This window comes from Callithrix jacchus, chromosome 17 (genome assembly GCF_049354715.1).
Source record: "Callithrix jacchus isolate 240 chromosome 17, calJac240_pri, whole genome shotgun sequence".
NCBI classification, from domain to species: Eukaryota; Metazoa; Chordata; class Mammalia; order Primates; family Cebidae; genus Callithrix; species Callithrix jacchus.
The window spans coordinates 75,703,194-76,209,227 of NC_133518.1; the positions used below are offsets into that span (position 1 = coordinate 75,703,194).

At 46.3% G+C, this 506,034-nt stretch overlaps 10 protein-coding genes, 2 non-coding genes and 2 pseudogenes across 81 annotated transcripts; 9 read left to right on the forward strand and 5 right to left on the reverse strand.

Moving 5' to 3' along the window:
- Positions 1 to 4,495: 4,495 nt before the first annotated feature.
- LOC118149088 (U4 spliceosomal RNA) lies at positions 4,496 to 4,636 on the reverse strand. Its single transcript, XR_004736244.1, has one exon. It is a non-coding gene; the product is annotated as a U4 spliceosomal RNA (small nuclear RNA).
- Positions 4,637 to 10,156: 5,520 nt separating this feature from the next.
- On the forward strand, positions 10,157 to 137,061 carry CTDSPL (CTD small phosphatase like). 2 transcript variants are annotated; one of them, XM_035278484.3, is made up of 8 exons: positions 10,157 to 10,464; positions 98,659 to 98,813; positions 108,629 to 108,661; positions 116,023 to 116,124; positions 119,212 to 119,268; positions 122,781 to 122,873; positions 127,458 to 127,643; positions 133,340 to 137,061. In XM_035278484.3, exons 1-8 carry the CDS (start codon positions 10,386 to 10,388, stop codon positions 133,463 to 133,465), a joined length of 831 nt encoding a protein of 276 aa, XP_035134375.1. In that variant the 5' UTR covers positions 10,157 to 10,385; the 3' UTR covers positions 133,466 to 137,061. The 2 variants fall into 2 exon arrangements, with proteins under 2 accessions (XP_035134375.1, XP_035134376.1); XM_035278485.3 differs by lacking the exon at positions 108,629 to 108,661.
- A 6,316-nt stretch (positions 137,062 to 143,377) lies between these two features.
- On the forward strand, positions 143,378 to 159,529 carry VILL (villin like). 17 transcript variants are annotated; one of them, XR_013528745.1, is made up of 23 exons: positions 143,378 to 143,466; positions 144,902 to 145,023; positions 145,430 to 145,519; positions 145,630 to 145,804; positions 145,999 to 146,135; positions 146,285 to 146,359; positions 146,637 to 146,842; positions 148,675 to 148,783; positions 150,017 to 150,127; positions 150,415 to 150,614; positions 151,065 to 151,143; positions 151,227 to 151,325; positions 151,842 to 151,980; positions 152,184 to 152,284; positions 154,267 to 154,404; positions 154,508 to 154,666; positions 155,193 to 155,372; positions 155,933 to 156,078; positions 156,982 to 157,126; positions 158,260 to 158,442; positions 158,653 to 158,724; positions 158,901 to 159,168; positions 159,310 to 159,529. XR_013528745.1 is itself a non-coding variant. In XM_035278490.3 (23 exons), the coding sequence occupies exons 5-23, from the start codon at positions 146,070 to 146,072 to the stop codon at positions 159,421 to 159,423; spliced, it is 2,568 nt and encodes an 855-aa protein (XP_035134381.3). In that variant the 5' UTR covers positions 143,378 to 143,466; positions 144,902 to 145,023; positions 145,430 to 145,519; positions 145,630 to 145,804; positions 145,999 to 146,069; the 3' UTR covers positions 159,424 to 159,529. The 17 variants fall into 17 exon arrangements, 16 of the variants coding, with proteins under 16 accessions (XP_035134381.3, XP_035134390.3, XP_035134387.3 ...); XM_035278490.3 differs by having other exon boundaries at positions 158,923 to 159,168; XM_035278499.3 differs by having other exon boundaries at positions 155,193 to 155,288; positions 158,923 to 159,168.
- A 250-nt stretch (positions 159,530 to 159,779) lies between these two features.
- Positions 159,780 to 205,257, reverse strand: PLCD1 (phospholipase C delta 1). Of its 13 annotated transcripts, none has more exons than XM_078354651.1 (18): positions 205,188 to 205,257; positions 200,656 to 200,942; positions 200,150 to 200,326; positions 195,139 to 195,224; positions 178,746 to 178,910; positions 174,977 to 175,205; positions 163,575 to 163,704; positions 163,249 to 163,480; positions 162,436 to 162,637; positions 162,205 to 162,349; positions 161,979 to 162,128; positions 161,728 to 161,886; positions 161,360 to 161,519; positions 161,133 to 161,249; positions 160,675 to 160,853; positions 160,451 to 160,583; positions 160,228 to 160,377; positions 159,780 to 160,089 (listed from the first exon to the last, which is right to left on the reverse strand). In XM_078354651.1, exons 5-18 carry the CDS (start codon positions 178,768 to 178,770, stop codon positions 160,004 to 160,006), a joined length of 2,097 nt encoding a protein of 698 aa, XP_078210777.1. In that variant the 5' UTR covers positions 178,771 to 178,910; positions 195,139 to 195,224; positions 200,150 to 200,326; positions 200,656 to 200,942; positions 205,188 to 205,257; the 3' UTR covers positions 159,780 to 160,003. The 13 variants fall into 13 exon arrangements, 12 of the variants coding, with proteins under 12 accessions (XP_078210777.1, XP_054103186.2, XP_035134402.2 ...); XM_054247211.2 differs by lacking the exons at positions 200,150 to 200,326; positions 200,656 to 200,942 and adding exons at positions 188,315 to 188,497; positions 191,691 to 191,879 and having other exon boundaries at positions 205,117 to 205,257; XM_035278511.3 differs by having other exon boundaries at positions 205,117 to 205,257.
- LOC100409691 (small ribosomal subunit protein uS2 pseudogene) lies at positions 195,124 to 196,178 on the forward strand (annotated as a pseudogene).
- On the forward strand, positions 200,383 to 200,867 carry LOC100410410 (developmental pluripotency-associated 5 protein pseudogene; annotated as a pseudogene).
- A 58-nt stretch (positions 205,258 to 205,315) lies between the features above and the next one.
- On the forward strand, positions 205,316 to 277,701 carry DLEC1 (DLEC1 cilia and flagella associated protein). 12 transcript variants are annotated; one of them, XR_013528743.1, is made up of 38 exons: positions 205,316 to 205,718; positions 211,217 to 211,367; positions 222,669 to 222,779; positions 224,838 to 225,037; positions 225,250 to 225,470; positions 226,473 to 226,551; positions 233,083 to 233,170; positions 237,248 to 237,421; positions 238,182 to 238,318; positions 239,413 to 239,505; positions 245,208 to 245,298; positions 246,255 to 246,417; positions 247,513 to 247,705; positions 248,527 to 248,585; positions 249,189 to 249,357; positions 249,782 to 249,875; positions 250,104 to 250,234; positions 250,340 to 250,498; positions 252,837 to 252,976; positions 259,516 to 259,669; positions 260,334 to 260,444; positions 261,356 to 261,486; positions 261,985 to 262,176; positions 264,561 to 264,631; positions 265,082 to 265,233; positions 269,283 to 269,401; positions 269,911 to 269,981; positions 271,293 to 271,498; positions 271,613 to 271,729; positions 271,815 to 271,940; positions 272,025 to 272,119; positions 272,334 to 272,418; positions 272,598 to 272,816; positions 275,435 to 275,596; positions 276,616 to 276,971; positions 277,058 to 277,181; positions 277,277 to 277,401; positions 277,577 to 277,701. XR_013528743.1 is itself a non-coding variant. In XM_035278487.3 (38 exons), the coding sequence occupies exons 1-37, from the start codon at positions 205,323 to 205,325 to the stop codon at positions 277,398 to 277,400; spliced, it is 5,262 nt and encodes a 1,753-aa protein (XP_035134378.3). In that variant the 5' UTR covers positions 205,316 to 205,322; the 3' UTR covers position 277,401; positions 277,577 to 277,701. The 12 variants fall into 12 exon arrangements, 9 of the variants coding, with proteins under 9 accessions (XP_035134378.3, XP_078210764.1, XP_078210765.1 ...); XM_035278487.3 differs by having other exon boundaries at positions 276,616 to 276,769; XR_004736027.3 differs by having other exon boundaries at positions 275,435 to 275,802; positions 276,616 to 276,769; positions 277,277 to 277,701.
- ACAA1 (acetyl-CoA acyltransferase 1) lies at positions 277,683 to 290,699 on the reverse strand. Of its 5 annotated transcripts, XR_013528749.1 has the most exons (14): positions 290,170 to 290,699; positions 289,078 to 289,298; positions 288,805 to 288,898; positions 288,192 to 288,308; positions 286,181 to 286,260; positions 285,855 to 285,897; positions 283,832 to 283,930; positions 282,675 to 282,755; positions 282,324 to 282,445; positions 281,419 to 281,609; positions 281,070 to 281,249; positions 280,738 to 280,793; positions 280,479 to 280,624; positions 277,683 to 278,077 (listed from the first exon to the last, which is right to left on the reverse strand). XR_013528749.1 is itself a non-coding variant. In XM_054247214.2 (13 exons), exons 1-13 carry the CDS (start codon positions 290,421 to 290,423, stop codon positions 278,002 to 278,004), a joined length of 1,638 nt encoding a protein of 545 aa, XP_054103189.1. In that variant the 5' UTR covers positions 290,424 to 290,699; the 3' UTR covers positions 277,683 to 278,001. The 5 variants fall into 5 exon arrangements, 2 of the variants coding, with proteins under 2 accessions (XP_054103189.1, XP_035134408.1); XR_013528747.1 differs by lacking the exon at positions 282,324 to 282,445 and having other exon boundaries at positions 280,738 to 280,911; XM_054247214.2 differs by lacking the exon at positions 282,324 to 282,445.
- A 56-nt stretch (positions 290,700 to 290,755) lies between these two features.
- On the forward strand, positions 290,756 to 295,292 carry MYD88 (MYD88 innate immune signal transduction adaptor). 2 transcript variants are annotated; one of them, XM_002759734.7, is made up of 5 exons: positions 290,756 to 291,151; positions 291,992 to 292,126; positions 292,697 to 292,877; positions 293,066 to 293,157; positions 293,433 to 295,292. In XM_002759734.7, the coding sequence occupies exons 1-5, from the start codon at positions 290,824 to 290,826 to the stop codon at positions 293,585 to 293,587; spliced, it is 891 nt and encodes a 296-aa protein (XP_002759780.1). In that variant the 5' UTR covers positions 290,756 to 290,823; the 3' UTR covers positions 293,588 to 295,292. The 2 variants fall into 2 exon arrangements, with proteins under 2 accessions (XP_002759780.1, XP_054103205.1); XM_054247230.2 differs by having other exon boundaries at positions 292,697 to 292,858.
- On the reverse strand, positions 291,130 to 318,176 carry LOC103788910 (uncharacterized). 23 transcript variants are annotated; one of them, XM_054247221.2, is made up of 5 exons: positions 317,608 to 318,176; positions 314,965 to 315,012; positions 304,281 to 304,397; positions 298,158 to 298,273; positions 291,130 to 291,270 (listed from the first exon to the last, which is right to left on the reverse strand). In XM_054247221.2, the coding sequence occupies exons 1-5, from the start codon at positions 318,085 to 318,087 to the stop codon at positions 291,213 to 291,215; spliced, it is 819 nt and encodes a 272-aa protein (XP_054103196.2). In that variant the 5' UTR covers positions 318,088 to 318,176; the 3' UTR covers positions 291,130 to 291,212. The 23 variants fall into 23 exon arrangements, 14 of the variants coding, with proteins under 14 accessions (XP_054103196.2, XP_054103197.2, XP_054103198.2 ...); XM_054247222.2 differs by having other exon boundaries at positions 298,158 to 298,199; positions 304,281 to 304,422; positions 317,583 to 318,176; XR_013528750.1 differs by having other exon boundaries at positions 291,143 to 291,270; positions 304,281 to 304,422; positions 317,583 to 318,176.
- OXSR1 (oxidative stress responsive kinase 1) lies at positions 317,689 to 416,610 on the forward strand. 3 transcript variants are annotated; one of them, XM_078354652.1, is made up of 19 exons: positions 317,689 to 318,122; positions 335,596 to 335,708; positions 341,722 to 341,830; positions 344,600 to 344,736; positions 352,561 to 352,702; positions 371,027 to 371,082; positions 377,506 to 377,615; positions 379,831 to 379,932; positions 380,582 to 380,715; positions 390,306 to 390,354; positions 390,977 to 391,042; positions 397,385 to 397,507; positions 403,422 to 403,457; positions 406,589 to 406,735; positions 408,106 to 408,170; positions 411,018 to 411,070; positions 412,573 to 412,641; positions 413,457 to 413,521; positions 413,949 to 416,610. In XM_078354652.1, exons 4-19 carry the CDS (start codon positions 344,646 to 344,648, stop codon positions 414,021 to 414,023), a joined length of 1,383 nt encoding a protein of 460 aa, XP_078210778.1. In that variant the 5' UTR covers positions 317,689 to 318,122; positions 335,596 to 335,708; positions 341,722 to 341,830; positions 344,600 to 344,645; the 3' UTR covers positions 414,024 to 416,610. The 3 variants fall into 3 exon arrangements, with proteins under 3 accessions (XP_078210778.1, XP_002759781.3, XP_035134407.3); XM_002759735.6 differs by lacking the exon at positions 344,600 to 344,736; XM_035278516.3 differs by lacking the exons at positions 335,596 to 335,708; positions 344,600 to 344,736.
- A 7,703-nt stretch (positions 416,611 to 424,313) lies between these two features.
- Positions 424,314 to 435,615, forward strand: SLC22A13 (solute carrier family 22 member 13). Its single transcript, XM_035278286.3, has 10 exons — positions 424,314 to 424,739; positions 431,834 to 431,937; positions 432,187 to 432,341; positions 432,531 to 432,699; positions 432,916 to 433,036; positions 433,120 to 433,214; positions 433,435 to 433,649; positions 433,836 to 433,944; positions 434,460 to 434,675; positions 434,921 to 435,615. The coding sequence occupies exons 1-10, from the start codon at positions 424,362 to 424,364 to the stop codon at positions 435,012 to 435,014; spliced, it is 1,656 nt and encodes a 551-aa protein (XP_035134177.1). The 5' UTR covers positions 424,314 to 424,361; the 3' UTR covers positions 435,015 to 435,615.
- A 7,168-nt stretch (positions 435,616 to 442,783) lies between these two features.
- SLC22A14 (solute carrier family 22 member 14) lies at positions 442,784 to 489,406 on the forward strand. The gene is given in 15 exon segments (XM_017965953.4): positions 442,784 to 442,870; positions 475,880 to 476,075; positions 476,078 to 476,394; positions 477,074 to 477,177; positions 477,380 to 477,534; positions 478,787 to 478,955; positions 483,563 to 483,616; positions 483,618 to 483,672; positions 483,938 to 483,966; positions 483,968 to 484,033; positions 484,549 to 484,602; positions 484,604 to 484,766; positions 486,524 to 486,659; positions 487,216 to 487,420; positions 489,038 to 489,406. Coding segments are annotated over 14 exon segments (1,875 nt in total). The 5' UTR covers positions 442,784 to 442,870; the 3' UTR covers positions 489,210 to 489,406.
- LOC118149011 (U6 spliceosomal RNA) lies at positions 473,307 to 473,416 on the reverse strand. Its single transcript, XR_004736186.3, has one exon. It is a non-coding gene; the product is annotated as a U6 spliceosomal RNA (small nuclear RNA).
- Positions 489,407 to 506,034: the final 16,628 nt, after the last annotated feature.

Here is a 506,034-nt window from a genome sequence, read left to right on the forward strand (position 1 = left end):
ACAGGTCAGTTATCTGCTATCTCTAAGAATCTGCTACGGAAGGGGCAGGCCCTCCAAGGTCAACAAGGCGCCAAGATGTCAAAAACAAGGCCTTGTGATGTGAAAATATCAGAGTACAGAAAATACAAGACATGGTCAATACCATCTGTAGGTTTTCCAGCCAACAGCCCAAAGCTGCAGCTGCCAGTCAGCATCAGCTGTGATTCACAGTGAAGGAAGCCTCCAGGTGAGTCCGACTCCCACCTGCAAGCAGCCCAGTGACCCCACAGAAAGCAACGATGACCTGTCCCCACCAAGCCCTGCCCGAACTGCAGATTCATAAGCTATACAGAGTGTTGATTTTGTTAAAGTCACTAAGATGTGGGGTAGTTTTTTAACACAACTATAGTAACTTGAAAAATAGGAATGAACTAAGGCAAACAGATCCTCTCTCTTCCAAATTTAAACTGGGACTTATGAGAATTAGTGAGTTGTTAACAAGAGGACAAGTGGGTTGGGTCTAACAACCCAAACCGAAGCAGGATGAAAGAGGCAGCTGAGTCACATTTATGACAAATGACTTGTCTGTAGTGTCAGGAGCTCAGTCTGGAGTGCTCTTGCGGCTGAAAGGCCCTGTTTCCTGAGGTCACCCCGAGGCCTGCCAGGAGATATAACAGCTTTCTTTATAGTCTGAGCTGAAATCCTGTGGGCCTTAGATGGGCAGAGACCCCCACTCCAGGACCCTCATGCTGATCCTTCCCTGACATGGCCTCCATTTCCTGCGGCCGAGGGAGCCTCTTGCCTTTGGAAACATGGTACCCAGCCACAGCTTGGTGTACAGTAAGCAGGCAGGACGGGTAACAACCACCATCCCTCTTTTCTCTTACCAAGAGCCATCAGGGAGTCAGAAAGACACTAAACGTTAACGAGCTGTGTGAACTCTCAAAGTCTAGTCAAATCCATGTGGCTAGTGTCTTCATTTCCCCAAAATATGTTTTGCTTTTGATATTTTAAAAATAATTTTTAATGGAATATCCAGCAATTTTACTTCTTTGGTCCTGTGTCTAAGCTCAGACCAGGACAGGGAACCCCGGGAACCCCTTCTGGTTTGCACCCATTCCAGAGCCTTCTGGCAACACACCATTATCTGTGTGTTCCTGCCCAGAGAGAGGAGGCCACTTGCCTATTGCCTCTTCCAGCTAAGATAGGGCCTCCTTCTCCACCCATCCCAGCAAGATCACAGGATTGCCTCCTATGGCCATGGTGGGATCAGAGCCAGATGGGGTAGATGGGTTAAGAGCCCTGTTTAGGAATGGGGATTGGCAGTGTATGTGGGAGAGGAACAGCGTGCATCAGGGCCTGAGTGTGTGCTAGCGGCAACCAAGGAGGGCTCCGTGCAGCGTGTGTGGTTGGTGAGGGGGAGGCAGGCGAGAGGGAAGGACTGTGGAGTCAGGAGACAGACTGATTTACTGAGGTGTTATTTTTTTTTTAACCTCCTTGTATTTTTTTTTTTTTTTTTAATTGGAGTCTTGCTCTGTCTCCTAGGCTGGAGTGCAGTGGTATGATCTTGGCTCACTGCAACCTCTGCCTCCAGGGTTCAAGCAATTCTCCCGCCTCAGCCTCCTACGTAGCTGGGACTACAGGTGCATGCCGCCACACATGGCTAATTTTTTGTGTTTTAGTAGAAATGGGATTTCATCACGTTGCCCAAGCTGGTCTTAAACTCCTGAGCTCAGGCAATCTGCCCGCTTCAGCCTCCCAAAGTGCTAGGATTGCAGGCGTGAACCACCGTGCCTGGCCACCTCCTTGCATTCTACCCTCCCACACCCCGCCTCCTGTCCCAGAGGAGACAGCCCAGCTCTCTCTCTACTCAGGCCTCTGGGAAGTTTGTGTGAAATGCAGAAATTGCCTACAAATGTGCATCTGTGGTCATGTTCATGAGGGAGGCTCTGAGAACCTTCCAAGACCAAGAGGGTAGCAGGCTGGGTTCCAGGGCAGCTGAAACGGGAGGGCAGTGCTTGTCAGGGCTGAGACCTGGCGGGCCAGAGCGGGCGGGAGGGAGGGAGGGAGAAACAGGCAGTGCCAACTTGGAGAAACCAGCCTGGGCAAAGACAGCCTTGTCACGTGTGAGCTCTGTGTCTTGGCATGTGTATGAGCCTGTGTACAAATGAGCATGTAGCTGCATGTACCAAGGTGTGTGTCTCTGACCAGATCTGCCTGTGCAATACCTCCCTTGCCTGGCCAAGGCACCGCCCATGTGAATGATGCCAGCGGGAGATCTGCCATGGCGGCTGCTTGCCAAAGCTGATGCTGTGAAAGACGTGAGAGGGCAGCTGCCTTCCCAGAAGGGGCTGTGTACACACATACATGACCCCCTAATACACATACACGTGGGCATGCAGTGATGCTCACATGGGTTGGCCCTTCCTCTTTATCAGTGGGCAGCCTCGGGACGATGGGCAACATACTATAGACTGTGACCATGTTTGGGTCTGCTCACCTCAGCTCCAACACAGCCTGTGTAGGAACAGGCCAGAGAATAAAGGGGGTACCTGCAGCGGGGCCAGAGCCCAGGGCCTGGGGATCCTGGGTGAGAGGGGCCACAGACAACACCAGTCAAGCAAAAGTAGCCTCCCTCAGCCAGGCCACATGATACTTGGTACCTGAGATACAGGGGAGTCATCAAAGGGACGATCCTCACTGGGACTAAGTATGAGGTTCCACCTTAAGAGGCTCAATGGCCCCAGAGTCACTAAATCAACTTGAGACTCTGTGACTCTCTGCCCTTTCAGGAGCCAAAGTCACTCTTGCTAGTGGGGTGAGAGCACACAGAGCTGGCTTGCCCTCTCTGCTCTAGGGGCTATTCCATTGTGACAGGGTTTCAGGGCAGAGCCATGTCTTCTCCCATCCAGGGATGTCAGAGAGGGTCCGAGCCTGAGGCCATGTCCCCTTTTTGGACTCAAACTCTCTGATTAAAGCAGGCCTGTAATTTTGGAGGTACGGAAGGGGTATCAGGGGTGCCCCCTCCCAGGAAGGCTTCTTGGATTTCTGGGTACCTTAAGAATGTTTCAGTTCATTCCCAAGGTCATAAAGTCTATCTCAGATCAGGGTATGTCTTGTTCTTAAATTCCCCACACACCTCCTGACCACTAGCTTTATGCCAGATGTCCTTTTCTCTCTGTGCTCAGGACCCCCAGTTGATGCCCTTTTCTCTTTCACCAGTGGCTTTCATCCACTCTCCCTTTCATTTTCCTCCTCCAAGACTGGCTGTCACGTGGGGCACATTGCACCAGTTCCCCTGCTTTCTACCCTCTCCAGACAGGCACTTGAGCTTTCATATTCCTGAAGGCATTTTTTCTTTTTTTTGGGGATGGAGTCTTGCTCTGTCACCAGGCTGGAGTGCAGTGGTGTGATCTCAGATCACTGCAATCTCCTCCTCCTGGGTTCAAGCAATTCTCCTGCCTCAGCCTCCCGAGCATCCTGGATGACAGATGTGCCACCACACCCAGCTAATTTTTGTATTTTTAGTAGATACGGGGGTTTCACCATGTTGGCCAGGCTGTTCTCCAACTCCTGGCCTCAAATGATCCACTCACTTTGGCCTCCCAAAATGCTGCAAATGCCCTCAGGAGGCTCATGCCACCGCACCCAGCCTCCTGAGGGCGTTTCTGCTGATACTCTGGGGAAAGCTGAACAGGAGTGCAAATCATGACAGGTAAGGTAGGAGACACGACTGAGCCCATTCTGACTGTGGTGTACGCTGAGGAACTGGCTGGGAGAGAGGTCTTCCACATTCAGCTGGGCTCTTGTCAAGGACCACACAACATTGTGGCCAGCAGGGGGCGGGTTGGACCTGCTGGACCACTGACCCGTTTGAGAGCCTTATTCTTGGGAGTGAAGTGTCTTTAGATGGGAAGGATGCTGTACCCAGGTCCCACCCGGGACAGGTAGAGTGCATCCCTGGGGACAAGGGTAGAGGGAGAAGATGGCTAGGAAGCCCCAGGTATCAGTGGACATAGGCATTTGATTGGAGAAGCTACGTGCGATGGGGGTACAGATCAGGATGTGGAGGAAGCATGGGTATCATGGGTGTTGAAGGCAGAAGGATGAGCTGTTGTGGACCCCATAGGGATGGTGTCCTGGGACAAACTGAGTGAGAATACAAGGTGTCTTGAGGTGTAAGGATGTCCTCTCCCTTTCCTAACACCTTGATCCCCCTGGTTACGGGGAAAAGCAGTAGCTAGAGGTCACGTCCTTCCCCTAGAGACCTCTATCTCCTTGCTTCAGATGCTACTTGTAGACCACTCCAGCCCAGGCATGTAACTGTGGTTTGATTACATGAGCCAACAGAGTGGCCCCCACCCCTCACCCTTACTTAAGCTGGTCTGAGTTTTGACTCTAACCTTCAGCTCTTAACTAGTTTCTGAAGTGATGCCTGTTACTTGCTCAAGAAGTCTCAGTGGCTCCAGATTACCCTCAGGTTCAATTTCCTTTTTTTTTTTTTTTTTAATTTCAGTCTCCATAGAGACTGTCAAAAATTGCCAATGCCGACTATATTTCAAGTCCTCATGGTGGGGTATTGGGAAAAGTTTTCAATTAGCAATAATCACGCCTCGGATAAACCTCACTGGCTACGATACTGCCACTGCTCAAAGCTGGTTCAATTTCAAATTCACCCTGGTCTACAAGACCCCACCTCTTGTTCCATCATGTCCTACTGCTTCTCAGATGCAGCCTTCTCTGTGGACACTGTGGATGAAAAAGTCCTCTCACCCAAGAACTGAAGGCTCTGACAATGACACCGTTAGCATCATCTCCTCTGTGGGGACTCCCTGGAGAATAAATCACTTCTACTCTGTGCCACCCTCTTATTACTCTTCTGCCCCCTGCACTAGGCTGGGAGCCCCTTATGGGTATTTTGTCCACTGCATGTGGCCCTAGCCTGGCACAGGTGGTTTGGCCTGCCTAGGCTAGCACAGGTCTCTCTGGAGCTGATTTCAGACTCCGGGCCTGGTTCTCAGTAGGAGAGTGGGGCTGCTACCTGGAGGAACCTCATCTAGATTCCAAGGTGACCCCAAGGGAGAGACCTGTGGACGGGCTTGGGTTCGTATCCACTTTACTAGCCACCAGGAATCTCTGCTGAGATTCGACTTCCACTTCTTTCCCAACAGGACACCTACCACCCTCAGGCCTGGCTCCTGAAAGAAGGGGCTGGGAAGACTGAGCCAGACACATGTGAAGCCAGACTCAGAAAGAGACAGAGACACAGAAAAATACCTGAAACAAACAGCGAGAGACAGAGTCTGAGTAACAGACACACAAAACTTGAGACTGAGATACCCACAAAGAGGAGAAAAAGCAGACCAAGAAACCGTGCCTGAAAGGGAGAGCTTCAAAGGTGGAGAGCAGGGCAGGGGCAGGCTGGGAATGACAGAGGCAGAGAACATGGCAAAGGGCCCTCAGCTCTGCCTGGGTCCACAAGCCAGACACTTGGAGGCCATTTCCCGCTTGCTTATCCCTCAAGCCCAAACAGTAGGCAAGACTTGTCCAGCCTCCTTCCCAAATGTATCTGGAATCTGTCTAGCCCCTTAATCCTCTTTCTGTATTAATGCAATAACATCCGTAGGTCTCCCTGCCTCTTGCACTATCTCAGCAGAAATATTCTAAGCACATATCTGATTATGTCATTCCCACAGCCCCCAAAATAAACCCCAGATGCTTTTCCTGCATTACAAGGCTTTGCTTAATCTGAGAGCTACCCAGCACCAGAGCCCCACATCCCAGCCACTGCAGACCTTTCCAGAGCATGTGCTCTCCCTCACCTCTAGGCCTAGAACATGCTGCTGCTCCTTCTAGCTGAACACTCATGTGCTGTCCCCTCCCCAGTTCCCCCCTTCCTCAAATCGCCATCTCACTTTGATCTCAGTGCCCACCGTTCCTTCCTCAGGGGCAGCCTCTCTCTGGCCTCACTCCTCACTGATGCACCCAAGAGCAGCGTTGCCCCTATGCACCACATGAGTCTAACTCCAACCACTCCCTCCAACACTGGAGCTCTGCCAGAGACTCCAGGCTAGGCTGCTCTGAGCAAGTCTTTCCATCTTCCTATCTGCTCCTGTCCTTGGTCGCTTGGGGCTGGGCTCGTCAGCCCTGGTCTCATGTCCCCCTACCCTTGGTATCCCAATCTCTACCCTCTTACTCTGTGCAGCACTTTCATTCTAGAGTCATGGTCCTGTCTACATTTCCCATTTGTATGTTTTTTTAAAAAAAATCTAAGCTGGGGGTGGCCCTTTCTACTTTTCCCATTTGCATATTTAAAAAAAAATATCTAAGCTGGGTCATGCCTGTAATCCCAGCACTTTAGGAGGCCAAGGTGGGTGGATCACTTGAGGCCAGGAGTTCGAGACTAGCTTGGCCAACATAGCGAAACCCCATTTTCTACTAAAAATACAAAAATCAGCCAAGTGTGATGGTGGCGTGCCTGTGGTCCCAGCTACTCTGGGGTCTGAGGAGAATAGCTTGAACCTGGGAGGTGGAAGTTGCAGTGAGCTGAGATTGTGCCACTGCACTCCAGCCTGGGTGACAGAGCAAGACTCCATCTCAAAAAAAAATAATCTAACCCACTAGTTTCCTATTTAAAGAATTATATTTAAATAAAAATTAAAGAAAAACATTAACCCTGTTCTCATACAGGTGGTACAAGGACACTGTATGATGGGAATTTGGAAAATGTGACTTCAACCAACACTTTCATGCTCTGTCTAGATCCCCTTGGGCCCCTTTCTGTTTCTGAATGTCCCCACTGGGGCTTGATGTGCTCTGGCCTCCCATGGCTGACACCTGTCACTTTGCTCCTATTCCCAGAGGCCTAAGGCCCCCAGGGACAGCCTTTGGCCATGACTGACTGACTTGTATGAGTATGATAGCTTCCTACTCCTCATCTTAGATAACTCTGAGATCCCGTGTCTAGAACAGAACCTTGCACATAGAAGGGGCTCAATAAATGTTTGTTGAATGAATATAGCCAAATTTTTCAATCTTATCCTGGCAGTTTCTGAAGTTTTTGTCACTCTTAGGCCTTTCCCATCCAAGATCAAAAAGCATTTACCCATATTTGTTCTGGTGTGTTTATTTATGTTAATTTTTTATATTTAAGTATTCAACCTATCTTGAATATCCTGTAAGGACTGAGATAAAGACATTTCTCCTCATGGCTAGTCAGTTGTTCCAACAATTTTGAATCTTTCCTTTATGTGTAAAACCAAAATACTGTGTTATCTAAGACTGTTTCAGTAAAGTATTATGCAATCACTTATGGTATTTACAGCACTTATGTCACCACATAGAAAATGCTAACCTTATCATTTGAAACATGGCTTTTTTTTATAGCTACATGAAATTATGTCAGCATATGGGCAAGGACAGGGAGAAATGGAGGAAATTAGAGATTGACTAAAGGATGGTGACAGGGCTATAGGTGATACTTTTCTTTGATTCTAATAATACTGATAAACAATATATCAAAATTTTAAATGAACAGCATAATGGAGGGGAACAAGGTCATAAAAGATAGCAAGCTGTTTTCTTGCTTGAGCCTGAAACAAAGACTTAGGTGAAGGTACATGTTTTTTTTTCAAGGTGATCTCAGGAACCTGAGGATGGCAGAGGATGCAGGTAAGGGAAAATTGTTACCGGAGGGTCCTGGGGAGTCATTGTTACAAAACAGGCCAAACAAGGGAGACTGTGAAAACGACCTCCTCCCTCCTGTACCACTTAGCTCTGAGCTAGCCTTCAGTAAGTGAACAGAAGCTCTGCAAGTACCTCCCACCTCCCAAACGAGGGATCCAGCCCTCAAGCATGTGATTCAGTGACTCCAGATGTTCCCATCACCTAGTCCTCGCTGATGGACTATTTGAGGTGCTTCATCAACCAGGCAGCAGAGATGTTAATCTCTGTGGTTATAACCAAAAACTGTTGAACCATATCCCCAGGCCCTCCCCACTAAGCAATCTCTGGAAGATCCTTCTCTGACCCCTTAGAATTAAGAAGTCTTTTTTTTCTTTTCCTTCGAGAAAATTGAGTTCACCAGGTCCCAGGCCAGCCATATCCTAATAACAAATGTGAAGAGCATTAGAAGTTAGAACAAGGGAGATGCTGGGTGCCACGGGGCCCTAATGTGGTCTGTACTTGGGAGGGTTAAGGGCGGAGCCCGGGCTACTTACCCCAGGGTTTGCCTTAGAGACTAAAAGGGCACTCCTCCAACCATCATGGCTCAGCTGCCCAGGTGATCCACTGGGGTCCCAAAGGTGCCCTTGGAAAAGCAGCTACTCACACGTGAGCACACCCCAAGGGCAACTGACATCTGGTCCCACCCACACGCACAGAGTCAGAATGCCACTTGAGGTCCTAAGTTTGAGGCACAACACCCGCCTCTTGCCTACCAACTACCTTTTACGGGGAAGGAGTGCCTACCCACCTGCCCCGGACACAGGAGCCCTGTCCCAGGACAGCCTTCCACACCTGGACCCTCATGGGACTCCTACAGGTACAGACACCACTGATGTCTGCAGGCTGACCACAGGCCAAAGGCTCTTCTGGAAGTGTCCTTTAATACTTTGGAGAGGCTCGCTGCATTCCAGCTCCAGGCTCCAGGAGATGTGGGGAAGTGAGAAAGATCCTGTTTGGCCTCGCCTCCTGGAAGCCACGAAGAGATGCACAAGCCCCCAAGGCCCGACGTGCGCGCGCAACCTGGCAGGCGGAGGCAAGCAGCACTTCCATGCGGGCCGCCCACTGAACCCTGCCTGCCGACGTCACGCCCCGTAGGCCCTCCCAAGCATTCCTGATTGGTGGAGAGCGCGCGCGAGCGCCCCGGACCCGCCCTCCCGCGGCACTACCCCGCCCCCTGGCTTACAGGGCTGCGAGTGTGGCCTGCAAGTAGGAAGCGGGGGACGCGGGCGCCAAAGGGCTCCGACGCTCCCAGGCTAAGGAGGCACTTTCCTTTCTCGCCCACATTCTGGCCGTCGTCCTAGGTCTGACGGTGGCCGGCTGCTTTGCGCAAGCACAGTCCCTGCCCAGCTCCGTCCGCCACCAGCGCCTTCCGCTCTTCTGCCCTCGACTGACTCCCCGGTGCTGCACAGCACCCGAAAATGCTCACTGCCCAGGCCCCCCCCCCCAGTCACGACACCCTCACGTGTCAGGAGGTTGGTGCTTCAGGACCTGCCGCCTCTCACGCACCAGCACCCGCACGACCTGAGCCGCTGGCCGCATCCGCAGACCACCTCTCTGCGCAGATCTCTCCCAACCCTGCTCACTCCAGGGACCCCACAAGCCGGGGCAGCGCAGTCCTGGCCTCTCCAAACCGTCCCCACGCCCCGGGGCCTCCATCACTCACAGCAGCGCCGCGCCCGGGCCCCTCTGCGGGCCATCTGGGTGTCAGGACCGCTCCTCGGCAGCCCCCACTTCTGCACGCCACTTCCCTCCGCACCCACGCGCCAGTCCCCTCGGTTCCCGAACCGGGACGTCCCTCGCCCGGCACCTTCCCGAGACACCCTCAGAGCACCCCCGCCCAGCCCTTCCCGCGCCTCCTCGCGGTAAACATCTCTCCGGACCCCTTCCTCGCTCCGGCCTCCATGCCATGGCCCCTCAGCCCCCGGGACCCCACACTGCACCCCTCCGAATCCTGCCGGAGCACCCGCGGGTCCCCGTGCATCCCCCCGCGCCCCTCACCCCACCCATCTGCCTCAGACTCCTCCCCACATCCCTCACACCCCAGGCCTCTCACCTCACTCAATCTCGCAGGCCCCCCGACACCCCTCACTTCTACCCCCGGAGCCCCTCTGCCGTCCGCTACACCCTAAGCCCCTCACCCCACTCCACTGCCCCGGACCCCCGCGCGCGCGGCCGCCCCCTCCCGCCCTCCACTCACCCCTTGCCGGCCCCGCACCCCTCTCCCCCCCAGACGAGCGGGCGAGCGGGCAGAGCCCGCGGCGGAGGCCAGTCCCCGGGCCGGGACACACCCACACGCCCGCCCGCCCTTCTTCTTTCCCTCCCTTCCTTTCTCCTTCCCTCCCTCTCTCCCGCCCTCCCGCCCTCGCTCGCTCCTTCCCCCTCGCCCGCCCGCTCCCGCTTCCAGCGGCGCCGGGCCTCCCGCTCCGCCTCCCCGTGCGCGGCTCTCCCGGGCGCGGCTCCGGGGTTCATGGTGAGGAGGCGGCGGCCGCTCGAGCCCAGCGGCGGCTGCGGCGGCGGGAGCTGGGGCGCGGGCCCGGGCCGCCTCTCCCAGAGCGCCGGGCCGGGCGGCGGGCGCGCCCAGGCGGCGGCTGCGAGCGCCCCCCCGCGCCGCGCCCCCGCGCCCCCCGCGCGCTTGGCTTGCGGGGGGCCGGGCCTGCGGGCGGCCGGCGCGCCGCGCACCCATGGACGGCCCGGCCATCATCACCCAGGTGACCAACCCCAAGGAGGACGAGGGCCGGGTGCCGGGCGCGGGCGAGAAAGGTGAGGAGGGGCGCAGGCCGGCCGGGCGGCCGCGGGCCGAGGGCGTGCGCACACCCAGCGCCGCTGGAGTTCACTGCCGGGCGCCGGCACGGGCCGGGGGGGAGGGGTGCACCGGCCAGGAGGGTGCGTGGGTGTGGGGTGCGCCCGCGGGAGAGCGAGGCTGCCGGAGTGCGTGTGCCGACCGAGCCAGTGTGAGTGTGCAGGCGCTGGCGGAGAGACCGGGAGCGAGTGTGTGTGCATCTGGCCGGGAGGTTGTGAGTTTGCGCGCACGCCCGCAGAGAAGTTGTGAGCCTGTGTGTGCACTTGTGTGTGTGCACACGGGGACAGAGGGATTGCAAGGGTGTGTGCACCTCACAGAGCGCTTGTAAGATTGTAAGGGTTTGTGCACCTAGCGGAGTGCTGGCCAGGGGCTTAGCCAGCACTGTGCTTCTGTGCCGGGTTTGATTTGGGCACATTTTGAACCTAGTTCCCCATTCTGTTGCCTTTTTGCCCTTTCTCTTGGTGTCGGTGTTCCCACTTAGAGATGTTTGAGTGCTTTCTTTCCTGACAGGCTGTGAGTTTGCGTTGTGTGTATTAGAGGTTTGTATGGGCCTGACTGAGGGGTTGTGGAATGTGTGTGCGTGAGCATGAGCCTGGAGAGGTTCTATGTCTGTTCACTCCTGACAGAGTTTGTGTGTGTGTATGATTGTGTGACTACACCACCCAACTGGCAGATTGAATGTATTGTGTCCCTCTACTGAGGGGGGGGTGTAAATTACACACAGTGAGGCTGTGTGCATCAGTGCACCTAAGCAGGAACCAGTGTGTACAGATGTGTGTGCCTTCCTGTGTATCAGACAATGAGGCCATGTGTCTGGGTGTGTTTAGTTGGTTGTGCAGGTGCTGGAGCCTGTGGGGGAGAAGAGACAGTTTGGAGCCATCTCCTCTTTCTCCCTTTTCCACTCTTTGCTGTCTCCGGGCCACCAGCCTGTTGGGAGGACTTACAAGGCCTGGCCCTTTTAGAACCCAGCTTTTTTTAGTATTATACTTTAAGTTCTGGGGTACATGTGCAGAATGTGCAGGTTTGTTACATAGGTATACATGTGCCATGATGGTTTGCTGCACCCATCAACCCATCATCTACATTAGGTATTTCTCCTAAGCTATCCCTCCCAGCCCCCAGCCCCCAGCCCCCACCCACCCACACAGGACCTGGTGTGTGATGTTCCCTTCCCTGTGTAGGACCCATTTTAAAGGGCACTTGGGGGGCCCTTATGGTGCCAGGAGTATCCCCTCCCAGAGAGCTGGCCAGGGGCTTAGCCAGCACTGTGCTTCTGTGCCTAGTTTGATTTGGGCACATTTTGACCCTAGTTCCCCATTCTGTTGCCTTCTTGCCCTTTCTCTTGGTGTCTGTGTTCCCACTTAGAGACATGGCATGTCTGCCTGTCTTGCATGCCTGGAGCTTTCCGTGCCTCTAGTGTGTTGGGGCTTGGACAGATTGTTTTGAAGGGCCAAGGAACCTGGCTTGTTTTGTTCTGGTGACTAAAGCTTACCTCATTCTCTTACTGTTATGCATGAACACCTGGACTGAGGGCAGGTGCAACCCACCAGAACCCCTGTCCCCTCTCCAGGCCTGAACTGGCCACTGCCGGCTTTGGGGATGAGTCAGATTTCTTTCTAGGGGCTACCACATTTGCTATGCCAGTGGGTGAGGTATGCAGCCCCTGCTAGAAAGCAGGGTGGGAGTGAAGGGAATATTCTGCCTCTCCCCAGGAGGCCACTGGGCAAGCCCATCAGAAAAATGGAAGGAACCAGCAGGTACCCTCAGGTTGGGCATTTGTTGATCTGCTTGCAGTTTTGTAGACCACAAACATTGTATGTGTCTGCAGACTGGATTTCTTTCATGTAAAATAAAGAATTCAAACTCTCCCAGGTATTTTTCTCTACCTTTCAAATGGTCGAAAAAAATTCTGCAAAAGAGTGCTCTAGGTAAATCCCCGTGTCTCTCTGGGACCCAAGTGGGCAGCTGCTTGGTGATCTGGCCTTCCTGCCATAGGGGTTGTCAGTTCTTGGAGCCCTGGCTGGGTGTGTGCCCTCAGGGAGGGTTTAGTTTAAGGCATCAAGACGGTTTGCTGCCTGTGCTCCTTACCAGCTATGGATTGAGTGCTTTGTGTGACACGTTGCCAGAGAGAAGCCACAGCTCTTGTGGGAAGAGGTGTAGCATAAAGCAGGGAAATGTGTGTCACAGCCTCAGCCCTCCTGCTGCCCCCCACCTGACTCCAGGAGCAGGAGCAGGAGCAGGAGGAGGAGCAGGAACTCTGCCAACTTTCCCTTTTCCTCTAGCTGCTAGGATTTTTAAAACAATCAGTCTATCCAGAATCCAAACCATGTACAAATACTCCAGGATAGCGCTTATTCTGTTCAAGTTGTTCACGTTACTTCTCATGACGTCTTTTATTCTCTTTAGCAGCCGATTTTGTTTGTTTGCCAGTGTCAGATTGGTTGTTTGTTAACTGATTAGGGGAATTCTTTACCTGCAGCCTCGGGGTGGGGTGGTTGGCTAGTACATCCTTCTTGCTGAAGCAGTGAAATCCTACTCAATTTAGTTCTTCACTTTAAAAAAGTGAAAGTAATTTTGGTTACCTATAATGTGGCAATAAACTCTAGAGCCAAATGTTGGAACAGTTTCTTCATATTTATAAACCAGCAAACAGGTTCAGTTATGTTTCTAGCTTAAGAATGTTGATGTCTTTAGATAGGCACATAAAATTATGTAAAATTGGCGGGGCGCGGTGGCTCACGCCTATAATTCCAGCACTTTGGGAGGCTGAGGTGGGTGGATCACGAGGTCAAGAGATCGAGACCATCCTGGTCAACAAGGTGAAACCCTGTCTCTACTAAAAAGTACAAAAATTGGCCGGGCGCGGTGGCTCAAGCCTGTAATCCCAGCACTTTGGGAGGCCGAGGCGGGTGGATCACAAGGTCAAGAGATCGAGACCATCCTGGTCAACATGGTGAAACCCCGTCTCTACTAAAAATACAAAAAATTAGCTGGGCACGGTGGCACGTGCCTGTAATCCCAGCTACTCAGGAGGCTGAGGCAGGAGAACTGAACCCAGGAGGCGGAGGTTGCGGTGAGCCGAGATCGCGCCATTGCACTCCAGCCTGGGTAACAAGAGTGAAACTCCGCCTCAAAAACAAAAAAATACAAAAATTAGCTGGGCATGGTGGCACGTGCCTGTAATCCCAGCTACTCGGGAGGCTGAGGCGGGAGAATTGCCTGAACCCAGGAGGCGGAGGTTGCGGTGAGCCGAGATCGCGCCATTGCGCTCCGGCCTGGGTAACAAGAAGGAAACTCCGTCTCAAAAAAAAAAAAAAAAAAAAAATTATGTAAAATTATGTAAAAATGCATTTTACATAATTTTATTTTGACATAAACAACTATTTTGTTTTAAAAATATTGGGCCTGGAACATTTTAAGTTTTGTAATAGGAAAGAAACGATTGCTTTTCAGTGTTTACTTTGATCATTTATTCTGTAAAAGAGGAGTAGTCATGACCACCCGTTGGGTGTGACCTGAGGGTTCAAAGAGAGGATGTATATTGAGGACTCTGCCTGGTTCACCAGTGTGTCACCATTCCGTAAATCTTTCTTCAGACATGGATTTACAAAGGAAGTACTAAGCACAGGCGGTGGTATTTTGCACCGAGTTGAATTACTTCTTGACACATTGCCCACGTGGTGGTACCACTCAGAGATATCTGTCACTGTCAGCCTGGCCTGTTACAGAAGGCTCATATCTTACAGTTGTGTTTGATTTGGTTGATAATGTCAAGATAGAGACAAATTTCCATGTAAGTTTAACTCAGCCTACTTTGCAATCTGGAAATTTCCTCTTAGGCATTAATAAGAAAATGTCAAACAGTACAGTAGAAAAGTGGACAAGAGTTAGGAACAAGAAGGGCATGGAGGAAGAAATCTGAATAGCCAACAAATATATGGAATGGTGCTCTACTTCACGTGAAACATTTTCATGCATCAGCTTGGTTAAACGTTTAAATGACTGTCAATGTTCAAAGTCGACAAAGGTTTAGAAAATGACTTAATAGAGTTTTGTAAGAGAATGAAGTGAGTACAGACTTTTTAGAGAGTCATTTAGTATTGAATCAATTAGGAATACATTTGGCTGCAAGTAGCAGAAAACCAGATTTACTGCAGCTTAAACCAATAGGAGTTTATTCTTCCCGCATAATAAGCTGTCTGAGGTAGGCTGCTGATAGCTTTGGTTCAGCAACCAAACCAACATTGATACCAGGGCCATCATCATAGTGATTCTCCTGATTTTCCCTCATGTTATAGCATGGTTGCCACCCCTTCAAACACCACAGCCACCTTTAGGGCGGGAAAAAGAGACCGTGCCAGTCTTGTGTGCTCCTTTTACCTGGAAAGCAAAAACAAAAATATTCCTAAGGACCGCCCAGAAAACTTTTGCTGATGTTTAATTGGCCAGAACCAGGCCACGTGGCCACCCCTGGCTGCAAGCAGAGTGCAGAAAGTGAGTTTCCAGCTTTTCCAGCCTGTACTGTGGGAGGCAGGCGGAGAGAAGAGTGAAAGTAGGTGGGAACAGGTGTTGGTTCAGTCCATCGGCAGTATCAACCACACATGGAAAACTGTTCTAAGTTTCTGTCCTAGAGAAATAACCTCATTTGTGCTCAGAGAAACGTGTACAGGGATTTTCACGTAACGGCTACATTGGTTGCCATAGCAAATATTAGAACCATCCTAAGCGTCAGTAGGTGAATGATTAGCCTGTGGTACATCAATAGCAGAATACTGCGAGGCAGTTGAAAAGAATGAGTTCAATTAAATCTAAATGTACCGATACGTGAATTTTCAAGACATTTTAAAGCAGGAAAAATTTTGAAGAATAGTATAAACAGTATGGTTCCTACTTTTGTAAAAAAAAAAAAAATCATTCTGACACACACACACAATTGTACATATGTTTAGAAATACAGAAAAAATAATCTGGAAGGAAATAAGCTGGCAACAAATATTCCTGAGGAAAAGGCCTGGACAACAGAGACTCTTCTGGGGAGAGGAAACTTTGCCTTTTGTTTAAATATTAGTGAAATGTACTCATTTTACAGATGAAATTGTTTAACTAAAAAAAGTAATTTCCCTTAGCTCTTTAATGGGAAAATATAATTTGAGGGAATTGAACAATAATAAAACCAAAAAAACCTGAATTCGTGTGCAGTATTAGCCAGAACATATCAATGCTAGCCAAACAATTATTATATAAGCTAATATGTGTCCTTGATGAGATCTCTGCAGGAAAATTTGGGCAGATATTTTGGCCTCACGTAGGTAGGCATGTTTCCTTTAAATGTTTGTAATACTCAGTTTTAAATCAGAAACTAAACTTTGAGCTGCTAACAAAATTATAGCAAAAAGAAGATTTTTGGAAGTAATAATTATTTCAGATGACAGAAACAGATTTGAAGCAGATTCAGATTGATTAACTTTTTTAGATTAAACTTTTTGTTTGGAGATAACTGTAAATTTACATGCAGTTTTAAGAAATCACAGAGATTTTCTATGCTGTCCACCCAGTTTCTCTTATTACTGACCTCTCGTAAAACTGTATAGTATCACAGTCAGGTTGTTGACATTGATAGACTCAAGGCACAGAAAAATTTTATCACCAAGAGGTTCCCTCCTGTTGCCCTTTAGAGTCACAGTGCTTCCCTCCCATGCCTGCCCCACTCCTTAACCCACTGGCGACCACCAATCTGCTCTCCATTTCTAAAATCTCATCTTTTTAGGAATGTTATCTAAATGGAATCAAACAGTATGTGATCTTTCGGAATTGCTTCTTTTCACTCAACGTAATTATCTGGAGATTCATCCGGGTTGTTCCTTGTAATAATCTTTTTTTTTTTTTTTTAAATCACTCGATTGTATTCCATGACATGGCTATACCACAGTTTTTTTAACCATTCACTCTTTGAATGATATGTAGATTTTGGGTATTACAAATAAATCTGCAATAAACATTGGTATACATATTTTTGTTTGAACCTAAGTCTTCATTTCTCTGGGATAGACGCCCAGTGTGCAACTGCTGGATCATATATGGCAGTTGCATGTTTACTTTTTAAAGAAACTGCCAATTGTTTTCTTGAGTAAATGTAGCATTTTACATAACCACCAGCAATGTACTGATCCAGTTTCTCTGCATCCTCAGCAGCATTTGGTATTGTCATTATTTGTAAAAAATTTTATTTTGAAATAATTATAGACTCAAAAAAAGTTGCAAAAATAATACAGAGAGGTCCCACGTACCCATCACCTAGTGTCCACTAATGGTCACATCTTATATAATTGTATATTTCATTATCAAAACCAGGAAATTTACATTGGCAAATACAGTTGTTTAGACTCCAGATCCTACTCACATCTCACCAGTTTTTGCATGAGTTCATTTTTTGTAGCTTTGTGTATCTTTAACGCATTTAGGTTTATGTAACCACCATCTCAAACTACAAAAGTCGTTTCTTGCCACAAAGGAACTCCTCTGAGTTACCGTTTTCTTCTATTTTTTTAAAACTGACATATAATATTTGTAGATTTTTATGGAGGTACATGTGATATTTTATATGCATAGAATGTGTAATGATCAAGTCAGGGTGTTTAGGATATCCGTCACCTTAAGTAATGATCAGTTCACTATTTTTCATATTAGCCATTCCGATAGATATGTAGTGGTAGCTCATTATGGTTTTAATTTGCATATGTCCGATGGCTAATGATGCTGAACATCTTTTCATGTGCTTATTTTTCTTCTTTATATCTTCTTTGGTGAGCTATCCCTTCGTGTCTTTTGCCTATGTCCTAATTGGATTTTTTAAAAACTGTCAAGTTTTGAGAATTTTTATGTTGGATAGGTATTCATCCTTTTTCAGGTATGTGGTTTGCAAGTATTCTATCCTATAGCTTGGGTTTTCATCCTCTTAAGAGTCTTTTGCAGAGCAAAAGTTATAAATTTTGATAAGGTGCAATATATAAATATTTCCTTTTATTGATTGTACTTTTGGTGTCAAGTCTAAGCACTCTTTGCCTAGCACTAGATCCCAAAGGTTTTCTCCTATGCTTTTTCCAAGTTTTATAATTTTACATTATACTTTTAAGTTCATGGTGCATTCTGAGTCCATTTCTTAATAGGCGTGAAACTGGTTCAGTTGTTTTTCTCTCTGGATGTCTGGTTGTTTCAGCTACATTTGTTGAAAAAGCTATCTGTCCTTTCTCCTTTGAATTCCTTTTGCATCTTTGTCAAAAATTAGTTGGACATATTTATGGGAGTCTGTTTCTGGTTTATTTTGTTTCACTGATCTATCTGTCCATCCCCTGCCTATACTGCGTAGTGTTGATTACTGTAGCTAAATAATAAGTCATGATGTAGAGTAGACTGATCCTTCCAACTCTTGTTCTCTTTCAAAATTGTTTTAGCTGTTCTAGTTTTGCTGCTGCATTAAATAAAATTGATGATACTCGTGTCTGTATCTACAAAGATCTTCCTGAGATTTTGACAGGAATTAAATTAAACCTGTGTATTAATTTGGGGAGAATCAACATCTTTACTAGATTAAGTCTTCCAATCCATGAACACAGTACATCTCTCTATTTAGATCTTTGATTCTGCCATCAGGTTTTCAGCATATAAGCCCTATTAATGTTTTATTAGATTTACATCTAAGTGTTATTTTTAAACTATACATATATATGTTTAATTGATATGTCATAATTATGCATATTTGTGGGGTATATAATGATTCTACATATGCATTGCATAGTGATCAGATCAGGGTAATTAGCCTATCTGTCATCTCAGACATTTATCATTTCTTTGTGTTGGGTGCATTTATTATCCCCCTTCAAGTTATTTAAAACTGTAGATTATTGTTGCCCATAGTCATCCTATAGTGCTGTAGAGTGTTTATTTTTTTAAGCAATTGTAAATTGTATTTTTTATGTTGGTGCCCGTGTGTTCAATCACATACAAATGATTTTTGAATACTTATCTTGTATCCTGTGACCTTGCTGAGCTCACTTATTAGTTGTAAGAGGCTTTTTATAGATTCCCTGAGGTTTTTTATATAGACAAATATGTCATCAAATAAGAACACTTAGATGTTTTCATTTCTGACTTGTATGGCTTTTTATTTCTTTTTCTTGCTTTATTGCAGTGACTAGAACTTTATGCTGAACAAGAGTGGCGAGAATGGACATCCTTGCCTTGTTCCCAATCTTAGGGGGAAACCATTGAATCTTTTATGGTTATTATAATGTCAGCTGTAGGTTTTTAAATAGATGTCTACAGGTTGAGGAAGTAACCTTCTAATTCAATTTTTCTGGGAGTTTTTAATTAAGAATGGATGTTGACTTTTGTCTTATGCTGTTTCTGCAACAATTAGTGCAGTCATGTGATTTTTCTCCTTTGGTCTGTTAATGTGATAGATTAGACTGATATTTGAATATTGAGCCTGACCTGCATCCCTGGAATAAAACTTACTTGGTTGTGGTGTATAATCATTTCTGTATATCGATGCATTCTATTTGCGGATATTTTGTTAAGGATTTTTTTTGTCTGTAGATGATGTTGGTCTGCAGTTTGCTTTTTTTCCTGTTGTCTTTATCTGCTTTGGCATCAGTGTTACCACTCTTCTGTTTTCTGGAAGAGATTATGTAGAATTGCTGTGAATTTTCCAGTGAAACCATCTGGCCCTGGACATTTTTCTCAGGGGTATGTGGGACTGCGAGGAGTTTTTAAAAGTACAAATTGAATTTTCTTAATAGTTATGGAGCTATTTAAATTATCTCTTTCAGATTGGGTAACGTGTGGTAGTTTTTTGTTTTAGAGATTTGATTCATTTCATCCAAGTTGTCAAATGTGTGTGTAGAACTGTTCATAGTCCTATTCCCTTATTATCTTTTTGATGCCTGCAGAATCTGTAGTGATATGCCCTGTTTCATTGCTGATATTGACAGTTCGTGTTCTCCATCTTATTTTTTGTGTGTCAATCTTGCTGGAGGTTTCTCAATTTTCTTATTCTTTACAAATGACCAGTTCTTTTTTTTTATTTTTTATTTTTGAGACAGTCTCGCTCTGTCACCAGGCACCAGGCTGGAGTGCAGTGGCACAATCTCGGCTCACTGCAAACTCTACCTCCTGGGTTCAAGCAGTTCTGCCTCAGCCTCCCGAGTAGCTGGGACTACAGGCACACGCCACAATGCCCAGCTAATTTTTTTTTTTTTTTTGTATTTTTAGTAGAGATGGGGTTTCACCATGTTGGCCAGGATGGTCTTGATCTCTTGACCTTGTGATCCCCCGCCTCAGCCTCCCAAAGTGCTGGGAATACAGTTGTGAGCCACCGCGCCTGGCCTACAAATAACCAGTTCTTGCATTTATTTTTTAATTGTTTTTCTGTTTTCAACTTTGTTGATTTCTGTTCTTATCTTTATTTCCTTCCTTCTGCTTTATTTGGGATTATTTTGCTCTTCTTTTTCTAGGTTCTTGGAGTGGAGTTTAGATGATTGATTTGAAAGTTTCCCCCTTTCCTAATTTATGCATTTAGTGCTACAGCTTTCTATCTCAACACTGCCTTAGCTGTGTCGCACAAATTTTGATATTTTGCTTTTTTGGTTTTCATTCAGTTCAATACTTTTTAAAAATATACTTTATTTTTAAAAGCAGTTTTAGGTTCACAGCCAAATTGAGCAGAAATTACACAGAGTTTCCATATATTCCCTGACCACACACACACATAGCTCCCCATACTATCAACATCCCACACTAGCGTGTCACATTTATTACAATTGATAAACCTGTGTTGACATGTCATCATCACCAAAGGTCCAAGAGCATAAGGGTTACTCCTGGGGTTTCATATTCTCTGAGTCTGGACAAATGTGTAATGACATGTACCCACCATTATAGTTTATACAGAATAATTTCATTGCCCTAAACATGCTCTGTGCTCCACTTATTCATCTCTCTCTCCCCTGCCCAATCCCTGGCAACCACTGATCTTTTTACTGTCTCTATAGGTTTGCCTTTTCTAGAATGTCATCTATTTGGAATCATATAGTATGTAGCCATTCAGATTTGCTTCCTTCATTCAGTAATATGCATTTACATTTCCTCTGTGTCTTTTCACAACTTGTTAACTTATTTCTTTTGAATACTGAAAAATATTTCATAGTTTGTTATGTACCACAGTTTATCCATTCACCTACCGAAGATCATGTTGGTTGCTTCCAAGTTTTAGCCCTTAGGAATAAAGCTACTAGAAACATATGATGCAGGTCTTTGTGTAGATGTAAGTTTTCAGCTCTTTTGGGTAAATACCAGGGAACATGATTGCTGGATTGTATGCTAAGAGTATTTTGTTGTTTTGTAAGAAACTGCCAAACTGTGTTCTGAAGCGGACCTACCATCTTTAGCTTTCAGAAGTTTAGTTACGATATGTCTTGGCATAGATTTTTTTTAAGTTGTTCTATTTGCAGTTCATTCTGCTTCTTGGCTTCTGTCTCTTGCTAAATTTGGGGAGATTCAGGCATTATTTTCTTGAGTACTTTTTCAGCTCTGCCCTTCCTCTTTTCCTTTTGAGACTCTGATGACATAAATGTTAGATATTTCGTTATAGTCCACAGGTTTGTCCATACTGAGCTTTTTTGGTTTTCTCCCCCATGTCGTTCAGTTGGGTAATTTCTATTGTTCTGTCTTCAAGTTTGTTGGGTTTTTCCTTGTTTCTTCTATTCTGCTATTGAGCACATCCATTGAGATTTTTGTCTCAGTTATTATATTTTTTAGTTCTAAATTTTCCATTTGGTTTTTCTTATATCTTCTTCTTCTCTGCTGAGACTATTTCTTTGCTGAGGCTCTCTGTCACCCAGGCTGGAGTTGGAGTGCAGTGGTGCAATCATGGCTCACTGCAACTTCAACCTCATGGGCTCAAGTGATCCTCCCATCTCAGCCTCCTTAGTAGCTGGGACTGGAGTTGGAGTGCAGTGGTGCAGTCATGGCTCACTGCACCTTCGACCTCGTGGGCTCAAGTGATCCTCCCATCTCAGCCTCCTTAGTAGCTGGGGACCACAGGCATGTGTTTTGTTTTGCCTGGCTTAATGTTTGTATATTTTATATAGTCAGGGTCAACCTATGTTGCCCAGGCTTTAAGCATGCTCCTAATTGCTTGCTGAAGCATTTTTTAAAATAATGAGTGCTTTAAAATCTTTATCAGATAACTGTAGTATCTCTGTCATCTTGGAGTTGGCACTTATTAATTTTTTTTTTCATTCCATTTGAGAAGTCCTTGTTTTTTTGTATAACAAGCAAGTTACAATTGAAACCTGGACATTTTTCGTATTATGTTATGAGACTCTGGGTCTCATTTAAGCCTTCTATTGTGGTTAGTTTTCTCTGACATGCCCCCAGCAGGGAAGGGGGAAGCACTGGCTTATTACTGTCAGGTGGAGGTGGAAGTCAAGGCTCCCCACTTGGCTTCTTTTGACCTACTGCTGGGCAGGGAGGGAGTTCGGCTTCTGCATGGTCTCTACTGTACTGCAGTGGGAGTGTTCATTACCACTGGGTTTGGTGAAAGCGCTGACTCTTCCTGTGCCTCCTCTGCTACCCCCTCAATGGTAAGGGGAGCACCTCATTACTGCTGGATAGAGGTAGAAGTCCAAGTTGGCCATGTGTCTCCTCTGACCACTGGGAGAGGAGGGGGCTCATTACCAGCTTTCAGGGATGAGTCTCCGCTTCATATTTGGCCACCTTTAACATCACTTCAGCATGGGTGGTAGGATACCTTATTACACCCTATGAGGGTGGACTTTTAGGTAGCCATTAGGTTTTCTCTGGCATGAGTAGGTGCGTGGCAGGAGGGATGGGTGTGGTATTTGGCTGTAGTAGAGCAGTTTTGTCTGAATGATTTCTGTTGCTAGACTGCCCCTTTTCTGGTCCTTTTTAGGCCTTTGCTGGGACTCTTTTTGTCTGCAACTCTGAGTTTTCTCCCATAGCCAGCTTCTTTACCTCCAAGTCCAGGATCTACAAGGCAGAAAGAAAACCCAGGGAAATCACCACCCTATTATTCTTTAGGATTTAAGATCCCTAGCTGATCTGCTTTCTTCTCTCCATCTTTCACAGTCTCTTAATGTTTATTTTATATATAATGTCCAGGGTTTTCAGCTGTACTTAGTGGGAAACAGAAGAAGAAGTATGTCTACTCCATCTTCTTAGAGGCAGAAGTCCCCTGATTAATTTTAGACCTATCCAAATTAAGTATTTTAAGGAAGACTAGAATTAGAAAGTTGCCATTTTAAAGGTTTATTTCAATAGTATGCTAATACAAAAGTCAAATTCAGTAGTGCTTTGAAAATCATCATTATCCCTTAAAAGAGAAAAGATAATGAATTCACTGTGAAATCAAGTCTAGATCAGTAGGGCATCAGCGACAGCTGTTATTTAACCAGCCTTAATGGGATGCATTCACAAGCTTTGGTCTTAACATCAAAATTGTAGCTCCAAGTTCATGAGCGCCCTAACTTAAATGTATTTTAAATCTAATACTCTGTTTTGTTAGCAAGTATGTTTAACCTGATAGCTTTCACTTTGTTTTTTATTTAAGAAAGCATCTATTTAAGTAAATAGAAATGTCTTCTTGAGACAAACACAAAGGACCTTATCTCTGGATATAGCACTCATGGCACATAGACGGGGCTTGCTGGCCAGTGACTAGAAGAGTCTGCTTTCAGTCTGGGCTACCCTGAAAGTAGGTCTGTGGGCTCCAGAAACTTGACCCAGGCTGTACTTGACTATAGCATCCCAGGTTGTGGAAGCACCCCAATTGGCATGGCAGCACTGGGTGTTCAGAAGTAAATGGCTTTTTTCCCTTTTGGTGATGTTGAGGGTGTGGATTGAGGGGATACATAAAAGTGCCAGTGGGTTCACTGGGCTATTTAGCTAGGAGCTGGCCATGGTCAGGAAACTCTGGTCATAAATGAGTCGAATTTAAATACAGACACAAGGCTGGGTGTGGTGCCTCACACCTGTAATCCCAACACTTTGGGAGGCCAAGGCAGGCAGATCATGAGTTCAAGAGATCAAGACCAACATGGCCAACATGGTGAAACCCCGTCTCTACTAAAAATACAAAAATTAGCTGGGCGTGGTGGCACGCACCTGTAGTCCCAGCTACTCAGGAGGCTGAGGCAGGATTGCTTGAAACCAGGAGGTGGAGGTTGTAGTGAGCCGAGATCACGCCACTCACTCTAGCCTGGGTGACAGAGCGAGATTCCATCCCAAAATAAATAAATACACACACACACACACACATGTTTCTTCATTTGTTTTAATGGTAATACATAGTCCCAAGGGAAGCAGCATCTACCTATCGAAAAAGGGAGTGAAGGGATTCTCTTGGGTAATGTTGAAAGACTTATCTTAGAACTTACTTTCCGGATCTTAACTCTTGACCAGATGTTTAAAGTTCAATATTTTAATGCCCTATCTTTCTCTTAAAAATCCACTATCTTTAAATAGTTCTTTCCTTTAATTTCTTAACATACATTTGCCTATATTTTAAAAATAAGGATGCATATTCAGTGCTTTATTTGAAATAAAACTAAGCAAATACTTGTCTTTATGGCTCTGAAATAATATCAAATAATGGAGCAAAGTCTTAGGAACTGTTTGTAACCCTAGGTTGTGATGTCGACGTTTTTGTATTTGAATCATGATGGGAAACACTGGTGGTATAGTCCTCTGAAACCAGGACCTAATAAACAGTGGCCTTTCTGGATGCTGGGGATTATGTAATCACCTAAGTAGTAGATCATTTTGATTCTGAGTAGCTGCTTCTAGTTAAAAACTGAAAGCTTTCTTCGTAATTACAATTTATATTAAGGCTATTTGCCAAAATGTTTTAAAATCCTGTTATTTAAAGCACTTTAAAAACTGAAGAGAAGCAGCTTAATATTTGATGACTGATGCTATTCTTACCTTTCAAAATTAGTATTTAAGCTTTCAGTGTTTCAGTCTGTCTTGAACAGCCTGCACTGCCTTGTCAACATGGTTTGAATAAATGTAGCCTTTTAGTACCAGTAAGAATTCATACTGTACTTTAAATTGTGCGTAATATCTCTTTCTGTATTTTGATTAAGATTTAGCTGTCATGCTTAGCCTATTATACATGTGGGCTCCCTTATGTACAAGTCAGAAACCACTGACTTTAATTCCAAAGACTTCAGTTAGAGTCTTATTTAATTTTCTCTTTTTGAGGCTATCATTGAACATATTTATTTTTGTTTTAGTTAGAATGATATTTCATAGCAATCATGAAATAAGTCTAACATTTGAGCTGCTATTAATTCTATATAATGTATGAACACTTGTTGATAAGCATTAGTTTTTCTACTGCATAGTAGACCTTGTATCACTACATAGGCCTGACTTCTCTCCTCAAATTTTTTTAAGTTTAATTTTTTATTTACTGGGTGTGGTGGCTCACATCTGCAATCCCAGCACTTTAGGAGGCTGAGGGAGGATCACTGGGGCCCAGGAGTTAGAGACCAGCCTGGACAACATAGTGAGACCCCATCTCTACAAAAAATAAAAAAAAATTAGCAGGGCGTGGTAGTGCACGCCTCTGGTCTCAGCACTTTAGGAGGCTGAGGCAGAGGACTGCTTGAGCCTGGGAGGTAGAGGCTGCGGTGAGCCATCATTGCATGACTGCACTCCAGCCTGAGCAACAGAGCAAGACCATGTCTCATAAACACACACACACACACACACACACACACACACACACACATCAGGTAAATTTTCAGACTGTAAAAATTACTCTTTTTGGTGTAACCCAGGTTAAGAAGTGTCATGAGCTTTGGCAAACTCTTACAGCTCTATAATCGCTACTGCAATCAAGATAGACAATATTTCCATCACCCCCAAAATATTCTCTGTGGTGGTACCATTTTGATTCCCACCAGCAATGTATGATACTTCCAGTTGATCTACATCCTTGTCAGTATTTGATATTGTCAGTTTTTAAATTTTAGCCGTTACAGTAGGTATTTAGTGGTATCTCATCATAGTTTCGTTTTGTATTTTCCAAATCTCTGATGGTGCTGAAATTCTTTACTTCTTTGGTGAATTATTCAAGCTGCTGCGCATTTGTTAAAAACTGGATTGTTCCAGTGCTTATTACTGAGGGTTTTTAATGTAATTCTGTATACAAGTACTTTGTTGAATATGTGTTTTGCAAATGTTTTTCCCTGTCTATGGTTTATATTTTTATTCTCTTAGCAGTGTCTTTTTTTCCAAAAATTCTTACTGTGATAAAATACACATAACATTAAATTGATCATTTTACCTGTTTTAAGTGTACAATTCGTTATTATTAAGTACATTTACATTGTTGTGCAGCGTCACCACCGTTCATCTGCAGACTCTTTTCATATTGCAGAAATGAAATACTTATTAGTCAACGACTCCCCATTCTCCTTGCCCCAAACTCCCGATAGCCACCATTCTTCTTTCTGTCTCTGTGAATTTGTCTACTCCAGCTACCTCATGTAAGTGGAATCATACAGAATGTTTTTGTGATAGGCTTATTTCCCTTAGCATACTGCCCTCAAGGTTCATCCATGTTGTATCATGTGTTAGAATTATCTTCCTTTTCAAGACTGAATAGTGGTGCATTGTGTATGTGTGTCCCCTTTGCTAATCCATTCATTAGTTGATGGACACTTGTGTTGCTTCCACGTTTTAGCTATTGTGAATTCTACTGCTATGAACACAGGTGTTTGAATCTCTGCTTTCAGTTCTATGGGGTATATATCCAGAAGCAGAATCGCTGGATCATATGGTAATTCTATTTGTACTGTTTTGAGGAACCTCCTCTATTAGCCTGTTTTGCATTGCTATAAAGGAATACCTGAGACTGGGTAATTTATAAAGAAAAGCATTTTATTTGGCTTGGGGTTCTGCAGGCAGTACAGGCATAGCACCAACATCTGCTTGGCTTCTGATGTAGCCTCAGGAAGCTAATAGTTACAGCAGATGGCAAAGGGGAATGGCAAGAGAGGAAGCAAGAGAGAGAGCGAGGAGGTCCCAGACTCTCTTTAATAATCAGATCTCTTGATAACTCATTTGAATGGGGAGGTTACCATTCATGAGGAATCCGCTCCCATGACCCAGACAGCTCCCACTAGGCCCCACCTTCAACACTAAGGATCACATTTCAACATGGAATCTGGAAGGGGCAAACATTCAAACTACATCACCTCTATATTGTTTTCCACAGCATTCCCACCAACAGCAGTGCACGGCACAGGGGTTTCATTGTCGCCCCATCCTCATCACACGTGTTATCTTGTTTTTTTGAAGGTAGTCATTCTTATGAGTGTGAGGAATTAACCATGTCTTTTGAAGATCAGAAATTTCTAATTTGATGAAACCCAGTTTATCATTATTTTTTCTTTTCTGGATTATACTTATGGTGTCACATCTGAGAAATCTTTGTGAGCCCACGGTTACGAAGATTTTCTCCTGTGTTTTCTCTAGAAGCTTTTTTGAGGGAGGAAACGGAGGTTTCTATTTTGGATTAACTATTAGTACAAGGGCATGGATTGAAGTTTATTTGTTTGCATATGTGGATGTCCAGTTGTTTCTGCACCATTTATTGAAAAGACCATCCTTTCTTCATTATTTTGCCTTTGAACCTTTATTAAAAATCAATGACTGTATATATGTGGGGGACTATTTCTGGATTCTAGTCTCTCCTTAAATTTTAATCACCTTCCTTAATGTGAAGCAGTGTTAAACTTAGTATAGTACCAGCTTTCCCTCAGAAGCAAATTTTTGGTCATGATTTAAACAGAAGAGAAGATGAAGGCATTTGACAATCTGGCAAGGCAGATTCATTCCACATTTTGCAGTTGGGGGACTCTGAAAGGCAAGACCTAGGACTTTCTTCATTCTCTATTTTATGCACTTGTACAACAGATTTTGTATTGTGTATGGTTTCTTCAGGTTTAAAATTGGGGCTGAGAATTTCTTTTAATACTGAGTATCCTTCTGCAGAAAGTTAGTATAAAAGCATAAGATAACATAAATAAGCATTTGAGTTTAAACTGTACTTATACAATAGTATAAAAAGACTGTCTTGCTGGAGTGTGTAAGAGAATGAGGGAGCTGAATGCCACTAGAACAAAAATAAATGTACCGAAGCTCCAGCTCTGCAGAGAGGTCCTAGGGTCTCCAGGGTGTGTGGGACACCTTTCTGGCCATCCAGAAATATCTACAGAAAACAAAGAAGTGGTTACGTTACCTGAAACAAAAGGGAAGAGCCAAGCTTTTTCTCTCAGTGGCTTGAGTTCCATCACCACCAGGTAATTAAATCAGGTGAAACTTCCCTCAGAGTGAAGTCTTCATTCAGGAAGTATAATCTAGTTCATATAGAGATGACACTTCTGATTGCCACCAATTTCAAGACATCACTTAGAAAATAATGTAGAGATAGCCAGAGTCCCAGAGTTGGCCAAAGACTAGACAAGTGGCTAACATCCTTTTTTTCTATCTGTCTACCTACCTTGTCAGGGCTCTCATTCCAGACTACTTCCAAGGGGCTGCTGTGTTGAGAACTGAATGCGAGCCCGGGAATCTCGTCCAGTGAGAGGGTCCCAAACCTGGAAGAGAGCATGCGCCGGAAAAAAAGGAGATAGAAAAGAGCGAGGTCTGGAGGGCTACATGTGCTATGCCCATGCGGCAATTTTATTTTTGCGATATGTTTCATTATATACTTTTCTGAAGTTAAAGTTGTTTACGCCAGATCAACGTACTTAAGTTACAGTAAGCAAGTTAACACCCACTAAGTTACACCCAGTAAGTAAGTTAAGCCCAGTAAGTAGGTTACTTCCAGTAAGTAGGTTACGCCCAATAGGTCAACGCCCTGTAAGCTATGGTAAGTAAGTTACAGTTATGCCCTGTAAGCTATGGTAAGTAAGTTACAGTTACACCCAGTAAGTTACGGTAAGTAAGTTACCAAGTGTAAATACTTAAGTTAATATTTTACAATGAAGGTAACAAGGGTCCAAAATGAACACAATCAAGCAATAAACCATAAGGAGCCAAAAGTGGACACATTGCCTCCCAAGTCCTCATATCCATAAAGTAATGTCTGCTAATTATTTAGAATAACATAGTTTCTCTCTCGGTTCCTGCTTTCCCTCAGCGACTCCCCCAACCGGGGATCTGTGTCCGGGCTCAAGCTCAAGGTATAGTGAGGCCCATTTCCTAGGGGCCTCACACGGGAGCAATCCTTACTGTGTTTGAATGTAAATTTCTAAAGCACAGCTCTGATTATGCCAATATTGGATTAAAGGTGTTTCTCAGTGACCCCACAACATGAGTTTCACAGCCTGTAACCCTTCACAGTCTGGCAGGAGGCCACCTTTTGCACCTCTGTGGGAATCTCCTGTGCCACTTGCTGAGCCTAAACACTGTTTTTTCACTTCACTGTACATGTACTGGTTCCTTACTGCGGTGCCTTTTCCCGTATGTGCCTGGTGGATGCTTAGTTATCCTCTGAGAGGCCTTCAGGTGTCGCCTTCTCTTGACACCTTCCTACAGTGCTTGTGCAGGATGCAGCAAATAGAGTATAATATTTAAGGACATGGGCTTGGATTTGAATCCCAGCTGTGTCACTTAAGAATTCTGTGAACTCTGACAAGTTATTTAATCTCTCTGAGCCTTGATTTCATGATAGTAAATACCTTATAGGGTTAATATGAGGATTACATAATATTATATGTATTCATATATAGTACATTAAAGTATATGAGCATTTAATAAACATTAATTGTTATTAATACTCTTATTTATTCAGTATTTCTTGAGGACCACCATGTGCTATTCAGCCATTCCAGGTGCTTGGAATACATGTGTGAATGAGACCTTGCCATTGTCTGTGAGGTCTTTAAGCACAGTGCTTTAAGAAAAGGATAAGTGCCATGAAGCTATCTTTTTTATGACTACAGTGTGCCAAGTATTTTATATATATGTAAAATATACATATATGTATGCCTTATTTCATCTTCCAAAAGCCTTAAGATATAGGTATTATGATCTCCATTTTACAGCTCAGGAAACAGTCTCAGAGAGGTTAAGTAACTTGCTTGTGATATAGATATGTACCTAACAAATAGAGCCAGGAGGCAAACCTAGCCTGTCTGCTACACTGTTCAAATGAAGCTTAGGAAATACTTGGAGACATTACAAGCCCTCTTAGATTTCCATCTTGAAAGATACATTTTCCCAAAAGATGCCACTTTATGCCTCTGTCATGGGCAGCATATTTAACAGAATAAATTCTAAGCTCACTCAAGATGACAGTCCACATTTTCTTATAATGCACATTATTCTGTTGCTTACAGATCACATTTTGTTTCTTTGAGTCTTGCTGTTAACTCTTGACCCTCTTCATAATCACTGGTGTGCTGCGAAGAGTAGAAGGGAGAGGAAAAAATTTGTAGTGAAGTTCAAGAATCCAGGAGTGTTTGTCTCTGAAATTCTGGGAGAGGTGGTAGGCCTCACTCTTACCACTTACACACCTATTTCTAGGTATATAACTAATTAAAAGTGGAGTTTTGAGATGTTTTTAGAAGGAAAATGTGCTAAGGAGGCTCTTAAAGATGCTTGAATCTCATTGTATTGGTTAGAGTTCTTAGCTGCAAACCACAGAACACACTTAAACTATTTTAGATAGCAAGGAGTTTGTCAAAAGATTTTAGTAGCTTATGGACCCTCTGGTATAGTCTGAGAATCAGATTTGCCTGTTTCATAGCAGGAAAAACGCTCAGCTACATCATGGAACTATTCTAGTGAAACATACTGCACGCACCTTACTTGCCCTTGGGGTGGGAGTGGGGACAAAAAGAAATATACTGCAGCTCCCACCTGCTCATGATTCAGCTTAGAAGCAGCTTCATAACGATACATGCTTTAATTAAACTTGGTGCTCATTTTCTAGGACTATTAGAAATAAAAAGAGCCCCGTTCTTGTAGGCCCCCTTGATTCTCTTTAGTTATATACCCTTTTGAGGAGCTGTGCTGAGACCCGTTTAAAAGAGATCATATAAAAATAAAATCCTGGCCGGGCGTGGTGGCTCACACCTGTAATCCTAGCACTTTGGGAGGCTGAGGAAGGTGGATCACTTGAGGTCAGGAGTTCAACACCAGCCTTGCCAACATGGTTAAACCCCATCTCTACTAAAAATATAAAAATTAGCCAGGCGTGGTGGTGGGTGCCTATAATCCTATCTACTCAGGAGGCTGAGGCAGGAGAATCACTTAACACAGGAGGCAGAAGTTGCAGTGAGCCAAGTTCGCACCAGTGCACTCCAGCCTGGGTGAGAAAATGAGTCTGTCTCAAACAAAAAGAAACCTACATAAATAAACTGATACATGTTCAAATAATAAAATTAAAAGGAATAACCTAGCAGAACATCTACTAATATGACTAAAACTAAAAGAAATGTAATGTTGAACAACAGAAAACACCAAGTTCCAAATACATATATAGTGTGAAAATGTGAAAAAATAGTTTCTATGTAGTGTGTGGATATACATGTATATTGAAAAACTGAAAAAATGTTTAGGAATGGTGTATAACAAATGTTTAATAGTAGTTATTTCTGGGGAGAGAGGAAAGGAGGGATAGGGTTCACGAAGGGGTACACGGGGAGTTTCCGTTGTATCTAATGTTTTGTTTTTTATGAACTATTTTCTTGAAATAAATATGGCAAAATGTTTAGATTTGCTAGAGCTGGATAGTTCAATATGCAGTTTTTTGTGATATTTATTCTCTGCATGTTTAATATTTCATAATGAAAAATATTAGGTCAGGTGTGGTGGCTCATGCCTATAGTCCCAGCACTTTGGGAGGCGGGTGGATCACCTGAGGTCAGGAGTTTGAGACCAGCCTGGCCAAAATGGTGAAACCCCTTCTCTACGAAAAATCCAAAAATTAGTCAGATGCAGTGGCACATGCCTGTAATCCCAGCTGCTCAGGAGGCTGAGGCAGGAGAATCGCCTGAACCTGGGAGGCGGATGTTGTAGTGAACTGAGATCATGCCATTGCACTGCAACCTGGGCAGCAGAGCAGGACTCCATCTCAAAAAAAAAAAAAAAAAAAGAAAAGAAAAGAAAGAAAAATATTAATCCTGGACTCTAGATGAGTGTTAGGATAAAATATTTAAAATATTCCTGCCTTCACATAGAGATGAACTCGAAAGAGGAGGTAAAAATGCAGTTATTACATTTAGTTGGTTCTTCCCCCAGTAGGAGAGTATTCAGGAAGATTGCCAAAAATCTTGGCAGTTGAGCTTTCCAAAGGGGGTCCAACTATCCTCAGTGACAGTTCAGGCTGTGCCAGGTATGCAGGCTGGAGCCACGTCAGACCCCAGTCTTACTATGTGTCTCTGAAGTGACCTTCCGCATGGTGTTCTGGGTGCTAGGTTTGGAGCCACGTTGGTTTTGTGTAGTGCTCCAGCCACCAATGGTTGAACACGTTCTATTTACAAATGTGCAGCCAGATAGTATGGGTGCCATCAAAGGAATGATTTGTTTCATTTGCCGGTTCTACCTTGTTATCATGGGAATTTATTTTGGGAATAAAAGAACTGAATGTTTACTCAGGGCCTTTATATTAAGCAAAGTAAAATCATATTGGAAAGAGAACAAAGAAATATGTGAAATGCATTAGTAAGAGGAGTCATCTTAAAAGAAATCCAGTTGGAAAAAGTGTTTGAAGACCTGTGGCATCCCCAGCACAGAAGCTTCACTAAGGCTTTAAACTGTTGGGATTTCCACTTGGGCTGGAGCACTGGCTCCCCAGCGGTCTAGGCTGCCACTATCACTGTGTCTTTAGTGTAGGAATTTTTTATCTGGAGTCCACAGGTCCCCAAGTGTTCCAAGAATAGAATTCAGGGAGTCCATGAACTTAGAAAAATATTACATCCGAATTTTCATGGACCTCTAGAACGTAGCATTTTTCTCAGTTATGAAGGTAGGCAGCAAGCCACTGTAGTACTTGACAGTGCCGGTGACTTTATATTCATGCTCGGAAGAGTGTGGCCTGTGACTTTCCTCTCTTCAGATGTCTTTGTGAGATCTTGGTATCAAGGTTGTTCTGGCTTCAAACAGATTGAGGAATTTTATTCTCTGGCAGGGTCTGTGAACAGGTGGTGTTATTTCTTCTTTAAATACTTAGTAGAATACTTCAGTAAAGCCCTTTGGGGCCTGGAGTTTCTTTGTGGAGAGTTTTCAAATATAGATTTAATTTACTTAATAGATACATGATTGTTCAGATCTTCTATTTCTTCTTGTATTCGTTTTGACAAGTTCCTTTTTCCTAGGAATTTGCCTGTTCCATCTATTTTTGAAAATGAGTTAAATTTGCTCAAAATGTCCTTTTATCTTTATAATGTTTGTAGAATCTCTAACAGTGTCTTTTTCATTCTTAATATTAGGTAAAAATTTTAAACATTAACAAAACTCAGGGCTCTTAAGAGTTTAGGGAGATGGTCACCCTAGTGATACAACGTTCCTAGAAAACTGTTTTGCCGTATATATCAAATATAAAATGTCAGTGTATTTCATCCAACAACCCCAGTTAAGGAATTTGCAATAAGTAAATAATCTCACACATGCAGAAATATTCAACACAGGATTACCAATAACAGCAAAAAATATTGAAAACAAATCAGTAGGGGAGAAGGAAATAATGAAATTCACTAGAATACCTTCATGTTATAAAACAGGATATTGACATGAAGAGTGCAAGGGACCTATTGTTAGTTACAGAAAGCAGGTTGCAGAAGAGCATATACTGTGTAGACTCGTCTGTGTCGAAGCATATACATCAATATAAATGCACATAGAGAATGGTTATCAAAATTCTAATAGCAGTTCTCTGTAAGTAGTAGGATGTTGGGTAGTATTTTCTTTTTGCTCTTCTGTATTGTTTAAGATGTTTGCATGAGCATGCCTCATTCCTACAAAAATAGCAGAACTTTCAAAAGATCTTAGCAGTAGCAAGATGAGAGGGTGGTAGGGGAGGAGAGTGTCAGAGCATTTTTGTTGCCTCATGAGGAACAGTCAGGAAAGGAGAGTTTGGAGCCGTTAGTAAAGCCCTTAGAAAGATAGGAGGCCTATACTCAGACCCAGAAGTTAGCCTTAAAGGGGCAGGACAATATTTCTTTCCAGAAAGGAGGAAAAGATGATTGAAGATACGGAGAAGTTCAGAGCTGGAGAGAAGGGAAAATGAGAGTGTTCATAACTCACGGCTTCTAATTTCTTGGTGAAATCAGAGGTAAGACCATTTTCCAGGAGGAGGGAAAATCAGAGCAGAACAGGGGTCTTGAGGAGTCTCCATTGGAACTGGCAGCAGGAAAGGGATTTGATGGGGTGTGGGCAGCTGAGCTGATCAGAGGCCTTACTGGAACTGTAAGCCCTGCCTTTATAAGGGAGCCTAACAGCCTGCCTCGGCAATTTTTCTATATAGGGAGAGCATGATTGGTATGGAGTTAGAGGGTAGCCCAGCAAGCTTCATGGAACTTTGGAGGGTGAGAGAATTTGGGATACTGATGAGGGCAGTTTAAATGATTGGCCTTAGAATCCAAATGCTTGGGAGAAGAGTGAATTAGAGACAGGATAATTAATTAATTAGTTGGAATATGAATATCTAAGAGGCCAAAGGATAGGAGTCCATGGTCAAAATGGGGTTTCAGAGTTTGACATGTTACAGGAATTCTGGGCAGCCTGGAGTTTAATAGGTAACCATGGAAGTAAAGGAACGATCACGGAATTTGGGAAGGTCAGAGGGTTGTGATGCTGGAAGGTTCAGTGTTCTTCCTCGTGGATGGCAGCATTTCCCAGGGAGGTGACAGGTATTCTTTTGGAGAAGAAGATTTTGAGGCAGGCAGAGATTATCTTCAAGGATGAAAGAAGGCAGAGTAGGCTTGAGAGAGAGCTAGTAGTGTCGTGGTGTGAGCCACTGTAGGGGTAGCGGGAAGTTTGCTGACCCTCTCTCCCAAGGCTAGGAACCTGGACCCTGGCAGAAGCCTCCCTTAGAGGCTGAAGGGCAAAGCCAGGTTTGCACTACCGGAGACCGGCAAGAAGAATGATCTGGAAACAAAGAAGAGTGCTCTGCAGGAGCCCCTTAGCAAAGGGACAAGGGGCCTGGCGTACAGATGAGCAGGAAAGAAGACATGAGAAAGTAGGTTCTGAATAGAGACTAGTGCTAGGAAGGGCTGATCTGCACAGGGCTGGAGATTTATATACAGGCTTTCCAAAGGAAATGCTGAATGCTGTATTTCTTTTTAATCACAAAGTAGTGTCTGCTTACTACAGAGAGAACCGGACTACAGCCAAGCAGACAGCAAGAACAAGTCAACAAAAGAACTGTACGAACTACCCACAATCTCGGGGTCCTGGAGCTTTTCCAATAGATAGATTCCTTCCCTCCATTTCCCACTGCCACAGCTTCAGGTCAAGGCCACAGAGGCCACGTTGCTTTTAGAACAAGCTTGTGCTCTGGTTCCCAAGTGTCTCAAGCTGAGCCCCCAGGGCTGCCTGAGCCCCACCCTTCACATCGTGCGTGGGCTGCCAAAGTCATCTTCCCAAAACACGACTCTCCTCAGTCACTTTTCTTAGGTTGTATGATATTCCACATCCCTTCTCTGGCCCTCAAGACTGCCTGTAACCTGGAACCATCTTACCTTCCCACCACTGTTTCCAAACCTTCCCCTTTACTTAGACATGCCTTCCCGTTTCCCCGCCGAATTACTTCTCTCACAGCCTCACATCGGGGTCTCTCTCCCCTCCCTGAGATGTCTGCCCTATCACGATGACCAGTCCCATCCAGATTCTCCCAGTTGTCAAGGTCCCATACCCTACTTCAGCCCACAGTGATTTTTGCCCTTCCAAGCATTCATCCGCTCACTCCTTTTAGGGTTTATATTGGTTCTGTTTCAGTAAAGGCTTAGGTAAGAAGCACGGGATGTAGAGCTGAGTGGAACCTATTCCCCTGATCTGAGTAATGAGGTGCTTGATATTCAAAGAGATCACGGGATGCCCCCAAAGTCAATCAGCAGTCCATTAGAGCTGATCCTAGAACCTTGATTCTCAGACATGAATGCTACTTGTTGAATTTAAAATTGCATTCATAATTTATCTGTTCACTGATTCCTGGCCAGGAAGCCCCAGAGACCAAAATAATGGTTATCAGTATTTAGAAGATATCAGCTTTACCTGGGGAGATTTATCAAAATCCACACTCCTAAGCCCAATAGGGGGAAACTTTGGTTTGGTAGGTTTAGGGTAAGACTTGGAGATTTCCAGGAAAACCTCCCTGGATGATCCTGATACGGGGAGCTTTCAGATCACCGTTTGAGAAAATCTCCTTTCGACCTCATTCTTTGGTTTGGCTTTCTCTTTTGAGCTTGCTGATACCACCCCTGTGGACACTGAAGCTTTCTCATCTCAGGAACAGTTTCGAGTCACTCTACAACCAGACTTCCATTCAGGCTGTGACGGCAACAGCTCAGTGCTGGAGCCTGTGTACCTTCTCAGCCAAACTGGCCTGGGCCCGAGCTTGGGCCAAATTATTTTCCAAAGTACTCCTGGGCATACCATGGCACAATATTGAACATAGTGAAATTCTTGTGGGAAACGCTCCATTTGCCAAGGTGTTTGTGAGCGCCTTCTGAAGTGTGGATGCCTAGCCTCTGTGGCCTGCCAACTGTCTGCGCCACAGGTAAACCAAACCCAAACTGTCTGCACCCAAGTAAACCCAATTCAAACATGAGCCTTGAGCTTGCCAAGCCCCAGCACACAGAGCCCTGGGCCAGGATTAGGAGGTAGAGAGGCAGTTTGCGTAGTGACGAGGGCGAGGCTCTGGGGCACACTGCTTGGGTTTGTATCCCAGTACCACGGTTTCTAGCTTTGCAATGTTTAACATGTTCCCCTATCTATAAAACAAGAATTCAAACTATAAAAATAATTATATTATACAAAATAAAAATAATTCCTAGCTCCCAGGATGGTTATAAGGGTAACAAATCTCTGCACGTGAAGCACTTGAAACAGTGTTTGGCACATGGTAATGTTCACTAAGGGCTTGCTATTATAATTATTTCATGAAAACTGGGGTGAAATACTGACTCTAAGGAGGTGAATCACTGTGCATCTATGCAGTTACCCATCTAAAAGTTACCAGTTTTCTCCTTGTTGCATGAGCACAGATCAGAGGATTGACAGGTGATGTAGAGTAGCTCCTCAGAATGCTGTCTGGACCTCTGAAGACGACTCTAAAATGCTGGGTATTTCCCAGCAATGAGGTCAAGCCTTGCATAATTTAAGAAATATACAGCAAATCCACATTTGGAGCTTTGATAAGGTGGGAGTTACATAACAGGCTGCAACCACGCAGATGAGCGGAGCCAAAGGTGGAGGGGGGATCTGAAAGACGTGTGAGTGTTGGAGCGAAGGCTGCGCGAGATGAGAGGCGTGGCAGCAGCGGCAGTCTTCATGAAGCTGGGCCTGAAAGATCCACGCATGCCTTGTGACATTATAAATGGCTTCACAGCAGGACAGCAGGAGAAACATCTCCTGACATTCACCGTCAGGCTAACACCAATGGGAGGAATGAAAGTTCGCCTTGTATTTGTCACATTACCAGTGTTTTCTTATTCCTTGGTAATGCTTTTAAGCTAAAAGTAAGATTGCATCAGTCTCTAAGGTGGCACAAAGCTGAATTGGTCTCTGGGATTTACGTGTTTTGTCAAACTTTTGTAAAAGACTCAGAGTGTTGCCAAAGCATCACCTTCCTGTATCGTGTTGCCAAGTTAACTTTTCTTGATGGTCAGATGTAGTGATGCCATTCTCCAAATTCCAAGGACAGGAGAGCCCTAGAAGGGTGTCGGAAAGCAGGTTGCAGTCGCTTACTTCTCTTTTCAGGTAGGAGATGCTGGTCTGTGAACACTCAGCAAGTGATCCTGTATGCTAACCACTAAAATACTTAGTCTGCCTTGTTTGAGTTGTATGACATTTCTTTAAAAGGGGACTGACTGATTTAAATAGATTGCATAGCATTTCTCACAACATAATGCTCAGACTTTTAGAGACCAGAAAGCTAGTTTGTTTTGGGGACCATCTTTAGGCCTAGCACCATCTTCATCTCCTAGAAGTGGCCAGAACAGCTTCGCTGTTGCCCAGCCTTTTTGGATACGACGCTGTAGCTGGGGGCCTTTCGATCTAGGAGTGAGAAGCGTGCCAAAGGGCACTGCCCCCAGCCGGGGCAGGCTGAAAGCTTTGGGTCTGCCTCAGTACTCGTTAGCCTACCATTTGCCTTAGCAAGAAGCTGTTGTGGAATGAGTTCCTGGAGTGGATGAGGTCCAGGTAAGCCTTGTTGGATCGAAGTGCATAATCTTACCTCTGGGTCTTTTAAAATATATTTATTTTAAATAATTTTAATATTTACAAATGATAACAGAATTTGGAATGAAGATTTTCTTTTTTCTTGCTGCCTGTCTGAGCAGCATGGGAGATCAGAATGCTAGCTTGATGGCTGAGTAGCAGGCAGTAAACAGGAGGCCTTAGCCACCTGTAGCTTTTACTTATTCATGTACTCCCCCCTCAGTACAGGACATGGACCACACTGTGCCGTACAGGGAGGACGTTGACATAACGCAGTCTGACCTCAAGCCCTTATATATCAGGCATTAATTTGAATATCAAACTGTTTGAAGTTTTTTGTAATGAAGTTCTTAAAAGTGACTTAGCACGTTTGAGGTTAAGGAGATCTTAGAAAATAAAAATATCACTAAGTAAACAATTATAAAATGTAACAGAAGGGCTAGCAAATGAAATTGGGGGTTTTCAAAAGATAGAATGAAAAGATGAAGAGACAGAAAATAGGGGAGAAATCACAAATAAAAACTTTAAATGGCACATCTAGGAGGTTCAGTATCTGGCTCATAGGAGTTGCAGGGAGAAAGAACACGGAAAATAGAGAAAAGGAAATTATCAAAGATAACGTAATGATAATTTTATCAAAGATAACATAATGTGAGAGAGTTTTCAGAACTGAAGGTCAAGACACTTGATTTGGAAAGATGCTTTCAATCCAGAGCCTGGGATAATGAATAGAAAGAATTACCCATACCTGGGCACATTATAATCAACATCCAAAACTCCAAAAATAGCGAATCATAAGAGCTTTTGGAGGGGGAAAACTTGTTACAAACAAACTGATGAAAATCTGAATGCCATCAGGTTTTTTCACATCAATACTGACAGCTAGAAGACATCATAAAGCCAGTAAAATTCAGAGGGAAAGTTATTTTCCATTTAGAATGTTATACTCAGTTGAACTTTCAATCAAGTGTATAAAGATAGAACAAAGACATTTAAAAATCTGCAGACTCAAAATTTTGCTTCCTGTGGATTTTTTTTTTCTAAGACACAACCAGAATAAGTACTTCGTCAAAATGAGGAAATAAATCAAAAACAGAGAAACAGAAGCCAAGAGGCAGAAAACCAACACAGGAAAACAGCCAGGAGAAGCCCGGTGGTGTAGGCCCCGCTACTTGGGAGTTCCCAGATGATCTGATATATCCGACCATTTGGAAAATCACACGTGCACATGCACACACACATGCACGCACACGCACGTGCACACACACATACATGCACACGCGCAGACACGCACACACCATGCACACACGCACGCACACACACACACACACACACAGATTTAACGCAGGATATTTGGAAAAATTTGAATATAATGCATAGAGATAGGGAGCGTTAACTGGAAGGGAGTTGTACAAGGGAAAATAAAACAAAACTTGGCTTTTTAATGAACAGTTCTTTATTATCATAAAAGGGAAAGTGAAGGGAAAATGTGGTGGTGTAAAAGAGCTAAAATGTAAACAGGAAAGTAATTGTTGAGGATAAAATAGGGAAATCAAAAGATGCCAATATTAGCATATTGTTTGGTTTAAAGAAAAGCTAAAAGCTTTGAAAGTGTTTGCCTCAAGGTAGTGGGTTTTACAATTTTTTTTCAGCAATTTGATTTAAACCATGTGATTTTCTTTGCTTTGATAAAAAAGTAAAAGTTAAAAGTTTAACTGTCAGTAGAAAACTCAAACCTGAGTCATCCTCCAGCAAGAAGCTTTTGCCACCACAGGCGTCGCCAGGGTGGTGGATGGAGCACAGAGTCTCCGTCAGATCCAGGCTCTGTGCCCCGAGGCTCCTCATCACAGGATGTCCTCCCTGTCTGTTGGCAGGTAACTGGACTGTCTCCTGCCAGAGCCATACCAAGTTTCAGATGAGGTTATAAGGCTGAGCGGGGGTGTATACCTCATAACAGGAAGGGAGGAAAGAGGAAGGAAGGAGAAAATTCCCATCATAGATGGATTTAGAAAACGATTTGCCACCTTGTTACTGAGACAACTCCAAGGAAATTCTATCTGAAATATACCTACCAGCCGAATATAGCATCAAATGACAATTCCACTTCACTGTCTGAAGCTTGCCTAGTATGACACAAGAGTATATCTCTAGGCCAGCCACAGGAGTAGAATTAACCAGTGGGCACACTAGGCTCTCCCATGCCTACCCTGTTCCAAGTAGGGGTTAGGATATGGTTCTAGGCTAACTTGACTCAGTAATCAGTGTAGAAAACAGAGAATGACCAGATTCTTTTCCATCCCTACCTGTTACCCAGGGAGTGACCTTCTCTGCATCCATCACCATCACTGACCTACAGTGCCTTATACATCTGGGACCTACCCCAGACCAGATAATCCATGTCTGGGCTCACTTGTGTGTCTGGTTATAATTGGACCACCCAGACCACAGTGACATTCAAGCAGCCATTCACTTCGCCATACCCTACTTCTGTTGACCAGCAATGGCTGAAAGTAGTGGTTGTGAAGGAAAGAGCCTTTCTACTCCTGCGCACAGGTGTGCGGGGCACCAGGCCAGCTGCAGGCGAGGACACAGCTGTTTGTGGAGACTGCGTGCATTAAAACCCAGACTGTCCTCTTCTACTGCAGGCTTAGAGTGCCGTTTTATAGTGGAAACTGTCGTACTGAATTCCTAGTAAGGAACGACCCATTTGCACTCTGAATTAGCTGTCATTTAACCTGTTAATGGAAGCATTTTTAAAAAGAATGTCTTTCATTTTTCAGGTAGTGAGTCACTTTCTTAAAATTTGTTTATTACAGAAGTAATACATGCTTGTAACAGTTTGAAACAATAAAAAACAATTTTTAAAAAGGATTGCCATCCCTCACCCTAATTCTGTCTATAGAGAATAAGGTTGGTGTATGTCTGTACAACTTAGTACAACATATATATGTTTGTGTACATACATGTTTACAACATATATATGTGCTTATATATTTTACAAACAGTTATAACAATACATATATAATTCTTTAATAGAAATGAGATCAATACGACATTTTGTTTCTGTTGACATATATTGTAAACATGTTTTAATATCAGGACCTATAGATCTGCCACATTTTCAGGAATATTCTTTACATGAATGCACCTTAATTCATCTACCCAGTTCCCTACTGATGAGAACTTAGGTTCCCCAGACTTTTAATATTAGTATCAGTGCTGCATTAATACCCTTAATTCTGAAGTCAGGCAGTCTGAGTTCAGAGTGAATGTTTTTATGGTGTCCCTCCAAAGCCACATGACCATAAGCAGTTCATTTAAACTCTCTGAACAACTGCACTTTCTCTACCTGTAAATGGGAGGGTCAATCCTTACAGGAGTGGGGGATGGTATAAGAAAGTTGGAACGATCCCTGACAATAATTACTTAATAAGTGTGCTTGCTTCTGAGGCAAGTGTTTTTAATTTATCTCCTGGTCCTGTGTCTTCAGCACCATTTTCAGTGGCAGCTCTAAGATGATCTTTAGGGAAAAGAGTTTGTCTAAGAGTGAGAGCAGCAGCAAACATGCGGGATGAAGTTTAAGGCCCCCGCTTCCTGTGCAAGGCAAGCTGAACATTTACGACCGGTGAAGTTTAGCCAAGAGGGAGGAAAGGGAATTGGGACAAACAGAGACTGTTCCATTGTGCCGGCATGTGCCACCAACCGTGGAGTGGACTTCCTGCTGCAGGACACAGCTGACCTTTGGAGAGTCACTGTCTGGGTGAGGCTGCCCTTTAACAGGACAGAACACAGCTGTTGTTTGGATGGCAGGGGCTAGTTAATAACTGTGTTTGGCAGTCAGCTCGGGATGTTAACAGCTTCTCGGTTTAAGGAAGGCCAGAAGAACGGTATGAAGGGAATCTTTGTGTTACCAACAGGTCTTTGGTAATCCTTCTTTGAACAAAAATTAACACTTCGCAGCAGCTTTAAAAAGTATTAACAGAACTCATAAAAGTCAGAGCAGATGTGCTGGAGATCACACTTCCAGAGCTCTCTGGGGAACTATTTCTGGACTAACAAGTCCAACAAATGTGTTAATTCAGGTTGAGATTTCTAATGCAAATATTGACTTAGTCTCAACCTTTGCAGTTAATTCTCCAACTTCAATGTGTCCTTTCAGGATCCCTTACCTGTTTTCTTTCCTTATGCCTAATAATTTGCCTCCCCTTCATTTCAAAGGTGGTTAGTGGTGGCTGTTTATGGTCAGTTCTGCATTCTTTCTCTAGGTCTCAATCATCTTTAGAGGAATAAGTATAAATATCCCTTCATTTGCTTAGTGGTATAATTGTGGAAAAGGGGGAAGAAGAAATAGGCAGGATGGTATAGACCAGTATAAATGATCCTTAGTCTTAGAGCTGGTTACATAAAAGTGACTTCCTGCACGCTATTCAGTATGAAAAAAAAGATGGATGACAGACTGTTTTGTTGACTTTTTCCCCCATCCCACATGGTATTTTTTAATTACTCTTAATTTTTAAACATATGTTTTGAAGTCTGTATGAATTGATATGCAGCCAAAGGAAAATTATACATTAGATAAAGGTAACAATAATTCCAGTGATCACTCACTTTGCTTCAGAAACCAAGGATGCCAGTAGATCATTATAACAGCATTTGGAAAAAATAATCTTGCCTGGGCGTGGTGGTTCACACCTGTAATCCCCGTGCTTTGGGAGGCTGGGTGGGAGAACTGCTTGCAAATGATATGCAAACTGCTACATGGCTAACCAACTATTAGTATAAAAAAAAGTTTTGACTAAGAATGTAAAGGTAATATAAAATTCACCTTTATACTTGAAGGATATTTTCACTGGATATGGAATTCTGGGTTGAAGTTTTGTTTTAAGGGAGAAGGTCTCATAGTGTCACCCAGGCTGGAGTACACTAGTAGCACAATCATAGCTCACTGCAGCCTTGAACTCCTGGGCTCAAGTGATTCACATGCCTCAGCCTCCAGAGTAGCTAGGACAGGCAGATACCACCATATTCAGCTAATTTTTAAAAAAATTTCTTGTAGAGACGGGAGTCTTGCTGTATTGCTCAGGCTGGTCTCAAATGCTTGACCTCAAGCAGTTCTCCTACCTCAGCCTCCCAAATCCTGGGAGGTGGTTCAGGTGTAAACCACCACGCCCAGCCAAGACTCTTTTTTTCCAGATGCTGTTATAACAATCTCCTGGCTTCATTGGTTTCTGATGCAAAGTAAGTGGTCACTAGAATTATTGTTACCTTTATATAATGTATCATTTTTTTTTGGCTGCTTTCAAGATTTTCTACTCTTTATCTTTGGTTTTCTTTTATTTATCTTGCTCAGACTTTATTGAACTTCCTAAATCTGTAAATTTAAAGACTTTTCAGCTATTTAAAAAAATATGTTTTTCTTCTGTCCCATTCTCTCTCTCTTTGCCTTTTGGGACTATGGTTAAACCTATGGTAGACCTTTTGATGTTTTCCTACAGGTCTGAGGTTTTGTTCATTTATTTTCAAACTTTTTTTCCTCTCTATTCTTCAGATTGGATAATTTCTATGAGTCTATCTTCAAGTTCACTGACCTTTTTCTGTTCTCACTATTCTGTTAAGGTCATCCAGTGATTTTTAAACTTTTTCGTGTACCACATTTTAAATTCTAGAACTTGGTTCTGTCTTATACTTTCTCTGCCAAGGTTTCCTATACAGTTCATATATCCCTTTATGCCATTGAGCGCAATTATAACAGCTGTTTTAAAAAATCTTATTTGCTAATTGTGCCATCTGGGCTGTCTTGGGATCTCTATTGATTGTCTTTTCTCTTAAGGATGGGTTGCTTTTCCTATTTCTTTATATGTTAAATAATTTTGGATTGTGTTTTAGACATTGTGTGTATTACTATATTGTAGAGACTCTAGATTCAGTGATATTCCTCTGTACAGGTTTTCTGGGAAGTGAGGGGTTGTTGTTTGTTTATTCTTGTTTATTTTGTTTTTTGCCTTAGCCAGCATTCAGGTTGGCTAAAACCACAGACTCTCTGAATCAAGACACCACCTCAGTTCTAGTCTCAGTTACTTTATCCTTAGGTAGGTTGCTTGGCATCTGCCCCATGCATGCATAGTTCAGGGGTCAGCCAAAGACTTGGGCAGTTTTTGCATGGAATATTGGCTCTCCCTTTCTGGCTCTATACTTTCTGCATTCCCTCCTTTCACTTTCTAGCAGCTGTAGTTGTCTCAAAATCTGTCCCCTGAGCACTACATGCTCTCTACTGGAGTTTTAGCCACATGGCATGGCACTGGTGGCAGCCTGACACCAGGCTAAAAGCCATAAAATCGAAAAACACAAGATCTTTTTCCATTTTCCAAGTGTCCTTCTCCCCCTTCTGGAATCAGTATACTTTCTATCTTTTTACAGTGCCTCCAGGTAGTTATTTTTTATATTTTGTTAATAGTTTATAGTTTTCTCCAGGAGAATCAGTCCAGGATGGAAAACCTAGTCTATGGTGGAGGAAAAGTAATCAAAATAGTAGTTTCCTTTAGAGAAGTAAGAGTTTTTACCCAGGTATATATATTTTCAAAACTCAGTGAATGTACACTTAAGATTTGGACACGTCACTGAATGTAAATTTCACCTCAAAAAAGTAATATTAAACTGTAGTTAATGACAGGTGTATGTTAGAACATTCTCAAAATAAAATATTGAGAAAAAGTGAAGTGAAATTGTACTTTTTGATTCCATGTGCACAAAATCCCTGAAATGCAGTTAGGTGAGGCTTCATCGGGATCTACTTTTATAAACAGACCAGAAAAATGTGTAATGAACACATTTGTCCTCAGTTTCTTGAGAGCTCCTATAAACAAAGGGCTGTGGAATAATCAGTAAGAATCAGATGTTTTCCCTGCCTTCTGGAAACTCGCAGTCTAATGAAGGACATGAAATAAACATACAAATGGTTGAATGCAGAATATGATACATCCCCTAAGGGGTGCAGACATGCTGGGTGTTGCTGAGTAGAGTGAGCACATATTAGGTGAGAGGAGCCATGGAGGCCGCATGAAAGAGGGGCATCTTAGAACAGGAGGACAGAGGGCATCACCAGGCGGGTAGGAAGACATCCCAGGGACAGGAATGAGTCTGTGTAGATGTTTGGAGTGATGCAAAAAAGAACTGGAAAGGTAGGACCAGGGCCTTGAAGACCAGGTTTGGGTTTTATTCAGAGGTAGGTAGGAGACAGCATGCCTTTCAGCAAGGGTGGGAGGTGAATGCTTTAACATTGTGTTGTATTGTTATTTTAAACTTTTTTTTTTGAGACAGGGTTGATGCCCAGGCTGGAGTGCAATGGTGTGATCACAGCTCACTGCAACTTCAACCTCCTGGGCTCGAGGGTTCTTCCCACCTCAGCATCCCCCAGGTAGCTGGGACTACAATCACATACCACCACACCTAGCTAATTAAAATTTTTTTGTGGAGGCAGAGCCTCACTTTGTTTCCCAGACTGGTCTTGAACTCCTGGGCTCAAGCAATCCTCCTTCCTCGGCCTCCCCAAGTGTTGGGATTACAGACGTGAGTCACTATGCCCTGCCAGCACTCAGTTATTCATGTGATACTTAGGAATACAGGACTTCCAAGTGGGAGGCTTCCCCCTGAACCCCTCTCCCTCTCACTGTGAGCCTTTATTTCAGACACACCCTCTTGGTAGAGGGCCCAGGCCGGCGCTTCAATGTGAAGGAGTTAGACTTGTGAATATCCACAGTTCTTTCGGTTCAGCATTCCGTGATCTGATGGCTGCTTGAAAGAGTTGTTTCTCGCACAGATTAGGTATTTCTCCTTGCAGTGTTATTGTGCTCTGTTAGCCAACTCTTCTTCATAAAGTCTGGGTTGTACTGTTAGATGTACAGTAATAGAGATTCGATATTCAGAGTGTCAGCGCTCATGAGCTGTTGCTCTCTGGTGATGTTTTTCACAGAGCTGTAACATTTCAAGCTATTGAACTTTCACGTTATGAAAAAAATGACTGTGCTATTAAGCTAGATGGGGGCTATGGGGGAAGCTTGCAGAGTTTCTTACAGAGATCTGGGAGTTTTGCATGTTACAGGGGTCTGGATAATCCCAATTTATTTATTGATTTATTTTTTTCCCAATTTAAAGTGATATTCTTCACAGAGTACTTACATCATTTTGCTAATTTCTACATGCAAATGGGATCTTAAAATTTGATGAGACAGTATACCTTCATTTCTTGAAAATCTCTTACTGTATGAGTTTTTAGCCATCTTTCTGTTATTATTGCTGATTTAATAAGTGTGTTCATCTTTGTCCCAGAGATAAAAATCCCAAACAACGTATTGAACCATTGGGTGAGTGCTGAAAAGTTAACTTTTCGTCTCTGAGCATCCAGGTTATCTGCTTGTGTGGAGAGTGAAGGCAGGATGCTGGAAATACTGTTATTTTCAGACGACTAGCGTCAAGCATCTGAAGTGAGAAAGGACTGGTAAGCTGAAAAAGTTGTGTGCTAGGAGAATGCAAACTTTTTGTGAGAAAAACAGAAAGAAAAGTAGCCCGGAGCACTCCATTAGTAAGTCTGCCATTGCTGTTGTGTGTGTGATCACTGGCTTAGTCTTAGTTCCAGAAATGCAACTATGACTCTTTTTGGAGTGGTGGTTACACAGTAGAGAGCCCTGTCATAGAGAACATGTGTTTATTTCTATTCACTTCTCGTCTTACTGGGGAGAGACCATGCCCTGACTATGTAAAAGGCGTTTGAATACAAAGCCACAACTCTTTAAGCGCTTCATGTGTTTGCCATCTGAGAACTGGGCAGACATGGTCAGTATTCACATTTATCGATGGAATGAGTCCAGAGTAATTTCAGAAGCCCCAGCGTCTTTTACAAAGAGGGTCTTCTCTCAGGGAACCCCAGAATGAAAGGTCTCAGATCAGAGCTGCTTCAAAGAGGTAAGGATGCACCTGAGGCCCAGACCCCAGTGAGAGGAGAAAGGTACTTTTTTGCCTTAGCTGGAAAATGAAGAGTGCTGCATCAGAGACTTCATTCCATTTAAAAAATGCTGCCCTGGCATGTATGCTTTCTGACTGTTAGCAGACAGCATGTTTTAAAGCCAGGTATCGCGTCCAAATAATAGCAGTAGGAGGTTGAACCACATTAAGTTGCTGTTTTGCAGGTAAAGAGAGTTCAAATATCACATGGTTTAGCCCTGCAGTAGTAATAACGACATTGCCAGTGCCATCTGTTGAGTGCTTACTACAAGCCCTATGCCAAGAGCTTTACACACATGATCTCATGAATTCCATCTTTAAAATGTTTTGTTGCCTGCTTGACTCACATTCTGTTTGGTCACTCAGCAGATATTCCCTGAGGACCTAAGAGCCAAGTAACATACAACAATGATATCCAACAGAGTTCTTGCCCTCATAGGCTTTACTATATAGTGAGGAGGGCAGACAATCACAAATGAACCAAAAAATTAATTACAGATTATGTAGGTCTAGGAAAGCTATAAATAGGAAACTATGACAGAAAATATCAGAGTGGGCCTAGTGTTATGTGTGGCCAGAGAAGCCTCATGGGGAGAGGTACCAATAAGGAGCATTCTAGGCAAAGAAAACAGCAGGTGCCAAAACCCTGCAACAGGAAGATGCTTGGCATGACCCAGGAGTCAACAGGATCCCAGCGAATGAGTGAGGAGGAAGGAAACTTGAGATGAACTTGGAAAAGTCAGCAGGATCAGGTCATATACTGAGAGCCACACCAGCCCTCCTGTTTTGGAAAAATAGAGTTTGAAATGCCTGTGGCACTTCCAGGGAGAAGTGCTAAGTAGGCAGTGAAATCCTGGACTGGAACCCAGAAGAGCAGTCTTGGCTAGAGATGCACACTTGAGACCCACCAGCATATAGATGATATTTAAACTCGTGGGAATGGAGGAGCTCACTCACCTAGGGAGAGAGAGAGTAAGCATTCCTGAACAATGCCATCATTTAAACCGTAAAGTGACTTTGCATGCCTTAGCCCATCCTAAGGCCAGGGATCATATCCCTTAGGAAATTGTTCCTGTGGGCCTGGGCAAGGGGCCGTGCTGCAGTCAGTAGCATATAATCACTCTTACCTGCCACAAGGGTCTGGTCCAAGGAAAGCCCCACATTGCAGGAGCTGCCAACTCATAGTCTGAACTATGACCATCCTGTGGGCTGAGGCAAAAAACAGGAGCCAATCCAGCTGCTTCCTCTGGAGTTTAGTGTTGAGAAACTGAGAGACTGACATTGGGGTGGCAAGTGAGAATTCTGAGCTTAGAGAGCCAGAAGACAAGCTCAAGCTGAAGGCACGAGGATCAGAGAAGACAGCAGAGAAGGAAGTGAGGAGGCCAGGACATTGCAGGTGCTCCAAAAAAAGCAAGGACTCAGGGGGCCTCAAGTCCCAGAGACTCTTTAGTTGTCACAGGCCATGTGGGCAACTGCAATGAAGTATGCAAAGTAGGTGTACTGTAAACAGTGGTCTCTGGAATCACACTTTTTGAACTCAAATCTTAGCCTTGCTGCTTATCTCTAACCTTAGATGAATTAGTTAACTTCTCTGGGTCTCAGTTCCCTTACCTGTAAAATGGAGATAATAATGCTATCTACAAGTTTATACTTGTAAAAAGCTTGGTTCAGTGGGGAGACCATGAAGTAGATCATGTCATTCCCATTTTGCCAGTGAGAAGACTGAGACTCTGAGAGGTTGAACAACTTGGCTGGTGTCGTTAATCACAGTGAAATATTTCTCCCATGAGAATGAGAGTTTGTGTTGCCTTTGAGCTTTGTCATTGAATTACACCTTGGGTTAGAACCACGGAAGGAAGTTCATGCCGGGCGTGGTGGCTCATACCTGTAATCCCAGCACTTTGGGAGGCCGAGGTGGGTGGATCACCTGAGGTCAGGGGTTTAAGACCAATCTGACTAACGTGGTGAAACCCCGTTTCTACTAAAAATACAAAATTAGCTGGGCGTGATGGCACATGCCTGTAATCCCAGCTACTTGGGGGGCTGAGGCAGGAGAACTGCTTTAACCCAGGAGGTGGAAGTTGCAGGCGGCCAAGATTGTGCCATTGTACTCCAGCCTGGGCAACAAGAGCGAAACACTGTCTCAAAAAAAAAAAAAAAAAAAAAGAACCAAGGAAAGAAGTTTATGTCATCACATCACCATTCTTGAGAGGAAGGCTTTAGTGTGAGCGAGGAGAGAATGGAGCTGGAGACTGTGTAGCAGAGGAGGTTATATATCCACTCAAACTGTGGAAATTGTTTGGCGGGACAGAAGGCAATAACATTAGGCTGAGGGAATATCTAATAACGAAGCATGTTTACAGCCCCCGAACTGACATTACTCATAACTAGAACTAGCAGTTCTTCAAGTCAGCTCCGAAGTTTTAGAATCGTATTTATTTATTTATTTATTTTGAGACGGAGTTTCACTCTTGTTACCCAGGCTGGAGTGCAATGGCACGATCTCGGCTCACCGCAACCTCCGCCTGCTGGGATTACAGGCACACACCACCGTGCCCAGCTAATTTTTTGTATTTGTAGTAGAGACGGGGTTTCATCATATTGACCAGGATGGTCTCGATCTCTTGACCTCGTGATCCACCTGCCTCGGCCTCCCAAAGTGCTGGGATTACAGGCTTGAGCCACCGTGCCCTGCCTTAGGATCGTATTTATAGTAGTTAGTTAAGGTCACATTTTGACAGTGAAGAAAGTGTTTGGATTCTGTTGATAAAAAGATTTGAAGAAAGAGAAAATGTGTTCATGACAGGTTGTGATACTGTTTGAAAACCTTATTTATAAGGACTTATGGTTATTAAAGGAACTGTAGAAATCTTATGAAATATAGGAACCTGTAAAGACAAGTCATCCATAATATTGTTAATCATCATTAGCTTTTTAAGGGTTTTCTTGCCTTTTAATTTATCTTACATATGAATATGCATCAATATCATCAGGAGACCACGGGACCTAGCTCATGTATACGGCTTCATACGCCAACAGTTTTCTAATGTACCCTGAGAATTTTCATGTCATTAAAAGTCCTTAGAGAACATCATGTTTATTTTTATTTTATTTTATTTTACTTTATTTTATTTTGGGGAAATGGGGTTTTGCTCTGTTGCCCAGGCTGGAGTGCAGTGGCGCAATCTCGGCTCACTGCAACCTCCGCCTCCCGGGTTCAAGCGACTCTCCTGTTTCAGCCTCCCAAGTAGCTGGAATTACAGGGTCCCGCCACCATGCCCGGCTAAGTTTTGTATTTATAGTAGAGACAGAGTTTTGCCATATTGGCTAGGCTTTTCTCAGACTCTTGACCTCAGATGATCCACCTGCCTTGGCCTCCCCAAGTGCTGGGATTACAGGCACGAGCCACCGTGCCCAGCCTGAGAACATAACATTGAATGACTACAGAATAGTAGTAGTCATAAGTAGTCTAGGCAACAAGAGAAATGTGTGTGTTTGCCAGAGTGCCTGATGCCCCTAACTGGACCTGCTCAGCCCCCACCTCAGGGCCTCTGCCTTTCTATGTATGCTCCAGAGGGACCTGAGTCCAGGCCGAGGACAGGAAGGGAGAACTCAGATCCACTGATCATGCCAGGGGTCACTCTGGCCTCTGTGTCTGTGTTGTTCTTTCCAGGGGGACAAGCAGCCCCTGGGAATGGGAGTCCATCTCAGTATACAACCCTTCTGTTCCCGCTCACTCTACAAACCGAAGAACCTAGCCCTTCCTCGTTCGCTTGCCTCAGAAACAGAGACACGTCTTTGTGAGCTTCCTTTTTTCTGTTGTCTAAGGCACCAAAACAGATGAGCAATTGGTGGCGTAGACACTACTCGACCTAAGAATAGTACTAATAACAACAGCTCGTATTTATTGTGCATTTATTATGGTATGTCGTGTGCTTTACCCACAGCATCTTGTTAATTTGCAGACCTTTTGTTCTAAGAGCAGGAGGTAGTACCATCCAATGGAAATATGCGGGGAAGGCTCTAGAGTTGAACAGACCTTGGTTAGATCTGCAGCTCTGTGACTTGGGCAGGTATATCTCTAACCAGAAAGGTATTCAGCTACACAAAAATCAGAAAACCCAACCACAGGTGGCTTAAATACATAGGTAGTTATCTTTCTGACATGGTGAGAATTCTGGACCGAGTCAGTCCAAGGCTTATATTGTGCCATCAGGGACTCAGTCTCTTATCTTCCTGCCTGCACTATCCTTGGCATGCGGCTTTCATCCTCATGGTTGCAAGATGGCTGCTGCATTCTCAGGCCTCTCCTCTGAAGGGTCCAAGCAGGAGGAAGAAATAGAGAAGGAGGAAGAAGCAATCCCTGTTTCAGAAGAGCAAACGCTGTTCTTGAAACTCTCAGCTTGTGTCATTGGCCAGAACTGTGTCTCATGGTCACCTATCTGGAAGCCAGGGAAAAGCTTTAGCTGGGCGCATTGCCATCCCCAGGAAATCGGAGTTCTCTTAGGAAGCGCGAAGAGGGAGTGTTTGATGGGTCAGCAGCCCTCAGTGTCTGTGTCAGCACATCATTGCATTTCTTTGAAGCTCAGTTTCCTCCAGTAATAATATCTCACTATTCTAGTCAGGCTCTTTCAACCTGCAAGAGGTTACCTAGTTTGCCCCAGAGGATGGGAGCTCCTTGTGAAGACCTCTAAGGATGTAGGGAAACTTGGCCTGGGTCATAGCAACAAATGGTTCATTCCCCATGGGTCACTGTACCACCCAACAGGCCTGTGGGCACTCATTGTTCAGGATGTGCCAGGAGTCCTCCTAGGGACCTGCCATCATGCCATCATTTTAGAATTGGGCATCTGTGGTCCCCTCCCTAGGATTGCTCCAGGTGTGGAAAGCTAGTCTCTTTGCCCACTTCTTCCTCTCGCTTCTTCTTCTGCCCGTATTCTCTCCCCAACTGCCGTCTCTACTGCTATTGCTGCATCTCACATTCAAAACCCCCACAAAGAGGCAACATCTTGGGTGGGTCATGGCCTCCCATTGAGCAACACTGCAGTCAGACAGAGTCTTACACCAGGCTGCCCCAGTGGTTACCAGTCACCCGTTAACCACAGGACACGTTGTGGCTGCTTTCCTCAACACAGGTCTGTGGCTATGGCAAGTGCTCACCGGATCCCACATCCTCTCCAGCACATTACTCAGAGAGTTTCAGATGTACACTATTGCACAACTCTAGGTGGCAACATCTGCAGTGAAAGGTGTGTGAGCTATGCTCCAAGGAACACCGTTCCTCTGAAGTTGAGCAACACGGTGGTGCTGGTCCTAGGTGGGCTGCAGGTGTTTGAGACTGTTCGAGGCTGATTGAGATGGTGGTGGGCTTCTCATTATCTGGCTGCTAGAGAGCCAAGCACAAGACTTGGCCCACCGGTGTGCTAAGTCAAGGGCACAGTGGAGAGTATGGGTTCCATGAAAAGATAGAGGAGAGGACTTGGGAGGGGCAGCCGGTCTGATGGCCAGAATTCCTAGGCAGACTTTGTTGTTAGAAAAGCAGGCTGCTATTAGCTACACCTTTCTTTCCAAGCTAGTAAGAGGTGTGGGACAGTTGTCAGGACAAATGAGGAAATGTGTGTGCACATACTTTGAAACAGCGGCCCACTTGAGAGGCCTTCTTGTTGCTGTTATTACAGCTGCTGCGGCTGCAAAACAGCTTTGAACCCTGAGGTATGAAGCTGATTTTGGAAGCCCGGGCAGGAGGTGGGGAAGAGATTCTGGCAGCATAGGATATGAGAACCTATGTTCATTGACCGGGACCCGAGCAGGACTGATGAATAAGGCTTGCCAGTCTCCTCAGTCGTGGCTATAGGTTATTGTGTAATTCTTGGGACCTTAGGGTCAAATGTAGGCAGCAAACAAGAATGTGCTTTCTATCACAAGGGTTATCACAAGCATGTCCAGGCAGACAGCAAAGGATGTACCGCACTCTGCCACACCCCCACCAGACTCCCCTCAATTTGAGCTGTGAGTTGGCTTCACAGTACCAGGCACAAGCTTAGAGCTCCCTGGGGACAAAAGCCCAGTAGTCCTTCTTCTTGTTCACCTTGTGTTTCTACTCTTCCCCAGAGAAGCTACAGTGGGTCAAGTGGCTGCCACTGTCAGGAGAGGGTTCCTGCCAAGTCCATGTGCAGTTGCTTCTGGCTGGTGCCAGGTCCCCAGGTCAGCCTTTACTGCCACTGCCACCAGATTACTGGCTTATTCAAGCAGTTCATGCAGGGGCTATTACAATGTAAGCAGAGAATAACCAGATTGGCACTGCCCTCCTCGCAAGATCCCTGTTACATCCTCTTACGGCTTCAGGACTTCTTGAACCTGTCCAAGGCTGGAGGGCTGGATAGTAAATCTCCTTAACATGAAGAATTCTATAGGATGAAGTTGGCTCTGTGGGCTGGCTGCCTGTCAGACTGCCAGCAGAACAGAGCAGCCTTTCCCTGAAACTTTGAACTTAATTACGTGACATTTGCACCTTGAGCAGAGAAGAAAGCCAGATTGCTGAGAAGAGCCGAGCTGGTTAGGGTTCTTTTCTTGGCTTTTAGCACTTGTACCCTTCAGGGGAGGGTCTGCACTTGGCCCCTTCTTAGGCATCCAGGAGCAGGAGGAGGGGGGCACTCCATCAGGTGTTGAGGAAGGGACCCACCCAGTGGACGGAAGACCCTACAGTACTGATCTCACCTGAGATGAGAAAGAACTTTGCAGCATAAAGACCTGTACAGAGGGAGAACTGGCTGACCGGGAGGTGGTGACCCACTGGATTAGAAATGGGGGCACCTGTCAAGCACAAAATGTCCCCTTCCAACTCCCTGGCTAGGGAGCTACCCACCCCGGGCTCCCAAACATCAGTATCTGTGAGTACCAGACTGAGACTATGCCCTGGGAATGGCACAGCTCGCCAGAGTCTTAGCACTCAGCCTGTGGCTCTCTGCAGAAAACGTATCTGTGGCCAGGAGGCCCTTTCTTCCCACGTGGCCAGGACATATCATCCTGTTGCATCAGACAGACCTGATCCAAATCTCTGCTACTTCCTTCTCTGATCTGGGAAAGTCATTTTTCTGCGCATCCTTGCCTCTTAACTGCAATGTTACAACAGCTGCCTCATAGATTTCCTGCCTCTAGGTCTCATCATCACCCTGTCCATCTTTCCAGTGTAACTAGCCAAAACATGACTCAGTCTAATCACTCCTCTGTTTGGAAGCCTTCAGTGCCTCCTCACTGCCTACAAGAAACAGAAGAAGGTGGGAGAACCTTCCTTTGTGATTTGGCCCCCACCTGCCTCTCTGAGTCTTGTTACACTTTTTTCTGCCCACAGCTTCAAACACAAGAACTCAGAAAACATTTAGAGATTGAATGAATGAATATGAAAAGTAAAAAGCTAAGAAAGAGTGCTCTGGTGTTTTAAATTTTGTAGTTATAGAACTATCATGCTAATATCTACATAACAAGAATAGAATATAGTCATTGCTAGGGTTTTCACAGTTTCCCTCATATAGCAAGCCTGTTATCCAAAGCATTGGGAAGTCTGCCTTACTTGATAAAGGGGGCAAGATTTATAGAATATATCAAGAAAATTAAGACTCAAATACCATTTTGATCTTTGGTTTTGAATTTGTCTCAGATAATGCCTACAAAAAGGATGTCCCAATGATTTATTCTTTTTTTAGACAGCCAGTTCTCCAGTCAAGTTTTAAAAGGCTTGGAAGAACATGTGATTTTTAAAATATCCTGGAGTGTTTTTCAAGGCCTGGGCAACTCATGGGTCAGTGCACAGCTATTTCTGTATGCAAGTAGGGTGGGAAAGTACTCTGTTAGTTCACAAAGGCCAGGGGTCTGACTGGCTGAGCTAGGTTCCTTCCTCCCTCCTTGTTCCACAGCTGGGCACTGCAGACGTACTGACGCGTTCTCCAGACCTACTTGTGTTTGTACACCTATACTGGCTGCAAGGTGTTGTATTCTGAGTTGTGGTTTCTTTAGACCGTGAGAACCTTGGCTCCCATGTCCAAGGTGTAACACACAGATCCGAGCAACATAGGCTTTGGGGACTGCATCACGGAGGAGTAGCTTTGGAATACACCACTCCTAAAAGAGAAATAAACAAATTCCAGCTGATCTGAAAGCCTAATATTTTTCAAGGTTTGAGTTAGGCTTATTGGAATAGATATTCTCAAATCCAATGAAGAGGAGAAGGATATGGACTGGCACCCAGGGATTGAGTTCTCAGCCCAGCTCGGCAAATCGCCCATTGATTTTTCTGGGCCAGGCCTTTCCCCTACAGTGGTCCAGAACCTTTCAAGTCAGGAGGTTGGGTTAGTTAGCTCTTGTGCTGGATGTTTTGTCTGCCCTCCAGATCTACTCTCCATCCCACCCTGTGCCCTGGAAGTCCACCAGTGGGGACTCTATGAATGGGCTTCTTTGCTTCCTGGCTCCTATTGTGTGCTTTGCCCAGTGGGGAGCACTGACAGGAGGTCAGAGAAAGTATTGATTTCTCCTGGCTCCACCCTGTGGCATCACCAAAGGTCTGTGCTCCTGGCAGGCAGCGCTCTCCACAGGGTGCTCAGTCCCAAGGGTCCAGCAGCCTGTCCTCCCTCACCCTTTTGGGCCCAGGCATGTTAAGTGTGCCACTGTTTCTGGTCTCAGACCACTCCACTTTGGTCCCTTCTATAAATGGTTCCCTTATTAAAGTCTCCTCAAATTACTCATTTTGAGAGTACCATCTGTTTCCTGCCAGAACCCTGCTGGATAAGGTTCCTAAGATCTTTTCCAGCTCTGAAAAAAGATGACCACAAGCAGGGAGGAGCCAGCCCTTTGGGGCTCCTGTCTTTCACTGGTGCCTCCGTGAATGGTTCCCCAAGATCGTGGGAAGGAGGGGCTGGTAGCAGTACGATCTCCAGGACACAGAGTCCCTGAGACAAGAGTCACTGATGCCCTGGTAGGCACAGACTGCTAGGATCCTGATTCCCAAAGGGTGCAGGGTGTGCTGCCCACTCTGGTAGGGGGAAGGGGGCAAGGGCAATCTTACCAACTGAGGCTGGACTGTCACTGCCACCCCTTTCTGCCTTTGTGACCCTGAGAAAGTCACTTTGTCCTCTGAGCCTTCCCTTCCCTCCTAACCAAAGCTGAGAACACTTACTCTGGCCCACACACAGTGGTTATGAGGTACAAATGAAGGCATCCGTGTCAGCCTGCTTTGTTGAATGTAAAATGCAGAACTAAAGAGAGTTACAGTCATAAACAGCTTTTATTGTGGTAGGGGTCACAGCTAGGGCACAGAGCCAGTGGGGCATTACCCCTGCTCCTGTCCCTGCCCAAACCCCCCACTTCCTTTCGTTCTTTCCTGGTGTGAGCGCTTGCTGAGACATACATGGCTCCTAGAGTGTCAGCTTTAGGGTCAAAGCATGACCTCAGTGATACCAAATTACAAAGTCACGCCATCAAACTGCAACCGCCGCCTTCTGACATCTCTGGAATTTAGATTCTGACCTTGAGGGTCTTAGGTGGCCATTTATGGCCCTTCTAAAAGCAGCTGCTTTAAAATAGGTCTAAGGGAGGAGAATGAAAGAAATTAAGGGCATTTTAAAGTCTGTACATTCTTAATTATTAAAGTTATCGCAGAGACTTCTTGAAATACATGAAAAATACATTCTTGAAAACTACAAATGTCAAGTGAAATTTTCTCTCTAAGGAAACCATTAAGAGACTTAAAGAACTTGAGTCTTGTTCACTTGACACTGTGGATACTGTTGGCCCATATTCATATAGGGCGCATGTGCAGGGTGAGTGGAGGAGGTGAAGAAGAAAAGGATGAAAGAGTGACAGGCTGGGAGAGGACAGAGCTTTAAATGTATAGGGTCACAGCCCTACAGGGTCATGGGGTGTCTCCTATCACTGTGCTGAGGCGCTGGATCCAAGAAGTAAAGAGACAGGACACACAAGGACTGGAAAAGATAGCTGGGCTCAGGAGGCCACGCCACCTATGAGCGGAGACAGGCAAGGCCCTGAATGTCTGTATTTATTAGGTCCAAGACAGGGGGAAGGGTAGTGAGTGAGGTCATCTTAAGGACAGTAATAGGGTCAAGACAATCACGTGAGCAATAAACAAGGGGTCCACTCCCATTAGGTCACCTAGGCTAAGAGGTGGGCAGTTCGCAGCAAGGGGTCCACCCCCCCCATTAGGCCACTGAGGCTAGGAGGTGGGCAGTTCGCAGCAAGGGGTCCACCCCCCCATTAGGCCACTGAGGCTAGGAGGTGGGCAGTGTGCAGCAAGGGGTCCACCCCCCATTAGGTCACCGAGTCTAGGAGGTGGGTTGCGTGCAGTGAAGAGTGCAGTGCACAATATCTCTTGTCTGGGGCAGGCTGCTTCTAAGGAATTCTGTAGCAGGATGCTCTTGAGTCAGCATTGTAGCAGAGCTGACCAGGTCTTCAGCCACCTGCTGGCAGCTTCCGGTGATTTCTATAGGAGGATGCCCTGAGCAGCACAGTAGCTCGAGAGCTGACAAGTTACACAGTCACCAAAGCGTGATTATACCGGAGGGGTCTTAAGCCCTTGGATGCTCACGGGATTGCTGGTCTGAGGGCAGCCTTCCACAAGAATTGGACACAAGGTACTACAACTCCTTATCAGGAGGAGAGGCTCTCGCTCCAAGCCTGCCACACAGCGGGTATCTTTTTTTTTTTTTTTTTTTGAGACAGGGTTTCACCATGGTCTCAATCTCTTGACCTTGTGATCCGCCCGCCTTGGCCTCCCAAAGTGCTGGGATTATAGGCGTGAGCCTGGCCATCAGCTGATATCTTTACGATACTGAACGCTGCTGCCTGGGCCATGTTCTTGTCCTGGTGTAACTGTTTTTCCCTTATATCATGCTCTGTACCGTGTCTGCTCTAGACATTCCTCCAACAATAAGCAAGATATGTTTATATATGTATAGCTGTTTATCCCTTAATTCATGCTCTGTACCATGTCTGTTCTAGGCATTCCTCCAACTATGAACTAAGATATAATTGTACATATACGTATGTGTGTGTATACGTGTGTGTGTGTGTGTGTGTGTGTGTGTAACTGAGTAGTAAGATATTCTTCAAGTACTAATTCTATAAACTAGTATATGATTATATATAAAGGATTATATAGAGGAAATAACTAAGTAATAACACTATAAACTAAGATATTCTTCAGGCACTAATTGTACTGGGGATCTGCTTAGCTCTCTTTCCTCGGTGCCCAGATGGGGGGTACCACAAAATGCCCTGGGGAGGATGTGCCACAGTGTATTTGTCACACAGCAGTTAGGAACTGTATGTGTATCAACGTGGGGGAATGTTAAGAACATAGCGCTTAGTGGAAAAAATAAGAATGAGATACACAGAATAATATTTCCAAAAATAAGTGCTCAGAAAAGTACAATGCCCATTTTTCTAGCACTGCTGTAAACATTAAGATATACTTTAACATGTCAGAAAGTTTGCCTGTAGGTTGAGGGGAATGGGGGCAGGCTGTGAGGATAAAGGGAAAAAAGCATGTCTACATACAGGGCATGTGCCTAGATAGTGCTGTGGTGTGCCAGGAACTGTCACATACGGTAAGTGCAACCCTGTGCTCCTGAGATGCGAAACAAACAGAACGTCTGCAGGATTTTGTTTTTGTTTTTAAGGAATCTCAAAGCTTCTCCAGTTCACTTTGCATGATCTTCCCCATAACCCTCAGTGTCGCAGCTAAACCACAAGTGGTTAATGGAACAAAAGTACCCTTTGTAGGGTCAGAACACAAACACAGCACAAACACTGCCCAGAAGCCGCATGAAAGACGGGATGCTGTGAGCCGACCTTCAGACTCACTTCTCCAAACTCACCACCTGGTAGCGCCTGCCAAGTGGGCGAGTGTCCATCACAGCAGGCAAGAGTAATCTAAATATGGCTATCTTTTTAGAAAATCACCTAATAGAAAGTGGAAGCTCTGGCAAATGCGTTTTAAACCTACGAGAAGAGATGCATGCAGAATTTTGATTGATATACCCTCTACAATATTTTAAATCTTTACGGAATTATTCTTTCCTAACGTTGCAGTTAACTGTATTTTTTTTATTTTGCCACATAGACTCTGTCACCATCATTTTTAATGGCTGGGTAATATTTTCTTGACTAAATGTTCCAATATTTATTAGCCATTCCCTCTTTATATGACATGTAGGCTGCTCTCTGCTTATAGACAGTGCAGAGAGGAAGGTGTCCATGCTGCATATATAGCTTCTTCATATTTTAAGTTAATCCCTGAGGATAGACAGGAAATTGAATTACTGGGTAAAGGAGTATACAAACACATCTGTGACTCTTGGTGCATGTTACTAAATTGCTTTCCAGAAGGATAGTAACAATTGATACTTCCACTAGCAGTGTTTCTTATACAAGCATTGTGTTCTATAAGTTCTTAATTGCCAATTTAATAGCTAATGTACATTGTTTTTATGTTTGCATTTCTTTGATTAATAGTGAGGTTGCAGGTTGTCCAAGTTTGTTAGAGATTGGTGTTTCTGTTCATAGTACTTGGTTATTCTTGGTATTCATAGGTCTTGGGTTATTCTTTTCCATATATATATACAGCCTTTACTCAATATCGATATTTAGTCTTTGTCATTACTACATCTATTTTGTTTTCCCTTTTAGAATTTGAAATGTTACATAAAATGTTTTTCTTTAAATAAACCAATACCAATTCATTGGCATTTCCTTTTATTGTGTTGGGATAAATAAAAATGAAGATACCCTTTTGGCTAAATTCAAGAAAGAAATTTCACAGCATGGCATGATGAAAAATGCATCAAATTGGAGGCTTTGAAGGTAGGCAAAGCCAGGTTCCAGTCCCTGCCCCTGTGGTGCCCTGGCTGAGCAAATCATTGAAGCTCTCTGAGCCTTGCTGAATTCATTTCTGCCATGGAAATAATGATACCCAACTTGCATTTGTGAGACTGGGATCATGAACAAACACTGGCATAGCAGATGCCCAGTAACCTGGGTGTTCTTCCCCATTCCCTGTTTTCCAGATCCTAGGGCTGAGCAGGTCTTTCACGGTGGCCAAGTGACTGTTTCAGAGAAATGGGCTTCAGGGCTCACCCCGGACTGCCTGTGGCCTGCCCAGCACCGCCCTGGGGCTGGGCATTTCCTTCCAGGCAGGAGGCCCAGGGACATGGCAGTGACTCTGCTTCTTGCTAGTAGCTCTGAACAGTAGAGCTGTTGTTCTGGCATATCTGGTAACTAGCTTCCTGTTTTTCCTCAGTGTGGTGGTGGTCCTTTAGTCAGCAGCAGGAGGGAAAGAAATAGTCCCGGATGGGTAACCTCGGTTCTCTAATTCTTTTGCAGGAAGAAAGCCTGGCCCTTTCCATCACAGACTTTGCAGTCAGGAGACTATGTGACCTTGAGCTGGGCCATAGGGCCAAGTCCCACATTTGGGGAGGGAGTGAGGGGACAGCAAGTCACTATTGCTTGTAATTCAGGATTGTGGTGCCCATGAACTAATGCTGATGTAAATATATGCTGATTAAACATTAAACATTTATTTCCCACAAAGTGAATGGTATCACACATTCCTGTTCTCACATTCTAGGAAGAATGATTAGGACATGATCACTGGGGCCAGACTGCCTGATTTCAAATCCCACCTTCACCATTTCTTAGCAATGTGACTTTAGGCAAGTGACTTTTATGCTTCAGTTTTCTCATCTGTAAATGGTGAGAATAATATTGCCTCCCCCAGAGGGTCGTTGTAAGGATTCAGTGAGGTGACCATGTGAGTGAAGTATTAGCAGTGTTCTAGGCCACATAATAACCACGCAATAGTTAGTATAAAGTCTGAATATTTTGGCTTGGCACTGTGGCTCACATCTGTAATCCCAACACTTTGGGAGGCCAAGGCCAGTGGATCACCTGAGGTCAGGAGTTCGAGACTAGCCTGGCCAACATGGTGAAACACCATCTCTAATAAAAATACAAAAAATTAGCTGGGCATGGTAGCAGGTGCCTGTAATACTAGCTACTCGGGAGGCTGAGGCAGGAGAATTGCTTGAACCTGGGAGGTGGAGGTTGCAGTGAGCCAAGATGGCGCCATTGCACTCCAGCCTAGGCAACAAGAGCGAAACTCTATCTCAAAAAAAAATTTTTTTTTAACTTGCTAAAATCCAGTTGAATCCACGGTTCTCAGAGGCTGGACTGCATTCTTTTGGTCAGAGATTTTGAAGTTCATTTTAAAGGGAATTCAGTAAAATTTCTCAGCTCATTAGAAGTAGACAGTATTTATGAATAGTCTGTTTCAAGTATATATTTAAATGTGTTTCTTAAAAGTTAGCTACAAAACAGTATAAAATCAAGCTTTCCTTTTTATCCGCTTTGATTCTAAAATTCAGGGCTATATTCCCATGAAAAAAGTTTGCTTCCCGCAGAAATAAATGTCTCTTTGTCCCAGGGAAACACATAGAATCTGAATTACTCCATTCCACAGGGTGGGGGCCAGGGCCTGCTGGAGAGAGGTGTGAGCTCACCACATGTGAATGTGGTCCCTGCTGTCTGGGGGAGGTAAGACCCTGGGTTACAGCTCTTCTCACGCTCTGGCAGTTCCAAGGTTAAGGCTCCTCCCCTGCTATGGGAAGGCAGGCGTCTCCCCTGGTTTATGACTGTAAATGAAGGAAGATGTTGCCGTCCTGTATTTCAGGGGTGCTAACAGAAAGGTAGACCTTACAAAAAAAAAAAAAGAAATGCAGATCTTAGCGTGTGCATATGCAGTTATTTAAGTCACTTAATGCCCTTGCTTCCTTCCAAACAGTTCTCATAGAAGACTGACTTGGTTATTGCTGTACTCAGGAAATCAAAGCAGAGGGCAAGCCCCAGATGGGATTACAGTGGCTGCTGCATTGGCTTTTCCACAGTGTGGTTTGCCAAGGTGACTGAGTTCTAAGTTAAGAGGACAGTACTCTTCAGCTTTTACAAACTGGGGAAGCTCACTCCTTTAAGTAACAATTTTCAGTGCCTTTGGAACTTCAGAACTGAGTCAAGGCTGCAGAGCGGTGACTTCCCTTTTGTTACTCCGCAAAAACTGGGAGAGAATTAAGAGCAGGGTCTGCAAGATATGGGCGCACAGAGGCTTGAGAGAAGCCGAGCTGTGTAGCTTACATAGAGAAGGCTGAGAGGTGAGGGAATAATGAAGCCTTCTTTATCCGGATTAGCCACAGAGAAGCTGTTTCTAATTCCACTGAACCCCCAGTAAGAACCTTTGGCAAATAACAGGGATTTTTGTTGGAGAAAAATGTTTGTCTGGTTGAACATTTTAGTGGGCTTCCATTTCAGATTCTCTTTCTGAGAAGGGCAAGAAGACAAGCGGCAGAAGAATCAGGAAGTTGTCTACCAACCTGGGTGGCAGGTGTAACCCTTGCTAGAGAGAGGAGGACAGCCAGGCGTGGTGGTTCACACCTGTAATTCCAGCACTTTTCGAGGCCAAGGTGGGTAGATCACTAGAGTTCAGGAGTTTGAGACCAGCCTGGGCAACATGGTGAAACCCTGTTTCTACTAAAATACAAAAAATTAGCTGGGCATGGTGGTGGGTGCCTGTAGTCCCAGCTACTCAGGAGGCTGAGGCAGGAGAATTGCTTGAACCTGGGAGGTAGAGGTTGCTGTGAGCTGAGTTTGTGCCACTGCACTCCAGTCTGGTCCTGATACACTTAGAAGTCAAAAACCGTCTTTGGAAAATTATTCAGTTAACTACAGTTCTGCATATTCATCTGTGACTCTAAAAGCATCCCGATTTATGTTGTCTTTGGAAGGAGTGGGGGAACCTAACCACCTTTCACAGCCCCCCAAGGCAGGGTCGAGCCAGGAGTGCGACAGAGTGCTGTGGCTCCCCCTGGCAGAAAGGAGGCCAGCTCCTTCCTGAAGTCAGCCCTGGCCACTCCTGCCTTCCAGGCACATGTTTGTAGGCCTGAAGTATAAGGTCTGAAGTAACAGGATTTGGAGTATCCAGCATCTTGTTGCTTTTGAAATCCTTTCTTTATAGGCCATTTTGATTAAGGAGTCTCTGGGTGAGGGAGAGGCTCAGTAAAGAAACCAGGTGTTACCCAGGCTGCAAACTGCCCAGGCACAAGATGACTGACCACACAAGCCTGAGGCACCCCTGTGTGTCAGGATGGGAAGGAAGGGAAACGATCCTAACTGAGGCCAGGTGTGTATTGGGGTATAGCAGTACTGGGGACATGGGAGTAAGCCCTGTCTTCAGTAATACCAAGGGCAAAAATGCGTTGGAATCCAGTTATTTTGAAGAGAACCTGGTGCTATAAACAAGGAAGCCTTGAGTCTTAAGGATTTTGTGCCCCAACACTTAGCTCCAGTATATTCTTGCCAGCAGTGGCTTCCATTTATTAAATAATTGCTATGTGCTAGACACTGTCCTAAGTGCATTACAAGCATTATTCCATTTAATCCTCACAACAATTTTCCTTTCACATATAAGGAAACTGAGGCTCAGAGATCTGAAATAGTTTGATTAGAAATAGTTTGGTAAATGTATAAATGAAAAACAGTATTTGGCCAGGTGCAACAGCTCACACCTGTAATTCCAGCAATTTGGGAGGCTGAGGCTGGCAAATCGCTTGAGCTCAAGAGTTTGAGACCAGCCTGGGTAACATGGCAAAACCCCATCTCTACAAAAACATGCACAAATTAGCCAGGTGTGGTGGCATATACCTGTAGTCCCAGCTACACAGGGGGCTGAGGTGGGAGGATTGCCTGAGCCCAGGAGATGGAGGTTGCAGTGAGCTGAGATTGTGCCACTGTACTCCAGCCTGGATGACAGAGTGAGACTCTGTTGCAGAAAAGAAGAAAGAAAAAGAAAAACAGTATTTTAAAACCTAGTTCTACCTGATTTATCCACTACCTTACATGCCTTCTAAATGAGCAAACAATTCAAGACTCTGGCCATGCCCTCTATACTCAGGCTGGCTGGAATATTTTGGACTAAAATCAGTAGGTAGCAAGACACAGTGCCTAAACCCCCGCCTTTTTAACCTGAAAAACAGAGGGGTATGTTGTTTGGTTTCCTTAGAAGATTGTCTTGCTTTTGAGTAGAAATGAGAATTGGTGAGTCCTACAATTTGGAAGCATTTACTAATCTGACTTTTCTAAATTCAAATCAAAATTTGAGTGACCTAGTCTATCTGCCTCATGTTATAGATGAGGAAATTGAGGTCCAAAAGGGGGAAAATCCTTGCCTGGGATTACACAGAGAGTAGGGAGATTGCTCCAGGAATCCACCAGCTTTGGTCTCCCTCTGGTGAACATGTGTGTGCCTGAGCGTTTCTGGGCTTTCTGTTCTGTTACATTGTTCTGTTGCCAGAATGACAGGTTCTTAATTACTGTTGCTGTATAGTAAGTTTCAGTATGAGCGGAACTAGTCTATTGTTGGTCTTTTGCATTTCCATATAGATTTTAAAATCATCTGTTTTCAGTTTCCACAAAATGAATAAACAAAAACTGCTTTGGTTTTCATTGGGTTGCATGGAATCTTTAAGCGAGTTTGGAAGCATTGACATCTTCACAGTGTAGAATCTTTAAAACCGTGAACATAGTCTAGCCCTCCACTGATTTATGGGCTTTAAACATTTCTCCAAATAACGTTTTAGAATTTTCTGGGTAGAAAAATATGGTATTTTTCTACGATATTTGAAAATGGTAGAGGTCTTTTTACATATTTTGATTTACTCCTACGTATTTTATATTTTGGTTTTATTGTAAATTGCAACTGAAAATTTTTCCTTTTCCAAATGTTTATTATATTTCAAGCTAACTTTATATCTCCCAACTGTTTGTTCTAGAAATTTGTCTGTAGATTCTTCTGGATTTTCTCCACATACTCTCAAAATATCCGGGAATGAGGGTTTTTTTCTTCTTTCCCTTACATATTTTTTCCCTGTTTGATGTTAAATAGAGATTGTGATGCAGGCAGGCATTCTTGTCTTATCCTTGATCTCATCAGGAAGCCTTCAGTATTTCACCATCAAGTGTGGTATGTGCTGTGCTTATTTGTAAATACCAGATCAGATTTAGGAAGGTCCTATCTAGTCTTAGTTTGCAAGAAGTTTTATCATAAATGGATGTTGACTTTTATCGAATTATTTTTCTGAATCTACGGATATGATAATTTGATTCCCCCTGTATTTTGTTAATATGACGACTTGCATTCCTGCAATAAAATTAGTTTGCTAGTGATGTATTATCATTTTCATATGCTTTTCTGGATTCAGTTTCCTCATATTTTATTCAAGGTTTTGCTCCTAAGAAGGACTTTTTACAATAATTTCGCTTTGTCAGATTTTCTGTCCCTGTCAGATTTTCGTGTCATGGTTTGGTGAGACTTGCAAAATGAGATGGGAAGCGTTTTGTTGTTGTTGTTCTTTGGAAGAGTTTATATAAGATAGATATGTTCTCTTTTTTTTCTTTTTTTAGAGACAGGGTCTCACTCTGTTGCTTAGGCTGGAGTGCAGGGGTGTGATCAAAGGTTATTGCCGCCTCAACCTCCTGCCCTCAAGCAGTCCTGCCTTGGCCTCCCAAAGCAATGTGATTACAGCCATGAACCACCAGACCCCGCCAATGTTATTTGTTTCCTAAGAGTTTAACACTGTTGTTATTTGTTTTTTAAATGTTTTGATATTTTCTCTTGGTATTTTGATGATAGTCTAGTGTCTTCTGGCTTTTAGTATTTTCATTAAATCAGTTGTTGATCTGATTGTTACTCCACTGATGATCATCTGTTTTTCCCCCGCCTCTGGCTGCTTTTCAGATGTTCCCTTTGTCTTTGGTGCTCAGCAGTTTGCTATGATGTGCTCATACGGGTAGAGTTTTATTTTTATTTATTGCTCCAGGAATCCACCAGTGTTGGTCTCCCTCTGGTGAACATGTGTGTGCCTGAGCATTTCTGGGCTTTCTGTTCTGTTACATTGTTCTTTTGCCAGAATAACAGGTTCTTTTTTTTTTTTTTTTGAGATGAAGTTTCGCTCTTTTCACCCAGGCTGGAGTGCAATGGCGTGATCTCGGCTCACCGCAACCTCCGCCTCCTGGGTTCAGACAATTCTCCTGCCTCAGCCTCCTGAGTAGCTGGGATTACAGGCACGCACCACCACGCCCAGCTAATTTTTTGTATTTTTAGTAGAGACGGGGTTTCACCATGTTGACCAGAATGGTCTCGATCTCTTGACCTCTGATCCACCCACCTCGGCCTCCCAAAGTGCTGGGATTACAGGCTTGAGCCACCGCACCCGGCCGGTTCTTAATTACTGTTGCTGTATAGTAAGTTTCAGTATGAGCGGAACTAGTCTATTGTTGGATCATCCATTGATGATCCTGAATCTGTGTGTGACATCTTCAGTTTTATTCTTGGCTATGTCTTCTACTCAATTCTCCTCTCCTGTGACTCTCCTTATGTATCTGTTAGTCCTGCTCACTGCCCCTTTGCCTTTTACCCTCTCATCTTCATTTTCTATCCTCATGTCTTTCTAAGTTTCAAACTAGATATTTGCTTTTGACCTATCATATAGTTTACTAATTTTTCTTCAAGCTATAAACTGCTATTAAACCCCCATATTGAATTCTTAATTTTAGTTATTTTATTTTTAAGATAGAGACTTGCTGGGTTTTGTTTGGTTTTGTTTCTAGTTCTCTGAGAAACTTCAATTTTATCTTTTACCTCTTTGGACTCTTTATGCATTTAGTTAAAAAAAAAATCCCACATCTAATAACACCTTTATTTGTAGCGTCTGTGAGCTGTTTCTGTAGCCTGTTGTTTTACCTGGAATGCAGTACATTCATCTTGTCTTATATCCTCATATACCTAGTTACTTTTTATTAAGTGTCAGACATCGCAGGTGAAAACTTCTAGAAATAATCTGAGTTGGATGATGTTATCTTTCCTTAGGGAGAATTTATACTTGTCTCTGGCAGGCACCTAGGGCTCTGTGAATCTGGTATGACTGTGATTTTGTCTTCAGAGATTGAGAGGCTTCTGAGAAGCAGTCCACTTCCGGTGGTTTACCTTTAGTCTCAGGGTATAGCCCTTGGAGAATGGAACTCCACTTTTAGTCCACCTCACTCACAAGCTGTCCAAAGTGCTGCTCAGCTTCTCAGACTCTTTCAGAAGTGTCAGGCATCCATCCCAACAGGAAGAGTGTCCCTAAATGCCAGGCAGACCTGTCTGGATTTTCTCTTCACTGGAACCTTGGCCCCATTATTCCTCACTAACTGCTATTTCTCCATAACTTTAAGCAGAATTTTAAAGCATTTTTCTAGAGTTTGTCCAAGCTAACATTATTTCAGGAGGTTTTTAATGTGGTGCTTTAATTCACATACTTGTTAACTGTATCATGTCCCCCAAAAAGATACATTTAAGTCCTAGTCTCCGTTACTTCAAAATGTGACCTTGTTTGGAAATAGGGTCATCGCCAATGTAGGTAGTTAAGGTAAGTTCATGCTGGAGGAGGGTGGGCCCTTCATCCAATATGACTGCTGCCCTTATAAGAAGAGAAGAAGAGACACAGACACACACAGGGAGGAGAAGATAGATGCAAAGATTAGAGGGATGCATCTACAAGCCAGGGAGCACCAAGGATTGCTGGCAAACACCAGAAATCAGGAGTGGCGAGGAAGAGGCATGGCCCTTCTGACAGCTTGATTTCACACTTCCAGTCTTCAGAACTGAGAGACAATACATTCCTGTTTTGTTTTGTTTTTTTTGAGATGGAGTCTCGCTCTGTCGCCAGGGTGGAGTGCAGTGGTGCAGTCTCTGCTCACTGCAACCTCTGCCTCGTGGGTTCAAGCGATTCTCCTGCCTCAGCCTCCTGAGTAGGTGGGACTACAGGCGCATGCCACCACGCCCAGCTAGGTTTTGTACTTTTAGTAGAGACGGGGTTCGCCATGTTGGCGGGATGATCATGTTCTCTTGACCTCATGATCCGCCCACCTTGGCCTCTCAAAGTGCTGGGATTACAGGCGTGAGCCACCACGCCCAGCCAAATTTCTGTTGTTTTAAGCTATCCAGCTTGTGGTACTTCGATATTGCAGCTCTAGAAAACTAATACAGTGCTTTGTAGCATACAGAGTACTTTCCCATAACCACCTTGTGTGTTCTGTGAAACCCTCTTGGCAGGGAGGCAGGAGGGCAGGTGATGCTAGTTAAGGTCAGAGTTAGAGGTCTAGAGAGGAGGCGTCGACACTCTGGGTGCCATGAGTCACTGGCAGTTTGGATGGTACCTGGGTGTCCTGCTGCTCTCTCCTCCACTGACATGCTGCAGGTTTTTTCTGGCTTCCCCACATCTTTCTAGTGTCCTAGGTATAAGGAAATTCCAAGTGACCCTGTACTATAATTACTTTATAGGTGAAAAGAACAAAATGTCATCGAATGGGCGGTACACACATTTATCTGTTCATCCATTGATTCAGCAGACACCTAAGTGAGCACTGAGGTTCTATGTCCAGGTAAAGGTGGGGTCACAGTACAAGGAGGGATAAACGCAAGAGGGACGGAGCAAGGACTCAGTCCCCTCCCTCAGGAGCTCACAATCCAGTGGTAGAGAGGATACATGTTCACACGTACATGTTTATAGTAGAATTTAGCAGGTGTGAATAATCTTGCTAATGTAAAGTGAGCTTTCCTCCTGGTTTATATACAAATGAAAACTAAGAAAGCATTTGTATGTGCTGTTTAATATTTATGGCACATCTTTTGCCTTGAAGTGTTAGGCACTTTCGTTGTAATTATTTAGAAAATTATCTACTGATAAATTGTCCTAAATTATATCCCAATATAGATGAATAAATTTAGACCTTATTAGGTTGATGTCATCTAGTTGGAAATGTAGCGTTTCAGCAAATGCCAGACCACAACATACTGATAGAGTTTTACTATTAAATGTTTCCATTTAGTACACAGTGTCACTCAGTCATCAAATTTTTATTTAGAACTTTCGGAGGGATATAAAGGAAGTATCAGGCGGCTGCTGCCCTCAGCCACAAACTGTAAGCAATGCAACCTTCATTCTTTATTCCTTCAACCTTAATTTGAGTAGCCAGCCACTGGGGATATGAGCATTCATGTGTTGAATAATATATGAATAAGTAAAGTATAAAATTTATTGTGATTGGGTCTGACAGCAGATATTGGAGAAAATTGCTGCGTGAGCCAAGATCCCAAGGGCATAGCAGGAATTAGGGAGGAGAATTATGGGTTGGAATTTTCACTTAGAGTTTCCAAGTTTCGTAGAACTTTTTATAGTTCTTAAAACGTTAAGAACAAGTAGAGGATAAAGGAAGATCTGAGGGGATTGTCAGTGAGGGGAGATGGGGAGCAGAGGCAGGGAGGAAACAGGAAGCATACAGAAGGGTGTACCAGGAGGGGCATATGCTAAGTAAACCCAGTTACATGTATGCTTGCTCACTGAATAGGAGAACAGACCTCAGGACCTGGGCCTAAGGTACCCTCTTCTCTCTGCCTCTAACCAGCCACCTCTGATATTGTGCAGGTCACTTCATTTCTCTGCAACTTTATTAAAGAACTCAAAAATCTACCTAGTGTCAGGAAAGTCTGCAAAGTGTAATTTGTGAATCTCCTTCTGTACCCACCCAGCCTGTCCCTATTGCCTGTCTCATCAAGCCAAGGCCTTTGCCAGCTTTGGAAGTCTCTGTGTCTGCTCCAGAGAGCTGGGGTCCTTGTGGCCTCGTATGAAATATTTCCCCTGCCTTTTGCATTTTCTGTATTCCTTGGAGCTGTCTAGCCTCTAAGTGTGGTCTGCCTCTAGGACTGTCATCTGAGCTGGCATTTCTAGGGAACTCTTTCGTTCTATCCTTCAGTCACATTCTATGTTCATGTTAACTGGTTCTCGCAACAGTTCTCCTGTCACATGTGCTCTTGATTTAATATCACAAACTTCATCTGGATATAGCAAAACTGATGTTTCTTTACGGTAACTCTGAGGGATTGTATTCTTTAATTGCGGTAGAGTTCTTTTTGCTTGTCTGCATCTGATACAGGCTTAAATACAGGACAATGCCTGGAGCTTGGAAACAATTTGATTTCCTCACCTAACAAACACGAAAACTGTCTGTGACCCAGGCACCCTGCTGAGAGCACTGTTCTCCGCCCCAGGACTCCCACTCTAGCGGGGAAGCAGGCCCTCCCAACACTAAGGGACATTGTGGGGAGTCATGTTTGCCTTTCACTGTAATAGAATTTGTGGCAGTGGGATTATTTATCATTAGAAAGGTTATATGTAATATAAAAAATAAGTTCTGTGTAATCGTGGGTGTTAAATGGCTCTGAAAATCTCTCGGCTGAATGGACCCCATGCAGTTCTTCCTGACCGCCCCCCCGCCCCCACCGTCGCTACCGGGGCCTCCCCACCCCCGACAGAGCAGCTTCTTTCAGTTTGTTTTATATTAACTGTCCTTTTAAGTTACTGTTTAAAAACGCTACCCATTAATATTTTCAAGTTCGGAAACTATACTATAGAAGATGCTTCGCAATAGACTCTGGACTCTCAGCTGCATTTTGGGTGAGCAGAGGATTTTCATTGTCAAGACACTGCTCTGAGATGGGACCCCTCTCCTGGGAATATTCAGAACAGTTTCCAGCATAGAAGTTACACTTTCCCTTCTCAGGAAAACAGTATTGGAATTTTGCCTTCAGTTGATCATTAACACAACAAGACAGAAGGACAGGTTCTCTGAATATATTTTCACCTCCAGCTTTTTTTGAAAAGTGAAGTGTAAGGTAGAAACCAAAATAGGAAATAGATGAGGCAGGTGTTGAGGGCCATTTGCAGAAAGGATTACTTAATAATAGCTGGTGTTTTCTAATCCAGAACCAGGTCCTGGAGAAGTTGAGGAATTGGTAAAAGGCTGCAGTTTCAAGAGCTGGAGAATTGATTAGCAGGAAGAAGCCTACAGCCAAGGAAGGATCGGCAGAGATGGAATGGAAATGGGGCCAGGGTTCCCTTTCCTCAGGATAATGGAGTCTCCATCAGCATCTGTTCCTGGGGTGTCTCCTGAATTCCAGGAGCTGTGCTTGGCTGGGCCCTGGGAGAAACAGAGAAGGAAGTCGGGTTTGCATGAGTAAGCCAAGTGAAAGTCTACAGGATAGCTGGAGAAGGGAACTGGCTAGACGGTCAGGAGACCAGAGAGCTCATTTTAAAGGATGGGGAATGATGGACGCCCTAGGGATGTTTCCTTCTCTTAGTCTCTGATGGGGGCTTGTATTCCCTTCCTGTATATGCTATAAAAAAAAAACACCACAAACTCAGTGGCTTTAAAAATAATACAAACTTATTCCCTTCCAGCTCTAGCGGATGGAAGTAAAAAATCAGTCTCGCTGGGTTAAAGTCAAGATGTCAGGGCTGGTTTCTTCTGGAGGCTCTGAGATTGTTCAGAGGAGCAATTGCTAGATGAAGGCAGGGATTCATGATCTCCACTTGAGGCCTTTGAGGATGTGCTTGGGTACCTTGTCTTGAGGGCTGAGCCAGCCTGGACTGTTGCCAGAGGTAAGATCCCCAGACCTTCCTTTCAGCAGATGGAGTTGCCCTGGTGTGCACCAGGTCTTGGTGAGACTGAGCACTGTGGGGGCAGCCTCTCCAGAGCTGACTTGTCTGGTGCTGGAAGCAGGAGTCTGAGCTGCTGCAGCTGCATAAGAAGGAAGAGTTCTCCTTTTCCCTGGCAGCTGTGGTGTTTCTGTAGCTTTGCTGCACCTCAGATCAGCTGTGTTTCCCCAGGCCACCATCTGCCCTAATGGTTTAACATCAGGGTGGGAGGCTGCAGGCCCTGCCAGGTGCCCTAAGGGAGGCATGTGGGCGTTTCCTGCTCTTCCTCACTTGGGCTTACAGATGGTAAAGGGCCAGACACTAATGGTATTTTCAGTCTGCAAACATCCTTCTAAAAAGTAGGATTTTCAGAAAGTGACCTTTTGTTAGGGAAGAATAGTGGTCTGACTTAAGCTCCTGTTTCCATCCTCACCCATAGTAGTGATTTCAGTAATACTAGGGCATTTAATGTGGACGCATTCAATGGCCGCATAGCACGGGGCAGATGGTTTGGTCCTGATTCTCACTCACTCAGGTGTAAGAGGATCTAATCATTCATCCCAGTTCTGGTCTCTTCCCTGCTCTCAGACCGATTACCTGTGAGACCTGCTTCCCTTTGCACTTCCTCAGCCCCATGGGCCAGGGTCCAGCCCATCCCAAGCCCTCTCTACCACCGATAGGTTTGAACCAGTGCCTCCTGGGCCTCTGTGAGCCTCAATAAGTAGTGAATTCATGACAAGGGAGAGACAGGGGAGAGACCAGAGGGGAGGAACAGAGACACTCCTCCCCTGCCTATGCCCATTATAGCTCTGTAGAACTTTCTCATGCACCGTTTTATCTTCTCCTCACAACACGTTCCGGTAGCGGGCAGCACAGGGTCATTTTCCCCTCGGATAACAGTCTAGCTTCTGACTGGCTAAGTGGCTTGCAGAAGGAAAAGGATGTTGGAGACTGGGCGCTGTCCAGGATCTTTCCACTGCTCCCATCTAAAGAGCGGGCCTTGGTTGTGCCTGGCTGACCTTCGAAGGTGGCCCCTGTCTTCTTCATAGTTGCGACAGGGAGCCAAAGGGTGTAGGGAACAAGTGTCTGCTCTGCCAGACTTGTTCAGCCCACATCATAGCCGTTCTCAACTTTAGAGACTATATCATAGGTCATAGGAGTGTATCTGTCGCCTCCCACTAGTTTGAGGGACAGGAACAGTTCCTTTTTATGTAACTGTTTTTTCTCTCAGTACCTAGTTCAGCACCTGGAAGATAGCTGACTTAAGAAACAACCCTAACTATCCCCCCAACACACACACACAGTATATGCAGCTTTTGTGCTGATGTTGAACTACTATGACTCTTTGAGGTCTATGAGGCTTCACCCCTGTGGTAAGGGGCCAGACCGCCTATAAGGAAGTGGGTGTTCCCACTGCTGGTCATCCTGGGACAAGCGTGGAGAACTGTTTCTTCTCTCTGTGCCTGTTGTCTTGGGCCTTACCTCCGCAGAGTCAGATGTGCCCGAAGACATTTTCCCAGGTCATGGGGAGTGAAGACTTCTCCTTGCATGGAGGAGGAATAGCTGGGGACAGCCCCCAAAGATTACCCATACAGGGCCAGGCGCAGTGGCTTACGCCTGTAATCCCAGCACTTTGGGAGGCCAAGGCGGGCGGATCACTTGAGGTCAGGAGTTCGAGACCAGCCTGGCCAACATGGTAAAACCCTGTCGCTACTAAAAATACAAAAATTAGCCAGGCATTGTGGTGCGTGCCTGTAATCCCAGCTACTCAGGAGGCTGAGGCAGGAGAATCATTTGAACCTAGGAAATGGAGGTTGCAGTGAGCTGAGATTGCGTCTCAAGAAAAAAACAAACAATCAAAAAGAGTACCCACACAAAGGAGCCCGAAGGCAGCCACCTCTAGCAGCCCCTATAAGTTACTCTCTGAATTGGACTTTTGAATGCTGTCCTCGAATAGAAGGCTTGCAGTGCTGTGGAGTATGAAGGCAGGGCCTGTCCCCAGACTGAGCCTATGTGACCTGGGAAGCAGTACTGTGAGGCCCCCAATTCAGGGACAGGAGCAACCAGCAAGATTCCTAACGGGAAGACAAATGTCAGGACAACAGTTGGGCCAGGATCTCCTGCTGCACTATTCCGTGGGGAGATTCTCCCTCCTCTGCTCAGAGTGTATTTTTATTGAAGCAGCCAGCAGGCTTTCTTACATTAGATACCAGGTAACTCTTTACTAAATAGACTGCCATTCTTTTTCCTTGTAAATGTGGCTCTGTTGAGTTATGGAATAAATCAACCCCTATGGGCTAGCATGGGCACCTTGTCACTCCTTATTACGTGATGCTGTTTGTGGGAAATAGCATTCTAGGTTCCAAAGAAGGAAAGCTTGGGAACACAGCTGGCTCACCAACAAGGGCCTTGCCATTCCTGGCCTGAAGCACTAAGTGTGTTTCTGTGTGAGGGCTACATTCAAGGCTGCAATCCAGCACAGGCTCAGAGCCCACAGGCATGGCATTCAGGCCTGTGGATGTTTGACAAGCAGGGCAGTGTTTCCACTGGAGGCAGTAATGGGTGAGTTCACCAAGCTTCCTTCACTGCCCTGTGTTACCTTATCTTGTGCAACATGACGAGAACTCAGTCTGAGCAATGCAGAGCTACAAAGGGGCTGTCAGCAGAAAGGGGACCTAACCACACCTGCATTGCAGAAAAGAACGTCCTAGGGAGGAGGAACCTGTAATCAGACTGTTGCAAAGGTTCCCTGGAGGGGAGGGACAGTGGTGTGGGCCAGGATGACTGCCGAGCAGATGGGGAGAAGAGCCTGGGCCTGGCTGCTAACTGGCTGTAGGAGACGCAGGAGGAAAAGCCGAGGGTGGTATCCATATTTCTGGTGTTCTTGGAGTGACACTGTAGTCAGCTGGAGAGAGGAGCCTTGAGCTCTTCTTTTGGGAAACCCTGAAAATGCTGTAAAGAATTCCAGAGAACTGCCATCCCAACTGATAGTTCAAATACATTCTTAAAATATCTGATCTTGGCAGAGTGGAACTCTGTGTAGGAAGTATCACATGGTACTTCTTATTCCATGTTCAGTCCCCAACGTGTGGTGTCTATTTTGAAATATGTGGTTTATGCAACTTTATCAAGAGAGGTTTCTTAGGGTCATTTGTTAATATTTTTCCATATATAAAGGTATAAATTTACCCTATAAATTTCCAGGTGAAGGAACGAATAACTTTTTAGCATTTCTTTGTTTTTGTTTTTATTTTGGAGACGGAGTCTCACTCTGTCGCCAGGCTGGAGTGCAGTGGAGTGACCTCGGCTCACTACAATCTCCGCTTCCCGGGTTCAAGCGATTCCCCTGCCTCAGCCTCCTGAGTAGCTGGGACTACAGGCACACGCCACCACACCCAGCTAATATCGTGTATTTTAGTAGAGGTGGGGTTTCACTATGTTGGCCAGGATGGTCTCCATCTCTTGACCTTGTGATCCGCCACCTCAGCTTCCCAAAGTGCAGGGATTACAGGTGTGAGCCACCGCACCTGTCCAGCATTTCTTAAACATTTCTTATAAACCCATATACTCTTGTTGGAATTCAAATGGTACAGTTAAAAACTACAGGCTATCAGCAATGACATTTTAACATGCATATTTCCATCTGAATTATTAACTGTCAGTTGATGTAAGCAAGCCTTCTAAGTATTCCTTGCTTTTCTCTGTTTTTTTTTTTTAATGAAACAACATACTTATAAACCAATGCAAAAGTCACACAGTATTAAATCACTCATTTAGGCCATCAGAGCCATGATAGCAGAAAGGGAACAGCACAAATATACAATTGGATGACATTTTCACAATGAATCCAGAAACATCTATGTGTACACGTGAGAGCTGATGCCTGTTTGGAGCAGAATGTTGCAAGCATAAACTCTTCTATTTTACTCTTCTCATGAAAACAAAATGAAACAGAGGAGCGTTTCTATGTTTGAAAACTGGGAGTGAGGACAACAGGCCTCTTGCCTTATACATTCAGCGCAGTCCACGGTGAGAGTTGCTTCATCCTAAAACTCTTGAGGTAGGAATTCAGTTTATTATGATTCATACTAAGGCTGTTTCCATTATTCTAAAAAGAGAAGAGTATTGTGTGTCCTGTTTATACGATGAAAGTAAATTTTCGAGGCCTGCCATTTGTTCTTCTGTTCATTATGGTTACTGTCCCACAATTGGAAGACTTTTTTTATCCATGTGTACAAGGAAGTCGAAGGGTTATGAAGTCCAGAGTTGATATTTGAGAGACTGGAAAACAGTGATGTGGGATAAAAATGCCAAACCCTTTTGCTTTTACTGGGAGACTTCCCTGTTTTGTAACTGCCAGCATTTCCAGCAAGGGTGTACAAAAGGGTGCCCTAAGAAATTATCTTGGTAAGGAACATGTAAAATGTGCTGAGGCTCATATTGATCTTCCTTCCTCCACAACGGGAAAATAACAACAGAAGTAAATATTTGGGGCCAGGTTTATTTTGGTCAGATAAGTTCCGGTCTGGTTTCTAAAATTAGGGATTCTGTGGAATGCACGTGGTTTGGGGCATCCTGCTGGAGAACTTTGTCTCAGGGATATGTAGTTTCATATTTGTTGTTGCTTGCCTGGAATTGTGCATCTAAACCTTCCCTCGCGGCTGCACATCTGTGCAGACCGAGGGCTGATGGTAGGAAAGCTCTACCCAGCTCATTTTGGTAGACTCTCTCTGTCCTGCCCTCATCAGCATGACCTCTCCTTAGATGCCGCTCTGAGCCTGCTGTCTGTCCTTCCTACACCACCAGACAGGTCTTCCAAGAGCACGGCTCTCATCCTGTCCCTGTTTCTCCTCAATGCATTCACTGACCACCCCCTCCCGCACTGCTTTCAGGCTAGAGGGCCTTCCCCACTCTGGTCTCACCTGGTGGTGCATCTTCTGCCACCAGCCAGACTGGCCTCCTTGTTGCCTCCTGTAACTTTCCATTTCTCCCTCATCAACATCCTTCCCTGTCCCCTCTGTCCATCCTTCCCTGCTCAGTTGTAGTTCCCCTGCCCCGTCCCCCGCCTGGAGACTGCCCTGCGCGAGGAAGCCTGGTTTGACTCCCCTGCACCATCCATCCTTGTCTCTTTCCCTCAATGTCTGGTGCAAAGGACGTACTCAGGAGACATTTCTGTTTAGCCCTCCCTTTTGGCATCAGGTTTCCCCCTTCTAGAAGCTGTTTGTATATGCAAGCACTGGTTCCTGGGCTGGTCTTTCTCTCTACCCGGACTCACTGAGCTTTCTTTAGAGTGCAGCGGTGGCAGCAGCTGCCCTCCACCTCCTGCTGGGGCTTGTTGGAGGGTGCCGGGCCTGCATTCACAGGGCCTCGCCTTCGCCTTTCTTCTTGGGTAGAACAGGAGGAACAAGCAGGGCTGTCTTCATGGGCTCACAGTGAGTGCCCTGCAGAGGCCTCAAACTTGCTTTCATACTCTGCTGTTACCATCCTGACCTTCTTACTTTTTGGACAAAGTGCCCTGCATTTTGAACAAAGGGTCCCACAAAGTATATACCCGATCCTGGAAGGGATGCTGGTTGGGGTACGTGTGGAGGCCAGTGGAGGGTGAGGAACAGGGAATGGGAAGAAGAGAAATGGAAGAGATGTACTGGTTGTGAAGCACTTTTCTTACAGAGTGACAGGTCAACACACACACACACACACACACACACACACACCCCATTCTTAACCTCTTCCCTGCTTCGCTTTGATCCACAATACTTAACACTATGTGACATACTCTGTATTTTACATGCTTATTTATTGTCTGTCTCTTCCCACTGGAATCCAAGCTCAATAAGGGCAGGAACGTTTGTAAGTTTCATTCACTTATCTATTCCACAGTACTTGACACACAGTAAAGGCCAAATAAGCGAGTGTTAGATGAATGCACCGCCCTTTGGGGGCTGGGATTCCTGCTACTTGGGGTGATCAGTGGTAGCTGGAGACAGGTCTCTGAGGCCATGGGAACGTCACAGAGGAGACGGCAGGCCAGCTGACAAAGGGAAATTAAAAGATGCCACACAATTAAGTGGGGCAAATACTAGCAGAGCCCAGGCAATGAGAGCGGCAGGAGCTGGGCAGAGATCTTCATCAAGGCCATGCCAGGGAACTGAGAGCAACAGCTAAGGTGGAAGGTAAGATCACAGGTTTCCAGCCCACCTGAGAAACTATTATTTTTCTCACTCCTGCCCCGACCATGGGCCATAGGTCAGTATTAGCAAATTGTTTATGGAGGAATTATGTTTCTTTTTGGCCTAGGTGATGTCAGTTCTTTGAGGAGGATTTTTGAGGACTCTTGAGGCATTCTTGGAGGTGATTCTTCTTTTTCAGTTGTGAACCAGTTTTTGGTGTGAATGGATTGAGAGCAGACTGTACTTATGGTTACATTTTCATTGCAAAACTAACGTGGAATATTCTGGATGAACTGGCGTACTACTTTAACAAGTCATTCTAATTAAACATCATAGGAAGAAGTTTGATCCAATTATGGCATATTTTAGAGGAATTGTATCACTGAATTGTGGCTTTTGTCCATAGATAAGTATAAGAAGCAAATGCACTTACTATCTGGAGGAGGCCTGCAGTACTCAGTGTTCGGCAGTGGTGACAGTGAGCCAGGAGTGAACAAGCTCTCACCCCTGCACTTGGTCACTCACAGGCCAGAAGGGGAAAGATATCCCACAGGGCGATAGTCGTAATGACAGAGGGAAGAAAGCTGTAAGCTCTGCAGTCCAACAACCTGAGTTCAAATTCCAGTTCTCCTACTTCGTGCACCTTTGGGCAAGGTCTAGGCGCTTCATTTCTTGGTCACATCTTGGCTAGTAAATGGGGATGGTACAGCTTGAGTATCACTCATCCAAAGTCCAAATGCTCTAAAATCCAAAACTCTTTGAATGCTGATATGAAGCCGCAAGTGGAAAATGCCACACCTGACCTCATGATGGGGCATCTGTAACCACTGAAGTACAGAAAAAATAAAAATTAAACATGAGCAAAGAACTTGAGTAGCTGTTTCTCCAAAGACATACAAGTGGCCAACAGGTATGTGAAAAGATGCTCAAAGATGATGGGTCAAAGTCCAAACTTTGTTTCATGCACAAAATCATTAAAAATATTATGTAAAATTACCTTCGGGCTATGTGTTGCAGGTATATATGAAACGTAAATGAATTTTGTGTTTAGATTTGAGTCCCATCCCCCAGATAACTCATGATATATGTGCAAATATTCCAAAATCCAAAACAATTTCAACACCAAAACACTTCTGGTCCCAAGCATTTTGAATAAGGCGTCTTCAGTGTACCAAGTGTGGTGAAGATTGCGTAACGTTGGGCATGTGAGCCACTGGCATGGAACGGCAGGCATTCCATCAGCAATAATTGTAGCTTCTCCCGAGGCCACTCTTTTTTTGTTTAATTGTGGTTTTTATATATATATATTTTTTTCTTGTTATATATGTATATAACATGAAATCTACCCTCTTAACAAGTTTTTAAGTGAACAGTACAGTTTTAACTATATGCACATTGTTGTACAGCAAATCTCTAAAACTTTCTCATTTCATTGACTGAAACTGTAGACTCACTGAGCAACCCCTCATTCCCCCTCCTCCTGACCCCTGGCAGCCACCATTCTACTTTATGTTTCTGTGAGTTTGCCTGCCTTAGATATCTCATGGAAGTGGAATCATACAGTATTTGTTCTGTGGCTGGCTTATTTTTCTTTTTCTTTTTTTTTTTTTTTCATAACTACATGAACTCTGAATTTGCAGGTGAAGCTGAGGGTCTTATTTTTCTTTGTATAACAATGTCCTTTACGCTGTGGCACATGTCAAAATTTCCGTCCTTTTTAAGGCTGAATAATATTCCATTGTGGGCATAGACCACTTTTTCTTTATCCGTTCATCTGTCAGTGGACATTTCACTTGTTTATTGTAAATAGTGTGTCAGTGAACATGGAGTATGAATAGCTCTTCAGGATTCTGTTTTCAGTTATTTTGCATGAATACCTAGAAGTGGAATTGCTGGGTTACATGGTAGTTCTGCTTTTAACTTTTTGCGGAAACTCCATGCTGTTTTCCACAGCAGCTATACCTTTTTACATTTTCACTAACAATGCACAAGCATTTCAGTTCCTACACATCCTAGGCAAAACTTCTTTTTCTTTTTCTTTTTTTGTTGGTGGCCATCCTAATAGGCATGAAGTGATATCCCACTGCAGTTTTGATTTGCATTTCCCTGATGGTTAGTGATGTCAAGCATCTCATATACCTGTTGGCCACTTGTATGTCTTTGGAGAAATATCTGTGTAGGTCCTTTGCCCATTTTTAATTTTTTTATTTTTCTGTACTTCAGTGGTTGCAAATGGCCATTTTTTAAATCAGGTTATTTGGGTTATGGTTTGTTTTTTGTTTTCCTGCTGCATTGTAGAGGTTCTTCATATTTTTTGGATACTGTTCTCTTATTGGATATATTGTTGGCGTGTATTTTCTCCTGTGCTTTAGGTTGCCTTTTTTCTGTGTTGTTTCCTTTGCTGCACAGAAGCTTCTTGTTTTAATGTATTGCCATGTGTCTGTTTTTTACTTTCATTGCCTGTGGTTTTAGTGTCATATCCAAGAAATCATTGCTAAGACCGATGCTATAAAGTTTTCCCCTATGTTTTCTTCTGGGCTTTTTATAGTTTCAGGTCTTATGCTTAAGTCTTTATTTATTTAAGATCTTTGGCACCCTGGTCAAAGATCACTTGACCATACATGCATAGGTTTATTTCTGGGCTCTCTATTATGTTCCATTGGTCTATGTGTCTGTCTTTATGCCAGTACCATACTATTTTATTTACCATAGCTTTGTAATTTGTTTTGAAGTCAGGAAGTATGAGGCTTCCAGCTTTGTTCTTCTTTATCATGATTGTTTTGGTTATTCAGTGTCTTTTGTGGTTCCATATGAATTTTAGGATTGTTTTTCCCATTTCTGCAACAATTGCACTGAAAAGAATAAAATACTTGGAGTAAAATATTCGGAGTAAAAAGCCATTTGGATCTTGTTAGGGATTGCATTGAATCTGTAGATTGCTTTGGGTAATACAGACATTTTCACATTAAGTCTTCCATTCCGTGAACACGGATGTCTTTCCATGTATTAGGTCTTCTTTAATTTCTTCCAGCAATGTTTTGTAGTTTTCAATGTACACATTTTTCACCCTCTTAGTTAAGTTTACTCCCAAGTATTTTATTCTTTTTAGTGCTATTGTAAATGAGATTGTTTTCTTAATTTCCTTTTTGGATTGCTCATTGTCAGTGTATAGAAACAGATCTGTCTTTTGCATGTTGATTTTTATCTTGCAACTTGGCTGAATTCATTTCTTAGTTCTAACAGCTTTTCTGTGGAATCTTTAGGATTTCTCCCTATAAGGCCATGTCACTGTGATAATTATACTTCTTCCTTTCTGATCTGTATGCCTTTTCTTTCTTTTTCCTGTCTAATTGCTCTGACGAGAATTTCCAGTAATGGTGTCAGTAGAAATAGCAAGAGTGGGCATCCTTGCTTCTGATCTTAGAGCCATATATGAGCTTCTGACTTTTTGCATTGAGTATGATGTTAGCTGTGGCTTTTCATCTATGGATTTTATTATATTGAGGTAGTTTCCTTCTATTCCTGGTTTGTGTTTCTTTCTGTTCTCTGGCCTATGTTAAGAATATGGTGTTTAACTTCCACATATTTGTGAATTTTTCAGTTTTCCTTCTATGGCTTTCTAGTTTCTTTTCATGGTCAGAAAAGATACTTAGTATGATTTCATTCTTTTAAAATTTTTGTTTTTATTGTAAATTTATTTTTAGATACAGGATTTCACTCTGACACCCAGGCTGGAGTGCAGCAGTGCAATCATAGTTCACAGCATCCTCAGCCTCCAAGGCTCAGGCAGTCCTCCTGCCTCCAGCTGCCCAACGACCCGGGACTGCAGGCGCACACCACCATGCCTGGCTATTTTCTTTTTCTTTATTATTATTACTGTTACTCTAGAGATGAAGTCTTACTGTGTTTCCCAGGCTTGGTCTCAAACTCCTGGTCTCAAACATTCCTCTCACCTCAGCCTCCCAAAAAGTTGGGATTATAGGCATGAGCCACCACACTTAGACACTTAGTCTCTTACGTTTTTAAAGACTTGTTTTGTGATTTAATGTGTGATCTATCCTGGAGAATATTTTGCATATTTGAGAAGAATGTATATTCTACTGCTATTGGATGGAATATTCTGTGTCTCTTAGGTCCATGGTCTATAGTGTTATTCAGGTCATCTGCTTCCTTGTGGATCTCTCTGCATATCTGTCTATTGTTGAAATCTACTATTGTTGTGTTGCTATTTCTCTCTTCAGTTTTATCAGTGCTTGCTTCAAATATGTGGGTGCTCTGATGTTACATCTTCCTGATGGAGATATGACTCCTTTCTATCATTACGTGATATCTTTCTTTGTCTCCTCTGACAGCTTTTTGGCTTAAAGTCTTTTTGGTCTCATGTAAGTATGGCCGCCGTTGGCTCTCTTTTTCTACCATTTGCATGGAATACCTTTCTCCATCCTTTCACTTTCAGCCTATGTGTGTCTTTAAATCTAAAGTGAGTCTCTTTTAGACAGTGTATTATTGGGTCTTGCTTTTTTCCCCCCCTCTATTCAGCTCCTCTGTGTCATTTTTTTTCTTTGAGACAAGGTTTCACTGTGTCACCCAGGCCAGAATGCAGTGTTGCAGTCACAGCTCATGGCAGCCTTGAACTCCTGGGCTCAAGCAGTCCTCCCACCTCAGCCTTTCAGGTAGTTGAGACTACAGGCATATGCCATTACAACCAGCCAACTCTTTTAGTTTTTGAAGAGATGGGATCTCACTGTGATTCCCAGGCTGATCTCAAACTCCTGGCCTCACGCGAGCCTCTTGCCTCAGCCTCCCAAAGCACTGCGTTTATAGATGTGAGCCATCACACCCAGTTTCCTCTATGTCTTTTGATTGGGGAGTTTAATCCATTTGTGCTTAAAGTCATTATGATAGGAAAGCACTTACTATTGCCATTTTGGTAACTGTTTTCTGTTTATCTTGCAGTCCTTTTGTCCTTTCCTCACTGCCTTCCTTTGTGGTTCATTAATTTTTATTTTTGTAGTGACATGCTTTGATTCCTTTCTCATTTTCTTTTATCGCCTATAGGTATTTTCGTTGTGGTTACCATGGTGCTTACATGAAACATTTTGGAGTAATAATAGTCAATTTTAAGCTGATTAAAAAAAGGCCATTCTTAATCTTGGCACCGTTTTTAGGTCTAAACTATAGCATTTTTTTTTTTAACTTTTATTTAACTGCCTTAAAGATAATAAGAATTAGTAGATGTATATTTTACAAGTTGAATAGAACTAAGTTCCAATGGTTTTTTTAGGACTCGATAAAGTGACTCTAACGTTCATTTGTAAGTGTAAAGTGTTAGACTAGCCAAGAAATTTTTGGAAAAAAAATAAAAGGGAGACTAGTACTATTAAACATAAAACAATAAATCTATAGTAGCAAAGCTGTGTCTTACTGGCACAAGCAGGAGAACGCGGTGGAAGAGAACCAGATAGACTCGAACAGGATGCCAGCATCACTGTATGAGGATAACCTGTTCAGCAAATATTAGGGTATTTGATTAATCTTCTGGAGAAAAAGAGCAGATTCATATGTCTTACTGCGTACCAGGACAAACCCCAAACAGTTAAATGTTTACTTTAAAAGATATTTACTGGAAGAAAATATAAATGAATAGTATATCATATTAGAGTGGGAGGAAACAGTTTTTAAAAGATTATTAGATGCAACATCCTAAAAACTTAAAACTTCTGCACATCCAGAACAACTATAAACAAAAGGAAAAAGCCTAAAACACACTGAGACAATATTTCTAACATACAGAACAGTCAAGGGATTAAGTTTCTAATATATGACAAAGTAACTCTTATAAATCCAAGAAAAAAAATAGAAAAATGGGCAAAAAAAAGTATGTAAGCACAGTTCTCCAAAGAAGAAACAGAAATGTCCAAAAAGCATACAAGAGATGTAGAACTACAATGTCAGTCAAAGACACGCAAAGTAAAACAGCCCGGAGTTGCCGTTTTCACCTTTCAGAATGGCAGAGGCTGTTAAGTCTCTGTCTTGGCTTTAGTGCTCCTAATGGCACAGCTTTAGGGGAATACCCCATGGGTGGGAGTGCACACTGGCCCGGCCTTCCTAGTTGGCAGATTGTTCATAGGTATCAAAAGTCTTGACATTTTTGTCAAGGACTTTGGTCCCAGCCATTACATGTCTAGAAACTGCTTCTAAGGGGATAATCTGACATGCACATAAAGATTATGTGCACTGGCTGGGCACCGTGGCTCACACCTGTAATCCCAACACTTTGGAATTATGAGGTGTGCAGATTAGTTGAGGTCAGGAGTTCAAGACCAGCATGGGCAACATGGTGAAACCCTGTCTCTACTAAAAATATAAAAAAATTAGCCATATATAGTGTCAGGCACCTGTAATCCCAGCTATTCAGGAGGCTGAAGCAGGAGAATCACTTGAGCCTGAGAGATGGAGGTTACAATGACCCGAGACCATGCCACTCCAGCCTGGGTAACAGAACAAGACACTCCATCTCAAAAAAAAAAAAGAAAAGATTATGTTCACTGATGCTCACTGCAGGTAGTATTTTTAGAGTTTAAAATAATGCATGATGCCGAATTATTATTTTAATACATGATATAGAATTCAAAAGATATAAAAAGGATTAGAGGGAAAAATAATTCTCCTTCTCTCCCCTCCAGTTCTGTCTTCTGTTTTCCCAATTTCTCTCCCAGTTAGTTAAAATATTTCCAGAGATACTCTTTACCCATATGAGATTATACATATACATATGTTTTAAATTTGTATTCAGTTTTCTATTTAGAGGTTAATGGTAGCGTGCTACATGGACCTAGCAAGCTACTGTCTGCACCTTGCTTTTCTCATTTGCTGTCTCTCAGAGTGTGCTCCATTCTCAGCAGGCCATATAGTGCAGAGGCTGAGAGCACAGACCACTGGGTTTGAACAGACACTATTCTTTACTAGCTAAGTCATCTTCCAAGTTTTTTAACTTCTCTGGGCCTAAGTTCTTCATCTGTAAAATGGACATAATAGTCCCTCCCCAGAGGCATAGGATGACTGTAAGTATTAAATGAGTCAGTGTATCTCAATTATATAGAATAGTGCTTGACGCTTCTTACATCAAGATAAGTATTAACTCTTATGAATACATATGGAGCTGCATCCTTCTTTTTAACACCTGTATAGTATTCTACACTGGATGTATTATGTATTTTACTTTGTCTGACCAGCCTCGTAGTGATAGACAACTAGATCGTTTCTAGTATTAGTGTTGCAAACAAATCGCAGTATTTGCTGTGACATATATTTTAAAAGGAAACAGCATAAATGTCCAGAGTTAGTTTAATTATGGCACAGTACACATCCATGTGGTGGAATACAATGAAATAAATCCGAAGGAGATTGTAACCAGGTGTGGTGGCTCAGGCCTGTAATCCCAGCACTGTGGGAGCCTGAAGCGGGAGAACTGCTTGAAGCCAGGAGTTACAGAACAGTCTGGGCAACATAGGGAAACCTTGTCTCTACAAAAAAATTTTTTAAATATTAGCCAGGAACAGTGGCCTATGCCTGTAGTCCCAGCTATTCAGGAGGCTGAGCTAAGAGGATGGCTTGAGCCCAGGAAGTAGAGACTGCAGTGAGCGATGATTGCACCACATACTCCAGCCTGGGCAATCTCTTTAAAAAAAATCTGCATAGATAATGAAGTGGGGAAAAAAAGAATTCTACAAAGATATCTCGTGATATGTGAAAATGTTTACATATATTTTATTAGGTAGAAATGAACACTTTTGAATACTTACTAGATTTTTTCCATAATAAATATGACATAGATTATACAAATTTAGAAATAATAGAAAAGTATAATCACCTTAGCCCTGTGATCCAGAAGTAGCCACACTCAACATGTTGGTATATTTTACATAATCTCTCCTTCCAAAAAGTTACACTAATTATTTTATGGGAAGCAAGAGTTACCATCTTTGCTGAGAGTAGCAGGGAGCTGTGAGTTGGGTTCCCCAAATAGGGGGTTGGCCATATGTGGATGGTATAGGTTCAAACTACTTGGAGGAGGGAGGCTTGCAGTAGGTGAGGGATTCCTGGGAAAGTGGCGCTCTTTGAACTATCTCCGGAAGGATAACAGGAGCTATTCCTTTTGAATATGTCAGTCATTTTCATTGTTCTGTGTTTCCGTCCATATAGTCATTCACTCAGTAAACATCTATTATTAGAGGCCTATTTTATACCAACATGTTTCTAGGTCCTAGGGACTCAGATATGAACAAGATAGGTAAGGTCCCTGTACCCCTGGAGCCTACCCTCCAGAGCTTGTACAGACGTTCATTACCGACGTACAGACATAGGGTATGTGTGCATGTGCCTGAGATGCTTCATCTGATACTGACCACAGACACTTCTCGGCATGTCTTCATAATGATGGTCTCTTACAGCTGCGCAGCGCTCTCTCCAGTTGCTATATGCTGATTTTTTTTCTTTTTCTTTTTTTTTGAGATGGAGTTTAGCTCGTTACCCAGGCTGGAGTGCAATGGCGCGATCTCGGCTCACCGCAACCTCCGCCTCCTGGGTTCAGGCAATTCTCCTGCCTCAGCCTCCTGAGTAGCTGGGGTTACAGGCACGTGCCACCATGCCCAGCTAATTTTTTGTATTTTTAGTAGAGACGGGGTTTCACCATGTTGACCAAGATAGTCTCGATCTCTCGACCTCGTTATCCACCCGCCTCGGCCTCCCAAAGTGCTGGGATTACAGACGTGAGCCACCGTGCCCGGCTGTATATGCTGATTTTATTAACTAAGTTTGCATGAGTACTTCATAGTCTTTGACATATTTCTCACCTGCTTTTCAGATGAATTGTCCCAGTTTACAGAGTGACCGGTAACGTGTGAGTGAATGGGCCTGTGCCATCAAAATCTCACCATCGTCTATATGTTTTTATTATTTCTGCTCATTGAATAGGTTAAAAAAAATAGGGCCTTATTTAAACTTCTTTTATTTGATTACTGTTAAATTTTAACCTTGACTTCCTCTTAAGTGCATTATCTGTTCACATCCTTTGTTCTGTTACTTGTTTTAGCTCTGAATGTGATAAACAGACTCTGTGCAGTGATGGCTAAGGGCTTAGATTCTAGACTCACACAAATCTGGTTTATGTCCAGCCCTGCTACTTAGAAGCTATGTAACCTTGGTCACAGGGGTTTAGGGAAGTGCTGAGGCAAGAAAGGGCATTTCCAGCAGAGGGTCTCTCCTCAGAAGCTGAATTAGCAAGAGGTTGGTGGCCTGGTACATTTCAGGTGTGGTGGGACCTTGTCTGGCCTCATCTAATAAGGCTGTCATGTATTATTGGTTCGTTCTGGAGGGCATTTGGAGTGAAGGCAGGCAGCACTGGGCCTCAGATTCAGAGTTTCTCTATGGAAATTACACCACAACCTACGAGAGGGCCAGGAAAAGGTAGGAAGCGGCAGTGGGAAGCTGGGCCCCAGAGTCAGGCTGTTCTGGCCTTGAACCCCATACTGTGATGAACAGTGTTCTGTCCAGTTGTGTGCTGATTTTATTCACTTTTCCTACTCTGGAATAGTTCTCGCACACACAAATAAGGCACTCAACAAACGTGGCTTGTTATAAGCCCACAGTGGATGGGGAAAAACACCTACCATCGTGAGAGATAAGAGCAGAATTCCTCCTGGCCAGTGTTAAGCCGTGGGCCTTGCTTCTTCCCTTGGTTTGTGGCTGGTGGGACTACTGCCAGTACTGCAGTGAGAAAACGAGCTTTCAAAGGGGAAATTTATCACATGGAAATAAATAGAATAAGGACTGACTGGATAGCTCAAAAGGTGACTCTTTTAGGGACTGGGTCTCTTTTCTAGAAGAAGAGGATGTTTGGATTCTCAGCAGCCACATCTGCTTTTGAACTCTGTGCGGTCTGTGTCCTGGCTTCTTACCACTCCCAGCACTCCCCCTTTTATTCCAACAGAGGGAAGTTGTGTTTGTTGACCACTCTTTCAGGGTGGGAAAGGAATGTAATGTATGCGTAGACTGCCCAGAATTTCCTGTTAGACACCCATTCCAAACCGCGGCCCTGGGATGCATTCCAGAGATTACAGCCCAATTCTCAAAGAGAAGAAATGGCGCATTCATTTAAATGTCCCTGGCCTTCAGGAAGAATTCTCCCCTCTCCCCTTAAAAGAAAAGGTGTTTAGCTTTTTCCATGATAATATAGTTGTGAGTTAGATCTACTCTGACATTCCCGCATGTGAAGAAACAGCCTTTACTTAGGCAATCGCAGCATTCAGTCTTGTAGCATTAACAGCTTCAGAGCATAGGTTTAATGCTCTGCTACAGATACTCAAACCATGTAAATCCGTGATGGATTACCTTCTTAATTCTCTTGTGACGACAGAGAAGCTAGTTTGAGGGCAGGTTTTGATGCCTTGACTCATTAGCAGTGCATTTGGTGTGTTGTCAGAGCAAACCAGACCTGAGCAGTCGTCCAAACAGCAAAAGCAGATTTTATTGAAAACTGTTGCAGTAGAGGGAGAGAGACCCCAGTGCAAAAGCAGGCTCAATTCTGAATACAGCATGGACAAGTGAGTATTCACAGCCAAGGGGCAGAGTGGGAATTACTAAGAAGATATAAATAAATAAATAAATAAATAAATAAATGAATGAATGAATGAATGAAAGAAAAGAATACATTCGTGGAAAAGAAAATTTTAAAAAGAAATTTAAAAAGAAAAGAGAGAAAATTACGCAGAAGAAACATGAGAGATGGGGGAGATTCTGGCTAAACCGACTGCTGTGGTTTAGAGGTGGTTTGTTTTCACAGAACTCATACTGGAGTGCAGTTGCCGGGGCAGTGGTGTTGGGAGGTGGGGTCTGATGGGAGCTGCCTGGGTCCCAGGGGCAGATCCCTCCTGAGGAGGTTAATGCCATCTGGCCCGAGTGAGTTCTTGCTCTTGTGGGTCTGGATTAGTTACCTTGAGAGTAGGTTGTTACAAAGTGTGTTTGCCCTCCTTTTGTGCACACCCGTTTCACTCTGTGCTTTCCACCGTGAGTTGAAGCAGCGCGAGACCCTTGCCAGCTGCGCTGCTCAGTCTTGGAATTCTCAGCCTCCAGAATCATGAGCCAAATAAACTTCGTTTCTTTATAAATTACCCTGTTTCAAGTGTTCTGTTACAGCCACGCTAAATGGAATGAGGCACGAAACTAACAGGGTTCTTGATGAAGACAGGCCAGGCTAGATCAGACGTCACCTGGGAGATGGTGGAGAGTGAGGAAGCCAATTCGATATCCAGAGCAGTCAGATATGGAGGATGGGGGATTCTTGCTAAACTGACTTAGCAGGGATCTTGCTAACTTTGGATTTTAAAAGGAAGTAGGCAGGTGGACCTAGAAGTTCAGGAGTCTGACTGAAGTTTGGTCAAGCAAAGAATCTTTGTCAGTGTTAAGTCAGTTTTCTTCTGAAAACTGTGTCATGCTAGGTCTTCAGGGGTCTGGCCCCTGTACCAGCACATTTATGTTGTGAGAGGCTGGCTTGGTACCACAGAAATGAAAGGCAATTCGTTGTTTTCTGTAGTTACCAAGATGTAGTTTCTTCACTTGAGGAGATATTTGAATGATCAGGGATGGACTCCTAGCAAGCAGCAAACATTTCCACCTACATTCCAGCTACTCTGATCTTCGTCCTGAACTCCTTTGATTGTGTAGAGGTGTGTGGAGTGCTGGGAGTTTTAGGTCAGATCACAGATAAGGAGAGATGGAAGCTGTGTATGTGGGTGGGTCGGTGTGCTTGGGATTGTGAGTATATCTGAATCAGTGCAGACCTCAGAGGTTTGGGTCCTAAAGCCAGGGCTGAAGAATAGTTCCAAAGCCTCCACATGTCTTGAATCTAAACCAGATTGGAGTGAATACAAGGTCAGTGGTTATATGGCATGGGCAGATAGCACACTAATGAAGAAATGCTGGCTGTTTGGGGTCAACATTTCAACTTCTGGATACTGAAGGAAACCAGTTAGGTCAGGAAGTACAAGAGAAATGCCCCCTCAGCCTATGACATGAACTGGTCCTGGACCCCGTTGTGCCCCCTCAGCCTATGACATGAACTGGTCCTGGACCCCGTTGTGCCTCCATCTGTTGGTGTAAACGTAAACATCTGTTGGGCAGTTCTTTAGGCCAGTCCTCCGGGGCCACTGAAGGACCAAGCCCCGCTGTCAACTTCAGTGGACTTTCCCCTGAACACTTCATGTTTTTAATTACAACATTTTCTTTCTAACCGTATTTAATGTGAGATTTCATGGAAAACACGTGAGTGCTGAGGTTTGTTTTAAGTCCCACACGTGGAGCTGCTTTTTGTTTGTTTAGTTTCTACCATCATTACTATTATTATTCTGCAGAGAAACCTTTACTGGAAAGGAGGTAAAGTTTTAAAGAGCTACTTCATATTCTAAGTTTAGACTTCACATAACCAAAAGCAAAATGGATCTGCCTACATGTTTTTCCATAAAGCCAGGCTGTTTTTGTGAGGACTGTTGTCTGGATACAAGCTAAATTCTCAATGTTCACAGTCCTTCACAATTACAGTTTTTTGTTATGTTTGAAGCTGCTGGTAGATTTCTCTCTCTTACATAAACATACGTGCCCATACAACAGTGCTGTGGGATAGGGATTATCATTCCTGTATTACGGTTACTAATTATCATTTCCTGGACTACTGAGGCAGGTGAGGTGATACCAGCTAACAAGTGGCAGGGCTGGCACTTGAACCCAACTGTAATTCCAAAGCCTGTTTTCTTTCCATGTAACTTATATTTAAACTCAATTTCTAGATAAAAAATTCCGGCCAGGCACCGTAGCTCGTGCCTGTAATCCCAGCACTTTGGGAGGCCGAGGCAGGCAGATCACAAGGTCAGGAGATCAAGACCGTCCTGACTAACACGGTGAAAACCCGTTTCTACTAAAAATACAAAAAATTAGCCAGGTGTGGTGGTGTGCACCTGTAGTCCCAGCTACTCTGGAGGCTGACTCAGGAGAATTACTGGAACCCAGGAGGTGGAGGTTGCAGTGAGCTTAGATCCCCACGTGTGATTTGCAAATATCGTAGATCTTGGATACAGGTTAATAGTCTACATTGGTCATAATTTAAGATTTAAACTCAGTAGTTTTGATTACTGAACGGAGACAGTGACATTCATGGTACACATCTGTTCCGGTCATTCCCCTCTTCCATAGCATGAAGTCCAGACTCACCCCAGGGTTTGCTGCCGTCATTCCTGTCTCATACTCCTTGCCACTCCTTTGATTTCTTGAATGTTTCGTGCTCTCTCTCACACCAGGCCTTTTACGCATTGCTGTTACCCCACTTCCCTGCTCCTCCCACCACAAAAAAATTCATGAAACTTTCAGCCCAGTTTCTTTCAAGAAGGCATTTCTGAGCCGGGCATGGTGGCTCATGCCTGTAATCCCAGCACTTTGGGAGGCCGAGGTGGGTGGATCACAAGGTCAGGAGTTTGCGACCAGCCTGGCCAATATGGTAGAACCCCATCTCTACTAAAAATAAAAAAATTAGCCAGGCGTGGTGGTGTGTGCCAGTAGTCCCAGCTACTTAGGAGGCTACTTAGGAGGCAGGAGAATCACTTGAACCCAGGAGGCAGAGGTTGCAGTGAGCCAAGATCACGCCACTGCACTCCAGCCTGGCAACAGAGCCATACTTTGTTTAAAAAAAAAAAAAAAGCCATTTTTATACCCCTCCTTACTCATAGTCTCCAGTCTGGGCTATATGCTCTTCTTTGGTCCCCAAGAGTGCCCTGCACTGTCCCATCCTAACAAGACTCATTGTGTACCAGAAGTACGTATTCAAATGTCTCTCCTGCTACATACGGGGTTCATGAGGTCAGAACCTGCCTATGTTGTTGGCCAGTGTTTCTGTACCACCTAGCATTGAAGCTTACATTTTCAGAGATAATCCTTTTTATTTCAAATCACGTAAACCCATATACTGGCTTAGGAGCAAAAGGGAATTTGTTTTCCTACGTAACTGAAAATCCCAGAAGGGCCTGGTTTTAATAAAACCCAGTCCTCAGACAATGTCATCAGAAGTCTGTCCCTCTTTGTAACTCAGCTCCTTTTTTCTCGGTTTTGGCTTCATGCTCAGGTAGGTATTTCTTACCAGGTGCAAAGATGGCTACCAATAGCTCCAGGCTTACGCCCTGCCATGTTAAGAAACCCAGAAACAGGAGAGCATCTCTTCCAACACAGCTTGCATGAATCCTTGTAGAGTCTTTGGCCCAGGGTGGGTCGTGCCCATCCCTAAATCAGTCGTGTGGCTCTGATTGGCCAGGCCTTGATAAAGGACAGAACATTGGTAGGGTAAGAGTGGTTCCCAGAGGAAGATAGAGGAACTTTTACTAGAAAGAAGGGTAATGGATTCTGGCAGGCAGAAAATGTCGGATGTCCACTACATTCCCCATCTGTAACTGGTGCTTTGAAGATACTGGTTCTTGCTGCTGGGCCAGCACTCTGCCTAGAGAGACCAAGGAGGCATTTGGGGGGCTCCCTATGGAGGCTTCCTATCTTGTTACAAAGGAAGGTAGCTGTCTGTATGCGCACTTTAAGCTGCCCCATTCATAGACCCTCTCAAGCCCGGTGCTGGCAGATGGGAGGCCCCCAGCCCCTGGGAGGGTCTTAATTTGCGGGGCTGCAATGACACCAGGGCCAGGGGCCTTGGCAGAAGCATTCGCTCCAAGGGCATTTCCAGAAAACAGAGCCACGTGTCACCCTGTCCCTCCTGTGGATACACAGGAACCAGGAGTAAGGCCTGTGTCGCACATCTCCAGCTCTTCACAACCCTCTCCATGGTTTCTGCTCCACCCAAGATTGCTCAGAGAAATGGAGAAAGTAAGTCTTAGGATCACCTCATCTATCTCTATCAAGGATTTCCCTTTAGTCACTCTTGGGGTATCTGTGCTGATGGCATCTTTGTGTGCTGGGACTGGCTGGCTATCTGTTGGCATGCTTGCTTGCTTGCTTTGCTTTGCTTTGCTTTCTTTCTCTTTCTTTTCTTTCTTTCTTTCTCTTTTCTTTCTTTCTTTCTCTTTCTTTTCTTTCTTTTTCTTTCTTTTCTTTCTCTTTCTTTCCTTCTTTCTGTCTTTCTTTCTCTCTCTCACTCTCTCTCTCTCTCTTTCTTTTCTTCTCTTTCTTCCTTGACAGAGCCTCACTCTGTTGCCCAGGCTGGAGTGCAGTTCTGTGATCTCAGCTCACTGCAACTTCCAACTCCTAGATTCAAGTGATTCTTGCACCTCAGCCTCCTGAGTGTCTGAGATTAAGGACGCCCTCCACCCACACCCCACTATTTTTGTATTTTTAGTAGAGACAGGATTTCGCCACGTTGCCCAGGCTGGTCTCAAACTCCTGACCTCAGGTGATCTGCCCACCTCGCCCTCCCAAAGCGCTGGGATTACAGGAACGAGCTACAACCACACAGCATGTTTTCATTGGCAGGGATTAGGAGGAAAAGAAGGGTGGTCCTTCTAAGCAGGCCAGCCCCGGGTTGAGCCTTGGGAAAATGGCAGCATGTAGTTGCCTATTGGCGGACCCAGCAGAGGAGACTGCTGGGTCAGCTAGCCACCTCTGTGGTCCTCCTTGCATGGTCCTCCTCAATGCTCCTTTCTGATGTACAGCTTGAGGCAAGAAGTCCCTGGAACCAGATGCAGACCCAGCAGGCAGAATGCTCAGCAGAAGAGAGCTAAGCTTCATCCCCAGAGGGAATTAAGTCAGGGGATTGGGAGGGAGAGTGTATGCTTCCTGCCCTCTACTTGAAAGCATTGTTCTTTTCCTAAGGGAAAACAGCCCCCAGCAGAGCTCACTGGGACACTCAACCCCTCCCTTTTCCTTCCCCAAGTCTATATCTAATCTTTAGAGCAATTGATTAGAATCACTTCCTGAGATTTTTCTAGTTTTGCTTTCGGAGTTACAGTTTATGTAACCAAGATCTGTTATAGTGAGTTGTGTCTCCTAGTTGTCAGATATCAGAGCAAAAAATGTATGCCTGCAGAATCCAGCCCTTGATCCAGCGTTCCTAGAGAACCCCCACTCACTTATGAAGCAAAAGCTTTTTCGAGACTTTTATAATAATAAACGCTAAAATGTATAGGCCAGGTGTGGTGGCTCACAGCTGTAATCCCAGCACTTTGGGAGGCAAATCACTTGAGCCTCAGGAGTTCAAGACCTACCTGGGCAACATGGCAAAACCCCATCTCTACTAAGAATAGAAAGATTGGGTGGGCGTGGTGGCACGTAACTGTAGTCCCAGCTACTTGGGAGACTGAGGTGGGTGCATGTCAGAAGCCCCGGGGTGGAGGTTGCAGTGAGCCAGGACTGCACCACTGTACTCCAGCCTGGGCAACAGAGTGAGACCCTGTCTTTGAAAAAAACAAAAAGAAAAAAATATAGAGAGTGCTTGCTCTATTCTAAGCACTGTCCTGAGTACTTTATAACTCATTTAATTTTCACAACAAGCCTGTAAGGTGGGTATTATCCCCATTTCACAGGTAAACTGAGGCACAAAGAAGTCACACAGCTTGTCCAGGTCCTGTATTATTCCTGGTTGAGCCAGATTTTGCACCCAGGCAAGTTGGCGTCAGGCAAGTTGGATTCATAATTCATAATCACCCACATTCATAATCACCATACATTCTTCTAAGTCAATGGGCTTTACCTATCATGTCAAGAATTACGGGATGCAAAATCAGCATCAGGGAAACAAGTCAAGGAGCCACCGCAGCTGTCCAGGGACAAAAGGAGGAGGACCTGAGCCAGGATAGAGCAGGGGCAGGGAGTTGCTGAGGACAGATTTAAGAACCAATTAGGATGTCAGAACCAACAGCTAGTAAGAGAAGGAGGGGATAGATGTTTAGCTTAGGAGATTGGTACCCTCAGTGAAGAGGGGAGTGGTGAACCCCATTTAGACATGCTGAGTCAGAGGCATCCGGAGGCGATGTCTGGCAGACAGGTGGGTGAACCGGCCTGGCCTGAAGACACAGCTCAGTCATACACACATTCATTTGGGAGTTCAGTGGCCAAAGAACAAACGCACGCCACGGGGTGGTTGCTGAAGACTTCCTGGGTGCCGCTGGCTTCAGCCAGGCTCTGAAGAGCAGGACGCTCTGAGAAGTGGGGAAATGCGGGGAAGAGGAGTGGGCGAAGGCATGTCAGTGCAGTGAGGAGTCTACCATGGAGGAAGTGGGGAGTAAGGTGGGCAGGTGCTGGGTTTGGATAGAGGAGGTTATCAGGGAAAACACAGAAAGCTTTGGAAGGACTTGATGACTTCTTCCTCCTAAGTCTGATTTTTAAAAATGAAAATCATTATGGAATATTTTAGACTGATATTCATAGTTGCTACTCCCTCCTTTGCTCTTCCAAAGTAATTTCTTAAAGCCAATATTATGGGGAGATGTCTGCATTAAACTATCTTTAATATCCTAAAAGACCTTGTTCTTGGACACCTGGGCCACTAGGAGACCTCTCATGTGTCTTATCAGTGGAAACCTCTAAAGGGGCAAGCAAGGAAAGGTGGTGAGAGGGAAACTCTTAGCCAAAGCAGAGAAGCAGCAAGACCCCTTTGGTGTGTAAGCGGTGGGGAGGGTGAGCGGTGGGACGTGGAGGCCAGATGACAAAGCCAGTGGGAACATTCTCCTGGGGAAAGGACACTTCTTTGGTACCGTCTTTTCACATGGGCCTCCTCTGGTTTCCAGGTGGATATGTGCAGTCTGGTTGATATCATACCAGGAGTGGCTGTGGGCCGTGGCGGTAGCCACGTGGCTTCTGCAAGGCTGAGAACACTGCTGCGGCCTGGTTTGCCTCACAGGCTTGGAGTGTAGAAGCATAGGAATTGGCTTGAAGGTTGAGGGGTAGAAGGAGGGTATGGTTTAGAAATAGCACAAAGTTGCCGAAAGACAGTTCAAAAGACTGTTTACTTCCCCCCGCCTGCCCCCCCACCCCGTTATTAGAGCAATGCGTAATTACCAGAAAACATTTGGAAATGTGGAAGAAATGTAAACACTCATAGTCTGACAATTACTGTTAGCCTTTCGACATATTTCTTGCAAACCTTTTCTCAATTATCATGTTTTAGTTTGCTTTGCTTCATGATGATCAAACCAGATATATAATATATGTTTAACTTTTTGATCTAATGTTATAATGTCAACATTTGTCCATTAAACGGTGAATTTTTATTTATGTGTCAAGCAAAATTCTCTTACCAGTTTATGAGCAAACCAAGGACCTTCTGGATGATAGCTGAGGGAGAAGTAGCAGCCGGGGCTGGAAGGCGGGAGGGTTATTTGTCCAGAGCGCTCATGTCAGGAGCCCTGTTCAGGAGCAAGTGAATGCTGAGGGTGGGTGAGGCCAGTGCTGGTCCTAAGGAAATCCTTCCATTTACCCTTCCCACCTCTCCTGATTTTGAGAGTTCTAGACCAATCCAAGAGTGGTTAGCACATTAGCCACTGAGCCTCCAGGAGGTTCCTGCAGGCCCTAGAACTAACCTTCTTTGAAAGAAAGAATCCTGGAACCTCCCACAGCTATGAAAATGAGACCACTCTGGCTGCTTCACTCTTCAAAGAAGGGAACACCTGGGTAAGCTGCCCTTTCCCTCTTGGCCTCCCAGGCGCTCAGCTGACTGACTGACTCCATTAGCTGTGTGTAGCTTCTGTAGAGTAAGCAAGCATGTGGTGGAAATTATGAGTAGTGTGCTGGCTCCAGGTTTATGATTTTTTTTTTAGTATGTAAGTTCATTTGTTAATTAGCTGGTTAGTTATGGGGAAGATCCATGTGCTCCAAGGATGAAAATAGGACCTGGGAAGGTGCTTTCTGCAGACTGCTCAGTGTCTCTGAGACAGGAACAAACAGCTTGTTTACTTACAGAGGAATGTGCTATCCGCCAGGGATTTTTTTCTTCGCCTGACTAAATTATCTGAGTGTGGCATAAAAATGAAAATACCCAGAGTAACAATGAAATGGCTTAACGAATCATTTATATTAAATACAAGTTTATTGCCATGCTTTTCTCTCCCTAGTTGGCATGTTCCCCCCTTCTTAATCTAACCGAAATTGTTTCAAGATTGTATTCATCATGGCACATGGGGAAATCACACACTTCTGAAACAGGCCCACTTGGGTTTGAATCCAGCAAAGGAACTGACACAGTCCTGCAGTATTTTCTCAATACTTGTATTTTCTTAGCAGGAAGATGGAAACAGTAACACCTATCTCCGTAGGAGCATGTGAGATGAGGTTTGTGAGTACTGGGACTTAGAGGGCTGGCCCTTGGTAAACAGTGGTTATTATCTCTTCTCACACTGCCACTTAGGAGACCCGCATGCCTTGCGGTCCCAATGGCCTGGACTGGCCTGGCCTGCCTTTGAAATGAGATGCCTAAAATGAGATGGCTGGTGCTCTGTGGCATGTACCTACGGAAGCTTGAGGCAGATAAAAACAGCCAGGTTTCCCAGAGATTTATGGTTCTGAAGCTCATCTTTAGTAAGTACGGATCTTAAATTCATACTTACTGGGCCATTTGCCCAAACGCAGACTAGAAACCATTCATATCTGTGGAGTTGCTGGAAGAACAGTTTCTCAGTCCTTTTTCAGAATTTCCATCTGAATGCACTTAGTTTTGCTGCTGGCAGAAGAGTACCCCGAAAACATTCAGCAAAGGTTTTGTGATCTCTTGGGAGGAAAGGTGTTACGCAAATCACTCGTAAGTGCACAAGAAGAGGAATTGTGCCAGAATTGCTTTTTGGAAGAAGAGATAACTCCAACAGTTATCCTGTGTACTGAAGTCATTTCCTGCACTGGCGATTTTCCCATTAACCCTAAGCATGGTCCCTTGCCTGTGGCCTCTTCTCTGGGCACCCCTGACCCACCCAGGCATGGTATGTGGTGGGACAGTCCCAGCTGCATTCCCAGGCAAATACTCCTGCCCCTCCAAGTTGTCAGTCCTCTCCTGGGGGCTGTTTTTCATCTATACTAATTTTCACCTTTTATTCCTGACTTGTGGCAGCTTGTCCTGAGCTTTGGATAAACAGAAAGGATGTGTCACTCCCTCCAGTGCCTTAGTTCAGGACAGGCCAGGGCACAGTATTGCCCTGGATCTCATGAAGACGGGCTTTGCCCTGGCTGGCCTGTTTAGGCAGGAACACGTGTTCTCTGTCCCACATCTCCTGCTGTTTATGTTTTTTAAGTGTAATTGAAGCCTTCAGCCCTAAGCACTGTGGATCCAGGCCCCCACCAACTTCTTGACAAACTCTTGGTGAATTTAAGCAGGCGGGCGGTTCTTTTGTGCCTTTGCATGTCTTATTTTTTAACCCACAAAGTTAGTCATTTCCATAGTGAGCAGGGGCTGTCCAAGAACCTAGGTTCAAAGTGATTCTTTCTTGATATCTGTAATGGAGAGATGTTTCCCAGGGACTGTCAAGTCTGATTTGTGCCTGAAAAGATGTTTGTTTTGAAGTAGTGCTTGGTGCAGGGTGGGAATACCTCACCTGCTGGGTTGAGGAATGCAGATGGGGACTGACCCTGTAGGTGGGTCAGTTAATAAGCAAGCAGCCCCTGCTGGGCTGAGGTCAAAGGGATCCTGTCCAGCCAGAGGGATTGACTCCATTGACCAGCTGGCTCTTGGGAGTAAAGACTCATTGACCAGCTGGCTCCTGGGAGTAACCGTTCTCTAGAGTAACTTCCTCATCTCCTGAGCAGACCGTCGGGGTTGGAATCAGGGGCCTGGGGGGCAACTGCACACTCAAATTTTCTCATTAAATTACACCTATCAGTACATACTGCAGTTGGACACAGCGTGCTCTGTTTCCGTTTCCAGCTTCCCAGTGCAACGTCAGCTTAAAGAAGCAGAGGAGCCGCAGCATCCTTAGCTCCTTCTTCTGCTGCTTCCGTGATTACAATGTGGAGGCCCCTCTACCCAGCAGCCCCAGTGTGCTTCCGCCACTGGTGGAGGAGAATGGTGGGCTTCAGAAGGTCAGTACTGGTGTGGAACCGTGCACCCCATAAAACTGCAGTAGCGGCCTATCTGATGAATATCCTTAAGAATATGTGATAGTATATGTACAGCCATTTACTTAAGCAGTTGAAATTACCAAGAAAAGTAACCTTTTTTGATAAAGGATCTCTCATTTAGCAACCAAGGATTATGTTTCATGGCAGTTAAATGAGTCACTTCACATTTTTATAACATTCTCTCCTCGGAAATTGAATGCATGAAATAGTTAAACAACTAGTAGCGGGCTCACGAATAGATAAAAAGGGAAACAGACATAGAGAAGAGCTGATAATAATTGAGTTTAACTACCTTGTTTAACAACAAACGTGTTATATGTTCTTTTGTATGTATCAAATAAAATATGTCAGATTGTCACAATAGGTCAAAAACCAAAATCTACCCACATGCTAACAGACACATCTGAAACGAAGTTACTCAGAACAGTTAAAAGTATAAGGATGAGGCCAGGGGCATGGTGGCTCATGCCTGTAATCCCAGCACTTTGGGAAATCGAGGCGGGCAGATCATTTGAGGTCAGGCGTTTGAGCCCAGCCTGGCCAGCATGGCGAAACCCCTTCTCTAGTAAAAACACAAAAATTATCTGGGCGTGGTGGTGCGCACCTGTAATCCCAGCTACTCAGGAGGCTGAGGCTGGAGAATCACTTGAACCCAGGAGGCGGAGGTTACAGTGAGCCAGGATCACACCACTGCACTCCAGCCTGGGTGACAAGAGTAAAATAAAAAGTCCAAGGAAGAAGGATGAATGAAGGGACTTCATACAAGTATAAATTAAAAGAAAACAAGGGTTACCATATTAATCTCAGTCAAAATGGAATTTCAGGTAAAAATCACTTAAAGATTACTCTTCATCATGAAGCTAGTTGCCATTTGAGGACACAAAAGTCATAAAACTTTATGTTCCAAATAACACGAGCAAAGGGCATGAACAGGTAATTCACAAAATAAGAAATACAGATAGTCAAATGTGAAAAAAGAAAACTGTTGCACACATAAACATATGAAAAATATTTAACATGTTTAGTAATCAAAGAAATGCAGACTAAATAATGAGATACTGCTTTCCAGCTTTCAACTTACCAAAGATATTTTTAAATCTAACATTTGGTTTTAGCATGGAGTGGCAGGAGGGAGAATAGAGAATGTAAGTAAGTGGCTGGTTATCAGTGTTAATTGGTGACACCTTTCTGGAGGAAAAGTTGGTAATGTGATCTTAAAACCCTAACAATATCCCTGTTTGTTGACGCAGGCAGTTCACGTTATAGACATAATTATGAATGTGCAAAGATTTAACCTTAAGGTACCATCCAGCATAAATTATAAAACCAAAAAATTGTAAGCAACTTGATGTTCAACAATAGGCAATTGGTTTAAAAAAAAAAAAAACTATGATATGTGGTAAATATTGCTGATATAAAGAAATGGATAGGCCAGGCGCGGTGGCTCAAGCCTGTAATCCCAGCACTTTGGGAGGCCGAGGCGCGTGGATCACCAGGTCAAGAGATCGAGACCATCCTGGCCAACATGGTAAAACCCCGTCTCTACTAAAAATACAAAAATTAGCTGGGTGTGGTGGCGCGTGCCTGTAATCCCAACTACTTGGGAGGCTGAGGCAGGAGAATTGCCTGAACCCAGGAGGCGGAGGTTGCAGTGAGCCGAGTCGTGCCACTGCACTCCAGCCTGGCGCCTGGCAACAGAGCAAGACTCTGTCTAAAAAAAAAAAAAAAAAGAAAGAAATGGATATAGTGTCTCTCTTGCTCTTTCACACGTATACACACAACAAGCATTTATAAAACTAGAAGGATGTATGCCAAAATATGAAGAGGTTATCTCATATTGCTCATACTGGTGGAATTATGGCTAGGATTTTCTCCTTCCCTCTATGCTTTCTCCCCTCAGCTTTCATAAAATCAGTTTAAATTACTTTTATGATTTAAAAAATCATGTTAAAACTACATATGGATGTAAAGAAGGGAATTCTGGGAAGATGATGCCTGAGCACATAGCTCTATTAAAATTCCCTCCCAAGATAAACCCAGGTGGGCCTGCTGGGAGAGCCTGGAAAGTGCATTAAGGCCCACAGCTTTCCTGACACCTTTAGGGTAGAGAGCAGGCACAGAATTCATTCCCTCTGGTACTCAGTGAGAAGCAGGGAACCACCAGCAGAGGAAAATGCTGGTGTCTCCCTGAGTCCTTGGACAAACACTCAAATGTATAGTCCTGTGAGGTCAACTAGCCAGCAGGAGCTGGCAGATCGCCGTGAAAAGGGCCTGACTGCCCACATAATGTGTGTGGTCCTTGGAGGGGCTGCCCTGGTGAGCTGGATTGCTTCCAGTGCTTGTGTCTTGGAGGAGCCAGTAGCATAGGGGCTTTCTTCATCTCTGAGGTTTATTAACTTGGGCTCTGCTGGGCTGTGAAAAAAGCCCTCCTTGCTGGGCCTTGCAGTCCTCCCTCATTTGTCATATTCCAGAGAGCCTCATAGACTGACCTGCACAGACACTAAGGGAACATACAACCTGTCACAAGCAAAGAGAAATGCAGCCTCCACTGAGAAGGTCCAAGTCGAAAAAGCTGGAGTGAGACTCCCACTGAGGTAAAAATAATGGACAAGATGGAAAAGAACTTCAATGGACGACTCAGGAAATGAATTATGAGTGTAAAAGTAACATTTGGAACTTAAAAACTCATGATTTCTAAATATAAAAATTCAGTAAACAAACAGAAAAAGAGAATGGTCGTTGCTGGGAACTGAATTCATGTTCTGGAAAAGCAAGTGGAAGAAGAAATATCTTACAATTCAGACCAGAAACACAGAGAGGGTAGTTGTGAGAGGGGACAGCAGGCACCTAGGAGATGGACATGCACGCATTAAGGGTTCCAGAGAGAAAAAGTAGAAGAAAATTTTCTCGAGCTGAAAACAAATCTTGACTCTGCAGGAGCTCACCAGGTCCACAGCAGGATTAGCAGAGGAGCACGTGCCTAGATGTATCTGTTGCAATTCTGAAATTTAAGGACAAAGAGAAATTCTTGCAAGCTACTAGAATAAGTTATTTTCGAGGAAAACAATTATATTAGTATCAGGCTTCTCATCAGCAACACTAAAAGCCAGAAGACTATGAAAAAATGTTTATAGGCTACTGGGAGAAAAAAAATATAAACCAAAAATTCTGTATGTGACCAAGATATCGTTTATCTATTGAGACAGAAGTTTTTAAAACATGTAATGATTCAGAGAGGGAACAAAAATTAATCTGGTTGAGATTGATACTCAGTTATGGTATAGTAATTAAAAATGTTAGAAATAGGCTGGGTGCAATGGCTCATTCTTAAAATCCCAGGACTTTGAGAGGCTAAGGCAGGAGGTTTGCTTCAGCCCAGAAGTTTGAGACTAGCCTGGGCAACATAAGGAAACCCCATCTCTGCAAAAAAAAAAAAAGAAAAAAAAAATTAGCTAGGTGTGGAGGTGTACACTTGTAGTCTCTGCTACTCTGGAGACTGAGGTGGGAGGATTGCTTGAGCCCAGGAGGTCGAGGCTGCAGTGAGCCATGATCGTACCATTGCCGTCCAGCCTGGGTAACAGAGCAAGACTGTGTCTCAAAAAACAATGTAGAAATAAGTGTAATTATTAGGAATAGAACTGTAACAAATGGCACAATTGGAAAAATAGATCTTTAAAATTCACAGAGGAAGGAAGGAGAAATAAACAAATTGAACAACTCATGAAAATTAAGGAAAGGGAAAAAGAACAAATAACAGATAATAAATAGCAAACGTAACATAAAGAATAGGCATAAAACCAAGTTTGATGAACCAGATTCTTCTAACAAAGACCAAGACTACATCAGCTTGGTTTGACAAATTCGGCTGTGTGGTATTTCCAAGAATATACCTGCCATCAAGTAGGAATGATTTTGTCAGTAAATAAAAACTGCTGGGCACAGTGGCTCACGCCTGTAATCCCTGCATTTTGATAGGCCAAGGAAGGAGGATTACTTGAGGCCTGGAGATTGAGGCTGCAGTGAGCCTTAACTGCCCTCCAGCCCACTGTGGGTACCAGAGCAAGATCCTGTCAAGAAAGGCAGAAGGGGTGGAGGAAGAAAGCTGACAAACAATAGCTCAGACAACTGGATTACTTTTCTCACATAAAAAGCCTGAGTCAGGTAGTTGCTGGGGTTGATTTAGATTTCTGATGATGCCATCAAGAACCTGTTCTGTCTGTCTGCTCCCCTATCCTTGGTATGTTTGCCTTCATCCTGTTTGCTATTTATGATCTCAAAATCACAAGCTTCAGATATCATGACTACATTTAAAGGAAGAAGATGGGGAGGGGTGGCACTGGCCATGCCTGTCCCTTTTATGGAAAGTAAACGCTTTCACAGAAAAACACAGGAGACTTCTGCTTATGTCTTCTTGGCCTGACATAGTCCCTGGCAGATTTCTTTTACTTACTGCCAAAATCATTTCTATCTGATGACAGGTATATTCTTGGAATTACAGTGGAATTAGTCAAACCAATTGGATAAAGCAGTTTGTCACATGGCTACCCAATAGCAACAGGGGAGGAATTGAGCCCAGCATATTCCTGCTCTCAACAAAATCAGGAGAAGGGAGGAATGACTAATGAGTAGATATACTAGTCAGTATGGGTTTGTTTAGGCTTCAGTGACAACCTCAGAACCACAGAGGCTTAAACCGTCAAGTCTATTTTTCACTCATGCCACTTCTTTATAATGGGTTGGCTGAGGCTGAGCCTTCTGTTCTGTGGCACCATCCAACAGAAATGTCATGTGAGTCACATATATAATTTAATTATTTTCCAGTAGCCACATTAATACAAATACTTTTAAAACAATTGAAATTAATTTTAATAACATTTTATTTAACTATATCCAAAATATTTCAATATGCAATCAATAGAAAAAAACATTTTAGTCAGTTTATATTCTTTTTATCTTACCACTTCGAAATCTGATGTGTAGCTTACACTTACAGCACATCTTAATTTGACCAGCCACATTTCATGTGCTCAATAGCCACGTAGAGTAGGAGCTACCATACCAGACAGCGAAACCTTCTTATCCTCATTCACGTGCCTGTGCTGAGGAAGAACCCATCTCTGCTTCCGTGACTGTCACAGCAGGACAAAGGAATGTGATAAATCACACTGGCTGTTAAAGTTTTCACTGAGAAAACTCAGAAAAATATGCTTCATTTCAACTTACATTTTGTTGGTTAAAGTAAGTCACAGCCAGGCACAGTGACTCACACCTGTAATCCCAACACTTTGGGAGGCCGAGGTGGGCGGATCATCTGAGGTCAGGAGTTTGAGACCAGTATGGCCAATGTAGTGAAACCCCATCTCTACTAAAAATACAAAAATTCACTGGGCATGGTTGTGGGTGCCTGTAGTCCCAGCTACTCAGGAGGCTGAGGCAGGAGAATCACTTGAACCTGCGAGGCAGAGGTTGCAGTGAGCCGAGATCGTGCCATTGCACTCCAGCCTGGGCAGCAAGAGTGAAATTCCATCTTAAAAAAAAGTAAGTCACATGACTGCATCTAACTTCAAGGGGAATGGAAGTGTAATCTTCCCACATATTTAGAAAGAAACTGGAATTATTTGATGGACAGTGCTAATGACAATTACAGTAGGTGACAGTTTCTGATGCAACATCTAACATATAAAGGAAGGTGGAAAATAAAGAATTGGGCGAAATAAATAAGGCAGATTAAACAGAAAGAAAGCAAGAGTGACAATGTTAATACCAGATAAAGCAGAATTCAAGCATTATACAGGATAAATGGGGGCACTTTATGGCAAACTAATACATGAACTGTATAGTAGCCCATAAACCTTTATATATAAAATCAACAGTGCCGCCAAAGAAGAAAACTAAACAGGATAAAAACCTGTCTTCTGAAAATAAACAGCAAACAACACAGGAAAATCAATGGTAGGTTCTGGCTAATGGAATAAGCCAAGAAAATGAGACAATTGGTATAAACATGGAAAAGATAGAAAATTAGTCTTATTTGCAGATGACATGATTGGTTTACAAAGAAGACCCAAAAGACTCTACCAAGGTTGATTCAGATCATTAAAAGATTTTGATTTCTCACGTTTATGAGAAATGTGTGTGCTGTTTCTGGATAGAAAGGCTTAAGTTCCTCCGAGACAAACAATGTCAAAGAATAGCCGAGAAACTTAGAAGAAAACAAGGAAGACAGCTTGCCTTGACAGATATTAAACCCTATTCTGCATGTTGGTGGAATATGTATGAGGGGTTTCCCCTGTGATCGGTATTCCAGGCCCAGATTCTGATCTCTCCTCTCAGTGTGCATTCCTCACACTCTCCCTCCCTCAGTTTAAAAATCACTGGGGTAGAGAATTGCTGTAAGTGAAGAGAACATAGTTTGTACCCTAGGCCTGTAGAGGGGAACAAAGAGGAGAATGGCTGCTATTTAAAAGTTATTTAAGGCCGGGTGCGGTGGCTCAAGCCTGTAATCCCAGCACTTTGGGAGGCCGAGGCGGGTGGATCACGAGGTCGAGAGATCGAGACCAACCTGGTCAACATGGTGAAACCCCGTCTCTACTAAAATACAAAAAATTAGCTGGGCACGGTGGCACGTGCCTGTAATCCCAGCTACTCAGGAGGCTGAGGCAGGAGAATTGCCTGAACCCAGGAGGCGGAGGTTGCGGTGAGCCGAGATCGCGCCATTGCACTCCAGCCTGGGTAACAAGAGCGAAACTCCCTCTCAAAAAAAAAAAAAAAAGTTATTTAAAAATAGGGTCTATGTAGATGAAATGATAGGGAGAAATGTCATGGCCCCCCTGGAAGCTTTCCTGGGTTACTCAGCTGCGTCTGTCGGGAAACAGAAGCCTTTGAAGACAGTTCCTCCAGCAAAGCTGAGCTCACTTGGACTTGGTGTTCTTTCATGAGCTTCCTTCTATTAACATTCGTCAAGATGGCTTTTTAGAGAATTATGATAACTTTGAGTTAATATAGTTAATCCAAAGTGGGAGTGATACATTATTTGCATAACAATTGAATGGTCAGCCCAGGAGACCAGACGCCAGAAAAAGAGCCCTGTCAGAGTGGGGCGGCGAATTCCCAGAGGAGGACCCTCTGCCTCTTGCACTCAGCTTGATCAGGACAGAACACAAAGCCTAGGCCTGTTAGATGTGGAAGCAGATTTCAGGTCCAGTTCTACTGCCGAGTCCTTGGGTATCTGTGCCTCTAGGAATTCAGCATGCCAGAGGAAGAGGGAAGGCCATGGACAGAATGGGACAGATGACCTCTAGGGTTCCATCCACCCTGCATATTCACTTTCGCCCTGGAGAAGTGGAGATTTGGAGCCTTTGAGTTTCCAGCTGCTTCTGCAGCAGTGGCTTATGGCAGCAGCCATTGCCACCATCACAGCCACAACTTGGACCTACAGGCCAGAAGCTTCCAGAGGCTGGGAGGAGTCAGCACCCCAATGGCAAAGACCACGGAGGACCTCTAAGGGCAAGGACATTGTAAAACAGATTGCTGGACACTCACAAATACATACATACCTCATGGTGTATATATACGCATACATGCGTGCAAGCTTCTAGGGTCATTTTCAAGCCCAAATGTCTTTCTGGATCACCACCTTTGCCTGCTCGTAGTGGGCGTCTTGTCGGGCCCTGCAGATGCATCGTTGTGGTCTTTCACATTAATGTGCTCATCTCATCGGAAGTGTGTTCTGGAGGTGTACCTCTGTGCAAGGCTGTCTGCACTCTCCCGCTAGAGCAGCGCTTCTCAACTGGGGATGATTTTGCCCTGCAGGGAACATGTGGCAATGTCTGAAGACAGGTTGCCACTAGAAGGGGAAGGAGCGTCTGCTGGCATCTGGTGAGTAGAGGCCAGGGATGCTGTTAAGCACGCTGCAACAATGAAGACGTCCCTCACAAGAGACTGTCACTAGTTCTACTCTAACGTGACCCGGCTGCGTGTGGCAGCACACACCTGTGGCCCCAGCTACTCAGGAGGCCGAGGCAGGGGGATGGCTTGTACCAGGAGTTTGAGGCTGCAGTGAGCCATGATCACACCACTGCACTCCAACCTGGGTGACGGCAAGACCCCGTCTATAAAATAAAATAAAAATAAGGAGACCCAATAGGCTTCTGGTTTAAATCACGTCCACCAAATACTATGCAGTCGTAAAGCAAAAAAAGAGGTCATGTCATTTGCAGCAACGTGAATGGAGCTGGAGGCCATTAATCTAAGCAGACTAATGCAGGAACAGAAAACCAAATACCACACGTTCTCACCTATAAGTGGGAGCTAAACACTGAATACCCATGACACAAAGAAGTGAGCAGCAGACACTGAGGCCTACTTGAGGGTGGAGGTGAGGAGGAGGGTGAGGATCAAAAGGCTACCTATTGGGCCCAGTACGTAGTACCTGGGTGACAAAATCTGTGCACTAAACCCCCATGACATGCAGTTTCCCATATAGCAAACCTGCACATGTACCCTTGAACCTAAAATTAAAGTGTTTTAAAAAGTGTGTCCTCTACCAAGTATGCCTGTAGGAGTTGTGACCTCCTGAGTCCCAGTATGAGGCATAATATTATTTAAGAGCTTCTGAAATGAATTTCTCTGTGCAAGTTCTTGAAAACTTCAATTTATTTGATTGCATTGTCTGTTGGAAAGCAGCATAGCTCTGCCTTGAATGATGTTAGAAGAAAGCTTAAAATCCTTAAGCCCGAAATCTGAAAAAGGAAGGAACCGTGGAGATCATCTCAAGAGGAAATGGTACTTGCTCTTATACTGCAGAGGTGATTACTAGGGGTTGGACATAATCAAGAAGTTACCCAGTGGTTCTTAGCATCAAAACAGAGCTCAGAAAGGTGCCAGCGGCTGCCATTGCCAGCCATCAGGTTTGGCCCCTTCACATGAGACCTCATTATCACTGAAACCCTCTTAATAAAAATGGACACATCTTTTCAAAAATCCTTCAGTGTACAAGGCATGGAAGCAGGGCATTGCCTTAGTAGGCCATTTAAAAAAAAAAAGAAACAGAAACTGGAAATGCTTAATGGAAATAAACTTTTTTATTAGCATTTATTAACAATGCCATAATGAAGTGTTTCCATCAATTAGGTTTGGAATGGCTGGCATTTGGGGCTGAGGAATAATGAGGCCTTTTCTTGGGGCCTAGGTTTTCTTAACACTCCCTGTAGATGCAGGTTTTATTCCCCTTAAAGGAGAAAGCTGTCCCCGTGTCTGTTTCCTGGGAGGGAACTTCTTGTACCTTGCCTTGGTCCCTCTCCCAGTCTTCCCCAGAGAACCTCCTGGAATGACTAGCGGGTCATTGTCATCTGCTGAACGTGTCTCCCATTCCCTGTATATGAGATCGACTTAGTCTTTTTAGGGAAAAACTTGCTTAAAAGAAAAAACAAACAGTTATTAGAGGGAATCAAGTCTTAAAGCATGAGTTTTTATTTTTGTTTTTAAATTAAGGATTGCATTCCTGGGAGTAAGGGAGGTGCTATTTAAATACACAAAATGGTTTGTGAGCCTCAGGAGTCCCGCCTGGCTTGTTAGGAGAGGGGGTGTCTGAGATACAGAAGGAGCCTCGCCTTAACTGTGGAAAATTTTCCGGTTCCTCCTGTTCATTAAACACCACCAAGGTACAGAGAGTGGCAGATCCTGCAGCTGCTGTGCTCGAGAGGGCTTGAAGTTTCTTTTGAGAATATGATCTTCTCTTCAAACCTGACAATGATTTTTTTTTTCTTTTTCCTCAGGGTGACCAGAGGCAGGTCATTCCCATACCAAGTGTATGTATATTTATCTAATTTTATTTATTAAAACAGTCATAAAATCTTGTGGCTTTGGGCCTACTGATATATAGGATTTTTTAAATGTTATTGCTTATGTTGAGTTTATCATGTGGTGTAAACAACTCTGTTTTGTTAAAAAGAAAACTGAAGCTAGATTTTAAACTGAGAGAGGAAGTTCTGTACAGAGACAATTTCCTTTCTCAGGAACAGCAGGGCAGCCAGCATTCATTAACCCAACTCTCATTTTTCCTTTCTGAGAAGGGGCTCCAAGCTGAACAAGCTGAGGTTGCTCAGAGCCCTCACCCACACCCCACCATCTTAGCCTCAACTCCATAGATTGGCGGGAACGTTCTTTGCCCAGACATGGTTCTTTGCAGCAGGTTCAGTCCCAGGTGACCATACCATTTCTAACTTCTCAGTGTTGGTAGCATGACTGGAGCTCCGAGATCAGAAAAGTCCCCCTGATTATATTCTCTGAACTTGCAGGGCCCACCCCACCGGCCTGCTGTGCTGAACCTCTGCCCCAGCTGGGCACTCCCTGAGGCCACCCCTACTTCTGTTGTCAACTCTGAAATTTGTTCCACCCTCGCACAGTCCTGCCCCAGCCACCCCTCACCCTTCTCTTCCTCCTGCTCTGCCAGCAGAGTTACCCAGCCTGAGGCTGGTCAGCAAGAAGCAAACTGAAGACTGACCCCCAAAAGAAACTTACAGTTGAGATGTCTGTGTCCAAACAAGACCTTTCAAATAATCTTATGTCCTTAGAGAAGGATTTAGGTTTCAAAGTGTGTCTATAAATTTATTTTTTAGTCTGCAAAGATTATCAGATTCAGATTATTTGATTCAAATCTGTTCATTTCTCTTTCCTTGGAGATTTTCACATATTTTTCTGGGAACATCCAATAGACACAGCAGTCTTACATTGAAAAGAGTGGATTCCATGCATACAGGTTGGCTCCAAAGGCTTTGGCAGTACATGTCACTTACAAATTGCCCAAAAAGTTTATAGTAATTTCATTTTCCTCAAAACTCTAACTCTTCATTGACTAAGAAGTTGCAAGAGTTTGTGGAGTGGTTCTGACTTTGCCCCTATGCCTGAGGGCTGGGCTTTGTTGGGAAAACTGGCTTTGATCAAAAAGACTGACTTAGCAACACAACTTTTTATCCAGCGTTTGTGGGAGATGCCCAGCAGAGTTAATACCAGAAAACTCTTTAACCTTTATACAAAGTAGTTTTTGATACTTTTTTCCTTCAAAGGTACCTACATTAAACAGATGGCAGGTACCAGCACTCCTTCTACCTTCAAGATTACTATTGCTGTTTTTCCATAAAGCTCATTGGCAGCCATGTGCAAAGTTAAGTGCAGAACAAAAGCACTTGTCAGTATTAAAACCCCTCTGAAGAAACGGATCCTTTTTCCACAAATCTAAACTCAGCCATGTACAGAATTCTGAAATAAGATAAACAAGAAGAAAGTCCCTTATGTAATTGATCCTGGTAATAGATCAATAAACTGCCGACTGTCCTACATGTGAGATGTTGTTGGCTCAGACCATGTGAACCTCTAACTATTTGCCCGAAGAAACAGAGCTGAGCTAGAGGCACTTGCATTTTTGAATGATGAGCTCCAGAAAAGCAGTGGGTACAGTGTGATCTCCACTGCCTGCTTTGCATATAGGATTGGTCCCAGGTCCATCCAGGGCCAGCTGGACCCTGGAATCAAGTCTTGGGAGCCCCTGCAAAATCTGCACCTACCTGGAAAGGTCCCAGATTACATAAGCAGAGTGATCCTGGCCTTTCTGAACCTCTGGGGGACCTGGTCAGTGCTGGGGGACGTGGTCAGTGCTGGGAGCCCTGAGAGCATAGGGTGCCATACACAGGACCAGATATCCAGGCTTGTGCTGAGCCTCCAAACCAGGTACCACAGCCTCCTGAAAGCTTTCTTCAGGCGCTGAAGCTGGAGAATGCCTCTAAGCCTGTAACCAGAGCAGCTCCAGCTGGGGTCCCCATCTGTGCCTGGCACCTCACCCCTCTTTTTTCATTTGTGTACTGCTCTGTTTCTATATGTAGGTTTGGTTTTTAATTTTTTACTAACCGATAATTCAAGCTCATGGGTAATTTTTAAATATTGCAAGATTTGGGATTAACACCTGTGGAAATATATACGTAAATGAAGTTGAAAGATTAAGGTAAAAAGAAAATATCCCTCAACATAATCCTGCTACCTAGAATAACCACTCTTAATGTGTGTCATGTATCCTTCCATAAGTTTTCCAGACAAACACAAACATACTTATATGAATGAAGTTGTGTTGTATTCACCATTCTGCAAATTGCTTGTTGTTTCTAACAAGATGTCTTAAACATCTTTCCAAATGTTAGTAGGTATATATCTACCTCCTTGTTTTATATTTCATTGATGGCATTTACTTTATTTCCACTTTTATGCAATTACAAATATTTCTCTTAAAAATCTCCTCATTTTGGCCGGGCGCGGTGGCTCACACCTGTAATCCCAGCACTTTGGGAGGCCGAGGCAGGCAGATCACGAGGTCAGGAGTTCCAGACCAGCCTGGCCAAGATGGTGAAACCCCATCTCTACTAAAAACACACACAAAAAAAAATTAGCTGGATGTGGTAGCGTGCACCTGTAGTCCTAGCTACTCGGGAGTCTGAGGCAGGAGAATCGCTTGACCAGGGAGGCAGAAGTTGCAGTGAGCCAAGATGGTACCATTGCACTCCAGTCTGGGCAACAGAGTGAGACTCTGTCTCAAAAAAAAACCAAACAATCCTCATTTCTGTGTGCTTGTGGACTTGTTTGTGATCAGTTTCTATTTATGGAAATGCTAGGTCAAAGGATATAATTGTCCTCCAAAAGCCTATGCTAATTTTCATTCCCATGAAGTATCTGTGAGATTGCCTCATAGCCTTACTGAAAATGATTATCAAATGTTTCAATCTTTGCTCATCTGAAAGTAAAGAATGGTATCAGGCCAGGCGCAGTGGCTCACGCCTGTAAACTCAGCACTTGGGGAGGCTGCAGAGGGCGGATCGCTTGAACTCAGAAGTTTGCAACCAGCCTGGGCAACAGGGTGAAATGCTATCTCTATAAAATATACAAAAAATTAACCGGGCATGGTGGCATGTCCCTGTAGTCCCAGCTTCTTGGAAGGATCATGAAACCCCATCTCTATAAAAAATCCAAAAAGTTAACCAGGCATGGTGGCACGGGCCTGTAGTCCCAGCTACTTGGGAAGATTGCTTGAGCCTGGGAGGCAGAGGTTGCAGTGAGCCGAGATGGTACCACTGCACTTTTAGCCTGGCCTAGAGAGCCAGACCCGGTCTCAAAAAAGAAGATTGGTATCAATTTATTACTTTGATTTGCGTTTCCTTATGACTCAGTTTGAACAGCTTTTCACAAGTTCATTGGCTATCTTTCTTCTTCTCTATTCATTTCTTCTCGTTTTTTATGCTGTGTTGCTTATCGTTTTAAATTGTAAGGCAATTAGTACTTTTCCCCAGATGTCTGATATATCTTTTGGCCTTGTTTATTTATAATTATTTTGGCCACAAGGAAGTTTTAGTTTTATTTAAGTAAATATTAATGTCATCCTTTATGTTCCTTAATTTTATATTTTCTTCTAGTATGTTAATGGTTTCACCATTACACCTTCAAATCTTTGATCCATTTGGCATTTATGTCGGTGTAAGGCATGAAGTAGGAAACTATCTTTTTTTCCCAAGTGGCTACTCAGTTAGCCCAGCACCATTTGTTGAGGAATCCTGTTTTCCACACCTAAGGAGAATGACATCTTTATCCTTAGCATCAGTATCATTCGCCTCCCGACTGCCGGCCGGGATTTACTAGGAAGCTTCATGGGCTGTTTGGTGAAAGGCATTGAAAAATAAAAGATGCAGAGGGAAGGAAAGTTTGAAACCAAGTGTGGATGGTTAAGGCTTGAGGTGAGCATTAGAATGCCTCGGCCCCAGTGAGGAATGCCATCGGGCTGACCTGAGTCCTACCGACCCCACACTTTGCTTAAATTACACCCCACACTGATGCCCACAGACAAGATGCTGGCAGCATAACTGAGCCATAAAAATACTCAAAGGGGAGACAACTTGTTTTCTAACAGCTATGTTCCTATGCTGTTTGCCTAAGGCTTTTAATACAGCGATAGTACACTTCTTTCCACGAAAACATTATGAAGAACATACAAGCACGGTAGCTATTCCAGTTAAAACCACTCTAGAGTTCCTCTTGCTCCCCCCCATGTTAGGCCCTGACATCTGCCCTGAGCTCTGAGGGCTTGGGGAGCACAGCGTGCAGACCCTGAGCCTGAGAAATCTTAAGTAAGGAAACAATAATCCAATGTACAGGAAGAGGTACTGCATCTGTAAGATTTATGAGTTTGTGGGGTGGGCACTCCAAGAGGAAATAAGCTCAGTGTTAACTATTCACGGCTGCCAGTTCTCTGCCAAGGACAGGAAATTTCAGATTTACTCCCAGGAAGAGAACAGGAATGAATACCATTCCCAAATCATGGATGACAAGCCATGGTCCCTTCCTTCTCCACGCACCACCCAGAACTGCTCTTTGTGTACATTTGAACAAGTCATTTTGTATAAGAAAGACCTTTCCTGATATGACTGGTATGTCTCTTGTTCTTCCGCTTTATGAAGACCTCAGAGAAAACTTGGTTCAGGACATTTCTTAGGTAATGATTCAAGCATCACCTGAACAGATCAGTTGAAGCAAAAAAGCACTGTGTATTGTCATTATATAGCATCCTTACATTTCCAAGGACCCAGCTGTCCCAAAGAACTCTACCCATGGGCTGAAGAATTTGCATTAATCTAAAGCCCAGCTCCCAGGAAGCTGTATGCATTTAGGAAACAGCAGAGGATTAATGGAACCTCCTAGCCTGTTGCCCCCCAGCTTGGCCTTGTTCCCTGCAGCACAAGTTAAAATCAATAGCTTGCTTAATATGAGTCTCACCCTTCTCATCCTTCTCCAGCTTTTCTTTCTTAGACAGTACCGTGAGGGGTTTTACTTACCGTAATGCTTGTAAAGTGTGGGTTAACTGTGCTAAGAAAGTAATCTTTATTCTTGGATTTGGAAAATGAGCCACTTTTGGGAGATCTTTGATGTTTTCAGAGATGCTAGGGATAGAATTTCTAGATCCTTATTTTCCAGGCTAACAATTAAATTAATAAGTTAAAATGTTTCAGTAGTTTATAAACCCATAGGAAAAGAACTGGATAGATAGTAAAGCAAAAAGGGAGACATAGAAAAGAGAATGATTGCGTTTTACTCTCAGGTGTCTATAATCTTTACAATGAGAATGTATTTTTATGTTAACCAATTGTGTAATAAAAATTAAAACAGGCCGGGCGCGGTGGCTCACACCTGTAATCCCAGCACTTTGGGAGGCCGAGGCAGGTGGATCACGAGGTCAGGAGATCGAGACCATCCTGGTCAACATGGTGAAACCCTGTCTCTACTAAAAATACAAAAAATGAGCTGGGCATGGTGGCGCGTGCCTGTAATCCCAGCTACTCAGGAGGCTGAGGCAGGAGAATTGCCTGAACCCAGGAGGCGGAGGTTGCGGTGAGCCGAGATTGCGCCATTGCACTCCAGCCTGGGTAACGAGAACGAAACTTCGTCTCAAAAAAAAAAAAAAATTAAAAGAAATTTTATTCTGGTCACAAGCATGCTTTCTGCTCTGTTCCAAACAACAGAAATGACCCCCACCCTCTCTACTACCTTTACTTAGCTCCTCACACTCTGCCTTTTTAAAACACCCTTTGATACAGAACTTTGCAAATTTAATGTTTTAAATAACCTGCTGACTCACTGGTTTGTAATAAAGGATAGAGTCCTTTCTAGGTCCTAGAATTCCATGCATGCCTCCAAGGTGCATCCCCACATCCCTTCCCAGTGCTGCAGGATTAGGGAGGATTGCTTCCAGCTGAGAGAGGTGGGAGGCCGTAAAAGCTTTTAATTCTGGATGACGTTGGCAGGAAAGAAACACCCATGCTGTCTAGAGAGAACCCCTCCGAAGTTAGAAACACTCGTGTCTCCACATGTAGCCTCTTCCCGGGCAACCCTGGACAGTCCCTCTCTGCCAAGATGATCATTGTACTTGCGGATGTACCCAGCCTGTTGACTGCCTGTGTTACATTCGCTGTTGAACCAGCTGACGTCCAAAATTAACTTTTGGTCATTGACTAACTTTCAGCTTGAACCAAAAAATAGAGGAAATAGCCATGTAAAAGGAAATACAATTTGATTTCATTTTTTTCTTGTTTTATTTGATGAACGAAATTGTCCATTCTTCAGGGGCTCAGAATAGATTTCCTTGTGTTTTGTTTTGCATCAAATATTAAAGAGAGTATGACCTTCTTTGCAGGTCAGAAAATTAATTGTTAACACTGGATATTTAATATGCCACAAAGCAGACTAAAATACTTAAGATCATTTCTAGAATGAGGCAAAGCCTAAAGAAATAAATACTCTAAATTTAGTGAGGTTGGTGGAAGATACTTAGCATTTTATGGTTGGCTGAAGATAGCTAGCATTTTATTAACTCTTTATGACTTCTTTATCACAAGATTTGAGTCACCTGCTGCAAAGACACATAAATAGATTGATTGTTTGGTCAACACACAACATGTGGATTAAAATATAACTTTCAGAGGCAGAGAATCCAAGAGGTAAAAATACCACATTTGCTCAGTATTACACCAGTGTGGCAGCACAAGGCAGCAGTGTACCTGATTAGTTTTGTTTCCCAGTGTTGGGGTAACTCTAGACTGTATTTCGCTGGTGGGCCTATAGTTCCTCTTCAAGTTTTTAAAAAAATCTGTCACTAAAAAGAAAAATCTATGTGTGTGCCACAGTGAATTTCAGGCAAAATATGACCCCACGAAACAGACCTCCATTTAACTACCTATTATAATTAAATACCCATTCTTGTGTGATCCATTTCGATACTAATTGTAGCCACCAATATATGTTCGAGGCAAAATGCTGGGTGTGTTATTGCCATTATAATTGCTAGGTATTGTTGTCCCAATTTACAACCAAGAAAGTGACAGAACTGATGATCAAAACCAGGTTTGTCTGGTTCCAAAGCCGAGGACTTCGTAGTGTCATTCAGATAGTGGCACAGTATTTGGTAAAACTTCGGTTGCAAACGATTTATTCCTATTGTTCTTGATAAAAGTCCATTATATGCTTGACCAGGCATTTAAATGTCTGTTTTCATTTATCGCCTCAATAATGTCAATAGCGTCAAACAGTACCGGTGGGTTTGTCTTTTGCATAAAGGTAATACTGATTTATTTTTCCCTTTTAGCCACCAGCTAAGTACCTCCTTCCAGAGGTGACAGTGCTTGACTATGGAAAGAAATGTGTGGTCATTGATTTAGATGAAACATTGGTGCACAGTTCGTTTAAGGTAAATCAACATAAAAAACAATCTGGATCTTTGTGATTTGATAAGAGTTGTATGGGAAAATGGAAAATAAAAATGTATGACTTCACTCGTCATGGAGAAATCCCAGCAGCTGCTTATTAACCCAGGTGAACATTAACGAAAGTAGTTGAATATTAACATAATTAGTTTGGAAAGAAAACACTAAGCTACCAACATCACTGGGATCATTCTTAGGAGGTTTGCACTTTTCAATATATTCTAAACCCTGCAGAAATACTTTTTGGGTGGCACGAGGGACTCATGCGCCCAGGACACTGTTTGTATTTGTCAAGATGACCCAGGTGCTATGTGTTTTATTGGGACGGGCAGGAGGGCTCTGTTGGAAACTGACAAATGACTGCGTATCCTGGAGATTTTCCCAGATCAATTTTTGAAAGATGCCCAACTCTGAAGAAGAATTCCAGACTTCAGGGCATCTGAACAGATTCATCCACTTACTCTGAGCATCTTCACGACAAGAAGTGGCTGGAGTTTTTTACAAGCTTCACAGCTAAATGAGTACCTACCTTCGGGACTTGCCTCCTGAAGGGTGTGGAGGTGACACTCTTCCTTCCTGTCACCTTCCCTGATCTCCATCTTCCTGCTGGAGAAGCCGCAGAAACGGCCTCCATGCAGGAAGAGCTGTGGCAACACTGTTAAAGATTGACTTAATTAACCTTTTTTTTTAAATGTGAAATGAATTGTTTAAAAGAGGCAAATGATGAAAGTTTGGAAATGATGGGTTGGTGTGTTGGGGAGAAGAAGCAGGTGTTTAGGATTCTGGTCTTGTTTTCTTTGGGTTATTTCTGGTGATGGGACTGCTCTATCATATACTGCACGCCTCTTTCCCCTCCAGCCTGGGACTCCCCTTCACTGAGAGACTTGAAGGTCAGCATCCGTGATGGGGCATGTGTCTAACATGAACCATAGTCTTTCCTTACAAGTTGTAGGAAGCAGAAGAGCTGTCAAATATGCCTGAACACCTTTCTACCAGAAACATCCTTCTTTGTCCTCACTAAACGGAGACCTTTTTGGATAGGACAAAGCCCGTCTTTGAGTCCTTTGGAGAGTGGGGAAGAGACCACACTGACCTCTAGCAGTGAGAAATGGCCTTGTTCTGGCCACTGGGGCATGCAGAGATTACCTCATTCCCTAGCACTTGAGGGCCAGGCCCTTCCAGCTTTGGTCCAGGGGATATGGTGACCTTGTGTCTCAGCTCAACCCTAGACAGCATTGGAAGCCGTTTCTCCCCCATGGGCAAGTTGCTCAGGACTTTTCCAAGTCTCTGTGAAAGAAAGCCCTTCAGAGCAGGGGTTGGTTGCCATCACAGCATAGAGAACTTCCTCCCAAGCAGCTGTGGGAGTGTGGGGAACACTGGCCAGATGACCCGATGCTACTGAGGGTTCCTGGCTCGACAGGCAGGGCCTTGGCACTCCCACTGTCTCTAGGGCCTGCTGAGAGGGCATTGATGCCACGAGCTAATGTGAATGCATCTCCTTTCTTCCCTCCCCTGGCCTGCCTACATTTGCAACCAGAATATTCTTTGTGTTTTGTAAAGTTCTGGGCATTTCAAAGCCCTTTGAGAATCTGAAAGCTATGAACCCTCTCCCCCTTGAAAACGTTCGTCTGTACAACACACAGGCTCATGGATCCCAAGAGAAGAACCCTGGCCTCCTGATGGTGTACCAGGGCCTCCTTTACACCAGGAGAGGGGAGAGGAAGGACGGTGCTTGCTGTGAGCTGAAGAATGATTTTTTCTTTCTTAGTATACCCTGTGGAATGTGATTCCATAATCTAATGCCTTGGGAGAGTCTCTCTTTTCGGTCTTTCCTTTTGTTTTTTAGTACGATTCTGATTTTAGCTGTGAAATTATATGATATTGAACTCATCCTTGGCCTTCCAACTCTGGGAGTAAACAGTGAGCTTAAGCCAAGCACTTAGTTAATGGTGCCGTGATGCAGCATTATCCACGCTTTGCTTTTTTGTTTTGTTTTGAGTTTATGTATCAGTGAAGAGGGTTTGTGTGTACTGTGACCGGCTTAAAAGCAGACCTCAGTTCAGAGTCTGACTGGAGATGCTGTCCCCCCACCCCTGCCCAGTGGCCACCCCACACACCTCCTCGTTCCTTCTGGCTCTCCCCTCTTGTCCAGGGGTTTGCAGGCTGATGATTCGGTTGGGCCTGTTCATTTAAGTAGTTTTGTACCTAATTTGTGGAATTCCATTGAGAACTGTGTGTACGTTCATCACTGAGAACACGATGACTGCTGAAGAATCTTATTTGCATGTTAAATGTCATTAATATTGTGAAAGAGTTATTTTAAATATCCAGAAGTTTGTGGGTGTGCTAGATGTTGTGTTCATCGGAGCAGAGCAGTATAGGGTGGGCTGGCTCTCCACCCCCACCCAAGGCAGGAGCTGCTCCCAGGCTACCTGGGAGGGCCTGAAATCACTGATTCTCAGGATTGGTTGGGGCCATGGGCATGCATCAGACCCATCACAATAGCTAAGGAAGAGAGGAGAAACAGGTTCAGGGGAGAAGAGCCTGCCCCAGGGTGTGGCCTGTGGCCTCTGACTTTACCCCCACATGGCTTTGGCACTTTGAGTCCATGTGGCCAGCATCAGCTGAGCAGCCCATCACAGGAAAACTGTGGGTCCAAGTACAGTTTCCCTCTAGCAGCACTGTCCTCTGAGCCCATCAGGCGCTCAGCTCCTCCCTCTGGTGGCTAGCGGTGGTTCCCTATCACCCCAGCAGGACTCGGGGCAAGAGCTGGAGTTTTCAGCAGCCCCATGCTCTAGCCAAGCAGTGCCGTACATTTTGGTTGAGGCCAGGCAGATGATACTGGATCAAGAAGCTGAAAATGTAATGACATTCAGAATGGAAAATAATGTGCTTTCCTGCTTGTGCTTATTTTAAGGAACCTAAGGCATGCTTCAGCATCCTCCTCCTGAACTGTTTTTTCCAATAACCAAAACATTTGTCCAGACAAGCTTTTTTCTTGCTAAAATTTCCAGGGTTTTTTTTTTTTTTGTTCTCTCAGACGTATTGATTATCGTCTCTTTTCTCTCTAGCCTATTAGTAATGCCGATTTTATTGTTCCGGTTGAAATCGATGGAACTATACATCAGGTAAGAAATCGACACTAAATATGTGATTGAGTAATCAATCACATATCGTATGAACTTTATTTCTAAATTCTCGTTTCAGTAATAATTACTGAATCAAAAGGAAGCATACTGTAATAAATACAGGAATAAAATAAAATAAATATTTATAAATACAGGAAAAAAATAAAAGAAAGTAAATATTTATTACAGCATACCGTAATAAGTAAAACAGGATGTTTTTCTGCTTTTTTTCACTCCAGTGAATTTATTTTATACTGAGATTATAAGGAAAACGGTAGTCGTAAATATTAGGTGCGGTTACAAGTTCAAACAGTCCTTTGATTTGAAGCAGGCTTTCAGAAGTTTCCATATCCCCACTGGCCTAGCTTGGTGGTCTAACTAACTTCCTCATGTAATTGCTTTCGGCTACTTTCCTAGCAGGCCACAGGAAAATGCCACAAGTCACCCACTTATGGTGGATTCTCGGGAAGAAGTGTCCATTTTCAATGCCAGCTGCGCCAGACTGATCTTATCATTCCTGCATCGTTTTCTCCAGTGAATCTTTAGCAAATACCCAGCCCAAAAGAAAAAGGGGGGAGGGTGTGAGTTTTCGGATCTGCAGGCTGCTATGAATAAAGATGTCGTAGTCGGTTGGCATGCGTCTTCGTTGCTTCTGATTTTTTTCCCTTATCTGCATAAAGCTCTTCCGGAAATAGCTTCATTTATGAACGAATTGGAAACGTTGTAGGAAAACTAGCCTTAGAGGTTGAAGCCGGGGAGCTTTTGTCAGGTTTTCCACAGGGATCATCTAACCATCTTCCTTGTCAAGTCTAAGGTCTTAAAGGGAGAATATCTGGCCTGATAGCTCAGGAAGGCAACTTTCTTGCTACGAGTGACAACAGGATGTCTTTTCCTAGCACTGTCAGTAGTCTTTGGTTCTTAAGTGCAAGGTGTCAGAACTTGTGAAGGCTTGGGAATCAGCTGGTCTAGCCGCCTCATTGTCTAGTTGGAGAAACTGAGGCTCCGCCAGGGAAGGGATTGGTTCAGGGTCGTACAATGGGAAGAATTGAAATGAAAATTCCAGTCTCCTGCCTCCTGGCCCAGGTCTCTTTTCCTGATACTCAAGTCCCTTTTCTCCCATGTCCTTGCTTTCTTGCTTATTCTCCAGGATGTCCTGCCAGGAAATAGTCCCTGGGAGAGGTAGCTTTTTCCCTAGTGTTTCCACACTTCATGCTTTTAAAAGCCATCACAGAGCCAAAACGACAGGCACTTGGGCATTTAACATTTTCAAAATCATCAACTGAATTAACTCAGCATCTGAGAAGCAGTTAAGGCTTCTGCATGGATCATCTTGGCTTGTGTTACATAGTGCTCATGATGAGACAAAGGAGAGGCTGCCCAATGGCATGGCAAGAATTAGGAGAGAAATGAATCCTTCGTACCATGTGACTGTAAGCGTGACCGGCCTGCCCGCTGCTGACCCATTCTTGCAGGGGCCACTGTAGCTCCTCCATCTTGCCTGTGCTGTGATACCACAAGGTCCCAGGGCTGGGGTCAGAAATTCTCTCCTGAGGGAATGAAGCCACAGGCGCCAAGGGCAGGAGGACCAAAGCCCTGGCGAAGGCCGTGGCCTCGTTCAAGTAATCCAGGATAGGCTGTGCAGGTCCCAATGGGCCTATTCTTGGTTACTTGCACGGGGACGCGGGCCTGGACGCCGGCATCCGGGCTCAGGACTCCCCCTCTCTGCCAGAGGCACCAACGCCAGAGTTCCCAAATCAGTCTCCTGCCCTTTGCATGTAGCAAAGCTTCCTTTCCAAGCAGGACTCCCAGAGAGACTGAGGACCACAGGCCACACCCATTTGCTGGCAACAAGGAATCTTGTGGACAGAGTGGGAATCTGGAGCTGTTGCAGCCACAGGCCCTGCCCTCAGTGCTACCCCAGCCTCCCAGATCCTCAGAGCTGTGTTGACACCTACTCTGTGACACCCTGTTCCTCCAGACCCCTGTCCACCTCCTTCTTTCAGTCACCCATAAGTTTCCCACTGATTCCTGGTCCTCTTGAGCTCCTGCTTCTGACACCTTGAAAATGACAGCATGTGGGGCACAGGCCCCATCTCCCCTCTGCTCCTCCTGCCATTCTAACCTGCTCCATCCGCCATTCAAGGCCCTAACGTGCCCACCATGACCTGCCTCTCACTTCATCTTCAGCCACGTCCTGCTCCCGCTTCTCTCACTGCCTCTGCCGGCTGGGCATGCGGCCTGGCTGCTCTCTAACATCCCAAGTAATCTCAGGCTTTGGGTTTCGTGCTCCTACGGTTTTCCTCTGCCTGGAAGCTCCCTTCTTCTCATCCTTATTGGCCTGGTGAACGGCCATATGTTATCTTCCATGATCCCCTCTCCTTGTGAGGGGAGTTAATTGTCCTTAATGTATCCCTCTACTACGATTTTCATTATACCGTGTTTATCTGTTTATGTTTTTGCACGTATCTTCTCTAGAATGTGAGCTCTTCAAGGACAAGGCCTGTGTTTTATTCATCTTTGCAACTGCATCAGGCTGAGCTCAGAGCTGGGGCTCAGTAAATAATGTTGAATTGAGTTTTAAAGAGTTTGATTTATTTTAGTGCAGTGGCTAATTTCAAACCGAATTTATTCAAGTTTGAATTCGTTCTTCCCTCCTCCCACTTCCTCTGTGTTCTCTCACCAGCTTCGCCTTCTCTCCCATCTCCCTTGTTTCCCCAGATTCATTCAGGCACCCTGATCAGGAGCCTATGTATGGTCTGAAGCCTGGCCTCACTTCTCCCCGCTGGCCTGGCCTGGTCGAAAGGATACACAGAGTACAGCCATAGAAAAGGCTACTCTTTGCACCTCTCTGCTCAGAGACACCTCCTGATGGATTATTTTTGAGGTCCAAGAATAGGATGGATTCACATCCCCTGAAACGTACCAAGCCTAACCTTTATGGTGGCACAGAGACAGCTTCCCAAGCTGACAAGAAAGCCTCTTCTTGCAGCTTTGCTGGACCTGTGCGTCAACCCCAGGCCTTCCTAGTGAGGGGGATGCCCATCCAGGACAGGAGGTGGCAACCAGAGTAATTCCAGACCTGCTGGGCAGTAGGCTGGGCCTGAACCTCTTAAAGGACAACACCGAGAGTGTGGCCTGTGCCCACATGGGTTCCAACCCTCAGCTGGTGCTGAGAAACACACATGAAATGAATGAATCATTCCACACAAACATGGTACAATCCTTCCACTTGCTGGCCCTGGATACCCCCAGGAGCCTCCACACCGTGGTCAGCTTCTCGTTTTCCCTTAGGAAGGGCGTCTGCAGTGAACTCAGCTCTGGAGTCCCGTCTGAGGAGCGCCACGTTTGACTCCATAGCCCCTCAATGGTCTGGGCCTCTGCCTGCTGTGCATAGGCCTGGGGGAGGGAGGCAGGAACCTTTGTAGCAATTCTTCCTACAGTGGGCATTTGGGCCCTGGGCCATCCCCAGCAACTGCCACATCTGACCAGCCTGCTGTCTCCTGCCATTGCAGGTGTATGTGCTGAAGCGGCCACATGTGGACGAGTTCCTCCAGAGGATGGGGCAGCTTTTTGAATGTGTGCTTTTTACCGCCAGCTTGGCCAAGGTGAGTCCTGCTTCCCAGCCCCACACTCCCAGCCCCTCCACCCCTACCCCCAATCTGTCAAGCAGCCCTTTGTTTTGGTGGGGGAAGCTATTTCTATGGTGACAGGTTCCCACCCCAGATGGGATGGATGCAGGCCATGTGCATGGTGCCAGCCTGAAAGGCTTCTGGGTTACCATGGTGACAGGGAGCACTTTAGAACAAATGCTCCATGAAGTTGCTGTCTGCAGCCACCTGAAGCTGAGTGTCCACAGTCCAGGGAATCACAAACAGGTCCAGTGTAACAGACAAAGGATGGTGTACCCCTCAGCCACTGACTGTTGACCAAAGGCTAGAGGCCCCTGTATCCTTGGGTTTTGCTTTCACAGATTTGAGGGAGAAGCAAGTGAGAGATAAATGTTGGAGATTCACCTACATGCATGGGCTGAATGAGAGTTCCAACTGACCTAGTGAGCTGTGTGGTCTGAGGCTCGTTACTTCTCATGTGGGTTTCTTCCATAAATTGGAGATAATTCCATCTACCCTGCGGCTAGATCACATGAAATGACAGATGTCAAGGACTTAGCACGGTGTCTGACTCACACGCAGCTAGTCTTCATTGAGCACTTGCTGTGTCCCACATACTGTGCTGGGCATTGTCACATGTAAGCACTCCTCATGTTCACTGTTTTCTGTTATAATTATTGATGATGATAGGCCGGGCATGGTGGCTCACGCCTGTAATCCCAGCACTTCGGGAGACCAAGGAGGGCGAGGTCAGGAGTGCAAGACCAGCCTGTCCAACATGGTGAAACCCCATCTCTAATCAAAATACAAAAATTAGCTGGGCATGGTGGCAGGCACCTGTAATCCCAGCTACTGGGAGGCTGAGGCAGGAGAATTACTTGAACCCAGAAGGCAGAGGTTGCAGTGAGCTGGGATTACACCACTGCGCTCCCCCCTGGGCAACAGAATGAGAGTCCGTCTCAAAAATATATATACATATATTTACTGATGATAAAAATCATTGAGACACGTCCTGACCCTAAAGCATGGTATGAATCTGACCTCACATCTATCTAAACTGGCTCCGACCAAACAGAATGGTTTCTTTGTCCTCTCCACTGTTTAAGGAAACTAGCATGTTCCCAAGCCTCCCAGTGTGGTTTGCTGTCCCCTTCACAGGTGTGGCAAGGTGCCCGTGCTGTGTGGGGCAGGCAGGGTTGGCCTCGGCCATTTCCCACACCTGACTCTGATGGGGCTGACACCAGCCATCTGTTGGTAGCACCTCAGTTGTCCCCATGGGCATCTCAGGGACCCGGAGTGGTCCCAAAGATGAGTTTCCTGGGGCCCACGCTGACAATTTGCGTGTCTCCAGAACATTACACCGTAGCTTCCTCTGCCACATCCTGCTTCTGGATGGTGCCCTGGTACCCACACTACCTTCTCTTCCTCTGCATGTTCCACTGCTTTGCTGGCCTGGCCATTGCTGGTTGGGTCCATCTCTGTGATGACCGAGGGGAGGGAGAGCCCCACTTGCACAAATGCTGCCAGACTCACCACCAGGCCTGAGAGCATGAGCCAGTGGAGCGGGATTCAAGATCCTTGTCCTTATTTTTGCATGTCAAGAAGAGAACAAGGCCTCAGGGAAAATATAATCTTCCCAGTGGGTAATCTTTCAGATGAGTGGTACCAAGACGAATTGTTATCTGTAGCAGCAGTGGTTCTTCCAACGGTGTTCTGGGATGCTGAAGAGCCTAAAGTGATAACCAAAGAAATCAGCAGGAAGATTGCACCAGTTGCAGCAAAGTGAGAGTTGTTTTTTATTTGGGAAAATCGAAAACACTCTTCCTTGGCACCGTCCCCAGCATTTGCTAAAACATCCTTGTTCAGTTTCTCTTCCTGGACGGCTCGCACCTGCCCCTCCATCTGTCTCTTCAGCCCTTCTCTTGCCGCTACCCCAGCCTAGCTGAGCCAAACCAGCTTCCCAGTGCAGACTTCCACGCTCTTTCCTCCCTGATGTGCATGTCCTGCTGATGGGTGGTCATGCCGCCGTCCTTGGCTCTGGGCTCAGCTCCCAGCCAGCAGTAGTGGTGCAGTGGACCTCCTTGCCTGCTGCCAAGGGGCCAGCACAAACCTCAAGCTGACTGTCATAGCCTTTCAGTATCTGCTGCTTTGTCATTCCTTCCTTCATTCACCCAGCAAATATTTACTTAGTACCTATTATGTATGAGGCACAGCACTATATACTAAGCATATAGCAGAGAAGAAAAGAGACAAAGTCCCTGCCCTTGTGAAGCTTACATTCTTCACATTCATCCTCTAAGGCCTGAAGGCCTCAGACACTTTCTTGAAAGATAGGTGCTACCACAGGTGTTCATGATTATGAGGAAATGGATCATCTTATTCCATTTAGAGCAAGCTTGTCTAGCCTGTGACCCACAGACCGCGTGCGGCCCAGGACAGCTTTAAATGTGGCCACACGCACATATACACCATGGAATATTATGCAGCCATCAAAAACGATGAGTTCGTGTCCTTTGTAGGGACATGGATGAACCTGGAGACCATCATTCTCAGCAAACTGACATAAGAACAGAAAATGAAATACCACATGTTCTCACTCATAGGCGGGTGTTGAACAATGAGAACACATGGACACAGGGAGGGGAGCACTACACACTGGGGTCTGTTGGGGGGAATAGGGGAGGGACAGCCGGGGGTGGGGAGTTGGGGAGAGATAGCATGGGGAGAAATGCCAGATATAGGTGAAGGGGAGGAAGGCAACAAATCACACTGCCACGTGTGTACCTATGCAACTATCTTGCATGTTCTTCACATGTACCCCAAAACCTAAAATGCAATTTAAAAAAATAAATAAATAAAAAATTTAAAATAAATGTGGCCACACACATATTTGTAAACTTTCTTTAAACATTTAGGAGATTTTTTTGCAATTTTTTAAAAGGCTCATCAGCTATTGTTAGTGGTAGTGTATTTTGTGTGGCCCAAAACAATTCTTCTTCCAGGTAGCCCAGGGAAGCTGAAAGACTGGACACCCCTGATCTGCAGTCGGCTGCCTACAGCCCACCCACATGGCCCCTGGCTAGCCTCACCAGCAGATAACTGTAGCGCCCCAAGCTCTCACCTCCCTTGGCCAATAGAAAACACAGCTGCTCCTGGACTCTGCATCCTACAGGATGTCCTTGGAGAGGAGAGGACATTCCCAGGGAATCACAGCTGCTGCCTGCAGCCCACGTCCCACAGCTGTGCTGGCACTTGCTCTGTACTCCAAGCTGCTCTGCACTCCACTGCTGGCATTCCCAGCACCACCAGCCGTAGGTGCTCTCTGCCTCCCTGGCAGAGTCACTGGGCCCCAGCTGATACCTGGTCGTACCCCTCACTTGGTCTTGGTGCAGAGGCCTAGCTTCATGTCAGGCTTGAAAACTGCTCCTCTTTCTTCCAGGCCCAGCCAATCAGTGTGGCCCACTCTTTTAGGTATCTTCAGTTATGAGGATTTTCTCAGAAGCCCCTTTATTTCTTTATCCAAGCCTGCTTTGGGGGAAAATTCCCTAGGACATGAGAGAGGGCCAGACAGGATGAACTCCAACTGTGAGCTGGGCCCAAACTCCCTTCCAGCTCCTGGGCTTCAAGATAGTGGATGGGCATCCACGGGGGTGGGCAGCTGGGCACCAACCTGTCACTCCAGGGCTGGTCTGGCCCAAGTGCCCAGAGGACCACTAGGGGGCAGTGTCATGCCATTCAAGACACATTGGAGCCAGCTCATTGATTCCAGGTGAAATTCATGTTTACCGAGCCCCTCTTGTGGTAGGTGCTTTGGGAGGTGCTAGGGATGTGGTGGTGGGGATGTTTCAGGCCTGGACCTGACAAGTGGACAGGAACTCAAGCAATCCCACGCGGTACCCCACTCTGTGAGGGAAACGATCCAGAAAGGAAGATAGAGGTGGCTCTAGATGGAGAGGAAGTCAAGACCTGAAAAACGAGGAGATAGAGGCTCTGCAAGGAGCTGGGGAGAGCACATGTGCAGAGGGAACACTGGTCCAAAGGTCCTGACCCTGCCCAAAACCAGTGTGGCTCCAGATGGAGATCATTCAGCTGTGGTCGTGTGGGACACGGCAGTGAGGGACATGGGCCTTACTCCAAGTGCAGCGTGTAGACAGTGGAGAGTTTTCAGCAGAGGAGTGACACGGTCACACATATGTTTTCTGTCCGCCACTCTGACGGCTTCTAGGTGAATGGGCTAGAAAGGAGGCCCTATAAAAAAGACAGCTTTTTCACGAGGCTCAGTTATTTCAGGCCAGAGATTAGAGGCCTGGGCTAAGGGCAGTGACAATATAAATAGAGAGATGCAAATGGAGTCATGCTATTTTTGGAGCTAAAACTGACCATTTCTGGTGGGTTGGATGTAAGAGAAATGGAAGAACCCAGTGCCATCTTATGTACACAGAGAGGAAAATGACCGGGATCCTAACACATCTTATTACTAAATCCCCTTTTTAAGAAAAGTAATCTGGATCTTGCTGCAGCAGGTCAGGGTTTGGGGGCTCTTTTAAGCACCCAGGCTTCATCGTGACACCTCTTTTCCAGTATGCAGACCCTGTGGCTGACCTTCTAGACCGCTGGGGTGTGTTCCGGGCCCGGCTCTTCAGAGAATCATGTGTTTTTCACCGTGGGAACTACGTGAAGGACCTGAGTCGCCTTGGGCGGGAGCTGAGCAAAGTGATCATTGTCGACAATTCCCCTGCCTCGTATATCTTCCATCCTGAGAACGCAGTAAGTGGCCCCAAAGGAAGAAAATATCGAGCTCCGTCTGAGCCCTCTGTCTTGCCAGGCAGGCACCACTTTTGAGCACCTACACGAGAAGGTCTCTGGGCCTTTTCCTGATGAAATCCCAGCTTTGCCATTTAGCAGTTGCACTGACTGCTAAATTGACCAAGTTATTTAACCTCACTGAGCCTCTGTTGCCTCATCCGTCAAATGGGTATTATAGGAATGCTGATCTCATAGACTCACTGGAGGATACAGTGTGGCAATGTGTGAAAAGCACTTAGAATAGTGCTTGCGACTGGGAAATGCACAATAAGCCTGTATCGTCTCAGCGACAGTTTTAGTATTGTTACTGACACGAGTTCTGTTGGCATTAACCTCCTGGAGCCAGTTACTGCCTAGGACTTCATGCCCCCTGTAGACTAAGGAGGCCTGGGTAATCTCTTTAACAGACGTATTTTTTTAAGAATAAATAGGCTAGGCGTAGTGGCTCACACCTGTAATCCTAGCACTTCGGGAGGCCAAGGTGGGGGTGGATCACAAGGTCAGGAAATCGACACTATCCTGGCCAAGATGATGAAACCCATCTCTGCTAAAATACAAAATATTACAGTGGTGCGCACCTGTAGTACCAGCTTCTCGGGAGGCTGAGACGGGAATCACTTGAACCGGGAAGGCGGAGGTTGCAGTGAGCTGAGATTGTGCAACTGCACTTCCGCCTGGTGATAGAGAGAGACTCTGTCTTAAAAAAAAAAAAAAAAGAATAAAACACTTCAATAAGATCTTCAAATAAGAGTGCCAAGCCTTGCCACCTCATCATGATGTCAAAAAAACACCCACTGGGAACATTTCCTACAGAAAGCTCCCTGAAGCATGGCGGCTCTCGGTGTCTGCTCCCTGGGTGCAGCACAACTCTCAGGGCAAGGGGGACTGCCTTCCCTCCTGCTGCCCAACACTTCCAGGGGAAGAGAAGCCAACCAGCATTCCTGGTGACTGCTGAACCGTATCACCGCCACGCCAGGCAGGTTTCCCTGGAGAGGATGCCTCCTCTCAAGCACAGGCTCTCAAATTGCACATACGCCTGCAAAAGTCCTTTCCTTCAGTCCAGAACTCCGTAGTCCCACTTGCAATACCCCCCAACCAAAAGAAAAAATTCAAACTCAATTCACTTGGCTATGTGGAATCATTATTTGCATAAACACGCCAAATGTATTTATATGTAAATATGTTCATTTTACTGAGTAAATCAAATTCAACATAATATATTTGAATATATTTGGTAATGTGTCTGTAACAGATAAGGACTTCTTTTCAATATAGTCACCAGTCATGATCAAATCTGACAAAGTAACAGTTTCTGACCTTGTCTAATGTCCAGACTATTCACATTGCCCCTGTCCTCTCCAAGTGTTTTCATGCATTTGGATTCTTTCAGTCGGGATCAAAACGATTCGTGCATTGCTTTGGTTACTATGTCTCTTCATTCTTTGGTAATCTTAACATTTCTCCCTTTCCTCCCCTTTTCTCTTTTATACCATGTATTTGTTGAAGAAGCCCTGGGGTTCTGTCTTGTAGAAATGGCCTGCATTCTGGATTTGTCCGGTTGCTGCCTTGTGATGATGTTTAATATGTTTTTATATCCACCTTAGAGCTCTACTGTTTGATTAGATTAGATTTTTTTTTTTTTTTTTTTTTTTGCAAGAATATATCATAGAGGTCAGATGCAATGGCTCACACCTATAATCCCAGCACTTTGGGAGGCTAAGGCAAGTGATCACTTGGGCCCTGGAGTCTGAGATCAACCTGGGCAACATGGGAAGACCCGGGCTCTACAATTAAAAAAAAAAAAAAAATAGCCAGTGTGATGGTACACACCTGTGTTCCAGCTACTTGGGAGGCTGAGGTGGGAGGATCTCTTGAGCCCAGGAGATTGAACCTTCAGTGAACCATGTTCATGCCACTGCACTTCAGCCTGAGTGACAGAGCAAGACCCTATCTCAAAAAAAAAGAAAGAAGGAAAAAGAAGGCATACCAGGAGGCATATAATGTCAGGTTGTCCCACTTTTAAAGATTTAAAACTGATCGTTGGGTTCCGGTGTAGTCAGCCTGATCCATCTGTTAAAAATTCCCCGTGAACCTCTCACCTCATCATTTTAGCCGTTGTTGGTGATTATTGTCTAACCCACTGTTTCATGAGGACCTGCGAAATGGCCATTTCTATTTTCAGGCTAATGAGTTGGTGCTCTAGCAGCCTCCAAAAGTGGCCAATAAATTTTTTTAGCATCATCATGAACTCATGGATTTGTTGTAGTTTCAGTCCATTTATTATTCTTTCGCATGCTCAAATTTTCACCTTTAAATAACAAGTCTTTGATGTAGGTTGGGTATTCTTTATCAAAAATGCTTGGCACCAGAGTGTTTTGGATTTTGGATTTTTTAGGATTTTGGAATGTTTGCATAAACAGAATTGGATATCTTGGGGTTGGAACCAAGTCTAAACATTAAATTCATTTCTGTTTCATGTACAGCTTATGCACATAACCTAAGGGTAATTTTATACAGTACTTTTGATAACTTGGGGACACTAAGCAACCCGTGTGTCCTGTGCCTGCATTTTCACTACTACCCAGCACATGAGGTCAGGTGTGGAATTTTCCACTTGTGGTGCCATCTCAGTGCTCAGAACATTTCGGATTTTGGGGCATTTCATAATTCAGATTTTTCAGATTAGAGATGCTCAACCTGTAGCTTCCTTGCTTTCTGGAACAACAGAATGTTCCAGGCTCATCATGAACACGTCCTGCCTCAGCCCTGCAACCAGCCATTTTTGTATGATACCTGGTTCCTATTAGTGGAAGTGGTATTTAGAGACCACAGTTGAGGTGGGTTTTCACTGCAACTGGGATGTACTTTACCTCCAGCCCATACTGCAGGGCAGAGCTAAAAATGACATATTTTTAGAAAGAAAACCAAATCCTAAGTTCATACTGGTTTTTCCAGTTCAGCATTAAGTTTCCTTTTTTTTTTTTTTGAGACGGAGTTTCGCTCTTGTTACCCAGGCTGGAGTGCAATGGTGCGATCTCGGATCACCGCAACCTCCGCCTCCTGGGTTCAGGCAATTCTCCTGCCTCAGCCTCCTGAGTAGCTGGGATTACAGGCACGTGCCACCAAGCCCAGCTAATTTTTTGTATTTTTAGTAGAAACAGGGTTTCACCATGTTGACCAGGATGGTCTCGATCTCTTGACCTCGTGATCCACCCGCCTTGGCCTCCCAAAGTGCTGGGATTACAGGCTTGAGCCACCACGCCAGGCCAGCGTTAAGTTTTCATGTAACTTCTTTGCTTCTTTGTTGTTGTTTTGAGACGGAGTCTCACCCTCTTGCCCAGGCTGGAGTACAGTGGCTCGACCTTGGCTCACTGCAGCCTCTGCCTCCTGGGTTCAGCGATTCTCCTGCTTCAGCCTCCCGAGTAGCTGGGACTATAGGTGCATGCCACCATGCCCGTCTAACTTTTTGTATTTTTGGTAGAGATGAGGTTTCGTCGTCTTAGCCAGGATGGCCTGGATCTCCTGACCTCATGATCCGCCCGCCTTGGCCTCCTGAAGTATGTGAGCCACCGCACCCGGCCTGCTTCTTCGTTTTATATTTGTGTCTCTTTCTCTTATGCCGAAACTCTTGATTTTTAAAGGTACTAACATAATCATATATTTGATTTATTCTATAGTATATGTTTAGTAATTTCAGTAGCAGTACTAAATTATAACTAATAAGAAGACAACCGTATGCAGCTTAGGAATTTGTGGAGAAGTGTACAGTCATAACACCATGTTTTCAAATCGCTTGAATGCCAGGCTTGGTGGCTTACTTGGCTGCCTGCAATCCCAGCACTTTGGGAGGCTCAGGAGGAAGGATTGCTTGAGCTCAGGAGTTTGAAACCAGCCTGAACCCGTCACTACAAAAAACAAACAAACAAACCAAAAGTTGGCCCGGTGTGATGGCTAACACCTATAATCCCAGCACTTTGGGAGGCTGAGGTGGGTAGATCACCTGAGGTCAGGAGTTTGAGACCAGCCTGACCAACATGGTGAAACCCCATGTCTACTAAAATACAAAAATTTGCCAGGCATGGTGGCAGGGGCCTATACTCCCAGGTACTCAGGAGGCTGAGGCAGGAGAATTGCTTGAGCCATTGCTTGAACCTCAGAGGCAGAGTTAGCAGTGAGTCAGGATCGCGCCATTGTATTCCAGCGTGGGCAACAAGAGGGAAACTCCATCCCAGGAAAAAAAAATTAGCCAAGCATGGTGGCACATGCCTATAGTCCCAGCTGCTTGGGAGGCTGAGGTGGAAGGATCACTTGAGCCCAGGAGGTAGAGCTGCTGAGCTATGATTATACCACTGCACCCCAGCCTGCGCAGCAGAGTGTGACCCTGTCTCCCTCTCTCCCTCTCTCTCTCTCTCTCTCTCTCTCTCACACACACACACACACACACCACTTGAAGTAATTATGTGGTTTTGTCACCAATTTTATATATACTTAGAATCACTTTTATTGCTCTTTTCTTAACAATTTAATTGTATTTTAATTATATAACACATTTACATGGTTCCAACATGAAAACCGTCGATAAGGACAGAGAAGCCCATGTTTGTTCTGCCATCTCCTCTACTCTCCCCATCCCCCAGGCGTATCATTTCTTTGTTAACCCTTACTTCAGTGGCACGATCTCGGCTCACCGCAACCTCCACCTCCTGGGTTCAAGTGATTCTTCTGCCTCAGCCTCCCGAGTAGCTGGGACTACAGGCGCATGCCACTACACCTGGCTAATTTTTTGTATTTTTAGTAGAGACGGGGTTTCACCATGTTAGCCAGGATGGTCTCAATCTCCTAACCTCATGATCCGCCCACCTCAGCCTCCCAAAGTGCTGGGATTACAGGCGTGAGCCACCGCGCCCGGCAGACTTTTATTTTCCAGAATTATATAATAAATGTTTATGTTGCTAAGCTATCTTTAGATTTGTAAAAGGGCTACTTGTAAGATTTGTAAAATGTTACTTTTAAACACGTTTGGTTTCTTCAGATTTGTTTTGAAATCTCTTCTTTACCCCTGGCTACCACCTCTCCACACTCCTCTGTCTAAAATTGAGGGAAAATCCTGTCTTCACCAATAGCTTCAGAATGTTCTACAATTTCAGATTTCTACTTTTAACTGATCACTGTTCAGCAAGGGAGGAAACTTGCCACTTCTCTTTGTGATGTCACACAGCACAGTGACCCTAAGCAGAAGCCTTCCTGTGTCCCGGATGTGAGCTCCCTGGTGTCAGTGGTTGGCATGTAACCTCTGGCTCCAAGGGCTCTGAGGTGCAAGGAGCCCATCTGGTGCAGCGGAAGGAGCTTTTTGAAGCTGGCAGGTAGGAAGGCTAGTTCTCATGCACTCTGTGCTCTGGCTGCCTAGGAAAATGAAACAGGCAAATGCACACACACTGGATACATTTAACTTAGCCTCCCTGAGCCGTCTCCCAAGCCATGTGGCTTTGGATTGGTGTCGAGTTGAACAAGGGAAGAAAGAAAATGATGATGATAATGGTGATGACAGCCATTTTCCTAACCAAAGAAAATGCTTCCAGTCTGGGCTCCCAGTTAGGTTAGGAGCAGCCCCAGCCCTCGACACAGCCCTGCTGCCTCCTCCATGCGCTGTCTTCCAGGTGCCTGTGCAGTCCTGGTTCGATGACATGACGGACACGGAGCTGCTGGACCTCATCCCCTTCTTTGAGGGCCTGAGCCGGGAGGATGACGTGTACAGCATGCTGCACAGACTCTGCAACAGGTAGCCCCGGCCTCTGCCTGCCTCCCGCCTGTGCACTCTGGGACCTCTGGCCTCAGTGGACCTGCCTGTCCTCAGCTTCCCGGGAGCTGAAAGTGAGGATGCTCTGTGCTCCAGGCCACAGGGTGAATGTGGCCATGCCTACCTGTTTTTTTTTAAGAACAGAAACAACTATTTTAAAAGAACTCTTTTAACAAATTTCATAAAGGAACATGCATTTTACTGGATTTGCTTTTCTTAAAACATACCAAAAAGAAAAAAACCGAAAAAAGGAAAAAAAAAAAAAAAGCTTAATCTCTATCAGACTTCCTTTCAACCGTCCTCCCTCCCACAGACTACCTGCCCCTTCTGCCCCAGCTCGGAGCGGCTGACCCTCTCCGAGTCTCTCTCCTACGGGATGAAGTGCCTTCGAATGTTATTTTAAGCTGAGAGTTCATTTTTCTACACAACAGATTTCCGGACGCCTTTAGTCTTTTACTGTCTTACATACTATAAGAAGTTGAACATGACAATTTTCTAGAACCTGGTAGCGTGCGTGTGTGTGTGGCGGGGGTTCCTGAGGGAGGGGAGAGAGTCACAGGAGCCTGTCCCCCAACAGGTGTGACTTTGCTCTGATAACCTGTGGCATGCTGCAGGGTCAGGCTCCTGATAGGAGGATGTCATGACCATGTCGCTGTCTCCATTCATTTTTGACCCAGTTTGGAATGTGTCCGCAGTTGTGTGGCTCGACACTTTCAGAAATAGCAGACTCTTTTATATTATCATTTCTGATGGTGACAAGTTTGTCTTGAGGTCCCATTTTCCCCTTGAAAAGTGACATCCTGTCACTTCTGCTCTCACACTACTGCCATACATTTGTGGTCTTTGTTGTTTTGTTATTGTTTGGGTAGAGCAGTTACGAGAAACCCTAAAACCCTTGGATATAAAAGAAGTCTGTTTATTGATTTTTAAGTCTTTCCTTTCCAAAAGCTGGGTACACATGGAGCTGTTTGGGAATTTTCCTTGCTGCTACCGCGCTGCCACCAAATGGAATTGACCAGCGGCTGTTACACTGTTCTTTGCCACTGTGCCTATGCTCAGAATATGCTCACTGCTAAGCTACAAACTCGGACAGGGTCAGAAACAGAGGTGTCCCACCCCATCGCAGCCTGCACCACCTGTATCCCCGTCCTGGCTTTGGCCACTGAAGGGTACAAAGGCCAAAGGGCCACAGCACCGCTTCGGTGTGGCATGAATTTTAAACCAGACAGTATCAGATCCTGTTTGATAAATAAGCTGTGATGTGTGTTCTCTCTTGAGAACCTGTGGCCTCAACCAGCTGCCAAACCGATGTGGCCCACGTCCGTCTCTTGGTCTTCTCCTTAGAAGCACAGCCTATTTCTGAGCCAAGGGCTGGGGAAGCCTGTCTAGATGTGGGACTCATTGCCCCAGACCAGGGAGAGGAAGAGCCCCCCGCTCGGAGCCCAGGCTCTTCGCAGCCATTCCCAGTTTGGTGTTTAAGCAGTGCCATGTTCCTTGCTTGACAACAAGACAGTCTGTAAAGTATTGCTCTTAAAACAATTAGAAAGAAAGAACCCTTTCGTGTTGGTGCCATTGCCTTAGTCCCCTGTGGGTTGGTCTTCAGCCGGAGTTCTGGTGGGAGTGACTGGCGTTAACAAGACTGGAAATCGGGGCTGAAAGTAAAATGTCTTTGTTTTGCTTTCATTCACAAAGTGATGAAGCCAGCTGCCGATCACGCCCTCCCGACAGCACTGTGGTCTGTGGGCTGCTGTGTGAATATTCAGAAGGGAAGTGAGTATACAGGTCTCCCAGCATTCGGAGTGTTCCACACCCAGTAACCCACATGTCGATTCAAACAGAACAGCCCCTTGCTAGGCATTGCCACAGATGATGACAGTTACATGGTAAAACTGCCCGGGCCACAAACCTTTATTTGGAAAAGTAGTCATTAAATGAACCCACTGCCTTAAATGTCTTGAATGTGCAGTCAAGTGTCTGTCGTGTGTTGACATCCACACAGAATTAGGCCCTAATGGGAGCCTTAGACCCTCAACTTTGCCCCCTTCGTTGGTATCACCGGGCCTTATATGGAAGAGGGGGCAGAAAGGATGGAAACCACAAAGTATTTCAGGGGAATCGAACCCAGGAATAGCGCTCCACTTCTGATGATGGAGTGAAGACACTTGGCAGGCTTGAGCCAGACACTTCACCTGGTAGTTCCCGAAACTGTGAGCACCACTGCACTGAGCCAGTGCAGAGCTGTTAGGGACAGGGCCCAGCCCTGCCACCACAGACTCGGACAGTCTCGGACAGTCCCGGGAGGGCCAGCAGGCCCTCTGCGGGTTCTGGAATCTGTGCACCTTATTTGACCACACTCCAAAATTCTGTTTTTATTTTAACCCTTGAATCTGCTTTATGTACATAATCAAAATATCTATATATATATTTTTAATCATCTACATGTAAATGAAGCAATAGAACTCTAACATAAGGCCAAGAAATGAGATGAATGTTTGGGGTTTATGTTTTTTAAGGTAAATACGGGTATTGTTTTTAATTATTACCATATATTAAATTGTGGGCTTCGAACCTAATGAAACCTGTTAGCCACTTCTCCGTGCCATATATTTCCCACGTTACCAAAATACCCCCAACTCCGTAGCCAAAAGAGGACCCTGACCTCCCGAGTCTCCAGGGTCCTTTCTGTACCAGGTTTAAATATGGTCTTCTAGAGATGTATCTTTGGCATTAGGCTCTGGGGCAGGACACCGTGGGTGTGTGGACTCCAGCCCACTCTGATGTTCTGACTTCTCCGGCCAGGCCTCCAGGGGAAGTGTCCAGGCACTCCCGATGTTGTTCATGCTCTGTCTTCCATTTGTTCAGGAATTCTGCGTGTTGGTCTGTGGGTCCATGCATTAGCTGTTTGTAAGCACTGTGGTTTTGCGGACTGAAAAAGGAATGCCGCCTGCCACTGTTGATGGTGAGGAAGCTTCTTTGACGTGGGGCAATTTTGATGAGATGTCTCTGGGGACACCAGGGTGCCCTAATGGATGCTGACTTGTCACGGTTGCAGCATTTGAACTTTTGGTTTAAAAAAAAATCTGTAAGTCTATGACCTGGCACCATTTTACAACCCTGTATTTTTAAAGATGGCTTTCTAATAAAAAAAAAATCTGGAACCACACAGCCCTATGGTCAAACACTCCTACGTTTGTGCCTCTGCTTTCAAAGGTGCTGTGCTGGACAGCTGGCATGCCAGGGTTCGAGAAGAGCAGGGAGTTTGATGTTCTTACAGTTGATTAACTGTGCAAAACTGGCTGGCTGCCTCTGTTCCTACTGTACTGTAAATCTGATCATGTCTGTCCCTGTTCCATTCTCCCAGGAGCTTCTCTGCAGATGACACACCCTCCCCCACCCTGGGTAGTGGAGATGGTGGTGTCTGGGTGGTCCTAGATTTCTGTTGGACATTTGAATGTGATACACAATCCAGCATTACTTGGGAAATGCTACCTGTGTAATGTGCACGTTTCCAGGGGCAAGTATTGTCAATCAAAAGGTTTGCAATGATTTCCTTCCTGCCAAAAATAAACATGTGAAACTGCACTCTCTTGTGGATGGACTGCCTCCCTACCAGCAGCCCCCTCCTCCCTGCCTTCTCTGCCTCCTGCCCCGCCACGTGCCTTCACCTTGGGTCTCCCGGCATCCTCCCTTCTGGGGAACAGGGGTGGATGGGAGCAGGGCTGCACCACCCCAGGAGCCACAGACTGATTTCCTAGCTCCTTCTGGAGCTAGAAAGCCATCCCACCTAAATCGCCTGTCACTCCAAGGATGACTGCTGCTCAGCCCTCTGGCCCCCTCTCTCCACAAGCAGTGTGGCTCACTGTCCTCCCACAAAGATTCCACCCCTCTCAGCAGGCTTAAAAATGCAGCCTGAGAGAACTGGGGCCTCCCACCCCATAAGAGCCACAGGCATTATATGTGGTGCCTAAACCCATACCCATGGGCACAGTGGCTGAGATGATTGCCAGATGAAGCATGGCAAGGAGTCGGAAGATGAGTCAGGATGTGCCAGGCAGTTTCTCACAGGGAGACAATCTGTCGCCAGTGCGCTCAGCCCAGCCCCTCTGTACGTGCAGGCGAGGGAGGCAGTGAGTCCTCCTCGGCTAGGGCCTCCCAGCAGGGACTTGGACATGGCTTTGCCACTCCCAGGACTCCGACTCTTCATAACGATATCTAATTCAGAGAGCACCAGTGTCAGTTTCATCAGGTAAGTCTTATCCCACTTTTGTGGATGAGAAAACAGGCCAGTGAGACAAAGTACTGCAGGCTGCCCCTCACAGACACAGGATTCCGCCAGGCACGTATATTCACTCCAGATAACTCAGGACGCAGCGTGTGTATCAGCCCAGGAGACCTCATGTTTACCCAGAGACAAAATCGCAAATACCCCCCAGCTAAGCCGTTCCTGGTTGTCACTGGAGCAGCTGGCCGACCAGAGAGAAGTCACCGCAGCTTCCTCCCCTGGTTCCAGACTCCTAGGCTGTGTCCTTCGTTCTGCTCCCTAGCCCTCTCTGTCCCTCTCTCACTTTCCCTGGCATCAACCCCATACCACACTTGTTCGCACCCTTGCATACAGGCAACCAGATAAAATGCTAGGACTGTGGCAGTGCCTGAGGCCGAGGTATCCTCATGCATGTCCACTGATCCCTGAAATAAGTGGGAAGCACACACGGGGCGTCAAGAGGGCACTTACCAGGGACTTGGGCATGCCGAGATCTGCCTCTGATGTTTTCTATTTGAGCACATATTATCTGTCTGTATTACAGGACCAAGGAATGGGCAGGAAGCCCAGGAGGGTGGGGAGGAATGGCTGGGAAAAGCCAGCCTGGGGACAGTGGCATATTAGCAGACGAAGTCTGTTTGAGCTTATAGATAAGGAGTGCGTTGAGGGCTTGTGGCCGACTTGTGGCGTAACCTGGATGCTTGCACAGTAAATCTGTGCCAGGGCTGGCTGTGGGTCAGCAGGCTGTTCAAGGCCCAGAGCCACCAACTGGCATGGCCACCAGCCTGGCTTCTGAGAACAGAGGCCATGGGGAGGAAGATATGGCCCCAGAGCTTTCCACCCCAAACCTCCCTTACAGCGCCCTCTGCTGGTGCAGCGGTTCTCAGCTCTGGCTGCACGCTACAATCACCTGGGGGCTCTCAAACATCCGTCCCTCAAGTCCACCCAGACCACTTCCGATCTCTGCAGGTGGGGACCTGTGACATGTTGTTTTGTTTGTTTTCTTTTTGAGACAGAGTTTTGCTCTTGTCTCCCAGGCTGGAGTACAATGGCACAATCTTGGCTCATTGTAACCTCTGCCTCCTGGGTTCAAGCGATTCTCCTGCCTCAGCCTCCCAGGTAGCTGGGGTTACAGGTGCCCACCACCATGCCCAGCTAATTTTTGTATTTTTAATAGAGGTGGTGTTTCACTATGTTGGCCAGGCATGTCTCGAACTCCTGACCTCAGGTGATACACCCACCTCGGCCTTCCAAAGTGCTGGAGTTAAACTTTGGTGACTGGGTGACCACCGTGCCTAGCCCTGTGTCATGTATTTAAGTGCCAAGATGACTGGAAAGACAGCCAGGGCTGAGACCCCTTGCTCTGACTGGCTACAGAGGAAAGGCAAGTCCTCCAAAACTATTCCAGACCTGATACCCAGGTGTGGCAAGGGTCCTGTGGCCAGAACTTTGGGGAAAATGACGTGTTGCTCTACCTAAAAGATCAGCCATATACATGTTCACTGCTAAAAACTTGGAAAATCCAGAAAAGTACAGAGAAAAGCCCACCTGGGCACTGGGAGCCTTTCCTGAGGCAGGAGTGAGGAAGGAGGCCTGATAAGAACCCCACCTGGCTGGCAGCACCTGCTTTCACACAGGTGGGGAGCAGAGTGGAGCCCCCCCACTGTCCACTAGGCATGAACCCCAGCCTTGCACCACCAACCCTCCAACAAGCCAGGGGCTTTCCTGACCCAAGCTGGGTCCTAATGGGTGGGGGTGCTGCTGGGCAGGCCCACAGCAGGCAAGGCAGTGACCTCTTTGCAGGGGCCCAGGGTTGGCGTTTGGTCTGTCCTTTCACCCTGCGGTTCCCATGGTGTCCTTGGAGGAGTCACTCCCAGGCTATGCAAGCCCCGTGACCATTATCATGGCTCCTTCCACATCCTGCGGCCCAGGGCGGGACCACCAGATGTGGGGACATATGCAGGCCCATGGCTGTTCCCCTCAAGCACAGGAGCCAGGGCGTCTGCAGGCAGTGGGCTCTAGGACCTGAGTCAGCTGTTCTCCCTCCCCATCCCTGTCTGCCTTCATGGAGGGACCTCCTCCCAGAGCCCGGACTCCCAGAGAGATCAGGAGAGACTGGATGAGGCCTGGGATAGGACCTGAGCCCAGAGAAACTGGGGCGGAGCCTGGACTTATCTTGGGGCCACTCCTTCACCTGAGTCAATATTGACATGGAGCAGGCTGGGCCTCAGAGATAAGCCAGGTGGGAACAAAGTAGGCCCCAAGCCCTGGAAACTTGCTGGGTGTGGGGGTGGTAGATTGCGGGGGCTGGGGCAGGAAGTGGGTGGGGACTTGCTAGCAAGGCAAACTCTGCTCAGGGCCCTTCTGATTCCTGGCAGGCCCCCTTGAAGGGTGGAGGTGGGGATTAGGTGGGGTGGTGGGGCCCCCTTCCTGCTAGGAGGAGGAGGGAGGGAAAGGCTGGGCATCCCACCCTTCCGTTCTTGTAACATCCGGCTGCCTGTGAGCCTGCCTGGGCCTCAGTTTCCCCTCTGTGTTTGGAGTGTGACAGCTGTGAGCTGGAGGCTGCCCAGGCCAGACTCAAGGCAGTGCTGCTCGTCTTGGCCCCAGGCCAGGCTCTAAGGCCAACCTGCTGTCTCTTCTGGGCCCGGGGTCACAGTTACAGAGTAGGGTGGTTCTGGACAGGACAGCTCGGTCCAGGCGACATCTGGTTTACAGAGACCCAGACAGTTCTGAGGGGCTGGGCCTTGGAGAAGTTCTCTTGCCCCCCACTAAGCTGCTGACACAGGATTGTGCCAGCTGGGGTATCTGGCCTACAGCCAAAGTAGAGGGTCACCCCTCAGCTTCTCAGAGGACTCAGCCCAGTGAGGTCCAGACAGAAAGAAACACACACCGTCAGGCGCAGGCCACAGAAACATGTCAGCAAAACACCCCCTCAGCTTCTCAGAGAAGGAGGACTCAGCCCAGTAAAGGATCCAGACACACACACACACACACAAACACAGGTGCAGGCCACAGAAACGTGTCAGCAAACATTTTATTAAGAACTGCAGTGTGCCAGGCACCATTCTAGACACAGGTGGACATGAGCAAGGCCCTGCCCGCAGGGACTCACAGACATTAACCAAAGACAGCACTTAGCAAGGAGCCCAGGTTCTTGGAGCACCATGATTGAGGAAAGTGGTGAGGCCTGAGGAGCGGGGCAGCTGTGGCTAAGGAGGGCGGGAAGGGCCCTCCACGGGGCTACAATTTTGGCTGGGGCCTAAATGCAGTAGAGGAGCAGCAGCTGCGGGAAGACACAGCGCGGGGCCTGCAGGCGGGGAAGCCGAGATGCGCAGCTCTGCAGGCAACAACTTGGGCGTCTTCAAGGGACACAAAGAAAATCATGTTGCCAGAATGCATGAGCCATGGGGAGAGTGACGGGAGAGGCAGCCAGCAGCGACCATTGGGAGTTGCCTCCGTTTTAGCGAAGCCACGGGAAGGTTTGGAGAGGGGGTGGTGTGAGCGGGTTTGTGGTTAAATTCTGAGGTGAGGGGCCTCGTTCTAGTTAAAATCACAGAAACTAGAATGGCGGTTACGAGGGGCTGGGGGCCGGGAGTCCGTGTTTAATGGATACAGAGTTTCAGTTTTGTAAGATGGAAAAGTTCTGGAAATGGTGGCAGTGGTGACACAATATGAGTGTCCTTAATGCCACAGAACCGTATACTTAAAAGCAGATATAGGCTGGGCACAGTGGCTCTCACCTGGAATCCCAGCACGTTGGGAGGCCGAGGCAGGTGGATTTCTGGAGGTCAGGAGTTTGCAACCCGTCTGGCCAACATAGTGAAACCCTGTCTCTACTAAAAATACAGAATTAGCTGGGCGCGATGGCACACGCCTGTAATTCCAGGTACTTGGGAGACTGAGGCAGGAGAATTGCTTGAACCTGGGAGGCGGAGGTTGCAGTGGGCCAAGATCAAGCCACTGCACTCGAGCCTGAGCAACAAGGGTGAAATTTCATCCCAAAAATAAATTTTAAAAAGGGGGCACGATGGTAAATTTTAAAGTATATTTTACCACAATTTTTTAAATCTTGGAAAAGATCCCTCTGGCTACTGTGGGAGGATGGCCATAGCGGCCAGGAAGGCCAGAGACTCAGAGGGAAGCTGGCTCCCGAGCAGGCAGGACGTGCAGGAGGGAAGGCCAGGCCCGGGACCGGCCATGAACCAGCCGCCGACTGGCCACTGGCTCGGGGCAGTGGGTGGAGGAGACAGAAACCCGGGCAACTCCAGGTTTGAGGCCTGAGCAGCCACTGGCTGTCCACACTGAACGTGTTCCTGGGGCTCACAGAGGGTCGAGCTGGGGGCGGGGGCTGAGGCCAGGTTAAGTGTGAGGTCAGACATGCCACGTGAGCAGATGGAAGATGGAGAGTGAGGCTGGGGCAGGGCTGCGGGGAGCCGGGTCAGGGAGACGCTGGCGTTTCCAGTATTTGCAGCCTTTAGGCTGGAACTGGGAAGTAAACTAGAAAACCAGAGCGCAGGCCCGAGCTGTGCACCTGCCACCATTCAGAGGAGTGAGAGGAGGGACGATGGTGACTGAACGGGCTGCTGCCTGCATGAGAGCGGGCACTGGTGACCGGAAAGAGCCACTTTCAGGGAATTCAGGAACCAAGCCCAACAGAGGGGGTTGCTGAGGGGAGATGGGGGAAGGGTTGGGGGGTAGAATGGGGACACAGTCTTCCTGGGCACAGGGACAGAAGGGGACAGGGAAATGGGTATATGCAGGTGCGGCGTACACACTGTCACAGACAGGGACCCTGTCCCAAGTGGGGATTAGACACACGTGAGGTTGGACAGGCAATGGCACACAGGGAGACGAACCAGGTGCCCAAGACACAGGCATCCCTTCACACACAGGGACCCTGCATTGTGTCTGGTAAACACACCCCACCTTTGTGGGGTGAAGACTGAGCACAGGGAGAGGGCCGTGGGCGGTGGGCAGGCTTCAGCAGCGTGGCTTTGATGGGACGGCCCACGCTGGCTGGGACTGAGGCCTGTGCCCTAAACCAAAAGGAGGCTGTGCCCCTGGAGTTTCTGGAAGGCTCTATTTGCAGCCCCTCTACCCCACAGTGAGAGAGAGAGAGTGGCAGTGGGGTTGGGGAGAGGTGTCAGGGCTCCCTGGGGAGAACTGCCAGGCAGTGAGCCCGCACGTGGGCAGGGACAGCGGGAATATCTAGAGGGAGCTCTGGCCACCTTCCCCCACCTCCTGAAGTGAGCTGAGTCTCTCAGAGCCTGACCCCACAGCCTGCAGCCTCAGTCCTACTTCCTCCTAGTTGGCTGGAGGTCCCCTCTGGGACCAGGGGGAGCCCAACACCCCAGGGTGAGGGCTCAGGGGCTCATCTAGTACCCCAGAGGAGGAAATCCCAGTATGTTCCACGCCTCACCCCTTAGCCCAGTCCAGGCTTCCATCCCCTGCTCTCTGTGGCCACAAGTACCCAGGCAGTGAGGCCTGGGAGACTTAGCCATAGCTCTGGGGACGGCACTGCCCCCAGACAGCTTGGCCGGTATTTGTTGACTGACTAAGTGAATGCCCAGCTGGCTGAGCACTCCTGGTGGGGTGTGTCCTGCCAGGCAGGAGCTGGGATTGAGTTACAGTGGCTGGGGCCAGTAGTGGGGAGCCAGAGACCGGCACCGTGCCAGGCCCAGCACTGCCCACAAGCAGGGTGAAGGTGCGGAAGCAGTTTCCAGCAGGTAGGCCTGGGCAGGGAGCGGAGGTCCCAGGGAGCAGAGGGGCAGAGAGCGGGCTGCTGGAGTCAAGGGGGTGGACCACAGGGTCCCAGGGCTGAGGGCCACAGAGCCTCCTTGGGGAAGGCAGCAGCCCAGCTAGTGAAAACGCTGATGGGGCAGGGTAACTGTGGCTGGCAGCCCCGGGGGAAGAAAGAGGCGCTTGTAGGTGGGTAGGGAAGTCCATGGCCCACAGACACAGGGTGCCCGCCCCCAGCCCTGCCACTTCCTCCTTTCCCCTCACTCCAGAGGGCAGAAGTTGGGCTAGGTAATCTCAGGCTCCCTTCACAGGTACCCACAGAGGGAGGAAGGGCAGGAAGGAAGCCTGTGGGGAGAGAAAGGTGCTGGAAGAGGGAGGGGGCCAGGAGAGAGGAGGCACCTAGGGACTTGAGGGGCCTGGGAAAGAGAGGGGAGCCCAGGGAAGAGAAGGGAAGACGAGGAGAGTGAGGGAAGACGAGGAACCCCGGAAAGGAGGAGGTGCCTGGGAAGGGAAAGTGGGAAAAAGGTAAGGATCCCAGGGGAGAAGGGAAATGGGGGGACGGGGAGGGACAACCAGGAGGAGGCAGGGCACCCAGTGATGACAGAGGGAAACCCTGGAAAAGGGGAGGTGTGGGGCTTGGCTGGAGAAAGGGAAGCCAGGGAAAGAACTGGGCATCCAGAAGAGAAAGGGACCCTGCGTGGAGGAAGTGGGCCCCAGGAGGAGGAGGAGGGAGAGGACAAGGGGTAGGAGGGTTCCCACTTGGGAAGGCGGTGAAAGGGAGTTCCCCAGAGGAAGGAGGGCAGGAGGGCTTGGGAGCCTGGAGAGGGCACTGTGGGGAGGGAGGAGTCCCCCACTCTAAGCACTGGTTCCTCCTCCCCGGAGCCCAGGTGGAAGACAGTGAGTGGGATCCCAGCCCTGGCGGCTGAGGGTTTGGCTCCACAGGCTGGGGCTGGATATCAGACAGGCTCCTGGTGCCCCAGGGGCGATGCCCTCCCCGCCCCCCACCCCAACTTTCTGGCAGCCAGTTTGACTTTCCTGTCCCCCTGGGCCCTGGCTGCCACTGTTCCGAGGCCAATCAGTAGTCTTTCTGGCACTCTGTCACCGTGTTGCACTCTTCCATGAGCTACAGCTCACAGGTCCTGTCTGCACCTCTGGTCACTGCCTGCCTGGGTCCCTGGTCCCATCACTGGTCACCATTTCTGCCTGTTACTCAGTGTCCTTCTACAGGGCCACTGTTGCCTGTCACTCTGCTTGCCACTCAGTGTCCTCATGTTTTCTGTTGCTTGAGGTCACCTTTTCATGGCCACTATGTCTGCCTGTCACTCATGTCACTGTCACACCAACAGGCCAGCAACTGTGGCAACAGTTCTTGGGGCAGTTAGGGTGCACGGACGACTCCCTACTCCATTCATTTTCACTCAGTGCAGTCACGGGCAGCACACGACACATTCCACAACTTGCTGAGTACCTGCTGGGGGCCAGGCAGCTGGGATCCCACGGTAAAGAAGAGGACAAACCCCTGCCTTCAGGAACCTTCTGCTCTGGTGAGGGAGGCCGCAGCCAGCAACCATCCTACGGTTCCATAGGGTGTCAGGAGGGGCCATGAGCTGTGATGGTCCCAGCTCTAACCCCTAGAAGGACCGCCCACCCTGCCCACAGCCGCCTCGCTCCCACCACATTTCCATGGCTGTCTGCTGGGTGTTGCCACAGTGTCCTGTGAGCTTACCACGGCCAAGCCAGGGGCTCTGACGAAGGTGCAAGGAATGCGAGCCACTCTGCCAACTGTCGTGCTGCGCCTGATTCTGTAACACTCTCCTCACCTTGTTCTGCATTCTGCTGTTGATAAGACACCGTGGGAGTGGAGGGGAAGGGGGAAGGACGAACACACCAGGGTCACCCTGAGTGAGAGGCTGAGAAAGAAGTGACTTTTGGACCAAACCTCTCACACAGGTTTCTGAAGGAGTGGTGCAGGGAAGCCTCGGGCACTTGAGTGTGAAGTGCCAAGACGTCGACAGAAGTGAGGGTCCCTTCCTTCCCCAGGTACTTCTCATTCCATGTCACTGTCACTCACTGCCCTCTCATTCTCTCCCTCCTCTGCATACGCAGAATCACAGAGCACAGACTCAAGCCAGCTCAATCACTGTTTGCAGAGCCTGTTTATACAGAGTTCAGCTCTGTTTCAAGAGGACGAAACCCTTGCCTTCAGGAACCTTCTGCTCTGGTGAGGGAAGCCGCAGCCAGCAACCATCCTATGGTTCCATAGGGTGTTCACTTGAGCTCAGAAGGTGGAGCTTGCAGGGAACTGTTGGAACCACTGCACTGCAGGTTAGGTGATAGAGCAAGACCCCGTCTCAAAAAAACTGAAAAAAGAATTTGTCAAGAGTGTTTATGCCTGATTTGCCCAACCCACTCATCTTAGCTGAGCCTGTCACTTGCTGCAGAGTCTGTCAGTCTTCAGAGACAGTCTATGTGTTTGCAGAGTCCTCCTAACGAAAGTCGTGTTCTGTGATAAACTACAGGTGGCCAGGCGCAGGTCTCCAGCCTGGGAACTCGGCTCTTGTCCCTCCTGCTTCTTCCTGCCTGGCCTAGGATGGACATCAGCAAGGGCCTTCCAGCCATCCAGAGCCACAGGGACCTCCACATATGGATCACTGAGGTGAGAGGCATGACCAGATAGAGGTGGTGACACGGAAGAGCGTGGGGTCTCCCACACCAGGTTCTCCTGCCCCCAACTCAAAGCGTCCTCCTCCACCGGACCCCAGCGGGGGGTCTCCTGAGTGGCTGCAGCACACTCTCCTCTCCCAGAACCAGAAGATGGTTCCGGTACCCGAGGGGGCTTACGGGAACTTTTTTGAGGAGCACTGCTATGTCGTCCTCCACGTGAGTTGCTTGGGGAAGTCGGCCTGAGAGGGGTGACACGGCTCAGCACTGCGGAAAGTGGGGCACAGACATACCTCTGCCCTGGGGAGCAAGCTGGGAGCCCGAGAATCACAATCCACAAGGGGGCCGCTGCCATAGAGGTTCCTTAGCCCTTCCCTCCTGCTTCGGAAGCCCCTGCCCCCCGCCTCCCTCCCCGTGGCCCTTGGTACATCCTCCCCTTCTCCACCCGCACCTTCGCCTTCCCTGCAACACATACACGCAAACACCCGGACCCTAGGTCCCCCAGAGCCCGACGGCCACACAGGGGGCGTCCAGCGACCTGCACTACTGGGTCGGGAAGGAGGCGGGTGCGGAGGCGCAGGGCGCCGCGGCCACCTTTGTGCAGCGCCTGCAGGAGGAGCGGGGGGCCCTGACCGTGCTGCACCGGGAGGCGCAGGCCCACGAGTCCGACTGCTTCCGCAGCTACTTCCGCCCGGGAATCATGTGAGTGCGGGACGGAGCCGTGGAGTCGGTGCCCAGGCTGGGGCAGTCTCGGGAGGCCCGACGGAACGCCGGGAGGGGACACTTTTATTGAGATGCAACTCATAGGCCACACCATTCACCCATTTGAAGTCCACACACCTGTCAGCGGTTTGCAGATGTGTGCAACCATCACCGCCGTCCACTTTAGAACGTGTACGCCACCCTAGAAAGAAGCCCCACACCCCTTTGCAGCCACTCCTCATTTCCCTCCAGCACCCCCATCCCCTGCCCTCCGCAACCACTCATCTACTTCCTGTTTATCCATTTGCCTCTTCTGGGCGTGTCATAGACATGGAATCATTCAACACGTGCTCTTCCCTGACGGGCCCTTTTGGCTCAGCGCACCGTCTTTGGGTTTATCCATGTTGTGGCGTGTGTTATTCTTTGTATTGCCAAGTAATATTGCATGTTATTAACACACCACATTTTATTTATCCATTCATCACTGAATGGACGTTTGGGTTGTTACCACTTTTGGCCTGTTGTGAATCTGTTTCTATGAACATTTGTATGCAAGCTTATGTTCTCATTTCCCTTGGTGTATACCTTGGAGCAGACACCAGCGTTGTTTTGAGTTTGCTTTTATGTTACAGTGCTGGTAGGAATATATGTTTCGCTGTAAATTGCTTCACAGGTTTTTTAAATTAACACATGCAGTACATTTGGACATATAGGAAATTGCTGTTAATTGATCATTTCCATTCCATACACTTGAACCTAATCCATGCATATAATATATACATGAACACATGCACACAGGCATATGTGCAGATGCAGAAACATACCCCCATGTATGTCCACCTGTAGATGGACATGTGTGAATATCTATGGTCACCGACACACACATATGCTGTTGCCCACTTTTTTTTCTTTTTTCTTTTTTTTTAATTTGAGATGGAGTTTCACTCTTGTTACCCAGGCTGGAGTGCAATGGCGCGATCTCAGCTCACCGCGATCTCGGCTCACCGCGATCTCGGCTCACCGCAACCTCCGCCTCCTGGGTTCAGGCAATTCTCCGGCCTCAGCCTCCCGAGTAGCTGGGATTACAGGCACACACCACCATGCCCAGCTAATTTCTTGTATTTTTAGTAGAGACGGGGTTTCACCATGTTGACCAGGATGGTCTCGATCTCCTGACCTCGTGATCCACCCACCTCGGCCTCCCAAAGTGCTGGTATTACAGGCTTGAGCCACCGCGCCCAGCTCTTTTTTCTTTTCTTTTTTTTTGAGATGGAGTCTCCCCCCATCACCCAGGTTGCAGTGCAGTGGCTTGATCTCAGCTCACTGCAATCTTTGCCTCCCGTGTTCAAGTGATTCTCCTGCCTCAGCCTCCCAAGTAGTTGGAATTATAGTTACCCACCACCACACCCAGCTACTTTTTTGTATTTTTAGTAAAGACAAGGTTTTACTATGTTGGCCAGGCTGGTCTCAAACTCCTGACCTCCAGTGATCCAGCTGCCTTGGCCTCCCAAAGTGCTGGGATTACAGGCGTGAACCCATACTGTTGTCGACCACTTCCTTGAACTCACATCTAGACTTACAGGGTTAAACAAATACACACTACGCCCCAAATGTATGTACATGTACGCGTATATGCATTGTGTCCACATGACTACACATAGAAACATGCACATTATGTCCTGTGTGCACCCATGGGCTTATACATACATGTGTTCACACAGACTCCAATGGTGTGTTAAGCAGGAGCATACGTGCATGTGCTCACATCTGCAATCATTTGTGTACATGACAGTCTGTTCTTACATGATACCCACCTGCTATTCCATCCTCAGCTATAGGAAGGGAGGTCTGCCGTCTGACCTCAAGCATGTGGAGACCAACATGTTCAACATCCAGCGACTGCTGCACATCAGAGGGAGGAAACACGTATCTGCCACTGAGGTAAGGCTGCCAGGGGAGCCTCTGGACCTCTGGACTAGGCTCAGACTGGGTGTACTGAGATATAAGGAAGTTGGAAATTGGCTGAGGGTGTGGGGGATAAGGAGCTATCAGCATTCCCAGATGGTCTTGAACCAGAACAGAGAGGATACCAGGCTTCTAGCCCCACTTCTGCCACTGCTCCCCAGACCTTTTGTTTCTGCATCTGTCTCATGGACATATTAAGAACTTGGGCACAGATATTTGGGAGGCTGAGGCAGGAGAATTGCTTGAGCCCAGGAGTTTGAGGCTGTAGTGATTCATGATGACACCACTGTACTCCAGCAGCTTGGGTGACAGAGAAAGACCATGTGTCTAAAAAGAACTTGGGCAGATGGGGCAGACGATAGGGCACCAATGAACGGTCCTTGTTAGCAGCACAGAGAGAGGTAGCGCAAAACTTGGGGGGAGGGCATAACCTCATACACACTGTCATTACCACCCGCACCCACTGTCCTCCCTATTATCCCTGGGTGCTCCTCCGTTTCATATAGTGCATATAGTGCCCTTGTGCAAATCAGAACACAGCACCCCTTTCTTCCATCTGTCAGGAAATTAAAGAAAAATACTGGTTTTGTTAGAACAAAACATTTTGCTGCCATCTGGCCAGAATGTGGTATCATGAACATTCAGTTGTGCAACGTCTACAGTGTGATGGGAATGCTGGAGGTATGAGAGTGGGTCTGCACAGGCAGCCCCGTGACACACTGATAATTCCACATAAGCTCTGCATTGTCACCCACAGACCCAATGACCATACATCCCGGGGCACTGGGGGACACCATGAAACTCCATGTTTCTGTTACCCTGGCATCATAATTGAAAGTACTGCCTTTCACTCACAGAAGTCTCTATTTGGAGACTATCATTATCCATAGGTATACATTGTCACCATGAGCATACACACTTGTTCACATGTGATGTCCCCACATACATACATGCGTATATGCAAATATAAAAGAAACAGATGCACCCCCACCTGTATACATGTGTACACATAGAGCTACAGACATGCACTGAGAAGTGTCATAAGTCACATACACCCTGTGAAATGCAGCATTGCCTAGTCACACATGCCTATGTACACCCAGATGCATACAACTTCATGCACCAGGTGACACATCCCAGCCTTGCTTCCGTCTAGCGAATGCTGGTGGTATGACGCCCTGTCCCGCTCCCTGCTCCTGGTTCTGGTAGGTGGAGCTCTCCTGGAACAGCTTTAATAAGGGTGACATCTTCCTGCTGGACCTAGGCAAGATGATGATCCAGTGGAATGGGCCCAAGACCAGCATTTCTGAGAAGGCTCGGGTTAGTGTCTGCCCAAGGAACTGGGAGTACGGGGTTTGTGAGGAAATGGTCCTCCAAGTGCCCATCCTCCAGCCACCCCAAGAGTTGGGTGTGGCTGTCTGCCAAGAGATGCCTATGAGGTCCAAGCTGAGTTCAGACCCTGCACTGTTGGTGTACCCTGGATGCCAGGATGAGGGAGCACCAGCCCTTCTCCCCACCTGCCTCTGGGAGCTGAGCAGTGACAGGAGAAATCTGTGCTGTGAGGGGGCACAGTGGTGACACCCTGACTGCCAGGTCCTCTCCCGCAGGGGCTGGCCTTGACCTACAGCCTCCGGGACAGGGAACGTGGTGGTCGTGCACAGATTGGCGTGGTGGATGATGAGGTCAAAGCCCCGGACCTCATGCAGATCATGGAGTCTGTGCTGGGCCGCAGGGTGGGCAGCCTGCATGCCGCCACGCCCAACAAAGATATCAGCCAGCTGCAGAAGGCCAATATTCGCCTGTACCAGTGAGCACCTTTGGGGTGGGCAGGGTAGGTGGGGCAGTCTAGGACTCGGTGTCCATCACTACTGCAATAACACAGCACCTCTACAAAGCCCTCCAGAAAAGGCTGCTGGGTTTTTGGAACAGGTCACGTGGACTATGGGCCCAGCCTGTACTGTTTTTTTGTGAGACGGAGTCTTGCACTGTCACCAGGCTGTAGTGCAGTGGCGCGATCTCGGCTCCAGCCTATACTCTTACATGGTGTCTGGCTGCCTCGCTGAGAAACCTGTTGTACTGACAGAGGGACTGTGGTGCTCTGCCAGGGCCAAAGCTCTACAGCAAGGCTGCAGTAAAGTCAAGACTACAACTCAGGGCTCCAGCCCCCATGCCTTTTGTCTCTGGGGGGGGCTAGGCTGGGGTGGAGCCAGGTCAGGGAGGGGCTGGGCTGGCCACACCTGGGTTCCTGTCCCCCTAGTGTCTATGAGAAGGGCAAAGACCTGGTGGTCCTGGAGTTGGCGACACCCCCACTGACCCAGGATCTGCTGCAGGAGGAGGTAGGGAAGGCCTGGCCCCAGTCACTCGCACCCTTCCCCACCCACTGGGACCACCTACCAACCAGCCCCACCCTTGCTCCCAGGACTTCTACATCCTGGACCAGGGAGGCTTCAAGATCTACGTGTGGCAGGGACGCATGTCTAGCCTCCAGGAGAGAAAGGCTGCCTTCAGCCGGGCTGCGGTGAGCCCTGGGGCCCCGTCGGAGAGGAACAGAGCACTGCCCTACGGGCTGTGTGTGGAGGCATCACTGCCCTGGAGTTAGAGTTGGGAAACATCCTATGCGAGTGTCTTAAAGGGGTGGTAGCCCCGCCCTGGGAGCCCTGAGAGTGAAGACCAGGTGGCCTCTGAGCAACCATGTGTAAAAGGGGCATGTGGCCCTGCCTTCAGGTCCTGGGGCACCTACTGACTGGGTGGCCCCGCTTTCTCAGGGTGGGGCTGGGTGGGAAGATGGGGCTCTGCCAGGGGTCCATGAGGGTTGACTTGGCCTGTCCTGTCTGAGGCCTGGACTAAGGGGACCCTGCCTGCCCTCAGGGACCTTAGAGAAGTCGGTAGTGACAGAGTCAGTTCATAAGTGGGTCATGAGCTCGGTTAATTAACGCTCCTCAGAGCTTGGCTGTCCCAGAGGGGTAGGTCCCCGGGGGGCGGGAGTGGAACAGTAGACTCTCGGTCGCAGGACTGACGGTGCCTTCCGCCCCAGGGTTTCATCCAGGCCAAGGGCTACCCGACCTACACCAACGTGGAGGTGGTGAATGACGGCGCCGAGTCGGCCGCGTTCAAGCAGCTCTTCCAGATTTGGTCTGAGAAGCGAAGCAGGAACCGGCAGCTCGGCAGGGTCGGTGAGTGGGCGGAGCGAGCCAGAGGGGGCGGGGCCTGGCAGGAAACGGTGGGACAGAACCTCCTTGGGTTGGGGGAAGGGGGCGTGGCCAGCCGAGGACGGGGGCAGGACTTGGAATGGATGGTTGAGAAGTGGGCGGGGCGGGGATGGTGTGGGAGGGGATGGGACAGAAGGCGCAACTGACACCTGCTGCCCCACCTTCAGATAAACCGACTCATGTAAAGCGGGACGTGGTCAAGCTGCACAGCCAGCCTGAGTTAGCCGCCCAGCTCAGGATGGTGGACGATGGCTCCGGGAAGGTGGAGGTGAGGGGCAATGGCTTAGTTGGGGGAAGATGGGGACATGGGTGTAAGCTTTGCCTACAGGTGAACGGTATAACTGTTATCTAAAGTGACTCAGCTGCACATCCAACAATCAGGGACACCAAGGGACACATGTACATTTACACACTCTCCTAACAGGTGGTTCATACAGTCATGCCTAGTCATACACAGCAACAGGCACTCACACACAGAGACACACAGCACAGTAACGCTTGGACACTTAAATTCGCCCTATAGTCACATGTAGGACAAAATCAAACATACACTCATACAGACACACATACACCTTGTAATTGCACATAATCACAGCCACACAATCATAGCCAAGTACACAACTGCAAACATGTAGCTGCAAAAACTACATCAGACATGACCACAGTCACACACAACCATCAACCACCCAGAGACACACCAACACAGACACATGATCACACATAATCACCGCTCCACACACCCAACCCCAACTCACAGCCATACACTGTCAACCACTCATCCCGTCCCAGCCCGGTGTTCTGCAAGACACACGGGTTGAGGGCCACTCCCTGGCTCTGTATAGGGTGGGGTTGCATCTTGACTTGTTGGCTGACCCCCTAGCAGAGCCCTGAATTTTTTAGGCTCTAGTTTTTAAATAAAATGGGGCCAGAAACCATTGTCCCATCTGGCCCCAAGGCTGATATGGGGATGCTGTGAAATTGTGGGAACAGAACTGCTGGGCCTGTGTGAGGGCTCCCAGTTCGTGAGGTAGGTGGAGGTCAGAGAAAATTGCAAGGTTTCCTTTTTCATTTGCTCTAATATGGATGGACAGAAGCAATGAGTGAAGAGACTGAGAGAAGAGGAACTCCAACAAGGGAGTGGGTGGGGAGCAGGGAAAGAGGAAGACAGAGAAGGGAGCACAAAGAGAGAGAAGCAAAGAGTGGGAAGGACCAGGGATGAGGAGGAAACAGAGGGAAGGGAGGAGATGGGTGGAGGAAGAGCGGGGAGCAGTGGGGTACAGGAGAGGAGGAGGAGTCAGGGAGAGATGGGATATACACAGAGATGGGGAGCCAGAGGAGGAGGGGAGACAGACTGGAAAGCAGAGAGGAGGGCGAGGGAGAGGGAAAGAGAACTCAAGGACTCAGTCGCCAAGTACAGTCAGGAAGGGAATCCTCCTGGCAGGCAGTGGACAGGCAGGCAGAGAGAGGGCCTGAGCCAGGGGGCCTGGCTGCCCAGTAAGTGCCACTCTTAGGCAGCCTGTGATTGAGTCAGCCCCTTTTGTGAAAGGCAGGGTTCAGGCTGTTTTGGTCTGGAAGGCAGCTCCCCAGGGACAACGGCCAGGGTCCGGGGAGCGGGGGCGGAAAGGACACCCAGGCATTGTCTCCTGCCATGCAGAGGTGAAGTAAGGGAGGAATCACCATCCCCAATATACAGGTGGGAAAGGCCCGAAGCTTGGAATGATGTCACTGCCAACACAGGGCTGACCTGGGATTTAACCAGAGTCTGCCTGGCTGCAGGTTCGGCCACCCACAGGAAGAAGAAACCACACTGACCGAAGTGAGGCAGTGTTTTCCCTTCAGTCTTTGAACATGCTTTGTGTTTTCTAAATGACACTTGAAAAAGGGAACTCGTTCAAGAGCTCCAAGTCTTCCCTTTCTGCCCAGCTTCTGTTACCCTGGCCTAAGCAGCGAGCAGCTATGAGGGGGCCCAACTTCCCCTAACCAGGGCTGTGGCTGGTGGGGTTGGGACTAGGGCTGGGCATGTGGCATGTGGCTGGGATAGGGTCCATCTCCCAAGTGTGGTGGGTTTCAGTGGTCCATGGAGAAAGGGTCACCTGCAGATCCTTGCACACGCCCAGCCAAAAGCCTGAAGTGGACCTAGAGCTGAGGGTGGGCCTTGGAGGCTGGGGAGAGGTTTCCAGCTAGGTGCAGGATGGGTGGGCTGGTTCAGGGAGAGCCGCCACCTGTGCCCATTGGTGCCCTATTCCCCAGGTGTGGTGCATGCAGGACTTATGCAGGCAGCCCGTGGACCCCAAGCTTCACGGAAAGTTGTGTGCAGGCAACTGCTACCTAGTGCTCTACACATACCAGAGGCTGGGCCGTGGCCAGTACATCCTGTACCTATGGCAGGTGCGCCAGCCTGAGGGAGGCGGCACTCACCTTAACACCCAAGGGCTGGGCTCTGAGAGTGAGATGGGAGAGCTGGGCCAGGCCCTCACCGCCCTACCTGCAGGGCCACCAGGCCACCGCAGACGAGATCAAGGCCCTGAACAGCAACGCTGAGGAGCTAGACGCCATGTACCGCGGCGCCCTAGTGCAGGAGCATGTGACCATGGGGAGTGAGCCTCCCCACTTCCTCGCCATCTTCCAGGGCCAGCTGGTGGTCTTCCAGGTGGGGCTCACCTCGCCGCTGCGGCCTGCCCACTTCTCCATGTGCCGTGGCCCCTGCACACGCTCCTCAGCACCTTCCTTTGGGCCCGGGGCCTGCTTCTCCCTGGTTTCCCGGAGCTTGTCCAAGTTTGTCCCAGGAGCTCCAAGGTTAGCCCTGCCTGAGTTTCTCTCCCCAGTCCCAGAGCCAGATGAGGAAGTTGAGTTGAAAGGGAGCCAGGGGCTTGCCTGGGGTCACACACTGGCAAAACTGGTCCCCACTTTCCACCTCCAAGGCCTGAGCACCCATGTCCTGACCCCTCAGAGATGGGGTGAAGGGTCATTTAGAAAGGGCCGGTCCCTATCCCAGACTGAGGGGATTCCTGCCCGCCATACCTAGAGGGTCCTATACTCCTCACGTGAAGTCACCAGTGAGGGCCTTGGTGGCTTCAAGCAAGGGCCCCTGAGCCCTGAGGCAATATGTCCTACAGTGGGATGGGAAGGGGTCCCTGGGAGCCCTTGCCCCAGCCTGAGGCCCTACTCTTCCATAGGAGAGAGCTGGGCACCATGGAAGGGAGCAGTCAGCACCCACCACGAGGCTTTTCCACGTGCAAGGCAGCGACAGCTACAGCACCAAGACTGTGGAGGTGCCAGCTCGTGCGTCCTCCCTCAATTCCAATGACATCTTCTTGCTGGTCACAGCCGGCGTCTGCTATCTCTGGTTTGGGAAGGTACCCACAGCACTGAGCACTTGATTCATGCCCGGAGGTAGTGGTGCCAGGCGGGGGGTGGTCCTCTCCACGGGGGATGCAGACTTTGAGTCCAGCCTCAGATAGACCAATGGGGGAAAGGGGGAGGAGAAGAAGACACAGTGTCCCCTCTGGAACTCGGGGGGAAATTACAAAGTGACAGGCAGAGCCAGGTCCTCCCCTCCTTACTCCCTGGAGCACGGGGCATGTCACTTCCCAGGTCTCTTGGGAAAAGGGGAGGCCTATGTCAGTTTGCTGGAGTTTTCTCTAGTTTTCAGCATAAACTATGACCCTCTAAGCCTGGAGGCCTCCCATCCCATGCTCTGGACCCCCCGGGAGGGTCCCAGACCCTGTGATCCACACGAGCTAGGGACACAGGCCTGGAGGGTGAGGAGATGCCATGTTCACTGGTGTCCTGCAGCCAGCTTAGGCCTCCTGTAACTTGGGCCTGGTACCCCCCCACACACCCTGTGAATGGGATATGGGGCTGGAGGTGAGACCCCCTCCTCATGTAGGGCCTGAGCCATCTCTTTGCCTGCTAGGGCTGTAATGGTGATCAGCGTGAGATGGCGCGGGTGGCAGTCACTGTCATTTCCAAGAAGAACGAGGAAACGGTGCTGGAGGGTCAGGAGCCTCCCCATTTCTGGGAGGCCCTGGGAGGCCGGGCCCCCTACCCCAGCAACAAGAGGTAACAGGGTTGGGAGGAGGAACTAAGGCTCAGAGGGGATGGGTGACTGGGGTTCACACACACAGCTGGAGAGACAAGACTAGGACCAAGGACTCTCAGCTTCTCCCTCACAGAGGATCCCAGGAGCACAGCCCGCCCTTCACGCCCAGGCCTGAGTAACTTGGGTCTGGAAGATGCTGGGGAGGGTGGGGAAGTGGCACCCTCTGCTGGCAGCATCCCCTCCCTGCACAGTCTAGGTCCTGGGCCAGGAGACAAAGCACCTTCCCCAACCTACAGTCCCCAGCGGTCATGGTGCCCAGTGTGCGCGTCTACGGTGTCATGATGTGTGGGTATATAGTGCGTGTGGAGGTGCAGGAACAGGTGTATTCAGGGTGTCATCTGTCTGCTGGGTAAGCAGACAGGGTCTGTGTAGGAGGTAGGAGTGAGGCCTCAAGGGGAGGAGGGAGCTGAGTCCACGTCGCTCTTGGCCTGTCTGCGGGGCTTGGTTTATGCGCTGCACTGCCCTCAGTCCTCCTGAGCTCAGTACTCCTGTCTCCTCCCAGCCTGCCTTTCCTCCTTCCACCTTGGGCTGGAGACCTTATCTGCAAGGGATGGGCTGAGGAGCTCCTCCCATCCCAGGGAGGGCGAGACTGCAGCTCAGGCCCTCCTCTTCCCCTGCAGCCCTCTCCTGGGAAATTCAGGGGCAGCTTGCATCACAGCTGGGCGGGCGGGAGCTTTCTCCATACGTAGAGAGGGACCCTGCGGCCAGAGCAGAGTGCTCCAGGAGTAGAATCGTGGGGCTCCAGGAGGGCCCAGGTCTCCCACTCCTGAGAAGTGGCTTCCAGCCCCTGGGGTGGGGCACGTGTGCCACAGGCTGGTGTGGCCCTCTGCGTGGCTCACGGCCTTGCTCTCCTTGCTGTCCAGACTCCCTGAGGAGGTCCCCAGCATCCAGCCACGACTGTTTGAGTGCTCCAGCCAGATGGGCTGCCTGGTCCTCGCAGAAGTGGTGTTCTTTAGCCAGGAGGACCTTGGCCCGTATGACGTCATGTTACTGGACACCTGGCAGGAGGTAAGGTGGCCACCCCTGCCTGGTGGGGCTGTGAATGGGGGTGTGTCTGTTTGTGTAACTGGGTGTGTATGTAGCCTTTTGACTGTACACAGGGCTTTGGGTGAGTCTCACTGCGGTGCCTGTGAGACCACAGATGACGGTGTCACCAGGTGGCGGCAGCGAGACCGCGGGAGACAGGAGTGTGTTGAGACTCGGGTAACTGTTTGCGCCATGTGTGGCTCCACACACACGACAGTGCCCGCAGCTGAGCGTGTCGATGCTGCAGGTGACTGAGTGGAACCGCAATCTCATCGCGTGTGTGGCTTGGTGTGAGCGTTTGCCTTTGTGCAATGACACTTTGTCATTGCTAGATGACAAAAAGTGATGCTAGAACTGGCCAGACCAGTGGCAACTGGTGAGAGTGCGTGTGTGAGAGGCTGTGACCAGCTCAGCTGTGGCTGAGTGATGGAAGGCTGTTTGTGGGGCTGTGCAGACAGTGCTGTTGTGTGTGCGTGCAGCTGTGAGTCTGACAACAGTGGATGAGTGTGTCCCCCCAACACTGAATTGGTGATGAAGCTGTGTGCTCCCATCTCACTCAGAACAAACCCAGAGCTCTTATCCCAGCCCTGTGTGACCTGGTCAGCCCCAACTCTTTGACCCCCTTTCCTCCCTCCCCCCTCCCTGCTTCTGCGGCAGCCACAGTGGCCTCCTTGTGTTTCCTGAATGTGCCAGGCACGCCGCCACCTCGGGCTTTTACACTGGTGGTTTCTTCTTGTTAGGGCACTCTTCCCCAGGCATACACGTGATTTGCTCCCTCATGAAAGCACTAGAAGGGCAGGGATTTTTGTCCATTTTCTTTCATTGTTGAATCCTCAAAGCCTAGACCGATGCTCAGCATACAGTAGGTGCTTTATAAATATTTGTGGATTGATGTCCAGTTAAATCACACAAGAAAAGTTTGCAGATTGAATGTGTGCATGCATGCATTCCCGTGACCATCTCCTGTGTGTGACGTGTGGGTGGGGCCCCTGGCTGGGTGGGTCTGGATGGACAGGGATGTGTATGTGGGGTTCTGTCTGGGACGTCTGATGGACAGGGAGGGGTCAGCTCTGGGCAGCCCTCCATGCCAAAAGTCAGGCCCCCTCTTGGCCCAGATCTTCCTATGGCTTGGGGGAGCTACAGGTGCATGGAAGGAGGCGGTGGCCTGGGGCCAGGAGTACCTGAAGGCACACCCAGCAGGGAGGAGCCTGGCCACACCCATTGTGCTGGTCAAGCAGGGCCACGAGCCTCCCACCTTCACTGGCTGGTTCTTCACTTGGGACCCCTACAAGTGGACTGTGAGTGAGACCTGAAAACCCCAGCCCTACTCGAATTTGGGAGGTGGGGAGGGGCCGGACCTGGGCTGAGGGAAGGAGGTGGCACTGCTTGGGCTGGGCTTGCCAGTGTGGGTGAGAGACCTGGTCTTGTCCTCAGGCCCCTCCTGAGTCCCACTGGTGCCCCTTCCTCCTGGTCAGACTCCCTGATACTTGCCCCAATTCTTGCTCTAGCCCGACCTGTCCCACAAGGAAGTGGTGGAGGGCAGCCCGGGAACAGCATTGCCCATCTCTGAGATAAGAGCAGTGAGTCCTAGGGCCCCAGGCTTCCCCACAGGGGCCTGGGCGCTGACGGCATGGTCCTGAGGGGCAGGGGAAGTGCCAGGCCCTGGTAGGTGGGAGGGCTGCAGAGGGAGGGGAGAGGCCTATGGGTTCAGTGCAGCCTCCCTGGGGGCTACTTCGGTAGCCCCCATCTTCCCCAGCCTGAGGCTCCTCTCTGGACAGGAAGTCAACAGCTTCCGGCTATCCAGATGGCCAGGCAATGGCAGGGCAGGTGCCATGTCCCTGCAGGCCCTCAAGGGCTCCCAGGACAGCTCAGGGAATGAGCTGATGCGGGGCCCCAAGTTGGGTGGCACTAGCAGCTTCCTCAGCAGTACCAGCACCTCGATCAACGGGGCCCTGCCCCGGGAGCAACTGATGCACCAGGCCGCTGAGGACCTGCCAGAGGGCGTGGACCCTGCCCGCAGGGAGGTGGGCACCTGAGACCCCCCCACCCCACCCCTCACTGCCCCAGCACTGGTGCATCTGCCACTGAGCTGGAAGAGCCCGAGGCAGGATCCCCTGGTGGTAGGCAGCTGCCCTGGGTGACACCCTCCCCTCTGCCTCCCCCAGTTCTATCTCTCAGACTCCGACTTCCAAGATATCTTTGGGAAATCCAAGGAGGAATTCTACAGCATGGCCACCTGGAGACAGCGGCAGGAGAAAAAGCAGCTGGGTTTCTTCTGAAACCAGGCCCCCCACCCCAACATAGCTATGATGCTGGGGCCGTCCTGCTCCCACGCCCCTGAGGCTTCTGCTCATCCTCTGCTTGTCAGTAAAAGCGAGCCATCCATACAGGGTGTGGTATGTTTTTTCCAGCCCGGGCCACTCAGCAGGTCTATGTCTCAGGGGAAGGGGCCTCCAGGGCTGGCAGGGGTGAGCTCTCGGTGCCGCCCCTCCAGATACCCCCTACCCCACTCCAGTGTGTACGAGCATGGTACAAAGTGAGGTGCTGGGGCTCCAGCACTCAAGAACATGGGGGCGCACAGACACGCACACTTCACAGGGGATTTTCTGGCAGCCAGGTAAAGAGACCATAAGGCTTAATCTTATCGTAATTTTTATTAAAAAAAAAAAAAGAAAAAGCCTGGCCCATGGGCCGGCTGCAGTGTTGTCCCTAACGGAATGAAGGACAGCTCCCAGTCCCCAGGGAGGCAGCAGCAGACACTATATTAGCGCTGAAGGCAGTTTGGGGGCCTAGCTCCAAGCAAGAGGCTGGGAGCAGCCAGCCCTGGCCCTCGTGTAGACCCCACTGGCTTCCCCCAGTCTAGTCCTGGAGGGAGATCTTCACAAAGAGGGTGGCTGACGGATGCTGGTCCCCGTTCTTAGACAAGAGGTGGACATGGCGGTATCCTGGCGGGTGGACAGGCAGGAGGGAACCCCAAGTTCTGGTCACTCTGGGTGATGCTTCGAGGGACAGCTAGCCCTAGCCCAAGAGATGCCAGGCCCTGCTTTCCACCACCCTGGCCGTCCCCTCCTCGTGACACTTACCTTGCTTGAGGCTGTTCAAGGGGATGGTACTCTGGCCGATGAAGTCATTCTTGGAGGAGGCGTCGTAATCTTCTACCACGAAGCGGACGAGGGCAAGGTCAGGCACCACTACCTCAAATGCAAACTCCGTGTCCCACCATGGGTTGAAACCTAGGGGAGGACAGGCACCATATCAACAGCATGGACGGCAGCCCCAGCAGCCCGGCCCGGGCCCAGCACCTACCATTGTTGGTGATGACAGCCGTCTGGCGGCTGGCCACGTCCCGGCTCACACCGTAGATCTCCACCGTCACCTTGGGGTCCACGATTGAATTCTTATTCTTGTTGACTTTTGGCAGTTGCTGCCCCGAGATGACCTGAGGAAAGGCAGGGGACAATGGACAGTTCAGGAGCCATGGTGAGGGGAAGGAGGCCCATGGGCACCTGTCCCTCCTGGGTCCGGCATACCCTGATGTTGAGCCGCTTTCGTGCCAACCAGGGCCCCTGAGCCAGGGCACGGGGGTTGAAGGTGGTGTTGGGGTCTCGCAGGAAGGCGGGCTTCAGCACGTACCCACAGGCCCCGTTGTCCTGGAAACGGCCCTGGTACACGTCCATCTCTGGCCCGGGGGTCTGGAAGTTCAGGGCCACTGCAGGCAGGACAGAGCAGTCACAGGCTGTGGGCTGGCCCTGGGGCCCCAGAGCACCACCCCTTCCCTTTCTGGTGTCGGAACTCAAAGGGCTCGTGTGCTAATGAGGTTTCAGACACTTGCTGGTGGGCAGCTATTTCCAGACTGACAGCAGCAGCTCCACAAGCCCCTGCACTTGACCCTGCTTGGTCCTCAGAGCTCCACTGCATGGCCTTCGAGGCTCCAGCCTCGGGACTGAAACCCTCCTCCCAACCTCCTTTAGCCCTGGCCGGCCCGTACCGATCTGGCAGCCCCCGTTCCACATTTCCACGGGGCTGTAGTTGGAGGAGTCTGTTCTCCATCCGGCCGGGTAGATTCTGCTCAGGTGCCCCACGTTGTGGCGGATGAAGCTGTTTCCTGAGGGGAGCTGTGGCTCAGTCGGCAGTGGTGGCCTCCCGGTGAGGCCGAGCCCTGCCCTGCCAGTTCTCTGTGGCAGAGCAGGGGAGCGGGGCGAGGCCAGGCCTCACCTGATTCTTGGAGCAGTCGAAGGGCACGGTTCTCAGAGAAGGACGCCATCTCGTAGAAGGCCTGCCCAGGGGTGCCAGGACTGGAGAAGCCCCCAAAGTGGACGCTCTTGCAGTAAATGACCATGTCAGAGAGCTCCTGTGCTAGCCTGAGCTTGTCCTCCTGGGGGCCACGGGGAGGCCCGGGTTAGATTCAGAGGTTGGGGCAGGGTAGGCACTGAGAAAGCCAGAAACCCAGGTGCAGAGAGACAGAAGGAGACAGAAAGAGTGGGGCAGAGGGTCTGAGTGGCAGCCACAGAGACTGAGTCAGGGCAGACCTCCCAGGGGAGGGGGGAGGCCCGGCTGCCCCACCCCACAGCTCCCCCTCAAACCTTGGGCTTGTGCTGCACGCGGCTCCTCACTGCCTCATCCTCCATCTCGGCAGCCTCATCTTCGTCTGACACCACAGTGGCCTCAGGGCCACCCTCCCCTGCAGGGGGCAGGAGCCCTCCCAGCTTCTTTCCCTTCAGCAGGATCTTCCCCTTCAGTTGCTAGGGGTGGAGGGGCAACTGGTCAAGACACACCTGTCCTCTTGGCCAGCCTCCCCACCCTCCCCCCGGGAACCCCCCTCCCCACCATGCACCTCGGGGGAGGGCAGGCTGTTGGTGACCCCATCCAGCGGTCGGTTCAGCAGCATGGGGCCCAGGATGCCGTGCAGGTGCCGGGCCATCACGCGCTGCTGCTCCAGGGTGCAGTGGTTCTCCAGGGACAGGATGACGGGGTAGGGGGATGCCTGGAGGCCCAAGGGCACATTAGGAGGGCTGGCCACCCCTAGCAGCCCACTCCTCGCCAGCCAGGGGCACACCCACCTTGAAGGCATAGTCCCGGATGGCCCTGAGCACGTCACAGAAGAGGATCTTGGAAGTGAAAGTGTAGCCGTGATAGATGATGGGCTCCTGGTTGGGCCCATCCCAGCAGTCCAGCTCTAGGCAGCGGCAGCCTTTACACAGTGCCCTGTGGGGAGGGTGGCAGCTAGGACCCTCCAGGTCCCGTCCTGGGCCCCATGCAGACTCCCGCCCCAAGGCTCCCCTGGGCAGCACCGGATGTAGGCCTCAGTGCTGCTGGGCCCGGTGAGCTGGTCCTCCAGCAGGTAGGTGTTGTGGGAAGAGGACACCAGGTAGTGGCTGAGCGGCTGGCCCATGTCCTGGTAGACACGGCGGTGTGCAAGGCTGAAGGCACTGCCGTCGGCTGACAGTAGGTACATGAGGAAGCCGTCCTTGGTCATCTGCCGCTGCGCCTTGGCTGGGAGGGAAGAGGCCACTGCCAGTCAGAGCCAGGCTCCGGCAGGCCCTCCTGGGTGCCCACCCATCTGGATGGAGGAGCCCTCTGACCCCGCTCGCCTGCCTGGCCCGAGCCAGGCTTCCAGAGCTCTTGGAATTAGGGTAAGTCTCCGGCTCAAGACCAGACTGTGGCTACTCCAGAGTGGGGCCCTGTCTCCTCCCCCTCCCCTGTCTGCACACTCTAAGGCCCCTGAGGACAGTGTCATCTCCCCCTCTCTTGTACCCCCAGACTGGAGCTCCAGAGCAGGGCCCCATCTTCTCTGCTCTGGTATATCTCAAAGCTGGGCCCAGAAAAGGAAGCAGGAATGGCATCTGCTTTTCAGCCACGTCTCTCGTTTTCTGAAGAAGGGTCCTCGGAGCCCCCGAAGGAGGTGCCAAGAGGCAAAGGGGACCAGAGAAGGGCGGGGATGCCGGGGTCGTCTCTCATCTGCTGGCTGTCCTGGGACAGGCAAGTGCTAAGCAGGGGCGGGGGCTGGCTCAGGCCGTCCCTTCCCCCACTCCCTCCTTTCTGGCTGCAGTCTCCCCAGGGGTCTCCCAGCCCAGGCCCAGGGCGGCTGCCCTGCATGCTCTCACCAGTCTCGCTGGGCTCGTAGCACTCAATGAGGGAGAGGGCCAGCGCGGGCCCTGCCGCCTCTTCCCGCTGCTGGTGCCGCAGGAACGTCACTAACTGATCCACCGACAGAGTCTCCCCTGAGCCCGCGGCCTCGGCGAAGGTGCGGTCGATCTCCGCCCGCTGGGTCAGCATCTTGTAGAAGGCCTCGATCTCCTCGTCCTCCAGGGAGTCTGTCTGGGAGTGGTCACACTCCTGCAGAGCCAAGACAGTCGGCTGGGCTCAGAGCAGGCCTTGGGCCAGCAAGAGTCCCATGGGCAGGCAGCCCCCGCCCCCACTCCTGCCTCACCCTGAAGATCTTCCAGGCATAGCTGTCGTCCACCTGGATGTTGAGCTCCTTCAGGAAGTTCTGCAGCTCCTTGAAGCTCATCTTGTTGTCCTTGTTTTTGTCAGCTTTTCGCAAGCAGGAGTGAATCCAGCTGGGCAAGAAGTAAGGAAAGAACCCGGGAATCCTGGAACCCAACAAGGTCCCAGCCAGAGCCACAGATGGTTCCATCTGAAGCCACCTCTAGCCACAGCTCCCTGCAGCCTGACCTACGACACATCCATGTTTCAGTGGCCTCTTCAGAGGAAAACATTACATCCCATTAAGGGGTTTTTCCTATTTGCTGTTTTTTAAATCTTTTGATTTTTTTTTTTTTGAGACGGAGTCTGGCACTGTCGCCCAGGCTGGAGTGCACTGGTGTGATCTCAGCTCACTCTGACCTCCACCTCCTGGGTTCAAGCGATCCTCCTGTACCAGCTCCTGAGTAGCTGGGACCACAGATGCCCACTCATTTTTTGTATTTTTATTAGAGATGGTGTATCACCACGTTGGCCAGGCTGGTCTCGAACTCCTGACCTCAGGTGATCCACTGAGCTCAGCCTCCCAGAGTGCTGGAATTACAGGTGTGAGCCACTGCGCCAAGCCAAACCTTTCAAATTTTTAAAAACAGTTCTTTTCTCCTTAAAAAAGGGCCCACTGTAGACAATTTAGAAAATGCAGAACAGTAAACAAGCAAACAGATCCCCCATAGTCTGTCACCTTGGGATAAGTACGATTCACATTCCAAGCATATCCTTTCTCTTTTTTGTTTTTTGCGGTGAGATCTCACTTGGTCCTCCAGGTTGGAGTGCAGTGGCACCATCACAGCTCATTGCAGCCTTGACCTCTGAGGCTCAAGTGATTCTCCCACTACAGGTGTGCACCATATCACCAGGCCTGCCTTTTTTTTTTTTTTTTTGTAGAGACAGGGTCTCCCCTATGCTGCCCAGGTGGCTAGTCTCAAAGTCCTAGGCCCAAGCAATCCTCTGCTTTGGCCTCCCAAAGTGCCGGGATTACCAATGTGGGCCACTGGGGCTGCTTTCCAACATATAAAATAATAAATATCCAACACTGAGGAAATGGATCAGCCACGCGCGGTGGCTCACACCTGCAATCCTAACACTTTGGGAGGTTGAGGCAGGTGAATCACAAGGACAGAAGATTGAGCATCCTGGCCAACATGATGAAACCCTGTCTCTACTAAAAATACAAAAATTAGCTTGGCATGGTGGTGTGCCCCTGTAATCCTAGCTACTAGGGAGGCTGAGGCAGGAAAATCACCTAACCAGGGAGTTGGAGGCTGCAGTGAGCGGAGATCGTGTCACTGCACTCCAGCCTGGTGACAGAGTGAGACTCCATCTCAAAAAAAAAAAAGAAATGGATCACTAATTTATAGTGCATACACTCAGTGGAACATTGTATAGTCATTAAAGCTGTTTATGTAAATAATTATGATATGTTACACAAAAAATGGGCTACAAATGTATGACTTCCACTATTTTTGGCAGATGCATCATTAGGCAAATTAAAATGCTGAAAGGCTAGGCTTGGTGGCTCACACCTCTAGTTCTAACACTTTGAGAGGCTGACACAGGTAGACTGCTTGAGCTCAGGAGTTTGAGACCAGTCTGGGCAACATGGCAAAACCCCATCTCTACAAAAAATACAAAAATTAGCCAGGTGAGGATCCAAGATGGTGGTTTAGGAGCAGCTCAGGATTGAAGCTCCCAGTGAAAGCACAGAGGGTGAGTGGACGCAGCATTTCCAGATGGATATTTATTGCCCACAGACCAGGAGATACCCAGGTGGAGGAGCCCCACGGGTCGCCAGTGCGACCGGTGCGGCTATTTTGCCAGCGCCCCAGCGCAGTTCTCTGTACAAAGAGAACTGGTTACCCTTTTAAGCTGGCAATTGGAGCTCCAGGAAGGCAGAGTTGCCCACTCATCTGATTAAACAGGGGACAGAAACAGGGAGCCAGGCCAGGAGATTCCCGGGCAGCGCTGTTGTTTCAGCCGGCACAGTGGGTTGCCGCACAGGAAATCACACAGATCCTGGCGCCCTTTCAGCCCGCGACTGGAACACCTAGGAGAGAGTCAACCATTAAACTTAAAAAAAAAAAAAAAAAAGGGCTCTGAGGCAGGAAGCCAGGTGATCAGGCTTAGAGAGTCCCACCCCCCCATCCCACCCCACCCCACCCCACCCCCACCAAAAAAAAAAAAAAAAAAAAGCAATTGGAAACACCCTGGGTTGAGAGTTTCACAGCAAGCACAGCTGAACCTGGGATGGTCCAGCTCTGTGGGGGAGGGGCGTCCGCCATTACTGAGGCACTCCACCCCTACAGAGGTAGTCTGCCATTGCTGAGGCAGCCTGCCGTTGCCGAGGCAACCCGCCATAACAGAGTCCACCATTAAGGAGGCAGGTCACCACAGCCAAGGCAGTTCTAACCATACCCATATAAACAGGACTGCAGGGAAGTTCACACGGCAGTAGGGCAGAGCTCACAGCAGCTCAGCAACTCTGCAGGCAGACAGTTACTAGGCTGCCTCCTTGCTGGGCAGGGCAGCCCAGGAAAAAAAAAGGCAGCAGCACAACAGAAACTCATAAATAAACCCCTAACTCCCGGGGACAGATCACCTGGGGGAAAAAAGGGGGTTTATGAGTTCTGCTTCAGTAGACTTAAATGTACCTGCCCAGCAGCTCTGAACAATGGAGCTCACAGCTCAGCACTTGAGCTCCTATAAAGGATAGACTGTCTCCTTAAGCAGCTCCCTGACCCCCATATATGCAAAGAGTCACATCACAAAGGACTGATCAGACTGACATTTTGCAGGCATCAATCTGGAACAAAGATAGCAGACAAAGAAACCGGTAGCAACCCTTACTGTTCTGCAGCTGCTGCAGGTGATCCCCAGGTAAGCAGAGCCTGGAGTGGACCTCAGCAGTCCTATAGCAGAGGGGCAAGACTGTTAGAAGAAAAAATAAGAAACAGAAATAACTTCATCATCAACTGGACGTCCACTCAGAGACCCAATCTGAAAAATCAGCAACTACAAAGATGACAGGTGGATGAATCCACAAAGATGGGAAGAAACCAGCACAAAAAGGAGGAAAACACCCAAAACCAGAACACCTCTCCTCCTACAAGGGATCACAACTCCTCACCAGCAAGGGAACAATGCTAGATGGAGAATGAGTGTGATGAAATGACAGAATCAGACTTCAGAAAGTGGGTAATGAGAAACTTCTGCGAGTTAAAAGAACATGTTCTAACCCAATGCAAAGAAACTAAGAACCTTGAAAAAAGATTTGATGAAATTGCTAATGAGAATGGACAACTTAGAGAGGAATATGAGTGAATTGATGGAGCTGAAAAACACAACACAAGAACTTCGCAAAGCATGCACAAGTTTCAACAGCCGAATTGACCAAGCAGAAGAAAGGATATCAGAGGTCAAAGATCAACTTAATGAAATAAAACAAAAAGGCAAGATTAGAGGAAAAAGCATAAAAAGGAATGAACAAAGCCTCCAAGAAATATGCGACTATGTGAAAATACCTAATCTACGTTTGATAGGTATACCTGAATGTGACAAAGAGAATGAATCCAAGCTGGAAAATACTCTTCAGTATATTATCCAGGAAAACTTCCCCAATCTAGCAAGGCAGGCCAATATTCAAGTCCAGGAAATACAGAGACCACCACAAATATATTCCTCAAGAAAAGCAACCCCAAGGCACATAATCGTCAGATTCACCAGGGTTGAAATGAAGGAGAAAATGCTAAGGGCAGCCAGAGAAAAACGTTGGGTTACCAACAAAGGGAAGCCCATCAGACTCACAGCAGATCCCTCGGCAGAAACCCTACAACCCAGAAGAGAGTGGGGGCTGATATTCAACATCCTTAAAGAAAAGAACTTTCAACCTGGAATTTCATATCCAGCCAAACTAAGCTTCATAAGTGAAGGAAAAATAAAATCCTTTGCGAACAAGAAAGTATTCAGAGATTTTGTCACCACCAGGCCTGCTTTACAAGAGCTCCTGAAAGAGGCACTACACATAGAAAGGAAAATGAGTACCAGCCACTCCAAAAACATACCAAATGGTAAAGAGCATAAACAAAATGAAGAATCTGCATCAACTAATGGGCAAACAGCCAGCTAGCATCAAAATGGCAGTATCAAATTCACACATAACAATATTAACTCTAAATGTAAATGGGCTAAATGCCACAATCAAAAGACACAGACTGGCAAATTGGATAAAAACCCAAAACCCATCGGTGTGCTGTATCCAGGAAATCCATCTCACATGCAAGGATACACAAAGGCTCAAAATAAAGGGATGGAGGAAGATTTATCAAGCAAATGGAGAGCAAAAAAAAAAAAAGCAGGAGTTGCAATTCTCATCTCTGATAAAATAGACTTTAAAGCAACAAAGATCAAAAGAGACAAAGAAGAACATTACATAATGGTAAAAGGATCAATGCAACAAGAAGAGCTAACAATCCTAAATATATATGCACCCAATACAGGAGCACCCAGATATATAAGGCAAGTTCTTAATGACTTACAAAGAGACTTAGACACCCACACAATAATAGTGGGAGACTTTAACACCCCATTGTCAATATTAGATCAACCAGACAGAAAATTAACAAGGATATCCAGGACTTGAACTCAGACCTGGAACAAGCAAACCTGATAGACATTTACAGAACTCTCCATCCCAAATCCACAGAATATACATTCTTCTCAGCACCACATCACACCTCCTCTAAAACTGACCACATAATTGGAAGTAAATCACTCCTCAGCAAATGCAAAACAACTGAAATCATAACAAACAGTCTCTCAGACCACAGTGCAATCAAGTTAGAACTCAGAATTCAGAAACTAACTCAGAACCGCACAGCTTCGTGGAAACTGAACAACTGGCTCTTGAATGTTGACTGAATAAACAATGAAATGAAAGCAGAAATAAAGAAGTTCTTCGAAATCAACAAGAACGAAGAAACAACATACCAGAATCTCTGGGACACATTTAAAGCAGTCTCTAGAGGAAAATATATAGCAATATATGCCCATATGAGAAGCAAGGATAGATCCAAAATTGACACTCTAACGTAAAAATTGAAAGAGCTAGAGGAGCAAGATCAAAAAAACTCAAAACCTAGCAGACGACAAGAAATAACTAAGATCAGAACAGAACTGAAGGAGATAGAGACACGAAAAACCCTTCCAAAAATCAATAAATCCAGGAGCTGGTTTTTTGAAAAGATCAAAAAAATAGACCACTAGCCAGATTATTAAAAAAGAAAAGAGAGAATAACCAAATAGATGCAATAAAAAATGATTAAGTGGATATCACCACAGATTCCACAGAAATTCAAACCATCATCAGAGAGTCTTACAAACAAGTCTCTGCACATAAACTAGTAAACCTGGAAGAAATGAATAAATTCCTGAACACTTGCCTCCTCCCGAGCCTAAACCAGGAAGAAGTTGAAACCCTGAACAGACCAATAACAAGATCTGAAGTCGAGGCAGCAATTAAAAGCCTACCACACAAAAAAAGCCCAGGTCCAGATGGGTTCACAGCCGAACTCTACCAGACACACAAAGAGGAGCTGGTACCATTCCTTCTGAAACTATTCCAAATAATCCAAAAAGAGGGAATCCCTCCTAAATAATTTTATGAGACCAACATCATCCTGATACCAAAGCCCAGCAGAGACTCAACAAGAAAACTTCAGGCCAATATCCATGATGAACATAGACGCAAAAATCTTCAATAAAATACTGGCAAGCAGATTGCAACAGCACATCAAAAGCTTATCCATCATGATCAAGTAGGCTTCATCCCGGGGATGCAAGGCTGGTTCAATATACTCAAGTCTATAAATGTAATTCACCACATAAACAGAACCAAAGACAAAAACAACATGATTATCTCAATTGACGCAGAGAAGGCCTTTGACAAAATTAAACAGCCCTTTATGCTAAAAACCCTCAATAAACTCGGTATTGATGGAACGTATCTCAAAATAATAAAAGCTATTTACGACAAACCAACAGTCAATATCATACTAAATGGGTAGAAACTGGAAGCATTCCCTTTGAAATCTGGCACTAGACAAGGATGCCCTCTTTTACCACTCCTATTCAATATAGTACTGTAAATTCTAGCCAGAGCAATCAGGCAAGTAAAAGAAATAAAGGGTATTCAAATAGGAAAGGAGGAAGCCAAATTGTCTCTATTTGCAGACATGATTGTACATCTAGAAGATCCCATTGTCTCAGCCCAAAATCTCCTGAAACTGATAAGCAACTTCAGCAAGGTCTCAGGATACAAAATCAATGTGCAAAAATCACAAGCATTCCTATACACCAATAACAGACTTAAATAGAGCCAAATCAAGAATGAACTACCTTTCACAATTGCTACAAAAAGAATAAAATACCTAGGAATACAACTAACAAGGAATGTAAAGGACCTCTTCAAGGAGAACTACAAACCACCGCTCAACGAAATAAGAGAGGACACAAACAGATGGAGAAACATTCCATGTTCATGGTTAGGAAGAATCAATATTGTGAAAATGGCCATACTGCCCAAAGTAATTTATAGATTCAATGCTATCCCCATCAAGCTACCAATGACCTTCTTCACAGAACTGGAAAAAACCACCTTAAACTTCCTATGGAACTAAAAGAGAGCCCGCATAGCCAAGTCAATTCTAAGCAAAAAGAACACAGCAGGAGGCATCACACTAATGGACTTCAAACTATACTACATGGCTACAGTAATCAAAACAGCATGGTACTGGTACCAAAACAGAGATATAGACCAATGGAACAGAAGAGGCCTCAGAAATAACACCACACATATATAGCCATCTGATCTTTGACAAACCTGACAAAAACAAGCAATGGGGAAAGGATTCCCTGTTTAATAAATGGTGTTGAAAAAACTGGCTAGCTATATGCAGAAAGCAGAAACTGGACCCCTTCCTGACACCTTACACTAGAATTAACTCCAGATGGATCAAAGACTTAAACATAAGACCTAATACTATAAAAATCCTAGAAGAAAATCTAGGCAAAACCATTCAGGACATAGAAGTAGGCAAGGACTTCATGACCAAAACACCAAAAGCATTGGCAACAAAAGCCAAAATAGACAAATGGGACCTAATCAAACTCCACAGCTTCTGCACAGCAAAAGAAACAGTCATTAGAGTGAATCGGCAACCAACAGAATGGGAAAAAAATTTTTGCAGTTTATCCATTGGACAAAGGGCTGATATCCAGAATTTACAAAGAGCTAAAACAGATTTTCAAGAGCAAAACAAACAAGCCCATTCTAAATTGGGCAAAGGATATGAACAGACACTTTACAAAAGAAGACATACATGAGGCCAACAAACATATGAAAAAATGCTCATCATCACTGGTCATTAGAGAGATGCAAATCAAAACCACATTGAGATACCATCTCACGCCAGTTAGAATGGCGATCATTAAAAAATCTGGAGACAACAGATGCTGGAGAGGATGTGGAGAAAAAGGAACACTTTTACACTGTTGGTGGGAGTGTAAATTAGTTCAACCATTGTGGAAGACAGTGTGGCGATTCCTCAAGGCCTTAGAAATAGAAATTCCATTTGACCCAGCAATCCCATTACTGGGTATATATCCAAAGGACTATAAATCGTTCTACTATAAGGACACATGCACATGAATGTTCACTGCAGCACTGTTTACAATAGCAAAGACCTGGAACCAACCCAAATGCCCATCGATGATAGACTGGACTGGGAAAATGTGGCACATATACACCATGGAATATTATGCAGCCATCAAAACGATGAGTTCGTGTCCTTTGTAGGGACATGGATGAACCTGGAGACCATCATTCTCCGCAAAGTGACACAAGAACAAAAAATGAAACACCGCATATTCTCATTCATAGGTGGGTGTTGAACAATGAGAACACATGGACACAGGGAGGGGAGCACTACACACTGGGGTCTGTTGGGGGGAATAAGGGCGGGACAGCGGGGGGTGGGGAGTTGGGGAGAGATAGCATGGGGAGAAATGCCAGATATAGGTGAAGGGGAGGAAGGCAGCAAATCACACTGCCACGTGTGTACCTATGCAACTATCTTGCATGTTCTTCACATGTACCCCAAAACCTAAAATGCAATTAAAAAAAAAATTAGCGAGGCATAGTAGCATGCACCTGTAGTTGCAGCTACTCAGGAGACTGAGGAGGGAAGATTGTTTGAGGCTGCAGTGAGCCGTAATCATGCCACTATACTCAAGCCTGGGCAAGAGAGCAAGACCCTGTCTCAAAAAAACACACAAATAAATTGCAGAAAAAATATTAGAAGGAAAATGCAAATATCAGAAGCTTCTGGAAGAGGTGGACTTTTATAACTTCATTGCAATGTATATATGTTTTCCAAATTTTATACATATGGATATATAAGTGGAAAAGAATAATTATGACAGAAAGCCAGGTGAAAAAAAAATCAAGTTCAGAATGGTCGAGCCAAGCACAAGATTCGTGTGCTAAAGGCTATTCAGCAGGTGGAATGGCTCTATTATCTTAAGGTCTGGGCAGCGGGACCCTGCAGAGGGCATGAGACTGTCCAAGGTCAACACTCTGCCAAAGGTGTGGCTATGACAAAAATGAGCTTTTTAAAAAGCTCACAATAAGGCAGATGTGGCATTGAGAAGTAACACTCAAAAGTCTTTCACATGCTCAAAAACACACAGAAAAGGAAATTCACAGGGCTCCAAATGGGTCCCCTAAGGAGTGGATATACACCAGAATTGAAAAATTTGAAAGTGAAATTAAGAAAACAATTCCATTTACAGGAGCAGCAAAGTGAATAAAATGCTTTTAAAGAAATTGTTTAAGTATGAAACCTGGAAAACCATAAGGCACTGTTGAAAAAGAACGAAGATGAATGGAAAGACACTGCGTGCTCACGGGTCAGAAACGTGCCGTCATGAAACTGGAAAGACGCTCCAAATTGATCTCCACATCCAGTACAGTCCCTACCAAAACTCTGCTGGCTTCTTTGCAGAAATTGACAAGCTAATCCTAAAATTCATATAGAAATTCAAGGGACCCAGAATAGCTAAAGCAATATTGGAAAAAACAAAAAACAAAAAAACAAATTTCGAGAACTCACACTTCCTGATTTCAAAATTACTACAAAGTTACAGAAACCGAAACATGTGGTAGTGGTGAACAGACATACAGACCCCAGAGTAAAACTAAGAATTCAGGCCAAGCGCAGGGGCTCCCTGCTGGAACCCCAGCCCTGCGGATTAGGCAACGCCTTCCTGGCTATGATGCCAAAACACAACATTAAAGAAGTATATGAATTATGCTTCATCAAAATAAAAAAATTTTGTGCTTCAAAGAATATCAAGAGGCTGGTCTGAGTGCAGGATGTTTACAACTAATCGTTCACAATTGGCTCCAGATTTCTTTGTTGCTTCTTCACTCTCACTGTTTCGCTTTTCTAGCCTAAAAAAAGACCCATCAAGGAGGAGACGCCGCACAGAACGGACAAATTATTTGCAAGCATAAATCTCATAAAAGACTTGTATCTAGAATATATAAAGAGCTCTTACAACTCAATAATAAAAAGACAAATGATCCAAAAAAATGGGCAAAGGACCTGAATAGATATTTCTCCAAAGAAGATACATACACGTACATGAAAAAAATGCTCAATATCATTAATCATTAGGGAAGTGCAAATCAAAATCACAATAAGATACCACTTCATACCCACAAGGGTGTCTATAATCAAAAGGACAGATGTCATGTCGTCAAGGACATAGAAAACTGAAACCCTCATTGACTGCTAGTGGGAGTGTAAATTGGTGTAGCCTGTTGGGAAAACAGTTTGGCAGTTTCTCAAAAGGTTAAACATAGTTACCATGTGACCCAGCAGTTCTACTCCAAGAGAAATGAAAACACATATACACACCAAAACTTACACAGGAAGGTTAATACCAGCATTCTTCATCGAAGCCCAAAAGCGGAAGCAATCTAAATGTCCACCACCTGGTGAGGCGATAAGTAAAACGTGGGCTGTCCCAGACTATTACTGGACAATTCGAAGGAATGAAGAAGTGACAGGCTGGGACACGAATGAACACATAAACGTCATGCTAAATGAAAGAAGCCAGTCACAGAAGACTGTGATTCCGTTTCTGTGACATGCCCAGAGCAGGCAAGGGTCCAGAGGCAGGAAATAGACAAGCCAGATGGCTGGGGCTGGGGGTCGAGGTGAGGTGGGGAGGGACTGCTAGGGGTACAGGGTTTCTTTCTGGGGTGATGGAAATGCACGAAAACTGATTGCAGTGATGGCTGCCCGACTCTGAATATACTAAAAAGCCCTGAATTTAAAGGTTCCACACTTTAAATGGGTTAATCATAGGGTATGTGAATTCTACCTCAATAAAGCTCCCATAAAAAACGAAGCGAGCTGGCTCCACCCTAATCTGTCCATGCCAGAAGCCTGACCATGCTGGATCACATGCCAGGGTGCCACTGTGTAACTAAAGGTTGAAGTTAATTTGTTTTAAGCCCACAGGCTGGCCTACACACCAGACCCGGGGTACCTGATCACTCCCCAAAGAATGGTACAGGAAGGCACCATGGCCTCCCAACTCCCAGAGGGAAATCGTGTAGTAACTCCAGAAAACATGATTAAGGCGGGGGGGGGGGGGGGTGATAAAAAAATGATTAAAATCCCAAGACTGGTCTCCCATTGCAGCAGGCTGCTCTGTCAGGCTCCCCAGACTCCCAACTCCATGCTGGGGACAGAGGGGGACACAGGGTGTATCAGAGAGCAGCAGAGCTGTTGGCACCAGGGTCAGACTAGACCAAAGAGGGCTTCGTGCACCGTCCCCGCTTCCCCACCAAACTGCATACCCCTCGCCAATCCGCCAAAATTTCTATGTTGGAGCTCTGACTCCCAGTGTGATGCTATCTGGAGGTGAGGCTTTGGATAATTTGGTTTAGATGAGTTCATGAGGGTGAGGCCGTCGCGATAGGATTAGAGCCCTTACAAGAAGAGACGGCAGAGAACCTGCTCTCTCTCTGTGTCCCCCCACCGTGCAAGGACACACCAAGAAGACGCTCAGAAAGGAGACAGCCCTCAGCAGGCTCCGACCACGCTGGCACCCTGACCTTGGACTTTCAGCCTCCACACCGTGAGAAAATTGATTTCTGTTGTTTAAGCCACCAGTTGATGGTATTTTGTTACGGCAGCCCAAAGTAACCAAACCGCCTTCCTACCCAGGTTGCCTTGGGATAACCACAAGCCAGGCCTGGACCCGCTGCCACCAGAAGGATACTGCTGCAGCTTCTGCCGCTGGTCCATGGAGCCCGAGTGGTGGATGATCTTGCGCAGCCCCAGCACCCAGTGCTGGGCGTCCGCTGGTGATGGCGCGATGAGGTCTAGTGTATTGCGCTGGTCCTTGAAGACAATGGAGAAGCAGCGGTCCTCGGGCACGTCACGGGCGAACTTCTCCAGACCCTCTGTGCGGTGCCCCATTCGCACCTCCTGAATGTCCTCGATGGAGACTGCGAGGGTGGAACGGTGGAGGAGAGAGAGAACGCTGTGAGGTCAATCCCTGACCCTGACATGACCAAGGCCACCGTGGAAAGGGTTACAGCTGGGAGACACAGAGCCAGGGCCAGAGCTCAGGCCTTGAGTCCAGAGGGACGGGAGAGGGCAGGAGGTCAGACAACGGGGGACAAATAGGGGAGAGGAAGACAGAAACTGGGGGAGGCAGAGCATGAGACACAGGGAGAGACAGAGAGTAAGAGACAGACAGATTTTAGGGTGGAAAGGGCACCTGGGACCCCAGGCCTGCTGTCTTGGTGATGGGGGGTACAGGGCCCCAGGGAGAGGGCTGGGGCAGGGCAGGGCTCGAGAGATGCAGAGATCACTCTGGAGTGTGGGGCCCATGACAGGGAAGGCCACACACCCTTCTGACTGCACTGGACTTTGGGTCTGTCCTGCCCCCACAAAGCCACAGAGCCACCAGGACCCCCTTCCAAACATTCAAGAGACTGTGACCACCCTGAGTTAGCCCCTGCCCTGGGGTCTATGGGCAGAGGGCCAAAGATAGAGGGAGAAGCCCTGCCTGGGAGGGAGACAGGGTCCTGCCCTGTGTGCAGCTGTGTGTGTCCTGACTTCAGGGAGCCCCTTAGCAGCGGGTACAGGAAGCTTCTGCCTTCCCCAGCCCCAAGAGGCAAACGGGAGGGTGCCCTGCAGGGCTCTGAAAGAGTACATCGTTCTGCCCTTAGGAGCCAAGGGGGGGGCCCTCTCCTCACAACCCAGCCTTCAAGCTTCAGGAAGATGCCAGGCCCCGCCTATCACTTCCAATGTGCCCTTCGTGGCCTGCCCAGGAGCCAGTACCTCCAGCCGGGCTCATGCTGTGGCATCCAGCAGCAGGACCAGGCTCTGCCCCTGCCATACCCCCTCCTGCCCATCCTCATCCATCTGTTCTGGCTCCTGGACAGTTCTAGCTCAAATCCACCTGTCCCTCCCTGTGCCCACCCACCCTGAGTGCCCAGGGGCCTCCTAGCCACCTGCAGGGCCCACATGCATGTGTCGCATGTGCCAGCCTGGGCCAGAGTGGGACACATGAGCCAGGGCCATCTGGAGGACAGAGAACAGCACTGCTTAATCCCCCTGCTTGCAGCCCCTGGTGACCCACATGGCCCCACACAGGGTACAGCTGCAGCTGCCCGGGTCAGAAATAAAAACAGGAAGCCTGAGCCATGGAACCCCCCATGCCAGCGCTCTCACCCGCACCAGAGAGAAAGTCCAGATGCCTTCACTGCTGATAACACTTTGGCCTCTGGGAACCAGAGTTATGGGGGTGGGTAGCAGTGGCAGGATTGGGGGACCCTTAAAAGGCAGGCAGCAGAGCCAAAAAAAAAAAAAGGGCAGAAGGGGAGGCTATTCCAGGCCTCCCTCACCTGGCCTCTGTTTCCCGGAGGGTAAAGAGCAATTGAAGACACTGGTCTCACTGCTCACCCAGAGAAGGGAGGCAGCCAACAAGGCAGGCTCAGCACGAGGCCCCGGCCCCGGCTCAGCATCTCAGGCATCTGACGGGCAGAAAGGCCCTTAAGGCCTTGCTCTGCACCTGTGCACACCTGGCCCCTGCAGCCCCTCAGCCGCCTCCTCACCCCGCACCTGCCCCTGCAGCCCCTCAGCCTCCTCCTCACCCCACACCTGGTCCTGCAGCCCCTCAGCCGCCTCCTCACCCTGCACCTTGGCTCACACTGCCCATCTGCTCACAGCCGTCCAGCACAAGGGCCTCCTCTTGCCAGCCGAAACATTCCTGCAGGAAAGGCCTGGGTCTCCCACTCCTCTATCTCCCCCTCACGCTTCCTAAGAGCTAGGCGCGCACTGGGAGCCATGCATACGTATGGGTACGTAGGTGGGCTCCCAGGCACCCCCAGGGCTCAGAGTGTAAGATCCACGTTCTCACTGTGCCCCGCCCACCAGCATCTAACAGGAAACCCCATATCAGGGCAGGAGGCCCATGAAGGAGCCCGTTTGGCGCCACAGACAGAGAAAAGTCAGGCGGTCACTCCTGTACTGTGTGGCAGCCAGTGGAGCTGGGGTTCCATGTGCTGTTCTCAGAATGTTCTAGAGCCCCGACCCCTCAGACCCTGCCCTGCTCAGAAACCTTCCATAGCTCACAGCCCCAAGGACCCAGCCGGCTCTCTGCACCTGACCCTGCTCTCGTCCTGACTTTCCTTCCGCCCCTGCACAGGCCACAGGCTGGTAGACCATACCTTCTCAGGGTCCTGTCCAGTGGCCTGAGGCCTGGCAGACCCTTCCCAGGTGAAAGGCACCCTCCTGGGGCACCCTTGGTAGGTGGATCCGCCCTCCTCCTACCTTCCCTCATCACCCATGTCCAGTCTCGCTCCCCATAGACCTGCCCCCGTCTCCCCACCCACACCCCAGCCAAGGGCGGGCCAATGGACAAGGGGTCTCCAGGAGTCCCGACTGTGTGAAACCCAAGTGGCAGTGATCTACATGCGCTGTCCAATTGGGTAACCACTAACCACCTGGGGCCATTTAAATATAAATTAGTTACAATTAAATAAGATTAAGAATTCAATTCAGCCTGCCTGCCTGCCTGCCTGCCTGCTTCCCTTCCTCCTTAAAAAAAAAAAAAAAAAAAGAGTTCAGTTCAGCAGTCACACTAGCCACATTTCAAGGTCTCAATAGTCACAAGTGGCTGGTGGCTCCCCGCTGGACAGTCCACATACACAGCATCTCCATCCCTGTTCATCCGCACAGCATCGGTCTAAAATGTCCCCACCAAGTAAAGGTGCAGAGGGAGACATCTCATTTTACAGGATCTTTAGGGAATTCTCTCCCTTAAAGGGCAGAAGTGAGCAGAACCTTCTCCCTGAGGCCTTGCAGGAGGCTCTCTCCAATTGTGGTCTGAGAACTTGGGTTCCTCAGCCTTTTTAGAAGCTTCCAGAAAGCGCTCAGATGCACAAGGGCTCCCCAACAGTGGCCTCTGTGTGTCCCAGTCCTGCTCTGCCCTAACACCTGTCCTGTGGCTCCAGTCCCGGGGAGGAGCTGCCTCCTGCAGCCCCACCTCCCACCTTGGCCACTCAAACCCAGAAGTACCTTATCTGCCTGGACCTTGGGCCTGGCTTTTGCTTTCACCACACCTGGAGTCCTAATCCGCCCAATTTCTCTCCTTCTCACAAATGCATGGGTGGAGGCCTGTGAGTACAGGCAACGCCGTCCAGCTCCCTCCCTGCTTCTGAGCCTGGCTGTCCTATCTGTGGTCATGGTTAAGTGTCCCCATCCCTCAAAAGCTGTGATCCTCGTTCCATGACTGCCCTCTCCAACCCAGACTAGGCTTCAATTTCCCGACAGGTAATTTAACTGGCTCTGCTCCCCGACCACAGCCAGCCTCAGTTTCCCCATTGCTCGCCCTGGTTGTATAAATGAGCTATGCCCCACCAGGCCAGCCTCAGTTTCCCCATCTGTGGTTTTGATCTGTGACTGACCTCCAGACTTGCCTGGCCCTGGCCAGATTCCGCACTCTGCCCCCTCCCCTGTGACGCCAGGGTACTCACACAGCTGGGACTCTGGGGTCCGCATAACCTTGCGGGACTCCTGCCAGATGGTTTTGCAGTCCTCCTGCAACTTGTAGAAGCGCTCTCTCCGCCATGAGCTGGACTTCACCTTCAGCAGCTGGCTGCCCTTCAGCAGGGCCTGCAGATCCTTGTCATCCTGCAGGCCTGGGGATCAACGCCGGTAAGATGCCACCTTCTCCACTAGTTTCCCTTGCCCTAGACCTCACACTGGCGGTGCCCACCTCTGGACCCTCTCAGAGCCCACTTTTCACCAGCCTCATCCTCAGCTCTGTTTACTCGTTCCTCCTCCACCCAAGCTCCAACCTGCTCCCAGAGCCCACTCTCCTCCAGGAAGTCATCCCTGATTGCCAGCTAAGGTGACCATGCAAACAGGCTGCCTGCCCACCCATGGCAGTAAGGCCATGCTTACTGCCACCCACAGCTGAATGAACAAAAGGCAGGGAGCTAATTCAAGAACCCCTGGTTCCTAGAGGACCAGGCCCCTAAGAAATGTTCTGAAAGATGGTTTTGAAAGATTAGGTGAGCCCTCCTGGTCACACTTAGGGGTCTGAGTGAAGTGAGGGAAGCTGGGATCAAAAGACTAGGCAAAGCAAGAAGACAAAAGGGGGATAGACACAGATGGAAACGGATCCCAGAGTGTCATGGAGCCAAACAACGTCCCAACTCCAACAGCTCCAGAATCATTTGTGCCCAGGTCCCCATGCCTTCCTGACCAGCTGTGTCACCTGGGTGAGGACTTCATGCTGCTGGGCCTCCGCTTTCCTGTGTATGAAATGGAGATTGTCACAGCGGCCATCTCAGAGGGAAGTTCTGGGTTCAATGAGATGGTGCCTGGATCTGTGCAGGCCCTGAGTTCATTGCAGTTGGGGTTCTTGGTGTCAACACTGTGGCTGCTGTGGGACCCTTGTGCCCATCTCTGCCACCCTCACCCTTGCTGTCACCCCACCTCTGACTTGAGCCCACATGAGTGGATCTCTGATCCTTGCTCCAAGAAGAGACAGGTGAGTCCACTGCAGCCTGTGTTTGGCCTGCTGGGATGGCCCTGTCCCTGGCTGCCCCAGCCCCAGAGTTCCCAGGGTCTGGGGCCCCTCAGGATACAGCAGCTTTAAGGCACAGCACACCCCTTTCAGAAGCTGAGCAGGGCCTGGCCCAGAGCCCAGAGAGGACCCTGGTTGCTTGCCCCAGTCCTGCCCAACTCTTGCTGCTCTCAGAGGTGTGGGCTCCCAAAGATGTGATGCCCTCAGACAGGAGGCACCAAAAGGACGCCAGAGCCTTCACCATCCAGCAGGTCCTGCCAACTGATAAGAGTTGATAAAGGTGCCCTCACCCTTAGTAACCCATGGGTGCATTTATAGAAACATCTATAAGGGCATATGTATATAGTGATGGATCTATAATGGGTATATCATCCTAGCCACGGATATAGACCAGCAGCCAGCTCTATTGAGAGCCAATCAGCCACTTCACTTCTCTCCCCAGAATGGCGTGGGCCATCAGCAATCTCTGTCCTGCTGCTGCAGCAGAGCGGCAGCCTCAGGGGCTTCCAGGGTCTAGTCTGAGGGGCATGGGCCCACGTCTATGCGGGGAAGCCCTCACAGAGCCATAGGCCTTTTCTGTTCTGAGCCCATATCCCTGTCAGCAGATGGCCTCTCCCATTTCATCCATACCCCTCCCCCAGCGAGCCTGCCCCCATATCTTCAGGGCCTGCAGAACCCTCTGGACACTTCCTCAGGCTTCACTCACTCACACACTCTCTAACCTTCCCCAGTCTTCTGCTTCCGGGCAGGGCAGAGGCCAGTGCTAACATCCATACCCTATGGCTTTAGGTAACTCCCTTTCCTCTCTCTGCTTTTGTTCCCCCATCAGCACTGGGCTAAGAACAGCAAGGGGGAGGCATCCCCGGACCTCCTCGGGGGTGACAGTCTGATGTGGCCTTTCCCCAGATCTGTCCTTCATCCCAGATCTGTCCACCCATTTGAAGAGCTGTTCTGCCTTAGTGTGAACAGCTCCTTCTTAGCCTAAGGGGAGTCCCAGCGGAAAAGAAGGGGGCTCCAACAGAATATTCCCAACTACTGGCTGTGTCTGAGGGCCCTGGGACCAGAGGAGGGACAGGGAATTCCCAGGCTGCCAGAGGACAGGGCCACCTCTGGCCTCCACTGGGGAATTCCACTATCCCTTCTAAGGCTGATGTCCTTCTAAAGCTGGGAGGGACATCTCCTCACCCTCTGCCAGCACCTGCTGCACAAGCTGGGCACACTTCAGGGCAAGCCACTGCCAACAGCATGGATGGGGATGGAGTCGGGAGCCAGGAAGTAGAAGTTGAGCCCCACCCTCCTGTTCTGGAAAACACCATGAAGAGATGACATGCTCATCCTGTCCTGGAGCCAGGCTGTTTCCCTGTCTACAGTCAGGCAGAGATAAACCCCCAGCTGCCAGCAATGCCTTCTAGAAGGTGGACATCAGTTCCAGGGCGATAATTCCAGAAAGGTGACAGCCACAGCCTTCTGGATCACCAGGAAACCTGGGCAGGTGCCCTCATCTTTTAGCCTCAGTTGGGGCCCTTCTGTTTCTGAAGCTTGTAGACTGTCTGCTCCATCACCCTTGTTCCCTTAGCACCCAGAAAGTCTGTGGAACCTCCTCACCCAGCTCCACTCAATCCAGTCACAGTATTAGGTAGGTGCAAAAGTAATTGCGTTTTTTGCTATTACTTTCAATAGCAAAAACTGAGATAACTTTTGCACCAACCTAATAGCTTCTCCTCCTGTGGGACGGTGGTGGTGAGGGGCCTTTGAGCTCAGCCTGGGTTGACCTTGCAGCCTGCCCAGGCTAGTTGTGCACAGTGAGATGGTGGTGTGCTGGGGCACATAGGGTGCTGCAGGTGCTAGTGGGAAGCTGAGGGAGGTGCCAGGATGCATAATGAAGACACACTGCGCCTGGGACCCACAGCGGTACACAGCTACACAGATATGGCCACACAACTACACAGTCACAGCCTAGACCACCACACACACAACCTCAGAGAGACAATGAGCCACGCACAGTGACACACTACCTCTCTCTGCTTTTGTTCCCCCATCAGCACTGGGCTAAGAAGAGTAAGGGTTACTGTCAAAATTACACACTGTCGCAGGGAGTTGCACAGTGTCACACTTAGTCATGACTAGGCACACAATATATAGTGCCAGCACATGATGATGATGATGATAGAGGCTTCCGTAATAGTAGTCAATATTTAAATAAGATACTGTTCTTAGCACATGTACTTAATTCTCTCAATAACCAAGGAAGGCACTGTCATTATTCCCATTTTACAAAAGCGGAAACTGAGGCTCAAGGAAGCTGCATGGTGGAGTCAGGACTCAGAAGCAGGTAGCCTACCCACAGGGTCAGCGCTATGAAACTTCACGCAGCCACCATGCAGGCACATACTGCCACAGAGTAAAAACATCAGAAAATCCATATAACACACACACCTTGATGGAATGACAGAACCACTCCGTCACCCTGGGCCACCCACTGTCACATCGGTCATACAGTCACACTCAGTTGAACTATCACAACAGATTATATGCTGTCACACCGGGTTACAAGCAGCCACCCTCAGTGCCACAACGTCACGCACTTGGTTTCACACTACACACTATCATCATTACACGCTGCACAGCGGCCCCACAACAGACAACAGGCGTGACAGAACTACTCAGCCGGCACGGGGTCCCATACTAGACCACCACTATCACACCCATCACATACAGGCACACTTTTGCACAGGATCACACTGGAGCACAAACTCTTGCAGATCGCCTCAGTGGTTATACAGTCATACCTGTAACACACCAGGCCACACACCCGGTGCCTCAGATATTTGTAAACAGGAGAGCGTCGGGTGACAAGGGATGGAGAGCTTTGGAGGAGCTGAATTAAATCATGAAAAGGGGTAACTAATCACCCTAGTACTCACCCCTGCAAACACTGCCCCACAGTGGGTCACGCACTCACAGAAGTACTAAACACGTCCAATTAAAGGCTCCAAGGCAAATGGCCCCGAGCGAAGGGACAAGTGGTGGGCGTCCTGCCCCAGCTGCCTTCCCATTCCCCGATCTCGGAGTGCCCTGCGCCCCTTACCCAGCCTCTGTCCATTGAGCGCCGCCACCTTAAGGCTCTGCTCCTGCAGGTAGAGCTCCCTGGAGCGGCTCCGGCTCCGGATCCCCAGGCACTGCATGGTGCTCCTCTGCCCCTGCCCCTGCCTGCGCGGAGCCGGGTCCGGGACAGCGCCGCTTCCAGTGTTTTATGCTCACAGCACCAACTGCTCCGGTCCAGGGGGTGGAACTGTGTGGCCCTGGAGGGGAGCAGGGGCGGAGTCCAGGAATGGGAGGGAGGAGCTAGAGTTCGAGAGGAGGGGCCACTCTGGAGGGGAGGGACGAGAGGGAAATCTGTAGAGGGGTGGAGTCAGACCCTAGGAGGGGGAGCTAGTCCTCAAGGGGCAGGACCTATGCCCCCTGAACCGAGAAGTGAGGGGCATGGGGGGAATCAGAACACAGGAGGCGGAACAAGAAGAAAATCTGGACTAAGGAAGGTGTAGTCAGACCGTAAAAGGCTGGGCCATCCAAGAGGGGTGGGAACAGTGCCCCCTAGAGGTGGGGCGAGAGCTGCGTCAAGGTGTGGGTGTGGATAGGGGATGGATCCAGAACCCAGGAGGCTGGGCCGAGGAGATGCCGGGCCCTGTAGAGGCGGAGTGGGGAAAAATCCATAACCCAGGAAGCAAATCTGTGTCGAAGGCCAGGGACCACAAAGCGGACTAGGGGCGGGGCCAGGGCCAAGGCGGGGCGAGGGAGGGGCCAGGCCCAGAGGCGGAGCCAGGCCCAGAGGCGGAGCTCAGACCGGGAGCCTCTGCTCCAGAGGCTACGTGGAGGCAAAGCCACACCCAGGAAGCAGCCCAGGGGCGGGGCCAGGGCCCAAGAGGCAAGCCTGGGAGGATCCCGCACTGAAAGGGCGTGTCCAGGCAGGGAGGGGCGGGCCCTCGACTTTGGAGGTGGCGCGGGGGCAGGGCCAGGGCCCGACAGGCAGTAAGGGCGAATTCTAACGCCACCTCGCAGGCTGGCGCAGGACCGAAGGGCCGAGTCTGGGGAGACAGAACTGAGGGGAGTCCCAGTGGGCGGCAGTCTAGCGGGGATCTGAGTGGGGCGAGGCCAGGAGGGAACGGGGACGATCCCGGGCCAGACACCCAGCCCCCCAAGTATTTTACTTCGATTGCTCAACTAATTCATTGCGACTCAGCTTGCGGTTGCCTCATTTGTGAGCCTCAGGAGGGCCTGTTTCCTTGTCTCGGTTTGACCCCAAGGTGCCGAATGCAAACGGAATTCTTGAAAAAAGGCTAAACTTAAGATGAGCCCATTAACCCAGGCTGGCTTTCACGAATACATGAGAACGACTGTAACTTTGCACAAAACTTCGCTGCCAATATGCTCGGAACAGTGGATCCTTTCATGTACATGACAACCTCCCTTTCATTCACCCAGCAATTATTTATTGAGCCCCTACTGTGTGCCAAGCTCAGGACACCACCCAGAGGCCTGACTCACTCTTTTACTCCCGGCCTCTGAATAGTTCCCCCCAGTTCGCTTCACTGCCGCTCCAGTCACCAGCATTGAGGGTGCGTCACTGGCAAAGCCAGTTATTGGCTCAGACAAGCACAGCAGTAATAACAATAAACTGAAGCGCAGAGTAACCTGCCTAAGGTCATACCAGAGAGAATAAATCATGAGCAAGGTTAGTTAGTAGATGGGCAAGGCAGATTCGTTGAAATATGAACACAGAAAAGCTATTCTTTGGAGAGGGAAGCAGAGTGCAAGGGAAGCCTGTGTTATGGAGAAACTGCCCAGGAGTTCTTAACTGGACCAAAGACCCCTCAGGAACCTGTGGATAGAATCACATCTCAAAATAACTGGCTTCCTTTGAATTCTTAGGTACTTCATTTTCTGCATTTAAAAACATGCTCCTGGCTGGGCGCAGGGGCTCATGCCTATAATCCCAGCATTCTGGGAGGTCAAGGCGGGCAGATCATTTAAGGTCAGGAATTTGAGACCAGCCTGGCCAACATGGAGAAATCCTGTCTCTGCTAAAAATACAAAAATTAGCTGGGTGTGGTGGGCAGTGCCTGTAATCCCAGCTACTTGGGAGGCTGAGGCAGGACAATCGATTGAACCAAGGAGGTAGAGGTTTCGGTGAGCAGAGATGGCATGAACTATACTCCAGCCTGGGAGACTCTGTGTCAAAAATAAAAAAATCATGATCATAGAAGGGGTCTACAGGCTTCACCTGACTGCCAAAGTGGTCTATGACACAAAAAGTTAAGACTGACATAGATCCGTGTGTGCCTGTGTAGCATGGGTCTGGAAACCCAGGGACAGACAGGTTTTGAACATAGGTGAGTGAGGAGCTGGCCACCCCAACTTACTAAGATACTCTGGAATCAGCTCTTGGAGGACTGGTTTTTGCCATAAACTAGAATTCCTATGCCCATTGGTGTTTATGTTCCCCACACCCTCTGTGAAACATGTATTGCTATCCCATGGATGATTCTCAGGCCCATAGTAAATAGAAGCAAAGCTAGGACTGGAGCCCAGATCTCCTGGGGCCAAGATGAGGCCCCTCTATTTTCTATTTTTTACAAATAGCAAGTCTTCCAGGGGGCAAAAGGGATTGGGTATAGGAAAAGTTTGTGTGTGTGTGTGTGTGTGTGTGTGTGTGTACGTGTGTGTGTAGGGGGCGGTGTTCAGTGAGGGGAGAGCCCTGGAAGGTGATGTCCTTCTGGGCACATCAGGGGACCTGCTGGAGAAGCCAGTCCAGGCACAACCAGAATAAAAAGAGTGGAGGAAGTAAAGTGAGGGAAGGAGGATGGAGGTTGTAGCATCAGTGTAAGGGCTTCAGAGGGCCTAGGAGTTGGGCGGCTCCTGAATCTAGTTCTGGCCCTATTTTCCCTGTCTAGTAACTATCTTACGATGCCCCATCATCTCCCAAAGAACTAGACAGCGGCTCGTAGGGCATAGAAACTTGGCGAGGGGGCACCCTGCAGGCACACAGCGCTCACTGGGTACCAGGCACTGTCCTAAATGCCATGTAATCTTCATAGCAACCCTATGAGGCAGATGGTATTACCCCCACTTTACAGGGGAGGACACTGACAGAGAAGTCAAGGAATTCGTCTGAGATGAGAAAGCCAAGACTTGAATTCAGGTACTTTGCTTTCAGAATTGATGCCAGTAAACTCGACCTCTGCATGCATCTGGGGTGAGGACAGAGGGGCATCTCATATCTAGGTGAGCCCTATATCTCCCCAGGCCTCTCTGGGCTCCTTCCAGAGAGTATGGAGCCCCAAGCCAGAGAGAGTGGGCCTGCAGCACGCACAGTGCTGGGGCATCCACACTGTGGAATGGATACAGACCCTCTGATGCAAGTGTAGACAACTTGGAACAGCACTGAGCACAGCGACCACCCCCTCCCACCAATGATTCTCCTTGACACGTTCTTATTTCCCCATCTGGTTTGCAGTGTGGTCAGAAGGCAGTTAAGGTAGGTAATTTTGGGTGATCAGCTAGAAGTGGCAGGGCCCTCAGGGAAACTAGCTTGGGGTCACAGTGTTTACGTCAACCCTTAAGGAAAGGCTGGACTGAGGCATTTGGGAAGCTGGTCTCAAATGGGGTGGGCCAGGGCAGCCAACCCCATGCCACAGGACTGAGAGGTCCTGACTGAGCCTCTGTGTGTCTTCCTCCATGGAAAAGATATCAGGGCTACCTCAGGAGAGAAACTGACAAAGGCACAGACACTGAGGATGAAGCCTGTTCCAACAGGAGCTGAGGAACGACACTGCACCAGAGGGAAAGCAGAGGTCTCCACTGTGTTCTCTGAGCTGCCCAGCCTCCCATCTTGCTAGCCTGGCAGGCACACTGAAGACACCTCTGCCCTGAAGAAAGACAAAGGAGTACTGGAAGGGCCAGGGACTCCATGACTCATCTAGACAAGGTGATTTTAAGGAGTCTAGGCTACTGGAATGAAGGCAACAGCTCTGGGAACAGAGCAAGGTCTCTCTGAGCCAGGAGGACCAGGTCTGGGCCAACTGGGAAACAAGAGATAGGCTGGAGGGCTCTGCTCTTCTCTTTCCCATCTATTATGTCCATGAACAGTTTAGATGGATAGGTGGTGGCCACTAAAGTCTCCAACCCCAAGGTACTAGGAAAGAGAGGGGGATGCAGTAAAGCAGCGACTGGCATGAAAGGAGCAGGGTTTGCGGAGCTGGCAAGTGATCCGGAGGGGCAGGAGGGCAAGCCCCCGCCAAGAGTGGGTGCGTCCCTGGCCTGGAGCAAACAGGCGCCCAAAGTTACCTGTCCCAAACTCCCCTCTCCCAGAAGGCCTCCAGACCTGCATTCGGGAGCCCAGGCTCCCCGCTCGCTGCTGGAGAAACGGCGAAAGGGCAAAGAGCTGGCTCATATCGGAGGAAACAAAGCCCCACCGGACAAAGGCTGGAGCAGGCAGCTCCGGCTGAGACCTGGCCCTACGCCCCCAGGAGAGTCGCAGATGAGGGGATCAGGCTGCTTCTCCCAGCCTGAGCATCGCTATTTCTGCGCTGGGCAGTTAAGGCTGCACAGCCCGACCAGACCACGGTTAACCTTGGACACCTCCTCGCCCCACCGTCTCACCCCCCACTCCGCCACATCCGGACGCGGTCCAGGCACGCCAGGGCTTTGGGGAGCCTCGGGGGCAACCCGGACGAGGCAAGGAGAATTTGGTCGTTCTTGGATGCTGTTTCCTTCCTCCTCCGCCCCTCTGTCCAAGCGGGACCGTGGAACCCAGACGTTCACGACCAGGACAAGGTAGCCCGCGAGGCGAAGGGAAGTCTTCAGACCCGTGCCGCCCCTCCCACCCCCAACACGACCCCGGACCAGATCTGGGACAAGCCTGGGAACGCCCAGGGTCGTGCCGACAGTCCCACCCAGGGAGCCGTGGGCTGAGATTTTCCGAGTCCCGGCGAGGGGGCCGAGAGGCTGGCCCGGGGCGGGGTGGAGGCGGCCGAAGGAGCTGGGGGCTCCGGGTCCAGGGCCCGGCACGGCTTTCCAGGCATTCGCCCAGGCAGGGTCTCCCGCTGGCGCGGGCCGGGCACTCACCGTGCAGGGTCAGGAAGTTCCCGCCCGAGTCCATGCCCCACGGGCGGCGCAGCGGGAGGGACACCGCGGGACTCACGTGAGCGGCGACGGTGCCGGGTCCGAGCAGAGTGCGGTGAGGGGATCCGAGTGGATCGGGTGGGAGAAGGCCGAGGGTGGGCCCGGACTCCGCCCCGCCCCCGCCAGCCTGCGCCCCCGCCCCCTGGGCCTGCCAACCCGCGCCTCTCCCCGCCCCTCCAGGGGACGCTGAAGGGAAGGCAGAGCTGGGGGCCGTGCGGACCGGCCAACCCCGGCAGGGCGAGCAGGCGCACCCCGACCAGAAATAGCCAGATCCCTCCAGCCCAGCTTCCTCCCCCGCCACCACCCACAGGCCGCGGGCCCTGTCATTACCGCGGGCAGTCCGGCCCCACGCCCTGCTTGTGGGCGCCTCGCTGGGTTCAGGGTGATGCTGGAAAGAATCTGGCGTCATCCCGGGGAAGGGATCGTGTAAGGTCCGACGCCCAAGCGGGCTGCTGCGCTGGGGAGACGCGGCGTCCAGGCTTCCAGCCACTGCTCCTGTATTTGCTTTCCCTTCTGCGAAATGGGTGCACGGACACGACTAGGAGGTCTTCAGAGAGCAACACCTGGACCTTGTCGGCAGGAGGGTCCCCTTCCCTCCCTCTGGGAGGTTTCTAACCCTAAGAGTAGCCTTTGGTGGAGTGTTGTGGGGGGGAAGGAAGGGGGAAGCAAACAGGTACAAAGTTCACTTCGGAGCCCCTCATATCCCAAAACCCAGCAATCCATGAAGCCGAGGGGGAGGATCCCCAGTGTACCTTCAGGTAACCTCCCAAAGGGCCATCCGGGCAAGGTCCCTATGCAGACCCACCCCCCCAATTCTTGGGACCCAGAAAACCCTCTTTGTAAGTTGCCCAGACACCTCTCCACCCCAGCCCCTGGGAGGGTTCCTGGATCCTGTTGCTCACCACCCCCTTGGAGAGTCCTTTGGGAAAACTGGGCTCATGGGGTCAGAGAGCCCCCAAAGGGCCCCCCAGTAAAGCCACCCAGGCCTCCTGGGCTGATAAGGCCAATGTGAAAGTGTGGCAAAGCTAGCTGGACCAGCTTTGCCGGGAGGAGGCTGGGCCCTCGTGGGCCTGGGTGGCCTTGAATAAGGGAAGTGAAACAGCTGGAGGGCATTCTTCTAGTTCTGAGTGCCAAGAGTGGGTCAGGACCTCCCGGCTTTTGAGAGACCCTACTCGGCATGCCTCCTAGTCTGCATGCCCCCCACTCTGCATGCCCCCACTACTCAGCATGCCCCCCAACTCAGCATGCCCCCCAACTCAGCATGCCCCCACTCTGCATGCCCCCCACTCAGCATGCCCCCCTACTCTGCATGCCCCCCAACTCTGCATGCCCCCCAACTCTGCATGCCCCCCTACTCGGCACGCCGCCCCACTCGGCACGCCCCCCAGTCTGGACCCCCCCCACTCTGCATGACCCCCACTCTGCATGCCCCCTACTCTGCATGCCCCCTACTCTGCATGCCCCCTACTCTGCATGCCCCCCCACTCTGCATGCTCCCCCACTCTGCATGCTCCCCCACTCTATATGTCCCCCCACTCTATATGTCCCCTCACTCTGCATGCCCTCCTCCACGAACGGGGCCTCACCCCTTCCCAGCACTCAGCTCCTATCCTGTCCTGCAGTACGAACAGCATGCCCTGGGCAAGCTGTCAGGTCCCTCCTTGCTTTCCCTTCCATCCAGGGCCATACTCCATGTTTGTTGAGAGATGAACAAATCCATACTGGCAGGCCCTACTTTGGATGTCTATACAGAGGGCCAGGGCAGGGGGAAGGGAGAATGGTCCCCTTCTCTGTCCTCTGGGAGCCTTCTCAGGCCTTGAAGCCTACCACCTGCACCTCTGACACTCCTGGGCCTGCATGCCCTGTACTCAGCAAGTCAGGTCTTCTCAAGTTCCTCTCCTCTTCCTAGGCAGTGTCACAATGAAACTCTGACACCAGGAGTGGGCACGGCTCTATCTCAGGCATCATTCCTATGTATTCACGTCATCTCCCAACTCAGCCCCAGGCCCTAAGCCAGGGCATTTACCTGGGAGAGTCTTGTCTCCCTCTGACCCTGTTCCATGCGGGGGCTGCAGCCAGGCTGTTCCTTTGCATGCTCCAAACCCACCTCACAGAAGCCCACCTCTGGCCTCTGGCACAGACACAGGAGCTGCAGCCTCCTCTCTAGCCCAGGGTTCTTGGGCAGGATGGGCACTGCTGACTCAGAGCTGGCACATGCAATCAGATTCTGCCAGAAATGACGGCTGGGCCCCACCCTGCTCAAAGAGAAACCCAGTATCCTCCCCTGTCTGTGGGCCCCTCCTGGCTCTCACAGGACGGGAGGTGCTCTGCTGGTTCCTGCTGCGGGTAAGCCTGTGTGGTAGGACCTGACGTGTGGGGAGGGGCTGGAGCTCAGGAGGAAAAGCGGCTTTGTCCCAAGTCACAGAGTTGCTGGATTCTGCTCCCTCTGCCTTTACTCCCTCTCCCTCAACTCCCAGGGCTGTCTGTGGGCCAGCCCTGGCCAGGTGCCAAAACTACCATCCTCAAAACCCAGTTCCCAGTTGCCTGTGCAAGATGCCCTGAGATCCTGGTGACTCAGAGGGCTATTTGGCAGGCTTAGTGTGGGTGCACAGAGGCCCATACATGCTCCAAAGAGCAATTCTTTAATGGTGGAGTTTCTGGCATGTCACTCTCCTGACCATGCCCAGTCTTCAGTGTCTGTGTGCGGGTGGATGCGGTGATGGAGCTTCTGGGATCACTGGAGACAGGGGAGAGAGACCAAGTGTTGGTGCCAGTTCCTGCTTCAAGCCACTTTCCTTGGTCCCTCTACCACCACCCTCTCTGGGGGCCTGGGGAGAGAGTATTATCAACCCAGGACTGCCAACTTTCAGGATGACCAGGCTCCAAGTGTGCTTCAGGGCTGGCCCTTTCCAGCCCCTCCTGCATGGAATGCAAACCTAGCCCGGCCTGGCCGGGGGATAGCGTGCATTCTACCTACTCCCTGTCTTTAGAGCTCCTGGCTCCACGATATGGGGTGAAGGGACTGTTTAAATCTTGGCTTTGCAGTTTCCTGCTGTTAAGACTTTCGCCTCTCTGTGCTCCTCCATCAAGAGCTATAATCATCCTTAGAATTGGCAGAAATAATGGATGGCAAGTACAGGGCACAAATAAGTACCTGCTAGAAGGCCAGCAGAATCCCATCTTCCCGTAGCCATCCTCTGCCTGGCCTCCTCCACAGATCCAGGTGGCCAGAGCCTAGCCTGAGGCAGGTGGTCTAAGGGGTGCCCCTGCTGCTTTTGAGGGCTACAAAACCCCCAGAGGAGCTCTCTCCAGAAAGTCATGGGCCCAAGACCCAATGCATCAGGAGGCAAAGTGAAGGCTTGGGAGCAGCTGTGGCAAAGTGAACGTCCTCAGGTCATGTGGGGCCAGACCCTCAGGTCCTGACCATGCAGGAATCCAGGATGCCATAGTGAACCATGAGGTTGCTAGGCCTGCTGGTAGTCCCAGGACAGTATGGGATTATTTGGGGCTACTATTCCATAACTAATATTTGTGGGATTTAGTGTACATTCATTTGTGAATGTAACTGTGATGTTTATTTCACTGTAGACTGAGTCCCAATGCTCACCTCCACCCCAGAAGCAGAATATAGTGCTTGGTGTCAGGGAGCAGTCAGGAAACTTGCCCTCAGACCCCAACCTGAAGGAGGAGGCGGAGGCTCACTTACCTGAGGGAGGAAGGACACTTAAGGGCTGTGTGAACTGAAGACACCCACATTTGAAAACTGTTCTGCTATGTCACTTATTCAACAGGTATTTACTGAGCAGCTACTGTGTACTGGGCACTGTTCTAGAGGCTTGGGAATCATCTGTGAGCAAAACACACCGACAGCGCCTGCCCTCTTCGAGCCTAAATTCTAATGGAAAGGAAAGAGACATTATAACAAACATAAGAAATGAACTGTATAGTATATTAGCAGGTGACAAGCAAAATGAAAAAGTGGGATAAAGGAGTTCAGAAATGGGATAGGGCTAATTAATTTATTATGTTTTTGAGATGGAATCTTGCTCTGTTGCCCAGGCTGGAGTGGCTGGCGAAATATTGCACAAAATATTAGTAAAGTTATAAATTATAGTCTCAAACCTTTTGGAAGGCCAAAAGGTTTTATTGGGACAGGTTACTGGACATGTTAGAGGAGAGATGGGGATGATAAAAAGCTTTTCCAGTTTAAGTCTGTTTACCCCACATCCCTTTGCCTCTACTCTGTTGACTCATGTAAACTTTGTGCCGAATGGTCCTCTCTGGGGGAAATCAAAGGGAAATTACCCAGTAAAGTGTTTATTCTGGGCCCAAAACTTAAAGCTTTTATCATTCATAAAACCACTCGTTTAACCATGTTAATTATTCATAAGTGTGTTAACTTAAAACTTCTTGTAAAATTAATAATAAAGTATGTAGAGTAGTCTGGGTCAATTGGTTGCATTTCGCCCTCTAAAAGCAGCCAACAACCATCCTTAGCCCACTTCAATCACTACAATGGTGTGAAAGTACATTCATTCATCCATCGTTAAGTCAAAGTCTGCAGGCCAACCCTCTGCAGGTAGTGGACATCTCAGGTGGTGACCCCAATGTGATACCTACGTCACAGCAGGCGCTCAAATGCAAAGCAAACCAAGGTAATCATCATTGCGAAGAAGGAATGTCGAACCTCCCAAAAACCAAAAAGTAAAAAAAAAAAAAAAAACCACACGGTCAGGTCAAGTAGTAAGTCATTGGTACCCTCTGGGGATTGCCAAGCTCAGGGAGGCATTGTTTCAGGTTAAAAATTCATCATAAAACAGCAGTTATCATCTCAATAAAATAAAAGTACAAAACGTAATTCAAGTTGCTGTTCTCCAAGATCCATTATTCCAAGGAAAAATATAAAGCTCTAAAAAACAAGTAAAACAAATACCTAGGAATACAACTAACAAGGGATGTGAAGGACCTCTTCAAGGAGAACTATAAACCACTGCTCAAGGAAATGAGAGGGCACAAACAGATGGAGAAATATTCCATGCTCATGGTTAGGAAGAATCAATATCGGGCCAGGCGTGGTGGCTTAAGCCTGTAATCCCAGCACTTTGGGAGGCCGAGGCAGGTGGATCACGAGGTCAAGAGATCGAGACCATCCTGGTTAACATGATGAAACCCCGTCTCTACTAAAAATAAAAACAATTAGCTGGACGTGGTGGCTCATGCCTGTAATCCCAGCTACTCAGGAGGCTGAGGCAGGAGAATTGCCTGAACCCAGGAGGCGGAGGTTGCAGTGAGCCGAGATCACGCCATTTGCACTCCAGCCTGGGTAACAAGAGCGAAACTCTGTCTCAAAAAAAAAAAATAAGAAAAGAATCAATATCATGAAAATGGGCATACTGCCCAAAGTAATTTATAGATTGAATGCTATCCCCATCAAGCTACCATTGACTTTCTTCACAGAATTGGAAAAAAAACAACTTAAATTTCATATGGAACCCAAAAGAATCCTCATAGCCAAGACAATCCTAAGCCCCCCCTCAAAAAAAAAGCTGGAGGCATCACGCTACCTGACTTCAAACTTAACTACAAGGCTACAGTAATCAAAACAGCATGGTACTGGTACCAAAACAGAGATACAGACCAATGGAACAGAAGAGGCCTCAGAAATAACACCACACATATACAGCCATCTGATCTTTGACAAACCTGACAAAAACAAGCAATGGGGAAAGGATTCCCTGTTTAATAAATGGTGTTGAGGAAACTGGCTAGCTATATGCAGAAAGCAGAAACTGGATCCCTTCCTTACACCTTATACAAAAATTAACTCCAGATGGATGAAAGATTAAACATAAGATCTAACACCATAAAAACCCTAGAAGAAAACCTAGGCAATACCATTCAGGACATAGGCATGGGCAAGGACTTCATGACTAAAACACCAAAAGCAATGGCAACAAAAGACAAAATAGACAAATGGGATCTAATTAAACTTAAGAGCTTCTGCACAGCAAAAGAAATTATCATTAGAGTAAACCGACAACAGAATAGGGAAAAAAATTTTTACAATCTACCCACCTAACAAAGGGCTAATATCCAGAATCTACAAAGATCTTAAACAAATTTACAAGAAGAAAACAACCCCATCAAAAAGTGGGCAAAGGATATGAACATTTTTCAAAAGAAGACATTTATGCAGCCAACAAATTTGAAAAAAGTTCATCATCACCGATTACCAGAGAAACGCGAATCAAAACCACATTGAGATACCACCTCACGCCAGTTAGAATGGTGAGCATTAAAAAATCAGGAGACAACAGATGCTGGAGAGGATGTGGAAAAATAGAAACACTTTCACACCGTTGGTGGGAGTGTAAATTAGTTCAACCATTGTGGAAGATAGTGTGGTGATACCTCAAGGATCTAGAAATAGAAATACCATTTGACCCAGCAATCCCATTACTGGGTATATACCCAAAGGATTATAAATTATTCTATTATAGAGACACATGCACACATATGTTCATTGTGGCATGGTTCACAATAGCAAAGACTTGGAACCCACCCAAATATCCATCAGTGATAGACTGGATAAAGAAAATGTGGCACATATACACCATGGAATACTATGCAGCCGTAAAAAAAGGATGAGTTCATGTCCTTTGCAGGGACATGAAACTGGAAACCATCATTCTCAGCAAACTGACACAAGAACAGAAAACCAAACACCACATGTTCTCGAAGTGGATGTTGAACAATAATAACACATAAATACAGGGAGGGGAACATCACACACTGGGGCAGGGTGGTGGGGGCAGGGCTAGGAGAGGAATAGCAGGGAGTGGGGGGATTGGGGAGGAACAGCATTAGGAGAAATACCTATTGTACATGACGGGGTGACGGGTGCAGCAAACCACCATGGCACGTGTATACCTATGTAACAAATCTGCACATTCTGCACATGTACCCCAGAACTTAAAGTAGAATAATTTTTTAAAAACATGCACAAAAGCATCCCCCCAAAAAAACTACAGCTATAAAAATTTGTCTTAAGCAAGCAGCATTACAAAAAAACTCTTAGCCCGCCAGTTATTAATAATCGGCAAGGCAATAAGGTGTATATTTATAAAAAAAATTTTTTAGCTTTTCCACGCTACCTGCCGAGGGCTCCAAACGGCGTTGTTCTGGATTCCTGTCGTAACTTAAAAGGGAAACTTTCACGATGTCCGGAGCCCTTGATGTCCTGCAAAGGAAGGAGGAGGATGTCCTTAAGTTCCTGGCAGCAGGAACCCACTTAGGTGGCACCAACCTTGACTTCCAGATGGAGCAGTATATCTATAAAGGAAAAGTGATGGCATCTACATCATAAATCTGAAGAGGAGCTGGGAGAAGCTTCTCCAGGCAGCTTGTGTCATTGCTGCCATTGAAAACCCTGCTGATGTCAGTGTTCTATCCTCCAGGAATACTGGCCAGAGGGCCGTGCTGAAGTTTGCTGCTGCCACTGGAGCCACTCCAATTGCTGGCCGATTTACTCCTGGAACCTTCGCCAACCAGATCCAGGCAGCCTTCCGGGAGCCACGGCTGCTTGTGGTCACTGACCCAAGGGCTGACCCAAGACCCAAGGAGGCGTCTTATGTCAACCTACCTACCATTGCTCTGTGTAACACAGATTCTCCTCTGCGCTGTGTGGACCTTGCCATCCCATGCAACAACAAGGGAGCTCACTCAGTGGGTTTGATGTGGTGGATGCTGGCTCGGGAATTTCTGTGCATGCGTGCCACCATTTCCCATGAACACCTGTGGGAGGTCATGCTTGATCTCTACTTCTACAGAGATCCTGGAGAGATTGAAAAAGAAGAGCAGGCTGCTGCTGGAAACCCTGTGAGCAAGGAGGAATTTCAGGGCGAATGGACTGCTCCAGCCTCGAGTTCACTGCTACTCACCCTGAGGTTGCTGACTGGTCTGAAGGCGTGCAGGTGCCCTCTGTGCCTGTCCAGCAGTTCCCTACTGAAGACTGGAGCGCCCAGCCTGCCACGGAAGACTGGTCTGCAGCTCCCACTGCTCAGGCCATGGAATGGGTAGGAGCAACCACTGAATGATCTTAAGCTGCTCTTATGTGGCCTCTTAAACAACATATAAGATTCATGGAAAATAAACATCGAGTTTCTTAAAAAAAAAAATAATAATAATAATAATTTTAAAGGCTTTACAAGCCAAAGCCACACAGCCAAGCAAAAGGAAAAAAAGGCACTGGCAGAAAAGCTCCTCCCAAGCCGGCCAAGGTGGAAAAAGCAAGCAGCGCCCAGGCAGGGCCAGCATGGCTGCCTGCGGTCCAGGAACCCACAGCGCCTGCTGCTCCCCACACGTGTCCCACAGTAAGATGTCCTGTGTTCTTTGCATACAAGCAACATCCCAAATTGCAATTCTTAGCTGTAATTTAAGTTCAATTTAAAAATTTGTAAAACCTTTTCTAATATTAACCACTGCTGTTATTCCAATCTTACCCTTAACATGGCTCTTTTAAAATCCAACTTAAGTAAAATAATAACCTCTAAAAAAAAAAAAAAAATTACAAGAGGCCCACAAATTAGTTAAAAAGCAATTAAAAGCTAAGCATGTAAAATCACACATTACCTTTTAAAAAACATCTTTAATCCAAATTAAATATTTATTAATTTATTAAATATTTATCAAAAGTAAAAATGTTGTGCCCATTCTCAAAAAGTTAAAAAAAATTGTATGTAAGTGTAATAAAAACATATGCATAAAAAACTAAATAAAAATAGTCTTTGCTCTAATAGTCAGTCATTGTTTTCAAAACAGTTTGCCAGTTTAAAGTCCACAAACTTGGTGAGCCTAAAACCTCAACTGCAAAGTTTAAGCCATTCTACCTATGGCTTTAAGCACGTAGTTAAAAATACTCTTTGAGTCTCTGCCTCCAAAAATATTTTCAAATTTCCTTTTAAATTTCATATCACCAATTTCGGCCTGCCATCTTTTTTTTTTTTTTTTTGAGACGGAGTTTCACTCTTGTTACCCAGGCTGGAGTGCAATGACGCGATATCGGCTCACTGCAACCTCCGCCTCCTGGGTTCAGGCAATTCTCCTGCCTCAGCCTCCTGAGTAGCTGGGATTACAGGCACGAGCCACCATGCCCAGCTAATTTTTGTATTTTTAGTAGAGACGGGGTTTCACCATGTTGACCAGGATGGTCTCGATCTCTTGACCTTGTGATCCACCTGCCTCAGCCTCCCAAAGTGCTGGGATTACAGGCGTGAGCCACCGCACCCGGCCTTTGGCCTGCCATCTTAATAAATTATGCAGTCAACTGCTAAGTTATAATCCTAATATCATCAAAATTCCTTTAAAACGAAAAAGCAATTCAAAGCAGTACTGCACTTCTCCATACCTACTACTTTAGCACGGTTTACTAATGGGTAAAGTAAACCAAAGAAAGCTGCAGTCTAATAAAAACCACATAATTCAATCCATCTAAGTTTGCTAACACTCAAAAAGCAAAAATTAAAGCCCTAATTCTAACATCTCAAGCCTGTAATCCCAGCACTTTGGGAGGCTGAGGCGAGTGGATCACAAGATCAAGAGATTGAACCATCCTGGTCAACATGGTGAAGCCCCGTCTCTACTAAAAAATACAAAAAATTAGCTGGGTATTGGTGGCACGTGCCTGTAATCCCAGCTACTCAGGAGGCTGAGGCAGGAGAATTGCCTGAACCCAGGAGACGGAGGTTGCGGTGAGCCGAGATCGCGCCATTGCACTCCAGCCTGGGTAACAAGAGCGAAACTCCGTCTCAAAAAAAAAAAAAAAAAAAACAAAAAACTTTTTCCGCTCAGCCCATAAATACAGTAAGTAACTTGGCTTCTCAGTGTATCTATTACAAAATATTAAAACAGCTTTAAAAAGTCTAATCTCAAGCCCACAGCCACAACGTCACTGCTTAATCAAAACAAACAAAAAGTTTTAATGAAAAAATTTATGCAAGTAAACTGTATAAATGTTGTTTTAAAAGTCTAAGCAAGTTTTAAAACATTAACTTTAAAAAAACGTGTGTGTAAACATATTGGTTAAAAGTTAAAAGGTATCATCTAGTTTTTCTATAAACATTAAAATAAAGCACAAGTTTTTTTAAAGTACTAACCTCTTTACAAAAATTCTAAAAAGTCTCTTAGCAGTTACCAACACTAAAATTTCCAGTACACCAGCACCAGCCAAAAAACTGCGTCCTCATTAAAAAAACTTAAGCCAGCCTTTAAAAAACCTGCAAAACAATGCCGCTTCCTCAAAACCACACAAGCCTTTAAACATCACCTAAAAAATGCTAAAAAAAAAAACCAACGTCAAAACGCTAAAAGCTAAGCAAATCCTGCTTAAAATTGGTTGATTTTTTTATTCCCTCACTTTGCCTGCAACCTGTACTTGCCACATTCTACCAAGCCCATCCTCTAATCTACATTCTTCTGCCTTGTAACTTAAACTAACAGCCCCTTCCTAGCTTCTAACGACACAACTGCTTAATTTAAAAAGTTAACTTACCCTCAGTGAAGTTCCTCATTAATGGCATACAGTGAACTGAAACTCCAGGTAACACTACAGGTCAAACAGAACATTCAGAGTTCCGCGTACAGGTTTCCTAGTCTCAGCCATAGTCACCCTGGCCACCGCCAGCCTTACGGGGCATCTATTACTAAGTCAGTACAAGCAGCTGCCTTTGTAAATCCTCTAGCCAAAAATAATGAAAAGGTGTGCGAAATCTGCTCTCCTAGTTAAAGCACCATTCCTGAACGTCGCTCTTTAACCAAAAAAACCTATTGCTAATTATACTCATAATTGTCTTGTTATTTGTTAATCCTAAAATGCAAAGCCAAAATAAAAGCAAAAACCACCTCACCGAACAAACCCATGGCTAAACTCATCAGTAACCACCAAACAACAAAGCCTAATTTTATTATTATTCTTTTTTTAAAAAAGACAGGATCTCGGCTCACTGCAACCTCTGCCCTCCAGGTTTGAGTGATTCTCCTGCCTCAGCCTCCTGAGTAGCTAATATTACAGGTGTGTGCCACCATGCCCAGCTAACTTTTGATTTTGTTTTTTTTTTTTTTTTTTTTGAGACGGAGTTTCGCTCTTGTTACCCAGGCTGGAGTGCAATGGCGCGATCTCGGCTCACCGCAATCTCCGCCTCCTGGGTTCAGGCAATTCTCCTGCCTCAGCCTCCCGAGCAGCTGGGATTACAGGCACGCACCACCATGCCCAGCTAATTTTTTGTAATTTTAGTAGAGACGGGGTTTCATCATGTTGACCAAGATGGTCTCGATCTGTTGACCTCGTGATCCACCCGCCTCGGCCTCCCAAAGTGCTGGGATTACAGGCGTGAGCCACCGCGCCCGGCCAACTTTTGTATTTTGAATAGAGATGGGGTTTTACCATGTTGGCCAGGCTGCTCTTGAACTCTTGATCCCAAGTGATCCACCCAGTCTGACAGAGTTAACGTTTTAAAGGGCTTGATCAGGCTGGATCTTCTGGGGAAGGTGACATTCAAGCAACGACTTGAAGGAATTGAGACTGAGACATTTAGAGATATGGATTCCAGCAAAGGATTCCAAGCACAGGGAAAACACCCTGAGGCAGGAGGGCGTCTGGTATGCTGGAGGAAGGGCAAGGCGGACAAGGCCAGTGTGGCTGGAGATAAGAGAGCAAGGGAACTGGGAAGAGGGGGTGGGGTGATCACGGGAGGAGAATGAGAGGTAACCGGGACCAGGTCCTGTTGTGTCTTGTAAGAATTCACCTTTCATGGCCGGTGGGGCACAGTGGCTCACACTTGTAATCCCAGCACTTAGGAGTTCAAGACCAGGCTGGCCAACATGGCAAAACCTAGTGTCTACTAAAAATACAAACAAAACAAATTAGCTGTGTGGGGTGGTGGGCGCCTGTAATCCCAGCTACTCAGGAGGCTGAGGCAGGAAAATTGCTTGAACCTGGGAGGCGGAGGTTGCAGTGAGTCGAGATGGCACCATTGCACTCCAGCTGGGCAATGGAGCAAGACTGTCTCAAAAAAATGACAACAACGCAAAATAATTCAGCTTTTACCTTGGGAGAAATGGGGAGCACTTGCAAGGCTTCAAGTCAGGGAGGGGCGTGATCTGACTAACCTGAGAGAATCCTCTGACTGCTGGAAGTCACCGTGGGGGGACAAGGGCTGGAGCAAGAGCCCAGTGGGAGACTCTTGCAGTACCCAATTCAGGTGGGAGTGGATGGTGGCTCAGACCTCGGAGGTAGGGTTCCAGATCCATTTTGAAGGTGGAGTCAACAGGAATTACTGGTGGGGGCTGTGAGAGAAAGAGAGGAGTGGCTCCCATTAACTGAGATGGGGAAGGCCGAGGAGGAGCAGGAACTCTATTTCGCAACTGTTTGAGGTGCTGGCGGGGCGCCAGGTGTGAGGCTTTCCCAGCCCCGTGGCTCCCCCGGCGCCTTACGCCTGGCTTGTGCTGGAGCGTGGTTTGGTGGTGAGCGTTATAAGATGGGAACGCTCCCGGAATGTAGAAATATCCCACCGTGGGTGAAAGTTCCCGAAGACCTGAAAGATCCAGGGGTGTTCCCGGTCCGGACTCGGCTGCTAGAAGCCATGATCGGCCGGCACGGATCTCGGATCCCTTACCTCGAGCAGAGGAGCAAGGCCATGCTCCAGCTGAAGGCTCTGGAGTCTTCAGACCTCACTGAGGTCGTGGTTTATGGCTCCTATTTATACAAGCTCGGGACCCTGTGGATGTCCAGTCCATGGCTCAGTGGCACCGCCAGCGCCAGGAGCGAGGGATGCTCAAACTTGAAGAAGCCATGAATGCCCTAGAACTAGGCCCTTGGATGAAGTGAACCAGCTTCCGGCCAGGATGTAGAGATTAGGTTGTGGCCGTGATTTCTCCAGCTTGGTTTAAAATCTGCTCCAGCCTGCAGTTAAGAGAAAACTGTCTGTTGAGGGGTCTCTGCCCTTGGGTCCGAGTCTTGTAGTATCTCTCTGATGGTTGCCAATAAAAAGGTTTTTTTTTTTTCTTTTTTAAATAATAAGCCAAGCAAGAATGTCAAGAACATGATGGATGTATCAGCCTGGAGTTTGGGAGGGAGATGCGGGCTAGGGACGCACTCTGGGATACGGTTCAAACCGGTTTAAAGTGTCCGTGAACTCTCACGTTTTGCAAATGGGATTATATTCTATAATCTTTTTGGAGGGCATTTTGGCAGTATCTCAACTGCTAAAATGTACACACCTTTGGCCAAGCCCTTCTATGATATTATCTCACAGAAATACTGTAGAGCAATGCAAACTATGCACAAACATGAACAAGGTTGCTCATTACAGCATTTTTATAGGCGCAAAAAAACAAGTAGTTCTCCCTGAGTTGCCATAGGACATAAGTGAAAAACACAAATGGCAGGACAATATCCATGTGTAACATCATTTCACTCTTTTTTTTTTGAGACAGAGTCTCACTCTGTCACCCAGGCTGGAGTGCAGTGTACACTATCTCAGCTCAGTACAAGCCTCCCAGGTTCAAGCAATTGTTGTGTCTCAGGCTCCCAAGTAGCTGGGATTACAGGCATATGCCACCACACCTGACTATTTCTAGTATTTTTAGTAGACAGGGTTCGTCATGTTGGCCAGGCTGGTCTTGGACTCCTGGCCTCAAGCAATACACCCGCCCAGCCTTTCAAAGTGCTGGGACTACAGGCATGAGCCACCACACCTGACCTGTTTTTAAACAACTTTTTAGGGCCGGGCGTGGTGGCTCACGCCTGTAATCCCAGCACTTTGGGAGGCCAAGGCGGGTGGATCACAAGGTCAAGAGATTGAGATCATCCTGGTCAACATGGTGAAACCCCCGTCTCTACTAAAAATACAAAAGATTAGCTGGGCACGGTGGCGTGTGCCTGTGATCCCAGCTACTCAGGAGGCTGAGGCAGGAGAATTGCCTGAACCCAGGAGGTGGAGGTTGCAGTGAGCCGACCGAGATCACGCCATTGCACTCCAGCCTGGGTAACAAGAGTGAAACTCCGTCTCAAAAAAAAATAAAAATAAAAAACAACTTTTTAAATGTCTTGACAGATATCAGTGTTTGTGTAGGCAGAATAAAACAGCTGAAAGTAAGCAGAAATACTCTAATAATTTTGGGGAAAGGACTGAGAAGAGGACACTTTCTTTTTATTATTTATGCACTATTTGAATTTGCTTTTATACACAGGTGTCCAAACTTTTGGCTTCCCCAGGCCACATTAGAAGAATTGTCTTGGGCCACATATAAAATACACTAACACGATAGCTGATATGCTAAAAAAAAAATGGGGTCCATGCATAATGTTCATGATATCCACTGCCACAGATAAGCAAAAACATCCTTGCAATTAAAAAGTTGGACATCCGTGAAACTCTGAAATTTAAGTTTAAAAAAATATGAAAAACAAAGGCTCATGCCTGTAATTCCAGCATTTTGGGAGATGAAGGCTGGAGGATTGCGTGAAGCCAGGTGTTTGAGACCAGCCTGGGCAACACAAGGAGACTTTGTTTCTACAAATAATTTTAAATATTAGCTGGGCATGGTGGTGCAGGACTGTGGTCAGAGGCTGAGGCAGGGGGATTGCCTGAGTCCAGGAGGTTGAAGCTGCAATGAGCTGTGATCATACCCCTGCACCCCAGCCTGGGTGACAGAGTGAGAACCTGTCTCAAAAAGAAAAAGGCAGTGAAAAAAATAAAAAGTTAAGGCCAAAAATGTGTGTGGAAACCCAGAGGTAAACAAACGAACAAAAATGCAGTCAAGAGAACAGGTTAGAAGATGAAGACAGCATCTCACAAGGAATTCCCTTTGTGCTGAAGTCCCCAAGGAAGTGGGGCTGAAGAGCGGTTCCAAAAGTGACCTGAGCCCTGTTCCCCGCGCAGGGTCACAGCCATTCATTCCTTCAGTCAGCCAGGGAACAAACAAAAATTCAATGCCGGGCATGGTATGATCAGGGATGAATCCAGTTTATCAAGCAGAGAGATACTGGTAGAACAGGAACCCGAGCGTGGAGACAGGTGATGCACAGAAGAAACGGGAAGGCAGGGAAGAGAGTCTATCAGTCGGAGCAAATGGGCAGCAGCACCAGAGGCTGCTGAGAGGTCAAGAGAGATGAGGGTGGCCGAGAGGTGGCTGTTGCCACTGGAGGGACCAGAGGGTGCTGGTGACTTCAGCCTAGAGCCAGGGGGTGGGAGAGGTCATGCAAGGCTAAGGGAGACTCTCCCAGGCTAGTCAAACTCTGTGACTGTCTCTGAGGCTATCTAGAGGCAGGATGGAGAATCCAAAAGTAATGACAAGGGTCTGTTGTCCTGTCCGTCCCTGTAACAGGGAAGGGGGCTATGGAGCCTCCACAAACAGAACTGCTCCTAAGTGACAAGACCACCCAATTAGGGCTCCATTTGCCTCATTAGAGCAATGGAGGCCTGCTGCACTCCTCTTCCTACCCACAGCTCCCTCTTACACCATTGGGGGCTTGCATGTGTACGGAAAATTGGAGAAATGCCTGTTTGCCAAAGCTTCCTCCACTTCCCTCCTCTTCCCCCCACCATAGCCACCCTTTTAAGTCAGCCCTGGGAGGACAGACTTAAAGAAGGGGACTGCATAGGCCCTGGAATACACTCAGGACATGGACACATACTTTTGGGGTCCCAGGTACCTAGAGGGCGGGCATGGGGCACATCATCTTGGCCCTGTGGTCTCTTACTCTGTGGGAAAGAGTACAGTTGGGGGACAGCCAGAGATGGTCCTTGCATGTACACAGTCCATGGCAGGCCACCCTGGCTTCTCAGCTCTCAGGACAGAAAAGGTACTGGAAAGGACAAAAGAGACAACCAGGCCCAACCAACAGAAGTAGAATTGGAAGTAGCACAGGTGTGTGGGCAAGCATCCGAGCACTCATCTCTGGAAGTGGTTTCAGGATGTAAGGCAAGCAAACTCACCGTGGAGTAAAAAGTGGTTATATCGCTTGTGAACAAAAGCCATCGTGTGCAAATGACAACAGTCAATATGATGTCACGCTGCTGCCCTGGACAAACAATCCTCTTCCCCAATCTCAGTGATGCTCTCATCACCACCTGATCGCACACACAGGACACCTGGGAGTCGTTCTTGGTGTCTGTTTCTCACCTCCCATTATCCATCAGCAAGTCTTGTCAATTCTACGTTTTGGACGTGTCTGTAACCCAGTTCCCTCTCTCTCACGAATCTCCCTTCACCTCTTTCCTAACCGCTATGCTAGTTTACTAACTGAACCTCCTGATGCCTCTTGCCCCTCCTGCCTATTTCTTATAGCAATCAGAATGATCTCAGTAAAACAGAGCGGATCATAACATCCCCCAGCTTAAGACCCTTGATGAGCCTCCTCCTGCACTCAGAATAAAGTCCAAATTCCCTAATGCGGCCTACCAACCCACTTATGATCCGGCCCTAACCTATCAGTGTCATTCCTCCACCTTCACACTCTTTAAGTTCCACTCCTCCTGAATTTCTTTCCCATATTTTGAGATTTTCATAGAGATGGGGTCTCCTTATGTTGCCCAGACTGGTCTCAAACTCCTGGCCTCAAGTGATCCTCCTGCCTCAGCCTCCCAAAGTGTTGGGATGACAGGTGTGAGCCACCACACACACCATGCTCTTATTCAAGTACTTTATTTTTTGCCAGTCTACTAACTGTGGAGTTGTACTGCATTGTGGTTTTAATTTCCACTTCCCTGATGACTAATAGTGTTTGGTCTACTCATTCTTTGAAATCTCTGCTTGGTTTTCATTTATTCCAAGAAGTAATCGCCCCTTCTACAGACGAAGTTCCTGTCCTCCTTTGTAGTTCCATGACAACCAACATTTATCTCCACCTTAGCCGTAACCCACTAAAGTACAGCTGTTTTCCCATTACCTCCACACGCACCACCCTCATCACAAACACACACATAAACGACTGTGCACTTATCACAAGATACCATACTTCTTTGGTATCGTCAGCTACCAGCACGGACCTGAAACGCAATCCTTATACAATAAATATGAGTGAATGAACAATTGCTGAACAAATTAAAGAATGGATGAAAGTAGGTGGGTACCAGGTTTTGCAGACAGGCCTGGCTGTGTCAATTAAACCTTTCTCCCGGGTCCTCACACTTAGTAAGCTCACTTTTAAAGGGACGAGGCTGAAGACGCGAACGGTTACGAGGACCACAGCGATGACGTGATCCGAGAGAAAGGCCAGGCGGAAGGGGCGGGGCAGGAAGCGGAAGGGCCGCAGGGCGTTAGCGGCGTCTCAGTCGCCATGGAGACCAGGAGCTCCGGCGCACGGAGGTCTTCAGCGTCCCCGACCTACAAGTGCTCGGGGACGACGTGGGCGCCAACTTCGCCACCGGCCGGGTCCAGCAGCCCCAGCCAGCCCACCTGGAAGTCCTTGTCTTCCTCCCTCGCCTGCTCCGAGGGCTTCCCCCACAGCTTCGCAGCCCGGCCGCGCCGCCTCACGCAGCTCGTGCAGGAGCCCCAGCTGCTTCGTCTGCGCCCCTCCTCGCTGCGCACCCAGGACGTCTCCCACTTGCTCACCGGCGTCTTCCGCAACTTGTACTCGGCCGAAGTCATCGGCGAAGACCTGAGCGCAAACTTGATCAAGGCCCGCGGCAGCGACAATGAGCGCCACGAGGAGTTCGTGGACCAGCTGCAGCAGGTAACGCGGCGGTGGTAAGGCGGCGGTGGCGTCGCGTCTGCGGACGGTGCCGGGACTCAGAGTTCGGCACGCGTGAGCACCTACCGGGTGCCAGATGCTGTTCCAGGATCTGGGGCTGCAGCTGAGAAACAGCCCATCATGCCGAAGTGGGCCAGACGTTCTAGTGGAAAGACGCTCTAGCTATACACACACATGCAAATCCCACACACGTGTGGCACGTGTCTATAGCACCTGTCTATATTTCTTTGGACACATATGTTATATATTGCATATATCAATGAACGACTGCGGCAAACCGCTGAATAGGTGGCTCCATGGAGATGATAAAGCCAAAAGTCACCCCACCTTGGGGTGTCTTTGTATCACAAACCACAGTCTTGACTGGGCCAGTCATGCGCAGATTTTAGGAAGCATGTCTAGTCTCTGGAACAGCAAAAACCAGCTGACGTGGGGCCTCTGTGCTGAGTCAGCCTCTGCTGGCCACACTACCAAGGACTCCCTTAAACTTGTGGGCACTCCTCCCCAACCGGATCCTTTACTCCGGTGTGCCTCCTGCCTCTCAGATCTTCTCCATTCCGTTCTGTTCTCTACCCGCCCCTTAGGTGACATGCATCCCTCGTCCTTAGCTTCAGTCATTCCTTCACTTAACACATTTGTTGGCTGGACTCTGGCTCACGCCTGCAATCCCAGCACTTTGGGAGGCTGAGGTGGGCGGATCACCTGAGGTCGCGAGTTTGAGACCAGCCCGATCAACATGGAGGAAACTCTGTCTTTACTAAAAATACAAAATTAGCTGGGTGTCGTTGCGGGCTCCTGTAATCCCAGCTACTCGGGAGGCTGAGGCAGGAGAATCGCTTGAACCTGGGAGGTGGAGGTTGTGGGGAGCCGAGATGGCGCTATTGCACTCCAGCCTGGGCAACAAGAATGAAACTCCATCTCGACAACACAAAACAAAACAAGACACATTTGTTGAATGTCTGCTGGGTGTCATGCTCAGTTCTACGAAGTGGGAATTCAGCAGTGAATAAAAATGCCAGTGTTCAGGCACACACACACACACAAACACACACACACACACACACACACACACACACACATGCAACCTGTCCTCTGTAGCTTTCAACCTAACTGAGGTAGCTAGACGGTAACAAAATGAATACCCACGTGCAGTATGTGAGATAGTCTTAAGACCAGCCTTACCCGGTCCATGGGTTATAGGCTTCTTGAAATGCAGCCAGAAACCCCGCTGAGACCCTGTACTAGTAGTTCGTGGGTCACCACATTCACTCTGCTAAGACTTCAGCCTACCCAGGCCAGACCTTACCCTTGTACTTCTGACTCACATCCCTGTCATTCACGTAAGCCAAAATATATGGAGCATCATAAACCTATAAACGCCATGACCAGTCACCGAGTTCATTGTATTCTATCTTCTCAATATCTGTCCCACAAGAAGCCACTATACCAGAGTCTGAAGTGGCAAAGAGTGATCCCTCTTTTAGAAAAAAAAAAAAAGTAATACATATTACCTTTCTTTTTTTTTTTTTTTTTTTGAGACAGAATCTGGCTCTGTTGCCCAGGCTGGAGTGCAGTGGGGTGATCACAGCTTACTGCAGCCTTGACATCAGGGGCTCAGCTGATCCTCCCACCTCAGCATCTGGAGTAGCAGGGACTACAGGCATGCACCAGTATGCCCAGCTAATTTTTTATTTTTCAGAAATTGTGAGACAGCATCCCACTATGCTGCCCAGGCTGGTCTCAAACTCCTGGCCTCAATCGATCCTTCCACCCTGGCCTCCCCAGATGTCATTATTACAAGGGTGAGCCACTGTGCCTGGCCCATAGTATAAAAATCTTAATTTAAAAGCTGAAATTAATTTAAACATTTGAAGTTTTTAAATTGCAGAAAATTTAGAATGCAGAAAAGTTTAAAACGTGATCCTGTGTTGAAATACAACTGTGGAAAGATAAGTCGACTTTATAAATTATGGTATAGTCACACTATGGAATACTATGAAGTCGTTAAAAAGAATAAATTATACCTGCATTATGGAGCTGTCTAACATTTATTTATTTATTTTTATTTCATTTATTTACTTTTTTTTTTTTTTTTAAATGAAGTCTCCCTCTGTTGCCCAGGCTGGGTGCAGTGGCACGATCTTGGCTCACAGCAACCTCTGTCTCCTGGGTTCAAGTGATTCTCCTGCATCAGCCTCCCAAGTCGCTGGGATACAGGCATGTGCCACCACACCTGGCTAATTTTTCTATTTTTAGTAGAGATGGGGTTTCACCATGTTGGCTAGGCTGGTCTGGAACTCCTGACCTCAAGTGATCCGCCTGTGTCAGCTTCCCATAGTACTAGGATTACAAGCGTGAGCCACCGCGCCTGGCCTCCAATTTATTAATTTAGCAAAAAAGCCATAGAACAATGTTAGGATAATTTCATTTTTTATAATATATATAGTTGCGAAGAAAGCTAAAAACTTTTACAACAAAATGTTAACAATACTCTTACGGGACTTTAACTTTTTCTTTGCTTGTTTCCATATTGTCTGAATTTTGCCAGGTACGTGAATTAATTTTGTAGTTACGAAAAAGAAACTTTGAAAAGAGCAGGCATCTGTTATTCCACTTCTGTGATATTGCTTTTCTTGTACCTGCATTCCTCTCCTTCTTTCCTCTGTCATCATCTGTCTTTGCTTCTCCTCAGTTGTCTCTAGGTGTCACTGCCATATGACTGGACACGACTCAAATCCATTCTCCCTGGGAGAAGCGATAATCACTATTCCATATGAGTGTCTGCACTGACTGAGTTTTCCCTCAGATGGCCCCCTTGGCTGCTGGTCTTCTCTACGTCCACCTATAGAAATATCGCATGGTCTAATGATTAAGAGCAGCAGTGGCTCAAGCCTGTAATCCCAGCACTTTGGGAGGCCGAGGCGGGTGGATTACAAGGTCAAGAGATCGAGACCATCCTGGTCAACATGGTGAAACCCCGTCTCTACTAAAAAATATACAAAAAATTAGCTGGGCATGGTGGCGCGTGCCTGTAATCCCAGCTACTCAGGAGGCTGAGGCAGGAGAATTGCCTGAACCCAGGAGGCGGAGGTTGCAGTGAGCCGAGATGGCGCCATTGCACTCCAGCCTTGGTAACAAGCGCGAAACTCCGTCTCAAAAAAAAAAATTAATTAATTAAAAAAAAAAAAAAAAAAAGAGCAGATGCTCTGGAACTGTGTGCCCCGGGTGCAAGTTCTGGCTCCTGCACATACCATCTGTATGACCTTGGGTTATCCTTACATCTGTATGCCTCAGTTTCCTTATCTATAAAATGCAGATAGTAACAATATTCACCCCATAGGTTTTGAGGAGTAAATGAGTCAGTGCAGTGAAGCGTTTACAACATTGAGTATTTACAATATGGTAATCACTCAGTAAGTGATGGTCGGTCTTGTTATTATTCGGATAAGATGCTAATTTCTACATCCAAAAGTCAGGGTCAGAGGTTGTCAGCAGTCCTGAATAATAAGACACATGCCACAGAACATAATACTTTATATCTGAGGAAATGTCCCAGGCCATTGTCTCCTGAAAGGCGTTTCCTGACCTCAAGAAGACGTAGCTGTTTCCTCTTAGCAGTCCTCATATCCTCATTCGTATGCTATTATAGCACTTTTAAGAGTTTATTCCACCTGTCTGCATCCTTGCCAGGCTCCCCCTGTTAAACTGTAAACTCTCTGAGACCAAAAACCATATCTGATTCATTTCCCCAAATGTAAACGGTAAATACACAATAAATCTTGTTTTCTTTTATTCATTTACTCATTTTTTTGAGATTGAGTTTTGCTCCTGTTGCCCGTGCTGGAGTGCAATGGCACGATCTTGGCTCACTGCAGCCTCTGCCTCCTGGGTTCAAGTGATTCTTCTGCCTTAGCCACCCAAATAGCTGGGATTACAGGTGCCCACCACCACACCCAGCTGCACAATAAATCTTTATTAAAAGAATGACTGAATAAATATCTTTGTGGTCCCACCAACTTCAGGAATACAATAAGGAACACTGTCTCCCTACATCAACTATGTTGTTTTTTTCTTTAAAAGAAATGGAGTTGGCCAGGCATGCTAGTTCATGCCTGTAATCCCAGTACTTAGAGAGGCTGAGGTGGGAGTATCACTTGAGTTCAGGAGTTTGAGACCCCATCTCTACAAAAATTTAAAAATTTACTGGACATGGTGGTGTATGCCGATAATCCCAGCTACTTGGAGGCTAAGGCAGGAGGATCCCTTGGCCCAAGGAAGAGCAGGCTGCGGTGAGCCATGATTGTGTCACTGCACTCCAGGCTAAGCCACAAAGCAAGACTCCAGCTATAATAAATAAATACATAAGAAAGGAAAAGAAGGCCAGGCGCGGTGGCTCATGCCTGTAATCCCAGCACTTTGGGAGGCTGAGGTGGGTGGATCGCCTGAGGTCAGGAGTTCGAGACCAGCCTGGCCAACATGGTGAAACTACATCTCTATTAAAAATACAAAAAATTACCTGGGCATGGTGGTGGGCGCCTGTAATCCCAGCTGCTCCAGAGGCTGAAGCAGGAGAATCACTTGAACACAAGAGGCAGAGGTTGCAGTAAGCCAGGGTCACGCCATTGCACTCCAGCCTGGGCAACAAGAGCAAAACTGTCTCAAAAAAAGAAAAGAAAAAGGAAGGAAGGAAAAGAAAGAGACAGGCTGGTGTTTCACTCTTAGGCTCAAGCCATTCCCTTGCCTCAGCCTACCAAGTAGTTGGGACTACAAGTGCATACCACCCTGCCTGGCTAATGCAGACTCTCTTTCATATTACCTGTACCAGTGAGCTCTCTGCTTCTTGCCTTAAGAAGTCTGAACCAGAAAATATGGATCAGAAATTTGGCTGGTCGACCAGTCAATCTGTAATTAGTCTTGGGGGCCCAACAAGCCTTGGCAAATGCAGCAGGTTGCTCTGGAGAGAGTATTGCCTGTCACGGTTTCTCTGTCTGGGCCAAAATGGCCAGGCCTTTATCCCCCTGCCTCTCTCGGTCGCTGGATGCAGGTGCTGCGGAAAGGACATGGTCTCAGGTGAGTCCTTTTCAGCAGCTTGGGTAGACTGTGAAGCGGCTGTCTGCTGAGCATGTTCCCTGTAGCTAGGGAGCACGTCCCTTCCTTGAATGTGGTTTTGGTGGCACCACAGGAAGTATGCTAACTTGTATCTGGTATTTTACTGTTCGGATGGCAGCTCTCTTTACTGTGAAGCCAGGAGACAGGTTACCAAGCTCGAGTCTATTACTGCCCTCACTGTGAAATCTGTAAGCCATTCCCCTCTATGGGTTTCAGTTTTCAGATCTAATAGGTCAAACCAGATGGTTTCAATAGTTCCCTGGCATTCTGTGCTTCACTGGAAGCCCTGGTGCTGGGGTGGGGCTGAGTAAAGCTAAGTACTGCTAAGTAATCTAACCAGGTTTCTGTGTGTTTGATCATCCCCCTGCCAGATTCGGGAGCTCTATAAGCAGCGGCTGGAAGAGTTTGAAATGCTGGAGAGACATATCACTCAGGCCCAAGCACGGGCTATTGCGGAAGAAGAGCGGGTCATGAGCCAGGTCAGAGCACAGGACCTTGAGAGCCTCGTCAAGTTGCCTCCAGGTGTGTATAAAGAACTCCCATAGGCTGGGTGCAGTGGCTCACACCTGTAATCCCAGCTCACTGGGAGGCTGAGGTGGGCGGATCACCAGAGGTCAGGAGTTTGAGATTAGCATGGCTAACATGGTGAAACCCCATCTCTACTAAATATACAAAATTAGCTGGGGGTGATGGCAGGCACCTGCCATCCCAGCTACTTGAGAGGCTGAGGCAGGAGAATAGCTTGAACCCAGGAGGCGGAGGTTGCAGTGAGCTGAGATCGTGCCACTACACTCCAGCCAAGTCTGGACTGTTTTATTCTGTCTTACTTTGGGCACCAGAATAAGACTTGGTCTCAAAAAAAAAAAAAAAAAAGCAAAAAACAAAAAACCAAGAATTCCCGTATGCCGGCTCCTGATTCCCCAGCTGTTAATGTTTTACTGTGTTTGCTCCATTGCCTGCTCTCTAGGCTTTTTCTGCACATTTGGAGAGCAAGTTGCAGACATGGTAATACGAATATTACCACAAAAGAATATTTCCTGACCACAAAACACTTCAGTATGTGTATCTCCACAACAGGGAGGCTCTCCTGCATAAGCACCATGTAACCCCGCAACCGGGAAATCAGCTTCTGTGCAGCCCTAACCTCTGACCCGCAGACACCCGTCAATCTAAATAGTGAAGGCAGACTCGCTAGAGGAAAATAATGGGCGCTGCAGTGGGAATGCACATGCCCTTGTAAACTGTGTGTGTATTCAGGGAGGTCAAGGAAGACAAAGGCTTTTAAAGGAAAACAAGGAATTACACAATAGTTTTGAGGTAATTATTCTTGGCTGAAGAATCAGTAACAAGAGTAGTACCAGTCTGAGGTTAAACAGGCAGATTTCGTTTTGTGTGTAAGGTTGCGATGACCATTGTGTGAGGTTGTGTGGTTTTCGTGGCATAATATGGTTTGTCTGCGTCCCCACCCAAATCTCACCTTCAATTGTAGCTCCTGTAATCCCCACGTGTCATGGGAGGCACACGGTGGGAGGTAATGGAATCATGGGGCGGGTTTTTCCCTTGCTGTTCTCACGATAGTGGTAAGTCTCATGAGATCTGGCGGTTTTACAAAGGCCACTTCTCCTGTATCCACTCTTCCTACTGTCCTGTAAGACATGCCTTTCTCCTTCACCTTCTACAGTGATTGTCAGGCCTTCCCCGCCATGTGGAACTATGAGTCCTCTTTTACTTTACAAATTATACAGTCTTGGGTATTTCTTTTTTTTTTTTTTTTTGAGACGGAGTTTTGCTCTTGTTACCCAGGCTGGAGTGCAGTGGCGCGATCTCAGCTCACCACAACCTCCGCCTCCTGGGTTAAGGCAATTCTCCTCCCTCAGCCTTCTGAGTAGCTGGGACTACAGGCACGAGCCACTGTGCCCGCTAATTTTTTATATTTTTAGTAGAGACGGGGTTTCACCATGTTGACCAGTATGGTCTCGATCTCTTGACCTCGTGATCCACCCACCTCGGCCTCCCAAAGTTCTGGGATTACAGGCGTGAGCCACCGCGCCCGGCCCAGTCTCGGGTATTTCTTTATAGCAGTATGAAAATAGACTAATACAAGGTGTCTTTTGTGATAATTCTTGTTATCAGACATTCACGCATGGCCTTCCCCAGCATGATTTGTCAGGGTTTTTTTGTTTTTTTTTTTTTAACACAAGTGACTCCATTTTGATTTGGACAGCTTTTACATCCTATTCAAATTTTACTGACTGTCCCACTGTTGTTTTTTTCCCCTCTCAGGTCTAGGATCCTGTCCAGGAAGTCATGTCACATGCAATTGTCATGTCTCTTTTTTAGATGCCTTCATCTGGAACAATCCCTTGATCTTTTCTTGTCTTTCATCTCCCTGACGGTTCTTGGCAGGACTTACATTCTGTAGGATGGGGATGGTGCTGTCTGCTGCTTCCCCATGACCAGACTCAGTCGTGTATTCTGGGCAATAACTTCGCATAAAGTTATTTCTCGTTCATCTCACTGCAGTGCCCCATCAGGCTCACATGGTGTTAACCTCCGTCCCCCGAGTAGGTAGGTATCTGCCAGGATTTTCTGCATTAAACTCTCCAAATCAGATTATAATGGATTAGCATTTTATAGAGAGGTATTCTCAGATTACGCCAATATCTTGTTCCTCATCAAAGTTCCATCACCCAACCACCAGTATTCAGTGAAAACTCTTTTCTTAATGCTGAAGTTTAAAGCGTGATCCTTTAAAAATACAGCTGTGCCAAGATAAGTTGACTTTATGAATTATGCTATATCCACGCTATGGAATACTGCAAAGTTGTTAAAAAGAATGAATTACACCTGCATTGTAGATATAAATGGCTGTCTGTTATTTATTAAGTTAGTAAAAAAGTCACAGAACAGTGTTAGAATAATCCCATTTTTATAGTATATATGCACAAAAAAAGCTGAAAACTCTTATATCAGAATGTTAACAGTGTCCTTAGGGGGCATGTAACAACCTATAATGAAAATTGGGTTGTTTTCCCTGTAGACTTGTCCATAGTCTGGATTTTACTGATATCAGCATCATGGTGTCATTTAACCTGCCCTTTTGATCCTTGTAGTTCCTATAAATCTGTAATTTGTTCTAGAGGCTTTCTGAGGTTTAGGTTTAACGTGGGCTGGGTGGTGGGAAAGAGCTCTTCCTAGGTGGAGCCGAGTGTTTCCCTCAGGAGGTGCATGGTATGTGATTGATATCTCTCTTTCATGATGCTGGCAGCCTTTTAATTTTATTATTAGAGGTTATAAGTTATAATGAAATGCTAATGGTGATAATAATTCTACCATTCTTTACTTCTTTGTCAGCTGAAATAATTCTATAGAGAGAAACTTTTCGGAAACTACTTTGATTACCCCAAGGTATGGGTGGCTTTAATTCTTTCCCTTTATTTGCCAGCGTTTAAAATAATGAGTTGGTTCCCTTAACATCTCCCAAAGATGACTAATGAGATTTGTTTGGTTGTTTTAGTATCATTGTGGACTCTTGGATTTCATGACTGCAAATTATTTATTATCCTTTCGATGCTCCATATTATCCTTTTGTTCCATCTTTGGCCGAGAGCCTTTTCAAGTTGACCGCTGACTCCTTGGACAATCAGCTATCTTTGATAACTTCCTTGCCTTCTGAGCTGGTGAAATGTCCCAGGCTCATCTTGGGTATTTCTGGGCTCCTTTGATTCCCTCCTGGTTCCTTTTATTCCCTCTACTACTCCCCCAAAGACTTTGACCTATTCTTCTGAATTCCTGAAGATGATCATTTTCCAGTGCAGCAGACGGAAAAGACAGTATATTTAGAATACCTATTATGTCTGTGGCCTAGAGGGAAGATGTAGAGAGGAAGAAGTGGAAGATGCCGTGCTTTAGAAAGGCATTTAAACTCGTGAGGACCTGCTAGGGACCAGATGCTAATATGCTTTGCATAGGTTATCCCACTAAATCCTCCCAGCCAACCCTGTAAGGTAGGTTTTCTTTTTTTTCTTTTTTTGAGATGGCTCTGTCACCCAGGCTGGAGTGCAGCGGCATGATCCTGGCTCACTGCAACCTCCATCTCCCAGGTTCAAGCAATTCTGCTGCCTCAGCCTCCTGAGTAGCTGGGACTTCAGGTGCACACCACCAAGCCTGGCTAATTTTTTGTATTTTTAGTAGAGATGGCATTTCTTTGTGTAAGCCAGGATGGTCTCAATGTCCTGACCTCGTGATCCGCCCACCTTGGCCTCCCAAAGTGCTGGGATTACAGGCATGAGACACCATGCCTGGCCAGTTAGGTTTTCTTTCTATCTTATAAGTGTAGGAACTAAACTTAGATGATCAAAGGACTTCCACGAAGCCCCGCAGCTTGGAAGGGCTGGAACTCAGGTTCGAAACTGTGTGTGTCTGCTGTCAAAACCCATGGCTTTCTTCTGTCGAGGAAGAATTGACCAGCCTCAGTGTCTCAGGAGTGCTGATGACTTCCCTTGGAGAGTGGCTCCGAGCAGGGCGAGCCCTGTCTTTTGCCAGCTCTGCCAGACCTTGAGGCTCAGGTCCCATTAAACAGCACACGCAGGCACAGGCTGTGTATCTCTACCTATTTCCCCCTCCACCACAGCAGTGCAGCTGCCAGGACCCCTCCCTCAGTGGTGGCCCAGATAATGTGGATTTGGGCAGAGATTATTGGTAGCAAATTTCCAGAGTCTTTACTGGCTGCCTCATGCTCCCTGAGCCCTGGGAGTCAGCTGCTATCCCTTTTTTGTTATTGTTGACGAGAGATTAGGGGAGATGAATCAGGAGACAAATGTCAGTTTGGAGAATTTTTCAATCGCTTTCATTTGATTGTTATTCAAGAATGATATTAAGTCATAATCAGACATTATCTGCCCTGGTTTCCCAGGTCTCTGCTGGTAATATGTCTTCATATATATATATATATATATATATATATATTTTTTTTTTTTTTTTTTTTTTTTGATGGAGTCTCACTCTGTCACCCAGGCTGGAGTGCAGTGGCACAATCTCAGCTCACTGCCACCTCTGCCTCCCAGGTTCATGAAATTCTCCTGCCTCAGCCTCCGAATAGCTGGGACTACAGGTGTGCATCACCATTCCAGCTAATTTTTGTATTTTTAGTAGAGATGGGGTTTCACCTTGTTGGCCAGGATGGTCTCAATCTTTTGACCTTGTGATCCGCCTGCCTCTGCCTCCCAAAGTGCTGCGATTGCAGGCAGGAGCCACCGCGTCTGGCCATCTTTCTTTTATTTCACAAGGGAAGAAGCAGACACCCTAATGCAGTTCCACGGACACCCCTCTGGGGTCTGCTTCTCAGAGCAGGCGAGGTAACTTTTTTTCTAACTTAGATAACTGGCAGTGAGGACATTCCCCTAAAAGCTTCTTATTTGAGGCATAGAGGCAGCGTTTCTCTGTTTGCTAATACAAATGTGGCAAAGTGGCAAGCATGTGCAACTTCTCCAGAGTGAGGGAGAGGGATGAGAAGGCTGCAGCGCTCCTGTGCTTTCATCCTCATCCCTTGCTGGAAACTTGTCCACATTATCCATGACCTTGCAGAGCCGTGCCCAGGAGCCGCCGTGCTGGCACAGGAAGCCCACCCTTCCCAGAGGAGAGAGGATGGTCACAAGGCCAGAGCAGGCTTTTCCAAGGCTCCTGGGGGTCCATGCCCAGGCCTCATAGCTCCTGCAGACACAGCACCTAGCTGCCCATGCCCTGGGGTAGGACTGTGGAAAGAATTGTATCAGAAGAGAGAGGATACATCTCCTTGTCACATGGCCTTTGTCCTTTGTATAGAAGTCTTTTGATATTTTAAATAGGCCATCACCAAAGTCCTTGGGAACTGGGCTAGATTGTGTCAACTTGGCATTGCTCTTACCCCCTGCTAAAGTCTCTGTTGCCAAGGAGAGACCAAGGAGTACGTTTCCCAGAAGGCACCTCCCTCTTTGCTTCCAGGATAGGTCAGCTGATGAGGGGCTGACCTCATTTGGTGACTTTTGGAAAGGAAGGCCATTTTTTTTAAGAAGCAGTAGTAGGCAGATGATTGGCTGTGAGTTTCAAAACAGCTTCTGAATACCTTTTTTTTAAGAGACAGAATCTCGCTCCGTCACCCAGGCTGGAGGGCAGTGATGCAGTCTCAGCTCACTGCAACCCCCACACTACTCCTGGGCTCAAGTGATCCTCCCACTTCAGCCTCCCTAGTAGCTGGGACAATAGGCACATACCATCACACCCAGCTAGTTTTTTGTATTTTTGGTAGAGACAGGGTCTTGCCATGTTGCCCAGACTGTTTCCAGATAATGTCTTAAGAAAGCCCTAAGACCAGTCTTAGTGGCTCACACCTGTAACCCTAGCACTCTGGGAGGCTGAGGTGGGCAGATCACCTGAGGTCAGGAGTTCAAGGCCAGCCTGGCTAAGATGGTGAAACTCCATCTCCACCAAAAATCCAGAAATTAGCAGGGAATGGTGGTGTGCACCTGTAGTCCCAGCTACTGGGGAGACTGAGGCAGGAGAATTTCTTGAACCCAGGAGGTGGAGGTTGCAGTGAGCCGAGAGCACACCACTGCACTCCAGCCTGGCAACAGAGTAACAGAATGAGACTGTTTTGGAAGGAAAAAAGGAAGGAAGGGAGGGAAGGAAGAAAGGAAAGAAAGAAAGAAGGGAGGGAGAGAAGGAAAAGAAAACAGGAAAGAAGAGGAGGAGGGGAAGGAGGAGAAGAAAGGAAAGCAAGCAAGCCCTGCTTCAGTGCTGCTGGCCGAAGTTGTTAGTGATGGTGTCTTAGTCCATTCGTGTTGCTGTGAAGGAATACCTGAGGCTGGATAAGTTATAAATTGGATTTGGCTTATCATTCTGTAAGCTGGAAGACTGGGCACCTGGTGAAAGCCTCAGTCTGCTTCCACTCCTGGGGGAAGGCAAAGGGGAGCCACGCAGACATCACATGGCCAGAGAGCAAGGGGGAGTTGGGGGCGGGGGTGCCTGGTGAGCTAACATAGTGAGGGCTCACTCTCTGCCTGCCCCCACCCAGGGCATTCATCTACACATGAGGGGTCCACTCCCATGACCCACTGGGCCCCACCTCCAACCTTAATAACAAATTTCAATATAAGGTTTGGGGGAACAAACTCGTAAACTATAGCAGATGGCTTCCTGACATTATTTCCCTCAGTCTGCAATCCTCTGTATTAAACCTATAATATTTGATATACATAGATTGGTTTCTGTCTTCCTGATGGAACTCTCAATGAGCATATGTGATGGGGGAAGGTGTATCTTCACTGATAGGTTGGTCTCCTATAGAAGACCTCCAAAGGGAAAGACCATTCAAAGGTACCATGTCTCTCTTTTTTTTTCTGGAGGGCATTGACTCCATCCTGGCTCGCTGCAACCTCCACCTCCAGAGAACCACAGATGGGCACCACCACATCCACTGATTTTTGTATTTTTTGTAGAGGTGGGGTTTCACTGTGTTGCCCAGGCTGGTCTTGAACTCCTGGGCTCAAGCAATCCATCCCACCCACCTTGGCCTCCCAAAGTACTGGGATTACAGGCGTGAGCCACTGTTCCTGGCTGGCACCATGTCTTAAGATAATGTTGGCTAATTGAGCAAAGAGCAAAGTTTGAAAACTTCCAACAAGTCTTCTGTTCAGGCAGTGGCGGCGGCCGAGACTGATTGCTCGGTGACAGTGGTGCAGAGGCCTCCTCCCTGGTCTGCCAGGGTCCCCTCCCAACCCCGCCTGTCCCCGCTGCCTGCTGCCATAGCAGGAGCTGGAGGTGGCTGCTGCCAGCGGGTAATGAGTTCCAGTGGCGCTTCTCGCAAGTCAGTGGAGCCATCGAGGAGGACATGACCGCAGATCTGCTGCAGGGGACAGGCTGGAAGAGGCTTTGCTGACCAGCAGCGCATGACCAGGGAGCTGCACAGCTGCAGTCTGCAACAGATGTCATGTCCACCGTTGAGTTTAATTACTCCAGAGATCCTGCGGCAGGAGACGAGGTCTGCGGAGTTACTTTTCAGTGGGAACCTAAGAATAAAAGCCGCTCTTGTTCTAGGGATAATATAATGTTTACAGTTCAAAATCATGAACCAGGGTTTGTTTATTAGAAAAGTCTAGAAATCGGCCAGGCACGGTGGCTCACGCCTGTAATCCAAGCACTTTGGAGGCCAAGGCGGGCGGATCACCTGAGGTCGGGAGTTCAAGACCAGCCTGACCAACATGGTGAAACCCCGTCTTTAAAAAAAAAAAAGAATAGTCTAGAAATCGGCCAGGCACGGTGGCTCACGCCTATAATCCCAGCACTTTGGGAGGCCAAGGCAGGTGGATCACGAGGTCAAGAGATCGAGACCATCCTGGTCAACGAGGTGAAACCCCGTCTCTACTAAAAATACAAAAATTAGCTGGGCATGGTGGTGCGTGCCTGTAGTCCCAGCTACTACGGAGGCTGAGGCAGGAGAATTGCTTGAACCCAGAAGGCGGAGGTTGCGATGAGCCCAGATCATGCTGTTGCACTCCAGTCTGGGTAACAACAGCGAAACTGCATCTCAAAAAGAAAAAATAAAAATAAAAAAAATAAAAAATAGTTGGTTACAACAGAACACTTCATTGCCTACTCTCAACAAATGATAAAACTATACAATTATGGAAAAGAAGTGAATGGGATAAAAGAGCAGAAAGTTATAACTTGAATGATGAAGATGGATTACTTTGAGATCCATTTAGAATTACAGCACTATTGGCTGGGTACGGCGGCTCACGCCTGTAATCCCAGCACTTTGGGAGGAGAGGTGAGTAGATCACAAGGTCAGGAGATCAAGACCATCCTGGCTAACATGGTGAAACTCCATCTCTACTAAAAATACAAAAAATTAGCCAGGCATGGTGGCACTCACCAGTAGTCCCAGCTGAGGAAGGCTGAGGCAGGAGAATCACTTGAACCTGGGAGGCAGAGGTTGTAGTGAGCCAAGATCACACCACTTGCACTCCAGCCTTGGGACAGACGAGACTCAGTCTCAAAAAAAAAAAAAGACAGCACTATCGATGACCTGAGAATTAATTTATGACACTTGGAAATCACAGAAGTTTTGACATGGTGGACATCAAACAGAAGTCATCGCTGCAGCCAAGTTCCACTCACACCAGCACAATGCATTTGTCTACAGTAGCAGCAAAGGGACCATCGACAGCAGTATGTGCTCCTCGGCCCCGTGCCACAGATACTCGAGATTTTTTGAAGAGTCTCAAGATCCCAGTAGTAGGTCCTTCTTCTCAGAAATGATTTCATCCATCCCGATGTAAAATTCAGCCATAGTGGGCAGTACATGATGACCAGAAACAACCCGTTGGTGGAGGTGTGGGACCTCAACACAGAGAGCAGGCTGGTGGAGGCCCACCAGGTCATGAGCACCTGCATAGCCAGCTCTGCTCTCTGAATGAGAACGACTTCATCTTTCATAGCTTTGAATGATGCTGAAACGGTTTGGATAGGGGCATAGTTGAGCTCATAAATAAGCAAGGGAGATCTCACAATGGCCAGAAACGAAGAGGGAGCTGAAACCAGAACCATAGCCTCTAACAGCATTTATTTCTAGAGGAGCCCCACAGCCCTGGCTGGTCTCAGGTGCATCAGCCAGTAGCCAGAACCGCTGCCTCCTGCGAACAGCAAGCTGTGGTACCGAGCTGCAGCCTTGGACCACATGAGGTGTGGAGTTGGAACCGGGCCCTCAGACATGCTGGCCTCTGTCCACTGGAGTCCAGAGGGAAGTTCATCTGAGACCTTGCATTGGGGTGGCCACAGCTTCCCTGAGATGTGTAAGCACAGCCTCCCATTACAAGAGTTTGAAGTGATCTGGAAATGCTCACATTGAGGAGCTCTCCTGCCTCCACGAGGGCAGCGTGCAGGTGCCTGGAGGGACTGACGTTTTTCTGGGTCTGGCTTCCACTCTGTTTCACAGATGTTTACTGGAGACATGAGGTTCCCGGGTCCCTGGAGCACAGCAAGTAGCATGAGCCTCTTGCTGGCACAGGTTCCCCACGGGTGACACGAGGGGCCCAGGCAGATGCTGTGCAAGCAGTGGGGCTGGTGCCATGGCCGATGCATGCTGAGGTTGGAGAACTCACTGCTTTTTCAGTGGACAATCAACAAACCTGCATTTTGACCAGAGAAAACGTGATCTCATTTCTCTAGGCCACTTGCCATAAGCACAACCCTGAGAAGTGGCCCAGGTAAAAAGAATGGCATTCTCGGCAAACTCAGTGAGAACATGCATGGTGGGTGGCTGCTCCCAGCACACCTAGGTGTCTCTAGATTTCCCCAGATTAAAGTTGGCTAAACATGAGCTCACAGGTAAAAATTACCAAGCACAGACAGGAAAAGCCACCATGAGCAAGTCAGCAGAACCACAGCAGAACTGAACCTCTGAGAACCCAGCCTTTGACATCCTAAATTCAACTAAGAATGCTTGAGCTATTTACAGACTAACGGAAGGAAACAGCCTGAACCAGAAGCCACAAGACCACTAAAAATGACCTGGCAGACTGAGGAGGAATCAAAGAGAGCGTCTAGAAATGGCAAGTGCAGTCGATGAAGCTGTGGGCTTAGCAACAGGTCCATTTTGGCTAAAGGGATTTTGAATTCGTAGATGGAAAGGAAAACCAGAAGAAATGCAGACTAGAGAGCCAAAGAGATAGAAAACATGAAATACAAGAACTATTGCAGGGTCCAGCCCCGCAGGGTCTAGTGGGTGTTCTTTTGTGTGCAGAGACAGTAGATGGCAGGAAAGAAAGACCCGAGACACAGAGATAAGAGAAGAAATCAGCTGGGCCCAGGGGACCACTACTATTAAGGCAGAGTCCGGTAGTGGCCCAAATGCCTGGGCGCGCTGATGTTTATTGTATACAAGACAGCGGGGAAGGGGCAGGAGAGTGAATCATCTGACATGATTGATAGTGTCAAGCAAATCACATGCTTACAGTACAGGGGTCCCTCCCTTTCAGGTAGGCCCCTGCAGGGAGGGGAGGCACATACGTCAGCATCTTTCTATGTACATATCGGAAAGATTAACAGCTTTTAGGATTCCTCTATTCTTCTCACAACTTATAAGAACTTAAAAAGAGCTCCGGGTGAGAAAGCAGAGCATGAAAGCGGACCGGGATGGTGACCATTGGAGCACAGCACCGCAGAGAGGCATTTAAGCCTGGATGTCTGCGGGCAGGCCTGGCTAATGTCAGGCCTTCCTCAAAAGCCGGGCAGAGCAGAGTGTTCTCTGGACTCCCCAGTGAGAGGGAGACTCCCCTTCCCGGCCTGCTAAGTAACAGGAGCCTTCCCGGGCACTGGCGCTACCGCAGGGCTCTCACGCTCGCCTCCTGAGCGCTTCTCACGGTGTCCCTTCAGTTCCTGACTGTATTTCACCCGATTATGTCTATACTAGAAGACAAGAATGTTTCTACCCTGTAATACTAAAGCGAAGATTAATAGTGGAGAATAATGGTTGGCCTGGAGACAGAGAGGAGTAAAGGATTAGGACCATTTATTCAGTCTACCATATTTCTCATAATTCTTCTTATGGACTTCTCTGTGAGTAACAGTGTTTTAGCTCAAATAATACAACACAGCTTTGCCCCAGGGTTGGCCTCTTTTAAGTGGGTGATAGATGCTTGATTCATTTCTTAAATCTCAACATTCCCACAGGATTCTGAGAAGCAATTTTGTTAGATAGGCTTGGAGGATGTAAAAAGTTTGGGTATGGGTTCTTCATGGTCAGTCTGTTGGAAACACCTTGTCGTCCCCTTCCCTTCTGTGCAGTGAAGACGGTCTTCAGATGGTGTGTAGACAGCGAATTGCTACAGAAACATGGTCTGATCTCCCCAGAAGATTACTACACCGATAGAGTGCCATTTCACTCTGCACCTAAAGGTAATGCTTCTGTGCTCCCAGACCCTCCGATAGCATTCCAGGAAAGTTCTGCTGTAGTAGAGTCACATTGACCACCTCTGCTGCCATTTCCTTGTTCACGGGTTTTTTTCCCCTTTTCTTTAATTTTGATGGTGACTGTTGGGAAAGTCAAATCTGAGCATCTGAGCATGCCAGTTTCTCACTAGTGCTCCCCAGCCTGTATGCCTGAAGTCCAGGCTTCTCCATGTGGACTGTGATGCCCACATCTGCTGCCTAACAGCAACAGTTAATGAAAGTGTTTTGAGTAGTAGTTGAAGAACCAAGAGAAGGAAAAACCGAAGACATAGATAAGCAAGGGAGCATGTTGCTGATGAGTTGCAACATGGACCTATGGGTTTTCCCCATAGAAAAAGAAAATGAGCGGCTTCCCAACCTCTCAGAAGGGAGGGAAGGCTGAGTAGAGAGGCAGGGACGGTGTGTACATGTATGTGACATTGGGCCAATTTCCTGTGATATGGGAGGCAAGATATTCTAAGAATGAGTGGGGTGGGAGGCTGTGATGTAGGTTTAAGCAGAGAGTTAGGCTTTTGAAAGAGTCCCTGTGTGATGGGGAGAAGTCCCTGTGTGAATCCTGGGCCATATCAGGATTGTCTAGCATGCTGGGCTCAGAAGAGGAGCTCTCACACAGCTCCAGTGTGGGACTGTTTGATTTTCTGGGGCTTGGGAGCTGAGAAGGTGTTTCGGGTGGGAGGATTGGGATTAGAAAACTGAGGGCACTCTTGGGAAGAGCTCCACTGATGGTCTGAGCTACGTGGGAAAGTAAGGCAAGAAAGAAGTAGCAGAATCAAGTGCCGTGGGGCACTAAGCCACTTACTATTTTAAAGTTAGTTGGAAACTCTCTATCTTATGCAGGTCAATAAGAATGGGGCTAACATGTATTGAGAATTTATCAGGCATTGTGCTAAGAGATCTGTGATGGTGTCCATTTCATTGCATTCTTGCTAGCAATGAATGCTCTCATGTTGGGGGGATGATTTTTTTTCTTTGAGACAGAGTTTTGCTCTTGTTGTCCAGGCTAGAATGCAATGGCACCATCTTGGCTCACTGCCACCTCCGCCTCCCAGGTTCAAGAGATTCTCCTGCCTCATCTCCTGAGTAGCTGGGATTACAGGTGCCTGCCACCATGCCCGGATAATTGTTTTTTTGTATTTTTAGTAGAGTCAGGGTTTCACCCTGTTGACCAGGCTGCTTTTGAATTCCTGACCACAAGTGATCCGCCTGCCTCAACCTCCCAAAGTGCTGGGATTACAGGCGTGAGCCGCTGCATCCAGCCAGGGGGTGGGCGATGATCTTGAGGGTGTAAAAAGCTCACACAAACTTTCATTCCTTTGGTGAGCTCTTCAGAAAGTGTGCTCATGTATCTGTGCATGCATGTGTGTGTGACAGTGGTCTACCCGTGTTCTTTGACCGTGTTGGAAAACTGAAATCTATTTTAGCACTCTAGTCCTAAATTTTGTTGTTGTTATTTGTTTGGTTTTGAGAACCGGGTCTTGCTTTGTTGCCCAGGCTGGAGTGTAAAAGCAAAACCATGACTCACTACAGCCTTGATCTCCTGGGCTGAAGTAATTCTCCCTACTCAGCCTCCTGAGCAGCTGGGACCACTAGCAAAATTTCTCATCTGTTTTTTGTAGACACCTGCTCTCACTCTCACTGTGTTGGCCAGGCTGGTGTTAATTCCTGGGCTCAAGTGATGTTCCTACCTCGGCCTCCCAAAGTGCTGGGGTTACAGGTGTGAGCCACCGCGCCCGGCCATTTTGAACACATAGAATAAGTTCCAGGAGTCGTTCATATGTTGAAGAGCAACTACAGCTGGTATTGTAAATGTGAAAGTTTAGGGGAAAGATCAAGCTAACTGTGACGTTGGTGGTTTTACTTGGTCATCTTAGAAATGCCCACTTCCTTGAAACACTTAGAATGAAAAATGAGTAGTAAAAAAAGAAAAAAAATTAAAAGACAAAAAAAAAATGTCCACTTCCTCACCTTGCTATAGTAATTCAATTTGTTTCCTTGATGCTGGAGGTATCTCCGTACCAGGATATTTAAAAATGACATTTAGCTGTGAGAAGCATTCCATCCCAAAGAAAGAGCTGAACAAGAAGCTTGAAGACTCATGCAGAAAAAAGCTTGCTAAGCTTGAAGATGAGCTAGACCACACTATGGACAGTGTGACATGGAACTCAACTCCTAAGGCCAAACAAAGGACTAGAGAACCTCTCAAGGTCAGTTTGGAAGCCTGTGCACAGCAGCATTTGGGGGGACAGAGAGGCAGTGAAGGGGAAGGCATTCAGATGACACCAGAAGCTAAGATTAATCCATCGCAGAGTAGAGTAGAGCTTGCGTCCGCCATCTATGGGTCATGCAGTTGGTCAAGAAGTCAACACGTACAGTCCCTTTGTCTGTCATTGACTCTGCGCTTTTGTGTGTTTCAAAGAAAACAAGTCCACCAAAGAATAAAAGCTGGATGAACCACTTACGTGTGCCACAGAGAGCACTAGACCGACTTCTGCTTGCAAGAATGGAAAGTCGGAACCAGTTCCTAAAAAACCCCCGTTTTTTTCCTCCTAACACTAGACTTGGAGGCAAGTCTCTTGTTTTTCCTCCAAAGAAGCCAACATGTATAGGAGAATTCCAGAGAACAGAGCCAGAACAGAGGTATGTCTTTCCCTGACTTGAACTCTCAGGAAATCTGACCCGCAGAGTAGCAGTACCAGAACAGAGCAGGGTGACAGGGTCACCCACAGGTGGGCCTTTGGACCTTCCCCAGAGTCCTGGGTTTATGCTTTTCTGACCTGCCAGGGTCTTGAGAAATAGGGGTTGATGTTGGCCCTTTACTTACATTGGAGCAATCTGGGTCAAATGGAAACAATCCCATTAGAGGCATAGGTCTTGAATAATAACAGTGCTTGAAATTTGATTAATTATAAATAATTAGTGTAAACTGTGATTTTTTTACAGAGTGCCTTTGCCTATATATCGGTAATCATCTTTATGAAAGGAATGAGTTGCTTCATAGGTTCATACTTTTAATAAGCCAAAAAATATTAACATTTCTTTATTAGACAACTAATATCTTTTTATTAAAAAAAATTAGATACATAAATTAGGTGAGTGTGGTTGTGCACCTGTGATCCCAGCTACATGGGAGGCAGAAGTGGGAGGATCACCTAAGCACAGGGAGGTTGAGGCTGCAGTGAGCCCAGATTGTGCCACTGCACTCCAGCCTGGGTGACAGAGTGAGACCCCTGTCTCAAAAAAAGAAGGAAGGGAGAGGAAAGGGAGGGAAGGTGAGGGGAGGAGTGGGGAAGAAAGAAGGAAAGAAAAAGAAAGAGAGAGAGAGATTAGAAAAGACAAATATTTGAGATACCTATATTAAAAACCCAGTTACTGATTGGTGTTTAAACATGTAGTTTTTCATACGCATATTGAAAATGAAATATGTACCTACTTATGTCTTCACAAAGATTAGATCATATTATAAAATTATTTTATAACCTGCATTAACAAGAACCAAAAAGAAGACCCCAACAAATGGCATATCATGCATATCTTTGATGGCCTTTATGTATTTATTTTTATATTAATCAGTCACTGCCTACTATTTCATTGTATGGATGAAACTAACAGCCTCTCTCCCCCTCTTTTTTCATCCCACAGTTGTGCTGATACTCCAGTGTTTCTAGCTAAGCCACCAGTTGGGTTTTTCACAGATTATGAAATTGGACCAGTTTATGAGGTAGACATCTTGTTTCTATACAGCTCCTACCCATCTGCTTCCTTTTCTTTTTATTTTTTATTTTTTTTGAGATGGCGTTTCACTCTTGTTGCCCAGGCTGAAGTGCAATGGTGCGATCTCGGCTCACTGCAACCTCCACCTCCCAGGTTTAAGCGATTCTCCTGCCTCAGCCTCCCAAGTAGCTAGGATTACAGGTGCCATCACGCCCAGCTAATTTTCTATTTTAATAGAGATGGGCTTTCATTATGTTGGCCAGAATGGTCTCGAACTCCCGACTTCGGGTGATTCACCCACCTCAGCCTCCCAAAGTGCTGGGATTACAGGCAGAAGCCATGGTGCCCGGTGGCTTCCTTATTTTTAAAAAGTCTGTGATAGGGAAATTTTCATCTGTACACAAAGCTAGGAGAAAGACTATAACAACCTCTCATGTGCCCAACATGCAGCTTCGACAATCACCTCCATTCTACCAGTCTGGTTTTACCTATCGCTCCTACAGCCTCTTCATGTGCGCACTGATATGTGCGTGTATGTGCTGGAGTCACATAAGGAAAAGCCCAGATAGCGCAATACATTAGTTAGTATCTCTGACAGGTAAGGCCTTTAAAGAGTGACCGCAGTACCGCTGTCACACGCAGCCATATTAGCAATGGTTCCTTAATATCAATGAATAGCCATCTATGTCTGATCTTTTTTTTTTTTAAAGTCCATTTATATTTGGGTTGTTTGTATCAGAATCTAAACATTGCATTTGATTAAAGTATGTCTTAATTCTCTTTTAGTTGATGAAAATTTGTCCCCCACCTCCTGCTTTTTAAAAATGCCATTTATTTGTTGAAGAAACTGCAATTTCTTATATCCTGGATTTGGCTAATTGCATTATTGTGGTGACATTAAACATGTTCTTTTATCTTCCATATTTTCCACAAACTAGTCATTAGAGATTTGATGAGATTCAAGTTCCATTTTCCCTAATTTATTGACAGAATACTCTTTTGGTGGCACTGTGCATTTCTTCTTGCATTCCATCAGGAGGGAGCATGGGATCGAGGTTCCCATCATCAGTTAGGAATGGTGTCAGGTGTTGTAAGTCTGATTCATTCTCTCTAAAGTTCTTATCAAACTCTCACTTAATAGGTAACAGCCTAGATGACTGTCAGATGGCTACTGTCCAGATCCATTTTTTCTTCAATTAGGGTTTACAAAATGGTAATTTCTAATTCTGTTATTCCTTCCACATTTATTAGCTGTGATTTTCTATTTGAAAAACAGAAACAAAACTTTCCTTCTAACTTGGATTCCCACCTCCTCCCCTTTCTGTACTCTCCTGACATCTATAGGTAATTATTCTGCTAGTTTCTTTGTAAGCAAATGCGTATATATATTTGAACTCCCTCTCCTTCTTACTGTCCTCTACACCTTGACAGTATATCCAGTAATTCTTGCAAGAGCAGAGACTTTCCTCATCCCTTCTTCCCAGCTTCTTTCTTTTCAAAGCCTCCCACCATCTTGGGGAATCAGGTCAAGACCAAGCTTAGCAGTCACCAACTGTGCTCACCAGGTGCAAAGACAACTAGGCCTCATGATAAGAATCCCTTCACACACACACTGGATTTCATTTTATGGTTTAAAGAGCACTTACACATCCATAATGATTTCTTTTTTTTTTTTCCCCGAGACAGAGTTTCGCTCTTGTTACCCAGGCTGGAGTGCAATGGTGCGATCTCGGCTCACCGCAACCTCCGCCTCCTGGGTTCAGGCAATTCTCCTGCCTCAGCCTCCTGAGTAGCTGGGATTACAGGCACGCACCACCATGCCCGGCTAATTTTTTGTATTTTTAGTAGAGACGGGGTTTCACCATGTTGACCAGGATGGTCTCGATCTCTTGACCTCATGATCCACCTGCCTCGGCCTCCCAAAGTGCTGGGATTACAGGCTTGAGCCACCGCTCCTGGCTCATCCATAATTATTTCTGACCGCTAAGGGCAAAAAGCAGACCAATACAATAACTCTACATGCTGAACATTAGAGGAAGCATTTTGCTTACTCCTTGGACTTAACAGCAATGTGTTGTCTTCTGTAATTCCGGGTCTGGGACTTCTGTGTCTGGCCATCATGTTTCAAGGACAGTTGGAGAAGCTGGCAAACACACAGAGGTAGGGGGCTAAAATCATGTCAGTGAGGGAGTAGAATAGGGAAAAGGGAGAGCTGCTCAAGGACATGTGAAGATACTCCTCTGCAGGGCCTGAAGATGCCTGCCGTGGACGTCTGTGCTCAGAGCCTGCAGATCCTGAGGCTGCAGATGAGGCAGACAGACCGCCAGGGAGCAGCCTTTCCTCCGGTCTTTGCGTACTTCGCTAATTCTCATCCCGTTGATGTTCCTAACGTTTATTTCCCCAGCTGAACTATAAAGTGTAAGGATAAAAACACTTCACATTTTCAGTGTTTAAAAATTTATGTCCCTGTCGGGCACGGTGGCTCACGCCTGTAGTTCCAGTACCTCGGGAGGCCGAGGCAGGTGGGTCACCTGAGGTCAGGAGTTCCAGACTAGTCTGACCAAACCCTGTCTCTACTAAAAATACAAAAAAATTAGCCGTGCATGGTGGCAGGTGCCTGTAGTCCCAGCTACTCTGGAGGCTGAGGCAGCCGGGTTCAAGGACATCACTTGAACCCGGGAGGCAGAGGTTGCAGTGAGCTGAGATTGTGCCATTGCGCTCCAGCCTAGGCAGCAAGAGTGAGACTCTGTCTCAAAAAAAAAAAAAAATTATGTCTCATGCACCCTTTCTCAGGAACCTCCCAGAGAACATGCTCCTATAATAGAAATAAGGAAACCAAAGAAGAGGAAGGCATGGAATGTGGTGCCAAGAGATGCAACAGAGGAGAGAGGCGGAGGAAAGCTCCAGGTTCATGGCTCTTAAGAGATTTTGCAGTTAATACGGCTGCAAAGCATAATCATTTTATCTTTCTTACAAATTCTTTGGGTGAGAAATTTAGACAGAGCACAGTGAGAATGGCTTGTTCCACAATGTTTGAGGCCATCGCTGGAAAGTCAGTGCCTAGGAGTGACATAAAACTTGGGGTTAGTGCTGTTGTAGATAGATAGCTGAGGCTGTGTACTAGAATGTCTGTACCACATAGCTTGTCTCTGTGGGCTGGGCTTCCTCACAGCATGGCAATCTCAGGTTAATCAGACTTTTATATGACAACACAAGTGAATATCTATACTCTTTCATTTTTTTTTTTTGAGATGGAGTCTTGCTCTGTCACCCAGGCTGGAGTGTAGTCGCAGAGTCTTGGCTCACTGCAACCTCTGCCTCCTGGGTTCAAGTGATTCTCCCACTTCAGCCTCCCGAGTAGTTAGGATTACAGGTGCACATCATCACACCTGGCTAATTTTTTATGTTTTTGATAGAGGCAGGGTTTGCCACATTGGCCAGGCTGGTCTTGAACTCCTGACCTCGGGTGATTTGCCCACCTCAGCATCCCAAAGTGCTGGGATTAGAGGCGTGAGCCATTGCACCTGGTCAAGTATTTGCACTTCTTAGTGAGTACCCTAGCAAGCAAGGAGGAGGTTGCATCACATTTTATGACCCAGTCTGGAAGTTGCACGGCACTACCTCCTCTGCATACTGTAGATTACAAACAAGTCACTAAGGTTGGTCCAGATTCAAGGGAAAGTATGCAGACTTCATCTCTCTTTTTTTTTTTTTTTAACCCTCCCCGTTTTTCTTGAAATAGGGTCTGGCTCTATCACCCAGGCTGGAGTGCAGTGGCATGATCTTGTTTCACTGCAACCTCCACTTCCCAGGCTCAAGCAACTCCTCCCAACTCAGCCTCCCGAGAAGCTGGGGCTACAGGGGCATGCCACCACACCTGGCAAATTTTTGTATTTTTTGTTGAGACAGGTTTTTGCTATGTTGCCCAGGCTGGTCTCAAACTCCTGAACTCAAACCCGCCTTGGCCTCCTAAAGTGCTAGGATTAGAGGCGTGAACCAACGTCTGTCTTAGACTTCATCTCTTAATGAGAACAGTGTCAAAGAACTTATGGATGTGTCTTAAAACAGGAGTTATCCTATGTGATAGCAGTAGGTGTAGTGGGCAGCTAGCCCAGATTACAAGAGGCCAGAAGGCTCTAGGAGAGGTATGGAGATGACATTGACAAGAGTCCCTGATACATCTGGACCTATTGGGAAGAGATTTGTAGCGTAGTGGAGAAGGATTGAATTACTGATTAAGTATGAAGCAGACAAAATAATTAGTAGATTATTAACTCCAGGAAAACAAAAAATTGTACAAGGTAAGGAAAGGACTCAGTTTCTTCATGCTCAGCTGTGAATAGCATTTACTTTGGTAACTTGAATATAACATGAATCACTCATCTGACCAGTAGTATGATATAACTATATTGGAAAGATGGGGGATAGGAAGGGCATGTCATACGGTGAGTTGGATATGGGAGAGGGAAGAGAGAATATCCATATCCTCCCTCCATAATTAGTACTTAAAACTGAAAAAAGTAGTATGCTATTTGGAAACATGGAAATAAATACCAAAATAATCAGCTAAAGGAGGAAAAGGTGTTTATCTTTCGGGAATGGGAAATGGCAGGGTGGGGCAGGGGAAGAGGGTAGTATTTCTATTTTGAAAACCTTGTCAAACTCCAACTCTTTAAATCATCATGTGGCTATCCAACTTAGATGAAAGTGACAAAAAAAACTTTCCACAAAAAGAAACACCAGGCCCAGATCATTTTACAGGTGCAGACTATCAAACATTTGAGTTATTCCTTGTTTTATGAAACTGTTTCAGAGACTAGAAAAAGAGGGAATGTGCCATCATTATTAGGTAATAAGCCTAATTACCTTGACACCAAATAAAAACATAAGCCAGTCTTGCTTAAGAACATTGGTGCAGAAATACCAGGTGAAAAACAGCAAACCGAACAAGGAACACCGCACACACGCACGCACGCACACACACGCACGCACACACGCACGCACGCACACACACCAGCCAATTCTTTGAAACCCAGGAATGCTTCACACACACACACACACACACACACACACCCCAGCCAATTCTTTGAAACCCAGGAATGCATCACACACACACACACACACACACACACACACACACCAGCCAATTTTTGAAACCCAGGAATGCAAGGATGTCTTCACAGCAGACCTGGAGTTGCCAGTTGGCTCTCGTGAGCCTATTATTTTTTTCCTCCAAAGCTTCCAGTGCTGTTAAGGAAAGCCAGCCCATGCCACAATCCCTATAATGATCACTGTCCCAAACCTTGCAGCCACCACAGCTGCCATGTTCCGCTGCCTGGCCTTCCATCTGCACCTCATTTCAGCTGACCGCCAGTGAAAGCCTTGGTAATTGTGGTGACGCCATCCCATGGTGCTCACACCCTACTTCCTACCAGCTGGTTCACAGATGGATTCGTGTGATTTGTCATGTTGGCCAAAAATGGATATAAATGCCGATTTAGGAATACAAACCTATAAATACAAATATGAAGATATACTTCAAATTTATGTCGATTTTTATCTGGTGGGGAGCTGGTAGAGGATTTGAACTTTATCTGTAATGTTTTCTTTCTTAAGTTGGGTGATGGAAACGTGGCTTCTGTCATATTATAATTTATACTTTTTTTCTGGTATAACGTTTCACAAAATATTAACAAAAGCTGTGTACCTGTATTGCTGTGCTACGCATTGTGCTGGGTGCTGTTGGAGGGTTAGGTCTAGGCCTTGCCCTGGGGGGTCTCCCAGTCTAGGCTGGGAGAAGAGAAAGGGGGGCTTAAAAATGGGTGAGTGGGTTGCATAAGAGTCCCAATTACATGCTGACACAGAGGTGCCATAACGCCCTTTGACTGTGACCACGGGAAGAATGGTTCAAAGAGTTATGTAGTGAGGAAGACAGTAAGAGGTGAGGTGAGCAAAACTTTGGAATCAGATACCCTAGGCTCACACCGCACCAGCGCCTCTTTGAACTCCAGTTCCTTCATCTGTGAGACAGAAACAGTTCCCACCTTTCCTGGTTGTTGCGAGGTTGATGAGGCACAGAGCAGATGCTCGTAAATAGTAGTTGTTATTTTAAATAGGTCAGATCTATTCCTGCCTTCATTTCTACCTTGCATTTTATTTATTTGTAAATTTTTAAATTAATTTTTTTGTGTAGAGACAGTCTCTTCATGTTGTCCAGGCAGGTGTCAAACTTCTGACCTCAAGTGATCCGGGTACCCCAGCCTCCCAAAGTGCTGGGATGATAGGCGTGAGCCACTGCACCTGGCCTGTATTTTATGTTTTACTATGGAAACTTCCCAAAACAAACAGAAGTCCATAGGATGGCATAATCAGTCCCCACGTACGCTTCAGCCCACTTCAAAAGTTCCCAACATGTGGCCAAGTCCACTTCATTTCTACCTCTACCCCCTTTCCATGTTATGTAGAGTAAATCCTGGACATTGTGTCATTTCGTCCATAAGTGTTGCTGTCTAAAAGGGATCACCTTACCTTTCAACAGATGGTAATCGCACTGCAGAACACCACCACAACCAGCCGCTACCTGCGAGTCCTCCCGCCTTCCACGCCATACTTTGCCCTAGGACTGGGTAAGTTCAGTATCAGTAAGTTCAGTAGTACTAATAGTTGTAGTGGGAGTAATAGTCGTGGTGGTAATAGTAGTGGTGGTGGTAGTAGTATTAATGGTAGTAGCAGCAGTGGTGGTAGTGGTGGTGGTGATAGTAGTAGTGGTAGTGGCAGTAGTAGTGGTAGTAATGGTAGTGGTAGTAGTGGTGATGGTAGTAATGGTAGTAGTGGTGTAGTTATGGTAGTAGGAGTGGTGGTGGTGGTAGTAATGGTTCTAGTAGTGGTAGTGGTAGTGGTAGTAGCAGTAGTGGCAGTAGTAGTGGTGTAGTTATGGTAGTAGTAGTGGTGGTGGTGGTAGTAATGGTGGTAGTAATGGTGGTAGTAGCAGTGATGGTAGTAGTGGTAGTAATGGTGGTAGTGGTAGTGGTAGTGGTAGTAGCAGTAGTGGCAGTAGTAGTGGTGTAGTTATGGTAGTAGTAGTGGTGGTGGTGGTAGTAATGGTGGTAGTAATGGTGGTAGTAGCAGTGATGGTAGTAGTGGTAGTAATGGTGGTAGTGGTAGTGGTAGTAGCAGTAGTGGCAGTAGTAGTGGTGTAGTTATGGTAGTAAAAGTGGTGGTGGTGGTAGTAATGGTTCTAGTAGTGGTAGTGGTAGTGGTAGTGGTAGTAGCAGTAGTGGCAGTAGTAGTGGTGTAGTTATGGTAGTAAAAGTGGTGGTGGTGGTAGTAATGGTGGTAGTAATGGTGGTAGTAGTAGCAGTGATGGTAGTAGTGGTGGTAATGGTGGTAGTGGTAGTGGTAGTAGCAGTAGTGGCAGTAGTAGTGGTGTAGTTATGGTAGTAGTAGTGGTGGTGGTGGTAGTAATGGTGGTAGTAGTAGCAGTGATGGTAGTAGTGGTAGTAATGGTGGTAGTAGTGGTAGTAGCAGTAGTGGCAGTAGTAGTGGTGTAGTTATGGTAGTAGTAGTGGTGGTGGTGGTAGTAATGGTTCTAGTAGTGGTAGTGGTAGTGGTAGTAGCAGTAGTGGCAGTAGTAGTGGTGCAGTTATGGTAGTAGTAGTGGCGGTGGTGGTAGTAATGGTGGTAGTAATGGTGGTAGTAGTAGCAGTGATAGTAGTGGTAGTAATGGTGGTAGTGGTAGTGGTAGTGGTAGTAGCAGTAGTGGCAGTAGTAGTGGTGTAGTTATGGTAGTAGTAGTGGTGGTAGTAATGGTGGTAGTAGTGGTAGTAATGGTAGTAGTGGTAGTGGCAGTAGTAGTGTAGTTATGGTAGTAGTGGTGGTGGTGGTAGTAATGGTGGCAGTAGTGGTAGTAATGGTAGTAGTGGTAGTGGCAGTAGTAGTGGTGTAGTTATGGTAGTAGTGATGGTGGTAGTAATGGTGGTAGTAGTGGTAGTAGTGGTAGTGGCAGTAGTAGTGGTGTAGTTATGGTAGTAGTAGTGGTGGTGGTGGTAGTAATGGTGGTAGTAGTGGTAGTAATGGTAGTAGTGGTAGTAATGGTGCTAGTGGTAGTAGTGATAGTAGCAGTAGTGGCAGTAGCAGTGGTGTAGTTATGGTAGTAGTAGTGGTAGTGGTAGTGGTAGCAGTAGGGGCAGTAGTAGTGGTGTAGTTATGGTAGTAGTAGTGGTGGTGGTGGTGGTAGTAATGGGGGTAGTAGTGGCAGTGGTAGTGGTGGTGATGGTGCTAGTAGTGGTGGTGGTGGTGGTAGTAATGGGGGTAGTAGTGGCAGTGGTAGTGGTGGTGATGGTGCTAGTAGTGGTGTAGTTATGGTAGTAGTAGTGGTGGTAGTGGTAGTAATGGTGGTAGTAGTGGTAGTAATGGTAGTAGTGGTAGTAATGGTGCTAGTGGTAGTAGTGATAGTAGCAGTAGTGGCAGTAGCAGTGGTGTAGTTATGGTAGTAGTAGTAGTGGTGGTAGTAGTGGTAGTAATGGTCGTAGTGGTAGTAACGGTACTAGTGGTAGTAGTGGTAGTGGCAGTAGTGGCAGTAGCGGTGGTGTAGTTATGGTAGTAGTAGTGGTAGTAGTGGTAGTGGTAGCAGTAGGGGCAGTAGTAGTGGTGTAGTTATGGTAGTAGTAGTAGTGGTGGTAGTAGTGGTAGTAATGGTCGTAGTGGTAGTAACGGTACTAGTGGTAGTAGTGGTAGTGGCAGTAGTGGCAGTAGCGGTGGTGTAGTTATGGTAGTAGTAGTGGTGGTGGTGGTAGTGGTAGTAATGGTAGTAGTGGTAGTAATGGTGCTAGTTGTGGTAGTGGTAGTGGTAGTAGTGGCAGTAGTAGTGGTGTAGTTATGGTAGTAGTAGTAGTGGTGGTGGTAGTAGTGGTAGTAGTGGTAGTAACGGTACTAGTGGTAGTAGTGGTAGTGGCAGTAGTGGCAGTAGCAGTGGTGTAGTTATGGTAGTAGTAGTAGTGGTGGTAGTAGTGGTAGTAATGGTAGTAGTGGTAGTAACGGTACTAGTGGTAGTAGTGGTAGTGGTAGTAGTGGCACTAGTAGTGGTGTAGTTATGGTAGTAGTAGTGGTGGTGGTGGTAGTAGTGGTAGTAATGGTAGTAGTGGTAGTAATGGTGCTAGTTGTGGTAGTGGTAGTGGTAGTAGTGGCAGTAGTAGTGGTGTAGTTATGGTAGTAGTAGTAGTGGTGGTAGTAGTGGTAGTAGTGGTAGTAACGGTACTAGTGGTAGTAGTGGTAGTGGCAGTAGTGGCAGTAGCAGTGGTGTAGTTATGGTAGTAGTAGTGGTGGTGGTGGTAGTAGTGGTAGTAATGGTAGTAGTGGTAGTAATGGTGCTAGTTGTGGTAGTGGTAGTGGTAGTAGTGGCAGTAGTAGTGGTGTAGTTATGGTAGTAGTAGTGGTGGTGGTAGTAGTAGTGGTAGTAGTGGTAGTAGTGGTAGTAACAGTACTAGTGGTAGTAGTGGTAGTGGCAGTAGTGGCAGTAGCAGTGGTGTAGTTATGGTAGTAGTAGTGGTGGTGGTGGTAGTGGTAGTAATGGTCGTAGTGGTAGTAACGGTACTAGTGGTAGTAGTGGTAGTGGCAGTAGTGGCAGTAGCAGTGGTGTAGTTATGGTAGTAGTAGTGGTGGTGGTGGTAGTAGTGGTAGTAATGGTAGTAGTGGTAGTAATGGTGCTAGTTGTGGTAGTGGTAGTGGTAGTAGTGGCACTAGTAGTGGTGTAGTTATGGTAGTAGTAGTAGTGGTGGTAGTAGTGGTAGTAACGGTACTAGTGGTAGTAGTGGTAGTGGCAGTAGTGGCAGTAGCAGTGGTGTAGTTATGGTAGTAGTAGTGGTGGTGGTGGTAGTAGTGGTAGTAATGGTAGTAGTGGTAGTAATGGTGCTAGTTGTGGTAGTGGTAGTGGTAGTAGTGGCAGTAGTAGTGGTGTAGTTATGGTAGTAGTAGTAGTGGTGGTAGTAGTGGTAGTAGTGGTAGTAACGGTACTAGTGGTAGTAGTGGTAGTGGCAGTAGTGGCAGTAGCGGTGGTGTAGTTATGGTAGTAGTAGCAGTAGCAGTAGCAGTACTGTGAATTGCCTCAGAGTCACTTGCTGAGCTTGCTGCCTGCTGCTGACTCCCACCCTGAGTCCTGAGCCCACGCCAAACCCCCCTCAGCAGTTCCAGGGGGCCCTCCCACTCCGCCAGCAGTACGTTCTCAGAGCCTTGACAGCTCTTTTCTCCTGACTGCCTGCACCCAGGCACTGGTCCTGCTTTCTCCCAACTCCTCTTGCTGCTGCTGTCCTCAATCAGGCCCTCTCCGTTCCTCGCTTAAGCCCAGGCAGCAACCTACAGCCAGCCATCCTACTTTAGTGTCACAGTGTTTGTCTCAAAAATAGCTCTGATCATGTCACCCCTCTTCAGAAATCTCAAAAGTTTCTCTGCTGCCCACCACAGAAATTCTAAGCCACAGGGCCAGGCAGGCCCCGACTGTTCTGGGTAGATGGCCTGCTTGCTGGATCGCTGCCCCTGCAGCCTGCTCCCCTCGCGTGCCCTTGTCCTGCCACCAGCATAGCCTTGGCCCAGAAGACACTTACTCACAGAGCCAGCCCCGGCTGTGACTGGGGTCCATACCAGCTGAGCTCACGCCCTGGTGGCTGGCTGCTGCCTGGATCCTCACTTGTCACTTTTGTCATGCACAGGGATGTTCCCAGGAAAAGGTGGAATGGTGGCTCCTGGAATGACCTGCCAGTACATTGTCCAGTTTTTTCCCGACTGCCTTGGGGATTTTGATGATTTTATTTTTGTGGAGACCCAGTCAGCCCACACGCTTCTGATCCCCCTGCAGGCCCGGAGGCCGCCCCCCGTGCTGACATGTGAGTGTGCACCGCGGCTTCCCACAGGCTCAGTTAAGGTTGGAGACCCCCATAAGGACCGCCTGGCTCTCAGGTTCCCTTTGTAGCAGGGGCCCTGGGTCCTGCAGAGGGTACTGCTAGCAGCTTCTGTAGCCATCCACGGTGTGAAGCCACGAGTGTCCTGCTTGCTTTTGGGTTTTCCCAGCAGAGGTTGACTCACAGTGGGGGAGGAGGCCAGTGGTCCAGCTGACCCCAGCATTGGTTTTGCTGCCTTGTGACCATCCTCGAGGGGACCCGTGCCGCAGCGGGCAAGGAAGAAGCGCCTGTGTGCCCTAAGGAGTCCTAACAGGTGTTGTCCTCATGGCTGTGGGAGTAGGCTTCCTTGGCAAAGCTGGCTTCAGCTGGGCTCCCTCGGTGAAAAGTTTCTCCCACTGAGCATAGGCGGGAAGTTGGAACTGTGATCCCCTTACTTCTGCCATAGCCCCAAGGGCCATGCTGGGTGGCCCTTGCAAAGCATGAATCCACAATGGGCACTGACTTCTGCTGCTCTAGCTAGGAGTGAAGAGAGTCCCATGGTGCTACTGCCCTGTGGCCCACCAGCAGCCTGGGCAGAGCCCAAGTGGTGCAGGGGTCAGGACACGTGTGTATTCATCCTTGCTGTGGAGGGCTGGGCTGGGACCAGCTGTCCTGATCTCTGGCTGGACCTCAGAAGAACCACGACAGTAGGGCCTATTCAGAGTGACCCATTGTTTCTGTTGCATGTATTCCTCTGCGGCTACAGTGTCACCAGTGTTGGACTGTGGTTACTGCCTCATTGGGGGAGTCAAGATGACCAAATTCATCTGCAAAAATGTGGGATTCAGTGTTGGCAGGTTCTGCATTATGCCCAAAACAAGCTGGCCACCGCTAAGTTTCAAGGTGAGTGAGCACAGGTTGCTAACTGGAAAAACTGCAAATCCATCAAAGGAGATAGCCCCCAGAGGAGCTTGCTAGAGTACACCTGTGACTGGAGACACACAGACAGTGGAGTGCTGTAACCTCTCTATGCAGCTGCCACAACCCGAATGAGAACGGCTGTGTAAGGGGACCAGTGTTGTGGTTCCGGTCATGCCAGCAATGCCTGCACCACCCTGGGTGAGCGCTGTCACCTCATTTATCCTTTCAGAGCTGGCTCCAACGTGACTGCATTCACTCATTCGGCCCTTTATTGTAGCAAATGACTGAATATTTCAGAGGTCACAAATTGGCTGCCCTTTGGCCAAATTCTGCTGGTAGTTACTTGGCACCACACTTAACTTTTTTTGAGTCAACATTTAAAAATAAGGAGATTTCACATAAAATTCTACATTTCCAGTTTCTCTGAAAAACTGGAAGATAAGCAGCCCAGGGCCGTGATTCACTGTGAGCCTGTTAGCAAGGGCTGCCCCATTTCGAGATGTTCCAAGAACGACATTTCGCTCGTTTCTGCGACTGACCGGGGTCTTGCAGGCATGGGTTTGTGGCCCTGGCATGCTACGTGGCTTCTTGTGTAGGCACTGCAGCTGCAGCCCTTGTGACTCGGGAGCTTGTGCTGGGGTGGGTCAGGGTTGGAGGCAGACCCATATGCTAGCACCTGTCACATAGGATGTCACAGTATCGAAAGGACAATATGCTTTGGAGCCCAGGGGAGGGCCCCTGCAGCTCACCTCCTGAGTGAGACCTTCTCACACACCTGTCACTTGTGTCCCACTCACTTGGTGATGGTGTTCCTTGTCCCTCCGGCCCATAGTCAGCTCTTCACAGATGCTCTAGGACTCACTCTTCTTAACCTTCAGAGCCTCACCTAGTACCTGGTGCTGGCTGAGTAAGTGCTGCTGAATGAACAAGCCTCCCTTTCTTCGTAACCACGTGACTGGATAACCCTTAAGTTCCTTCATGTTGCAAAATGGACGTTTGAAGGAGAGAAGTTTGCAGTCTGAACACTGGCTCTTACAGTTTCTCCTGCACTGTTGTGTGAACTGCTTTCCTTTAAGGCCACTGCAGCCGCCGGCTTTGCTGAGCAGCCCCCTTTTGGAATCCGGCCTTCGGCGTTTGAGCTGGCCCCGGGACACGCTGTGTCAGTGGAGGTGGGTGATCAGATGCGGCATGTATTTCCTCATCTGCTTGCATGCTTGCATTTCTCTCCATTTTCATGTCTCAAATGTCCAGTCCCATCCCACCTCCCAGCCTTAGTGACTTCTGGGTAGACGCCTATTCTTGCCTTCTACAGGGTGACATCAGGTGTCATTCGACTGTCTTGGGCATTTTCACAAAGCAGATGCAGACAGCCCATGCATCGAGGCACAAACCCGAGCCTCACTTATCCACACCTTTCATCTGGGAGCCACCTCCACCAATGTCCAAGCTGCCTCCAAGAGCTTCACTTGGTTCTTCGGTCTCTCTTGGGCCTTCCCTCACCCCATCATCTGGTACCTGGGTGATGACTGTGGCTTTGTTCTCACTTTCCTCCTTCATCCTGAGTTGGTGTAGTCAGCAAGGCCCACCTCCCTTAGGCCTCATCCTGAACCTCTGCAGAAGCTCTCAGAGGCCTGCCCCTGGCTGTGGGCACCTCCTTTCCTAACTGGCCACTTTTGCTACCCCCTTTTGCTGTCACGTCTGTTGCTGGTCCCCGGAGGTACCTGTAAGAAATGGTGATGCTCCCTGTCCCTGTTGTGACACACTGCCGCCCTCCCTGACTGCTGGTCTAGGAGTCTGACTCCACTCCATGTGACTGTGTGTGGGGCTGCCACAGACATGCTTGGCCTTTCACACTAGCCTGCCGAGGGAGGCACCTGACATTCAGGAGCGAAAACTGTCTGGCTTCTGTGGGGTGATGTGGCCTGCACCACATCACCAGGTCATGAGATACAGCGTCCCTTATTAGTTCTTAAACTCAGCTGCACATTGAATCCCCTGAGAGACCTGGAAACAACACCCAGGCCCCACCCCTGAGGTTCAGAGCTCACTGGACTGGGCTGTGGCCTGGGTGTAGGACTTCTAAAGTCCCCCAGGGAATGCTGGTGTGTAGCAAGGTGGAGCTCGACTGCCACAGCGACTCTGCCATGCTGTCAGGAAGGGCTTCCTCTTATCAGCTGCTTTCTAGTTTCAAGTGCCCAGTGGATTCTGGAGCCCTGGGGTGTGGCTCTCCTATTCATGTTCCTGCTGATCTGATCCCTGATGAGAACCTAGTTCTTGAAATTGAGACTGGGCGCCAGTCAGGGGCTCCATCAGGCCTCATCTGCTGCCAAGGGGCAGGTGGGTCTACAAGGCCCATACATAGGCCAGGCTCCCTGTTCTCTTAAATATAGTCTAAGCCATGTCACAAGCTCATCGACACTTCAAAGAATTGGATCTGGTCTGCTCCAGACAGCCCCCTCATCCCGTCCTCCTGGGATCTCCAAGTAAAGGAAGAGGGTAGCAGCAGGACTCTTAGGGGGGCAGCGAGGGAGTCAGGGGAGGCTTTCTTTCCCCTTTGCATTTCTTGCGTGTTTTGTTTATTGATTGTTTGGGGTATTTTTATTTAAAAATGTATTCATAGTTCTAAATAAGAAATACATTTGCATGATTAAAACTTCAAAAGAGAGGTTGGGTGCAGTGGCTCAGGTCTGTACTCCTAGCACTTTGGGAGGCTAAAGCAGGAGAACTGCTTGAGTCTGGGAGTTAAAGACCAGCCTGGGAAACACAGTGGCATCCTGTCTGTATAAACGACTTTTAAAGTAAAAATACATTCAAAAGCGCCAGGTGTAGTGGCTCACACCTATGATCTCAGCACTTCTGGAGGCTAAGATAGGAGGATCACCTGAGGCCAGGAGTTTGAGGTTACAGTGAGCTGTGATTGAGCCACTGTACTCCAGCCTGGGTGACAGAGTGAAGCCCTGCATCTAAAAATGAATAGTAATAAAACATTCAGAAATGCAAATAGGTAAACAGTGAAATGCTCCCTTTCACCCCAGTTCCTCAGCCATCCAGAGCCACACCTGACCAGTTTTCTGAGTGCCCTTCCAGAGACAGTCTGTGCCTCAATAAGCAACTTCTCTGGGTTTTTCCCCCATGTGCATTTCTTTCCTTCACACGGCGAGTTGCCCACTCTATACTCTGTTCTTTGCCATGTGTTTTCTACTTAACCCTATATCTTAGAGATCATTCTCATATGTTTTAATAACTGCATAGTATCCTATTGTGTGAATGGGCCATAATTTAGTTCAGCAGGCTCCTGCTGATGGACATGAAGATTTTTTTTTTTTGATCTCTGGCTACCAATTATGTATAAATTACACATCATCACTCTATCTAAGGATGTGTGTACCCACAGGATACAGTCCTGGAAGGGCCTGGTGCTCTTGTAATTGTAATGCATGTTGCCAAAACCCTTACCATGTGGGTTGTACCAGTTTAAGCTTTCAACAGCAATATGTAAGGGTGTCTGTTTCCTAACACCTTTGCCAGTACAGTATATTATCAAACCTAAAAACTGTTCATGGACATTGTATATAAAAACACGCACAAACATAGAGGAAATAATGATCACCCATGTATTCATTACTGTCTTCGGCAATTATCAACTCTTGGCCAATCTTACTACATCTATACCCCTCCATTTCCCTCAGCTAATCCCCACCCTGCTCTTCTAGATTATTTTGAAAATAAGACAAAATATCATTGCATTTATTAGAATGAAACTAGATCCGTATCTCTCACCATATATAAAAATTAACTTGGCCAGGCACGGTGGCTGAAGCCTGTAATCCCAGCACTTTGGGAGGCCAAGGCGGGTGGATCATGAGGTCAAGAGATCAAGACCATTCTGGTCAACATGGTGAAACCCTGTCTCTACTAAAAATACAAAAAATTAGCTGGGCACGGTGGCACGTGCCTGTAATCCCAGCTACTCAGGAGGCTGAGGCAGGAGAATTGCCTAAACCCAGGAGGCGGAGGTTGTAGTGAGCCGAGATCACGCCATTGCACTCCAGCCTGGGTGAAAAGAGTGAAACTCCGTCTCAAAAAAAAAAAAAAAAAAAAAAATTATGGATTAAGGATTTAAATATAAGACTTGGAAATGTAAAACTACTAGAAGAGAGAGATAGCATGGGGAGAAATGCCAGATATAGGTGACGGGGAGGAAGGCAGCAAATCACACCGCCATGTTTGTACCTATGCAACAATCTTGCATGTTCTTCACATGTACCCCAAAACCTAAAATGCAATAAAAAAAAAACTACTAGAAGAAAACATACGGGAAATCTCTGTGACATCGGTCTAGGCTATGATTTTTTTGGATATGATCTCAAAAGCACTGGCAACAAAAGTGAAAATAGGGGCCAGGTATGGTGGCTCAGGATTTTATGGCGGGAGGACCGCTTGAGCCCAGGAGTTTGAGACCAGCCTGGGCAATATAAGGAGACCCCATCTCTATAAAAAATGTAAAAAACAGCCTGGCCTGGTGGCTCATGCGTGTAATCCCAGCACTTTGGGAGGCTGAGGCGGGCAGATCACGATGTTAGGAGATTAAGACCATCCTGGCTAACATGGTAAAACAGTGTCTCTACTAAACATACAAAAAAATTAGTCAGGCATGATAGCATGTGCCTGTAATCCCAGCTACTCAGGAGAGTGAACCCAGGAGGCAGAGGCTGCAGTGAGCTGAGATCACACTACTGCACTCCAGCCTGGGTGACAAAGCAAGACTCTATCTCAAAAAATAAAAAAATAAAAATAAAAAAAACTAGCCAGGTGTGGTGGCATGTGCCTGTGGTCCCAGCTACTTGGGAAGCTGAAGTGGGAGGATGCTTGAGCCCAGGTGTTAGAGGCTGCAGTGAACAGCGATCACACCACTGCACTGCAGCCTGGGTGCAGGACAAGACCCTATCTCAAAAAACGAAACAGACGAAAAAGCAAACATGGGTAGACAAATGGGATTTCCTCAGACTGAAAAGCATCTACACAGGAAAGGAAACCAGCAAGAGTGAAGAGAGAGTCTGTGAAATGGGAGAAAATCGTGTCATACATCTGATAAGCAGTTAATTCCCAAAATATATAAGGAACTTAATAGCAGGAGAACAAATAACCTGGGCTGGGTGTGGTGGCTCACACCTGTAACCCCAGGACTTTGGGAGGCCGAGGCAGGTGGATCACCTGAGGTCAGGAATTCAAGACCAGCCTGGCCAATATGGTGAAACCCTGTCTCTACTAAAAATACAAAAAATTAGCTGGGTGTGGTGGCGCATGCCTGTAGTCCCAGCTGCTTGGGAGCCTGAGGAAGGAGAATTGCTTGAACCCGGGAAGTGGAGGTTGCAGTGAGCCAAGATCGTGCCACTGCACTCTGGCCTGGTGACAGAGCAAGACTCCGTCTAAAAAAAGAGAAAAGAAAAAAAGAAAATAATCTGATTTTTTTAATGGGCAGAAGACCAAATAGACATTCCTCAAAAGAAGACATATAAGTGGCCAATGAGTGTATAAAAACATTCTCAACATCACTAATCATCAGGGAAATGCAAAGTAAAGTCACAGTGAGCTCTCACCTGGCACCCAATAGAATGGCTATTATCAGAAACATGAAAGGCACGTGTTGGCGAGGATGTAGAGGAAAGGGCACCCTTGCCCACTGTTGATGGGAATGTACATTGGTAGAGCCGTGATGGAAAATAATATCGAGTTCCCTCAAAAAATGAAAATAGAACGACTATATGATTCAGCAGTCCTACTACTGGGTATGTCCACAAATGAGACCTGGCTGGAGTGCAGTGGTGTGATCACTGCTCACTGCAGCCTCTTAACTCCTGGGCTCAAAAGATACCATTTAAAAGACACCCGCATTCCCATGTTCACCGCACCATCATTCACAATAGGCACGCTTCGGAATCACCCTAAGTGTCTTATCAATAGATGGATAAAGAAAATGATGTTGAGCCGGGCACGGTGGCTCAAGCCTGTAATCCCAGCACTTTGGGAGGCCGAGGAGGGTGGATCACGAGGTCAAGAGATCAAGACCATCCTGGTCAACATGGTGAAACCCCGTCTCTACTAAAAATACCAAAAAATTAGCTGGGCATGGTGGCGTGTGCCTGTAATCCCAGCTACTCAGGAAACTGAGGCAGGAGGAGAATTGCCTGAACCCAGGAGGCAGAGTTTGCGGCCAGCCGAGATCACGCCATTGCACTCCAGCCTGGGTAACAATAGCAAAACTCCATCTCAAAAAAAAAAGAAAAGAAAATGACGTGTGTGTACACAGTGGAATAATAGACTTGCAAAAGCAGGAAACCCTGTCGTCTACAACAACGTGGAGAAGTCAGGAGGACATTATGTGAAGCCAAGCACAGCAGACGATGAATACTGCACTACCTCACCCGTAGGCTGGACCCTCAAATACTGAACTCATAAAAGCAGAGTGGAATGGCAGTTACTGCGGCTGCGGTTTGGGGAATTGCAGAAAACATTAGAAAGCAAATCACTGCACTTAACGACAGCTCACTCTGCTCTTTGCCGGTATGAGGGTGAAAAGCCTCTTCTGGGTGGTTTCCATTGACGTTTCTCTTATTATGAATGGGGGTATGTGTTGTCATTCATTTAAGGGCCATTGTATCTTGGTCTCTGTGAATCTCTTCATGTCCTTTCATCTTGCTCCCTAATTTACTCTGGGGTGGAGCGAGGCTGAAACGCTTGGCCTCAGGAGTAAGGTGGGAAGTGGCAGGGAGGGGAGCAGAGTCAAGAGCAAAGGGAGGGGTGTCTGTGAGAGGAGGAGGGTGGGAGCCCTTTGACGGGATGTGCTGCAGAACAACCCTTCTCTCCCCAGGTTTGGTTTTTCCCAGAGAGCCTAGGAAAGGCAGAGCAGACCTTCATCATCGTGTGCGACAACTGCCAGGCAAAGGAGCTGGTGATTTTAGGTGGGCTTGAGCGCGCTCCCGGGGCAGGGCTGGACTGCCCCACTCCAGGGGTCCCTGACCACACTAGCATTGGCAGCAGCCCAGCTGCGCTCTCTCCGTGTCAGGAGCACACAGAATGCTGCAGCCTCCAGGTGCCAGGGTCTAGTTTTGGGCCCCTCGCTCTGGTCTGACCTTGGAGACCCAAGCCAGTGTAGTCTCCGAGACAGTCCAAGGAGCCTTCTAGCAAGAGACAGATGGAAATCTGGGGTGAAATCTTTCATGGTTTCATTTTGAAACTCACTTTGATCCCCTTTGGGGGATTGCCAGTGACTCACACGTAAATAGCCAGAGGCACCTCTAGGTTTCTGTAGGGTTAGAAGAGGCATCCTGGGAATCATCATAAAATGCCCCTCCCTGCCTCCCTTCCTCCCTCCTTCCTCCATCCCTCCTCCATTCCTCCCTCACTCTCTTCCTTCCTCCATCCCTCCTTCCTCCCTCCCTCTCTCCCGTCCGTCCTCCCTTCTTTCTTCCTCCCTTCCTTCTTCCTTCCTCCCTCTCTCCCTTCCTTCTTCCATCCCTCCTTTCTTCCACCCTTTCTCCATCCTTCCTTCCCTCTTTTCCTCCTTCCCTCCCTCCTTTCTTCCCTCCTTCCTTCCCTCTTTCCTTTCCTCCCTCCTTTCTTGCCTCCTTCCTTCCCTCTTTCCTCCTTTCCTCCCTCCTTTCTTCCCTTCTTCTCTGCCTTCCTCATTAACTGAGCTCCTGCTCTATGCTGGGTTCTCAAAGTCACCTCCTTTTGGTCTTCACAGATGTGAGGACTAACCTGTATGCAGACATCCCCCTTTTCCCTCCCGTGTGAGCTTGCAGGGATCATGGTCAAGGCCAGCTGCATGCAGTTGGTGGCAAGGATCCTACAGCAGCCTTGGCCTGGTTCCAGCCATAGGGAGCCTTCACTGACTTCACTTACCCCACTTTGGCAGGAATTGGGCAGCTGATTGCTTTGGATCTGATCTATATTTCTGGTGAAAAAAGTCAACCGGACCCTGGAGAGCTCACAGACTTAACAGCCCAGCACTTCATACGATTTGAGCCTGAAAACCTTCTGTCCACAGCTAGGAAGCAGCTGGTTATTAGAAACGCTACGTGGGTAGCCCCTGTGTGTGCCCCAGCACCCAACCTTCCTCCTTGCTTACCTGGCCCTGAGTCCCAGTGAGGCAGGAGGTCCTTCCAAGGGCCTGGGGAAGTCTGGACACAGAATGGATATCCAGATTTGACTGAAGGATCCAGATTTACACAGTCCATCATGGAAACCAGTAGCTGCTCTTGGCTATCTAAATTGAAATCAATTAAAATTAAGAGCTTACTTCCTCAGTGGCATCAGCCACATTTTAAGTCCTCAACAGCCACATGTAGCTAGTGGCTATGATATTGGACAGCATAGAGGTACAAGACCTCCATCCCTGCAGGAAGCTCTGTTAGACGGTGCTGCTCCAAACCATCCTGGACCATCCCTAGCCAGCCTCAGCTTCCCGTAGAGGACATACCCTGCCTGTGCAGGGGAAGCCATCCACTCCCCAGGGGCAGGCAGACTATAGTCTGTGGGTTGCACTCTCCTGACCCGCCTCTGAGCACCACCAGGACACCAGGACAGGTCTCAGAGAGCCTCCCAACCAGGGCTGCCCGGGGGACCCCAGGCCTTACACAGGACTCTGTCACCCCCTCCCCCAGGTAGCTGCAAGTCCTGCCCCTCATGCTGTGGAGTTACCACTGTTCCTGTTGGCAGCCAGTGGGCACACACATTCCTGGACACAGCTTTGCTGGGAGCCCATAGCAGGAAAGGCGGAGGGCAGGGGTGGGGTTGACGCAGCAAACCGTGGAAACTCATGTGGGGGAGACACTGCAGGGTGATGCCTGGACTCGTCCACTTTGATGCTTGGAGCATGATTTCCTGACTTACCATGTCCCCTGAGTCATGGTAGGTCCACCCTTCAGCTGCCATGGGTGGGAAGCGAGGGGCTCTTGGACATTGTCTCTCTCTCAGATTCCCTCTCCCACCTGCTGCCCTCACCCGGCCCCTCCGCCCCCAGGCTCCTCTATTGGAAGGGCATGAAGACTGACCTGGTCTCTTCCTCTTCCTAGTCCTTTTCAGCTCCCTTCTGGCACAGGGCAGGGAGGCCTGGGGTGGGGGACTGGTCCCAGCAGAACTGGGCCATGGCCTTGGATGCATTGCCGCCACAGGCACGTGGAGCTGGCCTTCCACTGGCAGATCATGAAGCCCAACCTGCAGCCCCTCATGCCTGGAGAAACGTACAGCATGGACAGCATCAAGTGCCACCCCGACAGGGAGACCGCCTTCTCCATCATGCCCAGAAAGGGGGTTCTCAGCCCTCACACAGACCACGAGTTCATCCTGAGCTTTTCTCCGCATGAGGTACAGACAGTGTCATCTCAGTGTCAGCCACACATGGTTGGATCATGTCCTTAGACGTCCCCCACCTGTGTTCTTCAATCACGCTGAAGCCACAGCTGGACCCGCCGAGGTGCCATCCTGCCCAGGCTGGCACTTGGCTGAGGGGCCGGCGTGCACCACTGGTGTGCGGGGGCAAAGCAGCTCACTGTGCCTGGTCCTGATCCCAGACTTGCCCCATGTGCAGCCAGACCCTGGGCTGGTGCCCTCAGCTCTGGGTGTCTCCCACATGTCTACTATGGCAAAAAACGTTACCATCCCCACCCATACCACAGCACCCATACCACACAGAGTGTGAGGCAGGGGGCCCTGAGAGCCAGGTTAGCACAGCGCCGGCCCAGCGTGGAGGGAAGCCCCGGGAGCCATGGCAGGCTGGAGGGGAATTCCAGCTGGGCATGAAAAGGATGCTCCGGGGCCGGTGTTAATGGGTTTGGGGCTAAGGTGAGTGGGTCTGCGTCTGGACCCAGCATGCAGCCACCTGTGTCTGTCCTGGGAGGGTGTGGTCGCGTCAGACACTTGAGGGGCAGTGTCAGCATCAGGAAGGCTTCTCCTTTCCTTCTTGCCCCAGGCCCAGCTGAGACAGGCCCCTGAGTGCTGGCTCATGTTCTGGCAGCAACTTCACTTTTCCTAGGGAGGGAAAGAGGCAGCAGGGAAGCATCCCAGGTTTTCAGAAGGTCCTCATGGTGGCCAGGCTCAGGGAGGGAGAATTGCTGCCATGCCCGCCTCCTCCAGGACAACCTGCTGAGGCGCAGCTGCGTTTTCAGGTCACTGTGTTTGCCTTGCAGCTGAGGGACTTTCACAGTGTGCTCCAGATGGTGCTAGAGGAAGTCCCAGAGCCCGTGAGGTAAGAGGAACTGGGCCCCAGATGAGAAGGGCAGCTGGGCCTTCCCCCACCTTGGGGATTCTCCTAGGGAAGGTATCAGGCAAGGGGAGTGGGCAGCTGGCAGTCTTCGGGGAGCAGGAGCATTGTTTTGCCTCGCCTTGGCAACCCAGCCCTGCAAGGGGCTCAGCACACTAAACTAGCTTTGAGGCCACCTCAGGAATTTGGGAGCCGCAACCCAGGCCCATGGCTGCTCTCGGGCAGCCAAACTATGGGGGGCCCCAGTGGTGGTGAGTGTGGGAGGAAGGGTTTGGCCCACGGTGTAAACCTTCAGGCTGGCACCCCAGTCTGCTTGGTGCAGAGATCCCAGGCTGGAGGGTTGCAGAGTGGTCCCTGGAGGCAGCAGGGCAGTGCCCCTGTCCCAGGCCTTAGGCTAAACCACTGTCACAGCCATAGGTATTTGTCACCTTTTGGGCACTGGCTAATGCCTCTGATTTAGGGGGCTCTGGAGCTGTGAGCTAGGCAGTGTTTTCTTTTTACAAGGCCAAACGTGGGCCAGGGGCAGGGACAGGCTGGGATGTGCTCGCAGGCGTGCCGGCTCCTAGCTCACCATGGCTTTGCGTTTAGTTCCAAAGCGGAGAACCTGGGACGTGCCTCCTACTCTGTGGATGATGTGATTGTCCTGGAAATCGAGGTGAAAGGCTCGGTAGAACCTTTCCAGGTCCTCTTAGAGCCATATGCCCTCATCATCCCGGGGGAGAACTACATTGGCATAAACGTGAAGAAGCCGTTTAAGGTAGGTCGTTGTCTCTCCCCTGCCTGGGCTGGCCGAGGCAGTGCTGACACGGGTGTCAGTGTAGGGAGGATGCCTCAGGAGGGGCGGATGGCAGCAGCCACTGCATGGAGGCTGAGCCATTCCTGGGGCCTTGAACCCAACTTGACGTGCACAGATGCATAGACCAGGCATGGCTGTCATTTTATCAGCCTCCCAGAATCCTCTGAAAGTTAGGACTGTGGAACCCATTCCCCTCCTTGGCAGAATACGACAGCCACATGCATTGCAGGGTGGAGGGGGGGTGCTTTCTGGTTGGGAAGCCCATGGCTTTGGGTGGCCGGGAGCTAGCCGGGAGGTGTCATGGGGACCTTCACGAGCCCACGATCCTACAGAGTGGACATGAAGGGGCAGTAAACAGGCAGCCTGGTCTCCGTGTGTCTTTCAGATGTGGAACAACAGCAGGTCACCCATCAGATACCTGTGGGGGAAGATCAGCAACTGCCACATCATCGAAGTGGAGCCCTGCACGGGGGTCATAGGTGCCCTGGGGGCGGCAGGAGGCTTGTGGCCTGCCTCGGGCTGGCTCGGGAGGAAATCTCCAGAGTGAAAGGGGCCTGTGCAGGGCTCTGGAGGCCTGTGACTCCTCCAGCCGAGGCCTGGGATGGGAGGCAGATGAGAGGCCCACGCAAGCCAGGTGTCTGCGCCCAGCCACAGGAGGAGACGCCTTTGCTTCTCCTCTCCACCTCTCCCTTCCCTCTCTCTCTCAGAGCCCAGTGAAGTCGAGGATTTCGAGTTGAACTTTACTGGGGGTGTCCCGGGCCCCACAAGCCAGGACCTGCTGTGTGAAATCGAAGACTCGCCCTCGCCAGTGGTGTTACACATTGAGGCAGCCTTTAAGGTGCTGCAGGTGGAGCTGGGAGCAGGGTGGGCCCAGGGAGGTGGCAGGGTTGGGACACAGAGCCATCCCCTGGTGGCCCAGTGACAGGCCCTCTGGGTGTCTCAGGGGCCTGCCCTCATCATCAACGTCTCAGCCCTTCAGTTTGGTCTGCTCCGCCTGGGACAGAAGGCCACAAACACCATCCAGATCCAGAACGTCAGCCCTCTCCCAGCCACGTGGTGCATGAAGGAGAGCCCAGTCTGCCTCCGAGAAAGGCCTGAGGATGTAAGTTGGGCATTGCTGGGTCCTCTGGTGCCCCCACAATGAGCCCGTTTAACTTGCCCTGCTGCAATTTGCCCTGGTGCGTTTAGATCAGAGCTTTGAGGCTGGGGAGGAAAAGCCTGCCCGGTGACTTCGGCCTGGCGGTGCCTCCGGTTCTCCCCATGGCTGAGGAGATGCAGCCAGATGTGCCCCCACAGCAGTGTTTCCTGTGCCCTTCTCCACCATCCGATTCAGAAATAGGGTATGGCTTCTCCTCATCAGAGCCGGCTGAGGCAGGAAGCAACGGGCAGCTAGGTTGGGCAGGAAGCCTCCAAGGCAGCTGCTGCTCCGGCCACATTCCCACCTCTGTCCCACTCTCTGGAAGGTTCCAATCTTCCCAGGGATCTGCTACCAGGTGGCATCTGCTCACAGGCTGGTGGCCCAAACCCAAGGCTACAAAAAGAAAATTCAAGATTCATTTCCGCTCAAATAGCACTTTTGTTTTTACTATAAAAGTGGAAAAAAAGCAGCTAAGTATTATCATAGTCATATTTAAATGCAATGGATCTGGAGCAAAACAAAGTCACACAAAGCACCAGCTATTTGCAAAGCGCTGCAGTGAGTGGTAGGTTGCCCCTTCACCATGGCATGGCTGTGGCTCCCTGCTGCACTGCACCTGTGAGACCCTGGCCGTGTCTGTTTGGTGACCGCACCCTCCCTCTGGCTGCTTCCCAGCAGCGTCCCCATCCTACTCACCCACTTGCCCTCTGAGTCAGAATACCGCACACCTTTCCTCCTGTATTCAGGAGCCCAGGGAAGACAGTCCAAGCCACACGTACACCTTATTTGTTAGAGCACGTTCCCTTTCTCCGGGAAAGTGGACTTGACTTTCCACTCTGGGGAGGCCTGTAGCTGGGCACTGTGAAACCTAGAAGTTATGACAGTATGCATCCGATTGCCAATGCCACTGTCATGTACCTGTTACACGGGCTTGGAGTTCAATGTTTTCCCTCCCAGGACTCACTGGTCTCCCACCATGGATCTTGAAACCACAAAAGACTAAGGCTGGGGCTCAGGCTGGGATGGGGCTGCGGGCAGGGTGACATCAGTATCTTTAGTGTCCACGTTATATTTAGCCAAGAACCCTTTCTTCAAATGAAACCTCATACAAACACCCAGTACATAGAATAGTGTGACTGCTCCAGTCACCCAGAGACCCCCTTGTTAGGCACCTCTGCCCCATCAGGCTTCTCCCGACATTCCAGTCCCCTGCACTGCCAGGGATCTCCAGGGATTTTCCAGAGCACAGCTGGAAGCGTACAGACCTCAGTGAGCCTCCTCAGTCCTCAGTTGACAGAGGAGAGTCTGGAAGGGACAGGGCTTCCCTAGGGTTGCATGGCTGATGGGTAGCGGCATCACAGCTCATCCCTCTTCTCTCATTTCCAGTCTGTGCTGTTCTCCCACTGTGAAGAATAACATGTTTTATCATGGAAATAACTGTCAGTGTTATAGTATTGTAAGATTTATGTCATAAGTAAGCCGGTGGGAATCCCGTCTCTACAGTTCTCTGTACTCTATTCTTTTGAACTCTCAAAAACAATGTTGGGATTTGGGGTTTGTTAGATGCTCTCAGATTAGGGGACACAGAGTTACTGAAACCTAACCCCAGACTACAGCCACCCTCAGAGCTTCAGGGCTCCAAGGGAGGTGCACATGAGGAACGTGCTCCTTCCTTACAGGGGCAAGTGTCCTCTCTGTCAGGGCAGGAAGAATGGACTGTAAAGAGCCCTCCCCAGAGGCAGACACTTCTTCCTGTTCTTTCCCTTCCCCTCTCCCTTTGTGTGTGTGCCTGGCATGGGAGGAGGGGCAGACCTGGGGGAAAATGAGGCCAAACCTGCAGTGGGGGGCAGGAGGAGGGGGTGGGGGAAAGACCACCTGGGTGCAAAAGAGAATTCTGTGCACAGCAGACTCTCCCTCCCCTAATCTAGTGACCTGGTGGCTTTCCTCAGTGGCAGCTGCTCAGAGGGCCACCCCACTAGCTTGGCTCACCAGCTCACCTCTGACTCTCTAGCTCTCCCCGTTTTCCCTGCAGTACCTCCCTCCACCTTCTGTCTCTCAGATCTGGGCCAGGGCATGGGGACCTCTGACTTGTGTCCTTTACTTGGAGACTCGGTTTGTATGCTCTTAATCCTGAGTCTCTTGTGACTGTGGTCCCGCACCTGCTTGCCTCTTTCTGGATCCCAGATCCAGAAAAAAGCTGGGGTGGCTTAGGGGCGACCTTGGTTGGATGCGGCCAGCCCCCAGTTCCTCTGCGATTCCAAGTGTCCTCAGTGCTCATCCTCCCGAATGTTCTCTGGAGCAGGCTTCTCCCTTCGGCATTGAGCCTTCGAGTGGCCAGCTTCACCCTCTAGGGGAGTGCAGGGTGGACATAACCTTCGAGGCCCTGCATTGCCAGCATCTGCACACTGTCCTGGAGCTGGAGGTGGAAAATGGAGCCTGGAGGTAAGGGGACAGTGGGAAGAGCCGCAACAACAAACTGTGCATCTTTGCGGTGTATTTATCTATGTTATGTATTTTTCTAGAGGTGTTCTGGATTTAAAACTATTGACTCCAGAAAATTTGCATTCTATAAAATGTGTACATTACAGAAAAGAAACTTAAGATGACCCATAATCCCTTCCTTAGAGATGACCCGCCGATAATGCTATGCGTGTATCTTTCCGGGGTGTGTGTCCTGAAGGGATGTAAAGCAGTATAACCACTTTGGAAACTCCTTTAGCGTTCCTAGTGTTTGCCTTTCGGGTTATACTCCCAGGGAAACCCTTTTCCGTGCACAGTGGACGATGTGTGCTCATGTAGGAATGCTCAGCTTGGACTCTCCCTACAGGAAAAGCTAGAAACAGCCATTGTCCCTAGGAGAATGGACACAAAAAGGGCATGACATATTTAAAATAAGCACATACGATTGTTTTCTGGAAGGAACATGCTAGAGGTTTCAAAGGTCTTCGTACAATTCCTTTGTTTTTTCTTTTTCATTCTCCCTCCCCTCCCCCATTTCCTTCCTCCTCTCTTTCTTTCTAGTGGAAAACTTCTCACATGTATAAAAACAGAGAACAGTATAATAAGCCCCCATGTACTCATTCCTCCCTTCAATAATTGTCAACTCACTGCAAGTACTGTTTCATCCATATAACCCTATCTGCTTCTCCCCACTCCTTCCCAAATTATTTTCAAATAAAATATTTATTCTCTTAAGCTGGCTGGTGATAATATTTTGTTTCTAAAGTTGTGCAGAGGTAGTACATAGATGTTGTTTTATTATTTGTTAAACTATATATATGTTTACGCTGCGTGTATGTTTTATACTCATTTTTGCATATATTTGGTGTTTCATTGTAAGAACATTTAGATCTTTATGGATGCTCTTGAATTATCCTCCAAAAAGATTGTGTCATTTTATACTTCCACCTACAGTGTGTGAGACTAGCCACTGCCCCACACTCTCACCATGACAGATGCCATGGGGCTTTGTATACTTGACCATCTGACAGTTCAGTTGTCCTCTCCTGTGATAACAAATACAGGTCTAGGTATGAGTCTTTGCGCTGGTGCAAGGTGCTCTCTGGGTGTCAGAGGTGAAGGCTAAGTCTGCCTGCAGCTCAGGGGAAGGGCTTTCTATTTCATCTTTGCATATTCCCTTTCCTTTTCTGTCTCTGTTCTTCTGAAAGGACCTTGTATTATTCAGAATGTTTATAGTAGCAAGTGATGGAAACACAGACATTACCAACTTAGGCAAAAAAGGAGCAGCAGTGGCTCACGTAACGGGGCATTCCCGCCTTGCCGAATCCAAGGGCCCAACCCTTTCCCTTTGCCTGGTCTTCTGCTTTCTCTCTTTCTCTACCCTCCCCGCCCCGCTCCATCCACCCCAGCCCCACCCCTCACCTCTGCTTCTTTCTTTATGGGCCTTTCTCTCCTCTGGTGACAAGGGCCCTTAGCACTGTGCCCTGGGGAGAGGCCACTTAACGCTCCAGGCTGACGCACTCAGCCTAACAACCTCTTAAAGCGAATGTGGCTCTTTCCAGAGATAGGCCCCGATTGCTCTCGTGTGGGTTGTGTACCCGCCCCTTCCCCTGCTGGGCAAAGGGGAGCATCTGCCTCCGGAAGAGGCAATCACATTTTTATATTTCAAGCTTTGTTGTTCTTGGGTGTTTCCTTTTCTGTAGCAATCTCTTATTGTCTTATCAATGCAAAAGTCTCTCAGATTCCCCTGAGAAAACTAATTTCTGTTTTCTCAGATGTTGGATTTCTTCTTTACTTTTTTCTTTTTTTTTTTTTTAAAGACAGAATTTCCCTCTTGTTATCCAGGCCGGAGTGCGATGGTGTGATCTCAGCTTACCGCAACCTCCGCTTCCCAGGTTCAGTGATTCTCCTGCCTCAGTTTCCCGAGTAGCTGGGACTACAGGTGTACACCACGACACCCAGCTAATTTTTATATTTTTAGTAGAGACAGGGTTTCACCATGTTGGCCAGGATGGTGTGGATCTCTTGACCTCGTGATCCGCCCGCCTCAGCCTGGCAAAGTATTAGGATTACAGGCGTGAGCGCTGCGCTCGGCCTCTCCTTTACTTTTGGAGTTTTCTTCTGTTTCTAGCAATCCTCGCCTGTCCAGTCCTGTTTCTGAATGGAGCAGGAAGTTGATTTGCATACGGAGCTTGTGGTATAAGTTTCTTCAAGTAGAAGGGGGTAGATGTGGAGAGCACCCCTCTTCTGAGGGGTGAGTACATGTGAGTCACCACCCTCAGAGAATACAGCTAGCCTGGATCCATCAGAGAAAGGGAACTTTGGGGAAACAGCCCTAGACAAACAGTGGAGGGAACCCACAGCTGCCAGCTACACAAACTGTTCTGTGTGCTCATTCAGAAGTAAGAGTGAACGACTGGGGTATTTTTGGTTGTCTTTGTGACAGTTGAGACATCCAGTGTTACTGCAGGCTCTGCCCTGGCCTCTCTCCAGCGTGACACCCACAGTCTTCAGTGGGGGCAAATACTGTGGCAGCCCAATCCTTAATTTTCAGTTTTAATCTTTATTACTTGTACAAATGTATGGGGTACATGTGCAATTGTGTTACGTGTATAGATTGCCGAGCGGCCAATGTCGTTTGTTGGGACACGGTTGTCAGTGGTGTTCTTTTTTCTTTTCTGTTTTTTCTTTTTATGCTGTAGTGCTGTTTTCTCATAGTTATTTTTATTTCCGCATGATCAGTAGTGATGTCCCCACTTTCATTCCTGATTTCTCTCATTTGAGTCTTGATCAAATTTTTCTTGGTCAGTCTAGCTAAAGGTTTATCAATGTTGTTGATATTTTCAAAGAACCAGATTTTGCTTTTGTGGATTTTCTGTCACATTTTTCTGTTTTCTATTCTGTTTCACTCTGCCCTAGTCTTGGTCGTTTCTGCCCTTCTGCTTGCTTTGGGTTTAGTTTGCTCTTCTTTTTCTAGTTTCTTAAGATGAAAGTTTAGGTTTTTTATTTACAATCTTTTCTTTCTTTCCTTTGAAGAAAATGTATTTACAAATATAAATTTTCCTAAGCACTGCTGCATCCTATAACTTCTCATATATCATGTTTTCATTTTCATTGGTGTAAAAGTATTTTCCAGTTTTTCTTGTGGTTTCTTGTCTGGCTTGTTTATGAGTGTGTTTAATTTGCACATACTTTTGTTTCACAAATTTCTTTCTGTTGTTGATTTCTAATCTCATTCTATTTTTGGAGAGCCCACTCTATATAATTATAGTCCTTTAAAACGTATTGAGGCTTGTTTTTTGGTCTATTCTGGAGAACATTTCTTGCACGCTTGAGAAAAATATATATTCTGCTGCCATTGTGTAGAGTGTGGTCTGTTCTGTTTGGTGTTTAGTGTTGTTTAAATCTTCTATTTCAGTGTTTATCTTCTGGTTAGTTGTTTTTACATCATTAAAAGTGAGCTGTTGAAGTGGAATTGTTGATTTCTCCTTTAATTTTCTAAGTTTTTGCTTCGTGTATTTTGAGGTGCTTTTGTTAGATACATACACATTTATAATTGTTATATCTTTCTTTCTTTCTTTTTTTTTTTTGAGATGGAATTTCACTCTTGTTACCCAGGCTGGAGTGCAATGGCGCAATCTCGGTGCATTGCCTCCACCTCCTGGGTTCAAGCAATTCTCCTACTTCAGCCTCCCGAGTAGCTGGGATTACAGGCACGCACCACCATGCCCAGCTAATTTTTGAATTTTTAGTAGAGACAGGGTTTCACCTCATTGACCAGGATGGTCTTGATCTCTTGACCTTGTGATCCACCCACCTCGGCCTCCCAAAGTGCTGGGATTATAGGCGGGAGCCACCGCGCCCGGCCATATAATTGTTATATCTTTCTAACTGACCTTTTATAATTATAAAATATCCTTCCTTATCTCTAATAACAATTTTTGTCTTATGGCCTATTTTATCTAACATTCATATATCTCCTAGAGCTCTCTTTGGGGTACTGTTTGCATGGTATATATTTTTCCATCCTTTTCCTTTTAAGCTGTTTGTGTCTTTGAATCTAAAGTGTCTCTTGGAGACAGCATATACTTGGATCGTTTTTTAAAAATCCATTTTGTTAATCTCTGCCATTTGACTGGATTGTGGATTCCATTTATATTTAATGTAAGTACTAATAAAACAGAACTTACATCTCCCATTTTGCTACTTGTTTTCTGTATGTATTTTGTCTTTTTGTTCCTGTGTTCCTCCATTATTGCCTTATTCTGTGTTAGATAGGTATTTTCTAGTATGCCATTTTAATTTCCATGTTTCTTTTACTTCTTAAAAAGTTATTTTCTTACTGGTTGTCCAAGGCTTTATAGTTAATATCTTAATTTTAAAACAGTCTGGTTTAGATTAACACCAACTTAATTTCAGTAGTCTGAAATGTTGCTGTAATACAGCTCAGCTCTATTCTTTCCCCTTCCTTTGAACTATTACGGTAACACAGATTACATATTTATACATTATAGGCTCATCAAAACAGTTTTACAGTTATTGGTTTATATAGTTACCCTTTAAATCAGATAGAAAAGTAAGCAAAAATGCATTTATTCTGTCTTTTGCATTTACATATGAATTTACCTTGATGTGTTTGTATCTGTCAAGGCTTAAGATTTGTTTCTTAATAATGTATTAAGAAATTTATTACAAAGAATCAGCTTACACAACTGTAGGAACCAGCTAGACAAGCCTGAAATCTGTAGGGCAGGTTTTCAGGAGGGGCAGGCTGGCACTTTCGGGGACAAGATGAAGCTATTATAGACACAGGGAATTTCTTTGGATAACCCCATTTCTGCTTCTAAGACCTTTTAGTGGCCAGATATGGTAGGTCACCTTTGTAATCCCAGCACTTTTGGAGCGCAAGGTGGGTGGATCACTTGAGGTCAAGTGTTTGAGACCAGCCTGGCCAACACAGTGAAACCTCATCTCTGCTAAAAATACAAAAACTAGCCTGGCACGTTGGCACATGCCTGTAGTCCGGGCTATTCAAGAGACAGGAGAATTGCTTGAACGTGGGAGGCAGAGGTTGCATTGAGCCAAGATCATACCACTGCACTCCAGCCTAGGTAACAGAGTGACTCTGTCTCAAAAAAAAACAAAGACTGGGCGCAGTGGCTCATGCCTATAATCCCAGCACTTTGGGAGGCCGAGGCAGGTGGATCACGAGGTCAAGAGATCGAGACCCTCCTGGTCAACAAGGTGAAACCCTGTCTCTACTAAAAATACAAAAATTAGCTGCTGGGCATGGTGGCGCATGCCTGTAATCCCAGCTACTCAGGAGGCTGAGGCAGGAGAATTGCCTGAACCCAGGAGGCGGAGGTTGCGGTGAGCCGAGATCACGCCATTGCACTCAAGCCTGGGTAACAAGAGTGAAACTCCGTCTCAAAAAAAAAAAAAAAAAAAAATTAGCTGGGCATGGTGATGCACGCCTGTAGTCCCAGCTACTTAGGAGGCTGAGGCAGGAGAATTGCTTGAACCAAGGAGGCGGAGGTTGCTGTGAGCTGAGATCATGCCATTGCACTCCAGTCTGGGTAACAACAGCGAAACTCCATCTCAAAAAAAAAAAAAGACTTTTTAACTGATTGAATCAGGCCCACCTAGGTTATCTAAGATAATCTCCTTTACTTAACTGATTTTCAACATCAATCATATGTACAAAATACCTTCTGCCATTCAGACATGTAAAGAGGTTGCCCATCAAGCTCCTGCTCTCACAACAAGAAAACCCTAAACAAACTGAAACAATGATTTTTCTTAGATCTCTCAGAGTTGAGGTTACAGGCACGTGGCCACCGCAGAACCTGGAGATTTTGACAAATCAGAGTTGAGGTTACAGGCAAGTGGCCACCACAGAACCTGGAGATTTTGACAAATCAGAGTTGAGGTTACAGGCAAGTGGCCACTGCAGAACTGGAGATTTTGACAAATACCAAGTACAGATCAGTTTACCTGAAGCAGAAGAACACTTACATGGCAGCTTCAACAAATTCCTGGTGGCTGAGTGTAGGCTAGCTTGAGAGTTTAAAAATCCTGGGGGCTCAGTAGGTTCTCATGGTGAGGACTGGAAAAAATTCTCTCTTGTTTGGCCAGGGTGGCATGGGGAGGGGAAGTAATCGCTCTGAAATATGCCCAGAGGAAAAGTGAAATAAGCCACTTCAAATTAAGCCCAGAATGTTTTTGCAACCATTTCTCTTACACCCGAGATTTCTACTTTTTTTTTTTTTGAGATTTCTACTTTTGGGGCAATTACAAATGGTACTGTATTTTAAATTCTGGTTTCCATGTGTTCCACATGTGGTTGATCATTGTGTTTTGATCTTATACCCTGTAACTTTGCCGGAGCCGCCCGTTAGTTCTAGAGTTTCTAAAAATATAGACATCTTGGGATTTTCCACATAGACTGCACGACATCTAGAAATAGGAAGTTTTATTTCTTCTTTTCTGGTCAGTGTGCCTTTTGTTTCCTTGTGTTCCAGCTACCTTCCCGTGTATGCTGAGATACAGAAGCCCCATGTGTACCTGCAGAGCAGCCAGGTGGAGGTTAGAAATCTCTACCTGGGTGTGCCCACGAAGGTGACCATCGCACTTATCAATGGCACGCTCCTGCCTACGCAGTTCTACTGGGGCAAGGTGAGTGGCAAGCTCACAGCATCGGACAGCAGTCTGCAGTTCTCAGCAACCGAGGCCCATGTTGGGGGGCACTGTCCCCCGAATATCCTCGCAGAACAGAGATACTCAGCCTCCCTCCCGCAGCCTGTCCCTTGCTCCATAGTATACGTAAAATATCCTCAAAGGAGCAGCATATCTGGTTCAGCTTTTTCTTGCCTTGCCTTTTGGGAATTCCAGTTTCCTGCTCAAAAGGAGTTTCTGGTGAACACAGCTCGAGCCTCCCAGCCAGCATAGCCCATGCCTGGCCCAGGCAGCTGTTGGAGCCCAGGTGTGGTGCTGTTCCTGCCTGTGGCTGACTAGGGAGCTCTGAGTGTTGTGGGAGATAAGGCCACATCTGTGTACACCGGGAGGGTGTGCCCTCTGCTCCCTGTCCTCTGGGACTTCCAGGGCAGTGTCTTTAGTCCAGAAACCCTCCCAACAAGTGGTAAAGTCCATCCAGGGTTGGGGAGGAGAGGAGAAAGGGCCATGGTTTATCACCAGAAGTCAGCACTCAACCCTCTTGGTTTTGCTGTGGGTCCCAGTCTCCCAGTCCCCAGCATTGCATGCAGCAGTGCTGAGCACTGTCTGGACACTAGTCCATTCTGGGAGCTCAGTAAGTGACAACAGGCTCACTCGTGTCTGCCAGCTCCTGGGGGACCAAGCAGATTTCTGCATGGTGACAGTCTCCCCCAGCCATGGCCTGCTGGGCCCCAGCGAGGAGTGCCAGCTCAGCTTGGAGCTGACTGCTCATACCCAGGTGAGTAAGGAAATGTGGGGGCTGAGTGACTGGGAAGGCATCCTCCAACCGTATCACCTGTGCCGCCAGGGAGGCCCTACCTTAGGCCACATTGCTGGTTCTTACGGGTGGGGAAGAGATATCTTGCATTTGGTTCTGGGATCCCCATTCCCTGTGGGGTCTGCTCCCTAGGGACACACAGTCAGAGAACCTGGAAAAGGCCTGGATGTGCCCTGAGACCCACTGGCCATGCCTGGCCTGCCCTCCCCAGGCCATTCTCTGTGGCCGCAGGTGGGCCCAGCTTTCTGATTTGCCCAGAGATCCAAAGCAGAGCTGTTGCTCACAGAAGACACTGTGCCAGTTACTACTGGGGGAGACTAATTGGTGGCTCAGTTTCCCCCTGGAGTTGCCCAGAGGAAGGCCATCAGGGCAGAAGATGCTCAGTCCTAGGGCCCTTCCTCGTGATCCCTTTGTGGTTCTTGTGGAAAGAGAAACTTCTTCCTCGCAGCGACTTGCAGACTCAGGTCTCAATTCCGCACCGGCCGATATGGGGCTGGTCGGCCTGAGTTCTGGAATAATAGGGCAGGCCCAGGCAGGGAGCAGCTCTTGCTCAGGGAGGGTAGCAGCTTCATCAGAGGAAGTGTGAGCTCCAGAGGCCCCCTCTGACTCGCTGAGGGTCTCCCTTCATGCAGGCACATATTTGGGGTAGACTCAGACAGCCATAAGCCCTGAGGAAAGGGCCAGGCCTCCTGGGGCTGAGGGTGGGCCAACGTCCTGGGCTCACCGGAGGGGCTGGAGAGCTTCTACAGAGATGAGCCTGGCCAGAGGTCAAGGCTTCATGTTGAACCCTCTTCAGCAATTCCCTCTGCCATCAAGACCATCTGGGCTCACCTCCTGGCCCTGGTCTGACCCCTGGACGGGCTTTCTCATAGGAAGAGCTGACCCATCTGGCCCTCCCTTGTCACGTGTCAGGCATGAATAAGCCACTGGTTCTGGGCATTTCTGGGAAGCCCCAGGGACTGCAAGTGGCCATCGCCATCTCTGAGGAGAGCTCCAATCGCAGGTGAGCACAGGGCTGAGAGGCTGGGGGTGGCAGTGGCCTGAGGACTGAGGCAGCCACGCCCGGGACCAGCACTGTCATGTGGGTCTATGCTCCTCTGAGTCCTGCAGCCAGGAAAACACCACGGTGTTATTGCGGCCACTCACCACTCCTGTGGGGACAGTTCCCTTTACCCCCTCCCTACCCTCTGTATGGTTCCCCCCACACACTTGGAGGCATGGTGCCCAGCCAGGCAGAAGATGGCAAGGGACAGGGCTGTGGGTACCTGGGCTTGCCCACATGAGGCCCAGCAACTGGAAGCCATGCCAGCCTGCTCCTGGCCAGGGACGGTTTGTGCAGAGTTTGAGGCCTTTCTCAGCATCATGGGCGGCTGGGAAAGGTGGTCTGTGGTTGGCAGCTCAATGAAACAGGTGCCTGGGCAGCTTCTGCACACGCCCAAAGATGGCTCTCTGGCCAGGGCCAAGGCTGGCATGTTACACAGTACCAATGGGCACGGGACAGTGTTTTTAGCACAGAGCAGTGGCCAGGCCACCCAACGGAGCTCCGCCTGGACTTCGGCTCAGCGGTGCCACTGAGGACCCGTGTGAATCGCCAGCTCATCCTCACCAATCGCTCTCCAATACAGACCCCCTTCTCCCTCAAGTTTGAGTACTTCGGGAGCCCCCAAAACAGCCTAAGCAAAAAGACCAGCCTGTAAGTCTTGCTTCATTCAGTTCCCGGGGCAGATGAGGCTGGGTGGGGTGTACCCTGTTGAGCCTCTGTGTGGCTTAGGTGGCCAGTGTCTGGTTGTGTGAGACATGAGAGTGTGTGTTTTTACAGGTAGACATGGGATCAGGCAGAGAGGAAATGGCTCCTACTGTCCACTGCTCAGGCCCCAAGTGGGCCCGGGGAGAGGCTGGGATTGTGGCCCCTTCTCCTCAGCCTGGCCTGCTGGAGTGGAGGCTTCTAATGGACCACACAGATGGGCCTGTGGTGAGGGAGGAGTTACTGTAGGCAGAACTGTGCCGGCCCAGAAGTGGGAGGAAGAGTTCAGGAGCAGGGAGTCTTCAGGGACCACTGATAGCCTGCCTGGGCTGACTTGTGGAGAGAGATGGGGAAGGGGTACCCCAGAGACAAGATGGAGTCTAGGCTAGTGATCAGCAAAGCTTTTGTGTGTAAGGGCAGAGGTGAGATCTAGAGTGCTGCTCACATTTACACAGACTCACATACACACACACATATACATGCATACACAGAGATGTACATGCATGCATGCATATGTATACATATGCACACACGCACACATGCATGTACACACATACACATGTACACACGTGCGTGCACGTGCGCATACACATACACACAGAGGTGTGCCAGAACCAGTTAGCATTGGCTCAGGAGAACTGACGGTTAAATATTCAAGCATTTTGAAAATCTCTAACTTGAAATCATGCATTAGAATGTAATGGAGTGCCCACTATGAACACCTCACCCCCTAATCTAGTGAAGCAAGAGAGCCCAACTTAGAAACCACTGCTATGGATGGAAGGGGAGCCATGAACACAATTTGTAAGCATTAACTTTCTATTGTGGAAAGCTAGTGTCTACCCGATACTGGACAGTCGTCAGCAGGGAAAACCAGAAACAGGCCTGTTGTGGAAGTCTAAGCTAGAGACGGGGGTGTGGGCTAGAGATGGGGGTATGGGCTAGAGACAGGGGGGTGTGGGCTAGAGACAGAGGTGTGGGCTAGAGACGGGGGTGTGGGGGTCTGGGCTAGAGACGGGGGTGTGGGCTAGAGACGGGGGTCTGGGCTAGAGACAGGGGTATGGGCTAGAGACTGGGGGGTGTGGGCTAGAGACGGGGGTGTGGGCTAGAGACAGGGGTGTGGGCTAGAGACGGGGGTGTGGGCTAGAGACAGGGGCATGGGCTAGAGACGGGGGGGGTGTGGGCTAGAGACGGGGGGGTGTGGGCTAGAGACGGGGGGGTGTGGGCTAGAGACGGGGGGGTGTGGGCTAGAGACGGGGGTGTGGGCTAGAGACGGGGAGTGTGGGCTAGAGATGGGGGTGTGGGCTAGAGGCAGGGGTGTGTGGGCTAGAGACGGGGAGTGTGGGCTAGAGACGGGGAGTGTGGGCTAGAGGCAGGGGTGTGGGCTAGAGACGGGGGTGTGGGCTAGAGACGGGGGGTGTGGGCTAGAGACGGGGGGTGTGGGCTAGAGACGGGGGGTGTGGGCTAGAGACGGGGAGTGTGGGCTAGAGACAGGGGTGTGGGCTAGAGACGGGGGGTGTGGGCTAGAGGCAGGGGTGTGGGCTAGAGACGGGGAGTGTGGGCTAGAGGCAGGGGTGTGGGCTAGAGATGGGTGTGGGCTAGAGGCAGGGGTGTGGGCTAGAGACGGGGGGTGTGGGCTAGAGACGGGGAGTGTGGGCTAGAGACAGGGGTGTGGGCTAGAGGCAGGGGTGTGGGCTAGAGACGGGGGGTGTGGGCTAGAGGCAGGGGTGTGGGCTAGAGACGGGGAGTGTGGGCTAGAGGCAGGGGTGTGGGCTAGAGATGGGTGTGGGCTAGAGGCAGGGGTGTGGGCTAGAGACGGGGGGTGTGGGCTAGAGACGGGGAGTGTGGGCTAGAGACAGGGGTGTGGGCTAGAGGCAGGGGTGTGGGCTAGAGACGGGGGGTGTGGGCTAGAGGCAGGGGTGTGGGCTAGAGACGGATGTGGGCTAGAGGCAGGGGTGTGGGCTAGAGACGGGGGGTGTGGGCTAGAGACGGGGGATCTGGGCTAGAAATGGGGGCTCTCGACTGGGTTTGCGCCCAGGAGTAACCCTGGCACAGAGCTGTGGGCAGGGAGTCCTGCTCCAGAGCCTTCCTGAGTGTCTGGGGAGGTAATCCCTGCAGCCATCAAGTGGCCTGCTGCTGGGGATGTTTGAATGGTAGGGGTATAGTGGGTGCAGGTAAAGGAAAGAACTGACCAGCTCTCCCCTGGGAAGAGCAGGCAGAGCCACCTTCCTCTGCTGGGCACCTGGTAGGATGCTGGTTGCTACAGAACCTGGCTCGGGTCTTGGGACAGACTTGGCTGACTTGATCATATTCCTATGTCTCCACTTGTAAAGCCCCGACATGCCTCCTGCCCTGCTAAAGACTGTGCGGATGCGACAGCACTTGGCCAAGCGAGAGCAGTTGGGTAAGAGCCACCAGGGTGGGGCTGCTGGGCCCAGGCCACAACCAGAGCCAGGGTTGGCATGGTCTTCTGTGGATATGGGCTGGCAGCTACCAGGGAGCGGGACCGGGACCAGAGACTGCTCTCAGATGGCCAAGGCTCTCCACCTGGCAGTGCCTCTTGCTGTTGAGGGCACTTCCCTTCGAGGGCCTGGATTCCATTTGGGACGGGCGGTGGCTCATGACAGAGGGCTCCCACAGGGACCTGGCCCCTCAGGGAGTAGAGAGGCTGACTACACAGCACCCTGAGTAGCTTGTTCCTCGATTCTGCCTCCCAGGAGGGCATATGTAGCCTGACCAAGGAAAGGCTACAGGGTGGCTTGTTGGAGGAAGTGCTTTGCTAACACCCAAGGGTTTGGACCTCACTCCCACCCCCAGGTCCCTGAATCCCCCACACCTCACGGTTCTTTCCCAGATTTTATGGAGAACATGTTATCTCACGGGAAAGGAGCTGCTTTCTTCCCCCACATTTGCCAGGGCATGCTGGGGCCCTACCAGCAACTGTGTGTTGACATCACAGGCTGTGCCAATATGTGGGGCGAGTACTGGGACAGTCTCATCTGCACGGTAAGGGCACACAGGAGGACAGTGGCCTGGGGGTGGGGAGTCCACCCCAGCCCTCACCTTTAGCCTCTCTCCCCTCCAATACCTGGGCCTCAGCCTCTCAAACCTCACCAGGTTGAAACACAGTGCCCACTGAGCTTGGAATAGGTGTCTGTGTCTGAGGCAGCCTCAGGTTCTGGCTGAGGCGTTTCAGGCAGGAGGGGTCCTCATGAGCAGTAGAACCTTCCAGACTTTTTCCCAGGACGGGCAGGGCTGGGGCCATGATGAAGAGGGTAGAGAAGACAGTAGGCTGCCTGCCTGGGCCAAGACCCAAGACATGGGGTAGGGAGTGTAGAGTGTGGAGTGCAGAGTGTGGACTGTGGAGTGCGGAGTGAGGAATGTGGACTGTGAACTGTGGAGTACAGAGTGTGGACTGTGGACTGTGAACTGTGGAGTGCAGAGTGTGGACTGTGGAGTACGGAGTGTGGACTGTGGAGTACAGAGTGTGGACTGTGGACTGTGAACTGTGGAGTGCAGAGTGTGGACTGTGGAGTACAGAGTGTGGACTGTGGACTGTGAACTGTGGAGTGCAGAGTGTGGACTGTGGAGTGCGGAGTGTGGAGTGTGGACTGTGGAGTGCGGACTGTGGAGTGCAGACTGTGGAGTGTGGACTGTGGAGTGTGGAGTGTGGACTGTGGAGTGTGGACTGTGGAGTGCGGAGTGTGGACTGTGGAGTGTGGACTGTGGAGTGTGGACTGTGGACTGTGAACTGTGGAGTGCGGAGTGTGGGCTGTGGACTGTGCAGTGCGGAGTGTGGACTGTGGAGTGCGGACTGTGGAGTGTGGAGTGTGGACTGTGGACTGGAGTGTGGAGTGTGGAATGTGGACTGTGGACTGGAGTGTGGAGTGTAGACTGTGGAGTGTGGACTGTGGACTGTGGAGTGTGGACTGTGGACTGTGGAGTGCGGAGTGTGGACTGTGGAGTGCGGACTGTGGAGTGTGGACTGTGAACTGTGGAGTGCGGAGTGTGGGCTGTGGACTGTGCAGTGTGGAGTGTGGAGTGTGGAGTGTGGACTGTGGACTGGAGTGTGGAGTGTGGACTGTAGAGTGTGGACTGCGGAGTGTTAAGTGTGAACTGTGAACTGCGGAGTGTGGACTGTGGAGTGCGGAGTGCAGAGTGTGGACTGGACTGTGGAGTGTGGACTGTGGACTACAGACTGCAGTGTGGAGTGTGAACTGTGGAGTGTGGACTGTGGAGTGTGGAGTGTGGACTGTGGAGTGCAGAGTGTGGACTGTGGACTGTGGAGTGCGGAGTGTGGACTGTGGAGTGCGGAGTGTGGACTGTGGAGTGCGGAGTGTGGAGTGTGGACTGTGGAGTGCGGAGTGTGGACTGTGGAGTACGGAGTGCGGAGTGTGGACTGTGGACTGTGGAGTGCGGAGTGTGGACCGTGGAGTGCGGAGTGTGGAGTGTGGACTGTGGAGTGCGGAGTGTGGACTGTGGAGTGCGGAGTGTGGAGTGTGGACTGTGGAGTGCGGAGTGTGGACTGTGGAGTACGGAGTGCGGAGTGTGGACTGTGGAGTGCGGAGTGCGGACTGTGGACTGTGGAGTGCGGAGTGTGGACTGTGGAGTGCGGAGTGCGGAGTGTGGACTGTGGACTGAGGAGTGCGGAGTGTGGACCGTGGAGTGCGGAGTGTGGACCGTGGAGTGCGGAGTGCGGAGTGTGGACTGTGGAGTGCGGAGTGTGGACTGTGGAGGGTGGAGTGTGGACTGTGGAGTGCGGAGTGTGGACTGTGGAGTGCGGAGTGTGGAGTGTGGACTGTGGAGTGCGGAGTGTGGACTGTGGAGTACGGAGTGCGGAGTGTGGACTGTGGAGTGCGGAGTGTGGACTGTGGACTGTGGAGTGCGGAGTGTGGACTGTGGAGTGCGGAGTGTGGACTGTGGAGTGCAGAGTGTGGACTGTGGAGTGCGGAGTGCGGAGTGTGGACTGTGGAGTACGGAGTGTGGACTGTGGAGTGCGGAGTGTGGAGTGTGGACTGTGGAGTGCGGAGTGTGGACCGTGGAGTGCGGAGTGTGGAGTGTGGACTGTGGAGTGCGGAGTGTGGACTGTGGAGTGCGGAGTGTGGAGTGTGGACTGTGGAGTGCGGAGTGTGGACTGTGGAGTGCGGAGTATGGAGTGTGGACTGTGGAGTGCGGAGTGTGGACTGTGGAGTGCGGAGTGTGGACTGTGGAGTGCGGAGTGTGGATTGTGGAGTGTGGACTGTGGAGTGCGGACTGTGGACTGTGGAGTGCGGAGTGTGGAGTGTGGACTGTGGAGTGCGGAGTGTGGACTGTGGAGTGCAGAGTGTGGAGTGTGGACTGTGGAGTGCGGAGTGTGGACTGTGGAGTGCGGAGTGTGGAGTGTGGACTGTGGAGTGCGGAGTGTGGACTGTGGAGTACGGAGTGTGGAATGTGGACTGTGGAGTGCAGAGTGTGGACTGTGTAGTGTGGACTATTGGCTGTGGACTGTGGAGTGCGGAGTGTAGAGTGGAGGGACAGCAGCAGCCTCCCAGAGCCATGCTCTTGCCCCGCCCTTGGTGGGGCTCACCCAGGGGTACATGAATGGAGCACGTACTGTGTGTGGATTCCCGTGTGGCCCACTGTGCTGTGGAGGATACAGGGATGAATAAGGTAACCAGCAAGGCAGCCCTAGTTTAGCCTGGAGAGATGAAACATGCATAGGGTTATCCTACCGTTAAGTTGTTAAGTAGATTTTCACCAACTAGTCAATTGAACAGATTAGTTATAGTAGATATTTGCATTGTGTGTGTTACGTATGACAAGGACTTGATCATTTTCCTCTACAAAGGGCTCTTAGATAACAGGAAGTTTGGGAAAAGCATCCCAAGTGGGCAAAAGAGATGAAAGACAAATGCAGACAGCCAATAAACGTGAAAATCTGTCCCCACCACTGAGAGTTAAAGAAATGCAAAGTAAAAAGCCACAAAATACTGGTTTTGACACGTTAGCATGGTGTAGAAGCTGTTGGTAAAGGTACAGGGGAGCTTTGGGCCCCCGCTCCGTGTCCGTCCGCAGAGGAGTGGATGCAGGCAGTGGCCCACATCGCGAAGGGAATTCTGCACAGCCTGTTACTTGATGCTGTAAACTCTTTATTAGTAAAATTGATCCTACATTGTTGGCCGGGCGCAGTGCTTCATGCCTGTAATCCCAGCACTTTGGGAGGCTGAGACAGGCAGATGTCTTGAGCTCAAGACTGTGAGAACAGCCTGGGCATGGCGAAACCCCACCTCTATAAAAAATACAAAAATTAGCCAGGTGTGGCAGCACATGCCTCTGGTCCCAGCCATTCAGGAGGCTGAGGTTGGAGAATCAGTTGTGCCTGGGAGGTAGAGGTTGCAGTGAGCTGAGATCATGCCACTGCACTCCCTCCTGGGCGATGGAGCAAGACCCTGTCTAAAAAAACAAAACAAAACAAAAAAAACCGTATCCTATATTGTTAAAAGATTATGAAAGGAAGTTGCGTGCAGCATGCTCCCGGTTTGTATATGTCTACACGTTTTTCCTGTTGACTGAAATGTTGACAGTGAGTCATGTTGCAGAGGTAGGATTGGAGGTGATTATTACACTTCCATTTTTTAAAAAGTAGGATTTATTACTTTTGATTAGCAGAGAAAAGTAAAGTTCTTTTCATTTAAAAGGCAGAAATTTGATCAAAGGGACTATGGGAGGCCAAAGAGCCTCAGGCTTGCCGGGCATAGCGGCTCACGCCTGCAGTGCCAACACCTTAGGAGGTTGAGGCAGGAAGGTTGCTTGAGGCCAGGAGTTTGAGACCAGCCTGGCAACATAATGAGACCCTGTGTCTATAAAAGAAAAAAAACAGGGCCTTAGGCAGAGGCTCTGTGCAGGCTGCCTGGCCAGGAGGGCGAGTGGAGATACAGGAATCGGGAGAGAAGCCCGAGTGCTGCACAGTGAGGCTGGGACCAAACATGGGGCCCCTGGGCAAGTGGAGGCCCTGCCCAGAGGGGATATGGAAGCTACCTGCGATGGCAGTGACACAGGGCTGGGTGTATTTACAGGTGGGAGACCTGCCGCCGACAGTCATCCCGGTGCACATGGCAGCGGTGGGCTGCCCCATCAGCTCCCTGAGGACCACCTCCTACACTGCTGACCAGGCCCAGAAGGAACCAGCCATCAGGTGCTCTGTGCTCGGCCTGAGGCTCTGCACCCTGGTGGCTGCTGACATCCTCTGGCCTCCAGGCTGGACTGCCCACGTCAGCTTGTTACTCCCCAGCTGGCCTAGGACCACTGGTACCACCTTATAAGAAGGCTCCAGGCCAGGAATTTACTGGAGGAAGGTGGCCTCAGGGGACATGGCCGCCACCAGCACATCTCCAAGGGATTTCGGGGGGCGGAAGTGGCGAATAGGCAGTGTGGCTCGAGGTCAGCACCAGCCTGGGGTCCCCTGGCACAGGTGAACTGGAATCAGCATAGTCTGCTCAGGGCGGGCGGGTCGGTGATGGGGCACAGGGCAGCCCCAGAGCACAGCTCACCTGGTGCCACCTGGGGGAGGCCCCAGACCCCTGGTCTCAGTGATTCTTAGGTGTGGTGTCTCCCCACGCCTGAGCCCCCAGCCCCAGCCCTCCTCCCTACATGCAAGGTGTATGCAGGCTGTGGCTGTACTGAATCCAGTCTGCCTGCCTCCAGGTTCGGCACCCAGGTCTCCGGAGGAGACACAGTTACCCGAACGCTTCGCCTGAATAACACCAGCCCCTGTGGTGAGACACGCATGACATAAATCAGGGCTCTCGCCACAGGCTGTGCCTTGTGGTGAGCCAGGCTGGGAGGGAAGTTGGGCTGGGGAAGCTGATGACCCATAAACAGGACCCAAGAGTCCAGGCACCTGTGGTTACCAAGGTGTGGATGGGCCCACGGGTGCCCTGGGTTCATCAGGGTTACTGTGTGGAGGAACAGGCACTACTGGGGGACCACCTTCTCATTCCTCCGGCCAGCAGGACCTCAGCTGCCTAAGAGCTGCTGGGGACACAGCAGGGACAGGATGGCAGGGTCTCTGCTGAGAGGCTTTCCTTCTGATGGGTGGGTCAGACAACTGAAGGGGAGGCTGGAGTGCTGGGGGAAGGGGTTGGAGAGCTGGACTCAAGACTGTAGGCTGAGTCTAAGAGGAAGGGTAAGCCAATGTGGCCCAGGGGGCATGTTGGGGTAAACAGTGTTCTGGGCCTAAGGAAGGGCTAGGAGAGGAAGCTGGCCACACTGAACAGAGGGCCCTGGCCACACCAGTCCCTGAGCAGGGCTGGGAACAGGATCGAAGGCAGGAGGGGACGGGAAGATGGGTTCATTGCAGGCAGATGTCTGGGTTTAGGACAGGACTTTGGGGACTCCTCAGTCTGGGGGCTTTTTGGAGATGAGGTGGGGCCACCGGCTGGGTGTAGGGAGGCAGATGGAGGTGTCGGAGGAGGGCAGGGACAGTTTGACATTGTCATGGTACAGGCTGGAGAGAGAGCAATGTGGAGCCCCAGTTTAGACTGGGGACAGATTAATGGGTGTAGCAATCTGTTCAGCTGGGGGACTTCCCCAGTGGTACCCAGAGGGACGGCACAGATCAGTTCTTTCAGGGTTAGGTGTTGCCAGGTGGGTGCAAAGGGGTATGTGAAGGTGCTGGTGAGACAGGGGTGGGCATGGTGGCCCCCAAAGGTGGCTGGGAAGGATGTGAAAGCTGACACAGGCTGCTGGATGGATGGGGAGAAGGAAGGGCAGCCCTCACACAGGCTGGAAGAAGAAGCAGCTGTGGGGAGAGAGTAGAGTGCCTGCATTCAGGCATCTAGACACAGAGACCTGGTCTTGTGATCATAATGACTTCAGGTGATAGAACCAGATGGCATAAGCCTGTAAAGCCTTTTTTTTTTTTAATGAGAATTAGCAGCAAGTGGTATTAGAGAGGCAGAGAGGCACTTTCTCCACCCTGGATATGGGAGAACAGCTCATCTCTGGGGGTGTGAGGAGGTGGAGGCCCAGGGGGGGGTCATCTGCTCCTCCCTTATTCCTCACCCTGCCCCCCACATCTGCCCCAGACATCCGCCTGGATTGGGACACCTATGCTCCGGAAGACAAGGAGGACCGGCTGGTGGAGCTGCTGGTGTTTTACGGGCCACCCTTCCCACTGCAGGACGCAGCTGGGAATGAGGTTGTGTGCCCTGATACCCCTGAGGGTAGCTGCCTCCTCTGGTCCCCAAGCCCCTCCAGTTCATCAGAATTCAGCCACGAAACTGACATGTCGGTGAGCAGGGATGGAGGGGCAGGTCAGGCTGGCCACTGAGGGCCACTGAGGTGTGGCCAGCAGGCTAGTGGAACCTCAGTGACTGTGCGAACCTCAGCAACTCCTTGGTGACAGGTTGAGGGCAGCTCCAGTGCCAGCAGCCCGGCAGCACAGAAACTCATCTCGGTCATCCTGCAGCCGCATGAGGGGGTGCCCTCTGGCTGCCTGTACTCTATCAGCCCCAAGCAGGTGGTGAGTTGGGGTAGGGGCTGGGAGCTGTCGACGCTGGCCGGCCAGTGGGCATGGGACAGTGCTAAGGCTGCTGTATCCACGCCAGGTGGTCCCTGCTGGGGGCAGCAGCGCCATCAACATCTCCTTCACACCTCTGGTGCTCAGCCCCGATATCCTGCACAAGGTGGAGTGTACTGGCTACGCCCTGGGTTTCATGAGCTTGGACAGTCAGGTGAGTTCTCCTGGCCTGGGGTGAGGGTCGCAGCCACTGCCTGCTCAGCCCAGGGATCAGCTGTGATCAGACTTGGATCCGTAGGAGGAAAGGGAGATTCCAGGGAAGAGGCGTCGCCTGCAGGGCTTTGCGGTGGGACCCCTGAGACTGGACCTGCATAGCTATGTGAGGCCCGCACGGTGAGTCAGCCAGGCCGCCCCATCTCCTTCCATCCCCGCGGGGGCACACCTCACCAGGCACTGGTGGGGCCAGGCAGGTTCTCCAAGCAAAAGGACGGGCATGGCTGGGAGAAGTCAGCCCAGGGAAAGGCTGGCCCAAGGCCGGATGGGCAGCGGGGGCAGCCAGGAGGCCCCAGGCGCCTGGTTTGCCCCAGCAGTGCCTGTTGCTGGGCAGGCTGAGCGTGGAGCTGGACTACAGCGGCAGCATGGAATTCCGGTGCCAGGCCAGTGACCTCATTCCCCAGCAGCCCTGCTCTGGGGTGAGTGTGCTGCCACCCTCTGGCCCTGCCAGCTTACCTGAGCCTCAGATGTCTCCGTGTGCCCTTCTGGGACTCAGGCCTTACAGTCTGAGTCAGTCCCTCCCCCAGCCCTCCCCTAGAGCCATGGGCTTGAAGAGAGAGGAGAGACACAGCCCTGCCTCCTGCCTCTGGCTGCCCAGGTGCTGAGTGAGCTGGTGACTACACACCACTTGAAGCTGACCAACACCACAGAGATCCCACACCACTTCCGGCTCCTGGTCTCCAGGCCCTTCTCCGTTTCTCAAGATGGGGCGAGCCAGGTCCACAGAGCTCCTGGCCCTGGCCAGAAGCAGGAGTGTGATGAGGAGGCAGCCTCGGCGGGCAAGCAGCTGGTGCTCCGAGCGCAGGAGAACATGCTGGTCAGTGGGGGGGTCTGTGGCCTTCGCCTCAGCAGCACTCTTGCACGCCACCCTCACGTGTTTGTGCCCAGACACAAACTGCATGCCTGACCCTGCCATACCGTGTGAACACTCCCACCAGAGACCCCACACTCAGCATCTCTGCGCGAGTGGCTTACACAGGCACGGACATGCGTGCACGTGCTCCAGAAATGTCCCCAGACTTCCCTTTCCCTCCTGGTCCCCACTGCCGAGATGCTGGCGGAGGCTGGTGCCTTCCTGTGAACACCTCCACCTCCCACACAGACTCCCTCCTCCTCCTGTCCCAGCTCAGGGGAGCCCATGGGGTTGCCATAATTGTAAAACACTCCAGGGTCTAACATCATTTTTCCTCTTCTGACAAATTATCAGTCATAATTGGATCCCGGATTTTCAGTTGGTGGGATCCGGAAGGTCTTGGGAATGCCAGGACCTCAGTGGAAACCATCAACTTCTCTGATGCAACTGGAATGAAGGCTGAGTGTATGCACACCCATATCTGCGCAGTGGGCTCCCAGGGTGTGCAGAGACAGGCTGAGGGTAGACTGCCCGGCGGGGTGCCTCACCCTGTCTCCTACTTCCCCTCCTGCTTCAGAGGCTCTCTTTCTTCCTCTCCTTGGAGGGCTTCCCTTTATGCTATGCTGTGCTACCTTGAACTCTGCCAGGCCCTAGCCTCCCTCTGCCCATTTCTGGGTCATCGCATCCATTTCCAGAGCCTCAGTGGACAGCCATATTCTTCTCCCTATCCAATGTGTACTCCACTGTGTACTGAGGGCCTGCTGTGCACCAGATGCTGCGCTAGGTGATGGAACTCCCCAAGGACCTCATGATGGAGGTCGGGGAGACACGGATCTGTAGAAGGCAGATTGGCACCCCTGACCCACTCTGCATTTGCTCCCTTCAGCGAGTTAAGTGGAGGGGAAGGCCCAGAGCACAGCCAGAGGTTCTGTTGCACCAGAGCTTCCCAGGAGACATGGCGGTTCGCTACCAGGCATTAAAAGTCCTTGGCAGCTCTGGGGAAGCCCAAAGGTCCCAGAGAAAGGACACCACATAATGATGCTGTGTCTCACCCTCCATGTGCTAACAATGCTCAGGTTTCTGGCATCTGGCCAGACTCCACCCATCCAAAGTGAACTCAGCTCCCCCAACCTTGTCCTGCCCCCACCTGTGCCTCCTTTTTATAGTGGCATTTCATCTCAGCAAATACCACCCCAACCCCCTTGCCCATGCCCAGACCTCTGGCACCCCTTGTCCTAGACCAGTTTCTCTGTGACCAGGCCAGCAGGCCCTGTGGGTGCCCCCCCCATTTCTCTTAATGCTGTTCCCCTTTCTTCATCCCTATACCCAGGTTTTGGGCTAGGACAGTGGTTCTAACCCTGGCAGTCAATCAGTGGCTTTTCTTTTTTAGATAGATTGGGTCTTGCTGTGTCACCCAGGCTGGAGTGCAGTGGGATGATCATGGTTCACTGAAACCTTGACTGCCTGGGTGCTCAAGCGATCCTCCCACCTCAGCCTCCCAAGTAGCTGGGACCATAGGCACTGCCACCACCCAGCTAATTTTTATATTATTTGTAGAGACAAGGTCTCATTATATTCCCCAGGCTGGTCTTGAACTAGGCTGAAGCGATCCTCCCACCTCAGCTTCCCAAACTGCTGGAATTAACAGATGTGAACCAGCTGTGAGCTCCCAGCAAATTAGTATCCTTGACAAAGCTTAAAGGCAAAAGATTCCAGACCCCACCTCCACAGATGTGAAGGTCTGGATGAGGCCAAGAATTTGTTTGTTTGTTTTTGAGACAGAGTCTCGCTGTTGTTACCCAGACTGGAGTGCAATGGCACGATCTTGGCTCACCGCAACCTCTGCCTTCTGGGTTCAAGCAATTCTCCTGCCTCAGCCTCCCTAGTAGCTGGGACTACAGGCGCGCACCACCATGCCCAGCTAATTTTTGTATTTTTAGTAGAGATGGGGTTTCACCTGGTTGACCAGGATGGTCTCCATCTCTTGACCTCGTGATCCACCCACCTCGGCCTCCCAAAGTGCTGGTATTAAAGGCGTGAGCCACCGTGCTCGGCCAAGAATTTGTATTTTTAACAAGTGTGTCAGTCGATTCTGATAAGCTTGTACCGAGGACCTGTGCTGGGAGCTAAGAGTCCAAGCATCATCCTATCCAGCCTCAGCTGCAGCCTCAGCCCCTGGTCTGGCATCCTCTCGTGTGTGCCCTGCAGCCCTCCTCCCTGCCAGGTCAGTGACCTGTCAGAGGCTCCTCACTGTCCTCAGCACACAGACCAAGTCCTTCCTCAGCTGCTGAGCCCACCCAGAGCCCTGGGCATTTGAAGTGGTAATGGGCAGCTTGCTCATGTCCCTTCCCCTCTAGTCTGTGACCCCTGAGGGCAGACATGACTTGTCCCTGGCACTAGCAGCGTTCTGGGCAGAGTAGGTGCTGGGCAGCGCTTGTGGAATGCAAACACCAGGTAGGGGAGCTGCTGGGCTGTTGGCTGAGCAGGGCTGGGTCCAGGAGGGAAGGAGGACAGAGCTCCAGGTGGGGAACTGCCACCTGCCCTCTGCAGCCAGAGATGACACCATGTCCGCATCTGCTCAGGTGAACGTGTCCTTCTCGCTCTCCTTGGAGCTGCTCTCCTATCAGAAGCTCCCAGCTGACCAGATGCTGCCTGGGGTGGACATTCAGCAGAGCGCGAGTGGAGAGAGAGAGATGGTGTTTACACAGAACCTGCTCCTGGAGTACAACACCCAGACCACTCAGGCACGCCCCAGGCCCGCCCACATGTGGGAGGGCGGAAGCAGGCTGGGCTCTCTTCTGCTGGGGCCAGAGGAGGAAAGACCTAGCAGGGACCTCAGAAATAAGGAACCCCCACTCCTTTCCTGGGGCTCAGTCTCCCCTGGAAGAGGCCCTGTGTGCAGAGAGATGAAGGCCATCCAGCCTCATCTGCCTCATGAACCTAAAGCCAGGTGAGGGGCCAGAGTGTGGGAAATCAGGGAAGGCTCCCTGCAGGAGGTGGCATGTGAAGCCTGTACACTGTTTAATCAAGGAAGGGAAACATGTTGACGACCAGGCCAAAAGAATGGCCTGATGGGTGGGGGCAGTGAGCACCTGAGGCAGCTGCCAGGGACAGCCCTGGGCCTTGTCAGGCTTCAAGCACCAGGACCAACACCATAGAGCAGGTCACCAGGCCGTGGTGCAGACACTAAGCTGGGGCTTCTAGTGAGGAGTGTGAAGGAGTGACCTGGGGAGGGCTCGAGAGAGGCTGGGGCAGGTGGCTGAGCAGTGGAGCTGAGGTGCCCCAGCCTGGCACCCAGGCAGCTGCTGGGGCCGAGGTGGTGGGACAGTGCATAGCATAGCCTGAGTGTGATACAGGGGCTGCCAGGAGGTAGAGCAGTGCACAGGTGGGGCCTGAGGTCAAGAGACACAGACAGATGGTCCAGGGCCTGAGAAGAGGGCTGGGCCTCGGGGCCACCATAGGAGGAGGAGGGGTAAAGGAGGGCAGCCCAACCAGCCAGGGTGCAGGGCCTGGAGCTTTATGAGGGAGGGAGGGAGGGAGGGAGGCAGGGATAGCAGGGGAATGGATGGCGTCACCCTGGCCCTTTCCCTGCGCAGACTCCAGCCCCTGGCCTTTGAAGATAACACTGGCCCCATGCCAACTGCTGGGCACTTCCCCTGCCCTCCTCAGCAGCATGAGCACTTGGGGTCAGCAGGTTCCCTGCATCCCAGAGGCCCTGGCTTAGGCCTATCCAGAGTGAACAAGGCGGTCTGGGCTCCCACAGGTGGTGCCCCTGCGGGCCGTGGTGGCCGTGCCTGAGCTGCAGCTCTCCACTAGCTGGGTGGACTTTGGGACTTGCTTTGTGAGCCAGCAGCGAGTCCGAGTGGTCTACCTGATGAACCTGAGCGGCTGCCGAAGCTACTGGACTATGCTGATGGGTATGTCCTACCTTCCCACTTACCCACTGTTCCCCTACAGGGCTGCGCCAAGAAAAGACCCCCAGGAAGGGGCCGCTGTGCCCTGTCCCTGCATGCTGGCCCCCAGGGCTGGTACCACGTGGAGTTTCTGCAGAACAGCCAGTCCCCCAATCCCACATGATCTCAGGGTTGCCCTGCCCTGCGGTGCTGAGCAAGACCAGAGGTGCAGACCTGGGGGTGGGCGAAGTCTTCCTGTAGTGGTACACCGGACTGCCTGAGCTCATGTGTCTTCCCTTCCCTTTGCTGCAGGCCAGCAGGAGCCGGCCAAGGCCACTGTGGCCTTCAGGGTCACCCCAAACAGTGGGCTGCTGGAAGCACGATCCACCAATGCCCCCCCAACCTCCATTGCCTTGCAGGTTTTCTTCACTGCCAGGTACAGCCCCTCCCAACCTCCCCCAAACTGCCCACAGGGGCTGGACCCTGCTGCCCACACCCCTCCTAACTGCAACCCCCACATTCTCCCCACAGCAGCAATGAGCTGTACGAGTCCACAGTGTTGGTGGAAGGTGTGCTTGGCGAGAGGTCCTGCACCCTGCAGCTCCGGGGTCAAGGCTCTTATGATGAGAAATATGTGACGCCTCCCCAGCTCTAAGGTCTGCCCCAGCCCTCAGCCCCAGGCCCCAGCTGTAGAATAAAGGTTGCCAGGGATTAGGAGCAGACCTTCAGCACAAAGACACAGAGTTGAGGCCCTCTGAACAGCTCCTAGAATGGAAGAAGAACTAACTCCCTTCCACAGTGGTCTCAGCCTAGGCCTTCATGTTTCCTCAGAGCCACACCACAGTAGAGACCACTGCATTGAGAATCACTACGCACACTGCATAGCGAAGACCAGTATGGTCCAATTCCCCTTGGGAGAACACCACAGCCACTAGGATAAATTCTTGCACATTTACTATGTCGGCTGCGCTTCTCATTCATGAATTCGCCTTGCCCTGGGAATTAACCGTGGCCTTGTGGCCTGCGTGACCCAGGCTGCCTTTGTCTTGCACAGCTAATGAGGGTCTGATGGGTGCCTCAACACCCCACCCACTCCTAGACCATGTCAGCCATGTTCACATTTTCCAAACGAGTTGAAGTGCCTTGATCTGTCCGCCGCCACCACCACCAGTGCTGAGTTTTCCCACGTGGTTTCGCTTCTGTAGTGCTGCTGCCTTGCAGGACTGTGTGGGCAGCGCCTCCAGCCTGGGCCTCACTCAGTTCCCAGGGTATTCAAAGACAGCAGCAGCTCCCATTCCAGTCCCGACGCACATGGACACTACGCCATATGCCCTGTGAAAACAAAACTGAATTGGCTGGGCAAAGGCACCCACCCAGCTATCTCCAGACCAGGCTGAGCCAGATGGACTTCATGGACGAGTAGGATGCAAAACCGTCAGACCAGACCTGTGGGCAAGCCGTGCCCTGGCCTCCCACTTTGAGCACATACACAGTGGCAGATGCCCACTGCAGGCTAGTGTCCCTTTTAAGGCTGGTCCTCAGGGAAAACAGAGATCATGCCCCTACATCCTCAGTTCAGGGTGTTGGTGTGTGCATGTTCCCTTCCCTAGGGAACGCTCATAATCCCAGAAGACACAGTCCCAAACATCATAATCCCAAATGTTGAAATCCTAAAAGAACAAAATCCCTAAAGTCTAAAATCCTGAAAATCGCAATCTTAAAAGATCAAAATCCTGAAAATACAATTCTGGAAAAAATAATGTGGAAACCTGGCATAGTGGCATCTACTTGTAGTCCCAGCTATTCAGCAGGCTGTGGCAAGAGTATCACTCATGCCTAGGAGGTCAAGACCAGCCTGGGCAATACAGCAAGACCCCATCTTAGAAAAAAACTTTTTAAAAAGATTCATTTAAAAGATATTTACATTTTTAGGCCAGGCGCAGTGGCTCAAGCCTATAATCCCAACACTTTGGGAGGCCAAGAAGGGCAGATCACTTGAGGTCAGGAGTTCGAGACCAGCATGTCCAACATGGTGAAACCCTGTCTCCACTAAAAATACAAAAATTAGCTGGGTGTGATGGCAGATGCCTGTAATCCCAGATACTTGGGAGGCTGAGGCAGAAAAATTGCTTGAACCCAAAAGGCGAAGGTTGCAGTAAGCCAAGATCACGCCACTGCACTCCAGCCTGGACACCAGAGTGAGACTCCATGTCAAAAGTATACGTATATGTACATTTTTTAAAAGGGATTTATTTGAGAAACAAAAAGAGAGTACTTCCCAGGCTACTTTACACAATACAATAGGTAACAATTACATATTTTAGCAAGCATAAACACTCAGGTATGCTAACAATAGTCACAGGAGTATAACAGTTATAAACAAACCGTATTCATAAATAGGTGAAAAAGCAAACTCTGTAAATGGCTGGTAATCGTGTGCACCCAGCTTTATAACTGCAGTCATATGAATACAATGATGGCGAACCTATGTCTTTTGATGAGATTGATCAAAATCTGTGATGGAGACAGGCCCTGTGGCTCACACCTGTAATCCCAGCACTTTGGGAGGCTAAGGTGGGAGGATCACTTGAACCCAGGAATTTGAGACCAGCCTGAGCAACATAATGAAATGCTGTCTGTACAAAAACTTAGCTGGGTATAGTGGCACGCACCTATAGTCTCAGCTACTCGTGGGAGGACTGCTGGAGCCAGGGAAGCAAAGGTTGCAGTGAGCCAAGATGGAGCCACTGCACTTTAGCCTGGGTGACAGAATGAGACTGTCTCAACGAACAAACAAACAAACCTGTGATGGATCACCACTGCATATGCAGTCACCCAAAGAACCAAGGTCGTGAGAAATTTTATCTTTCACAAATGCAGGTACACAAACAGAACACCTCTTCATTTACCGAGGAAGTTTCAACATTTTTGTGTACATGCACAAGGCTTACAAAGTCAGTGTGATAATACACTTTCATGGAATCAAATTTCTGATGTCCCAGGCAGAGAAAAGGGTGTCCCACCTCTGTGTTTGTTCTCTCCAGGGCCCCAGGCAATTAGATGGTGCCTGCCAACACTAAGGGTGGATCTTTCCCACCTGGTCCACTCAAATGCATCCTAACCTCTACAAACACCCTCACAGACAAACTCAAAATAATACTTGGTCAGGTTTCTAGGTGTTCCCAAAGTTAAGTCCATTCCTTGTCAACTTAGCACCCACTCACAACTCCTTAAACCTTACTTAATTTCCAAATAAAGGCAATAACAAGGTGATGGTTGCATCATATTAGTTATACCATATAACACGGTGACGATGCACTGCCCTGAATACGATAGAAAATGTACTGATCCCTTCTCTAGAATGCACAGCATGAACTCAACAATAGGATTTCAACATTCAGGATTTTAATCTTCTGAGATTGTGACTTTGGGGATTTTAGACATTAGGGACTTTTTTTCCCTTGACTAGTCAAGTGTAGAAGTAAGAAGTACTCTTAGATTAAGAACAGGGAGTTTGATCTGTAATTGACTGACAATCAAGATAACACACTACCTTTGGGCCAGCCAAGACCTTAGGGACTTTGATCTTTGGGATTTCAACATTTGGGATTATGGTGCTCAGGACTGTGTTTGTTGGGATGATGATCCAAAGCCCCCCTACCTCTATCCCCTACCCTGCAGGTGCCCCAACTTGGGTATCCCCCCACGACCCCCCACCAGGAGCCAGCCTTACCTCTTCCCACGGCGCTTCAGCTCGTTGAGCAGTGTGATGACCTGTCGTGCCCCAGTGCAGCCCAGTGGGTGCCCCAAGGCAACTGCACCCCCCAGAGGGTTCACCTTCTCAGGGGGGAGTCGTAGCTTCTCCACACAGTAGGCAGCCTGGAAGGAGGCAGATCATCATTGTAGCCCTCTAGCCCCTCCCCTGCACCACCTGCCCGCTTGCTCCACCTGGACTATCCAGGGCCAAGGCAACATGGAGAACAACAGCTCACCTGGCTCGCAAAGGCCTCGTTGATCTCAAAGATGTCCACGTCACTCACAGTCAGCCCTGCAGGCAAGGTAAAGAGCTGACCTGACACGCTGGCCCTTTACCAGGACTCTGCCCCATCCATGGGCCTTCAGGCTGCCTGGTGTGTGTCTCTTCCAGAAGGGTGAGCCAGTCCCAGCTGTGGGGTCAGGACGGGCTTGGAGTATGGGACACTCGTCTGCCCCACCTCCATTCTGCAGCACCCACAGGATCACTCCCATGTCCCTGGCAACAGCATGCAGGGCAGGTGCAGGATCCAGGCGGGACCCAGACAGCGATGTGAAGGAGCCACCTTACCTGCTTTTTGTAAAGCTACCGGGATGGCATAGGCAGGTCCGATGCCCATGATGTCAGGTGGGACCCCAACCACTGCATAGGACCTCAGGACTCCAAGGATGGGAAGGCCCAACTCTTCTGCCTTGGACCTCCGGGCCAGCAGGATGGCAGCTGCTCCATCACTCACCTGGCTAGAGTTTCCTAGGGGAAAATTGTTGGGGTAAGGGATCAGGGTGGGGCCGAGGAGATCCCAGTCCCCCGACATCCACTCTGTCTGCAGAGGGGCCTAGTCTATTCCAGGCTCCCAGAGTACAGCACCCAGCATGGCCATGGCCTCGTTCCTCACACCCCCACCGCAGACCAGTCTCACCAGCTGTGGTAGAACCGTCCTTCTTGAAGGCAGGCTTCAGTTTGGCCAGCCCCTCCATGGTGGTGCTGGGGCGGATACCCTCATCCTGGGTCACAGTGATGCTCCTCTTGGTGCCCTTGTCATCATGGACCGTGGTGGTCACAGGGACAATCTCAGCGTGGAAACAGCCCTTGCTCTGGGCTCTTGCTGCCCTGCCAGCACCATGGACAGCCAGGCTCAGGCTCCCTTGGGGTTCCCTTCCTCCCTGCCCCCAGTGCCTATCCATTTGGGTAGATGCAAGCTTAGGCTGCTAAATTTGGGGGCATGCTCAACTTTGGGGGAGCTCTGAGGGTATGGCAAAGACCTTACAGGGCCCTCTTCATCCTCAACCCCAGACCTCAAAGGGGAGAAAGGGTGTTTGGAGGGGTGCCCCCACTTAGAGCCCTTTGTCCAAGAGGGGCTAAGCCTGCTCCATTCTCTCTGCTAAACTGAGGGTGGAACCCCAGAAATATTTGTGCTGGGTTCTGCCAACTTTTCTGTTCAAACCGAACAGTTCAAAGTCATCTATTCCCCAGTTTCCACATATTTTAAGTGACATATACTAAACTATCAATGTATTTTTGTATTGAAAGAGTTTTAAAGCACAAGGTATTTAAGAGTGACCCTTGAAATCATGTGCAGCATGTAAGTGCCCAGGGACATTCCAGTGGAAGGAATCCAAGGCTTCCGACACATTTTCAAATGGTTATGTGACTCCAAGCAGCTAAGAATCACTGCATCAGAGAAGCCCGCCTGGCCCAGATACCATCCCCTGCTTTTGCTGTCCTCTCTCTGGACAGCCAGGACCTGCCAATCTTAGCCTGCCTGAGCCCCTGGGGTTTCCCTGATATCACCCTCAGTTCTTGCCATAGGATGCTGCCACAGACCTGGCATGGTCCGGAAGCTAGGATGCCAGGGTTCCTGGTATTGCTGACCCCACGCTCCAGGCTACCAGGTCCAATCTCCAAACCACGGCCAGAAAACAACACATGGGAAAGCTGAGGCCTCACTAGGGCAAAGACTCAGGGTGAACAGACCTGGAATAGAACCTGGAAGCGCTACCAACTCACAGTGGCCCTGACACTTCCCACTTCCCACCCCCAACCTGGGAGGCCCGAGGCTTGGAAAGCACTCACTGCCCAGCTGTAAGCAAAAAGGGGCTCCACTTCAGATCACTTAGATAGACTCAAAGCCTCACTGTCCAGCCCTTTAAACAGTCCTCTCCAAGCAGTACTCACTTCTGCTGGGAAGCCAGGGCAAAAGTATCCTGCTTCTCCCGTGAAATGCCAAACCGCTCAGCCACATTCTCAGAGGTTATTCTAGAACACAAACAGCAGATAGTGTGGGCACTGGTCTGACAGCCTAGGGGAATGGACCAGGCTGCAGAGCTGTGCTTAGAACTCTGGGTTCCCAAGGCTGTAGGCAGGAGAGGACGGAAAGGCCGGTCCATTGCTACAGGCAGTGGTGATGACTCAGGATGTGGATATAAAGACTCAGAGAGGAAAGTCAGCAATGCTGGCCAGATCCTGAGAAGGTCATACACCAAAGAGACCCTCTCCCAGAGAGAAGGCAGCCTGCATGGGGGAAGCTGCAGAAGAGTTTGTTCCCTGGGTAAGCGGCCTCAGAGCAGGGGAGACAAGGAGCAAGGGAGGGTCTGGGTGGGGGCCCTAACTGGCTACTCCTGGCCAGCTTCTCCTATGCCTAAGGAAACCTGCTGCAACGTAGGGAGGTGAGGACTCCCAAACCTCCTCTAGAAAGGCCAAACCTAGGCTTTCTGGTCCCCTTGGCTGGAGCCTATGCTTATCCTGAGAACCGAGAGCCACAGCTAGGCCTTCTGGCCTGGGCTTCTGGCTTTACAGGCCTCCCTTGGAGATACAGTGTGTGAAACAAGCCACGGCACTGCCCCTCTCCAAGCCTCCGTCTCCTCAGCTATCTCATGGATCCAGGACTCCTGGCCCACAGACTCTGGGGATGGCCCAGAGAAGCTAAGTTGTTCCATACAAACGCCACATACTTTTTATTTTGCACCTGACAGGGCCCAATTCCCCCACCGGCATGTTCAGTAATCAAAAGCCTCCCCCTGCCTTCTCAACTTTCTAGGCCCCCAAGGCTTTGGAGTGGAGCTACCATTGTCCTTCCTATGACTCAGCACCTCAGTGTGGAGTGACAAAATGGGCAATGGTTGGAAACTCAGGGGCACAGAGAGGACCTGGGGGGCCTCAGGAAAGGGAAGTCAAGGGTGGCTTCAACTCTCATCCCCAAAGTCCCTGCAGAGCAGACCATGCCCAAAGCAAGGAGGCCAAGGCTTTGCACCGCCAGCCACAAAGATGACAAAGTTCTTCCACCCCCTGCTCCAGGCAGAGGGCACAGCACACAGAGCTATGGGAGCGCTCACCCCATAGGAATCAGGCAATCTCTGGCCTTCTCCTTCTCCATCAAGCGCGAAGTAATATTTCCAGGGTTCCCTCTGTCAGCCAGGGACATGGACTCCACCCTGGGGAGGAGGAAGAGGAGGAGAAGGTAAGGTGAACCGGGCCCTAGCAGGACTCCTCCAGGAATAGCTGTACACTTGGCAAGTGCTAGGAAATAGCCAGGGAGCCCTAGGAAGTCCAGTGGGCCTCCGGGAGCCACAGGTAGGGCACCTGGCCGGCAAGGCCCAGCTGCGAGTATAGCACTGCTGAGCCCTGTCTCCACTTCGCCCCCCACCCCAGCACAGAGCGCTGCTCAATAAACACTCCTGGGGCAGGGCTGTGCCTCCCTATACAACTGCTCAATCAGCCAACTGGCAAGTCCAGAGCAAAGCCTTCCGGTGTGAGCCACAGAAGAGGAAACACATCCACAAGCCCGGGCCTACCCTCAGGGCCCACAGATTCAGAGGGGACAAGAGAGAATTTTAAAGTAATCACAAAGCTGAGCTCAAAGGGTGATCAGACCTACGTAGATAAGGAAGTGCAGCCAGATGAGAGGAACGAGGTGGTGCAGTGTGGTCAAAAAGGGCTTTGAGGAGATGGGAGACCCTAATGCCTCAAGGATGATAACAGATAACTTTGGCTGAGTGCTTTTCACATGCCCAGCACTATTGTGAACTCTTCAGATATTGGAGTGTGTCAGTGTCAGTCACGTGACAAATACTCCATGGTATAAGTTGTTGCTACTACTCCATTTAATCTTCTCATCAACTTCAACAGAGCTGAGCTAGGTATCCCCATTTTATAGATGAGCAGACCGAGGTCTAGACACTATATAATTTGTCCATGGTCACCCAGCTTGGATCCACATTTAGGTAGTCTGGCCCCAGAGCCCACTTCCAGCTAGAATGCCCTGTGCTGTATACTTGCTGATCAAAGCCCATGGGGAACAATCTGCCTGGGATGTGGGTGTCAGGCCTGGCCCAGATCTTAATATCCTAGTACCACGGTCCTTGACCTGCTTGGGAATCGGATACCCTCTAAGATACTCATAAAGGCTCCAGCCCCTCTCAAGTTATCCACACCACCTCTCACCCGGTCAGTTAGAAATCAAAGGGCAGTGGCCCTTGCCCAGCCAAAGTCCTTGTAGAGTGGTTTTTGGCTTTATTTACAGCTGCAGACACAGGTCAGTACAACTCAGTGCCAGGTGCCATGGCCCTGGGACAGGGGCCAGCAATGCTTCCTCTCAAGAAATACTATAAAGGGGATGTGAAAGGCAGCGGGGACATGTCAGAATCCTGGGGCTGCTCACCTCCCCCAGCCTGCCAAAGCCCTTACTCCCCTGCCCTCCCAGCACCAGATGCCCACCCAAGCCTGGGCCCCAGTGCCCTGCCCTTCCCTGGAGGCACTGCCAAATACAACTTCTGCAGCTCCATTCACTGCAGCCAATGATGGAGCCACAGTCTAGGAGGAGGTGACACTGACCAAACCACCACAAATCTGATCATGTCCCTCACAGCCCATAGGCAGCTGGAAGTTTCCACACTGGTACGAGGGTGGCGAGACAAGAGGACAGACAGCCTAGTAAAATGAACAAACTAGTGATACAGTAGGCAGCTGGCCCTGGCTTTAGAGAGCCCAAACTGCAACTTCTTTCTCAGCAGCACCGTGAATCCACAAGGGCTACAAACAGAGACCCCAGTGCTATATTTTCTCAAAATGCTTTCCCACATTTTCCAGCCTGAAAGAGTTCCAAGAAAGTAAGCTTTTAGAGGCCAACCACCCGCCCCTGCTAGTGCTGAGAGGTGTGAGTGAATCTGGCTGCTCAGAATCCTGAGCAGCCAGAGTTGGGAGCCACTCCTAAGCTGCATTTGTGAGAACCCACTCCCGACCAGCTGCCTAAAGGGGACGGGGCAATCCCGAAATCATGGCCCTCTGAGAACTCAGGAGATGAAAATTAGTTTTATTGTCACAAGTTGGTTAAAAGCTCCGGCAGAAAAAAGTTCTTACCCACAGGCCATGCCAATGTCATAAGACCCATTTCTGATGCCACCTGCAACAAAAGCATTTCATAAACACCCTTTGCCAGAGTCTACCTGTTCCGGAAGCAGTGGAGCCTCTTCCCCACCTCGCCTCTAGATGGGACTCAGCCCTAGCCTCAGAAACGGAAGACCCAGGAGTGTTCAGAAAAGGCTTGGGGCAGTGGTAGGGGCGCTCGTGCCCTCTTTCTGTGGTTAGAGTCCTCTCAGAAATCCTTATTGCTTGCCCAGCAGACAGTGACGTTGCTGACCCAAACCCACAGGTCCAGGACCAAGGCACCCACCCAGTCAACTTACCAGCTATGCTGGCCACTGCCTGTAGCCCCGATGAGCACTGTCTATTGACAGTGGACAGAGGCACAGTCTCCGGGATGTCACTGAAACAGAAGGTGAGACAGTAGAATCAGCCCCCTCTTGCATGCCGGCCTCTCATGGAAAGCAATCCTGTGCCTCTAACTGCTCCCCTCAAGTGATGTAAAGGGCAGGGGAACATGGAGGCCAGCAGCCCAGATCCATGGAATGAGGGCGGGCAGCTACTGCTCACCAGGTACTTGCTCCCCAGGATCCCATAAGCACATTCCCTTCCATTCCTATGAGTGTCTTCAATCAAAGACCCAGCGCAGCCCAAAGGGAAGGGAAGCCTGTCTGGGCCACAGGGATCCTTCTCTCTCTCCCTTTGCAGATTCAGAAATGAAAACTATGTATCTCTGTTTCCCCCAAAGAACAGAGAAAAGGTCCTGTTGCTGGGACAGAGGACCAGAGCAAAAGCAGTATCTAAAGTCTGAGGCCAGGGACCTTCAGCCTTACCAGTAATCACACAGCTAACCCTGCATGTTCCCATGGACTCCTGGAAACCTGATCCCACCTGGGTGGAGAACTCTGACGGGCATCATGTGTTCCAACATCTGCTGCTCTGCTGTGTTCCCCAAGACCCTCACACCAGTCTTAGCCCTGGAAGCTAGTAGGGCTTCCCCTTCTGATGTAACCTGCCTTGGCCAACAGCACAAAGCCCTAGGGAAATTCCCAGACCTCCTCAGACCCATAGACTCAGAACCTGAGGGAGTGGAAGCACCCTGGTGATTGCGGTGTGCAGCCAGAGGTGGGAACCTCTGAACTAGGGTCCAGGCCACGCTCTGCAGAGACTCTCAGGCAGATAGCCTCCTGTGCAGCCTGTGTGACGCCTCCAGGGTCCCTTAAATCCCTAGCTGGTAGTTACCATTCCTTCACTCAACACACCAGGTGTTCGCTAAGTACCTACTTAGCACAAGGCATCACCTGAGGGATGCTGAGATGCACATAACACTGTGCCCTAGAGGATGCCCAACCAACACACGGACAATGAATCAACTGGCAGAGATTGAAATAACAGGGCAAGAGGGCAAACCACATCACAAGGAAGCACATGGCTAGCTAGCTACTACTGGACTGGAAGGGGCTCTCATTTTCAGCCTGAGAGCCTGGATAAGTCATGCCAAAATGGTAAGACTATGTTTGGGCAAGGTTTAGCAAGGGCAGAAAGAGGAGGTAGGGCTAGCACTTCGAGGAGACAGAACGGCCGTAGCAGGGAGGGCAGGAGGCCAACAGGCCAGCTGAACGAAGAAAAGTCAAGGTGCAAGCAGCTGGGAGATGAAGCTGGAAGGCAAGTCTGGGGCCAGATTGTAGGAGGCTTGAACTACAGGCTGAGGAGTGTAAATCTCTCCCAGTTCCAAGAGGGTTTTCGTTTTTCTGTTCCTTCACTAGCTAATGTTTCTATTTATTCTTCTCCATGTACCTGAAAGTACAAAGCTGAGCAGGTCTTAAATCTACATATGAAAATAATTTAAGCACTCTTTCCCCTGCAGGTGCGTAAAGGGAAGTTTCCCAGGTCTCCTCCTGGTTGTCCCTCTTCTCCACGGTTCTGCCCTACCCCAAAGGGTCTGCCAGTGGGTTATGACTGGAGTTCCCAGCTCAACTAGTGAAAGGCTGAAAGTCCCTTTTCAGCATGCTTACTTGGTTACTCACGTGACAAATGAGGACAGAATCCACACTTACAAAAGGCAAGCAACAACCTTTTGGCTAAAATTCAAGCCACAGAGAAGTTTTGCTCGAGTGTCAAAGTCCTTGTGCATCCCGGCTCAGCACCTGGAGGGCTCACCCTCCCTTCAAAGTAGGGGAGAGGTGAGTCCACAAGAGGAGGGAGCCAAGGACTCTGGTTGCCTCATTCTGGCATCCAACCTGATCCTCCCCAACCTGCCGGCTGAGTTCCCTGGGCCCTGGGCCCACTAAAGTGTCAAAATGGCCAACCCATGGCTACAACTAGAAAGTTTACCTCAGAAACTGGGCGATTCGGGCCATGATTGCCCCGGCCCCGGGCTGCAGCACATTTCCTGTGGACAACAAACTTCCATTCAGTGCCAGGTGTGGTGTTCTGGGCACTAAGGTATAGCTGTGAAAACCAGAGATGAGACGTTCCAGTACTTTCTTCAGGAACACTAGCCGTTGGCATCTCTGGAACACCGGGGTTTGGAGCAGGGAGAGCCAGCCATACAACAGCTTGTCCTGGTTTTCCACCAGCTCCTGTCCCCGAAGGTCCCACTCTCACTTGCCCATGCACCCAGCTTTTCCAAATCAGCACAGACGTGCAGGTTGCCTGCCTTTAAAAGTGACATGGGAGTTTCTGAAAATGCACATCTCCCCAGGTGTCCTCCTCTGAGCCCTGCTGTCACCCCAGAGGATTGCCGACCTAGGGGTAGCATCTACCGGATAAGACTCGCCATATCATGTTGCTGTATCTCAAGATGAGGGGTGGAATAGAGCGCTGGACTGAAGATCACGGCCATGGAGGTTCCCCCAGTGAAAACTCGGGGTAGGGAAGTGCGGAGGGCACTGGACAAACGGTAGAACGGGGAGGGCCCAGCGCAGGGCCTGGCTGGTGCGCTCACCGACACAGATGTCCCCCAGCTGTTCCGGCCGCAGATTCACGTCCTGGAGAACCGCGGTCATGACAGCCGAGAGAAGCTCGTCGGGGGTGGTGTCCTGCAGCGAGAGGAGCAGCTGCGGTGATCCCCACTCCCCCATGCCCACTCCAGGGAGACAAAGCGACCACAGCTGGGTGCGGAGCTGCCTCCGGCATCCAGGGAAACCAAACATACGAGCGGGACCCCAGCCCGCGCCCGCATCTTCCCACACCGGGCGCCCAGACCCTCAGGCCTCACCTTGAAGCCGCCGCGGCCTGCCCGGCAGATGGCGGTGCGCCGTCCGTGCACCACCACCACGTCCGCGGCCGAGGCCTGCGGGTCGCCGCTCGAGCAAGGCGCCGCCTGCAGCGTCCAGCCGGGATGGGGCTGGCCAGTCAGGTGGCCCAGCACTACCTGCAGCCTCTGCATTGCGCAGCTCGACTCTACAGAACTGACCGCAGGAGTTAACGGACGACCGCCTGCGCACGCGCAGAACCAGACCTCAGCCCACTTGGCCTAAACAGCCAGGCAAACAAAAGTCCCGCCCACCTTCCGTCTCAGCCAATCACAAGGTGAGTCGGCTTGGAGACCCGCCCCTCCCGCCACCGCCTACCGAGCCCTCTATTGGAGGGCCCGCAGTCACCGCCCAACCGAGCTGTCCACTCAATGCCCCGCCTACCTTGGCCTACCGCAGCCAACCAGAAGGTGGACCTCTATGAATCCCCGCCCAGAAAAGCAGACCGGAAGCCTTTCCACCTTTTGTCGCCAAACCCGAGACCAGACCCCCAAAGCCCTGCCCCCTGCCCGCATCCAAACGGACTTCTGGACCGCCAGGACCGCTTCCTGCTTGGGATGGAGGTGGAAGCCGGGCCTCCAAGTCCTTTACCCACTTCCTGGTCGGCTCTGCTATCCCTCCGGTCCCAGTACCCAAGCTGGGGACCTAAATACTTCCGAGACGCCCGAGTCCTACTCCGACGTGGCTGGGCTTTCTCATTATTTCGAGAAGACCGGGAATTTGGGCTTTCGGGCTGGCCGGGAGAACAGATTTCACAGAGGGGCTGGGGTGTGACAAGCTCTCTAACTGGAGAAGGAACATCTCACACTTTTACCAGTTTGACACCCAGTTGGAATGATTAGTGCCCATTTCCCGTGCTAGGCTGGGATCTCCAGCAAGGTAAAGAGGTATCCGGGGAGCCTGCAACACGCTTGGCACTCAATAGATGATCGATAAATACTTGTTGAGTGAATAAATGAATGAACCGGGGCTCCCCAGGTCCGGATTGTGACCTTGACCTGAGAGAGCAAGGTCACGTGCCCCCTTGACTCCCTGTAGCTGGGCTGTGTCTTTACCTGAGATCCTGGAGAGTAGCGCTAGGCTTCCCACAGACACCACAGCACAGGGCGCCTTGTGGTTCGCAACCTAGCGTCACGACGCCCCCAACCGTTTCGAGGTTGCCTAGGTCTCCAGAAGGCAGCTGTCCCTTTCCCACTCCCCCTGGGGTGCACAGCAGGGGTCTCTCCGTACCCCTACCGGCAGGACTGCGTGTTCCCCAGAGACAGTGGAGGAGGAGCTGGTGCCTTCCCACTCGTCTCCTCCTCGCCATCCCCGAGGGCAGAACCGTATGAACCCCTCAGAACCCCAGTGGAACAACTGTGACTCCAGATCCCAAAGAGCAAGGCCCGTTTCCTACAACCCCCGGAAGGTCGACCTCGCTCCGCCGCCCACCTACTACCGCCACCACCAGACCTCGAGGGCGGCCCCGAGAACCTCTCCGGATCTCAAAAGGCAGATTCCGACTTCCCAACCTTCCCCGCCCCCGAGACCGCGAGGGTAGAGGGGGACGCCCCCGCCTCCGCACTTTTGCGCGGGGCTCCAGATTGTAGGGCAGGGAGGGGCTTCTCGGAAAGCGAAAGCCCGCGGGGCGGGGCGGGAGCCGTAGGAGAAAGAGGAAGCGCTGGCAGACAACGCGACCCGTCCGCGCCGAGGCTCCAGGACAGCCCGCCATGGCTGCAGAAGGTCCCGGCGCGGGGTCTGTGACCCCGGTATCCTCCACATCCTCCCTGCCCCTGGCTGCTCTCAACATGCGAGTGCGGCGCCGCCTGTCGCTGTTCTTGAACGTGCGGACGCAGGTGGCAGCCGACTGGACCGTGCTGGCGGAGGAAATGGACTTTGAGTACTTGGAGATCCGGCAGCTGGAATCGCACGCCGACCCCACGGGCAGGCTGCTGGACGCCTGGCAGGGACGCCCCGGTGCCTCAGTAGGCCGACTGCTGGAGCTGCTCACCAAGCTGGGCCGCGACGACGTGCTGCTGGAGCTGGGACCCAGCATTGGTGAGGACGTCCCCTTCCTGGCCTCATACCTGGGGGGTGAGGAGGCTGACTTTCCGCGGCCTCAGCATCCTGTCTCCCCTGAAGAGACCGCGTTTCGCCCCTCGGGGGCCTGGAGAAGCCTGCAGAGGGAGAACTATGCGGGTGCAGTTCCTTCTTAACAACCGGGACCTGCTAGGGACTGGAGAAAAGTCCGGAGAGGCAGAGATGGGAAGGAAGCAGCTTAGACAGAGGCTTTCAGGTAGGGCCAGGAGTCACAATCAGGCTTCTGTGGGGGCGTCTGGGCTGTTTCAAGTAGAGCAACAGGACAGGCCGGGGACTGACAGTGGACTGTCTTAGATACCTCAAGTCCTGGGGAAGTGCAGCCCTTCCTGCTGCTCACTGGCACTTACATAATATACACGCATAGGCGTTGGGTACACCCTCCCACAGGCAGGCATACCTTGCCGGGTTGGAATCTCTGCCCTCACTGTACCATAACCAGTGGGTCAGTCTCCCCAGCCTTTCTGGCATGCTCAGCCCCTTGCTCACATGTTCCCTGGATCCCAGAAGAAGCAGACCTACCTTGGTACCATTCTTAGGATCCCTAGGAAGGGACAGAGATATAAACCTGACCTTGATGGCCTTCCAGAAAGACAAAACACCACTAACATCCCTTTGGGTCAGTTAGAGCCAGTGGGAGCTCAACTTCTCAGAGCTGTTGAGCTGCTGATGGCACCAGTGGGCTGGGGAAGCCCTGTAGAACAACCCTGCCAGAGGAGGTGGGCAGGGGCTGGATACTGACTGTGGGTAGAGAGGTAGGCACTCCTGGGGAGCCTGCCATACCCTGTCTCTTCCCCACAGAGGAGGATTGCCAAAAGTATATCTTGAAGCAGCAGCAGGAGGAGGCTGAGAAGCCGTTACAGGTGGCCTCTGTTGACAGCAGTGTCCCACGGACAACAGAGCTGGCGGGCATCACCACACTTGACGACCCCCTGGGTAAGGGTCCAATACTGTTCCCATGGGACAGGTGGAATAGGACAGTGTGGTGTTAAGAGCATGGGTGTTGGAAACAGATGGGCTGTGGGACCTTGGGCAAGTCACGTAATCTTTCTGAGTCTCAGTTTCCTCACCTCAGAAATGGAGATAATAGTCCTACCTCTGGGTTGCTGTGAGACTCTCATGAAATGATACCCATCTTCACGGGTGTGGTGGCTCATGCCTGTAATCCTAACACTTTGGGAGGCCAAGGTGGGTGGATCATCTGAGGTTGGGAGTTCAAGACCAACCTGGGCAACATGGTCTCTACTAAAAATATAAAAATTAGCTGGGTGTAGTAGCTCACACCTGTAATCCCAGCCACTAGGGAGGCTGAGGCAGGAGAATCGCTTGAAGCTGAGAGGTGGACGTTGCAGTAATCTTTCCTCTCCTGGGAAGGAAACTTTCTCTGAGGAGTATCATCTTGGGAAGGGTGTAAGGCCCAGGGTTGCCTAGGCAGGGGACTCTTGGCTGGACCCCTTCCAAGCCTTCCCATGGAGCTCTGACTACCACCCTGTGCTCTGCACCCAGGGCAAATGCCTGAGCGTTTCGATGCCTTCATCTGCTATTGCCCCAGCGACATCCAGTTTGTGCAGGAGATGATCCGGCAACTGGAACAGACAAACTATCGACTGAAGTTATGTGTGTCTGACCGCGATGTCCTGCCTGGCACCTGTGTCTGGTCTATTGCTAGTGAGCTCATCGAGAAGAGGTTGGCTAAGGTCAAGGGTGGGTGGGTGAGTGGGTGCATGAAGCCCTGTCAGGGGTCCAGATGCTGGGCATCTCCTCCTAGCTGTGCACTGTCCAGCCTGGGCACAGCGGGCCCCTCCTGAAGCTATTCCCAGGCGGTATGCTGGACTAAGTTGCCACAGGACCTGCAGCCTACCCACTCTCCCCTAGGTGCCGCCGGATGGTGGTGGTTGTCTCTGATGATTACCTGCAGAGCAAGGAATGTGACTTCCAGACCAAATTTGCACTCAGCCTCTCTCCAGGTAAGCTCAACCCTAGTCTGGCCAGAAAATGAAGGAGTGAGTAGGTGGGGTCTCTGGATTGTCAGCCTTCCCTCCCCAATGCAGATACAGTACCAAAGAACTCCTGAAGACCTCTACACCTGAGCTCATGTGCATGTGTGTCTTTATGTGTGAGTGAATGTGTGCCAGGGCTGCTTAGATGGGGGATGGCTGTTGTTAACCCCTGGGTTGAAGACGGGGCCTGTCCCACCATGGGGCAAGGGCCTGATGCCAGCATGGTACCCCTTTTCTTACAGGTGCCCATCAGAAGCGACTGATCCCCATCAAGTACAAGGCAATGAACAAAGAGTTCCCCAGCATCCTGAGGTTCATCACCGTCTGCGACTACACCAATCCCTGCACCAAATCTTGGTTCTGGACTCGCCTTGCCAAGGCCCTGTCCCTGCCCTGACGACTGCTCTGGGACTCTGGGTGTGTGTGTATCTGTCTGCCTGTCCATGCACTTCTGCCCTGCCTCCTCTGGTTGTAGGAGGAATCTGTGCTTTATTTGCCTCTCAATTCCTAGAGATGCCAACTCCACAGACACATCTGTCACAGCTGGACATCACATTTTATGTCCTGCATGGAACCAGTGGCTGTGAGTGGCTTGTCCACTTGCTGGCTTACCATCCAGGACAGTATGGAACAGGACCAGCTGGGACTAGCAGAGCCAGCTCCGAGCTATTCATATACCTTCAGTTTCAGTTTACCCACCTGAACAGTAGGATGGGGAGAACAGAGAGTAGTTGTGTTTAAATCCCTGTAGGAAATGGTGAAGCATAGCTCTGGATCTCCTGGGGGTGACCAATCTTGGCTGAGGGAGAGCTGGCTTTTGCTGGACTACCTGCTGGCCACTGCTGGGACCATGACACTGCTGGGGCAGCTGCTTCCACAATGATGCCTACTGATGCTTCAGTGCCTCTTTGCTCGCTTCCTGTTCCACTGCCTCCTTCCTCACAGGGCAGGTGGGGAAGCAGGGTGGCCCAGCACAAAGGGATCCCACCTTGAAGCTTATTTCCTAATGAGTCCACCTCTTATCTGCATCTTTGACACCTCCCAGCTTCTGCCCAACTTTCAGCAGCAGCAAGTCCTCGAGAGACTGGCCTGAGTAGCCCGAGCTGCTTTTCATTTCTACCTGGCAAGATGCCTGTGGTCATGCCCTCAGCTACACCTGGCATGAGAAGGGATCCTGGCCTCTGGCATATCCATCAAGTATGAGTTCTGGGGATGAGTCTCTGTAATGATATGAGCAGGGAGCCTTCCCCACTGCACCACCCACAGAGAGCTTTCCCACCAACTTCGTACCTTGATTGCCTTACAAAGTTGTTTGTTTACAAACAGCGATCATACAAGACCACCTGCCCCAAAGCTTATGGGTACACAGGCACAAACTCACACACGGACACACACATGTATATACAGACACATACTCTCACATACACAGGCACCTGCACATGCATGTTCCTCTAGGTACAGGTCCCAGGAACAGCTAGGTGGGAAAGTCCCACCACTGAGGGAGCCTAACCATGTCCCTGAACAAAAATGGGGCACTCTTATATTCCTTTTCTCTTGTGTCCCTACTCAGTGAGACCAAAGGACCCAGTGTACCAGTATTTATACCTTTAATGAAGCACAGAGAGAGAAGGAGAGATGCTTAAACTCACAGAACAATATACAGACACAGCTGTCCTGTCTCTCTCTCTCTCTCTCAACCCCCCAGAGCGATTTGTACATTACCCTCAAACTCTCCTTTGGGGAGAAGGTGTCATAGTCTTAGGTGTCTGTGCCCCAGGGCAGACCTTAGGACCCTAAATCAAATAGAAAATGCATCTCTGCTCCACTTCCAGCCAGGCTGGAGCAAGGTGCCTTTTCTCAGTGTCTTGGGAGGGACTGGAGGCCCCTCTGCATGATCTTGCTGAAGCGTTTAGCTGCCGTGCACCTGTCCCCCTTTAATACTGGGCATTTTAAAGTGATCTCTAGAAGTATCTTCTACATGTTTTATATGCATTATAATAATTTCAAAGATATCTGAGAAAAGCCTATATTTGCTATTCTTCCTGTATCCTGGAATATATCCTGTATCCTGGTTTATAATAAAGAACATTCGACCTTGGGAACGTTTGTGTGTATGAGTGGAAGAGGTCTGGAAACAGTAATGTGGGTAAGAGAATCTGGTCTACTGGGTGGGTTCCAGCGTATTTGGCAGGGGCTTCCTGAAAGCTGGGCCCCTCCTCAATGGTTCAGTCCTCAGCAGGGTTGCACGCAGAACCAGGAATACTGCCCTCAGCTACAGATATTCGGGAGACTGCCTCTGGGTCCTAGCCCAGGGCTGATCCAGGCTCCAGAGAGAGTCTGGAGGACCCCACACTCCAGCCACTGAGATTGTGCTGTTATTCCTAATGATCTTCTTTGGGCATATCTATGTTAATCCTAAAGGTACTGATCTATTTTTAAAGAAAATGTATTGCTTTTTTTACTGTTCAAGAGAATTTGGAAAATATAAAGAAAAAAAACTCACCCATAATAATCCCAGAGAGAAACTCTAGTGACATTTTAGAGCGCTCAGACATTGTCAGTGACAGTAGCTTTCGTCTCAGTGGTCTATCTGCTGCCATGTCCTGGCTGCTGAGCCACCTGGATGCTGTAGTCTCCCCAGCCTTGCCCCTGTGCCCTCAGGGACCCCTGGGAAGGCCCTGTGTACTCAGAGAACACCTGAGGCTGAAGCTTTCTCTCCAGGAAGAGAGCCACACTGTGGCCCTGGCAGTGCCCCCCAGATCTGTCCTGTGCCGCCCATGGCTAGGGACACAGTACTGGGCTGGTCCCCTTGTGGGATAAGACTCTCTTCTCTCAGGCCAGGCTGTTGACCCAAATGTGCTCTCCCCACCCCATCTGAGCTTCACACTCCTCATACCTCCCTGTCTCCAGTGTCTGCCTTCCCATTAGCTGGGTTCCCAAATGTAGATAAAACTTCCTCTTCTCATTTTCAGTTTTAGTCTCCTAGGAGCATTTAAAAGAGAAACTTTCCTTTTTCAGTAAAGAAAATTGTGGGGCTGTTGGGCCCCATAGGGTCGTGGGGTGTCCCTTATGCTGTGCTGAGGTGCAGGATCTGGGAAGTAAAGAGACAGGACACTGAAGAACTGGTGAAGAGCCGCTGGACTTTGGGGGCCACGCAACCTGTGAGTGGAGATCAGTGAGAGCTCTGAATGCCCAGAAGTGTCTGTATTTCTTAGGTACAAGCAGGGGGCAGGGTCGTCAGTGAGGTCATCATCTACAGGCTTAATAATAGGGCATACATAATCACATGAGTCACAAGTGAGGGGGCCACCTCATTATGTCACCTGGGCAGAGAGGTGGGCCATGCACAGTAGGGGGCCATGCTGTGTGCAGTAGTAGAGGGTTCGGTACAGAAAAGGAGTTCACCCCCATTAGGTCACTGAGGCAAGGAGGTGGGCTGTGTGCAACAGGTGTCATGCACAACACTTCTTATCTGGGGGCTGGAGACTTCAAAGGATTTCCAATAGAAGGATACTGTAAGCCAATGCAGTGGGAGCTGACAGACTTGTGCTCCTCTCTTAAGATATTTATGGGAGGATGATTTGAGCTAGCACAGAAGTGAGAAAAGACTGACAGGGTGTACAGCCTCCATGCCTGGTCACACCAGAGGAGTTCTTCTCCCTCGGTTATTTCCAGGATCTCAGGCCTGAGGCCTACTTTCCACAGGAACTGGATGCAAGGCACTACAACTTCTTTATCAGGAGGAGAGGCTCTTGCTCCAAGCCTGCCATATGGAGTACGTCCTTTCAGACAGGGAAGCCATGGCCTGGGTCTTTGGTTCTTGTCCTGGCCTGGCTGTTTTCCCATGTACTGCTTCTGTTCTGTGACTGCTCTAGGCATTCCTCCTACTACAAACTACTGTAAAGTTATATGGAAGGATTATGTAAATCAGCACTAAATGTGTCAGTTCAGCTCTGACTACAATACCTATATGATTATATAGAAAGATTATATGGGACTAAGTATGATTATATATATATGCTAGATATAGTAAGCAGTGAGTTATGTTTCAGGCACTAACTATGCCTGGGGTCTGCACAGTTCTCCTTCCTCAGTGCCCTAAGGGGTGTTACCCACAGAAAACCTGCTAAAATTATCAAAGGCAAAGCAGGAAACTTTGGAGAGCAGCAAAGTTGAAATTCAAAACTGCGATTCTGCATGATGATGGACCTGTATTCTGCCACAAGTCAATGTCCAGGGAGAAAATTAGGGATAGGAATTTCCTCTAGATTAGATAAGACTTGGGTCGTAACAATCAAATGTACTAATATAGTATGACTTTGCTGGATGCTGTTTCAAACAGACCAATTGTAAAAAGACAATATTGGCTCATATTTATATTATGACCCAACTATATATTTATATATATTCCAAATTTATATTATGACCCAATTACTTATTTATATATATTTTCCAAATATTAACCTTATATAAGGGGTTAATTAACCTTACATAAGGGCAAGGCTGGGGAGACTACAGCATCCAGGTGGCTCAGGAGCCAGGACATGGCAGCAGATAGACCATGAGACAAAAGCTACTGTATTTATATATATTTTCCAAATATTAACCCTTATATAAGGTTAACCCCAAATATATATAAATACATAATTGGGTAATAATATAATATAGGGCTATATAACCCCTCATATAAGGGGTTAATATTTGGAATACATAAAAAACTCTAACAACTCAACAAAAGAAACAAACAACCTGACTCAAAAATGGGCGAAAGACTGTACACATGTTTCTCCAAAGAAGATATACAGACGAGGGCCTGGTGTGGTGGTTCATGTCTATAATCTCAGTACTTTGGGAGGCTGAGGTGGGTGGATTGCTCGAGCCCAGGAATTACAGACCAGTCTGGGCTATACGGCAAAACCCTGTCTCTACAAAAAATACAAAAATTAGCCAGGCATAGTGGCATGTACCTGTAGTCCCAGACACTCAGGAGGTTGAGGTGAGAAGATCGCCTAGGAGATAAAGGTTGCCATGAGCCAAGACTGCACCACTGCACTATAGCTTGGGCAGTAGAATGAGGCCCTGCCTAAAAAAAAAAAAAGAAATGAAACAAGCAAAAAGTAAAAGATATATAAATGGTCAATATGCACATAAAACTATGCTCAATATCACTAATTATGGAAATGCAAATCAGAACCACCATGAGATAGATACCACATCTTACCCATTAGGATGGCTATGATCAAAAGAAAACACCACACAATATAACAAGCATTCATGAAGATGTGGAGAAATCAGAACCTTTGTACACTTTTGATTGGAATATAAAATGGTATAGCTGCTATAGTAAACAGTATGGCAACTCCTCAAAAACTTACAAACAGAATTACCATACGTCTACCAATTCCACTTAGGAGTATATACCCCAAAGAACTGAAAGCAGAGTCTTGAAGACACGTTTGTAGACCCATGTTTGTAGCAGCATTATTCACAATAGACAAAAGGTGTAACCAAGCCAACATCTATCTTTTCTTTTTTTTTTTTTTTTTTTGAGACAGAGTTTTGCTCTTGTTGCCCAGGCTGGGTTGCAATGGTGTGATCTCGACTCAGTGCAACCTCCACCTCCCAGGTTCAAGAAATTCTCCTACCTCAGCCTCCCAAGTAGCTGGGATTACAGGCATACATCAGCACACTCAGCTAATTTTGTATTTTTAGTAGAGACGGGGTTTCTCCATGTTGGTCAGGCTGGTCTTGAACTCCCAACCTCAGGTAATCCACCCACCTCGGCTTCCCAAAGTGCTAGAATGACAGGTCTGAGCCACCGTGCCTGGCCCAAACCAACATCTATCAGCAGTTGAATGGATCAATGAAATGTGGTATACATGTACAACAGAATATTATTTAGCCTTAAAAATGAAAGACATTTTGATGCATGCTGCAATATCGATGAACCTTGATGATATTATGCTAAGTGAAATAAGACAGGCTGGGCACAGTGGCTCATGCCTGTAATCCCAGCACTTTGAGAGGCCAAGGTGGGTGGATCATTTGAGGTCAGGAGTTCAAGACCAGCTTGGCACACATGGAGAAACCCTGTCTCTACAAAAAATACAAAAATTAGCTAGGTGTGGTAGTGCATTCCTGTAAGCCCAGCTACTTGGAAGGCTGAGGTAGGAGAATCGCTTGCACCTGGGAGGCGGAGGTTTTAGAGATCATGTCACTGCGCTAATAGAGCAAGAATCTGTCTCAAAAAAAAAAAAATCACAGAGCAGAACATTGGGCTGGTAAGCATGGAAGATGCAGAGATGAGGGGGTGCACCATCAGTTTAGGGGAATATTGTCCCCACTGGCTGCTTTTTGCCAGATGACGCAGAAGAAATGTTTTAAATGCCCTTGGGGATGGCTGGTTCTGAGACAATATAGAGTGAAAACACTTCTCCTTATTCCCTCTGCGAAATACGGCCAAACACCCTGGACATTATATAAAACACAAATATAAGGAGACTCTGAGAGGTGGCAAGAAGATAGAATGTTAGGGACCTCAAGATCTGTGAAATGGCATGGCATTGGCCTAGGGTTTTCTTTTTGCCTATGCCTAATAGATCTCAGACTGAGTATGGAGAAGGCAGAAACCTATAAACTAATGAGTATGGGTAAAGGGAAAAAAGGAAAACCTGCTCTTACTAGCCAAAGGACCAGAAAGGGACAGTCTCGCATGAAAGAAAATTTGCAGAAAATAACCACTCCAGCTAAACCACAGAAAAATTGTCATATTACCTACACTCTGCCAGCAAAGGCCAAATGGGAACCTAATCTTCCACTCCCACTTGCTTGGGTGTCGGAAGGGGTCTGGTAGAGAGTCAAGACTTTCACCACTGCCCAGCATAATGTCCTCTATCATGTCAGTGGAGACCAGATGGGGAGCAGTAACAAGGCACCCTTTCTCCCTATCAGGGGAGGCTTAGTGGGCAGCCTGCACTCTCACCCTGACCCAGCAGTAAGTAGGCACTGTCTCTCTTGCTCTCCCTCACTTCTACCCTGGGATGTCAATAGAGAAACCTGCACTTCTACCTCTACCAGACAGCATTGTTTTGATGTCAAAGAAGGCTAACTAAAATAGAAGTTCTAAATGAGACCACCCTTATAACATAGCGTCCAAAATGTCCATGGTTGTAAATTACTCATCGTACCAAGAACTAGGGAAATTTCAACTAGAGCAAGAAAAGACAATCAACAGATGCTAACCCCAAAATGGCACAGATGTTAAAATTATCTGACAAGAATTTTAAAGCAGCCAGTGCAAAGATGCTTCAATAAGTAATTGTGGACATGCTCGAAACAATTTTTTTAAAGTCTCAGAAGAGAAATAGAAGATATGAATAACTAAATTGAAATTTTAGCACTGAAAAGAAAAAGAAAAACTTACGACATGGGTTCTGTTGCAAGATGTCGATAGTAAAGAAGAGAGACCAATAGGAACCACCCAATCTGAACAAAAGAGAGGAATAGACTGGAAAAAAAGTATGTCTCAAGAATTTGTGAGACAACAAAAAAAGGTCTAATATGATGTATGTCATCAGAGTCCCAAAAGAAGATGAGAAAGAAATTGGAGCTAAAAACGTATTCATATAAATACGGTTAAAACTTTGCCTAATAAGGCAAAAAAAATAAAAAACCCTCATAAACCTATAGAGCCAAGAAGGTGAGCAAACCCCAACCATTATAAACCCCAAGAAATCCACATCAAGGTGCATCATAGTCTAACCTCTGAGAATTAAATAAACAAATATTGCATTAGCCAAAGAGAAATGATGCCTTACAATAATGAACAAATTTTTGAATGGCAGTAGATTTCTTTCATCAGAAGTCATGGAGGTCAGAAGACATTGACACAACGTTTTTAAAAGACTGGAAAAAAAAGAACTGTCAACTCAAAATTCTATATCCAGTGTAAACATTCTTCAGGAATGAAGAGGAAATCAAGATATCCTCAGATGAAGAAAATGACAAGAATCTGGCATTCAACAGCAAGCCTACCCTGAAAGAATAGCTAAAGGAAGTTTTTGAAAAAGAAAGTAATACAAGAAAAAAAAAACCTTTGAAAACTAAGAAAGAATAACAAGAGAAACAGTAAAATATGAGTAAACTGAGTATGCTTTGGTTTTCTTAAATTGTCAAAATTACATCTGATGGTTTAAGCAAAAGATTAGTGGTTATGTGCAGTATAGATTAAGGAAGTTGATAAGCACAGTGGTAATTTCTGCTTGAGGCAATTTCACAAACAAAAAAGAGAAATGAAATGACTACTGGCTGGGAAAAGAAACTTTGGGATCCCCACAATTTCCTCTTTCCTCAAAATATCAAACTCCTCAGGTTACCTGTCCTAAGCACTCCATGCATTGTCTGATGTGGTTTTCAAGTTATGTACAGGAAATATTTGAGACAGTTATAAATGAGGGAAGAGTCAAGGCACTTAGAGCAAGGGAAGACCTCTCTACTTCACTGAAACTGATAAAATGTTGACACAAGTAGAACTGTGATAAGTCAACATATGTATAATGTTACACCTGGAGCGCCTACTAAAAAAATCTGTTCAAACAGATGCTCTCAAACACTATAAATAAATCAAAATGAAATTCTAATTTCATTTGGAAGTGCCCAAATTATAGAGCTGCAGAACAGATCAGTGGCTGCCAGAGTTTTGGGGTGGTGAGGGAGAGGAGTGGGTGTGACCACAAAGAGGCAGAGTTTTAAGATGTTGCAGTACAGTAGCTCTGTATCTTGATTTTGGTGGTGGTTACACAAATCTATACATGTGATAAAATGGCACAGAACTGTACACACGTTATACCAATGTCAAGTTGTTGCTTTTAATATTGCACTATAGTTACGTAAGATGTATTCACTGTGGGAAATTGTACTGAGGGTATGGGAACCTCCCTGTATTATTTTTGTAACTTCCTGTAAATCTATAATTATTTCAAGATAAAAATTCAAATTTTAATTTAATGTAATTCATATAGCTTAATATTGTATTAACATTACATTTATTAATTAATAAGTAAATATGTAAGTAAATTTTTTTTTGAGATGGGGTCTCACTCTGGTGCCCTGGCTGGAGTGCATTGGCATGATCACAGCTCACTGAAACTGCAACCTCTGCCTCCTGAGCTCAAGTAATCCCCCTAGTTCAGCAACCTGAGTAGCTGAGATTACAGGTGCACACCACCACATTAGGCTACTTTTTCTTTTTGTAGAGACAGAGTTTCACTATGTCTCCCATGCTGGTGTCAAACTCCTGGGCTCAGGTGATCCACCTGCCTCAGCCTCCCAAAGTGTTGCTGGGATTATAGGCATGAACCACTGTGCCCAGTCAGAGGTAAACTTATTGATACTGAAGTTTGCTAATATTTTATATTAATATTTTATATTAATAATATAAATGTAATTTAATTATTTTAATTAAATATATGCATAAAGTAGAAACAAAAGCCTCTGGGTGCTTATGCAATGACCAAAGCTTAATTTTCCATCTTGATTTTTTTTTTAATTGCATTTTAGGTTTGGGGGTACATCTTGATTTTTAAGAAGAATATTTTTCATTATAAAAGTGATCACAGGCTGGGCGCCGTTGCTCACGACTGTAATCCAAGCACTTTGGAGGCCAAGGCGGGTGAATCACCTGAGGTTGGGAGTTCAAGACCAGCCTGACCAACATGGTGAAATCCCATCTTTAAAAATAAATAAATAAATAAATAAATAAAAGCGATCATTGATAAATATATTTATTATGCATATATAAAAGTACATGTATTTTTAATCACCATTTCATTTAATGTTGAAAAAACTGACCAACTTGGTTTTTGAGGACCTACTTATTATATTGGTCCAGGTGAAAAGCAGAATATAAAGCTAAGCTAGGCATGGCTATGTTCTCAAGAAACTTAAAACCCAATGGAATAATTGAGGCACAAACACAGAAGATCTGAAGAACTCAAGAGTTAGACAACAGAATTCTCCATAACAGATGTGCTGGCTGGTGCCAAAGGCAGTATGTCCTTCAAGTCCTTCAGACCTGTGGGAGATCTTGAAAAGATGATCTTGAGGGGCTTTGAAAGGTGGTAGAAGTGAAAGGGTAGACACCAAGAGGAGAAGGAGATTCAAGCAGTAAGGAAATAATTTAAGCAGAAGGGGAAAGTGAGAGGCATATTTAGGGGCAGGGAACAGACTGGTAGGACAAGACCCTTCAAGTTCCGTAGGAATGACTGGGGGCCCTGAAACTCAGGCTGCAACAGGGAGCATGGATTGTGTCCGGCTAGAAAGGAATTGTTAAAACCAGAGGATGGAGAAAATTAGTTTAGGGGTTATACGCAAGATAGATTAGAGAAGTTGATAAGCACAGCGGTAGTTTCTGCTATAGGCAACTATTCAAGTGAAAATGAGAAATGAAGTGACTGCTGGATAGGAGGGAGAATCTGGAGTCTCCAGAATTTCCTCCTTCCTCAGATCAAATGGCCCATTCCAGTGTCCATTGTCCTAAACACTCATGCATTAATTCAACTTGCAATAACACATCCCCAAGGTCATCAGGGTGGGCCTAGGCCAAGGACATATGAGGTAGGTCTCATGTGGCTCTGGTTCAACATGGTTCTTCTGCTTGCTTATCTGTAAGTGAAAATGAATGTGTTTTAAAAACATCAACCTCAGCTGCTTCAAGTGTCACCTCTTTCTAAAACAGGGCTATCCAACAGAAATATGATCTGAGCCACATATATAATCGAAAATTTTCTAGCAGCCACATTAAAAAAAGTAGTAAGAAGCAAGCAAATTAATTTCAATAACATATTTTGTTTAATCCAAGGATCTAAAATATATAAAATATATCTAAAATATCATTTACATAAAAACGATATCTCTAAAATATTATATCAACATGTAATATATATAAAAACTATCAATGGCCGGGGGGGTGGCTCATGCCTATTATCCCAGCACTTTGGGAGGCCAAGGCGGGTGGATCACGAGGTCAAGAGATCAAGACCATCCTGGTCAACATGGTGAAACCCCGTCTCTAGTAAAAATACAAAAATTACCTGGGCTTGGTGGTACAGCCTGTAGTCCCAGCTACTCGGGAGGCTGAGGCAGGAGAGTTGCTTGAACCCAGGAGGCGGAGGTTGCGGTGAGCGGAGATCGCGCCATTGCACTCCAGCCTGGGTAAGAAGAGCGAAACTCCGGCTTAAAACAAAAAAAAAAAACACTATCAATGAGACTTTACATTGTTTTCACATTGAGTCTGGAAAAGGCACTGCATATTTTACACTTCTAGCACCTCTCAATTTGGACTAGCCACAATTCAAGTGCCAATCACTACATGTGGCTAGTGGCTACTACGCATTGGATTGTGGGTATATGGAACACAGCTACTCAGTGTGGTCCCTGGACCAGCAATATTGACACCACTTATTAGAAATGAAGACTCTCAGGTCCTACCCCAAACCTAATTCATCACATACTGTACTTTGATAGGAGCCCCAAGTGACTGACATAGAAAGGTTGAGAAGCGTTGCCCCATGCATTTGGGTAGAGAGACCTAGGATAACAGTGTTTTTGGCTATCCAGCATCGACATTCCATCTCCTCATTTAGATTCCATGCCATGATTTCCCTCAGTCCTAGCTCCACACACAGACCAAAACCCAAGCCTCAGAACTATGATTGGTTCAGATATGTCATGTGACTTGACCGGAAGCAGTGAGACACAATGATTCCTTCCGCAGTTCCCACTGTGATTGAATGTAAAAGGCTTTAAATTCTGGAGCCACTTTGGAGCTTGCTGGGTGGAGAGCCATCATGCTCCAAAGTGGCTCCAGAATTTATATTTGTGAATGAGGATTTATGTTTGAAGCCCGTAAACAGGAGAAAACCAGATACAGATGACATCATGTGAGCCCCTGCTTCAAGCCTTATTGCTGGAATTTTCAGATATGTGGGCCAGCAAATTCTCTGTTTAAACTAGTTTGGGTTGTGTGCTAGATATGATCTGTCTTCTCCTCCACATCTCCCCTTGTTCTCCACCAGGCTCTGTGCCCTGAGATACTGACTTTCAAGGATTACATCAACAGGCTCCCCTTGCCCACTGGTTTCCTGTTGGGCTTGGCCAATGGGAGGCACCAGTAGGGAGATCAGAGAGCAGGAAAAGAATGAATTCAGGGTATTTATTCCCTTGGCTCTCTTGTGGGATTGCTGAGGGCTGATTAGACCTCTCTACAAAACGCTACAGATACTTTCAGGCAGTCTTCTCTCTCCTACCTTCTCTGCTTCTAGCTGGCCTTAGTCCTCTTGTTCTGGTAGGCGTAAGAGTGATATGACTTCTGGAGGTTGTTGGCTCTAGAGTACTGCACTATTCCATTTGGTTTCCCTGCCTATGCCTTTGCATCGCTCTTTGCACCAGGCTCTGTGACCCAATATACTGACAGGTTCCCCTTGCCCACAGGCTACCTCTTGGTCTTGGCCAATGGGAGGCATCAGTGGGAGATCAGAAAGTAGGAAAAGAAAACTTCCTTTATTAAACTGTCCTCAAATTGTCCATTTTGAGGTGCCATTTGTTTCCTGTTAGGACCTGACTAGCATAGTAATTGGTATCGGGAGTAGCCTGAAGCCAAGCCCAGCTGAGTTCAACATAGGTCAGCTGATCTGTAGACACTGGAACAAGAAGTAAATGCTTAATTTTATGTGCCACTGATATTTTGTGGTTGTCCACACAGCATCTTTGTGGCAATAACTAACCAATGCCCTCTGTACAGTGATGTGATTAAGTTATGAGGAATGGAATGTAAGAGGAAGTGATATGTTCAACTCTTAGTTTGTAACCTCAGCAGAAAGGTGTGTGCCCTCTATTTTCAAAATCTACCCATCTCATGCTGCAGAAATGTGGGTGTGGTTGTGGGAGCTGGAAACTGCATGTTGAGGATGGCACACATCAGATGGTTAGAGCCTGGGTCCCTGACACTACAGAGTTGAAGTATCAGTCAGGGCTGCTTACATTCAGACTTTTATGTCAGAGCAAAATAGATTTCTTCCCTTTCCTTTTTTTTTTTTTCTTTTTTTTTTGAGACAGGGTTCCACTCTGTCACTCAGGCTGGTGTGCAGTGGTGCAATCTCAACTCACTGCAACCTCCACATCCCGGGTTCATGTGATTCCTCTGCCTCAGCCTCCCCGAATAGCTGGGATTACAGGCACATACCACCACGCCTGGCTAATTTTTGCATTTTTAGTAGAGACAGGGTTTCACCATGTTGGCCAGGCTGGTCTTGAACTCCTGAGCTCAAACAATCCACCCACCTGGGCCTCCCAAAATGCTGGGATTATAGGCATGAGCCACCACACCCAGCCAGAGTGAAACGCATTTCTATCTGGCCATTGTTACAGCAGGAATGCTGGCATCCTAGTTTGGGTTTTCTGCCACTAGCAACCGAGACAAATGGGTTTGCTGCAAGCCCCTCACAGTGCTCCTGCATCCCAGCCCCTCCATGGCCACTGAGAGTCTGCTTCCTGTTCTGCTGTGGGTCCTGCCCACTTTGCTGTTGAACACTGGGCCCATCCATAATCTGCCCTGAGTCACTACTGCTCCTGTCACAAGGGCCCTCTTTCCTGCTCTACTGTCAACTGTGTGGGTGTATCCAGCTTCACTGAAGGGCTGGCTGTAACTGAACAATTCATATGTCTGCTCTGTAATTTAAAGCATAAAAATCATTAGAATAGGTAAGCACATTTACTCATCCTACAATTCTATGTAAAGGGTCATAGAGGTGCGAAGGCAGTGTAGCTTCCTTGTTTTCTATAACTGAATCTTTTGAATGAACCCCTGCCCTGCTGGGTGGGAAGGGGAAATTTAGCTTGCCAATTAACAATATATCAGAGGATTTCTTTGGTGTCTTTGTGGGTAACTTGATCACTCTTAGGCAAATGCTGTTTATTAGGCCTCCTTCCCTTCTCCCTTCATCTTGCCAAGCTGGTGTCTGAGAGTCTAGGAAAGAGAAGGCTCATGTGACCTTGTGGTAGAAAGAAAGGGTTGCCTTGGGTCTCTGTAAGCAGGTCCTTGTACTGTCCTCTGGCTCTGCCTTGGAGTGCCTGACCTCATCTGATTCCTGAGTTGCTATGTCACCTGCTGAGATGCAGCGGGCCTCTTCTGGCCTTAGGAATGTGATGCCAGCATCCAGCACTGAAGTCTATAGTTCCAACCATTTTCTTTCAGCCACAAAGTCTCACCTCTGTAGGCTTTTATTTCAACTCTCTGTACAGGCCTCTACAACACCTTTCCATGCCTTCATGGGTCACAGGGAAGCTCTGTTTCTATGTAGGAATTGAAGGGGTTAAGTTATGGGCAAGGCATTCTGTAGGACAGTTTAATGTAATTCTATGTAAAGGGTCAATGTGGAACTGTATTACACTCATGCCCAACTAGACACGGCAGAGCTAACTGAATTAGCATTTACCTAAGAGAGACCAGGTGACCCATCATAGGAGGATAATGTCTTCACTGCCTGCTGGATGGGGTCCACTGCCATTCACCAGGAAAATAGTGCCAATTCTGGGGCCCAGGCCCCTTTGAACATTGGAAGATGATCTCCTCCTCAGGTAGATTGCTCACAGCTGTGCACATGGAGAATCATTCATAAATATTTGTGCATTGCATTTGATTGAGACTAAAGGGCACTTTCATTCCCATTTCCTGATGTCTTAATCATTCTAATTCAATGCTTACACAGGCAGAGCCCTCTCTAATTTTGGTAGACCCTGAACTCTAATTCACTTATTCAGGTCGGGTACCAAAGGCAAACAAGGCAAACAAAGCTTCACAATCCACTGGAAATCAAATAGAAAGCTTCTGTTTCCTTAATCAGATTTTGCAATAAGAAATGAGGCAGTGCCATGGGCAAGCAATGATGCCGCAGTGGCATGGTGTGAATGACATTATGCAGATGTCTGTTTTTCCTGAGTAAGCAGACCTGACTCAAACCATTCAGCATTGTTGCCCAATCTCTGTCTTTGTAATGCTTTATTCTATTTCCATCAACCTATAATTACCGCCTATCCCTTATTCAACACTTAAAATAAACCAGGCACTGTGCTAAGCATTTCCAGGAATTTCTGGAGCAAGTTTCTTAACCTTTCTGAGTTTTCTCATCTGTAAAACTGGCATAAAACCTTACAAGGCTATTTTACTGATTAAATGAGGTTTTTATGTCCTTTAGTGTGTTGCCTAGCACACTGTGAGCACTTAAATCTAATGGCTGGTCAGGGCTTGTCATCTGAATTCATGTTATAAAGTAAGCATTATTACATGCTGTCTGAATTTATTCAGATCCTGAGTTCAGAGAGTGGGAGATATCAAGTTATCTGAAAATAAATATGAATATTCAGTTCCTGGGTTTAGATAGTGATGGATACCTATAGTTTTGCATGTTTTATAAATTACAGCTGCCCCTCAGAGATACTCCTGCCCAAGGCTGAGAGTTGACTAGCATATTTTTTTGTAGATTTTCCTAAAAAGGGGAGAAAATCAGCTCTTCATAAGTTTTCAGACTGTCATTGTGCTGACAGGACTTAAGCCAGGCAAAACATGAAAACCCCAGAAAAATGCTTTACTTCTTTTCTAATCATAGGGTATTTCCACTCCTCACAGGGGACATACAACCTAATTTGAAATACAGAATATTCACAAAAAGACTATGGGTACATGGCACCACAGGCTAAGTACCCAGAAATGGTCTGAGAGAGGTGGTAACATACACAACTGCCCTCAGGGCTGGAACAATCTCAGAAAAAGCATTCCAGGGGGTGCAGGTGGAGCAGGGAGGGTGGGTTATCAGTTGAACCCAGCAGGGCAGGTAAGACCTGGACAGGTGGAGCCAAAGAAAAGTGGCATTCCTGGAAGGAGGGATGGGCTAAGCACAGGGACTGAGGGAGGCACAAGAGATCAGGTGGGAGTGGATCGTGTTGGAGTCTCCTCAGAGTAGAAGGGGAAGGGCTGGTGTGGGGGTGACATGAACACTGGTACTACCTGAAATATGAAATCGAATTTAAATTTGGAAACAAACTTGGAAAGAGCATGTGAACACTGATGAGTAGTTGAGTACGTGTGTACCCCTCACCCAGGTTTAGAATCAGAACGTGGCCTATATCATTTTAAGTCCTCCATCTGCCCCATCTGGGCTGCAGCCTTCTCCTTCCCCCCAGGGCCCTAATGTCCCCTAACTTGAACTGTCTTAGTCCTCTCCTTGCTTTTCTTAAGCATCTAACACAGAAGTTTACTCAATTGTAATTTCTCTGATCTTTTTGTGAATGCAATCATACTCTGAATTCTTCTGTTACTTTGTTTCTATCAACATTGTTTTTCTGTGTGTGTTGAGGGGTGGGGTTATTCTGTTTTGTTTTTCTGGCACAGTCTCCCTCTGTCACCCAGGCTAGAGTGCTGTGGTGTGATCTCAGCTCACGGCAACCTCTGCCTCCTGGGTTCAAGCAAATTTCCTGCCTCAGCCTCCACAGTATTTGGGATTACAGGTGCCTGCCACCTTGCCTGGCTAATTGTATTTTTAGAAGAGACCGGCTTTCACCATGTTGTCCAGGCTTGTCTCAAACTCCTGATCTCAGCCTCCTAAAGTGCTGGGATGACAGTTGTGAGCCACTGTGCCCCACCTGTTTTGGGATTCATCTGTTTTACACAGCTGTAGGTAATTTCTGCTGCTATGTAATGTCCATTGTATGAATACTTCTACAGTCTATTGGGATGGTTTCCTTTACTTAGCCATTACAAAACTTGCTGATGTAGGTGTTCTATCTAGTATGTATTATTTGGACTACATGTACAAAAGTTTATTTTGGGTTGAGTAGAATTGCTGGGCTATAGGGGAGGCACAGGTTCTACTTTGCTAGGTAATTCCAAGCTGTTTTCCAGGGACATTGCATCAATTTACATTCCAACTAGCAGAGGATGAGAGTTTCTGTTTTCCTCATCTTGGCCAACATTTAGTATTCTCCGGCTTTTTAGTTTTTACCTATTGGTGAGGGGTCAAGTGATATCTCATTTTAGTTTTAGTTTGCAGTTTCCTGACTAATGTAGCTTAAATTTTTGATTAGGGGCTCCCAAAATACTTTTGTGAAATCAATCTCGGTGAATTGTTCCCAGCAATTTAAGTCACATTGTGTTATTTGCTATTTCTCCTTATAAAGAGCTCAAGCAATACACAGAAAGCAAATGTGTATTGCACCTCCATGCACCTTCCAGAACTTACTGTATATACTTACATACAGTTAGAAATTGAATTTACTTTACAGTTGCTTATTTACCTTAATATAGATCCCCCTATTTCTGTAGGCACAGATCTATTTCATTCATTCTTTCTTTGTTTTCGAGACAGTTCTCACTCTGTTGTCCAGCCTATACTGCAATGGCATAATCATGGCTCACTGCAGCCATGACCTCCCAGGCTCAAGTGATCCTCTCACCTCAGCCTCCCAAGTAGCTGGGACCACAGATGCACACTACCATGCCCGGCTAACACTGGTATTTTTTGTAGAGACAGGGTTTTGCCATGTTGCCCAGGCTGGTCTTGAACTCCTAGGCTCCAGCGATCTGCTTGCCTCAGCCTCCCAAAGTGCTAGGATTACGGGTGTGAGCCACTGTGCCCTGCTTACTTCATTCTTTCTAATTGTTGTGTAATGTTTCATAGTATGGATGAACCATAATTTTAGCAGTCCACACTTTCTCAATTAATTAATTTTTTTGAACAAGTAACATGGACTTATACCATCCAAAATGTAAAAAAGTGTATATCCCTCCCACTCCTTTTCCTCAACAAGTCATTACTCTTGGCCTGGAGGTAGCCAAAACAAGCATTTGTGTAGAAATTGGCTAGATGCTCACCAATGCCATCTGTTTCTTCGTCCTGAGCACACAGAAGCTGTTTCTCAGTTTCCTAGAGTTAGGTTGAAGTCAGATGACTCGGTCTGACCAACACAACATGGGAAGAGGGAACAGACAGAGCTAAGCCTTGGCCCATTTCGTGGTGTTCTGTCTCTCAACTGACTGGCTGGCTGAAGGCAGAGGATACAGCAAAGACTCCAAGAAGGCCCCAGAGGATGGTGGTGCTACAAGATGGAGACAGCCAAAATGTCTCATTCTCCTCTTGAAGGAGAGGGACCAGAGACCTCTGCACTGGACTTTATGTGTATGAGAAAAAAGCTTTTGGGTTAAGTCACCCAGATTTTTAGGTTGTTACTTCAGCTGGTATCAATTACGTTAACACAGAAAGTGTCTTATGTGTTCTGAGATGTTCCACATAATATACACAAGCAATTACCAGTCCTCTATCAAAGAACACATAGGCTGTTTCTAAATTTTCTCTATTACAATAATGACACAATAAACTTCCTCATGAACTGGGTGTTCAGACATATTAAACCTTTGAGAGTGTTTGAAACGCTGCAGGCACTTAGGAACCTGCTCCACCCCAGTCAGGTATTTCCCGTCTTTTGCTTAATTCAGCTTGAGCTCATCTAGTTGGCATGGTGCCAGCCTGGGAGAACCTGAAGCTCCTTTCGGCTCAGAATCCAGCTTCATGCTGAGACTGTACCTCCTGCACGGACAGACTTTTTTTTCTTACAATAACATTTATACATATGCATTTCTTGCAGGCCTTGAGGGCCCGTCACTTTAGACCTTCATTTCCTGGGATTGCCAAGCTGTCAGTTTCTCACCAGGCTCCAGACTCCTAGCTCAATCACGTCTCCTCTACTCTCACACTCCATCTGTTTAATCAACACTGCGCCTGAATGCATGCCTCTGCAGGGTACTACTCCAGGCACGAAGTGAAAAGCACACCGAAGGGGGTTTGGTCATTGTCACCCTCCCACCCTCCCATCATGTGAAGTGTGACATGTGATAAGAGATAGATGGGAGGAAATAAATTCTAGCAGTCTATAATCGGTCCTGGTACTGACACGAAATTGCTGAGAAAATCAGCTCAGGTCAGAGATATAAGGTTGTGCTTTTCTTTATATTCAGGTTTCTCATATAGAGAACACATTAATTTTTAGACTTCAAAAGTAGTTTTTTAATCAAAGGAGCCTATAAAACTTGAATTGTTACAACTATAATTCCCCACTTCAAGGCCTCACTAGTCTTGAAATCAGTCTTTTTTCCCTCTATTCTGCAGGCACTAAAAGCAAAGCCCTATGCAAGTATGTTGCTTAATGGTAATAAAGTAAGAAGGAGAAACATGAATATACTTTTGTTCCACATTTCTCATTTCAGACAGTGAGTCTCAACTTTTGGGTTTATGCACAGTAGCAGATGCTGTCTATACTGTGCTTATAACCTTTGGGCCTACTCTGGAGTTTGCTTTTAGAGAGTTCTCAAACAAGAGCAAGACTGCCTGTGTCTACATGAATGCATTCTCCTACCTTTGGAGCGTGCTTTTCCAAGCACTGAGCTGGGTTGAGGTGCAGGAGTGTTAATACCCTAAAGAGGAAGGGAGCTGGTGGGAGAATAGCTCAGCTTCCTTGCCTCTTAGTGAGACAATTCTGAAGTGTGTTCCATAGTTTCCCAGATGACTCACAGCAGGATTAAGCCTGGTTGCCCAGACAGTGACCCCTCATTAATGCACCCTTAATGACTGTCCTTCCTTTCCTGTCTTACTTCTCCACTCCTTCAAAAGTGAAGTCGCCTCTTGGAGCCGCCTTCTTTGTTTTTGATACAGCCTCACTCTGTTGCCCAACTGGAGTGCAGTGGCTCAGTCTCGGCTCACTGCAACCTCTGCCTCCCGGGTTCAAGCGATTCTCCTGCCTCAGCCTCCTGAGTAGCTGGGATTACAGGCACCTGCCACCACGCCCAGCTAATTTTTTTTTTTTTTTTTGTATTTTTAGTAGGAACAGGGTTTCACCATGTTGGCCAGGCTGGTCTTGAACTCCTGACTTTGTGATCTGCCCACCTTGGCCTCCCAAAGTGCTGGGATTACAGGCATGAGCCGCCGCACCTGGCCCTCTTGGAGTCGCCTAAACGAACTATTCGTACCCAATTCCTGGTCTCAGAGCATGATAGTGGGGAAACCCAAACTAAGACACAGGCTCTTTTTGAAAATGTAAGGGAAAACAAGGTCCCTCTCCTTAGGAAAATATGCCATACTTCCAAGAAACCTAGCTAGGATCTGGTGAAATTCTGATAAAAGGGTCACGGTTCCAGAATCATCCTACCTTCCCTCTTCCCCCATTCCCTGAAGACTACTGAGAGAGCAATATACAAGAAGCAGCATCATAATATAATAGGAATAAAAGTATTAAAAGCTTCAAAAGTGCCCCAAATCCCCACTGTACCCTGTTTAAAATACAACTGACCCTTGAACAATGAGGACGTTAGGGTTACTAATCACCTACACAGTCAAAAATCCGTATATAACTTCGGTTCTCCCAAAACTGAATAACTAATAGCCTATGATTGATTGAAGTCTTACTGATAACATAAAGTAGATTAACACATATTTTGTAGTTATATGTATTATATACTGTACTTCTACAATAAAGCTACAGAAAATAAAATTTTTTAAAAAATCTAAGGAAGAGAAAATATATTTACTATTCATTAGGTGGAAGGGGATCATCATAAAGGGCTTCTCACTGTGTTCACATTGAGTAGGCTGAGGACAAGGAGGAAAAGGAGTGGCTGGTTGGTCTTGCTGTCTCAGGAGTGGCAGAAACAGAAGAAAATCCATGCATTATTATGAGCAGACCTCACAGTCCAAACCTGTGTTGCTTAAGGTGCTTACCACATGGCTGGCTTCCTAACTATTCTCTGTCACAGTATACATGCCTTTTCCTACATGATTTGCTTAGCTGCTTACTGTTTTCTATCGGACTGTTTCCTGAAAACAGAAATTGAGTCTGCTTTGGTCACCACTGTATACTTGGTGTTTATGACAATATTCTCTTTCACGTGGAAGATACTCTATAGGCTGAGAATGGGGTTGAGGTTTGGATTTCTGGCCTCAAAGAGCCATCAATTCCTTGCTCATTCAAATCACAGGATCCTAACCTCTATCAGGCTACATAGAAAAAATCAAGGAGACAGGAGAAATGAAATGAGTGGCTTTGCAGAGCAGGTTCTGGCTCAACAAATCCATCAAGCTACATGTGTGGAGGAGGCAGAACAGAATCCACTGGTGACCCTGCCTACCAAGAAATGAGCCAATTAACATCTTGAATTTTCACTATTAGATTAGTAGCTCCTATTCACTGGGGAAGGAGAAGAAAGGAGGAAGGTTGCCAAAATCTCTCCCTGAAGTACATCCTATTATATATATAATTTCTTTTTTTCTTTTCTGAGATGAAGTTTCACTCTCTGTCACCAAGGTTGGAGTGCAGTGGCACAATCTTGGCTCACTGCAGCCTCTGCCTCCTGCGTTCAAGAGATTCTCCTACCTCAGCCTCCTGAGTTCCTGGGATTACAGGCACCCGCCACCATGCCTGGCTAAGTTTTGTATTTTTAGTAGAGATGGGATTTCACCATGTTGGCCAGGCTAGTCCCAAACTCCTGACCTCAGGTAATCTACCCACCTGGGCCTCCCAAAATGCTGGGATTACAGGTGTAAGCCACTGTGCCTGGGGGCAAACAAACACACAATCTGAAGTCTGTCCATGGGTCACACAGCTCAACAACCCCGAGTTAAGAATTTCTGGTTTATAGACCTTTCTATTGGTACAAACCTTGAGGCTAATACTCACCATCAGATTTAGCTCCTTTCGGATACGTCGATCCCATCCCTCTCCTCCCTGCAGAAAGAAAAAGGCAGGACATAGGGTAGAGAAAGTGTAAGTAGTAACGGCTGAAACCACCTACAGCAAGGCCTGTGCTATGCTTTCTGGAATGGTGGCACCTTTGCTGTGCCTGGACTATTCCGTCCTCTCAATGTCCACCTGTTGAAATCATGTTAACTTTGCAAGGTCTGATACAAATGTTACTTTCTTCATGAAATGTTCTCCAATCCTACCAACCAAGTGGAAACCTGCTGGTAGCTTCTAGTTGACTGGTTTCACGGTCAGTGCACCTCCCGCACAGAGCTCGGCACAGACCTTCCGGTGCTTGCCGGTGTTTCCGAACCAAACCAAGCTCTCCTTGCCCAGTGCAGCAACACCAGATAGCCACACAGAGGTTTTGCTTCAGTAGAAAGGCAGGGTACCAAGAAAGGAGAGAACTGGCTTAGCTCATTAAGACCTGAACTTCCACGGCCTGCAGGAAAGGATTTTCTTTTTCCTTTGGAGATGGAGTCTCGCTCAGTTGCCCAGGCTGGAGTGCAATGGTGCAATCTCAGCTCATTGCAACTTCTGCCTCCTGGGTTCAAGCCATTGTCCTGCCTCACCTCCTGAATAGCTGGGACTACAGGCGCACACTGACAAGCTCAGCAAATTTTTTGTATTTTTTTAGTAGAGACGGGGTCTCGAACTCTGGAGCTTAGGCAATCCACCCGCCTCAGCCTCCTAAAGTGTTAGGATTACAGGCGTGAGCCACCACGCCCGGCTGCAGGAAAGGATTTCTAAAGATAGGGATATTTTCAGAAAAGCAGAAGTTACAATTAAAGTCATAAATCAATACACAGAGGTTATACATTGGTTTGACCTAAAAAGGCAGGACATCTCCAAGCAGGAGCTCACAGGTCATAAGTGGATTCGAAGATTTTCTGACTTGCGACTGGTTCAGGAGGTGAAGCTTTGTTCTAAAAATTTTGGATCAACAGAAAAGAATTTTAGCTGCGGCTTGTGGGCATGACCTTCTTCAGGAAGAAGAAACTTAGAGAAACAACAACAACAAAACCAGCAGCCACAGTTCAGTCCTCAGCTCCCCCTTCTCTGAGGTCTATGTGCCAGCAGATCCATTTGGTGGGGGGCTGGGTTTCTAAAAAACAACTCATGGACATGTGTTGATGTTATCTTTAGTTTTTATAGGGAACCAAACATGCCGTTATTTTAGCGTCTTTGGCTGTTGTTTTAAGTTACTACCACCTTCTTGCTTATCAAGCAGCTTATTAACTTTTCAAGGACTAAGTGCCTAGAGTTTCTCTTGAAGAAACTCAAGATTTTCATTTATTCCCATGGTTAGGGGCCTACAGGCCCTAAAAGGGGTCCCTGTTTCGTGTCAGCCGGGCTTTGGCGACGGTCTCTTCCTCACTGAAACCCCCACCTCCCGGGTTAAAGCAATTCTCCTGCCTCAGCCTCCCAAGTAGCTGGGATTACAGGCGCCCACCACCACGCCCAGCTAATTGTTTGTATTTTTAGTAGAGACGGGGTTTCACCATGTTGGCCAGGCTAGTCTTGAACTCCTGACCTAGGGTGATCCACCCGCCTCAGCCTCCCAAAGTGCTGGGATTACAAGTGTGAGCCAACGTATCCGGCCCAAGGTCTCCTCCTTATGACTACCATTGCACTGAAAGGTGTCCAACCTAAAAGACAGTTTCACACCTAGCCCTATCCCTGCTGCTCTTTACTTTTTAAAATCCAATTTACCAAGTGTGTTCAGCCTTCAGCTCGCTAATTTCTCCAACGGCCCTAACGTGGTCAAACGGAGAAAACTGAAGTTCAGTGGTGGGGGCAAGGGGTGACAGAAGTCAAGGCCCGTGAGTCGACCCCCAAACTCGTGGGTAGGTCTCACTTGTATGCCCAAGCCCTGTCAGGGGGCAAAAAACAAAGCCCCCAAGGCAGGTGCTTATTTGAGCTAAAGCTGCGAACAGACACAACCCCGTCTCCGCCCAATGCAGGAGGGAACTGCGGGAGACAGCACCGCGACAAGCGTTAGAAGAACGTCCGCCTTGAGAGAACGTCACCAGGCAAACTCCTAGTTTCACTCCGTCCGGTGGCCCAAAGCCTTTTATCCTAGTTGGCAGTGGGCCACACCCGAATGCTACCCCACCCAGCCGCTCCCTCAGGGCTTCTCCACACCCTGTGGAGCCCTTAGCACGTCTCGAGGGTGTGACGGTTACGCCGTGACGTCACTTCAGAGGAACCGAGGAAGGGGTAAGACGAGCAGGGTAATGGGGCTCTTGAAGGGTTGCAACCCTAACACAGACAAGCGCTCAGAGAGCCTGGAGGCGGGACCAATTTATGACTGACATCCACCCACACCCATTGCTTTTCTGATTCCTTCTCAAACAAACCAATGAATGCGACGACGGAGACAGCAACGTGCCCCAGGCGCTAGAAGAGGCTCTGCCTTTCTACTTGGCTGCCCTTTCGTCGCCATGCTTAGTGTGGCTACTGCCTCTGTGCTACTTTAGGCTCTCTTACGGCCTTTCGATGCCTTTGATGAAGCCCTTCCTAAGCATTTCTTCCCTTCCACCGCCAAATCCCACCTTTTCGGGTTTCTAGCTCGCTCACTTTATAGTCAGCCACACTGGATATGGCGGCCGGAGGCGGGGCCGAGGTGGGGCGTGACCGGCGCGGTGACGTCAGCGCGCTGCGTGTCGGCAGGTGGAGGGAGAAGGGAAAGTTTGGCCCGTGCGTGGGGCTGGGGTGAGGGCGGGACTGAGGGGCCGGGCCCAGGCGAAGCTTCTTTCGCTGGTGCTGCGGAGGCCGAGGACAGGACGTGGGCTGGGCTGGGCAGTGCCGGACACAGAGGAGCAAGAGGCGAGGTCCGCCGGAGCTCCGAGCCCCCGCCGCTCTGCAGCGCGGTGACCCCGCGCCCGGGCGCCGTCCGACCCGTGGCTGTTGAGAGACGATTGGTGGGGGCGCGGCGGCGGCTGGTGGGGGTGGGGAGACGCGCGGCGAGGAGACGAGCGAGGTCAGCGAGTTTGAGGGAGGACCGCGAGCCGCTGCCGCCGTCATGTCCGAGGACTCGAGTGCCCTGCCTTGGTCCATCAACAGGGACGATTACGAGCTGCAGGAGGTGATCGGTGAGAGCAGGCGCCGCGGAGGGGGGAGGCGCGGCACTGGGCGGTGGGGGACACGCGGGAACGTGGGGAGCCGCGCGAGTTCGGGGAGCGCAGCCCTCACAGGAAACCGTGGGGCGCTTGCGGTGCAAGGGGCTTGTAGGACGCGTGTGTTGAGGAGCGCGTGTGAGACGGGAAGGGGGTTTTGAGGCGCGCGCCTGTGAGGCGGGGTGGGGTGGGGTGGGGTTTGAGGGTGCCCAGGAGAGATTTGTGTACAGTGTTCTCAGATGTGTGGACAGGAGCGACCCATGTGTCTTGTAGAGAAAGAAAGTGCAGGTGTGGGACAGGCCTTTCCGAGGCTCTGGGAGAAACGGGATCTTGAAGTTGTGGCCACAGCCATCGATTTATGGGATTGTGGGATGGAAAAGGAGCTTTACTTTATTCCTCCATCCCTGCTGGAGCGAGCTGGGGGTCCTCCAGGTGAAGCTGCAGGAACCGCTCTGAGTAACCTAGACCCGACTTCCGACTCTTTCCAACTGACTTTCCAGTCGAGGAGGTAGATATTAAGTAAGTAGACACAAAGAATTAAAAAGGACCGGGCGCGGTGGCTCACGCCTGTAATCCCAGCACTTTGGGAGGCCGAGGCAGGCGGATCACGAGGTCAGGAGTTCGAGACCAGCCTGGCCAGTATGATGAAACCCCGTCTCTACTAAAAATACGAAAATTAGCCGGGCGTGGTGGCAGGCGCCTGTAATCCCAGCCATTTGGGAGGCTGAGGCAGAAGAATCGCTTGAACCCGGGAGGCGGAGGTTGCAGTGAGCCGAGATGGCACCTTTGCACTCCAGCCTGGGCGACAGAGCAAGACTCCATCTCAAAAAAAAAAAAAAAAAAAAAGAAGAAAAGAAAGAAAAAGAAGAGGCTTTGGGAAATACTATGAAGGAGATAAACGAGATGTTCTGATAGAGAATAACATGGAGATTTAGTTAGGGTGATTTAAAGGAAAATTCTTTTTCCGAAGCGATGACATTGCAGTTGAGCTCTGAAGGATGAAAAGAAGTGAGGATTAAGAGCCTCGGGAAGATTTTTCCTTACTGAGGGATGAGGAGATTCAGTGGCCTTGAGTAGGGGAAGAGCTTAATGTGTTTTAGGACCTGAAGGAAGGCTGGCAGGGATAGAAGAGGGAAGGGAGGAGCCAGAGCTTAGGGATATTCTCAGCCTTGGTACAGGCTTTGGAATTGTATTTTATCGCTGGAGACCCTCAAACAGTGCCTTGACGTGATCTGATAAACTGGGCTGGTGTGTGAAGAGATTTGAAGGGGGTCCAGGAATACCAGTTGGCAGAGACCAAACTTGCACAAACATAGACTGTAATTCTCACAGAAGCCTACGGATTGGGAGGAGCTGCAGACTGGGGATGAAGGGAATGTTTGTTGGACAAAGATAACCCAGTGACCTTGGAAATCAAAAGGGGGTGGGTTTAGCTATACAGGCTCAGTCCAACTGACATGAGCAGACCCCTGTGTATTGGAGGAAGGAGAATTGTCTACTTTGCCAGCATCCTGCACTAAAATTAGTTTTACAATAAAAGACCAACTGAAGACTCCTTAGCTGCCTTGGGGGTGTCAGTGTTTATTTCACTGTGTTTTTTAAAAAAAAAAAAACCAAAAAACTTTGTCAAACAATTTTTTACATTTTTTTATTTATTATTTTTTTTAAAGACAGGGTTTCACCATGTTGGTCAGGCTGGTCTTGAACTCCCGACCTCAGGTGATCCACCTGCCTTGGCCTTCAAAGTGCTTGGATTACAGACATGAGCCACCACACCCGGACAGACAGTTTGTTTTTTACTTTACTTGTCTCTTGTTTTAAAACCATCTGGGGTTAAAGGTATACTGGTTTGTGTAGGAGAAACAAAAACAAAAACACCTGGACTGAGTTTAATCTGAAAGACATCACATCTTGGCGGAAGCCACTTCTTGAGCCTGTGCCTTGCTACACACTGGGTCTTTGACATGTACTGCTTGTTTCTAAAGACAGTTAGCTAGTTCCCGGTCTTGATTGATTGCTTCCGGTTCCCCTAGTCAGAGTTTCATATTGAAGGAAAGGGTTCAATGGAAGATTCCAAAATGATGTCAGAGAAGTAAAGATGAGGTTCCCTATCATCATTTCAGAAGAAGAGTTTTTTCTGGTAGTGTGTCCATCTTTCTAGGGTGAAGAGGATGGTTGTAGTCGTTCTCAAAGCCTTTGCTGTTAAGGTGGCAAAGAATTTCAGAGTTGCAAAGGCGCTAGAGATTTTGTAATTTATTAATTTGGTGTCCTCGGACACATAGGATATCTGAGTGGGCAAAAGGGAGCTTCTCGGTCTTCCGGATAGGGTTAGTGTTCCTCACACTCACAAAGTGGTCCATGGTTTTTAAAAGGTTAGGAATGCCAATGTGACATGACCATCTTCTATAGATTTAAAACAACTTTACTGAGGTATAATTTAATATGAAATACAGCCATTTTAAGTGTGACATTGAGTGATTTTCAGTAAATTCCCTATGTTGTACAATTATCACCATAATCCAGTTTTAGAGTATTTCCGTCATCCTCATGAGATCTCTTGTACTTTCTTACAGTTAATCCCCTTTTCCACCCCCAGCCTTAGGCAACTGCAGATCTACTTTTTAATCTCTATAGACTTGCCTTTTTTGGACATTGCATATAAATGGGATCATATAACGTGGTGTTTCATATTTGGTTTCTTTCACTTAGCATAAATATCTTTTAATTTTTAAAAAACGATTTTGAGATGTAATTTACATAACATAAAATTTACCTGGTTAAAATGTACAACCCAATAATCTCAGTAAATTTACATAATTGTTCAGTCATCACCACAATCCAATTTTAGAACATTTCCATCATTCCAGAAAGATGCCTCATGTCCATTTGCAGTTACTCCCTGTTCCCACCCCCAGTCCCAGGCAATCACATATACTTTCTGTCTGTATAGATTTGCCCTTTCTGGACATTCATGTAAATGTAATCATATAATATATAGTCCTTTGTGTTCTGCTGCTTTTACTTCACATAATGCTTTTTGAGGTTCATCCATCTAGCATGTAGCAATACATGGTTCCTTTTTATTGGACACCAGTTGATGGATGGTGGATTGTTTCTGCTTTTTGGCTGTTTGGAATAAGGCTGCTGTGAGTATTCACATCAAGTCTTCTTGGGAATATGTTTCATTTTCCTTGGATGTATACCCAGGAGTGGAATTGCTGGATTGCATCACAAATTTAACTGTTTAAGAAACTGCCAAACTGTTTTTTAGAGTAACTGTACCATTTAATGTTCCTGCTAGTAATTATGAGTTCTCATTTCTCTATAGTTGTTGTCTTTTTGTGTGTAGCCATCCTAGTGGCTATGAAGTGGTATCTCACTGTGGTTTTGAGCATCCTTTCATGTGCTTATTTATTAGGCTTTCATAGCTCTTCTTTGGTGAAATATCTATATAAATCCTTTGTCCACTTGGACTGCCTGTTGGGTTGTTTGTTTTGTTATCTGTTTGTTTTTTTTTTGAGACGGGGGTCGTGCTCTGTCACCCAGGCTGGAGTGCAGAGATGTGATCTTGGCTCACTGCACCCTTCGCCTCCTGGTTCAAGCAATTATCTTTCTCCTGCCTCAGCCTCCCGAGTAGCTGGGATTACAGTTGCCCGCCACCATACCCAGCTAATCTTTGCATTTTTAGTAGAGACGGGGTTTCACCATGTTGGGCAGACTGGTCTCCCAACTCCTGACCTCAGGTGATCCGCCCACCTCAGTCTTCCAAAGTGCTGGGATGACAGGTGTGAGCCACTGTAGTTGTTTTTTTTCTTTCTTTCTTTTTTTTTTGAGGCAGAGTCTTACTCTGTCACCTAGGCTGGTATATAGTGGCATGATCAGGGCTCACTGTAACCTCCACCTCCTGGGCTTAAGTGATCCTGCCACCCCTGCTTTGCAAGTACCTGGGACTACAGGTGCATGACACCATGTTTGGCTAATTTTTGTGTTTTTGTAGAGACAGGGTTTTAACACATTTCCAGGAAGGTCTCAAATTCCTGGGCTCAGGTGGTCCGCTTGCCTCAGCCTCCCAAAGTGTTAGGATTACAGGCATGAGCCACTGCGCCTAGCCTTCTTGCATTTTAACTTTTTTTTTTTGAGACGGAGTCTTGCTCTGTTGCTCAGGCTGAAGCGCAGTGGCGTAATCTCAGCTCACTGCAACCTCTGCTTCCTGGGTTCAAGTGATCCTCCTGTCCCAGACTCCCAAGTAGCTGGGATTATAGGCATCCACCACCAACCCCAGCTAATTTTTTGTATTTTTAGTAGAGCCTGGGTTTCACTATGTTGGCCAGGCTGCTCTCGAACTCCTGACCTTGGGTGATCTGCCTGCCTTGGCCTCCCAAAGTGCTGGAATTACAGGTGTGAGCCACTGTGCCCCACCTCGTTCGTTTTCTTAATGGTGTCTTTTAAAAGCACAGAAGTTTTGAGTTTTGATGGCTATCACTTTTTTCTTTTAGTGATTCTGCTTTTGGTGTTGTATCTAGGAAATCTTGACTAACCCAGTCATTGCAAAGATTTTTTTTTTTTCCTATGTTATCTTTAAGTGTTACAGTTTTAGGCCTTGCATTTAAGCCTCTGATACATACTGAATTAATTTTTGTGTAGGATGTAAAGTAAGGTGAACCACCTTGTTTTACAGTTGAAGACACAGTCAGAAAGCTAAAATGACTGCCTAAAGCCGTAGACCTAATTAGAGGCAGTGGCAATACTGGCATCTACGTTTCCTGTAGCCTAATTCAGGATTCTTGTTCCTGTATCTACATTGGTTGGTTTTTGGATATGAACTGGAAGATGGGGGTCATTGTCCCACAGATTAAGGAAAATACCTCCCCCACTTCTTTTTTGAGGCAGGGTCTCACTCTGTCACCCAGGCTGGAACGCAGTGGGGCAATCCCAGCTCACTGTCTCACTGTATGAACTCCGGGCTTGAGTGACCCTCTTGCCTTAGTCTCCCCAGTGCTGGACTACAGGCACATGCCACCGTGCCCACCTAATTGTTTTATTTTTTGTAGAGACAGGGTCTCATATGTTGTCCAGGCTCGTCTCAAACTTCTGGGCTCAAGCAGTCCTCCCACCTCAGCCTCCTAAAGTGTTGGGATTGCAGGTATGAGGCACTGTGCCTGGCCAAGGGAAATATCTTAGAGTGAAAAAATCTGAAAGATGCTCCACGCCTGTCACATCCTTCCAGTCTTCTTATTGCCTCTATCCATTTTCCCAACAAGGAAAAAAAAAGTTTTCCTTGAGCTACAGGCTAGTACAAGTAGCAAGGTTCAGTAAAGCATTGTATTCTCATTTTAACGCTACTTTCATACCTAAATGTTTGGTACATAGTATTTTATAATAAGCTATAGTCTTCAAAAGAATCTTTATGATTTCTTCAGATTACACTCAACTTTTTCAGGAAACAAGATTAAAATCTACAAAAGGGTTTGGGATCATTTAAATTTTGTTTTCAAAGGATTGTATTCTAGAGAAATCAATGCAATGATGTCATCTCCATCGAAACACATACATTTATTTCAACTTAAATTATTTGAACTGTATTTTTTTTCACAGTTGTTACTTAGCACTATACTATTTATGGGATTGTTTCTCACATTCTGTTTTGTTCTTCATCTTTCTGGTAAAATCCTGCAGAGAACAGAATCTCCTCCTGGGAACATATTAAAAGTCTATGGATTGAAAATTCAGGGGACTTAAAAAAGAAATTGTGTCATCTTAAGCATGCTTTGGCAAGATTTGAAATTCTTTAAGTATGATTATGTGTAAAAGGTATTGGTATCATTCTCACAGTCATTGATCTTTCAGTATTTGTGAGCTAGCTCCTAGCCCTTAGTCTTAGATTAGAATTTCTGAGCCTGTGTTTTACTGTATTTGACAGGTGTTGAAACAGCTGTAAAAATTTGGACTTTGGAATTAGACTGACCCAGATTCAAATCCTGGCTTTGCCTCTTACTGGTTATGTGGTCTTGGACAAATTATATAACTAGTTTCCGTGTCAGCTTTTTGTCTGTATACTGGGGAGAATAGTACCTATGTCACTGGGTCGTTACATGGATTGAGTGTAATTATTTGCGGGAAGTGTTTAGCTTGTATAAAATGATAGTTGTTGTTAGCTGTGACTTTTTTTACCCTTCCCCTTGTCCTTATATTTCCCAATTTTTGGTATTGCCATGAAATAATAAAACACTATGTGATGTGAAATTTTGTAACACTTAAAGTATTTTAAATCTGTTTTTAATGCTTATTGAAACATTACTGCATCTTTTTTTTTTCTTTTTGCGTCTTTTTTTTCCTTAGTCCAAGCCTCATTCAGATTCAGATGGGTTTAGGGATTTATATTGGACATGGTAGTATAACTGTAAGGACCATCACCATGATATTGCCAGTAACACAATGTGATGGCAAGAGCTGCGCCATGTAGCTTTTATTGTCCTGCATCTTGAACAGTCTCCGTAAGTATTTACTATTTACCTCAGACTAGAAAATCGAAAACTTCATACTAGGTTGAAGGTATGATTCACCTAGCTTTGACACTTCGGTGAAGGCAATGCACTATATTACTATTTTTGACTTTCCCTTCTTTTTAATTTTCATTAATTGTTCACTAGCCATACATTTTGAGTCTGAAGCTGTGGTTTTCAAATGCAGATTCCAGGGCCTTTACCTTTCGTGCGTCTATAAACGTGAAGAACTTTATGCTTTCAATAGAATGATGCTTAGTAATGTGTTTTTCCTCTGAGAGATTCAGCTAAGTGACATTTTCTATGAGGCCAGCATTTCATTGGGTTGTATCAAATAGGGATTACATTTCTCTGCATGTGGGGAAAATGGAAATAATAGCGGCTTAATAAAATCCTTTTCTCCTCTTATATAACAAGAAGACTGGAGGTGGCAGCCTAGGTGCTGTCAGGCACCCAGGCTCCTGGTTTTTCATGCCACCACTCTTAGCACGTGATTCTCCTTCTCATAGTTGGAAGATGGTTGTGCCGCCTCTAGACTCGTGCTTGTGTTCTAGTCCAGAAGAATATGGCAAAAGGACAAAGACACATGACAGCTGAGTTGGCTGTCTTTCAAAAAGCTTTCTTCCCTGGATGCCTTACTCAGTGACTTCCACTTCTAGTTTACTGACTAGAACTGTATAATTTTGTCAATTGCAAGGGAGGCTGGGAAATGAAGCTTTAGCTGGACACATTCAAACAAAATAGGTCAGGATTCTCTTACTAAAGAAGGGGAAATTGTATGTTGGCTAAGCAACTAAAAATGTTGGCCTCTTTTTTTTTTTTTTAATGAAAATAGTTAAGTAAGATATTGCAAGTAAATAACCCGGCGCATAGTAATCAGTTAATGAATGTTAGCTTTAATCCAAAGAGGCAGTTGCCTACCAATTAAGAGCATAGTTTTGAAACTCAGGTAGTTCTCATTTCTAGGCCCTACGCTGTCTAACTAACCGTATGACCTATGTTTTACCTTAATTACATTGCTTTACTTACATTGCCTTGTAAGACCATTAATATCTAACGCATGGGATTATTGTAATTATTAGATGAACAGAAGAAGTGTAAGTAAAGAAGTGCTCAGCACAGACTCAGCATACAGAATGAATGCTCAGTGAGTGTTAACGTACATGATGGTAACAATGAAATAATACCCATGAAGACTGGGCTATTTTTGTGTTTGTTCTACCCTGACAATTTTTTTCCCCTTGAAAATATACTCCACTACGCGATTAATTCATTTAGCAAATATTTATTGAACTGTTACGTGCCAGGCACTGTTCTGGATGCTGGAGATAAAACAGTGGAGCAAACACAAAAATGCCTGCCTCCACAGAGTTTAATCCTGAAACTCTAAAGAAAAATAGAGCAGGCAAACGGGGTAGGGACTGCTAGGGATGGAGGTGGCGTTTCAGTTTTTTTTTTTTTTTGAGACGGAGTTTCACTCTTGTTACCCAGGCTGGAGTGCAATGGCGATCTCGGCTCACTGCACCCTCCGCCTCCTGGGTTCAGGCAATTCTCCTGCCTCAGCCTCCTGAGTAGCTGGGATTACAGGCACGCACCACCATGCCCGGCTAATTTTTTGTATTTTTAGTAGAGACGGGGTTTCACCATGTTGACCAGGATGGTCTCGATCTCTTGACCTCGTGATCCACTCGCCTCGGCCTCCCAAAGTGCTGGGATTACAGGCTTGAGCCACTGCTCCCGGCGGCGTTTCAGTTTTAAATAGGTCAGGGAAAATGTCACTGAGAAGGTGACATTTGAGAAAGACCCGAAGAAGGTGAAGAAGGGAATGATGTGGTTTTCTTGTTGTTCCAAGCAGAGGACACAAGAACAAAGGTTCTGAAGTAGAAGTGTGCTGATGTTATTAAGGAATGCTAAGGAGGTGTGAGGGCAGTTAGAGCAGAGTCAGTCAGAGGGAGAAGAGACAGATAAGTGAAGACGTTAGAAAGGTGAGATGGTGTGGATGCGTGGTCCTGATTGTCAGATTGTAAGTCATTGTAGGAACTTGGCTTTTACTTTGAGTAAGATTGAAAATCATTACAGGGGTTTGAACAGAGATTTAAATGACCTAACTTATGTTTTAAAACTCAGGCTGCAGGCCGGGTGAGGTGGCTCATGGCTGTAATCCCAGCACTCTGGGAGGCAGAGGTGGGTGGATCACATGAGGCCAGGAGTTTGAGACCAGCCTGGCCAACATGGTGAAACCCCATCTCTACTAAAAATACAAAAATTAGCCGGGTTTGGTGGTGCATGTCTGTAATCTCAGCTATTTGGGAGGCTGAGGCATGAGAATTGCTTGAACCCGGGAGGCGGAGGTTGCAGTGAGCCTAGATCGCACCACCGCACTCCAGCCTGGGTGACAAAATGAGATGCTGTCTCAAAACAAACAAACCAAAAGACACCTCAGACTGCAATGTGAAGAATAGTTTTATAAGGGCACAAGGGTGGAAGGAGGTTATCCAGGAGAGAGAGAAGTAGTGAAGATGGTAAGAAGTGGTCAGATTCTGGGTGTAGCATATTTTTTTGAAGTTAGAGGATTTGCTGTTGGATTAGATGTGAAAGAAAGGGAAGATGAGATGATTCCAAGACTTTTGGCTGGAGCATCTGGAAGAATGGAGTTGCCATCCGCTGAGATGGGAGATCACCCGAGTGAACAGGAGAGTGAGTGATGATTCATTGCAAAACCATCAGGCTGCTTGAATAATTACTTGAAGCATATGGCAATGTGTCTTATTTTCATCTTTGTATGGAGAGAATAGCACGCTTTTTAAGATGATGACTATTCTTAACAGTTGTTTTGCCAGTTAATTTTCAACATGACTCTGACAAGAGACCTTATTTAGAAAAGGGGTTAACAAAATTGTAAATTCCTGTGTTTTGCATGGTTTAGGTGACAATGTTTTAGTCATCTTTCAAAACAAACAGTCTGGGCTAGTGCTTTTCTTTAGTGCATGCAAAACCTTACTAAAATATTCTTTAAAATCTTTAGACTATAAGCCTATTACAGTGATGATTGGACATTTGATTTGATTCATTTAACTCATTTTTTCCTCACAGGAATATCTAGTTTTACATTCTCTCTGTCTCTCTTTTTTTTAGATGTATTTATTTTTGAGATGGAGTTTCGCTCTATTGCCCAGGCTGTAGTGCAGTGGCATGATCATGGCTCACTGCAACCCCTGCCTCCCAGATTCAAGCCATCCTTATACCTCAGCCTTCCAAGTAGCTGGGACTACAGGTGTGTGCCACCACACCCGGCTAATTTTTGTATTTTTTGTAGAAACAGGGTTTTACCATGTTGGCCAGGTTGGTCTCGAACTTCTCAGCTTGAGTGATCTCCCTGTCTTGGCCTCCCAAAGAGGCCACTGTGCCCAGCCCTACATTCTCTCTTTTAAATTTCTAAGTATAGAAAAGCAGAGAGAGGCTGAAATTTTTTCTTAGTCCGGTTCATGCTTGGGCAGCTCCTTCTTTCTCAAGATGTGGAGTTACCTAGTTTGAAAGATTTAAGGAGAAGGTTCATCCATATTTTCCACACATTAATTCATTTTGCTGTGTAATGTGTGCTAACGTTGGCTGCAGTTAAAGAACGGACTAGGAGAGGACAGAAGAAGAGTGGAAGAAGTGAGGATGTGGGGTGGGACATTGAGGATGCACACCACTGTGAAATAGCAAAAGGCTGAATTAGGGTATTTTATTGGAAATTGTTTTAAATGTTCCATTATATTAGCCTTCAGATTAGGCCAATGCTTAGTCAAGGGCATTGGGGAAGTAGCTATCACACTGACTAAACCATTCCTTTTTGTTCTTTTTTAATTTTTTTTTTTCTAAAACATCCTGTTATGGCAGACCAAACCATTCCTAATAGATACCTTTTACCCATATGTATGAATATTTATACTGAAGTAACAGTTTTACAAATAGCATTTGTTTTTGTTATATGCAGTGTATACTGGTGTTTTCTGTTTGATCCTATTTACACCAAGAAAAATGCTGGTAAACTCGATAAACGGACTGTAGATTAAACAGCTGTGTTGAGGAGCCCTGCTTTCAAGAAGAGATGAAATATTTTTTATTTGTATCTCTAATCCTCCTACATTGTTAGTCTATTTCAGAATATTGGAGAATAGTTGAAATAATTATGATAAAATTTTAGATAGTCTTATTTACATTATTAATTGCTGATTTCTATGAAGTAAATATTTTTCTAATGAGAGAACATCATTGAGCTAGTGTTGAAAGTAGTGAGTTTTTACTGCATTACCAGAGTCCTTTATGTTAGAACCTTAAAATCGTTTTCAATTGATGTACATTGTTTTGATACATGTTTTGGGAAGATAATAGGAAGATGGATGAAAGTGACAGCATGGAAGAACTGGAGCCTGAAAGTCCCTTTTTATAATTCGGTGTGGGAAACATTAGCATCTTGTCATTTGACCATTGTTAAATCACACCAGATCATAATATCTTGGTTGTGAGAAGGTTTGTTCATTAATCAAATTAACCTTTGAGTGAAAGAAAGATACTTTAGTATGTAAACAATTATGATTGATAATATGTTTGGTATTTTGCTATTAGTGAAATTGATTCTGTGTTTAATAATGACTAGAAAATAATAACAACCACAGTTAAAATCAAACATTTCTTTATCTACATTTTTAACCCCACCAGGTTTTGGTTTACATAGGACACGCTATTAATATATTTCAGGTTTTGCATATATAAGATAAATTGATCAATGTTAGATTATCCAGGGGTAGAATAGCTGGTTTGAAAACTAATAGTGTTAAAAAGAATACCACTGGATAGTACATTTGTAAAAATATTGTAAAGAATCAGTGAACACATGTACATTTTAGAAGATGTCTGTTATCTGGGACCAAAGGTACCTTGTAGAGGCCATGTTATGTCTCCTGTGACTTGAGAAATGTCTTTTTTGTAGATTTTTGACCAGCATGATTAGCTTCCTTCTCCTATACCCAGATGTTCCCAAGAGTCAGTGAAGGCAGTTGAAAGCAGTTAAACTTTCTTTAGGGCTTCCGTGCAAAAATAGTAGGAGAGGATGGGATGTGAGAGGAGAGAACTTAATGGCAAGCATTGCCATTCTGCCTCTCTGTCTTATACACATAACAAAGGGAGCTCAGCCAAGAAGCAGATAAACTGAAAATATTTCAATAGTACCCTTTTGGGTAATTTTTAAGAAGTAATACATTAATGTTCCTAAACTGTTGTCAGAATTGTTCATGTACACTATGGGATGATGTTATCGAATGCTGAATGTGTTATTTTGTTTTGTTTTATTTTATTTTATTTTTATTTATTTATTTTTTTTTTGAGGCAGGGTCTCACTCTGTCACCCAGGCTCATTGCAGCATCGACCTCCTGAGCTCAAGCAGTCTTCCCACCTCAGCCTCCCAAGTAGCTGAGGCTACAGGTGTGCACCACCATACCTGGCTAATTTTTTTATTTTTCATTTTAGAGACGGGGGTCTCGCCCTGTTGCCCAGGCTGGTCTCGAACTCCTGGCCCCTATGATACTCCTATTTCAGCTTCCCAAAGTGCTGAGATTACACATGTGAGTCACCACCCCCAGAAGTATATTCTTAAATATTGGATTTTATTTTAAATTTTGCATTATGTGAGTTTTGTGCTGTTTCTTGTTTGTTTGTGTTTTGAGACAGAGTCTTGTTCTGTTGCCCAGGCTGAAGTGCAGTAGTGTAATCTCAGCTCACTGCAACCTCTGCCTCCTAGGTTCAAGCCATTCTTATACCTCAGCTTCCTGAGTAACGGGGATTACAGACATTCGCCACTATATCCAGCTAATTTTTGTATTGTTTTAGTAGAGACCAGATTTTGCCAGGCTGTTGGCCAGGTTGGTGTGGAACTCCTTGGCTCAAGTGATCTGCCTGCCTTGGCCTCCCAAAGTGCTGCGATTACAGGCGTGAGTCACTGTGGCTGGCCCTGTGCAGAGTTTTTACTTAGCTATAACTGTGATTGGGATTTATCCATGTTGGTTTTGCCTATGGTTGTGTTTGTGTGGCTTTAGTGAAAGGTTTTCAAATGGATTTAAATGTAACAAACACAAATTCTGTCAAATTATTTAGTTATATGTGTAAATCACATATATATATATATAAATATATATTTATATACTTATTTTTGAGACAGAGTCTTGCTCTGTCACTCAGGTGGAGTGCAGTGGGATGATCGTGACTCACTGCAACCTCTGCCTCTTGGGTTCAAGAGATTCTCCTATCTCAGCCTCCAAAGTAGCTGGGACTACAGGCATGCACCACCATACCTAGCTATTTTTTTTTTTTTTTGGTATTTTTTGTAGAGACAAGGTTTTGCCGTATGGCCCAGGCTGGTCTCAAACTCCTGGGCTCAAGTGATCCTCCTGCCTTGAAATCCCAAAGTGTTAGGTCTACAGGCATGAGCCACCACACCTGGCCTCATGTTAAATTTTTAATGTTTGCGGTACATTAGTATTAGAAATGTGTTGGCACACTTGAAAAGATTTTTAAATAAATGGGGGTCTCTCTCTGTCACTCAGGCTGGAGTACAGTGGTGTGATCATAGCCAATTGCAGCCTCAACCTCCCAGGCTCAAGTGATCCTCCCACCTCAGGCTCCAGACTAGATGAGACTACAGATGTGTACCACCACACCTGGCTTTTTTTAAATTTTTTTTTTTATGAGACAGGGTCTTGCTTTTTAAACCAGGCTGGAGTGCAGTGGTGTGACCACAGCTCACTGTAGCTTCAGCCTCCCAGGTCCAAGTGATCCTTCTACCTCAGCCTCCCTAGTAGCTGAGACCATTAGATGTGCACCACCATGCCTGGCTAAATAATTTTATTTTTGTAGGGGTGGAGTCCCACTATATTGCCCAGGCTGGTCTTGAACTCTTGGGGTCAAGCAATCCATCCACCTTGGCCTCCCAGAGTGCTGGGATTATATAATCCCAGCACTCTGGGAGGCCACTTGGGAAGCCATTTGAGCTCTTGCCCCTGGCCTGGCTAATATTTTTATTTTTCATAGACAGGGTCTCGCTATGTTGCCCATGCTAGTCTTGAGCTCCTGGACTCAAGCAGTCCTCCTGTCTTGGCCTCCCCAAGTGCTAGGACTACAGACATGAGCCATTATTTCTGGCCCATAACAACTTTATTGATATATAATTCATACACCATAAAATTTACCCTTTTAAAGTGTACAATTCAGCATACCCATAGAGTTGTACAGCCATCACCATTAATTCCAGAATGTTTTCATAACTCCAAAAGAAACAGTGTCCAGTTGACCCTCAGCATATGTGGGGGATTGGTTACAGGACCCCCAAATATACCCAAATCCATGCAGAACCCTCATTGTGTGAAAAGTCAGCCCTCTGCATATGTGAGTTTCTCATCCTGTGAATCCTGTATTTTCCATCTGCATTTGATTGGAAATAATATTTTTTTTCTTTCTTTCCTTTTTTTTTTTTTTGATACGGAGTCTTGCGCTGTTGCCCAGGCTGGAGGGCAGTGGTGCAGTCTCAACTCACTATAACCTCTGCCTCCCAGGTTCAAGTGATTCTTTTGCTTTAGCCTTCCGAGTACAGGTACATGCCACCACCCCCGGGTAATTTTTGTGTTTTTAGTAGAGATGGGGTTTCACCATGTTGGCCAGGTGATGTTGATCTCCTGGCCCCATGTGATCTGTCTGCCTCCGCTTCCCAAGTGTTGGGGATTACAGGTGTGAGCCACTGTGTCTAGCCTAATTCTTGTATTTTTAGCAGAGGCAGGGTTTCATCATGTTGGCCAGGCTGGTCTTGAACTCTGGTTTCAAGTGATCTGCCAACTTCAGCCTCCCAAAGTGCTGAGATTACAGGCATGAACCACTGTGCCCGGCTGGAAACAAATCTTCATGTAAGTGGACTCATGCAGTTCAAGCCCACTTTGTTCATGGGTCAACTGTATGCATTAGCTATACTCCCCATTTCTCCCTCCCTCCAGACTCTGGTAACCACAGAAAGAACTACTTTCTGCATCTATGGACTTTTATAATCTTGGTATTTCATATAATTGGAATCATACTATATATGGACTTTTGTGCCTGGTGTCACTTAATGTGTTTTCATAATGAAAACTGTTTTTAATCATGTGTCAGTATTTGCTCCCCAGCTCATGTCTGCGTAACTCAATTTTTTTTTTTTTTTTTTGAGACAAGAGTGTCACTGTGTCTTTCAGGCTGGAGTGCAGTGGCATGTTCTTGGTTCACTGTCACCGTTGCCGCCCAGGCTCAAGTGATCCTCCCACCTCAGCCTTCTAGGTAGCTAGGATTTTAGGTGTATACCATATGCCTGGCTAATTTTTGTGCTTTTTGTAGAGATGGGGTTTTGCCATGTCACCCAGACTGGTCTTGAACTTCTGGACTCAAGCCATCTCCCCACCTTGACCTCCCAGAGTGCTGGGATTATAGGCGTGAGCCGCTGCACCTGGCTGTAACTCTGACTACTTCCATTCTCTCATCTGCTCTGACTGACCCTCCTGCTTCTCTCTTTCACTTACATTGGGCCCATCCAGACAATTTAGGATAATCTTCCCATCTGAAGATCCTTAACATCTGCAAAGTCCTCTTTTGCCACATACGGTAGCATTCACAGGCTTTGGGGATTAAGACGTACATCTTTGGGAGGCCCATTATTCTACCTAACATATGGACTTTAGATCTTTTCATCATTATCCCACCATTCCCTAAGGCTCTGTTCTTTTTTTTTTTTTTTTAAGTCTGTTTTCTCTCTATTGTTTAGATATAGCAAACTGTTGATCTTGTCTTCAAGTTCGCCAAATTTATCTTCTGTCATTTCCATTCTCCTATTGAGTCTATCCAGCAAATGTTTTATTTTGGTAATTTTGTATGTTTCGGTTGTATAATTTCCATGTGGTACTTTAAAAAGTAACTTCTTGGCCGGGCTCAAGCTTGTAATCCCAGCACTTTGGGAGGCCGAGGTGGGCGGATCACGAGGTCAGGAGATTGAGAACATCCTGGCCAACATGGTGAAACCCCGTCTCTACTAAAAATACAAAAATTAGCTGGGGGTTGTGGCATGTGCCTGTAGTCCCAGCTACTTGGGAGGCTGAGGCAGAATTGCTTGAACCTGGGAGGTGGAGGTGGCAGTGAGCCGAGATTGTGCCACTGCACTTCAGCCTGGCGCCTGGCAACAGAGTGAGACTCTGTTTCCAAAAAAAAAAAAAAAAAAAAGTAACTTCTTTGCTGAGATTTTCTGTTTTTTATTTGTTTCATTTGTTTTTTTCTTTTTTCGTTTTGAGATGGAGTCTCACTCTGTTGCCAGCCTAGAGTGCAGTGGTGCAATCTTGGCTCACTGCAACCTCCGCCTCCTGGGTTCAAGTGATTCTTGTGCCTCAGACTCCTGAGTAGCTGGGATTTCAGTACTGTGCCACCACACCAAGTTAATTTTTGTATTTTTAATAGAGATGCGATTTTACCATGTTGGCCAGGATGGTCTTGATCTCCTGATCCATCTACCTTGGCCTCCCAAAGTGCTGGGATTACAGGTGTGAGCTACGGTGCCTGGCCTGTTTCAAAAGATTTTGTAATTGTTTGTAGAAGCACTTTCGTGATGGCTGCTTTAAAATTCTTGTGAGATAATTCCAACAACTGATTTGTCTTGGTGCTGGCATCAGTATAATCGTCTTTTTTTTTTCTCATTCAAGTGTGCTTTTCCTGGCTGTTGGTATGACATGTCATTTTTTTGTTTTGTAATTGTATCTTGAACATTTAGGTTATTACATGAGGAGACTTTTTTTTTTTAATGAGACAGGGTCTTGCTATGTTTCCCAGGCTGGTCTCTAACTCCTGGCCTTAGACGATCCTCTTGCCTCAGCCTCCTGATTATCTAGGATTATAGGTGCATGCCATTGCACCTGGCTGAGACTCTTTATCCTGTTTAATTCTTCTATTTTAATAGGCAGTTACCCTATTTAGGTTTAGTGTATGGCTCTTGTCCTACTTTTGTGAGCTGTAATCCTATGGTAATTCAGTTTTCAGATCTCTTGCAATGCTATTTTCTTCTATTTTATTCTTCTAGAGCTCTCATTTATTCAGCTAGAACTCCCATTCTATCTCTGCAGCTCCTTGGGCTTTTGGTGGGTGTGGGGCCCTGGCTCTGCTGCTGCTAAGGGCAGATTGACTTGACATTGCCAGAGGTGCGGGGCAGATACCTGGCTGGCACTGTGGTGAATCTGGCTGGTCACTGTTTCAGGTCTAGTGTGGAGACCCTGCTGATGCTGCAGTGGATTGAGTTCATCACTATCCTGGATGGGGACAGGAAAATGTATCTCTCTGCTAGGTCTCTGCTGAGCGGCCCTTTTCACAGTCTGTTGGCCAGAGAGAGCAGAGTTTTCTCATTTATTTGTCTTTATCTACCTTATCCATCCATTTGTGATGTTTGTTCCAGTTTGCAAGCCTCCCTGGTGTCCAGTCTGGGATATTTGGGAAGTCAAGGGAAAACCCAGTGAACTTGCTGTCGTGTTTTCTTGAAGTCTTATCCCTAACTAGTCTACTTCTCTTTTTCTACCTTTCAGAATCTTCTTATGATCGTTTGTTGGATTATTTTTCTGCTATTTTGTTATATTTGGAGTGGAGGAGCGAGGAAATGTGAGCCTATGCCATTGTATTCTAGAACTGAAATCCTAGCAGCTTTGAAATTTATTTTTGCACTGGTATTTATTGGCAATACATATGAAATGGTTGAGGCTTTTGCTTTAACTGACACTCTTTAGAGTGTTTTTCTGCATCTGTTATGCACTGTAGGAACAAGATAAGGACTATTCTTGTTTAAATTATATGGGAATTAAAAATGTCATGTTTTTATATATCCATCCACTTATTTACTCTTTTATATATTTGTTTTTAGGGAGTGGAGCAACTGCTGTGGTCCAAGCAGCTTATTGTGCCCCTAAAAAGGAGAAAGTGGCAATCAAACGGATAAACCTTGAGAAATGTCAAACTAGCATGGATGAGCTCCTGGTATGCACATTTCATACTTCTTAAATGGAAAGATATAGTCGTATATATTCATGTTACAGTGGGAAATAACTTGAAGTTTTTGATTTTTTTTAAAGGTTTATGATTTCTTCATTAATAAATAATGTTCATTGCAAAATTTATAGTCTGGATAAGTAGAAAGAAAAAAATTAGTTATAATTTTCTTACTCTGAGATTAACCTTTACTATATAACCTTTCAGAGTGAACATTTTAATATATTTGTATTTTTATGATAATGTAATCATATGCCCTTTTCATTTAACAATTTATCATAGAACTTTTTCTGTGTCTGTAAATATGGATCAGTATCATTTATGATGTGTATATAGTATTCTACTGAATAGACCACAATTTATTAAACTACCATACAAATATGAACTAACACTGTTATTTTATTAAGTAATTTCTTTAAGAGGGTATACAGCTGTGATAGAAAGGTCAGGGATTAGGACTGGAATGACCTGTCCATCTAGAAGTTTTTTTCACTGTCCCAAATTGTATTTTATTTCTGGTGGTGTCTATAGTTAGTATTAGGGAATAATTGGAATTAAAGAAAGAGGTAATGGAGTTATATATTGCATAATATATAATTATATATGAGATGGACGAGACAAATGTATTTCTTCAGGAACTGGTAATGTATGAGCAGAAACTGAAGAAGTTGGTTGCTGGGATGATTTTGAGCCATCTTTTGTGAGAGAATGCGTACTTGGAAGGAAATGCTGATTGAAATCTTATTTAAAGATCTTGGATTCATCCATACCATAATACTTTAGAGCACCATTTGGACATTTGAACTGCAGTGATGATAAAATACTTGTCTATAACTGTAAACTAATTCTGTTAAAGAAAAATAAAAATTTAACCTACATATTAAGACTAGAATTTGAGAAGCCCTATCATGTGCCAGTTATTTCATTGATAAGGATAGAGTAAAATGAGTGAAAGTCTTATTATTTAAACTACTTCATGATTAAGCTGAGGCTTGAAGTTTAAATAACTTAAGTTCACATGGTGATAATAGCAAACATCTTTCAATACGAGGCACTGCAGTGTACTTTAACCTTACACACATTTCTGTGAGCTACATAGTAGCTCTGTTTTATAGATGAAGGAAGTAAATAATATAATAAATGACAGAGTCTGGATTGAAAATCAGGTCTATCGGGTCTATTGTTGTCTACTTAACAAAATGATTATAGTCTTAGTTCAAAAGTAGGAAGAACATTTCTTTTTTTTTGTTTTTTGAGACAGAGTTTTGCTCTTGTTACCCAGGCTGGAGTGCAATGGTGCGATCTCGGCTCACCACAACCTCCGCCTCCTGGCTTCAGGCAATTCTCCTGCCTCAGCCTCTTGAGTAGTTGGGAGTACAGGTGCGCGCCACCATGCCCAGCTAATTTTTTTAGAGACAGGGTTTCACCATGTTGACGAGGATGGTTTCGATCTCTTGACCTCATGATCCACCCGCCTCGGCCTCCCAAAGTGCTGGGATTATAGGCTTGAGCCACCTCGCCCGGCTGGAAGAACATTTCTTTTCTTTTCTTTTTTTAAGATGAAGTCTCACTGTCTCCCAGGCTGGAATGCCATGGTGTGATCTTGGCTCACTATAACCTCCATCTCCTGGGTTCAAGTGATTCTCCTACTTCAGCCTCCTGAGTTACTGGGATTACAGGTGCGTGCCACCATACCCAGCTAATTTTTCTGTTTTTAGTAGAGATGGGGTTTCACCATGTTTGCCAGGCTGATCTTGAACTCCTGATCTCAGGTGATCCGCCTGCCTTGGCCTCCCAAAGTGCTGGGATTACAGGCATGAGCCACCATGCCTGGCTGAACATTTGTTTTTCAATATCATTTGACATTCTTGAAAGCACTATTTTTCTTCTTACGGTGGCGGCTTTTAGAGGAATGCAAATTTGTTATGTCTTATTAAAAAGAAAAAATTGGTTAGAGATATGTACATTTTGCTCATGTTTCAATACATTTTATGTTGCAAATTAGTTTGCATATATTAATACTTGGCAAATAAGTAAAGGGGAAAAGTAAATTTTAGTAAAGCAAGTTTAAGATACTTGCGTTTTCGGGGTTAGGGGAGGCAAGCAGGTAAGATCTCACCACATACTGATGAAACATCAGGAACGTAGAGAATACCTGGTTTGTTTGTGATCCCAGGACCTGTTCTGTGGGATACCGAGATCTGAGTGCCAGGGGCTCTATTTCTGAGAGATGTGAAGCCCTTCAGTTTACCTTAAAAAAATCTATGGCCGGGCGCGGTGGCTCAAGCCTGTAATCCCAGCACTTTGGGAGGCCGAGGCGGGTGGATCACGAGGTCAAGAGATCGAGACCATCCTGGTCAACATGGTGAAACCCCGTCTCTACTAAAAATTACAAAAAATTAGCTGGGCATGGTGGCACGTGCCTGTAATCCCAGCTACTCAGGAGGCTGAGGCAGGAGAATTGCCTGAACCCAGGGGGCGGAGGTTGCGGTGAGCCGAGATTGCGCCATTGCACTCCAGCCTGGGTAACAAGAGCGAAACTCCGTCTCAAAAAAAAAAAAAAAATCTATAAGATCAATGTACTAAACTTTTGATGTTGTGATATTAAAATTTATTTACAAAGCTGTCTTTGGGTTCTCCAAAGAATACTGTAGTCTTTGGATTCTCCAAAGAGCGCTATGTAAACTGGGCTAACAGGTTTGTATCATGTGACAGTTACTAGTGAGTGGGCAGTGTATTGCTCCTTTCTCTTGTCGTGTATTTTCTATCTGATCACCTTTGCTAAGTGATGGGGAAATCAGTTATCAAATCTTATTATATTTATTGTTTCCAGAGATTGTACTTCTAGGCTTTTCTCTAAGAAAGACACATTGTAGTATTTTGAAATATTTCTCTTCTCTGATAGATGGTAGGACTGAAGTCATTGGACAACTATGGGGAACATCAAGAGGCTTAAAACACTTCTAACAGGTGTTTCACAATCCAGTTGAAAAGCTGAGGTTCTTGCCTGTTGTACAAGGCAGAGTGTGACACATGTCTCGGGGGGGTATAAAGTGATGGGAAAGAGGGCCAGGCGCAGTGGCTCACACCTGTAATCCCAGCACTTTGGGAGGCCGAGGCAGGCAAATCACCTGAGGTCAAGAGTTCCAGACCAGCCTGGCCAACATGGTGAAACCCCTTCTCTACTAAAAATACAAAAATTACCCCGGGGTGGTGGCATGCACCTGTAATCCCAGCTACTCGGAAGGCTGAGGCAAAAGAATCGCTTAAACTCAAGAGGCAGAGGTTACACTGAGCTGAGATCATGCCACTGCCTTCCTGCCTGGGCAGCAGAGCAAGACCCTGTCTCAAAAAAAAAGAAAAAAGATTATTTCCAATCAAATGCAGATGGAAAATACAGTATTCACAGGATGAGAAACTCACATATGCAGAGGGCTGACTTTTCACGCAATGACGGTTCTGCATGGATTTGGGTATATTTGGGGGTCCTGAAACCAGTTCCCCACATATACTGAGGGACAACTGTACACTGTTTCTTTTGGAGTTATGAAACATTCTGGAATTAATTGGTGATGGTTGTACAACTCTTTGAGTGCACTGAATTGGACACTTTAAAAGAGCAAATTTGATGGTGTGTGATTTATATATCTCAATAAAGCTGTTATAGGTCAGAAAGAATGGCTCACACCTGTAAACCTAGCTCATTGGGAGGCCAAGGCGGGAGGACTGCTTGAGTCCAGGAGTTTGAGACCAGCATGAGCAACACAGTGAGAGTCTGTGAAAAATACAAAAATTAGCCAGGCCAGGGACAAGAGCTCACATTGGCATTTGGGAGGCCAAATTGGGTGGATTGCTTGAGCCCAAGAATTCAAGACCAGCCTGGGCGACATAGGACTCCGGCTCTACAAAAATACAAAATTTAGCCAGGTATCATGGCACACGTTTGTAGTCCCAGCTACTTGGGAGGCTGAAGTAGGAGCCCGGGAGGTTGAGCCCAGGAGATTGAAGCTGCAGTTAGCTGGGTCACATCACTACACTCCAGCCTGGTTTAAAAAGCAAGACCCTGTTTCATTTAAAAAAAAAAAAAAAAGCCAGGTGTGGTGGTACACATCTGTAGTCCCATCTAGTCTGGAGCCTGAGGTGGGAGGATCACTTGAGCCCGGGAGGTTGAGGCTGCAGTTGGCTATGATCACACCACTGTACTCCAGCCTGAGTGACAGAGAGAGACACCATCTCAAAAATAAAATAAAGCTGTTATTTAAAAATCCTTTCAAGTGTGCCAACACATTTCTAATACTAATGTACCGCAAACATTAAAAATTTAACATGAGGCCAGGTGTGGTGGCTCATGCCTGTAGACCTAACACTTTGGGATTTCAGGGCAGGAGGATTACTTGAGCCCAGGAGTTTGAGACCAGCCTGGGCCACATGGCAAAACCTTGTCTGTACAAAAAATACAAAAAAAAAAAAAAAAAAAAAAATAGCTAGGTATGGTGGTGCATGCCTGTAGTCCCAGATGCTTGGGCGGTTGAGATGGGAGGAAGGCTTGAGCCTGAGAGGTGGAGATTGCTGTGAGTCGAGATGTTGCGCCACTATGCTTGCAGCCTGAGTGACAGAGCCAGATCCTTTCTTCCTTTTCTTTCATATTTACTTAGCTTTTTTACAAGATCCTTGCCATAAAGGAAGTTACATTCAAGTAAAGAAGATGAAAATGCAAAGTTGGCATTTATTGAGCATTCCTTATGAATCAGGGATTATGGATGACTTTCATGCAATTGATCTTACTGAACAAATACCAGTGGCATAGAGCAGGTACATTAATAAGTGAAAAGCCATATAAAGTGCTGCAGTATTTCATTCATTCAGCAAATACTTATTGAACGTGTACTGTGTGCCAGGCACAATGATATATGCTAAGAACTGTTTTAGTTATCACTGAGCTTACAGTTTTGTGGGGGATATGTAAACAAATGGACAGTTATAGTATAGTCAGATGAGTTCCATAGTGATTAAGAATCTACTTTTAAGTACTTGCTTTTATGGAGCTGTCAGCCTAGCAGGGAGAGGCAGACAAATAAACACACAGTATACTATCCAGTATTTTATGTACCATGATGGGAGGAGGTATACAGGGTACTTGGAAGCTGAGAAGGCGCATCTAACTAAAGCTGGGAAGCTGGAAGGAAATTCTGTCTAGACTGAGATCAGAAGGAAGAGTTGGAGTTAGCTAGGCAGAGATGATGGGGGAAGTGTATTTGAGGCTGAGGTACAATAGGGTTAAATATCAAGAGTTAAAAGAAGCATGACTCACTTGCAGTTTTCTGTGGTTGGGTCAGGTACTGGGTTGTGAAGGGACACAGGAATGAGACCAAAGAGGTAAACAGGGTCCTGATCACACAGGGGCTTTATAAGGCATTTTGTCATGCCAAATCTATTTTAAAATCATAAACTGAGATAGAGTAAGCTTAGATTTTTGACTCAGATTTCTGCTTTGGATTTAGTTTTTGATGTTGTCCTGTTTCAGTTTGTTTCTCTTTAGTGTGAGAATTGTTAATCATTTCACAAAAATGGAATGAAGTAATACGTTGCCAAAAAAAAAAAAAAAACGCTACACAAATAATTTAAAAAAAAAAACCCTGCTTATTAGTTAATATCCTTTGTACCTATATAATCAGATTTCCCAAGATGGTTCTTTAAGGGCACCTTGAAGCAAAAATACATGTCCCAGAGGAGGCCTCCTGGAGTGTTGTGCCAGCGTGTGTTAAATAGTGTGTTTCTAGTTTGAAAGATTACTAGTATAATGAGTGGAGGAAGAAGTTGAGTTAGAATGGACTGAGGGAGACAAAGTGGTTTTATTGGTTTATCTATTCGTGAAATCAGAGCTATGGACATCCCAGAATGGTGTGACAAAGTCTTGAGATTTCAAAATCTGGATTTGCTAACACACAACATTTGTTTTAGGCTTGCATATATTGAATTATCATTTTTCTCTTCTTTGTAGAAAGAAATTCAAGCCATGAGCCAATGCCATCATCCTAATATTGTATCTTACTACACATCTTTTGTGGTAAAAGATGAGCTGTGGCTTGTCATGAAGCTGCTAAGCGGAGGTGAGTAAAGTAAAGTACAAGGAAATGCTGTAAGTACCATGGTTTGAAAAGTTAGTAACATTTCCTTCTTTTTTATCCTGATTTTGTTTTCATGGCCATTTGCATTTGAGGAGATACTGAAAATAAAGTATTTGCTGAAGATGTTAATCTGTGAGCCAAGACAGGTTTCACACCTTGCATTTGGTTCATTTCATTGTCATGCTGCTTAAATCTCTCAATTGTTTTTAGAGACAGACTGGCTCTATCACCTGGGCTGGAGTGCAGTGGTACAATCATGGCTCACTGCAGCCTCAAACTCCTGGGCTCAAGTGAGCCTCCCGTCTCAGCCTCACAAGTAGCTGAGACTACAGGCGTGTACCCCCGTGCTCAACTAATTTTGTTATTTAATATAAATTTTTTTGGAAACAGGGTCTCACTGTGTTGTCTAGGCTCATCTCCAATTCTTGTCTTCAAGCGATCTGTCCACCTTGGTCTCCCAAAGTGCTGGGATTACAGGTGTGAACCACTGTGCCTGGTCTAAATCTCTCTTAATTTAGGATGCTTCCTTCTTGCTTCCTCCCTTCCATGATGTAAACTTATTGAAGAATCTAGTCCAGTTATGTTGTAGAATGTGCCATATTCTGGATTTATCTGATTATTTCTTCTTGGTGGCATTTAACTTGATCTATATTCCTCTTTTTGTTGTATATTGAAAATTAGATCTAAAGGCTTGATTAAATTCCAGTTAAATATTTTGGGGGAGGATACTTCTAGGTGCTGCTGTGTACTTCATATTGCATTACATCAGGAAATTGCTATCTGGTTGTCTTTTTAATAATGATGTTAGTTTTGTTTGCTTAAGATTAGGACAACCAGGCCTTTCCATGGAAAAGGTAACATTTTCCCCTTTGTAGCTGGCAAGTAATCTGTGAGATGATACTTTGTGAGTATCTAACGAGTGTCCAGTTCTCCATAAGTCTTATGTCTAATGATTTTCACATTCACTTTTTGAATCCTTGTTTGAATCATGGGTTGTAAAACGGTGATTTTTCTTACAGCATCATTTCTTTTATATTTATAAGCTGGCATCCTTCTGTGTAGAACTTTTCCTTATCAACTGGAACACTGATTAATCTGTACTCTATAGTTCCTGCTGAAAAGGCGATATAAATAATTGAGTTTTTTTTTTAAGTACCAAGTTTTAGAGTAAAAAGTTGGTCTAGTAATCATCTGCAATGGTAGGAACTGAGAGGTCTAAAAATTTCCCTTTTTCCAGTCGGGTAGGGCCTGCGCTTTTTGGAGTATTATTAAAGACCCAAGGATTTTTATGTATTCAATCTTTCCATCCAGTATACTCTATTCTTTCTGATATGCAGGTTGTCCAAAATTTGTCAGTGGGAGCCCTTTCAAAGTCACTCTTGCGTCCTCTTGATATGAACCCATCAGTCTTTCATTATATCTTTACATTTTATTTTATTTTATTTTTTGAGACGGAGTTTTGCTCTTGTTACCCAGGCTGGAGTGCAATGGCTCGATCTTGGCTCACCGCAACCTCCGCCTCCTGGGTTTAGGCAATTCTCCTGCCTCAGCCTCCTGAGTAGCTGGGATTACAGGCACGTGCCACCATGCCCAGCTAATTTTTTGTATTTTTAGTAGAGACGAGGTTTCACCATGGTGACCAGGATTGTCTCGATCTCTTGACCTCGTGATCCACCCGCCTCAGCCTCCCAAAGTGCTGGGATTACAGGCTTGAGCCACTGTGCCCGGCCATCCTTACATTTTAATTCAAGATTCCCTAGGGTTATATTTATATTCATTTTCCCAGACCCTGAATCAGCCAGTATTCTAATGAGCTTTGATATTTTTTTACTTGGGAATGGTACTTAGAAGAAAGCATAACCTGGATGCTTGGAGTGCTCATTACTACTCATTGCTTCTAGAGCCTGGAAAATATAGTAGGTTAAAAGTAAGTCATAATTTGACATTAATATTTCCAATACAAGTTTAATGTCCTTGACTTTGTAAGCTTCTTTAATATTATACTTGAATCTCTTTTCCTTTACACAGAAAATCTTGGTACCCAATATTAAGATAATTACTTAAGTGCTTTATCTTGTAATATATATACAGTTATTTCTGCTTTATTCTTAAAATAAAATATAAATATTGCTGATTGTAAACTGTGAAACCTTGGCATGTATAGATTGAACATTTTGTTATGGTCACCCGAAAGCCCCATGGCATTTGGTAAATTAGTCATTTTGCCAAGGCATGGATTTGAATCACATGGCGGCGAGACTGGTAGGACTAGTGAGTGATGGAGCCACGCTGGCCTTCCTATCACTATGCTGCTTGGTTTTGGCTTGCATGTGTATTTTGTAGGGGAGTATGATTTTCCATCTTAAAATGTAGACTTATAGAAAAGAGAATCCATGTTTGTTTAGTTTGCAATTTTATTGCTGTATCTCACTGAACACCGTACTTCCCCAGAGAGACTATAAACAGCATAGACTTTAGAATTAAATTTCAGTTTTTCTACTTAGCACTTGTATGTCATTGGGAAAACTCTTTCATCTCTTTGAACCTTTTTACTTATCTGTTAAATGGGGATAGCTTTCTGCATTTCAGAGAATTGATGAGGAGCAAATGAGATGATATATGTAAATCATCCACCACTGTGCTGACATGTAATAGGTGTGCAGTAAATTTTAGTCATTAATAGTAATAATCCCTTGTTATTTGATGCTTTTCAGTGTAGCCAGAATCACCTTTTTGTTTCAATCCCATTAGTGACACACTGGAGAAACTGGATTGCTTTGTTAAAGGCCCTGTTCATATGATGTTTGGAAGCCTTGCTGACACCAACCACCTTTCAAGATGGTGGTCAAGCATGGTTCTTTCTGTATGGAGAAATATGGGAGTATTAGGTAATACTGTATCTTTCATTATTGATCACCTATAATTTTTTTATTTGTAATTTATAAGAATATATAATACAAAGGTTTTAATGTTTTGCAAAAAAGTCCTCTGATGAATCAGAATAAATTGCGTAATTCTTCTGTCCATACCTGTATGCTAGGCCATCCTTTCTGCTACTCCTAAGCAGAATGGCTTTTTTTTTTTTTTTTTTTAGAATTCCTGTTCCTCTCTCAGTGAGTATATGTCTTGATCGTGGAAGGGGTAGGACATGTAAATGGGTGGGATGTCTTTTAAATGTGGCTCTTTGTCCCTCTTGGTCTGGTCTTAAGTTTTCTGGGACATTACCCAATTTTTCAAGACAAGCACTTGGCAGATTTCTTGGAGGATAATTTTCAAACATGTTCCATTTAGTCGTAACTCTTTTTATAAGTGCTTATATATTTATGAGTCAACATGATCATTATATCTAAACCTTTTATTTTATTTTATTTTTTGAGATGGAATCTTGCTGTGTCACCCAGGCTGGAGTGCAGTAGCATGATCTCAGCTCATTGCAACCTCTGCCTCCTGAGTTAATGTGATTTTCCTGCCTCAGCCTACCAAATAGCTGGGACTACAGGCATGTGCCACCATGCCCAGCTAATTTTTTTGTATTTTTAGTAGAGATGGGGTTTCACCATGTTAGCCAGGTTGGTCCTCAGCCTCCCAAAGTGCTGGGATTATAGGTGTGAGCTGCGGCGCCCGGCCTAAACCGTTTAAATATTAAAAATTTTGCATTTGTTTTAGGAAAATGAAATCTTGCTTTTGTTGTTATAAAATGAATAAACATTTAAACGGAGGTGATACATTAGGCAACATTTAGAAAACAAAAGTTAGAACTAAGCGCGGCTTACATTTTTTTTTTTTAATAAAGATGGGGTTTCACCATGTTGGTCAGGCTGGTCTTGAACTCCCGACCTCAGGTGATCCGCCCGCCTTGGCCTCCAAAGTACTTGGATTACAGGCATGAGCCACAACACCCAGCCAATTTTTTTTTTTTTTAAACAGGAGGAAGATGTGTTGGGATTGTAGCTTAATTAAAATGCCATTCATCAAATACTTACTGATCGCCAGTACACCGGTGAATACAGTTATCAGTTCCTTGCCCTCCTGGGCTATGGGAACAAGTTCCAGGAGAACTTAACCTTGAGGGAGAACGATTGCAGTGAGATTAACAAAGACTTACCTCAGGATGTGACGTCCAGCTGAGAGCTAACGAATAGGGTAATAATTGGCCGGGTCAGGTGGCTCATGCCTGCTATCCCAGTGCTTTGGGAGGTTGAGGCAGAAAGACTGCTTTAGGCCAAGAGTTCAACAGCCCAGCCTGGACAACATGGAAAGTCCCTGTTTCTACCAAAAATAAAACAATTTGTTAAGCTTGGACCAGTTGTCCTAGGTACTTGGGAGGCTGGGGGAGAGCTTGAGGCCAGGAGTTTGAGGTTAAGGCAAGCTATGATCTTGCCACCACAGTCTAGCTGGGCAACAGAGTGAGACTCTGTCTCTAAAAAATAATTAAAAATTAAAAAGAATAACTAATAATTAGCCAGGTGAAATGGGGGCTGGAGTTAGTGTTCGGGAAGGATGGGAGATGTGATCCAGCTAGAATACTGTGAAAAAGGGGATGGAGACAGGATGCAGTGTGTGTGTCTTGAGAACTGACAGATTCACAGCTGGAGCAGAGAGAATGAGAGAAGAGGACTATTGGAAGAGGTTTACTGATAAGCAAAGACTCCCAAAATTAAAAAATATAAATAACCAGAGTTAAGAGAAATATGTATAGGGTACCTTCTTTCACATCAACTTTTTTAGTCAGAATATTGAAAACAAAAGCATAGTTTTGATTTAGGAACATTGTACTGATGTAGAATTCAATAAACTAGTTCATAAAATGAATAATGAGTCACTCTTAAGCCCACCAACCAAGTGTACATCCTGGTTAAAATAAGTTTAGTTGTGTCAATATTATAATCAATTTATGATGCTTCCTTATAACTGTAATATTCCTATCTTTTCTAATTAAAACGCTCATATTGAATGTTGGGATTTATTATTATAGGAAGTTAAGCTTTAGAAGTTAGAAGCACTTTTGGTATAAATAGTTATTTCTACAGTTTATTAGCACCAAACTGCAAATGTAAGCTTTTTAGAAATCAAAGTAATTAAAAAAAAACTTCTGAGATGAAAAAGGAGGTACCTATAGTACTTAAAGGGAGTAACTGTAGAAATGCAGAAATTGAATGTAAATTCACTGTCTTAGATAGTTGTTTAAGCATGTCCTCAACTTCATCTTTTTGTTTTTTTCTTTCTTTTCTTTTTTTTTAAAAGACGGGTTTCACCATGTTGGTCAGGCTGGTCTTGAACTCCCGACCTCAGGTGATCTGCCCACCTTGGCCTCCAAAGTGCTTGGATTACAGGAGTGAGCCACTGCGCCCGGCCTAACTTTGTCTTTTTCTAAGAGATAAAAAACACGGGGACTTCCTTGATCTAGGTAAAATGTCCCAGGTAAAAGCAGGACCCAGGTAAAATTTCTCGTATTAGTAGTGACCAGCTTTGGATGATCAAGCAACAATGCAGGGTGTTTAAATTTCTGTAACATCCTTTGGTCTAAAATGGAATACTCAGACCAAGCAAACTGTGGACCCTTTGAAATCTTCTGAGGCTTAGGAAGACATAAGCAGTAAAGTCTTTTTCTACTAGTAGTAGCTAAAGGTTGATTAAAACTGCTTGCTGGACACGGTGGCTCACGCCTGTAATCACAGCACTTTGGGATGCTGAGGTGGGCAGATCATGAGTTCAGGAGTTCGAGACCAGCCTGACCAACATGGTGAAACCCTGTCTCTACCAAAAGTAGAAAACTTAGCCAGGCATGGTGGTGCATGCCTGTAGTTCCAGCTACTCATGAGGTTGACGCAGGAAACTGCTTGAACCCAGGAGGTGGAGGTTGCAGTGAGCCAAGATTTTGCCACTGTATTCCAGCCTGGGTGACAGAGTGAGACTCCGTCTCAAAACAAAACAAAACACTTGTTAGCAGAGATACGAGTAACTAAGTTGAATGAATTGATTTTATATTTAAAGAGTATCTTCTTATACAAGTAAACTGAGGAAATTAACTTGTTGATGGGGCAATTAATTTGATTGAGTTATAATTTTCAGACTTAACAAGTGTCTAAAGCCAGTAGCTACTTCACTACTTTGTCAAATATTATTTCCATATTCTGTCATCATTTTATTGGACAATTACATTTTTGCGTTGCTTTTAACATGTTTCATGCCACAGGCCATGAAGTCTGATGGTAATTATTTTTTTGGGAATAGATGATCTACATTTAAACGTTTTGCTTTGTTGCAAAATTTTGTTTGTATCCAAATAAAAATACCCTTGTTTCCCATTATTTGATTGATTTATTTTTACTTTGAAAAATGTTTGGATTTTAATGGACAGCTTTCATTAAAGCAGTCTAAGTGGTTAAATGCCTTTTGAAATGCAGCTTCTTGGGCCCTACCTCAGTTCTCTTGAATGACTGTTGTATATGGCCTGGGAATGTGCATTTTTACGAGTTTGCCAAGTAATTCCTTCACACGTTAAAGTTTGAGAACAGATTATTCCTGTATACTGTTTCTTACAAATTAGGCATGAGGACAAAATACTACATACACAGTTATAGCTTTCCCTCATTATTCCTACCTTAGGTGTTAATTGAATCACTCAGTGATAATCTGCTGCCTCCTTTTGCTTAGCATATTTTCTCTTCACCTTTCTCTTAGTTGACGTGAAGAATTCTTTATGATTTTGATGTTTGAGGATGGAGGATTATAAACACTGTCATCGAGTTAGAGGCTAGCAGAGGCTTAAAAAACTAAATGGATAAGAAGTGGCGCGGGGACCTTACAGGACCAGTGTCGCTCAGTTACGGATGAAGGTCTTGGTGACATGATGATTCCTCCACCTATAAAAATAATATTGTTGAGAGGAGTTTGAAACAGAAATTGTTAGCCAGATCAGAAGGGTTTCATATATAGGCTTTGTTCAAAATGTCTGTTCTGGACATATAGGCTAGAGATGGGCATTGCTTCAATCTCCTCATTGATCATTGGATGGTGTGAAATCAATAAAAATCTGAAAGTTTGAAAAGGAGCTCCTGCTTCAAACTCTTTACAGATATAGCCACTTTTTAGGTGCCCTAGGATCTTTGATGCTGCATTTGTTTGATCTACCAGACTGGAAGTTCCCTTAAAGTCAGCAATCATGTCATGTATATCTTGTCATATTTGGGGGTACCCAGTCTTAGATCTCACATGTAATGTAATAGGGCTTAATTGTTGAATGAATGAGTTGAGATAATTTTTCATTTCCAGTAGGAATTGGTTTTCCTTTGCATTCCTTATTTTAGGTATTACGTTACAAACAATGGAACTTGATCAGTGTTAATATAATTGTTTTCTTACTGAGTACTTATGTGGCCTGGATTTCTTGAACAGTGGAACATGTGGGCCTTTGGTATAATCATTTTGCTTTGGGGATTCACGTGTGATTGATTAAACTAAGCAGAACAAACTTCTTCCTTAGGTCTTTCCCCTTTTGGATCACAAACTTGTGAATCCCAGCAATGGAGAGGGGAAAGAACCAGTGTAGTAATGTATTGGGAAACCTGTCTGGGAGCTTTCTGGAGAGTGAGCCTCTCTGGTTCACAGAGACTAAACTGCCTATATCCTATTGGAGGTGGAGAGTACTAAAGGGAAAGTCTCTGGGAGGAAGAGGGATCTGAGAAACTTATTCTCTCTTATCTGAACTTTCAACCAGTTTTCCTGTTTTCAACCCTGTCCTCCAGTCCTCCCTCACATATGGTACTTGCTGTGTGTGGTTTTGAGCCTTTCTGGAGCTCTGGGTAGTGATCACTTTGTCCTAAATGGCATAGCTCCTCTGCAAGCACTGAAGTTCAGATTTCTCCCCTGTGCTTGTTTACTTTTTCTTTTTCTTTTTTTTTAAATTTTTTATTGCATTTTAGGTTTGGGGGTACATGTGCAGAACATGCAAGACAGTTGCATAGGTACACACATGGCAGTGTGTTTTGCTTTCTTTCTCCCCTTCACCCACATTTGGCATTTCTCCCCAGGCTATCCCTCCCCACCTCCCCCTCCCACTGGCCCTCCCCATTTCCCCCAATAGACCCCAGTGTTTAGTACTCTTCTCTCTGTGTCCATGCGTTCTCATTTTTCATCACCCGCCTATGAGTGAGAATATGCGGTGTTTCGTTTTCTGTTCTTGTGTCAGTTTGCTGAGGATGATGTTTTCCAGATTCATCCATGTCCCTACAAACGACACGAACTCATCATTTCTGATTGCTGCATAATATTCCATGGTGTATATGTGCCACATTTTTCCAATCCAGTCTATCATCAGTGGGCATTTGGGTTGATTCCAAGTCTTTGCTATTGTAAACAGTGCTGCAATGAACATTCGTGTACATGTGTCCTTATAGTAGAACGACTTATAGCCTTTTGGATATATACCCAGTAATGGGATTGCTGGGTCAAATGGAATTTCTATTTCTAAGGCCTTGAGGAATCGCCACACTGTCTTCCACAGTGGTTGAACTAATTTACACTCCCACCAACAGTGTATAAAATACCTTGGAATACAACTCACAAGGAATGTAAGGGACCTCTTCAAGGAAAACTACAAACCACTGCTCAACGAAGTCAGAGAGGACACAAACAGATGGAGAAACATTCCATGTTCATGGTTAGGAAGAATTAATATCGTAAAAATTGGCTATACTGCCCAAAGTAATTTACAGAATCAATGCTATACCCATCAAGCTACCATCGACTTTCTTCACAGAACTGGAGAAAACCACCACGAACTTCATATGGAACCAAAAGAGAGCCCGCATAGCCAAGTCAATTCTAAGCAAAAAGAACACAGCGGGGGGCATCACACTACCAGATTTCAAACTATACTACAAGGCTACAGTAATCAAAACAGCATGGTACTGGTACCAAAACAGAGATATAGACCAATGGAACAGAACTTTTTCTTTTTCTGCTATCTTCTAGAATATTGTTGCCATCTGTCTTCTGTCATCTTTCTGTTCCTCTTTTTAAATTGTGGGTTTATGTCTTTTTAATCAAGTTTACCAAGTTAGTGGATTTTAAGTGGGAGCTAAAATAAACGTGTTCAGTCCCTCATGTTTTTAAGAATTCTGTTTCTTTCTTTCTTTTTTTTTTTTTTTTTCCCGAGACGGAGTTTCGCTCTTGTTATCCAGGCTGGAGTGCGATGGTGCGATCTCGGCTCACCGCAAGCTCCACCTCCTGGGTTCAGGCAATTCTCCTGCCTCAGCCTCCCAAGTAGCTGGGATTACAGGCACGCACTACCATGCCCAGCTAATTTTTTTTGTATTTAGAGACGGGGTTTCACCATGTTGACCAGGATGGTCTCGATCTCTCGACCTCATGATCCACCCGTCTCCACCTCCCAAAGTGCTGGGATTACAGGCTTGAGCCACCGTGCCTGGCAAAGAATTCTGTTTCTTTCTATGTATTGGGAAGTATATTTTTTCTTGTTAAGTGTGTGAAGTAAAAGTATCCAGTAGGGCAAGTTTTCAAGAGAACTATGTAAGTGGTTGTTTTGATTTTAGTCTTGATCACTGAAGTCTTGTACCAAGAAATGAGTATTGAATCCTTTCAGTGCAGTCTATGTAGTGTTCTAGACTTCTTGGCATAGTTGCTAATATTGGAAATTGTTTTGTTTTGGTTCTGTGATTGTTATGGGCATTATACTGCCAGAAATCTTGTGAATTTCCACCAAACTTTTTACTGATTCTGATCTTCAGTTTTGGCAGGCAGCATTGTGCTTTTAATTACTATATAGGTGTCTTTTCCTCCCCGCCTTCAACCTTTACTAGGTGCATTATTTCCTATTCTGGGAAGTTTAGGATTGATAATACATCTGGGGTGTTACTCAAAGAGAACTGTAATTTTTATTCTTTTCGTATTTGTCTTTTCCTTGCCTATTTTAGTTCTATAATTTATTGACCTAAAAAATAATTTTAGTCCTGAGTTACTTTGTATATATATGTGATCCAAGTATTTCATTCCTGATTTGATTGGCATTTCAATTGTATTTTTATATCTTTAGTCATACAGCAGTGCATATTCTAATCTGATGTTAAAAGCCTATGTTGGTTTGTTGTATCTTATTAATATTACTGATGAGCATGGCTTACCTAGGCATTATTTAGGGGGAGTTAAATATCCTCTACTACCTCTTCAGATTCTCACTAGATGTCCGAAAGAGAGCTAGCATAACATACTATTTGAATATTAGCAGGCTACTTTTTGTTTTAGATTGGACTTCTGTCGCCAGGTTGGAGTGCAATGGCGCAATCTCAGCTCACTGCAACCTCTGCCTCCCAGGTTCAAGCAATTCTCCTGCCTCAGCCTTCTGAGTTGCTGGGATTACAGGCATGCACCACCACACCCAGCTAATTTTTGTATTTTTAGTGGGACAGGGTTTCACCATGTTGGCCAGGATGATCTTGATCCCTTGACCTCGTGATCTGCCCGCCTTGGCCTCCCAAAGTGCTGGGATTACATGTGTGAGCCACCATGCCCAGCTGAAAATAAGTTATTCATTAAAAAATTCTGTATTTTCTCATATTTGATGTTTTTTTTTTTCCATTTCTATACAATTAAATTTATGAGAAGGTTCACATGTGTGTTGATTCTAAAATGGTTCTGAATTATATTGAATGATTTAGAGATTTTTAGAAAATTATGTGTTCTGTTTTCAGGTTCTGTTCTGGATATTATTAAGCACATTGTGGCAAAAGGGGAACACAAAAGTGGAGTCCTAGATGAATCTACCATTGCTACTATACTCCGAGAAGTACTGGAAGGGCTGGAATATCTGCATAAAAATGGACAGATCCATAGGTATGTAAAAGACAACACGCTTGTGTTATATCATCTCATTAAGGTCACTCCCACTCCTTTATGTGTGTTACCACAGCGTTTTAGTACCCTGTGGTTAGAGTTTTAATTACATAGCTACTAAACATTAAACAAGTACTTTAGTCAAATTGGAAAATATAAAAACAGGAAAAATTCATATTTCTTATCAAGATAGTGACTGATAATATTTTGGAATATTGCTTTCCATTTTCTTTTATATGCTTAAAAAATATCTAAAGCAATACTGTATATGTAAGTTTGTCTGTTGTTTTTAAATTTTTACGTTATATCTTCAGTATTTCCCTAAATTCTTAAAAGCCTTTTGTAAAATAACGTTTTAAAAATTACAGCCTTTTTTCCTTTTTTTGAGACATGGTCTCTCTTTGTCACCCAGACTGGAGTGCCATGCTTATAGCTCACTGCAACCTCAAACTCCTGGGCTCAAGTAATCCTCCCACCTCAGCTTCCCCAGTAGCTAGGACTACAGGTGTGCTCCACCACTTTGGCTAATTGTTAATTTTTATAGAGATGGGGTCTCGCTTTGTTGTCCAGGCTGTTCTTAACTCCTCTTCTCCAAGTGATCTTCCTCCCGTGGCCTTCCAGAGTGCTGGGATTATAGGCATAAGCCACTGTGCCCAGCCCTTTCTTTTCTTTTTTAATAAATAAGAATATTTTAATATTTCACGATTCTATCTAAATGATCTATCTTGGTAATTGCCCTGTTTAGGTTTTGTATATAGGTCCTGGCATACTACTGAGATCTGTGGTTTCAATGATGATTGGATTTTTAGAGCTCTTGCCATGCTTTTCTAGTCTGAATTTTTTTTCTCCTGGCATTGTCGGGACTCCCATGATCCTTGATCATGTCACCTGTGAGAGTGGAGTGGATTTTTCTGGGCCGGTTGCTGCCAAGTGGAGAATGCATGGTAGATGCTGGGCTCAGGACTCATGGGTCTGTGAGCATTCTAGCCCCACCATGTGGACTGCTACCTGGTGCCAGGGGGGCTTCCATTCAGTCACTGTTGATACTGCCTGTGGAGGTAGAAGGAAGGCTCTTGCCTTGGGCCACTCTTTGCTCCCGGGTGGGGAGTTGGGAAACAGTGGACCTGCATAGTTCTTTGCTGCCGGGTGGGAGGCTAAGAGATGCCAGCTGTGCCGACTGGTGCTGCTGATGTGGGTAATGTGGGCCTACCTGCGTACGGCATATGGGGCAGGAGATGAAGTTCCCCTGCCTGATCTTTATTGGCATTGCTTATTCCGTCGTGGTGGGCCCTCCTGCAACTCCAGGTATGGAGTCAGGGATGGGACCACCTGCTAGATTTCCTCCAGGTTGCCCATTTTCTGCTTCTTTAGGCAGGCTTGGGGGTCCTTTTGGATCTAAGTCTGTTGATAGCTCTGGGTTTTAGGCCTCTCTAGTGCCCAGTCTGAGTTATAGCAGATTAAAGGAATACTCAGGAAACTTGTTTTTTTTGTTTTTAACGTTTCCTATGATGCTGAAAAACTTGGGAAATGTGATGTCATATCGTTCTTCAAGTCCTGAGGCCCCTAGCCACTCTGCCTTCCTCTTTTTGCCTTTCAGAGTTCTTTTATGATTGTCTGTTAGATTATTTCTGGGAATTTTAGATAAGCTTAAAGGGGAGGAGCAAGGAAATGTAAACCTACGCCATTTGGTTCGGGACCAGAACTAGTCCCTGGATTTGGAATGGAGACAATTTTATTTACATTTATTTTGTTTCTGAGTTCAGATTCTGAGTGTGTAGTGCGAGATGTTGTTATGCAATATATGGAACCATTCTCCACATATTTTATGTTTATATTGTTTTCAGCATTGTGGTGAACATTTTCCTCTGTGATTTTTATACTTTTTAAAAATCTAGCTTTCTATAAAACACATTTAAAAGAATCTGAAAAGTTATTGCCAAATTGCCTTTCAGAAATGTAGTGATTTATTCAACTATTAGCAGTTCCTAAGAATGGTAGATTCATTGGTCCCTTGCTAGCCCTGCCTATTAAGTTTTTTAATTCACACGTTTTGATAGATGAAGAATAGCATCAATTTTGACGTCTTGGATTATTAGTGAGATTGGACACAGATTTATATGAAGCAATTGGTATTTCCTCTTGTGACGCATCTGCTTGTGATTTTTGCCTTTTTTTTTTTCTATTTTGAAATGGGGTCGTGCTGTCTTGCCCAGGCTTGCCTTGAGCTCCTGGGCTCAAGCATTCCTCCTACCTCAGTCCGACAAGTAGTGGTGATTACAGGCATGTGCTGCTGAGCCCAGCTCAACGTTTGCCTATTTTTCTACTGGTATCTTGCTGCCTTTTTTATCCTTACTCTTTCGGCTTGGCATGATGGTTCACGCCTATAATCCTAGCACTTTTAGAGGCCAAGGCAGGAGGATTGCTTGAGCCCGGGAGTTCAATACCAGCCTGGGCAACATAGTGAGACTTCGTCTCTATAAAAAATTATCCAGATATGATGATGCACACCTGTGGTCTCAGCTACTGAGGAGGCTCAATTGAGCCCCAGCAGTTGAGGCAGCTGTGAGCTCTGATCATGCCCTTATACTCCAGCCTGGGTAACAGAGCAAGACTCTGTTTAAAAAAAAAAAAAAAAAAAATTACTCTTTCTCAGGTTTTGTCTTTTAGTTTTGCTAAAGATATGCTGTTTGGGACTTGGGCTCCAAACAGGTTACTTGTAGAACAATGGGGCAAGAGGGAGTCAGGTTATTAGAGCATGATTAAAATGTTGAAAACCAGATGAGGCTGATGGAAAATCAAGACAGCTCAATGGATTGGTGATGAGTGAAGCAGAGTAGTCATAGTAGAGTAGTTGAATAGTTATCTTGAAAAATAGGAGAGTGGGGTTTCTGAATTAGTAATTTCATAATTGGGTTAGTTTTGATAACAAGATAAAAAACTGAGGAAGTAGATGACCCAGGTGGAGTGGAGGAGGAGGTCTTTAGAGATGGCATCAGTGAACTCAGAGGCAGGATACTGCATGATTGTCTTTGTGATTGTTGAAGTTTCTTGGGATAAGGCAAGATGATTTGGAAAGCAAGACTTAATGAACAACAAAGAGTGAGAGAAAGTATAATATTAAAGCTGGATGGCATGAATCTGAAGAGAACTGACTTCTTTTTTTTCTTTTTTAAGAGACAGATTCTTTCTGTCACCCAGGCTGGAGTGCAGTGGCATGATTGTAGCTCACTTGCATCTCAAACTGCTGGGCTCAAGCAATCCTCCTGCCCCAGCCTCTCCAGTAGCTGGGACTCTAGGCATGTGCCACCATGCCTGGCTAATAGTTAAAGTTTTTCTGTAGAGATGAGGACTTCTTATGTTGCCCAGACAAGTCTTGGACTCTTCTAGACTCATAGTGGTACCACCATGGTGGTCTTGGATAAGATCCTGGGGAATTCTCCAGATTACCAGGTAGAGACTTCTTTTTCTTTCCTTACTTTATCCCAAGCAAATGAAGACTCTTTGTTTCTTGGGATAAGGCTGGGGCAGAGCTGGGGGAGGGGTGACACAAGCAGCCCTTTGCCACCATCACTGGGACTGTCCTGGATCAGACTTGAAGACATCACAGCACTGGGTTTCCCCCAGGGCCCATGGTAACCACTGCCCGGCTATTGCCAATGTTGTTCAAGGCCCAAGGGCTCTACAGTCAGCAGGTGGCAAAGCCATCTGGGCTGTGTTCCCCCTTTCGTGGCAGTGAGTTTACCCCTTCCCTGGCTGGGTGCGGAGATACCATCAGGGAGCCAGAGCCTGGAGTTGGAAACCTTAAGAATCTACCTGGTGCCCTATTCTACTACAGCTAAGTTGGCATCCAAATCACAAGACAGAACCCTTCCCACTCTTCCCTCCCCTTTCCCCGAGCAGAGGAGTCTCTCCCCATGGCCACCACTGCCCCAAACTCATGACAGGTACTGTCTGGCTACCCGCAGTGTTCGCTTGGGACCCAGGAGCTCTTCAGTCAGCTTGTGGTGCATGCTGCCACTCCTAGGACTCTCCCTTCAGATCAGCTGGCTCCCGTGTGGCCCAGGGCAGGTCCAGAGATGCCGTCCAAGAGCCAAGGCCTGGGTTGGGATTCCAAGAACCTGCTTGGTGGTCTACCTAACCCAGGTCCAGCTGGTAACTAAGCTGCAAGACAAAGTCCCCTGTACTCTTCCCTCTTTTCTCAAACAGAAGGAGTCCCTCCCTGTAGCCACCTTAGTTTGGAATGTGCTGGGTTACACAGAAGCCAGCACATCTCTGAGTCTCACCTAAGGACCACGGCAAGTACTGCTTGGTTGCCACTGCTAATTATTCAGGAACCAATGGCTCCTTAGCAGAGGATGAATCCCATCAGAGCTATGTTCTTTTCTTTAAGCCAGTGAGCTCCCATCTGGCATAGGGTGTGTCTAGAAATGTCATCTAGGAGCTAGACTTCGCTGGTACCCTGTCCTGCTGTGGCTGAGCTCATATTCAAGTTGCAAAACAAAGTCCTCTACTCGTCCCTCTCCTGACTTCGGGCAGAAGAAAGGAGTCTCTCCCAGAGCTGCAAGCTGTGCTTTCTGGGTTGCGGGAAAGCACAAGCAGTCCCTTGGCTGCCCCATTGGTGTCTCACTGGGTTGTGTGCTCTGCAAGTCCATTGGCTCCAAGTCCAGTACAGCACCAGAACTTGCCCAGGAATTGTATTCCTTGTAGCCTAGACTGCCTTACAGATTTATTTAGGACCCCAGAGCACTTTAGCCTGCAGAGGGGCAGCTTGATAGAACTTAGGTTCTGACCGCTGAGGTGGGCAGTTCCCCCGGCTCGGTTGGTCTAAGTGCTTCCTCAATGAGTGCTGGCTTAGTTCTGCCTGGCATTGCTTTCTGCTGTGACAGAGCAGCACTGAGTTCCAATGCAAGCACAGATTTTCTCTCAGTGCCCTGCAGCTACTGCTGGGAGATGGGAAAGGGGAGGCATTGACAATTCAAGACTCTTTCTTTTTTTTTTGAGACGGAGTTTCGCTCTTGTTACCCAGGCTGGAGTGCAATGGCGCGATCTTGGCTCACCGCAACCTCCGCCTCCTGGGTTCAGGCAATTCTCCTGCCTCAGCCTCCTGAGTAGCTGGGATTACAGGCAACGTGCCACCATGCCCAGCTAATTTTTTGTATTTTTAGTAGAGACGGGGTTTCAGCATGTTGACCAGGATGGTCTCGATCTTTTGACCGCATGATCCACCCGCCTTGGCCTCCCAAAGTGCTGGGATTACAGGCTTGAGCCACCGCTCCGGGCCAAGACTGTCTTTCTTACCATCGTTAGTGTCTCTAACAGTGATGTGAAGTTGAAACCAAGGACTGTGATTACTCACCTGATTTTTGGTTCTTATAAAGGTGCTTTTTCAGTAGGTAGTTGTTCAATTTGATGTTCCTGTGAGGAAGATGATTGGGGGAGGCTTCTATTTGGCTGTCTTCCATTGGATCTTTCTGTGGGTTTAGAAATGAACATTTTCTAAGTTTAGTTTTTGTTTTCCAGTTTGCCTGGGTTTCATTTTTGGATAGGCCCTTTTGTCTCCTGTGCTCATGTGCTCATCCTCAGAGTTGGCCAGGAGTGTGTGAATAGCAGGAGCCTCTTGTCTCCACTGTGTGTGTACCTTGGCCAAGAATATCTTTGTCTCTATCTAGACTGCACGACAGGCTAGTAGAGAGCCACTGTTGACCCTCTCCTGCTGGTCAGCCTTCAGAATGTCACTTTAGTTGACAGTGTCACAGAGAGTAGGTGTTGCCCATCATGTCCAGTTAGAGGAGCCTCTTTTAACTGTGGCTGAGCAGCTGCCAGTCATCATGGTCTATCTACCTTAGAACCTCATGCTGACTCAGCTGGGGCCAGGAACTGATGGGGCTAGTCCCAAAGCAGAATACCACAGAGTTTCAGTGTTCTTACCTGAAGTGCAGCTGTTTTTCAAGCATAAAATGTTTTTCAGGTTGATTTCCAGATCACTGAAATGGTTGTTTTGTCGTATTTGTCCAGCTTTAAGGTTGCTTTTAAGAGGGAAGATTTACCTATTTCTTCGCTCCTCTGTAGCTGGAAGACCCTATTCTTCATGTGCATTTGGTTGCCTTGAGATTGTCCCAGGAAATAAATACCTTTTTGTTTTATCTAAAGAAATTCCTAAAGAAAATCTCTAAAGAAGAAAAGTTACTATATTTTGTATTCTTAAAATTAATTTTGAAATAAACTTTATGACATGCATGGGTAATATATTGCTATTATTAATCTTACTTTGCTGGTGAAAAAGGGCTTCTTAGGGGATTTGGATTTGCTCAAGGTTGTACAATGTGTATAGCGTTTTTCAGTGGCTGATAAGCTAACTTTGAGGGCAATTCTGAATGGGAACTCCCAGGACATTTGTAACAGTGACATTACGTCAAGATAATGCTGTTGAAATGGCAGCATTTTAGGTCAGTTTTAGAAAGGAAATTACTCACTTAGTTACGTGAGAGTCGATACATTATGCAAAGCAGTTGTTGCAGTCACACAACGCAAGGTAAAGCAGAAACCGCACTTGGTATGCATCCACTCTTTGCATTCTTTTTTTTTTTTTTTTTTAATGACCCTAAAGTATACTTCAGTGTATATTTTGGGTTAATTTTGCAGTTTGCTATAGAAATTGTAGATATGTAAACATTTAGGAAAAAGAAGATACTTTTATCAGTGTTCTGAAGTAAAAGTTTTGCCTTGAAAAAATAGATATATGGATATGCTAAATAAAAGAGGACAATACAATACATTTAAAATTAATCTCAGTGGCCGACTAAAATTCTGTTGACTTAGTGAGCAAAAAAATGTAACTGATATTAAGTCGATAGATACTCAGCTTCATTGATTAGCACAGTCTTAGCGGGCTTTAGAAGCAGACTGCCTAGATTCAGATCCCAGCTCTGTCACTAACTGGGTGACCTATAGCAAGTTATTTAACCTCTTTTTTGCCTTATTTTCTCATCTGTAACATAGGGATAATAATACCTATCTCATAAAGTAGTTGTGATTAAATGAGGTAATTTATACAATGCACTTAGAATAGTATTTAGCACACAAGAATCAGTGAACGCTCATTGTCACTATTTTGTACACCAGAGGTTGGCAAACCTTTTCTGTAAAGGGCCAGATAGCAAATATTTTAGACTTTGTGGGCGAGCTGTTCTCTGTCACCACTACTTTGTTCTGTAGTATGAAAGCAGTTATAGTAGCTAAATAGGCATGGTTGCGACTTTTACAGAAACAGGAAGTGTACTGGATTCAGCTTGTGGGCTATCGTACCTCTGATTTACAGGGCCATAGAGGATTACTTTGTTTTTCTTCACATAATAGTCTGGGCATAAATGACATCAGTCCAGTATGATGACTCTGTGGAGTCTGGGACTCCGGCTCTGATTTTCTTCTTCTCCCAGCTCTGAGTTTTTCCTGCATGGCCCAAGCTGATTTCTACCTCATCCAAATTTCAGCAGAAGGGAGGAAAGAAAGGGGAAATAGAGGTTATGCCATTTCCTATAAGCAGTGGTTCTCAGGACATTTAGCAATACCTGGAGACATTTTTCATTGTCACAACAGGGGCTGGAGTTGGGTAGTGGAATGTGCTACTGACATGTAATGGGTGGAGGCCAGGATGCTGCTAAATTTATCCAGTCATATCCAGGAAGCCCCTTAGAACAGAATTACCCAGCTCAAATATCAGTAGTGCTGGGATTGAGAACACCTGTGTTAAGCAAACAACTAGGAAGTGGTAGAAACTACTTTTGTTTGCTTCACAGTGGCTAGAAATTTAGTCACATGGGTGGTCATATGTAGCCTGCATGGAAGGCTGTGAAATGTTGCCTTTCTTCGGGATGGTCATGTCCTGAGTAAAAATTCCTTCCTTTTTCCCTTCCTCCCCTCCCCTCCCCTCCCCTCCCCACCCCGCCCCGCCCTTCTTTCTTCTAGAAGGGGAGACATATTGAGGGCCAATTAGCAGTCTGTGGCACTTTTTTCTCACAAGATTACTTAATGAACCTGGAATTAGAACTGAGGTAGTTAATTAAATTATGTTAATTTCTAATAATCAAGGTATACATACAATTATCATCATCCAGAGAATTGGAATTTTCTGTTTTTCAGGACATGTTTTCTACTTAACAGTGCTGGAAAAATATTCCCAAATGTTTTCTCTTTGGCCATACTCTATTTTTAGTGTTCTCTTAATATGTTAACCAGGTACAAAAACAATTGATTAGGTACAATTTTAGGTGGAAATTCTTATTGTTTTAAGATTTCAGATACTTCTCGACTTAGGATGGGTTTATTGGGACATAACTCCATTGCAAATAGAAAGTATCATAAAGTCAAAACTGAACCATCATAAATTAGGGACCCATGGAACCCAAGGTTCCAAGGTGTTTCCAAGATTCCTAGTGTATATATTATTTTTTAGAGTTGTTCTCATTCATCCTCTTAAAAAGAGGTTTCTTTTCCTTTGTAAGACTGAAGCAGGTTAGAAAATTTAGACAACTAGAAAGAATTACACATTTTTTCCTAGAGTGGAATGCTTCTGTAGATGACTGATTTTTTACCCATCATATATGGATTTTTAAAAAATGCTGTTATTCTAAGAGTAATCCAGTCAAGGGGTGTGTGTGTGTGTGTGTGTGTGTGTGTGTGTGTGTGTGTTTGTCTGTCTTTGTGTGTGTATGTTTGGTGGGGTATGATAGTACCTTGCTTTTTTCTCCATATTCTGATTACTCATTGAAACCTCAGCTTTACAATTTGTAGTTGTCTGATTTGTTTCTTTTAAATCGGTTACTTTTCTGGGCTTTGTTTTCCTATTGGCTCAAGGATTAGGGTTAAATAATTAATTTTTAAGATTACATCTTTTTGTGTCCTTCGTTCTTTTTCTGCCATATTTGGTTATTGATTGATTGATTGACAGGGGCTCACTCTGTCACTCAGGCTGGAGTGCAGCAGCATGAACACGGCTCACTGCAGCTTTGACCTCTTGGGCTCAAGTAATTCTCTTGCCTCAGACTCCCAAACAGCTGGGCTCACAGACGCTCACTACTATGACTGACTATTTTTTCATTTTTGTTTTTATAGAGACAGGGTCCTACGCTTTGGCAATTGGGACTTTTTATAAGTCCCTCAGGTAATTCTAATGTTACCCAGGCTGGTCTCGAACTCCTAGGCTCAAGCAGTCCTGTCTTGGCCTTCCAAAGTGCTGGGAGTTTTTACAGGCATGTGCTGCCATGTCCGGCCTCTTCTTTGGTTTCAGTTGAGCATTTCATATGATTCCATTTCCTCTCCTCTCTTAGGATATCAATTATACTTTTTTAAAAACATTTTTTAATAGTTGGCCTATACGGTATATGTTTTACAGGAAATCCAAGTCCACTTTCAAATAGCACTCTATTGCTTCATGGGTAGCACAAGTGCTTTATAACAGAATATTTCTAATTATTCCCTTATAATATTATTGTCATTTATTTCACTTACCCATAAGTTGTAATCATTAAATACATTGTTGCTGTTATTATTTTGAAGAAATTGTTGACTGTTAGATCAATTAAAAATAAGAGAAATAAAATATTTTATCTTCATGTATTTTTTTCTCATACTCTTCCTTTTTTTCGAGTGGATCCGAGTTTTGTCTTCTTTCTCAAATTCTTTTAACATTTCTTGCAAGGTAGGTCTGCTCACTGCAAAGTCCCTCAGTTTTTATTTGCCTGAGAGAAGTATTTCTCCTTCACTTTTGAAGGATAATTTTGCTGGATATAGACTTCTAGGTTGTTTATTTTTCCCTCTGGACACTTTCAGCAGTTCACGCCACTCTCTTCTGGTTGTCTGGTGTCTGAGATGTGGGATATTAATTTGTACCTTTGTTCCTGGTAAGCTGTTCTTTTTCCTCTGGCTTCGACCAAGAGTTTTGTCTCCCCTGCCCAGCTCAGTCTTTTTAGTGAGCCTGTACTCCTGGGCTGTCACCTGCACAAGTGCTTCTCAGCCCCCCTCCCCTAAGGTGAGACAGGAAGGCTTGGTGGGACTGAGACTGGGTATTTCTCTTCTTGTAGATGGGTTAGGTTCTGGTAAAACCAAGATGGTTAGGCTCTGATAAAATAGTTTCCCCTCAGGGTAGGTTTTTGTTAGGGAGGATAGAATGCTCAGGGCGTATTTCATATTGATTACTTTTTTCTTCCTCCTGTGGGAAACTAGAGGAATTTTCTCCTATCTATACCCTGAGAACCTGGTGGGGCTGTGGGAGGTAAAACTCATCCAACTCATCCAAGTGTATGAGTCTCCATTAGACTGGGTCCCCTGGGGTTTTTAACTCTCAAGCTGGTCCACACTGAGCCTCCAGACATTTGTCAATTACAGTTTAAGTTTTTATACCCTAGTACTGACTCCAGTAGTAGTCTTTTGCTGCTGGGCTTCTGTTCAATTAAACTGTAATTCTGTCTTCCTGTCTTTACATTTTTGGAGGCAGCAGTTTGCTCTGTGACCTTAGTCTTTGATGGATCTAAGAAGAGTTGTTGATTTTCAGTTCAACTTTTTTTCTGTTGTGAAGACAGAATTGACAAGCTCCTGACATATTGAACTGGATAAGATTACTATGTCCTAAAATTCCTTTACCTGCTGATGTCCAAAGCTTTTCCTGTGTAGATGATCTCTTGATATCCTGTTTATTAGCAAGATAGTGGCCCTGACTTGCACTATTATTACACCTCTGCCAGCAGAAGTAGTTGATGGATGCAACAAAATTCAAAGCCCTTCTTTCCAAGTAAACTTTCATGGGACTATTTGGGCAGATTCACAATGTTTAGTTCCTTTGGCAATTGAGGAAAAACTGCTGTCTCTTTGACCCTCCTCTACCCTCACCACACCACCAAAAAGAAAGCCTATCACTCTATTTGGACTCGTTGGGCATTAGACAGTGTGTACCTCACTTGGGCGTTCTGTCTGGTCCTTCGTATCAGCCAACCTGCAAATCAGCATCCTTCGAGTGGCTCTAAGTGTCAGGTTGCATTGGAACCTGTCCAGCTATCTGTGGCATGGTCTCAGGAGCCCCTACAACCCTAATGACTCCTTTGAACACTGTGATAGATGTTATAGGTGCATACAGGTTAATTATTCTTTTTGTTCCTGTAAATTGACCTTTTAATGCCTATAAAATGACCTTTTTACTCTTAGAAATGTTTTTGTTTTAAAGATAATTAGATCTTATTTATTGTAAAGATAATTAGGTCTTGAATGTTTTATAAAGATAATTAGACCTTATTTTAATATAACTATACTGTCTTACCTTTGGTAAGCATATCTTTCATTGTGGCCTAGTCTTTCAAGGGTCTTGGTTTTATTAGGGGGTTTCAGTTTTAGCTCCTAACCTTATATCGGTCCAGTGCCATGTTTTCTATTACATTTAGATTTGAAAACCTGAGCCATCTAGCCATTCAGCCAGTTTCCCTGTTCTGTTTCCCAGGGCTTACCTACAGCTCTGCCTCTTAAATGTCTCTTTCATTTCTGAACCTTGAGGATTTTTTTCTTTACTTTGCATCTAACTGTATGATATTTTTTCCCCTAATTTATCCAGCATCTCTTTGTGTTTGTAGCAGGGGAAGGATTTTAGGTCAAGGGCCTGGGTAACAGTGACGAAAGTTTGTTTTCCAATGCACAGTTTGCCATTTTGCTGGAATGGGAATTCTCCGACACTTTAAATCGTAGACTTTCAACTTTGGCTGCATATTGGAATATGGGAAGCCTTAAAAACTATAGTTACCTGGGTCCACTGCCAGAAATTTATTTAATTGGTTTGGAGTGAGGCCTTGGCATTGGGATTTTTTTTTTTTTTTTTTGAGACGGAGTTTTGCTCTTGTTGCCCAGGCTGGAGTGCAATGGCATGATCTTGGCTCACCACAACCTCCGCCTCCCAGGTTCAAACGATTCTCCTGCCTCAGCCTCTCGAGTAGCTGGGATTACAGGCATATACCACCATGCCTGGCTAATTTTGTATTTTTAATAGAGACAGGGGTTTCTCCATATTGGTCAGGCTGGTCTACAACTCCCGATCTCAGGTGATCACCTGCTCCGGCCTCCAAAAGTGCTGGGATTACAGGTGTGAGCCACTGCACCTGGCCAGGATTGGGACTTAGACTTGAGCAGTAACCACCTCTGTAATATACTGAGACTTAGGCTTAGGGGAAAGTTGTTTTATTGGAAAGCAGAGGAAAATATTTTTAGTATGTCTTGCTACTTCTCATATTTTCAGAGTCCACTTGTGATTTCAGGTGGATTTGTATGTCAGCCTAGTAGATCAGGTAAAGTAATTTTCCTCTATGTCTACTGTGTTTTCTCTGTGACTTCTAGGCTTTAGAGGGTTTGAGTAGGATGAATGCATCTCTAAATTAGACTTTTCTCTGTGTATCTACCCGAATGTTTTTCCCATTGAAGAGGCTGGCTGTGACAGAAATGTTGGACGTTTTGTTAGTTTAAGATGCTTAAATAGAGTGTTACTTACAGAGCTTTGGTTTTGATTCACTGCTTTTCTTGACCCCTTTTCAAGTTTTCCATAAATGATGCCTATTGATGAGTAATAAAAATGTTATGGGCAGAAACTTGTGTTCTGTATTAATGAAAAGTCAAGAATGTCTATGATATTTGTTTTAATTTTAGAAGGAATGTGTAACTTTGGGGCAACAGTGACATGTGAGAAATGGCATTAAACTGTAAAAAACAAAAACTCACTCTTCTCGTTACTTAAGAGAGGTTGGAGAATTGAGCTTTTAGAGCTGCTGGCTTGCTTGATGTTCTTTGTGGCAGAGTAAAAAATTTCTTTAACTGGGGACTATATTGATTTCCAGATATTTAGTTAAGAATCTTTTCCCTAAAAGTTAGTTGTCCTGTTTGAGGGCAGACTGTGGTGTTTTTATTGTCCAGTGAATCATGCTATTCTGCTTTTACTCCTGGAAGCTATTCTACAGATTGCACTTCTTGGTTTCAAAAGGGAAACATGTATTGATTATCTGGGGAATTGACCAGAAAAGTTGTCACTCGAAGTGCAGGCTCTGCTGCAAATGGATTATTGTCTCTTCACTTACAAAAGACTAAAACTTACAAAACATGATTTGAGTAGGTGATATGTATATATGGCTTTAAAAATTTAAATAGCACCAAATGGCACATGGTACAAAATAAGTCTTCTCAGTATCACTAGTGCTAAATTATATTGATACTATGTGCTTTTCTTATGTTGTGATGAAAATGACACCTTTTATGGTTTTCCTTACAAAATGCCCTGACACCAGTCTAACCATGAGAAAAACATTGTACACATTCTAGTAGAGGGGCATTCTACAAAATACTTGACCATTACTCCTCAAAACTGTCAGGATTCTCTAAAAACAAAGAAAGTGTGAAAAACGGTCACAACCAAAAGGAACCTAAGGAGACATGGCAGCTGAATATAATATGGTGTCCTGGGCAGGATCCTGGGACCGAAAAAGCACATTAGGTAAAAACTAAAGAAATCTGAATAAACTGTGGACTTTAATCATGATACATTAATACTGGTTCATTTATTGTAGCAAAAGTGCTGTACTAATTAATATAATATGTTAATAGGGGAAACTAAGTGTGAGGTGTGTGGGAACTCCTATGCACTAATTTCTTAACTTTTATGTAAATCTAAAACATAAAGTCTTCTTCTGTTTATGAATCCACAGTACCCTGATCCAAAGGGAATTACTTGTTGCCATTTTCTTGTGACTCCTTTGAGAGATATTTTTTGCCAGTATAAACATGATGTATGTCTCTGTGTCTTGTTTTTCTTTTAAAGAAAATACAAATGGCCACATACTATATTTAGCATTCATTTTTCACTTAATAATGTATTTGGAGGGAACAATCCAGGATAGCCAATTGCTAACATCTCAGGATTGCAGCTCTCAGTCAAAGCGCAGAGAACCAGAGGACGCCACACTTTCAGACAAATTCTGGTTGCTCACGGAGCAGAAGATCCCCAGTGGAGGAGTCACATGGGTCGCCAGTGTGACTCTTGTGGCCGGCGCAGTGGTTTCACCGGCACCTCGGCGTGGCAGCTCTCGGAGCAGAGTAAACAGGGCTGGCTCCCCTTCTGACCAAGGTTTGGAGGACCCATACGGGTCCCCAGCATGACTCCTGAGGCCGGCGCAGCGGCTGTGACTGCATCTCTGTGCAGCAGCTCTCGGAGCAGAGTAAACGAGACCGGTTCCCCTTCTGACCGAGGTTTGGAGCCCCGGGAAGGCAGAGTCGCCTATTACGGACACAAGAAGGAAGCCAGACAGGAGAATCCTGGGCAGAAAAGCACCATCAGTCTTAACACCGCCGTTCTGGCCCTGGAAACTAACAACCTGGACGCCCACTCAAGAGACCTAATCTGAAAGTTGGTAATTTCAAAGACGACAGGAGGATAAATTTACAATGATGGGAAGAAACCAGCGTAAAAAGGCTGAGAATACTCAAAATCAGAACATCTCTCCCTCTAAAGATGATCACAGTTCCACATCAACAATGGAACAAGGCTTGATGGAGAACGAGCGCATCCCAATAACAGAATCATGCTTCAGGGAATGGATAATAAGAAACTCCTGTGAGTTAAAAGAACATGTTGTAGCCCAACGTAAAGAAACTAAGAACTTTGAAAAAAGGTTTGATGAAATCCTATTGAGAATAGACAACTTAGAGAGGAATATAAGTGAATTAATGGAACTGAAGAATACAATACAGGAACTCCGAGAAGTATGCACAGGTTTAAACACTCGAATTGTTCAAGCAGAAGAAAGGATATCAGAGGTCAAAGTCCAACTTAATGAAATAAAACAAAAGGACAAGATTAGAGAAAAAAGGATAAAAAGGAATGAGCAAAGTCTCCAAGAAATGTGGGACTATGTGAAAAGACCAAATTTACGTTTGATAGGTGTACCTGAATGCGACAGAGAGAATGAATCCAAGCTGGAAAATACCCTTCAGGATATTATTCAGGAAAATTTTCCTAAACTAGCAAAACAGGACAATATTCAACCCCAGGTAGTACAGAGAACACCACAAACATATTCCTCAAGAAGAGCAACCCCAAGGCACATAATCGTTAGATTCACCAGGGTTGAAACAAAGGAGAAAATACTAACGGCAGCCGGAGAGAAAGGTCAGGTTACCCACAAAGGCAAGCCTATCAGACTTACAGCAGATCTCTCAGCAGAAACTCTACAAGTCAGAAGAGAGTGGGGGCCAATATTCAACATCCTCAAAGAACAGAACCTTCAGCCCAGAATTTCATATCCAGCCAAACTAAGCTTCACAACTGAAGGAAAAATAAAATCTTCTATGAACAAGCAAGTACTCAGAGATTTTATTACCGCCAGGCCTGCTTTACAAGAGCTTCTGAAAGAAGCATTACACGCAGAAAGAAACAAACAGTATTAGCCTTTCTAAAAATATGCCAAAAAGTAAAGAGCACCAACATAAAGAAGAATTTACATCAACGAATGGATAAAACAGCCAGTTAACATCAAATTGCAGTAACTCTAAATTTAAATCGACTAAATCCCCAATCAAAAGACACAGCCAGAACCCAATGGCATGTTACATCCAGACCTGTTTCACATGCAGGGATACACAAAGACTCAAAACAAAGGGATGGAGAAAGATTTACCAACCAAATGGAGAGCAAAAATAAATAAATAAATAAATAAATAAAAAGCAGGAGTTGCAATTCTCGTATCGGATAAAATAGATTTTAAAGCAACAAAGATATAGTGGTAAAAGGATCAGTGTAACAAGGGCTAACGATCCTAACACCCAGATACATAGAGACTTAGATTCAATGAGACAGAAAATTAATAAGGATGTCAAGGACTTGAACTCAGATCCGGAATAAGTAAACTTAATAAATAATTATAGAGCTCTCCACTTCAAATACACAAAATATACATTCTTGTCAATACTACATCACACCCACTCATAGGTTTAAATGAAACATTGATTGGCTATTATTAATACCCATTTTTTTTTTTCAGAATAAAGCAATATTTCCATTCACCCTCCCTCTTTCTCTTCCTCTTTCTTCCTCTCCTTTACTCATTTTTTTTTTCTTTCCTTCTCTCAAAAAAAAAAGAAAAAAATAATGTATTTGGAGATAGTTCCATACTGACATGTATGTTCATTAGTATTCATAGTATTTTATGGTTTAGATATACCACAGCTTAACTGGTCTCCTTTCGATGGATAATTAGATTGTCCCCATTCTTTGACTGTAATGTATTAGTTTATAACCCTGACATTTGGAATAGAGTTAGGAGGTGGGGAGTGGGGGTTGGGGAAGAGGAAGGGAACAATCTAGTATTTTTTTTTTAAGTGTTTGGTTGACATTCTTTCTTTTTCATATTCTTTTTTTTTTTTTTTTCTTCCAGAGAGGATTTGAGGCAGGTTGTCTCCTCAGTGCTTATGTAATAGTTGTTAAAAATTTAAATAGTTATTTAAATCTATTTGAAGAATATCTCTTCCTATTTGAAGAATGCCTCCTATATACTAATCATAATGCTAAGTAACTACAGGTGACTATAGTAATATATTAAGTTACAGGCCCAGATCTAGCTCATGGTGAAGTAAGAGACAGACCAGAAATATGATCATGTAATACACTATGCTAACATTATAGTACAGCCTCCTGTGAAAACACAGAGAAGGGAGTGACTAAACTATTTTTTCTTCCCCCCTTGGCTTTTAGATGAACTCAGAAAAGGGAATTGGAAGTTAGTGGTTGGCTCAGTTGGATGATATTTGTCACAAAGGAAAAAGAATGTCCTCTATTCTCTCCTGTGTGTAGCTACTAGAATCTGCAACTGGGTTCCTGGAGTAAAGCAAGCTGGTCTGCACTCTACTAAGTCAGCCTCCAGGAGAACAACCTATAAATTGCTTGGGCTTATAAGCAGTACAAAATACTCAGTAGCATGATTTTCCTTATGCTTCAGTATATATTCAGGAAGGCATTGTATACTGCGGTATGCTGCTGCTGCACACAGTTATGGAACCCTAGTTCCTTGTTTGCCAGGGAGTGATTATATCTGAACATGGAGGATAAAGGGGAGTGCTGTGCTTTTCACTGGCTCCTTTTCATGACAAATAAGACGTTCTTCCATGAGCTGGACTTGCTTTTCTTTCTTGTGTAGCTTCAAGGGCTGCCTTTCTTTTGCTTATTTGATTATATTTACTTTCAATTACAAAATGACTGTATTTCCACAGGGCGTTCAAACACTGTTCCCCTAGACTTCAGTTCCATTAATCTCCACAAAAATCCCATTTGGCAAGGGAAAGGGGTGTGTTTGTGCAACAGTAATGGTGCCATGTGAAATGCACTGGTCTCTTATTTGATCTGTTCATTTAATAATGTGTGTTAGCATTTCATGTCACAGTATGTTGGTTAACATTATTCATTTCCTGGATATCATAGAATTAATTTAACCTTTCTACTCTTGTTGGCTGTGACTAGTTTTTGTTTTTTATTACAAACAATGCTGCAGCAGAACCCCCTTGTACGTCCCTTGTAAATTCTGAGAATTTCTCTAGGTTATCAAGAAATGGTTTTGCTACTCTTAGGATTTGGGGATTTTAAATTTTGCCAAAAATTTGTTTTAGCTAAAAAAACCAAAACCCCAAGTTGTAGATTTGAATGGATAGTATAATATTATTTACATTGGGAGAAAAGCCCAGGTATGTCATAGGTATATATTCTATTAACCAGACTGATAATAGTTGAAAACTTTGGAGAGAGTACTTACTAGACTTGAGAATGATGGTCAGAGGGATTTTGGCTTTTTTAGTTGTGTTTAAGTTTTTAAAACAAGAATATTTTCATGTATTACTTGTTAAAAATAGTTAAAAATATAGAGATGCCTGAGTAATTTTCAGCTTTTTGTTGACAGACATAGAATATTCTGTTTTCAGTTGCATGCTGATGATTTTAAAACTTTGATAACTCATTGAGGTGTAGGAAAAAATATATTTCAAAATATAGAATTAGGTGAGGGTCACATTCTTTGGCCACTTTTATCCCAATTTAATCACTTGTGTTTTCTAGATATTATAGTAAGAACCTTTCTAGCTTTCTTTTTAATGTTTGTATTCCTAGTACCAGTGACTAAAATTTTACTATTGCTCTTAATACTTTTATAAAATAGAATATTTAAATATTGCTAGTATTACATGAATATAGTAATAACTTGCTTAAATTATGTTACTCCAAAGAATAGGTGTTTTTTGATATGTAACTTTTTTTTTTTTTTTAAGAGATGTGAAAGCTGGAAACATTCTTCTTGGAGAAGATGGCTCAGTACAGATTGCAGGTAATGATTAGTATTTTTAAAATTTGATTTAATGGTCAGTAGAACCACATTACTTGCTTTTTATATTTTTTTTAATCAGTATTCACTCCTGTTCCCTGGACCATCTCTATTCAAGCATCCTCTCTGGACACATTATACGATGCCACCAACTCTCAAGATATCTTCTCATACTCATCCTTCATTTCTGCTCTTAGACGTTTTTTTTCTGACCATTATTTGTTTCCTTCCAGCTAATCACTTACTTCCATGAGGGTCTTCTGCTATGGGTTCTCATAGCATTCTGTACTTTCCTTTACAGGAAAAATAGCTGAGGATCTTCATTGTGTTTAAAGAATAAATATGTTATATAGAGGTTATTCAGAGCTGCTTCTGTCCTGGGGGAAATTGAGTGTTTGTCAGTTAGGAAAAAGCCCCTGAGAAGTAGAGGTGTGCTTTTGGCAGTTTCAGAGCTGAAGGGATAAGAGTTTTAGTCCAGGGCCTGCTAGAAATGGCAATCCTGATGAAACACCCCCTCCTCCAGGCTGAGACTCCAGAACGACTGTACCCAGGGATTGTCTAGCAAGCAGATCATCTGAGAAAAACCTCAGCTTGGTCCCAGACTGCTAGAACAGTCAGGTGTTTGGCAGGAGGAAGATAATCACCCAAACCTTAAATTATTTCTTCATCTTTAAGAAGATAATTTAGGCGAACATCTTCGTATCTGTGAGGTAAGGAAATACTTTAACCAAGTCACATAAAGTTCTAATATAAAGGGAAAGATTGATAAATTTGATACCTTTAAAATTAGCAACTTCTACTCATCAAAAGAGGAACAAATGGTTTATTACTATTAACAGAGTAAAAAGGCAAACCACAGAGTAGAGAAGATATTTGCAGCATGAATAATTGTTAAAGGGCTCAAACGTAGAGTATATAAAGAACTCATTGAGGAAAAAGAGTTCTAAAAAGTGGGCAGAAGACTGGCATAGGCACTTCCCAAATGAAGACATCCAAATATAAATGTAGTAAAAGATATTCAACCTTATACTAGTCATTTGTTAAATGCAAAGTAAAATCACATTGTGATAACATGTTAAATTGGTTGGCCTGGCAAAAACATCTGACAGTACTAATTGTTGGCATGGGTGTCAAGCAAGGAATAAATCTCGTTTCTGATGATGGGAATATAAATTGGTACAACCATTTTATTACAGTTGAAGATATATATACTGTAAGTCTTTGGCTCCTAGATGTATAGCCTAGAGAAACTCGTCTGTATGTGTGCCACACTATCCATAATCACTATAAGTTTGAAATAATCCCAGTGCCCTTTATTAGTGACTAGATAAGTAAATTGTGGTTAATTTATATACTGGAATACTTTTTTTTTTACACAGAGTGTCACTCTGTTGCCCAGGCTGGAGTGCAGTGGTGTGGGCAGTCTTGGCTCACTGCACCCTCTGCCTTCCAGGTTCAAGAGATTCTTGGCCTGGCGCGGTGGCTCACGCCTATAATCCCAGCACTTTGGGAGGCTGAGGCGGATGGATCACCAGGTCAAAAGATCGAGACCATCCTGGTCAACAAAGTGAAACATCGTCTCTACTAAAATTAGAAAAATTAGCTGGGCATGGTGGTGTGTGCCTGTAATCCCAGCTACTCGGGAGGCTGAAGCAGAAGAATTGCTTGAACCCAGGAGGCGGAGGTTGTGGTGAGCCGAGATCGCGCCATTGCACTCCAGCCTGGATAACAAGAGTGAAACTCCATCTAAAAAAAAAAGAGATTCTTGTACCTCAGCCTCCTAAGTAGCTGGGATTACAGGCATGTGCCACCCCACTCGACTAATTTTTATATTTGTAGTAGAGACAAGGTTTCTCAATGTTAGCCAGGCTGGTCCTGAACTCCTGGCTTCAAGTGATCCACCCACCTTGGTCTTCCAAAGTACTGGGGTTACAGGTGTGAGCCACCATGTCCAACCTATACTGGAATACTATATAATGATGAAAATGAATAGAACTATAGCTACATATGAAAGCATTAATAAATCATAAAAATATATAGGAGATGGACTGGACATGGGTTTCCTTATCTAGTATGAATGGAACTGTAGCCAGCCACCTGCACAAACCAGGAATTTGGGAAGAACTTTGCTCTCTGTCTCCCTTTTACTCATGTTCAGTCTGTCACCAGGTCTTGCCAACACTTCCTCCTGACTCACTCTTTTATTTTTATTTTTTGTAGTGGTAAAATATACATAACATAAAATTGACTGTCTTAACCATTTTTAAGTGTATGGTTCTGTGGCATTAAATGCATTCCTGTTGTCCAGCTGTCACTGCCATCTGCCTTCAGAACGAGTTCATCTTACTTGACTGAAACTGGACCCACTAAATAGTGATTCCTCATTCCGTCTCTCACCCCAGCTGTGGGTGACCACCATTCTCCTTTCTGTCTCCATGAATTTAACTACTTTAAGCACCTACGTGAACTCCTGCAGCATTTGTCCTTTTGTGATTGACTTTATTGCATTTTGTATAGTGGCTTTAAGGTTCATGTTGTAGTATATGTCAGAATTTCAGTACTTTCAAAAACTGTATAATAATTCCATTGTATTTCTGTGCTGCATTTTGTTTATCCATTCATCCATCAGTGGGCATTTGAATTGCTTCCACCTTTGGCCATTGTGAATAATGCTGCTATGAACATGAGTGTGGAAATATTTGCGTTTCTTGCTTTCATTTCTTTTGGGTATATACCCATAAGTAGAATTGCTGGATCATATTCCATGTTTAAGTTTTTGAGGAATTGATGTATTATTTTTCATAACAGCTGTGCCATTTTACATTCCCACCAAGAGTGTATAGGAATCCCACCAAGAGCACACAGGGATTGAATTTCTCCACATCCTCACCAACACTTGTTAGTTTCTGGGATTTTTTTTTTGTTGTTTTTTTTTCAGGTGGTAGCCATTCTAAGGGATGTAAAGTGGTATCTACCTCATTGTAATTGGATTTGTATTACTCTATTGATTAGTGATGTTGAACATCTTTTCATGTACTTATTGGCCATTTGTATATCTTCTTTGGAGAAATGACTACTTAATTCCTTTGCCCATTTTTAAATTGGAGTGTTTGTGGTTGTTGAATTGTAGGAGTTCTTTACATATTTTGGAATTCAATCCCTTGTCAGATGTATGATTTGCTAAATATATTCTCCCAGTCTGTGGGTTGCCTTTCACTCTGTTGATAGTGACCTTTGATGCACAAAAATTTTTAAATTTTGATTGATCTACTTTTTTTGGTGCCTGGAATTTGCTGTTATGTCTAAGAAATCATCGCTAACTCCAGTGTCATGAAGCTTTGCTCCTGTGTTTTAAGAGTTTTGTAGTTTAGGGGTTTCTAATTTTTTTGCACCTTATTATAGATAGCACTTATTATAATATATTATAATTGCCTGATTCCACCTTCTGTTTTTAGAAGTTGCACAAAAGGCTGGGGGACCTTGTCTTCTTTGATCATTACTTTTTTTCTTTTTTCTTTTTTTTCGAGGTAGAGTTTCGCTCTTGTTGCCCAGGCTGTATTGCAGTGGTACAGTCTCAGCTCACCGCCAAACTTAGCTTCTGGGGTTCTTCTGCCCCAGCCTCCCGAGTAGCTGGGATTACAGGCATGCACCACCACATCTGGCTAATTTTGTATTTTTAGTAGAGAAGGAGTTTCTCCCTGTTGGTCAGGCTGGTCTCGAACTCCTGACCTCAGGTGATCCATCTGTGTCAGCCTCCCAAAGTGCTGGGATTATAGGCGTGAGCCACCATGCCCGGCCTGATCATTACTGTTGATCCTGTCACATAGTAGGTACCAAAGTCCAGCTTGTACTTTAACTGAAACTGTATTAACAAAGGAGCTATGTGATTTTTTTTCACATTGAAGTTACTGTTTCTCTTTATTTGGCAATTTAAAACAAAAGGCAGATGGCATTTTTGCTCTTTGGTTTCTGTTCTTAACTTTATAGTTTGATTGATTATGTTTCCTTGGCATTGTAGCTGTGCAGGTTGTTTAACAAGAATATTTTGGTAAAGTGGATAGTCTCACTTACATTCCTTAGCTAAATGTTTTAACTAGTCTTCAGGGTTCACTTGGAAACAAGCAGAGGTATACTAGCTGAAGATCCAAAAATTCTGGATCATTATTAAGTTCTGCATTTAAAATTCTGCATATTTTAAAGCTACTTGAAGGTTTTCAGTAGGTTTTTAAAAAGTAAAAACTCTTTATAATTGAACCTAAAAAATATGTTGTGTATAAATTGTTTGAGTCTTTATCGTATTTAAGTATTTTAAGGCACGGCTTTCTTTCTAGTTAGTGATAAAAATACCTAGTACTTATTGAGTGTTTAGTATTAAAATATATTACAGGGACTATTTCAAGTATATTATTAATTCATTTAATCCTCAACAACAACCTTGTTGAGTAGCTACTGTTATTGCCTCCTTTTTATAGATGAAGAAATTGTAGCACAAAGATTGAAAATACCTGCCCAAGTTCAGCTGACTAGTGGCAGAGCTGAATGTACTGAACGTACTTTTTCCCCTTTCCAGTGCACTTAAAAATGTTTCCTTTATTATTGTTGTTACAATTGGAACAGCATTTTAAAGTTCTTAGAAATTTGCCAGTTTGAGAGCTTTGAAAACTGTTATTATTATTATTTTAGAGAAAGGGTCTTGCTCTGTCATCTAGGCCAGAGTGCAGTGGGGTGAACGTAGCTCGCTGCAGCCTCCAACTCTTAGGCTCAAGCAGTCCTCCTACCTCAGCTTCCCAAGTAGCTAGGACTGCAGGTGCCCTCCACCATGCGCAGCTAATTTTCTATTTTTTATAGACATGGGGTCTCACATCACTGTGTTTGTTGCCCAGGCTGGTCTCAAACTTTTGGCCTCAACTGCTCTTCATGCCTCAGCTTCCCAAAGTACTGGGATTACAGGAATGAGCCACTGTGCCTAGCCAAAATTATTGTTTTTTTAAATTTTTCATAATTCTAAGTACATTCAGACAAGATTATTGTTTTTTAAACCTGTATTGACTTGTTATTTTTCAGTTGTACCGTATAGACAAGCAATTATTTCAAATAAATTGCTTGAAAGTGGCAGAATTCATAGACTTCTGAATCTGGAATTTTAAAGTTTACCATGCTAAAATTATCCTTCAAACAATCAGTTTGTCCATAATTTATTGTATTTTCAAATTGAAAAAAAAGTATGAAATAGAAATTCTGAAAACAGATAAATTTGAAAATACAATAAATTATGGACAAATATGGGCTCATTTTACTTAATGCAGAGTGTTCTGGAACAGACACAAAAGTGGAATCAGAAAAGGTGTACAAAAGTTGGATATGGTATATAAGAGCCTCACTATATTAGTTAAAGTTCTTTTGGTTGTATTGGAAATTATCACCGGCTGACTTAACAAAGCAGGAATTATTGAAATAAACTAGGAAGTACACAGAATAAAAAAATCAACTGAACAGCTAAGCCTCAGAATGGGCAGGAACCCAGTTGTGCTGGTGACCTTCAGGATGCTGTTAGCATGGCTCAGCTTCATTGACCCTTAGTTTCCTTGTCTGTCCATTCAAGCTTCACATTTCTAGAAGATTTAAGATAGGCCTGCCTTGGATTAAGGTGTCTAACCCTGGCTCAAATCAAGTATGCCCAGGGGTCAAGGTGAGGGAGTACAGATATACACCCAGGGCTAATTACAGAAAAAGAGGGATCCTGAAGAGACAAGCTGTCCTCCGTATTAGTGACTGGTACTTTGGCTTCAGTATTGTGGGATAAAATCTTCGTAGAGAAAATCCTGAGGCTTAGAGAAGTGAACTAAGTTTACCATTGTCATATATCCACTAAGAGGTGAAGGAAGTTAGGATATGTATTAAGAATTATGAACTTTAATTTATTTGGGGCCAAGTTCTTGAGAGCTCTTTGAATACTAAGTTAAAAAGGTTGAATTTCATTCTGTAGGATTTTCTGAGCTGAAAGGGTCATGTCAAAGTGATAATTTAAAAATGAATGAATGAATGAATCTAATAGTGGTATGTAGAATGGATTAGAGCAAGAAGGAAAATCTGAGAACATGAAAACGTGGCGTTGGAGAGGAATGGAGTGAGGCACCTGCTAAACTATGTCTTTTTTGTTGTTTTTGTTTTGTTTTGCAAAGATGAACTCCTGGGCTCAAGCGAGCCTCCTGCCTTGGCCTCCCAAGAGTGTTGGGATAATAGGCGTGAGCCACTTCTCCCAGTCTAAGCTATGTCTTAATTTAGCCAAGAAGTTCAGCAAAAAGATGAGAAACTATCATGCTTCTAATCTTAGATATAGGATGGTGACTACATTTTATTGTTTGCCTATTCATTTATGAGAGTTGATGCACTTTCATACAACCTTGCTGTTGTATTCTGTTTCAGACTTTGGGGTTAGTGCTTTTTTAGCAACTGGTGGTGATATTACCCGAAATAAAGTGAGAAAGACCTTTGTTGGCACCCCTTGTTGGATGGCACCTGAAGTTATGGAACAGGTACTGTGTCTTTTTGTCTGTTTTAAATGGGTTAGGGCTTTGTTATGAAACTGAGAAAACTTAAGTGTTTGCTTTTCTTTGGCATACCAGGTTAGCTTTGGGAAACATGTCCCGGTTTCTTGGTTAGGACTTTAGTCCACCCTTGAAAACAAAATAACAAAAACACTCTAGGACTTTGCAAAGGATATATGAAACTCAGGAATAATATAATCAAGGTTTGTGTTAATTTTATTAGTATAAATTAGTACAATAATTTGTACAAATTAGTACAATAATTTGTACAAATTAGTACAAATTAGACTAATTTTTACATCAAGATTTATTGCTGTGTTTCTCGAAGGACTGGTTGTCTCTATGTTCCCATTTCCCATTTCCCCTTCAAACAGTTGCAGTCTGGTGTCACTCATCCCATTATTTTAAGGAAACTCTGCTACTTCTCAAATCCAGAGCTCATTTCTTACTCCTTATTTAACTTGTCTGATTGGTGATATTTGAAACTGTTGACCATGCCAACTTTATTCACGTTCCTAGCCTCCTTAATGTTGTTTCTTCATTCTTGTCTTGTTTGTCAAGCCATTCCTCTGACTTTGCTGGCTCTCATTCTCCTGAATGACACTGCTTCCCACGACCTTATTCTTGAGCTTTTCTCTTCTCTGACTGCAAATACTCACTAGGTATTCCCATTTGTGCTTCTTATTAATGATTTCTAAATTATGTCCAGTTTTTTTTCCCCAAAACCTCCATATAGGTATTGCTAGTTCTTAATAAATGCTTCACATAAATGCCTTATAGATACATCAAACTCAGTATGCTTTGAACTAAATTCATTTTGACTCTGTTTTAATCACCTGCATTCACCCTGTTGGTGAGGGAAGGATTCCCACTGTAAAGTTATGGGAATGGCTGAACGTACAGCACCTGACACTGGACAGACGAGATTGATAGCTGTCTCATAGTCACATATACTCACAGCCTGGGGAGGAGGACACTTGCATGCCATGCTGGACCAGTGGGGTTGCACTCAGTAGCAGAATGAATGAGAAGGGGCTTTGGAGACGGGGTTTGTAGTACCAGCAGAGTGTGATGACCCTTGGTTTCCTTGAGAAGATATGATTGACTGACAGGGAGCTGAAACTTGCTTCTCAGGGCCAAGCAGGAACTGTACCTGGTCATTTGCTAAGGAGGATTGTCGGGCTAGGAGACATTATCTGCAAGAGCAGAGTGGGGAGGGGGCCTTAGGTCACTAAAGGCCCTTCAGTTTTACCAGAGGACAAGGCAGCACATACTATTGATCCTTACTTTTAGGTCTTTTTTGTGGAGGTGGAGTCTCACCATGTTGCCCAGGCTGGTCTTGAACTCCTGGTTTTAAGCCCACACTACACACTCCCCAAACCTATTTCTCCTATATTGCTTAGGATAGAAAATTAAAATTTATAGCCATATAATTTGCTGGTGACAGTAGAGAAATTTGGCAACATATTCACTCTAAAAAGTTTAAAAGTATTCACAATCTTTGTAACCTTTTCATTGTGGAAATTAAGGTGCCATAATGTAGATCCTTTGGAAAACAAAAAAGCCACCCCACTACAAAACATTTTGTTTTAGTTTTTTCCAGTATTTTACTGTTTGTAAAAGTTTCAGGACTCATGAGCAATTTTTTTTCTTCATGTTTTATCACAAATGTTTCTTACATGTTCATATAGTATTAGTAAATACTGCTTTTAGCTGACTGATTTTTTTAATATACCATACTTAACAGTTTCTTCACTGTTGGGGAACATACACGTTGTGTCTTTATTTTTTACTGGTTTAATGCTTATGAACACTTTCATTGTTCTTGGTACACATTAGAAACTAGCCTTTTTGTTTATTTTTAGAGACAGTCTTGCTCTCTCGCTCACTCTGGAGTACAGTGGTGCCATCATGGCTCATTGCAGCCTTCAACTTCTCAGCTTGAGCTAGCCTCCCAAGTAGCTGGACTGCAGGTGGACATCATCACTCCTAGCTAATTAAAAAACATTTTTATGGAGATGGGTCTCACCATGTTGCCCAAGCTGGTCTTGAACTCCTGGCTTCAAGCCCACCTAATCCTCCCACCTCAGCCTCTCACAGTGCTAGGATTGCAGGCATGAGCCACTGCGCCTGGCCTCACAACCTAACCTTTAAAAGTCCTTTTATGCTGTTAAAAAATAATCATGCAAATCTGTTCTTGCAGGTCCGAGGTTATGATTTCAAAGCTGATATTTGGAGTTTTGGAATTACAGCAATTGAATTGGCCACAGGGGCAGCTCCTTATCATAAATATCCACCAATGAAGGTGAGGTTCATATTCTAAATACTACCCCAGCTCAAGTCCCAATTCCTTTTCACAACCATTTGCCAGTCTTTTATTTTTTTTTATTGTGGCAAAATACACATATCATAAAATTGACCATCATCTTTGACCATTTTGAGTGTATAGTGCAGTGGTATTAAATGCATTCATAATGCTGTGCAGTTATCACTACCATCTGTATCCAAACTTTTCATTTGAAAACTGGAACTCTGTACCCATTAAATAGTAACTCTTGATTGCCGCTCTTTCTCAGCCCCTTGTTTGTCTCTATGATTTGACTGCTCTCAATACCTCATATAAGTGGAATCACACAGTGTTTGTCTTTACATGACTAGTATTTCACTTAGCATAATGTCCCCAGAGTTCATCCATGTTGTAGTATATTGCAGAATTTTCTTGCTTTTTAGTGCTGAATAATATTCCATTGTGTGCATGTATTGAGAAGCTAACCATCTACAGCATGTTATTTATGTGAAATACACATAAAAATTCTGAGTTTTAAACAATTGATTTAGATAGAAAATAAAATGTTATATGTTGGTATGGGGTGCCTATATTGAAAAATCTTGACCACAATAGGTAAACTTTACTGAGCCATCACAAGTTTATAGTATACTGAAAATTCTTACAGGTTTTAATGCTGACACTGCAGAATGATCCCCCTTCTTTGGAAACTGGTGTTCAAGATAAAGAAATGCTGAAAAAATACGGAAAATCATTTAGAAAAATGATTTCATTGTGCCTTCAAAAAGATCCAGAAAAAAGGTAAAATATGAGAAAAAGTTTACTTTTCTCTCTAATAAGTAAAACATTGTGAAGAAGTCTAAGAATCACACACATGTATGTAGAGGAAATTATTTGTACATATTCAAATGAACTAAATATAAACCCTAAGAAAGTATGTAGAGATTGGAAATGATTTCTGCCCTCTTTGTAGCATACAGTGTACCCTAAATAGTTCAGCCTTTTCCTGATTAATTCCTTATAAAGTTGTACATTGTGAATTCTGTATTAATAAATGCCAAGTTAGTTGAGAAGTTTGTTTTCAATTTGCATTTAAAATTTATAAATGGATGCCTTAATGCCATTTACAGTATGAATAAAGGAAAGGCACATAGAAAATTTATATTTAGTGTCAAATAATCATATTTATTTCCATGTTAGAAAAGGATTTTAGTAAGTGGACCAGAAATTCAGATAGTTTCCTTATCAATATGAGACAGATTGAATGGTAAGTAAGCAAATACATAAGAACATCTAATGTGTGTAGCTTCATGAATGAAACATAATCGTAGCGTGTTGGGCACAACCTTTTATTTTTAAGGTCACCTGGTACTTAGTTATAGGGGTAGGACTTTAATCTCAAAGTCCTGATTTCTAATTTAGGGCTCTTTTTCCTCTGAATCTTATTTGTCTGTTTTACATATGTATTCTACTCAGCTTCTAAGCACTGAGTTCTTTAATATCTGTTTCTCTAAAGATCATTAAGAGGGAAAGACTGATGTTGTTGATCACATCTGTAGCATATGTAATAAGGCTTCAGAATTTATTGTTGGAAATGTTGGAAAGGGCCAGAAAAACAGGTAGCAAAATTTATAGCTGTGTTTTTATAATTTTTTTTTCTGTTTGGGAGTAAACGGTTAAAAAAAGACAGGGAACACTTTCTTTTACAAAATTAGTTGATTAAAGAAACAAAATTCTCTTGTTACAAGTAACTAGAAATGCCAGATAAAAATCTATGCAACTTAAAGATTCTCAGATGCCAAAAATAATGAGGAAAGCCTTAAATTAAAGAAGAAATAATTGTGAACAAATCCTGTGGCTGTCTTCAGTGGGTCACTATTCATTCTGATAACTTACTCACTTGGATTTGTAACTCCCATGTGAAGACTGGAGTTGAGATCTTAGGCCCATCCTGTAGGGAGTTTGAACTGAGATTCTTCTTAAAAGTAAGAACTTCAGATGTCTGTATCCTTAGTAAAAGGATAGACAAGAATGAAAACTGTCAGTCATCAGTAACAGACAACAAAATCTCTCCTGAATAATCAAGCCCTTCAACTTGGACATTCTACAGGTTTAGAGTCTATATACTACCTATACTGTCTAGGACCCACAGGATTAGAAAGTTAAAAAAACAAGTCACTTTTATTTTTGACAGAAGTAGTCACAGAGCTGCACTGGAAAAACACTTAAACTCTAGCTCCCATTGGATTCCTGAACATAGTGCCCCACTGAAGATAAGGTCACAATCCAAAATTAAGAAACATGCAGTGAAACAATACATTATGAACTAGTTAGCAGACACAAGCAGAAGGATTAGTGCCCCAAGAGATTTAGGTAATAGAGTGATAATCTGAAAAGATATAAAATTAAGTATATTGAAAATAATTAAAATCATAAGAGAAGAAATCAAAACCACAAGAAGAGACTGTGACTATGACAAAAGAACTAAATAGCAATGCCGGAAATGAAAAATACAATAATTAATGTTTAAAACTTTATGAGCATGAACTGGACTTACTGACTCACTTTTGGCGAGAAGAGTATGAAAAGGAAAAATAGCAACTTTTAATGCACCTCCTCTACCAAATGACCAAGGTTAACATCACTATTAATAAGACATTGATAAGACTGATGTACCTCTTGGCAGTGCAACAAGATGAGCACATAACCAGTGAGGTATTCTTCCTCCAAATCTGTAACTTCAGTCTAGAGTGAGAAAACATCAGACAAACCCAATTGAGGACTATGCAGCAAAATACCTGACCAGCACTCTTCAAAACTGTCAAGGAGAAGAAACTAAGAAACTGTTGCAGATTGGAGGAAATTAAGATGACATGAAGACTGAATGCAACAGACTGTCCTTGTACTAAATCCGGGCACAGAAAAGACATTAGTGGGAAAACTGGAGAAATTGAATAAATCTGTAGTTTAGTTAATAGTATTATTATTATTATTTTTTTGAGATGGAGTTTCACTCTTGTTACCCAGGCTGGAGTGCAATGGCACGATCTTGGCTCACCGCAACCTCCGCCTCCTGGGTTCAGGCAATTCTCCTGCCTCAGCCTCCTGAGTAGCTGGGATTACAGGCAAACGCCACCATGCCCAGCTAATTTTTTGTAGTTTTTAGCAGAGACGGGGTTTCACCATGTTGACCAGGATGGTCTTGATCTCTTGACCTCGTGATCCACCTGCCTCGGCCTCCTGAAGTGCTGGAATTACAGGCGTGAGCCACTGCGCCCGGCCTTAGTTAATAGTATTGAACTAATGTTGATATGTTAGTCTGTTTCCTTATTATACTATGGTTATGTAAAAGGTTAACAATAGCACAAAGTGGTGAAGGGCATATGGGAACACTGAACTAGCTTTGCAGCTCTTCTGTAAGTCTAAAATTGTAAAAGTTTTTTTTTTAAAGTAAAAACCTGGAAGGTATAGAAAATCTATTCCAGTTTGTAAACCAAAATTAAATTTTGTTTAGAACATTGCTAAGTTAAAATAACACACACAGTGGACTGGTTAAACGAAACAACCAATGAAACAAAAAAAGAAATTATTTACTCATCAAGTACCAGGCACTGTGGTAAACACTTAACATATATCATTTAATTCTCACAGTAATCCTTTGAGGATAGCACTATTATTTTCTTTATTTTACAAATGAAGAAACTGAATCACAGAGAGGTTGAGTAACCTTCTCCAAAGTCACGCAGCTAATAAATGATGGAGTCAGAATTCCAACCCATGCAATTGGACTAGAATGCCCATTTAAATCAGACTACACTATACTGAGGAAATTACTCAGAATGTAGCACAGGAAGATCAAAGAGGGAAATAGGAAAAAAAGATTAACATTTGGAGGGTAGAATGAGACGGTTCAGTATGTTTGTGTGTATGTACACACACACACACACACACACCCCTACATATACGTACATATACATATATGTAAACTTATCAAGAGAGACTAGAGAGAATGTAGAATAAGCAATATTTAAAGAAATAATGGCTGAGAATTTTCCAGAGTTGACGAAAGGCCTATATTCTCAGAGTAAAGAACTATCCCCTCAGAATTCCAGTCCCCCTTCTTCTACTTATACATGTTGTTGTGAAACGACTGGACACAAAGCAAAGACAAACTCCTAAATGCAACCTCTAGGAACAGATTACCTACTGAGGATTAGCAGGTTGACAGCCACAATAACACAACAGTTGAGGCCAGCATTTAGTGAAATGCTCAGAGAAGATGCAGTCATGTGTTACTTAATGATGGGGATACATGCTGTGATACATGTATGAGGCAGTTTTGTCATTGTGTGAACATGATGGAGTGTACTTACAGAAACCTTGATGGTACAGCCTACTGCGTGCCTAGGCTGTTTAGTGTAGCCTGTTGCTCTGACTGCTGTCAGATGCACAGTATGTTTTTGGCCAAAGCATTAAGAGGCTCATGACTGTCCCTTTAACTCAGAGTTCTCCAGCTAGTCAAGCTATCATTCAAGAATAAGCATGAAATTATTTTGCACACAGAAATTGAGTTTTCCAGTTACGTTGTATAACTTACAGAACCCATACGTTGTACTTTAGAAAGAAGGAAATGAAGTCATATGAAAGGAATGAATAATACGCAGTGTTGAGCAATCACATTGTTGAACATACTGAAATCTTGAGTGAACGGGAAAATAAGAATGATAACGTAGAATTTCAGTTCTCATAGCACTTTCACATTTCTTCAGTTTCTTAAGCTTTATAATAATCATCTCAGATGCTGGTTCTTAAACTTGAATGCATATTGGAATTACCTGGGGGGTTTTAAAAATTACTAAAGCCAATTAAAGATTCTGCTTTATTTTATTATTTTTAAAATTGTCCTTTAGGTTCTGGGATACATGTGCAGAATGTGCAGGTTTGTTACATAGGTATACACTTACAGGGGGTTTGTTGCACCCATCAACCTTTCATCTACGTTAGGTATTTCTCCTAATGCTGTCCCTCCCCTAGACCCCTACCCACTGACAGGCCCTGGTAATGTTCCCCTCCCTGTGTCCATGTGTTCTTACTGTTCAGCTCCCATTTATGAGTGAGAACATGCAGTGTTTGGTTTTCTGTTCCTGTGTTAGTTTGCTGAGAATGATGGTTTCCAACTTCATCCATGTCCCTGCAAAGGCCATGAATTCATCTTGTTACTAGCTGCATAGTATTTCATGATGTATATATGCCTCGTTTTCTTATCATTGCTGGGCATTTGGGTTGGTTTCAAGTCTTTGCTGTTGTGAACAGTGCTGCAGTGAACATACGTGTGCATGTGTTTTTATAGTAGAGTGATTTATAATCCTTTGGGTATATACCCAGTAATGGGATTGCTGGGTCAAATGGTATTTCTGATTCTAGATCCTTGAGGAATCACCACACTGTCTTTCACAGTGGTTTAACTAATTTACACTCCCACCAATAGGGTAAAAGCATTCCTATTTCTCCACATCCTCTCCAGCATCTGTTGTTTCCTGACTTTTTAATGACCACCATTCTAACTAGCATGAGATGGTATCTCATTGTGGTTTTGATTTGCATTTCTCTAATGACCAGTGGTGATGAGCTTTTTTTCATATTTTTTGGCCACATAAATGTCTTCTTTTGAGAAGTGTCTGTTCATATCCCTTGCCCACTTTTTGATGGGGTTGTTTTTTTCTTGTAAATTTTTTTAAGTTCTTTGTAGATTCTGGATATTAGCCCTTTGTCAGATGGATAGATTGCAAAAATGTTCTCCCATTCTGTAGGTTGCCTTTTCACTCTGATAGTAGTTTATTTTGTTGTGCAGAAGCTCTTAAGTTTAATTAGATCCCATTTGTCAATTTTGGCTTTTGCTGCCATTGCTTTTGATGTATTAGTCATGAAGTCTTTGCCCATGACTATGTTCTGAATGGTATTGCCTAGGCCTTCTTTTAGGGTTTTTATGGTTTTAGGTCTTACATTTAAGTCTTTAATCCATCTTGAGTTAATTTTCATATAAGGTGTAAGGAAGGGGTCCAGTTTCCATTTTCTGCATATGCCTAGCCAGTTTTCCCAACGCCATTTATTAAATAAGAAATCCTTTCCCCATTGCTTGTTTTTGTCAGATTTGACAAAGATCAGATGGTTATAGATGTATAGTGTTATTTCTGAGGCTTCGGTTCTGTTTCATTGGTCTATAAGTCTGTTTTGGTATCAGTACCATGTTGTTTTAGTTACTATAGCCTTGTAGTATAGTTTGAAGTCAGGTGGCCTGATGCTTCCAGCTTTGCTATTTTTGCTTAGGGATTGTCTTGGCTACATAGGCTCTTTTTTGGTTTCATGTAATATTTAAAGTAGTTTTTTCTAATTCTGTGAAGAAAGTCAGTGGTAGCTTGATGGGGACAGCATTGAACCTATAAATTACTTGGGACGCTATGGCCATTTTCACGATATTGATTATTCCTATCCATGAGCATGGAATGTTATGTTTGTGTCCTCTCTTACTTCCTTGAACAGTGGTTTGTAGTTCTCCTTGAAGAGGTCCTTCACATCCCTTTTAAGTGGTATTCCTTGGTGGTTTTATTCTCTTTGTAGCAATTGTGAATGGGAGTTCACTCATGATTTGGCTGTTTGTCTGTTACTGGTGTAAAGGAATGCTTGTGATTTTCTAATTTGAGACTTCGCTAAAGTTTATATCAGCTTAAGGAGATTTTGGGCTGAGACAATGGGGTTTTCTAAATATACAATCATGTCATCTGCAAACAGAGACAATTTGACTTCCTCTTTTCCTATTTGAATACCTTTTATTTCTTCCTCTTGCCTGATTATCCTGGCCAGAACTTCCAATACTATGTTGAATGGAAGTGGTGAGAGAAGGCATCCTTGTCTTGTGCCGGTTTTCAAAGGGAATGCTTCCAGCTTTTGCCTATTCAGTATTGGCTGTGGGTTTGTCATAAATAGCTCTTATTATTTTGAGATACATTCCATCAATACCTAGTTTATTGAGAGTTTTTAGCATGAAGGGGTGTTTAATTTTATCGAAGGCCTTTTCTGCATCTGAGATAGTGATGTGATTTTTGTCATTGGTTCTGTTTATGTGATGGATTATGTTTATTGATTTGCATATGTTGAACCAGCCTTACGCCCTAGGGATGAAGCCAACTTGATCTTGATGGACAAGCTTGTTGATGTGCTGCTGATTTGGTTTGCCAGTATTTTATTGAGGATTTTTGCATTCATATTATCAGGGATATTGGCCTGAAATTTTCTTTTTTTTGTTGTGTTTCTGCCAGGTTTTAATATCAGGATGATGCTGTCCTCATAAAATGAGTTAGGGAGGATTCCTTCTTTTTCTGTTGTTTCTGTTGTTTGGAATAGTTTCAGAAGGAGTGGTACCAGCTCGTCTTTGTACCTCTGGTAGAATTTGGCTGTGAATCTGTCTGGTTCTGGCCTTTTTTTGGTTGGTAGTGTATTAATTACTGCCTCAATTTCAGAACTTGAAGTTGGTCTGTTGAGGGATTTGACTTCTTTCTGGTTTAGTCTTGGGAGGGTGTATGTGTCCAGAAATTTATCCCCATTTCTTCTAGATTTTCTAGTTTATTTGTCTAGAGGTGTTGATAGTATTCTCTGATGGTAGTTTGTATTTCTGTGGGATCAGTGGTGATATCCCCTTTATCTTTTTTTATTGTGTCTATTTGATTCTTCTCTCTTTTCTTTATTATTCTGGCTAGTGGTCTGTCTGTTTTGTTAATCTTTTCAAAAAACCAGCTCCTGGATTCATTGATGTTTTTGAAGGGTCTTTTGTGTCTCTATCTCCTTCAGTTTTGTCGCCCAGGCTAGAGTGCAATGGCACAATCTTGGCTCACTGCAACCGCCACCTCCCAGTTCAAGTGATTCTCTTGCCTCAACCTCCTGAGTAGCTGAGACTATAGATGTGCACTTCCACTTCTGGCTTATTTTTGTATTTTTAGTAGAGATGGGGTTTTGCCATGTTGGCCAGGCTGATCTTGAGCTCCTGACCTCTGGTGATTCACCTGCCTTAGCCTCCTAAGTACTGGGATTACAGGCATCAGCCACCATGCCTGGCCTTCAACATTCTTAAAGTAAAGAATTTTTAACTCAGAATTTCATATCCAGCCAAACTAAGCTTCATAAGCAAAGGAGAAATAAAATCCTTTACAGACAAGCAAATGCTGAGAGATTTTATCACCACCAGGCCCGCCTTACAAGAGCTCCTGAAGGAAGCACTAAATATTGAAAGAAAAAACCAGTACCAGCCACCACAAAAACATACCAGATTATAAAGATCATTGACACTATGAAGAAACTGCATCAACTGATGGGCAAAATAACTAGCTAGCATCATAATGACAGGATCAAATTCACACGTTAACAATCTTAACCTTAAATGTAAGTGGGCTAAATGCCCAAATTAAAAGACACAGACTGGCAAATTGGATAAAGGGTCAAGACTAATCTGTGTGCTGTATTCAGGAGACCCATCTCATGTGCAAATACACACATAGGCTCAAAATAAAGAGATGAAGGAAGACTTATCAAGCAAATGGAAAGCAGAAAACAAAACAAAACAAAAAAAACGGACTGTAATTCTAGTCTCTGATAAAACAGACTTTAAACCAACAAAGATCAAAAAAGACAAAGAAAGGCATTACATAATGGTAAGGGATCAATGCAATAAGAAGAGCTAACTGTCTTGGAGATTTTGCTTTAATTGGTATGAGGTACAGCCTGGTCATTGTTTTTCCCCCCGAGATGGAGTCTTGCTCTGTCACCCAGGCTGGAGTGAGATGGAGTCTTGCTCTGTCACCCAGGCTGGAGTGAGATGGAGTCTTGCTCTGTCACCCAGGCTGGAGTGAGATGGAGTCTTGCTCTGTCACCCAGGCTGGAGTGAGATGGAGTCTTGCTCTGTCACCCAGGCTGGAGTGAGATGGAGTCTTGCTCTGTCACCCAGGCTGGAGTGAGATGGAGTCTTGCTCTGTCACCCAGGCTGGAGTGAGATGGAGTCTTGCTCTGTCACCCAGGCTGGAGTGAGATGGAGTCTTGCTCTGTCACCCAGGCTGGAGTGAGATGGAGTCTTGCTCTGTCACCCAGGCTGGAGTGAGATGGAGTCTTGCTCTGTCACCCAGGCTGGAGTGAGATGGAGTCTTGCTCTGTCACCCAGGCTGGAGTGAGATGGAGTCTTGCTCTGTCACCCAGGCTGGAGTGAGATGGAGTCTTGCTCTGTCACCCAGGCTGGAGTGAGATGGAGTCTTGCTCTGTCACCCAGGCTGGAGTGAGATGGAGTCTTGCTCTGTCACCCAGGCTGGAGTGCAGTGGCACAGTCTTATTTTGCTGCAGCCTCCAGGACCTGGAGTCAGGTGATTCTGCTGTCTCAGCCTCCCAAGTCGCTGGGACTTCAGGTGTGTGCCACCATGCCTGGCTAATTTTTGTATTTTTTTTTTAGTAGAGACAGATTTCACCATATTGGCCAGGCTGGTCTTGAACTCCTGACCGTGTGAGCCACTGCGCCCAGATGGTCTTTGGGGTTTTTACATTCTTCCCAGATAGTTTAATGAACTGCAGTGTTTAAGAACTGCTCTTAGGGGCTTGGCTAAGTAATACTGAACCTTAGAGAGGTTGTGCTTTGCTCAGGATCATATGGTAGGTGTGTGGCAAAATGAGGTCCAGTCTCTTAAATATTAAATTCTTTATTCTGAATGACACTCTTAAGGTTGTAAAATTGACAGTCATGTCTTTACTCAAAAGGAAATAAAACCATGAAGAGAAGAGTTAAACACTGAGTTTTGTTAAATTTGGGGAATATACTTTACTTTTAGAATTTTCATTTTTAAAGGGAGATTGTGAAATCTATTTTTAAGGATCTGTGGTTACCTAATTTGAAGGCGGGCAGGCTACCATGTGTCAAGAAGTGGAGGTCTTGATCTGATCCATTTCTTCTTTGCATGTTTAAGTATGTTTTTATGCCTTGCTGAAAATGTTAGATAGAGATTGTCTAGCTTACTTATTGGGAAATAATATTAAATGAATAACATTGGTTATTATTAAATAACAAATGTATTAGACTTCATTAAGAAATCGTGCTTCCAGAAGAAACATTTCACTAACGATTTTCTCAAAGAATCTACAGTAATTACTATCAGAATATTTGTTTTGAGTTTTTTTATTTTATTGAATGTCTTATACCAAGTTTATTCTATTTTTGGTTTTTAGCAGTTTAAGGAAAGTAGAGTATACTGAGTTTTTATTTTACTGTTGAAAAAATTTTTTTTCTCATTTTTAATGATGAAATCTCACATTATACTTGAATTAACTGTAAAAACTTTTCTTCCTTCCCTCCCTGGTTTTAGACCAACAGCAGCAGAACTGTTAAGGCACAAATTTTTCCAGAAAGCAAAGGTAGGAAATCCCAGCTTTTGATTATGTGTGTTCATAGGATGCTCCTCAGTTACTCAGATTATGTTCACTGCTCAGAGCTGCATGGTTATGTTTGGAAAAATGATGGTAGATAAAATAATTGCAGAAAGCACTATGTATACCATCTTTGGTAATTAAGATAATTCAGAATTTAGTAAATCCATTTTTAAATATTAGGTTCAACTAATCATAGGAACAGTGATTATTTTGCCATTATAAATATAACTTGTGAAAAAGAATGAACTCTGATTTTAATTAAGGTTTGCTACTGAATTTGTAAACATCTCATTTCCTAGAGATAGCAGGGGGTGGGGTGTTACTATAGTTGGAAATGGAGGACCATGATCTCAAAAGAACATATAGTATAGCAGACTTTTTGTAGGCAATGGTTCATACAGTGTACTACATCTTAATTTTGTCTCAATTTATGAAATTGTGGTAATAATGTACTAAAGGGGCTTCAGAGTAAAATAGTGAAGGTTTTTCTCATACTTCATTACAGACCTGTTACTCTATCACATTTTGATTATGGTGAACATTTTTGTGGGGTTTGTTCGGTTCCATAAAAACTTATAAGAACAAAATACTTACTTTTCCTCTCCAGAATAAAGAATTTCTTCAAGAAAAAATATTGCAGAGAGCACCAACCATTTCTGAAAGAGCAAAAAAGGTAAATCGGAATTTAACTCAGTTTTCCTGAAAAATTACTTAGAGTAGATTTACTTTATTTTTGCATTTTAAAAATGTGTTAAGTAATACATTGTTAACAGTATGTGAGTGTTACTGGTTTTCTTTCAGTCCTTTCTAAAACATTTTTTGATACATTCATTCAGCAGATATCTTTGGTCTATTGTATGCCTTGGTATTACTCTGCTATCTATTAAGATGAAAAGGTATGCTAGAAATTAATTGGTAAATCAATCATAAACTCTGTTTGATAATTGTTTCCAGCTACCAGAGTGAGCTGTGATTTTATGTAGCATTTATAGCTTTGACCGTAAGTCACAGTACCCTTTTGTAACTCCAAATTTTCTGTTACTTTTACTGAAAGACTGAAAGAACCTTATTATGCATATGTAATTTCTAAGAGGTTAGGTCATAATGTGAGTATAGAGAATGCTTTAATATCTCAGTTTGGGCAGAATATATTAATTTTCCTGTCCATGATACTTTTATGAACCTCAGTGAGAGCAAGGAGAAGAAAATCCTCCCTTTTCCCCTCTCTCACTTCCCCACTCAAGCAGACTTATCCAATGTGAAGGAAAGGAGGCAGCTTGGGCTTCTGCTGATGATAGACCTGAAGAAGGTAAAGGTCTTATTTATACCTTATATAATATAGGCCTGTCCAAGACGTTAGAAGAATTATACTAGCAGTGACTTACTCTCTTCCATAGATCTCACTGCTTGGAAATTTTGATATTATTCCAATAATTTGATACAATAAAGAACCAGAAAAAAATATTACATACTTGGAAATGATATTCTTAATAAGCACTGGTAGAATAGTCAACCTGTCTCTCTAATTTAGAGATACACCTTTTTTAGTGGCTGTAATTCATTGTTACATATCAGAATCAGTTGGGGACTTAAGAAACATAAACAGTGTCATCCAAAACCAATCAAAGTCATGTCTCTAGGGGGTGAGACCTGGAAGATTATCCTTATGGATAGCCACTAGGCTAAAATCTCACTTGACTAATTCCTTCACTTTCTGTCAAGTCTATTCAAATGGCCCTTCCTCAGAATAATATTCTCTGATTACTAAAATAATACCCTCCCATGACTCTCTGTCCTTTTATCCTACTTATCACCATCTGACGTTTTACAGTCTTTCTGTACCATTAGAATAAAACCTTAATGAGAACAGGGACTTTTTTTCATTGCCATATCTTCAGTGTGCCTAGAATAGTTCCTGACACACAGGACATTCTTAAATAATATATATCTTAAAATTTCTATGCTTATTATTGTTTATAATAAATCCCACCTGAGAGACATCTTGATTTAGTATCTGAAATCTGATTAATTTAAGAAGAGTAGGTTGAGCGCGGTGGCCCACACCTATAATCCCAGCACTTTGGGAGGCCAGGGCAGATGGATCACTTGAGGCCAGGAGTTCAAGACCAGCCTGGACAACATGGTGAAACCTCATCTCTACTAAAAATACAAAAATTAGCTGGGTGTGGTGGCACATGCCTGTAATCCCAGCTACTCGGGAGGCTGAGGCATGAGAATAACTTGAACCCGGAAGAGGGAGGTTGCAGTGAGCCGAGATTGTGCCACTGTACTCTAGCCTGGGCAACAGAGCGAGACTCTCTCAAAAAAAAAAAAAAGAGTGAGCCTTAGGCTGGGAATGTGGTGACTCATGCTTGTAATACCAGCACCTCTGGGAGGCTGAGGTGGGAGGATAGCTTGAATCCAGGAGTTCAAGGCCAGCCTGAACAGCATAGTGGGACCCCATATCTACAAAAAGAATTTAAAAATTAATGAGGTGTGGTGGCATACACATCTAGTCTCATCTTCTTAGGATGTTGAGGTGGGAGGATCGCTTGAGAGGGTGAAGCTACAGTGAACTGTGATCATACCATTGCACTCCAGCCTTGGTGAATACCTACATTTGTTTCCACCTTCCTGCCAAAAATAATCTACTAAGAGAATTGTTAAGAGAATTAAAAAGGAGACCAGGCACGGTGGCTCATGCCTGTAATCCCAGAACTTTGGGAGGCCGAGGTGGACGGATTGCTTGAGCTCAGGAGTTCAAGACTAGCTTGAGCAACATGGCATACTCTGTCTCTACTAAAAATACAAAAAATTAGCCGGGCGTGGTGGTGTGTACCTGTGGTCCCAGCTACTCAAGAGGCTGAGGTGGGAGGACTGTTTGAGCCTGGGGAGTAGAGATTTCAATGAGCCAAGATCATGCCACTGCACTCCAGCCTAGGTGACAGAGCGAGAGACTCCATCTCAAAAAGAAAAGAAAAAAAAGAGAATGAAAAGAAAAGAAATGAAACCCCTAGTGGACAAAAATGGGAGAAGTGAAAGCTACAACCAAATTTTCAGAACTGTGATGCTCACAAGTTAGTGGTAAGGGACTTGGCAAATCAGAGGACTATAACTGCCAAGCTAGTATTAAGAAAAGCTTAGAAGCTACCTTAAGCAATAGAACCCCAAAAGATAAGGGGATTAACAGTGCCAGTTTCCTCCACAAGGGAGAGTGAAAGTAAGGCTAAAAACTGGAGGATTGGTTGAAAGTCTTAGAGACTCTGGTTTCCCTCCCTCACTCCATGTTGTACTCCAAGAGATGGAGGTTTATCCTGCAGAATGGTAAAAGGAATGGTGTCTGAACTGAAGGACACAAGGCACAGTTAAAGATGGGAATAACTTACTGAAAAAGGGCTTTTAAGTAATTGTTTACACACTGAATGTTAAGAATCTCTATTCATATTACTTCATTCACCTCCCGGAGCATAAACATTAAGGCTTATTACCCCCTAGACAAGACACTGGAAAATCCTTATCTGATCAGTCTGACTAACCCAAGAGGAAAACAAAAATACTGACATTGGAGTGGGAAGTGCCCAGATCATACTCCAATGAAGCAAACTCCACTCACCTAAAAGCTCAGTGCTTCCAATCAGTGTTTTAGTTCCTTGCTTTTAAATATGAGCATAGATCTAGGATCACAGGATACCTGAGGAAAACCTCTTAATGTGAAAGATAGAGGACAAAATAGAAGAAAAAAAAGAAACAGAAAACAGACTTTGTAGGAAGATAATTTAAATAAAAATCATGGCTCTCTTTAGAGATAAGAGTTTATATTCACTAGGCCTGGTAGCCCACACTTGTAATCCCAGCACATTAGGAGGACAAGGCGGGAGGATAACTTGAGCCCAGGAGTTCTAAACCATCCTGGGTAAGAAGGCAAGGCCCTGACTACAAAAAAAAAAAAAAGCTGGGCATGGTGGCATGCGCCTGTGGTTCCAGCTGCTTGGGAGCCTGAGGCAGGAGGATCGCTTGAGCCCAGGAAGTAGAGGCTATAGGTAGCTGTGTTCATGCCACTGCACTTCAGCCTGGGTGACAAAGTAAGACCCTGTCTCAAAAGAAAAAAAAAAGAGTTTACATTCACAAAAAATGAACATGATACTGTTAAAGAAGCATTTGTGCCCTGACATTCAGTGAAGACTAAAGAATCATCTTCAAACGGCCTTGGTACAACTGAATATTCACATGCAGAAGAATGAAGTGTTGGGTCTTTTCCTCTCATCCTACAAAAAAATTAACTCAAAATGGATTGTCGACCTAAATGTAAGAGCTACCGTTATAATACTTTTGGAAGAAAATATAGCTATAAATCTTTGGGAACTTGAGCTAGGCAAAGCTTCCTTAGGTATGACACCAAAAATACAAGCAATAACAGGAAAAATAGGTAAATTGATTTTATCAAAAGTTAAAACTTTTGTGCTTCAATAGATACTAGCAAGAAAGAAAAAAGTCTACAGAATGGGAATAAATATTTGCAAATCATATGTATGATAAGGGACTTATATCTAGAATATATAAAGAACTTTTGCAACTCAATAATAAAAAGACAACACATTTTTTAAAATGGGCAAAGGATCTGAATAGAAATCTATTGAAAGAAGATATATAAATGGCCAATAAACACATGAAAAGATACTCAATATTATTAGCCATCAAAAATGCAAATCAAAATAACAAAGAGGTACCACTTCACACCCACTAGGATGGCTATAATCAAAAAGACAGTAACAGCTGTTGGTAAAGATGTGGCGAGATTGGAACACTTCTACACTGCTCATGGGACTGTGAAACGGAGCAGCCACTTTGGAAAGCAGTCTGGCAGTTCCTCAGAAGCCTAAACAGAGTCACCATGTGACCCAGCAGTTCTACTCCTAGGCACACGCAAGAGAATTGAAAACGTAAGTCCACACGAAAATGTGTATGCTGCTCATAGCAGCATCATTCATAATAGCCAAAAAAGTGGAAACAACCCACATGTTCCATCAGCTGATGATGAGATTTATAAAATGTGGTATATTCATACACTAGAATATTATTTGACAATAAAAAGGAATGAAGTACTGATACATGCTGTAGCATGGATGATCTTTTCAAACATTATGCTAGTTTAAAAAGCTAGTCACAAAAGACCACACTGTATAATTCAATTTATGTGAAATGTTGAGAATAGACAAATGTATAGAAACAGAAAGTAGATTAGTGATAACTTAGAACTGGTGGTTTTGGAGAGAAATGGGCACTTATTGCCAAAGGATATGGCATGTCTTGTGAGGGGTGATAAAAAATGTTCTAAATTTGATGGTAGTGATGGTTGCACAACTCTGAATATACTAAAAATCATTGCATTGTATACTTTCAGTGAGTCAGTTGTATGTTGTATGAATTATAAGGAAGTTTTCAGAGAACTAGGACCAGTACCAACAAAGAGCTTTTGGAAATTGAAAACATAGGAGAAATGAAAAATTCAGTACAAAGGTTGAGGAAATTTCCCAAAAAGGAGAATTCAAAAGATCCAAATATAGGGAAAAAAAAAAGAGTATTAGAGAACCATTTGAGAAGGTTCAGCACTTAAGTAAAGGGCGTTCCAGAAAAGGAAAACTGAGAAAAACAGAAGAAAGTAAATCATTGACAAAATAATTCAAGAAAAACATCCAAAATTGGATGGTCATGAATTTCCAGATTGAAAGAGTCTTGAGCATTCAGCACAATGAATAAAAATAGACTAGTGCTAACACACATTACCATGATAGGTCAGAATACTAGAGGCAAAAAGAATAATCTGTCGTCTTCCAGGGAGCGGGGGAAATGTCACACATAGTATCAGGAGTCATGATTGACTCCTCAGTAGCACTTCTGGAAGCCAGATACAATGGTGCAGTTATCTTCAAAATTATGAAAGGAAGTGCTTACTGATGCAGCCTTTTCTTTTTTAACCAAACGGTGAATGAAGTATGAAGATGGAATCAAGATAAGTTCAGAAATGCATGGCTTTAATGAATGCTGATAATGGAGATGGTGCTTAAAGGAAAAACAGAATTCCTGTGATCCAGGACACACAATCCTCTGGATGATGGTAGAGTTTGATCTGAAATAGACGTGCTGTGAAGCCAGTCTAGGATATCAGGAGGTTCTTGTGAGCGTCTTCTTCAAGAAGATGATACTGATAGAATACACATTTAAATGTGGTGAAAGGAGATTTAAATAGCTGAGACAGAATAAATACTAACTACAGGTGAAATAGAAATGGTGATTATATAATAAGGCTCAGCTCTGAGGGATATGATATATATATAAAATCGTGTTATGTAAACACTGAATATTGATCCAACCAAAATTATAGTCTATCTCGAGAAAAGAATAGAGAGTCCATAACAGAGTTAAATTTTCATCTTCTATTGTGGGAAGTCCCACAGTTAATTCCTAAAACCAGAAAATCGATGAGTAATGATGGGAACACGTATTCAAGAGATGAATATCCAAAAGGATAAGTAAAATGAGTTGAAAGTGGTTGCCGGTGGAGATGAAGATGAAGGTTAGAAGGTTGCTGTTTTTCTTAACAAAACATGCACAGCTCTAGTACTTTTGAAATTATATGCAAGTATAATTTTGACTTAAAAATAAAAAATAACATTTTAAATCTTGTGTTTATTCATTTTGAGCACCCAAAACATCTTTCTTTTCCCTTAAATGTCTCAGGACATTAAAAATCAGATTTAACCTGTGATTTTACATAGGATTTTGATGTTGTTTGGGTTCAGAATGTAGAAGTACAGTGCTTGTTACTAAAGACAGGTGGTAGAGGTTGTCAACAGAGCAAGTGATGGTTGGAGGATATGAATTTGTATGGGAACATTTATGGGGAAAATGATTATCTACTTAATGATTGAAGTGACAGGAGAAGAGAGAAATACGGAGTTTTCCACTTAGTAAATATGAAGCACTGCCATAATCCACTTCTCTTTCTAATGAGCAGGTTCGGAGAGTACCAGGTTCCAGTGGCCGTCTTCATAAGACAGAGGATGGAGGCTGGGAGTGGAGTGATGATGAATTTGATGAAGAAAGTGAGGAAGGGAAAGCAGCAATTTCACAACTCAGGGTAAATTTTATTAAACTGTGTACTTTAGCTAGAACTGTGTGTGGTTCTTGTTCAGTTTAACCAGCTAAAATAGAAAGAATACAAGTGTCACAGAATTTTTTTTGAACAACTTAATAATAATAGGAGCCCAGTTAATTCTGCATGGAAAGTTGGCCTTGGACATCTGTTTGAATATGATAATATTTAGAGTATGTAAAAATGACCCAAATCTAGATAGGAAAGCTGCAAATGTCTGAGATGCAGAATACACTGGATAGGATTAATGGCCAATTAGATATTACAGAGGAAAAGGTTAGTGAACTTGAAGGCCCAGCAATGGAAGCTTTTCCCCTGAAGTCTGTTATCCTACCTCAGGAAAAATAGTTTATCTCTTATTCAGTTGATACATCCTAGATATCTGGCGTGCGTGTGTGTGTGTGTTTGCTAAAAACAGTGAAGACAAGAGTCTTCCTTTTGGTTCATTTAATCACTTTTGCCTAAAAGCACTTCCTCAAGTGGATTGGCAGGACTAATTCCTAAGACTTGGAAGTGTTTTTGTAAGGAAATATGAATGTTTGAGGGTGTTATACCTTTGACTGCTTAGGACTATTTTTGTGGGATGAATAGTGAATATACTGGTATATCTCTTCCTGCTTTTAGGATCTGCTTTGTTGAAAGCACTTACGACTCTCTGTTGATCAACATTAAATGTTGGATGACCTTGTTTATCCAATGAGGTCTTTGAGTCTAGTCCTTTGGCAGAGCTAAGTTTGTAAAGGCCTTGCCAATGGAAGTTGGCAAAAATCTATTAAGCACTAAGCTTGGAAACACTGTTTAGAAGATAACAAAGGCAAACATTCCTTTACATACAATTGTGAGTTTAATGTTTCTTTATAAATGTGAGACTATGGCATCCTTTCATTTTCATGTGACTCCTCTCTGAATTGATACTCTCATGTATTGTTCTATTAAAGCTACCAGAGGAAGCTAGAGCTACATGAATTCTGTAGCTCTAGGTTCCTGTGAAAGGGATGATGATGCTATTTTTCTTCTGACTAACAAATATTTGGAGAGATACATTATAGCTTTTCAGTATCAAATTATTACTCTCTAGCTATCTATACAGAAATTTGGTAATTCTGAAATAGTTATAGTAGCTTTCTTATAATCTAATACATTAATATCTAAACAACACAGAAACATATACTTTGGCCACAGAGTAAGTAGTTTTCTGTCCAGTATTTCTCATGTTATCTTTATAGCCATTTTTGAGATTATTCTTTTTAAGAACATGAATGTTTTAAAACTAAATTGAACTATATTAAGAAAAGAATATACCATGAGCAAATGGGGTGGGATGCAATGATGGTTCAATATTAGGAAATCTCATAATATTAATTATTATGAGATTTAATATTAATCATTTAAGGAGAAAAATTATTTTTATTTTCTTAGATTCTGAGAAAGGCTTTGATAAAATTCTGCCCATTTTCATAATGCTCTTCTGTAGATCCAGATTTCCATCTTTATATTATTTTCCTTACGCTTAAAAAACATTCCTTAATTTTTTTGTGTGTTATAAGTCTGTTAGTGATTATTTCTTTAAGGTTTTATGTCTGAAAATGTCTATCTTTGTTTTGAGAAGTTATGTTTGCAGGATATACAATTCCAGGTTGACAGGCTTTTTCTTTCAGCATTTTAAAGATGTTTCTTCACCATCTTCCTGCTTGCATCTTTCCACTGAGAAATTTTTATGACATTCTTATTCTTGTTCCTTTATAAGTAAATGCCTTTTTCCCCTGGCTGTTTTTAATATTTCCTATTTACAAATGTTTTTGGAAAATTTGATTATGATATGCCTAGGTATATTTTTCTTCGTGCACGCGCATGTGTGCATGTGTGTGTGCATGCATGCGCGTGCGCTTAGGGTTTGTTGAGCTTCTTGCCTCTGCGGGTTTATAGGTTTTTATCAAGTTTGGAGATTTTTCAGCCAATATATCTTAAAACATTTTTTTCTGTCCTCCAATAACATATATACTAGGCAGCTCAAAGTCACAGCTCACTGTTTCTCTTAAGTTTTTTAAAATTCTTTTTTTCTGCCTATTTTGTGTAGTTTCTCTGCTAGCTTTCAAGTTCTGCAATATCTAATCTTCTAATCCTATCCAGTCTCTTTCATCTCTGGCATTGTAGTAGTCTAGAAGTTTAATTTTTCTTCCTTTTTTTTTTTTAGCCTACAGCACCTGGGATTCCCAAGTGGTCTCCCATCCAAGTACTAACCAGGCCTGACTCTGCTTAGCTTCTGAGATCAGACGAGATTGGGCACGTTCAGGGTAGAAGTTTAATTTTTTTTCCCCCATCTTCTATGTCTCTACTTAACTTTTTGGAGATATGTATTATAATTATGATAACTATTTTAATATTCTTCTCCACTAATTCTAACATCCATGTCAATTCTGATTGGTTTTGTTTGTTTAATTGTTCTCTTCCTTATGGTTTGAGAAGTGTTTTCCTGCCTCTCTGTATCTAGTAATCTGATTCGATGCCAGACATTGTAATTTCCACATTATTGCTAAGTTAGTTGGAAATAGTTTAATGCTTTTAGATCTTGCTTTTATGATTTGTTGGCTGGATCTAGAGTAGTGTTCGGCCTACAGCTATTTATTCCCCACTACTGAGACAAGACCTTTTTGAGAACACTACGCAATCCCCTGTGAGTTACCAGTTTTTCCAGTGGGACTGGTGGAAATAGGCATTGTTGCTGGCTCTGTGTGAGTGCTATGCACTGTTCCCTCTCATCTTTTTTGGTGCCCCCCCGCCCCGCCACCGTTCTCAGGCATTTCCTCATGTGCATTCATTGATAAGTATTCTGTCTAACATTCACAAGTGACCCGCTGCAGCTCTCTAGGGTTCACTCTGTAGCTTTCTCCTTCCTTGTACTGTTTTATGAGCTTAATCTGCCTTAGTATCCCAGACTCTTAGCTCTGTTTCCTCAACTCAGGCAGCTCCTTGGATTTCATCTGGTTTTCATCTCGTTGTGCCACAGCATGGAAGCTTTCAAAGCAGTATACATGGACAAGGCCCACCACTTTTTTTCCATGTCTTTCATGGATCACTGTTTTTCTTTGACAAGTTTCGAATGTCTTGAAAATTCTTGCTTCATATACTTAAGTCTTTTTTTGCAGAGGTGGGGTTGTTTCAGGCGGAAGGATAAATCGGGTCCCTGTTTATTCATCATGGCCTGCAGTGGAGGTCTGCAGTCTGTTTTAAGTGAATGTGTAACTGTACTGAAGGGGAATAGAAAAAGAAAGAATCCATGCAACCTATGATATAGCATTTGACCATCTGTTCTCAGTCAGGTGGAGCTTATGGAGGAAAGAGAAAACTTAAGCTTTAAACTCCTTTATTAGGATTATTTTTCATAGTTACATGTGCACAGCAGTTCAGAAACTCTCACAGGATTGAGCAAATGAGTAAATGTCTCTGTTCTTGGGAACCAGGATTCTCACTATAGAAGAAGGTTATATATAAGTATGGAGCAGGGCAAGGTGAGAAAGAATCCTTTGGGGATGAATTTGAATTGGAGGCATTGGCGAGAATTCAAGCTTTGTAAAGTATGTATGTGAATGAATGTGTGTGCAGGTATGTATATATTTGTGTTTATACTTTCACATATTTCTCAGCTTTGTCTACTGAAGGGCCTGGAAGCAAAGAAACCCCAGTAATGACATGGCTTGTACCCAGATAATGGCCTGTAATACCATTCCCCACTAGAGGAAACCAGGGCTCCTTTGAGAAATGGTTGATTCCGGGGCTTGGGTAGGGAAAATATAAGAGGAATCTTGAATATTATCTTTCTTTGACAGAAGGAAAAGATACTACAAAAAAAATACTCATAAGGACACAAATGCCAGCTTGAAGTTAGTCCTACTGTTGAAATCTGGGACAATTTAACCATCAAAATAAAGTGCAATAATTAATTATAAATAATTTAGAAAATAGGTATCTATGAGTCCGTATCAATAACAAATAGAAATATAAATAAATGGGGGGAAAGGAATGTTCTTCATTACAGTAGACGGCCAAGTGCTGACCAGTAAATATATATGAGGGTTAGAGATGGAAAGTCATCATTTTAAAATAATCATCATAAAGACAAGATTAGGCAGGAATCATCAATGAACCTAAATATAGGGGGAAGTTTTGATAAGCAGGATATTTTCAAGGTCTTAAAGTGTGTCCCCAAGTACTACCTATTCATTGCAAGGGAAAAAATGGTGGTGGTTTTTTTTTATACTGGAGAAGTAGGAAAATTCCTTGACAAAGTGATTAAAATTGACATCACCAACGAGGAGCAAATGAACATGTGATACAGTAAGAGGGACACGTCAGTATGTAGAAGTACAAGTGGGAAGTCATGTAAATCCAATAATAAGGAAATAGCAGGTAAACCCCAAGTGAGGGACATACATTAAAATAAAGTATGTGTGGGAGTGGAGGGAATGAGTTCTCCAAAAATGTTGATGTTCCAGATTTTAAAAATTTAAGAAACGTGAAAACTAACTATAATACGTGATCCTAGACTGCATCCTATACTGAAGGGAGAACTAAAGGCTACAAAGGACATTAGGGTCAGTTGACATTTACACTATAAATCAGATAAAATTATATCACTATTAAGTTTATTGAGAACTGTAGTGTGAAGTTATATAAGAAAACATCTTGTTCTTAGGAAATGTGCACTCTGATTATTAAGTGGTAAACAGCCATGATATATGCAACTTATTCTCAAATGGTATAGGAAAAATATATTTAGAAAGAAACAGAAAGTGAGCACCCAAATGATAAAGCAGGTGAGGGGGGAAAAAGTTAATAATAGATGAACTAGGGTAAAGGGTATACTTATTCTAGCACCTTTTCTGTACGTTTGAAATTATTTACAAAGTTTTTTTTCTTGTACTCTAGATGAATTTAGTATTTACAAAACTGTTTTTTTTTTTAAGGTTTTAGATTGGCCACTTACTTGGTGTGCTATATTAGCTATTACCTAAACTTTGATACTCCTTAATGAAATGGTGAGAAAAGTTTTTTTTTTAAAAAAAAACATAAATTTATCTTTTACATATTGTGACTAAATCCATTGTTGGCAGAATTTACCATAAACTGTTATGTGTTTAGAGGTAAGTTTTTTGGTAAACTACAGTGCCTGTATCCAGAATTACTGCGAACTTTTATGATTTACCAAATAAACAGCTTGAATTTTCATATGGCAGATTATAAGTGGTAATTTCCTAATAAATGTTGTTTACACCAGGTGTTTGAGACCTCACCTCAATTTGTATTAATGTATCAGTTTATTTTCACTCCTTTTTTTTTTTTTGCTAGTGGTCCATGCTTTATTTTTGGACCACGCATGTTTCTTTACATACGAGATTCCCAAATATCCAACACGAAGAGTAAGGGTGGAAGACTCTTGACATGCAGCATTCAGATCAATTTTGGCTCAAGAGTTTTCTCCATTAAAGCCCATAAACAGAATTACTCTGCTCTGAGAATGTGTTGGATTATTAGCTTAAAAGTTTAGGCTTTGTCTGGGACCTTATATACATAATATATTCACCGTTAGTAGAAAGAACTTTACTTTGAAGAATGTGGCAGTCCCATTTTGTTTGCTTAAAAACTCACAATTTTAAAATATGGAATTTTAAATTATGGTAAGTACATTGATGTGTTTGTTACAGGCTCCCTGGACAAACAAATACAGTATCATCATGACAGTTATTTTTTCCAGAAAACTTTCAGTAGAGTTGCTGGTGAGTTAATATATGGATCAGAATTAAATGGAGTTGACTTGCATTTAACATCACTTGCAGGTAGGGACTGACTACAGGTAATCTGAGTTGTGAGTTAACAAGCATCCTTTTTGTATTTCTTTTAGTCTCCCCGAGTGAAAGAATCAATATCAAATTCTGAGGTAAGAAATTGTGATCATTGAATTCTTGTTCAAATAGATGTGCATTTGTTTTGGTTTCAATTTTAAGTGCTTTTTTGTGTATGTGTGTGATTAAATGGGAATGCAGCTTTATACCAATCGAATTTTAAGTCAGCCTAAAGGCTCAGAATGTTCTTCCTTGTATCCTTGATTTCGTGAATTTTTTTTTTATTTATCTTGGGCTGCTTGAAGTGAAAGTTACTTGTTTATTTATTTAGAGACAGGGTCTCACTCTGTCACCCAGGCTGGAGTAACAGACCTCCCAGGGCTCAAATGATCCTCTCACCCCAGCCTCCTGGGTAGCTGGAACCACAGGCACACACCACCATGCCTGACTAATTTTTGTATTTTTTGTAGAGATGGGGTCTCACCACGTTGCTCAGGCTGGTCTCAAGCTTCTGGGATCAGGCAGTCCCCTGCCTTGGCCTTCCAAAGTGCTGGAATATGCCGCCATGCCCTGCCGAAAAGTAGTGTGTTTGCATTAATATGTTTGGGAATTTGTCATATGCCACCTGTCCTTTTTGAACTTTTTCTTTCATCCCCTTCTCTTATGAAATAAATTCTGTTTTCTGTAGTTACTGCATTAGTGTGATAGGACATCCTGTTAAACAGGTTCTTGTTGGGCTGGTTTTTCTTATTCTCATTACCAGAGGAAAACAATCATTTCTGTGATCTGTTCTGTCATACAGTCTTACTTCTGGCAGCATCTTCATTCTGAGCTCAGTATTTGGTTTAAACACATCTCTTGCTCTTAAACCAATTCTATTCGTCTCTTTGCTAAAAAGTAACCTTTTTTTCATTTCTTTTGTATAGAAAGTATGTTTGTATATATGGCTGTGTACCTCATTTGTTTACATAGAACTATATTATTTAAGAGTAAAAACAAATACTCTTCCTTCACATATTAACAGACTGATTATCAGTCAACTTACATTAGAACTCGTTTACTTATATGTGTGGCTCCTCTTCTTGGTAAGGGAATTGCCTTTTCCTGCCTCTTGAATTACATATGGCCACGTCAGTTACTCTGGCCAGTGACATGTTAACAGAATTGAGAACGACTCCTGATCCTCCGTGCCTCCTTACTCCTGCTGCCACGACCTGCATCCCTGAGTGAGGATGATATGGAGCTTATTAGCCCCTGCTGGCCAGAGATAGACTTGAAGTGTGTCCAAGAAACAACTTTTGTTGTTTAATCCACTGACACCTCAGGATTATTTACTTCTAATTTAACCTATGTTAACTAATACCTGATTTCTCAGAAATTGAATGAGAGGCTATTTTACAGATTACCTAGTTTTTCAGTCTTCTTGTTCCTTTGCCTAAATATCATCTCGACATGAACTCTTGCATACTTACATTCTCATGCTCATTACTTTGTTTTTAAATTTGTGATAAAATTCACATAATGTAAAATTTGCCATCCTAATCATTTTCAAATATATGGTTCAGTGGCATTAATCTTCCCAAACTAAAACTCTGTGGCTATGAAACAGTAACTGCATTCTCCCCAGTCGCTGGCAACCACCATTCTGTTTTCTGTCTATGAATTTGCCTACTCTAGGTACCTCATATAAGTGGAATTACACAGTAGTTGTCCTTTTGTGACCAGCCTATTTCACTCAGTGTAATGTTCTCAGGGTTCATCAGTGTTGTAGCATATGTCAGAATGTGCTTATTTCTTAAGAGTCAATGATATTCCATTCTGTGTGTATGCGAGTGTGTGTGTGTACACACACTACATTTTATTCATCTGTCAGTGGACACTTGGTTTACTTCTACCTTTTAGCAGTTGTCAGTCATGCCGTTGTCAACATAGGTGAACAACTCTCTGAGACCCTGCTTTCAATTCTTTGGGATGTATACCTAGAAGTGGAATTGCTGGGTTATATGGTAATTCTATTTGTAACTTCTGAGGGACCATTATCCTGTTTTCCATAGAGACTGCACCATTTTATGTGCTTATCAATAAGGGTTCCAATTTCTGTGCATCCTCTCATTACTTTTAAAAATATATCCTTTCTGTCTTTAGATAAATATAAGTACAAACAATTTGGAAAATAAATAGTCTTTTGAAATAGTATTTCTACATTTTCAGAAGTACTCTTAAAGGCCTACTTTTCTATAAAAATCTAGAACCAATGAGCAACTTATGAATTCTTATGTATGAAGTTAAATGAACACAAAATTCTATTTTTTGTCACCTTGATTTTGCTTATATAATATCATCTATCAGGCCTGTTATTACTATTTGAATTTTTTTCTCTTTCAACTTTGCATTTTGGCCATTGCATCATTTTTCCCCCCACTAACTGCATAATTTTGAATATGTTTAACTTGTTTTTGTACTCAGTATCAGTCATTTCCCCCAAATTACATAATTAAAATTTATGAAATATTTCAGACATACAAAATGACGTATATAAAATATCTTTTTTACTTTTAAAGCATCATACTCACTTTTAAAATGCATTTCAGATATGTTAAGGAATTATTGGTTGATTTTCTTTGTAAGAAATACTGAGTCCCCATGCATGGAAAAATACAGCTTCTAGAATTTTGTACTACATACTTAAATCTGTGTTTTGGACGTGCGGTTTTTCTGTACGAAGGAATGGAATAGATGTGGTTAAAAATAAATATAATGCAAAGTGAAAGAAGACGGACACAAAAGACTACATATTATATGATTCCACTTATATATAATATCCAGAAAAGCAAATTTACAGAAAGTAGATCAGTTGTTGCCTATAGCGGGGTGTGGAAGCAGGAAGGCATGAGAGGGCTTTTTGGGGGTGATGAAAATGTTCTAAAACTGGATTGTGGTGATGGTTGCACAATTCTATATATTGTGCAAAAATCGCCAAGTTGTATACTTATAGTGGATAAATTTAGAGGGATATAAATTATACCTCACAGAGTTGTTAAAAGTTTAAAAGCCTAAAAGTACTTGACTTCCATTTGGAATAGATATATTCAGAGTAGACACAAAAACTGTACACTGCCCAAAAACTACTTTGAAAATATCACCCTGAAAGGCTGCACTTGCTGTCAGCGACCTGCTTCCCTTTCCACACAACTTAAGCAACACTGTATGTGTGTTTTTGTTATAGCTCTTTACAACAACTGATCCTGTGGGTACTTTGCTCCAAGTTCCAGAGCAGATCTCTGCTCATCTACCTCAGCCAGCTGGGCAGATGCCTGCACAGCCAACTCAAGTCTCTGTCCCACCCACCGCAGAGCCAGCAAAACCAGCGCAGGTAAAGCCAGGGATATGCTTTAATGGTCATTCTTTTGGGTCGCTAAAAAGAGCAGGTATTAGTGTGGAACACAACCTAATGTAATCAGATTAATATCTTGGTAGATTTTGAAATGAGTTAGAAATTCTGTCTTCACATTTTTAAGCATGTACAGGAAAGATAATTTTACAAGGATCGCATGCAGGTTTTTAAGCAATGGAGTAAGTTAATGATGGAAATATTCCAAACATCAGAAATTTGGGGCTAATTTCTTGTCAGCTTTGTATCAGATAATTATTACATTTACTGTTTGAGAATGCAGCTCATGGAGTTCAGCAGAGACTAGGAGAATTGGATGGCTGTACTGTTTTTGTTGTTGTTCACTCAGGCTTATATTTTTTATTAATACTCTTTGCTCTCCATGGTTTTTCTCTTTAAGTTATTTGTCAATTTTGTGAGGGTTGATTTTGTTAAGTCTATATATTATAATCTGTAAACTCATTTGTCAGGTGCACACAAACTTTATTACATTATACTCCTTTGAGAGCAGCCAAGTGAATGAAGGCCCCACAGTGAGCTACTGCATGCTGTGTAACTCCTACGCTCCCTTTAAGAAACCTCAGACACTGCATGCAACATGTGGCCTTATGCTACATGGTTAAAGTAAGACTTTGAGTGTCCATTCATTTATTAAATATTAGAAGTTCCATTTTTTTGTCTAACATTTTAGATGAAAAGAAACAAATTAAAGGTCTGGTTTTCTTTTTTCTTTTGCACCCCAGTGGATCATCTTGTGTTCTGCTTTTGGAGATCACTGCTTTGAGCATTTCCAATTAGTCGTGGCACTTACTTCACTTAACTTTTTCATCCCTCAAGCTTTCCATTTCTGCCCCACATATGAGAAAACATAAGTTGTCTTAAGAAAACTGATGGAAAAAGTAGATTCATTTTATAAACAACTTAAATCGAATGCATGTCCTCTCATGAGCAAGTGATAGCTATACAATTTTCAGAGAGGATTAGTTTAGCCATAAAAAGATTGGAACCTATGTATGGGTTGGATGGGATTCCTGAAGGGCAGCTGGTTCAGGCTCCACCTTTTGTATTGCCATATGGTGCTCTGGCAGATTTTAAAAAATGAGAAACCTAGCTTTGTGTTTTTCACTCTTGTAGCGGGGAACAGGGGTCTAGAAATATAAAATGTAAATGCTTTTGTTGCTGCCTCGGAGTGCATGTCCTCCTCCAGCAGGGAATGTCCTTGGGATTAGTATGGCCTCAGCTGGAGATGAAGAAAATTGCTGCCAAGTAGATGATTCCTCTGCCAGTGACCATTAGTCACTTCCCCACTTAATGTTTCAGGCAATGACTTGATACCTTTGAATGCTTTTTAGGCTTTGTCTTCAGGATCAGGTTCACAAGAAACCAAGATCCCAATCAGCCTAGTACTAAGATTAAGGTAAGTAGACATTTTGTTTGGTTTTGTATTCTGAATATTCTGCATGTGCTGTAATAGTCTGTGCCGGAGAGTGACTGGATGGAATTGGATTGTGTGTCCTCCAGCATCAAGCTCTGTTTGCTTGGTGGTGTATTATTTTCCTCAGAAATGATAGCAACAGTGTGAGGACCAGGATGTTAGCCGGCATTATGACTAACTGATGCACGTGTTTCTTCATTGTTTCTATGCTCATTGGTGATGCGTTTGTGCATTTGCAGTGTAGCTAGTTTGGTTAGGAAGTGTGGTCTGTAATTGAGGAACAGTTTTTAGGGAAGCAGCACTAACAGGCTTATCTGAACATCAGTCCTATAATTGTGACTTATATAAGCACCATGGACTGTGAGATCAACTAACCCAAGAAAGGGAGGACTTTTTTTGAGATGGAGTCTCACAGTGTTGCCCTGGCTGGAGTGCAATGGTGCAATCTCGGCTCACTGCAACCTCCACCTCCTGGGTTCATGTGATTATCCTGCCTCAGCCTCCCGAGTAGCTGGAATTACAGGCACATACCACCACACCCGGCTAATTTTTTTGTATTTTTAGTTGAAACTGGGTTTCACTATGTTGGCCAGACTGGTCTCAAACTCCTGACCTCGTGATCTGCCCACTTCTGCCTCCCAAAGTGCTGGGATTACAGGCGTAAGCCACCATGTCCTGCCCTGGGGAGGACATTTTTATTGTGACAGATCAAAAAATGCCTTGTTTTTAGAAAATGAAAAGGAAACCCCTAAATGTTTTCATACTCTGTTTCTGTTTTGCAGCAAGTACTCAAATTGGTGGTTCTTGGTGGGAACATACATGGGGGGCCTGACAGATTGCTCAACAGGAAGCGCCATAGGTAGCAATCTGTTCATTTTAACTCCCTCACCCCCACCACAGTGGTTGGGTTCAAATTCCAGAGCTTTTTTGTCAGAATAGCTATGGCTGTTGGATTGCTCTAGTTAGGTCTCTTTCTACTCATAAATGCATTTGAAAAAAAAATTAATACTAAAGTGTCACTTGAGACAACTCAGACCTTTTAAAACTATACATTTAAAAAGAATTCCACTGAATTGCCATTAACTCATTACCCTCGTGCGTATGAATTCCTAGTCAGCTTTCGGTAAGGTCGCAATTGGAAATCCAGGCAGCAAGAGCTCTTTGGAGAATGTGGAAAGGAGAACATCATTGCTTCTTGCTGCTAGGAGCGATGCAATTATTCCATAAATGTGAACAAAGCAGATTTGGTTACCTTTCCTTTACAGAAGCCTACTCAGTATACCTGGTCTCATCTCAAATAATTCTGAATTACTAGGATGTCTTGACAACCTCATGCTGTTTAATTCTACATAAAGAATACCACTTGTCTCTTTAAAAAGATTGTGACGTCTTAATAGACAGTACAAAAATTCTATTTGTAAAATAAAAGATAAAATTCTGTTTGACAAGGTGGTGAAGATACTTGTAAGAGATGTGTAGTTAGCTTTTTTGAGAGTAGTTGTACAGACTGTTATGGAAGTAGGAGGCTGGATTCTTACTGTTGTTGGTAAAGACTTTGAAGTTAAGTGGCCAGAAGTGATGATAAGAAATACATTTAATCTAATTTACCTGTTATCATCGAAGATATTTGTGCCTGGCGTGCCAGTTAAATCACTAAACTTACGCTGAACATTTCAATCTGAATTTGATTGCACTTTCAGAAAGAACAGATTGAATAATTATGTATTAAGCACGGACTATGTGTAGCACTCTTCGGTACTGTGGAAAAATGGGTGCCTAGAAAAGAGAAAATTAAATGACTCCCTTGATAATCAAGTCTAGGTTGGAAGCTGATTTGAACTATACTAACACAGCTAAAAGCAAATTTCAGATAGTATATACATGCAGAAGTGTAAGTTTATATGTATCTGTGTAGAGAGAATGCAATGCAAGGGAAAATCATTCAGGGCAGCTAATATTTGAGATGGGTAGTTTGTTTTAAGCACAATTTCAGTAACATCCTCAAGTATATTATTAATCAAATAGAAGTAAACTCTCTCCATTGTTTATGTAAAACAGATTTGAGTCCTAAGTGAGCGGGCATATCTGCCCTTTAGATATAATGTTCTAATTTCTGTCTTTAACCATAACCTCCAGGAATCCGGCTTAATCTCAGTACGTGGTGTGGTCATCACTGTAACTGTACCTCACCAGTCATGTTTGAATTTCTGGAGTCATGTATTAACTCTGCAACCAGTATGGACCCAATTCCTTTCCCTATTTTCTCTGCCTACCCAAATCCTGCCTGCTCATTAAGTCCTATCTAAAAACTACCTCTAAAATGTTTCCTTATTATCCCCCTCTCTCGTGTATTCTTTGAATTCCTATGGAATTTGAGGGAGTATCATGTATTTCATCTTATGAGTCTGCCAAGACTGATCACCAGGCAGCGGATTGTGAGCATGTGGGAGGCGGGATTAGGATGAAAAAGGCATCCTGTATCATTTTAATCCCACCTCCCTTTGCTTATACAGATTTTCCTCTTAGTTTTATTTGTTCTTCTTAGTAGGAATAAGGATGGGAGTGGGCCTATAAGAATCTTCTCAAAGGCATGAAATTTTTATATTGATCAGTAAGGGACCTAGATTCAAAGGGTTGTAGGACAAGAGGATGGTCATTCTGAATTGGTTTTGCTCTGAGCTCTGTGGAGTGGACATACCTGGATAAATCATATGATCTATGGGAACAAAGCAGTCTTTCTTGAGGCACAGCTTTCTTAATATATGTTGGCAGATTCTCTTTGCATAAATTTAGAAATTCTCATTTTATGTATTCTGCTTTCTTTCATAGGAATTCCAAAAAAGAACTAAATGATATTCGATTTGAATTTACTCCTGGAAGAGGTGAGGCATCAAACAGATTGAAAACAAAATCACTTCTAATTAGTGATTTGATGAAATGTGTTGTGAAGTTTCTGTCCTTTGTGAAGTTTTGCTTTTAAAGGATAATAAAATGTTTCCTGGTTTTGGGGAGTATATGAGTAAGATAAAAATGCAGTTCGTTGACTACTGAACACATTTGGAGAACCTTGTGTAGTAATACAGACAGTAATAAATATGTAACTGCTCTTCACAGCTCGCCATAGGCCAGACATTGCCTTAAGCATTGCCTCATTAAATTCTCACAGCAGCCCGCTAAAGAAAAATTATCTTATTATCCTCATATTATTGATGATGAAATCAAGGCCTAGAGAGACAAAGTAACTTGTTCAAGGTCCCACAGCTGGAAAGGGGTATAGGTGGAATTCAAACCAGATCTGTCGGAGCCCAAAGTTCTTGCTTTATACATAGTTGTCCTCCAGGATGGTAAAGAAACAAGGCCTGCGATCTCCGCTCAGGCAGAAGCTGAGCCGTGTCACAGACTGTTTCTGGCTGTTGAACTTCACCTTGAACACAGCGTGTTTTCTTTCTTGCCTTTATTACTCAGTGTTCTAATCTGGGGAGTAGCCAGCAAACATCTATTCTGTGTATCATGCTTATTCTTCTTGCTGTCTCACTATCGTGAGCAACTAACCACGGAAAGAACAGATGCAGGTGTACAGAGGTGTATCTGTTTTACTTTTTCAAAGTCAGGCAACGTCACATTTTCAGGAATTAATTTAAATTGCTGGTCGTCTTTGTGAATGTGTGGACACTGTCTCCAGCAGTCTCCCTGTTCCCTCTGAGGAGCTCAGTGTCAAACCCTTGGGAATCAGTACCACTGAGTTGGTTGAAGATGAAGTTAATTGGGGCTATTCTGTCCTCATCTTTTTAGTAGTTATACCCATTGTTCAAATTGTACCACCTGGGACAGCTGGATACCAAGCAAAACTCACCAGAATGAAAACATAAATGATTTTAGCATAAAACTTGGAGTATGATTCCCAAAGAGAAGAGATTGCAATTTGTTGTCTCTATTTTTTGAGAGTAAATCATTCTGGTTTTTTACCCCAGAGATGTTCAGTGTTCAGCATCACGCCGCAGAGCTCTGAGAGTTCAGTCCAGGATTGTACTCAAAAATAGGAATTTCCTCTGCGTCGTCACTGTCAGTGCTCTTCTGGCTGGGCCTGAACCCATCTAAATGACACCATTTAGAAAGCTGTCTTTACATTGAGCTCTGTAAACCAGATATTTGCCACCTGGTTTATACAGAGTCTACCCTCTAGCTGGATCTGTGAGAATTCCTCACTTGAGACAATCCCAGTGGTAGGAAGTCTGTGTGTGGGCTGACTTCCTGCCTTTTTGGTTCTGTGGATTTAGCAGCTAGCTTGGGCCTAGCTTGGCAGAACTGGTACCCACACGGCTCTGGGAATTAACAGTTTTAAGCATGCACAAAAAACAGAGCACTGTCTTCTTTGTCCTTGCAGATACAGCGGAGGGTGTCTCACAGGAACTCATTTCTGCTGGCCTGGTCGACGGAAGGGATTTAGTAATAGGTAACTGCCCATGCACTCCTGTGTTGCTGTCTATTTACTTAGTACATAGAAAAGCAGGTTTTTATTCCACTGAGTAGACCTGATGGTTCTTGAAATGGTTCTTGGCTTTGCTGAAATTGTAGGTAATGGGGACCGTTTCTTACACACACACAAATTTCACTTACGAGTTTGCTTTGTGACCTTCAGTGACAGTAAGTGAAAGCACACCCAAGGTCTTTAGTAGAAATTATGGCAAAGATCACAAGTTAAAGTAAGCTTGGCCATATCTGATCTATTTTAGATACATAATTTTTGTGGCCCAAGTTGAGCAAAAATTATAAGAGATTTAGTCCTAGAAAAGCAGGAAGGAAGAAAGAAGGCCCAGTGAGGCCACAGGTCCACGTTACTGAAGGAGAGCCCGTGTCTGTAGACACAGATTTCCTGTGAAAGACCAGATAACAAATAGTTTAGGCCTTGCGGGCCAGGTGCAGTATCTGTCACTTTTAAACCACTCTTAGCTTGCTCATTTTTGATTTCTGTCCTTGGGCTTTCTGATCCATAAATAAGCAAATCATACCTCTTTTACCGACATGTCTTTATCCTGGGTTAATACAACATTTTAAAGAAAGTTAATTTGACAGTGGTTCAAGGTGTACTACTTAGAAATGAGTTTAAAAGACCCTTTCATTTTGGGAGTGATTATTTTATCTGTCTGCTTCCATTTTGATTATACAGAGCATATTCTTAACTACCATTTAAGCTTTTAAAATATGGTTGAAATTGGATTTATGTGACTTCTCATTCATCAAACACCGTCTCTGTTTGTATGATTACAGTGGCAGCTAATTTGCAGAAAATTGTGGAAGAACCTCAGTCAAATCGATCTGTCACTTTCAAACTGGTACTCATCTCTTCTTCCTTATGAAAACATCTTACTGTTTACACACTGGCAGCTTCTTCAGACCAGCTTCTATGTGCCCTGAGTGATGAGAATGTTAAAATGTGGTAGATTGTGTTCATTTAGCCTCCCCTGTGCCCTGGGCTGATGTGTCCCTTTTAGTGGTAACTCTTCCTCTCTACATGTTAGGAAACCTCTGTCCCCAGAGCTTTGGCTATTCATAAGAGAAACTATTAGCCAGTCTGACTCTAGCTGTTCACCCAGCCCCCCCCGCCCCCCTTTCTGGAATAAACACCTTCGTCAGTCTCCTGTTTGTATCCTAGGGATCTGTTGCTCAGTGCTTACCTCCCACTATTCCATGTCAGCTTTATTTGCTACCTGCAAGTTTGTTTATAGTTAATCACCATTTCTCATTTTGTTTGGTTCTTAGGCATCTGGTGTCGAAGGCTCAGATATTCCTGATGATGGTAAACTAATAGGATTTGCCCAGCTCAGCATCAGCTAAAGCACAGCCCTGGAAGAGGCGGCCCAAGGAGATTCCACACATGCGTATCTCTGTTGCTTCTGTTGGCCTGAACCCACTACTGCCAAAGAACCCAGCAACAAACCTCCCGGCTAGGAGCTTTAGAAGTCCTTCTTTATGTTCTTCCTGCCATCATTCCTCCTTTTCCCACAGGGAAAGAAAAGTTGGATCACCAGTGGCCAGCATCCCCAGAGTTCCGTTAGTAAACTTAACTTCATATGTCCCCTTGTCTTCCTCCATCTGAGAAGTGGCCCATGTGCTTCGAGGCCCAGGAGGGAGATCTGTTAGCTCATTGCCTTACTCCAGTGATGGCCCAGGTGGAAAAGTAGCAGCTATATCGGGCTTCCTCATCCTGCCTGTTCTCCCACACCTGCCAGGATATGGACACCTTGGGATATCTCTTTACCACTGAAGTAGAATTCAAAGTTGATTGTTCAGCTGAAGCCCAGAGAATTTAGTGTTTTTTTCTTTGTACCTGATGTGAATTCTAGCAACCTTTGTTAGGAAAAAGCACAGCCTCAGATGGAGGCAGCCTAAACTGTGTTCTTGTTTTGTTCATGGTGTTTCTAAGCGTTTTGCTGAAGCTGCTCTCAGGCACCCCCTTCTTCATTGCTCTCTCCAGAAAGGGTTGCTAGCCTTAACTTCAGCTGGTGCAAAACATCTGACTGTAGCCGAACTTCAGCCGCCAGATCCTTCAGAGTGGAACTTCGGAGTGTTTTTACAGACAACATCAAGTCATGGCTTGTAAATGTGAAGCCAGAGGTGGTTTTTGAACAGGAAAATCATAATTCATATCATTGGAGAAGTATTTATTTTCAAATATTGAAGAAAAACTCAATCCTCCCATGAAAATCAGTTCGTCTGGCCTCTAAGTCATGAGGAAATGGGTATGCAAGGCTGAGATTTCTACAGCAATAAAGGAGACTCACACTGGGCCGGAGAGGCCTGCCTTCCGCCTGCCCTCCTGCACTGACCCTCTGGAGGAGGCCTCTGTGTGCTGAAGCTAACTCAAGATGGAAAGTGAAACCACATGTGCCGTGACCTTTAGGTTTTATGAGTAGACAGTGTTCATTTGATTTTCTACAGAAATAATATAAATTATTCTTTAGGTTTAAAAAAGAGCACTCATAATGCAATATGTGAATAATCAGTGAGGTTGATTTTTCTTTTTTCCTACTGTTTCATAGTCAGTCTTTGTCTAACTGCTAGTAACCCTACCGAGTTTTATATATGAGTGGGATACTCGATCTGGCCTTAAAAAGATACACAAAGATGGGCTGTGGGCCCCTGGGAAGTGGGGGAGTTGCCCTTTACAGAATCACTCGAGCCCTTTCCAGCATTGTTGGTCTGATGAACAAGGTTACCTTTTCTCTCGGAACATATCTGAAAGCCTTCCCCAGAAATAACTTGTCACACCTTTTGTTTCGTTCTGAGCCTTTAGTTTTAGTCATGGGCTTTCTTCCCCTGCCCTAGGTGCAAAGGCATGCTGGGAAAGAGATAGATGTTGGGGAGAAATAGAGGGGATGGATTTTGGGAGTCGGGAGGAGAGTAGGTCAGATCAAACACCAAAGTCCAGGGTCCCAACAGTCTTGGTAAAAGGAGGGAGCTTGCTGAGCCGGGAGGGAGAAAAGAAGATTGACCAGCTTGCTAGAAAATTATTTAGCTTTTCTTTTTCTTTTTTGTGGTGGTGGAGAGAAACAAGGAATGGGAGGTGGGAATGAGGTATAGAAAAGAGATAGCATCCTCTTTGGCACAAGACTAGTGGTTTACCTTAGAGTGTTTTTTTTTTAATTTTGGTTTCAAACAAACCCATCATAATCTACTTATTTATGAATACAAGGGGGAGTAATATCAACCTGTTCTAGCATTCTACGTGGAGATGGTCTGGTGCCCAGCTGAGAGTGAGCAGCAGCCCATCCCCCTGCTCACTTTCTCCAGCCTGTCATTAACCTGTGAACTGCAGTGGGGCAGGCATGACAAGTAGAATTGGGCTGAGGTTTTCTCTTTTTTTTCAGTTCATGGTTTGCCCTGCTAGGAATTAGAAGACAGACACCAAGTCCCAGGACAGTGTTATTTCTTCTTCCGCATGATGTGTGGTAGACTCCCTTTGCTGGCTTGTGCAGTCATGCTGAGAAAATACAGGAACAGAAACTGCCCAGGTGGAACAGCACGTAACCTAGTGAGTGACTGTACTCCTTTCTGGCAATGCTGGTTCAGAGTACATCTCTGTCACTAGGTCCCAGGATCCCCTTGTCCCTGGAGTAGGGGCTAACTATAGCACAAAGTATTATGTGCCAATGCTATTTGTGAAATGTGTGGTCTTTCTAAATGACTAATGGATTTGTTGGGGTTTTTGCTCAAGTTTTGAACCAAATCCTAGAGCCAGCTGATAATATTTAATAATCTGGAGGATAGAATAATGATGTACCAATAAGTGGAGATTCCTCCTTATGATGTGTGCTAGGTTATGGAAGATGTAAAATATTCAACTTTTTCCTCCTTTTTTTGGACTTTGTATTTTACTGCATGTTTCCTTCCTTTTTGATCAATAAAGAGTACATTGCCCTTAGTGGTGTACGGACGCTTTATTTTAGTGGCCGCTGGCGGAGAGCTGTGGGTTGTGGGTCAGGGAATCACCACCAACTTTAATTTTTCATGCGAATAGAAGCCAAAGTACATATAAACTGTAAAGTGTGTGTATTGATCTACACATTATCTAGAACCGCTTAAAGCCATTTTGTAGTTGGGGCAACTGCACCCTGAAAGGGAGGGATGAGGTCAGCCCAAGGAGTTTGACAGGTTGGGATATGGAACTCCTTCGATCATCTCGATCTTTTCTAAATCTTTGGTTTTCCCCATGCTGTTAGACAAGGACAGATGCCAGATTCAAGCCCTTGAGAGCCTCTTCTTGGCTTTGATAGTGCAATGGTAGCGTTACATGTAAGATTCTAGGCTCCTTTGTAGTCCTGTTATCCTCCCACCACAGGAGTAATCTCCCTCGTCGTCATCCTTCCCAAGAGCAGTGGCTTTTGATCCACGATAACAGTGTTTGTGAGTCCTGGTGTTTCAGAGCTCAGGGCTGTGGAGCCTTGGATTTGTCAGCACTATTTGGCCTACAGCTAGTTAAGTTTGCTTTCAAGATAAGCAGGTTATAAAAGCGGAATCAAACTTTTGTGGGGATAGGAAAGAGGTGCTGGATCCTCCTAAGTGACCCTGGTATATCTGGAGGGAAGGGAGAGGGTCGAGAGTAAATAGAGCCTCTACTTGCTCATTCTTTCTGATGAGATCAGGTCACAAGGCTTGGTTCCTTAGCTTGACTTGTATAGCAGCAATAAATCAGTGCATCCACTCGGATTCCTCCTTTGGGTCAGGTCATCTACACCAGGTTCGTTTTCTTCTGTAACGGACTCATTTTAGAGCAGTTTTAGTTTCGTAATAAAATTGAGTAGAAAATACAAAGAGTTCCCACACACCTCCTGACCCCACCCATGAACAGCCACCACTGCTGTCAACGTCCCCCACCAGAGTGGTACATTTGATACAATTGAATGTACATTGACACATCGTCATCACCCAAAGTCCATAGTTTACATCAAGGTTCACTCTTGGTGTTGTACATTCTATGGGTTTTGACAATATGTAATGACATATCCACCATTAGAGTATCATACAGAATAGTGTCACTGCCCTAAACTTCTGTGTTACCTGTTCATCCTCCCTCCCCACTAGCCTGTGGGAATCACTGATCTTTTTACTGTCTTTTCCCTTTTCCAAAGTGTCATATAGTTAGAATCAAACAGTATGTAGCCTTTTCAAATTTTCTTCTTTTAATAATATGCCTTTCAGTTTCCTCCATGATTTTTTCATAGCCTGATAGTGCTTTTCTTTTTAACATAGAATAATATTCCATTGTCTGCAGTTATCCATTCACCCACCGAAGGACACCTTGATTGTTTACAAATTTTGGCAACCATGAATAAAGCAGCAGTAAACATCTATGCGCAGATAATTTGTGTAGACAGTTGAAAACAGCAACAGCTTATTTGGGTAAACTCCAAGGAGCGCGGTTACTAGATCGTGGATAAGGCTATGTTTCGTTGAGTAAGAAACGACCAAACCTTGTGGCTGTAACGTTTTGTATTCCCACCAGCAGTGGATGCGACTTCCTGTTACTTCACATCTTTCACAGCGTTGGTGTTACTGGTATTTTGGATTTGGCCATTCTAATAGGTACATAGTGATACCTTTTTTAATTTGCAACTTCCTAATGACACGATTTGCATCTTTTCATATGCTATATTCTCATATTTGCTATCTATATCTTCTTTGGTGAGGTATGTATCCAGGTCTTTTGCCCTCCCCACTTTCCCCACATTTTAACGTTTTATTTTGAAATAATCTCAGACTTACAAAAAAATTACAAAAATAATACGAAGAATTCCCTTTTACCATCCCCCAGCTTCCCCAAATTGTTTGGGGAAATTAAACAATTATCAAAATCAGGAAATTAACATTGATATTATATTATTGACTAGTCAGATGTTAAGCAAAAGTTGTTAATTACCCCACTACTGCTCTTTTTCTGGTCCCATGATTTGATTCAAAATCTCACATTGTATTTAATTGTTATAATTCCTTAGATTCCTTCAATCTGGGATACCTCCTGATCTGTCTTTGTTTCTCATGAGTTTCTGACCTATATAATTTTCCTAATCTCTGAAGAACTTCTTTTAACACTTCTTGCAAGGCAGGTCTATTTGTAACAAATTCCGCCAGTTTTTGTTTGCCTGAGAAAGCCTCTATTTCTCTACCACTTTGGGGGGATAATTACACAGGACACAAGATTCTAAGTTGGTGGGGCTTTTTCTTTTGAGCACTTTAAATATTTCACTCTACTTCTTGCTTATGTGGTTTTTGAGGAGAAGCTGATGTCATTGTTATCTTCACTCCCCTACAGGTAAGATGTGTTTTTTTCCCCTCTGGCTTTTTCAGGATTTGTCTTTATCTTTTATTTTCTGTAGTTTGAGAATTATATGCCTAGGGGTACTTTTTTGGCATTTATTCTACGTGGTGGTCTCTGAGCTTCGTGGGTCTGTGGTTTGGTGCCCAACATTAATGTGGGGAAATCCTCAGTCATTATTATTTCAAATATTTCTTTCCTTTTTCTTTCTTCTCCTAGAATTCCCGTTACACATGTTATACCTTTCGTAGTTTTTCTGTAGTTCTTGGTTATTCTGTTTTTTTGCTTTTTAGTCTTTCTTCTTGCTTTTCAGGTTTGGCAGCTTTTATGTGATATCTTTAAGCTCAGAGATTCTTTCCTCAGGCATGTCCAGTCTACGAATAGGCCCGTCGAAGGCATTGTTCATTTATGTTGCAGTGTTTTTTATCCCTAGTATTTCTATTTGGTTCTTTCTTAGAATGTTAACCTCTCTGCTGATGTTGCCCATCTCTTGTATGCTGTCTACTTTATTCACTAGAGCCCTTACCATCTATCTATATATACACACATATATATATATGTCATATATATGTGTATATATATTTGTTGTATATATATATGTGTGCATATATATATATGTATATATGTGTGTATATATGTATGTGTGTGTATATATGTATATATGTGTGTGTATATATGTATATATGTGTGTGTATATATGTATATATATGTGTATATATATGTGTGTATATATATATGATATATATATATGTGTGTATATATATATATGTTTTTGTCCATGGTTCCTGACTCATAACTCCCATAAATCCTTGTTATAGTAAATAGAATCTCTCTTACCTTCTCCAGCCTGCTTTCCTCTGCCCAAGGCAGGACTCTCATCTTAGATTGTGGGTCGTAAGGGCCTCATTCCAGAGGGGAATCTGCCCTATATCCTGGAGGAAAGAATGCTACACAGAGAGGCCAAGAAGAATCTGAACAGACAGGCCTTGCTGGGTTTAGATCACACCTTTTTGTACAATCACATTTTGATATGGTTGTCCATGCTTCTATTCATATCATGCCTATCCAATAAAGTCTCCATAAAAAAGCCCAAGAAGACAGGACTGGGGGCTTCTAGTGAGCTGAACACATGGAGGTTGACAGGGAAGGTAACAAGAATTCATCCATGGGCTGGAAGCTAGGTGCAATAACACACACGTGTAATCCCATTCAGGAAGCAGAGGTGAGGGAGGGTCGTTGGAGCCCAGGAGTATGAAGCTGCAACGAACTATGATTGTACTGCTGCACTCCAGCCTGGGCAGCACAGCAAGACCCTGTCTCAAAAAAAAAAAAAAAAATCCACACGCTGTAAGGGTAGTGCAGCCCAGTTCCACGGGGACGGAAGCTCCTGTGCTTGGGACTCTTTGAGACCTCATCCTATGTATCTCTTCATTTAGCTGTTTATTTCTATCCTTTTAAATATTGTTTATGATTAATTGGCAAACACAAGCATTTCCTTGAGTACTGTGAGCTGCTCTAGCAAATTAACCCAAAGAAGTGTCCGGGGAACTCCCAACTTGAGGCGAGGCAGTCAGAAGTTCTAGAGACCCAGACTTGTGACTGGTGTCTGAAAGTGGGAGCCCCAGCCTTGGGGACCAAGCCCCGTGGGGTCTGATGCTGTCTCCAGGTAGATAGTGTTGGCGTTGAATTGGAAGAAACCCAGCTGGTGTTTGCTACAGAATGATTGCTAGCTTGCTGGTGGGGAGAAATACCACATATTTTGGGGCCACAGAAGTCTTTGTTTTTAATGATTGTGTGGGTGTGAGGGAAGAGGAAAAGTTGACTTTTCCTAAGAGCATCTTAATCAGAGTTTTAAATTGCCAGTCCAGTAATTCCAGCATGAATAACTCTTCTTAGCTGTCAGAGAAGTGAAGTCACAGGGCAAAACACTGCTATATTTCAGTCTGGTTCTGATCCCTGCTGTCTCTTCAAACTGTGTTTTTGCCTTTTAGTATGCCTTATAATCTTTTGTTGAAAGCTAGACATGGTGTATACTGGGTAAAGGGAATTCTAGTAAATAGGCCTTTGATGATGTGGGAAAGCATGGGGAGAGGGAAAGCATTCTATAGTCCTGTAATTAGGTCTCGGTCTTTTAGTGAGCTTGTGTCTCTGCTCTGTGAACCTTACAAGTGCTTTTCAGTCTCCCGGCTCCTCTTAAGTGGGACAGGATGGCTAGAGCAGGCTTGAGTCAGGTCTTTCTCTTCCCCCGGGTAGGATAGGGTCTGACAGAGGACAAGCCTGGTTAAGAACAGAACACTCTGGCTGATTTCAAATGGTTACTTGCCTCTCCCTGATGGAAGCATAAGAGAAGTTTTCTCTGATACTCACTGTGTGAACCCAGTAGAGCTCTGGGAAGTAAAAGCCACAGCCATATGGGGGTCTTCCTCTGGAGTTCATCGAGTCTCCAGCAATTTGTCATTTAAAGTTCAAGTGTTCTTACCCTGGTGCTGGTTCCTGCAGAGGTTTCTTGTGGATTTCTGGTCAGGTAAATTGTATTTCTGTTTTTGTTTGTTTGTTTTGTTTTTGAGTTGGCGTCTCAGTCTCTTGCCCAGACTGGAGTGCAGTGGTGTGATCTTGACTCTCAGTAACCTCTGCCTCCCCAGTTCAAGCAATTCTTGAGCCTCAGCCCCCAAGTAGCTGGAATTACAGGTACGTGTCACCATGCCTGGCTAATTTTTGTATTTTTAGTAAAGACGGGGTTTCACTATGTTGGCCAGGCTGTTCTCGAGCTCCTGACCTCAAGTGATCTTACCTGCCTCGACCTCCCAAAGTGCTGGGATTAGATGCATGAACCACTGCACCTGGTCTAAACTGTAATTCTCTGTATTCACCTGTGTGTCTCTAGCTTTCGGGCAGTGTTTTGCCCTGTGACTTCACTTCTCTGACAGATCTCAGAAAAGTTACTCATTTTTCAGTTCGTTCAACATTTTACTTGTTAAAAAAGAGTGGTAACTTCCAAGCTCCTTCTGTGGCAGACCAGAAACCAGAAGTTCTACCACCAGTTTTTATTTAATAGAATCATTACATTGCAAATTTGAAGGAGATTTGAGACACCATCTAGCCCATCCCTGCAGGGTATCTTTGAGGAATGTCTCCCTGTCCCTCCGCCCCACACACAGACACCTCCCTCCGCTCCCTGGCCGTGGTTGCTGGTGGTCTTCCTGATGCTTCCCACATGGGGAGAGTATTCATTCCACTTAAACTGCTCGGCTGGTTAGAAGACTGTTAGCTGTGGCCCTGAATGAAGGCAGGTACAAAGAGGAAGATGAGGAAGACAGCTTCCAAGAGGATACGCAGTTTTCACAGGATGAGGTGAGGAGGAAGGGAGGACAGAGTTAAGGGGAGAAAGAAGTAAACCAAAGCATTAGGGTGTGGGGAGTGTAGAGGTGACTGAGCCCAGTGCCATTCAGTGCCTCCGTTCCAAGGTTTGGGGGTCATATTTCAGCTGGAGAAATATGATCAGGGGGCCTTTGATCAGGCCTCACTCCTGTCAGGAATCTGCTAATCATACTCTTTCTCTGTTTTAGAATTACACACCAAGAAGTGGAAATCTTTAGAAACCATCCTTTATCCAGATGGGGTAATTGAGAGCCAGAGCCAGGGAGGGACAGATTCCCAGGGTGAATCAGTGGCAGAGCTCAAGTTTCCTTCCTCCAAGCTCTAGCTCCTTTGGTTACTTGGAGCCAAACAAGGCAAAAATTCCTTTCCTGACCGGAGTGAGATGATGAGGGCGGAGGGCGAGGCTTCTGTCTCCACCTCAGGTCGTCCCCATACCGGGAATCCCAGACTAGCCAGGGCGACTGGTGGCAACTGTTTCCTTGGCAACTCAATAGAGACAGTGCTGAGGATAAGAGCACTCAAGGAAGGTAGGTAAAGGAAGAAGAGAGCTGGGACAATGGCGATCCTGACGAGAGGGCTTGGGGTGGGGCAAAGAGCAAAGCATGTCCCTGAGCAGCATGTCCGGCCTCGCTTCTGCCCTGCACTGTCTGTCCTGCCTTGACCTGTACTGCAGGCTAACTGATTAACGGGCTCCCGCAGCTGCGCCAGCTGGGGCCAGGGCTGCCCCACACAACCTTGCTTCCCTGCATTCCCTTCAGCGATGTTCCTCTGCTCATCCCTTAAAATCGTTCAAAATGCAGAATGTGAAAATGCTTTCTTATGCATACACAAGCAGACATGTATATGTGCGTGCACCTGGGGCGTGCAGGCTGCGGTGGAGGCACACTCGGTCCTGTGTTCATTGTCACTGAGAGGGCTCGGGGAGGCTGGGCGACTTGCATTTGTTTACACCTTTACAGTATGTTAATGGTTTCCTTCTGGATTCAAGTGGAGCTCAAAGTACAACTCATCGCTCTATGTTCTTGGTGTCTTTGGTGTTGAAAAGGCCGTGTACCTCTGCTTTTGGTGGGGCTCCTGGCCTGTAAGCTGCCTCCTAAGACTGGCGGGTGTTGCATATCACCACATGCCAGACACTTACAGGAGAGACACATCATCAGATCGAGAGGCCATATTGGGCTGCTGGCAAACGTAATCTGCAGGCTGGGTGCTTGCTGCTCTCCCGCGTATCCGCACTACCTGTGTAGGCTGTCCCTAGAAGGGAAGTCTGTGTCCCTCTGAGTGCTGCAACTACTCCCCGGGTTTTACCATAGCAGTTTTACCTCTGCCTGTTGACCCATCTACCTGTCTGTCATTTGAGTTGGGTGTCAGTTGTTTAGGATGTTGCAATTAGAGGTGGTGTGGGCTGGCTGGCTGCTATAAGCTATCTAACATTTGGCTAAGCTCGCTCTTGTGTGCTGGGCCTGACACGGTCCTCTTGGTTCCTCGTGTGATGCCTGTATCTTTTACACAGTCACTAAAACATCCTCAGATGATACAAGCTGGAGTGGACTATTTTTTTTCTTTCACTTCAAGCTCTGGGGTACATGGGCTGAACGTGGAGTTTTGTTGCATAGGTATACATGTGCCACGGTGGTTTGCTGCACCCATCAACCCATCATTTAGGTTTTAAGCCCCACATGGATTAGGCATTTGCCCTAATGCTGTCTCTCCCCTTGTCCCCCACCTCCCGACAGGCCCCAGTGTGTGATGTTAGTTTGCTGAGGATGATGACGTCCAGCTTCATCCATGTGGACTATTTTTTCATCATATTCGACCCTTCCCAGATCACGGCTAGGGGGCCAAGTTGTGACAGGTGGAGCTGGACAAGGCTGGATTAAACATTAATGCAGCTGCTGTCACCACTGCCCAGAGGACCAAGTTCGCAGAGCCAGGTTGCAGAGCTGCCTAGTGTCCTCAGGCTGCAGAAGTGGTGACCAGCAGACATGGCTCAATTTGTCCAGGTCCTGGCTGAAATAGGTGACTTTGGTCGCTTCCAGATATGGCTCTGGATCCTGCTGTGTATTCCCAACTTCCTGAGTCCCTTCTACTTTTTTGCCCACGTCTTTATGGTCCTGGATGAGCCCCACCACTGTGCAGTGGCCTGGGTGAAGAACCACACTTTCAACCTGAGTGCTGCTGAGCAGCTGGCACTGAGCGTGCCCCTGGATGCTGCAGGCCGCCCGAATCCCTGCCTCATGTTCCGGCCACCCCCCGCCAATGCCAGCCTGCAGGACATCCTCAGTCACCGCTTCAATGCGATGCAGCCTTGTGATCTGGGCTGGGAATATCCTGAGGACAGGCTCCCCTCCCTAAAGAATGAGGTAGGGCTGTCCTTTTGCCGCTCTCTCCACCTGCTGTGGGTCTGTCCGCTCCGGTGCCTGAGTCTTCGCCCTCAGTCACCACCTATTTCTGTCTCCATATCTGCCCCATGCCCCTGTGGTCGACCATGGGCACCCACGTTTTTCTTTTTGTCAATCATCATTTTCCTTTGTCCTCTGCCTATTGACCCATCTGTCTGTCATGATCTCTGCCTGGTCTTTCTGCCCATCTGTCCATTTCTGCCCATCCTTTTGTCTGTCCCTCTCTTTCCTTGTCTCTCTGGCTATCTAGCCAGTTGCTGTCCTCTCTGCTTTTCCCGTCTGTATGCCTTTCTCTCTACCCCGTGTGCTCATCTGTCTGTCCAGTTCTCTCCTTCGGTCTGTCCCTGCATGTCAGCCCTCTAATGCCATCCCTTTCCCTGTCCATTTGACTGCCTCCCTGTTTTCCAGACTTGGGCTTCAAACCTTTCAGCTTTTCTCTCTAGGTCTCTGCCAGCCTGCCCTTGGGAAGCTGGAGAACACCCTGGACTCTAGGATTGTCCTGTGGATAACTAAGTGTTCATTCTTGCTAACTTCATTCTGTTAGGAGAGACGCAGGCAGCAGAGTTCCCACTCTGGCCGCCTCCAAGCAAGCGGGGCCCTCTGAAAGCATCCAGTCCCACTCTGTGGCTTCCCAAATGGTGGGGTTGAGGCACAGAATGAGGAGGTGGCTTAGCTAGGGCAAGGCAGTGAGTTGATCATGGAGCTGGGGCTCTCGTGCCAGACGCCTGCTGTCTACATTCCCACAGGAGTGGGAGGCAACACAGATAGTCCAGAAGCCTGAGGGGCACGGGTGTTTGAGGGGGATCTGCATTCTCATCTTCTTTATGGTGGAAAATCTGGGATTAAACATTCACTTCCCCCGCCCCATCCCATGGCTGAAGAAGTATTTATTTTTAGAGGTTTTCAGAGACCAATATGTTAACCAAAGTCTAACTTTTGCTTTTTTATATGTAACCGTAACACTGCTCCCAAAAGCCTGGCAGCCTGTGGACCTGTCCCGCTCCCGACTCTCCCCACCCTACCCCACCGGGAGCTCTAGGGGGACCTGTGCATGCTCCCAGGCTCTGGGGCTGGCCAGCCTAGCCCCTTCTGACCCTTACCGGCCTCTCCATCATCACCCCAGCATCACAGCCGTGGAGGTCCCAGCCGTCACCATCCCAAACCTGGTGTGGTTTGTCTATATGTGTTAAAACTCTCTGCCCACTTGGTCAAATATGATCATTCTCAAAGCCCAGAAAACCTTCCTGATTGCTCACAGCCTACCCTAGGCCTTGATCACACCCCGTGTTGGGCTGTTCATGCAACTGTATTCAGCCAAAGCCCCCTGAGGATTAAGTGTGCGGGGAAGTTGGAGGAGAAAGGTACTTTGTTCCCCTTCAACAAGGAGGACCCCTAGTGGTCAGGAATGGGCTGTGTGGGTTCTAAGGCCCGGAATTTGCTTCCTCCTGGTGTGGGTGGGGGCTGGTGAGGGTGGGAGTGGGCAGGCAACTTTCTGAAGGAGGTGGTATGTGTGAACTGGGCACCAAGATACTAGAAAAATGTTGCTAGAGAAGAGGGGAAAGCCTTTGCCGGCAGAGAATAGCACAGGAAAGGCCTGGCCCCAGGAAGCAGGCGGGACGTCTGGCAGCAGTGGCTGTGCCTGCAGTGGGTAGGGTGGACGGGCAGGGGTGTAGAAATTAGATGGATGTTTTGAAGGGTTTGGGACCTCTGTTCTTTGGTTTTTGTTTGACACATCTGAGAAGAATGCAGACACAAAGACTTACCACGTGAGAAAGCACTGGTTAGCACTAAGGTAAGAATGGATTTGTGGAGGGTATAAAAAGATTACCAAACACTTTTTGCAATTGGGAACTGCAACCAAAACAAGCCGATGATATCTCTAACACTGAGGAAGAGTCTTCGCCAGACTCTGCATGACATCTGTTCAGCGTTGGAAGGTTCTTCTCACGGAAACAGAAACAAGGGGAGTCCCCTGCCTGGTTCCCCGTGGTTAAGTGTTCTCCCCACCCCTTCTCCACCCCCAGCTCCTCGATGAAGACTTGAAAGAGGGTGTTAGAATTCCACAGACATCTGTCCGGTAGACAGCGTCGCCCTCACGTTTCTTCTACGTGCTGGGCCTTCGGCTGCGTTCTGGGAACACCGAGTCACACACCCTTAAGCTGCACGTTAGTGCGAAGCACGGGAGAGAGTGACTGACGGGAAAGACCTGTTTTTTCAGATTATGAACTCACACCATTTGATGTATTTCAAAAGGTGAAAGGCTTCGCCTTTTGATCCACCCTCCTCGGCCTCCCTGAGTGCTGGGGTTACAGGCGTGAGTCACCGCCCCCAGCCTCATTTTTAATCCTTCGTTTGACTTAAACATTGCCTTTAGTGTGATGTGGACGCAAGCCGAGCCGAAAGGGCTTCTCACAGCAGCACCCGCCTGAGGCTCTTCTCTGGTTCTGGAGCCTCGGTTGACTGCATTCTTCAGGCCCTCGCTGTGACTGCAGAATCCTCAGCAGCCTTCCCGTCCGGGCCAGCTCTCCGGGAGTCTCTGGGGGGACAGGCTTCCGTTTGTTCTCGGCAAGTTCCTCAACAGCGCAGGGATCATCTCTGAGATGAATTTGGGTCTCTACCAACAAGAAAGGGGCCTTCGGACGTGCTGAGTTACCTCAGGCACTCACTCGTCTTTCACATCTTTGAATGAGGATGAAGATGCCACTTCAAAACTGACTAGAAATCCATCTATTTGTGGATACTCAGCGGTTGTGATCTCTTACAACCCCCCTGCCCCGAGGCGTCAGAAAGTCCGAGTATATGGCTCTCCGCCCATCACGACTGTGACCACACGGTTGTCAGAAACGGTACATTTTCAGATGCGAATTTGTCTGTTGTGTAGGATATTACCAGTGGCATCACTGCTCACACAGCACACTTAATGGTCTGCATTGCTGAAACAGTTTTGTTTTTACTTTAAATATTTCAAGCTCAGTGTTGACCTCAGCCTGTCCCGGGGCGTGGGGGGCACTCAGGACTTCTGTCCTAGACGGTGCTGGCACTGTGGCTGGACCTTGGGCCTCCTGCCCTGCGATAACATGCTCTCCTCACTCCCACTCTTTTTCAAAGACTGTGACTCCCAGGGAAATGCACACTTTGTGCCCTGCGCCACAGATAATCCCAAGCTCGGTTCAAGTGCAGCTGGCTTGGTGTCAGTTCTTCTGCTTTTCGCCTGTGAGGATGGGTTTTGCCCACTGACTCGAGGACCCTCTCTGAGTGACATCCCAAGCTTCCTTATTGTAAATGGCAACTTCATATTTAAATAAATGCAAACAATACTAAATTGTAAAGAAAAAGTGTGTTTCCTTATAGGCGATCTGCTCTTGAAGGTCAGAATATGTTTCTACTTTTCAACTTACATTTCCTGGGTGTCCATCCTTGGTAAAAGAAGAAAATTGGCTGGGTGCAGTGGTTCGTGCCTGTAATCCCAACACTTTGTGAGGCTGAGGCAAGAGGATCACTGGAGCCCGGGAGTTTCAGACCAGCCTGGGCAATATAGCGAGACCTCATCTCTACAAAAAAATAAAGCAACCAGCTGAACATGGTGGCGCATGCTTACAGTCCCAGCGACTCCAGAGGCTGAAGTGGGACAATCGTTTGAGCTAGTGGTGAGCTGTACTCATGTCACTGCACTCCAGCCTGGGGAGACCCTTTCTCAAAAGAAAAAATGACTCCCCTGTCTACATGGACCTCTGCATGGGAGGTGGGAAGACCATCAGTGAATAGTAACAATCGTGTGATCTGTCCTGGGACCAAAGAAGTAGGCATAGGAGGGAAGCGGAAGTGGAGAGAGCAGCCGTTTCTGTGGTCTGGAGGCGTGAAAATGACCGGCATGTTTAGGAAGGCTGACACAGCAAAAGAGGCTGGGAGATAGGCAACAGCTAGCTCTTCAAGGGTCTTAGGCATGGTGCCAAGGAATTTGGACCAAAGGGAGCCATTGAAGGTTTTGGAACAGGGGAGGGATACAGGATGGGGTGTGCTCCAAGAAATGAGGGTGGGATTCCGTAGACCACCATGGCAAACTGCAGACAGAACCCTCCAGGGCTGGGGAGGATGACTGGCATCTCAAGGTGGTTCTCCTTCATCTCTACCACCTGCAACAGGACAACACCTTGAGCACCTGGGCATATCTCAGCACCTCTCCAGGCCTCAGTCTCTGCTGCTGCACTGTTGCTCTTCACTGGGGTTGGTTGGCAAAATAGTAAAGATATTAACTTTGAGGGAAAGTTCTAGATTAGTCTCAAACCTTTTGGAAGGCTGAAAGGTTTTATTGGGGCATGCCGAAGGCGGCCGGCCCGTCCATCGAGTTAGGAAAAAAATGGGACGAGGCTTTCCAGATTAAGTCTGTTCATCCCACATCCCTTTGTCTCCACTCTAACCATGGCTCTCTCCAGGGACGATCAAAGGGGGATTACCTGTTGATAGCATCATTTACTCTGGGCCGGGAACCTGAAGCTTTATCCTTCATGTAACCACTCTTAACCATGTTAATTATCCACAAGTGTGTAAAGTTAGAACCTCTGCTGTAAAGTCTTCAGGGAATAAACGTGTGGACAGACAGAGGGTCTGGGTTGATTGGTTACATTTCGCCCTCTGAGAGCAGCCGGCAGCATCCCTAGCCCACTCGGAACACTGGTGGTGTGAGACTGCATTCGTGCATCCGCCGTTGAGTCAGGGTCAGCAGGTCAGACTTCTGCAGGTGGTGAGACTACACCCACGTCTTAGGCGGTGACCCTGGTGTGATTGAGGGCACACTGCACGAAGGGAATGATAAGCCACCATAGCGTGAGAATGAGGACTTAGTGTCATAAGGGGTGTAAAACTGACGAGAGGTACTGAATGCTGGCTATTGACCAGTGGTGCCAGCTTAGAAGACTCCCTGGCTTGGCACTCATGCCCGCAGAGCATTTCATCTCCTTGTGTCTGAGCTGTCTGCCACCAGCTGAGAGCTTTGTGAGCACAGAAGCCACCTAGATAACAGGTGCTGAGAGCTTCCTCTGACACAGGCACTGGGCTGACCATGTCCCAAGTGTTAGTTCCTTTCATCCTCTCAGGATACCACGTAGTATATTTAATTCACATTTTGTAAGTGGGAAACCAAGACACAGACGAGTGGGCTGACAGGCTCGAGGTCACACAAAGCCACTCAATTCCAACTCCTGAGCCTGGCAACCGCACGCCTTGATCATTTGTATTTTAAATGCCACCTTACTACCAAGGCAATCTGTGGCTGCTAGACAAAAAACAAAAGGGTACAACTGGCTGGAGCCACAATTTCAAGTCCCCTGTCCTTCCCCACTTCATTCCCGGGGGCAGTCAGTACAAGTCCCCTGTCCTTCCCCACTTCATTCCCGGGGGCAGTTCAAGTCCCCTGTCCTTCCCCACTTCATTCCCGGGGGCAGTTCAAGTCCCCTGTCCTTCCCCACTTCATTCCCGGGGGCAGTCAGTTCATCACTTGATACCGGTTGAAAGTTCTCAAACATTAACCGTTGTTACTGAGAGCAGAAGTATGAGCACAAGGGTAACTCCTGGACTGGTTAATTTCTTGCTAAAAGGTCTTTAACTGATGGTGATTGGTTAGTTAGCTAGCTGTAGGCATTCGTTTATTCCTTCATTTATCCGTTCATTCAGCAGATATCCTTCGCTCAGATTCATTCCCTGTCTAGGGCAAGAGAGGTGTCTCAGCTCCACCAGGTGCCATCCAGCTGTGGGACCAAGGGCTGGCTGCTTAACCTCCCCTTTCTCAGGAAGATGATACTTAGTGAAGGATCATTATTAGAATTCTGTGAGTTAATGCATGTAAAGTGTTTAGCAAGCACTCAGCACAGGGTGAGCACGAAGTGGTTGCTGCTGGGAAGCAGGAGGAGAGCACGCGTGACGGCTCCCCAACAAACATTCGTGTGTGGAGCTGAGCTGTGTGCCAGGGGCATGAGGGACTCCCTGATGGGCACTCCACCCAGCAGGATGGGGGTCAGTCAAGTGAGTCTGGTGCACATGTAGCAGATGTGGATGGAGGGGTATGGACCCAATTATCTTCTCTTGGTTTCTGAGGCTGTGGGATTCTCTTTATAGGTCTTGGGTGGATTCGAATCCTCTGTGTCTCTCTCTCTGCCTCACCCCTGCATGTTCTCTCCCTCCCTCCCTCTGTGTGTGTGTGTGTGTGTGTGTGTGTGTGTGTGTGTGTGTGGTGTGTGTGTTCCTCTGTCCTAATTGCCTTCCTCAAGGCATGTGTGAGGGCTCCTTAGGGTTCTGATTGCCTGTGAATGGTGGGTACCTCAGGGGCATTTTGCAGCCAGGTAGGAAAACATGGAGACGCCCAAGTGTGTCCTGGGGTGCTCTGGCTATGGGGAAGCAGCCGTTAATGGTCTGTCGCAGGTTCCCACAATTTGCATCTTTAGTGTGTCCATAATTTTACATGGCATCTCCAGGCCGAAAGAAATGCCTCATGGTTCCATGCATTGCGACGTCAAGTTCAATCAGCACGCGCTTACGTCCTAAGACTTAGTAGATATTGTTCGGAACAAGTGCGTAAGTTGACGGAAAAAACGTTTTAACTTTACTCTTAAATGTAATCACTCACTGATAGGATGTATGCACCTGCTGGGCGTCGTACAAGTCTCGGGCCCTCAACACTGCACCCTCACTTTCTCTTCCACTTCCACTGTCATGAGGCATCTGCTTTTTTTTTTTTTTTTATAGCAACTGCCAAAAACGGTTTCCTGTAGATCTGATGTCAGATTTCACATAGATAGGATGTCACTGGAAGGAAAGTGGCGTGGTCTCACGTTGAAAGCGTGAACTGTCCTGAGCTAGCAGTTTGTGTAATGTCAGAGAGATGTTGACTTAGAGCCGGAAACGCCCTGCCACGCTGCCGAGTTCCCTGTGTGCCCTGGAGCGCCCGGGCACGTGGTTAGGGAACCATGAGCTGCCGCCCTGAAGGGTTTACAGTGGGCCGGGTGGTGAAGAGCTTGCCCTCGTGTGGCCCCTGGCCTCACGTCTGCCTGCGTCTCCCTCAGTTCGACCTGGTTTGTGATCGGAAGCACCTGAAGGACACCTCGCAGTCAGTGTTCATGGCCGGGCTCCTTGCTGGCAGCCTTGTGTTTGGGCCCCTCTGCGACCGGTAAGAACCTCCTGCCCGCTCCGGCCTAGCATGCTTGTTGGCTCTGGCACGGCCCCAGGCCCCCTTGTGCCCCTCACACTGGCCTTTAGGGCAAGGCCTTTGTCCCCCTACCCTCAAATGGGGCTCTGGGGAGGGCCATGTCTCTTCCCTCAGACAGAGACCCCGGGAGAGGGCTGGGCCCCCGTGCGGCCTTCCCCTCGGATGCCTTCTGCAAGGGACCCTCCCACCGGACCTGCCTTGTTTCCTCAGGATCGGCCGCAAGGCCACCATCCTGGCGCAGCTGCTCCTCTTCTCTGCCGTCGGCCTGGCCACCGCCTTTGTGCCCAGCTTTGAGCTCTACATAGCCCTGCGCTTTGCTGTGGCTATCGCCGTCGCCGGGTTTACCTTCAGCAATGTCACCCTGTGTGAGTGTCTGGGCCTTGGCCGTCAGCCACGGGGCCAGGGAGGGTCTTGTCCGGTACCCCACACCTGAAATGGTCACACCGGCGCTTCCTGCGTTGGCCCCAAGGCCCGGCCCCAACCAGGTGGCACCTGGGAGGAATGGCGAGTGAATGGCAGGGACCAGCCCGGTCTCAACCTCCCTGTTCCCGCAGTGACAGAGTGGGTGGGGCCCTCATGGACGACGAAGGTCGTGGTCCTGTCCCACTGCAGCTTCTCCCTCGGGCAGATGGTGCTTGCGGGACTGGCCTACTGTTTCCGCAGCTGGAGACTCCTCCAGGTGACTGGCACCGCGCCTGGTTTACTGCTCTTCTTCTACTTCTGGTGAGGAAAATACATGCCAGGAGCAGCCCCCCCGGGTTAGCTGTGCTATGGGAGGGGGTTGGAGTGCAGCACCCACATTCATGGGACAGTCAGGGCTAGCCTGGGAGAGAGAGGGAGCCTGTAACGGCTGGGTGTGGGGTGCAGTTTGCACTGGAACAAGCCAGAAAGCTCCCTAGGACTCTAGGCCCCAAGGTCATAGCCGTTCCTGACCCACAGGGTTCTGCCGGAATCCGCACGGTGGCTCCTGACCCAGGGGAGGATGGATGAGGCGAAGCGGCTGATCCAGAAGGCAGCCTCGGTCAATAGGCGGAAACTCTCCCCAGAGCTCCTGAGCCAGGTACTCCAGCAGGCCCAGGCAGGCTGGGCATCAGACCCACACGGACCTTCCTGCCTGGCTGTCACTCTGCTTTTTCCTCCCAGCTGGTCCCAGAGAGTACAGGCCCCTCAGGGAATGCCCTGGATCTGTTCAGACATCCCCAGCTCCGGAAGGTGACCCTGATTCTCTTCTGTGTCTGGTGAGTGCCCAGGGCCCAGGCCCCTGCCCGAGGACACAGCCACAGGACTGCAGCCTCCCTGGAGTGTGTCAGCAGAGGGGCGGCCTGTGGCTGTCTGGCTGGGATGGTCTCTCCCTCGCTGTGCCAGTGTCCCCTGCTGTGACTGCTGACCAAGGCAGGCTCTCCCTGTGGGTGGTGTCTCGTGACCCAGCAGAGACAGGAATGCTTCATCACCTTGTAGGTTTGTGGACAGCGTGGGGTACTTCGGGCTGAGCCTCCAAGTGGGGGACTTTGGCCTGGACATCTACCTGACACAGCTCATCTTTGGAGCTGTTGAGGTGCCTGCTCGCTCTTCCAGCATCTTCATGATGGAAAGGTTTGGCCGCAAGTGGAGCCAGCTGGGGACCTTGGTCTTGGGTGGCCTTATGTGTATCGTCATCATCTTCATACCAGCAGGTACCGGGGCTGGCTGTCCCCACCCCATACCCCATCTCCCACCAGCTGCCAGGGCTAGACCAGTGGCCACTGTTAAGCTTCCAGGAGTGAAGGCTTCCTTGGGGTTTGGGTACAGAAGGGGTGAGGAGTTTCAGTGGACAGGGCCAGGGGGCAGGGCCCAGGATGAGGCTGTCTGCCCTCTGCCAGATCTGCCCGTGGTGGTCACCGTGCTGGCTGTGGTGGGGAAGATGGCCACATCTGCCGCCTTTACCGTCTCCTACGTGTACTCTGCTGAGCTCTTCCCCACCGTCCTCCGGTAAGAGCTGCGGCGTGACTCCTGCTCCTCTGCTACTGCGACGCTGATTTGGGCATCCCTCCTCGGCCCTCACCTTGTTCCATAAATAGCTGACAGGGCTGGCTGTGGGGCAGCAGTGCTGGGTGGGGTCCAGGGCAGCTGGAAATGTAGCCCAAGCCCTCAAGTTGTCCCCAGGATGGTGGAGGACAGACATGCAAGTAGGCCATGCCCTGGCGGTCGGGATGGGAATATGGGACACAGCCAAGAATGAATGGCCCCAGAGGAGGAACACTCGGGGTGGGAGGGTGGTCAGGACGTGCAGCCTCTGACTTGAGACTAGACAGGCCAACAGGGATGTAGCAGGCAGGGGACAGGGGTGGGGTGGGAGCAGACAGCAAGAGCGCTGGATAGGCTGGGTGAGGCTGGAGACCCTGCCGACCTTTGGGGTCTGGGCTCTCCCGAGGAAATGGGCTGGGGTGAAGCTGAGGCCCAGAGTTGGGCCCAGGTCTACTCAGCTTGCCCTGGCTTTCCCCCAGGCAGACAGGCATGGGACTGGTAGGCATCTTCTCCCGGATTGGGGGCATTATCACACCACTAGTGATCCTGCTGGGAGAGTACCACGCTGCCCTCCCCATGCTCATCTACGGCAGCCTCCCCATCGTGGCTGGCCTGCTCTGTGCCCTGCTGCCAGAGACTCGTGGCCAGGCCCTGAAAGACACCATCCAGGACCTGGAACTGGAGCCCCACCCACGGTGAGCTGCTTGCTTGCTCTGGAACCACGACCTGGGTCTCACATTGGCCACGCACTCTGCATGCTCAGGCCTCCACATCATCCCTAGTCCACTGTTGCCTAGAGGCGAATATGGGGTCCTCCAGAACCACAGACATCTGGCTGGCTTTGGTTCAGATTCCCCTTACTCTGAGGAAGCGGGTGGTGAGGGACACTGTCATGGGGCCAGTTCCTGGGCAGCCAGTGACAGCCGTCTGCCCCCTCTAGGTCCCCCAGATCGGCGCCCTCAGAGAAGGAAGCGGAAGCCACAGGAAGAACTTCCAGCCCGGGGGTGGCCTTTGTGAGAAGCACGTGCTTCTGATTGAGGTCTCTAAGAGCTGGACCATCAGCAGCAGGGAGCTGTCTAAACACCCCCTTGGATATGCCAGGACCCATGAGGACAGCACAAGGCCAGCCTTGCTATGGAGGCAGTACACCACAACCCGGCCCATGACTGTCACCTACCACCGCCAAGCCCAGTCCTAGAAGTATCTGGGACAGGACCTCCCCGCCTCCTTCCCCTTGCTCCTCTCCAGAGCCCCGCCAAGCCCAGTCCTAGAAGTATCTGGGACAGGACCTCCCCGCCTCCTTCCCCTTGCTCCTCTCCAGAGCCCCCAGTGCCCTGCCTGGGAAGGATCTTGGGTTTTACTTGTCCTCTAACAGTCTTCATGGGGTATGGCTCTCTCGATCTCCTCAATCTGGTGTCCCCTGCCCTCAAAACACAGTAAAGCTCAGAACGGAACACAAGGGAAGGCCATTCAAGTTGTGGGAACAGGAGGGGAGAGAACACAAATGTGAAGCTGTGGACTCTACCCAGGCAGGTGGGTGAAAAGGCTGTGGATGGAGGGAAGGTTGTGGCTCCTTCTACGGATGGACCAGATCCCTCTGGCTAAGGTATGGCCCCGTAGGTTGCTGGCTCCTAGAGAGAGAAGATTCGGTTCAGCTGAAATGGAAACTTCCACCTTGCGTTTTCTTCAAAGATCCCCCAACCCCCGCCTACACTCAGCTCATGCCTAACCTGTGGGTGGCTCGGGGACCAGGGTAGGGAGGGAGGGGAGGTTTGTTCTGCTCCCCTGCTCCCCCCCACCTCCTGCTCATGCTCAGCTGCTTCTGGGCCTTCCAGGGTCCATGCAGGGTAAGGGAAAAGGCCAGACGTCCTTTCACCCAGCTGCTGCTGGCCACAGCTCTTTGGGGCACACATTGGCTAATGCCAGTTGGTGCGCTTTGCCAGGCTTCTGAAAGCTGCCTTTCCAGGGTGCATCTTCATGGGCTTCTCAGAGATCCTCCCAGGCCTTGGTGTTGTTCCTCAGAATGAGCAGTATGTTCCCAAAGCACTCCAGCCCCTCTCAGAACCCCCACAGCCTCGCCTACAGCTGGCAGCCCCTGACCTTAGAAGATGACCTTCTTGGCTGGGCGTGGTGGCTCACACTTGTAATCCCAGCAGTTTGGGAGGCTGAGGTGGGCAGATCACCCGAGGTCAGGAGTTTGAGACCAGCTTGGCCAGCAAAATGAAACTCCATCTCTACAAAAAAATACAGAAATTAGTCCAGTGTGGTGGTGAATGCCTGTAATCCCAGCTACTCGGGAGGCTGAGGCAGAAAATTGCTTGAATCTCAGAGGCAGAGGTTGTAGTGAGCCAAGATTGTGCCATTGCACTCCAGCCTGGGTGACAGATTGAGACTCGTCTCAATAAAAAAACAACAACAACATATGGCCTTCTTGGACGGGTGCCCATCAAGAGACCTCGAGCCACGCTGCCTCCCTCAGCACCTCCCTAGCCCACAAGAACACCATATATCATTGTGTCACCAAATGGTAGAAAAAGAGCTTGCCTGGCCACCCCTGCCCCCACTTGCCCCAGCTAACCTCCCACCAGGGGGAAGGTTCCAGTCCATCTTCTCACAGGCTCCCCAGCACCCGCTGCTTGCTCACCTTCTCCTGAGTGGCTGGGTCAGGAGAAGGTGAGGTGGGGGAGGTACTGGACCAGCTTCCTGTACACCCAGCATGGAAGCGCCCTGTACCTCTCTTCCAGACACATGGATGTTCCTCAGCCTTGAAGTGCTGACACTGTGTGCCCACCCTGGAGTCCTCTAGGGGACACTCGCATGTCTTTCTGGGTGCAATGTGCCTCCCAGGCTGAAACTGTCAAGGTGTGGAGAAGACTGGATAGAAGTGGGAAAGGGCCATTTCCCAGCTAAAGGCAGTTCCCTCCTCTAAGACGTGGACACTTGCTCCCTTTAAGACGGAATGATTGTCATTTCCAGGAAGAGACCCGAACGACCATGACTGGCTAATTTGTGTAATTTTAGGAGACAGGGTTTCACCATGTTGGCTAGGCTGGTCTCAAACTTCTGACCTCGGGTGATCTGCCCAGCTTGACCTCCCAAGGTCCCAGGATTACTGGCATGAGCCTCTGTGCCCGGCCCCTGGAGACTTTGTCTTTTCTTATTGAGGGGATTATGGTTAGGAAGAAAGATTTTTTTTTTTCTGGTTTGTTCTGATAAATGGGTAAATGCCCTTTAGCAGTGACTGATGGGAGGTTGGCTGCTGAGGCCTCTGGGTCCCCAAAGGACAAGGTATGCAGCCTGATGGTGACTCTACTCTGAGAAGCACAACAGAAAAGGGGCCTTCCTGGGCCAGGCAGTGGCCAGCACATACTGAACCACTGTCCCCAGAGGGTGTTACAGAACACAGAAGAGCCTGGATCTGAGGGACACGCTAGCAGTGAACCCCTACTCAGTGCTATGGTTAGCTTTGCGGGGGGCTGCTGAAGACTCAGATCTCAGGTCTCGGGGGCAGGACCCGCCTACTCTGGCCTCAGCCTTCCCATGTTAGAATGTCCAATGTCTAAGATGGCCCCATACTCCCCCTGCCAACTGCTGCTCTGCACTGACACGGTCCCCACTGACTCCAGCCACACTGACCTGTCCCCCACCTCACCCACTTCCACCAAAGGCACCACCCTATGTCGCTGGAACGGTGGCTCCATCTCTGGCTGGGGCGTCTATGTCCTCCGGGCTGCTTGTAAGGTGCTCCACCTCCTGCCTCTTCCTCTCTCACGCGGGAGGGAGGGTGATGGGGAAGCTGCTGCCCACCATGACAGCTTCTCAGCCACTACCCCTCCCACGTGTGGCGCCTCCTCTCATGAAAACCTGTCTCTTCCTGGCTCCCACCTCTTGGCCTCTAGATCACAGCCTCATCCATCCAGAACTCCGACTCAAGGTTGTCCCTTCCACTCCAGCCCTGCCATCAGCTTGGGGAAACCCACCTCCACCTCCAAAATCTCAGGAAGTTCTGGCACATGAGTGCATAGCTGAAGGACTCTCTGACCGACTTCTCATGCTCTGGCCCAGCACGCCATCCTTCTGGCTGGTTTGCTGGTATTCCCGTCCGTCTGAGTCAGCTCAGGCCCCCACAATGAATTACCACTGACTGCGTGGTTGAAAAACAGAAATTAATGTTTTCACAATTCTGGAAGCTGGAAGTCCAGGATCAGGTGCCAGCACGGTCAGGTTCTGGTGAGGGCCCTCTCTCCTCTCCCTGGCTTCAGATGTCCTGGTCTCCCATGACCTTTACTTAGTGCACACACATGGAGAAAGAAAGAATTTCTCTCTGCTGGACCAGAACTCCTGGGCCCCACCTTAGCCTCCTGAGTAGCTGGGACTTCGGGTGTGCATCGTCGCATCTGACATCTCATCCTCTGTTTATGAGGCCGCTAATTCCATCCTGAGGGTCCCACCCTCATGACCCGCTCAGTCTTACTTACCTCTCAATGGCCCCACCGCCAAATACCATCACATTGAGGGGCGGGGCCTTAATAGGTACATTTGGGAGGGACACGAACATTCTTTCCATAATGCCATCCTTAGCCTCATTGGGCCCTACGGTCTGTTGACCCTTTTACTTTCTCCTCACCTCCCATAGTCTTCTCTACTCTGATTAGAGGAAGCAAGCCATCATTTTCACTTCCACTGAGAGATGGAAATTATTTCTGTCTCTGTTGCCAATAGTGTACGCTTTGATCCTTTTGCCATTTGGTTGTACCCAAGTAGCAAAACCACAGCAGTGAATGAGCCCAGTCACCTGCCTTTTCTTTCCCTGCCTCCCAGACTGCTGGCTATTGCTACAGAGAGTCACACCCTGGACAAGTCGGTTCCTCTCTGAACCAATGCTCACCAGCCTCAACTGGGTCCTTAGTGCGCGGCGCTCCTGCCAGCTTTTCCTAGCCCACTTGTCTCCCAGCCCCCCGCCGGGGCTGTCTCTACCCTCCACCCTGCACACCTCCCACCCTCCCACCTTCTAGCAGAGTGCTTCTCCTCCTTTTAGAAACTGGAGAAGCCATCCTGTGGCAGCTCCCACAGACTTCCCACCACCAAATCTTTAACCTACTCCGTCACCTGCCCTTCTGCTGCACGGAGATGTCAGAGAAGCAGCTGACGGCGAGGCCATTAACTCTACTACCCCAACACGTTCTGGGAGCGGCTGAAGGTTGGGCCTTGTCCTCCTTCGCCTCTCTTCTCCATTTTCTCTGCTTTAGGCGAGGAGACCGGGGTCAGGCCGTTGGTGGGGAGCCTCTGAATTGAATTTGCCTTTGTCTCAAAGTTTCTTTGGAGATGAAAGACTATCACTCCTGGGGTTTTCCTACTCCCAGAGGTCTTCAGATGAAGCAGGACTGGTGTCACCCATGAATGGTCCATGCCATTTTTCTGCAGAGGTGTTGAGGTCTGAGCCAGGACAGGCCTTGACAGTGATCGGGCTGGAAAGCAGGAAGAACCCAGTTTCCTGGTGCCCGGGGCCTCCCTGGGGCTGGCCCTTGCCCTGTGGGGTATTGGCGGCGGCTTCGCTGGACCCTGGTTGTGCACCTCCTTGCTTTTGTTCCTCAGAGGTCAGGGCAGTGGTGACTTTCAGTCCTGAGCACTCAGCCCGGGTGTGTGAAAGTGAAACCATGCCTCAAACAGTTAAAGACACCAATGACTAACAGAAATTCTTGAGTTTGCAGGATGGCAGATAAGAAAAGAAACAGCTTGCTGAGACGCTGAAACTCCCTTCACTTGTAAGACAACAAAACTGGCTTGAATAGGTGGGCACCAGTGTGGCCCGCTCAGGCCTGTGCGGAGCCTGCCTGCTGACGTCACGGCCTGAATTCCACTGCTGGTTTCAGCCTCTCCCCGGTACCTGCTCGTGTGATCCATGAGGTGTTGGGGGGAGAACCGCGAATGCCCGAGGACCTTCCAGACCCGCTTTTTCCTTCCACCAGTCACCTGCTAATCTCAGAATCCCGACGCCTTTTCTAATAAAAATACTGCCTTAGCACCAGCCCAGGGAGACAGAGTCAAGCTGGACTCCTGTCTCCATGTCGGTCGGCCTATAAGTAAAAACATTTATTTTCTCAAAAACCTGGTATCATAATATTGGCTTCTAGCACATCAAACAGCGAGCTCCTTTTGCCTAGAAACAACTTGACCCTCATATTTACTCATTTTCTCGACCTGTAGCCAAGGGAAACGAAACCAACCTCCTACATTTTTAACAAAGGCAATCAACGTTTGTAGCTGATACAAATATTGTTTTGTAAACTCATATCAATCACCAAATAGACTGGCCCAGGGAACTGTATCGCAGGCTGGATTTGTCCCACGGACGATGAGTTGGAGACCCCTTCCCTGGATTATGGAGTTGCAGGCACAGTCTGAGAAGGAGGCAGCCCCCTGGTGTGACTGGCAGGAAACTAGGGGCCTAAGAGGGAAAGGGGACTTCTCCCTAAGCAGACAGCGAACTCTTCTCCAGCCTGTCCACCCTGTCCAATAGCAGCGTGAGGGGCTCGTGGTGGCTTCTGAAAGTGGTCCTAGCCTTGGCTGGGGTTAGGAGGGCAGCTTGGTAACATACCCAGGTGAGGACCCCATGGAGGCTGGTGGCCAGGCAGGGCCACTCCTCCAGGGCCGGCCTTAGATTTGGCATATGCATATGTTTCTTTAGACTATGAGCCTCCATCTCACTGAGCTGATTGGAAGTTCTTCCCAGCTGTTCTTGGGGCTCTTCTCTACCCAGAGATTGGGCCAGAGAGTTCTGGGGTCTTTTTCTTTCTTTTTTTTTTTTTAAGATAGAGTTTCTGTCACCCAGGCTGGAGTGCACTCATGCAATTCTCCACTCACCACTACTTCTGGCTCCCGGGTTCAAGTGATTCTCCTGCCTCAGCCTTCCAAATGGCTGGGATCACAGGCACACGCCACTGTGCCCAGCTAATTTTTGTATTTTAGTAGATTACAGGTGTGAGCCACCGCACCCAGCTGAGTTCTGGTATCTTATGTAACCAAAACAAAGGGTGCTCCTACCCTGCTCATCAGTCGCACTGATGGCTGCCGGGTGCTCACTGTGTGGCCTGCTGGGTCCCTTCGGCCCACAGAGTGCTGCTGCTTAAGAGTGGAGAACTCGAGAGAGACTGAGGGGCCTAGGACCAGCCACGGAGGTGACATGCAGACACCCTGAGAGAGGTCTGGTGAAAGAGGAAGGATCTGATGGCCCAGAAACTAATAAGATTGCAGCCCCCTGCCACCAAACAAGTGAAGATTGAGCCACAGGAAACTGCAAAATAGTTGTAAGTAGGTTTCCCTGTGATTAATACCTTGATTTTTTTTTCAGATATATGAAATTCTTTTAATTTTTTGTTTTAGTGTCTGTGTTAGTCCATTTTCTGTTGCTGCTAACAGAATACTTGAAACTGAGTTTTTTATAAAGAAAAGAAATTTATTTCTCACCGTTCTGGAGGGTGGGAAGTCTAAGGTTTAGGGGATACGTCTGGTAAGGGCCTTCTTGCTGCTGGGACTCTGCAGAGTCCCAGGGAGGCAGAGGTGAGGGAACTGAGCGAACGAGCTTGTCTTTCTTCCTCTGGTTATAAAGTCACCAGCCCAATTCTCATAATTCATTAACCCATTAAGCTATTAACGAATGGTGATTGTTAACAGATTACCCCTCCTGACCCGATTACATCTTAAACAGCCATCGCACCACCACACTGGAGATGAAGTTTCAACATGACTTTTGGAGGGGACGAATGTTAAACCATAGCAATGCCCTAATTTTGCTGAGGTCCTGAGTACATGCTGTGTCTGCTGATTGGGAAATCAGCTTCTCTTGCTGCTGTTTTTTCTCTGGAGCTTCTGTGGGCCATGTCCTGAGTAGGGGACAAAAAAAAAAAAAGAGTTCTCAGCCCCGCGCGGTGGCTCATGCCGGTAATCCCAGCTCTCTGGGAGGCCAAGGTGGGCAGATCACCTGAGTTCAGGAGTTTGAGACCAGCCTGGCCAACATGGCAAAAACCCTGTCTCTACTAAAAAATACAAAAATTAGCTGGGCATGGTGATGCATGCCTGTAGTCCCAGCTACTTGGGAGGCTGAGGCAGAAGAATCACTTGACCCCACAGGGCAGAGGTTGCAGTGAGCCAAGATCAAACCACTGCACTCTAGCCTGGGCAACAGAGCAAGACTCTGCCTCAAAAATAAAAATAAAAATAAATAAAGGAAGAGAGCTGTCTTTTGCTACAACCTCAGGAAGCAGAGCAGAGGTGGGCCCAGTAAGCTGCAGGGAGGAGGGGCTTGTCCCCTGCTGGGCCTCAGCCTGCTCTGAGGGCACAGCTTTCTCTTCTCCAGCAAGAGGCTGTCAGCTCCCCTCCCGGGTCTGCCTTGTACCAGGCCCTGTGCTGATTCTCCTTCCTGCTGCCTTGACTTCCCTTCTGCCAAGTATGAAGCTTGAAATCCCATTCAACAATCTGGCAAAGGAGGCCTCCAGCTAATGCGGGAGGCGGATCAGTCACCGGCAGCAGCTCTGACCAAGGCTGTTTTGCAGGGGAGTGTCACAAAGAGACGGGGCAGAGGTGAGTGGGGTAGGGCCAAGCTATTTCCAGCTGTGGATTCAGGAAGGCTTGAAGGAAGTTGACAAATGAGTGACATCTGAAAGGAGAGGAGGATTTCCCGGAGTGGAGGAGGAGCCCTCACACGGAGGAAGCGCGGGATCACGTAGCAGTTTTCCCAACCTGCCCCGCCCCTGGAGTGGAATGCTGCCCCTCCCCATTCCCAGCCCACCCCAAGGACCTCCCCACTCCATTGTGACACTACTTCCTGGATGCCAGTGGAACCCAAAGGGTCTGCTTGAGGGTCTGGCTTGAGGGCCTGGATTGTGGTCAGGTGGGTCCTGGCATCGGCTTGTGTTCCTGTCTCCCGGGAGGCGGGGCCGGGAGGGTGTGGAGGGTGGCAATTATGGTGAGTCCCGGCAATTATGCGGCTGCGTTCTCAGCACAGGTGTAGACAGGAGCCTGCCTGGGCCTGCTTGGCTGTGGGGAGTCTGTGAAAGGAGCGGATTGCTCTCCCAGAAAGGGTGAGTTCTCAGGTATGGCGTCTGGCCATCTTCTGCCGCAGGTGAAGTGCTGCTCCTGGCTGTGCCTCTCTCAGCCTGTTACCTCTTTGGCACATTGAGAACCAATGGCTTGGGGCCTGTCCACCTGGTGGGGGACCTTTGGGATCTGTAGAGGGAATGAGTGATCCAGGGCCTTGGGGTATCAAATGGCTGGAGGATGCTGAAGCGGTCCCTGCAGGGGGAGGCTGGTACAGCTGGCTCTGGTCCAGAAGCCACATCTCTGAGAGGTCAGTGTTAGAGGACAGTGGCATCTTTCTCCATCCCTCCCTGGGAGGTCTGTATCCGCCTCTGCCCCCTCCAGCCTTACACATGTGCATCCGGTACCCGTCTCCTATTGCTGCTGTAACAAAGGCCCACACTTGGTGGTTTCAAACAGCAGAGACTTATTACCTTGTGGTTTTGGGGCTCAGAAGAACAAATGGGCTTCAGCAGGCTAAGATCAAGGTGTCAGCAGGGTTGCCTTCCTTTCGGGAGGCTCCAGGGCAGAGTGCATTTCCTTCCTCGCCCTTTCGAGCTTCTGAGCCCCCTGCATTCCTGGGCTCCGGGACCCCTTGCATCTTCGAAGCTAGCAATGGCTGCCCAAATCTTTCTCGCTCTGCATTTCTTTGAGTCTTAAGCATTTAAGGATCCTGGGATTCATAGGGTCCAGCTGGACAATCCAGGAGAATCTATTCTAAAGTCAGCTGAGTAGTAACCTTAACTTCATCTGCAGCTTAACCGCCTTTGCTGTGTAAGGAAACATATTCACGAGTTCTGAGGATTAGCCATACGTCTCTCTGGGGGGGCTTGTGCAGCCTCCCCTACCTCCCAGCACATGCACATCTGAGCAGGCTCTCCCTCTGTGTTCCCTGTCTCTTATGCACCTCCAAGTCCTGCTGGGACGAGGAATCCCAAGCCTGGGGCCAGGCAGGAGGCAAAGACAAGTGAAAAGGGCAAATGGTGCTGAACCCTGCTGGGCCTCCTGCATGCACAAATCAGAAGCAGCCGGAGCCAGGTGCAGTGGCTCCTGCCTGTAATCCCAATACTTTGGGAGGCCAACATGGCAGATCGCTTGAGGTCAGAAGTTTGAGACCAGCCTGGCCAACATGGTGAAAACCCACCTCTACTAAAAATATAAAAATTAGCCGAGCGTAGTGGTGCGCACCTGTAGTCCCAGCTACTCAGGAGGCTGGGGCAGGAGAATCGCTTGAACCCAGGAAGCAGAGGTTGCAGTGAGTCAAGATCAGACCACTACATTCCAGCCTGAGCGACAGAGCGAGACTCTGTCAATCAATCAATCAATCGGTAGCAGAGCAGACAGTCTAAAGGAGGGCCCTGCTCAGGTTTGCTCATTGTTGCCAGATGGGAATGATGTCCTGTTGGCCAAACTTCCAAAAGAAAATGCTGCATTTATGTGAAATTGCCTGTTGGCAGTTAAATCACATTCCAAGATACAGTGAGGCACCAAATAGACTGGCCCGGGGAACTGTGTCGCAGGCTGGATTTGTCCCACGGACGATGAGTTGGAGACCCCTTCCCTGGATTATGGAGTTGCAGGCACAGTCTGAGAAGGAGGCAGCCCCCTGGTGTGACTGGCAGGAAACTAGGGGCCTAAGAGGGAAAGGGGACTTCTCCCTAAGCAGACAGCGAACTCTTCTCCAGCCTGTCCACCCTGTCCAATAGCAGAGTGAGGGGCTCGTGGTGGCTTCTGAAAGTGGTCCTGCCTTGGCTGGGGTTAGCAGGGCAGCTTGGTAACATACCCAGGTGAGGACCCCATGGAGGCTGGTGGCCAGGCAGGGCCACTCCTCCAGGGCCGGCCTTAGATTTGGCATATGCAGCTCGGCCTCCCTACAGATCCCCGCCCTCTAGGCCCACCACAGTGCTATCCCCAGCCAGGCAAGGGCCCCTGGTGTCTCAGCCAGGGCCCGTCCTCTAAAGAATTCTCTGGAGAATGCTGGGATCTGCAGGGATCTTGGCAGAAATGAGAGGAGGAGCTTAGAAAGGATGCCTCCGTTTGTCATTACAACATGCCTCAGTGTCTTCTGCAGTGCTTCGGAGCAAGCTCCCACGAGACAGAGGCCCAGAGGGTAGGAGTGTGAGAATATAGGGAAGAATGTGCCCTTCGAGGACACCTGGACTGACAGTGTGGGTGATCAGCCTCCCATACACACACACACAAAATCACAATAACAGAAACAAGATATCTCATCATACTACAAAAGGACAGGATATCAATACAAATGATAAGGCCCCATGCTGCTGGTGGCACTGGAAGGAAACAGGCACGTCATGAACTGTCGTGGACTCTGAGATGGGTTTCTCTTTCTGGAGGACGCTATGAGCCTGTTTTACAAGAGCCATATAAACAACACCGGCCCAGGGAACAGAGAGAGCCTTCTGCACGTTAATGTATACAGAAAAGTTGTCTGGGATAATGAGGAAGCAGTGAGGAACAGCCCGGTGCCAAGCAGCGACCATGAAAGTAATGGCACCTTAACAAAGATTCCGCAACCATTAACATGAGCGTTGTGAAGATGGGGTTTGGCTGGGGAAAGTACCAAGCGCGCGTAGTAGCAGGCAGAAGTTCCCTAAACAGGGCGTACCCTCTCCTCTCATCACAGTGGGTGACTGCTGCCTTTATCAGTCTCCAGCAGAGGGGAGGGGGCCTGCAGGAAGAGCAGGAGTGGATGTTTCAGGAGAGGGTCCTTGGGCACATTTTTTCAAAATAAAAACAGACATCTAGGTGGGTGGATCACGAGGTCAAGAGATCAAGACCATCCTGGTCAACATGGTGAAACCCCGTCTCTACTAAAAAAAATACAAAGAATTAGCTGGGCATGGTGGTGCGTGCCTGTAATCCCAGCTACTCAGGAGGCTGAGGCAGGAGAATTGCCTGAACCCAGGAGGTGGAGGTTGCGGTGAGCCGAGATCCCGCCATTGCACTCCAGCCTGGGTAACAAGAGCAAAACTCCGTCTCAAAAAAAAAAAAAACAAAACCAGACACCTGTGAACCCATAATGCAACCAAGGAACCAGAGCGTTTCTAATGATTTAAGTCCACCTCTTCCTTGCCATCATCCCTCTGTCTCCCCTCAGAGATGGCTGCCTGAGTTTCATCCTTGCTGTTAAAAGAAATCTCGTTTGATTGCGTGATGTACTGAAATGATTACTTTAGCCTTGCCTGTTTCCAAGCTTTATGAAAAGAGCATCAATTTTCCGAGTCTTGCTCTTTTCACTCATCATCCTGCTTTTGAGACTCATACACGTTGATGGATGGAGCTGAAGCTTAGTTGTTTTCACTGCTATATTGTATTCCACCACATAAATCTACAATGTAGGCATTCTTTCATTGTTGTTCATTGGGCTCTTTTTTCACATTTGAAATGTGTCATGAACATTTTGGTACTTATTTCCTGTATCATATGTACAAATGGTTCGCTAGACTATATACCTGAGAGTAGCATTGCTGGGTCATAAGGTACATGGATGTTCAGCTTTATAATGCAATGCCAAATTGTTTTCCAAAGTGGGCCTATGAATAATTCTTCCAGGAATGTATGCAAAGTAGTTTTCTCTGCCACTTGGTATTATCAAACTTCTCAAGTTTTGTCCATCAGATGGGTGTAAATGTCCTACCACGGTCTTGATTTGCATTTCCCTCATTATTAGAGAGGTTGAGCATCTTCACACATTTGTAGGCCACATGAGTTTCCTCTTCGCAAAATGCCTGTTGAGGTCCTTGACCCATTTTTCTTCCTCCCTCCCTCCCTCCCTTCCTTCTTCCCTCTCTGCCTCCCTTTCTCTCCCTCTCTCTCCCTCTTTTTCTCTCCTTCTTTCGACACAGTCTTGCTCTGTTACCCAGGTTGGAGTGCAGTGGCACAATCTTGGCTCACTGCCACCTCTGCCTCCTGGGTTTGAGCAATTCTCCTGCCTCAGCCTCCTGAGTAGCTGGGATTACAGTGTGCCACCATACCCAGCTAATACTTGTATTTTTAGTAGAGACTGGGTTCTGCCATGTTGGCCAGGCTCCTCTTGAACTCCTGACCTCAGGTGACCCACCCTCCTCAGGCCTCCCAAAGTACTGGGATTACCAGCGTGTGCCACTGCACCTGGCCTTGATTTGTGGTTCTTTACATATTCTTGATTCTAGTCCTTTTTCCGATGTGTGTGTGTGTGTGTGTTTATGTGTGTGTGTGTGCATGCAAATATCTCCTTCCAGTTGTGTCTGGTTTTTTCCAGACAGACTTTAAGATTTTCATTTTTAAGTTTTATCTGCTTAAAACTGCTATATTGTTAAATTTGACTACAAACAATGTTGCTACATTGTATTCCAATATAGAAATATACTACAATTTAGACATTCTCATATACCTGTAGTCAAATTTATAAATTTAAAATTATATGGTTAGCACAAACATAGCATAGTTTTCATATCTTGATTAGGAAATCCTTCCTCACCTGAAAGTTAGAAATATATTCCCTTATATTTTCTATTGAAATTGCTGTTCTTGAAATTCAAGGTCTTAACAGGGCTGGAATTTTTGTTTGTGACATGAGGAATCTAATATTAATTTTTTTCCATTTACTGACCTATCATGACACTTCTCTCTCTAATATCACAACTTGGTGTTTGCATGGATATATTTCTGGGCTTTCTATTAGCTGTTTCTATGTTGGTACATTTTCATTGATTCATATAACTTTATAATACATTTTGATAATTCACAGGGCAAATCATTCTTCCTTATTATTCTTCAGAATTGTCTTAGGTATTTATACCCTTTGTCCTTCTATATAAATTTTAGAATCATCTTGTCAAAAACAATTTTATAAAAAATGCCTTTTGGATTTTGACTAGAGTTGAACTGACTCTGTAGATCAATATGGAGAAGAATTGACAACTTTTGTTCATGACCATGAGGTAGCGCTGGATTTACTTTTCTTTCTTCACATATTTATGTACATTTTATCATTATTTTACAGATAGGTTTTGCACATATTTTTAAACCTTTTTAAAAAAATGTAGTAATATACACATAACACAAAATTGAACAGTTTAACCATTGTGAAGTGTACAGTTACCATTGTGTGGGAAGCATTGTGAAGTGTACAGTTACCATTGTGTGGTAACCATTGTGAAGTGTAGTTACCATTGTGTGGTAACCATTGTGAAGTGTACAGTTACCATTCTGTGTAACCATTGTTAAGTGTACAGTTACCATTGTGTGGTAACAGCTGTGAAGTGTACAGTTTCCATTGTGTGGTAACCATTGTGAAGTATACAGTTACCATTGTTTGGTAACCATTGTGAAGTGTACAGTTATCATTGTGTGGTAACCATTGTGAAGTGTACAGTTCCCATTGTGTGGTAACAATTGTGAAGTGTACAGTTCCCATTGTGTGGTAACCATTGTGAAGTGTACAGTTCCCATTGTGTGGTAACCATTGTGAAGTGTACAGTTCCCATTGTGTGGTAACCATTGTGAAGTGTACAGTTCCCATTGTGTGGTAACCATTATGAAGTGTACAGTGACCATTGTGTGGTAACAGCTGTGAAGTGTACAGTTACCATTGTGTGTAACCATTGTGAAGTGTACAGTTTCCATTGTGTGGGAACAATTGTGAAGTGTAAAGTTCCCATTGTGTGGTAACCATTGTGAAGTGTACAGTTTCCATTGTGTGGTAACCATTGGGAAGTGTACAGTTCCCATTATGTGTAACCATTGTGAAGTGTACAGTTCCGATTGTGTGTAACCATTGTGAAGTGTACAGTACAGTTCCCATTGTGTGGTAACCATCTTGAAGTGTACAGTTCCCATTGTGTGGTAACCATTGTGAAGTGTACAGTTACCATTGTGTGTAACCATTGTTAAGTGTACAGTTACCATTGTGTGGTAACAGCTGTGAAGTGTACAGTTTCCATTGTGTAGTAACCATTGTGAAGTGTACAGTTATCATTGTGTGGTAACCGCTGTGAAGTGTACAGTTACCATTGTGTGTAACCATTGTGAAGTGTACAGTTCCCATTGTGTGGGAAACATTGTGAAGTGTACAGTTCCCATTGTGTGGGAAACATTGTGAAGTGTACAGTTCCCATTGTGTGGTAACCATTGTGAAGTGTACAGTTACCATTGTGTGTAAAGATTGTTAAGTGTACAGTTACCATTGTGTGGTAACAGCTGTGAAGTGTACAGTTTCCATTGTGTAGTAACCATTGTGAAGTGTACAGTTCCCATTGTGTGGTAACCATTGTGAAGTGTACAGTTACCATTGTGTGTAACCATTGTGAAGTGTACAGTTCCCATTGTGTAGGAAACATTGTGAAGTGTACAGTTCCCACTGTTTGATAGCCATTGTGAAGTGTACAATTTCCATGGTGTGGTAATCGCTGCGAAGTGTACAGTTTCCATTGTGTGGTAACCATTGCAAAGTGTACAGTTTCTATTGTGTGGTAACCATTGTGAATAGTACAGTTCCCATTGTGTGGTAACTGCTGTGAAGTGTACAGTTACCATTGTGTGGTAACAGCTGTGAAGTGTATAGTTTCCATGGTGTGTAACCATTGTGAAATGTACAGTTACCATTGTGTGGTAACCATTATGAAGTGTACAGTTACCATTGTGTGGTAACTATTGTGAAATGTACAGTTACCATTGTGTGTAACCATTGTGAAGTGTACAGTTCCCATTCTGTTGTAACCATTGTGAAGTGTACAGTTCCCATTGTGTGGTAACCATTGTGAAGTGTACAGTTTCCATTGTGTGGTAACCATTGTGAAGTGTACAGTTATTGTTTTGTGTAACCATTGCATAGTGTAGAGTTAACGTTTTGTGTAACCACTGCGAAGTGTACAGTTTCCATTGTGTGGTAACCATTGTGAAGTGTACAGTTTCCATTGTGTGGTAACCATTGTGAAGTGTACAGTTATTGTTTTGTGTAACCATTGCATAGTGTAGAGTTAACGTTTTGTGTAACCATTGCGAAGTGTACAGTTTCCATTGTGTGGTAACCATTGTGAAATGTACAGTTCCCATTGTGGGGTAACCATTGTGAAGTGTACAGTTCCCATTGTGTGGTAACCGCTGCGAAGTGTACAGTTACCATTGTGTGGTAACCATTGTTAAGTGTACAGTTCCCATTGTGTGTAACCATTGTTTTAAGTGTACAGTTACCATTGTGTGGTAACCATTGTGAAGTGTACAGTTACCATTGTGTTTAACCATTGTATAGTGTACAGTTTTCATTGTGTGTAACCTTTGTGAAGTGTATAGTTACCATTGTGTAATAACCATTGTGAAGTGTACAGTTACCATTCTGTGGTAACCATCTTGAAGTGTACAGTTCCCATTGTGTGGTAACCATTGTGAAGTGTACAGTTACCATTGTGTGGTAACCATTGTGATGTGTACAGTTATCATTTGGTGTGACCATTGTGAAGTGTACAGTTACCATTGTGTGTAACCATTGTGAAGTGTATGCTTTCAATTGTGTGGTAACCATTGTGAAGTGTACACTTCCCACTGTGTGGTAACCATTGTGAAGTGTACAGTTCCAATTTTGTGGTAACCATTGTGAAGTATACAGTTCCCATTGTATGTAACCATTAGGAAGTGTACAGTTCCCATTGTGTGGTAACCATTAGGAAGTGTACAGTTTCCATTGTGTGTAACCTTTGTGAAGTGTACAGTTTCCATTGTGTGGTAATCATTTTGAAGTGTACAGTTATTATTGTGTGGTAACCGCTGTGAAGTGTACAGTTCCCATTGTGTGGTAACCATTGTGAAGTGTACAGTTACCATTGTGTGTAACCATCGTGAAGTGTACAGTTCCCATTGTGTAGGAAACATTGTGAAGTGTACAGTTCCCACTGTTTGGTAGCCATTGTGAGGTGTACAATTTCCATGGTGTGGTAATTGCTGTGAAGTGTACAGTTTCCATTGTGTGGTAACCATTGCAAAGTGTACAGTTTCTATTGTGTGGTACCCATTGTGAAGTGTACAGTTTCTATTGTGTGGTAACTGCAGTGAAGTGTCCAGTTCCCATTGTGTAGTAACCATTGTGAAGTGTACGGTTCCCACTGTGTGTAACCATTGTGAAGCGTAGAGTTCCCATTATGTGTAACCATTGTAAAGTGTACAGTTACCATTGTGTGGTAACCATTGTGAAGTGTAGAGTTACTATTGTGTGGTAACCATTGTGAAGTGTACAGTTTTCATTGTGTGTAACCAGTGTGACCTGTACAGTTACCATTGTGTCGTAACCAATATGAAGTGTAGTTTCCATTGTGTGTAACCATTGTGTAGTGTACAGTTACCATTATGTTGTAACCGCTGCAAAGTGTACAGTTACCATTTTGTGTAACCATTGTGAAGTGTACAGTTACCATTGTGTGGTAACAGCTGTGAAGTGTATAGTTTCCATTGTGTGTAACCATTGTGAAATGTACAGTTACCATTGTGTGGTAACCATTATGAAGTGTACAGTTACCATTGTGTGGTAACTATTGCGAAATGTACAGTTACCATTGTGTGTAACCATTGTGAAGTGTACAGTTCCCATTCTGTTGTAACCATTGTGAAGTGTACAGTTCCCATTGTGTGGTAACCATTGTGAAGTGTACAGTTTCCATTGTGTGGTAACCATTGTGAAGTGTATAGTTATTGTTTTGTGTAACCATTGCATAGTGTACAGTTAACGTTGTGTGTAACCATTGCGAAGTGTACAGTTTCCATTGTGTGGTAACCATTGTGAAGTGTACAGTTTCCATTGTGTGGTAACCATTGTGAAGTGTACAGTTATTGTTTTGTGTAACCATTGCATAGTGTAGAGTTAACGTTTTGTGTAACCATTGCGAAGTGTACAGTTTCCATTGTGTGGTAACCATTGTGAAATGTACAGTTCCCATTGTGGGGTAACCATTGTGAAGTGTACAGTTCCCATTGTGTGGTAACTGCTGCGAAGTGTACAGTTTCCATAGTGTGGTAACCACTGCGAAGTGTACAGTTACCATTGTGTGGTAACCATTGTTAAGTGTACAGTTCCCATTGTGTGTAACCATTGTGAAGTGTACAGTTACCATTGTGTGGTAACCATTGTGAAGTGTACAGTTACCATTGTGTGTAACCATTGTATAGTGTACAGTTTTCATTGTGTGTAACCTTTGTGAAGTGTATAGTTACCATTGTGTAATAACCATTGTGAAGTGTACAGTTACCATTCTGTGGTAACCATCTTGAAGTGTACAGTTCCCATTGTGTGGTAACCATTGTGAAGTGTACAATTACCATTGTGTGGTAACCATTGTGATGTGTACAGTTATCATTTGGTGTGACCATTGTGAAGTGTACAGTTACCATTGTGTGTAACCATTGTGAAGTGTACGGTTTCAATTGTGTGGTAACCATTGTGAAGTGTACACTTCCCACTGTGTGGTAACCATTGTGAAGTGTACAGTTCCAATTTTGTGGTAACCATTGTGAAGTGTACAGTTCCCATTGTGTGTAACCATTAGGAAGTGTACAGTTCCCATTGTGTGGTAACCATTAGGAAGTGTACAGTTTCCATTGTGTGTAACCTTTGTGAAGTGTACAGTTTCCATTGTGTGGTAATCATTTTGAAGTGTACAGTTATTATTGTGTGGTAACAGCTGTGAAGTTTACAGTTACCACTGTGTGTAACCATTGTGAAGTGTACAGTTTCCATTGTGTGGGAACCATTGTGAAGTGTACAGTTCCCATTCTGTGGGAAACATTGTGAAGTGTACACTTTGCATTGTGTGGTAATCATTGTGAAGTGTACAGTTACCATTGTGTGTAACCATTGTGAAGTGTACAGTTTCCATTGTGTGGAAACCATTGTGAAGTGTACAGTTACCATTGTGTGGGAAACATTGTGAAGTGTAGAGTTCCCACGGTGTGGTAGCCATTATGAAGTGTACAATTTCCATGGTGTGGTAACTGCTGCGAAGTGTACAGTTTCCATTGTGTGTAACCATTGTGAAGTGTACAGTTTCCATTGTGTGGTAACCATTGTGAAGTGTACTGTTCCCATTGTGTGGTAACCATTGGGAAGTGTACAGTTCCCATTGTGTGGTAACCATTGTGAAGTGTGCAGTTCCCATTGTGTGGTAACCACTGTGAAGTGTACAGTTCCCATTGTGTGGTAACCATTGTGAAGTGTACAGTTTCCACTGTGTGGTAACCATTGCGAAGTGTACAGTTCCCATTGTGTGTAACCATTGGAAAGTGTTCAGTTTCCTTTGTGTGGTAACCATTGTGAGGTGTACTGTTCCCATTGTGTGGTAACCATTGGGAAGTGTACAGTTCCCATTGTGTGGTAACCATTGTGAAGTGTGCAGTTCCCATTGTGTGGTAACCACTGTGAAGTGTACAGTTCCCATTGTGTGGTAACTGCTGTGAAGTGTACAGTTCCCAATGTGTGTAACCATTGGAAAGTGTTCAGTTTCCATTGTGTGGTAACCATTGTGAAGTGTGCAGTTGCCATTGTGTGGTAACCATTTTGAAGTGTACAGTTTCCATTGTGTGGTAACTGCTTTGAAGTGTACAGTTCCCATTGTGTGGTAATCATTGTGAAGTGTACAGTTTCCATTGTGTGGTAACCACTGCAAAGTGTACAGTTACCATTGTGTGGTAACCATTGTGAGGTGTATCGTTCCCATTGTGTGTAACCTTTGTGAAGTGTACACTTCCCATTGTGTGGTAACCATTGTGAAGTGTATCGTTCCCATTGTGTGTAACCTTTGTGAAGTGTACAGTTTCCATTGTGTGGTAACCACTGCAAAGTGTACTGTTCCCATTGTGTGGTAACCATTGTGAAGTGTACAGTTATCATTTGGTGTGACCATTGTGAAGTGTACAGTTACCATTGTGTGTAACCATTGTGAAGTGTACACTTTCAATTGTGTGGTAACCATTGTGAAGTGTACACTTCCCACTGTGTGGTAACCATTGTGAAGTGTACAGTTCCCATTTTGTGGTAACCAATGTGAAGTGTACAGTTCCCGTTGTGTGGTAACCATTAGGAAGTGTACAGTTTCCATTGTGTGTAACCTTTGTGAAGTGTACAGTTTCCATTGTGTGGTAATCATTTTGAAGTGTACAGTTACCATTGTGTGGTAACAGCTGTGAAGTTTACAGTTACCATTTTGTGCAACCATTGTGAAGTGTACAGTTTTCATTGTGTGTGAACCATTGTGAAGTGTACAGTTCTCATTTTGTGGGAAACATTGTGAAGTGTACACTTTTCATTGTGTGGTAATCATTGTGAAGTGTACAGTTACCATTGTGTGTAACCATTGTGAAGTGTACAGTTTCCATTGTGTGGAAACCATTGTGAAGTGTACAGTTACCACTGTGTGGGAAACATTGTGAAGTGTAGAGTTCCCACAGTGTGGTAGCCATTATGAAGTGTACAATTTCCATGGTGTGGTAACTGCTGCGAAGTGTACAGTTTCCATTGTGTGGTAACCATTGTGAAGTGTACTGTTCCCATTGTGTGGTAACCATTGTGAAGTGTACAGTTTCCACTGTGTGGTAACCATTGCGAAGTGTACAGTTCCCATTGTGTGTAACCATTGGAAAGTGTTCAGTTTCCTTTGTGTGGTAACCATTGTGAAGTGTACTGTTCCCATTGTGTGGTTACCATTGGGAAGTGTACAGTTCCCATTGTGTGGTAACCATTGTGAAGTGTACAGTTCCCATTGTGTGGTAACCATTGGGAAGTGTACAGTTCCCATTGTGTGGTAACTGCTGTGAAGTGTACAGTGTTCATTGTGTGGTAACCATTGTGAAGTGTACAGTTCCCATTGTGTCGTAAGAATTGGGAAGTGTACAGTTACCATTGTGTGATAACCATTGTGAAGTGTATAGTTCCCATTGTGTGGTAACCATTGTGAAGTGTATCGTTCCCATTGTGTGGTAACCATTGTGAAGTGTATCGTTCCCATTGTGTGATAACCATTGTGAAGTGTATAGTTCCCATTGTGTGGTAACCATTGTGAAGTGTATAGTTCCCATTGTGTGGTAACCATTGTGAAGTGTATCGTTCCCATTGTGTGGTAACCATTGTGAAGTGTATCGTTCCCATTGTGTGGTAACCATTGTGAAGTGTACAGTTACCATTGTGTGGGAACCATTGTGAAGTGTACAGTTACCATTGTCTGTAACCATTGTGAAGTGTACAGTTACCATTGTGTGTAACCATTGTGAAGTGTACTGTTTTCATTGTGTGGTAACCATTGTGAAGTGTACAGTTCCCATTGTGTGGTAACCATTGGGAAGTGTATAGTTCCCATAGTGTGGTAACTGCTGTGAAGTGTACAGTGTTCATTGTGTGGTAACCATTGTGAAGTGTACAGTTCCCATTGTGTCATAAGAATTGGGAAGTGTACAGTTACCATTGTGTGATAACCATTGTGAAGTGTATCGTTCCCATTGTGTGGTAACCATTGTGAAGTGTATCGTTCCCATTGTGTGGTAACCATTGTGAAGTGTACAGTTACCATTGTGTGGGAACCATTGTGAAGTGTACAGTTACCATTGTCTGTAACCCTTGTGAAGTGTACTGTTTTCATTGTGTGGTAACCATTGTGAAGTGTACAGTTACCATTGTGTGGGAACCATTGTGAAGTGTACAGTTACCATTGTCTGTAACCATTGTGAAGTGTACAGTTACCATTGTGTGGTAACCGCTGTGAAGTGTACAGTTCCCATTGTGTGGTAACCACTGCGAAGTGTACAGTTTCTATTGTGTGGTAACCGCTGCGAAGTGTACAGTTCCCATTGTGTGGTAACTGCTGCGAAGTGTACAGTTCCCATTGTGTGGTAGCCGCTGCGAAGTGTACAGTTTCTATTGTGTGGTAGCCGCTGCGAAGTGTACAGTTCCCATTGTGTGGTAACTGCTGCGAAGTGTACAGTTCCCATTGTGTGGTAACTGCTGCGAAGTGTACAGTTCCCATTGTGTGGTAGCCGCTGCGAAGTGTACAGTTTCTATTGTGTGGTAGCCGCTGCGAAGTGTACAGTTCCCATTGTGTGGTAACTGCTGCGAAGTGTACAGTTCCCATTGTGTGGTAGCCGCTGCGAAGTGTACAGTTCCCATTGTGTGGTAACCATTGTGAAGTGTACAGTTCCCATTGTGTGGTAACCATTGTGAAGTGTACTGTTTTCATTGTGTGGTAACCATTGTGAAGTGTACAGTTCCCATTGTGTGGTAACCATTGTGAAGTGTACAGTTACCATTGTGTGGTAACCATTGTGAAGTGTACAGTTACCATTGTGTGGTAACCATTGTGAAGTGTACAGTTCCCATTGTGTGGTAACCGCTGCGAAGTGTACAGTTACCATTGTGTGGTAACCATTGTGAAGTGTACAGTTCCCATTGTGTGGTAACCATTGTGAAGTGTACAGTTCCCATTGTGTGGTAACCATTGTGAAGTGTACAGTTCCCATTGTGTGGTAGCTGCTGCGAAGTGTACAGTTCCCATTGTGTGGTAACCATTGTGAAGTGTACTGTTTTCATTGTGTGGTAACCATTGTGAAGTGTACAGTTCCCATTGTGTGGTAACCATTGTGAAATGTACAGTTCCCATTGTGGGGTAACCATTGTGAAGTGTACAGTTTCCATTGTGTGGTAACCATTGTGAAATGTACAGTTCCCATTGTGGGGTAACCATTGTGAAGTGTACAGTTACCATTGTGTGGTAACCATTGTGAAATGTACAGTTCCCATTGTGTGGTAACCATTGTGAAGTGTACAGTTTCCATTGTGTGGTAACCATTGTGAAATGTACAGTTCCCATTGTGGGGTAACCATTGTGAAGTGTACAGTTACCATTGTCTGTAACCGCTGCGAAGTGTACAGTTACCATTGTGTGGTAACCGCTGCGAAGTGTACAGTTCCCATTGTGTGGTAACCATTGTGAAGTGTACAGTTCCCATTGTGTGGTAACCGCTGCGAAGTGTACAGTTTCCATTGTGTGGTAACCATTGTGAAGTGTACAGTTCCCATTGTGTGGTAACCATTGTGAAGTGTACAGTTCCCATTGTGTGGTAACCGCTGCGAAGTGTACAGTTCCCATTGTGTGGTAACCATTGTGAAGTGTACAGTTCCCATTGTGTGGTAACCGCTGCGAAGTGTACAGTTCCCATTGTGTGGTAACCATTGTGAAGTGTACAGTTCCCATTGTGTGGTAACCATTGTGAAGTGTACAGTTCCCATTGTGTGGTAACCGCTGCGAAGTGTACAGTTTAGTGGTGTCAAGTAATTGACATCATTGCACAACCTTCACTACCATCTATTCTCGGAACTATTTCATCTTCCCAAACAGAAATTCTGTACCCACTAAATAATAACTCTCCTTTCTCCCTCCCTTTGTCCCTGGTAACTGCCATTCTACTTTCTCTCTCTGTGAATTGGACTACGCTAGGTACCTTATACAAGTGCAGCCATCCATGTCCTTTTGTGATTTGGTATTTCACGGAGCAGAATGTTTTCAAGGTTCATCCATATCGTAACATGTATCAGAATTGCATTCATTGTAAGACTAATATCCCACCGCTGTATGTATATCCCACATTTTCTTCATCCATTTTTCCTTCCTGGACATCTGTGTGGTTTCCACCTTTTGTATATTGTGGACGATGCTGCTGTGAACAATGGGTGTGCGAATCTCCAACCAAGCTACTGCTTTCAGTTCTTTTGTGTATGTACTAGGAAGATTGTTGGAGCCAATGGTAATTCTATTTTTTTATTTTTTAAGGGACCATCATACTGTTTTTTCTAACAGCTGCACCATTTTGCATTCCAGTACAAAAGGGTTCCAGTCTCTCCACGTTCTCACAAATGCTTGTTTCCTTTTCTTTACAAAAAAATTAATAGCCCTCCTAATGGGTGATTTATAAATATTTAGATTGTTCCTAATTATATTTCAATATTATAAATGGTATCTTTTAAAGTTTTCGTTCTTTAAATTGCATTTTAGGTTTTGGGGTACACGTGCAGAACATGCAAGATAGTTGCATAGGTACACACATGGCAGTGTGATTTGCTGCCTTCCTCTCCTTCACCCACATCTGGCATTTCTCCCCATGCTATCCCTCCCCAGCTACCCCCACCACTGTCCCTCCCCTATTTTCCCAATAGACCCCAGTGTGTAGTGCTCCCCTCCCTGTGTCCATGTGTTCTCACTGTTCATCACCCGCCTATGAGTGAGAACATGCGGTATTTCATTTTCTGTTCTTGTGTCAGTTTGCTGAGAATGATGTTCTCCAGATTCACCCATGTCCCTACAAAGGGCACGAACTCATTTTTGATTACTGCATAATATTCCATGGTGTATATGTGCCACATTTTCCCAGTCTAGTCTATCATCGATGGGCATTTGGGTTGGTTCCTGGTCTTTGCCATTGTAAACAGTGCTGCAATGAACATTCGTGTCCATGTGTCCTTATAGTAGAATGATTTGTAGTCCTTTGGATATATACCCAGTAATGGGATTGCTGGGTCAGATGGAATTTCTATTTCTAGGTCCTTGAGGAATCGCCACACTGTCTTCCACAATGGTTGAACTAATTTACACTCCCAGCAGCAGTGTAAAAGTGTTCCTATTTCTCCACATCCTCTCCAGCATCTGTTGTCTCCAGATTTTTTAATGATCACCATTCTAACTGGCGTGAGATGGTATCTCAATGTGGTTTTGATTTGCATCTCTCTGATGACCAGTGATGATGAGCATTTTTTCATATGTTTGTTGGCCTCATGTATGTCTTCTTTTGTAAAGTATCTGTTCATATCCTTTGCCCATTTTTGAATGGGCTTGTTTGTTTTTTTCCTGTAAATCTGTTTGAGTTCTTTGTAAATTCTGGATATCAGCCCTTTGTCAGACGAGTAAACTGCAAAAAATTTTTCCCATTCCGTTGGTTGCCGATTCACTCTAGTGACTGTTTCTTTTGCCGTGCAGAAGCTGTGGAGTTTGATTAGGTCCCATTTGTCTATTTTGGCTTTTGTTGCCAATGCTTTTGGTGTTTTGGTCATGAAGTCCTTGCCTACTCCTATGTCCTGAATGGTTTTGCCTAGATTTTCTACTAGGGGTTTTATGTTGCCAGGCCTTATGTTTAAGTCTTTAATCCATCTGGAGTTAATTTTAGTGTAAGGGGTCAGGAAGGGGTCCAGTTTCTGCTTTCTGCGCATGGCTAGCCAGTTTTCCCAACACCATTTATTAAACAGGGAATTCTTTCCACATTGCTTGTTTTTGTCAGGTTTATCAAAGATTGTATGGTAGTAGATATGCTGTGTTGCCTCTGATTCCTCTGTTCTGTTCCATTGGTCTATATCTCTGTTTTGGTACCAGTACCATGCTATTTTGATTACTGTAGCCTTGTAGTATAGTTTGAAGTACAGTAGTGTGATGCCTCCTGCTGTGTTCTTTTTGCTTAGAATTGACTTGGCTATGTGGGCTCCCTTTTGGTTCCATATGAAGTTTAAGGTATTTTTTTCCAGTTGTGTGAAGAAGGTCATTGGTAGCTTGATGGAGATAGCATTGATTCTGTAAATTACTTTGGGCAGTATGGCCATTTTCACGATATCGATTCTTCCTAACCATGAACATGGAATGTTTCTCCATCTGTTTGTGTCCTCTCTGATTTCGTTGAGCAGTGGTTTGTAGTTCTCTTTGAAGAGGTCTCTTACGTTCCTTGTGAGTTGTATTCCAAGGTATTTTATTCTTTCTGTAGCAATTGTGAATGGCAGTTCATTCTTGATTTGGATCTCTTTCAGTCTGTTATTGGTGTTTAGGAATGCTTGTGATTTTTGCACATTGATTTTATATCCTGAGACTTTGCTGAAGTTGCTTATCAGTTTCAGGAGTTTTTGGGCTGAGATGATGGGGTCTTATAGATATACTATCATGTCATCAGCAAATAGAGACAATTTGGCTTCCTCCTTTCCTATTTGAATACACTTTATTTCTTTTTCTTGCCTGATTGCTCTGGCTAGAACTCCCAGTACTATATTGAATAGGAGTGGTGACGGAGGGCATCCTTGTCTAGTGCCAGATTTCAAAGGGAATGCTTCCAGTTTTTGCCCATTCAGTATGATATTGGCTGTTGGTTTGTTGTAAATAGCTTTTATTATTTTGTGATACATTCCATCAATACCGAGTTTATTGAGGGTTTTTAGCATAAAGGGCTGTTCAATTTTGTCAAAGGCCTTCTCTGCATCAATTGAGATAATCATGTGGTTTTTGTTTTTGGTTCTGTTTATGTGGTGAATTACGTTTATAGACTTGCATATGTTGAACCAGCCTTGCATCCCCAGGATGAATCCTACTTGATCATGGTGGATAAGCTTTTTGATGTGCTGTTGCAATCGGCTTGCCAGTATTTTATTGAAGATTTTTGCATCTATGTTCATCATGGATATTGGCCTGAAGTTTTCTTTTCTTGTTGAGTCTCTGCCGGGTTTTGGTATCAGGATGATGTTGGTCTCATAAAATGATCTGGGAAGGATTCCCTCTTTTTGGATTATTTGGAATAGTTTCAGAAGGAATGGTAACAGTTCCTCTTTGTGTGTCTGGTAGAATTCGGCTGTGAACCCATCTGGACCTGGGCTTTTTTGTGTGTGGTAGACCCTTTATTGCTGCCTCAACTTCAGACCTTGTTATTGGTCTATTCATAGTTTCAGCTTCCTCCTGGTTTAGGTTTGGGAGGACACAAGTGTCCAGGAATTTATCCATTTCTTCCAGGTTTACTAGTTTATGTGCATAGAGTTGTTTGTAATATTCTCTGATGATGGTTTGAATTTCTGTGGAATCCATGGTGATTTCCCCTTTATCATTTTTTATTGCATCTATTTGGTTATTCTCTCTTTTCTTTTTTATTAATCTGGCTAGTGGTCTGTCTATTTTGTTGATCTTTTCAAAAAAACAGCTCTTGGATTTATTACTTTTTGAAGTTTTTCGTGTCTTCATCTCCTTCAGTTCAGCTCTGATCTTAGTTATTTCTTGTCTTCTGCTAGGTTTTGAATTTTTTTGATCTTGCTCCTCTAGCTCTTTCAATTTTGATGATAGGGTGTCAATTTTGGATCTCTCCGCTCTTCTCATGTGGGCTCTTATTGCTATATATTTTCCTTTAGAGACTGCTTTAAATGTGTCCCAGAGATTCTGGTATGTTGTGTCTTTGTTCTCGTTGGTTTTGAAGAACTTCTTTATTTCTGCCTTCATTTCATTGTTTTTTCAGTCAACATCCAAGAGCCAGTTGTTCAGTTTCCATGAAGCTGTGTGGTTCTGAGTTAGTTTCTGAATTCTGAGTTCTAACTTGATTGCACTATGGTCTGAGAGACTGTTTGTTATGATTTCAGTTGTTTTGCATTTGCTGAGCAGTGCTTTACTTCCAATTATGTGGGCAGTTTTAGAGTAGGTGTGATGTGGTGCTGAGAAGAATGTATATTCTGTGGATTTCGGGTGGAGAGTTCTGTAAATGTCTATCAGGGTTGCTTGTTCCAGGTCTGAGTTCACGTCCTGGATATCCTTGTGAATTTTCTGTCTCATTGATCTGTCTAATATTGACAGTGGAGTGTTAAAGTCTCCCACTATTATTGTGTGGGAGTCTAAGTCTCTTTGTAAGTCATTAAGAACTTGCCTTATATATCTGGGTGCTCCTGTATTGGGTCCATATTTAGGATCGTTAGCTCTTCTTGTTGTATTGATCCTTTTACCATTATGTAATGTCCTTCTTTGTCTCTTTTGATCTTTGTTGCTTTAAAGTATATTTTATCAGAGATGAGAATTGCAACTCCTGCTTTTTTTTTGCTCTCCATTTGCTTGGTAAATCTTCCTCCATCCCTTTATTTTGAGCCTTTGTGTATCCTTGCCTGTGAGATGGGTTTCCTGGATACAGCACACTGATGGGTTTTGGATTTTTATCCAATTTGCCAGTCTGTGTCTTTTGATTGGTGCATTTAGCCCATTTACATTTAGGGTTAATATTGTTATGTGTGAATTTGATACTGCCATTTTGATGCTAACTGGCTGTTTTGCCCGTTAGATGATGCAGATTCTTCATTTTGTTGATGCTCTTTAGCATTTGGTATGTTTTTGGAATGGCTGGTAATGGTTGTTCCTTTCTATGTGCAGTGCTTCTTTCAGGAGCTCTTGTAAAGCAGGCCTGGTGGTGATAAAATCTCTGAGTACTTGCTTGTTCGTGAAGGATTTTATTTTTCCTTCACTTATGAAGCTCAGTTTGGCTGGATATGAGATTCTGGGTTGAAAGTTCTTCTCTTTAAGGTTGTTGAATATCGGCCCCCACTCTCTTCTGGCTTGTAGGGTTTCTGCCGAGAGATCTGCTGTGAGTCTGATGGGCTTCCCTTTGTGGGTGACCCGACCTTTCTCTCTGGCTGCCCTCAGCATTTTATCCTTCATTTCAACCCTGGTGAATCTGATGATTATGTGCCTTGGGGTTGCTCTTCTTGAGGAATATCTTTGTGGTGTCCTCTGTATTTCCTGGACTTGAATATTGGCCTGCCTTGCTAGGTTGGGGAAATTTTCCTGGATAATATCCTGAAGAATATTTTCCAGCTTGGATTCATTCTCTTTGTCACATTCAGGTACACCTATCAAACGTAGATTAGGTCTCTTCACATAGTCCCACATTTCTTGGAGACTTTGTTCATTCCTTTTTGCATTTTTTTCTCTAATCTTGCCTTCTCATTTTATTTCATTGAGTTGATCTTTGACCTCTGATATCCTTTCTTCTGCTTGGTCAATTCAGCTGTTGAAACTTGTGCATGCTTCACAAAGTTCTTGTGTTGTGTTTTTCAGCTCCATTAATTCACTCATATTTGTCTCTAAGTTGTCCATTCTTGTTATCATTTCCTCAAATCTTTTTTCAAGGTTCTTAGTTTCTTTGCATTGAGTTAGAACGTGTTCTTCTAGCTCATGGAAGTTTCTCATTACCCACCTTCTGATGTCTGATTCTGTCATTTCATCACACTCGTTCTCTGTCCAGCTTTGTTCCCTTGCTGGTGAGGGGTTGTGGTCCCTTGTAGGAGGTGAGGTGTTCCAGTTTCCGGTGTTTTCCTCCTTTTTGCACTGGTTTCTTCCCATCTTTGTGGATTTATCCACCTGTCATTTGAGTAGTTGCTGACTTTCTTATTGGGTCTCTGAGTGGACGTCCAGATTGTTGATGATGAAGTATTTCTGTTTCTTAGTTTTCCTTCTAACAGTCTAGCCCCTCTGCTGTAGGACTGCTGAGGTCCACTCCAGGCCTTGCTTGCCTGGGGAACACCTGTAGCAGCTGCGGAACAGTGAGGGTTACTACCAGTTTCTTCTTCTGCTATCTTGGTCCCAGAATGATGCCCACCAAATGTCAGTCTGATCAGTCCTTTGTGAGGTGACTCTTTGGATATATGGGGTCAGGGAGCTGCTTGAGGAGACAGTCTGCACTTTATAGGAGCTCAAGTGCTGAGCTGTGAGCTCCGTTGTTCATTCAGGGCTGCTTGGCAGGTACATTTAAGTCTGCTGCAGCAGAACTCATAAAGCCTTTTTTTTTTTCCTGAGGTGCTCTGTCCTGGGGAGTTAGGGCTTTATTTATGAGTATCCGTTGCACTGTCCTGCCCAGCAAGGAGGCAGTCTAGTCACTGCCTGCTTGCAGAGGCTATGCTGAGCTGCTCTGGGCTCTGCCCTGCTGCCATGGGCTCTGCCCTGTTGCCATGGGCTCCACCCTGCTGCCCTGTGTAATTCCCTGTAGTCCTGTTTATATGGGTGTGGTTAGAGCTGCCGTGGCGATGGTGGCCCGCCTCTGTAATGGCAGACTCTCTCTGTTATGGCGGGTTGCCTCGGCAATGGCGGGTTGCCTCAGCAACATCAGGCTGTGTCAGCAATGGCAGAGTACCTCCATAGGGGTGGAGTGCCTCAGTAATGGCGGACATCCCTCCCCCACCAAGCTGCACCGTCCTGGGTTCAGCTGTGTTTGCCATGAAACTCTGAACCCTGAGTGTTTCCAATTGCTGTTTTGTTTGTTTGTGTGGGGGTGGGGCCTGCCACGCCTGATCACCTGGCTCCCTGCCTCAGAGCCCTTTTTTTTTTTTTTTTAAAGTTGAGCAGTTGACTCTCTCCCAGGTGTTCCAGTTGCCTGCTGAAAGGGCACCGGGATCTGTGTGATTTCCTCTGCAGCGACCCACTGTGCTGGCTGAAACAACGTCGCTGCCCGGGACTCTCCTGGCCTGGCTTACTGTTTAAGTCCTGTTTAATCAGATGAATGTGCTAATCTGCCTTCCCATATCTCAAATTGCCAGTTTAACAGGGCAACCAGACCAATGTATTTAGTACAAAGTGCCACTGCACTGTGGTGCCAGCCCAAACAGCCGCGCCAGCCCAAACAGCTGTGCTGGTGGCCCATGGGGCTCCTACACCTGGGAATCTCGTGGTCTGTGGGCAATAAAGATCCATCTGGAAATGCGGCATCCACTCACCCTCTATACTTTCACTGGGAGCTACAATTCTGAGTTGCTCCTATAGCACCATCTTCTTCTCTCCCCCCAGTTTTCCATTTTTAAAAATTGTATTAATTTGGCCGGGTGCGGTGGCTCAAGCCTGTAATCCCAGCACTTTGGGAGGCCGAGGCGGGTGGATCACGAGGTCAACAGATCGAGACCATCTTGGTCAACATGGTGAAACCCCGTCTCTACTAAAATTACAAAAAAATTAGCTGGGCACGGTGGTGCGTGCCTGTAATCCCAGCTGCTCGGGAGGCTGAGGCAGGAGAATTGCCTGAACCCAGGAGATGGAGGTTGCGGTGAGCCGAGATCGTGCCATTGCACTCCAGCCTGGGTAACAAGAGCGAAACTCCGTCTCAAAAAAAAAAAAAAAAAAAAAAATTGTATTAATTTGAAATGATTTTAGGGTTTTAAAAAAAGTTGTGAGGCTGGGCACAGTGGCTCATGCCCATAATCCCAGCCACAAGATGGGAGGATCACTTGAGACCAGGAGTTCAAGATCATCCTAGGCAACAAAGTGAGACCTCGTCTCTACAAAAAATAAAACAATTAGCCCTGTATGGTGGCACACACCTATAGTCACATCTTCTCGGAAAGTGGAGACAGAAGGAGTGCTTGAGCCTAGGAGTTCAGCTGCAGTAAGCTGTGATTGCACCACTGCAGTCCATCCTGGGTGGCAGAGTGAGACTCTATCTCTACAAAAAAAAAAAAAGATGCAAAAAAATGTTCACAGACTTCCCATTCCTTCTACACCCAGCTTCCCCTAATGTTGGCATCTTACTTATCTAACCCAGAAAATTAACACTGACACAATACTATTAACTAATCTATAGACCTAACTTGAACTTGGCCAGTTATCCCACTGACGTTCTTTTCCAGGTCTGAGATCCAGCTCAGGATCCCAACTGCGTAGTTGTCATGTCTTCTTAGTCTTCTATGGTCTGAGAAAGTTCCTCAGCCTTCTTCATGTTTTGACACTTGAAAAGTACTAGGGAGTTATTTTGTAGAATGCCCCTGAATTTGTTTGGTGATGGTTTTAAAAAATTGTCCTTCCACTTTTATTTTAAGCGCAGGGGTACATGTGCAGGAAGGGCAGGTTTGTTACATGGGTAAATGTGTGCCATGGTGGTTTGTGCACAGATCTGCCTGTTGCCCAGGGGTCAGCCCAGCATCCATCAGCCATTCTTCCTGATGGGCAGGGATGCCCTCCCTGCCCATCAGGAAGAATGGCTGTCCCTTCCCCAACACCCCTTGTTTGGCCTTTTCTTGTGATCATATCAAGGCATGTCTTTCTGGCAAGAATACCTCAGAAGTGCTGTCATGCCCTTAGTACATCATATGCAGGGGTGTATGATGTTATCATGTCCCATTACTGGTGATTTAAATTTTGATGACTTGGTTAAAATGGTATCTGCCAAATTTCTTCACTGTAAAGTTATTATTTTCCCCTTTGTAAATGATAAGTATCTTACGGTGAGATGCACTTTGATACCATGTAAATATCTGTTTCTCACATTTTCATCCTCTAATCTTAATATTCATCAATGATTCTTGCCTGCAGCCATTATAAATGCTGCTTGCCTAATGGTGACTTTTGTATTTTCATCATTTTTTCTGTACTTATTACTGTAGAATTCTACAGTAAGGAAGAGCTGTCCCTTTCATACTATTTATTTGGTTATTTATTTATATCATTACGGACTCATATATTTATTCTATGGATCATAACCTATTACTATCATTATTTATTTTGTGGCTAAAATTGTCCCAGATTTGGCTGCTGAGGATGCCTTCAGTCTGGCTCCTGTGTTCGATGTGCCCCATCACTTAAGGGTGCTTTCTTGCTTTCTGGTACCAAAAGATACTTTATAACCACCTTGCACTGTCCCTTCTCTATAGGGCTGTTGGGCCCCATAGCGTCGTGGGGTGTTCCTTATGCTGTGCTGAGGTGCAGGAACTGGGAAGTAAAGAGACAGGACACTGAAGAACTGGTGAAGAGCCGCTGGACTTGGGGGGCCATGCAACCTGTGAGTGGAGATCAGTGAGAGCTCCGAATGCCCAGAAGCGTCTGTATTTCTTAGGTACAAGCAGGGGGCAGGGTCGTCAGTGAGGGCATCATTTATAGGCTTAGTAATAGGGCATACATAATCACATGAGTCACAAGTGAGGGGGCCACCTCATTATGTCACCTGGGCAGAGAAGTGGGCCATGCACAGTAGGGGGCCATGCTGTGTGCAGTAGTAGAGGGTTGTGTACAGAAAAGGGGTCCATCTCCATTAGGTCACTGAGGCAAGGAGGTGGGCTGTGTGCAACAGATGTCTTGTGCAACACTTCTTATCTGGGGGCTGGAGACTTCAAAGGATTTCCAATAGAAGGATACTGTAAGCCAATGCAGTGGGAGCTGACAGACTTGTGCTCCTCTCTTAAGATATTTATGGGAGGATGATTTGAGCTAGCACAGAAGTGAGAAAAGACTGACAGGGTGTACAGCCTCCATGCCTGGTCACACCAGAGGAGTTCTTCTCCCTCGGTTATTTCCAGGATCTCAGGCCTGAGGCCTACTTTCCACAGGAACTGGATGCAAGGCACTACAACTCCTTTATCAGGAGGAGAGGCTCTTGCTCCAAGCCTGCCATATGGAGTATTTCCTTTCAGGCAGGGACGCCACCACCTGGGTCTTTGGTTCTTGTCCTGGTCTGGCTGTTTTCCCACGTACTGCTTCTGTTCTGTGACTGCTCTAGGCATTCCTCCTACTACAAACTACTATGTGGTTATATGGAAGGATTCTATAATGCCCATTGATGATAGACTGGACAGGGAAAATGTGACACATATATACCATGGAATACTATGCAGCCATCAAAAATGATGAGTGCATGTCCTTTGTAGGGACATAGATGAACCTGGAAACCATCATTCTGAGCAAACCAACACAGGAACAGAAAATCAAACACCACATGTTCTCACTCATAGGCGGGTTTTGAACAATGAGAACACATGGACACAGGGAGGGGAGCATCACACAATGAGGTCTGTTGCGGGGCTCTAGGGGAGGGGCAGTGGGGGGTAGAGAGTTGGGGAGGGATAACATGGGGAGAAATGCCAGATATAGGTGATGGGGATGGAGGCAGCAAACCACACTGCCATGTATGTACCTATGCAACAATCCTGCATGTTCTTCACATGTACCCCAGAACCTAAAGTGCAATTATATATATATAATTATATGTATGTATAATATATATAATTATATATATACATATATATATAAAGAAGGATTCTATAAATCAGCACTAAATGTATCAGTACAGCTCCGACAACAATACCTATATGATTATGTAGAACTAAGTATGCTAGATGTGTTAAGTATGTTTATACAAGCTAGATATATGTAAGCAGTAAGCTATACTTCAGATACTAATACTATAAACTACTATATGATTGTATATGAAGGATTATATAAAGGAAATAGCTGAGTAATAATACTATAAACTAAGATATTCTTCAGGCACGAATTGTGCCTGGGGTCTGGACAGTTCTCCTTCCTCAGTGCCCATGGGGGATACTTCTCCAATCCTGGAATCAACCACTTCTCCAAAGAACCCTGTTTCTTTTATTTAGGAACCAAGATCTGAGTACTAGGTGTGCTCATTGCTACTAAGCTGATATTTTTTCTAGGCCATCTAGTGGACAGAGCTAGAAAATAGACATGTACACATTGTCTGTCTGTCTGTCTGTCTATCAGTCAATCTATCATGAGTCCATTCTGGCACCTTTGGTTCCATTACAACACCACAGTCTTTATTCTAGTCTTCTCCATCGTGCGTGTGTGTGTGTGTGTGTGTGTGTGTGCATGTGTGTGTGTGTTTCTTTGTTTTTTAGACAGAGTCTCACTCTGTCACCCAAGCTGGAGTGCAGTGGTGCCATCTCGGCTCACTAAAACCTCTGCCTCCTGGGTTCAAGCAATTCTCCTGCCTCAGCCTCCAGAGTAGCTGGGATTACAGGTACATGCCACCATATCCAGCTAATTTTTGTATTTTTTAGTAGAGATGGGGTTTCACCATGTTGGCCAGGCTGATCTTGAACTCCTGACCTCAGCTGATCCACCTGTCTTGGCCTCCAAAGTGTTGGGATTACAGGTGTGAGCCACCGCACCCAGCCTCCCTGTCCTTTCTTATAACTTTTTTCTCTAACAGAAACCTAGCACTTATTATCTACAGTATAGTTACTTATTTGCTTATATAGAGCATACACTCAGTTTCAGAACTGCAAATCCATCTCTGTGAACAGCAAATTTGCTACGTAGGGCAACAATACTTGTGTACAGTTCTTTTCGTTGTTGGCTTTACAATATGTAGTTGATACACTATTTTTCAAAGTGACTTAGGTTAGCCCTCGTCTTCCCATCCTTTTCAATGCAGTTCTAATGGTTATTTGTATTACGTTAGGTTTATTTGCTGCTGTTTGGATTACTTCTGTGTACAGATTGGTTTTAATTAATTACTTATTTGGGGATGGGGCGTATGTGAAACCTTGCTAAGGTTCTAAATTGAGAATTCCACAAAAAGCTACGCTCAGAGAACTGTCCCTCCCCTCCCATCCCATCTACCCCATTCCATTCCCTCATTCTTCTCGCCCATTCCCACCCACTCACCCCCAGAGATAATCAATCTCATTAGTTTGTGACTTATCCTCCTGTGGCTTTTTTCACAAATGACCAGATATATGTATATTCCTACATCCCCTTTTATTACATGAAGAGCAGCTTACTAGAGCTACTCCAGCATTTGCTCTCTTCACTTTCCAATATGGTCTGGAAATCATTCCGTATCAATGAATAGACATTTTCCTCGTTCTTTTTGACAGCTGCGTAATATCACTGTGTTTTGAGATGGCCTCACCCTGTCACCCAGGGTGGAGTACAGTGGAGCAGTCATAGCTCTCTGCAGCTTCAGTCTCCTGGGCTCAAGTGACCCTCCTGCTTTAGCCTCCCGAGTAGCTGGGACTAACAGCACGCACCACTACACCTGGCTAATTATTTTATGTATTGTAGAGATGGGGTCTTATTTTGTTGGCCAGGCTGGTCTTGAACTCCTAGGCTCAAGCAGTCCTCCTGCCTCAGCCTCCCAAAGTGCTGGGATTACAGGTGACAGGCACTGCGCCAACTCTAGTGTTGCACTAAGTGTTTACCCAACTAGTCTCTTATGTATATGGATATTTAGGTTGTTCCCAATATTTTGCAATACAATCAATGCTGCTGTGCAAATAATCTTGTACACATGTATGTTCTTATTGTTGAAAGTGTGTCTTCGGGGTGAATTCCCAGAAGTGAGATTGCTAAATCAAAAAGTAAGTGTATACATGTTTTTTAGGGGTATCGGTGGTCTGTAGGGCTGCCCCCAGTCCCTGTGATTCACCAGAAGCATTCATGGGCCTCAAAAGTTATTATAGCGCTGGGTGTGATGGCTCATGCCTGTAATCCCAGAGTTTTGGGAGGTCAAGGTGGGCAGATCACCTGAGGTAAGGAGTTCGAGACCAGCATGGACATATGGTAAAACCTTGCCTCTACCAAAAATACAAAATTAGTTAGGTTTGGTGGCATGTGCCTGTTGTCACAGCTACTTGGGAAGCTGAGGCAGGAGTATCAGTTGAACCTGGGAGGCAGAGGTTGCAGTGAGCCATGATCACACCACTGCATTCCAGCCTGGATGACAGAGCGAGATTCTGCTCAAAAAGAAGTGATTATATACACTACTACAATTTATTGCAACAAAAGGGTACAATGCAAGGTCAATAAGGGGAAAAGGCACATAGGGTGGAGTCTGGAGGATACTGGTATTATCTTCTCCAAATGAAAGTACACAGGACGCCCTTACTCTCCCAGCAGTGACCTGCAACAGCCTGTTTGAAGTCTTTTCTGCCAGGGACTCTCTCTGAGCCCGAGAGCTCAGCATTTTTCCTGGGGGTTGAGCATGAAGCCACACAGTGCCTTTGTGACTAACCGTAATTACTGAAACTTCATTGCCCAGTTTCAGAACCCAAGCAGGAAGGCTGTTCAGTATAAGACATGAGCTATCTGGAAAGCTGGTACACCATGGCTGACACTTCCAACCATGCCAAACATTCTTTTTAAACTTATTTTTAGAGATAAGGTCTTGCTCACTGCAGCCTCAAACTCCTGGGCTCAAGCTATCAGGAGTGGCTCAGCCTCCCAAGGGGGCTGGGACTATAGGCATATTCCATCATGCCTGGGTAATTTTTTATTGTTTATTTAGAGATAGGGGTGGGGATGTCTTGCTATATTGTGTAGGCTGGTCTTGAACTCCAGACCTCAACCAATTCTCCCGCCTCAGCCTTCCCAGTGCTGGGAGTACAGGCATGAGTCACTGCACCTGGCCCCAAACACTCTTAAAGGTAGCACAGAGAACACTCCAAAAGTTCAGTTCCAGAGTCAGCCAAGGATGAATCACTCAAGCAGTTCTTTCTGAGCATGTGCAAGACGTAAACATATCAGGGCGTCTGGGTTAACTCATTCTTTCTTATCAGGTATTGCCAAATTGTCCTTCAGAAAGGTTGTACCGGTTTGCCTTCCCATGAGTAATGTATGAAAATGCTTGTTTCCCCACAGCCTCATCAACAAAATGTGCCAGTGTGATAGGTGAGAAATGCTATCATAGTATTACTGTCATTAGCATTTCAGAAAATTTTGAGTGACTTTGAAGATTTTCTTACTGAGTGGCATACTTCCACAAATTACGTTTACAGAAATGCAATTGACTTTTATGTACTCACATTATTAGCAGCTACCTTGCTAAGCTCTCCTCTTGTTTCTAGTTATCTGTAGATTCTTTTGGATTTTATTTTCTTTTAAATCTTATGCCTTTCATTCTCTTTCTTATCTCTTATCTCACTGCACTGGCTAGGGCCACCCAGTATAACGTTGAGTAAGTGTGGGCATCTTTGCCTTTCCTCTGATTTTGAAAGGGATACTTTTAATGTTTCCCTTTTAGGATTTTTTTGGGAGGGAGATAGTTTTTGTTATTAAATCAAAGAATTTCTCATTTTTCTTAGGATTTTTCTTTAAAAATCACAAATTGTCAAATTCAATCAAATGCATTTTCTGCATCTATAAGCATGATCATATGGTCTTCTCCATTGATCTATTAAGTATTGATCTATTACTTATATAAGTATTTATATATTTTATAATAGTAAAACCATCTTTGCATTTCTGGTTAAAACTGTTTTTAATTGGCCATGCATGGTGGCAGACTGCCAAGGCAGGCAGATTGCTTGAGCTCAGGAGTTCGAGACCAGCCTGGACAACATTGCAAGATCTTGTCTCTACAGAAAATATAAAAATTAGCCAGGTGTGGTGGGTGTGCCTGTAGTCTCACCTATTCAGGGGGCTGAGGTAGGAAGATTGCTTGAGCCTGGGAGGTCAAGGCTGCTGTGAGCTGAGGTTGTGCCACTGCACTCTAGCCTAGGTGACCAAGTGAGACACTGTCTCAAAGATAAAATAAAAACTGTCTTTACTGTGATATATTTTTCTCTTAATATGCTATTAAATTTGATTTACTGACATTGTATTTAGAGTTTTTGCATCCATTTTTATTAATAAAATATATCTGTGATTTCCTTTATTGTACTGTACTTTTCTAGTCGTGCTATCAGAGTAAAATTCTTTGGGAGTATATATATTTTCCTATTCCCTGAAAATAAATTGTATACATGGGAATGATCTGTCCCATGAAAGTTTGGTAGTCTTGTTTTCTAATCTTGCCAAAAGAAAAAATAAAATAAAATAAAAAAAAAGAAGGTTTGGTAGTCAGGCACTTACTTTGTAAGAAGATTTTTTACTTCTACTTTAATTTAGTCATTATAGAACTTTTAAGACTTTCCATTTATTCTTAAATCTGTTTTGAGTAATTTCGTTTTAGGGATTTAATAATCTAAGTTTTCAGATTCATTGGTATAAAGTTGATGTTAGTATCCAGTTAATATTTTCAGTCTTGCTATATCTGTATATTCCTTTTTGCATATGTAAAAGACTTATTTGTACCTTCTGTCTTTTAAAAACGTTTTTACATAATTTCCCTCAAGGTTTGTCTATCCCTATTCAAGGACTGACTTTGAACTTTGATTCCCTTTCTTATACTTCTGTTTCTAGTTCCTCTATTTTTGTCGTGACTTTACTCCCTCCTTCCTCTACTTTCTTTAGATTTATTCCTTTGTGTTTTTTCCCACTTCCTATAATGGGTGTTTAGTTGATTAATTTTCAGTCTTTACGATTTTCTATTATAAAGCACTTAAAGCTATAAACTTCACACAAGTACCACTTTTTATACTGCCCATACGTTTTGATATGTTATGGTTCTTATTATCATTCATTTATAAATATTTGTAATCTTCCACCGTGATTTCTTCTTTAACTTGTGATGTATTCACAAGTTTTTTTTTTTAACTTAAAAACATATGGAGTTATCTCTATCTCTATCAGCTCTATCTATCATCATTCCATGCTCATGGGTTAGAAGACTCAATATCGTTCTTAAGATACAAATTCTTCCCCACTGTAGATGCAATACAATCTCAATGATTATATTTATCTAATACAATCAATATTTGAATTTGCACACGTTTCCCATTTTGACTGCTCATTTTTTGCATCTCCAGCTGTCCTCCAGAGACATTTTCCTTCTTATCTTTTATTTATTTATTATTTAAATATGAGCCCTTCACAAATGTGTGTGTCGTCCTTGTGCAGAGGTCATGCTAATAATCTTCGTTATATCGTTCCAATTTTAGTATATGTGCTGCCAAAGCCAGCACCCTTTTTTCTTTTAAAATTTAGTCTTTCTTCTCTTTTCTCTTAAAAGTTTAATCAAATCAGGTCTCTTGCTTGTGTGTTGTCTCAATTTCTAGTTATCTCTATAATTATCTTTTTTTTTTTTTTGAGATGGAGTTTCGCTCTTGTTACCCAGTCTGGAGTGCAATGGCGGGATCTCGGCTCACTGCAACCTCCGCATCTTGGGTTCAGGCAATTCTCCTGCCTCAGCCTCCCGAGAAGCTGGGATTACAGGCACGCGCCACCATGCCCAGCTAAATTTTTTTGTATTTTTAGTAGAGACGGGGTTTCACCATGTTGACCAGGATGGTCTCGATCTCTTGACCTTGTGATCCACCCGCCTTGGCCTCCCAAAGTGCTGGGATTACAGGCGTGAGCCACTGCACCTGGCCTATAATTATCTTTATTTTACCCTAGCTCTTGAGAGACAATTTTGCTGGGTATACATTCTAGGTGGTCTATAATTTTCCATCCACAGTTCGAAAATATTCTTCACTCTCCTGGTTTCCTTGTTAACTTTCGTCGTCTTGGTCTCTTTTTTTTTTAAATACAGAGCTTCACTCTTATTGCCCAGGCTGGAGTGCAATGACACTATCTCACCTCACCACAATCTCCACCTCCTGAGTTCAAGTGATTCTCTTGCCTCAGCCTCTTGAGCAGCTGAGATTACAGGCATGCACCACCACACCCAGCTAATTTTTTATTTTTAGTAGAGACGGGGTTTCTCCCTGTTGGTCAGGCTGGTCTTGAACTCCCAAATGCTGGTGATCCGCCTGCCTTGGCCTCCCGAAGTGCTTTTTTCTTTTTTTTTTTTTTTTTTTGAGACAGGGTCTTGCTCTATTACCCAGGCTGGAGTGCAGTGGCATGATCATGGCTCACTGCAGCCTCAACCTCCCTGGGCTCAGGTGATCCTTCCACCTCAGCCTCCTGAGCAGCTAAGATCACAGGCACATGCCATCAATCCTGGCTAAGTGTTTTTTTTTTTTCTTTTGTATTTTCTTGTAGAGACAGGGTTTCACTGTGTTGCCTAGGCTGGTCTTGAACCCCCGGGCTCAAGCGATCTACTTGCCTGTGCCTGCTTCTAATGGGAGACTGCTGAGGCTGTTCATTAGTCAGTGGCCTGTCTTCTCTCCAGCTGATTTTCAAGATCTTTTCTTTGTCATTGGTGTCTTGCAGCTTCACGGCAATGTGTCTAGCCGTGGGTTTATTTTTATTTATCCTGCTGGAGATAAGTTACATTTCCTGGACCTAAGAATTTGTTTTAAAAGTTTTAGAAAAGGTATTCTTTTTATTTTTTTAATGCTTCCCATTTCTTCTTGTGGGCTTCCAATTAGATACACATTAAATCTTGGACCTACCAAGTTTCCTGACCTGTCTCTTGCATTTCAGCAGTTTATTCCAGTTCACTGATACTTTGTGTCAAATATAACTTTCTCTTAGCGTTTTCATCTCAACAAAGACAACAACTTGCCATTCAGCAAGCTTTCATTTTTAAAAGTTCCTCATCTTCCTTCCCAAGGTGTCTGCTTTTTCCTGATTGTTGTTGTAAGTTCATTTTTGTATTACAGCTTTCATTTCCTTAAAAAGTTCATACAATAGCTATTCTAAATTTTGTATCTGACACTTTGAACATCTGTAGTCTAAAAGTCTGTGGTTTCTGGGTTCTGTTGACTCTTAGAGCGGCTTGCCTTCTCAAGGTGCAACGTCTTTGCTTGATGTTCATCTGTAAGAATCTTGCAGAATCAACTTGAAGAAATTTTCCTGCACAGAAGACTCGCTTCTGCCTCTGCTCGGAGCCAAGGGATGCCCCACACCAGGAACTGTTAGGCCTGTTGAGGGTTTGGCTCAAAACAGAGTTTTAAGCTTAATATCCCCTTCTTGCTGCTGTTACAAGACACTTACAGTCAGTATCGCTCCCCTTCCTCCTTCCCCGTGCCTGCCTTCCCAGTTTGGCTCCTGCTCTACCACTGCACCAGGGCACGAGCCTTGGTGACCCACCTTGGTGGCCCAGGCTTCCAGCCTTCCACCTTGGGCCCAGCTGATGCTGATGCAGACCTTTATTTTTGAAGAAAAGATCCCTAGGGACCTCTCCTACCCCTTGTAAGCCCATTGGTGCCTCAGGGTGTGTAAACAAAAAGTTTCATTTGCGGAGAAGTTGCAGGAGACAGTTCCTCTTCCTCAGAGCTTAGTCCTTCGTGACAACAGCAGCACAGCATTTTCTAAAACATTAAAAATCTTAATTATACCAAAAAACCTGGATGGTTGGGTCAGTGGGGAATAAATCCTATTAACTAAGAAAGCAAGTGAGGGAACTACTGAGAAGGTCAAGGTTGGACTCCAGATTGCTTCAAGCCAGAGGCCAATTCCTGGTCAGTGGCTCCCATGCTAGTCTTGATGTTTAGGAAGTGGTGTCAGCAGAGACTGAGCTGCACACTTTCTCTGGACAGATGGCAGGAGAAGAGAACTTCAAGGAGGAGCTCAGATCCCAGGATGCTCCCAGGAACTTGAAGGGGTGTGAAGCAGCAGGGCATCCATATTCCCGGCTTCTGAAGATGCTGTTACGCAGATTGAGGGGTGTCACCACCAAGCAGGATGACAAGTTTGCCAACCTCCTGGTTGCGGTGGGGGAGTTCGGCACCTTCCACTGAGGCTGGTGGCCCTCACCTTTATCCCCAGCATCCTGTCGGCCTTCTTCACGTTTGCTGACCACTTCGTGTTCACAGCCCAGAAGCCCTATTGCAACACCAGCTGGATCCTGGCAGTGGGCCCCTACCTGTCTGAAGCTGAGCAGCTGAATCTGACCATACCCCGGGCACCCAACGGCAGTTTCCTGACCTGCCTCATGTACCTTCCTGTGCCCTGGAGTCTGGATTCTATCATCCACTTTGGCCTCAATGACACAGACAGATGCCGAAATGGATGGATCTATCCTGACTCTAAGAAGTGATAGCTGATCATTGAGGTATGCCTTGTCCTGGGTTGTCTGTAACTACCCCACAGGCTCAGAGTTGTGCCTCCTACCCTCACCGAACAGATGGGGAAACTGAGGCTCAGGGATGGGAAGCAATTGGCCTGAGGTCACCCTGCAGAGGTAGAGCTTGGGCAGAAAATGAGGGTTCCTGCTGCCTAGCCCTGGTTCTGCCTATCTATAGAGTACATTTGGGGTAAAGACAGCAGTGGCATGGCAGGGTAGCTGTGGCTTTGCCCTTAGAACTCACAAAAGGTAGGGCTCAGGGAAAGAAGCAGCTTTGATCAGGCATCTCTTACAGGGATTCCCAACCTGAGCTGCCATCTAGGCCCTTCATGACACAGACCAGCCTAGTGTGAGTCTGCCGGTGGGGCCTAGCACCTGCCTTTGGGAAAGGGTCTGCACTGACTCCTGCCTTTGCTCAGTTTCCCACTCCATCCCCACACCTCCTGGCCTGTGCCTCTGGTCACTCTCTCCAGGCCCAGCTCTCAGGGTGGAGCCTGTGCGGGATGGGTTGCAAAGGTAATAGAGCAAAGGCATCAGCGGATGCACGCTGCACCCAGTTACCTGCCCTTCCCCAGGTCCCCTTGGCCTATGGGCCTCACCCTGGGGTGAGGCTCAGTCTCTGGACCCAAAGGGGTGCCCGTGGCCGATCCCTGTGTCTGACCCACAGTTTGACTTGGTATGTCCCATGGAGCATAAGGAGGACACCCCGCAGATAGCGTTCATGGCAGGGCTCCTGATAGGCTCACTCGTTTTCTGGCTCATAGCTGATAAGTGAGTCCCTGGGAATTTCTGCTGGTCCCCGAGCCGCCCACCTCTCCTCATGGCATTCAGGGTTGAAGTGTCAGGCTGAGGGAGGTAAAGGTAGGGGTTCTCCAGGAGCCCATGGATGGCTCAGGGCCTGGCCCAGGTATATCCGGCTGGGGTCAGCCATGAGGTCCTGTTGCTTGGTGCAGCCTCCCTTTGATGCCTGTAGGATGGGCTGTTTCCCTGCCATCCTGCTGTCGCTGCTGGGGCTGATCATCTTCGGCTTCAGGACAGCCTTCGTGAACAGCTTCCACCTGTATTTGTTCTTTCACTTTGCCGTCTCGCAGTCAGTGGTGGGCTACACCATCAGCAGCAGTTCTTTGGGTGAGTCTGGACCTCAATGGGCAGGGTGGGGCGGCACAGGGGCGTGGCGGCATAGGCGGGTGACAAGGGGGCGGGGCAGGACTGCAAGAGGGCGTGGTGGGGACGTGGCAGCATAGGTGGGGTGGCAAGGGGCGTGGCGGAAAGGGGGCTTGGCAGCATAGGTGGGAGGCAAGGGGGTGGGACAGGGCTGCAAGAGGGCGTGGCCGGGGCGTGGTGGTGCGGGCACCTACTGGGAGCCCACAGGACCCCAGGCCTAATTGGGCAGGCAAAAGTGTAAGGGATCTCCTCTCCTGGCTGCCTGGAGTTGCCAGAGAATCAGTGCCCTGGCTGCCCTTCCATCCTCATCCTCCTTCCTAACTCCCTCATACCCCACACCTTCCACCACATACTCCTTACGTACCCCCAAGTCCCATGGGTTACCCTTATTGAGCCCTTAAGAAAGGCCAGGCAAAAAAAGAAGAAAGAAAGAAAGAGAGAGAGAGAAAGGAAGGAAGGAAGGAGAAAGAGGAGGAAGAGGAGGAAGAGGAAGAAGAAGAAAGAGAGAGAGAGAAAGAAAGAAGAGAAGGAGGAGAAGGAGGAGGAGGGGAAGAAAGAGCAGGCCGTTGCTAAGCCCTTTATATGCATTTCCTCCTGGCATGCTCTCTTCGGCCGGCACTATTCTATTACTCCTTCAGCTGAGGCGGACACTTGAGCCTCAGAGAAGTTTGCCACTTTCACAGAGTCACACAGCAACTAAGTGAAGAAGCTGGGACTTCAACCCAGGCCTATGAGATGCTAAAGCACCCAGGGCAGCCTTATAGCTGCAGCTGCGAGGTTGCTGAGGGTGTCCTGGCAGGAGACCCTCTTCTGGTTGGGAGCCCTAGGCTTAGATAGCCAAAGCACAGACACACTCAGAGCAAAGATGAGGACAGTGATGCCTGGCCTGGCTGTGCGTCAGCCTACATGTTGGCTCTTGTGTCTTTTCTATGAGAGGCACATGGTCAGACAGGGATGTGCAGAGGGAGCAGCCAGGTGGAGAGGGTTGGAAGCTGCGTATGATTGAGAGCTCAGGCAAGGCTATGTCCTGGCAGAACAGAGGCTCTTCCGGGCTCTGAGGGGCTGTGTCTGGACTCAGTGCAGAGACAGGCAGAAGCAGCATTGCCTGATGTCAACTGTCCAGAGCAGGTGGGGATACCCAGGAAGGCTGGATGCAGGGGCAGCTGTGGGGACCCTGAAGTGACCATGGTTTTGTCCTCTCTGCCTCTCTGCACAGCCACTGAGTGGCTCATGGACGAGCACCGGGCCCATGCCATCATCCTGGAGCACTGCTTCTTCGCCGTGGGGACTGTGTTGCTGAAGGGGATCGCCTATAGTTTTCCCCACTGGCGGCTACTGTTTCTGGTGGGTGGGGTGCCTGCGTTCCCCCTCATCTCCTATATCTGGTGAGCAAGCAAGTACAGGGCATGCACAGGGCTGGGTCTGATGGGCTGGGTGTCGATGAGTGTGGAGGGTCCTTGAAGCTGTGGGAGTGGGTGGGATTTCCCCTGGGAGAAAGTGCATGTGGATGGGATGAGATAGGAAGGCACCAAGGGCAGAGCCTCCAAACCTCAGCCTTCACCTCCTCCCCGACCCAGAGAAGACCCTCCAAGAGATGTCAGACAGGTGGTCAGAAAAGCAGAAGGAGGAGTGTTGAAGGCCAAGGGTATAAGGACAAGGGAAGGGTCAGAGTTGAAGGCAAGAGGGGTGTGTCTGGGGAAGGGCCCCCCAGCCTTGGTGACCTTCTGGAGGTAGCTTCACTGCAGTGGCAGAGGGTTGAGGAGAGACTAGGAACAGAAGAAAGGAGCCCGGAGAGGACTTCCGTAGAAGGAGGGAGAAAGGGATGATTCCTGTAACTCAGACAGAGTCCGGGAAGGGTATCCGATGTTTTGCATTTAGGGGAGTCAGAAGCAGGAACCTGAGAGAAGGACAACTGATAGGGCAAACCTTGGAGGAGTAAGGCTTGAGAACAAAAGTGAGATGGCACAGCTAACCGTGGGCAGGAGGGCAAAAGAGAGGGGCAAAAGACAAGGCGGAGAGGGCCGTGAGAAGAAGCCGAAAGAACTCGTGTGTGAAGAGTTAGGCAGTTCCACGTGAAGTAATTATCATATTTAATCTTGACCCTTCTAGAAGAAGTATGCTACTCTCACGTCATGGGAGGTGGGGAGGAGGCAGAACTGAGGCTTCAGAGGTTGGAAATAACTTGTCTAACATCACACAGCTGAAAAGTGGGGACCTGGGATTTAAACTCAGGGGCTGTCTCCAAAGCCCCTGCATTTTAACTGTACCATATGTAGTAAGGATGATAACAGATGGGGTTGACAGCATGGGGGCTGGGCACAGTGCCTCATACCTGTAACCCCAACACTTTGGGAGGCTGAGGTGGGAAGAGTCTTTGAGGCTAAGAGTTTGAGACCAGCCTGGGCAACATAGCAAGACCCCGCCTCTACACAATGTTGTTTTTTTTTTTTTTTGAGACAGAGTTTTGCTTTGTTGTCCAGGCTGGGGTGCAGTGGTGCTATCTCTGCTCACTGCAACCTCTGCCTCCCGGGATCAAGAGATTCTCCTGCCTCAACCTCTGAGTAGCCGGGACTACAGGTGTGAGCCACCATGCCCGGCTAATTCTTTTAATTTTTATTTTTAGTAGAGATGGGGTTTTGCTGTGTTAGCCAGGATGGTCTCAGTCTCCTGACCTTGTGATCCACCTGCCTTGGCTTCCCAAAGTGTTGGGATTATGGACATGAGCCACCATGCTCGACTACACAAAATTTTAAAATTAACCAGGCATGGTGGCACATGCTAGTAGTCCCAGCTACTTGGGAGGCTGAGGTGGGAGGATCACTTGAGCCCAGGAGGTCGAGGCTGCAGTAAGTTATAATTGTATTACTGTACTTCAGTCTGGGCAAAAGAGCAAGACCCTGTCTCAGAAAAAAATTCAGTCCAGTTCAATGAAAAACTTTAATCTTATATCAGATCCGCAGGCTGTTCCTGGCCCCTTGCTCAGGATAGTGGCCAAAGGGGATGAGGTCTGTTCTGACCTATTTTCTTCCTCCTGTCTCCTTGTCCTGATTTTCCAGGTTCTAGGCATGGAATGGGGACGTCAGACAAAATAGACCAAAGACTGGCATGGCAGGGGCTGTTACAGTCTCTCAGGGTCCTCTCTAGGGTAGATACTCAAATGCCATCACTCTTGGGTCCATTCGTGGGCCTTCTGAGCATTGGAGTTTCCTAACACTCCCAGCACTCTGTGGCTTCCCTCGGCTCCTGTCCCTGGCAGTTCACCCCACAGCTTCTTTCTGTAGGGTGTCTCCTCATCCTAGCACATGGGGTGCCTTTAAGATGGCAGGGTCCACTTGGCCAAAACATCTCACTATTCCCTAGCCTTCACCCTCTCGTGGTGAGCAGCTCCCACCAACCTCCTGCCTTCATTATATCCAGATGACAGATGGGCATCGTTCTCTGGGTTTCTGCAGGCCCTCAAACTCCAGGTGGCACATATAAACTCTTCTGTAATCTCTCTTACTCTCTGAAATACCAGGTCAAGCCTCCATGTTTCTGAATTCGCACGTTCCAGCCAGAGTGGGATGGCAGATGTCCTTTTTCAAAGGCGGTCCCCTCATCTCTCTAAGGAGTTCTCTTGAACTCCCCTTCAGCTAACGAGTAGATGAGAGTTGTGTGGGGAGTGAGGAGGAGAGATTCAGGACCCTGTCACTTCCAGGAACTGGATTTCCAGCCTCTATTGGTAGTCCCTTAGGAGAGAACACCAGTTTACTGGGGATCTCAAGGTCCTTCTTTTGACATAGTGTGTCCCCTAGGCCTTGTCACTGTGGGCCTGTGATGAGAGGGGCAGAACCGATGATCTGTAACGTATCTTTGGGGTCATTCTTTTAGTGGCCTCCACTGATCTACACTGGCCTCCTGATCGAACATCCGCTCCGCCGCATCCTTGGCGTTCTCTCCCAAACACACGTTTTTGTATGTGGAAAGTGAATAAACAACACGCTCAACACGAGCATTTTCCAGAGCTTTCCTTTCTGCCTTCCTGTTGGTGATAAATTCTAATTTGCTTCTCTCTTCTCACATTTGACTGTAAGTGGTCAAGAGGAGCTGTACCCTCAACACTTTGCTTAGAAACTTCCTCCACCAAATGTCCTCTTTCATCACTGACAAGTACCTTCTTTCACAAACACTAGGGCACGAATACAGCTCAGCCAAGTCCTTGGCCGTTTCGTAACAAGGATTGCCATTTTTCCAGTTTTTAATGTGTTCCTCATTTGCACCTGAGACCTCATCAGAATGTCTTTATTGTCCATATTTATATCAACATTCTGTTCATGACCTCGTAGGGAACCTCGAAGAAGATCGAGGTTTTCTTTATACTGCTCCTCCTCCGAGCCTTCACTAGAACCACCATTCCTGGCTCCGCAGGCTTTTTCTGGTGTGCACCTCCAAACTCTTTCAGCTTCTGCCCATTACCCAGTTCCAAAGGCATTTACACATTTGTTAGGTCAACATTCCACTCTTGGTACGAATTTCTGTCTTAGTCCATTCGAATTGCTGTAACAAAATGCCTTGGATGGGTAATTTATAAACAACAGAAATTTGTTGCTCACAGTTCTGGCGGCTGGGAAGTCCAAGATGAAGGCGCCAAAAGATTTAGTGTCTGATGAGGGCCCTCGAGGCAGTGCCTTCTGCTGTATCCTTACAGGGTGGAAGGCTACAAACGAGCTCCCTTAAGCCTCTTTTATAAGGTCAGTAATCCCGTTCACGAGGGCAGAGCCCGCATGACCAAATCACCTCCTGAAGATCCACCTCTTGATGTCATTATGTTATGGTGCAGTAGGAATTTTGAGGGACGCAAACACTCAGACAATAGCACTGCTGACTGTCAGAAACTCCACCCACGTTTGGGCTTCAGTGCGTTTGTTACATCTCTCCCGTTGTGTCCTTGAGAGTTGGTAACCTTTTTTTCTTCCTGTTTTTTCAGTGGGCATGGGGCGAATCCCCCATCTTTTTGAAGTCCCAGTGTAATGGCTTTCTTTAGGAGACTTCCACAGCCTTAGCATGGACAATGATGACTGATTGCTGAACCCTGGTGGGAGGGGGAGGAGCAGGGCAGGTATAAGGAACGAAGCTGTTTCTAGTGTTCTGCGTGTGTGTTTATGGCAACCAGTCGGAGTCCTGGTCAGGGAGGAAATGCTGGTATAAGAAATCAGCAAGCACAGTTTTATAAAAAAGTTACCCCGCCTTAGGGGACTGAGGCTATACCAGTCCCCAAGTACACTGCTCTGTCTCTCTGTCCTTGGGCAAGGCCTTGCCCCTCGAGGCTGGGAGAAAAATGGGGATAATCACACTAGGTCCAGGTTTGGAAGAGGACTAAACAAGAGTGTATACATGAGGGCACCGAGCACCATTCCTCACATGTAAGGGCTTTTTAAATTTGTGTGAATTCTGACTGAGAGATGGGAAAAAAACAGAGTTATTCTGAGGTCAAAGGCAGCAGGGATGTGGCAGGGAGAGATGGGGCAGAGTAGAGACCTTCACTCACCCTCCATTCACCCAGACCCATGGTCCTGCCCCTCACTCTCCCAAGGCTGCTGGAGAAACAGACAGGGAACAGGAGAAAGCCCAGCTATGAGCACGGAGGCTTCACTGGAGGCGACGGGCATGGAGGCTGGAGCCCTCAGCATGCCTCAGCAGACGGGGAGTCTCCCCAGAGAAAAAAGGAGAGAACTCTGATGACTGAGGGCGAATAAAAGAGCCGTAGACAGAGGCAGCTGGTGGTCAGGGTGTCACCTAGCAGCAGCGGGGGCCGTGTGAGGCTTAGACAGGGGAAGGGCTGACCACTAGGGAGGAGCAGAGGGCAGTTGGAGGTCATTGGTGGCCTTCAAGGCCCTGACATCCAAATCACCTCCTGCTGGCACAGGATGTCCACAGTGGAGGCCAGGAGAGGGCCAGCAGGGGTCTCTGGGCATCATGGAATGATGAGATAAGAGAGGGGCTGGCCACGCAGGATTCTCCCGCAGTCCCTCGGTGGCTGATGATGGAAGGTGAAGGAGGCCAAGCAGGTGCTACGCAGCAGGTGTGAGCAAGAAGACCATTTCTGCAAATCTGCTGAACAAGGTACAGGGCTTCTGGCCAGGGGTGGGGCTGGAGCAGTGGGTATGGAAGGGCCCTTCCCTCCTCATCCTTTCAGGTGGGACGTTGGTCCAGAGGGAACCCCAACCCACTGCCTAAGGACAATGGTGACAACAAAATTGAATCCTGCCAGGGGAAGGCCAGAAGCCAGCTGGCACTCTCAGGGGCAGGCAGGCCTATGGGTGCTGTGGGACTGCGGACCAAGCTGGGGCCTCCGTCCTGCCTCTGACTGGTCCTGCTTGCTCTGTAGCTGCAGCTGCCCAGAAAGAAGGTGACTAAGCTCTGTCCTGGACTTCTGTAAGAATAGACAACTCTGCAAGGTGACGTTGGTGATGGGCTGTGTGTGGTGAGTATCCAGGGCTCGCTGGCAGGGACTGTGAAGCGGGACTCAGGCTGGAAACTCGGGGGAGGGAGGGGAATGGTCAGGGGAGGGGAGGCAGCCCGAGGACACAGAGCACAGTCTCTGCTTATTTCTCTCCTCCGTTCCTACCCTGACCCTCGCTGCTCTGCCTCTGTCTTTATTCCTGCCTCCGTGTGTGTGTGTGTGTGTATGTGTGTACATGTGTGTGTTTGTGTGTATGTGTATATATGTGTGTATGTATGTACGTGTATGTATATGTGTTTGTGTATCTGTGTGTATGTTTGTGTTTGTGTGTGTATGTGTATATATGTGTGTGTATCTGTGTATATGTGTGTTTGTGTATGTGTGTATATGTGTACACGTGTGTTTGTGCATATGTGTATGTGTGTATATGTATATGTGTGTGTGTGTACGTGTGTGTATGTGCATGTGTATCTGTGTGTGTACGTGTGTGTGTGTGTGTGTGTGCATACATGCACATGCCTCCTGGCTTCACCCAGGTTTACCGTCAGTTACACCTATTTTGCGTTGATCCTGAGAATGAGGGAGCTGGGTGAGCCTCTACTTCAGACATGTGGTCCCCGGCATCATGGAGGTGCCTGCCCGGCTGTGCTGCCTCTTTCTCCTGCAGCAGACTGTGAGGAAGTGGAGCCTGGCTGTGGCTCTCCTCCAAGCTGTCATCTGGTGCTTGGTTCTCCTTTTCCTCCCTGAAGGTACAGCTTATCCTTCCCCTGTGGGCTGCCCACAGCCTTCCTGCTCCCCCAAACCCCTCCCCAGTACTGCCTAGACAGCCTAGGAGTCAGCCTCCTGCACCTGTAGCCTGCCAGCCCTGCAGAGGCCCTGGTACCTCCAATCCCTGGAGCACTACACCTCCTGGGTGGGGTCCCCCAGACAGGGCACCCACACTGTCTCAGAGGCCTGAGAGAGAGGGGTATGCTTTCCAGAGGAGAGCAGGCAGCCTTCTTCCACCAGATTCTGATCCATCTTAGAAGTAGGTCTAATGTGAATACATGTGAATACATGTGAATAAATGGTGGCAGAAACACTCCTTCAACTGCTGCCCCAGGCCCACCTGTCATCTGTAGCCCCTTTGACTGGGAAATGCCTGTTGTCATCTGTAACATCACCAGGAATAACCTGCCCACTGAAAATGGAGCATATCGTTGGGCTCAGCACTCAGGAACAGCTCTTGCATGCAGGCCCCTCCTTTCCAGGGGGGCTCAGTGCCCTGTTCCTGCAGACTCAGCACTAGGAAAGGAGGCAGGAAGGGCTGGTGTTATCTGCAGAATCTTAAAAGAGCTCTAAACAATGGATGCACCACGAGTCCCAGAGCTGGAGCCATCCGTGGACTCCCACTTAGATCCGTGGACTGCCACTTAGATCCGTGGACTGCCACTTAGACCTGTGGACTCCCACTTAGATCCGTGGACTCCCACTCAGATCCGTGGACTCCCACTTAGATCCGTGGACTGCCACTTAGACCTGTGGACTCCCACTTAAATCTGTGGACTGCCACTCAGATCCGTGGACTCCCACTCAGATCCATGGACTCCCACTTAGATCCGTGGACTCCCACCTAGAGTGACTGCCTGCAGAGCCCTTCGCAGCTGCAGCAAGGCCAGAGGAGGCTAACTGGGGGCCAGGGCTGGAATTGTGTGTCTGGATTGGGACCCCTCCATTCCCAGATGCTGGCAGCATGGATTGGCTAACATAAAATGTGGAAACAAATTCATTATTAAATGTTTATTGCCTGGTTGGTTTTTTAAAAAGCAGGTCTGCACTGAGTCAAGCAGAAATATGTAAACTCGACATGTGAGAGAAACTAGGAATGGACTCCTGGGCAGATAAAACCAGATCTCTGATTTCATCCCAGAGACAAGAAGAGCCAGGACTGGATGGGATTAGGCTGGGGCAGGGTCCTGCAGAGGCTGACAGGGCAGGTGGGCAAGGGCTGAAGGCCCCAGCTTCACCGGGTCTGAGGAATGGGCTTTCCCCAGCTTCCCTTCATTGTGCCTGTCTAGCTGGCCAGAGAATATCCTGGAATGTTTGGGACCCATCTCAGCCACTCAGGCTCCAGGAACCAAACACCCCCTTGCTCTGACCACCTTGCAGAGCCCCAGTGGCACAGGCCTGAGCAGGGTCCCAGCCCACAGGACACAGGCCTGGCCTGGAGTGGATCCCCAAGCTGCAGTTGGGTGAGGGGGTGCAACGAAGACAGAGCCCTGGGAGCAGAGACGGGGGGACTGGGTGTAGCATGGGAGACAGTGGCCTGAGAGGCCCCTGGGGACCTCCCCACCCCTGCCGACCAACTCTGCCCTGCAGATGTTCTGTCTTTGTCCTGGTTGGGTCTCTGACAGCCTCCCCTCCTCTGATGGAATGCCTGAGCCTGCTGACCAGCTGGGCAGGTGGTGGGGAGGCTGTTCAGATGCCAACAGAGGGCTGATAGGCGTGTCCCCTTCACCCGCCCCGGGGGAGGATGGCCTCAGACTCAGGTTGTCGGCAGCAGGGCTGAAATCCGTGACGGTCTTGGTGCTCGTGCTGGGAGAGGTCAGCCTGGCCACCACTGCCACGGTGTTCTTCCTCCACACTGTGGAGCTCCTCCCCACTGCTCAGGTATGGGGTCGTGGGCGGGGACTGACAATGATAAGATTAATGCAGCAACTAAGACGAGCATTCACCTGGTGACAAGCACTGTGCTAAGCAGTTTACATAAATTATCGCATTTAACCCCACCAGAAAACCCCCAAATGCCATCGCTGACAGTTTTTCAGACGCAAGACTAGGGCAGACAGGGCAAGCGGCAGAGCTGGGATTTGGCCCCAGGGAGCCTGACTCCAGCCCCTGCCTTGCACTCACTGCCTGGAAGGCATTTGGGCCACTCGGGGGCTCAGATCCTTCCCTGAGGTTGGCGATGGCAGCACTGTCTCCCTACCTGCCCAGCATCACTGCCTGTGCCCTCTCCCTGCACATCCACACACTGCTGCATGGATCTACCGCCCCTCCTCACCCCTATGAAGGAGGCCCAGAAGAAATTACTGCCTACTTGGAATCACACAGTGAGGGTGGGACAGGGTGGAGATAGGAGGGTGTGGGGTTCCATGTAGCTGCTGGCCCTGCCCAGCCTCTGGACCTGACAGACCCCCTCATAGAAGCTCTCACCTCCACTTTCAGGGAAACAGGTCTGGGGCTGGTGTCTCTGGCATTGGCGGCCGGAGCCATGTTGTCCCTGACAACCATGAGACAGACCCTCTCCCTCCTGCCCATCTGTTTCTGCTGCGTCTCAGCCATTGTCGGCTTTTCCCTCTCCTTCCTCCTGCTGGAAACGCAAGATCAGTGCCTCTCTGACAGCCTGGACCACTCCTCACAGATGGGGTAGGTGTGGGAGGCTCCTGGGCTGTGCCAGGCTCTGAACTCGTGGCACGGACAGCATGTGAGGCATTGTCCATCCCCACCCCTCTGCTGGAGAGCCTGTGACCTGAAGGCTGCCATGTCCACAGCAGTCTCCCCGCTCCTCTGGCTGCTGCCGCCTATCTGCTCCCACCCAGCCTCTGCCAGCTCGCATCCTGCTGGCCCTCCTGACCTGGCCTGGGCCCTGACTGCCTGTCTGGATGGGGGCACTGACTTTGGGCATGCCCTCCGGGGCACTCCTCCCAGAGGCTCCGTCTCCTCCCCGGTACAGGAGACTGGCTTGGAACTGACTCTGTACATCCCTGTCCTGTCTGAACTCCTGGTTCCTCATCCAAAACCCAGTCTCGATGAAGCACTCTGGCCTCTTGGCCCCAGCAGCCCAGGACCCCATTTGGGAACTGAGCTCCACCCAACACTTCCATGGGCACTTCTGGCCTCTGATCTCCCAAGTGTCCCCTGGAGAAGACTTGTCATGATTGGCAGAACCGTCCCCTCTGGGATTTGGGAAAGTAAATACGCTCTCCCTGGACCTAAGGGGACCTGAGTGAGGAGCAGAGGTTGCCGGAGGCCCTGGAGTGTCCTCTGCTCTTTGCCACAGGAGGCACTGCCTCTGCCTTCCTCTGCCCTCGTCCCTGCCATCTTCCTCCCTCCCTCCCTCCCTGCTCTCATTGGAACCACAGATGCTAGGCGCTATGCCCCGGCTTGACTATCAGATGTCAGAGGTCAGTGCTCCCCAGCCTTGAGCAAGCCGTAGCTTATGGGGAGACAGACAGTGCAAACAGCTGCCACTGGTGGACTCTGCCTGTGAGGTGTACAGGACCTCTGGGAGCCTAACGGGGGAAGAATGTTAATTTGGGGAATCGGGGAAAATGGCAGTGACATCTGAGTAGGGCTTTGAAGGCTGAATAGAAATTTGCCCCACTGTAGAGAGAGGAAGTTCGGCGCCACGCAGGGAGAAAGGACAGTGGTTATGGGCACAGGCTCCGGGGGCTGCAACCTCCTACTGTGTGCACGGAGAAGTTACCCATACCTCTGAGATTCCGTTTCGTCATTTGCAAAGTGGAATGAGAACAGAGTAGTAACGATGGCTGAGCTGCACTGAGCATTTGCATATAGACCCTGTGGTATATGTGCCTTATCTCACTCTGTCCTCAAAACAATCCAGTGCAAGGTAGGACCTGTTACGATTCCCGTTTTACAGATGAGAACATTGGGGCACAGAGAGGTAAGGCCATGCAGCCAGTTGTCCTCTCCCATGGGATTTTGTTTGAGAGGATTAAACCTACATAGAGCAGCTGGCACTGGGTCTGGCATATGGCCAAGTGCTCAGTGAATGCTGGCAGTGAAGATGGTGGAGCGACCTCAAAGCCAGAAAGAGAAGGGTCTCCTGGGGGTTGGGAGACGGAGCAGGCCTGATTCTGGAGGCTCCTGGCAAAGCTCGGCTGGGGACCTGCTGGCGTGAGAACGCCCCACCTCTTGGGTGCTGCTTCAGGGCTGGGCGCTGCTGAAGGCAGGAGTTGCTGCTTTCCTCAGCTTCCAGAAAGATGTGGCCCTGGACTTAGCCACTGATGGTTCTTTCAGGAATAAGGTCGAGGACATGACGACTGAGGTTACGTCATCTGATGATGTGTCTGAGGAAGCGGCTAAGAACGGCATTCTCAATGCCCAGATCCTGAAACTGGACACACACCCTGTCTCCAGCACTGCCTTGGGGCGATTCAATGAAGGGCAAGCAAACAGCTGGGCTCCCTGAGGGCCAGGCCCCCAGACCATCTTGGGTTGGAATTGAGTGGCCAAGCATGGGCTTGTGGATTCCAGGCCCAGTTTAGTCAGAGGGGCAGGGTTAGTCCTGCTCCCGGGCAGCCCTTGATATTAAAAAGAAAGAATGGCCCCCCTTCTGCGGGAGCTCTGCTGTGATTCATTCCAATAAAGGTATGATATTGGTCTTGAGCTGGTTGGATCAAAGTTGGCCGTGTCTGGAGAATGCAGAGGCCCTGGCCTGGAGGAGGTGGGTTAGACAGACTCCTTAGTGTCTTCGGCTAATTGCTCAGGGACAGGGAGAAGATCTCTGGAAGTGGGCAGAGGAGTGGGGAGGGCAAGGTCTATGAGGGCCAGAGGTGGAGCAGGACTGTGCCTCACGCCACCCGTCCCTGCGAGCCCACACAACCTCTAGCACAGCAGGTTTCCACCTGAAGCACAGGCTGAGGACAGATTTCAAAGCTCCATTTCATGCATTAGTCGGGGCAGGCATGGGATGTAAACTTCTCCCACTTGTCCCATTGCACGGGGCTTTCTCACCGTCTTTCTGCTGATGCTGCACATAAGCATGGCCTTGGGAATTACCCAAATCAGTCCACATCCCTGGGGATGCCTTCCCTGATGGCTCTACCCTAGCTGACCTCTGGCCTCCACTACGCTGAGAATAAGCCCCCATACTGCAGCTAACATCCCAACTGCCCTGCAGGGGATTCTGCCCTTCCCCGCTGGCATGGGTGCTCTGCCAGGCAGGACCCAGGACTCCTCAACCAGACCGTGAAGTCCTTAGGTCAGACCCTCAGCACCACCTCCTGTCTCCCTGGGAGAGGAGTTGGGGCTTGTCTTACCTCCTCTACTCTTGGCTAGTTTATTGGAAGATCATGGGCTTGCAGAGAATCGCTCTGGTTTGACTCCTCGTAGCCTCTGAGGGAGGAAGACATAAGCATGTCAGTTCTCATGGATCCAGGGCAGCAAGGCCATGGATCTCCCAGGCAGGTTAGGGTGCAGTGAAGCAGGAAGCAGCCTCCAGTGTTCCCAGTGGTCTAGCCCAGCACATGGCTTTGGGCCTGTGCTCCCAAGCTTTGGGACACCAAGAAGCTGGTGCACACGCCTTCCCCTTTCAGTGTCATTTTCTGTGCCCACTGTTCTTAACTTGGTTTCCTAGTATTCGGAAACTGGGTTTCTGAAGTGGGGTTTGAAGGTCACATAAAGAGATCTCACAAGTGTCTGCTCATAGGACCACGGGATGCTTGAACAGTCTCTGTAGCTTTTTCTGGCATAGACCTGCCTGTGAGCTGTGATGCCAACAGATTAGCCACATTTAAACACCTCAAGTTGCTTTGCCAGGAATCAGCCAATGCTACAGGGAACAGGAGGAAGAGAGGGGTCAGGACAGAAGGCTGATGGGGCAGTGCGGGTGTGCAGGAGCTGGCCGAGCAGGCTGCGGCTGCCAGCAGGACCAGCGGCACTTCTGCCCACTTTCCATTTCCTCAGGTGGCCAGGGCGTCTCAGTCAGTCCCAGATAGGAGCTACCTGGCTGCTTACTGAAGCAAAGGCTAATATTACTTAGAGTTTGACAGTATGTGCTTTCATAGACTAGACCCGTGCTGTCCCATCCAGCAGCCACTAACCAGACGTAGGTATCAAGGGCTTAGTGTGGCTAGTTGGATTTGAGATTTGCTGTGACTGTGAAAAAAAATCACTGGATTTCAGAGGCTTAGTACAAAATAAAACATAAAACAATTCATTAGTATTTTTACGGAGATCACATATAAAAATGGCGTATTTTGGATGTATCGAGAGAATAAAACATTAACATTAATTGCACATATTCTTATTTGTTTACTTACTTTAATTTTAGTTTAAGTTCTAGGATGCATGAGTGTGCAGGTTTGTTACAGAGGCATACATGCGCCATGGTGGTTTGTGGCACCTATCAACCCATCATCTAGGTTTTACTCCTGCATGCGTTAGGTGTTTGTCCTAATGCTGTCCCTCCTCTAGCCTCCCACCCCCTGACGGGCCCCAATGTGTGATGTTTCCCTCCCTGTGTCCATGTGTTCTCACTCTTCAACTCCCACTTATGAGTGAGAACATGTGGTGTTTAATTTTCTGTTCCTGTGTTAGTTGGCTGAGGGTGATGGTTTCCATCTTCATCTATGTCTCTGAAAAGGACATGAACTCATTCTTTTTTTGTGGCTGCATAGTATTCCATGGTATATATGAATTGCACCTGTTCTTAAAAATGTTTTGAGGCCGGGCGCGGTGGCTCAAGCCTGTAATCCCAGCACTTTGGGAGGTCAAGGCGGGTGGATCACGAGGTCAAGAGATCGAGACCATCCTGGTCAACATGGCGAAACCCCATCTCTACTCAAAATACAAAAAATTAGCTGGGCATGGTGGCGCATGCCTGTAATCCCAGCTATTCAGGAGGCTGAGGCAGGAGAATTGCCTGAACCCAGGAGACGGAGGTTGCAGTGAGCCGAGATCGCACCATTGCACTCCAGCCTGGGTAACAAGAGTGAAACTCTGCCTCAAAAAAAAAAAAATGTTTTGAAATGTGACTACCAAAAATTTTAAAACTATACACGACTTGTGTCTGTGTCTCACGTTATAGTTCTATTACACAGCACTAGACTAGAACATTCCTTTTATTGTTCTCACACATCATTCTTATCACACAGGTGTCTTGGTGTAATACCTAAGTGCCAAAATTGTATGAAATTGTATATGGTTAATAAATTCTCTTTCTCACACATGTGATATTTTTATGATAGACATGTCGGCAGGGGCCTCCCTGTGCAGAGAGAGAGAGAGAGGTCAGTAACCTTGCAGGTTGTGATGGTATCCACGGATGCCTGTGAATTCTGGAGCTCTTGTTTCCTGGTCATTGACCACTGGCCTTTGTGGAATTCTCATCTGCTTCTCTCAGCTGTTTGTATATTTTTACCACTGCTCAAGCATTGGCCTAAATGTGGCAGCAGCTTCTTGTCCTCTTTCGTCCCCCACCCTTGATGTGGGATGCTGCTCACAGTTTTCCAAAGGCTTTGAGCTCGTGTTGAGGGGGCGCACAGGGTGAGTGTGAAGCAGCTTGGTATAGGCGAGGCCCCAGGAAAACTCAGCCCCCCCAAGAATGCAAGCCCCAAGCCCAGAAACAAACTAAACACTTGTGAATCTTTAAGGTCCTGGAAGAAACAAACACTGAAGCAATTCACGGTAAGGTTGCCACAGTAACTCAGGACTTACAGGGCTTTCTACGGAAGATGAATCTCAGTGAAAATGAAATTTTAAGTAAAAATTGCTGAGCACATGAAGAAATAAAATGGCATAAAAATGGAAAAAATACACTGGAGTTCATCAGTGAGCTAGTGGTGATAGCGTTCTTTCTTAAAAGACTTTGTTTAAAACGTTCAGAGATAATCACATAACTCCTAAGACACAAACTTGGAAAATGACACCCATAAACCCTATAAATGACCACCGTAGTGGCTGAATTAAAACCATAATGTAGAAGTAAAATCAGAATAAGATGCCACCCAAGAAGGACTGAATTTCTTGATCCTTTTATTATTAAATACAATTTCCCCGTCTCTATTAATGCTTGTTGCCCTAAGTTTTATTTCACTTGATAGTTTTACAGTAATCTTTTAAACTTTTTAATTGAAGAAGACTATATGCATGAGTACATAAATCATTTAATGTGTTTTTGTTTATTTGTTTTTAGAGACAGGGTCTCGCTCTCTTTCTTAAGTCAAAATGCAGTGGTGCAATCATAGCTCAGTGTATCCTCGATTTCCTGGGCTCAAGTGGTCCTGCCTCAGCGTCCTGAAGTGCTCAGATTACAGGTGTAGTAAATAGTGTCTCTTCCTTTCCGATGTTTGTCTTATATTTCTCTTCCTGGCCTTGCTGTACTTGCTAGTTCCTCCTGTACGACATGGAAGAGAAGTGGCGTGTGCAGGCGTTCTTGTCTTAACTGATTTTAAGGGAAATCGCTCACCATTTCAACACTGCATGATGGTTTTCGTAAGTGTGTGGTGTTGTATATGGCCATGATCAGATTAAGGAAGTGTTTTACTGTTTCTATTTTTCCTGGAGTTTTTCTTCTCCTTTTGATATTAAATTGTATCAAATATTGCCCTTTTGGAAAAGAGCCTCCTCCATCCCAGGGGTGTTCTAGAGTAGCTGGAGACCTGAGGTGCCAGATTATCCGCTCTCCACTTTCCACCCCACCACCTAGTCTGTGACCTGGTACAGCCCCCTGCCCAGCAGATCTGTTCCTCCACCCTGGGCCATGTTTATTCCACAGCTGTGGGCTGGGACTGAAAAATGGGGCAGAGCCTCAGAGTTGGTGAGGGTCAGGTACCTCTTGTCATCATAAGAACCTTGGCCCCAGAACCACAGGGTGCAGGCCTTCTTGCCAAACACGTCTTGTACCACCAATGTGGACTCATTGCTCCTATAAGTAGCAGGTTAGGAAGGGCCCTGGGCAGGGGTCCAGGCTCTGTGGGCAGTGTGGGGGACTCTGGGAGGGTCTGTAACTGGCAGTGAATACTACAAGGTGATGGAGGTTGGGGGTGCATTGGTAGGCCAGACCTTCAGCAGCCCACTGTTTGGAGAGACCCTGAAGGTCATTGCATCTTTGGCCAGCTCAAAAAGGGAGCACAAACCTGAGCACACGTAGCCACATGAACCATCACAGGAAGACTTCAACCACCCCCAGGCTTGCCTGCATCTCAGGTCTGCACCTCTGGTCTTGCTCAGCACTGCAGGGCAGGGCAACCCTGGCATCACATGAGATTGGGGGACTGGCTGCTCTGCAGGAATTCCAAATGGTACCAGCCCTGGGGAGCCACCTTGCAGGGACATGATACATGAGCTCCACTATGGTTTAAACATTTGTCTCTTCCAAAACTCATGGTGAAATTTAACCTCCAATGTGGCGGTATTGAGAACTGGGCCTTTAAGAGATGATTAGGTCGTGGAAGCTCTGCCCTCATGAATAAATTAATCCATCCATGGATTAATGAATTAATGGGTTATTATGGGAGCAGGAATGATGGCTTTATAAGAAGAAGAGAGACCTGAGCTGGAACGTTCAGCTGCCTCCCCATGCGATGCTCTGTGTCTGCTCAGGCAGACAGCCCCCACCAGCAAGTGGACCCTCACCAAATGCAGCTCCTCAGCCTTGGACTGCTCATTCTCCATAACTGTAAGAAACAAATTCCTTTGTAAATAAATTACCCACTTTCAGGTGTTCCGTTATAAGCAACAGAAAATGGATTAAAACAGGCCCTTCCGGGGGGTCTTCTCCTCTCCAGTTTCTGTGGTCCAGTAGCTTTGGCAACCACGCAGCTCCCTCAGGCGGACCTCCTGGACTTGTTGCTGGTTCACAAAGCAGGTGCCAAAGTCCACCCAGCTGGGAGAGCTGCAGCTCAGGAATGGCCGCCATGGCCTTCAGGGACACCACCTCTGGGAGACCAGGCAATCTTGCCAATTCTGGGTGGGCTCTGAGCCAGGGCCTCTGGGACACAGGGATCCCTGCTGACCCCAAGTGGCTGATGTTCCTGAGGGGAGCAGGCAAAATGCCCAACAGGTGGCATGAGGCTGATGCTACCTTTAAAGGCCAGGGGCTGCTGCTGGGAGTCTGTGCAGGGAAAGGGTCGGGATGATGCCATTTACTCCCTCTGCCACCCTCACTCCCCACCAAGCTCTGCTCCCGGCCTCTTGGTTAGTTGGGCTGCCCTCCTCTTCCTCTTTTCTCCTCCATGGGGCCCGCAGGACTCAGCCTTCAGTTCCTCTCAGGCTCTGAGCCACCCATCCCTCAGCCTCATGCCTTATCTGTGCCCTGCCTTCTCTAGCTCCTGGCAGTCCTTGCATCACTCTAAGGCACACACAACCTCATCACCTCAGCCCTAGCAGCTCAGCCTCAGCTCCTCAGCCCCCACAGTAGCTAACCAGGTGCCAGGCTGGAAAGCCCCAGCACCATTGCTCAGCCTCCTGTGTCTGGCCTCTCTGGAGTCCTCCTGGAAAAATACTCACATGTAACTGTTGCACCTTGAGTTCTTGTTGTTTCAAAAAGTTCCAGAAAGAAGCTCACTCCTGGGGAAAACAAAAATCACTTGGATCCGGAGATACTTGAGTTGGAGATGAACTTTGGTGAACTCTCTTCATTATCATACTAAAAACCTCACCCACCCATGGGGGAGCTTATTTGCCATTTTCTATACATGCTATGTATGTAGAAGCATGATCGGTGACTGCACCTGCACTGCCTTTACTCCACCTCTACATACAATGACTCAGCTAACCTACCTAATAAAAGCCCTGTTTTCACCATTGTTTGGGGAGACATTGCTCTGGGGTAGTATCCCTGGCATCCTCCTTAATTGTAAGTAATAAAATTCCTTTGTTAAATCCTCCTTGATTGTGGTCATTGGACTGTCACCTGCCAAGTGATCAAACCCATCCATTGTGTTGCAGTCCAATGAGTTCTTGTTCACCACTGTGCAGGAAAGCCAATACACCGAGACAGAAGCATAGCAACAGAGAAAGAGTTTAATTATTGCAAGATGGTCAAGCAGAAGGATGGGAGATATTTCTCAAATCTGCCTCCCCAAGAGCTCTGAGGCTAGGACTTTAAAGCATAATTAGGCTGGCAGGGGGATAGGGAACGGGTCCTACTGATTGGTTGGGGATGAAACCGTAATGTCCAAACTGTCCTCACATGCTGACTCATTTTCTGGGTGGGAGGTCCTAGGACTGTTTGAGTCAGCTCCTTGGAATTAGTCACTTGGTCTAGGTGGTATCATTTGGTCTGCCTGAATGCAAAAGACAGAAAAATATCTCAAAGATACTTTCAATCTTGGGTTTTGACAATAGTGATGTTATCTATAGGAGCAATTGGGGAAGTTATAAACCTTGTGGCCTCCAGCTGCATGACTCCTGAGCCATAAGCAAACTAGGGAACAACAGCTGGTTATCACTTAACTATGCTTAGAGCTTAGCAGGATTCAGACCCCTGCCATAACTCTAATCTTGTGGTCTTTCATTAGTTTTACAAAGATGGATTTGGTCCCTGAACAAGGAGAGTTTAGCTTTGAGAAGGGGCTATTATTGACCTTGCTTTAAACTATAAGGGCAGACACAGTGGCTCACTTGTAATCCCAGCATTTTTGGAAGTTGAGGCAGGATGGTCACTTGAGCCCAGGAGTTTGAGACCAGTCTGGGTAACATAGTGAGACCCTGTCTCTAAAAGAATAAAAATAAAAATAAATTAGCCAGGTATGGCAGCACACGCCTGTAGTCTCAGGGGGGCAACCTGGATGACAGAGCAAGACCCTGTCTCAAAAAACAAAAACAAAACAAAACAAAAAACAAACGACAAAAACCTATACATTAATTCCTCCCATAGTTATCTTGGTCTATGTCCAGGAATGAGTGAGGATAGTTAGCCCGTGAGCTTGCAACGAAGATGGAGTCAGCTCTGTTAGATTTCTCTCACTGCCATAATCTTCATAAAGGTGGTTTCAGCTGTGTGGGTAACATGCCCTGGGCCACTCCTTCACACTCCTCACCTGCAGCCCCAGCTTAGCCTCCACACCACAGCCTAGTGACCTTCTGGCCCATGGTCTCATTCCTCACAACTGCCTCAGGTACTCTTACTGTTTCCACCCATCAGGCATTCCCTCAGCCTATTACTGTGTTTTCCTTCTCCTTTGATTAAAGAGTATACAGGCTTCATGTGCCACCTCCTGCAGGGAGCCTTCCTTGATTTCCCACACTCTGGCCCCTCACCTGGCTTTAGGTTCATGAGGCAGATGAGGCTGGATGGCCTTCATCTCTCTGCACACAGGGCCTCTTGTAGGGGAGACTGAGCCCCAGGAAAGGAGTGGGGGCTCCTTATTTCTGAGGTTCCTGCTAGGTCTTTCCTCCTCTGGCCCCAGCAGAACAGAGCCCAGCCTGCTTCCGCCCTCCCACATGTGGGCGGGCCTGGGGCGTGCCTGAGTGGTCTGGGTGTTGTACTCCAGGAGCAGGTTCTGTGTAAACACCATCTCTCTCTCTCCACTCGCGCTCTGCTGAATGTCCACCCCAGGCAGCATCTGGTCAGCTGGGAGCTTCTGATAGGAGAGCAGCCCCAGGGAGAGCGAGAAGGACACGTTCACCTGAGCAGATGCAGACATGGTGTCATCTCCAACTGCAGAGGGCAGGTGGCTGCTTCCCCACCTGGAGATCCTTCCTCCCTCCTGGGCCCAGCCCTGCTCAGCCAACAGCCCAGCAGCTCCCCAACCTGGTGCTTGCGTTCCACAACCGCTGCCCAGCACCTACTCTGCCCAACACTCTGCTAGTGCCAGGGATGAGCCACACCTGCCCGCAGGGGTCACAGGCTAGAGGAGAAGGGACATGAGCAAACCACCCTTTACCCCCTCAAATGCCCAGGGCTGTAGTTGGGCTCAGAGGTCCCCATACTGAGGAGTTGCTGACAGGTTTTAAGCAGGTGCACATCCAAGTCAGCTTTGCCTTGCACTGGGGTCATTGGCTCTGTGGAGAAGGGGCTACAGAAGCACGCATAGGTCTGAGGTTGCCAGAACGGAGACTAAGATTGTAACTGAGGCTGGACAGGATGGAGCTTGGACTCCTGGCTCCCACACACAGACCTGTAGATCTGGCTCAACAGATTTACCCAAGGCACCTCTTGGAAATTCAGGGTCAAGAGCAAGTCAGTTAGACCCTATATTAGAACCAGATTTGTGCCTCCTGGACCCTTTTAACTAGACTGTGACAGTTTAATAGAAGCTTCTGTAGTGTTCTGTATCAGTGTTGCTTAATACGGTAGCTGCTAGCCACGTGTGGCTACTGAGCACTTAAAATGTGGATAGTATCACTGAGGAGCTGAATTTTAAAATTTATTTAGATTGAGTTTAATTTAAGTAGCCATGTGTGGCTAGTGGCTGCTGTAATGCAGGGTCCCACCCAGACATTCCCACCCAGTGAATCCGAAACTCTAGGAGTGGGGCTGGAAATTTGTGTTTAACAAGATGATCCTGATGATGCTCAAGTTTGAGATTCACTCAATGAGAGTTCAAGAACAAGGAGATAAACGTAACACTTCCACAGATTTGGAGACTCTGAAACATCTCTAAGCAATGCTGGCTCTAAGAGGAAATCAGTATAGAATGAGAAAATATTTAGAATTAATAACAAAATGATAGCAAATTTGTGGATTACAGCTAAAACAATACTAAGAAGGCAAACTTAGTCTTAGTGATTACATTAACAATAAAAAAGGCTGGACATTCATGAGCTAGGTATTTTAGTTTAAGAAGTTAGAATAGTTAAATATGCTCATCAAACATGTAAAGAATGAAATGATAAACGTAAGTGCAGAGATGAGTGAAATAGAAACCAAAAATGTAATATAGGACATAAAGAAGGCCAAAAGTTAATTACTTGAGAAGATTAATTACATGGACTTGCCAATATTAATTCTTTTTAGAAAGAGAGAAGGTACAAATGAATAAATAATATTAGCAATTAAAAGGGAAAGTGATTCCTCAAAGTATCAAACATAATTATTGTATGGTCCAGCAATTCCGCTCCTAGATATATACCCAAGAGAAATAAAGATAGATGTCCACACAGAAACTCATACAGGAAAGTCCATAGCAGCATTATTCACAACAGCCAAAAATTAAAACAACGCAAATGTTGATCAACTGAGGAACACACAAGTAAGATGTGCTGTACCCATACAACAGAATATTTTTGGCCAAAAAAGGAAAGACATACTAACACCTGCTATAATCTGAATGAATCTTGAAAGCATTATGTTAAGTTAAATATATCACTCACAAAAGACCATATATTATATGATTCCATTTATTTCAAATGCCCAGAATAGGCAAATCTACAGAGGTAGAAAGTAGATTCGCGGTTGCCAGGGTCTGGGGTTTGGGAATAATAAGAGTGACACCATGGGGTATGAAGATTCTTTTGGGGTGACGAATATGTTCTAAAATTGGTTGTGATGATAGTTGTACAATTCTGTGACTACACCAAAAATAATTGAATTGTATACTCTATAAATAGGCTAATTATGTGGCATGTGACATATGTCAATAAGGATATTAGTTTTGTTGTTTTCTTTTGTTTGGTTTTCGAGACAGGGTCTTGCCCAGAAGTGCACTGGTATGATCATGGCTCACTGTAGCCTCAACCTCCTGTGTTCAAGTGATCCTCCCTCCCCGGTCTCCCAATAGCTGGGACTACAGGCGCACACCATCAGACCTAGTTAATTTTTAATATTTTTTTAGTAGAGACAGGGTTTCTGTATGATGCCCAGGCTGGTCTCTAACTTCTAGACTCAAGTGATTCTCCTGTTTTGGCATCCCAAAGTTCTGGGATTACAGGCATGAGCCACCACCTGGCTGGATGCTAGTTTTAAATAAAGAAAGGGTAGATGTCAGAGGGTGGAGAAGTGGAGAGTAAGGCATTCTCTCTCAGTGACGTAGGAGTGCAAATTGTGCAACACTTCTGGAGGGGAGTTTGGAAATATGTGTGAATAGTTGAGATTGATATACCTTTTGAGGATTTACCTGAATAATTACCCAAATATAAAACTATGCATGCACAAGGATGTTCATTGTTGCTTTGTTACAGTAAAAATTAAAAAAATGGAAAATAACTTTGTCATTGCTCCCCCTCCCCTCCTCCTTCTCCTCCTCCTTCTCCCCCTCCTCCTCCTCATCCTCTCCTTCTCCTCCTCCCCTCCTTCTCCTCCTCCCCTCCTTCTCCTTCTCCCCTCCTCCTTCTCCTCCTCCCCTCCTCCTTCTCCTCCTCCCCTCCTCCTTCTCCGCCTCCCCTCCTCCTTCTCCGCCTCCCCTCCTCCTTCTCCGCCTCCCCTCCTCCTTCTCTGCCTCCCCTCCTCCTTCTCCTCCCCTCCCCCTCCTTCCCCTCCTCCTTATCCCCTCCTTCTCCTCTTACTCTCCTTCTCCTTCCCTCCTCCCCTCCTCCTCCTCGTGCCCTCCTTCTCCTCCTGCCCTCCTTCTCCTCCTTTCCTCCTTCTCCTCCCCTCCTCCTCCTCCTCATCTCCTCCTTCTCCTCCTCCCCTCCTTCTCCTCATCCCCTCCTCCCCTCCTTCTCCTTACCTCCTCCTCCTCTTTCTCCTCCTCCCCTCCTCCTCCTCCTCTTCTTCCTCCTCCTCGTCCTCCTCCTCCTTCTTTCTTCTTCTCTTCTTTTCCTCCTCCTCCCCCTCCTCCTCCTCCTCCTCCTCTTCCTCCTCCTCCTCCTTCTTCTCCTTCTCCTTCTCCTTCTCCTTCTCCTTCTCCTTCTCCTTCTCCTTCTCCTCTTCTTCTTCGCTTTTTGATACAGGGTCTCAGGCTGGAGTGCAGCGGCACAATCACAGCTCACTACAGCCTCAACCTAGGCTCAAGCAATCCTCCTGCCTCAGCCTCCCAAGTAGCTAGGACTACTGGCACACACAGCCACACCCAGTGAATTTTTGATTTTGTGTAGATACAGGGTCTCACTGTGTTGCCCAGGTTGGTCTCAAACTCCTTGGCTCAAGCAATCCTCCCACCTTGGCCTCCCAAAGTCCTGGGATTACAGGCACGAGCCATCATGCCCAGTCTTGGCTTTGTTTTACTAACTTCCTGAATTACAGAGTGTATTAATTTCCTAGGGCTTCCATTTGAAAAGTACCACCAACTAGGTGATTTAAAAGGAAATTGAGGCCGGGCGCGGTGGCTCACGCCTGTAATCCCAGCACTTTGGGAGGCCGAGGTGGGTGGATCACGAGGTCAAGAGATTGAGACTATCCTGGTCAACATGGTGAAACCCCGTCTCTACTAAAAAAATACAAAAAATTAGCTGGGCACGGTGGCACGTGCCTGTAATCCCAGCTACTCGGGAGGCTGAGGCAGGAGAAATCCCTGAACCCAGGAGGTGGAGGTTGCTGTGAGCCGAGATTGCACCATTGCACTCCAGCCTGGGTAACAAGAGTGAAACTCCGTCTCAAAAAAAAAAAAAAAAAAAAAAAAGGAAATTGATGCTCTCACAGTTCTAGAGGTTAGAAGTCTGAAATCAGGCATCAGCAGGGCCACGCCCTCTCTGGAGGACCCGGGGAAAGTCCTCCCTTGCCTCTTCCTGCTTCGGGTGGTTGCCAGCAATCCTTGGGGCTCCTTAGCTTGCAGATACAAAACTCGTCTCTGCTTTCATCTTCACATGGCTTTCCCCCATGTGTCTGTGTCTGTGTCCAAATTTCCTTTTTTTTACAAGGACACTGGTCATTGGATTGGAGCCCCCCCAATCCAGTATGACGTCACCTTAACTTGATTACATTTGCAAAGACCCGAATTCCAAGGAAGTCACACTCCCAGATACTGGAGTTAGGAATCGAGCGCTTCTTTTTGGGATACACAGTTCTACTCACTACGTGGGGTTTACTTTCACTCTTTCATAAAGGCATTCAGTAATATGCATTTACCTTTGAGGGTATCTTAAAGATTCTGACAAGGGTGTTTTCCTTTCCCTCCTTTCTAAGTAGTGTATTGTATTATTATTGCCTCTTTGAGTCATTAAGAGGACGATTTAAAGGCTCTAAGTAGCTTGAGATTCCCTCAGTTATTATTGTTATTGTTTGTTTTCTTTTTCTTTAGTCTTTTGTTAACAAAAATTCCATAACATAGAATATATTAAAATGCAAAAGTCATCCCCCAAGCAATAGTCTCTAAATCCCACTCCCACAGATAATTATTATTGATAACTTGGAGTCTATCTTTCCAGACCTTAATTTTATGTATACAGAAGTGCTTGGCTAGGGGAGAGTGGGGGTGGGGCGAGGGATGAGGACTTACCTAATGAGAACGTACACTCTTCAGGTGATGATCACACTACAAGCCCAGACCTCATCACCACTCAATACATTCGGGTAACAAAACTGCACTGACAGGCCTTTAATTTATTAAAAAAATCAAACCAAACCAAACCAAACCAAAGAGTACCTGGTTGAATCATGTGCTTCAAATACTCATGGAATGAGAGAGGACGAGATCACGAGGAGTGAACGTAAAACCGGGAACAAGTGGAAGATACTCACATAGAATTTCCCAAACCAAATTTGCTGAGGACAAACAAATAAAAACAGATATATTCATACTTTGGTGAATATAAAAGCTTTTCTCCTCAAAGCTCTTTGGACTTTGCTTAAATAACAAAGCCCATCAAGCTTTTCTCCAGATACAAACCCAAAATCAGCTTTTAAAAATTTTAACCTGAGCTGCATGAGTTACTTATTTAACTGGAGTCAGACCTACCCCCACCCTCAAATCTGGACAAACAAAATCTGTGTGACATTTGCCCTGCTATCGGCTGTAGTTTGAAACATTTATTTTCACTTGTAAGAGCTTTGCACTGATCTTACAAAGAATTTTACTGCCTCTGGTATAGAATGGACAGAAGAAATATTCATTTCCAACATATCACAAGATGAAATCTTCTATACACGCTATAGCATTTCAGATACATACAATTAGTGATTCTGAATTATATTTGATTTGTCTGATTCATTCCCTAATTTCTGGTTATTTTATTATTTATTTTGAGATGGAGTCTTGCTCTGTCACCCATGCTAGAGTGCAGTGGTGCGATCTCTTCTCACTGCAACCTCCGCCTCCTGGGTTCAGGGGATTCTCCTGCCTCAGCCTCCCAAGTAGCTGAGACTACAGGCACATGCCACCACACCTGGCTAATTTTGTATTTTTAGTAGAAATGGGGTTTCACCGTGTTAGCCAGGATGGTCTAGATCTCCTGACCTTGTGATCCACCCTCCTTGGCCTCCCAAAGTGCTGGGATTACAGGCATGAGCCACTGTACCTGTCCTCTGATTATTTTTAATTCAGTAATTTTATCTTTGCCTGGGAAGTAGAAGAAATAAAAATTTAAGCTACTAGCATACCCCCAATTTTTTACTTTTAAAATTATTCATTCTGGCCAAGTACAGTGGCTCATGCCTGTAATCCCAGCACTTTGGGAGGCCGAGGCTGGCATATCACGAAGTCAGGAGATCAAGACGATCCTGGCTAATACGGTGAAACCCTGTCTCTGCTAGAAACACAAAAAATTAGCCAGATGTGGTGGCAGGCACCTGTATTCCCAGCTACTTGGGAGGCTGAGGCAGGAGAATTGCTTGAACCTGGGAGGCAGAAGTTACAGTGAGCCAAGATTGAGCCACTGCACTCAAGCCTGGGTGACAGAGTGAGACTCTGTCACAAACAAACAAACAAACAAACAAACACAAAAAAACTAGCCTGCAATTAACAGATAAATAAAGCATAATAAAGAATTAACAGAATAAAGCATATTGGAATATTTAAAATAATGCATCTTTATGAAGAAAGCACATTTTCTTAAGGATCTTTGCAAAGATCAAGTTTTACTTTCAGAAAAATTCATGTTTCATATGGCTGCAAACCTCAAAGAAATGTTCTGATATTGTTTCATTGGAGGCCAGCGTATAAGAATTGGACTGATGTTTGTCTCTTTTTTCTTATTTTATAATACATTTTCATTATTATGCTTTCTAAATGAAAAGTGTTTTCTTTCTCTGAAAAGCTTATTTCTAGTGCTTATCCTCAGATTCATTTTTACTGATTTCTGTTATGATGGTAATTTATTCAGCTGAAAAATGCCAAGATTCAAAGAAAATTCAATAATGCAAAACTCAAAGATCTTGCTAATAGAAAAAAATGTAAGCTAATGTCTTTGTAGAAAATGTAGGATCATACCTTTGTGGACTGAGGGTGGGAAAGCACTTCTTCAGATCAAATATCTAGGATAATAAGGCAAAAAAAAAGGATGGATTTTATTATATTCAAATTAAAGATTTCTAGTCAGCAAATGGCTGGTTGGATCAAGTTAGTAGATAAATGACATATTGGGAGAAGAGATAGTTGCAACATCTAAAATGAACGGGGGTTTAGATCTTGAAACATCCAGAAATTCCTGCGAATCCATGAGAAAGAGACAAAAATACTCAACTGAGAAATGAGCAAAGGATAAGCATGGAATTCACTGAATGAGAAATCCCGAGTGGCTAATGAGTCTATATTAAGAAATGCTCCAATCCAACAATAATGAGAAAAAAACACAAATTACAACAGTAAGAGAAATCACTTCTCATCTATTAGACTGGCAAAAAATTGGACGGATGGAAATGCCAAGTGCTAAATATATAAGGTGTGAGGATGGGGTAGCCTCATGCATTCCAGGCGGGAGCGCTGGCCAGCACAGCCATTCTCAGGAGTACTCCAGCACTTTCGGGTCCAATCAGTCATGCACACATCATATAAATCCTACTCTCAGACATAAAGCCCAGAAACGTTCTCTCGAACAGGTCCTAAGGGCCCTGGAGGAGAACGTTCCATGCAGTGCTGTTTGCACTGAACTGTACTCCATCCAGGCGTCGCTCACTGAGGCCTGGATAATAAAATGTGGTGTCGACTCACTAACAAATATGATCAACTAGACCAGGGGTTCCCAAACATTCTTACTTCACTCGCTCTCAGAGTCTCACCAATGTCTTCAGAAATCCCTAACGGCTCTGGCTACCCATGCTGTTCTGTTATTAAGTAGATGGTCCAAACAGCTTAATTTATGTCCCAGCACACTAGTCCCTGTTTGAAGAAAATTATACACATGTATTGGAGAAAAAAATAATATTTCATTCTTAAATAACCAGAATTGTTTACTGAGGGGATGTGATGTGTGTGCCTGTGGGGCACCGTGCGGCTTCTCAAATGTTGGGGTCAGGTTGGACACTGTGTCCTTATTTTGTTTGCCCTTGATTTTCATGCAGTATCTGATTGTCACTGCGTCTGCTGAAAATACAGCTTTGCAAAAATAAGATGTGATGGAAAGGAATGTAGCGGTCTCCTGGTGGAGCTGTGGACCACTTCAAAGTAGCAGTTCACATGGTGCCTGACAGATGTTTTGCATCACTGCTTCACCACAAAATGGGAAATATCCCAGAGCACCTCTCCGGGTTCCCTGCAGCTTCCCAAAGCACCTTGGTGCATAGTTTGGGAACCACAGGATTAGCTGTATACATGGCATCGTCAATAAATCTTCAAAATGGTGCTGCATTTTAAAAGTACTTAAACTGAATGTTAAGTACTTCTCCAAAACTCGCTGAAGGCCTAACCCCCGATGTGATGGTAATAGGAGATGGGGCCTTTGGGAGGTAATAGATTTAGGTTAGGTCAGGATGGGGACCTCATGAGGGGATTAGTACATTTTAAGAAGAGGAAAAGATGAGAGTGCTTTCCCTCTCCCCATACGCACACTGGGAGATAATGTCGTGTGTGAGCATACATTAAGAAGGCTGCTGTCTACAAGTCATGAAAAGAGCCCTCACCAGGAACCAAATTGGCCAGCCCCTTGATGCTAGAATTCCCAGCCTCCAGATCGGTGGGAAATAAATACCTGTCATTTAAGCCATCATCTGTGGTAATTTGTGAAAGCAGCTCAGGCTGAAAGGCACAAAGTACGGTCTATGGGCCTGCTCTCGGTGGTTTTAAAGACCCACCCTCTTTACTGCTAACCCAGAGGGAGAGGCTCCTAGGCAGCACTAGACCCTGTCAAAAGCCCCATCCCCCAGGAAGGTTCTAGTGCAGGGGTGTCCAATCGTTTGGCTTCCCTGGGCCGCACTGGGCCACACATAAAATATACCAGTGATAGCTGATGAGTTAAAAAAAAATCCCCCAGAATATCTTAAAATGTTTTAAGTAAGTTTATGAATTTGTGTTGGGATGCATTCAAAGCCATCCCGG

Excerpts from the sequence above, each read along its gene's own strand:
- CTDSPL (XM_035278484.3), top strand. The coding sequence starts at position 10,386 with ATGGACGGCCCGGCCATCATCACCCAGGTGACCAACCCCAAGGAGGAC. Across the intron at positions 98,814-108,628 it reads AGAATGGTGGGCTTCAGAAG|GGTGACCAGAGGCAGGTCAT; the intron begins GTCAGTACTGGT and ends CTTTTTCCTCAG. Across the intron at positions 127,644-133,339 it reads TCTTCCATCCTGAGAACGCA|GTGCCTGTGCAGTCCTGGTT; the intron begins GTAAGTGGCCCC and ends GCTGTCTTCCAG.
- VILL (XM_035278490.3), top strand. The coding sequence starts at position 146,070 with ATGGACATCAGCAAGGGCCTTCCAGCCATCCAGAGCCACAGGGACCTC. Across the intron at positions 155,373-155,932 it reads GCTATCTCTGGTTTGGGAAG|GGCTGTAATGGTGATCAGCG; the intron begins GTACCCACAGCA and ends TTTGCCTGCTAG. Across the intron at positions 157,127-158,259 it reads TACTGGACACCTGGCAGGAG|ATCTTCCTATGGCTTGGGGG; the intron begins GTAAGGTGGCCA and ends CTCTTGGCCCAG.
- PLCD1 (XM_035278507.3), bottom strand. The coding sequence starts at position 182,988 with ATGCAGTGCCTGGGGATCCGGAGCCGGAGCCGCTCCAGGGAGCTCTAC. Across the intron at positions 163,705-174,976 it reads CAGCGGCAGAAGCTGCAGCA|CTGGATTCACTCCTGCTTGC; the intron begins GTATCCTTCTGG and ends CTTCTTGCCCAG. Across the intron at positions 161,887-161,978 it reads ACAGCCTGCCCTCCCCCGAG|CAACTGAAGGGGAAGATCCT; the intron begins GTGCATGGTGGG and ends CTCCACCCCTAG.
- DLEC1 (XM_078354638.1), top strand. The coding sequence starts at position 205,323 with ATGGAGACCAGGAGCTCCGGCGCACGGAGGTCTTCAGCGTCCCCGACC. Across the intron at positions 269,402-269,910 it reads CAGAAGGAACCAGCCATCAG|GTTCGGCACCCAGGTCTCCG; the intron begins GTGCTCTGTGCT and ends GCCTGCCTCCAG. Across the intron at positions 272,120-272,333 it reads AGCTATGTGAGGCCCGCACG|GCTGAGCGTGGAGCTGGACT; the intron begins GTGAGTCAGCCA and ends GTTGCTGGGCAG.
- ACAA1 (XM_054247214.2), bottom strand. The coding sequence starts at position 290,423 with ATGGCGAGGAGGAGACGAGTGGGAAGGCACCAGCTCCTCCTCCACTGT. Across the intron at positions 280,794-281,069 it reads GGTAGCTTTACAAAAAGCAG|GGCTGACTGTGAGTGACGTG; the intron begins GTAAGGTGGCTC and ends CCTTGCCTGCAG. Across the intron at positions 278,078-280,478 it reads CTGAAGCGCCGTGGGAAGAG|GGCATATGGCGTAGTGTCCA; the intron begins GTAAGGCTGGCT and ends TTGTTTTCACAG.
- MYD88 (XM_002759734.7), top strand. The coding sequence starts at position 290,824 with ATGGCTGCAGAAGGTCCCGGCGCGGGGTCTGTGACCCCGGTATCCTCC. Across the intron at positions 292,127-292,696 it reads CACACTTGACGACCCCCTGG|GGCAAATGCCTGAGCGTTTC; the intron begins GTAAGGGTCCAA and ends CTCTGCACCCAG. Across the intron at positions 293,158-293,432 it reads TGCACTCAGCCTCTCTCCAG|GTGCCCATCAGAAGCGACTG; the intron begins GTAAGCTCAACC and ends CTTTTCTTACAG.
- OXSR1 (XM_002759735.6), top strand. The coding sequence starts at position 318,053 with ATGTCCGAGGACTCGAGTGCCCTGCCTTGGTCCATCAACAGGGACGAT. Across the intron at positions 380,716-390,305 it reads CAAAAAGATCCAGAAAAAAG|ACCAACAGCAGCAGAACTGT; the intron begins GTAAAATATGAG and ends CCCTGGTTTTAG. Across the intron at positions 391,043-397,384 it reads TTTCTGAAAGAGCAAAAAAG|GTTCGGAGAGTACCAGGTTC; the intron begins GTAAATCGGAAT and ends TCTAATGAGCAG.
- LOC103788910 (XM_054247218.2), bottom strand. The coding sequence starts at position 318,087 with ATGGACCAAGGCAGGGCACTCGAGTCCTCGGACATGACGGCGGCAGCG. Across the intron at positions 304,398-314,964 it reads GAAAGGAGCTAAATCTGATG|GCTGGAGTGCAATGGCGCGA; the intron begins GTGAGTATTAGC and ends CTTCTTACCCAG. Across the intron at positions 298,274-304,280 it reads GGCTGTACCACCAAGCCCAG|GCAGGGCCTCATTCTACTGC; the intron begins GTAATTTTTGTA and ends TTTTTTTTTTAG.
- SLC22A13 (XM_035278286.3), top strand. The coding sequence starts at position 424,362 with ATGGCTCAATTTGTCCAGGTCCTGGCTGAAATAGGTGACTTTGGTCGC. Across the intron at positions 424,740-431,833 it reads TCCCCTCCCTAAAGAATGAG|TTCGACCTGGTTTGTGATCG; the intron begins GTAGGGCTGTCC and ends CGTCTCCCTCAG. Across the intron at positions 433,215-433,434 it reads CTGATTCTCTTCTGTGTCTG|GTTTGTGGACAGCGTGGGGT; the intron begins GTGAGTGCCCAG and ends ATCACCTTGTAG.